Genomic DNA, 576716 nt, shown 5'->3' with positions numbered 1-576716 from the left:
GAAACCTCTACTATATGTTAATCACTATGTGAGGTACAAAGTCTCAGGTTATGACAGGAAAGGCAGTTACTGATCCATGTGAAGTCAAAATCCTATCACATGAGAAACAGTAAACACCCAACAGAAACATTTACTAAAAATAACCAGTAATAGCAAATACTAGTAATCATGCCACTTCACACTTTTTGTTTTTGTCATAACATCCATTTTTAATGTCTGACTTGATATACAACATAGTCTTGCTCATAGGGAACTTTCAAAGCACAGCAGTTTTCCTAATACCTGTGTTACTCTCTGGCAGACAATTATTTTTAAAATTATAATTGTTCACATTTTTATAGGAAAGATTTTAAGGAGCTGTGATGCATGAACACTATTTTATTTAAGTCACGTGGCAATACTTACCATATTAACAAGTAAACTGAGGATAGAGAAGATAAGTAACAGTTTGAAGATAAAAAGACAGTGCTTCCAACACAAACCAAGCTTTTCAGCTCCAACTTTACTGGACATTGAGCAGTTATTTGTTCATTTACTTATATTTGTGTGTGCATATACATATGTGGCATGTGCACAAGTGTGTACTTGCATGTGTATTGGTATGTGTGTGCATGTGTGTGTGTATGTGTGTGTTTGTGTGTGTGTGTGCGCGCACATATACCTGTTTGTGTATGCCTGTGGAGGCCTGAGGTTGATGTTGAGTGTCTTCCTCAGTTATTCACTATGGCATACGTTAAGATGTGCTCTCTCTCTGAAACAGCACTCATTCGTTTGGTTGGTTTGGCTAGTAAGATTTCTCTGGCAATTTCACATTTCCATTTTGCAAGCAATCAATACTAATAGAAAGCCACTCCTCCCACTCAGGATTTAAGAGGGTGCTGATTGTCTGATCTCCAGTTCTGATGCTCGCATTGCAAGTTTTTTCCTCACTGAGCCACTGCCTCTTTCCCTCTCCATGCATTTGTAACGCATGCACAGGAGTTCAACAGCCAATGATTTTAAAGCACTTCTGTGTTAAAAGAAACAACAAAGTCCCAGTTCGTCACCTAATTTGTATATGATTGTGGCAATCAAGATGCAACACTGTGAGATGAAACTTATTTATTTGAGCAGGGGGACCCTTGTAAGATTAATTATTGTGGGCTGGAAAGCTAGGTCAGTGGTTAAGAGCACTGTTTGCTCTTCCAGAGGACCCAGGTTCAATTCCCAGCACCCACATGGCAGCTCACAACTGTCTGTAACTCCAGTTCCAGGGCATCTGACACCTTCACACCAATGCACATAAAATAAAATTAAACAAATTATTAAGAAAGGTTAATTATTGTACTTAGAGGGAAGAAAGGAAGACTGGACTGGAGGGTTGCTTTGGAATACTTCAGGGAGACAGAGTCAATACTGACAAGCCACCCAAAGTCACAAAAAAGAAATAAGACTCTATTTTATGAATTACAACTGTCAATAGTTCAAGGTATAGTTGGGAACTTTCTGGACACAAATTAGGCTAGTAAATGCCAGCTACAATAAAGATAAATGCCTAAAATCGTGGTCATAGTTCTTCCTTCATTTAACTTCAATTACGTCCTTGAAAGTCCTATCTGAAAATGCAGTTAGTTGCATGGCTTCAGCAAATGAATTTGAAGGACACACTTTGTGGAGTAATTTTGGTGAGAATTATCCTGTGATAATTAATCTTCTGCCCATTTAGTTATCATTCTGTCAGTACTGAAACACATCTGTTCCAACTTGTAACAAAATGTTCAGGGCCTTCATTCTTCCCAAATTCTCAAACAGAATGACAATGATAGGTGGTTCTTGATGTTCTGGCCAGTAGCCCCCAAAGACTTTGGACTAGATGGGGCTGGTGCTACAGGGTAGGGAATGACATCCAACATCCCAGAAAGGTAAAGATATTTCCCCAGAGAAAATAGGATACCACAAGAGTAAAATCACATTGAGCTCCTATAGTATGCTTCATGTCTTTATGGCTTCACTGTGAAACACAAATTCACAGCAAAAATTATTCAGAATTTCAAGGTAGAAATTACAAGTTAATTAATCTTCAAAATGTAGGTTCATTTCTGAGCACTGTGCACTGCTCATTGTCCTGGTTTGCATCTTATTGCTGTGATACAAAATGACTAAAGCCAACTTAGACAGAAAGGGTTTATTTGAAGCACAAGGTAAAATCTATCATAGGGAAAGGCCATAATAGAAAACTGGGGGCAGGAAATGTAGCAGAGACAATGGAGGAATATTGCTTACTGGCTTGCTTCCTTCGACTTGCTGTGACTTGCTCAATTATCCTTCTTTTACAGCCCAGGCCTACTCACCAAAGATGGGACTACCCAGAGTGCCTTGGCTCTTTCCACATCAACCAGGAATCAAGAAAGTTCTGTTAGGAAACCAACATGCTGATCTGTTGGAAAGCATGTACTTAATTGAGATCCCTCTTCTCAGGTATGTCAAAGTCTGTATAATGTTAACAAAAACTAACCAGTATAGCCATAAATCTGTGCTTGATGTAGAACTGAGCTCTATACATTCTATATTTCCATTTATATTCTTTGGCCATATGTATGGGTGAGTTTGATGGCATTACCCACCAATTACATTAATGAAAATTCTCATATTCTAAATATATACATACTTAAAATTCAAACATGGTTTTCATACATTGCAAATATATTATTAAACATAAAAAAAAAACATTTCTTTCTCTGTACTTTCATACCAACCAGCCTGCTGTTAAAGCCAGGAAGCAATGGATTCCCTTTTGTATGTTACCCTCCATTTTCTTTCACGTTGACTCTGTCAAACATTATTTTTAATTCAACCCTCCAAAACCTGTCTTTAACCTGGCTAGTGTTCCCCATATGCTTTCATCTTATGTCATCCTGCTGCTGAGGCCACACTGCCTCTTTGCTTATGCAGCTTGAGAATCCCAATCCAAAAATTCAAAATCCAGAATGTTGAAACTCTATGAGAAAGGTAGGGATAATGTTAAATGTGCTAAATATTGCATAAAATTATCTTTAAGTTATATATATATATATATATATATATATATATATCCTTAAAATAACCATTTCTTTACAAATGAAGGTATTTGAAAATCTAAAATTTCAGCATTGCTGATTCTAAAGATTTATCTAGTTCATTTATTTTTTCCTGTTAATGACTCCTGAATGGTTTCATAAAACTAGTCCAACTTCTGCTCTGGACATAGCAGTTTGGAAGTCTTTACAATGTCAATTGACTAGACACCACATCAGGGACACAGAGGAAGTCATTTCATTCCTCTTTGACTAATAATCCTCAGGATATTTCCAAAAGGTCTTTTTTGCAGAAAAGACTCCTACAGCAGACTCAGTTAAATTAGAGAGGTTGGATGGAACTATTTTTGCTGAAGGCCAACTGCTATGTGACTAAGTGGTTGGGTGATGGAAGCATTAGTAATTCAGAGGAAAGATACTGTGGTTACAGAAATAATGTAAAAAAACTTAACTCCAAATTGTTTATGTTTGATTCAGAGGCAAGGACAAGGATGGAGAATTTGTTAGCATTGTGGTTACCTGTCCTGGAGATTGTGCTCAGATATATAGGGTCTAATATTGATTCTAGTAAGCCCATAGCCTCAGACAGGTCACCCAGACTCTGTCAAGGCTTTTCATCTTTAAATGGAGAATGTAATGACTCTTTATTCAGGATCAGGTAGTCCAGCATATTTAAAGGGCATGATGCAGTACTCTCTGGCACCCGTGCAAAGGATTCAATAATTATGGCTGGCATGCAGTTCAGTCCTAGGGTACTTGCCTAGCATTTATAAGGCCTGGGTTCTACCCTCAGATTCCCTCACCCCTAATAATGCCAAAAATTGGATTATTTTAGAATAAAACCATTTATTCTATTAATTAGACATCTACGTTATTTTTGTCACTAAGTATATGAGTGTTGAATGTTCATTATTATAATAACTGATCCCAGTGTATCATTTAAAACACAGTATTTCCCACACATTGAAATTAGAACAATATGGCAAAGTCTTAGCAAGTAATTTTACATGAACTGATTATTTTAAATTGTTTAAAGTAATGTTATATTGATATTGATCTATCGTATCTTTTAGGAACAACAATATCTCTAAAATATCTTAATAACTTCCTAGGGGTCCAGTAGATAAGTTAGAGAAGTCTATACAAATTTATGATTATGTGTGTCAAAGGACAATGACTTTCACAGTATAGTACATTGCGTTCAAATCCATTTGCTTCTCTCATTAGCATAGAAAACAAGCATATATGATAATAACACTCTTTATTTTCTTGTTGAAAAATGTGAATTCTAAAGGTCGTGAATTCTAAACAGCTTGTTTAGCAGTTTGATAAATGGCAGAAGTTGGACTGAGGCCAGCTGGTCTGGTAAAGGTTTGGTTCTTTTTCCTTCCAACCACAATGATGTGTAGCATATGCTCAGGGCAGTATAATCAAATATTCAGTCCAAAGAAGCAAAGAAAGGGAAACCGTAGACACAGGTGTATTATTATGGAAGATGAAACATGATAGTGTTCTATTAAATTGTAGGAAGTAGCAATAAACTACCTGCTCTTAAAAGCCTTCGACAGCAAAGATTTTATTATGGTATTTGAGTTTTTCCTGAAAAAAAGAAAGAGAGAGAGAGAAAGAAAGAAAGAAAGAAAGAAAGAAAGAAAGAAAGAAAGAAAGAAAGAAAGAAAGAAAAGAAAACACTAAAACATATGACATTCCACAAAATCTTTCATAAAGATAAAAAGAGAAGCAGCTATTGCACGGAGCTGTTGTCATGGTTACCTAAACCCATGACTTTCTGCTGAAATGTGACTTTGTTTTTCTTCCCCCTGTGGCTTCCATGTGATATGCTTTCCACCTGCTGAGTGGATTCCCTGGCTGTAGTTCACTCACATCTATCATCAGGAACTGTTTTCCTCTCCATTGCGATCCATTGAAACAGCTCTCTTTGACACACCTTTTCTTCTTAGGTTCGCTTCTCTTGTTTGCATAACATTATATCTAATGGTGTTGAGCACAGGAATTTTGTACGTAAATGTCATTGAGTACCTTCCTTTTTCTAAAACTTACTATTTTAATGGAGACAGATATGCTTCTATTTGAAGATGTTTTTTTGAAAATAATCATACAAATGAATGAATAACAAGCTAGGAAAAGACTGATTGCATATTAAACCTTATTTCTAAGAAAATTAACCTTAATTATTTGACTTTGTGTATTATCTCCTGTCAAAGAAAGCTTGTCAGGTAAGTTTTTTTCATCTCAAATAATGTTTAGATGTATTATGAGCTATACCATATATTTTTATGTACACGTTTACACACACACACACACACACACACACACACACACACACAGAGAGAGAGAGAGAGAGAGAGAGAGAGAGAGAGCAGAAAACACTGTACAAAATGCCTTATCTTAGATGTTAAGCAAGTGCTGCCTGTTGGCACTTTATGTCTTTCACACTGAGAATTCAGTACTGTAAAATATGAACTGAAATCTCAGAAATCCATCTAGAATAAGAATTAAATTTCTCTCTGATTTTAATTTTTTCTTTAATTCATCATGTATTTATGAAACAAATTCTGTCTGTATATCATGGTCCCTATATATGGTTAGAAATATATTTATAAATAGTTTCTACCTTGGAGAATCTGACAGTGGTAGACAGAGATAGGCTTAAAAAACATTCACATGTTCTGAAATATTAGAGAAGATGTAAGATAAATCTGCAGAAAGTGTGTAACAAAGGGAAGGAAATCAATTCTATCTGAAATAAATAGAAGTGTCTTTCTTTCTCAGGTTGGGTGCATGGGGATTTAATAGTTTTACTTTTTATGTGTATGGGTGTTTTTCCTAATGCATGTCCATGGACCATGTGTGTACCTGGTGTCCATAGAGGTCAGAAGAAGATGTCAGATCTCCTGGGGTTGGGAATGGAGTTACAGATAGTTGTGAGCCATCCTATGGGTGTTAGGATCAAACCTGGTCAACTGCAAGAGAACTTCAGGAAAAAAAAAAAAAAAAAAAAAAAAAAAACCACCTCTCAAATTATACATCCATAATTTAGTTTGTTATTAGATCTACTTTTAACATAAGTCAACATGGTTTACTTTAATAGAAATGGAAACATAGCCACTTGGGTTCTATCCTTGGATGTTTTTTCTTTTCTTTCCTTTTTTTTACACAAATTCTCCTACTGTTTCGAACCTATTATTTATAAAATGTGAGTACTCTGTGAGATACTACAAAAGATCTCTCAGGTTGGTAAAATACTATCAAATCTCTAACATCTCCTTTTGTAAAGTAAAAAGATATCTTAAGTCAAGCAAGGAGTAGAAGCCCATATGAAATGGGCTATCAGCCTAGCTAATTTGGAAGGTATTAATGAGCTCATTTTAACTTGGAAGCTATTTGATCTCATCTAACGCAAAACAGTCTAGTTTTTAATTTGAATGTTTAATTTAGACAAAAGCATTCAAATTAATGGTGTGTTCATTACAGAAACTGTGTTTTCATAAAGGAAAGTAAAGAGATAACTAAACAATCTCCATATTAATTAAATCTGTGAATCATAGTGCTGGCTGCAAATTAGAGCCACATAAAGAGGTTTAAAAGTACAAGCACCCTTGGGAGGCTGAGGCAGGAGCATTACTGTGCTTCAGAGGGCCGACTAGGCTGTAAAGTGAGTTCCAGGTTAGCCTAAGGATACAGTAGGATCTTGTCTCCAAATAAACAAAAAATGCACACTGGAGCTGTACAATAGACCAATTAATTCTGTGTTTCCAGCAAGTAGTTAGATCACTGATGTTCCAGCAACTACAGAGCAATGACAAAAACCATAGATGATTGTAAATCTGACAGTGATTGAATTAAAGCAAAGTAAATAAACATTTATTTATTTATTTATTTATTTATTTATTTAAAATTTTATGTCTGTGGGTGCCTTGTCTGCATGTATGTCTTGCATCATGTATGGACCAGGTACCTAGGGAAGCCAGAAAAGGATGTCAGAGCCCTGGGAACGGAGTTACAAATGGTTGGAACTTGCCATTCGGGTGCTGGGAATTGAGCCATCTTTCCAGACACAAACAAACCTAATTTGCTTTGATTTCCCTTCTAAATCATTATTCAGTTTTCTTTTGAAGTGATATTTCTTTTTCTTTGGTGCATATTCACCAAACAGGGGATTCATAAAAGACATTTTCATCGAAGCGTATGATAATGTGTTTTGACCATATCCCTCCTCCAAGCCTTCTATCCCTTCTTTCTCCTAATGGAAAGGGGCAATGAGAAAAAAACTCTCATTTTCAAAGTACATTAACAAGAGAGACTGTATAAATGAAGAAAACAGACAACATGAATTAATTTATCTGTCATGTCTGCAACTGTTTATCTCTGGACAGTGCACAGCTTAGGAAGACAGAGCAAATATTTATTTATGTATTAGACCTCATTTTTAAAATGCTGTTTGCTTGCAAAATTTTTATTGTTTTGTTTTGCTAATTCTTTTTATTTTTAATTTTGCTTGTTTTTCTTCAGTGATTTTATTCTTTGACTTTTCTAGTTCTATATAAAGAGCTCTTTTCTTCCGCAGAACTATAATTGCAGTACAAGTTTGTAGACAATATTGTAGCAGTTACAGTTCATGACTTACGAAGCCAGATCAATCTATGTGGTTTTACATTTTTATTTGTTTTGTTTTTAAGAAAGTTATACAATTGCCCATAATCATAAGATGAATTCAATACTCAAAACATGATTAGAAACATTAAATATAGGTATCATCTAGAAGTAGACTCTTCATGTAATTAAATATTAATTTATATCTCCTTACTGAACTCAGTGTGTATATTACAACTTTTGATAATTTAGATGATCCATCAACCTTTCTGCATCAAGTAAAGCTGTGTAGTAAATCAAAGTATTGTATATCTAAGACTCCCACATCCAAGACTGACATGACTTAAAGCAGTAGCCAGAGGAGTAGAAAGCTAGATGAGGGGTTTGAAGCTCATTGATTGTGGCAGAATAGTTGAAAATGTGCAGCAATCAAATTTTCCAGCTAAGTCCCTCCATATAAAGTACTCATTAGGTTTAGTAAACAGTTGGCATCATTGACACCAGGAATTAGCAGCTGTATTTTACAATGGCACTTTAAGGGGCTCCATTTTGGAAGTGTGTGAGCACCAGGGATAAAGTGAATTTGTATTTCAAAATTCTCAAGTGTGGGGCAGCCTGTGCAGTATTTTTTTTTTTATCATGTTTGAATTGGTAGTCAGAATAGGTGCATTAGGAAATTTTAGAAGAAAGGAAAATCTCTCACACTTACGTTTATTTAAAGAAAAAACACTTTAACATTTCTTTCTTACCTTTTGCCTCTAATGCCGAGTGAAGAAAAATAATAGGAGAAATGAGAATCTAATCTCAAACTAGCTATCTCTTAACTCTATTTCTAACATTTGTAAAGTAGGAAGAAGGCTAATTTCTTCTTTATCCTAATGAAAAAGTTTAGAAGAGCTAGATCCTTTCAAAAGGTCAGTCTTGTCCCTGAAAATGAAGGGGTTAGTCAGATAGCGATTGTACCCATGAACAAATACCATCTTTGCTATTTACAAACAGTTCTGTTATACAATTTTAACAAATTATGTATATCTTACAGCTTTAAAAGGAGGATAGGTTCATATTAAATCAGGTAATGTATATAAATACTTTCAATAGAAATTCACATATTCTAAATACTCAACAGCTTTTAGTTTCTTTTTAAATTAAAACAACTGAAGATTTTGTAACCAATCAGTGTTTGTCAAGCATTCTTGTAATAAAGGTCATCACTGATACTCAGTAAATTATGCCAGCACTCTCCCTTGAAGATTCTAGTTAATTGGTTCAGGTTAGGACCAGGAATTTTTATTTTTAAGTAGTATATCCTATTAGTTTTATTGTAATATTAAATTTTTTATTCAGAATCATGGACTAAGATAATTTGGTTATTCCATTCCTAAATAACTCTGACCTACTGTTTATGCCAGATACCCTCCTAGGTGCTAGCAATACAGTGGCGAACCAAGCATTCTTTGTTCAGAGCAGATTAGAAATCTAATTAAACTATTAGATATTGGATGAATAATCATTAATTGTGATTTTGAAGTGTTCTAAAAAAATAAAATGTCAAGAAGCATAAGAATCTTTTAGTTAGGCACATTTTCTACACTGAGACATCAACAGAGGTGTTCACAGAGACCTGCATGAAGATGTGGCTGCTGAGGTACCATTCCTCTCTGACTCTGCATGTGAAGTGCACCTTACCTGCCAGGAGGAGAAGAAGGATGCTGGGCTGAGTAGATTAGGGATTTCAGGGTGGCGACCTCCCAAGTACTCATCTGTACAAATGTCACAGTTTTCTGCATCCCGCCAATCCCAGTATGGAATGGTGAAGTTCTCATCCCCTGTTAGCTCCTGTATTTCTTGTTCCCACAGTAGCAAGAAAAGTCTGTGCCAAGGCAGAAAACCTGGTGCTTCATGGGCAAAATCAACGTCCCTCCAGATTTCAGAACCTCCAAGCAGAGTGTCTCTTGACACATAGTAATGCATCCATACAAAGAGGTCATAGATGTTGATATCATTAAACATGGGTGTTGATCCATTGTTCATTTGATCATACGTGGCTGTGGGGATGACATAGACTGGGCTGATAGTATGTTTTGCTAAAGTTAGGTAAGCAAAGAACTTATTCTTTTCTGCCACACTCAAATCATAGATATTTCTTCTAATTAAGAGTCGTTTCTCTGTGCAGTTGGGGCCCCCAAATCCAAACTTACAGTTGCCGCAGTTGAATCCCATGAAGTTGCCAGAGCACTGACAGGTTCTATTATAAAACACAGAGGGCCAGGATTCACGATCATCCACCCCTTTGAAGGGGAATTGAGGTCCAGACGGTGCATTGGACAGAAGAATGTCCTGGCAGGAACCTCTGCCTGAAAGCTGGCCGCAGGGACTCCCATCACCCATCCATGGAGGACAGCATTCTTTTGCTATCAAGTTCTTCGAGGAGGCACAGGCTCGAGGGAAGTGGCCAGAAGAGATCTGTAAACTCCACAGAAGGCAATACAAAATAGCCAGGAACATTTTCCCCTTTAGATGGTACACGATCTGCTTAAATGGGTTAACGAGAGTTACAGACTTCTTTTTTCAGCAACTCCTACAGTGACTATCACATGTCCTGACTAAGACCTATATGACCACTCCCCCTTCCTACATCAAATGCTCTCAGTCTTTACCCTAAGCTTTGATCTTCTGGAAAGCACATGACTAACTTTTCCTTGGAGTTTGCACAGAGCCTACAATGAGGTAGATTTAAGTCAAAGGAAGGTATTTTATTCTAATTGATACAAAATTAACAAGTGGAATTTGCAAATGGGAATTATATCAAGACTAACTTGTCTCCTGTGAATAAAAATCAAGAAACATCTGGATTGTGAAAACAAAGCTGTTGTTTTCAGGGACAGTAAGTAGATAACAACACTCAAAGAACTCACTTTGCAAAGAGATTTTCTTCAGAACTCAGATTAATGCTTATATCTGACTACTGCTGAGTTTATTATTTTTTTAAAAAATCAGACAAAATACTTGCCTCTGACTTTTCCTTAATTATCTTGACGCATTTTCTGACTATTACAAATGTAGCTTACTTTGTTACTTTCGTGAATTGCTTCAATATGGGAAGTTTTCTAGTTCAAACTCTCTCTCTCTCTCTCTCTCTCTCTCTCTCTCTCTCTCTCTCTCTCCATTCTATTTTTTCACCCATAAACTCTGGAAGTTAGCAATGGACTGACTGGATGTTTTGAACTAAATAGTGAGCACTATTACACGAGCTGAAGAAGAAAGAGAACAGTCGAGTGACACATGTTCCTGTGAGGATCCCTTCCCAGTGCTACCTCACACTAAAAGCTGGGCAGTCCTCTGAATTAAGGGAGCAAAGAGAAGGAAGTGAAGTTTTGAGGAAACCATTTTGTCTGAACCCTGGAGCTGAGGAGATCTAGAGAAAACCACCACTTTCCTGATGATGCTGGAATGTCAGTCTGCTCTGGTTCTTCGCTTCTCCCCAGGGTTTATCTCAGTACTTAAGAAGTGTTGACTCCTCCCTAGTATTCTCTTGAGATTCAGGACAGCCTTTGCAGGTAGAAGGAACAGTGTGTGGGTGCAGGGAAAGGGAAGTTTCCATGGAGACTGTCTCCTGCTGGGATCTGGAAGCTTTCACAGGATCTCATTCAGGAGGTTTAGTCCTTTTTTGCTTTTCTTGTGTTAGAGCCAGAAAGAGATTAACACAGAACTCCTTTACCCTGGGGAGTTTTTGTTGTGTGTTACTTGTAGCCACATGTGGCCTTTTCTAATTCTTTCCCATTTAGTTGCAGGTGGAATTCAGCTTCTTCTGTTTAATTAGCAACTCTTTTATTTCACTTGTTCCGCTATCAGGCATCTCAACAAAATTGCTTAGAAAGTCCCCACCATGTTTTCTAAGGACTTTACATTTGCTTTCCCAAGTCTATTTTGAAAATTTGTAGAGCTTGCTTAGAAGATTGACTAAAATGAAGTCTGCTGTCTCTATTTCCTTCAGAGGGTTTGAGTCCCTTAAATTAACCCTTTCTCTTTGTTCCTCTTCAATGTAGTCCACTGTCTCCTCTAGCTTACTTATATGGTACTCCTATTGCCAGTACTGGTTTCTGTATATCAAAATCCATTTGCACAAGTTTTTCTTTGTCTCTAAATGTACATTCTGTAGGTATCTTCAAGTTACAGAATTTGATAATGCCCTATCCATCCTGGTTGACTGTTGTATACCCTAAGACAGACTTAATGCAATATTACATTAGCTATAACTGGGAACTTATTAAATGCACAGCAAGTACTTATTGATTATTTTTAGGGCATTTGGTAAGGAGGAGATTGGAATATTATAACAAGTATAATAGGACAGTTTTCACAACAGTCAAGAATGTCTTTTTTTAAAATCTCAGTTTAATTTTGATATTTATAGCTATGTATATTTAAATATTTTTTAATTAAACAACTTTTTGAAGTTTCCATAAAATAATTTCCATAAGGAAAAATGTAGGTGGGTCTATTCATTTTTAGTAGAGTTGAGGGAAGTTTTCTGGGAGAAAACCTATGTCAGGAGACATCTGATAGAGTCCTAGAAGTAAGAGTAGAGTAACAGTAGACTAAACTTTTATAGAAGGAGTTCTTGAATCAAAGCTTTGAGTGGAAGTGGCTTAACACTCTCAAGACTTCTGATGACTGTTAAGGTGCCTGCAGCCACAAAGTAATAGAGATGAAATGTAAGGTATCCACATGGACATGCAAAAGGGTCGAAGCAGTTTGAATGTATTCCCATGGGAATGGAAGACATTTTCATATACAAGCCCCTGAGATGAGATAGGAGAGAAATAGAGTGTAAAGAGAAATAACTATCAGGTGAGTGATGAAGTAAATAAGGGCATATATGATATTAGTTGGACCAAAGTGATGATTTTGGGGATGAAAAATGCTCAGGCTTGTCTCGAACCAGCTATGTTGCCAACCTGGCTTTGAATTCCTGAACTTCTTGCCTCTACCTCCCTAGTACTAGGTTAGAGATGTGCCCCAGTCTCCCTGGCTCTTATTAAGAAAGTCTCCAGTCATTTTTCATTTGCTTTATGTGGTGGTTTTGTCAACTTGATGGAATTAAGAATTACTTAGAAGATAGCCCTCTGGGCAGGCTTGTGAACATTAGCTTGATTATGCTTATTGGTGTGGGGAGACTCATCTTAATTGTGGGCTGGACCATTCCCTGGACATGGAATTCTGAACTTTAGAATGAAAGACCCCCAGGGGAGATCTTCCTTCAGGAGAGACCCCAAACCCAAGGAACACACCGAAACCACAGATCAGATGCAAACAGCAAGAGGGTTTATTCAGATACACAGGTATCTGGGGCAAAGTCTCTCGGAGGACTTGCGCCCCTTCCTAGGGCAAGGGGGTCTTTTTATAGGATCCCAGGGACAGACACGCGGTTACAGAAGCGAAAAGCATAGTTACAGGGTTCCTATTGGTTGTTTCAAAGAAGGCCAGGGTAAACTTGGGGATGTATTTTTAATTCTCAGAAATTTGCTGACTTGGCCTTGACTAGGGTACAGTGGGTGTTTTTTCAGCCCAGCTGCTTATTCCTCAAGGCCAGGGGGCCAACCATAAATATCCTGATTTGACTCAACGGTTTTTCTCCCAAGGCCAGTGGCCGACCACAGTTATCTCTCTCTCAAGGCCGGATGGTCGGCCATAGTTATCTCTCTCAAGGCCGGATGGTCGGCCACAGTTATCTCTCTCAAGGCCGGATGGCCGGCCACAGCTGTGAACTCCTGTTTTTCTGGTTCTTTCAGAATGGCGTTTCTTAGGCTAAGTTATTGGGACTAGGGGGGCATTTCATTGGCCTAACGCCCCATGTCCTCATAATGGAGTGGGGGTCTTTTAAGAAACTAGAGAACGCAAGCTGAGGATGAGTATGGATGCATTCCTTCCTCTGTACTTTCTAATTGTAGATGTGGGATAGGTGCTTCAGTCTCCTACTGCTTTGACTTCCCCACCACGATGGACAGGCTGTGCTCTTGAACTATCAGCCAGGATAAACTTTTCTTCTCTAAGTTGCTTTTGTTATAGTATTTTTTTTTTTTTATCATAACAAGAAACCAAAGTAAGACAGCACTCATTCCAAAATACCTGAGTACTGTAGTTTCTGGTTTTTCTTTTCTTTGTTTTTAAAATAGATCATTGGCTTAAAGTGATGTCGGACTATTCTATCATATAATTTTCTAGCAAAATTGTATGTTTTGTTGTTTTCAAGAATTGTTTCTTATAGACATTATATTGCTAAAGATGACTTTTTTATATTTCAGAAATGACTGTCTTTCTCATTTTATCATTGTCTCACATTTACTAATGATTCCACATGATATTATTTTTTTACAGTGAAATGAATTTTTATTGGGTATGATATGTATTTTTTTTTTAAATTACAACTAGTTTGGGCCTGTGTGTGTGTGTATGTACATGAACCAATATGTGCCAGATACTCAGTGGTAATCAGAAGAAAACTTGTGAGAGTCATTTCTTGGCTCCTGGGGATTGAGCTCTTCAGGATTGATATCAAGTGCCTTTGTATCCTAAGCCATCTAGCAGTTCCTAATACATATGTTAATGATCATTATAGTTGTACATACTTGTATGCATAGATTCAGATAAAGGGAAAAGTTTACAGTGATTAATTCTCTGTAGTTAGGGGTTAGACACACTAATTCATTCCATAAATATAGAGCTCCTACAGTTCCTAAAATCTTACAGATTTCAGGTGGCAAAATGTTGAACAAATAGTTGACCCTGAATTTGATGTTCTGGTCAGACATTTTAAATTTTTAGTTAGGATTTTTTTAGTTACTAATTTTTTGGCTTAAAAAATGGGGAAGAGAGTAAGAATATAATTAGGATTTGTTTAAACAGTTCAGTTTATTACAACCTTAGTATACCCAATTCTGTCATGAGGTTCTTCATCACTTTAAATGACCTAATATATGCCAGACACTTGATATAAGTTCTGACATACATTTAATTATTTCATGCACGTTCAGTGTTTTTATTAATGACTGAAGCTGGGTGCTTGTGATGTTCATCATTACTGAATTCTCATTACTGGAAAGCCTTTTTCAGGGCACAATGCTAGATGATAAGTATTTTATGAGATACACTTAAATACTATAATTGGTCCCTTCTCTGCCCAGCAATCTCTCTTGGTCTGTCTCCAATTAAAATATTGCTCCCTAAGACAGGAGATTTTGTAATTGCACTGACATGTCATGCTTCCTCAGGACTCAAGGATTAGCTCATTCTCTTTCTCCTACTCAAAATGAATTCTTCCTTATTCACTTGCATGGTTTCTATCCACCCAACACTATTCAAAGGCATTGCTGCAGGAGAAGCTGTGCAGAGCTACAGGCTGTGGGATGTTTGTTAATGTTCTGTGGCAGGAACACCTTGGAGGATTGGAGCCGAGGAATGCCACAGAAATCACACCACACAATAGATTTCATGCAAAAGATTTATTGGAGGGGGAGCACTTAAGGACAGTCTTGGAGCAGGGACAAGAGAGAGAGACAGAGACAGACAGGTAGAGAACAGGAAACTGTCATAGATGTTCCTCCATAGAAGCCTACATAGGAGAGGAAATGGGCTAATATTTACCTGAATTTTAATCAACAACCATTTTCTACAATACTACAGAGAAGATTGATAACTTCTTTGGGCAAGGATGTACAAAATTTTAAAATTTCAATACTCAAAGTAACCCAGTATGGTACATACTATATCTCATTGTTTTCAAGACAATTGATGTTAATCAGTGTTTAAGATCAAATTAATAGTATGTTGTGGAAGTCATATCTAAATATTTTATTTTTATTATATTATCTTTCACAATGATAATAGTTTTATTTGTCAATTTTATTTTATTGTATTCATGCTTCTCTTTCATACTTGGCCTTGAACAAAATGTTTTTGTAACTGTTTTGAAGGCCATCTTTGAGTATTTTACTATGTTCTGAGTTAATATCTAGAAAAACATGAATATACATCACTTCTTGCTTCAGTTTGAAGGTAGTCTTTTATGAAATATCTCAGTTATGCTACACACTGAAGTTTCATTAAATTTTTACCTTCATGGGCTATTAGAGGATTAGGAAAAGTGTGGTCATCACAAAGCCAAATGAATTAGATCTTGTATGTCTTAGTATGTCTTAGTTGAGCTATCTATACATTAGCCAGGAAGCACAGATCATGAATTTTCTATGTATCAAATTCTTGATCACATGCTTGATGCTACCACATGTGCACAAATTCTCTGCCTGCTTAAGGCACACACTATAATTATGTGGGTGTTTCTTATATATTTCAATAGCAGTACCTGTAGTGGGTAGCTGTTTGAGCCATGCCCTGAAGCACTGCTCATAGTGAGGCCGCTGTAGATGTTACACCTGCCTATGACCTTGAGGCACCTGCCTCTGGAGTGTGGCCACCAGGTACCCTGAAGACCTGGGATGCACATATGCCCTCTCTCTTCTCTACCTTATAGATTTTGGATGCTGGAATAAATCAGGGCAGAGCTCACCAGAGAAGAAAGAACCTGACTCACTCTTCCAGGGTCCTGCTACAATCCCTTATTTCTGTCTTGTGTGTTAATCCCCAAATAAATTCCTTTGGTCATTGAGCTGATTCCATGGATTGGTAGCGATTTAATTGCAGTAAGTACCAAAAAGTAAAACTGTATTGCAAGAACAAAAGTTGCAACTTAAGACACATCATAGAGAAAATAACTAGGAGAAAGTAAAGAGATATAGAATTGTAGGATGGCTGCTCTAAGCCACCAAAACCTCTCAAGACTTTCGAGAACCCTAGATAATAAATAGACACTCAGACCTAAATGTAAAACATTTGGAGTGTAAAGAAACTTTAAAAATCTTTTATTAAATTTTTTCTTTGACAATTTAAGGGTTCTCTGATTGAGAATGAGAGTAGCATACATCTTGGGACACAAACCTAAGCATTTAGAAGACAGCTTTGTGTTATATGAATTTAACTGACCAAGAGTAGTAGATCGCCCTTAAGGCCCAAGTCCTCCTCTGTTATGGGATTTTAACTGGGTTCACAGTAAAAAGCATAAATTACCTCTTATGGACCAGTTCTCAAATCAAGTAGAAAGTGCTTGATTTCCCCTATATCAGTGTGCCACTGTTGTACCAGGGAGCATATTTTTGCCTGGCAGGTTGGTCCTGTAGTTCAAAGGGTTGTTGGCTGTGTAACCCCATTGATGCCTTTTCTCTCATTGCAGCCTATATTGAACTTTCCAGTCTATAAAAGCTGTCCAGCAGAAAGCAAGTTTCCCCTCAATACCAGTAAGCTGTGTAGATCCTAAGAGAGATGCTACATAAATTTCAGTGTTATTGCTGTTTAGCAATATAACAATGCTCTTATTTAAGCTCAAAACATGATGCCCCATACTACATTGCTCTGGTTTACACCTTCTCCTCCTCCTCCTCCTCCTCCTCCTCCTCCTCCTCCTCCTCCTCATTCCTCTTCTTCTCATTATTATTTTTATTATTATTATTTGAGTGAAAGATGTGTGGGAGGGCCTCTTTGACATTTTCCCTCTTCTACATTTTTTCTCTATTTAAAAAAGAGCCCTGGAAACCATTTTAATCTCCTTTTAATCTAAAACTTTAATTGGAATGTTCACCAAAATTTTACTGCTAATAAGGGTATAACAAAAATGTTAAAACTAATATACCTGAGTTTCGTTCCTTGTACTGGAAAAGCAATGGATGTCTTCCTAAAAGTAAGACAGGGTTGGATTTTTCTTCTGTTTTGAAGTCATTATATTATCCTAGAAAACCTTCCACAGGAGCCCAGTGGGCTCATGCAGTCAAAGTGCAAACCAATGTTCTCCTTGCCTACCTGACCAGGATCATTTCTAGAGTTGTTCTCTGCTTTACTTTTGTCGTTGGTAAATTCTAAGCAAAGAAAAGAAGGGAAAAGAAAAAAGAAAGAAAGGAAGGAAGGAAGGAAGGAAGAAATAAAGAAAGAAAAACAAAAGAAAGAAATGAAAGAAGGAAGGAAGAAATGAAGGAAGAAAGAGAGATAAGAAGGTTGACTTCAGAAAATGGACCCATGATAAAATGTGGCTATTTGGGTTTACTTTTTGTTTGTTTGTTTTTGAATTTTGGATTTTCCAGGCAGGGCTTCTCTGTGTAGCCCTGGCTGTCCTGAAACTCACTCTGTAGACAAGCTGGCCTGAAACTCACAGAGGTCTGCTTGACTCTGCCTCCTGAGTGCTGAAGGTGTGCCACAACAGCTTAGAATAGTTATTTATCTTGGTAGTTCTTAAGTTAGTTCAAATTGGTTTTGGTGCTGTTCTGTTGTGTGTGACTTTCAGCAATTAACCAGTACAATTGTAACTTTCCAAATCTGGAAAATGTAAGTGATTATACTTGTTTTGTCCACTTCTTCAGACTGTTAAAAAATGACATTATATTTTCATAGCTTAAGAAAATGAAATACCTTCATGAACTTCATTCTTGTCAGTGCCTGCACTTACTTACCTAGCAAAGTCCCCTGATATGACCTGGAGGAATGAAATCAGCCCAGGTTGGAGGGGTCACAGAACAGCTGAGGCTGTGACAATTTTATTGAGAACAATCAGTCTTTTTGTACCTTTATCAGAAACAGATTATAATGGTCATTGCCAGGATCAATACAGTCGTAGTTGCCAGGATTCAGTGCAGTTTGCAAGTCACACAGTGTACACAAGATTAATGTTTAAGACCAAGTCAACTGTTCTGTCAAGGCTTTATGCTTCCTTGACTATTAAGGGAACTGAACCTACAGAGAAACATAAAACAACCTGAGCTCTTCACAGTCTGAGGGAGTGCATCAGTCTCTCAGGAAACTGGAAGGCACATTGTGCCCTGGAGCCACGGAGTCTAACCCGAAAAACTTAAGGCAGCTAGGCCAAGTCAGCACCACGGGTAACTAAAAATTCTCTTCATCCTTGCTTTTGAAAAATTCTTATTATATTACATTTTTAATTTATTTTGTATTAATGTGTGTGTGTGTGTGTGTGTGTGTGTGTGTGTGTGTGAGCACATGTGTGTGTAGAAGCCATTGCATGTGTGTGGAGGTCAGAGGGCAACTTGCAGAAGTCTGTAGCATGAATCTTAAAGAATCTTATTAATAAAATCAAACCTGAGGCCAGTTATTGGGGTGAATGAATGCTGGTAGATCAGATGCTGAACAAATCACAGCTATCTCACCTTGCCAGTTCTTCAGCTGGTCTTGTTTCTTCAGACTGGATGCCTCTGAGTCCTCATCCAGAATGAATCTCAGCTGAACTGCTGTTCCACAGCCTGAAAGCGTAACCAGCAAAATGATTAACCAGCCAAATACTTCTAGTTTCTGGTCCTCACGCCTTATATATCTTTCTCTTTCTGCCATCATTGCCTGGGATTAAAGGCTCTCTTTTTGAGATTAAAGGCGTGAGTCACCATGCTTGGCTGTATCCTTGAACACATGGATTTCTGCCTAGCTCTGCCTCCCAAGTGCTGGGATTAAAAGCATGTGCTACCATTGCCTATCCTCTATGTTTAATATTGTGGCTGTTCTGTCTCTGACCCTAGATAAGTTTATTAGGGTGTACAATATTTTGGGGAACACAATACCACCACAGAAGTCAGGTTTTTTTTTTTTTTTTTTTTTTTTTTTTTTTTTTTTTTTTTTTACCACAAGGATCTCAGGGCCTGAACTTAAGGCATCAAGCTCGACAACAAGAACTTTTACCTGTGGAGGCACCTCACCAGTCTCACTATCCTTATCACTTTACAAATGCATACATTCATCATAACCTATGATTTTTTTAAATTAAGAAATGTTTTAATTCATTTTACTTTCCAATCATAGATCCCCTTCATCACCTCCCTGCAAGCTTCTTCCCCCCCTCGCCCACATCCACTCCATCTTCCCTCCTACAAGATGATAAACCCTCCCATGGGGAGTCAGCAGAGCCTCATACATTCAAAGGAGGCAAGTCCAAGCTCCTCCCCCTTCCCCAAGGCTGTACAACATGTCCCACCATAGGTAGTGGGCTCCAAAAAGCCAGCACATGTAGCAGGGATGGATCCTGATCCTACTGCCAGGGGGCCCCTTAAGCAGATCAAGCTACAAAATTGTCTTGCTTATGCAGAGGGCCTAGTCCATTCCCATGGAGGCTCCACAGGTGTTGGTCTCAATTTCATGAGTTCCCACTAGTTCAGCTTGAATGTCTCTGTAGGTTTCCCCATCATGATCTTGATGCCCTTTGCTCATAGATTCCCTCTTCTCTCTCTTCGACTGGAATCCTGGAGCTTACCTGGTGTTTGGCTGTGCATCTCTGCATTTGCTTCTATCAGTTAATGTTACAAATCCCAGTAATAAAAAAAGCTCTTATATGAATAAGGAAGATATGAATCTCAGTGATAATAACATAACCAATTCCCTCCTGTTATTCCAAAAATGTCCTATGACGATAAGATTTGGCATAAAATGTTTGCCTGAATAATCTATTCAATACTTTTTCCTTCTTTCTAAGTACTCACTGTATACAGATTGCCAAACAAAGCTAAGTTTATGAACACATTCCCCAAATAATAACTGTCTATGGGCCCTGAGAATCTCAGCTCATCATATCTATCCTAAGCTGATTTTTAGATGATAGTTACCTTGAGGACTTGCTCACAAGTTTAATTTTTCCTGAAACATTCTATTTAATCATCTTATTTTCTTCTGAACAAATTCACACCATTACTGCAAGTGCTCATTCATACTACCCTTCCTGAATTATTGTGCTCAAAGCTTAAGAAAAATTCGAAATACCATCTACTTTTTAAGGAGTCAGAATAGTATGAGTTCCTCTTTCATTCAACAGATTAAAGAAATGCGTGTTTTGTGCTTTATTTTTACTGAGCAGTGAGTATGACGGCAGAGGATGACAGGGTAAAACAAGCCACATCCTGGCTTTGTAGAAGTTCACAGTCTGTCTAGGGAGTAAAAAAGTGGGGGTGCAATATCAGGACAGTGTATTAGATACATATTGTTAATATTGTGGTATCAGTCAGGACCCTAGGAGGAAGCAGCTGACATACTCAAGCTGATTCTTTGAACAGAGTTTAAGAAAGAAGCTATTTACAATGTTGGGGGTGGGGTTTAAGGAAAAGGACAGAGGATAATGTGGTGCATGAAAAGAATGGCCAGAGAACAAGTGCTGAAACACAGACATCACTGTCTCCACAGAGTCAGCTGGCAGGAACCATGACCTTAGAGAAGGGTGCAAGCAACTTTCTGCCAATGTGGCAGAGAGGAATGGGGACCTTTGGCTTTGCTCTCCTTCTGCCCCTGGTCGTCTAGCTGTGAAGAAAGACAAACTCAAGTCAGAGGATGAAGGTTTCTATTAATGCAATATTGACAGTCAAGATCAAGAGACACAAAACAGTTCAGAGAAGGACAGAGTGGGTTTGGGGGCCTAAGAAATGATACTCAATACAAATGCTACTTGTTCTATACTGTCATTAATTTTTTTATATATTTTTTTCAATCTTGACTTTTAAAAAAAATAAATGAGGATTAGAAAGTGTGAAGTTGTATGGAATAGCAACTAAAGGGTCTAAATAAATATTCACTAGTACAACAAGACACCTCTGGCTTATCATCAGGTTTGTATGTTGGGATTTATACTCAGGGAAATATTGGTGCTTTGTAGAGACATAACTCATACCCTGTATAAATGGGCCTAAGAGACAAGATTGTGAAGAAAAACTGCCTGTAGAGACATTCTTAAACATGAGTAAGAGTAGTAAAGTAGATGAAGGTTAAAAAAAAAGTGAAAATGTTGCAAAGTATAGGGAATAGAAAAAAAGTAAGTGATTACAGCATTGTGACAGGATTTAAAGTAATTGGTTGAATTTGAAACAGAGGACAAGAGCAATGAGAAAAATAATAGTATGAGTAGTTACAGATGGGTTAAATATCATGTACTTTATAGTTCATGATGTTTAGGTTTTATGGTTCATAATAACAATTGAACATGATTGTTTTAGGTGAAAATCTGAGATTGAATATTAAGAGAGATCATTTCAGAGACACAGTGTGATTGCACATTATTAAATCCTAATTCTTGCTACTGAACATCGCTTCAGAGGTCTAAGCAAACATTGGTTGGCATTTTATTTTGTAGTAGATCACAGTCATGAAGAAATACCTTGCTGGTCAAAATGATGAGAATAACATAATGAGTGCTCAGCCCAAAATGTGACATCTGTAGATGAAATTCTAATTGGTCTTATTAAATAAAAAGCACAGAGCCAAATATAGGGGTCAAAGCCTTAAATCAGGGAAATAGAGAAAACCACCAGCCAACCTTACCTCATCAATTCTGCAACTTCCAAATGTGAGTTACTTACTGTCTATACCCATGCCTTTATTGCCTTGCTGTTCTGCCTTTTCATTGGCTCTAAGCCCAGCTGAATCACTTCCTCATCAATGCCTGTCTATACAGACCTCCAGATCTCTATGGTTGGCACTAAGATTAAAGGCATGTGTCACCATGCTTGGCTCTCTTCCCTAGTGTGGCCTTGACCACACAGAGATCTTGCCTGCTAAGGGATAGGATTAAAAGCATGTGATACTGCTGCCTGACTTCTTTGTTCACTTAAAATGGCTGGCCTTTCCCCCCTGATTTCCAGGCAAGCTTTATTTATTAAAGCACAAATAAAATAGCACCACATTTCAGCACAAATGAAATATCACCATAGACATCTATATGTTCCATGTCATATACACACCAAAGCCCAGGGAATTACATTTTGTGGTATTTTTAATCACAGGATGAGACAAGTAACTAATGTATAGAGGATGGGGAAGAATGCTATGAGATGTTATTTTCTGGATGTAACTTGGCTATGGTAATCATAAATTCACATTGGCTGTTATGTGCAAAAGACCTACACAAGAACAAGCCAGCCAAATTCTTGGCATAGATGATATAAAAGATCTCTAGGCTGTATTCCTCACTGAGACTCTAATGGTAGTGGACAATTTCTGGGGGTAGGGTCGGGGAGAATCATTATCTATTGAGGATATTGTCATTAAAAGATTTTCCATGCTTAAATGGATGACCCCATGTCCAGACACAATGGACAGCACTAACTGAACTTGGTAGGATATCTCTGCCCAAACGATATGGATTTCGGAGATTGATGTATTAGAGAGATATAAAGGGAGTTTAAGACAGCAAATGAGGGGTGGATATGATCATATTCCATGGTACACATGTACAAAATTCTCAAAAATAAATACAAATAAAAAACAAATCAAAAATCAAACAAACTTTATGTCCACTCTCTTAGCACTTTTTCCAAAAATATAATATACACAAAAGTAATCATAATGTTGTACAATAATATTTGAACTTATTTATCCAGTACAACTAAAGTATTTTATTCTTTGACTAAAATCTCAACACACCACCATCCAAACCCAGTGAACAACATTTTATTCTCTTCTTTTATAAGATCAAGAATATTTTAGATTCCAGTTAAGTAAGTCATGAAATATTTGTCTTTCTGTGCCTCATTTCTCTACAAAGCACAATTTCCTCTGAATTCATTCAAGTTGTTGCAATGACTTCTTTTCCTTATTTTGATGTTTAAATAGAATTTTCTTGTGTGTATATCAGTCAAACTTTCTTTTAATCACTTGTTTATGAATAATGGTTTCATTTACATCTTGGATATTGAGAATAATAACACAAATGTACAGATGTCTCATCAACTACTGAATAAATTTTATTTTGATATATATCAGCAGTAAGGTGATGACATGTCAAAATAACTTCTGTATAACCAAAGAAATAATGAAAAGAATAATGAGACTACCTACAAAAAGGGTGAAAATAGTTATAAACTATGTTTGAAAAGATAATAAAAACAAAATACTTGAATAATTCAAGTGAGTAGCAGTAAGCATATAGCAAAAAAAAAGAAATAAAATAAAATAAAATAACAAAGGATCAGGATATATATTTCTAAAAAGAAGGCATAAAATGTCCTTCATACATTTTACATACGTAAAAAAATACAAAATTTTCTACTTGAAGTTTTATAAAATAAAACAACAGCAGTAATTTTAGTAGAAGACTAAAATTAGGACCACATTATAAATGCAATATTAAAAATTATTTAGATTCTAAAACTGCAGTTTAAAATATTTAGTTGATTCATGCATGTCAAGGAAAGAAGGATAAAGAAGGAAGACACATTTTTCTGGATTCTAGAAATTAATAGAAAATTTACAGCCATTTCAGTAGTGTTTCAATCTGATCCACATTAATAACCACAGAGATAATAACTGAGTGCTTAACATTCATGTACAATGAGTATTTAGCCTTGATTTAGTAAAAAAAAAATGTGAGGCTAATGTGGAAAATCTAATTTGAATGTGAATGTGTCAAAGATGCCCTTCAGGGAAAGACTGGACAGAAGAAACACATGTAAAAGCACATAAAGTTAGGGAGTTGGTCCTGGCTAAAATAACTGAAAATTTTCAGAATTTGAAACATCCCATGTTCTCAATTTAAGAAACACAATGACCTCAAAACAGAATAAATAGAATGGAATTTTAAAAATATTATGATAAAGCAAGAAATTTAAAGGAAAATATTAACCTTAAAATAGAACTATATTGCCATGAGGTGGTGGCACAAGCCTTTAATCCCAGCACTCAGGAGGCAGAGGCAGGCAGATCTCTGAGTTTGAGGCCAACCTGGTCTACAGAATGAGTTCCAGGACAGCCAGGACTGCTTCACAGAGAAACCCTGTCTCAAAAAACCCGAAAAACCAATAAATAAATAAACGATAGAAACACATAGAAAAGAGAATGGTTCTCCTCACAAAACAATGTACCACAAAAGGATATGTCCAAATTGCAATCAGAGAATACAATATAGAATCTCATATTTTAAAAATAAGATTAAATAAAAACATTTTGTGAAGAAGGTGAGGATATTTACTATTCACACGTTTTCAATCAAAGGAAAGCTAAATTAGTTTATGGTAAAGGAATAAAAAGAAAACAAAAATGATGCAGTTTTCTGGGACTGTCTCTGTAACAAATGGAAAGATTTCTTCTTCTTTTTTTTTTTTTTTTTTGGTTTTTCGAGACAGGGTTTCTCTGTGTAGCTTTGCGCCTTTCCTGGAACTCACTTGGTAGCCCAGGCTGGCCTCCTACTCACAGAGATCCGCCTGGCTCTGCCTCCAGAGTGCTGGGATTAAAGGCGTGTGCCACCACCGCCCGGCAAGATTTCTTTTTTTTAAAGGTTTTATAATACTCCCTGCATATGTGTGTAATGTTGTATCTATTGACTCATCTGCCAAAGAATATTTGGCCTGTTACCAATCCTTGGTTATCACTGAAAACATGAAAGGATAGATTTTTCTTTAAAATAGCATTTTCAACATTATCTAGAAAAATAAATACTATGTCAGCTTTGGTCCAGCGGGGCCAAACGACAGCAGAACTTGGCAGCATCCTTGGTTTGGAATTGTTTTTTCATGAGTTAGTGATCCAAGATTGAAGTTGAGGCTGGCATCAAGTTTCTAGAGAGCTGAAGAAGCCAGGTAATGTGTAGCAATATCAGCATTTCTACAAAGAGGCCCTAAGAGGACGCTATATGAACGTGTGAAAGTGATTCTAAGTTGTAACAGAATCCCACGAGATGTTGGGAACTCTGGAACCACAGGAATTTCACCAGGGAAGCTGCATGCATATAGTTCAGCTAGACCATGAGAGACAATGCATGTGCTACAAGTGTCAGTGATGGAGTGGCAAGGGGACCCAAGCCCTTAGTATCCCAGATGTTGCAACATGTGTCCAATGTGCCAGATATGGAGCTGCAGGACTTCTATTTACTGGCTTTTACTCTTGTATTGGTTGCATCACTTTTTCCTTTGCCTCATTTCTCAATTTGGGGTGAGAGTATTTTTTTTGTCACCGTATATTGGGAGTATTGAGCATGTTTTGATTTTTACAAGGGCTTACAGTTATGAGTCTGCCTTAGGATGCTGAAGAGACTTGGGACTTTGGATTTGAACAGTGGTGACAGTGTTAAAAATATAGGACCTTTTAGAGGTAGACTGAGGGAATTTTTTATTATTAGAGAAAAATTAGATCTTAGGGACCAAAGGTGGAATATTACGATTTAAAGTAATGTGTTTGAATATTAAGGTCAAGGAGTAGAATTGTGATACTTAATCGTCTTTTCCAACTTAAAGGTCCTGAGAATCACCATGGAAACAGACATCTGGGGAGGTATCTGCCTGCACAAATTTAACTTGAAGAGGAAGCTGCATCCTGAAGACAGCTGGTATAATCCTACAGGCTGGGGTCCTGGACTGCAAACAAAAATAAAAGGGACATAGCCTTCATCTCTTTCTGCTTCCTGACTTCGAACAAGATAGCATTAGCTGTCTCAAGCTCCAGTCCCCATGGCTTTCTCACCACAATTGACTGTGTCCTCAAAGTGTAAGCAAAATTAAACCCTTCTCCCTTAAAAAGCATGGTTTCAATTTTCTTTGACTATCACCCAATAACAGGATTGCTGAACCATACATAAGTTCTCATTGCAATATTATATGTTGAGGAAATTGCTCTTTCCCATACTGAAATGGAAAAGGAAGGAGGGGGAGCAGGAAAGAAGGAGAAAATAGGAAGAGAGCAAGAGAAAGGTTAAGAGGGTAAAGAAAAGATGAGAGGAATGGAAAAAAATTGTCCACAAGTAGTACTGGGGAGATGATAGGTATCATATCAGGTGCTTACAATTTAATTTTTGCAATAGTGACAGGAGTAAATTACATAGTCAATGATGTGCTGTCTTTATGGTATACCAATGATAACACAGTCAAACTGTTAAAAAAAGACAGCTGCAGTTTCACACGAGTGAGCCCAGTGGGCTTTCTTGAATTCTAAGTCTTATCTGTTAAAAATCCCATGCAGAATCTTGGGGGAGAAAGACATCCACAGCTAGGCCCCGGTGGAGCGCCGGGAGACTAATTATCGAGAAAGAGGAGGGTTTATATGAATGAGAATTGTTGAAACCAAGGTTGGATAAAGCACAGGGACAAATAGCCAAACGAATGGAAACACATGAACTATGAACCAAAGGCTGAGGGGCCCCCAACTGGATCAGGCCCTCTGAATAGGTAAGACAGTTAGTTGATTATTGGCTTGATCTGTTTGGGAGGCATCTAGGCAGTGGTACCAGGTCCTGTGCTCATTGCATGAGTTAGCTGTTTGAAACCTGGGGCTTATTCAGGGACACTTGGCTCAATCTGGGAGGAGGGGACTGGACCTGCCTGGACTGAGTCTACCAGGTTGATCTCAGTCCTCGGGGGAGGCTTTGACCTGGAGGAAGTGAGAATGGGGGGTTTGCTGGGGGGAAGGGGAGGGGGGCAGAAAGGGGGAGAACAAGGGAATCTGTGGCTGTTATGTAGAACTGAATGGTATTGTAAAATAAAATAAAATAAAATAAAATAAAATAAAAATCCCATGCAGAACCAGAGTGGCGTGTTTCACATGTAGTTTTGTGTCTGGTCTGTTTTCACACTTCTTTATGGCCATGGAAATCTTATAGGAAACTACACAGTTATGGGTAATTTAATTGCATAGTTTTAAAATGTCAATAAAGGATACAGGAAACTATGCATTCATTGGCTGCTAGGCAATCATGATTGATACTACCTTTATTGTTTTAACAATAAAGTGAAACACAATAATACATACCACAAACATGACTTAAAGCTGAAAGTGTTAAGAATAAAAGCACCATCACCTATAGAGGTAAGAACGAATTAAATTACTAGAGAGCTAGTCATTTTATGAAAGTCTATGCATCTACTCATTGAGCCGAACTTGAGATCTAACATGGGAAAGGTTAAAGTCACAGGAACAGAGGCTGGAAAGATGACTAAGTAGTTAAGAGAATCTGCTCCTCTTGCAGGGGACCCAGATTCAGTTCCAAGTACTCATGTGATGGTTGACAACCATCTGTAACTCCAGTTTCAGGGGTTCTGATGCCCTTTTCTGGACTCTTTAGGCATGATGTGCATTCATACATGGAGGCAAAATACTCATACACATAAAATCAAAGAATATCAATTTTTTTTCCTTTTAAGTGGGTGAAACACAATCATAAAAACAAGGGTATTAAATGAAAGTGTAGAAAGAATTCTATCAAATATTACATTTAGAAATAAAATCTTATTTAAATATGCATATAAGGGAAATGTAATTTGTAAAAAATGGACTCACAAGAAGCAGACTCCATGATCACCTGAAAAACAACGAAATTGGGATATCTATATCTATCTATCTATATCTATCTATCTATCTATCTATCTATCTATCTATCTATCAAAATATCCAGGAGTACACACCTTATATTTTGATCTGTTACAAATAATAAAACTAGGAAACATCTACATGAGTAATTTTATGAGTTCAATTTACTTTCTTTCAGAATGAAACCAAACAAGTCCAATATAAAAAGCAACAGAAAATAATATTTGTGAATAGTGTTAAAAATATCAATGAATTTTAGCTGAAGGAATTAGAGAAGAAATTAAAAATATTAAATGAAAACAAGATTTACCATAGTAAGTAGAAAAATTATTATTGGAAAATCTGTTATTGGAATTTAGTTGAAGTAAATTTAACTTAATTTTCTACTAAAATTCAACACAATAATAAAAGGACTCCTTAAATCAATACATTCCCAAGAACATAACTAAAAAGACAGGTGACTCTATGGATCTGGCAGAGGGCACAGGAATGGCTAGTTCTAGCAACAGTGGAGACCATGCAGAATCTCAGGCTGGAAGACCTAATTAGAAACCACAGATGTTTTGAATAGCTTATGAATGAGGAAGAGAATTTAAAGGAAAGAGTTCTAAAAGTCAGTTTGGAAGAAAAACTAAAAACAATATATATCTGAACATCTCTTTTTTTATATATATTTTATTTTTTATTTTACAATACTATTCAGTTCTACATAATAGCCACAGATTCCCTTGTTCTCTCCCTTCCTGCCCCCCTCCCCTTCCCCCCAGCCCACCCTCCATTCCCACCTCCTCCAGATCAAGGTCTCCCCTGAGGACTGAGATCAACCTGATAGACTCAGTCCAGGCAGGTCCAGTCCCCTCGTCCCAGATTGAGCCAAGTGTCCCTGCATAAGTCCCAGGTTGCATGAGTTGGCTGTCTGAACATCTCTTAAAGATGGGATTTGATTTTAGAATCTGACTCCAGAAGCACAAGGACTTATTCTCTGAGTTCATGCATTGAGTGACACAAAGCAAAATTAAGGGTGTGGGTATTATAACCCATCAGAGAGGTTATAGAAAGTTCTTCAAATGAAAAGATGAGCCCAAGATCGCAGCCTTCAGCTCAAACTTAGTTTCTGGGTTTCTAGCAGACTTCCTTCCTTTGTTCATTCCTCCCTCCCTTCCACTGCCTTCCTCCTTCCCTCTCTCCCTCCCTTTTCCTCCCTCCCTCCCTCCCTCCCTCCCTCCCTCCCTCCCTCCCTCCCTCCCTTCTTCCCCCCTTCTTCCTTCTTTTCTTTCTTCCTCCTTCATCCCTCCCCACTTGCCTTCTTCCTTCCTTGCTTCTTTTCTTTTCCTTTTAGGAAGCAAAGAATCTTCTTCGAGAAATCTTAGTATCCCTAGTAAACATCTGTTTGAGGGGCCCCTGGCAGTAGGATTAGCTTCTATTCCCAGTGTAAGACCTGGCTTTTTGGAGCCCATTACCTATGGTGGGATGCCTTGCTGAGCCTTGATGCAGGGGTCAGGGCCTTGGTCCTGCCTACACTGAAAGTACCAGGCTTTCCTGACTCCCCATGGTAGGGCTTACCCTTTTGGAGGAGGGGATAGGGGATGGTTTGGAGAGAAGAGGGGGAGCAGGAGGAGGGATGAGAGGGAAATCTGGGGTTGGTATGTAAAATGAATAAAAAAATTCTTAAATAAAAAAAAAATAATGAAACAACACTTTCAGATCTCTCACGACTGAAGTTACAGCCTCCGAGTGATCCTTCCAGGTGTTTATGTTTCCCAGTAAGGGTTTCAGTTATTCAAGTTCAAGTATGACTAAAACCACTGAATGTTTGGAGCAGCTTGCAACAGGAAAAAGAAAAAGGCAAAGAAAGGATGAGTTGGAACCCTGGTTGATGGACCCCAAGTGGACCAGGTAGAAGTAGTTATGACTCATTCTTTCACCAAAGCCTGAAAGAATATGTCTGCTGCAATTAAGATTCGGTTTTCCAAATAAGAACAAAATTAGTGACATTTTGTCTCATTTTAAATTTCATTTATGAGTGAATTTACCTGTTTGTCTCTGTGTGCACCATATGTGTGCAATGATTAAAGAAGCAAGAAAAGGGCAAGCGATGCCCAGAACTGGAGTTGCAGACGGTTGTGAACTGCAGTGTGGTTGGTAGGAGTCCTAGCTGGATCCTCTTTAAGATTAACAAGTGCTCCCAACTGGTGAGCCATTTATTCAATCCATATTTTTAGGTTTTTTTCTTCTTGGAGCAACAGGAGAGGAGAGTAAATGAGAGGGGCAAGGAAAAGGGAAAGTTGTACAATTAAGTTTAATTTTCAAGAAAAGAAAAACAGTGAATGATAACATTATGAACACAATAAGATTATCTTGAAGCCTTCAATTAAATGTTCTCTTGGTTTTCTCTTCAATCTAAATTTAATAGGCAATATACTTTTTAAATTGATTTAAATTCTTAAGTTCTGATATGTTAGTGTATCTGAAGGATTGTCCAAACACTGACCCAGTTACACTTGGATGACACACATAAGTAAGTACAGACAAAACCTTTAAAATTTGCTTAGGATTGCAATACATTGTGTAGACGTTCATATTTGGGTTTAGTCATGGAAGGAAAAACTTTCATCTCTAACACAGCAACAAAAGAGAGTCCATTTTTCTGTTTTGAAAGAATGGCGTGCCTCCAAAGACAATCCCAGAGTAATGGAAGGAGAGAAGTCATCTCCACAACTACTTTAATATGCATAGAAATATTCATGTCAAAAAGTAACTCATGACTATAAATCTGTTCAGGTAGTTCTTTACACTCCTATTTATTTTACCCAGTTCTGTGACTCATATGGTATCTTTCTTTGGCCTTTTGAATGTTAGTGTCTACTTTAGAAGACAGTGCACAATTTGTTGTTATCCATGTCTTTACAAATATCTTTGTGATAAAATTAAGAGGCCATGTGTGTTTGGAAATGTTAGGCTGGTGCTATTTCAAATAAAAACAATCTTAAGTTGTCATTTCATAGGACTGATACTTTTAAATTAAATATTCTTCTATGTCTCCTTATTAAAATTATTTAACTATCTTAGTGCAATTTTTAAAAATATTAGTCTGTATGACATATTAATTTTTTCTACTATGTTCCAGACTCTGCTTGGCCCATGAAAATAATTATGAATACTATATTACTTTCCCTCCCAAAGGAATAGCAATGGAATGTGAAGACAGCCATGTAATCTATAATCTCAGTGCAAATAAAAGGAGCTGATAAAGTCCCAATCATGGAGCTGTAGAGAATTCAGGAAACTGTTGGAGCAAATAACAAGACTAAGCAAAGGACTATGACAAATGATCCCATGTGGTTTGATTATTTTATATATTTTAGACTGTACAAGAGATGATAATGTGTTTTCTCATTCCTTTTAATAGTTACATGGAGATTTGATTCTCACATGCAGATTTCTCATACAATCTCTACACAGTAGTTTTCATTGTGCATTGATTTTTTTCCACACAGAGATAATATTTCTACCACCTTCAGAAGCAGTAATATCTTTTCTCTGTTATCTTTCATAGTCACACTGTACTTTCCTCTTGGGCAGCCATACTTTGGCCTCTACACATTTTTATAGAATTTACCCTATATGACTATACTCATGAAGAATAGGATATACTCTGACAAATTTCACTGTAAAATATTTTCATTAAACTTATTTACCATATTATCAGGTATTTCACTTCTACATGTATATTCAACTGAAAGAAAAACATGTTCATGTGGAAGTATAATGGCTATACCATTATTCATGAAACTTAAGGGTGCAATCACCTGGATGCTCAATCAACAAGATTATGAATAGATAAAATATGCTTTATGCATACATCAGAATATTACTTAACCATTAAAATGAATATCTTACTAATACAGGTAGGTATTAGTAAGGTATACCTGAGATCCAGGGATGTGTATGAAGGAGTTAAAACAGGTTAAATTACAACTAATATTAACTTTTGTCAATTTGAACTTGTGACATTGACAGATATACTTTCTCTCATTCTCTTTACAATACCATCTTAGTATCTCAGATTACTGACTTCTCACATAGGACATTAGCAGATTGAAAAGAGGTACAACCAAATGACAATAATGCTCCAAATAATGTAACTCTAGAAGTCATCCTACCATTCAGTGGAAGAAAATATGTTTCTTTATTTAACTTTGCCAAACACTTATCATCATTTCCACTCTAAAAAAAGATGAAACATAAAAAATATACCTTAAAGGGGGGAAGGCAGTTGGAAAGGTATATCAGCAGGTAAGGGTGCCTTCTGTTCTTCCAGAAGACTCAAGTTTAGTTCCCAGGACCTACATTAGGTAACTGATAATCTACTGTGTGGTCCAGGGATCCACAGTGTCTTCTGGCTTCCATAGGTTGCTGTGGAGGTCCTAGCTATGCCACTTAGCAGTGTAAAGGCTCATGCAGTCAAACAAAGCCTAAAAGATATGCAGTAAAATAGGGGGGAATACCTCTAGGCAGGTTACAGTATGTTTAACAGTGTGTGTAGGGTTAAGAATAGAGGAAGGATATAGGCAGTCATAGAAAAAAGTAAGTAGTTTAAAAATAATAAAGTCTTTACAGAGAGAGAAGCAAAGTAATATATAAAAAAAGAATAAGTCAAGTGTACATGAGAAATTCACAAGGAGTCTAGATCCTGTATGTTGCTGTATTGACAATGATTTTTTTTATTGCTAATAAGCAAATGACAGTTGCTAAGAGACATGGTATTGTTGAAATAGGGACTGTTAAAATGAACTAGCCTATATGTTTTAAGAATGTCTTAACTTTAAAATATAACTTGAAAAATCCAATACGTTGGAGAAGAGTTTTTGCTTTTGTTTCCACAGGAAATGAGAGGCTGTGAATTCCTTCAGGATTAATATGTATCAGGTTTGATTGGGGAAGACCTCCTGAACCTTGATAGGTGAAATATATTAACAAAGGTAACAGTTGGTCTTGCCAAGACTTGTCCATTTTCTCAATTTTCTGAGGAATTCCTAAAGATGCCTTTGCTCACAGACATCAAGAAGCAGTCTATAGAAGATGATGCCCACATTCCAAGAGATAGGATGGGTGGTTGTTGGCTATTTGGTGGGATATGGGTGCTTGTTATTATTTGGGAGAACATAGGAATATAGAATAAAAAGAACAACTATTAATATATTATAGAAAAAACAACTATTAATCTCAGATATTTTGTTTTGGCATGAATTTTGGTATACTGAGACAAATTTAGAGTTATTTTTGTTATACTGTATATAAGTTTCACTCAGGTATTGTGCTTATGAAGCTCATTTAAAAATGTAATATATAATTAAGAAATGAGTTTTGTAGTTAATCTATTAGGTTAAATAGGTATATTTTTAGATAGATGATTTTTTTAAATAATTCAAAGACCTACAGAAGATGGTATTTAAGATGCTTAATAACCTAAGGTTTTTCATGACAATGAGACACATTTGCTCCTGTCAGCACCAATTTACTTCATAAAAGGATGATGGGTGCTGTGGAATAATCCTTCTGTACACTGTGAATATGTAATACTTTCATTGGTTAATAAAAAGCTGACAAGTAAGTTGCCAGGCAGGAAGTATAGGTGGGAGAACCAGACATAGAGAACTCTGGGAGGATGAAATGGGGAGTCAGAGGAGATGCCAACCAGCCACCAAGGAAACAAGAAGTGTAGAACATGAGGTAACAAGCCATTAGTCACATGGTGAAACATAGATAAGAAATTTAATTTAAGGGTTAATTTAAGTGTAAGCCTGAGCTATAAACCAAGCATTTATAATAAATATTAAAACTGCTTATCTTTCATTTGGGAGCAGGTGGTCAGGACAGGAAAACTCCACCTACATATGGTACCCACTGTCTGGTGTAGATCCATATAAGACCTAAGAAAGCTTTTAAGAGATTCTAACACACAAAAATGAAATCAGACACAACTTCCTAGTCTCACAGTTTCACACCAGACATAATGCAGTATAGCAGGGTCCTGTGCTGTTGTCCCTTTTTGGGGAGGAGGCCAAGTAGGCACAGAGTCAAACCACACAGACTCTGGGAGAATGTCGAAACAAGCTCTGTTTATTCACAAAGAGGCAAGCCTTATATACCCTCCACCCCACCTTGGGGGGTGGTCTGATGAATATGCATCTGCTGGAAAGACATAATTGTCCCTCATTGGTCCAGATCATGTGTTGTCTTTAAATTTTTGGCTGCTAAGAGACACTGAGTTATGAAAACTGCTAGATTCAAACAACATATGTATTTTTAAAAATCTTGACTTCAAAATTTAGGTCAAAATGTATGTTGCTTTGAGGAGAGGTTATGCTTTTGTTTCCATGGTAAATAAGAAGCTGTGGATTCATTCTGGCTTAAGGAAAATCAGGTATGATTGAGGAATACTGTCTGAAAATTCTGGCTACATATAAAGAAATAAACCTAAAATATAAAAGACGTGTGATGTATATTTTACCTGCTCAAACACATAACAAAAAATCATCTTTAACCAACTTGTATATAATGTACAACCTATACTTGTATTAATGCAGATATGTATGTTACTTTTAAAAGTTTATATATTTTCAGAAAAAGATAACCAGACACCAATAAAAACATATGGAACAGGTGGCCCAACATCCAAAACAGCTTCAAGGCTGACTGAGATGATCCAGCCTCACAGACTACTCCAGCCATTACCTAACAATTATCCTGATTTTCTCAAGGTTCCCTCAAAGATCACTAGGACCTCCAAACAACAGGAAGCTATCTAGAGAAAACAATATCCACATTTTCAAATATTGGTTATGGATGTTTGTTATTATTTAAGGGGGATTTGTTACAAGTTGCTATTCGTAATGGTCAGGAAAAAAGCTGAACAAAGAAGATTAGATTTAGGTATCTAATTCTAAAAAGAAAAGAAGGAATAAAGAAATGATAGGATAAAAGGGTAGATTATTGAAACTACTTTAATGTAAAAAATATTAATCTTAAGTATTTTACATTGGTATGGATTTTGATTTATTGATAGAAATATAAAGTTAATTTTCTTTTTTTTTTGAGACAGGGTTTCTCTGTGTAGCTTTGTGCCTTTCCTGAAACTCACTCTACAGCTCAGGCAGGCCTTGAACTCACAGAGATCTGCCTGCCTCTACCTCCCAAGTACTAGGATTAAAGGCATGTGTCACCACCACCCAGCAAAGTTAATTTTCTTATACTGTATTATATTTCTATTATTGTTTGGGGTATTGTGCTTATGCAGCTCATTTAAAAATGTAATGTATAATTAATAAATACAAATTAATAGTTATTTGTAATAGTCAAACTTATAGTCATGTTAGGTACGTTTTCAAGGTCATACACAGATATATTTAGATAGATAGATGGTATTCAAACACTTTAAAGATATACAGAACATGACATTTAATATGTTTAATAACCTAGGGTTTAGAGACAGTGAGACACGTCTGCTCCTGGCAGAACAGATCTACTTTAGAGAAGATGATGGGCATCAAAGAAACTCCATATGCAGTTTGCTTTCTTTATGACAAAAGCTAGACATGTGGGTAAAGAAACTGCCTTTGCTAAATTATTGACAATATACTATCCAAACTAGATCAGCAGGATGCAAGAAAGGCAAATGCCAAACTTTGCCAAGGCAAGGCAAGATTTTGGAATTCCCTGCTTCACTGGAAGTCTTTTAGATATACTAGTCCTGTTGGCTAGAGTTGGAAGCCCCAACATTACAGAAGAACACTGGGTGACTGTCCAGGCAGCTAGATGTCCCTTTTGTTAGATAACATTTTATCCTTTCTGTGGTCTTTGATGGAGTTTAAGACTGGATAGTTATAGTTTTCCTCAGTTATGATAAAAGGTAAATTAAATACAAAACGTTGAACTCAACAAAGATAGGATAGATGTTGGAGTATTTTCTCTAATTTTGTCAAATACAAATGGACTGGATATTGTAACTGCAGTTCTTACTTAATAACTGTTCTGTTATATATAGTTTTACTAAGTTAAAAAAAATCTTGTTTTTTAATTAGACAGGAAGGGGGAAATGCTGTGAAATAATACTTCAATACACTGTACATATATAATATTTCATTGGTTAATAAAAAGCTGACAGGCCATTAGCCAGGCAGGAAGTATAGGCAGGGCAGCCAGACAAAGAAGACTGGGAGAAAGAAGGACAGAGACAGAGGAGACACCAACTAGTCACTGAGGAAGCAGAACAGATAGAAAATAAGGTAACAAGCCATAAGCCACATGGTAAAACATAGATAAGAAGTATGGATTAATTTAAGTCTTAGAATTAGCTAGTAAAAAGCCTGAGCTATTGACCAAGCATTTATAATAAATATTAAGACTTTATGTCCGTTGTTTGGGAGCAGGTAGTCTGGACAGGAAAACTCCTCCTATAGATGGACATCAAAGAAACTCCATAGGGAGTTTACTTTCAATGTGGCAAGGTTAACCATTCTGACAAGAAACCGATCTTGCCTTGGTGTTTGGCAGTATGCTGTATAGACTGGACAAGCAAGACACAAGTAAAAGACTGCTGAACTTTGCCAAGACAAGGCATGAGAGTCCTATGAAATTCCTGCTTCATAGAAGAGTCTGCCAAATATTCTTCAAGACACAGAGGAAAGTGATTGGTGAACTTTGCAACAAGGCAGGACAGAACTTCAAATTTCCTGCTTCACTGAAAAGTCTGCCAGAATTTCTAGGCCTGTAGGCTGAAGATGGATGGACACACTATTGAAGAGGAACCTAGAGGTGACTGTTCAGGTAGCCAAATGTCTTTGTTGTTAGTTAATTTTACATCCTTCTGGGGTCTTTGATGAGTATAAAGACTAAATATAGCTATATTTTTCCTTAGTTAAGATGGAAAGTAAATTAGGCATGAAACATCAGAATCACTAGCATAGATAATAGAGTATTTTCTCTGAATTTGATAAATATAAATGGACTGAATATTGTAAATGTAATCCTTACTTCATAACTGTTTTTTCACTGCTCATTAATACATCATTTTTATTATTATGATTATTTAATTTTATAATTTAAATTAATTTTACATAGCAGCCACGGATTCCCCTGTCCTCCCTCTTTCTGCCCCCCCCCCCCGATCTCTGCACCCACTTCAGTCAGTCATTGAATGAGAATTCTAGCACGACAAGTTAGGGTGTTTGGCCATCCGATCACCAGAGTAGGTCAGTTCGGTCTTTCTCTTGACCATTGCCAGTAGTCTATTGATGAGGTATCTTTGTGGATTTCTGTGTACCTCTCTAGCACTTTGCTTCTTCCCATTCCTATGGGGTATTTAGTTATCATGGTCTCTCTTACCTTGCTCTCCCTCTCTTTTCTTGATCCAGTTGGGACCTCCCACTCCCCTAAGCTCTCTTGCCCCAACGCTTGACCGTCATTACCCCCACCCCTCATGTCCAGTTTGCTTATACAGATCGCATCCATTTCTCTGTTGTTGGGCAATCCCTATGTCTTTCTTAGGGTCTTCTTTACGAGGTAGCCTCCTTGGAGTTGTGAGTAGCAGTCTAGTTATCTTTTGTTTTACATCCATAACTGTTTTTATTATATATGGTTTTACCATGTTAAAGTTAAGACTTTTCATTTTTATTTAGACAAAAAGGGGGAAATGCCATGTAATATTATTTTAAGATATGTTACATTTGTTTATGCTGTGAAATATTTGCTTAATGATGCAAAGATGTGTTGCATTCCTTTATATTGCATTTGTTTAACTCTGTAAAGATGTACTACTTTGCCTCTCTAAAACAACTGATTGGTCTACTAAAGAGCTGAATGGTCAATAGCTAGGCAGAGGAAATGGATAGGTAGGACTGCTAGACAGAGAGAAAAAAAGGAGAAATCTAGAAAATAGGAGGAATGAGAAAAGGAGAAGGAGAGGAGGATGCCAGGGGCCATCCACCCATCCTTTCAACCAGCCATGGAGCAAGAAGGAAAGAAAGATATATAGAATAAACAAAGGTAAAAAGACCAGAGACATAACATAGAAGAAGAGAAAGGGGTTAATTTAAGTTATAAAAGCTGGCTAGAAACAAGCCAAGCTAAGGTCAGGCAATCATAAGTAAAAATAAGTCTTTATTTATTTGGGATCAGGGTGGCAGGCCCCTAAAAGTAAAAAAAAAAAAAAAAACAAAACAAAACAAACCTTTGTACAGTATTTTGCATTTTCAGTAGTGCCAATATTACAAGAAGCTGACATTTTTATCAATGTTTTTTAAAAAACTTATCTGCCAAATTTGATTTTTTATCATCTATCATTATCTTCTCTATCATTTCTATCATCTATCTATCTATCTATCTATCTATCTATCTATCTCTATGTATCATCTATCTACTATCTATTATCTATCTATCTATCTATCTATCTATCCATCTATCATCTATCTATGTATCATCTATATATCTCATCTATTTTTCATTATATATCTATCGCATACCCACCTATCTCAGTGCTGATAAATCTCTAAATCAATTTGAAGGAAAACTGCTTACGTAGTTAAAAGAATTTATTAAGGTTTTATTGCCCATTTCTAAGAACCTAGTGTCACATTCTTGTTTCTCTGGAATTCTAACTTAATGGCATTCCGTGTTAGCACTAAGACTTTAGATGTAGATTTTTCTCAACATGTGAAAGATTTTAAAGGCAATTTATTTCCCACCCTCAGGGGAATATGAGTAAAATGTAGTAAGATAATTAACATACAGTAAGATATGAGCACAGAAAGAGTCACAGCCTCTTTTCTTGACTTATTTAATTCACCTTTTAACATTTTTCTCATCAGTTGTGAGAGACTTTAAAGACTTCAGACTATAAGGGCTTTGGAAGTTGACAGTCTCTTTTAGTTATAGAAGGAAAGCAAATTATTTGCCTGTGTTTCTTAAACATGGTGAGGCACTGTGGGGACCACTCCATTTCTCCTCTATTTATTTGTTTTTCTTCTTCTTTTTATTTTTCTATTGGAGGAAATTTTTAAAATTGTATTCTTTTTTATTTAAAAATGAAAAATAGTCTTTTTCTCACATATATATACAGAAGCACCTATAGTATAAAAAGAGAGTAGGAAAAAAAAAACTACTGTGTGTGGTGCGTGCGTGTGTGCATGTGTGTATGGCACAAAATAAAAGATAATAAGAAAAATTTTAAAAATAGAAAAGCCCTGATAAGGCATTATAAAAAAACAAACATTCAAAGAGACCATTGTGGTCATCTTCTGTGGGCCATCTACCATCTACTGCTGGGCATGTAGCCCACCCTTAAGAATAGTTTAGTTCCCCAGTGAGAACCCCTTGAGGAAATCTAGATTTTCCTTTTGCAAATGATTATCAGCTGGAAAGCACTTCTGGTTTAAGGATGGAGGTGTGTGTCCACTTCTCCTTTCAGTTCTAGGACCACATCTGGGGCAAACCCTTTCAGGCCCTGTGCATACTGCCTCAGCCCCTCTGAGTTCATATGCGTGCCCATCTTGTTCATTTAGAGAACCTTATTTTCTTGGCGCCCTCCCCTCCCTCTTATTCCTACACTGTACAGTTATATAATAGGCGAATGCTCTCTCTACAGTGTTCTTAGGTTTTGTAAAAGTTTGCTCTGCTTTTTGCCAGACGTTGGCCTGACAACAGTTTAACATCACATGCAATAGCCATTTTATTGTCATCCTCAACATGTTTGTGAGACTCTAAGTTTTTTATTCAAATCATTTTAAAGTGATAAAAATGGAGGTTATCAATGAGCACCAGAGACCTCCCAATGATCTCCATGTGACCTCTTCCCTCTGACTCCCTGAGCCTTAGAAGGGATGATTATTAAAAGAGTCTGATCATGTCAATTTTTATTTGTTTGATAAAATATTGACTAAAATCCTAGAGCAATAATAAATATGTTTAAGAAATACTTGGTGGAAAGATGTGGGGAATAAAAGCTTCTTTCAAGCTAAAATCACACACACACACACACACACACACACACACACACACACATACACATACACACATAAACAAAATCACTACTTTAGGTCAGTGCTGCTCAATATGTACAACTAAACACAGAGATGGGTCCAGGAGAGTCATGGATAACCAAAATTAAATGCATGTTCCCTGGCTTCTTTTTCCTTATTTTCAAAGTTTACTCATTTAGTATTAAAGAGATTCAAGGTGAATTAAAAGAATTTAGTATTGAAAGTACCCTTAAGTTGAGCAAAAATGTGGATTTCAAATCTAGTTCCTGATCATAACATTGGAGTTCAATAATATGGGCAGCTGGTGATTTCAGGTAGCATTTCCAGGGAGGTACTCACTTATATAATTGTGTTATATTGTGCCAGTGTTAGAGGTTTTCAGTAACAAAGAATCTGTGATTGAGAGAATGGAAAATATGTTTAATAGAAAAGTTTTACTCCATCAATAAGACAACAGAACATTACTAGCATAGGGTAAGAGGATACTCTTGATGAAAGGTAAGTTTAAGTAACAATATAAAGACAAGAAAAGACAATGATTACACAATAATAAGATTTACCAGGCACTGAATTATACCAAAGCATCCATGTCATACACATAGAAAACTGAGAAAGTTAGTAGTATTGAGACGTGACCCAAAATTATCACAGTTCACATCTGGTTTGTGTAAAAAGTGCATATAAAGAGGTAGAAGTTGTGGATAAGGATGGGCCTGGCAACATTTATGGAAAGCATCATGATATGTTGAACTGTTTAATCAAGTTGATGAAATTTCTCATTCAACTCATTGCTGTGGCATAATGCTCTTGTACACTGTAAAGATTTGTCACTTGTATTGGTTGAATAAAGTGCTGATTGTCAAGTAGCCAGGAAGGAAGTATAGTCAGGACAACCACACTAGGAGAATTCTGGGAAGATAAAAGGCAAAGATGGGGTCACAAGCCAGATGCAGAGGAAGTAAGATGAGAATGTTGAACTGAAAAGAGGTACCAAGTCATGTGGGTAAACATAGAAAAGAATTATGGGTTAATTTAAGCATAAGAACTAGTTAGTTATAAGCCTGAGCAATAGGCCAAACACTTTATAATTAATATAATCCTCTGTGTATCTATTTTGGACTGAATGGCTGTGGGACTGGGTGGGACAGAAAATTCTGTCTACAACTCATGAGCATTTAGTTGAACCATGAGGGAAAATACACTGTGAATTAATTAATGTCTGGAGAGTGTTTTCCCAAATTAAGATGGATCAAATCTTTTTGCTCTGACCTAGAAAAGAATTGAATTGGTAATACACATGCATAACACACACACACACACACACACACACACACACACACACACACACACACACACACACACTCCTAAAAATAATACTGACAACTGGACAAAAAAATCCACTTACATATATTATACGGAGTCCTTTATGTAGCAGTTACAGAATTGATAACAGATCATATGATATGCCAAAAAGAACATACTCTTGTGTCTAGAATGGACTGATGGAGGGAGAGAACAGGATATGTGGATAAGGTAACTGCTTATTAGGGAATGAGTCTTATCCACTCTTTCACTGTTGTGAATTTTGCTGTTACGAAAAGGTTTCAATCACAGGCCATAGTTCTGCTGTGAGTTTGTATAAGAATGGGTTTTCTCTCTCTAACGTGTATATAACTTTGAAATCCCCTTCAACTTCCACAAGGAACACACCAGTACTCCTCTAGCTCTACAATTCAGCCCACACTTCCTCTGACTCCTGACCTCTGGGATTTCAAGTGTATTCTAACTTGTAAGGCTTTGAACTACTTGTCTCTAATGTATCAAATTGAACACTGTTTTGTGTATGTTAATAATTTTGGTATTTTCTCTTCAAAATAAATTAATTTGCCCAATTTTTCTGTTGGGTTTTCTGTTTTTTCCTATTTGATTTATGGGATCCATTGAACATTCTAAGTGTTCTATTTGACTGATATAAGGATGAAAACCATTATCATTTCACTGTTCTTTTTTACTCTTAAAATGAAATTATTTGTTGGATGGATATTTTAAAATTTAATGCAATACAATTTATATATCATGATCTTTATGATTTATATTTCTCACTCTTTAAAAATTATCTAAAACTCACAGCAATTATCTTTTGAATTATCTTGTAGATGTTTTGCCATTTAGTTTTCACCTTTAAAATTCATTTGAGATTGGTATAAAACAGGAATCAAAATTTCTCTTCTCACGTGTGGCTATACAATCACTCAATGGAAGCTTTGTTTTTTTTTTTTCCTTTGGAATAGATGGTGATTAACACAGACAGAGACTCAAAACTGGTAAAGATACAGCAAAGTGACAGTAGAGTGTTCAGCCCTAAATGGGCTAGCAATAGAATGCCTCCTGCTCCCAAGACTCATTGTAGAAGAGAGTCAGAAACTTTGTAAGATCTAAAGATTGTGGGTGACCACAAAACTACTACTGTTTCCTAGTGTTGTACATATGAATTCACTGCACCAGTAAGAACACAGAAAAGACTTGCACATGGTGAATCTAGACAAAATCTAAGAATGGTGGCAGTAGGTGGTTATGAAGCCCCACCTTTAGGGAAGTATTGATATCTGATAGTTCCTCGCAGAGGGAGATTCACTTTTTTTTTTTTTTTTTTTTTTTTTTTTTTTTTTTTTAAGGTGAGATCTAACATGCTAGGCCTGTGGTAAATCTAAATGTTCCAATTTTATGGAAAAATTCTCTTGTACACTGCAAATTGGTTTAGTAAAACGCTAATTGACTAGTAGTCAGGCAGGAAGTAGAGGTGGGGAGACCAAACTAGGAATGATGGGAAGTAGAAGGGTAGAGTCAGGAGTCACAGCCAGATGCAGAGGGAGCAGGTGATGAATGTGCCATATTAGTAAAGGTACCACCATGTAGCAGAGCATAAATAAGGACTGCAGGTTAACTTAAAATGTAAAAGCTAAGTAGTAAGCCTGAGTCAACTCTGGGAAATAGTTGCTAGGTATCAGAACAGGTGGGTGGGAGAGGTTGTTTACCCTCCAGTAGATGGCCACACACCTAAGAGTATACAGGCAGCACTAATGGAACTTGATGCACCCTTAAAAAATGAAACTACAAAGTTGGGTGGGTACAGAATGGGAAGTATCTGGGAGGAGACAGGTGAAGGGGGATAAAATGTAAAAAAACAACAACAAAAAAAAAACAATGTGTGAAACTTTCAAAGAATTAACAAAACATTTTGTCTTTAAAAAATATTCCTATTCTTTAATGCTCTCCAGAGTTCTAATGAAATACCAAGGGAGTCATTTTCCAAATTTTCCAGCAGGCACCACTAATGTGTCCATGCTTCTTGTGCCAGTGTCATGCTGTGTCAGTAGGAGCTCTGTAATAGTAAATTTTGACACACAGCTTCCCAATGTTGTTGTTCAAGCGTATGCTAGCTGCTCTTGTCATTTTATACTTCAACAAAGTTTAGAAACATTTTCTCATTTCCTCCAAAAAAGGTAAGGGATTTGTGGGGATTATTTCAAAGTTTTAGAATAATTGAAACCAAAACATTATAATTTCCAGTATTGCTTTACATAAACAAATGATACCTTAATGCACTTTTGATTTTCTTAAAATTCTCTCACTCGTGCTTTATAGTTGTGTATAGAAAGGATTTTGATTCATTCCTTAACAAGTTATTGCCTCCTTGTTACACCATACTTGGTTAATATCCCTGTGAGGCCTGGTCCTTTCTGAAGGGAAATGGAGGAAGAGTGGATGGGGGAGAGGCGAAGTCTGAGGTAAACTAGGAGAAGTAAAGAGAGGGGAAACTGTGGTAGAGATGTATTACAAGAGCAAAGTAAAAAGAATATTCTGTCCACCTCTGGGTAAATTCTCCAAGGGAGTAGAGTTTAAAGACTGATGTTAGTTTTCACTTATTTTCCTTAAAAATATATCAGACAGTATTAAGGAAACATATTACTGATTAATATTGATTATTTGCCCTCCCATAATTTCCCCAAGACTCTTCAAGGAGCTATAGAAGAGAATAACTATTAAATTTGAGTGATAGTTTCCTTGGGCATTCTTTAATTCTTTATTTTCCCTTGAATACCAGTACTGTATTTTTAACGTTTATTTTCCACAGAGAACAGCCCCTTTATCAAGCAACTGTTTGTTTAAAGTACAGGGCTCAACATGGGGGGAGGAATACATTTTAGAAAGTTGTAGGAGAACACTGGGAAAGTTAGGGCTTGAAATCTTTTCTTTTAATACTTTAATTTACATGGAGATGGGAAGAGGAAGTATTGCTTGAAATGTGCTATTTCTACATATACCATCAAAGGCCATTTCAGTGTGCACCTGCTGGGCATTGCACAAATGAAGTCTATCCTTCAGGTAGGACTGGCCTGGGGAAGATCATAAAGCAAAAATATTCCTAATACTGATCAGGTAAATGATAATGATATCCATGCTTTCTATATTATTTAGATTTCCAAATTTCTCCCCACAGAGCGTCACATCTACAATGAAGAGAAAGGAAAAAGTGGGTCATTTGAATATAACATAGTGACTCTTAGTAGAAAACTTAATGATGCTGACTTCTGAGGGCAGATAGGTTAATAGGTATTCATAGATATGACTCTAGGAAATGATGTTGAATGTTTTTGGCATAAAGAATTCTTAGATTCTACATTTAAATATTGCACAGTGTAAACATTGAAACATCACCTAGTGCTCCATTAACATGTAAAATTTCGGTTTTATATATCAGTCAAAATGAAAAGACAATCAAATTAAAAATAAAGTAATTCTTTATCTTTTAGTAAAACTTCATCAAAAAGAATTATATAAAGAATCATGAATTGGAATAGATTTTTTCATAGACTTTAAAATTAAGTTTTTGAGAATTTAGAGATTGAATCTGGATGTGTCCTGAATCTGTCACTGAGCTCTTTGAAATTACCTTGTGCTGTTGGTGAGTTCATTTATTAAAATTTCTCTTCTTGGAGCTTCTACTTAAATATACTGCAACTGCAAACCCTGGAAAAATGAGAAGAACAATTCCCATGCTTACAGTTAAACTTTTCGTCCCTCCCCTCCCCCCCGCCCCAACCTATCCACAACACTTCAGGAAGTCCAGTTACCTTTCTGGAGATCAAATTGATGCTGATGGAGGTATATTAGAGTTTGAACCTGAATCTGTTGTGTCAAGAAATAGATCACCTGAAATTTCTTTTCCTTTTTGTGCTTGAAGAGGTGTCAAAATTACTCTTGAAGTGAGTGACAGTGATTTTTTTCTTTCTGCCCTTAACAAGGTTTCACACTCATAGATATTTTAGGTTTGTTACTGTGCTAATGGTCCAATCCTAATCAAGTGTTAATTTTTTTTCTGTCATCATTCATGGAAAAGGAACAATATTAAAAGGACTGATTCATTTTTATATCTTTTAATACTTGAATAAAATTATTCTAAATAAATTCATATTGCTCTCTCCTCCCTTCCCTCTAGTCAACTCCATTTAAAAATTTACTCTTCCAGATTCCTAATGTGGGAATAAGAAAAAAAAGCATTGTTGACAAATTCAAGATAAATAAATTGAGCTTCAACCAGACATTTTAGGCTTTTACTCATCTTTCCCACAACAGATTATTTATATTCAAAATAATTTCTGTAACCTTCAAAAATTCTGGAGCATGATTATCTTTTATGTTCCCCTACTGTACAATAAAATGCTGAATCTATCTTTTTAATTTTAAAATTAATTACTTTTCTTTTTTATTTTATTTAAATAACATTTCTTTCATTTGTTTTACATACCAACCAGTTTCCCCTCCTTTCTCTCCTCCCATTCCCCCATTCCTATCTACCCCCTCCCTATCCACTAGATTCCTCCTCTATTTCCATTCATAAAAGGACAGACCTCCCATGGGCTTAAACAATGCATTGCATATCAGGTTAAGGCAGGTCTGAGCTCCTTTCTTGTGTCAAAACTGGCCAAGGTAATCAAACATGGATGGGGAACAGGGTCCCAAAATCCAGGTAAACATCAGGAATAGGTCCTGATCTCACTGTTAGGAGCCTTATTAAACAGACAAAGCTAAACAACTGTCATGCACATGCAGGGGCCTAGACTGGTACCATGCATGCTCCCTAACTGTTGGTCTAGAGTCCTTGAGTTCCCAGGAGCTCAGGTCAGTTGTCTCTATGGGTTCCTTGCTATGACGCCCCTGGCCCATGCAAGGCCTCCTCCCTGTCTTCAGCAAGACTCTAGGAGCTCAGTAAATGTACCACATTTTCTTTATTCATTCTTTGGTTGATGGGGCATCTAGGTGGTTTCCAGGTTCTGGATATTACAATTAATGCTGCTATGAAAATAGTTAAGCAAGTGTCTTTGCGGCGGTATGATTGAACATCCTTTGGGTGTATGCCCAAGATTGGTATAGCTGGGTCTTGAGGTAGATTGATTCCCAATTTTCTGAGAAACTGCCATATTGGTTTCCAAAGTGGCTGTAAAAGTCTGCACTCCCATCAACAGTGGAGGGGTGTTCACTTTACTGCACATCCTCTACAACATAAGCTGTCATTAGTGTTTTTGATCTTAACCATTCGTCAGGTCTATCTATCAGATGGTATCTCAGAGTCATTTTGACTTGCATTTCCCTTATGAATAAGGATGTTGGGCAATGCCTTAAGTGTCTTTCAGCCATTTGATATTCTTCTGTTGAGAATTCTCTGTTTAGATCTGTATCTCATTTTTAAATTGGGTTATTGGTATTTTGATGTCTGATTTCTTGAGTTCTTTATGTATTTTGGAGATAAGCCCTCTGTCAGAGGTGGGTAGATGAAGATCTTTTCCCATTCTATGAATTTATTTCTTATCTATCCATGCCTCTCCTTAGTCTTTGATAACCATTATTCTATTGTCAAATTCTATGACATTGCTAATTTGGAGAGTCACTGTCTTTAGGGAATATGACTACTAATAATTTTCCCGTGTTTCAAAAAATGGCCCCTCAACCACATGCATAAGGACAGTACTATATGTATTCAGGAGTTTATCAATTAAAAAGTGAATGCTTAAATATGAGCTGAACAAAAACAACAATAAACATGCTTATGTGGACAGAGGAAAGCCCATGAGGCCTTGACCCTACACAAAAAACCACAGACACGTAAGGAATGCTGAGAGTGCAATATTCTTCCCCAGGAAAAAAGTACACCAATTGGTCATCCAAGTACTAAATGGTAAACCCTGAAAATGTACATGCAAGTAACGTTACACACAGACTGAGAAGATTGTGTATATGTATTTAGGGATGTACACATGTATGTATTTATAAGGGGAAAAAGGTCATGGATTTGAAAGAGAGTAAGTAAATGTATTGGAATAGTTTAGGGGCATGAAAGGAATGTGTGAAATTATGTAATTTTATTAAAATTTAAAAAATGAATAATTTGAAACAATGAATGGAGGCTATGAAGATGTGAGGGAGATGGGTAAAAAGCACCAGGTGGAGTTATCAGGCAGTAACAATGAATGGGAATTCCCAAAATACAGTGCATAAATGCATTCAATTTTATATGAGTACATAAAAATATAAACATATTAGTCATAAGATTTATGTGGTGTCTATCGGGGTTTGTCTGTGTTTTCTTATCCTTTATGAAACACAATATTCCACTGTGTATATCTACCACACTTTGTTCTTTTATCTCAGCTATGGTGAGTAGCACTTCATTTTGCTCTTCCACATGCTAATTTTGTTTCCTTTAGATATATACCCACTAGCAGGACTACTGGATTATATGGTTGTTTAATTTCAGTGTTAGATGACTTTCCATACTATTCTAAATAATGGGTGTACTGATAAGTAACATTTTCACTGAGTGTGTAATGCTTTCCATTTCATCGCATCTTAGCAAGCATCTGTCATATATTCTTCATGACAGCAGTTCCAACATGAGTGAGATGTCACCTTGCTAGATCAGTAAGCCACATTACTAAGAAGATTGTTGATGTTGAACACTTTTAAATACCCATGTTATGCATTTGTATGCCTTCCTTTGAGACATATATGTTTAGATCTGTCACTGATTATAAAATTGGAATTTAGGGGAAATAAAATCATTGAAATTACTTATAAATTCTAGATATAAACATTCTGATAAATTTGTAATTTGTAAACTTTTCTCCTTCGGTATCATCTCTACTCTGTTGATAATTTCCTTTGCTCTTCAAAAGCATTTTTTATAGATGAAAGTCCACTCATGTTTTTGTTTTGTTTACTACTATTTTGAGGTTTTGCTCCAAATATTCTCATACCTATTCCAAAGGTCTAAGGAATTTTCTCTAGTAGCTTCAGATATTATAATTAGATATTAACTCATTATGATTTTTTGTAGTTAGTGTGAGATTAAGGTCTAGTTTCATCTTTTTCTATGTGTATATCCTATTTCCCAGCACTTCTTATTGAAAAGAATGAGCTGGCTCTGATTGTTCTTCTTGGTACCTTTGTCAAAGATAAATTATTTCTAGGTATGTGGGCTTATTTCTAGGCTGTTTTTTTCTTTCCAAATTGTCTATACTTGTTTTTTTTTTAGCCAATATCACACTGTTTTACACACTATAGCTTTTTAGTATATTTTGATTCAAATAGTACCAGTTTATTCTTTTTCTTCAGTATTGATTTGTTTTTTCAATCTCTACACTGTTTTGAGTGAAGATCTATTAACATTATTCTCACTGCTGTTCAGTTTACTATTATACCATTCTAACCATGAAAATTAGGGGAGAAAAACATAAAAAGCATACATTAAAAAATGAAGAAGTATGGGGGGCAGCAGTGGCACACACCTTTAATCTCAGCACTTGGGAGGCAGAGCCATGTGGATCTCTGAGTTTGAGGCCAGCCTGGGCTACAGAGAAAGATCCAGGACAGGCACCAAAACTACACAGAGAAACTCTATCTCAAAAAATGAAAAAAAAAAAATGACGAAGTAGAATTGTGTCTGTTTGCTGATGATGTGAGTTTATATAGAGAGAACTCTAAAGATGTTACCATAAAACATTTAGAACTAATTCAACAAAATTTCAGGTTATATATAAACATTGAGCTATCTGAAAAATAAAACAAAACAAAGTAAGAACATAAAAAGAAGACTGGGAATGCAGCTTGATAGTATAGTATTTGTTACTATTGTCAGTGTCTTGAGTTTCATGCTCCCACTGGAAAGAAAGAAAAATGAAGAGAAAAGAGAAGACGCATTCACATTTATAATAGCATAGAATAATAAAGGTGTATTGGTAATTAGCTAAGAAGGTAGAGATGTGTGCAGTGATAACTATAATACACTGATGAAGGAACTTGATCACAAACAAATGGCAAGATAATTCATTTAGGACCTAGATTTAATGATTTTTAAAATATTCATACCATACAAAGAAATGTATGGGTACACCGTATTAATGTTTCTTCATGTTGGTTACAAAATGTATGCTGGCTATGTAAGCTTGCCACAAACTGGAGTCATTTGCAAGGAAGGAACCTCAATTGAGAAAATGCCTCCATAAGATTAGGCTATTAGCCTATAGGACATTTTCTCAGTTAGTGATTGATGTGGGAGGGTTCAGCTCACTGTGGGTGGTGCCACCCCTGAGCTAGTGGTCCTGGGTTCTGTAAGAAAGCAGGTGAACAAGTCACAAGGAGCAAATGAGTAAGCAGTACTCCTTCATGGCCTTTCTGTCAATGTCTGCCTACAGGTTCCTGTCCTGCTGGAGTTCCTGCTCTAATTCCCTTTGATAATGAATGGTGATATGGAAGTGTATGCAAAACAAACACTTTGCTCTTCAACTTGCTTTTGATAATGGCATTTCATCACAGCAATAGTTACCCTCAGAAGACAAAGTGCATATGAGCATAAATTAGCAAAGGATGTGTTCCAAGATTTAAGGAAACCACATGGATTTTACTGTTTAAAAGAAAAAGTCCGTAACACTACACGGGAGATATGGATAGGTTTACATGGGTAAAACTCAAACTTAGGCATTATAAGAAAACAACCATTTCTTTCTTAAATATAATTCTAAGCTTATATGTTGCATCTACTTATTGAAACAGCTCAGAAGCCAAGGTTATTTCTATCTTTGTTCCAACCACTCTATGACGCTTGTTACCAGATGTCACACTACTAGTTTGATATTTCTCCCAAAGTAGAGGTGCCTTACCTTTAAAGGCAAGCCTGGAGCTAATACTAAGCTTTCAATGATTATCTCATTAATGCTAACTTAGAAAGAAATTCTCATTTGTGGCTATCATGTATGAGACATGCAAAAAGTATGGCTTCTATTACCTTAACAGGAACAGAAAGTAGACTTTCAACAGTCTCTGACACAGACAACTGTAAAGTTCTCAGACCTGTAGCTGGTCAAGCAATTCATGTACATGATGTGGTACTACTCATAAAGTAGTACCTCTTAAAGCAGTGGTCCTCAACCTTCCTTATGCTGTAACCCTTTAACATAAATTTACTTCCTTGTTACTTCAAAATTGGAATTTTGTTAATGTTATGAACCATAATGCAAATATCTTCTGATATGCAGGATATCTGATATGCAACCACCCTAGGGGTCATGACCCACAAGGTGATAACCACTTCTTCAGAGTTGTATGATATAGAAAAAGGCAGCCTAAGCTGTTTATACAGTTTATACAGTTATTGAAAAAGCAATTAACCTAGTGAGACACTTGTGCTTTAGACATTATTTGCTCTACATGAGTATTCACATTGTAGATTTAGAATGAAGTACAATAGTTTTGCATGTGCCACTCATACTGTTCTCTTTAATATAAGAATCAGGATTCTGACTCATTTAAAAAAATCTCAGGCAACAAAGCATATCTTTTTACATCCAAAGACACCAATCTGGAATACTATAATTCGGAGTTTCTAAAAGTTTCTATAAAACACAAATTAGAATATGTGCATTACTACTATTACTATTTTTGATATTTATTATTTCTTTCATGAGGAATTTAGTAGCCAGCTTCCAATTAAGAAGATGAGGAATGTTTAATGTTCATCTACATACATATTTATAATCTAGGTAAGGACCAGATCAATTACTCTATTGACACATCATACACCTGGAATGAAATTGCTTAAAATTTTCTAATTTTAGAATTATTATTAAATACCATTTGTTGATCTATTATGATGGGAAACCATGTGCTATAGTTAATGTAACTCATAAATATACTATTTTATCAGAGATGTTGTCAAGAGAAGCCAAGCATTAGGATAGTAAGTCTGATAGATGAGCTTGTTTTTTTAGCTTCAACAACTTGTTAATTTGATTTTTTAGGATTGACAAGGCTTGAATTCTAACATTTCCTTTTCTTTCTGTATAACCACAGGTGAGCCATCCATATTTCCAATTTAGTAAAGTCAGATATTTCAACATAAAAATATCTAGTATTATATTTTATACATTCACTTGAATCTATATATTCTATAGCTCATATAGATCTATATATTCATATATAGAGACTCTATACCTTCCCTTTAAATTATTGGGATTATTTATTTCAATAAAAGACTTTTAAAGAGTGTATTTGTTATGTTTATTTCAATGTGACTGTAAGTTGCAGAAACATAATTTCGAGTAAAATTATCAAGCCAAGTGTGATATATGCCTGCAGTCCTAGCTGCGTGGGTGGATGAGACAGAAGCCCACTTGAGCCTAGGAGTTTATGACCATCCTTTGAAGCATTTGAGACCATGTCTAAAATAAATTAAATCAAATTAATAAGAGGGAAGTTCTTGAAAGATGCTGGAGGCCTATTCTTTAAACCTATTTCATGCCCATGAATCATAGGTATTAGGTGCGTGGAATGATAGATGGGCCAGACTTTGGTATATGCTTATCCTGTTATTTGTAGCTAGGTATTGAAGAATTGGTTTCTACCCATAGAAACAGAGAGGATGACTACTGGACAGATGTTAACAGTAACATTAAAACACGCTTTAAGCCGGGCAGTGGTGGCACATGCCTTTAATTCCAGCACTCGGGAGGCAGAGGCAGGCGAATCTCTGTGAGTTCGACGCCAGCCTGGGCTACCAAGTGAGTTCCAGGAAAGGCGCAAAGCTACACAAGAGAAACCCTGTCTGGAGAAAAAAAAAAAACAAAAACAAAAACATGCTTTAAATGTCTTTGATTAATGATTGCAGTATGAATTCACATTTCCTCCCATTAAACTAGGAATTTAACTTAACATTTGTAAATACACTATTTATAATGTAATTTTATATGTTATTTAGACATTTTATTTGTATAATATTTATACATTTATATCTTCTTATATGTATAGATAACCAATACATTCAAGTCATAGTGTTATTTTTCTAAGAATCTCATAGTAAAGTACCAAATACCAGATATAGAAATTTTCCTCACATAGTACTAGATATGAAAAGTATGAAATCAAGATGCAGGTAGGGCTGATTCCATTTGAATCTTATAAAGAAGGATTTGTTTTAGGTTTGCAAACACTGTCTTTACATTCGCACACCATTTTCCCATATGTGTGCTTGTTAACAACATGTCTCCTTTCAACAAAAAAATCACACATATTTTCTATTAAAGTTCACTCACACGATCTTATTTTAGTTCATTTCCTGTGATGAGCTTATGCCCTGAAAAGTTCACATCCCGTGTTGCCAAGCCTGAGACCACCACCTTGTGAAGAATGAGAGATTTGGTTTGTTAATTTTGAATAGACACTATTACACCTAAAGCACCCAGAATAAATCCACACAGAACATTTCACTGTGGGTATCTTCTTGCTCTCCTCGCCCTTGCTAGGTTGAGAGAACATGAACCTACCCCTTTTACATAGCTTCTTCTCTTGAAGGGTACACTAAACCTTCTACAATTTACTCAGTCCAGAGGGTCAGTCTGCCTTCAAGTAAGAGACTTAGAAAATGTAACTGGTACATCTGTAGCCTTTCTTTCTCACTGAAAGAAATGATTTTGTTTTCTTGCCTGTTTTCCAACCAAGATAGAAGTTCATTTTGCAATAAACTTGATAAGTTTGCTGGCCCTTCTTTCTTATTATTTCTTACTTTCAGCTTTTCTAGTCAGAGAGGAACTTCTTGGGCTATAGGATTAAAAAAAATAAAACAAAAACCTAAATGGCTTAAGTTTGGTGGTCAGGAACATTTGGGCTAGCGATCTGCATTTTTTCTCATACATAATTAATTGGAATTTGTCCAGAAATCTCCATTTCTTTTGTTTCCAGGATAACTGTCTTCATTTGACCAAATGTGCTGAGTAACTGTTCCCAGAGCACTCCTCCAAGTTGCTTACCCTCCCAGGTAACCAAGGGAATAAAAGTGTTAGGTCTTTTCTACATATTTTTGTCAATATTCTTCTTCTTTAGAATTATTCAGCCCTGGAAGGGCTTGGTCACCTGCCCAGACCCTTCTAAGTCAGTATCCCTTGGATGACCTTGACCTCCTTCCTGCTTGCTGGCATCTCAGCCTGGCTGAATTCACACCTCAGGATCAGAAAGATTTTACTAAAATTCAGGATCAAGTGGAAAGAATTTGTTCTCTAGATCCTACATATTTCTTTATGAGTCTGCTTGGCATATGTCATATAAAAATACTGTTTAGCCCCCCAATGATATGCAGAAGACAAGCAGTATTAATTAACAACTAAAGTCATCAAAACTGGTGACTTTCATAGTTTTCTCTAGAATATCAGATTCAGCTTTCCTTATATGACCCCAAATGGAGAAGAACATTCAAGGGTTTCTTCATAGAACAACAATAATGCTATAAATGTGTACTTGGCTGAAATGCAATTTTATGAGACATTAAAAAATGGCTTTCACAGAGTTACATTTTAAACATATTTAAAAATATAACGATTTTAGGGAGTCAATATGATTGTAACCATTCAAACACCAATTGTATATGTTTATCTAGTTAATGAGAAGAAAAGTATATAATTATATTTTTAAGTTAAAAGCAAAATTGGCTAATGTCCTGGAATTATCTTTCTCTTGACCAATAGTCATTTTCCTTCTTCCCAAAGGCAAAATAATTTTAAATAATTTTTGATATTTTCATATATGAATACTTTCCCATTCAGATTCATTATCTCTTCTTTATCAGTTTTGCATAAATATACACATATATCTAATTATATGTCCTCTGGCACTTACAGTCTTCCTGATACCATTTCCTGTATTCTGTTCCAGTATTCAAGTGTAGTGATAGTAGATGTAATGAGTAGGTGGACAGACACCACAGGATCATTTATTTTCTGCATTTAGGCCAATTGTGGATCTCTGTACTAGCCTCCATTTACTATAAGCACACGCTTCTTTGAGGAGGGGTGAAATGTACACTTATCTGAAGGTATAATGATTAGAATTATATCAATTTAAGAGAACAGTAGTGGTAGTTTCTCCTTTAGAGTCCATGTCCTCTCCAACCATGGGAAGTTGGCTAGATTTATGTTGTCCAGCTTGTCAAACATGAATTCCCCAGCACTGAGCAGACCATAGATCCATTTACACAAGTGATAGTCACCTCCAAAGTATGTGATTCCATTTACACCATTAAGGATGTCTTGCAGAGCTCTATCCAAAGTATTTTAAGTTCAGTGAATTTTAACATGTAATACATGAATAATCTTTAGAAAGTGGAACTTCAGCGAATGTTAATACTAAAGTATGAAAGCCCAAATAGGGGAAATTAGAGTAGGATGAAGACAGGTACATTTTTGGGCACATGGGGAGAGGAAGAAGACCCATTCTCTCTGGCTATGGATAAGTCTCTTTTAAGCCAGGAACAAATTCTGTGTGTAGGAATTTTATCCCTTTTCAGAAAAAAATCTACAAATCATATATCATTAATCATGTTTACAGTAAATATATATCTTTCCTTCATAATGACTTAGAATTTCTTAGATTCTCTTTAACTTATTTTTAGAAACTTTATTAGCCTGAAAACCCATAAAATGACCTCAGAAACCATCTTATAATCTCATTTACTAAAGTTCTTTAGATGCAAATAGTAAGTATATCCTCAAATGTGTATTTATTTTTAAAATAAGTATGCCCCAAAATATTTATATACATACAAATATAATATAACAAATATAATAATTTAATAAAATATGCAACCTTACTTTATGTAGTTTATGAATAAAGATATAATCAGTAATCAAATACAGGTAAATTCATGTAGAAAATAAGGTAACCCTGAACTTTGGTTATCTAATTTGGCAAACTTATTTACCATACATTTCATTTTGACTATATGTGTCTTTATTTTTAAATACTATTTGAAATATTCGACCTGTGTATTAGTTTCTGAATTTGATACAGAAATAGCTTGTTTGTACTTTTTTCATATTTTGGGGATTTTTCCATTAATTGTTCTAATGGTATGTAATGAATATATTATAGCATTGGAGATAAACGTCTTTAAAGCAACAACTTTTCAAGAAAAATCAATCAAATTTTTAACATCTATGTTAATTATTATAAGCAACCAAGGTTTTAAACCTTATTATCCACTTAAATAACTACATCCTCTTTCTGTAGAGTAGTGTAGTTAAAGAAAAAAGAAACAAATATTTTTTTCTAAAATATTCAATGCACTTATTACAACATCTTATAATTAAGCATCATGGGAGAGTTTAATAAGCATAACACTTGGTACAGTTGATATTAATGCATCCTTAACCAATGTATTTTGACAGTTGAATCACTTGACCTATAAACCACTGACTGAAAAAAATGAGATTTGTTATGTTGGCCTCTGAGTCCATAATCTTTTCTCTATACTACTTCAGGAAGGCCTTCTCAACAATTTGTAGGGAAGCTTATTATAACTCTGAACTTTAATAAGGTCACCACTGGCAGCTTAATCTCAAAGTCTGATAGGATGGAGATAATTGCTTGAAAAGACTAAGTAAGCATAAAGGAATGCCAACTATCTTAATCTCCTGTTGCAGAAAACAATTTTGTCTTAAATGTGGAAAAAGAAGAGGAGATGTCCTTAAAGTCAAGGTTAGAGTCATTGTAATAAAAATAGGTTTTATTTGATGATCTGAAGGAAAAGCTGGGAAGAGAATGGTTCAGAATGAGTCTAGAATCCTACACTGTAATCATACTGCCCTCCACTTTGCATGGCCTGGGCAGGTTAATGTCTCTCTCTCTCTACTTCAGGTCCTTATTATGTTAAATCTAAAACAATGAACTAGGTAATCCCTAAGGCCATTTGAGCTTTATTATCTCTGCACTTATTATGGAGTCAGTGGTAGAGGACAAACAATATAAGCAGAGCAGCTACTGTCCTTATATTTTGACTCTAATTTGTCATTTTACAGTAACCTCTTTATTTTACAAAGAAATTATGTATGTAAGAGGGATTGACATGTAAAGTATCTTATTCTGTAAATAAACTAATATGTAAGAAATAGTGCACCTATTAAAGATGGAACTTAAAACACAGATGAGGAAGATCATAGTGTTGTATACTGAGAAAAGTAGAGATTAATGCTGTAGAGGCTGAGATGAAGCTGTTCCACTGTAACAATCTGAAATGGGAAAAGTACATGTTGACATGAGACAACATGGGCATGTTTGATAAAAGAAAGACTAGGACATTTCTATTTCACAAATACTTGTTGTTTATCAGAAAGGTAAATTTATGAAAACAAGAGGGCAAATGAAAACAGACAACAGAAAAAAGTTGGGAATAGTTGGTGTGGGGTGGAGGAAACAATTAAAGGGTATTCTTTAGTTTAATTGTCAGATGCAGCAGAGGGTGTTATAAAAGAAATTTTATTTCCTCTTACATGACTTTTGAAAATAAATTTAGTCAGCCCGGTGTAGTTATTAAAAAATATATATTTCAGAGCTAGAGAGAACTCTAAGTAGTTAAGAGCATTTGTTACTCTTCCAGAGGATGGGAGTTCAGTTCCCTCCCAACCATCCATAACTCCAGTTCTTGGGGATCTGATGCCCTTTTCTGAACTCTGTGAGAACCAGATAAACATGTGGTTTACATATATGCATATGGAGAAAACACATATACATATAAAATAAAAATAAATCTTTTTTAAAAAGTCTATTTGTGGCCGTTTTAAGTTAGAAAACTGAATAGCAGCATGGAATACTGTGGAGATGCACTTTGCTCAGTAATACTGAGTTGTTGTAATATTTGATTATCCATTTGATTGTTACAGAAAAATTCTTAACTATAATTGATGATTTTTGCCATAATAGTATGTTGTCTGTATTTCTACCTCTGGTAATGGGCTTTATGTGATAGATTTTAATATCCTTTGGCCTGAGTAAGTGCACAAGCCATTTTTAAAAAGAAACATGGTTTGCTTATAAAAAAAAAAAAAACTGACCAGTTTTGAGAGATCACTAATGCTATTAAGGGTTTTTGTGGGTGTGAAACAGATGGTGAGAATTTGAATTGGTTCCTCTTAATACAAGATTGAAATTAAGTCTACTTCATTTATCAAGTCATGTTCATGCCCTGATTTTATATACTTTGGTCTATCACTAAACATTGTGATACTTGAAAAAATTTCTATTTGTTTAGCTTTTGATTTTTGTGATTATAATATAACTACATTTCTCCCTTCACTTTTCTCTCTCCAAACTCTTCCATATACCTATCCTCACTGTACTTTAAATTTATGGCCTCCTCTTTTTTCACTAATTGTTTTATGAAGTCCAGGTCACCAATTGTTTATCTTATCTTCTGGGCAAATGGAGTCCTATTCAGAAGATCCTTTCCTCCACTGATATCTTGTAGGGTACTGCCTGTGTTTGCGGTGGTTTTAGTGTTTCAGGGTTAAAACTGAGGTCTTTAATCCACCTGGATCTAATTTTTGTGCATGGTTTGATTTAATTATTCTGCATGTGGAAATTTAGTTTTCCAAAACCATTTGTTTAAGATGCTGTTCTTTCTTCATTGTAAATTATTTTGTCCATTATCAAACAGCTGTTATGAGTACTCATGTTTGAGTCTTCTATTTTATTCCATTGGTCTACATATCTCGTCTGGTGCCATTGCCACATTATTTTTATTGCTATAGTTCAATCTTTTATCTTGGAAAGGAGATCCTCCCAGTATTCTTTTTGCTCTGAATTTCTTTGGCTATTTGGAGTCATGTCTGGTTCAACATGAATTTAAGGATTTTTCATATTCTAGTCTGTGAAGAATGTTAGATTATTTGCATTGGTATTGCATTGGATCTGTAAGTTGTATTTTGGCAGGGTAGTAATTTTCACTGTATTAATTCTACCGACCCATATACATTGATTGATGTCTTTCCATTTCCTAGTGTATTTGTCTATTTCTTTCTTCAAGGATTCAAAAGAAGTCTTTCACTTCCTTGATTCTGTTTATTCCAAAATATTTTATTGTCGTTGATGCTATTGGAAGTGAAAGGGTCCCCATGATCTCTTTCTCAACGTGTTCTTTGTTAGTATATAGAAAGGCTACTGCTTTTTCTCAGTTGGTTTTTACCCTGCCTTTTTTCTGAAACTGTTCATTGTTTCAAGACACTTTCTATTAGAATTTTTGTTTTCTCTTAAGAATAATATCATACCATGTGCAAAAAGATATAATTTGGCTTCATCTTTTTCTACTTGTATGACTTTATTTTCCTTCTCTTGTATTCTTGGTCCAGTTAGTGCTTCTAGAATAAAAACAAAAAGGAGTGGGGACACAGGGCAGCCTTATCACATCCTTGATTTTAATGGGATTGCTTTTTAATCTATTTAGGATAATGTTAGCTGTAGGTTTGTCCTATATAGCCTTTATAATGATGGGGTATGTTATCTCCAGTTATACTCTCTTTAGGACTTTTATCATGAAAGCATGTTGAATTCTGTCAAAGGCTTTTTATACAACTATTGTGATCATGTGATTTTTGTCTTTAAAATTACTTATATAATTAGTTGGATCTATCACTTACATATGTTGATGCTGGGAGCCATGCAGGCTAGTCTGGGATCAGCATATGACTACCTGTCCAATGGGTTTCCTCAGGGCAAGGCATCTGTGGAAATGAACTCTCACTTGGCAAATACCAGTAGTCCACAGGACAGCTTAGACATTTGCACAACTCATGCAGCTTGCAGGCTCTTTTCTCTCTTGTTTTATTGGTGATTCTTTGGGTGGTTTTTAGTTTTACTTTGTCTGTCACATATGCAGTAGCTGTAATTTTCCCTGAAAAATTCTACTTTTTCTCAAATATTTTACCCTAAGATTCAACAGAGGGTCTAATGCTTCTCAAGTCTCTTATCTGGAATTACTAACTGCAACTCCTATTCCTCAGAAATTTTCTGACTCAGTACAGATACTTAGGTACATATGAAAAAATGACACCTGAAACATTAACTGTGTCTCACAGTTCTGGGGAAGAGAGTAAAGGCATGTATACACAGAATAGGGAAAAGGTCTCAGGAATACACGGTGCCAACTGTTGAACATAAGTTCTCTGTACACCAGGCATAGAATCATTGATAGGATCTGGTATGATCCAAGAGAAAAAAATTACAGTGCAAAATGTGGAATGGATAGATGCATCTTTACCATACTTAGGAGCTTATATTGGTGGAAGAGGAATGGTATAGTGAGATAGGAAAAGCCTACTTTGTCAAAGTCTGCCTTTTACAGAGAGATTGAGACATGGGACCATATTGTAGAAAAAGGAAATGTATAAAAATATCTTACAGACACAAAAGAATTGTCTGTGTTTGAACATTGTCCTTAAAGCATTGTGCCCATGTCTATTACCTTTTACCTTTGTAATCACAAGTATCTGCCAGCGGACTTGTGAGAGCAGGTGAGAGTGCTGTGAGAGAAGGATGTGTCTGGCTCAATATTTAGTTAGGCCTGCAAAATGCTGAACTCTATCTCCAGAAAAAGGTTGTACAGGGGGTGAGAAGGTGTGTTTGGGGAAGCATAAAGAGAAACAATGGGGGTTTTCATAATGATCATGCTATGTTCCTAAAATTGTGATGTATTTCTTAAAGTCAAAAATAGAAACCAATAATAAAGCTGTTCATGTAACCCTGGTTTAAAATCCAAAACAAAACAAAACTCTGTTTAAGTATAAATAAAGACAGCCTGAGATATTCAGGGCTGTTTGAGTGCACTCCACTTGGTCGGAAGTTTTCCTTGTGCCGATGCCCCTTCCCTGCCTCAGAACCTGAACCTGAGCCAAGGCTCGACCCCAGCATATTGAACCAACTCTGTACTTCTGGGACAAAGTCAAGTTGATTGTGGTGGATAATCTTGATATATGATTGTATTTTGTTTGTTAGTATTTTATTGAGGATTTTTTTCACATATGTTTACTAGGAATATTGGTCTGTGTTTGTGCACATACATGCATACATGTGTGTGTTTATTGGTTTGCATGTTAGGGTAAAACTGGCTTCATAGAATTATTTTAGGAGTGATCATTCTGTTTCTATGTTTTTGAAGAGTTTAAGGATTGTTTGCAGTTCTTTGAACATATGGTAGAATTGTTTTGAATCTACCTGAGCCTAGATTTTTAACATTTGAATTTTTTTTTAATGTTTTTTTTTTTTGGTTTTTTTTTTTTTTTTTTTTTTTTGGTTTTTCGAGACAGGGTTTCTCTGTGTAGCTTTGCGCCTTTTCCTGGAACTCACTTGGTAGCCCAGGCTGGCCTCGAACTCACAGAGATCCGCCTGCCTCTGCCTCCCGAGTGCTGGCATTAAAGGCATGCGCCACCACCGCCCAGCTTTTTTTTTTAATGTTTTAATCTCTTTCTTTGTTGTGGGTCTGTTTAGCTTGTTAGTCTCTTCTCGGTTTAAGTTTGGTGGTTTAGCTGAATCAAGATATTTACCCATTTCTTTTAGATTATCCAGCTTAACACAGTACAGACTTTTAAATTTCCTTATTCTGTGTTTCTTTGTTGTCTGTTATAATGTTCCCCTATTAATTCCTGGTTCTGTTAACTTGGGTCATATCTTTCTTTGGCTTAGTTGGACCAATGATCTACTGATTTTTTTTATCATCTCAAAGAATCAGTTGGTAGATTCATTGATTCTGTGAATTGATTTCTTAGTTTCTATTTCACTAATTTATGCTTTGATTTTTACTACTCTTGTCATCTATTGGGTTCGTTTGGTTTGTTATGGTATTGTGCCCATTCTAATTTTTAAATGTCCTTTTTATTTGTTTTAAATGTGTCCCAGAGATTTTTGTTTTATTGTAATAGGTTTCTGGAACCTATTTACTTCTTCCTTGATTTCTCCTTTGACATATTCATCATTTAGTGATGAGTTGGTTAATATCCATAAAATTTTTCCAGATACTAATGTCTCTGCTATCAATTTTAAGTTTTATTGAATTTGAAGATAGGATACATGGGATCATTTCAAATTTTTTTTTATTTGCTAAGGTTTGTTTTGTATACCAGCATGTGATCTATTTTAGACATGCTTTTATTCACTTCTGAGTATAGTGTATGTAAAAAGCTACTATATATGTAAGGAAACAATCAGGTGAAGAAGGAACCTGCATGTTTGGAGAGACTGTTTACCAGCTATACATTTGACAGAGGACTAATACCTAAAATATACAAAGAACTCATAAAGCAAATATACAAGGAACCAATTAAATAAATGAGCTAAAAGTCTAAACATAGAGAAATAAAAATGATTAAGTAATATCTGAAAAGTGTTCATCATTCTTAACAATTAGGAAAATGAAAATTAAAACACCCTAGTCAGAATGACAAATCCCAACAAAATAACTAACAATAGTTATTGGAGAGGACATGGAGAAAGAGGAAGCCTCATTCACTGTTTATCAGAATGAAAACTAGAGTAGCTACTCTGGAAACAAGTATGGAGAATTCAATATTATTCACTTGTAAAGAAAATGAAATTATGGAGTTTGTAGGCAAATAGATGGAACTAGAAAAGATTATATATGAAGTGAGGAAATCCAGACACAGACAGATGCTTCATGTGTTTGCTCATCTGTAGCTTCTAGCTCCAAATTCTCAGATAGTACTATAAATCATGGAATAACTAAAGAAACCAGGAAAGTATAAAGGGCCGTAAGTGAAGGGCAGAGGAAGAGCTGGAATGGAAGGGAGATGTGGGAGTCAAGCTCCCACTTTTTGAAGGGTTCTAGGAGGAGAGAGGGATAAGAAGTATTACATAGAAAGAGAGGTCTAGCCGATGAGAAGAAAGAAACATAGTATAGCTTCTGGAGGGCCTGGATCAATACCCAATGGCCTTATGGGTTTATGCAGAAGACCTCCTCCTTGGATGATAAAAGCACACAGTACAGCCAAGTGTAGATCCTTCCTTCCAAACACATGATAAACTCGCCCATGGTCAAATCATCTCCTTATGCAGCCTTCTGGGTAAAGCAAGCTCAGATTTTCTGACCCTAAATAAATTCTCACTAGGAAACATCTGTGGGTCTCCCCAGGGAGACAAGAAACAAACAAAACAAAGGTTTTTAAATAAAGCCTTAAGGAATCGTGTGTGTGTGTGTGTGTGTGTGTGTGTGTGTGTGTGTGTGTGTTTATGGCTGACCACTTGATGTTTGATAGACAATTAGGGGGGTCATCAAACATTTTGACTAAAATTTTGACTGAAGTTCTGTTACAATGCACATTTCAAAACTCATCATTTCAATAATGCTCATGCCTATATATTAAGCCTCCCAGCCCTTTACACGTACAGCACACGTGGCTAAACCACTCCAAGTTCATATGAATTCCAATGCACAGCTTTCTTAAATTAAATATATTTTAATAGAAACAGAATAATATCACTTACAGCTTCCCTTTCCTTCTGTCAGCCCTTCCTACATACCTTCCTGCTGTGGGACGTTCTGTATGTTAAATGTGTTAAATCTGATTGGTTAATAAATAAAACACTGATTGGCCAGTAGCCAGGCAAGAAGTATAGGTGGGACAAGGAGAGAAGAGAATTCTGGGAAGTGGAAGGCTGAGGTGGAGAGCTGCCCAGCTGCCGCCATGGAAAGTGAGATGTTAGGTACCAGTAAGCCACAAGCCACGTGGCAACTTGTAGACTAATAGATATGGGTTAATTTAAGATGTAAGAAAGAGAGAACAAAAAGCCTGCTGCAGCCATACAGTTTGTAAGCAATATAAGTCTCTGTGTGCTTATTCTGTTGGGTCTGAGCAGCTGTGGGACTGCCAGTTGAGAAAGATTTGTCCTGACCGTAGGCCAGGAAGAACTGGAGAAAACTCCAGCTACACCTTCCCTACAATTTAGCAAAAATGGATTAGCAACAATTCATGAAACATAAATATTGCTTAAGAAAGAAAACGAAGTATCCATTAGAATTATAGTTTATGAAAATTGGTAACAAAATGGAGCATAATGGAATTTGAAGAATGGAAATAGATTGAAACAAGTAAACAGTATGACATTATTTCATGAAAAAAATGTTTATGAATGATTGTGCTTAGAAAATAAAATTAAACTGATTAAATGTAAAGTCTTAAAGTCTGTTGTCCTGGACAGATGAGAATGACTATAATGAAGTTAAGAAAGGGAGGAAGAGTTCTCCAAGTGGGACATAATGGGTATCTTTATATTTAAATTGTGAGAAGGTTTTTGACTATGCCATGAATCTATTTATCGAATATGATACGTTGATATTGATAATTCATTCAGTTAAAGGCTAAATATACTCATTTGGAAGGTAGAATGAAGAAAACATTAAATAGACAAGCTTTACCCAAAAGAAAATTAGAAAAATAAGTTTTGAAAATAAAGCAAAAATGTTGTGATTACCTTTTTTTGCTTTACTAATATAACATTTCTTACAGTGTCTTTTTTTCTTCTTTATTCTAAAGATTTGATCCATCAAGTAACATCTGAAAGGTTGGAAAAACGTGCACATTAGCACAAAACTTCACTTATGTGGCAAACACATGTCATTTTAAGACACTATTTACATGGAAAACCAAAAGTTATCAGATCAATAATTTCATTACACAAAGTTTTAAATCTTCCTGACTTTAGTGACACTTAATTATCCAGAAACATATCTAGATCTAAAATAGCATGTCTATATAATCAGTCATTTCACCTCAAGTGTGTTGCTTATCGTGATACTGCACCCAACAGTTTCACGATTGGTGCCATACCATGGTGGAAATGAAGACAAGAAGGTTCAAGTAGTAGTCATTTAAAGTTGTGTTATTATTTTAGTGACTTAGAAACTAGCAGAAAAAAAATATAGAGAGAGGGTTGTTAAAGGAATGTTGAACATTAGGTATGTTTGGCTTATTGTGTGATAATGAATTAGCTTTGTTTTAACTTCCATGGTCTCTTAGAAGATTTCTTCTCTGCAGCACTGCTACATGATGCCTTACAGGAATTGTGTCAGATAAATGTGCCATTCTCTATCCCACAAGTAATGCATGTTCTTTACTCAGTTGATTGTCATGTTTATCCCTCACTAGAGTATTTAGTATGGCTTAGAAGATTACCAATATACATGCAATATGACTTGGCATAGAAACAGCAGTGAGGCATCCCAATTTGTGTCTATATTATCATACTCTTTGGAAGTTGTGTTAACCATGTGACAAGACTGAACTTAAATTAATGAATAACTCAGAGTTAAGAAGAGGTTTTTTTGCTATAAATCCTATTTTTTTCAGATTATCTAATGCATGATTCAGAATGATTTAAATGTCACAAGCACTTGGATAACATACACTTTTCTATTTGATTCTATTTTCCAAGAATTATGAGAAAAAAAATACCCAATATATGCAAGCCTCATTGTTTATTTTCACATGTCAGTGATGGTTAAACTCACTTAATAGAATTGTCAGTGTGAGAAGCAGGGCCTAGAAAACACAGTAAAGAGCTGCATGTGACAAACGTTCAGTGATCATGGTCTAGCCGATGGGATTGGGAGTATAATCTAGATATGAGTTAACCTCTTCCTGCCCAGATTTCCAGAGTGCTCCAGCTTGACTATTCCTCATACATGCTTGTTGTTTTCTCCAATAAGGCTGACTTTGTGAGAAAAGTTGATCTCCTCATAGTGTGCACTTTAGGATCCTTGAGAAAACATGCAAACTTTTGTCCTTCTGAGTGTAGGTCACCTCTGTTAATCACATTTCCCCAGTCTATCCATTTACTGGAAATTTTATATTTTCATTTTTCACAGCTGGATAAATTCCATTGTGTATGTATACTGCATTTTCATTATCTATCTGTTGATGGACAGCTAGGTTTGCTTCATCTTCTTGTGATCATGAAAAGAGAAAACAGAGCAGCAGTATAATGGTTGTTCAAGTATCTCTATGGTAGGATATAGTCTTCGTGCACATGTTCTGGAGTAGTATAACATGGTAGATCTATTTTTAATTTTTTGAGAAACCTCCATACTGGTTTGTACTAGTTTGCATGCTTACCAGTAGTGAATGTGTCTTTTTTACACATCACCCCCCTCCGAATGAGAACACACACACACACACACACACACACACACACACACACACACACACACACACCAGATTCTGTTAACTTTGTGTTTCAAGTGCCAAGATTCACTTTTGTTTTCATTTTGGTGATATAAAAAAGCAAATGATTTAATTTTGTGCAAGTTTTTAATCACCTTATATATACATAAAATTCGAGTTGCTGTCAAGAACTGAAGTAAGACCAAAAGAATAGAGATACCTGGCAAAGTCCTGTTTTTTTGTTTTTCTTCATTTATAATTCACAGAAACTGAATAGTATAATAAAAGCAAGATGCTTATTCAATGAAAACTGGATTTATAGAAAAATTTATATGCTTCCATTCTGACCTCATCCAAGAGATAATTCTTACTTACCTGTACAATCCAAAAGTCCAAATTAATATGCAATATGAAGTATAAGCCAGGTCACGTGAGTTATACAGAAATAAATTGGGCAGTCAGGAGGAACATTCATAAAATCACAAGGACTCTAAAGTAGGAATAATAATAATAATATAACAAACTAATAATAATTAGTGCTTTTTCACATCTGTTATGAAGAATAGGAAAGCACAAATACTTAGAAAATATTTTTGTTTGATTTTAGAGTATTGTTGTGAGGGAAAAAAAACTCAGTGTTTTTTCTTTTTCCATTTTCATATACTTGGCTCTAAGACTCTGGATGATTGTCTGGCTTTTTGCCCAGAACTTCTGTTAGTTCTTGTCCATAGAAAGCTGCTGGCAAGTCTGCTGCAGTTGACAGGTGGCAGAATATTGGCCAAAGCGTGTGGGGACAGCTCTGACCTTTGGCTTGCTTTGGACTGAGGGTCACGGAGAGTGATGATTTAAAGATCGTGTTGGTTCCTTTACTGCATTTTCAAGTTCATCTGCTTAATATCACTGTCAGGAGACTGCCCAAAGGGTTCAGTAGGACGGCTTCCTGCTAGGTGCTGTGACAAAAGATGTGTTATGTCTGGGTTCTGTAGAGCATAAGGTGGAAATAAAATTTGTCCTACTGCTGCCTTTGTGAAATACAAACAACATAAAATTATGATTTAGTTGCATTATTTAACCGTTTGAGGAAATTGAAAAATAAAAATTATGGAGTGTCTACAGGTGTTGTGCTGTAGAAGGAATTGCAGTAATTAGCCACATGGGTGGTTTTGTCTTTACCTTCATGGTCTTCTCAAATAAAGGATTACCATGAGAATGGAGTTTTCATACTTCCTTAGGCACAAGCTTAAGCCAGTGGCTCATGGTGATTAAGTATGCATTATGTTCTAATGAAGGAAGCTTTGAATCTTCAGATCTCATGACATACTTAGGGATCATTGTATTACTCACTGGGTAGAATCTAGCAGGCACAGGGTGAATGAATGACAAAGAAAGTAGACATAGCCAAAGACATTGAAAGGAACAATAAGGGAAAAGCTAATCAGGTAGTAATATAATGTAGGGATTTAGTTCAGTTGACAGGAAAACAAAGTTTTTTTCTAACCTGCTTCTCAGGTTAGAGCTCTTGACCTGTCGACCATGGTATCAGCTCATTTCTTCCATAGAATATGCTATCCTAGACTGTCCTTGTTACTTTTAAGCTGTGTTCTTCTTTTACTGATGATTTACCCAGTGTACTTAATCTCTTGACTTTGACTATACTGGTACTTTGAATACAGCCTCTTTAGGGAAGACCTATGACAACATCGGCTCTTACTCAACAACCCTCTGCTACCCTCTTCTGGATGCAGTCTATCACTGCACTTAACCCTTCAAGTAACAGAATGCTCTATCATCTCTGGGTGTGAGGAAAAGTGACTTGAGGACAGGTAACACAGCAAGGTATGGCTGCTGGTTCAATGAAACCGTGTCCTGGTAGAGAATGTGACATTTAACGTTAAGGCAAAAGTTTGTGTATAGTAGCCCAGTCACACAGTCAAGACCCGGTTGGTGGTTCCTTGCATGATGGGCATGTTCTCAACCAGAAAACAAACATAGTGATAGTAATGAGAACATTTCCTTTTTCATCAAACTACATTAGAAGTCTCAAACAGCAATGGGAATGTAGGACGCTTTCAGGGGACAGTTCCAAATAACTTAAACTGGTCATCTTTACACTTACATTTCCTTTAGATTTTTTTAAAAATGGCTTTCATCATCCTTCATGCTACATGTGATTAATTTTTTAATTGTATACAGATGCTTTTAGTAGATATATGGTAGATACATATGTGTGCTTTTCCCATTGTTTTTATTATCAGTATTCAAGAATAAATTTTGGCATCTACTAGTTATTTAGTCATCTTGAGGATAAAAAAGTGTCAGTAAGAATCAGTCCCTATTTAGTTGTAATCCAGTTGAAGCTAAAACATGACTGTTGAAATATGAAATTTCTCATTCTTTCTGATGACTGAGTGAGAACCCAGCAGTGGAACAAAAATCATGAATTGATTTACCAAGACTCAGTTCTGATCTTGTCAGGCTTTGGGAAAATAAGATCAATGCATTTGCCAAGAATTTTCAAATCCTGCAATTTATCACAAGCATCCAGAAAACTTGTTAGGTGAATATTTCTTAAAATATAAAGAAACTCCCAAATCTACCTCCCTAAGATGGATTCAGACTATCCAATAGTGTATTCAATATATTATGAAGCAAACATATGCTGATGACAGATACCGTTAAACAAACAAACTAAAGAGGATTTTTCAGATTAAATTTGTTCTCAGGGAATGGTGAGGGTCCTGCAGGAGACTTTGTCTGTGTGGAAGATAGGCTGCAATGGATACAAACACACAGAGCTTGTAAGTGTCAGAGCACCACCACACACACAATTTCAGGGCTTGTCCAAATGTACTTTCCTTAATCTCATCTTCAAAGATCAAGTTATAGTGCATAGCAGGTGATTCCAATACCAGAAGACAAAAAGTTGTATTTTAGAAATACTGGTATAGATAAACTTGTTTTGGTAAACTTGCAATTAATAACTCTATAAAATGTGACATCTTGAAGTATTCTGAGTAATTTCTTCATTGCTTGGTATTTAAATGCTTTCTAAATCATCATATAAATGGTGATGTAATTTATATCTTGGCTCTAAAGATGTTGGATGTCAGAACTTATTTTACAATGTAAGAATTATGGTATATGTGTAAGGTAATGAATTTAGAAGTGACATTGTAAAATTAATAGTATGTTCTCTTTCTAATTTATATATTACAACCTAGGAATCTTTAATGGACAGCAATCTCATGGCTTATTGTTGTGGCAGATGTTAGTTGTTTCTATAAAGAGCCACTGCATATCCTGTTTGAAACACAATCTCTATTGGACCTGCTAACTCTGTGGTTATCATGGAGGCAACAAGGGGACATATGCAACCTTGTTATGCTACATAGCTGTGTTAAATTAAATGTTTGTAGACATTTCAAAATGTATTGGCTATACATTGCTGTAATAAATGGTGAGGATGAAGAATTTGGATTATTAATCAGTCCTCACCTTTCATCTTTTTGTAATTTAAAATTTCATTTATTTACTTATAGTGACAGCATAATTTTATAATGTAATTGACTGTATCATACAAATGAACTGAGTACAAAATTCTCACAATACTAAAAATGTATTCAAAAACGAATTACTGGCATTAAGAGAAGGGAGAGGGGATTTTAAAATAGTATTTGTTATGACTATGTACAAGATATTATTTCAAAAACCCTCCCCAGAGGTAAGTATTAATGCTGTTATTTAACAGCTAGGGAAAGTATAATTACTTACTCTTTCACTCTGAGGTTGCCCTGATAGAGAAAGCTGTATTTCAAACTGAAGGAGGAGTTCTAAACTCACTACTCATGGTCTTCCCATCCCCTTCGGTTTTTTAAATAATGATTAACCTGTAATTATCAAATATTATGGTTAATCTATAGTATAGTTGTGAAGGAGATATTTTCAATGTATAAATAAATGGGGGCTTAATGGAAAAGTGAATCATAAATACTTGAATGATATAACACAACTGCTAAACAGGTGGATATGTAAAAGCTGCTGTGACAGTATGGCATCATTTTGTGTTCATCAGATTCACTAATACAGTCTTCCATCACAAACAATTCATATTATGCTCTGGAAAATGCAAATTTTTCAGGAAATGTGAGCTGTGATAATGCTCAACATATATAGAAAAGTGTCTTCTAAACATAAATCAGGAAGAATATATATCACTGTAAAGAATTTTATCAACATTCCAATCATTCCTTAGTTATATTTTGTAAGTACACACTTTCATCTCTAGATATTATCTACCATGAAATCCGATTGTACTCTTAGAGTTTGAACTTATTTATATTGTATGCAAATGAAATGAAACTTGATGTACTTTCTGGGCTTTACATGACCTGTAATATTAGAGTAAATGTTGATATAAAACAGTGAGTACAATGAATCTTTGTCTTGTTATTTTAAGTGTTTCACTCTTATAGTTCTTCCATTTTCCAAAATATAATTTAAATTCAGTCTGTAAATTTTGATCAAGGAAAATATTTTCTGAGTGATTGATGTAGCTTAAGTGTAATCTTAAGATCAATTTGAGGATAATTTGTGTTTCCTAATTGATAAGTAAACTCTATGTATTAATCAATTTAAGCTGTCATTAATTTCTCATGGGATTCTTTTAGTAGTTTTACAGTATATAAATCTTCTTTGTATTTTGTCAATTTATATCCAAGGATTTTTAGCATTTTTATGAAATTATATATTTTAATTTAATTTTCAAAATGTTTATACTAACACTGACAGCTGCAAATGTGAATTTCATCTTAAATACTGAATTATTTGCCATTGAACTGCACAGTTAAATATGAACATAAACACTGAAACCTTCATAAACTCACTCATTTGTCTAGCAGGTCTTTGGGGTCATATTATATGGTTAGTGATAGTGATAATTGTTTTATACTTGAGAGTCATTTGTATAAGTTCTTTATATAAGTTTCATTGACGGTCTGTTTTCATTTTCTATCAAGTGTTGCTATTATTTTTCCTGATGCTAAGATGTAGAAACTTCCCATGTTGTGAATAGTAAATCACTGCTTTGCAAATATTTCCCCATACACCATGTGTTTTATGGTACCTTATTTTTTTTCTCTCTGTCAGAGTTCTAAACCTTTATGTAATCAATTCCTTCTATTTTTGCCTGTCTTAGTGTCCTATCAAGTCCTTCAAACTCAAATAATAAATCTTTTCCTCTGATTTTTCTGCTAAAAGTATTATGCTTTCAAGAATTATGTTTATGTCTCTAATATATTTTGAGTGAATTTTATAAAATGTGTGATAGAAGAGACTACCTTCAGTGTTTTTTTTTTTTAATCTTAGGAATTTATTTTATTTTTGTATTTATTTTACAATACTATTCAGTTCTACATAATAGCCACAGATTCCCTTGTTCTCTCCCTTCCTGCCCCCCTCCCCTTCCCCCCAGCACACACCTCCTCCAGATCAAGGTCTCCCCCAAGGACTGAGATCGACCTGGTAGACTCAGTCCAGGCAGGTCCAGCCCCCTCCTCCCAGACTGAGCCAAGCGTCCCTGCATAAGTCCCAGGTTTCAAACAGCTAACTCATGCAATGAGCCCAGGACCTGGTACCACTGCCTAGATGCCTCCCAAACAGATCAAGTCAATCAACTGTCTCACCTATTCAGAGGGCCTGATCCAGTTGGGGGCCCCTCAGCCTTTGGTTCATATTTCATGTGTTTCCATTCATTTGGTTATTTGTCCCCGTGCTTTATCCAACCTTAGTTTCAACAATTCTCGCTCATATAAACCCTCCTCTTTTTCACTAATTAGACTCCCAGCGTTTCACCAGGGGCCTAGCCGTGGATGTCTGCATCCAGATTCCTCAGTCCTTGGATGGGGTTTATGGAACAACTATTAGGGTGTTTGGCCATCCCACCACCAGAGTAGGTCAGTCCCCGCTGTCTCTCGACCATTGCCAGCAGTCTTTTGTGGGGGTATCTTTGTGGAATTCTGTGGGCCTCTTTAGCTCTTATTCACCCTCTTTCCCCAACTTCCTTCAGATTCCCACACACTTAAGTTCATGTTGCTTTCTTCTATCTTTGATTCAGTTGAGTGCTGATTCAGTTGGTGCTGATTCAGTTGGTGCTGTCCACATATCCTTGAATGGGTGGCCTTTGATTAGTTGAGTTACCAAAGAAACACTACTAAAAAAAGCTGACTTTCCTTCTTCAAGAAGCTATCAGCTCCCAACAGCTTCTCACCTAAAGGTGGAAATTCAAGCCATCTCGCCTCTACACGCTGGGATTTTTGTTTAACCTGAGCTTTCAAAGTTCTTAGGCATGCCATTTTAAATCCATTTATGCAACTTTCCTGTTGTTTCTGGAAAACAGCTTCATTGTACTTATCCACTGCCTATGGCACTTACCATCTTTCTGGTCCTTCTTCCATACTGATCCCTGAACCTTTGGAGAAAGGGGTATAGTATAGATGTTCTTTTTGTGGCTTAGCATTTTACTGTTGTTTGGTAATTTGTTTGTGTTCTGACAAATAAAGCTTGCCTGGAGATCAGAGGGCAGACCTAGCCACTAGTTAACCATAGAGGCCACATGGTAGTGGCTCATACCTTTGATCCCAGCACTTGGGATTTCATGTATTTGATCCCAGCACATGGGAGGCTCATGCATTTATTGCCAGCACTAGTGAGGTGGATACAGGATTATAAATTGAGTGGAGACAGGATCTTAGCCCCCATTCAGTCTGAGATTTCATACAGGTAAGAAGACTGTAGTGGCTGGCTGCTCTGCTTCTCTGATCTTTCAGCAAGCTTTGTCAGAACACAAAGTATCATGCAACATTTTACAATCTCTTATTCCTTATGCTTGCTCTATTATGGATGTTTGCATTAAATACCATCTACTACAAATAGATTCGTCTTTAATGAGAGGTAAGAGATGCACTGATGGAGATATCAATAGTTCAGTAAGAGCTTTTTCAGTACTATGTCTACTTAGCAAAATAATAGTAGTAAGTTCTTCTGTAGGGCCTATGGACTGTCTACCCAAAGGATTTTTACTCTGATAATGGTGCAAGGTTTTACCTTGTGGAATGGGCTTTGCATCCAATAAGGAAGTGTTTGGCTGCTTCCCTGGTATTCATGCCACTTTTGTCTCTTTGACTATGCCTTGCCAAGTCATTCCTTATTGTCCCTGTCAGAATCCACAGCTACCCAAAATTCACGATTACTTTTTTCCTCTGGTAGCATGATGTTCATATTTCTTGAAAAAATAAGTGCCATTGCTAACTTGGTAGGGATTGTTTTGAAACTGTGCACTACTTTGGGCATCATGCATATTTTTATAGTATTTGTATTTGTTTTCCAATCTATCAACAGGGTAGAATTTCTTTTCTTGTGTATTCTTAATTTCTTTGATCATTGTTTGGTAGTTTGCATCATGAACCCTTTGATTAAATTTATTTCTATTTTACTTTTAATGCTATTGAAATTGAGATTATTTTCCAAACTAACTGTCATCTGGAGTATTCATAGTGAATCTATAAACCAATATTTCAGTGCACACACACACACACACACACACACACACACACACACACACACATATATATATATATATATATGCATGTATGTGTGAACTGTGAAATTAAAAAAATCTACTTTTAATATTGTATCTTAAAAAGTAAAGATTTTACCTTTTATTTCCAAATATAGATGGTTTTAATTTTTTGTTATGCATGTTATTATTTGTTATTATAGAGTGTACTATAACCAGAGATAGATAGTCACAAACATGATTAATAGTACAAATACTAATTCCATTTCAATTGTAAGAAGAATAAGAAAATAAATTGATATAGTATATTTATTGCATTTTAATTAAAATCACTCACTTGATCTGAAGAGTTATAGTTTCCCTGGAAAAATTAGAGCTGAAGCTGAGACTTGAAGATTGAGTAGGGATAAATCAGTAAATGTGTTTTTTACTATGTGAGAATTTCATATATGCATATAATGTATTTTGGTAAAATCCACCCCCAAACCACTCCCAAATGTCCCTATATATCCATCATCACTTACTCTACTGACTTTATGTTCTCTATCTTTGTTTTAAATGTATTTAGTCCACTTACTGATGTCTGCATGTACATAGGTACAGGACCATCTACTAGAGCATAGGTAATCTTTCAGGGGCTACTCCTCAAAAGATAACATACTTTCCAGCTCCCTGAAGCCATCATTTGCCAGTAACTTCTCAGATGGAAATGAAACATTTTGAAGCCTCTCATCCATGCTGGGATTTTAACTGGCTTCACCTTGTGCAGCTCTGGTACATGCAGGCACAGTCACTGTGAGTTCTTCTGTGCAATGGCTCGGGGTAAATACTTCTACCTAATGACAGTCAGTGTGTTCAACAAACACTTAGAGCATTAGATGCCTTTTAAATTTATATAGCTATTCAGACATAGGAAACGGAAAGGAACACAATGCAGGAAATATAAGTCTTTCATAATCTACAAAGAACTTTTAACTGAAGCTATTTATAGTATACACTTGCTTTATTTTCTGGTAAATACATAGAAATTCTGAAAAAAGTGTCTCTATTCATATTAGGATTGATGAAGTTTGGGCAAAGTTAGTCCTTAGGCAGTTAGCTATATGAACTGATCATTTATTGACACCTTCCAAATATGAATGGATGTCTTGGAATAATGTACATAGAACATCTAGCAACATTGACTTATATTTTACATAGTGATCCTATAAGCTCTGTGGGGACATGCAAAGGCAGGCAGATCTTTGTGAGTTTGCGGTAAGCCTGGTCTGCAAAGTGAATTCCAGGACAGCGAGGACTATTACACAGAGAAACCCTGTCTTCAAAAGCCAAAAAAAAAAAAAAAAAAAAAAATTAATAAGAAAATTAATATAAAAAGACATTAAAATAATACATCACTTTTTAAATGACAATTATTTTTATTAGTGATACTTTTTTATCTATTTATTTAAATTAACAAATATATCCAAAAATTTTTCATTACAAGTTAACAATCAGGGTTAATAATAAGAAAAAAAGAAGCACTGAAGAGAAAGAAACCCCAAAGAAGACAATGAAATCAAATCAACTATGAATAACTCCAAAGATTCCACTCAATATATATGTAGGAAACTAAAAATAATTATGCAGCAGAAAGATTTGAATGTAATTAATATCATTGAACAGAACATTTAAAATGTCTAAAATGAGAAAGTATATGTATTACCTGTTTTATAAGTATATAAAAAGTTATTATATGATCTTTAATAATAGTTTAAAGTGCTTAATTAAATGTAATATATTGAAATTATGGAAACATTATAAGTAAAATATTAAACAAAATCAAGAAAATATTGAAAGTGTAAGAAGTCATCACAAAATGCAATTTTTAATAGTAATGAAAGAATGCTCTAAATCAGTAGTACATACAAAATATTAGCAAACATAGCAGATCAAAATAATCTCCAAAAATAGTACAAAATTAATAGAATTCAAGTTTTACATTTAAATAGCAACAGTTAGGGAGGTATTGTTTGTACTGTATTAAGCATTAAGACAAGAAAACTAAAAATTAAGACATAGCATTAAGACAAGAAGACTTTCATTTTTGCTATTTCATAGTAGTATTTAAAAATTATCAAACAATGTAATGTAAAATGGAATGGAATACAAAGTATAAAATTTTAGAGTTACAAATTGCCATTCTTTGCAATTCTACAAATTATATACGATAAAACACCAACCAATTTTTTTGCAAAAAGTATGAGATTTAAATCATTTACAAAGACGATTGACATTTATTAACCTGTAAATTAATTTAAAGAAATCAATTGATTTAAAACAATAAAAAAATTACAAGGGAATTGTCCTAGTTTGAGCTCCGTTGCTGTGATAAAACATTTCTACTGGTTAGCTTTCAAAGTGAAAGGACTCCTGTCTTACCTTGCTGTGAACTCTGAATGGTCTGCCAAGTTATACCCAGAGGTGCAACAGTGTCGTAAATATCATGGGGGTAACAAACCATAAGATGGAATCCATACCTGCCACCATTATTGAAGCCAAGAGCTGTGGAAAGACAGGCCATCACCTCTAAGGGATAGCCTAATGTTATTCTGTTAGATGGATGTCAGGGACAAGGACAGAACCTCTAGTTAGTGGAAAAATACAGGACGCCCCCCCCCCCATAAGACAGGGAACTAGATCATCTTACAGTCAGGTTGCCTAGCAACAGGACATTGAGTCAGAGCCCTTGACCCTTTCACCCTGTAAACATCCTATACAAACATCCCCACCTTATGCAGATGACAGCTTCTTGCTCCCCCCACCCTGCAGGAAATATATAAACTCTTCTGGAGAAAAATAAAGTTGCACCTTGATCAGAATCTAGACTTGGTGTATTTCCTTTGTATCTCCTGTCTCTATCATTCTGTCCTTAGGGTGGTCTAGAACCATGTTGAAGCCCTGCTGGCCAGGGCAGATGGATATAGTACTAAACCAACTTGAAATGAATTATTGTTGTATCCATAGATAAATGTATCTCTCAAACTTTATCAGAGAAGTTTGTTTTAGCAGTAGAAAGTAATTAAAACAAAGACCTACAACTTGTAAAAAGTGCAGAGCATAAAAGACTATGGAGTGCTCAGTCCCAAGTGGGAAATCTATATTACACCTCATTTTTCCTAAGGCTCAGGGATCAATGCGGACGAAGGGACAGAAATACTATAGAAGTCAGAGGTGAGAGATAGCTTCAAGGAAACAATATTTTATAGACACATAGGGAAGATGCATATATGAACTTACACTGGTTGTGAGTTCATGAACAAGGCATGCACTAGACAAAATTTCAGCATGGTGGTGGAGGGGAGGGAGATACAGGCATGAAGTCCTACCCCTACCCGAGGAGCTATTAGTAATTGGCGTGTGGAGAGAAGGAGAGTCAATTTTCTTTAAGTGTATAGCCCCCAGTGGGTGGACCATAATTCAGGGCAGGATATTACTCTGGTTCAACTCCAAGGGTTTTAGGCAGCATAAATTGGACTTAAAGCTTCAGGATAAAAATGAGAAGATAATGTGGGTGGATAAGGAAGGAGAATGCATCTAGCATGAGTTAAAGATGAGTGGCTATGATCAAAATATAACAGTAAAATTTTTATTATCAATAAATTAATAAAACATTAAAAGAAAACACTCTGACCTTAAGCAACTAGGGAAGAGATGGATTAATTGTATTAGAAACCTATAATAGATACTGTGAGTAGCTAACTGCATGAAGTTAACAGACTAACCCACATAGATATAAAATCTAGGATATCATTAAGTGTCTAAAACCTATACAACATAGCATTATAGTGGTCTTTGGAGAAATATTATATTATTATTTTCTTTGCGGGTTGATCACATTCTGGGATGTTTAACCACACCCTATCTTTCATTCAAAAGCATGTATAACTTTCCCAAGTTATGATAATAACAACATCTCCAGGCTCTAACAAATGTGTTCATGGGCAAAGGTTGCCCTTATTTAAGAACAATTCATACAGTATGTATTAAATTAAATATAATGAATTGATATACTTATATATAAAAGCCTTCAAATCTGTAAAGAAAGGACAAATGTTCAACTTTGGTTGGGCCCATAGAAGTCTCTAAAATGACTTGAAGTAGATTTATATCTCTTGCTTTTGAATAAAAGAAATTCTGATTATTCCAAAGCTAATGTTAAAAGACAATGCAATAGAAATCATCAAAGCACTAGAAGAAAAGAGTAAACATGTATTTTACATTATTTTTAAGGAAAAACCATCATGTGGGATGCCTTTCTGTATGCTCTGAATTTATGTTGCTCCCATTGGTTGATAAATAAACCTGCTTTAGTCTATGGTTGGGTAGGATGTAGCCAGGTGGGAGATCCAAACAGAGATACAGGGGGAAGAAGGGCAGAGTCAGGGCAGATGCCATCCAGTTGCCCAAGGAGCAAGATGCCAGCAGATCTGTAATGTCACAGCCACGTGGCAATACATAGGTTAATAAAAATGGGTTAATTTAAATTTAAGAGCTAGCTAATATTAAGCCTGAGCCATCAGCTAAACATTTATAATTAATATAGGCCTCTGAGTGGTTATTTACTAATGGCCGTGGGACAGGGAAGGACAGAAAAAATCCTCCATTTATAAAACCACTTGTTCAAGAGTTTTCTTACCTCATTACCCAGGAAGCTAGTGAAGTTACAATCAGGTTCCAAGAAAATCCCAAGAGTATATAGGGACTATTTATATAAATACATATAGACAAAACTAATTTAAGTTGTTTCTCCACTATCTAGAATTCTTCTGTCTATAAACAATTAAGAATTATTTAGCATTTTGCCCTTTATCAAAATATTAAAGGATTGTAGCATTATAAACACTCAATAGATGAATAAAAATAGAAATTAATTTTAACTCATATCACAAAAAGCTACTTTTCATGCTTTGGAAAATATTTTTACAAATCAATAAGGAAAACAGAATAAATTCAACAGGACCAAAGAATAGAAATGGCCAATAGATGCAGATACTGCTGACGAAAGCACGTGAAATGTTTTGACTTACTCATAATAAAATTAATACTAGTTAAAATTGTACAGTCAGGGGTGGAGAGATGGTACAGAAGTGAAGAACATGATGTGCTCCTGCAGAAGACCTAAATATGTTTCCCAGCACCCATAATGGGCAGTTTACAGTCATTAGTAATTTCTGCTTCTAGTGATTCTACAGCTTTTTCAGGCCTTCATGAGTCATATGTACATAAACCTCCATACAGATGCAAACATACAGATAATTTTTTCCTTTTATTTTATTTTACAATATCATTCAGTTCTACATATCAGCCATGGATTCCCTTGTTCTCCTCTGTCCTGCTCCCCTCCCTTCCCTCCCAGCCCCCCCTCATTCCCACCTCCTCCAGGGCAAAGCCCCCCGCAAGGACTGAGATCCACCTGGTAGACTCAGTCCAGGCAGGTCCAGTCCCCTCCTCCCAGACTGAGCCAAGCGTCCCTGCATAAGTCCCAGGTTTCAAACAGCTAACTCATGCAATGAGCACAGAACCTGGTACCACTGCCTAGATGCCTCCCAAATAGATCAAGCCAATCAACTGTCTCACCTATTCAGAGGGCCTGATCCAGTTGGGGGCCCCTTAGCCTTTGGTTCATAGTTCATTATGGTGGTGAATTTTTAATGTTTTAATTAATTTTTTAAATTAAAAAACATACAGATAATTTAAAAAATTAATTAAAACATTAAAAATTCACCACAATAATGTTATTCCCTTTCCTAGACTTGGAATAATCTATGGTGACATACTGTGCTAGTATTATGTATAGGGATGCAATCTTATCTTGAGAAACAAGCAGTATTCATTAGGAAAGGAAGAGAATGACAAATGACTATATGTAAAAATATATGTATTCCTGCAGAAGAATCAGAATATATGCATGCATGGAATAATGTTATCTTTCTAAACAGTAACTGAAAGTGCTCTGAGTGTATTCTAGATACGTATCCACATTGTTTGGCGTAATATGTTCAGTGAGGATGTTTGTTGTGGTATTAGTAGTAGTACCAAAATTCTAAATTCAATGTGTTTATTTGCAGGAACTAGTGAAAAATGCAGTACACCTGTAAAGAAATTCTATTCCACAATGAAAATGAAAGCACTATACTTGTACTCTTGAAGAATAACCAAGGCACGAAACACTATGATTAGTATTAAACCTGTAGTTTGTTTGAAAACAAAGAACACAAGCAATTATAACTGAAAGACTATCCCATAGTAGGAGGAATACTGTCTTTTATGCATCAACATTTTGTGCTTTTAAATTCTACCATGTGAATGGCAGTAAGATATTCAAACTTAATAAATGTAACATTAAATTTTAATAAAGGTACAGTGACTAGAAGCAGCCCAATTGAGCCCATAAAATATATACTGCCAAGCTAACCCATTTTTTAAAAAAATATGTATTTGCTGATTGATTGATTTAATATGTGAGTGTGTGTGTCTCAGTGTTTGTATGTGCACCACATGTATATATGTGTCCAAAGATGCTATAAGAGAGCACTATATTACATGAATTTGGAGTTACAAGAAGTTGTGAACTACTCAATATGGGGGCTGGGAAACTAACCTGGGTCCTTGCTTGGCAAGAGCAGTAAGTGCTTTTAACCACTGAGCCATCTCCCCAGCCCCATTTTTCTCATTTCCCTAAATGGTATTACCCATATTACATTTTCACCTCTATAATTTTCATGTTGTATTTTTCACCTGTGTTTATCATTAGGAAAAGAATTGACTGCAATTATTTTATGTATCTTAGAGCCAATCAGCATACTCAATTATAGGACATGGAAAACACAACTAAAAATAATTTATATCATATTTGCTGTAAAATAAATGTTGAAGAAGGCATCATGTAAATACAATAAAAATACCATTTAATTTTCCCCTTTTATAAATAGTTTTAATTTTTGTAAAAATGTCTCTTAATAATTTTTTACTGGGGTGTGGCACTTAGGATCTTAGTTCAACCTGGAATAGATCTTTCCTGGTGACCAGAGGATTTCAGGAACTGTATGAATCCATTCCCTACATTTTCATATCAAACTACTCATGTAGTATGTTCAATGCAAATTTTGTGCTAGGCTTGAATCTTATGAAGGCTAGAATACCTTTCTCATAATGAAGAATCCTTAACTGTGACCTAATTGTTTATACAAAGAAACAAATGGATATGCTATTTTTCCCATATCCAGTAAAACACACAGGACAGTAATCAGCTACTCAATGGCTTGCTGTGCATGTTCCTGCCCCAAGATGATGACTCCCTTTCAAATACATATATCTTTTTTTTTTTATCATTTTTCCTGCAGATAGAGATTCTAGTTGTATTTTTCCTTTCAGGAAAGCTTTGGAATTTGGTCATTTTCCATAGTCCCTATAAATTTGTCTCTTGGCTGAGAGAGACCCAGTTATCATTAGGAAGAAAGTAGGTCTCGAAATAAAGTTGAAATTAAAGGGGAGAGGATTAGTAGAATGAAGAGGTATTCATTTATTCTAAAAATATTTTTTCTCATGTTAAACCATTGCCAGGCACTGGGCTAAATGCTATAAATACTGAGATAAGTAAGGGTGAATTGCTGCTGCTATTATATTCTAATATTATTGCTTTACTCTAAATCATTTTCACATTTTCATAGAAACTGCCAGAGGCATCATCTACTGATGCATCCACGTGTTTTAAAATTTTGTCAATGACTATATCATATTAGTTTGAACATCTCTTTTTGATGATATCTCTTTGATATCTGCAAAGAGAAATTACTTCAGGCTTGAAGCTCTGATATCATGAACTGTAGCCCATGGGGGCTGCCTGAGAGGATAAAGTGATTTCTCAAAATACCTGGAAGGATTTTGTGATGGTCTTCTTTTGAGACCCCCACTCTTGTTTCCTAGTTATAAATTCTAATGTATAATTATGGTCTTTACCATAATTTCTATATTCATCTTAAAGTGTTAATTTGGTTTCAAAGATGTTGCCACTGTACTTACTCATAACCTGTCCTCATATAACAATGCCTGCTGGATTGTGGCTCACTCTTTGCATCAGCTGTTGCTGTTTTCTCCCCCATGTTCCCCAAAGACTTTAAGCATTCTAGAATATAGTGTCTGTTAGAAGACATCTTAATACTTTGGAAATTAGTATGGTGGTTTCTCAGAAAATTGGGAATCAATCTACCTCAAGACCCAACAATACTACTCTTGTGCATATACCCAAAGGATACTCAACCAGAACACAAGGGTACTTGCTCAACTATGTTCAAAGCAGCATTATTCATAATAGCCAGAATCTGGAAACAGCCTAGATGTTCCTCAACCAAAGATTGGATAAAGAAATGTGGTATATCTACACAATGGAGTTTTACTCAGTAGGGAAAACAAAATAATGACATCATGAAATTTGCAGGCAAATGGATGAAACTAGAAAAGCTCATCCAGAGTGAGGCAACTCAGACCCAGAAAGACAAACATGGTATGTACTCACTCATAAGTGGATATTAGATGTAAAGCAAAGTATAAACAGACTACAATCCTCAGCACCAGAGAACCTAGGTATCAAGGAGTACCCTAAGAGGGATGCATAGATCTCCCTGGGAAGAGGAAATAGATGAGATGTCCTAAGTAAACTGGGGGTAGGGTAGAGGGGAGGGGATGGGGGTATGGGAACATGAGGGCTCAGGATGGTCCGGTTGGGGGCAAGATGGAGGAGAGTAATAAAAGGTATCTTGATAGAGGTGGGCATTATAGGATTAAGGAGAAACCTGGTGCCAGTGAAACACCCAAGAAACCTCAAGGATGACCTGACCCCAGCTAAGACTCCTAGCAATAATGGAGAGGGTACCTGAATTGGCCTTCCCCTGAAATCAGATTGGTGACAACCCTAATTGTCATCATAGAGTCTTCACCAATACCTGATAGAAGTAGAAGCAGAGATCCACAACCAAGCACTGGGCAGAGCTCTGGGAATCCAGTCGAAGAGAGGGAGAAGGGATTATATGAGCAAGGGGGTGTCACGATCATGACAGGAAAACCCACAGAAACAGCTAATCTGAGCTTCTAGGAGCTCATGGACTCTGGACAGACAGCTGAGGGAGCCTGCATGGGACCAACCTAGGCCCCTTGCATCTGGGTGACAGTTGTGTAGCTTGGTCTTTTGTGAGGCCCTTAGAAGTGGGACCAGAACCTGTTTGTGTTGCATGAACTGGCTCTTTGAAACCTATTCCCTATGGTGGAATGCCTTGTTCAGGTTTGATGCATTGGGAAGGAGCTTGCCATGCTTTGTTGATTCCCAAGGGTGACCTTACCCCATTTGAATGGAGAGGGAGGAGAGGTGGTTGGGTGGGTAAGGACGATGGGGGAGGGAATGGGAGGAATGGAGGGAGGGGAAACTGTGGTTGGTATGTAAAGTAAAATACAGAAAAAGAAGATGGCTTAAATATAGGACAGCCATATTTAGTAAATAAAAACACACTATACCCAACTTAGATGTAAGTTTCAGAAAGACCACACTTAAACAAACAAACAAACAAGTATCAGTCTTTGGCAATACTAGCAATATTTTTTTTTCCTTTTTTTTTTTTTTTTTTTTTTTTTTTTTTACAATACCATTCAGTTCTACATATCAGCCACAGCCACGGATTCCCTTGTTCTCCCTCCTCCTGCCCCCCTCCCCTTCCCCCGCCCACCCCCATTCCCACCTCCTCCAGGGCAAAGCCTCCCCCAGGACTGAGATCCTTGGTAGACTCAGTCCAGGCAGGTCCAGTCCCCTCCTCCCAGATTGAGCCAAGCATCCCTGCATAAGTCCCAGGTTTCAAACAGCCAACTCATTGAAATTTAGCAAGGATTTTGTTTGGAAATCTTGCTGTAAGGATGTAGCATAGACAGACGACTCTATAATTCCATCAACAAATTGTTGTCGTATTGTGTCTGTGTGTGAGTGTGTTTATGTGTATACATGCATGCACAAATATCTCCCTAATCACTTTCTACATTTTCTTTTTGAAAAAGAGTCTTGCACTGAACATGGAACTCATTAATTCAGGTATCTTCAGCTATCTTGACTATCCAGCAAACTTCATTCAGGCTCATGTCTCTTCTTCCTCAGTTCTAAGATTACAAATGTGTGCTACAGGGCTTCATATTCTGTCATGTAGGTGCTTGGGATCCTTGTACTTGTACATCAAGAGCTTTACTCAATGAACCATTCCCTCAGCCATGCAATCATTTTAATGAGGAAACAATTTTATCACTAGCAATGACAAAAAAATAAACTCACTTTTATTATCAATCTATATATTTAGCAAGATTTTATATATTTATATCAATATCTATGTATACTTATATATAAGTGTGTATATTATATATACTTATATATTTGTGTGTATATTATATATACATGTATAAATACACACACACACACATATATATATATAAACATATAATCATGTATTTTAAAATGTATTTCTTGGTACATCTTAATTTTTTTCCCTCATGAATACATCAAAGGAAAGGAAAGGTAAAGACATCATGCTGCTATATGTGATGGAACTGCCCTAAGCAGTGATGGTAGTGTGAAATTGAATTAGAAAAACAGGCATTTGGACTGGCTCAGGCATCAAGGCTAGGCTCACAACCAAAAATATAAGAAAAACAGGTGTCATAGAAATTAAACTTGATAAAATACTGGCAAACCAAATCCAAGAACACATCAAAAAATTCATCCACCATGATCAAGTAGTCTTCATCCCAGAGATGTAGGGATGGCTCAACACGTGAAAATCTGTCAATATATTATAATATGTAATCCATGATAAAACAAACCTAAAGTAATAAAACTCACATGATCATCTCCTTAGATGCTTAAAAGCCTTTGGCAAAAACTGACACCCCTTCATGATAAAGGTCTTGGAGAGATCAGGAACAGAAGAAACATACCTAGTATAATAAAAGCAATTTACAGCCAGCCAACAGCCACCATCAAATTAAATGGAGAGAAACTCAAAGTTCCACTAAAATCAGGAACAAGACAAGGCTGTCCACTCTCCCCGTATTTATTCAATATAGCACTTGATGTTCTAGGTAGAGCAATAAAACAAAAGATCAAATTGGAAAGGAAGAAGTGAAACTTTTGCTATTTGAGGATGATATGATAGTATACATAAGTGACTCCAAAAAATTCTACCAGGGAACTCCTACAGCTGATAAACACCTTCAGAAATAATGTGGCAGGATACAAGATGAACTCAAAAAAATCAGTAGCCCTCTTATATGCAAATGATAAATGGACTGAGAAAGAAATTAGAGAAATACCATCCTTTAAAATAGTCACAAATAACATAAAATGCCTTGGGGTAACTCTAACCAAACAAGTAAAAAACTGTATGACAAGAACTTTAGGTCCTTGAAGAAAGAAATTGAAGAAGATATCATAAAATGGGAAGATCTCCCATGCTCATGGATAGGTAAAACCAACATAACAAAAATTACAGTCTTACCAAAAGTAATCTACAGAAATTAAACTTGCCACATTCTTATAGAAACAGTATCAAATCATCAAGCCAACAAATAACCATCTAGTATGAAAACCTGTGATGACAGAAACTTGCACAACTTGGAAGCAGATATGACCAAGATGTACTTAAGGGGGAGAATGGTTATCAATGTGCATGAGGCAGAGGCAACAATGTTATACAAGGAAGACTCTCACTGCCTCCTGCTATGCACATATTTAATGGCTTCCAACTGAAACAGGGTGTTTCTAAAATGTGAGGTACAATGCTCAAACAAAAGCAGGAGGTAAAGTTTGAATGAATGATGGTGGATCTCACAAAATTTCTATAAATTTGAAAACATAAATCTTGTAAAGTTTTCTAGAGAACAGTCATGATTGTATTTCTCCCATTATTCTATGGAGAGTCCTATTTAGAAGATTTTTTTTAATAAAAATTAGAATCTATTAAAGTTTATCATGTTAATTTTCATGTAGCACAGCTTCTGTTTGCAATACATTTCTGTTTCTTACTAGGTCTCCTTTGGTTTACAGATCTCAGAGTCAATGGAGGATAAAACATAGTGTTGCTCATTTCATCAGAGGAATCAAAGAAAGATATCATATTCTTATGTTTAATAATTTACCTATCTCCAGTTCTACCAAAATGTAAATATTTTATTCATGTACAAAATTCCTCATTTCTCTTTTTCTACTCATATGCTGAGAAATATGATTTTGTCATCTAACTTAAATGTATTTAGTTTGAAGACAATATTCCTTGGAATACTGAAGAAATTGAAATAAATTTCTAATTCCAGGATTTTGAAATAAATGATGAGAAAAAAGTCAGTTTTCATATTTTTTAATAGACTCATGAAAACAGTCACTATGGAAACCAGAGATGAGTCCATGAAACAAAAAGAGATCAGAACAGAGGTCTTGAACTGAGAATTTGAATCTTAAATTTAAATGTTGACATAGATTTTAGCCCTTGATTTTCTAAAACTAAATTACTAAATTTAGTATAGATTACACAGTCCAAAAGTGATAATTTTGACAAAATTCTATGCTGTAGTTTCCCTGTATTTCTCCTGTCTTTTTCTCATTCCCTTCATATCTGTTACTGAGTCTTTCATTTTCTCCCTTCTTTGCTTCTTGCCTCTCTCCCTCCTTCCCTGTTTTTCTCCTTCCTCTCAGGCCATTCTCTCACCGTCTCCTCCTTTAAAGAATTTTATTCTCCCTTTTTTTTTCTTGCTGCTGTTAATCAGTGTTTCCTTTGGGGAGAAATAAGAAATTATAATGGTACTTTTAGGGGAGTAAAAAGAAATAGAAGAAAACATCCTTAGCTTTTTAATTCTTAAAATGTTCCTTAACAATAAGAAAATATTACAACACTTTGAAATCTAAGATGAAAGTTATAACATTAAAATACTCTAACTAGTTAAGTGAGTATATGTATATAATTCTTATTTATTTTTGAAAAAGTATTTATATAATTGCAAATACAAAATCAAAGTTACATAGAAAATAAACACTAGTGTGTATATCTACAAATCCAAGAAGTTATTGTTACATTTGATTTTCAGATTCCTAAACAACTGAAGAAGAAAACCTCACTTCTAGTGTCTTAGGCATTCCAACGTCCAGACTCATTGTTCTTACAATTGTCATCACCAAATAACATGTACCTGCCACTTTGAGGAGCTGTACAACTTTTTTCTTATGTTACTGCTTGCATTAGCAGCATCTTCAATAGAGGGGTGATCTTAGAGAAACAAAACGAGAAATTTCTAGTAAATATAAAAACACAATTCAAAAGGAATTTGCTTTTGTTGTTTTATGATATTAATAATACAACACTATTATTGAAATTTGTGCCTACATAGTGTTGTGCTGGAACAATAGAGTCAAATTGTGAAGGAATATGAGAGAAAAACAATGATTTCTGAGAACTCAATACTTTTGTTTGCAAAGTTAGTTCATGCATAATCCTCAAATTAGATTTTTAGAATTTATCTTTTTTATTTTCCTGTTTATAGAGTAGGAGCTAGGATTTAAGTGTTAAGGAGTTTGTCCAGGTCTTATCATCAAGAAGTCAAGAATCAGTTTTCAAAAACTGGTCTACTGTATGATAAGAACATCAAGGCTTTCAAGAAAGAAACTGTAGGAGATATAAGAAGATGGAAAGATTGTTCATGGATCAGTAGGATTAGCATAGTAAATATGACAATCTTATCAAAAACAATCTACAGATTCAACACACTCTCCATCAAAATTTCAACACAATTCTTAATAGATCTTGAAAGAACAATTCTCTACTTCATATGGAAACTGAAAAAAATCCAGGATAGCTAAAAACAATTCTGTACAAGAAAAAAACAGCTGGAGGTATCATTATCCCTGATTTAAAGCTCTACTACAGAGTTATAGAGCTATAGTAAGAAAAAACAGCATGGTACTGGCTTAAAAACAGACAGCTGGATCAATGGAATTGAATGGAAGACCTAGACACAAATCCACACACCTATTGGACTCCTGATTTTTGACAAAGAAGCCAAAATTATACAATGGAAAAAAGAAAGTATCTTCAACAAATGGTGCTGGCATTACTGGATGTCAGCGTGTAGAAAAATGCAAATAGATCCACATTTATCATCCTGCACAACACTCAAATTCAAATGGATCAAAGCCCTCACCATAAATGAAGTTACACTGGACCTGATAGAAAAAGTGGGAAATAGCCTTGAATACTGTGATATAGGAGACAACTTCCTGAATAGAACACCAGTAACACAGACATGATGACTGACAATTAATAAATGAAACCTCATGAAACTAAGATGATTCTCTAAGTCAAAGAACACTGTCAATATGACAAAATGTCAGCCTACAGAATAGGAAAAAATCTTTACTAACCCCACATCTGACAGATGGCTGATCTCCAAAATATGCAAAGAACTCTAATATATATATAAAGAAACTAGACATAAAAAATCCAATTAAAAATGGAGTACAGACCTAAACAGAGAATTCACAACAAGAATCTCCAATGACAAAGAAACACCTAAAGAAATGTTCAACATCCTTAGTCATCAGGGAAATACAAATAAAAAAAAAAAAAACCTCTGAGATTCTATCTTAAAGGTTTAAGAATGACTATGATCAAAAACACAAATGGCAGCTTACATTGGAGAGGATGTGGGACAAGGGGAACACTACTTCATTGCTGATGGGAGTGCAATCTTGTACAGCCACTTTGGAAAACAATATGGTGATTTCTTAGAAAACTGAGAATCAATCCACCACAAGAGCCAGGTATATCAATCTTGGGCTTATACACAAAGGATGCTCAATCATATCAAAAGGACACTTGCTCATCTATGTTCATAGCAGTTTTATTCTTAATAGCCAGAACCTGGAAACAACCTAGAATGCCCCTCAATTAAAGAATGAATAAAGAAAATTTGGTACATTTACACAATGGAGTATTATTCAGCTGTTAAAAACACTGACATCAGGAAATTTGAAACCAAATGGATGGAACTAGAAAAACTCATCCTGAGTGAGGTAACCCAGACTCAGAAAGATGAACATGGTGTGTACTCACTCATAAGTGGATATTAGCTGCAAAGTAAAGGATAACATGCTACAATCCATAGATCTGGAGAGGCTAGATACAAGGAAGGCCCAAGAGTGGATGCATGGATCTCCCTAGGAAAGGGAAATAGAAGAGATGTCCTGAGTTTACTGGAGATGGGTAGGAATGGGAACTTGAGGGGTCAGGTTAGGGGAGGGTGGAGGGGGAGACTAATCAAAGAGAGGACTGAAAAGGGGGTGCATTTCAGGGTCAGGTATAAACCTTTTTGCAAGAGAAACTCCCATGAATCTATAAGGATGACACAGCTAAGATTGCTAACAATAGTGGATACATGTCTGACCTGGCCCTCTCCTGTGATCAGAGAGCCCTAATCCAGTAACAGATGGAAACAAATGCAGAGACCTACAGCCAAACATTAGCCTGAGTTTGGGGAATCCAGCTAAAGAGAGAGAGGAAGGAATTTAGGAGCCAGATGGGTCAAGGGTTTTACATGAAATCCCACAGAAATGACTAGTTCAGACATGGCTCATAGGAACTCACTGAGTCTGAACCAGCCACCAGGGAGCTTGCATGTGACCAACCTAAGCCCTCTACATATATGAGACAGTTGTTTAGCTTGGCCTACTCATGGAATTCCTAGCAGTGGGTGCAGGGTGCAGCTAATCCTTTGGCTGGCTCTTGAACCTTATATTGAATTGCCTTGCCCACCCTTAATTCAAAGGAAGGTGCCTAGTCTTACAGCAACTTGATATACCATGATTTGTTGATACCCAGAAGAGGCCTGCCCCTTTCTGAACAGAAACAGGGCAGGAGTGGATTGAGGCGTAGGCAGGCAGAGGGTGGGTGGGGGGAGGAAATGGGGAATGAGGAGGGCGGGGAAACTGAGGTTGGGATGTAAAATAAATAAAAAACAAGCTGGTCTACCAGTCTGATATCAGAGGGATGTCTTACCACACCCTTAGATAAGGGTCTCTGAGAATAATTTCCATGAGATATTCATCTGGGCATTCAGTCTCTTGGCATAAGAGAGCTAATAGTGACCAAGGATTATGCAATGAGAAGAAGCATTTCTAGATTTGTTATGTGTGTCAAGAGTGTTGTTAGGACAAGGCTTTATTCCAGAAAACACAGACCAAAGCAGCAGTGATTTCCATGTACTGAATGAAATACTAACACTGTTTTCTCACTGTTTGCTCTGTATTTGGGATAAAATTAAAAATTTAGAAGGCAATGCTCTGTTTTTCCTTTATGGAGAATAGCAGTAAGTGACCTTGACTTATTAATAACATTTTCTTTGAGTTCAAATCCCGTGTTATGCTTGTTTTGTTTTGGAATCTTATGGAAGATGACAATATGAAAATCCTTCTAGTTCTGCTATAAAATCTTCTATGAAGATACCAATTTATAAAATTAATGAAAGATATGTCAGATGATTTTTTGAAAAGTCACTTATTGATTATTCAATGGGTCAATAACAATAGACTTCCAAAATATTTATCATCTCACAGCTTCTTTTGCATCCGAGAAACACAATACCAGAGATGGTGTCTAAGCTGTGAAAGTGACGGTCATGCAATCATCCTCCAGACTTTCCACAAATATTTATGGGGTTTATTACCAGAACTGCCAATCTGGACAATAAAAGACATGTAGCAAGTATAATTCTTTTTAATATTCATGTAAATAATCGAAATAACAACTGACTGCCTTCTATTTGGTAGAACTTTGTTTGGAATGTGTTACTTAAACAAAAATTCCTTCCTTAAGAATATTACATTTCAGTACAGAGGAAAAATGCACAATAATCAATTATGATCACAGTTGATTGAATTAGATGATATTTTAGGCTGAGTTAACAACGAAAAAAGGAAAACAACTTTGAGTCAAGATCATCAGGGCAGTGATTTTCAGATACAATAAACAGAATTAAAACCAAGGAAGTAAGGTATTTTTTTTTTTTACAATGAATTGAAGGAAAGCAAAGGGTTAACCTAGTGATAACTTGTAAACAGCATTCATGAGACAAAGAGAGTGTGTAAAAGCTGAGACAAAGCTATAGTTTTAAATATCATTGAGCATTTTAAGATTATCTAATGGTGTTCTCCTTCTCCACTGAACGTAATTATATTGATCAGCACTGGAATTTCATCTGCACATTAACTTTTAGAGCATAGGAAGCCACATGTGATGTGCAGAGATGGCTTCATCTTTTCTGAGGCTTGGGGATGCCATTTCCTTCATTAGTTTTAGAAATAGCAGAGAATTAAATATGCGTAGGTATTTGAAAACCACCTGTATCTATTCATAATTTTAGGTATAGTACTTGTAACCCATAAAGTCTGTTTTAAGTTATCCTAAATACGGACAATATGGCCACAGTTATGATCTTTGTGGGACACTTTCTTTGAGGAACTAATGGTTTCTCTAAGTTCACCAGTCATCTTCACAGTGGGGCCTAAGACAAAGCACAGAAATCAATGGGCTCTGCCGGGTCTGGAGAGTTTCATGTTTTACCAAGTCATTTTAAATTAGGGCCTGAGAGAGGAGAACACATTCATATATTGTACTTAAAGTTCCTAAAATTGTCTTTAGATGCAGAAATGTGAAAATGAACACATTTTTACAAACCCTACCTTTTAACTTTTGAAAGCAACACACAAGTAGATATTACAATGCCATTTTCAAAGTGTCTTTTAGGAGATTCTCCTTCCCTTCATCTCCTCTCCTGACTTTCCACTCCCCTGATAACCCACCCCAGTTCTTTTTCCACTTTGATGGCACTTGAGTCCTTCTGTTCTCTCCTTCCCTTAGCACCTCTTTCCACCTTCTTTCCATTTTCTATGTAGCTTTTTAGGTTCTTGGGTTTTTTTGTTTTTTGTTTTTTAAAGCTTTACCTACATTTACAGCCATTTCTGCATGCACACGTTACAGAGTAGGATCTGCACATAAGAGAGAGCATGCTGATTTTGTATTCCTGGATTTAGACTCCCTCACTTAATGCTACACACTTGAGGCTCATCATTTCTTCCCTGTAAATTTCATAATTTCAGTTTTCTTTACAGCTGAATAAAAGTTAATTATGTACATATGCTACATTTTCATTGTCTGTTCATCTGCTGGTGGACATCTAGTCTGGTTCTAATTCTTTGTTCTGAATGGGTCCTTGTGCACACGTCTCTGTAGCAGAGAGAAAAAAATACCACTGTAATGCTTAACCCAGTGTGATAGATGAACACTACTTTTCTCCTTCTACTGTTGTATAACTGAAGTGATCAAAGAATCATCTGCCTGTTGTCAAGGGTCCACTGACAACTATTAGTAGTTACTAACAACTGCAGTCCTTGACTTCAGTGTCACTGTCTTTCAATCGTTAGTTTAGCTACAGAAAGTACCTGGCTCCCCGATTCACACAGGCAATAATAGTATCACTGCATTACTCTTTTGTCTAAGCCAAACAAGTAATTTATAGGTATCCCCTTTATTCTTTTTTGTTTTTAAATATAATTTAAAGATAACATCAGCATTTTTTTTTGATGGACCTAGGCTGTACTAGGGGTAGCAGAGGAGGGGAAGTCAAGCCATTTGAGGAAGAAGTAATACATTTAAGTAAGTGCCTCAGAGGAAGAGTTTTAATGGACGGAGAAAGAATCGTTTTTAAGAAGTGCCGACAAATGCAAAATGGCATTACTTATGAGCAAGACTATTAAACACACTGGTCTTTCTAACCACTCAGGTTTCTGAATCATCTTGGGGTTCCTTGACTTTGTCTCTGTCTCTCTGTCTCTGTCTCTCTCTGTCTCTCTGTCTCTGTCTCTGTCTCTCTCTCTCCCTCTCTCTCTTTGTGTGTCTCTTTGTCTCCCTGTCTGTCTCTGTCTCTGTCTCTCCCTCCCTTCTACCTTCCAGCATTGACACCCCTTTTCCCAGTCACGGTCAGGAGTTTCAGTACTATCTTCAGAGAGAGGCTGATTATCTACCTGCTCCCCCAGTTTCTCTCTGAGTGACATGCCGCCACCCACGCCTCTTGGTACAGCTCTGCTTCTTCTCCATCTCTGGGTGGGAATGAGCTACAGAGGAAGTCCAAGACTGCCCTGGCCTGAACCCTGAGACCACGAGGCGTTAGCAACAGTGTTCACTCACTGAGCCCAGGCGAGCCAGCGGCCCCGAGCCGCACTCTGCAGGAGTAGGAGCCAGCCCAGCGCTGCGCTTCCAGCTGCGTCTGCCTGGGCGCAGCACGTGCTCCAGGCGCTGGCGCGAGAGAGCGAGCGCCACCACCGAGGGCCCGCAGCCGTTCTGCTGGCTGCCACTACTGCTTCGATCGCAGCCACTAGCGATTTAGCAGCAGCCAAGGCCGCTACGAAAGCGCAGGGAGCTTGCAAGGAGCTGCTGGCCAGGGGAACAAGGCTCAGGGCGCGCACCTGGTAAGGACAGCGCTGTTTTTCTTTCTCTCAGCTGTAGAGTTACTAGGGATGTAGGATGCCGCCGGAGCCCCTCCCCCAGCGCAGGGATGAAGAGTGAGCGAGCAAGGGGCGGGAGCTTGGACTAAAGGGACCCAGGAGGGCAGGTGGTGGGCAGGTGGAGGACAGGTGGAGCCAGGGACGCTAGGAGGTCCTGTAAGTTTAGGAAAGTCACCCTGCAAGGACATGTGCCCTGTAAATCAGACATGAATTTAGAGTAAGGAGCCTGGGCTACAGTGGTATGGCTAAATGGGAGGTTTCTGAACATCTTTTTGTTTTCATTTGCGTAACTGAAGGATTTCAGTGGGCTTGTTTCCATAGAAAAATAACTAAAATAATCAGAGACAGAGGGGGGAAAAAAGCCAACCGAAGCCTCCCCCCTCCAATCCCGTCTCATGCTGGTACATGTGCAATGATAAAGCATGCATTTAGCAGGGCAAGGGGATTTTAGACCGCTAAGGATATTAGATGTTTGGGGGCTAATAAGAGCACTTTCTGATGCTGCACCCCAAATCGAGGCAGGAAAGGAGATTATGGATGATTTTCAATACCAGTATTGCAATTCTAAAATGACACTTACGTGACTACAATGATCAGGAAATGAGAGGTTTTCTAGAATCATGGACCCATTTAAGAGACATGTTAGCACATCTGGACCTTTAAAACCAAGTTTATTTATTTCCAGCAGTTCATGGATATTTTTTTTACCCTTGATTCTCTGATAGAACTTTCACAAAAGGTGATGACAGAGACCATGGAGACCAAGAGGAAAGAGAAGGGAGTTGAATAGACTGAATGAGCCATGTGGAATGGGATAGAAAGAATAGTTCTGACTGTCAGATTTAGTATCAACGTTCATTCAGTCACACCCCGAGAGGCCCTTAGGCCATTGTCTAGGAAAATATGTGACCTTGAATAAGTCTGTCAAGCACTGTATACTCATTCTCTCCATCAGGAGACTGTAGAGAGTATACTGCAGTTTGGGACAATGAAGTCTCATGAAATAGTGTGTTTGTACAGGACTGGAGAATTGCATAGGAAAAGGGGGAAGGGAGAATACTCAGGAAATATAGACAAACGAATTGTGAAGGTGTTCTCTCTCAAAGTATCATAAACAGTTATGTCTCTCACAATTATGCATGCTGAAAGGTCGGTGAGAAGGGGTGAGGCCAGGAAGCATTCAGTCACCATTTGAAGATTCTGGAGTTCTGAGAGCTGTTTGGAGAGGTTGAGATGCACAGAACTTAAAGTTACACATTTTTTGTTTGTTTATGTATTTTATTGTCTTGTTAAATAGCATTTGAAAATATGTTTTTTTGTGGCCAGCTATGAAGTTTTTATTTTTTTTTTAATTGAAGATTTGAGAAGTTATCTAGAACTGATTATGACAAGGAAATTGACACGCCAAGTTCAAGGTTGGTCATTTGGTGTGGCAAAAGACAGTTTGGGAATGAGATAGGAATGTTTTGTAATATAAGCAGAGGAGTTGGGGAGAGAAGAGAAAAGGGATCTTTCTCCTAGGAGATACATGTCTATACTCCCAGGGGCTAGCTGGCACCTTCCATATCTTGATGCCTCTTCCACTTGACTGAAGAAGAAATGTCTATCCCTTCTGCCTTAATAAATTCATTCTTTGGATTTGGAGATTTGCATTGCAGATCCTGAGATGGTGTGCATTCACAAAGTGATCTCCCCAGGGTGCCTCCTGCTCTCCCATCAGTGTCAGTGTCTGGACATGGAACTAGTCTACCCATCCTGATCTGCCCAGTAGTCCGTGTTCCTAAAGGAACTCACTGTGCCACTTGGTGGCACCAAAAAGTTGCGCAGAGAAGTCTTTTCTCTATAAATACTAACTACCACCCCTCCCTCCTCCGCTCTCTCCCCTGCTCCCCTTCCCCCCTTTCTTGGTAGAGGGGAAGATTGCTGCACACACCGCCCTCAGCTCGGCTGTTCTGAGCACTCGGAGCACAAGGGATGAGCTTGAGATCATCTTGGGATGGGGGAAAGCCTGGGAATGAAAAGCCTGGCTCAACCCCGATGATCCCTGCTGCCCAACTTTACTCCGGGGGGCTAGATAGACAGCATCTCACTGCCTGCTGAGGGCCGACAGGGGGTAAGCTTGCTATGTCTGTGTGCCCAGGTATCCTCAGTCCTGAGAAGGATTTAGGATGCTGAGCAGCTCACAATGTGATTTGGAGGAGGGGATGTAGGTGGAGGGAGGGTGACCGGAGCTGTGGAGGTTCACAACTGCTTCTTTTATGGAAGGCTATCGTTAATTAAACCTGTTGGTGGAAAAGGCGCGAGCGAGAGGGTAAAGCGGGGGAGAGATACAAGGGCTGAGGTAGAGATTATGCATGCCTTTGGATCCCTATGCCTGAGCTCTGGAACAACAGGAACATGATTTAGAATGCAGACTGACTTACCCAAACCATTGGAGGACTCAAAACTGAGAAAGCAAAGGCAGAGAGGGGAAGGAAAGAGAAATACTTGTGGATAGATTGGGTTCTCCTCCCGCAGCAGCGTGTCTTGATACAGGGAGAGGAGGAACAGCAGGGGGGATGCTGAAAGCAATCTTAGGCTTCAATGACTCTATCTGAATGTCACTCTAAGCCCCCATGCCCTTTCTTTTTCCTTGGATGGAGTGTCTCTTTCCTTCCAGACACAAAGCTACCCCAGGGTATCAGAGCAGTGTGCAGAGGAGGGATCCCAAGCTACAGAGACTTAATGACAAGGACAGTCCTACCAAGGCAAATGCTAGCCAGTGTTCTTAGCCTAACCCACACTTTGGACCTCTCAGTGGAAAGTGACTGTCAGCCTGGAGGGTTCTCCACCTAGTTCTGCAATTTGTGGTTGTTCACATTTCTTTCTAGAGTATATGAAGTTGGAAAAGAGACTTTAAGGAGGGTATCACAGATGCTTGTGTTTATTTAGTCAGAATCCTGGCATCGCTTCACCCAAATCAGCTCAAGTATCCAGGCAAGTAGGGAGTAATAGGCACCAATTTATATCTTTGTAAGAAATTGGTATAGGCCGGGGGATAAGTGAGTTCACCTTTCTCCTTTCCTCTCCATCTCCAACCTTGTATTTTACTGCTTGAATTGCTTAAGGAGTAGGCTAATGATTACCTGTTTTCCTAGGGTTGGCATCAGGTTGTCTGTCTAGAACAGTACAGAGAGCATGCCTAGTTCTAAGTGTATCCCCTTCCTCCATCAAGGATTTGCTCTGAGTTATTTGGCACTTTATTGTGAGTTTCAGAAGGCTTAGGTGTGTCATCTTTCTTGTTATGTATGCTTCGTGCTCTTCCCTTACAAAGTGCAGGGAATTTTCTCCTTTAATTTCTCTGTTACTTCTATGTAATTACATAGTTAATTGTCAGTTGTGGATATTTTTGTCATTTGTGGAGGCAGATTTCCATGTTGAAGGATCACTGGTTTAGAAATAGGATCATTGCTTCCCAGACTCACTAGGTTAATGACATGCATACCACCAAGTCTGCAGCTTTCTCCTAGAAACCCTTTCAGCACCCTGGACAGGGTCCTGATAAAACTCCATAATTTGCACTAGACACTTGCTGAGCCACCACTCCTTAGAAACAAGTTTTCCCTGGTTCTTTCCACTCCATGACTGAATGTGAAATTGATGTATTTTAACTGAATCCCCTAGAGTTTTGTGATTTTATATAGCAATGTTTATCCTGTGTGTTACATGCTCAAAAAGAGAGGAAAAACAAATATTTATTTTTTTAAAAGGAGAGAAAAAGAGCTTTCAGTGATTATTTATTATTGACCCTTCTGAAGTTATTTGGAGAAAGACGATATTTGAAGAGCTCATGTACTTGCTCAAATCTTCATTTGTCATCAAAAGTAGACATGGACCTCTACCATCACTTCTTAGTACACACTACGGATATGCATAAAGATATACAGGGTACCCTGAGAAATTCAGCCATAGATATATGCCCACACATAAGGACTATCTGTGATTTGGAATACTTTAGTAATGGCACACTGCTTTCCTTTGTTTCTGAGTTGTTATTTTGTCATATTTCCCACTAGATTAATTGACTTCCCTAAACACGTTTACATTTGTGAGTGAATGTCTTTCATGATTCTTATTTGATTCAGAATGCATTGAATATTGTTATGGGTATGTTACTGCACTTTCTTTTTGAAGAGTGGTGGGAAGATGTTCGAGGTTAGAAAAACTAAATGAAAGCTGTGAGTGGTGATGAAGAAGGATAGACCCAGCACTTGAGAGGTGGAAGTAGCCAAGTGTTCAAAGTTATTCTTAGCTATGTAGCTAGTTACATGAAGCCTTGTTTAAAAAAAAAAAGAGGAAAATCAAATGCTAATAAGTGGAAAAGATGAGATTAAATAAATTATAAAAATGTACTTAATTGTGCTATTTGAGTAAATTATGTGTGCATGTTTTATTCAAGGTTTGCTATATTCATGGAATAAAAAGATATTTCTTTATATATTTTTGCTATTGGATTAACACATATATGGACTTAGACATTTATTTTTACTTAGTTTCTGTTTATATTATTAAAATACATTCAGCTTAATATAATTTTGTGAAAATGAGGACTCTTTTGGTATATATATATATATATATATATATATATATATATATATATATATATATACATGTTAGTATATGTGGCTTGCTAATATGAAGGAGATTTGCTTGGAATTTTCAGATCCTGATAATGTATTATATAGAAGCAAAAGACTCCTTGATTTAGAATTATGTGTTTGAAATATTAATCCTAATCCTAGGGCAGCTGTGTCCTATCTGTCATTAATTGAATTTAGAAAACATGAGATAGACACATCCAAAGAAGTAGTTTTATTTCATACTCATATAACCCAAGAAATGAATATTTTAATTTTGAATTTTCAACTGTTTATAAATGAGATAGTACTTTCTTGACATTCCTTTGTCTCATTTGAATAAAAATATTTTAATAAAGTGACATCATAGACTTGTTTTCATTGCTTCTGAATTAATACAGAGATGAAATTAATATATATTTTAATGCTAACGATACTGTTTGAAATACACACACAGGCACACAGACACATACACATATATAAAAACATACATATGTTTGGCTATAGAACGTCAAATAAAAGTTTTGTTGTAGACTAATGCTTGCCATGTTAAATACTATTTATTGAGCACATTAGGCATCATATCAAGCATTCAGTGTGTTTTATTAGTTCATTATCAAATGAGTTACACAAAACACTGGTTTTATTTTATTTTAATTTTTGTTGTTTTGAAGACTGAAGTTTTTCTTTCATTGTCAGAACATAAAAAAGGGTACCAAGAAACCTACCCCAACAATACATATATACCTCCGTGTGTATGTGTGTGTGTGTGTGTGTGTGTGTGTGAATATTATGAAATGCACCCTTTTCCCATAGAATAAATCTACAGTGCAGCTATTTTTGATGGTTTCCAGTGTGTTGAGGTTTGCAGTGTATTTTGTTACTGAAGTTTCTGTACCAGTCTGCTTGGATGTGGATCTCATATTCTGTTGAAGGCTTATGTGAATTTTGAAACTGAATTAAATCATACATATGATTTATATAGGTTATATATATACATATATATATATATGAAAAATTTAGGTATTTGTTTATACACATATAAACAAATGTATGTGTATAAACATGTATAAATATATACATGCATAAACACATATACACATAAACGTATACAAATATATACATATATATGTATAAGCAAATACCCAAGTTTCCTTATTGGTGATGGAGGGGGAAAGTTCAAATGATATTCAAATGATATTAATACTACTAAGTGAGTATGAAAAGTTAGTTGCTAAAATCTGAGTAACTTGCCTGACCTGAGGTGCAGAGTGTATAAATGCAAATTATGACTCTCTGTTGTCATCAGGACTTTGGATATAAAATGCTGCCTGGGTTATCATATTACTAATTTTCTCAACAGCCATGTGGATTTCATTTTATTTTTCTTTGTGAACAACAACATATGATGAAGAGAGACTAGCTAAGTTCTTTGATGTTTCACTGCTAATATCATAACAAAGCAGGTGTGTAAACTCAGGGACATTTGACTCCAAAGTTCTAGTTTTTGACATAATGTTATAACTTAAATGTGTAGATTAAGGTTTTTTTTTATGTCTACTAATCTGAGTCAGCACCATGTTCTTCTTCCACAGGGAGTGTGCAAATATTTTTTTCTCAAACGTTCAAGAATATTTAAAATTAGACATGCAAATTTTGGGAGATAATCAGAAATCAAAATGGTACATAATTACAGTCTCAAATATCTTCCGTTTTTAGCCAAACTTTTCAAGAAAGTTAAAAGGAAGATGCATAAGCAAAAGAGTATATTTCAAGTAGACATGATTGTGCTGTCATTACAAAATGTCAGCTATAGAAGATTTCTGTAATGGTTACTTGTCACAGTAGTTTTGAGTGAAGGTCACAGAGTTAAACTCTTGAGGTTAAGTTGTTTTTTTTTTTTTAAGTGAAAAGCATAATTGCAGTGGTCTAGTGGGCAATATGACTATAAAATACCCATAATTTTATTTGAAAATGATGAAAATAGCTACAAATCCAATCTGTCTTAATGTAGCTTAATTCTTTAGGGGTAAGTAAATAATATGTTACTACTGATTTAAAATAAATCAGCTAAGTGAGATTTTCAAAATGGCCCATAAATACTATATAAAATAGCATTTGTTTTTCTACTCATTATAAGGGATTCTATAACTAGGATGCAGCAGCCTTTGATATTGTAAATAAATTCTAGGCTATTTTCACATTCTTTTATTGTAATTTGTGGATACTCAAAATCAAGTTCAGTGGCTGTAAAAAAATGTTACGATGTCTCAGTTTAGATTGTGATTTTCCAATGAAAATAACAGCCTTAGCAACAAAATCATAAAGAAATACACAACGATGTGAAGAAGGGACACTTTTGCTAACTTCCTTTGTATCATTGGTAGTTTCAGAGAAAAAATTGTGTATAAATGATGAATCCAATGGCTTTCCCTTAGCTGCACTTTTTGTTACTAGTGATGTGGACATTACTTTGAAGACTTTCATGTGAATCAGCGCTTTTCAACTGGAAGTAATTCCCACCTGCCAAGGGCATTCACTGATATCTAGGGGCATAACTGGTTTCATAAATAAAAAATTGTGTTACCAGTCCTTTGGTTCAATAGATAGAGAATAGAGACACCACTATATATCCTTCAAAGGATAAGACAATATCTTACTACAATAATATTCACAAATGAGAATAGTGCCATGGATAAGAAACAGTGATACAAATGATTTAGGTAGGAAAAATTAACTAATTTGACTTATTTAATGTAATATCTAATGGATGGACTTAAGGCAAACATTTAATGGACAGCGCAACCTCTAGAATGGTGTATGGTCAATATGTGAACTCTAAATAACCAAACCATGAAGTCCTTCACAGGACACTGCCCCTGGATTATAATAAGCATGGACATCAGAGATAGTTGGGTTTGTTTTCTAGCTGTTATTTTTTATAGGTATGAAAGCTGCACAACAATTTTACCTGTAAATTTCCATAGCAAGAGGTATTAATGTAGTTAGTAAGCAGACCTTCTAGGTATTATGCAAGGCTTCCATGAAATAGAATTTATGTTTTCATACAAAGAATAAATATCAGCAATTAGTAAATAAATATAGATCAAGTTATAAAAATGTCAAGTATACTTCCAAGCATCAGATGATTGGTTTTCTAACAGGAACAATAATTCTTTACACAGTCTTTAGAGGTATGCCACAAATATGTAGAAAGCATCTGGGGGCTATGAAATGGTTAAAGTTTAAAATCCCTGTTTGATAATTAAATTTAGACCAGTTAGCAGTGGTGGATAGTGTTATTATTATTTTTTTATTGCTTTGTTGCAAAAGGCTGTTTCGGGGCTTCATGGACTACTAAACCACTTGTTTAAATGATTTACAATGATTTAGTGAGTTCCCATCTACAGCTAGCACTTTTTAGCTAATGCATAAAATTGCAGATTTCATCTTTGTGTGGTGCCATTTATGGCTTTGGGAGGATTAAAATATGGCCCATTCTTTGTCTTCAGCTAAACAAAGAGGATGCTGTTCTCTCATGTTTACAAGGTCACAGATGTATGCTTCAGATACCGATGACAGCAGAGCTTTCCCACATTGCGTGGGTCTCAATAATATTATACTTCTGAATGCTTCTTATCTACACATGCAGTTGTTTCTTTAAAAAAAAGTATCAAAGGCAAACAGAGCACATGTAATATTGACACCCTGTTTGTGATGAGGCTATGGCTCGTGCAGAAGGAATCTTGTTAGCTTTGACGTCCTGAGCTATGTGATTTGCTTTTGTGAGGATTAAGTTATATAAGAGACATCTGTGCCAGAAAGATGGTTGGGCAGTGAGAAGATTGTTGAAAACAAAAGACAATGTGAGCTACGAGTCTGATTACATTGCCATTTGCCGTTTATAGCAAATTCTACCCAGTAATTTCTCCTTTTCTGTATTCATATAGGATATAAGACTGTATAGTTACTTAAGGCAAATTACAGGTTTCTACATTAAATATGTGTCTACTGCTTTCTATGATGGACAATGAACCCAGATATGTAAAGGGGATTAAATTACTCATTTGCTTCTGATATTAGCATGTTGAACTAACATATCATATAGATTAAAGTATCCATACCCATTTTGAGTGAGTTAAAGATCACCATACTATTAGAATTTAGGCCTACACTGCTTTAAAATTACTTTGATCATTATACAAGGTAATATCTCCTCATTACCCATAGCAAGGACCTATTTTTTTTTCTCATCAAGTTGCCACTCTTATAGCCCATGAGCTACAACACACACACACACACACTCACATGCACATGCACATGTACACGCACACACACACACACACACACACACACCAGCTTGTTTTGAGATTGTATGTTTTAGTTTATATGAAATGAGGATAATCAGTAACTTTTTATAATTTATTTGTTGATATTTTTATGATTTCAAACATACATAAAACAAATTATGTGCTGAGATTGGATCTCTAGAATCAATATCAAAAGCCTGGTATAGTGATTCCTACCTGTCAATCTGTCACTCCAGCACTGGTGCTCAGAGACAAGTAGATCCCAGGTACTCACAATCCAGTCAGTCTCTCAGAAATGGCGATTCATTCCTGAAATGGTGGTTCAATGACAGATCTCTTTTTCCTCCCCAAATAGTACATGAAGAAGAGATTGAGGAAGATATTCTGTTCCAGCCTCTTGGTTCCACATAGGACTTTATGTGGATACCTCTCCCATACATGTGTATACACACATACTATTCCCACCCCTACATACTCAAAGAAATAGATGTTCTAAAATGTAAATCATGGCTCTGCTACTAACTTGCTCTTGAAGTGTGGTCAAAGAACTATATATCTCTGAGCATCAGATCCACCATAACGAAAATGTGTACCGGTTATTTACAATACTGGTTATTTTGCAGTTGAATAATATTTAAAGTCAGAAAACTAAGCAATGTGTCTTTAACCTGGGAAGTTCTCTCTCTCTCTCTCTCTCTCTCTCTCTCTCTCTCTCTCTCTCTCTCTCTCTTTCTCTCTCTCACTCTCTCTCTTCAGTGGTTACCATTAGATATGAGTTTTCTGTGTCAGGCAAGTGCTATACCACTGAACAACATGTCCTTTCCCATCTGTATATTTATATTATTATAATCATTGTCCCCATCATCAAAAGACCTACTATAGAAAGGCATTTTAAATACATTGCATAGCATAGAGCAAAATACATCAGGAAAGGATTTAATACCAGTAGTATATTAACATATATAATTAATGTTGTTTAGTTAGAATATTATAAAGAACAAATTGTATAAAATGATCAAAGATGAATTTTGAGATTAATATTTATTACACTCTGATCACAGGCTGGTATACATCATTTAATTTCCATGGGTCTCAGTTATGTGGAGTCATAGGTAGCACACTCCCTAGTTCTATGATACTCTCTTACTTAATGTGTTGAAAATGTGAGGGAACTATTCAAGGTTCTTTGCTCATTTCTCAAGACTGATTCTCATCTTTGAGGCCCTGTGATGACCAAACCCACAGGGCAGAGGGGATGATTGTGATTTACTTCTTAGTTTTCTAGAGTGAGGAGGGAATGTTATCATAGACTCTTGGCCAGGTAGTCAAATATAAGATAATATAGAGGGAATTCACTTTATATTTTGCACATTTACGATTTATTCAAACATTAATTCTGTGCAAGAATTGTACCAAATTATGCTCATGATAGCACATATTTAACCCTTTATAGGTTTTAAATCTATTGTAACTAGAAAGCTGTGTAAATAGCTGCCATATTAGCTTAGAAATAAATATCATAAGAAAAGTATGAGAAGTGGCCAGGGAGAAAAAAAAATGAGTAAGAAGTTCCACACGTGCTCAGAGGCTGTAGGAAATACATCAAAGCAGATCTAAGATTTTGAAAAGGAAGTATTTTAAAATATTTCATTCACTCTTAGAACATTTGGATATGGGTAATTATCTTATGCCATTGTTAATAAGAGTGTAAGTTTCAGCAACACCAGCTGGACAAGGGTACACAGCCAAGACAAAATAGTTCCAAGGTTCATGCTTGCCTCTACTGAATTCTAAGCCTATACTGTCAATTCTGTGATAAATGTCATTCTAACAAATCAAATAAAAGGTCACAACCAGTATGAACAAAGCCATTGGAGCAAAGTAGACAAAGACAGATTTACTTGATTAGTAGACTCCCAAGGAGGAGCAGGTGGCTGAGATTGGGTGGGTGAGAGTTAAGGTCACCAAAGAAACTCCAGCAGCAATTTACAAGGAATTTTTAATTCTCAAGCTGGAAATATTCTAGCTGTAGCAATAAACTTAGAAATTTAAAAACAGTCTCTGTTCTCTCAGTTCATTCCCATTCATGACATTTAATGGAAACCTAATCATGCATGCCTTTTATTTCTTTCCAATACAATATGGCTGTACCGTGTTATATCACTCCCCACACCACTCACACAAACTACATTCAAGAAAGTTTCTGATTCAAATACTGTTCAGCCTCCTTTCTAGTTTGTCTTCATCTCTAGACATTTGGACCTTGGGATCCTGTGGAATGCAGCTTGTTTAACTACTTTTTTGTTTTTCTGCTTCCTAGGTGATTTCATCCAGATTCTTGGTTTACAAAAACAGACATCTGTATGCTGATGCCTCCCACATTTTTATCAACAATTCAGACCTCTTTAGAGAAACTCAGCCTTGTATATCCAGCTTTTTTGTCCACATATGTTCATGAATTTGAGTAAGTATAAAAAATGCAGCCTCTGGTGTATCCATTCAGATCTGTTGCTCTGTGCTCCTCTGACCCAGTGAGGACATCAGGCTTCAGGTGGCCAGGCTGAAATCTCCAGCTCCCTCATTCTCTCTGAAATCTCCTTACCTTCTCATCTCAAGTCATCTGACAGCAAACTCTTTCATTTCACATTCAAAACACAGAGGACCTTTTCTGTGACCTCATCCCTACAGATGCTGTATTTACCATCCAGCCACTACCACCTGATTGACTTCCATAGATTCTTCCTTGCTCCCCCAACATCTGCCTTTGTGATCTTTCTCTTGTTCAAATGTAAGGCAGAGTATAACCCTTTTTTGTTGAGAAGCCTTCCAGGAAAACATTCCCATACAATGTTAAAGCCATAGTCTTTTGAAGTCTAAACAGGCTTAACACCATCACAGGACCTCACAGACTGGCCTTTGCTTCTCTCTCAGTTCACAGCAGGTGCATTGGTTCCTTAGTATTCCCCAGAACACTAAATAAAATCCTGTCTCAGAAACTTGACATTTGCTTTAACCTTTACCTGAAATGAACTTTTCCCTGATGTTTTCCCAACTCGATCCTTTACTTATTTACATATTATTTGAATATTATGTTTTAAATTTGTATTATTGGCAACAAGATTTAATATGATCACATTTGTCACATTATATCTTGCTCTGTTGTCTTGTAGTTTGTTGCTTATTTTGGGTTCAATACTCTGTAGCATAAAGACTTTCACCTATTTATTTTGTTTATCATCTAACAACTCCTCCTTCTGTTAGATTGTTGTAGGCTCCATGAAAGCATGAACTTACTCTATCCAAAATGGAGCCCTCAGGATATAGCAGAATGTTTGGTCCAAAGTAAACTACTCAATAACTATTTATGGGCCAAAGGAGCGTTCTCTACTTGTCTATTTGCAATTTATCCATTATTAGTTTACAGTGTTTTAATAGCATAAAGGCTAATCTTTTTGTGAAGCCTTATAATAAGCTGAGTTGTAATATATTTTTTTCTAAATTTCTAAACTATAATGTCTTTATGTTGGTGTGTGTGTGGGGGGGGGGGTACTAATTGTATATGCAGGTATGTGTCCAGAAAGGAGACCAAAGAAGGCCATCAGAGGTATTAATCTATCACTCCTAACAACATTCCCTTAAGACAGGATCTCTCACTGAATCTAGAGTTCAGCTGGGTTCCAGAAATCTTCCTGTATCTGCCCTTCTGAGGTTTTAGGCATGTGAGAGGCCATGCCCAGATTTTTATGAGCACTGGGGATTGAATATAAGCCCTTATGCTTGTAATGAAAGGGTATTTTACCTATCAAGCCACTTTTCTAGCTTCAGTAACTTATTCTAAAGGTAGTTTCCAGGCATCTGGCATTATAATACGGATATTACTCTTCTCTTGAAACCATGACAAAAATCTAGTTGGAAGGAAAGTATCTGTTTGGCTCACACTTCCAGATCATAATCCATCACTGAAGGTAATCAACACCAGAACTCAGAAGTAACCTCAAGTGAACAGCCATGGAAGAATTCATCTTGCTGGGTTGCCCTATGACTCCTTTACTGGCTTATACTTAGCTAGGTTTCTCATACTGACCTGGACCTCCTGTCTAAGGGTAGTGTCATGCATAGTGATTAACCTGCTCACACCAATCTTTAAAAAAGCATGGCCACAGGGCACCCTGATCTAGGTAATCCCTCAGTTAAGACTACCTCAGATGACTCTACACTATATATGATTGTTAAATCTCATTCGGACAATACACACATACACATGTATGTATGTATTTCCTGGTAGTAGCCACACTAAAAGTTATACACATCTATTACTTCTCTTTACCAAATAATCATCTTTCTACCCCTTGGAGGGCTTTTTATTCTTTAAATTGCAAATCAACACTATGAGTTTCTGCAACACTAAAAAGTTCGAGATGTATCTTATGGTCCTTCTAACTTTCATGGACTTTGTCAGTATACCTCTTATAGGAATGGGTAATAAGGCAACAAAGGATGATGAAAAAGTGTATTTTAGGGTCATCAAAAATAAACAATTTTTCTTTACAATTTTAGAAATGATTGACTAGTTTTTAACTTATCAAACCCATATATGATAAATATTTGTCAAATAGAGGAAATAAAATAATGTCTACATCTTAGTTTTTAAAATATGGATTGTTGATATAATCAGCAATGTACACACATATATAAGACACAACTATTGCATCACATATAATCTAAGTATCCAGTGTACATAGTAAATATATATTCTTTTTTCCATAGTAATGTAATTTAATACTGTAAAATTGTTTCCTAACACAGACACAACGAATAATTTCCAAGAACTAGCCCTTGACAGCTACTTTAAATCAATATGACTGAGTCTACTATGATTCTCTAAACTGAAAAAAAACTATACATACTGAAATAGTCTTAAATTCAAATGTAAATCTATATATATATATATAGATATATATACTTTCCTTCTTCAAACCTGTGCAATTTCATTATTAAGACTAAAATATATAACAAACTAAATATATTTTCAATAAAACCAGATTATTTTTTCTATGCAACCTAGAAGCCTTGGATGTGTCTCTGAATATATAGTTCTGAGACCATCCTGTGGTCTTCATATCACTTGTTCTTGTTTGTCTCTTACTCTGTAGATTGTTTCCTTTTATTACTTTTTATAGGTTTATATTTGCTTTTCAGATGTTTTGATGCATTCTAGATTTTATGTACTGGTTGCTGTGCATTTCCATCTCAAACTAAAGCTCTCTTATAAGTCTCACACATCACTTTCCTGGTTGATATCTGTTCCTGAACATATTTAAAATATTCAGAAAAAAATAACTATTTTTCTTCTGTGACTCACTTTTTCATGTATCTGTCTATATTATCTCTATTAACTATATCAACACAAGCTAGTTTCTAAGACAGGATTTCAGGAGTAGATTCACCTTCTTCTAGCTCTACTCATATCTAATCCATCAGTACACCCAGAGGATTCTACTTGGAATTTATATCTCTGTCCACTTCTTTCTATTTTTACTGTTATCAGTCATTTCTGGGTCACTCTTATTCTACCTAGATTACTAGGACTCTTCTAATAAGATTTCTTGGATCTGTTATCCACAATATCCTGCTACCTGATTGCTCCTAAACTTGAATTTTGCCTAGCATTTGCTTGCAACTTCAGAATGGCATTTAGTAGCAACTCACATTAAATATTAGGAGATCCAAGCTAATGCCATGCTTCCATCTCTTACAGTCTTTAGGTTCTAGCCATCTTTCAACATGAACATCTTCTTTTTATTTTTCTTAACATTCTTTGTACTATTAAGTGTCCATAAATACCATTGCTTAGAGTATTGACTTGTAAAGTCTATGAGTATCAGGAGCATATATACCCTTTTTCACCTTAAGCATTCATTTGTGAAGAGAGGTATAATATAAAGACATACATTGAAGCAGTTGGATGCAATGAATACTTTAAGAAAGACAATGTTAACTATTAATGTACACCATTCATAACCTTTTCACACATCTCCCACCTACTAGTTAAATTTTGTCTGAGGCCAGGCAGTGGTGGTACATGCCTTTAATCCCAGCACTCGGGAAGCAGAGCCAGGCAGATTTCTTTGAGTTCGAGGCCAGTCTGGTTTAGAGATTGAGATCTAGGACAGGCACCAAAACTACACAGAGAAACCTTGTCTCAAAAAACCAAAAAAAAAAAAAATCATTTAAAAGAGTCAAATAATTAATTTCACAAATAAAGTGGAGACAGGAGTATGTAAATATTTATATATATTTCATCTATGGCTTTGCTAAGACAACTCTTTAACAGTGGATTGAAGGCTCAGCTTCATATTGTTGATAGGTCACGTCTAGCCTAATAGTCATTTTTTAACATAATTCTTTCTTGATTCTTTGGGAATTTCACATCATGCACCCCTATCCTGCTCTACTCCCAGTCCCTCCATATCTGTCTTTCACCCCTGGAGCATGCCCCCCCAAAATAATTTAAAACAAACAAATAAAAAATCCACCTCACTCCTCAGTCTTTCCAACACCTCTTCATTCATACTAGTGGCATTGGGAGCCATGGTATGTCATGCAGTATGCCATTTTTGTCTAATCAGCCCAACCCACAAATCTTTCATTGCAATGAGTCATTGGTCTGGTTTGCGGCCTTTGGCACACCATCATCAATGGACCTTTACAGAAACTCCTCTCTAATATTCAGCTGTTGACACACATCATGGAGATTCTATAGTTATCATTCCATAAGACCAGTCCCTTCACACACTCTGGCAGGTCATAGTTGGGGTAGCTGTCACAGTGGGCCAATCCAAGCATGAGCTGGTCAATCCAGACCACTGGAACTACCCTCTCTGGTGAGGGGCAGAGTCAGCTCTCGTAGGTCCATGTCATCAGGTCAGCTTTTCCACACTGTGGTAAGGGTTGGGGCCATCTCTCCTGAGTGCAGGGGCCAGCTCTCCTATGGGGGTGGGGCCAGCTCTACTCTTCCAGTGTCCATCCAGGGTCAAGGCCAGCTATCCCAGGGCCAGTGAGGAGTAGGGCAGCTCTGCATGGCCCTTGAAGTTCAACATGCCTGGTTTCTATTACACTCTGTGGTATCATGTGCCATGAATATTACCTCAGACTCTAGCTGAGGCAGGAACCTGGGCCCAGACATGATTTTAGCAGCAGCTGGGGACAGGATGTCACCATGGCCCTGGTGGCAGCCAGGCCCTTAGACACCAACATGGTCTCAGGTGGCTGTCCAGATTACAGGCATCCACTGAGCACCTTGTGGTTACAGGAGCCACAGACATTAACATAGACCCTGGCTCTGAGGACACCATGGCCCCATGTGGCAGCACAGGCCATACCCAGATCAGTTGCAGATGACCCTCAGACACCAACATAGCTACAGAATGTGGCCAGGACCCTGGACATCCATGTGGCTTTTGATGGTACTATGAGGCACAGACATCAACACAGAAACTGGCTGTTGTAGGACCAGGGACCCAGACATGTTCCCTGTTAGCAGCCTGGGCAGGCCACTCAGAATGGCATGGCTTCCATGGTAGCATGGTTCCCAGAACCAACATGGCCACAGCTGGTGGCCCAGACCCAGTGCATGGGCATTACCATCGATGATATCAGGAGCTACAGACATCAACACACACACACTGGCTTCAGTAGGGCCACCAACCCAGACATGGCCCTCTGCAGCAGCCCTAGTCCCAATAACACCTGACCCCAGGTACCAAAAAAGGCCACTAAGATCTGTGTGGCTTTGGTGGCAACATGACCCCCAGACAGGAACCTGGTCACAGATTATAGCCTAGACTCAGGATATCCTTGTGGCCTTTGGTGGCACCATAAGTTACAGCCATCAGCATAGACCCTGGCTGTTTCATAGACCATGAAGCCTCATATTTCATATTCTTGTATAAAAACAAGCAATGTTTCATCATTGGTTTTGCTTATTCATTCTCCATTTAATGACCATAAGAATCAATACAAATTGCATGTCTTTCAACATAGGAGATTGAACAGATATCTTGAGAATGAGAGAGTATTTGGACAATTTCACAATGAGGTGATTAACAAATATTTTTGTTCCCTTTACTTTTGCCTAAAATACTAAATTAGAAATATGATACACATTATGTACACACTCACATTTGTATATCTAAACACCTCATTATTCTGTAACATGTAGCTATTGGTGAAAATTTAATTTTAGTGTTTGATACTATTTAAAGGGTTCTTTTTCTGTTGCTATGGAAACAGTTGAAGGAAACAAAGTAATGAGGGTAGGCGTGGTTAGAAATGTAATTCAAGTTATATTCATTATGTGCTCAAACTAGAGTTTTTGAAAATCTGATAAAGTTTAAGATCATCATTATTCTAAAAGAGGCAAGATAATTGCATAACAACTAAAGGCATATCACCTCTGTTGAAAAGCAGTCCTTGTGTGTTAATAATTTTCAATCAATTTAAGATTCTGGTTGGCAGTGATGGAGCCATCCAAAGTAAATCGATTATATAATCCAATTAAATAAAAACAACCAATAATCTGTTAGTTTTTTTTCCCATTAATGCAGAATTTGCTGTTGGAAATTGAGGTGGATTAATCTTAATCCTAGGAGTTTAAACTGGAATAAATTACTATGGTGGTAGCTGTACCAGGTTTTTCTTCTTGGAAGGATAGTTGAGCCATATCATTGTGGAATTTATATTTCTAGACCAGGCATAGAGGGCTAATTACTATGAATTTTATTGTAAGACCCCAAAATAGCTTTGAAAAGTCTCTGGAGTACCATGCAGTATGCCAGAGAATTGTCTGTCTTCATCACCTAACCACAGAATTTCCTTTGAACTACAATACAGTAATGAAAGAGATTCAGTTAGTAATACATATAGACATATTCAATTTAAAACATTTGAAAATATGATATTTTATGTTGATGACTATAATGCCAACCTAGCACACATCATCAAAATTTATTAAATTGGAAAATTCTTAATCTGTGGTGGTTAGCACTTTACTAGAAATTCTTAACATCAGAACTTGTAATTTTTTCCACTGAACTTGTATGCCTATTACTCCTGCTTGCTTATAGCATTTTGGTTTGTAATGTTCAAACCTTCTCCTCATTCATCCTTGATATATATTATATATTAAATGTCCACAATGCTTATATACCCTAAGATCCTTTTTCAATATACTTTACATTGCATCTAGGCAGGAAGTGTACATGATTTTAATATTCTGTTTGGTTGGCTGTGGGAATGATGGGGATAGAATTCAAGGTCTTGTGTAGACTATTCAAGTACTCTACTACTAAGCTACATCCAAACCCTTTAAAGAAGACTGCTTTTATAGTTGAATAATTAGTAAATGTTCAGTGGTAAAATTTGGAAAGAAATTAAAGTCTGATTTAAGTGAAAATACAAATGAAAACTAGATAAAATCCCACCACCCAGCTATTACTCACCAATCTTCAAAAGTTTTAGGGATTGGTGTTTTAAGGATATTTAGTTTATAGAGTGGTTTGAGTACTAGGATGCTGTTTTTCACAGGTCTGTCTACTGTATATCCCATTTGGTTTTCTGTAATCCAGGTGAGCAAAAGAAAAGGATTAAAGTAAAGACATCAAGCAAGGCCAGGGAGCTGTTAGACCCGGTGACAAAATGAAACAAACACACAAAATCATCACAATTTTCAGTTCTTCTCTTTTAATCTATAATATCAAATCCCTCTGTTTTTCCATTAACATGGATGTTCAGAGTGTCCCTGAACTAGTATGTTTGCTATTAAAACTCATGCTTCTCATTATTTTTTTTTCAGGTAATGAAGATCATGATCATATGGATGCATTTAACTAGACACTATCTGGGGACCTTGTTATTTCTTAGAGTACATATCTAAATTGCTGACTAATTTCTCAATGTGTTGTTCAACACAAGAGAACATTTGATTGCACCTATTGGAAATCTGAGTTTCTTCCACCATGATGTCTTTATTAGCTTGAATTTCTTTCCTAAAATGGTCCTTCTGTTGATCCTGTCAGTCCTACTTTTGAAAGAAGATGTCCGAGGGAGTGCACAGTCCAGTGAGAGGAGGGTGGTGGCTCACATGCCAGGTGACATCATTATTGGAGCTCTCTTCTCTGTCCACCACCAACCAACTGTGGACAAAGTTCATGAGAGGAAATGTGGGGCAGTCCGTGAGCAGTATGGCATTCAGAGAGTGGAGGCCATGCTACATACCTTGGAAAGGATCAATTCAGATCCCAATCTCTTGCCCAACATCACACTTGGCTGTGAGATAAGAGATTCGTGCTGGCATTCAGCTGTGGCCCTAGAGCAAAGCATTGAATTTATAAGGGATTCACTCATCTCTTCAGAAGAGGAAGAGGGTTTGGTACGCTGTGTGGATGGCTCTTCTTCCTTCCGCTCCAAGAAACCCATAGTGGGAGTCATTGGTCCTGGCTCCAGCTCTGTGGCCATACAAGTCCAGAATTTGCTCCAACTTTTCAACATACCTCAGATTGCTTACTCTGCAACCAGCATGGATCTGAGTGACAAGACTCTATTCAAGTATTTCATGAGGGTTGTACCTTCAGATGCCCAGCAGGCACGAGCCATGGTGGACATAGTGAAGAGATATAACTGGACCTATGTCTCAGCTGTGCACACAGAAGGTATGTGATTTCCACTATATAAAAATATGTTGTGATACTTGACAACACCTCTCAGTTAAATTACCAGCTTTTGCATGCCTAAAATGTTCCTCACCAGTGTAGGTATTTTGAGAAGCCTCAACTTCACCAGTATGATAAAGGACCATATATTTACACTGACATATTCATTTATATGTCTGCCACTTGTTAAATAGCAAGATATGTTTTTCAATATGGATTGTACTATTTCGAATTATGCTATGATGATACTTATTTCTAAAGTTATTTTTTCAGTTTTTTCTGTTTCTTCAGTGAACATCTCTCATCTTTAACATTCTATCATTGCTCTATCTAATGTTTTTATAGTCAAGGGGCAGTAGACATAAAGATACTCAGTAAGGAATATAGCTTAGCATGTTTTTATAAAAATTGCCAAACTGTGTAGACTTATAATTATTTGTTATATACAATGCATAGTCAAATTCATAATAATAAGAAGAATGAATTAACTTTATACTTGTGTAGAATCTATTTGGGAAGAGTAATTTCAATAAAATATGTAATGTTTAGAAATTTATTGATTTGTTGTATTGAAAAATACAGTAAGAAAAGGGAAAGACTGAACTACACTTTATAAGTTAGCATAATTATTTTTTAATAGTGTACTTAAATGCTTTTGCATATGTAACTTTTCAATCCTTTGTTTGTGTTGACCTATAGGACATATGAGATCTAAATATTATTGTAATAGTTTTCCTAGGGCAACAAAGTGCACTTATTAAGCATAAAATAATACTGGAGAAGGCAGAAAATACTTCTTAAAAACCATAGAATCACTTAGAAAAGAGAAGACTTAAAAATCTTTGATAATATATCATTGGAACACAAACAATATTGCAATATGTGGTGATAATTTATTGGGAAATTAGTGAATTGACTTGGGAGAGTTTACATCAGAGTTTTTGACAGTTTAACTAATTCAGATATAACAGACTCCTTGTTATCAAGTAGCATAACAGCATGAATTTCATTGCATAAGCCTTTGTTCATATTTAGAGTAGTACAACTGTAAAATGGGCTTTCAGTTTAATTGACATTTCTCTAACTCTGGAAGACTTCATTTGTAAATTGACAGTTTATTTGGAAATGTATTGATGTGTGGGGATTCTGAATAGTACAATGTTTAGGCTAGGACTTCTTTGATTTTTCCTTTTCTAGAGAAATTCGTGGTCCTTTTACTTTGGAGCACATGATGAACATCAAACCCAGGGCCTTGCCCATTGCAAATGTTAGACAAATAATATTCTATCAAGACACACCACAGCCTTTCCTTTTTCCTCCCTCTAATGCTGAGATTTTTCATGTAAAAAATCCCAGTTTTATTTGATTCTCTCAACAATTCAGTGACACAGTCTGTCCATGTATTTTATTCCAATTTTCAGACTCAAACTCTTTAATGCATTTGAATAATTAATTTATGTATACCTAATAGTAATTTTAAAGTCAGGACTATAAATTAGTGTTCTATATACCATTATAATTTAAGAGGATCCAATGGTCTAATGCTTTGGGTATATATTCATAGAACATATATTTGTTAAAAGCAAATATATGTGAGTCTTTTTAATAGTTTTATATATCAAAATCTTCCATGGATTTTCAGTTCAGCAAAGAGGATGAAGCATGCACAGATACTCATGTAATCATAACTCAAAGTGACAGAAAATTACAAATAATGTCTCTAAAGTACATTGATAAATGATCACACTACCTTTTCTGTTATGTGGGAAGCCTGGTGGAGAATGTGATGTTCTAATTTTAACAGAGAGAATGCTAATACTTGCTTAAAAACAAAACACAAACCCAATAAGTGATATGTTTTAGTCAGGGATATGATAAAGTAGAAGATGGGGATTCATTTCAGATTTCAGAAATGAAAGGTTTCCATACCATGAAGGAGAGGCTAATTTAAGATATGCTCCATGAGAAACTAATCATTACATTTGTATTTTTACACACTTCAATTGTTTTAGTCTAAATTGGCACCGATACTCAGTAAGTAATTTAATAATGTACATAATGATATATTCACACAACACACTATTGTACACCTATTTAAATGAATGGCATGCTTTGTTGCTAATGAGTAATCAGCTCTAAGATTTTTGCTTAAGAGTAATCATCTCTAAGTTGATTTTATGTGAAAAAAACATGTATGTTTCTTCATATTTGGGATTCTATATGAACCATTTGTCTGTACTTTCATAGAACTGCTAACAATAAAGAACAAAATTGAAAAAAAAACCTTATTCTGAGAGGAAATTTAAGTCAATAGGGAATATGATTGGATGAAAAGATTTATTTTTCATAGATAAATTTTGCATATACTCATTCAATGTTCTATGATACACAGATTGCCTGTAGTAACATATTAACTAGAATAAAGTATTTTGATGAAAAAAACAATAGAAATTGTGTTGATAAATATATGCAAAATATTCTATAACACAAACAGGATATTGAAGATACAGGTTTGAATATTCACATATTAAGGAATTACTCTTTGTGTTGTAGATTTTTCTGATGATTTAAGAAATATCTTTGATTACGAACAAGAATCTGAATAGTAGACATATGAGTCATGATGCCTTATAGTTTGTCCATGTAATAGTGGCATAGATGTTTACAGAGTAAGCTAGACTCCGATCCAAAAATCCTTGAATCAAAGAAGATTCAAGTGTATTGGATTCTGTGGAAACTCTCCAATGTGATGTCTGTTGTTCTGTTACATGGCCCTTCAAAAAGCCTCTTTGAGATCTTATGTAAATGAAAATGCCAGTACATGCTCTCTTCTATCTATCTATCTACTTACCTATCTACCTATCTAACCATCTATCATCCATTTATCTATAACAGTGGTTCTCAACCTTCCTAGTGTTGTGACCCTTTAATACAATTCCTCATATTGTGGTGAACTTAAAACATAACATTATTTCCATTGCTACTCCATAACTGTCATTTTGCTACTGTTAGGAATCATAATGTAAATAACTGTGTTCTCCAATGGTCTTAGATAAGCCCCCAGACCCACAGGTTGAGAACTCATGATCGATAATCTTCTCTCTATGCACCTCTATCTCCATTTCTCACTAGGTTGGGATAATTCTGTGTGGTTCCTGATCAATCGGTCTCAAAATGTCTCCATTTATTCTGATGTTCTTATAGCTGTCCTCTTTTGCTTAGTTGACTGTTCCCTTTCTTCAAAAGTATAAAAATTTCTAGATGCTTTTATGTGATATAACAATTATGGAAAGATAAACTATTTTTCTAAAGCACTTTGTCTTCAAATTACCCAGTTACTTTTTGCTTAAACCTGACAGCACTATATCAACTAATCCTTGGGAAACTATCACAAGATGTTCCTTCTAGAAAATACATGTTATCTGTGCTTTCAGAGGAAGCACAGGAGACCTGGGATTCAGCTTTAATATTAAGTAATTGCACTTGTATTTCCTGTGATTTATTCTCTCTGTATACCACAGGAATTAGTATTAACAGTGATGTGTGATACATAAAAACTACACCTAGAATTTCTAGGCTTTGTGATTCATAATATAAAACAGGTGAACAGAACATAAAGGCTGTGTTCTTGAAGGGCAAGGCAAACTAGTCCACCAGCACTACAGAGGAAAAGAAGATGTGGTGAGTCAGAAGAGAAATGTCTTTCCTCTTAAATGAGTCAGTCCAGACAGTACCCTATTAGTTCTGAGAAAATTTAAGAGGTCTTTCACCTCAGTACTTTTCCAAAACTTGGGACATGTGTGCATATGACACAGGGTAGATGGTGTTCACCTTTTTAGGGCTCAGAAAGAGTGATTTCATTGGTAACCCCAACTAATGACTTCCCTGAATTCTCTTTTATTAAGAAATGTTTTTATTCATTTTACATACAAATCACAGATCCCCCTCTTTTCTCCTCCTGCCCCTGCAGCCCCCCTGCAAACCCACCCCCTATTTCCTTCTACAATAAGGTAAGGCCTCCCATGGGGAGTCAGCAGAACCTGGTACATTCAGTAGAGGCAGGCCCAAGCCCTGACCCTTGTCTCAAGGCTGCGCTGGGTATCCCACCATAGGTAATGGACTCCAAAAAGCCAGCTCATGCACCAGGGATGGATCCTGATTCTATTGCCTGGGGACCCATTAAGCAGATCAAGCTACACACTGTCTTGATTATGCAGAGGGCCTAGTCCAGTCCCATGGAGGCTCCACAGGTGTTGGTCTAAATTTCATGAGTGCCTACTAGTTTGATTTGGTTGTCTCTGTAGGTTTCCCCCATCATGATCTTGAAGCTCCATGAGTCCAGTGGAAGAGAAAGAAGAGGGATTCTATGAGTAAGGGGCATCCCCTGAATTCTTATAATTCATATTATAAGTAGGATTTGCTCTCATACAACAGTGGCCTCATAGCTTCTTTCTTTAAGAAAGCTTAAAGTGGGGACTACTCTCCTCAACTTCTTCCAAGTGTCTGGGATTCATGCTGGGCAAACACTCCATCACTGAGATGTATTGCAAGTCTCATTTACCTTTTATTTTAAAATAGGATCTCACTAAACTGCAAAGGCTGAGCTTAGACTTTGAATCCTCCTGCCTCAACCATCACAGTAGCTGATATCATATAGGATTAAACAACCCGGGAATGTACAGACTTCCTTCTTAGTTTTCTTTGAAATCACGACCACTGTATAAAGAATTTATGTTCTCAGGCTTTTCAAAGAAAGTCACCATAAATTTTTGACACCAGCCATTTGAGATCAGTTCAAGTGCCTCCTGACACACAGCTATTTGCCATCACATGAAAGAGTTCGATTGAAGTTCTCAACATTATCCCATAGACCACAAGCCAAGTTGTGAGTAATAACAAAAATTTTCAGGATGGAATTTAATAAAGCATATATATCTAATTAACTTTAGATTCATATCACTGGACACAATTAGATCACTGCAGACACATTCAAGCTTCAGTATCCAAAGAAAATAAAATTATCACTTGCTGAGCTATCTCACCATCACTCTAGAGAAAATACACATAATAAAATGAATTAATATAGTTGACATGAAAATATGGCAACATAGAATAAATGTTTCAGGTTACTTCACTTCTATTCTTGTGTGTTGGATAAATGTTAATTTCCCTGAAATGTAACCGTATTGCATGTAAAAATTCAGTATACTTGTAAATAGTCCATTATTGCATTCTTTATGATGATATAGCTAAATTTCAGTAAGGAAATTAATTTTGAGTTGAGGTTTCTGTATAAAAACACATATATCATACTCTACATGTTGTTTACAATGATTTTACACTTTAATGATTTTCCTGACATTAGCTAGGGTTCTAAATTGCCCCCCCCCAGTACCCATTAGAGTGCATAGTATAAAATAGGTACTCAGTGGTTTGCTGAATAGATGGATTTCCCTTATAGTAGTACCAACCTCCTTATATATGAATATATGGCATGTGGATAAATAGCTGGCACTTGTAATTTTCACAGTTTTGCTTTCTTATAAAAAAGCAAGGTGCCAAAGTACCTTCCTTGATTAATTGTGAAATGCTGTTTACACCTCATTCCTTTTTTGTTTTCATGGGTTCTTATTCCTATCTAATGATATAAAGATGCTAATTCATGCTAAAAAATGTCAGTGATGCTCTGGGGGGAAAAAAGTATCAATAAGTTTTCCTGGTAGCACAGAATCATTAAAATGTTGTCAAGTTAGTTGACACACTGTCATGCAGCACCTGTACTTATGATAGGGCTTTCTGATAATTATATAAACAAATAACAATAGTGGAGATTTGAGTTAAAGGTCTTCACTGTCTAATTCATAGTCACTATGTTTAGTTCAAAACTCAAAATGTTTAGTACAAGGTTAATTGTACATACATGTTAATGGATTTCAATGTGACATTCATATATTCATGAGGTATATACTGAGAAGTCCCAACCATTCCTTTTATTTTACCTCTGTATACCCTTCCAAACATCTAGTAACTCCTACTCATTTTCAGGTGAGTTGTTTATAACTTACGTGTATGTGTAGGAGGGAAAGAATGGTATTGTCTTTACTTGTCTATCTTGTTTCACTTGACATAATGACCTCTAGATTCCTAGATTCGTTCATTTTGCTACAATGATGAGAGTCTCTCCTTTATAGCTCAAAAGTACTCTTTAGTCATCAGTTCACTAATGGGCACCAAGGCAGATTCCATACCTTAGCTATAATGAATATCACCCTGTTATTAAAAAGTAGCACGGGAGTGGAGGTATAAGTGTGAATACACTTTTCCTGCCTAATTTTTCCACTGATTGTCACCACATCAGGACAACAATTTAGTCTGGAAAAATTAGAAATGTCATCATGCAGCCTGCTGAGTGCATTTTAAAGCATTTCCATTTTATTATCTAGGGATTAAAATGTGTTGAAAATTCAGACAAACTTAAAAATGATGATACTAATGGTTGAAAATTGCAAATTGACATTAGTTTAAAAGGCCGTTAGAATAGAAAAAAAGTGTTCCATGAACATTTATTTTATCATTTTTATTCGGCAGTAGATACTGATGGAATTACTATTGTTTATTTTGGGGTGGGGGCATAATAATAATAATTCATTCCTGTTGCCTAGGTAGTATCTTCTCTCTATATATATGTTCTTTCAGACTACTTAATTGTTGGCTTAAATTCTGACTTATCCAGAAAGGATTTCTACCAGGGATGACTTCCCAGCTTTTCCCCAGGCATCACTGCTAGGTACCACTGAACATTTCAGAGGGCCATCCCCCAGTTCTTCAGGCCCACATGACTAGGGCAAAAAGGATACCATTGCACTATTCTGCCAACACTCACAAATAACTTCTCAAGTTACATGCAAATGTGGACACTGCTACAGCATTAAACATTCACATACTTCTTGAATTTGATGATCACCTTCATGTTTATTGGGAAATTAGCATGAACAGAGTTGATGTTTGAGAATTGTATGTATGTATTTTCCCTAGACAAGTCTTATTTTAGATCTCATAGAAACAACATTATTTCAAATTTAAATATTCCAAAAGTTTAGTATTTATTATTACTAAAAGCAGTCTAGTGAGCCATATCCTCAGTCATAATACCTTAATAACTTCTATGTTATTAATATTTCACCATGAGTTACTTTAGAATAAGGAATCTAGAGATGAGGTGATCATGATATAAAGTGTTATGTTCTAGTTAATTACTGAAAGCACACAAAATATAATACAAAAATTAGTTCCTCACAGTGAATAATATGCCAAGTAAATAAAGAACAAACCTAAGAAAAACAAAAATTGAGATCCCTGGGATTAAAGGGATTAGTTGGTGGACCTTCATGCCTCCTACCTCTGTCTCTCTTGTACCCTCTTCTTCCTTTTCATCAAATTATTCCTTCTCTTCTTCCCCTTCTCAAACTTTTCCTCTACCCAACTTTTTTCCTTTCCTCCTTTTCTTCTCTCCTCTTCTCATTCCTTTTCTCACTTATTCTCCTTTTTTCTTAAATATTTTTTGTAATTGAACTATTTTTTAAAAAGTATTTAGGACAATCAGTACATTGGATTGGATCAGTGATAATACTTTCTCACTATCTCATAGGAAAGATGAAGAAAACTATTATTTTAGAGTTAAAAATACAAAGTAGAAAAATTCAGTCTGTGGTAAAAGAAAGTTAAACTGTATGACAACTGGAGCTCAGAAATTTATTTCAAATGCTGCTTTCACTAGTCATAAGAAAAGGACTGGGAAAGCTTTTCTTATGGGTACTTTCTGTTTTAAAAATTTTTTTACTAGTTAGTTGTAAAAATTTTTGTTAGTAAAAATTTTTTTCATTTGTTTTACACACCAATCAAAGATCCCCCTCTTCCCTCCTCCTGCCCCCAGCTTCTTCCTCCCAACCTACCCCCCCACTCCTACCCACAAGAATGCAAGGCCTCCCATGGGGGGGAACATTCAGTAGAGGCCATCCACTCAAGCCCTTCCCCCGGCCCCAAGGCTGCAGGAGGTGTCCCATCATAGTGGGCTCCACAAAGCTTGCTCATGCACCAGAGTTGGATTCTGATCCTACCATCAGGGGGCCTCCCAAGCAGATCAAGCTAGACATCTGCCTTGTCATACAGAGGGCCTAGTCCAGTCCCATGTAGGCTCCACAACAATTGATCCAACTTTTATGAGTTCCCTCTAACTTGGTTTGGTCATCCCTGCATGTTTCCCCATCATGATCCTGATGCACTTACTCATAGAATCCCTCTTCTCTCTCTTTGACTGGACTCCTGGAGCTCTGTCCAGTGATTGGTTGTGGATCTCTGCATCTGCTTCCATCAGTCATTAACTTCCTTATGGGTACTTTCTAAAACTTATTTTTGGTGACTTGTTCTGATCCAACACCTGTTGTCAGTAGATGAAGTGAATCAACTGTCGAGCATCACTTAAAAAAGTGACCTGTTTGAAGAAGTGATCAGAATGGTTACAAGGCTTGAAACTGTGTCTGCATTTTCAGAAAAGCAATTAAGTGGAGGGAAGAGAAAATCTACTAAGACTACCTTTAGGCATGTGGTATATTAAAGTATTTGGCACATTCTTGTACTTACCTGGTTCAGTACAAGGAGTAATGCATTAAAACAGTGGGTTCACAATTATAAACACATGTTTTCTCATCAACAAAACCATTCTATGGTGCTGAGCTGTTCACTTTTCTTAGGAATTATTCTCAGTCCTTTCTAGTTTCTTGCATGTAAGATACTGGACAGTACCTGGAAAGATGGAAAGAGAAAAAGAGCTTAATAGATCAGAATTACCCCAGCACCTCTAGTACTTAGAAACCTGATCCAGGCTTAAGACCAGCCTAGGCTATGGAGTGTGATGCTATTCCTAAAGAACAAATAAAAAGCATCAACTTTAAGCTGACCATGCTTGCATATACTTGCAATCCTTGTATTTGGGAGGCTGAGGCAGGGTTGCAAATTCAAGGCTTATGTGTACTACATACCAAGACCATGTCTTAAAAACTAAACAAACATCTGTTTCCATCAGTTACTAGATGAAGGCTCTGTGATGACAGTTAGGGCATTCATCAATCTGATCACTGGGGGAGGCCAGCTCAGGCACCCCCTGCACCAATGCTAGTAGCCTAAGCTGGGGTCATCCATATAGATTCCTGGGAACTTCCCTTGCACTAGGTTTCTCCCTATCCCCATGATCTCTCCCTCTATCAAAATATCTCCCTCATCGCTCTCCCACTCCACCCCTATTACAGCTGGACTATTCCATTCCCTCATGCTCCCATTCCCTGCCCTCTGTTGCCCCCCACCCCCAGTTTACTCAGGATATTTGGTCTATTTCCCCTTCTCAGGCAATCCATGTATCCCTCTTAGGGTCCTCCTTGTTACCTAGCTTCTCTAAAGTTATATGTTGTAGTCTAATTATCCTTCGGAAATCCAGTCAAAGAGAGGGAAAAGTGATTCTATGAGCAAGGGGCATCAAGACCATTATGGGGAAACTTACAGTTAAACTCCAAGCTACTGGGAACTCATGAACTTTGGACTGACAGCTGTGGAGCCTGCATGGGACTGGACTGGGCCCTCTGCATGGGTAAGACAATTGTGCAGCTTGGTCTGTTTGAAGGGCCCCTGAGAGTGAGAATAGAATCCACCCCTTGTGCATGAACTTGCTTTTTGGAACCCATTGCCTATGGTGGGACACCTTGCACAGCTGTGATGCATGGGGTGGGCTTAGACCTGCCTCAGCTGAATGTACTTGACTTTGCTGACTCCCCATGGGAGGCCATACATTTTTGGAGGAGGGGATGGGCGGGCAGGCTTGGGGTGAAGACTGGAGGGGGAGCGGAGGAGGAATGAGGTGGTCATCTCTGGTTGGTATGTGGGATTAATAAAAAATTTCTTAATGAAAACAATAAAAATAATTAAAAGTAATAACTTTTTGCTGAAAAACAAACAAACAATCTTTAGTTTGGGGAAAAATGGAATTGAACTGGTGGTTTGTTATATTAATTTCAATATTAGAAGTTAGATACCACTTCATTTACATTCTATTATGGACTAAAATATTGTTATGCAATATACATTTGAAAACTCTGTTAAACCATTTACCTGTCTTACAATTCAGCTGATATAAAGCAATATTGTACAGGTTAAGGAATAGATGTGAAAGAACAACTTCTCTGTAACTGACTAGTTAATGGTGAGACCCAGGGCCAACTGTTGACGCAAGTCTAAATATGTCTTTTTATTGGTGTAGGCATGGCAGCTTTGAGGAAGAATGGACTGAAGTCTTCCTATTATTTTTGCTTCCCTAGGAAACACAAAGCAGTATTGCTTTCCTTGATGAGGATGTTTCTGATTTTTGCAAGTATAAATGTTTCATGTGTCTGTTTATCCAATTTGGAAAACATTGTTTCCATGTTCCTAGGCAAAGAAAAATTAAGGGTGTGTGTAGTGAAAGTTTACCTAACAAGGGATCTTTATATTTGAATGATACTGTGGACAGACTGCTTAATTTTTCTTCTTGTCTTCACTGTAGACTCTTCATTCTGTCATTCAGATGCCAATTATAAAAGAAAACAATACAGCACATTTTTTTTTTTTTAAGAGCAGGAAGACCTCTGCTTCCATCAGTCACTGGATGAAGGTTCTATGATGACAGTTAGGGTAGTCACCAATCTGATTACAGGGGATGCCAGAAACCTACATCCAAGCACCAGGTCAAGCCTAGGTGAAGAGAAGGAAGAGGGATTATAGGAGCAAGGGAGGTCAAGATCCTGACAGGGAAACCAATGGAGACTGATGAACAGAACTTGTGGGAGCTCACAGACACTAGATCGAATAAGGACCACTGCATGTGGGTGACAGTTTTGTAGCCTGGTCTGTTTGTGGGATCCCTGGCAGTGGGACCAGGATCTATCCCTGGTGCATGAGCTGGCCTTTTTAAGTCCATTCCATATGATGGGATACTTTATTCAGCCTTGATGCAGGGGGGTGGGCTTGGTCTTGCCTCGACTGAACGTGCCAGGCCTTGTTGACTCCCCATGGCAGGCCTTACCCTTTCTGCGGAGTGAATGGGGTGAGTAGGGAGAGGAGCAGGGAGCAGGAATAGGAGAGGGAGGGGTAACCATGGTTGGTATGTAAAATGAATAAAAATAAATAAATTAAAACATAAACAAAACAAAGGAGCAGGAAGAAAAATTGTTACAGCTTTACGCATGAAAGGAAATTCTTTGGAATACATCATCAGTGATATGAGTAGTGAAATCTCATTTGGCACATTCAATTTGACCAGAATTGTTGAACTAAGGAAACTTTTTGCCTCAGAGGCTTTTTAATACATAGCCCAGGCCAAAGCTACCAGTACAAGTAAGATTGGGAAAGATATGAAACATCATTTTAAGAGGAAAAAGCAGTTTTACAGAGTGTATAAAGCACAATGGATTTGTGAGCTTAAGTTCATACAATATGTTGTGAGGACTTGTCTGCAAAACAAGTTTCTTTATCCCTTTGAGTTATTTTCCTTCAAGTGGAAGCAAAAGCATACAAAGTTTGAATGCAAATTCTGGTTATCATTCATGGTAATAGAGATGCTTTGATCAAATTACATACTTTGATTTCCTCACTATAAGTATACACGTCCTTTACAGTTCTTTTGAAACCTAAATGTAAATCACTTAATGTAGCTAGAGTTTTCCTGCCTTGCCCACAGTCAGGACAAATCTTTGTCACCCGCCAGTCCCACAGCCGCTCAGACCCAACCAAGTAAACACAGAGACTTATATTGCTTACAAACTGTATGGCCATGGCAGGCCTCTTGTTAACTGTTCTTATAGCTTAAATTAATCCATTTCCATAAATCTATACCTTGCTACGTGGCTCATGGTTGCCGGCATCTTCACATGCTGCTTGTCCTGGCAACAGCTGGCAGTGACACCTTCTGCCTTCCTATTCTTTCTTTTCTCCTCTCTGTTAGTCCTGCCTATATTTCCTGCCTAGCCACTGGCCAATCAGTGTTTTATTTATTGACCAATCAGAGCAACACATTTGCCATACAGAACATCCCACAGCAACTTAGCATGAAGCCCAGTGGTTAGTGAGTAGCCAATATGCTCCTTCTAAATTAGATTGCTGAGAAACTGACATGTCAAATCTTGCCCTTATATAGAAAAAAAAGCCAGACCAAAAACAGTGTGTCATATTGGTTTTGCCCACATTAAATTTACTACTGAATAGAATAGAGAATTCATTAGGGAAGTGACCATTACTTTTAATGAGTTTTAGAGTCTTACTAACTTACCATTTGCATTAAGGTATACAGTCATATAATAGCGTGTAGGGTGTTTGTGATTTGACACAGTTGTGAATATGCTGCATACTACCTCTATTAATTGCTGAGGTGTGTATATAAGCATGGAAGTGGTAAAATGAGCAACCAGGAAAAGTTGAGAGGTAGAGTGCTAACATGCTTATCTTTGCTTTCTGTCTGTTGGATTTGTATAGGAGTGGAGGTCATCCAAGGGAGAGTGTTAATGCAAATGTCAAGCTCTACTAGGGTGTCTTTTTTAGAGTTTCAACTAGAATGAGCATCTTTACGGTGAATAAAGGCAAGCAATAGATAGATACATAACTTCTTCATGAATTTCAAATCACAGAAACTCATGGACCTTAGCTAATTTGTAACCGGATTCTTTATTAGCAGAATCTAGCTGTGAGTACAAAACTCAAATGAAACAATATGGATCCTTACAAATTAGACAGATAAATCACACTAATAGATCTATCCTTGTTGTAACCCAAATGATAACAACGACAGTGATAGCTATCTAAAAGTGTTCACTATACTTTCAGAAATAATAAAAAAAACTATAATCTATGGCATGCTATTAGTGGTGTTTATAGATATTTGTTTTAAATGAAATCATTTTAATCTAATTAACTCACAAATAAAAACATTACATAGCTAGTTTAAGAAGTCACTCTAGGGTCTCAGAAGGGCCATGTTAACTGTTTAAAAATTCACTGAAATTTGTGGCTTTTGTAAAGGTTGATGTATCTCTGATTTCCTTCTCAGCTTCTTTGTCCATTGTATATAGGAGGGCTACTGATTTTTTTGAGTTGATCTTGTATCCTGCTATGTTGCTGAAGGTGTTTATAAGCTTTATCAGTTCCTTGGTGGAATCTTTGGGGTCACTCAAGTATACTATCATGTCATCTGCAAATAGGGAAAGCCTGGAAAGAGAGCCTGTGGGAGCGGGAGATCCCAGCTGGATCAAGAACAGAGAGGGAAAACAAGGAATAGGAGACCATGGTAAATGTAGACCACATGAGAAAAGGAAGAAACAAAGTGCTAGAGAGGCCCACAGAAATCCACAAAGATACCCCCACAATAGACTGCTGGCAATGGTTGAGAGACAGCCGGAACTGACCTACTCTGGTGATGGGATGGCCAAACACCCTAATAGTCGTGCCAGAAACCCCATCCAACGACTGAGGGATCTGGATGCAGAGATCCATGGCTAGGCCCCGGGTGGAGCTCCGGGAGTCTAATTAGTGGAAAGAGGAGGGTTTATATGAGCGAAAATTGTTGAAACCAAGGTTGGATAAAGCACAGGGACAAATAGCCAAACGAATGGAAACACATGAGCTATGAACCAAAGGCTGAGGGGCCTTCAACTGGATCAAGTCCTCTGAATAGGTGAGACAGTTGATTGGCTTGATCTGTTTGGGAGGCAACTAGGCAATGGTACCAGGTCTTGTGCTCATTGCATGAGTTGGCGGTTTGAAACCTGGGACTGGCTTATCCAGGGACACTTGGCTCAGTCTGGAAGGAGGGGACTGGACCTGCCTGGACTGAGTCTACCAGGCCAATCTCAGTCCTCGGGGCAGGCTTTGCTCTGGAGGAGGTGGAAATGGGGGGTAGGCTGGGGGGAAGGGGAGGAGGAAAGGAGGGGGGTAGAACAAGGGAATTCGTGGCTGATATGTAGAACTGAATGGTATTGTAAAATAAAATAAAAGGGAAAAATATTCACTGAAATGTAGAGTTTGGGGTTGGGCAAATGTCTGATTAGGATTTATATTTATAAATGCATATGAATGCACACATATGCACACAAATAGTGTGTGAGAGTGTAGTGTATATGTGTCTGTGTGCCTGGATGAAGATGCATTCTTTCTTGGTCTGCATATGGAGGTCAGAGGACAGTGTGGGGTGTCAGCATTTGTTTTCTATCTTGTTTGAAGCAATCAGTCTCTTGTACTAGATTATCTGGCCCATGAACTTTCAGGGATTCTCTGTCTTTGCCTTCCATTTTGCCAAAAAAGCATGGCCATTACAGGCATGTGCTTCAGTCCCTGCCATTATGTGTCTTCTGAGATGGGGACTCAGGTCATTGCCTTGTCAACTTGTCCACTGAGGTATCTCCCCAATTACAGTAGCTATCTATCCCCAATGTTTTCATTATTGAAAATTTCTACCATAGTAGAGTAAAAAGTAGAATTTTTTTTCATTAGTTCTCTCAATGGCTTAAAAAGAAATTAGATGCTTGGCAATTTTTTTAAAAAAATCTTCAGCCACAATTTGCTATATATCTGCCTTAAGTGTTGTATTTATACTATTTAGTGGCTTTGTGTTTGTAGCATAAACTTCTGGCCCAGATGATACTACAGAATGTCTTTTAGGAAATGGGTTCTCTAATATTAATACATTACAATATTTTATCCTTTAGAGAACCTAAAAATAAGAAATTAACATTAATCCAATTCAATGTTATGAATTTGAAAAATAATCTACATATTAATCGGTTAATATGTTTTTCTTGAATTTATTTGAGAGAAAAAAATGTCTATTAAGGCATTGCAAAATAAGAAATCTGGCTTCATTATTTGTATTCAAACCTAACTTGGTTGTTTTCTGTTATCAAATTACAACAGTCCCATCTCTTATATGAGTATCACTCACTCTAAATTTCACTCAGAAGAAATAAAACTCATGTGCAATGACCAATTTATATTATAATTTATGTTTTAACTCTAAGCTTTATTTTAAAAATATACTAAAACTCTATCAAGAAACATTACTCATATGGATTTGTATTTTTATAAACTTGAGAAGAATAACCATTATTATACTGAACAAAAGGCAAAACAAGAGACTATTTGGGAACCTAATGGTTCTTCTTACTAAGTTTTTAAAGTCATTAAAATAATTGAAAAATGGTAGCAATATTTTGGTAAGCTTTCGATAAATTTTTTCAAAATATTCATTTTTTAATGAAATACAATGTATCTCTTTTAGGGTATTTAGTATATTAAAGTATACCAAATAGCACTCAAGATTGATGTGATGCTAATTTATTCACTAATCTACTTTTTGGATATGTATTTTGTACTAAACTACCCTTATAGACATTGAAATAATGAGAGATTGAAACTTTGCTTTTTCAGAGGTGTGTCATGCTGTGGTTTCACATTAATATCAAATATATTCAGCTAAAAAGAATAGAGCCACATAGAAAAAGAAACTCAAAAAGAGATACTTGTTTGCCCAAAATGAATATATTAAATCAAGAGAAAAATTTTTATTATGTATAATTTGAGCAGTTATGGATAGCTTAAATGTGTGTTTGATTAAAGAAAACCAAAACATAAAAATTTCCAAGTACAAATTTTCACCAAATAATATAATTTAAATGGGTGACCCCATAAGTGGAGTGCAATACACTGTAGTTGAGCACTATAGGGATATTAGTTATTTTTCTAATTGATGTGATAAAATATTTGTCAAAAAGCAATTGAAGAAAGGGGGGTTTATTTGACTTACAATTTGAGGGGGTATGTTTATCATAGCAGAGAAGCATGGGTCCAGGAAAAGGAGATAGGGGGTTACATTTCATCAGCATTAAGAAGCAAAGAGCAAACAGATAATTGGACAGGATTATAAGAGATGGATATTTTTGTTTAAAATGCAAAATAGCTGTAACACCATTTTTAATTCAATGTATTTGCAAACTTCTGAGGCAGTGATAAATTTACAATATGCATATTATGCTTTTGAAAGTTTTGTGGAACACTCTAGATGACTTCGTGATTTTGTAAAATATGTATATATTAAGGTATGCCTCTGATTTTGAATGAAAATGGCAAATTTCACCAAATTAGGGATAAGATATATATGTTAGATGCCCTATTAGTGTTTTTTGTATAAATAATGATGTTTTAATTACCTTTATCAATAAGAATTATGTCTAACTTTGATAAATAAACTACAAGGTTGATAGGCACAAGCAAGTGACTCACCTGACTGTTTTCCAGATTAAGATAAAATTAAATTATCTATGAGTTACTAGGAAATTATAAGTTTCCAGAGAAACTTACAGATTTTTCATCTCTTTCAACAACAATGCATTTTTTTCTGGCACTAATTTAAAAATTTTTAGTGAAATTATTTATAATTTTAAACAGTTCTGTGTATCCAGAGTTTTTCTGCCTGGCCCACAGTCAGGACAAATCTCTGTCACCTGCCAGTCCCACAGTCACTCAGACCCAACCAAGTAAACACAGAGACTTATATTGCTTACAAACTGTATGACCGTGGCAGGCTTCTTGCTAACTGTTCTTATATCTTTTTTTTTGTTTTGTTTTGTTTTTCGAGACAGGGTTTCTCTGTGTAGCTTTGCGCCTTTCCTGGAACTCACTTGGTAGCCCAGGCTAGCCTCAAACTCACAGAGATCTGCCTGGCTCTGCCTCCCGAGTGCTGGGATTAAAGGCGTGCGCCACCACCGCCCTGCCCTCTTCTTATATCTTAAATTAATCCATTTCTATAAATCTATACCTTGCCACATGGCTTGTGGCTTACCAGTATCTTTATATCTTTACATGCTGCTTGTCATGGCAGTGGCTGGCTGTGTCTCCCTCCTCAGCCTTCCACTTCCCAGAATTCTCCTCTCCTCATCCCACTTATACTTCCTTCCTGGCCACTGGCCAATCAGTGTTTTATTTATACAGAAAAATATCCACAGCAGTTCTGCCTCTTCCTCTTTACTGAACTCATCACTCACCCCCATTATTTCTCCTAGTTAAACTTTCTTCTTTTTAAAATGTCATTTGAATAATCAGTAGAGTTGAAGTAAGATAATGCTGAATTAATTTTACTTATTTAGAATGTACCTTCTTTGGAAGAGGCTGCATAGTTTTTTTTTTTTTTCCACATTAGAGAACAGTAATTTGGGTTTGTTTAGCAGGGAATTTTTATTCTCAACTGCAAACTTGTCACATGCATTTGCTTTTACTTTCATACTTTTAGTTGATGGAAAGTTATTGTTCTCAGAATATTTGAGGTGACTGAAGATAGTATAATTCTTGTGATATATATATATATATATATATATATATATATATATATATATAGAGAGAGAGAGAGAGAGAGAGAGAGAGAGAGTTCCCAAACTTTTACATATGAAAGGTGAAAATTATGTAAGTAGAGTTTTTCAAGCTACACAAAATGTCTAACTTAGGCAAGTGAAATAAATTTTCAAGAAAGAGTAGAATCTCATGCTGAAGTGATTCAACTTGAAAATGGAGACATTATTTCTGGACCTTTTTAAAAAAATCAAGTACTTTTTCAGGTCAATAAATATGATATTAATCTTAGACTTCCTCTGGCAACCATATTTCATTTCTCACTGAGTAATCTTTCTGAATATCCTTCTTTGCAAGATGACGGGAGGCTGTATCTGTATGTTCTGTACTAACGTTGTGTTCTGATAGTCAATTGAATAACCAATTAGTGCACTTTGTGAATCTGAAGTTGTTTGATATTTAATTAAATATTAAATGAATACTCATTATGTGCCAAGATCAGATATTTGTTCTAAACTATAAAATGTTCTTGCAAAATATTGAGTACATTTCTGTGAAAATTAGGTACAAATCAAAGTCCCACTAATGATGTCTCTACAACTATAAAAGTAGCAAATTTTTGATTGGCAGATTTGGTCAGGGGAAAAGTTAAATTGCTATTTCACATCCTATTCATACTATATCAGACATTGTCAAATGTTGATAGTACTAGATTTGAAAATGTTCTTCCATTGTGATTCTAAATTTAATTATGTTGACAACAATTAACCTCCACATTGTTGTTGTTATTGTTTTTCTTACTAGCAAAAGGGCGCTGACTATATTCCAGACAGTGCAGTCCTATTATCTAGTTCTTACAACTATACTCAGTTAAATCAAATACTATTTACCATTTAACAGATGGTAAGTGGGCATACAAAGAAACAGTAAAAGAACATATTTGTCAAAATGTTCCCTGAAGATGTCAACCACATGTGTTTAGCTTTTTCTTCCTTTGCTTGAGATAATACTTCCCCAGGATGGATGTGTGCTGACATTTTGAAATTGCCACAAAGTTCCATAGCAGTCTGTGAAGACAAAATAGACAGAATAAGCTGTTCAAGAAAATAAATTACTTGGGCATTTTGAATTCCATTCTACAGACACATGCATTAAAATATTAGCAGTTTTTTTAAGGAGGAATAAAATCAAATATCCAAATTTTGTTATCCAAGAACTACATCATAGTCAGCTGACCAAGATCAGTGAGAAGCCCCTATACATGATTATAGTAGTTATATAATGTTTAAAAGGATTAATTTTGGTTGATTTGTTTAGTACTAAATAGTACATTTTCTGTGTGTGTGTGTGTGTGTGTGTGTGTGTGTGTGTGTGTGTGTGTAGGAGTGTATATATGGAGGTCAGGACATCTTTGTGAAATCAGTTTTCTTCTATTTTCATGAATTCAGGAATGTAAGTAAAGTTTCCACCCATGTGTGGCAAGAACCTTTACCCACAAATCCATCTCTCCAGTCACACAACAAGTGAAATTTTAATGAGAAAATATAAAACTATCTAATGGACCATTGAAACTTTTGCTTGAAAGATATACACGACCTGCTAATTGGTTACAACAGAATCTTAAGAACAAAGCTCTAGTTATTACAAAGGGATTATTTTTCACCCTAAATATTATGAGCAAATCACCCAACTTATTTATATGTAACTAATTTTAGTTGGATTTTTAGTCAATTCAAATAATTTTCAAAATATTATATTTGAAAGTGTCTTTTAATAATCCTCCCACCCAAATAATTCATAGCTTTTCTTCTTTCATTGGTTTCCTGGTCGTTTGTCTTTTGCTAAAGTCTGTTTCAGTCAGTCAGTCCCTCATTTAACACCTTATAGTTACACTATGTGTGTGACACTACCAAACAGTTTGGTCATGTGATATATAAAACTATGGCAACTGCATTTTAGAAGAGGAACTGTTGAAAATAAATGGAAAGCTATAATTAATGACAAGAGGAGGGCTTCTCAATGAAAATGGTTTTATTTTATTCGTTTGTTTTGTAGCCTTTGCTGTAGTTGAGAGTATCTGGAGGTCAAACAAATGCTTTCTGAATTAAATGTGCTTAAAATTGAAATTAGTTTTGGTCATATATTCTTATTGGGCACAAATATATGCATTGTTATTTCACCAGCATAAACCAGAGAGACTTCTAGACTGCGGCCTGTACTGCTCCTCACTCTGGGTTTACATTTTCTTACTTGGTATGGAACTGGGAAAATCTAAGCACTTTTTCATTAACTAATTGAGTATGGCCAGTCCAATTATTCTTGGTCTTTATTGTTTCAGCCTGGTTAGGTCTGTCAAACATAGCTATACTTGCATCAAGTGATTGTGTGAGCAGCAGGTGTGCCATGAAAGAATGAGGAATTTCTGGCCATGAGTAACGAACAAGCACTGAGCGGGAAAGAGAAGTCAAGAGAGAAGGAGTAGAAGGGACATAGCCCTGCCTCTTGAAGAGAGGGGACAGTCTTCCCTTTTGCCTTTTGCATCATCATTTCTTCATTCTTTCCTACAAGATCTCCTCGGTGCCACCTATTTCTTGCCATTGTTCATTGAAATATAATGCATTGTGAAAAATTAAAGTCATCCAGTTAATTGCCCTGGATGAACTTCCAGAAACATTTCAGATCTCCCTTTTTCTTTATTTTATTCAACTGTTATGCAAAGGACGATTGGTCTCCCATTGCCTTTTTCCTTCTTCTTGTCAGGATCTCAGCATATGCGATATTACATAACTCCTATTGAAAGACTCACAAAGGTTTAAATTTTCACTGGCGGGATCTTATTTTATTTTCACATTGAATTGCAGTACAATTTTGTTCATTTATAAGAAATAAGAAAATAGATACAATAGTAATTTTATAAGGTCACAGTATGGTGAAGACGATTTTTTTTTAGATATTATCTGACTTCAAAGTCTTTCCAACATGCCATGTCATATCAAAGTTTCAAAAGCAAATGCTATAAAGTATAAATTGCCTGAAGGCAAAGTTGGCCCTCAGATTCCACTCCTGGAGGTTACTACTGTCATGGTCCATATGTGATATTCTATCTTTCTTCTAGAGTCTTTCAAAATTGATTTATTCACTATTCACTATTTTTTTCAGGGAAACAAAAATATATGAAATTCCATATTATTTCATGAATTTGCTCTTCATGCTTTTTAAAAAATTTATTCTTCTCTAACATATTACATCCTGACCGCAGTTTTCCCTCTCTCCACTCCTCCTAGTCTCCTTCCAACACACATCTCACCTCTCTCCCAGATCCCCTACCCCACCTCCCCTTTCTCACAGTTCACTTCTCCCTCATTTCCTAAGCATATCAACTGGGCATGGCATATCAAGTTAAAGCTGGACAAGGCAAATGTTGGTACCCTTGTACTTGGGACATAGATGCTAAGTTGGTGGATTTTTCTTTTGATGGGTGTGAAGTGTCCTTCCCTTTCTCTTTTGACTAAGTTTGGTTTGATGTCTGCTTTGTTAGATATTAGTATGACTAGATCAGCTTGCTTCTGAGGTCCATTTGCCTGGAAAATCTTTTTCCAACCTTCTACACTGAGGTAACAACTTTCACTCTTCACTATTTTGTTAAGGAATAGTTTTTTATTTATTTATTTATTTTTATTTATTTTTTATTTTTTTGGTTTTTCGAGACAGGGTTTCTCTGTGTAGCTTTGCGCCTTTCCTGGAACTCACTTGGTAGCCCAGGCTGGCCTCAAACTCACAGAGATCCGCCTGGCTCTGCCTCCCAAGTGCTGGGATTAAAGGCATGCGCCACCACCGCCTGGCAAGGAACAGTTTTTTTTTCTTAATTCAATCCTGTGTATTTTCTGTTTCACTTGAGTTTTAAAAGAAATAACATAGGATAACCATCCTTTCACATCCAGATGATTCTGTTTTACGTATAGATCACTTCCAAGTCAGCCAGTCTTCTGTTCTATTATTCCATTTCTCCTTCATGATTTTATGTTACACATCTTTACGTCTTAATCAGCCCTTTCACAGTTTCATTCCAAATAATGTTCCTGCATTTGATGCATTTTTTTCCCCTTTCACATTGTCTCTTCCTGGTCTCCAGAGCAATATCCAATTATTTCTGTGTTTGTTTAGGCTACTGAGCTCCAAACTCTGTTTCAGCTACAGGGACAAGTACAGCCAAACATTGTCACTCTTATAGAACTCAAAATTCTAACTAGAATTTGTAGACACAGTAGACTATTTCTCTTCATAACAGAAACATATATTTGTCCTTTTGCCTACATACCATTAATCCATGATCATTACACCACAGTGTGCAGAAGTACAAGGCCTGGGTAACTCAAAAGAGACATTCTAGATTTTATTTTCTTTGCTTTGGGTTTTCAGTTGCTCCTAACAGTACCTTCTGGATTTCTGGCTCAAGAGAGTCATCAGGAAAGGGAAAATTGATCTCCCTTACCAGAAAACTTGCCTATTAGTTGTGTAGAACTCACTTGATCACCTGCCACCTGATACATTTATTCATCTGTAGATAATTCAGCTGTTGTGATTTAGTGAGTCTTCCAAATTACAAGGCTAGGCCAAGGTGCAGAGCATAATTTACAAGTCTGGTGTTAGAGACCAATAATAGTACAAGGTTTCATCAATAAATTTGAAGATTATTGACCTAGAAATTACAACTGCTCATTCCAATTATATAAATATAGATTAAAAATATTTCATCTAATAGTTGAACAGAGTAGAACATACTATTTTTCCAATATCATTGGCCAGAATACATAGGGATTGAATGACTTTTTCTGTTATTATGATCTTGAGGTCGTCCTTCTAAAAGATGACTTAAACAAACACAATTGCTCATATTTTGTGTTTTATTAGGTTCAATAAAAATAGAATTTGCTTTTTAGAATGATTTATTTTAAACAAGCAAATGTTTGAATTGGATTCTTCTCTAAGTAGTATATTATGATAATTATTTGTGATACAAGATTCTCACCTAAGACTCTAAAGTCATTGACACACTACAGCTGTGTTAGCACAATTTTGGTGCTGTGGAGGGCCCATGTCTCACAACCTAGTGTGTGTGTGTGTGTGTGTGTGTGTGTGTGTGTGTGTGTACACGTATGTAAGGGGAATCTGTCATATTCTTTTTTGCATAGCATGTCAGTCAGTGTGTTTAAGAAAAAGAAGACACATTGTACCTGAAGAGCAATTTTAACTATCATTTTAAAGAGAGATATATTAGGAGCCTATCTTAGGTAACACATCATTAAGCCACTGATGGTGCTTTATGGCTGGAGAAGGAAAGGCCTTGACCTGTGTAGGACTTGAAATACAAAGTACTCTGTTTCACTTGGAGCTCATTCATTCCAAGGTCCAGCCCATGGAGTGATGCTGCACACATTTGAAGTGGATCTTTCCACATCAATTATCTCAATTAGAAAATCCCTCATAGGCATGTCCACAGACCAAACAAATAGAAACAATTTCTCACTGATACTCTCCTCCCAGATGATTCTATATTGTGTCAAGTAGATAAGCAAACTTAATCATTCATCTATACCAAATGGGAGTATGCAGTTTTAATTAAGTGCTTTTGAATGGGTGAATCACAGCATTGTAAGAAGACATTTTAATCTCCATCACAGGTAAATAAACCAATATTCAAATGTGTAGGTACTATGTTCAGGAAATGTCAGTCCTTGAATTCAGGCTCAAGTCCATCTCTAAAGCTTGTGTTTCTTAGCTTCACTGGTCATTTCTGCATGATTTTTCCATTTAGCATTCTCCATCCATTTTCACAAATTGTAAAGAGTTTAAACTTGATCAGTTAATACCGATCGTCAGCATTTGATTATTAATGTTCAAAATAATGGAGAGCTTGGCAGGTAATCATTGTTGCCTCTAATTAAAAGACTTACTATACCATAAACTTACTCTGCAACAGCTTTTCCTGGGAGCTTTGCTATCTAGAAATTCAGCTAGTGGAAACTTCTGTGAGACTCAAGGAAGCAGAAAAAGAGGATTAAAGAAGCAGTTAGCCAATGTATTGTCAGTCCTGTGAACTGATAGCAGGAACCTTGTCCATGGGCTGCTGTTAATCAGGACTGTGCAATTTATGGAATGACTTTCTTCTTGGTGAGATTTTATTTTTTTTTTTCCTTCCTTCACATTTTGTTTCTGTTCATGATTTTGAAGTTAACAGATCAGTAGCCTATCATGACTCAATAGTTTTGGGAAGAGCTGGAACTGATGTTGTTACGGTTCTGTGCCCAGGTCATGTAAATTAAATTATGTTCATGTCTGCTAGAAGGCAACATAATTGAATGATGATTACCACCATATTTTATCGTGGTTTTTATTTCTCTATCCAATAGTATGCTAGTTGGAATGTTCTGACTACCAACCTTCACATTATTCCCTAATTATCACTCCATCACTACATTTTATACCACAATGTTTTCTCATTGTGGATCTGTATTGTTTCTATAATCATAAAAAAAAATGTTAGATTAATGCAGTTCTCCATGAATGAGCATGCTCTGCAATTTCTGTAGAGGACATAGAAGGAAAGTGGTATGTATATTATTAATCTTGCTTAAAGTATCTTTTGATGCTGTAAGTCTGTGATTAGAATTCTAAAATCCTGGGCTAAAATTCATTGCTGAAGCTTACCACATGGCAATAACTGATGTTTTCGCTGGTCCTCTGTAAAACAGTCAGAACTGTCTACCTCACATTGTTACTGGGTGAATGAAATTAAAAGTGGTGGTTTACAATCATTAATGCTTTTGGTTGACTTCTCTTCTATAAATGACAGACAGCTGCACATACCCTCTTCCTTGCTGAGATTTTGTACTGCCAAGGTTATAGAACACATACCAAGGCTGCTGCAGCTGCATCACATAAAACAGACCTCAAAGGATGCCTGTAGAGCCATTTCACTTCTTCCAGGCAGAACATCTTAGTTCATTGAATAATATGTTCTATAGTAGAGAAATTTTCTGATGGTTCCAGATTGAAAATATAATCCTTTTTTCTGCTCTTTGAGAGAATGTGGGATGAAATGGAATATTTTTGAGGTTGCATTTTTATATACAACAAACTTAAATACTGGAGAATAATAAAAAAATATTTTAATAAAAGTGTGACCTAAAAAAGTTACCTACCACAAAATAATAAAAGTGAACATAAATGCAGACCATTTTTAAATTAATTTTATATTGTTTATTTATTTATTTGAGAATTTCACACAAGTGTACAATATGTTTTGATCATATCTACCCCTCTGCTCTTCACCATTTTCTCAATTTAATGGTTGCTTCTTCTTTAAAGCTGCTTGTAAGCATGATGGGTGTAACTCCATCTGGTGAAGCATGAGCAACCCACCAGAGGCCACACAGCTCCACAGAAAACTGACTCATTCTTTCCTCAACAGACATTAGCTTCCAGTAACTCTCAGCTAGAATTGAAATCTCATGAGCTCTTCACTAATTTGTGTTGAAAATTTGACTGGTTTGATCTCGTGTGGACAGTCACAGTGGCTGTGAGTTCACGAATGCTGCATCTTTCTTATATCCAGGGGAAATTATTTTCAGCAGTTGTCATGGACCACTTTCGTCTGGTTTGGAGTGAAAGCTGCTTTAATCTATCAGTATTAGGATACAAATTTAGAAAGAAGTTGAATGCTATATCCATTTAGCAAAATAACAGTAGTACATTCTCCCATAGGCTGTATGACTTTCACAGATCTGTGCCAAGTTGAAGTGAATTCTCATGTGGAATAAGCCTAAAAACAAATTAGAAAGCCATTGGTTATTCCTGTAACATTCATGGCATTATTACACAAAATTACAAAAAAAGGACATATCTTTTCAGGCTTGTCATTATTGTAGCTATGTCATAGGACTCACAAATGGGCTAGACAACTGATGATTTTTCTCTCCCATCAGCTTATAAAGCAACTTCCAGAACTATAAAAACTAGGCAGCAATGAAAAAGAACAGTACCATATTTATTCTCCAAGTTTGGTGACGTAAGAGTAAGGTATTCAAAAACTGGATCTTGTCATCATGTTGTAGTGGGAGACAAGGAACAATGAGTTGGGGTCTCTGGAACCCCTGACCAACAACTTCAAGGGAATATCTCACACTTGGTACTTGGCTTTTTCCACTTGACAATCTATGGTTTCTGGAAGGGGCACTGTCGTTTGTGCAAGGTTATGCCAATTAAACTGTTTTTGAAATGTATCTCTTTAAAAGAAGCTTACACAGCATTAGATTTCCATGTGTTTTTCACCTATCCAATTTCTTTTGTGTTAGTTATCCTTCTTACTACCACATCCTCTCTACTATCTTCCTATCCTTACCCACTTAAACCTTTCTGCCATATGACACTATGGGTCTTTAATACAACACAATGAGAATTTGGGTTTTTCCTGTGGTCTTTCTCATGAAATTGCATAATGCCCAGTGCAATAATGTAGAAAGTATGAAATAGAAGTAGTCCCCTATGGTGGTATTTTATTTGTACTGAAATGTGATTTTATTTGTATGTTAATAAATAAAGTTGCTTGGGGGACAGAGCTAATAGCAAGCCATAGTAGAGCTGGGCGTTCATGGCGCACGCCTTTAATCCCAGCACTTGGTAGAAGAGCTAGGTAGATCTCTGTGTGGTCAAGGATACAGCCAGCATTGGAGACACACACCTTTAATCTCAATACCATAGAAGACCTGGAAGTCTCTACAGACAGGCAGTGATGAAGCAGTCATGTGTTTAGGTTTACAACCAATGAGAAGGCAGAACAGAAAGACTATATAAAGACAACCACACAGGAAGTAGGTCCCTTTTTCGGAGAGGTCTCTTGGCTAGCTGCAGCAGGTGGGTAAGGCTCTTAGCTCTGATCTCTTCGCTTTCTTCTTTGCATTGGTTCTGTGTTTCTTATTTAATAAGACAGTTGGTTACATCTATAGTCCCCAGCAGAAGGACTCAACCAAATATCACAGTACTCCTCAAAACTCCACATGCTCCATGTATTCAAAAATGAAGAAAAGGAAAAAAAAGGAAGGAAGGAAGAAGGGAGGGAGGAAGGGAAAGGGAAAGAAAGGAAAGAGAAAGAGAAAGAAAAATATGCAAATCAGTTAGTCTTGAGGAACCTAAGGTCCAAATGTGTGGTGGCCTCCTGGGAGTGATCTTAGAAAACAAATGTAAAGAGTGAAAACTAAGCAAATCTAAATAATGTGAGCTTCAGTTCATAATAATATATCAATATTAGCTCATGATTTCTGAAAACGAGATGCTAGATGCTGAAGGTAGGAAGGGATGAGTAAGTAAACACAAACTTTACTGTCTTCACAGTAAGGATGAGAACAAATGCTTGTTTTAAAGTCACCATTATTCCTATTTATTCCTGCAAATTCAAGCTATTCCTATAAGAAGCCTAACCTTGTACACAGTTGATAATCCTTGTACATCAACTCTGTCCCACCAACAGTTTGGATTGTCTTCTTCTTTTAGTCTATATCAAATTACATAATGCTTCAATGGGTGAAATGTTCCTCAAGATACAGGATATGGTCTTTTATTATCATATCCTAGTGCTTCCCACAGGACTAGAGAATGAATGATAGATAGTTTAACACTCAATGGGTAGAGTAAGTGAAAATAATTAAAAATTGATGCTAGAATAAATGATTTTTTAATAATTCTCACATGAACTAGGAGGCCAAAGAGATAGCATCAGCTTTGATTATAGAAATAATATTAGGAAATAATGATGATGAAGGGCAACATAGTTCATTTATGTATTGTGTCATTGATAAAACAGTTACTTACAAATTGTTTGATTGAGGAATAATATTCATATTTGGGGATTGAGATCAACACACATTTTTTTTCTTTCAAATACAACCCATTTTTCTCATTTTTATTAGTTCTTTAAGAATATTATAAAATCGGCCGGGCGGTGGTGGCGCACGCCTTTAATCCCAGCACTCGGGAGGCAGAGCCAGGCGGATCTCTGTGAGTTCGAGGCCAGCCTGGGCTACCAAGTGAGCTCCAGGAAAGGCGCAAAGCTACACAGAGAAACCCTGTCTCGAAAAACCAAAAATAAAAAAAAAAAAGAATATTATAAAATCTATTTTGATTATATTCACCCCTCCCCATTACCTCAGATCTACCCCCTTTCCTTACACATCAAACTTTGTTTCCTCTTTTAAAAGCTATGTAGCAAAGTTTGTGCTGACCAATACTCCCAGATGTGTGGCTTTCCCCTGGAGGACATTCAACCTATAAGAACCACACCTTTAAGAAAATTTTTGTGATTGGCAAACAAAACCCTTGTTTCCATAGATATTGAATGCACTCTGCATATGAACCTCATTTATTATTTATTGAATGAATGTGTAAGATAATTAATACAACAATCATAACTAGCATTTAGTGGAGCTACGTACCCTATATTGTGATAGTTGCTAGCTAGCATATTAAAATAGTCAGTGTACACATAAAATATCCTTGGTTGAAGATTGCTATTTATATTATAAATAAAAAAGTTGAGTCTGTGAGATTAAGTAATTTATTTTAATATGTATGAAGAGTCTACCATCTGCCAATCATTGGATATTCAACTGAAAGTCGAAATGAGGAGTGAGTGAAGGATAGATGTGGTGGTAAAACAAAAACAAAAACAAAAACAAAACAAAACAAATAATGCTGCTGTTAAACCTACTAATCTGAACTTTGATAAGGAAAGTTGGATTATTTTTGCCTTTTTCATTGTAGGAATTACGAAACAAAATGTTTTTTTAGACTTTCAGCTTAATCTTCTTTCTTTTGTAAAAGCAAGTGTAGTTGAGAACTCAAAAAATATCCAGTGACAGCTGTATGTCCTACATAGAGTTTCTGACAGAAAGCATCATTTCATTAATCAGCTTAGATTTGACTTAATATAGAGCTAGACTGGGATACTGTGTCTGTGGTTGGTATTTTTGTTACCTTAACCATTCATCATCATGCTGCCTCTTGTAAATGGGAAATTTCAACCTTCTTTTAAAAGATTATATAAAGGACTATATACATCTCAGTGTAGTAAACACTGAGAACACAATAAGCATTTGGTAAATTGTAATAGCCTTTTTATTGTGCACATGGAGATATAGAAAGAAACAGTAGAAATTGAGGAGAAAAAATATATTCAAGGATACCTTTTAATATCTGCATATTTTCCTGGGTTTTATTTGAAATTTTATTTTATTCTGTAACCCTGGCCTATTAAACACATTCTCAGTAGGGTTTGCATTGTAGGAAGCCAATATAATTAACAGATGGTTCCACTTATCTTTTATTCATTGAACACTGTTTATACACTGTACTAATAGTTAAATTCAGAATCCCAGCAGTTCAGCGTTAATGGTTTGAGGACCAATCCAGAACAAAGATATGCTAATACATTCTTCATTTTCAACAGAGTTAAAACACATGCAGCCCTGTATGGTGGCAAACACCTAGCATTTGGGAGGTAGAAGTAGGAGATCCAAAGTTTAAGGTCATCCGTGTTGACCTACTGAGTCTGAGGACAGCCAGGGCTACTTGAAATCCTATTTCAAAACCAAAACCCAAACTAGCCAACCAAACAAAACACCATGCTTCCTCCCCACACACTCATTCTATACTGGAATAAATCATATAAAATATATTTCCCTAAAGCAAATCAGTTTTTCACATATTTAATATGTGCATATGACACATATACTCACAGTTTTATAACATATTGTATATTATTTATAAATAAATACAAAATCATATATAGTGTTGTTTTTAAGTAATTGTTTTATATACACATATTAATGCTTAGATAACTGATGTTCTTTTTAATCCCAACTCGCAGGGAGCTCAGTGATACAAAGGTTTTTAAACACAGCAAAAATTTCCCCTAAATGTTTGTTATATTTGGAGTTTTTTTTCTTTCATCTGGATATTGTATTGGCACTAAGGGTCAAAATCAAGGCTTTGTGTATGTCATGCAAGCACTCTACTATTGTGCTGTGCTATAGCTACAGCCCCTATCCCCCACAACTAGATTTGACTATTTCAATTTCACAAATCTACATTATTATAAGTGACACATTGTCATCAATAAGAGACACTACCTTAGGGGAAGAGGATGGAAGAGTTATTCCAATCAGCAAGCCAGTATGGCTATTTTAATATCTGAAAAAACACACTTCAAACCAAAATTAGTTGAAGAGATGACCTTTCATACACTTTAATGGAAAAATTAACCATCAAAATATTCCAATTTTAAGCATATATGTACTAAACACAGAGGCACCCAATTTCATAGAAGGCTCACTATCAGAAACAGTATGGATGCAAATTACCATGTCATCTGTTTCAAAAGACAAAGGCCATGAGGTTAAAGGTTATGCCATTTAAGTTACACTGTTAACTAACAAGGCAGCTAAGGGAGGGAGTAAGTAGGGCTTGCCTAGTGTCCATTGCAAGATGTGGTCTGTGATGCTGTGGGATGTTCTGTATGGCAAATGTGTTGCTCTGATTGGTTAGTAAATAAAACACTGATTGGCCAGTGGCTAGGCAGGAAGTATATGCAGGACTAACAGAGAGAAGAAAAGAAAGAAAAGGAAGGCTGAGTCAGAGTCACTGCCAGCTGCTGCCAGGACAAGCAGCATGTGAAGATGCCAGTAAGCCACGAGCCACGTGGCAAGGTATAGGTTTATGGAAATGGATTAATTTAAGCTATAAGAACAGTTAGCAAGAAGCCTGCCACAGCCATACAGTTTGTAAGCAATGTAAGTCTCTGTGTTTACTTGGTTGGGTTTGAGCTGCTGTGGGACTGGTGGGTGACAAAGATTTGTCCTGACTGTGGGCCAGGCAGGAAAACTCCAGCTACACTGTGCAGCTATTTTCAGTTAAGTAACTTTTATTCATTGAAGATGCATTTCTAATGAAAATTTCAATAAACAACATTCAAAGCGCTTGACACAAAAACACTATAAATGTTATTTAGTATTGTAGGCTCTTAAACACATGGCCTTGTGTAACCTCTGGAAAAATAATGGACTAGCAGTTGCCTAACAAAGAATGAGGCCCTGTGATATCCCTAAACTGACATAGTCATGTCCAGAATAATTTCTGTTCTCCATGAGTAACTAACTCAATTAACTAAGAAATATGCTTTTCAAAATCCTGTCAACAGATTTCCCTTGATTTCTCCTTAGTCATGAACTCTGAGTGGCAGAGAAAAGCATAATTAAATATGCAGCTTACATATTTTCTGGGAGCTAGTAACAAAATAGTATCAAGAGCTAGCTCAGAGTAGAAGGACACAAGCCATATTGCTTATAAGTTTTAAGTTAGACAATTATTCTTACTATATTTAACATAATAATGCATAGTTTAAATGTCTAATATAATAATGCTGAGAAATGAGCTTATGGATAATAAAAATAAAAACATACACATCTCCATAATAAAGAATTTGACGTCATCTAATTAACCAGTTCATATCAATAGTAAGTCAGGAATGTTCCCTAAACTCAGGCGCTTGACAACTATGGGTTTCAGTTTTATCACATTATATTGTGTTTCATGTGATTGGTTATCTTCTTGTAATAACATTGATAGAGAGGAGCAACAAAATTTGATCATTAGAGTTCTGACTACCCTGTGATCTAGTCTTAGTAAAAGAAAAATCAGTACATGTTTCTTGAGCGGCTATAATGGGAACTCTGGTCACACAAACCAGGCAGGAGAATGTAAACATGTATAATGGGGGTATATAACTAGTAGACACCTAAGACCAATTAAGGAAAACACAGAAGGAAATGTATCCTAATCTACAAGAATAAAGAATATAGGTAGTACCCTGTTAGCCAAATCCAACTCAACTCAGAAAAGGCTTTCTGTGACTTTATGGTATGCTGACACCAATCACCAGTAATAAATTCTTTGCAATATTTTTTCCTTGAGAAACATATTTTTTCCACTAAGAATAGAGATTGAACAACACCTATAAAAAGATACAGAGGTTCTGTGTGCTTATGCACATTCATGATCACATGTATTCTGCATACATGTAGTAATGCTTTCATAATATTAGTCAAAGTCTTTCATGAAATAGGAAGAAAATACATGTAACCTGACAGTTTCATTTCTGTCAAAGTTTTCACGCATAATGCATTTTATATGTAGGTCACATAAATAAATATTGGCTAATTTCTAATTGCAAGGAATTTGCCATATACTCATTAAGCAAAAGTGCCCATGTGATTAGCTCTTATAACCACCTGTCAGGCTGTGATAGGTGCTATCCTACTGTGAAAAATGGCTTAGCATTTATAGAAGGAGGAGCATTATATTATGGGTGGGGTGTAACCACCATTCCTTAGTGTAAATGACATCTGAGGAGCTTCTCCTGAAAAGGATGCTGATGACACAGGACAAAAAGCAGCTTTTAGAGTTCCCAGCAGTTAGAGCAAAGGATCCTTCTCTGAAAGTGTTTAGGGCAAGTTTGCTTTCATGGACCAGACTTTCCACAGTTTTTCAGAACACCTTGAGTTGAAATGGCTTACATTGGAGGCTAGTATCTGGATTTACATTGTATGCCCTTTTATTCAACAAGATCCCACACAAAATATTATATCCATAAAGTCCATGCCTAGACGCACAGTTTGGATTTTTACATAATTAATTTATTTATTTAGTGGATTATGTATGTGGTGTATGTATCTATGTGGGCACAAGTATGCAAAGGGCAGAAAAGAGTGTTGTGTATCTTATGCTATCATACTCCATCTTATTCCTTTGAGTTGGGATTTTTTTTCTTGAATCTGGAACTAGGCTAGTCCCAGTGATTTGCCTGTTTTCCCACTACAGTGCAGGGATTACAGATACACCCTTATACTTTTACACGTGGTTGGACAGATACACACTTATACTTTTACACGTGGGGTTGGGAATCTGATCACAGACACTTATGCTTGTATACTAAGTGTTTTTATACATTGTACCATAACTGCAGCTCCCTGCAATTTTCTGTAACCATCACATGAATAATGGCACAGTACTTTACCTCTTCCCGAGTTTCTATGAATAAAGGTAAATAAAATACAATACTTTTCCTTTTAATATCGAAGAACACAGGGTGAGTGAATGGCAGCTGGTATCTGTAGACCAAGACAGGGATATGCATGAGGAACATCAAAATGCTTCTTTCCACAACAGCTGAAGAAAAAGCCAGGAAAATAATAACAAGTCATCTCTGCTACCGACAATTGTTGTTAATCTCACCCAGTTCATGAAAGTTTTACATGAAATCATTGGACATGCCATCCTAGAGTATCAGCTAACCTGAAGAGAGAGGAAACACAACTATATATTGATTTTGTTCACCAAAACTCAGATTCAGTGAAATATGGAGAAGAGATGACACTACCTTTTTAGCGACACATTTAGTGCATAATGAATGTTCTCCTGTTATATTTGGGAAATCATTTGCAAACATATACCTTCCTCAGGACCTTACAAGATGTTGATTATATGCAAACTAAAAAGTCTATGCCTTTTTAGGTAAAGAGAAGCAAGTTCTCTAGGCTGTGGCTAATAATAGATACAGTATCAAGGAAAATGATGGAATTATTCACACAGCACCTAATAGCCTAATTATTTCTTAATGTTGTTCTTGAGCCTTGCTTTATTGTCTTTGGCTATTTGAGCTGGCTGATTTGATGTCATCCTGAAGCTTCTAATATTAGTGTGTGATCCATATGGAATCTTTAAATTCAGTGACATTTTGGATAAACTCTGAGTCAATGCCTCAGATACATGTATATCTATTTATATATATATATTATATATGTATGTATGTATGTATGTATGTATATTTCTTTATCATATAGTGTGGCTGTCAAAATCTGTGCAGCAATTAGATTCTGATAGTAAACTTGGGTCCTGAAACAGAATAGTGTTTAGATTTAAAGTGGAATTACAGGCTAGTCATAGTCTTTGCTAAATACAGCTTGAACAAAAACAGCCCAGAGTTGAAGTAGGCACCATAACCAAACACTTAAGTTAAATGGTATACACTGTGGTTGTGGTTAGCTTGCTGCCAGAGACTCACTGAATTATATGAGAATGCTATGACCTAAAGAATGAAATGCAGCTCCCTCCTACTGGACACCCACTTACTGCCGTGTTAAGCACTCGCTGTTCTCACAGATTTTACTTTGCCCTTATGCATTTATTTTGCAGGTGCATTCTGCCCACACCACCATACTGTCCATTCTGCCTTTGATCTTCAAGTTTATCATTTCTAGTCATGGAGTTTCTATTTTACCTTTTTGTTATTCATGATGCTGTGAATTAATTCTTTTCCTCCTTCCCTTTTGCCCCTCACTCTCTTCCCTTTTCCCTCTTCATTTCTCTGTATCTCTCCTTTTATTTCTATTCCATATATCTTTCTTTTTGTTTTTTGAATCAATATGGGAATTATATTCATTGAACCAGCTTCTGTCAGAATAGGCACAAAACAACCCAATTCTAGGAATCAATAGAAAAAAAACTGGGAATCAAATAATTATGATACAGAATCAAATTCACACCTCTCCTTTTATTAGTTATGGAATTATGGTCAATTTATTTAACACCTCTAAATACAAATATTTTCATGTATTAGAGGTATAATAAGGGTAATATAGCTGATACATACTTGTTGACAGCATTAACAGGTAGCAGATTGCATGTTGGTGGTGCTGTAGAGGCAGAGACGGACTTTACACTGCATCAGTCCCTTCATGCTCAGTTCCCCTTAAAGCACACCACAGACTTAAGACCTTTGTGACTGGATGCCTGTGACTGAAAGGATGACTTTGAGGAAATCTTCGTCTTTTAGTAGTAACCAGTTAGGTCTAATTCTTACATATGAATTAGATACTGGAAAGCTCTTCAGAATCTCCTGTCACTTTTTGTGCAATAAAGAAATATTTTTTTTTACCAGACACCACTGAACAAGTAGGAAAGATATTATCCCCCTCCCATAAGCTGATGTCACAATATCCACACCTCTGTTAGACTGAGTACCTTGATGAATTGATCCATTTGTTTGGGTATTGCATCTCTTTACTCTCAAAGAACAACGTTCAAATCAGCTTTGCACTGCAGTTTTAAAAGAAGAAACATGACCATGAATTTGTTTAACTAACACTAATAATGATTATAACAGTTAAAAAGAGAAGCAAAGAAGAGGCTAATGTATTAAGAAAATTAAACAGATGCACTGTAGGCATTAATTATACCTCACTGGGGTTTTGTTCACTGTGGAGAGCAGGTTCCAGGTCACCGTGTTTTCTTAGAAAATGACCTTAGTTAGCTTACACCATTATTAACACAGCAGCAAATAATGTTTCTACAATTTAACCACTTAAACTTACACCCAGATTTTCTTACTAGTTTCTTGCAAAGTCAAGATTTTTCCCAAGATAACAAATACATTTATTACTTAACATCTCCTCACAATTGGGAGCCATACTTTGCTGATACCACCTTTGTATCTGCTCATGGTGTAGAGGTCAACTTGACAGGAGCTTCAATTTCTGAAGAGAAACCTCTGCACTTGTCTATGAAGAACTGTCTAGATCAGGCAAACCAATATTGGAAGACCAACACTAATGGAGAGCACCATTCCTTGGGCTGGGACTCCAGATTTTATATATGGAGAAATCTACATGACTATCAACATTTCTCACATTCATTACTCTCTTTTTCCAAACGTGGTTGAAACGTGACCAGAAGCTTCTTGTTCAGGTTGCCATGACTTACTGTCATAATAGACTATATCCCTTGGAAATTTAAGCCCAAGTAAACACTCTTTAAGTTGCTCTTTGACAGCTGTCTAAACAACTAGGAAGGTAGCTAACATTCTTGCTCTTTCACCTTCATTATATAGTATCCTTTTTTTGAGTTCACATATTATAATTACATCATTTGGTGAAGAGTAGTATGTGGAGATTTTTGTCTCATATATTTATTTTAGAGCTCCACATCTTTTAATTTACCCATAAATTTTCCAAATTATGTGTAGCAAGAATCTTAAAGGTACTTATTAATAAAATCAAACTGAGGCCAGTTATTGGGGTGAATGCTGGTAGATCAGATGCAGAATAAGCCACAGCTACCTCACCTTGCCAATTCCTCAGCTGGTCCTGTTTCCTCAGACTGGAAGCCTCTGAGTCCTCATCCAGAATGAATCTCAGCTGAACTGTGCTGCTCCAAAGCCTGAAAGCTTAACCAGCCAAATGCTTCTGGTTTCTGGTCTTCATGCCTTATATCTTTCTGTTTTTGCCAACACTCCCTGGGATTAAAGACTCACTTCTTGGGATTAAAGGCGTGTGTCACCATGCCTGACTGTTTCCAATGTGGCCTTGAACTCACAGAGATCCACAGGGATTTCTACCTCTGGAATGCTAGGATAAAAGGTGTGAGTGCCACCATTTTCTAGCCTCTGTATCTAATGGCTGTTCTATCTCTGACCCCAGATAAGTTTATTAGGGTGCACAATATTTTGGGGAACACAATACCACCACAATTATGCATAACACAGATTTCCCTCTTTTACTCATCTTTTAATATATGTGTCATTGCTACAGAAATGCTGTGCATTTCTGCTTACATGTTACATCATGCTCTAGTTAATAGAGAATGACAAGAGAATTGGAGTAGGAAGGAAAAACTATGTTCAAGTGCCTATTCCTTCCTAGCCAACCTTATTATTATTATTATTATTATTATTATTATTATTATTGCTTTGGAATTTAACTGACAAATACCTATTAATAAAACAATCAAAGGCAGGAAGAGTTTATTTTGGCTCATCATTTTTTTGAGATATTCAGTCCACTATTGGCTCTTCTCCATTGTTTTGGAGCCTATGTGAAGGCTGAAGAATCTGATGGCAGATGGACTTCATGGAAGACAGCTGCTTATTTTGTGTCAATCAAGAAGCAAAAGACAAGAGACAAGAAGGAGTCAGAGACTAGCTAGCCTGCAAAAGCACTGTCTGAAAGACCTACTTCCTCTGTGGAGGCCCCACCTCACAGACCTTGCACAACCTCTCAGCAGATTTGCCATTACCAGGAGACCAAATCTTGAACGGAGCAGCTTGTGTGAAATTTTTATTCAAACCATGACATCTACCTGGAGTTGTCTCCCATGGTCACTAGAAGTCTCTCTACTTCTGTTTAATTATGTATAAAAGAGTTATTTTATATCATTAGTTCTTAAAATTAAAAAAAAAAGTGATGCCTAGTTAGGTCACTCTGTAGAACATGAGACTCTTCATTTTTAAAAGCCTCAACTCTTGCAAATGCTATAATATTATGGATTTAATTAATGGACATATATACTTTTCATAAAATACATCTATATGAAGTTTCAATGATTCTCTGTCACCCTAAGAACTTTATTTCATAGATCTTAGACTGAGAACGCCTTTTTAACATTTTATTTTATTTAAATTTTTTCATTTTACATACCAACCACATTTCCCCCTCCCTCACCTTTTCCTGCTCTTTCCCCATGTCTACCCCATCACACCCTCATCCTCTCCTCATAGGGGGTAAGGCCTCCCTTGGGTAGTGAACACAGGCTGGCATACCAAGTTGGGGTAGGACCAAGCTCCTCCCAACTGGGTCCTGGTTGAGCAAAGCATTCTACCACAAGGAATGGGCTTTAAAAAGCCAGTTCATGTACCTGGGATGAGTCCTGGTCCCTCTGCCAGGGGCCCCACAAACAGATCAAGCCACACAACTGTCACCCACATTCAGAGTGCCTAGTTCAGTTCCATGAAGGCTCCCCTGCTTAGACTGAGCACTTTTATTCTATATTATATTTTTCAGCCTACTTTCATATTTCTCTGATCTTTGGATATTTGCATATTTTCCTCAAATAGCTCATACTATTTGCAGAAAAATATATGTAAAATGTTTCTAGGCCAGATTTCTGAGTCAGGGATTATATCCATTTTTTACTGTCTACAGCTCTGGATTTGTTGGGAGATTTGAATAATTTACATAATTTATGTGGGTCATATTTATATCATATTATAATGAGAAAAGATTGCATTTTGGAACTACAGACATCATTATAGATCCTCGTTATTTTTTTTTTCTGATTATATGTCTAGTTTGGTTTTTTTGTTTGTTGGTTTTTTTTGTTTTGGTTCTTAAAACAGACTGGATTCATACTTTCTGTAGAGCCAAAAGTGATATACAGAGAAAGAAATATAGAACAAAGGAAGGAAAATAATAACTATGTCTAAAAAAATCCATGAGGAATCATACTATTAACAATCTACTTAAAAAAGCAACCTATACTATAACATAAGTTTGTGTATAGGTATACATATAAATTTGAAATGAAATTATCTCTTTTGGGCTGAGAGTGCTCACTCCAAAAGCCACAGATCATCTAACAACAATCCCAATACCAGCCATAAGAATCCCAATTTTTGCATTTGGTCAGGTTTATACAACAGATTCCCCAAACATTACAGATTATTGCTGAGGCCTGTGGTAATCCTCCTATGGTGGAAGGCAAATTCAAGTCATTGGAGAAACCCTGTACTTCTGACACAGTGCTCAGAGACCACTGAGCTGGGATTGACCTTAATGCTTCTTTCTTGAGAAATAGTTTTCATGGTCCCAGAAGGCACCTTGTAAATTCCAGAGGAGGAAAGCAAGCAACAGTCCTACCCAACTATGATGCCTATGAACTACAATAGTGACTGGCAATAGCCCAATAACCCTAATGTCACAGTAGTGGCAACATACCTTGGTAGTTACTTGGCATACCACTACCACTTCACTAAACCAAAATAATTCCTAACACTACTCTAAATATTTGTACTTATATTGACAAATAGTTGTAGTCTTTGCTCCTCATCCAGGAAACTTTTCTTTGCAGTAGACAAGACCATTATAGAAAGCCACAGCTAATTAAATGTAGAGTTGTGGATCTCAGTTCCAATAAATACAGCTACAAAATACTTCTTTACCTAAGGGTCAAGGAATATTGCAGAAGAGGAGGCGGAAGATTTTTTTTTAAGAGCCAGAGAACCAAGGAGTTTGCTGTGAGACCATGTATCCTAGTAATGTCAGAGCTATATCTTTAAGTCTTACCAACATGACTTTCTGAACAAGAGCTGACAACAACAAAAGTCATTCCAAAGCACATGGAATAAAGATCACAGAAGACATCAATCCTACATTAAGAACTATAGGCAAATTAATAATACCAAATTAGGATTTTGTGATGCTCTATCTATCTAAGCCCACCTGTCAACTGACCCTTTGATAAAACTTTGTTCATTTTATACTCCTAATATTAATTAATAAACTCTATGATTATCTCCTAAATCCAAGTTTATTGAGGTGAGAGGCTAAGAAAAAGGAGATACATAATGGGCATTCAGCAGTGATATGTTTTTATATACCATCTACAATAAAAGGACTATCATTGTTTAAGATTTCAATGAGTCTTAGGCACAGAGGTATTCCATGTCATTTAACACTTAAAAATTATGGCAAAATTCCCATAAGAAACAAAATGTAGTGAAATAGCAAAAGCAAAGGAAATATGGGTGTGGTGATATTTTATTTGTGCTGAAATGTGATATTTTATTTGTATGTTAATAAAGTTTGCCTGAAGGTCAGAGGTCATAGCTATAAACAGAAGTCAGGTGATGGTAGCACATGCCCTTAATCTGATCACATTGCAGGCAGAGTCTCCTGTGTATTTAAGGACACAGCCAAGAGTGGTGACACATGCCTTTAATCCCAGTACCAACCACAGAGACCTGGAGGTCTGTATAGACGGGCAATGACGAGGAAGTGATGCGGCTGGGCTTAGAGCCAATGAGAAGGCAGAACAGGAAGGCAATAAAGGCACAGGTTAGACAGGAAGAGGCTCTCTTGGGAAGCTATGGCGAGGTGGTGAGCTGAGGTTAGCTGGCAGCTATTGCTCTGATCTCTATGGCTTGCACCTCTCTATTTGGCTCTGTGTTTCTTTTTTTTTTTTTTTTTTGGTTTTTCGAGACAGGGTTTCTCTGTGTAGCTTTGCGCCTTTTCCTGGAACTCACTTGGTAGCCCAGGCTGGCCTCGAACTCACAGAGATCCACCTGGCTCTGCCTCCCAAGTGCTGGGATTAAAGGTGTGCTCCACCACCGCCTGGCTATGTGTTTCTTATTTAATAAGACTGTTTAGAAATTTGTCTACATATGGGAAGTCATTGGAAACCTGTTTGTGTATACTGTGATGTCTGTCCTCTATTAACACTTTCTTCACATTGGTTTATTGTAAACTGCCATTTGCACATAGACAACTTGTAATCATACTTGTGTAATGTGAATAAGCAATATTCTGTCATTAAATTAGACTTAAACTTGCAAAGTGTCATATTTAAATTCGACCAAAGAAATTCAAGAGTGAACCCAACCATTTTTCATATATGTATGAAAGTGTATATCTTCTGCATATATGTGTGAATATACATACATAAACTAAGAAATGGGGTGAAAACACAATATGAGGCTTCTTGGAACATGGAACACTGGAATGCTGTCTAAATGACAACGAGGGCTCAAAGAATAACATTTGAAACTATATTTTTCTTTTTGTCTTTTGGATTAAAGGCATGTGTCCCCACCACCCACAGAAACTACATTTTGTTACTAAGTTCAGTTTAGATGACTATTTCATATGTGCTTTTCTCTCTGAAATAAAAAAATACTCTGTTTTATTCTCAACCATTGTGATTCTTTTTTCACTGAGAAAATTATAAAATTATGACAGATTCTATTTATTAATATATCCACCAAGTGTCACTGATTTCAACACCAATTTATTACTGTTTATTTGAGTATATTGGGTGAACAAGTACAACATGTTAGGGATTGGGGTCCTATGGATGTTTCTTGTCTTCATTGAATAGGCAAAGTAATGGGACTGAGACATAAAACAAATCAGTGAGCATGAGTTGGGTAGAAAAGATAAAAAGATGTCTTAGGTCTATAATTCCCTGGATACTTAGTTTTTAAGAATGGTTAATGTTAAATCTTAAGCAGCATCTGCTAAATCTTCATGAGATTATGGCACCATAAAGTGGATGGACTAAAAGTTAGGTCATGATACCTACAATACAGTTGCAAGAATTTAAGGAACTAACACACATGAATATACTTTGTTGTCTATAAAATATCTAAACATGAGTGGCAATATCATCTTGTTAGAGAGAGAAAGATACATTATTAGCTACACAGGTTATAAAATGTAATAATCTGGAGCTTGTGGAGGCATTGCCAATATGCTTTTGTAGATATATCACTTCAAATTGTGCCAAATGGCTGATTTGACTGATGCTCTTAAACAATAAGTTTTTTAAATGTTCAAAGTGAACATCTTAGCTATCTCCAACTAAAGTTTATTCTACACTTATCACTTCCAAAGTGTTGTTAAAAACTTGGCACTTATTCTGTAATGCCCTGGTCAAAAGTTATCCTCGAGCCCTTGTTGACATCTGGACAGTAGGTTCTGTGTTTTTAAGAATCTCCACATTATATATTCATCTCATTGCATAGTGCATCTCATGGTATTTAAATTTTTAACTTTCACTCTCTACTTTAGTTCCATTTCTTTATTAGATGGTTTATTTCTAAGGGTAAAAATTTTGAAATGTTTAACATGACTGTGCTGGTGCTACTACTTTCATGACCCAGAGTTTTTAAGAAACCTAACCCTATGATTCATATTGTATTGTAGCACTATAGTGATCTGACTGACCTGAATACCATTCTCTCAAACCAGAGTGAGCCTCAAGAGGGACAGAGTTATGTCTGACATGTGGTTGGTTCTGCCACTAGAATGATACTGGGAACATATTAAATAATACGCACATGTTTGTGGACAGCAATATGCCATAGTTTGGATAAGCCTAATTACCAAGGACACATGGTCTAACCTCCAATGTACTGCAATTGAAAGGTGTTGGGACCAAGCAGCAGTGAGGTATGGAGGTGAATTTGTGAAGTCTCCACCTTCAGAAGCAATGCAATGACATTTTTTTTATGACTAGTCTCCACACATTTTTGCTTCACCCTCATATGTGCCCCACCAGATTATTCCATCCAAATGAGGTGCTTGACAGATGTGGCCATGCAAACTTGGACTTTCTAGGTTTAAAAACCGTAAGTCCAAATGAACCTCATTTTCTTATAATGTCCCCTGTCTCCAGGACATTTTTTTGAAGCAACACAAAACATGGCAAGACAAGACAACCATAAATCTCCTGTTGGTTTAACATCATCTTTTAAAAAATGTTTAATATATTTTAATTAAAATATAATCCCATCATCTTTCTCCTTCCTTTTCTTCCCTCCAGCATCTTTCACAACATCACTCTCAGATTTCTCATATATGTGTGTGTGTGTGTGTGTGTGTGTGTATGTATGCATCTGTAAACACAAATATATAAATACAACCCACTCAATCTTTTGTTATCTGTGGGTCTACAGTTTGGGGTGACTGTTTTGTATCGGATAACCGATAATGGGGCTTATTTCTAGGCGAGGCAAAATTTCCCTCTTCCACTAGTCATTACTTGACCAAAGTTCTTTATCTAGGAATGGAACCCTGTGAAATTTACCACCTTCTACATTAGCATCACTTTTGATACTGTCATTGTTCAGGTCTTGTTTATGCAGCCATCTCCAGGAGAGACTATTTCATATCTGACTTCCTGGTATTTGGGCTCTTACAATCTTTCCAACCTTTCTTCCATAATGTTTCCTGAGTCATAGACACAGGAACAGTTAGGTAGATGTATTTGTTGGGGCTAGGCTTCTAATAATCTCTTGATCACTGCATTATGTCTAGTGGTGGTTGCTTGTGATGATTTCCATTTTCTATAAAAAAAATCCTCTTTGATGAGAGGTGGTGTTTATACTTATTTGTATGTACGAAGGTTAGACAATGCACTAAGGCATTATGCTGGTCTAACAAAGTAGCAATAGTAATAGATAAGTAGACTCTTATCTAAGGTCCATGATCTCACTATCCCTGAGAAGTTTGCTAGGTTTCTAATACTAGGCATGATTTTCCTCCCGTCATGCGCACCTTAAGTCCAATTAGACAGTTTTTGGGTACCACCAACATGTGAGTGCCACTTATTGTACCTGTATGAATAGCTTATTATGCTACTCATTGTGGTTTATAGCTGCTACAAATGGGTATCATCATTAATTGCTTCCCTTCCTAGGAAGCATGGTATTTTCTTATGTGATGGAAGCTGACCAATGGAAAGAGAATTTCAGGTTAGTTCCAGCTCAAATAATCAAGTCCTGCATCCTAAGTGCATGTCTACAGAAATAGGCACTCAATTTCAGCTTCTGAGAGGGAACAAATAACAGCATCAATAGCCTATATGGTTTTGGAACTTATCTGCACTACTCTGGCCATCTACTTAAAAGGAGGTTTTTCATGCCTGATGATGGAGTTTTTGTTATTCTTTTTAAAAATTTTTTAAAATTCATTTGACATACCAACTACAGATTCCCTGCTCATCCCTCCTCCTACTCTCCCCCTCCTTCTTCCCTCCACCCTTCCTCCAAAAGGGTAAGTTCTCCCATGGGGGAGACAGCTAAGCTTGGTACATTCAGTTGAGGCAGGACCAAGCCCCTCCATGTTCAACCATAGATACTGGGACCCAGAAATCCAGCTCATGCACCAGGGGTAGATCCTGATCCCACTGCCAGGGTCCTTCAGACAGAACCAGCTACACAACTGTCTCCCATATGCAGAGGGTCTAGTCCGGTCCCATGCAGGTTCCACAGCTGTCGGTCTAGGGTTCATGAGGTACTTTGAGCTTGGTTCAGTTGTCTCTGTAGATTTCCCCACCATGATCTTGACTCCCCCTTCCTCCTTGCTTATGTAATCCCTCTTCCCTCTCTTCAACTGCACTCTCAGAGCTCAACCTGGTGCATGGTTGTGGGTCTCTTCATCTGCTTCCATCAGTTACTGGATGAAGGCTCTATAACAGCTGGGGATTCACCAATCTGATTACCAGGGTAGGCCAATTCAAGCACTATAGTTGTTGTAGGGGGATACTGTCAGCCTAAGTGGTGTGTGTGTGTGTGTGTGTGTGTGTGTGTTTGTGTGTGTGTGTGTGTGTATTAGATTTGGGGCCTAGTCTTTGGATAAATGTCAAGGATGGAACAGTAAAAAAAAAAATCTGAAAAAAAATCCTTTTTATTTTCTTCATCTTATATTCTACTGAAAAAATTGAAAACTTAAGTAAACAAACCATAAAATATGCTAGTATGCAATGTATTAGATCAAATACTACATATCAGCCCCAGGGCAAGGCTCATTTAGAATGACATTCAGTGAGCTGACAAGACTTAGCCATGAGAGGTGTCTGTGCTGGGAAAAGGCACATGCTGTGTGGAGGACCAGCATGGAGTCCTTTTTATTCACAGGAATTATTTGTGTTGTTCAGGAAAGAGTAGTGAGATTACCTTATTTCTCTTCTAAAGATAAAGAAGTCCTTGAAAACTCAGGAGAGCATGCTGATCCTAAAATGTGAAACGCATAAGTGTAATCATTCTGTTGTTGTACTGCATTTTACTGATGTGAAATGCATACAAATTAAGGTTGCCATTCATATTTGTGTGAATCAATCAGCCAATACACTTCAGTGGATGTCTGATCAAGGGAATGAGTGACCCACCAAGATCCATTACAAAATAGGTCTGCCACTCAATGGGAATCAGCAGCAACAATTACAGTTACTGATGTCTGCACACTCTCATCCCTGAATATTTTTTTTAGGAAGCAGGGACTCAAAACAGGACTTCTCTGTGTACTTTACCTAATGTTCTTGAATAGAGAGCTCACTGAACATCCGGTTTGCTAAATATAACCACCTGCTCTTTCTCTGATGCAAATGGCCTACTCACTTTGATATAATCTTTCATTTTGGTGTCATGACTTTGTTTAAAATATATTGGCTTGGAATTCTTAACTACATTTTTTTCTTAACCTGAATACAGTTAGGGAAGCTGTAAGCCTAAGATGCTTGGATTTGAAATATAAATTCATTTAAACCAAGATGTTTGGAAGACTCGGTAAGCACAAAGTACTGACTTTGTGCCCACATGTTATTACTCTATTTTAAGAACTCTCCAGAAGGAAAAGAAAAGTCACAGTGCCAAGGAGTATAGATGCTTTTGTTTCCATATGAGTAAAAATCATCATGAGGTATGAATACTAAGAACAAAAAGGATTCAGAATTTTTATTATGACTGTTGGTTAAAATCTTTGTTTTTTATTAATTTTATTGTTAATAATGTGGTGTTAGTCTTTGAATGATGTAAAATAGATATAGATATCCATGGTAGACAGTTTTTGCCAGTAAAATTTATATTGAGATAATTGCACACTGAGGGACCCCATGTAGCATTACCAGTATCCCAGTTATATTTAACAATTTGTGTAAACAGGAACTAGACCCTTCACAGAAACCCAGTTGAAAAACACACCAGCTCAACTATGAGGCAGGTTCATAGCCTTACTTTTAATAGCAACATCCATGTCCCTCCCTTCCTCTACATATGCAGCATTTTCTCCATTTCTGTAATTTTGTCATATTAAAAATAATAGGTAAAGAGAAACATACAGGATGTGGTTTAGAGGTGTTTGCCCTTTCACATAGCAAAGCTCTTTGCAGATTTGTACATGTGTGTTGGCTGTGACAAGCTACCCATTCCTTTTTATTAGTGGGCATGGGTTTACCTTCCACTAAACTCTGACCCTTGGGGGACAGCTGACCTGATTTTAGTTTCTGACTGTGACAAGTAAAGCTGATATAAACATTCAAGAACAGGTTTGTCTGTGAGCCCTAGTTCTCAGGTCTTCAAGATTGATGTGTGAAGTACAACTTTTGGGTTGTATGATAGGAGAAAAATTATTTTGGTATTTGTTTTTTTTTAAAAAAAAAAAAAAAAAAAAAAAAAAACCTTGTCAAATTACTTTCCAGATTGGCTGTGCTGTTTTACCTCCTACCAGCAATGTCTGACTGTATGAATGCTTAGAAGTGTCATGGTTTTATCTCAGTCATTTCTAAGTGGAATGACATCTCATTGTGGTTTTAATTTGCATGCCACTGGTGACCAGTATTACTGAACTTTTCTGTTTATTTGGTATCAGTGTATTATCATTGCTTAGATTTCTCACCAGAACTACTTTGTCCATATTAAAACCGGTGTGTGTGTGTGTGTGTGTGTGTGTGTGTGTGTGTGTGTGTGTGTATAAGGGGGGGGGTATTGCTTTTTTCTGTCAACTTGTCACAGTCATTTTTGAAGAAGGAACCTTAACTGAGGAATGACCATCACCAGATGGCCTAGGCAATGTCTGTGAGGGTGTTTTCTTCATTATGAATTGATGTGTGTGAAAGGGTGTCCATCCCATCCTGGGCAGGGCCACTCCTGGGCAGGTGTCCTTGAGTTGTATATGGCAGCAAGTAGAGCAAGCCATGGAGAGCAAGTTCATAAGCAGTACTTCTCCACACTCTCTGCTTCAGTTCCTGCCTTCAGGTTCCTGCTCTGGTGAGGACTGTGCAGATTCTTCTAGTGACAGACTGTGGTCAGGACATGAAAGCCAAATAAATCTTCTCCCTCCCAGGTTCCTTTCAGCCATGTTGTTTATGACAGCAATAAAAAGCAAATTTGGACAATGGAAATTTATCAACTATTTACTTTTAAGAAATTTTATATATTCTAGGGAGTAATAGTTTGTTGAATACACAGGTGAAAATATGTCCTAGTATGTAGCTTGATTTTTATGTGTTTGTTATAAACCTATCAATAAGGTCTTAATCAGGGCAGATTTTAATTTTAACAAAGCTACACCCATCAATTTTCTCTGCTATGAATTTAATATCGATACCAAATTTACTCTTTGCCTGGCACTACAGGACAAGACACTTTCCTACTTGTCTTCCAATACTATATATTGCATTTTATAAAGTGAAATGTCATCAATCTCACATGGTCTGTGTAAAAGCCAGTGATTTTTTGGGTTATTGGTTTGGTTGGCTTGTTCCTCCTCGCCTTGACACTGACTTTCTCTGGAATTATTTGTTGAAGTGAATGTTACTTCCACTAAATTGCTTCAGCATATTTTCCAAAAAAAAAAAATCAAGGGAATGTGGAGAATTAGCTCTGATTCTTGGCTCTGGTCCATTGTTGTACATGTCTGAACATCTGCAAACATCATATACTGTAGTGACAACAATGAACACATCTGAAACCAGAAAACCTGATCTCAGGCTGCTTTTCAAAATTATTTTGTGTTATAGTTATTTTACCTTTCATTTATATTTTAGAATAATATTGTCTCTATCTATGAAAATTTATATGCTGTCAGATTTATATTCAAATACTTCAGTTTCTGAGTAAATTTAATCATTACTGGTTCTTTTTTGGTTTGGTGTTCACAATTCTTCACTGCTAACCGATTTCTGCTACATATTTGTTTCTCAAGTCTCCTACTCTGTGCATGTTCTCGTTGAGTTTTCAGAAAGATTTTTCATAAATTCAGGAGATTTTTCTTTTGAGACCATTGTCATTTCCAAAAATAGCAGCTTGATTTCTTCACCTGTTATCAGTGTTCCTTTTATTTAGTGTTGCTTCCTGTTGCACTGGCCACATTATCTAGTCCTTCAATGAAAACTAATGGGAAGACTGCACAGAGTCAGCTTGTTTAGAATTTAGTAGGGCAGCATTCAACTTCTCAGTCCCAACTGCTACATTAGCCATTGCATTGTCTTTGCAGATGCTATTATCAAACTGAGGAAATCTCCTTTGAGTTGTAATTATGTCAGATGATAGTCCTGCACCTAATGACGTGGTCACACAATAAGATGTATTACATTGGCCGATGTTCAAACAATAGTCAACCCTCAATCTTCAAAAGAAAAAAAAAACACTTTTACGGTGATTAATTATTTTCATGTTACTGAAGTCAATGTAATAATAAATAGTTTATATTTTATGTTTAAAATTGTTAGGAACATTATTATATAGTTTCTTTTTACATTTTCTAATATAAATCATCAGAAGAATATGGATGTAGAAGATATATTTTCAGATTTATATTTTTAAGATTAAAATTATGAACTTATTAACCTTAAGAGAAATAGATTATTGGAATATCTATTTGTATTTTGGTAACTATATTTGGTATTTTTTAAAACTTTCTCCAGTGCACTAAGTATCTATGAAGCATTCTGCAGTATTTTCCCATTTCTTTATTGATACTGGATGAGTAGTCATAAATATTTCACATTTCATTTATGATATTATAAATTTTTATTATCCCTTATTTTGTCAGTCTTCTTAGGGATTTGACAATTTCATTAATTTTTTTCCAAAAGTCTTTGTTGAATTATTTTATTATCCATTTTATTGATGTTTATTTTTTATTATTTTCTTTCTTCTGCTTGTATTCATTGTTTTATTTGCCTTCTCAAGACAGGAGTTTAAATTATCAAATTGAGACAGTTACTAAACCCAAATAATTATTTAATTTTATATATTTCTCAACACTGCTGGCTGTGTTTTACAAATTTTGATATTTTATGCTGTAAATTAAATTCAACTCAAGGACTCTTTAACCTATAAATTATTAACAGTGTATTTCCTATTGTCTGTTGGGAGACTTTCCTGTGATCACTGTATGACACCACAGAGGTCAGATCACAAATGCTGCATGGTTTTAGGTCCTTGGCTGGCTAGAAACTTGGTTTCTACCTAGCCACTTGGAAAGGAAAAGTTTCATCCTCTGTTGCTAATTAAGGTGCTCTATCAGTTGGGACAAGCTATGCTCTCTCTCTCTCTGTAGATTCTTCTACGTTTTTAATAATTTTCTTTTTTATGTTCTATCAGCTGTTGAAAGTTAATAACTCTGATAACTTCCAGTGAAGTTGTACCTATGTCAATTTCTTTCTTTTCTTTTTTTTTTTTAACCAACTGGGGAATCAAGACTACACTTCTTGTGCCATGCCCAGGAGACAGCATTTCATATGCCTTTCCCCTGTTTCCCAGCTCTTACATTCTTTATCCACTCTCTCCAGTGTTTCATGAATCTTAGAGTGGGTGGCCTAAAGGTTCTATTTAGGGCTGAGCACTCCACCGTCACTTATTCTCTGCACCTTGAGCAGCTGAGCGTCTCTGTGTTCACTGTCACTCATTGCAAAGAGAAACTTTTCTGACTACCGCTGTGAGTAGCATCTGTGTATGTTATAAACAACATATAGTTGAAAGACTTATTTTTAAGAATTCATTCTGTTAATCTATAGTCACTGTGGTAGTTGCAAGTTTATGTTATTATCAATTACTTATGAATAAATTATAGTTAGATTTTCTGTTTTTAAATGATCTTCTAATTTTTTTTTCTATTTCTCTTCCTCTCTTTATGTGCGGAACTTGATTACTTTTAGAAATTCAATTTTGATTTGCCAAGAAGGTTTGATTTGGAGATAATATTCTCAACTTCAGCTTTACCCTTTTTTTCCTGGAATGCAATGAGTGTGATGAATTTTGTTCTCACAGATCCCTGTCACTCTGATCTCTCCAAGTTTCCATTTTATTTTTTTCCCTCATAACATTTTTATTGTTTATTTGGTAATTTGACATCTGCACCTCAATAACATTTACTTCCCAGTCCTCTGAAGTCCACCCCCACCCTTGTGACCTACCTCCCTCAAAAGAAGAAGAAGAAGGAGAAGAAGGAGAAGGAGAAGGAGGAGAAGGAGAAGGAGAAGGAGAAGGAGAAGGAGAAGGAGAAGGAGAAGGAGAAGGAGAAGGAGAAGAAGAAGAAGAAGAAGAAGAAGAAGAAGAAGAAGAAGAAGAAGAAGAAGAAAAGAAGAAGAAGAAGAAGAAGAAGAAGAAAAGAAGAAGAAGAAGAAAAGAAGAAGAAGAAGAAGAAGAAGAAGAAGAAGAAGAAGAAGAAGAAGAAGAAGAAGAAGAAGAAGAAGAAGAAGAAGAAGAAGAAGAAGAAGAAGAAGAAGAAGAAGAAACAACCCTACAGGTCCAATTTGTGTTGCCTATAGACTCACTTGAGCGTGGTCAAACTCCCAGTGACCAGCCTCTTAATGGAAACAGTCTTTCATTACCTGCCCTCTCCCACCTCTGCAAGAAGCCATCAATTGTGGAGCGCTACATTTCAGCATCCTGATCCAAGGCTTTTTTTTTTTTTTTCTTTATTAAGAAATTTTCGCTGGGCGGGGGGGGGGTGGTGGGGGTGGGTGGGGGGTGGCGCACGCCTTTAATCCCAGCACTCAGGAGGCAGAGCTAGGCGGATCTCTGTGAGTTCGAGGCCAGCCTGCTCTACAAAGTGAGTTCCAGGAAAGGTGCAAAACTACACAGAGAAACCCTGTCTCGAAAAACCAAAAAAGAAAAAAGAAAAGAAAAATTTTCTACTCACTCCACATGCTATCCACAGACCCCCTCCCTCTTTCCCACAGGCTTCCGTTTTATAATTCACAAATTCTTTCATAGATTAAAAATTTTTCTTAAGTTTTGGCTATGTATTTTAATTCTAAAATTTCTATAAAGTTATTGCTTTCATCTTTTGATTTGTTGATGAAGATTTTAAATAATTAATTTTATTGAGAAACATTTATATTTCTAACATAATTGCCCCGGCCAGCGGGGTGTCAACAGGGGTGACCCACTTGTGGGAGAGAAAGAAAGGGACAGGGAGACACGAAGGAAGACAGCAAGACAGGGTTCTGATCAAGCTGCAAATTTTATTCTCCTTAGCAAGGCTTATATATGGAGGGGGAGGGGGCAGGAAGGAGGGAAGGGGTGTAGGACATGCCGGATGTGCAGGTGAAGGGAGACATGCAAGTCGTGAGGCTGCTAGGTGATAAGGTCTCTGCTCAGGGCCCATTGTTCTGTTGCTATGCTACCTGACCTATGGGACCTGTTCTTTATCTTTGGGGCATCTGGTTTAGGGCCTGTGGCTTTTTCTCTGGCCTAGCTAGTACTTTTCCATGGTTCATGTTTTGTCCCTGACACATAATAAGAAATCACAGTTGAAAAATATAAAAACTCATTTAAAAACATTTAAAGTGTATATTGACAATTTTATTTCATCAATTATATTTGTATCATATTGGTGAAATTATTTTGGCCACTCCATGTAGTTAAAAGGATATTTATTTAATAGCATAACTCACAAATTAAGTAATAGGTAGATCGCAGGGTCTGGGGAAGGTGTATCGCAGTCCAGCGGTGTTCTCTGGAGCTCTGCTCAGTCCATCTCCACCGTTCAGTGTCCCGGCACAGAGAGCACACAGAGAGAGCGCTGGCCCATCCAGCTCTCGGGTCTCTAGGCACCTCCCCTGCCCCCCCCCCCTTGTAGGCGTGACAGTTGCCAGAGTCTCAATGGGGGTTGGAACTTCCAGATCCAAGCTGGAATGGCTACCCACTACAATTTAGAAAGTGTGTGAAGGCTTGTCATATTAAAATGTTTTGTTTTGTGATTATCAAGAGCATTTTGTTATAGTCTTCATTTCTTTTCATGCTTCATTATTTTTCATTCTAGTATTAGTGAAGACTCTCATAAATAGGCAATAGGGTAGTTATCTAACATAACTTTTTATTTATCTAAAATAGCAAGTCAGATTTATGATCCCTACATTTCCAGTATTTTTTAAGAATAAATGCTCATCTTTGGATTTTTGTTAAGATTTATTTTATTTTATGTGTACGAGTTTTGCTTACATGTATGTATGTGCAGCCTGTACGTGCCTGGCCCCTGAGGCCAGATTATGATAGATCCCTTAGAACTGGTCATAAGGAATATTTGGAGCAGCCATGTGGTTGTTGGTGACATACATGAATAGCAAGTGTTCTTAACTGCTGAACCATCTATCCAACCCCTTTCTTGGGATGTTTATGAACACATTTCCTCCCAGAGGGTTGTGAATCTGTACTGAAACCTCTCAGCCATTCATCACTCATTATAGCTTTTCTGTGATTTTGAGGCAGTGACTTGTGAAACATGGCCATTGCATTTCTGCGTTACACTGCAGACTGAACATCTAAGGGATAACCAATCATCTCTTTATTGAAACCAACACTTTCTTTTCTTTTCCTAATTACAATTTTTATATAAAAGGCTGTACTCTTTCACCAGTCCAGACTGACACATCAGTCATACTCCCTTTTCTTCATCTCACCCTTCACAGCTTCTTTCTAAACACATTTTTCACATTTTTCAACATGCATCTCTTTTTTGTGTGTTTTGCTTTACCATTCTACATCTGTCAGTTACTGAAGCCTAGTTGTCTGTTCTTTATTCCTATAATATTGCAGTTGTCTAAATGTCATTTGATATTCCTCCCCCCATCTTTCTGTCTTTCTCTCTTATTCTCTGTCTGTCCCTTTCTTTTTTCTCTCTCCTGATTTTTGTTAACACAAACCTACCACAGACAATGTGCAAATACATCCTTCATGTGATTTCCTTGATTAAATTGTTTAAAGGTTATTGCTGCCAATTTTCACAAAATTAAGTCCAAAATACTTAAACATGTAGTTCTAAGACACTGCTTTTATTTATGTTTCTTTGGTTCTCTGTGATATATCCAAGATAATCAGGCATATATATCTGCAATTTACAGCGGCTTGGAAAACTGTGATTTTGTGTCAAATACACCATCACCATTTTGGAGATGTTAGACATGTGGCTCCATTTAGTGGCGGCTCTTTGTTAAGTATAATCAAATTAACAGACTATCAATAACTTCAAAGTCTCTAATAATAATTTTAAATATATAGTTTTCTATGAGTCTTATGAAAAAAGAAAATGATATACCAGTGTCCATGAGACACATCCTAAGTGTCAATTAAGGTATGAGTACATACAGAAGTCATAGCTCACTATGTAATAAAACATTATTCACACAGAGGAATGAAGGATGTTTTGCAATATGCAACAATGTGGAAGAACTTAAAGGAGATTCTGTAAGTGAATAAGCCAACAGCAGGAAGAAAATATTTGTGTGGTCTCACCATATGAATAACATTTAAAAGCCAGAAGCAGGGCCTGAAAAGATGACTCGGTAGTAAGAATTCTGACTTCTCTTCCAGAGGACCTGGGTTTAATTCTCAACACCAGCATAGCAGCTCCAAACTTTTGGGAACTCTAGTTCCAAGGGATCTGACACCCTCCTCTGGCTTCTGATGGCAAAGTGTGCACAAGTTGCACAGACATACATGCAAGCAAAACACCTATACTCATTTCAAAACACCAATAGTGCCTAGAGGCTGGGAGGGCGGGAGAAGAAGGCGAGTGCCAGTCAAAGGATATTGGTGTTCTGGCATAGAATGAGTCAGTTACTGACATTCTAATATCCCACATGTTTGGTGAAAGCTGTTGAATTGTGTTGAGCTGTTGATTGTGATGCTCATTGCGCAATGCAACATGAAACCATATTTTATAAATTGAATGTATTAAATTTTCCAGCAGCCTAAATATTTTGATAAGAAATAACTTTAACCTATTAATTCCACAGAAATTCCGAGAAGAATTTTAAGAGTTGAGTGCCATGCCTCAGGTTACATTTCAAAAACTACAGAGAAATAGAAATGCAGATATATTCTAGGTGAAGTTATCTGGTCTACTCCTTGCACACTTCTTCCTCACATTTTATGGGGAAGGAAACCATGCTGATGCTCATGAGGATCTGCTCACAGCTGAGCAAAATGCTAAATATAAGTTACAGTGATGGAAACAGAAGTGTTACCAATACTGCTGAGACAGTCAATGGAAGGCTCACGACAAAGTCCTGCTCCAAAATGAGTGCTTAAACCTAACAGGTTTGTCACATAAGAGGAACAGATGTTAGCTCACACCACAGTGGCAAGCCTTGTAAAAGAACACAGGTTTTGTCCCTGGTTGACACATCTGAAAAATTGTAAGGTTTCCTATATTAACACTTGTATAAAGTCAGTGAGGCAACAGAAGGGAGCTTGGAAAGGAAGCAGGAACTGGAGCAGCATTTTAAATGCCTAGATAGAACACATAGTAGTTGAGTGGAGAAAGACTAGGGTGAGAATTTAACAGTGAATAATTTAGAAATAATTTTGTTTTTACAGAGAAGTCTCAGAACTGTAAGAGCATCCAAATATTCGTCACTCAGACTTCCCTGCTGATAGCATTTTATATAATTGTGCCACATCTGTCAAGAATGAGACATTAATGCTAAGTGTTATTGTTGATGCAGTTAATTTACTGTCTTTGATTTCACCAATTTTCTACTAATGCACCTCTTTTTCTACTCCAGAATCCCATTTGGCTCTCATATAGCATTTAGTAGCAATGTGTCCTTGGCACTTTCTGACCTTTAACAGATTCTTGGTGTTTTCTTTGTTATGATGTTGTCATTTTAAAAATAGTTTATTAAAAGCACTAAGACTGTCAGTACAAGTCATAGGAATGTCTATTTGTTCACTTAATAGTTCTGTCTTAATAGGAAAAGATAACCTCCTCCATATATCTCACTATTGTGCCTGTGGATCTGTGTGAAGACAGGTGTTTACTCTGTGTCTACAAAGCAACAATCAAAGCTTAGCTTTTCCATTCTTATATAAATTTGAACACGTTTATTCTTTCTCAATTTTACCCTCTTGAAGACTAAATTGCCCAGTCCTCTGCTGCTTTCCTGGCTAAATTACTTTCCACTCTCATCCCAAATTTCTTTCTTTTAGTTAATTTGTATGACTGGTTAGTTCACTAAATTATCCTATATTTTATAAATTTTCAGGTAAAATGGCATATTTATCATGTAGAGATGATGATTTGATGGTAATCTACAACAGAGAGGACTAAATTCAGTTAATCGGCTTCTGCTGAGGACCACTGCAATGATTTGACACTTGACAAGGACACAGCCATACTTTGAGACAGCCCTCTTTGCTCATTGTTTAATTCATTCAGTTTACGACAAATGTAGTTTTACAAGAAACTGTGAGAAATAATACAGACAAAATTCTTGCACCCATTTCCCAATTTGTATCAATGGCAACATTCTATAGCAATAACACCATGAAGCCATTTAAGTGAAGTGCTGAGAACAGAAAGAGTTCTACTACCACCACTAAGAACCCCCAGTTTCCCCTTGAGTAGCCACACCCACTATTTTCTGACTTCTGTCAACCACCCAATCAGTTCTTTATTTCTATAGTTTTTAAGTTCAAAAATGTTATAGAAATAGAATTACATAATATTTAACTATTAGGTATCAACTTTTTCACTTAGCTTAGTTGTCTGGACATTTGCACAGACTGTTTTATATATCACTGATTTCTCTTTTTAACTACTGAGTAATATTTCAGGAGTTAGATGTACTACAGTTCATTTAAATGTTCCCCAGATATATGATGTCTGTTTCAGGTTATGGCGAATTAATCTGCTATAAATGTTTCTGTTGTATAATAATTCTATTGTATAACTAAGCTTCCATTTTTTGGAATAAAGAAGTACTGATGCACTTCATAGTTTATAAAGTACTAAAATGTCTAGTAGTAATATATACACATATTTATATATGTATGTCTATACATATAAATACATTAAAGTACCTTTTAATACCTATTCAGGGGTGAATGAGCCCTTACATACTACTTCCAGAATTGTATGGACTGTTGATGTTATTTTTCATCTTAGACATTCTGATAGTTGTGTTATGATAACTCATGGTTTAATTTGCATTTCTGTTAGAAAAATGATACTCAATGTCTTTTTAATTCCTGTACATTTTGATCAATGTAAACAATGTGCTCATTTGTAAGTACATATTCACGTCAGTAAAGGTTTCACAATGTCATTTTTAATCCTGTTGTTTTAGTGTTGAATTTCTTTGTTATAGTTACTAATTCTTCATGAGAATGCAGTGTTTACAAATATAAAACCTCATCTATAGTTTGTCTATTCACATTTTTCATAATGAGTTTCAATGAGAAATATTTTAAAGGATGGCATAAGTTTCAGGTCATAAGTTTCCTTTTGGTTCAGGTGTGCTGCATGGTTCAGACACTTTTGCTTTCCCTCTATATTGATTACTTTGGTTTTGTCCCTGTAAACATTTTATAGTTTTACATTTTACATTTAAGCTTCGAATGAGTGCATGTATAGGCTAGGTTTCACCTGAGGTCTCATTTTCAATATGTATGATAATTTTTATTTATTCTAGGAGAATTACATACAGGATTATAATGTATTCAGCCTATATCCACCCAACTACATGCCTTCAACTTCTCCTGGAAAATACCTCCTTCCCCTTCCCAATCTTATTATCTCCTCTTCCTACATCTTACTCTTCCTTCTCTTATTCCTTCTCTTCCTCCTTCTCCCTTCTCCCTGAATCCAATTAGTGTTTCTGGTATTAGTGTATGGCCATTCAATGAAGCACAGTAAAACTACTAGCAGACATGCATTTAAAGAAAGTGTAATTTTCCTTCCCAGCATCTGTCAATTGTCAGTAAATCCTCAGCTGAGGTGGGGCCTCCTGAGACCTCTGCCATCCATGGGGGAATGTTGCATGGTTTGACCTTTGTAGGTCATGAGTAAGTAACCACAACTGCTGTCCATTTATTTATTGGAACAATGTCCTGCCCAGGTCCAGTGTTATCACACACCTTTAATCCTAGCATTCCAGAGGCAGAGATCCATGCAGATCTCTGTGAGTTCAAGGCCACACTGGAAACAGCCAGGCTTGGTGACACATACCTTTAACTCCAGCACTTGAGATCTCATGTCTTTGCTTGAGAAAGATACATGCCTTTAATCCCAGGAAGTGATGGCAAAAAGTAGAAAGGTATATAAGGCATGGGGACCGGGAACTAGAGGCTTTTAAGCTTTTAGGTTTTTAGCAGCAGCTCAGTTGAGATCCATTTGGATGAGGACTCAGAGGCTTCCAGTCTGAGGAAACAGGGTTGGCTGAGAAGCTGGCAAGGTGAGGATAGCTGTAGCTTGTTCTGCTTCTCTGATCTTCCAGTGTTCACACCAATACCTGGCTCCAGGTTTGTTTTCATTAATAACACCTTTTTTAAGAATTGTGTTACAGAAGATAGGGAATGAGAGATGAGAACACAAGGGAACAGGGTGGTCAAGCTGGAACAGGGATGGAGTGGGCGAACAATGAAAAACACGCCATGATAGAGGGAGATGTCATAGAGATATGGAGAAACTGGATGCTAGGGAAGTTCCCAGGAATCCACAAGGATGACTTCAGCTGAGACTACTAGCAATAGTGGAGAGGGTGCCTGAACTGGATGACCACAGTAAACAGATTGGTGAATACCCATCATAGAGCCTTTCTCCAGTAACTGATAGAAGCAGATGGAGAGATCCACAGCGAAATACCATTCTGAGCTGCAGGAGTCCAGCTGAAGAGAGAGCAGAGGGATTCTATGAGCAAGGGACATAAAGATCATGATGGGAAAACCTACAGAGACAAAGAAACCAAACTAATGGGAACTCATGAAATTGAGACCATCATCTGTGAAGCCTCCACGGGACTGGACTAGACCCTCTGCATAAGGAGACTGTTGCGTAGCTTGATCTGCTTAAGGGGCCCCCTAGCAGTAGGATCAGGATCCATCCCTGGTGCATGAGCAGGCTTTTTGGAGGCCACTACCTATGTTGGGACACTTGGCACAGCCTTAAGGCAGGGGGAGGGGCTTAGACCTCTATCTATTGAATGTGCCAAGCTCTGTTGACACTCCATGGGAAGCCTTACCTTCTTGTAGGAGAGAATGAGGAGTGGATTGGGGGAGGGGAGGCTGAAGGGGCAGGAGGAGGGAAGGGGGACATCTGTGATTGGTATGTAAAATGAATAAAAAAATTTTCTTTAAAAAAAAAGTAGAACTCTCAGCTCCTTGTCCAGCACTATATCTGCATGCATGCCACCATGTTTCCTGCCATGATGATAACAGACTAAATGTCTAAAAGTATAAGCCAGCCCCAATTAAATGTTTTCCTTTATAAGAGTTGCCATGGTCATGATGTCTCCTCACAGCAATAGAAACCATAACTCAGACATCCATTTTCATGCTTATGCATGCCCACCTAGATTGATATCAATATAGAAAAATCTGTATTTCCTATTTTGAATTGGCTGTATATTGTTGTCAACAGTGTTAGATACGTCCGTGGAGCCCTGTGTTACTTGTGAATTCTCTCTCCTTCTGCTCCTTTCTTCTAGTTGTTCATCCCAATACCAGCATACTCTCTTGAACCTCCAAATTTATTACATAGAGTCACATATTTATAAAGGAATGAAGCAAAAACTTTATATGTTTTTTTCTTGCATAGATCTGTCTTAAAGGGAAATTATTTTGACCAACTCTATATATCTGGCAATATAAGAATGTAGCAACATAGAAAGTCTTCAGTAAATATCTGTTGTTTTTTCTAGCTGTGTGAATTTTCATAATTTTGCCGTAACTCTGTGGATCTTTGCTTCTAAATATATAAAATACACATCTTATGGTTCCTTTGAAAATGAAACTAAGATTAATTAAAGTCACTGTCAACATTTTCATCTCCACAGTCTTGACAATCTGGTAAGAAACAGACAGGATTTTAAAAAGCTTTACTTGTAGTAGGTATTATTTATTGATATTCACCATATTAAATATCAGCATTGAGAATTACTTAAATGTAATTATCACTTTAATTTAAAACCATGACATAATAGTTACATGTTAAATCAATAATGCTTGTTTAGAAAATGTCATTTTCTTAGGCAAAAACAGTTTTTGTTTAAAAAAATGTTATTATTCTAGCTCTTTCCAAAATTTTGGAGTGCCTGTATTAATAAAAATTGTATTGTTAGTACATAACCACAGTCCAAACATTCAAGTGCTTTTCATTCTTCTGATGGAAGAGGATCGTGAGTTCCAGGCCAGACTGGGTTACATAGTGAAATGCTGCCTCAAAAATAAAAATTACATTCAGTTTGTCTATCTTAATTTTCATTTTTCGTTTTTATTTTGGGGAAGAGAGAGAGTGAGAAAGAAACAGAGAGGGAAAGAGAGGGAGAGAATGAAAATTAAGTTGGGTGGATGGGAGGTGTGGTAAGATCTGAGAAGAGAGATATGAGTTAGGTGAAAGAAAAATATCTAAACATTTCATCTAAAAAATTTTAAGTTAAAGTTAATTTTTAAAAGAGTTTCACACAAAAAAGAAAAGAAGTATTATCATAGTTTCATATTGGCTTTGATTTTTAACCTTTCTAATATGTTGGGTTTTTCCAGTGTATATAAAGCAAACTGATATCATGTAGTCACATAACAGAGAAGAAAGGATAATCCCTTTAGGTATGTAGGATACCACAGACTAATTGTATAGGGTACTGGAAAAGTGTCCTAAAATTTATTTCTCATAATATTGTCAGGCAGAATTGTTTGGGAAACAAAAAAATTAAACAAGATAAATTTTTAAAATGGTAATCCTGAAATTCAACAGTTTCTTTAGGTTTACATTTCTCCACAAGCACTAACATTCAAATCCATGCCTTCCTGGATGAGCAATTTAGGTGCTCATTGAATGAAGTAGTAAGGTTACCAAGTTTGTGAGAGGATTTTCTTTGTGTATAAAAGAGTATAAAAGCAAGGATACTACTATGAGGAAGAAAAGTTTGTGATTAGTCATTTCACAGCTTGTCTGCTAGTACTGAAGCATAGAGCTACAATAAAAATTTGAATGTTATATAAAAGAAAAGCCTAAGAGGAAAGCTATGTCATAACTACAAAGATTAGTTATTTTAAAAATGACTTCTTTTTAGGAAGGAAATCACTAAAGAAAGACATACAATTATTTTCTTTGGCTCAAGCCAAAACAACATAGATGAACATTCTCCGTTACAAACCATCAATGATACTAATATTTATTGAGAAACTACCATTTCCAGGCACTTTTTTCAAAAGATAGGATGACAAACACATTGAATCTACTCTTCACATTAGCGACTCATCAATCTTTATTCTTCCAGATTGCCCCAGAATTTGAATACTGAAACCCCGCCTACTACGTTTAACCTTATCTCATTTGTTTTCACACTCTTGCTCACATACCCACTGAAAATATTCTGAAATTGTGTATGCACATATGTAAACATGTGTATAGGGCACACATATCCATCAAATATTATTTATTATTTATTATTTATTTGTTTTTATTCAGGAGATGGGAGATATGCTTCATTGTTCAGGCTGATCTCAAATTTATGGCATCAGTTAATCATGTGGTAACTGGGATTAAAGATATGTGCTACTCTCAGTAGCTGACATCACACTATATAAAAAGATTTCACTCTACGTTTCAGTATATAAAGAAAACAGTTGCCATATTAAACACACACACACACACACACACACACACACACACACACACCCCAAATATACATAGTCTATATTCAGAACAAACTACAACACCTTGCAATAAATGCCGTCAATAAAATCCAAATACTATAGAGCTTTGACTATAAACATTCAGGGAAAAAGAACTTTTAAAAGTGAGAAAATTGACAATGTTCTCATTCCCTTTACAACTTGTATGACCATCCTATTTCCTTTACCAAAGTTAACAGTAATGTGATATTTAATCTACTGCACTTGTCTGAAAACAATGCAGAAATATGGTGTGTGTGTGTGTGTGTGTGTGTGCATGCATGTGTTTGTGTATCTCAGTGATAGAGTAGTTCTCAAGTACTAAAAATAGTTCTACATCTGCATTCTATCCAAGCACCACATATCACACACACATACAAAAAAAGAAAGAAAAGTTGCTGAATCAAGCTTTTCTTATAAAATATTTTGTGTGAAATTGAGCAAGATTTTAATTATATCTTACAATGTGTAAAATATTATTATACACTAAAATATTATTTTAGAGGTGATAGTTTATTCCTAATATCGGTAAGATTTATTTTTAAATTATTCATTAATCCATGTTTAAATGTTACTTTCTTCAAAGACAGACATCTCTGAGGAAATTTGCATATTGCATTTTACTTTTCATTGTTATTAATATTAAGGGCAATTAAATACTCTTCATATGAATAAAAGATGGACTGGAAGAAGCTCTTTGCAATAATACTCAATTAATTGAACTGTCTGAATTATTTCCCATTAAAAATGGAGAATGAACAAAATGTAACTATATATGTGAAGCAGATTTTTTAATCTTGGTAATATTTTAAGTTTATGATCAGTTAGAAATATATTACACAGGATTCCTGTATGTATTACTTAATTCAGCCTCAAAGTCTCATTTTAGATTGTGATATTGCACTGGATGAAACAAAGAAAGAGCATTAATTCAGTACTACTAACTAAACCACCACTGTAAAGATTATATTTTGATGGAACCCTGCTGGGGCTGTTAGAATCCCTTTACTCTATTGGAAGTAAGATTTGGAAATCATATGTCTGGATTACTATTATCAGATAGTCACTTACTTTAGAGGTTTTCCTCCCTGCTCAATGCTTAGAAAAGAAACTCAGCAAGATTCCTGAGGATCACATTAAAAATTGTCTAAACATATTCTGCTCATTATTAATAATGTATTCAAATGAACTTGAGTCATTGTTTTAACCACTTGAATTAAGAAAGAGTGGCTGACTTTGATTTCAGCAGAATCCAAAATGCTAGATATTCTTACTTCCCCACTTATTTCCTAATCATCATGGCTCCAGAATCTCCCCAATTCCCTTACATCTACATTAGAATTTAATAGCTTTTTATCAGTGAAATGGAAAATGCAGTTGCATGGTTTTGGTGTCCTACTTTACCATGATGAGGATAGCATGGACTCCACAAGACTTCTCTAGTAGGAAATTCCCATCTCAACAGCAGCAGCTGCAGAAAATTGTTCACGCCTGTGTTTATCCCCAATGTCACTGCTCAGTAGTTCATTGATCTCCATCTGAACCCAATTATTAAATAGGTTCTTATAAAAGGAAGCCTGAAATGCTCCTGTCAGTAGCTTTGAGACCATTTGGAAGGACAACCCAAGCATCAGACCTGAGCATGAGAAAAGGGACAAGTAGATACAAAATGGGTGGGTAGGAAGGCGAAATGGAGCAGAGCCAAAGGCTTCTGTGTAAATAACTGGAAGGCCTTGAATCTATAAACTGAACTGAGCATTTAAAGATGAGCTGCGTTAATCACACTTCTCTCAAGAGGAGTCTATTATACAAACTAGGTTAATAACTTTTAAAAATATCTGTATAGAAATGCCTTGGAAGGTAATGGCCAAATCACAGAAATTGAATTACTTTATATATATATATATATATATATATATATATATATATATATATATATATATACACTTTATATATATATATATACACTTTATATATATACTTTATATATATATGTATATGTGTGTGTGTTTGTACACATGTGTTTAAATTATAGAAAATATGTGTAACATTTTTTCTTGCAAGTAGTTGGTGCAGGGTCTCAAAAACAAAACTAAACAGTAGAAAAGCAAAAAATCATTTGTTTGCTTTCTGGAATGAAAAGTTTAATGAACCCTGTAGATGCCATGGAATCCTGACAGTGAGAATGGATCCTGCAAGGCACAGCAAGGCATGTTCTTTAACAGACAAAGCTGCTCCATGGGAGGTGAAATAGTCATCACAGCCTTCTAGGGCCCATGTTCTTTCCTCTGCCTGTGCCTTTTAGCCCCATTGAAAATCATGCATTAGCCTGAATAAGCTGAAAAAGAATGAAGCATGTTTGTGGGGTGTGATTTTATGAATGTTAGGTTGCTTTAAAAACAATGAGAGATTAAGAAAGCATGTCAAAGCATCTTGTGGTGGCCATGTCTTCTTTCATCCGGGAAATCGTTTTGTAGACTTGAGGAAATGTAAACTAAAGTTATGAATCCTGATTTCAGTCTCATCTTTTCCACTTAATGACTGTGTGATTTAATAGACTTCCCACCACTTCTGAGACTGGTTTGTCATCATACCCATCCCTCTCATAGAGAAAGGAATCATTGACATGCCAAGTAGAGTCCTTTACATAATAATTGGCTCCTATAATATATTCAAAGTGTTAGCAGCTTTTTTTTCCTTTAAAATGCCAACATTTTATTCTATTTTGAACATTTTTTTAACTTAATGCTTAACATATTAGATGAGTTACTTTTCTTGTGTGTTTATTGAATGTTTCCATGAAACCTGACAAACACAATGTAAAAAGAAAGGGCTTATTTTGCCCCACAGGTTGAATATGCAGCTTTTTGTGATGCAGAAGGCATGGCATGGCAGGACCATAAGACAGCTGGTTACCTTGAATATGCATTAACCACTCAGTCACCTCATCTTTCCTTTATTTCTGTATCCAGGAAGCAGAGATGATAAATGCTAGGGGGCTCAACCTGCTTTCTCCTTTTTAGGCAGTTTGGAACTCTAGCTCATGGGATGGTACCAGCCACATTTAGAGTAGGCCTTTCCACCTTAACTGACCCCAGTCTAGGAGATCTCTGACACACATGTCCAGAGACTTGTTTACTAGGTGATTCTTAGATTCGGTCAGGTTAACGATCTATATTTGGGTTTTTTCCTCAGGATCCTCGGCTCCCCAATAATGACATGGAGTCTTATTAGTTATGAAAGCCCAGTCGATAGCTTAGGCTTATTTCTAACTAGCTCTTATAATTTAAATTAACCCATTTCTATTTATCTACATGTTGCCACATGACTTGTGACTTTTACCTCTCCTCCTGCATGTCCGTTCCCTCTGCATCCACTTTTCATCACTCCATATTTCTTTCTCCTAGAGCTCTCTCTGTCCAGAAGTCCCACCTATATCTCCTGCCTGGCTCTTTAGCTTTTTATTAACTCAGTCACAGGGACACATCTTCACATAGTGTAAAGGAATATTTCACAAAATAATCAATATTAAACATCACACATATCAAAACCTACACCTAACTGTAGAGCTCTGTGAGCTTGGACATTGATAAGCTTGCACTCTTGCAACGATCACAACAAACTGTGCCATAACATATCCCTCACATCCAAAACTTGTATCCTTCTTTCTTATTTGTTATCATTAGGCTGAGATAGGGACACTGGGCATGATATCTGCCCTCCTAGCAAATTATTAGTCACATAGTACATTACTGTTAACTGTAGGCCATTTGATACATAGTAGGTGTCCAGGACTTACTCATCTTCTATTTCAGGCCAGGCAAATTCTGAGGAAAACTAATCATTGTAAGTACAATGAAAACTGATCTACTACAAGTAAAGATGTTCAGAATTTCTTAAGTGGTTTCCAGTATATAAGATATTTACCTAATAACTAATAAAAAGAAACTCTATTTAGAATGAGGTCTCTAAGGTTGCATGTATGCCAGAGTTACAGATGGAGTTTGATGTGCAAGAAGAATTTGATTTTCCCTCTGCCTTTTTACTAGGACATTTTCAAGTTGCAAACACTCTTTCAATTGACACTTACAGCCTTACTATTCTGAGGAAATATTGGATATGTGCATCTGGCTTCCTATGGAAGATTTCATTCCACAGAAAGTGGCTTTTACTTGAACAATGAGACAAACAAATGTGTTAGCCTCAGTCTTAGTTAAAATGACTATACAGCTGCAGTGCATGCATACACCTACCAGGTCACAATAGGTCATTATAGAACAGACCTCCATCTCTTACATGCTGCGTTAGATACTTAGGACTTCCCCAGCTGAGAACAAGAACATGATGTCATTGAAATTCGAATCTGTACATACTAAATGTAGCTTGAAAAAATAATTGATACCTTTTTATTTTTTATTAAGAAATTTTTTATTCATTCCACATACCAACCACAGTCCCCCCTCATCCCTCCTCCTACTCCCCCTCCAGCTTTCCCCCACCAGAAAACAACCCCAACCCCTCCTCTGAAATGGTAAGGCCCCCCCATGGGGAATCAGCAAATTCTGGCACTTTCAGATGAGGCAGGTCCAAGCCCCTCCTCCTGCATCAAGGCTGTGCAAGGTGTCCCACCATAGGTAATAGGCTCAGAAAAGCCAGTTCATGTACCAGGGATGGATCCTATTCCCACTGTGAGGGGCCCCTCAAACAGACCAATCTATACAACTGTCTCACCTATGCAGAGGGTCCAGTCCAGTTCCATGCAGGCTCCACAGCTGTTGGTCCAAAGTTCATGAGTTCCCACTAGCTTGGTTCAGTTGTATCTGTAAGTTTCACCATCATGGCCTTTATGTCCCTTGCACATAGATTTCCTCTTCCCTCTCTTTGACTGGACTTCCAGAGCTTGGCCTGGTGCTTGGCTCTGGCTCTCTACATCTGTTTCCATCAATTACAGGATAAAGGATCTATGGTGACAGGGCATTCACTAATCTGATCACTGGGGTAGGCCAGCTCAGGCACCCCTTCCACCACTGCTAGTAGTTTAAGCTGGGGCCATCCCTGTGGGTTCCTAGGAACTTCCTTTGCACCAGATTTCTCCCTATCCCCATGATGTCTCCCTCTATTACCATATCTCCCTCATTGCTCTCCCACTCTGACCCTGTTCCAGCTCAACCATCCCATTCCTGTATGCTCCCATCCCTCATCCCCTACCCTCCATTGCCTCCCTTCACCCCCAGTTTACTCAGGAGATCTCATCTATTTCCCCTTCCCAGGGCCTTCCATGCATCCCTATTGTACATCCTCCGGGAGACCACATCTTAAATATAGCCCCATTAGCACAGACACTGAGAAAAACAATCAATAAATGGGATCTCCTGAAACTGAGATTCTTTTGTAAGGCAAAGGACAAGGTAAATAAGACAAAAAGACAGTCTAAAGAATGGAAAAAGATCTTCACCAACCCTACATCTGACAGAGGGTTGATCTCCAAAATATATAAAGAATTCAAGAAACTAGACATCAAAATATCAAACAATTAAAAAACAGGCCTCAGAGCTAAACAGAGAATTCTCAGTGGAAAAATTTCAAGTGGCTGAAAGACATTTAAGGAATTGCTCAATATCCTTAGACATCAGGGAAATGCAAATCAATAGACTCTGAGATACCATCTTCGACCTGTCAAAGATCAAAAACACCGAGGATAGTTTATGATCGAGAGGATGTGCAGCAAGAGAAACACTCCTCCACTGTTGATAGGAATGCAAACTTGCACAGCCACTTTGGAAATCAGTATGGTGGTTTCTCGGAAATTAGCAACCAGTCCACCTCAAGACCCAATGATACCACTCGAGCATATATTCAAGGAATTGAAACCTTTTTAGATACAAAGTTTAGCTATTCAGAATTCTCTGATATTTAAATACCTTTATATGCTGAAAACATCTGAGGTGAAATTCATAAATCTATTTAAAAATGTTCTTCTATGTGGACAAAGGTTCTCTTAATCTTTCCAAATGAATTTATTATTTGAAATTTATTTTTAGAAAGTAATTCTGCTTATGCTGGAAGTAGTACTCATTCACTCTATTAGAAAATTAAAATCAATTGAGATGATTTGCTTCAATATTGGTTAGTTTGCTCCAGATAAGTTTGTTTATTTATTTTTGTGCTAACTAAGGTAATTAATTTATTGGGACTAGGCTAAGCATAGAGGAAAACGAATTATTTTATTATTAATTATTTTTATTATTCTTCTAGAACACATTTGGTGGAAGTAGTTTTCAGTTGTGAATTTAAAGGGCTTCTATTTTTATCTCTGAAAGACATGCTTTAAACCTAAGATTCAGAGATGATTGTAATTCATGCAATGAAGAAGTCCCTTTGGATGCCCCAGCCAGCAAATATTTATTGAGCATTGTCTATGTATATGTCAGAATACTACTAATTATGAGGAATGCAGTGCTACAAACCGATAGATTCATTTACTGTGGTTAACATCCACATAAGATCTGTTAGTGATTTGGTTTTGTGTCAGTTCTTGTGTTCAGTACTTGAGTTTTAAAATGTTTTGGATACTAGTGCAACAACTAGAGTTTAGAACAAATGAAGCTATTGCAGAGGACTGGAGTTTAGTTTTCATGATTGATGTCTGGGAGCTAGAAGGAGTCTATATTTCTATCTCTTGGGCATAAGACTCTTTGGCCTCTACTGGCATCAGTACCAATGTGTATATACTTACAAACAGATACAGCAAAAATCCCAGCATGGATGAAGGAGGGCTAATGAAGTCTTACCTCTAGATGAGGAGCAATTACTGAGTTGCGGCTGAAGGAGGGAGTGTTGCTAGAGTTTTCTCTCTGGGTTCGCCAAGCCCTGGCAGTCTGACAGCCCACTTATAAAATAAACACACAGACACTTTTATTACTTACAAACTATATGGCTGGGGCATGCTTCTTGCTAACTGTTCTTATAGCTTAAATTAATTTATTTCCATAAATCTATACCTTGCCATGTGGCTCTTGACTTACCAGCATCCTTACATGCTGCTTTTCATGGTGGCAGCTGGCAGTGACTCCCTCTGCCTTCCTGTTCTCTCAATTCTCCTCTCTGTTAGTCCCGCCTATACTTCCTGCCTGGTCACTGGCCAATCAGTGTTTTATTTATTGACCAATCAGAGCAATTTGACATACAGACCATCCCACAGCAAGGAAGTGAGTCAGATTCTACAGGGATATCGTCGTTGAAAGGCTAGACTCACCCAATAGATGGTCATGCACCTATGCACATGCAGGCACCACTAATTATAGTCTGGGTTTAAATAAAAAACAGCACACGATATTATGAGGAAATAGTACAATCATTTCTAAGACTCTGCATTGGACAATCAATAAGGGGCTCATTCCTAGGAAAAGCTAATTCTCCTTGTCCTAGCAGTCAATAGTTGACTGTATTTATTTGTCTAAGGATAAGACCCCATGAGAATTTACCCCTTCTGCATAACAAATATAATAAAAGAAAAAGAGGCTATCAATTTGAGGGGTGGGGGTGTTTATGGAGGACTTCAGAAAAGGTAGTTGGGAGGGACTAGAGGAAGAAAAGGAATGGGAGGTTTGTGTAATTCTGTTTCAATTAAAAACAATAAATTTCATCCCAGCACTCGGGAGGCAGAGCCAGACAGATCCTTGTGAGTTCGAGGCCAGCCTGGGCTACAGAGTGAGATCCAGGAAAGGCACAAAGCTACACAAAGTAACTCTGTCTTGAAAAACCAAAAACAAACCAACAAACAAAAACATAAAAAACAATAAATAAAAGAAACCATATATTCACAGTTTGTAAGTATAAAATACATTTCAACAAGAATGTAGGATACTTTTTTAAAAATTAGAGCTATGAGCCCACTACCTATGGTGGGACACCTCACTCAGCCTTGAGGTTGCTTGGACCTACCTCTTCTGAATGTACCAGGCCTGCTGACTCTCCATCACAGGCCTTACCTTCTTGTAGGAAGGAATGGAGGCTGGGTTGGGGGGGATGTGGGAGGGGTGAGAGGAGGGAAGAGGAGGATCTGTGATTGTTATGTAAAATGAATTAAAAATTCTTAATAAAAAAGAAAGAAAAATTAGAACTATGAAAAAGAAACAGCAATAAAAATTAAGCCAAACCCCTGTCTTTTTATAACTTAGATGCTTAGAAATGATAAGTTCTAAAAATCCTCAGGCCTAAATTTTCTGGATTTTAGCAATGCTTTTAACAAATTCCCACACTGTGCTTCAATTTAAGATGCCAGAATATGGAAAGGAAAACTCAGATAGATTCAAAACACATTTACCCATGGTAAGATACATGTAGATAGGGAGACACATAACACATTGTAAATCTACATTGTGATTACATAGTTGTTAAGAGTTCAGGTTCCAGTTTAGAGTGACTGGCCCCATCACTAAGCCTTAGTACTCTGTAACATGTGGCCAGGGATAACTATGACTGTGACCCCAAACAACATCGTAAACTTATTTAAAACATTATGAGATTTTTGCTGCCTTTTTGTGTGAAACTTGCTGTCATAGCTCTCAGAGTGAACTTGTAGATGACAATGTTGTGTCACAGCGTCAAGAATTTAGACAGACCGAGTAGCGATCTAGGACAAGCTGTATGTTGTCATCAGTGAGCCCTGATGTTTGCTGTATCCTGCTGGACACTTGAAATACTGATTTGGATATTGCACAGGTAGATTATTTTTTGAATTCAAAGAAATCCACATCTTTGAGGTTTTTACCAACTGAAAATATTAGAAAAAGTAATAATGAAAGTATACAAAGTCATCTAGTCAGCTCCCATCATGTCAGATAACTTTCACTTACTGTTTTCTTAAACTTTTAATTTAAATTTTTATTTCATTACTTTGACTTCATTTGTGCTTTCAGCAGCAGGTTTTTATGCAGTCCAGGGTGTTCCCTGATCTCCGAAGATGGTCTCTCGAACTCTTGTACTTCTTGCCCCCTCCTTCCATGTTTTGGGAATTACAGTATGTCGTGACTGCCTTCCTTTAGACTCTATAATTGTCCTAATAACCCAGAAGCAAGTTTCTCTGTCTCCCTTTACATATGAAATATGGTTTACAGAAATGTCAAGAAATTGCCCTCCAGGAACCATCACACAGACAGCTTACTGTAATTTTGGTGATCAGTGCCAGGTCTATTTCTCAACAGGGCTTGAAATTGCTCTGGTACCTTCTGCCTCTCTTATAAGAGATGAATTTCACAGACTTAATTTAATTTTTAACTTAGTTTAAAGTATATTATACTTGAACATAATTACCACCAAGTAGATGTAGCTTTCTAAATTTCAAACCTTAAAAAATCCCAGTGTTTGACCACACACCCATCTACATACTATTAGCACTGAGTAAACTCAGTGAGTTAAAATGCAGAATGTATGGAAATGGTAAGGAAAAGGTAGGGGAGGTATAGCAGGAGCTAGAGGGGAGGGAGTGGAGATAGACCCGACCAAAACATATACACAAGTATGAGATTCTCAAACAACCAAAAACCTGTGAAGACATTGACTTGCTCTAGTTAAGGCTGAATCATGCATGGCATTTTAAAGTTCCTGTTGTAGATGCTGGAATTGCTTATAGAGACATTTCATCATGAATCTGTGAACTGTTTTTCTGGGTGCCTTGAAGGCACCTTTTAATGCTGGAGCTTACTGTGTTTCTTCCTGCTGCTCTTTTTATTGAGCAGTCCATCTTGTGGCATTATAGATTCACAGCTGTCCTTTTAAAACAACCCAAACAACCTGCTTACTGTCTCAGTGGAGAATGTTGAGCATGTTTCAAAATAACAGTCTATAGGATAAATTTGTGGAAAGTAGAAAAGACTGCTTAATAGAAAACTGATTAATTAACATTATGATGGTGTCTATGATTCTGTTTGACAGACTGATCTCCAAACCTCTATAAGACATCTCAGCTTAGCCGGGCGGTGGTGGCGCACGCCTTTAATCCCAGCACTCGGGAGGCAGAGGCAGGCGGATCTCTGTGAGTTCGAGGCCAGCCTGGGCTACCAAGTGAGCTCCAGGAAAGGTGCAAAGCTACACAGAAAAACCCTGTCTCGAAAAAAAAAAAAACAACAAAAAAAACAAACAAACAAAAAAAAAAAAAAAGACATCTCAGCTTAAGAGAAGGAAGAAAATGTAGGAAATTAGATGATGGACATTTCCTCAGAGGAAAGAGTCAAACAGTATATGGCACTAAAAGATAATGGAAGATAATGGGAAAGTGTAAGTCATATGTTTGAGGAGAAGGTCATACATCCAGATGCTTGTCTGTTTGCAAAGTTATGTGTATTTATGTGCAACATTTATATTTATATGTGCATATGTAAATATATGCATATACATATCACAGACATATTGTTTAAACATGCATGCAGAAACTCACATATGAACACACACACACATGTATCAGTGCATGTTTAAGGTCAGTGGGAAGAAGGCAATTCCTAACCAAAATCTACGTTTTTGTATAGCATTATCCTCTCTTCAAAATTAAAAATGTGCTCATTAAATTGCCACCCAAATCTACTATTGTAAAAACCTTATTTGTTCTATGGTAGTTTAATATTGTAAAGTTCATTAAGAATAATTTTAAAACACGAATGCATTTATAATTGGAACAAGAAGGGCTAACACATGATGCATATGATAACTAGCTTTGTTGCTTGTAAAGCAGAAGTTACAGCTTTAAATCTGTACTTCATTCAGTGAGTGCAATTTCTTTGGGTCCAGTGTCTCTGATTCTGTAGGTGGTCATAAGGCTCCTGTATTCTGCTTTTGCTTTGAGTGGCAGCAGGCTTCACTCATTGGTAAAGTCCTGGAGGAGTCTCTTAAAAATGTCTATACCCATTGATCCTTCCACTGATTTAAAATTCTTATGGGACAAGGTAAGTGAAGATAAGTGGTTAGATCCTGGCTACATTTGCCCTTGTATAATATATTGGGAGGTTTATTTAGTTATATACTATCCAGACCTCTGCGGATGTAAGAATGACTAATGGTGGACTGAAATGATTTTAGTATGACCAGCACTCAAATTATCAAGCTACATCTAAGAATAAGTAAAGTAGTAAATTAGACGGCCTAAAACCCTTCTGAATTTTAACAGAATAAAGTAGCCTGAAATCTACAAAAGAGCATCTTCCTTCCCCCGTAACTCATTCATCCGTGAGAACCCCAGAAGTGACGTGAATCAGGAGTGGGAACTTGCATCCATATTCGAGTATTCTGTGGAGTTTATCCTGACAATGTCTTCAGTGTCACAAATGTAGGTTGGTAGCTTTCACTGTTTTTGTTTTTTTTCACAACAAATGTCGGTACCTTGAAGATGGTATACTGGATGAAGTGCTTCCTCCTTTATTTTGATAATTCCTCCTTTATTTTGATAACCCCTTGAGAAGAGCTATCCATGGCTAAGTTTGAAATGGTCTTTGCAGTGTTTCAACTTTGTGTATATTGAAGTATATGGTCCATTTACAAGACAGAAATATCATGGTATAATTGTGTGAATGCAGTTCATCAGAGCCCAGCATCTTTTATTTAGGGTTTTGAAACTGAATTCCACAGAAGATCAGTCACACTTCATAGGTATGTCATAAAGCAAACCTATTAGTTTAGTGCGGAGTTTCAAACTCCACTCTTCTAGAATTAAATGAAGTTGGATCGCTTTTTCCAATAGAGCCATTTAGACTGAGGAAATCTAATATTTTAAATTCAGAAGAAATTCTATTGTCCACGAAAGAACAAATGTCCTAAGTGGACTTCGTATGATCTGTGCTATTAACTAAATGGTGATCTTATCATTTGATCTGTCTAGTATTTGTTATGTGTTAAGTATTATTATTACTTCCAGTCATTAAGTCACTAAAACCTTGTTTGGATTCTTTCACAAGACAATAGATATGAAAACTGAAGAACAAGAGCAGGAGAAGGAAGTTCCCTATGTTGCTCTTTTATGAAACATTAAAACATAGGATTAGATGAGTTAGCCACACAGGGCAGCACCTGCTTGGCCCAAAGAATGCACTGCTTGCACTCTTCCACTGAAGTATTCCTGTATCCTGATCACTTCGTGGGAAATCAATAACCAAAAGAATCATGATTGGACTGTAGTTTTTTTTTCCTAGTAGTCTAGGACAAATTACCCCAAATATTAACAACTTAAAAATGTTTACTGGGCTATACTGTCTATTACCTGAAGAATTTGAACACAAAATTGTTCTCATGAAGTCACTGTGTGAGCTTAGACTGCAGTTTCAGAGGAAAGCTTGGCCAGTGGAGCATTTCTCCAAAGTGTTCTGATGTGTTTATCCGCAGAACTCAGTTCTCTCTTGGTTGCTGGTGGGGATTTTCAATGCCCTACCACAAGGGCATCTCCAAAGGTATGCCAAGAACTTCAAACATGTTAGCTGGCTTCTGAAACAAATATATGCTCAAGGTGGAAGTCCCAGCTCTTATCTGTCAATCTTAGAAGTGATATAATATCTGTCTGTTGTATTCTGCTCCTTCAAAAAGAATCATTAAATTCAGCCCACATTAAAACAGTGTTTTACATTTCATCCATGGGAGGAAAGAGTATCTAGGAATTTGTGTACCTGTCTTTCTTCTTAAAATATAACCAGAAATTTGCCGAGAAGTAATTGAGGCTTAAATCTCTCATATCACTCATTTTATATAGTGTTTACAGCATTCTTTGATAAAACTACTATTGTTAAATCTACTTACGTAGGGATAGGAATCTGTTGGCAAATTATATTATATAGTTATAATAAAATAAATACTGTTATATATTAAAAATTTAACATACTACATATAATAAAAATCATTATAATAAATTATAATTTGTAATAATTATGTTTAAGGTGATTTTGATATATAAAATTATATATTCAACTTCTTCATGTAACAAAGTCCATAAATTGAAAAATTGTGGTTATAATTCTGGTCCAATTCCTAGTAATATAGTCTCAAGTGTGTAACAATATATCTTGAAAGAAAAACAAAACCCTTTGATGAAAACATGTCAATAGCTCATAGGTGGAAAAATAATTTTATTGTAGACATATGATTATAAGGGAAACAGGCATACTAGAAGAGAGAGAATTATGGATGTCATGGGATTACAATTTTGAACTTCAAGGACAATCAAATCTGTTGTAATTTCCTCCTCAAAGTTGCATCCACTCTCGGGGCATGTAACACTCATGTGGCCATTTTCCTTCAGTACTGAGAAGAAACCATGTGACAAGCAAACCCATTTACTCCTTGGTCAGTCATCTCTCACTTTTGCTTTAATTACTTTCACAGTGATAATCTGCCTCCCTCCAACCTGGGTCTAATTTTATATCATGTTTAATTAGTCATTATCCTTAATCAGTCCACATTTGCATCCACTCAATATATATATTTTAAGTTGTAATTACCTCAGAATCAATTTTGTTTCCTTGTTCTTGAGGTTCAAATCAATAATCATTAGCTAGAATAATTTCACTTAAAGCATCATTAAATTACTAAATTAACTACTCAAATAGGTGGAACCAACACAAATAAGCAATTTCACAAACAGCTCTGTGCTAGCTACAACCTGAATATTATGCAAAATGATAAGTCTGATATAGATAAATATAATTTTCAACAAAGGAAAATGAAGCATGCTCTGCTTATTACATGATTTCATTCTTACCATAACCAGGGAGGTTGTCACAATGACAACCACAAGTCACACATGTGGAAACTAAGGCCTGCAAGCCTGTAGAATGCCATAGATTATGCCAGGCTCTCTTAAGAGCATTCTTTGAGATGACACTGGAAGTTTACTAGTACTGTTATTAATTTTAACATTTATCATTTGATGGATAACAAGTCAGATTTCCCCATAGGAATGTAATAAGTATGTTATTATTAGCTAATAAATAATATGTATCTAATGAGAAGTTACTCTGAGAAGATGTTAATACTGAGTTTCTCATCAATCTTCCTTATGTCAACTGAACTTTTGCCTGAATCAGCCATCATCATAATGATTTTCAAATGGGATCTCCTAATTTCATCATTTGCTTCAGATTTATTAGCTTGCATAGAAGCAGTCACTTTCCCCAAGACTGTATCTATTTATATACTTTTATATTATTGCTGTTTCAGAAATTCTTATTTTACTTAGAAGAAAAATCATTAGTATTTATTTAAAATGTCCTAGACTTTGTCAGTAAGATCTCCTTCAAGATGGGCTCTAATTTCCCTTCATATGGTTCTTGAGGGCTTCTATCAAGCAGAGTATCTTGTGTTTCTTTCTGTCTCAGGACTGACTCAGTCATTTCTCTCCTTGGAGACCTAGCTCTTGATATTGAAAATCAATCTTTTGAGCATTCTATATCCTCTTCATGACTAGGGTATCTTTGTGTGTATGCCTTTTTAATAGTATGAGATGAGAAATATGTGTGCATATACTATGCATGTATTCACTTGTTTATTTCTATATTTTAACCATGTCTGTATCATCCTGGATTATTGTTCATCACGACATTTTCAATTACGTTCAGAGAAGTCTTTCCATCTTTATAAGCTTCATTTATTAGAAATGTGTTCTGAGTTCCTCAGTGGAATTCCTCGTTGGTCCATTGCCTCTTGTATGCCATCAAACTCTAAAGCATAGTGGCATAAATTTGAGACCAACACTTTCTTCTACACTGAAAATGCAAATAAAGTAGAGTAAGAATATAGAGAGAAAAAGAATGAATGCAGGAAGAAAGATGAAGGAAAAAAATCCATTTTGAAAGTTTAGCACAAGAATTTATCTGTCAGTACTTGTCTGTTAATTGTGACTAGGCTTCTAATGGTATTGTCATGGGCTGTGTGTACTGTGAGCACCAGCTGCAAGCTGTGCATTTAGTGACATGAAAAAGGGAGAATAATGGACCCATTAGAAATGCTGATTCCAAACAAGCAATGTTCACCTGGCAACTCATAAATTGCTCATATGTTGCTTACTGTCCTCAGAAATGTTGATTCCAAACATGCAGTGTTTACCTGGTAACTCGTAATTAGCTCATGTGTTGCCTACTGTCCTCAACAGATAACAGTCTAAATCTTGGTGACTCAGCTAGTCTAATTAGTTTTAGCTTACTGTTCTTATAAGCTGATTAGTCAAAAATCACCATGTTTTCTTCATAGGTACACAGCAAGATTCCTATGCTAGTACAAAAAAATCAAGCCAAAATGATAAGCATCATTTCAAAACCAATGTTTTTTTTTCCATTTAGTTTTTAATCACATTTATTTATTTAGTGTCTCTGTGTGGGCAATCTTGTGTCAGGATGTGTATGTGGAGATCAGAGAACAATTTGCAGCAGTTGATTCTTTCTACCATGTGGACCATGCAGGTTATAAAGCTTGACTACAAGTCTTTACCTGCTGATCTTTCTTGCTATACCCCAGATTTCAAAGAAAAATGCATGCCTTATCTCTTCTGCCTCTTGGCTGAAGGATTAGCAGAACCTAAGACAAAAAAAATGAAAGCAAGTATTTCTAAGGGAACCAAAGGGACTCACTTTGAAATATTAGCCAAAAAAGAACTGTTTGACCTATTGTACAGTTGGTGTTTCATACCGATGAGCTCTTCCTCCTCAGACTCCCACCAACCACAAGTCAAAATATTAGATGGAAATTATCTGTACTCAGAGTAGACTATTTTATTTATACTAAAAATACAATACCATATTATAATCTACTTATTATTTACCTTGTATTCAACACTATCCATAACCTACACATGATACATACTGTATATGAGTTAGTACTTATGGTATACAAGCACTATACAATTTTATATAAGGAACTTAAGCATCTAAGGATGTTGGTATCCATAGGGGATTGCTTCCAAGATGTTTTTACCTCCATGGATCCTAAGAGATCCATGATTGAGTAATGTTGTGATCTATTTGTTATAATTCAATTATAACAATTCAAGTAATCTACACTAATATGACTGTTTAAGTTAATATTTATCTGACAATGCATACCAACTGAATGCTTATATATAGGATATTACATACAGACTGAAGATCATAAATTAACTCATACTAATCATAAAAGAAAGTCAGGGAAAGTTACGAAGAGCATAACACTATTGGAGGTACAGAATTGTTACATAGAAAATGCAGGGGGATGGAAAATGGCCCTGCCTTCACTTGATATGCCATGCTTTGTTGACTCCCATGGGAGGCCTTGACCTTTCTGAGTAGAGACAGAGGATGAATGGATGGGTGGGGGGAGGGAACAGGTAGAGGGGTGGGAGGGGAAACTTTGGTTGGTATGAAAAATAAGTTTAAAAATTTAGTAAAAAAGAAAATTAGTAAATAAGTGTGTGCTGCCATCGAAGATAACAGCATGCATGATAACAAGGAATAACAACATTATTTCATGCACAGTGGAGTGTCCTGATATGACTATAACTCAGACTCTATGGACACAGTGAATGGATGGATAGACACAGTTTTATCTACCATACTGTATTTCCTTCTTAGGATTCAAATCAGCTAGTATGAAGCATATTCATGTCATTCCTTTTTAGTGAATATGCTGTTATGTGTAAACAAATTAATTATCATGTAGATTAAGTAATTCATGAACATCTAAGTTTGGGTTGAGGTATTGTTATCAATTCTGTATGTTGTCCTTTTGCAAAATAGGACTTAAAAGTTATCTTACCCGTTGGCTGTAATCTATTTCATTAATATTCAGGAACTTTCTAATTAACGGGAACTTGGGAATGGTTGCATGGTTTCCGTAAAGAGACTGCTGATGGAGAGATATTCACTTGATTTTGGAATTAAGATTGGTTGAACGTGGACCTTAATTTAGGGGATGGAAAAGCTCCTGAGGCCTTATGAGCTCTGTATAATGAAATGTTTATTTAGTGCTTAAGGATATCTGCAGAGGGTTCAGTTTGGACTGTGAAAGATGGTTTTTGTAAGCATTGACAGTGTTTCAGATGCTGGGTGACTAAAGAGCAACATTTTTTTCAGCCACTAAATTGTACAGTTGAGGCAGAAAATAATGAAATATTTCTTAAGTATAAGTGTTTTAGATTATCTCCCAGGATCTGAATGGGCAGGAACAAGAGTTAAATGGCTGATAAACCTTGTCTCACCCATTTTTCTTTCATCCTGCTTTGTGGCCTGCATCCAGTTTAGTTCTTCAGTATCCTATTAAGACACTGAAGCTCCCATACCTTCAGGGTTGCCCCCTCCTCCCTATAGCATGAATTCCACAGTGATGCTGGAATTTCATTTAAACAATCTAATCCTACTGTTTCATAATATCCACAATGTTTTCAGTCATTACCAGCAACCTCAGAACATTTCCACGACTTCAAAAGAAACCTTTAGCCCATTAGCATGCACTCACCATGGTCCCTGGAAACCACTAATTTACTTATCCTTTCTGTGGGATGGCCTGTTCTGGACATTTCAACTAAATGGGATAATATAAAATGCCCCTACTGGTTTCTTAAATCATTTCTATTTCATAAGTGTCTCTCAACCTCTTCAGTCAGCTGTGCAAGTCGAGAGCACACTCTTTTTTATGTATTTTTATTTATTTTTTTCTCAGACAATGTATTTTGATCATATTCTTTCCCTTCCTCCAGCTTCTTCCAGATCCTCCCAACCTCCCTACTCACCCAAGGATTATGCTTCTCTCTCTCTCCCTTTAATCCTTCCCCCTCTCTCTTTACTACCAAGGGACAGCTTCTTATTCAAATTCAAATTTCAAACACAGAGTTGAACTGCCACTGTTCTTATGTATATTTGCTGGTCTTTAGTTTTCTTGTTTGGTTTTTGCCTTGAGGACTCCTCTTCTCCCCACTCACCCACTCCAGCACCGCCCCCCCCCCCCACACACACACTCCAGGCTTCTGCTATGTGGCTTCTGCTATGTGGTTGACTTCTCAAGCAGGGTAACCCATTCTTGGCTCCCTCTGGTGGCATCTTCCAAAGCATTTGCACTTTCTCTTCCTCTGGCCTCAGACAGGTGGCCCACACTCTCATCATTCAGGTCTTATAATGAGGACACTGACAGTCTTTTATGTTTTTTGACTAATGTTATATTTTTTCCTCTATAGGTTAGATAGGTATTTTGGGGTTGCTGATCTTTAATAAACTCAGGAATATTCACTTTACATACTTTTTATTTAATGAGTTTTGATAAGTTGTGACTGCCAAGCAACAGAATGTCTGAGGTTTTCTGTTACTGTGTAACAAATTTATTTACTAGAAAGCCTTCTAACAGCTGAAATATACGTTACAAACTATATAACATTGCATTCTCCATATAAGAATTGGTAACTGCCTTGCCACACTTAGCTTTAAAAGACCATGGGAAATACAGTTTTTACTGTAGGTAGTCATGAACATAGATAAAAAAAATATGAGGATATGCCTGATTTTCATTTTTATTGTGGAGAGGACACTCAATATTAAAAGAAGGAATTATCTGCCATAGGGTGCCCCTTGGTCACCAAGACATCTTGTGTAAACTGCTTCCTCCACGCTGGGTTATTCACCCTGACCCCCCAAAATGGGACCTTGAAATCTAAGTAGTTACTACAAGAGCCTGAATCCTGTGAACCTTAGACTATGAATTCTCACTTCAATCAAGTCAGTTGTAGCTTTCATGATCCAGTGGTCCAAAGTAAATCCCACATGAGACACTGGAGAAAAAGTGAATTGCTATGAAGAAATTTTCTTATAATTTACCCAAAGCAGGCTAGATAACTCTTCTTAGCTTTCCATTATCATGTTAATGTTCATGAAGATACAGAAAGGTCTATTTTATTTTTTGATTGCCAATATGATGAGAATTTTATCAGTTGTTTTTCAAAATAATCAGCTTTTTCCTGTTGCTTTTCTGTTTTTAATTTTAAGTGTTTTATGTGATTTAAGCTTACAACTTTCTCTCTTTCACTTGCTTTGTATTTGTTCATTCTGTCATTTAATTTTCAGCTAGAGTTTGAGACAGTGTTGTAAGGTATACATTCCTCCCTCCTAAGACTTAATGCTTTAGCTTTATATTTAAGCACTTATTTAGTTATATCCCAGTAACCCAGTAACTCAGAAAATTTGTTATGTCTGTGTTTCCATGCACTTCAGTTTCACCCATTGAGATTCCCTTTTTTTATTTCATGATATTTATAATTATGTTGTTTAATTTTTAAGTGTTTCAGATTTTCTCAGATATTTCTGTTTTTCATTTCTAGGTCAATCATATTATGATCCAATGATCTATTTAGTGTGACTCTTACTTTTGTATGTTGATGTATTGTTGAATTACTCAGTATATGGTCCATTGTGGTGCACTTGAGAACATTGTGTTTTTGTTATTTTGGATAATGTTTTTCATAAGGTGAAATTAGGTCAGGATAATAGCAAGTGTTCAAGAGGTTTTCCCTTCAATCATTGACATTTGGGTCATTTGTTCTGGTTGTCAGTTATTAAGAAAATTTCTGTATGATCTGGAAGGCTTGTATGTTTCCACCTTAGGATTAATAGATTTTTGACTTATGTATTTTGAGAAAATGATCTTAATTGCATATAAAATCTGGTTTCCATAGAGTATCATCCAGAAATGGCCATAATACATAACATTTTATTCTGAATGTTATTTCTTGATCTGAATTCTACTTTGATATTATTATTGTTATTCTAGCTTCCCCATTGTATAATGATGATGCTATCTTTTTATAGTCTTTTACTTTTATCATATACAAGTGACTATATTTAAACTAGTACAACGTATAGAAATCTCCATATCAATGCAGCAAATCCATAGTCTCAATGTGATGATTTATAGGGTGGCATTTTGAGAGGGACTTGGGTCATGATGGTGGAGTATTCATAAATAGTTCTCATAAAGTAACATCTATATATAGTTGACCCTCTTTTGGGAATATGAGGAAATGTCAGAAGAGGGAAATCACAGAATATTCCCATGCTGACACCTGATCTCAGGCCTCCAAAATCCAGACCTGAAAAACATCATTTCTTTAGTTTGCAAACCACTTAGATTATGGAATGTTTTCACAACCTTTTGAACTACATTAGTGCATTCCTTATACATTTCATAACATTATTTGCCTCAGTTTTTATCTAATGTGACAGTTTTTGTGGTGGTGGTAGGGCTTTTGAGATAGAGTGTCATGTAGCCCAAGCAGGCCTTGAATTCACAATGTAGCCAAAGATGATTCTCTTTCATCTACCTCCCAATGATATGATTACAGACTGTTATCATTACTAGTTTTCAAAGAGTCAATTTTGGTATATTTTGAACATTGCCATTGCATTTTGCTGATCTATTTGGACTAAATTTTATTAGATAACTTTCAACCTGTTCAACATAGATGTATGGATGAGCAATTAGTTTCACTTTTCTTACTTTTATGATTACTTTGGTTAACTTATCATTTTAAAATGAAGCTTTAGAATGTTTATTTTTTCCTCCAGCATTTTAAGGATCTCACTCTTCTGGCTTGCTGGATTTCTGAATAGAAGTCTTTTGTAATTTCTATTCTTATCCTACTTATTTAATTTGACATTACTCTTTTGTTACCTTGAAAACCTTGTCTCCATCTCTTGTTAGCAGAGATTCTTTTTAGAATAAGATATTATTAGATGATATTTTTATATTTATTGTGCTCTCTCTAATCCTTCTGAATTTATAATTCAATATCTATTGATAATGTCACTTAATTTTCATTTATCTTATTTTGAGAATACTTTTTATTGTACCAATTTTATCCCATTTGTTGTTTTGTTTTACATTATTTTTCTTATGTATATATGCACAAATATCTATTCATCATAGAGAACAATAGACTAAAGAAATCACTTGACTCTAGTCCAACCTGGTAAACCAATGAGTTTATTGGAGTTGTACTGACAGATAACACAGCTCTCTCATCTTGAGCCACATATAACCGAATGTTGTCTTTTACTAGGAACATAGAATCAGGTTTTCCCAAATAACACATTCCAATATAGAAAAGTTTCATAAAGTTCATATATGCCTTTTTTTTAATATATCTGTGGAAACAACAACAGGCATGCCAGAGAAAAGCAATTAAACCTTTGCCCTAGGACTAAATGCTATCTAATGACATTCTTACTTTGGGAGGTGGTGGAAGACAGTGATCTCTTAAGTTAACACTCATCAGAGGTTGCAACTGTTAGTCACAAAGGTGTCAGGTCAAGCACAGAGGTGAGAAATAATTAGATATTGAGGAAGATAAAGAGAGCCCAAGGTATTTCGATGCTTTATCTGTAATAGTCCAGTCTCCACACTGAAGTTCTAATCAGTCAACCAGCCTTGTAGAAAAGATGTGTCCTTTTCTGTAAACATCAACTCACAGTTGCTTAAAAAGAATGTGCGAGATATTACTTACAGGAACATGGGTTGTTCAAATGCAGTTTCATTTCCTGAAAGTTCTCCCCCAGAATAGGTTGTGACTTCACAGAAATAGCAAAAACAGAGTCTCATTCTCAGTCAACCTTAGACTTCCTATAGTCTCTAGTCCTTGCACAGACTACTTGTGATTGAGAGGCAAGGGTAATAGCCTTTAGGAATTCAAGTGAGGACTTCATGATTTGATGCCCTCCTCTACCAGGGAATATTGATATCTATCACTATCCTGTCCTGTTTATTTAATGGCCTTGAATATAGAGCCAAACTTCAATAGGTCACCATAGCAACCTCTACCCCACATCGGCTAAGAGTTCAATTTATTCCAGGGAGAAACAATCATGCTACTACACTCTGTGACCATAGGTCTCCTAGACTGAAAAATACCTTAGATGTTGTTGGCTTGAGTTCTTATTAGACTGAGAGCAGTACATTTATAATTTCTCCAACCCCAGAAACAGAATATAGAATTAAAAATGATTGTCTGCACAATTCATTATTTACTAACGTCTCTATAAACCCTATGCATCTTTGAGTTTTTATCTCTCTCAGAAGAAATTTTACTATCTTTCAATTAATTATAGAAACAGGTTTGGGTGAGTAGGTAGCACCCTTGATTTGACTTTTGCCATTATGATGGCGCCAATGTCTGACTAATGATTTTTAACTAAATGGTTGAGCTCTGTATTCTTTTGTCTAGTGGAAGTGCCTTTTATAAGCTTTCCAGCTTTATTTCTAAATCTAAGAAATAAAATTAGCCCACCTTTTCAATATATTGCATCATAAATTTCTAGATTCTCTGTCAGATAGAATGCAACCTGCACTCAGGGACACATTTGTTCACAGATCTATTGTTTCTAAATGGCATTAACTGTTTTATGTATCTCAGTATTAACCTGTCTTTCATGGGCAATTACTAAAAGATGAAATAAGAACCAAAAACACACTAAAACCAAAAATTCTAGTGACTTCTTCTGGTGTATAGATTTTCAAAAATTGATTTGCTTTGCAAACAAATTGACAGTTATTTCCAAATATTTGCCACAATATTTGGAGTTATATTTGAGTTATATGCTTTAATGATACGTTATATCTGCATAGCCTCCCTTGGTACCTCAACACAATGCCATGTACTTTGTCTACTGTTTAATGAGCCATTCCATCTTAAGATACTGTAGTCTAAATGATAATACAATCAATAAATTAGATGTGATTATATATGGTATAATGTCAGACCTCAACCTAGAAGGGCTTCATCAGCAAAAAATCATCAGGATCTATATACTTATTTCCAATACTTTGTCATTTCTAGAAGATTGTATTTACCTATGTTCGCTAAGGCAATTAAATCACATAACACTGTTCCAGCCAGAAGAGATACAGGAAAGAGGAGATTATGACTTCTCTCTTTAAAATACAGTAGGAATAGTCCTTGCATCATGCATTTATATTCAATTATAAAGCATCTATAAAAGGTAACACATAACCAGTTAGTGAAGGGAGCTGCAAAATATGACCTTGATGTTTCATTAACTATATAACTAGATATAATTCAGTAATTTTATCATCGTGAGAGCATGGAATAAGAGATATTCAGTAATACCAAGCCCTTTCACATCTGTTACATAATTAACATAAATGTACATGCCCTTTCTATATTCTCTTTGTTGGAAATACTTCCTTCCTCTCCAGCTTGTCAACTCATATGTTTCTTTTGAACTTGGATTTGTCTAAAATTTGTTTTAAGAAATGCTTATTGAATTGTGTATTTCTCCCTAGAAATTATTTGTAATTTTGCTATACAGTAGTCTTTCTGAGAGACTTTAAATAGGCATGTAAGATACTCTAGGGCAACAAGCATACTTTACTTACCTTGATATATAATGTGTCTGACAAAAGTCTACTATAATGAACCAATGTGAAATGCTGAGGAATGAATATATTGATAAGAAGAGAAAAATAAGTGGGAGAATGAATGAATAGATGTATTAGAAATTATTGAACTAATAAATAAAGAGACAGTTGATTAAACAAATAAATGGAGAGATTGATAAGACTTGCAGTAGAGAAGGAAATGCATGAATGAATTGGATGGATGGTCAGACTGTTAATAGATTGTTTAGTGTACAAATGCAAAGTTAGCTAAATAGTTGGATAAGTAAGTAACGTGATGGATGTCAGAGTTTTGAGTAGAAAGGGAGGATAAATAAATGTATCCATGAATGGACAGCAGGTAGCGTGTTGTATTGTTGGAGGGAAACTACAATGATGGATGAGTCATTCAAATGATGGGTACCCATATACGTAAGACTATAAGAAAAAGCAACGTGAATTGAACTATATATGCAGGTCCCTGAATTGACACTTCTGTTATATTGTATCAATTTGAGACTTTATTCACTTATTTTGTAGAATAAAGAGTTTATTTTGGTCCATGGCACAAAGAGGTAGTTGAAAATTGCAAGGAGAGCATAGCAGAAGTCAGCTGGAGCAGGAGGATCATTGACCAAATTTCATCCCACAGAAATAGTGGAAACAAAGTAGAAAGGGAGTGAAATTATAAATTGTCAAGGCCAACCCACAAGCAAGATACTTCCTACAGCAAGGCTGTGTGTGTGCATCCTACACAAACAGCACCACCAACAGAATCAAATGTTCACATATACAAGTCTGTGTGGACATTTTTCATGCAAACTCCCATAGTGAGTTACAGTACAAAACCAAGCAAATGAAAATGCAAGAGAAATAATAAGAATAATAGCAAATAATGACAACAACAAAATGCCATGTTTATCATCCTTTATTAGGTATATTCCAGACTCTAGAGACTAGATGAAAAGAAGCTTTTGTGGCTGGTGTACTAGTGTTAATGGCATGTTAGGTAAATGCTCTACCAGTGAGGTATATCTCTACTTATACTTATTGATTTGCACTAGTAATTTTGCTAAAAAATTCTAAACTCCCATGAGAGCACTAAAACAACATAAAAAGATTTCAGCCACCAAGTTGTACTACTTCTCTCAGTGACAATAGTTTGCAAAATTATAATTTATAAGTAGAATCCTGTTTTTTTTATATATAATACATAAGTCAATATACTCTCTGTGGTTTTACTTGTATGAATGTATTAAATTCTCACATTTTTCCTCTGCATAGGTTCAGTTCAGGGCAAAAACAAAAATTTCAAATTTTTAAAAATTCTTCATGGAATGTTTATCTTAGAAAAGTTTTAAAAGTCTTTAATATTAAAAAAAGATTTCTTTATCTTTTGTATTTCAATGCTTTGAGTGCATGCATGTATATATACCACATGTACTGCCTTTGTTTATTGAGCACCCGTCCTCCCTCCCAAAACAGCATCAGGTACTCTGGAACAGGAATTATAAGTCACAAGGTAAATACTCCAAACCAATCATGAGTCCTCTGCAAAAGCAACAATTGTTCTTTTCTTTCTCTCATTTATTGAAAATAATTTTTTTCACACATCATATATTCTGGATATTGTTTCCCCTCCCTCTACTTTACTCCAGTTACTCCCTATCTTTCCGTCTATCTGGATCCACATCATTTCTTTGAAAAAAAAAAAAACAGTCTTCTTAGGGATAATAATAAAATACACTTAAAAAAGATAAAGCAAAAAGTAAAATATGAATAGGACAAAACAAACATAAGAAAAAGAACCTAAGAGAAGGCACATGAAACAGGTCCATACAGTCAGGAATCTCATAAAAACATTAAAATAGAAACCATTTTGTGTGTGTATGCACACATGCACACACACACACACATATACATATATATATATATATATATATATATATATATATATATATATATATATATATATAACCTATGGGGTAAAAGTAAAATAAAATATAAATATAAATAAAATGCAGTAAGATAAAATTAAAAAACAAAAGAAAAAAAAAGAAAAGGAAAAGCCTTTACATGATGTTATGAGACAAGAAACTTCCAAAGATGCCACTGAATTTTTTTTTGTTGGCCATCTATGGCTAGGCATCCAGCCTACCATTAAGCACAGTTTGTTTCCCCAAGGGGACACCCTTGGAGGAAACTAAAATTTCATTTACATGTGGTTATCAATTGGAGATTTTGGCTTAGAGATAGGGGCATGTGTCCACTTCTTTCAGCACTCATGCTGACCCTATGTATACTGCCTCAGTTTCTATGCATCATATGTGTGTTGATCATGTTGATGTAGAGGTGTTCTCTCTCTCTCTCTCTCTCTCTCTCTCTCTCTCTCTCTCTCTCTCTCTGTGTGTGTGTGTGTGTGTGTGTGTTTGTGTGTGTGTGTGTGTGTGTGTGTGTGTGTGTGTGTGTGTGTGTTTTCTCAATCTTCTCTGGCTCTTTAAATATTTTACCATATTCTGGAGGGTTCCCAGAGTTGTGAAGGCATGGATTTGATGGAGACATAACATTTACACTGTTTTAAGAGTTTATGATGATCCATGAGTATTCCAAGTCTCTTACTCTCTGAGTAATGTCTGACTTTTGATCTCTATACTTGTTCTCATTTGATACAGGAGGAAGCTTTTCTGATTATGGCTGAGCAAGGCACTGATTTATGAGTATAGCAGAATGTCATTACAAGTCATAGTATTGCTACTTTTATTTATTTATTTGCTTGTTTGTTTATTTGTTTTAGGACAATAGTATCTGGTTTTACTCTAGGTCCCTTGGTCTCTCTAAGTTTGAGAGATTTAAAACCTAAATTATTGTAAAAAAAATTACCAAAGACTTATGATTTTCTGTGTTACTAAACCCCTTCCATATCAAATTCCATATTTCTCAATTTATATTATAATAAAGGTTGGAAAAATTTCCACGGAGTGAAATAAGGTGTTATATAACATGGATGGCACTGAGATAGTATGCTATCTGCAGTAGCTGCAAGTGATCATCATTATCTTCATTAAATACTCAGCCAACATTTTATTCCCACTCAGCATTTTGTTGATCCCTGGATGTCCATAGAAATACGTATGTGATCCCATCTCAGTATTCTAAGATTATTGGTTAGTCTAAGTAGACAGGACATATGAATGAGAGGATTATCACCATAAACTGAAGGAGACACAACACCAGACGACAAATTTCTAAAGAACTGGGAAAAAGTGGAAGATCATGAATAGTCAAGTAATCTTTAAGATGTTAAATCTCATTGGGGGAAATAAAGGAAAGATAATAAATTAGCAGAGAGGTGTTGACAGAACCTTGCCCTACTTCCTACTATATCACAATTTATCTCAAAGGAGAAATGGATACATGGTAAGGGTTGCATTTTGCATTTGTCGGTGAGAAAAGTGAGATCTCAAAATAGTTGAATGAATGGCCGAAGGACGGACAGTGACTTTCATCTGGCACAGGCGCAAATGGCAGCCTTGGTTCTTGGCTGCTGAGTCTCTGGTTTTGCCAGTGTTTTAAAACATGCCAAAAAAAATCTTGGATTTCTCTGAGGACAACTTGAGCAACTTGACTGAGAATTTTTTTTTTTGAATAAACTAATTGAGCAAACATTTGATGTCCCCATACATTTGTTTACTCACTGTCTAGATGCTGAAATGAGCACTCAGAAGCTGTTTGGGGAAAAAGCATTGACTCCTCAATTAGTCTCACAAGATAACTAGAACCACAAGTAAATCCTGGCATCCCTGCATCCTTTTTTGTCTGTCTCCTCCGTTCTGGCCAATAGTACAGAGATCATTCATTTCCCTAAGTCTACAGGCACCTTGAATCCAGGGAAGAACTAGACTTCCCAGAACTGATCCCCAACCTTATCTCCAGATGAGGACAGCCCTCCATGATGGTGAGGCTGCACCTTGCAGCAAGAGAGCTCATCTTCTGACAAGACCTGATCTCCAGTTAGACTATGCTGAGTGCCTCCTCAGTGCACCACAGAACCAGCATTAAGACAATGACCCATGAGGCCCCAGGAAGACTGTGATGAGTGCCTCCTCAGTGTGGCACAGAACCAGCAATTAGACAATGACTCCTTTGCTCCAGGAAGACTGTGATGAGGGCTTCCTCAAAGGCTACCTACAGAACCTAGAGGTGGACAATGATCCATGAGATTTTTCCCTACTGCATTTTCCATAAGACAAGTTCATGTTAGAATCTAAAAGGTAGCTTTTGGCCCCTAGATCCATTTGTCTGTCCTTCTGAATGTAGGTGCATTAACAAACTCCCTTCTCAGCCTTTTTTCATTACTCATTTCTTTATAAGCCCATAGAATTTGTGATCAAGTCTAGCTTGTTGGGCTTCCAGATGTCAGGCTTTTATCCTAACATCTCTGCTTACAATGCTACAGATAGCATTCTAGCATTTACTTCTCTTTTTATGCATGGCCTGTGTTAACCTGTTTTATCTGATTCATTTGTTTGGACTGCTCTGAATTTCTCAAATGGATACTCAAAGGCTTTCTAGCATCTGTACATGAATAAATAAATAAATAAATAAATAAATAAATAAATAAATAAATAAGCTTGTGATTTAGCTTAGTTACTACTTTAGTGTTCAAAGTCTGACACAATCAAGTTTAATTACTAGCTATAAATACTTGTGATGTATTATTTAGCTCTTGTGTTTTTCTCTGCCCCTCATGGAAAGCCACTATCTGGGGTACTTTTTCCCAGGGTAATGTAGTCAGGAGTCAACTTTACCTGCATCCATTGGTGGATAACTATTTGAAATCATTGCAATCCCAGAAGGTCATTGGACATGTTGGTGTTTGCTGCTATTCTCTGTACTCATTTCTGCCTCTGCCAGCATCTATGAAAGGAAGCCTTTCAGGTCACCCACAGAGATATGCCGTCAACCAAATATGTCCATGCATCTCTGAATGAATCATTCAAGGTCAATGGCTCAACAGTCTCTCATATAAGAGGTGGAACTGACTGTGTCCATGTGAGCAAACATAGACTGTATACCCTCTTGATTTGGAACACTATCAGAACATGTTGTTGCTTCCACACTTGTACTGTTTCATGACAAAGGTAAATGTGAGAATTATGTCTGACACATGCAGCACTGGCCACCAGTTTATCTTGATGACCAGTGAGGTTCCTTTCTGGAAAATATTTGTCTTTGTGTGAAAGTGGTTTGGAGAGTTAATCTTAGTACTGGCTTAAAGACTTTAATAACCAGTAATTTTCTTAATGTGTCCGTAATTTATGATTTTATGATCATTGGGTATGTTATATAAAATATTTGGGGCAGGGACTGGCACACTATAATTGTAATAGGTTTCACTTATTGCACACTCTCTCTGCTTTACTTGCAGCCTATCATTCTTTCTTAAATATGTTCATTTCAAGTATGATTGATCTACATAGACTGAACCCTCCTATCCCTTGCCAAAAGCCTTCTGCTCTTCCTCTATTTTACTATGGGACAATGGTCTCCTTGCTCACCTGACACTCCATGCACAAGCCTTCCTGAGATCCTTCACAAGCCCAGTTTCCTCTGTAAAGAGCAGGCTTAACACAGAGTCTCTGGCTTATTACTTCCTCTTATCCAAAAGCCCACTCAAATGTCATCTTGTAACTGAAGTCTTTGCTAAATGCCGTATTTTAATTTGAGTTGAAAATATTATGGCAAACAAGAAAAAGAGCCTTTCCAAATTCTAGCTGTGTAACAACTTTTTTTCCTGTCAGGAAGACTTGGTTTGCTTGCTAATTTATTCCATCTGATCTCAATTAAATGTAGCAGCCAGTAGAGTGATTAACAGAAGGCAATGACCTCTTGTCACTCTTCCCTCTTCTTGGCTGGGTGGTAGTTCTACACAGAACATGTGTTTTTGGCTGAATCATCCAAGGTCAATGGCCGAACAGTCTCTCAAATAAGAGGTAGAACTAACTGAGTAAACATATGTGGGGATATATGAAATGTACAATGCTCCAACTTGTTTTCAAATTAAGGTCTTTCAAATTGCTTTAAAAAAATTATAGCTGTTAAATAGTATATGCTTATCAGTTTATAGTTCTAGAAATGTTCTTATTTTGTGAATTTATACTATATTTAATAGTCCACAAACTATTTTTAAATACAACATGCACAACTATTCATTACATATTTATCTTTTTTGGTTTTTTTTGTTGTTGTTGTTGTTTTTTTTTGTATTTTTTTTGTTTTTTCGAGACAGGGTTTCTCTTGTGTAGCTTTGCGCCTCTCTTGGGACTCACTTGGTAGCCCAGGCTGGCCTCGAACTCACAGAGATCCGCCTGGCTCTGCCTCCCGAGTGCTGGGATTAAAGGCGTGCGCCACCACCGCCTGGCCATATTTATCTTTTTTTGTTGAATATATGAACATTGAAAATTTCATCATGTGAACAATTAGTGTTAATGAAATTTACCACATTTGATTATTTCCCAGACATCTGTCTAGGGGAGTCCCTGGGGGTTTTCTGAATTCATTTACTTCAATAGTTATCACCACTTTCAGCTGATGTGGTCTTCTTTAAATTTATATCTTTCATTGCTGGAATTCAATTTAAAAAACTTTTAGCTCTTCCTTGAAGAGCAAAAATTTTCAAAATTTAATGTGGAGACCCTGGGTAGGGAGCTCAAAACTGTTCTATAGTGTGCATGAGCTCAGTATCGCCTACTGCATGTCACTGGCATTTCCCTATCCCCACCCCCACTCCCTCTGGTGAGTGAATGGTGACTTTTCCAACAACCCTGACATGGGGAACCACACAAGAATGCAACCATCTACTATTAAGTCTGATTCTCCTCAGATACATTTTTCTCTTATTAATTTCACAATTCCTTACTGCTGAATTAACTAGCAAGAGGCACAGCATGTGTTCCAATCAGTAAATCCATATGCTTAGCATCAGTACAGAACCTTTTTTTTTTTTTTTTTGGTCACATCCAAAAGAGCACACTGGCTCTAGAAAGTCAGGGGCTAAGACGATGCCTGACATTTGATTTTCTTAAATTATATTTATTCATTCATTCACTTATTTACTCGGTGTTCATAACGATGGGGGCTGCACACATGTCACTGACCATATCTGAAGGGCAAAAGGCAACTTGCTGGAGTGTCCTTCCACCATTCCTGTTTGTGGTGTAGCACTCAGGTCTTTCGGCTAGGCTGCAGACACCTTTCTACATGGAGCCATCTTGCTGACTTGTTTCCTGATATTCCCACTACTTTCTTAAGAGGCCTGTTCAGTGATTTCATTATGACTATGTCCTTTTGAAATAAACAAATCCTGCATTCAAGACTGTCCGGCCACCGGCCACTTGCTCTGACAGGATAAAGATGAAAAATGAAGGCAGCCACCATTTGGACATCAGGGAAACAGCAAAGCTGCTTGCATGCACTGTCAAATGCCTTCTCTTAAGAAGGAGCAGAAGGTTAGCAGAGACTTCAATGTTTTGTTAGCCTTTTGTGTTGAAACGCACTCTGGGTTTAACAATTCACTCTTGTTCTAGGACCCGAACTGTTTCTCTTCTCACTCATAAGAAGCAGGTAAAAGGGCAAACAGCGAGGTGTTAGTTAAGAATCTTAAACTCTAAAGTAGGCTTCTTCCTTGAACAGGGACCACTCTCCTCAGCCCAGAATCCCAAATGACAGAAATAGCCTGTTGCCCTTAGGTGTTCTTCAGTTTTTCTCCTCATCCATTGATTCCCTAGTAGGACACCTTCACTGTCTCTGGAATTCAACCACAGAAATCAGATCGCTCTTATTGCTGAAGAAAAGTACTTTTTTTATTTAGGATAATATGCAAACATTACCTGGCCCCTTCAAGCCTTGGCAGAATTCTGAGAATGCAGCTTTTCTCCTGTGTATCTTAAAGAGCTCTTCTAATTCTCCCTTCCATGCCTAAGTCAGGCCTTGGCATCTTTCCATTGCACTTGATTTAACACATATCCAACCACCCCACCACCTTTGAGTGATCACTGACTAATGTCTCCATTGCTAACCACCATTTCTGCCTTAGCCCAGTACCCAAATGCTGCATTTCATCTGAGATCTCCTTAGAGTTAGAGGACGCATATGTCCTTGCTGATGTGCTATTTTCATTTGATTAACAACCTCGGCAAGAACACCAAATTTATAGCCTGAGCATATTGACTGAGCTTTCCAGTTAAATGTCCCATTGCTCTGATGGGAATTTTACTTGATGAGCCCCCATGCTCCCCCTCTGCCTTCTGGAGACTCCTTTGTTGATGGTGGTTCAGAAGAGACTGAATGTTTTCTGCTACAGGAGGAAAAAGAACTACCGTTTTGGACAGCCCCCACCCTCTCCACAGGCTTGGATCAATAATGTTTTTTCAGTTAAGAAAGTGCAGAGGTGCATGAAAACCGGGCTGCAGTATTCTGCTTTGGAAAATGTGCTTAGAGTTTTCAGAAAACAATGGAATCCTTCGAATGCTGAAGTGTTGAGTGTAGAGGATGGCTGTACTGACTCTCTTCAGAGCAGGGAACACTGTCACTCCCTCAGCATCAGGCTCAGGATCTACAGCCCTAGGCTAATAGTTAGCTGTAACCTCTATGCAAAAACATTCAAATATGTAAAGATGTAGCCTTCTCACAAAATCCTGTTAATAGTTAAAATATTTGAGTTTTCATTTATTAAGTTATTATTTAAAATATGTAAGTTTAAACCATTGTCTACCTTTTAATTTTAGTATAGTAATATCAAATTATGTTACCCACCTACATGAAACTAAATTTCTCTGAAGAATTCTTTAATTCTAGAGTATGAAAGTCTTTTGTGATGAGAATATCTGTAGACTGAAAGTTGTCTTCTGACAATGCTTTCATTGCAAATATAGACAAACCTTTTTATCACCAGAAAAAGATGTTACTTAATGGTGGGAGACGTCACTGGGATTTTATTTTGAATGCTTAAACCCACATGTCTTTCTTCATTATCTTTAGGATACATTCTTTGAAAATCATTTTACAAGGCAAAATCATCTGAATAGTTGTTTGTTTCAATCTTTTAATGTTTTAAGAGTTGTTCAGGGTAAGGTTCTCTATATATCCTTAATTTCCTTCCTTCATACTATAAAATACAGGTTGCCAAAATTAAAAGCAACCAGTTTTTTTAAAATATATATCTTCATAATCTCTGATAAGTAAAACACCTTTATATACTTTAAATGCTGAGCAGAGCTTGAGCTCACTTTGTATCTATCCTTTTCATTTTGTGAGATAAATTTCAAGACTATTTTTGTGAGCTTTTGTTATTTATGGTGCCATTAAAAAAATTAAAGATAAGTTTTCTCCCTTTTTATTTTTGAGCTTAATTTTTTCATTCAGTGTGTTTTGATCATATTATTTCCCATTCCCCAACTCAAATTATTGAATAATTTTATCTTAAATTCTGTACAATGACTGTGAAATATGCAAACAGAATTTTAGAGTCTTTTTACCCCATAAATTCATTGTGAAGGAAGGAAACTTAGATTTTGTAAAAGTAATTGACAAAAAGAGAAATTGGGGGGTGCTAGTTAAAATGAGGATTACTACCTGCCTCTGTAAAATCCAGCAAAAGAAATGAGTAGAGATAGAAAGGAATAAATTCTACTTCTAGAAGAGAAAGAGATGAAGTACATTAGAAACACAGGAAGGTCAGCAAAACTTCTCAGAAAATAAAGACAGATGTTACACTAAAAAAATAATGTGAGCTCAAGAAATGGCTCCACAGAGAAGAAGGAGGGATGAAAACTGGTACACTGCCACACTGCACTGCTTATGCCTGGATGGGGTTAGTATGGCTGTGGGGGATATGCACTCCCTTCCCAGAAAAGACATTTTAAGGAAAGAGAGGCAGACCAGGATGCGAATGCATGACCCAAGCTGAATATACTATGTTGCATGGATCCTAAATGGTCTTGTAATAAAAAACCCAGAACCAGATATTGGGGTAAATGCTGAAAGATCAGAGACAAAGGGACAAGCCACTAGAGAAACTTCTCACTATTACCAAATCTTCAGGTCAAATGGAAGGTGAGATCCTATCTCCACAAATCCTCTGACTGAAAGCCTCTGAGTCCTCAGTCGAAAGCCCTCTAGTTCCTGTCTCCTCATGCCTTATATGTCTTTCTCTGCCCAGCCATTTCACTTCCCTCCTAGTGCTGGGATTAAAGTCATATGTGCCTCCCAAGCACTGGGATTAAAGGTGTGTGCCACCACTACCTGGTTTCTATGTTTAATCTAGTGGCTAGCTCTGTCCTCTGATTCTCAGGAAAGCTTTGTTTGATACAGAATATATCACCACAATATTATGAGTGGAGAGGCAGAAGCAGCTTGTGAGCTCTGGAGACTGTATGGGAATGTAGCCTGGGAGACTGAAACAGAGAATCTGCAAGGAGAGTCCTTAGTAGTTGGCCTGAGAAGGCTCTGCAACAACCATTGCCTTGTGTTCCAATCCCATGTGACAGCAAAACAGACAAACAAAAATTAAAATCTGGTACTCAGATAAGGAGAGAAGCACCCTGGCAGGGGTAGAGGAAAGCACTGGAGAGCCTACCACACCTTCTCCGAGCCTCAGTCACAGAGAGTCCTGCAGGGTAAATTGGATCACCAGCTTTCAAAAAGTAAAATTGTAGCTGGCAGGCAAGAGGTTGGAGTTGAGAGTAGGAGATCTTAGAATGGGATATTTACTTGAAGTTGAGTTTCACGTAGAAGCTACCCTCAGCAGAAATTACTCTCAGGCAAGGATTACTGACTTAATTTGGAACCTAGCAGTCTCACCCCACTATTTATTTATTTATTTATTTATTTATTTATTTATTTATTTATTTATTTATTTAATTTTTTAGGATCTAGATTTCTTTTTTCTTTTATAATTTAATTTTATGTATTAGCCATGGATTCCCTTGTCCTCCCTCCTCCCGCCCTCCACCTCCCACCCTCCCTCCAGCCCACCTCCCATTTCCATCTCCTCCAGGGCAAGGACAGTCCTGAGGATTCAGCTCAGCCTGGTAGATTTCGTTGAGGCAGGTCCAGTCCCCTGCTGCCTTCACCCAGGCTGAGCAAAGTGTCCCCGCATAGGCCTCAGGCTCCAAACAGCCAGTTCATACACTAAGGACAAGTCCCAGTCCCACTGCCTGGGGGCCTCCCAAACAGTTCAGGCTAATCAACTGTCTCACTTATCCAGAAGGCCTGATCCAGTTGGTCACCCCACTATTTAAAGAGCAGTGGCTCTCTCCAAAATACCTTAATCTTGGTATAGTTATACTTTTTTGCACTTCTTACATATTTTCTCTCTTATTTCTCATGCCCATAACATATAATCTAAATCATTTACACTTTCACCTCACTTTTCTACTTATCCTCTCCTTTACTTCTTAGTTATTGATACCTTCAGCTCTAAAATATCACTGCCTACTTTTGTACCGTTCATGTTCTTCATGTTTCCATGTTGGAATGTTATCAAAGACACAAATGGCTTTCATGAGTTGATGATAGGTCTGTGAGATCACTTTTTCTGTTCCTGCAGTTAGCTTTCCCAATGGGTATTGATAAGGATCATAAACCCATATGAAGATGACTAATGAGTAACACTTACAAAAAAAGCACACAAAAAAGAGAAAAATAAAAACTTAAACATATATCATCCCAACAGAAGTACAAATAATAACAAACACAAAGTATGAGAAAATGAGGCATGATAACACCTCCTCAGTATTGTGACATACTGACAACTCATTGGGAATGGAGACTAAGAAATGCCAGAAAAAAAAAAAAAAACTGAGTTTCCCTTTGAATAAAGGATCAGTGACCACATGTATGACTCTTTATGAATAAAGAATTAAAATCAACATAGGAACTAGTTAAGAAAGTTATCATAATGCATGAGATGGTAACTTATAAGACAAAGAGAAATATATGCAAGAAAACATAGCAAGAACATTAAGATCAAACAGAAATGCTGCAAATCAGTCAATCTCTCAAATGAAAAATTGTAATGGAAGGTGTTATGAAACAACATGGTCAAACAAAGAAAGAATATTGTGGATGTTGGACACAGCTGACGGGACAATAAACCATCGAGATATGAGAGAGGGAAGGAAAGAGCATAACCAGAAATTTTAGAACTCTAGGACATCGTGGGAGACTAAACACAAGAATCCACCCTATTTATTAAGGAGTAAAGATACATTCTAAAGTCATAGACAATATAGTCAATGAAAATATATTAGAAAACTTCTCAAACTAGAACAAAATTGACATATAAATACAAGCTGCATCATATAGACATGCCCAGAAGAGAACTCTCTAAGATAGGTTGTAGTCAAGATATCAAAAATAGAAAAGCAATAATCAATATAAAAAGCTGTAAGGGAAAAAGGCCAACTCACTTACAAAGCAAACATAAGAATTCTATTGCATTCCACAAGCAATCATAAAAGCCAAGAAACCATGGAATGATTTATTCCAATCTCTGAAGGCAAATAACCACAAAACAAGATTGTTATATACATCAAAGCTATTACTTAAAATTGATGGAGAAAGAAGAGCATTCCAGGAATGACAGGCAACCAAACCAGCATTGCAGAAAATACTTAAGGGAATATTCCAAAGACAGTAAAAGGAAGGAAAGAGAATCTCATTCATAAGAGTACTGGAAACAATAAAGTTCATGAGAGGAAGAGATGAACAAAAGACAGTGACAACGTGTTCCATCATCCCTAACACAGTTAACTGACAACCATTCTATGCTAACTGGGTGGAGGAAGAATCTAATCAGTCAAAGATCAATAACAAATCCAACAAAATCAACAATAAAACCATAAGAATTTGTAAAACCCTCACAATAACAAACTTAAACTCAAATGGCCTCAACTCAAAATTTACTAGACAAAGGTTTCATGGACTGTATTTTAATATAAGCTAGAATTGTCTGTAAACCACACATTTGATACACATTTAGTTGTTAATGACATCAGAAAACTGAGAGTCATAGGACAGAAGTCAGCTACATGGATGGTGCCAAAAATATGCTGACTGAATTATTCTGATATGTGATAGTGCAAAATCCAAATGAAAACTAACTAAAAGAAAAATACTAATAAGGAGAAAAAAATTCCTCAAGAATATATAACATATACAAATATTTAAGCAACAATTGTTTTGACTCCCAATGTCATAAAACAAGCCTTAAAAGGCGTTAGAGGTCAGAAAGGTCATGATACAGTAATAGTGGGAGACTTCAATAACTCACTCTCATCTTTAGGTAGGTTTTCCAAACTAAAACCACCAAAAAAGTTTTTCTGTATACTATAAAGCAGATATCAACAGAACATAAAAAGGAATGTACCTTAGTGTAGCTTTCCTTAAGAACATAGATGCAAACAATTTCTAATTTTTTTTGTAAAGTTAATAGAAGAAATTATTAAGATCACATCCCAGACCAAGTTGACAAATAAGTTAGTAAATGTAATATAGCACATACAGGGACTTATAATTATCTGAATAGAAAGGCTTTGATAAAATTCAGCAACCTTTATGATTAAGGGCCTTGAAGAAACTAGGAATGGAAAGAGAATGCTTTGATGTAACAAACACTGTTTGTAATAACTCTTTTAGCAAATTTTATACTAATTTGGAAAAATAGAAGCATTTCTTCTAAAATTCAGAATGAGGCAAGGATATTGTACTCATTCAGTATAGTGTTTTATGCTTGGATAAGCATGGCAAAGGCAACACAAAAAAAATGGAAATGAAGTCAAATTATCCTTATTTGTTCATGGCATGATCCTATACTTCAGAGAAACCTAAAGATGTCAATGGCTCTTAGTTCTGTGATAAACACTTCCAGCAGCACAGCAGCATGCAAACATCATCTTATAAAAATCAGTAGTTTTTCTATACCTTAAAAAGACTTTCTAAGAAAGGAATTAGGAAAATCTAACAATAAATTCACAAAATAACTAAAGTAGGTAAAAGTGGATTCGTTGAATGTATTATCATACCTGATCTCAAATTATACCAGAGCCATATTAACCACAGAACTTGATATTGGCTCAAAAAAAAAATAAACAGGTAGACCAGTAGAATAGAAGACCCAGAAACACACACACACACACACACACACACACACACACACACACGCATCCACAAACGCACATACAGCTAAATTTGGACAGAGTTCTGAAAAACCACAAATTAGAAAATACAGGCTCTTTAGCACATGGTGCTGGTTAAACTAGATTTCTATGTATAGAAGAATAAAACTAGATCTACATTTCTTATCATACACAAAAATTAATTCAAAATAATTAAAAACAGTAATGTAAGTCCTGGACCTTTGAAACTGCTTGAGGGAAAAACATAAAGGAAAAAAAAAACTCTTTATAGCAAAACAAATCACAAGTAAAAGGGCAGCCTACAGAATGAAAGAGTTTTTCTACATAAGAATAGTGTTGATATCTAGAAAAAACTTAGAGTTAAAAAATACTCAACACCAAAAAAAGTATATTATTTAATAAATGAGCAATAAATGGGTTAAGACACTAAATAGACAATACTCCTGAAGAATCACAAGTAGCCAATAAAAATTTTTGAAAAGTAGTCAACATTCTTATCCTCTTGGGAAATACAACTTAAGAGTGCTTTAATATTCCATTTCACACAAGTAAGAATGGGTCTATCAGGAAAACCAATGATCATGCATAATGTCAAGGAGATGAAAAATGCAAACAGTTGTAGTGGCCACAAAATTCAAAGAATATCCTCAGAAAGCTAAAGGTGTAACTAACATATGACCCAGCCATACCATTCCTGACTATAACTTAAAGACTCCTAACCATACCACTGAGATGTTTGCACATTCTTGTTTATTTATACCCTTTTAACAATAACTATAAAATGGAAACACTCTAGATATGATAAACAAATAAATAGTAATAGTACATATATACAATAGAATTTTATTCATCTGTAAATAAAAATGAAATCATGACATTTATAGGTGTGGTGGTTTGAATAAGAGTAGCCATTAACCACACAGGCTTATATATTTGAACGCTTAATCACCAAGAAGTGGCACCATTTGAAAAAGTTAGAAGGATTAGGAGGTATGGGCTTGTTGGAGTAAGTGTGGCCTTGTCATAGGAAATGTGTCACTGGGGGTGGGGTTCAATAATACCATGTTAAGGCAGAGTTTTGGGTTTTTGTTGTTGTTTGTTTGTTTTTGTTTTTCTGCCTCTGGATCAGGATGTAGTTCTCAGCTATTGCTCCAGCACTGGCCTGCATGCAGCCATGCTTCCTTCCACAATCAAATTGGACTAAACCTCTGAAACTGTGACCAAGCTCCTAATCAAATGCTTTCTATGATGGTCATAGCATCTCTTCACAGCAATAGAACCCTGACTAAGACAACAAGAAAATGGCTGGAACCATATATCATTATGTTATGTGGAATAAACCTGACTCAGAAATACAAACACTATATGTTTTACCTCATTCTGTACAATCTAGATTGAAATGTGTGTGTGTGTGTGTGTGTGTGTGTGTGTGTGTGTGTGTGTAAGAAAGACCAAGAGAAGGAAAAAGGAGCCCTTAATTGGAAGGAGGTGAGGGTGAAAACCATACATCTTTAAAATGAAGGGAAGTTTTATGGGGGACAAAAAAACTGGACTTGCTCTCTCTTCTGCTATGATATTATGCTCACAGCTCAAGATCCATGACAGACTATCACATCATTTCATCCATCCTATTCCATCAGCTCATCCCCTGTAGTCCTTAACTAATATTTTAGCTTTCTAAAGTATGTTTCATAAGCCATAGCCCACTGATCTCTGTACAGTAGAAACCTGCTCTGCTCCTTTGACTGCTTCATGCATTCCTTTTCCAGGCCCAACCATCTATCCTACTTACACTGTCTGCTCTAGACACCATGTGATATTTATTTTAAATACATTTTTGAGAATGTTGCCATAATAAAGAAAATGTCTTTGCAATGTCACTTGGAAAATTCCTACATTGCTTCCAAACTTACTTCTGAAAATCCTTCCTCTGAACAGCCTTCTCCAGTTCCCTGTGACAGAATCAGGTCCCTCATTTCACATTTGCATAATGTTTTCTGTATTTTTTGATTAAACAGAATCTCACCTGTTACCAACAGTATGTGATATACATTAGCTTATTTGACACCCACAGTAACCAAGTGAGGTGTTTATCTGTAGTGTCCTAATTCAGTAGATGAATAGGTTCAAGAAATGAGACAGGACTTACTCAGTTCAAATGACTGAATTAATCCACCTAGGTAAAATGGAAATCTATTCACTCATGGCTTCTGCTTTTGACTTGTGGTGCGCTTCTGCCTTTTCTACTATGAGTTCTTGAGAGAGTAGATAATGATATTTATCTCCATTTCTGGCCTAAGAGAATGCCTACCACAGGATGAGTTCTCAACAAAAAATACTTGATGGGGTGAAGAGATGGCTCAGCAGTTGAGAACACTCGTTTGTTGTGGAGTATTAGGGGGAGAGATGGCTTAGCAGTTGAGAACACTTGTTTGTTGTGGAATATTAGTTGAAGATACATTACATTTGTTTATGCTATGGAATATTTGTTTAATGATACAAATATGTGTTGCATTCTTTTATGTTGCATGTGTTTAAATCTGTGAAGCTGTGTTACTTTCCCTGTCTAAAACACCTGATTAATCTAATAAAGACCTCAGCATCCAATAGCTAGGCAGGAGAAGGGATAGGTGGGGCTGGCAAGCAGAGAGACTAAATGGAAGGAAAAATCCAGGATCTAGGAGTGAAAAAAAGGAGGGAGGATGTCAGGGGCCAGCTACCCAGCCAAAAACCAGACATGGAATAAGAAGAAAAGAAAAGATATACACAAATAAAAAATGGTAAAAGCCCAGAAGCATAGGATAGATGGGATAATTTAAGTTAAGAAAAGCTGGTTAGAAACAAGCCAAGCTGAGGCCGGGCATTCATAAGAAAGAATAATCCTCCCTGTGATTATTTGGGAGCTGAGTGGTGCTTCCCTCCAAAGAGTAAAGAGTAAAAACAAAGAAACCAACAAAAACCCCAAAATCAACATGGGTTTTTGCAGAGGACTCAGGTTTAATTTCTGCACCGACATAGTGGCTCACAACCATACGTAACTCCTGCTCCAGGATATCTGATGCCTTCTTCTGTCCTCCACAGGCACTCCGCACACATGGTACACATACATGCAGTTTGCTAAGAGAGGTGGCAACCATCATTAATATTTTAATTTTATTTTCTGTTTTTCCTTGAGAATTTTATGAAGAGATTTGCATTCTGAACAAGTTAGTTTTTAAATCGTAAAGTTTGTAAAGGCAAAAAATTTAAATAATTATTTATTGTGACAAATTTACCCAGCTGAAAGGCTACTTGGTCAGCCTGCTACTCTAAACTTTACACATTCATACTTTTACTTCTGGGTAGTATCAAGAACACTTGAAAAGAACTTTTGAGTTTCTGGGGTTTTTTGTTGTTGTTGTTGTTGTTGCTTTTAAACTGATGATCAAAAGTTTGCAAGACAGAGACTGGGGAAATGGCTCAGCCACCAAAGTGCTATATAGGCACAAGAATGTGCATTCAAATTCCCAGCACCCATGTAAAATGCTACGTGAGGTGACATGTGCCTATAACTATAGTGCTGGAAAGGTAGAAGCAGTAAGATTCCTTTTGTTACCTGGCCAGGTAGATGAGCCCACTTCCTGAGTTCTAGGTTCAGTGAAATATTCTGTATCAAAAAATAACATGGACTGGTGACCGCTCCAGTTGGCATGTCAATATGGATAATTTCACAATCTCCCATCCCTTGATTAACTATAGTGTTTGCTGGAGGTGGTGGTGGTGAGTTTTCTATGGGAATGAGACCCCTGCTAGGTTATCCAATCTCAAATGGTCAACCTTAATCACATGTACATAAGAATAACACTAAAGTCTCTCTCTCTCTCTCTCTCTCTCTCTCTCTCTCTCTCTCTCTCTCTCTCTCCTGTGTGTGTGTGTGTGTGTGTGTGTGTGTGTTGTGTGATGCACAGTGAGAGGGTGAGAGTAATTAAAGAAGAGGTTGTGAATTTGAAAAAGAGTGGAGGGTATTTCTAGGTATGGGAATAGAATGATGTAAATTCTGTGTACTCATGTATGAAGTTCTTAAAACATACTTTGACAAGGAGGAGCTGACATTGAGAGCCAATACAGTGGGTAGAAAACATTCAATTGCATAATTTCTTGCCAGCCATAGATTTATATTTTATTTGTTTATTCTTGACCCCATAAATTAGGTGATTCAGTGGCATAAACATTGAGATCAGATTTCTTAGTCAGGTGGTGTTATTACTGTGGAGGTATGACTTTGATAGAAGTTTGCTAACTGGGAGTCCATTAAGGACCAGACTATTCCCAGGTCACTTTCAACAGCATTTTGACCAGCACCAGGAAAAGAAATAAGGACTCAGACTCATAAGATTTTTTGGGAAGAGACCAGGATGTGTAATTTAAAGGGACCATCACCATGTCAGTACATGTAAGACAACTTCTGCTTATCAAACCTCCTTATGCTTTTTTAAAGATACTACTGCAATAAAGGAAGTATGATAAAGAAGCTTTAGTGAGATTTAAAGGAGCATATGTGTTACTTGTTTTAAGATCTCACCTAGCTAACCTATTATCTGCTCAGTTCTATGCACCAAACATCGGACATATTAGTAGAAATGCCTTCACATATATGTGTGGGTATGCATGTGGGTGTTCAGCATGGTGAATATAGTAGCTTAAAGACAAGAATGCTGATGTTTGCGTCATGATTGTTCCTTCTTTCTTATAGCCTTCAAAAAAAAAACTTGGCAGTCTTCCAAACAATAAAACATTATAATGTGTAAAAATGTACATTATTAATAACAACCAGAAATTCTGCTTAGTTACATCAGTAGCAGGACAACTTAATGCTATTCAAATAGCTGATTCTTTTCTTATTTCTCTACTCATTTATCTGTTACTGAAAAGTTGAATTAATTTTCCCCAAAGTTTGTAGAACTCAAGGATAGTTCATCCATTGTATTCATACAGAAATACAGTGATATTTTTGCATTTTTATTTTATTTATGCTGATGCTAGAAGATATTTGGAAATGATAACTATAGAGATTAAAGATGGAAATAGGTATTTGTTGCTTCTTTTCCCCATCTTATAAGAAATAAAAATGATTGCCCAAGGGCATATAGAAGGGAAGGAGGAGACTGCCTGCAGCTGCTGCCAGGACAAGGAAGATGTAAGGTACCAGTAAGCCATGAACCATGTGGCAAAGTATAGATTAATAAAGATGGGCTAAATATAAGAGTGAGAGCTAGACAATGATAGGCCTGAGCTAATGGTCAAGCAGTTTAAATAATGTAAGTGTCTGTATGTTTATTTTATAAATGGGCTAAGGGACTGCTGGAGCTTGGCGGGACCCAGAGAGAAAACTCCAACTAAAATTTGTAATTCCCCAAGGAGAGAATGGAGGCAAAGCAGGAATGGAGAAGCTACAGCATTCTCTATTAACAAGACAGAACTCATTCTACCAAAAATACAGACTTCATGCCTTCTTCAGTTAACCACTGCTCGGGAGCTCTAACATGAATGACTATTGATACTTGAAAGATTGGAGAAGCATCTGCAATGTGAGTCAGCTTTTCCCTTACAACCTGAAAAATAGGGAGAAGTATCAACAAACTAAAGGGCAGAGATAGGCTTGCTAGTGCATTCATTTCTAGGAAGGCCTGGTGTTCCTCAGAAAGAAGAAATCTTTCCCTCTTCACATATTATACCTCACAAAAAGCTCAATTTTCAACATCCCCAGGAACTTAAATTTAATTTAAAAACTATATTGTAGATCTTGCCTCATTGTTCATCAATAAAATCTTATTAAAGTTGAAATTTCTTTGAAATGAATCTATTACTGAATGTTCCCAGCATGCTCTTTCTTGTTTTGAAACTCAACACACCTTTTCCTATAGAAAGAAATAAAATAGATAGGACTGTTACTCACTTATTCTAAAATATAAACACATCTGAGAAGATATGGCAGAGAGGGGAGATTGATGGCCACAAGTTATTAATCACTTGAAGTACACCAACAGCTACATGGGTTTGAGAAAATTATTCTCAAGGTAGCATATGGAAGTTATAACAATTGCAGGGGCACACAAGTAAAGATGGAATGTTGTATGCTGAAAAAGTTAGTTAAAGTCACCAAAGTTGATTCCTTTTTTTCTATATAGAATAGTGTGCAATAACAGCAAAATATCCATGTAAGACATAGAATAAAATTTTAACCGAAGTAAAATGTGAGGGTTCACCAGTAATATGGTCAATTGAGTTCAGTTGGTCAAAGATATAGGCAAGAGTTGAGTTGATTTTTATTGAGGCCAAAACCTATGAGTATTAAATCTCCTACTTTGCCTGTGGTAGAATTATTCAGCTGTTAGGAAAGATGCAATTTGCTGCTAGGTTTGTGGAGTTAGAAACCATCATCCTTAATGAGATAACTGAGGCCCCCAAAGACAAATATTGAATTTTTTTACTTATATGTAGATGTTAGCATTTAAGCTTTAGATATGTGTGTTTTAATTAGAATAACCATAGAGGTTAGAAAGATAATAAGAGACCAAGGAAGGAGAAATACAATGTAATATTATAAAGAGATGAAGGGGAAACTACAACAGGAGGATTAAGTGTGTGTGTTGGGGGTAAATGTTCAGGGTAGGGGAGAGACAACTAAATACCCTTTAAAAAACCACAAGAAAGCACACTATTACAGAAACTTCCTAAAACACACCACACACACACACACACACACACACACACACACACACACACACACGAAAGGAATGTAAATTGAGTCACCGTATGATGGGGGAGACAATATCCAAATTAGATATCCTATGCCACTAAATAAAACTGAGGAATGAGTTACACCTTGTCGAGTCATTGACCAAAGGTGATCCTATAACCCTTACCAAGCACCACAAGCTTTTGCCATGGTTATTAATTGCTGTCCATAACCTGACAGTAAGGCTATATTTCTTAAGACACTACTTACTACGCTATCAAAAGGGGAGAACTAGAACTGATGCTCAACCAGAAGTTTAAACCCTTCATGGTGTTGGAAGGTACTCTGCATGTTACCAAAGAATAAAGTATGTATCAATATCACCCAACCACAAAACTTATGACCTAAAACAGAGACCTGCCATGAAGACATAAGTTTATAATATTGACACAAATGTTAAGGAAATAAACAACCAGTTTCTGATTGGATTTGAGGCTCATTCTATGAGATGGAACCCACACCTGACATGTCTAAAGTAGCAAGTAACATGAGAATAGACAGGCCATGGGCTCTAGGGGAAAAAACCTAATACTATATTCTACTAAAGGAACATAACAATGAAATTATTGTTAATGCTATATTGCTGTATATATAGATCAGTGCATCCGTCAGCCCTCATCAGAGAAGTGTCCTGTAGTAGATGGTAATTATCACAGAGACCCACAAATTACCAAGGTACAGAGTTAGAGACTTTGGAGTTCTCCACCCTAAAGAGAGTTTCTTTATCAAACACCTCCTCTCAAGGTTCAGGGATTTTTGTGAATGAAAAGAAAGTTTGCAAGAACCATTCCAGCCACCACAGTGCTGATACACATATGAATACTCAGAGAAAATGACAGCATGCACAAGACCTTCACAAGTTCAAATCAGATAAGTGTGGAGGGTCTGGAGGAGCTGGGGGAGGGGATAATAGGATCAAAATATATTGTATAAAAATGAAAAAAATACACATTTCAAACAGAGCAAAGCAAAGATAGATTTGTGATAGATAAGATAGAAAGATAATGTTGAAAAATATTTCCTGAGGTTATAAAAGCAAATGCATTTTATTTTATCACTTAAATCAACATTGTTATTATTTTACTAAGTTATTTCTGTGGTAAAGAGGAGAAGGGAAGGAGAAAATTAATTGTGGAGACAGGAGGAATAGTCTGGAAGCCTGAGAGCATATATTACTCTTAAGGAAATAAAAAGAATGGAAAACAAATCTTACAGGAAGCAAATAAAATTTGCATTCTGAGTGCAATCTAAGATTAATCACGATGTTCTAGGATAGATATACACAGTCAAAACCCTCCTACATGCAATCAGACCTTAGATTTCAAATTTCAGATTTAGTAGAGTTCATGTCATGGAAGAAATCTAGGAGATAAATGAGAGATTGTTTGGTGGTTGCTAAGTAGAAACATAGTGACTAAGAGAAGAAATTCAGATGAATTTTATGTTAATTTCTTGCATATACAAATACAGAGAGCATACAATTTTCATAAGTGAAAGTTTAGTCGGATCAAAGGAGTCGTATACATTTAAAAGCTCCATAAACATCAAAAGTATTACCTGGCACATGAAACCAGACAGGAGATTGCTTTTAGCATTTAGGAGTTTGTTTTTTTTTTTTTTTTTTTTTTTTTGTTTGTTTGTTTGTTTTAACTATGACACTTATGAGGAAGCCTGCTGCATGGAGTGCCTGAGTAAATCTCTCAAAACTTAGAGTAGTAATAACTATTAATTGCAACAGCAGGGATGTGCTCACACCAGTCCATTCTCCCATGGTTGTGAAGGCAGATCTAATTAATTAAGAAAAGGTGCCCTGCAAAAGAGAAACTGGAGTTGCTTGTTTTGTGGTGCGTTCCTTTAAAATTTTGACTTGTCCTTCTGTTTTGTATCCCTTATCTTGAGGAACTATAATGCCAAATAAAATATTATATTACATTAGATTACTAGAACCAATTAAACTCAAAACTTTAAAATGTTTTCAAAGATCAATAGTATCAAACTGTTACATAACTCAGGATTGTCATGGAGAATGAAAATTCAGCTCATTGAATCATCATGTGGACTTTTTTTTTAATGTTTCACAAAGTTTGAAAGGACTGTAGAGCTCTGGAGGAGTTCTTTAGTGGCATGCTCATAATTACCTTGTTAACATATAACTCTGGATGAAACTCTAATGATTATAAACCTAGTTACTGGTTATAGCAGAGAACAAAAAGCCACTCTAAGAAATTCACATTCTTATCAGGAGGAAATAGGTACTGGATATGTTTATCTAAGGTTTAGCAAACACTAAAACTGTCCATTGTGAGGTGGCTTTTGCTGTTTATTTCTCTTTTATGTATGTATACAGATGTCACACATAGTGTGTATGTGTATGTGTGTCTGCACATAGGGAGGTGCTTGTACTTTTCCTCAGGGCCTGTATTTATTTGAGCTAAGGTCTCTCAATAGGACCTGAAGCTTGCTGGTTAGGCCAGATTGACTGTCCAGGGAGTCCCTAGGAATCCACCCATCATTGTTTTCTTGGTCTTGGGATTATTAGTGCATACTACACCTGCTTTTTATTTATGGAGGCTTTGAGGATTGAACTAAAGTCCTCTTGCTTAGTTACCAAGCACTTTATAGACTGAGCCGTGTCTCCTGTCCTTTAAAAAACTCACATTAGAAAATACTTAAGTGATATAGCATAAATGAAAGCATTCTTTACAAACTCCATCAATGACTAACATCTTTCCTCATATTTCTCATTTTCCAAATCTTTGGAATGTAGATTATGGCTATCATGATATCCCACCTACAAATGCCTCAGAACAATTATTTCACAAGTCAGACTCATCCCTGGTAAAACCTAAGGAAATAGATATTAACTTGATAACAACCAGGTAAAGCATATGTCAATGTCCCCCACTTTCCAATGATCTTAGGAACATCCTTAGACTCCTTTTTATTTGTTCTTTAATGTTTTGTGTTTGATTTTAAATTTAAGACACAATCAAGATTTACGTATTATTATTCTTTCTCTTTAGTCTCTATTGCACTCCCTGTTTTTTTTTCCCCTTCAATTGAATCGTTTTCAAAATCTAGAGCCATGTCTAATTAGATATCTCATAGCTTGGGAGTGACTGTCTCCATCAATAAATTAATGCCAAACTTGTCATGGGCATGAATCCCATGGTTATATTATGTATTTCTCATGACATTATGTCAGCAGACACCATTATTTGGATATGATTATTATCCTTAGCTATTTGCCTTACAAAAGTAAATTTACATCATATAAAGTTGAAATCAATGCTACTGTGTGTAGCAGAAATCTTAAAAGTTCTTATTAATAAAATCAAACCCAAGGCGAGTTATTGGGGTCCATGCTGGTAGATCAGAGAGACAGAACAAACCACAGCTATCTTACCTTGCCAATTCCTCAGCTGGTCCTGTTTCCTCAGACTGGAAGCTTCTGTGTCCTCATCCCAATGAATCTCAGCTGAACTGAGTTGCTCCAAAGCCTGAAAGCTTAACCAGCCGAATGCTTAACCAGCCAAATGCTTAACCAGCCAAATGCCTCTAGTTTCTGGTCCTTATATATCTTTCTGCTTTCTACCACCACTTCCTGGGATTAAAGGCTGGCTTTCTGGGATTAAAGGCGTGTGTCACCACGCTTGGCTATTTCCAATGTGGCCTTGAACTCACAGAGATCCAGAGGGATTTCTATCTCTGGAATGCTAGGATTAAAGGTGTGAGTGCCACCATTTTCTATCCTTTGTAGCTAGTGGCTGTCTGTTCTCTGACCCCAGATAAATTTATTAGAGTACACAATATTTTGGGGAACACAATACCACCACATTTCCTCTCTTTTTGTCTAAAATTAAAAAAGCTTATAACTAATACAAGAAAAACTATCTTCAATAAGTATATGCAATATACAGTCAAGATTACATTAACAATGTCTAGTCCATTAACATTTGACAGATCCAGACAAAAAACTCCATTATATATATTAACAATGTCCAGTCCAGTAACATCTGATATATCTTATCATATCCATATTTTCTCTTTTTTCTTTTCATAATAAACTCATTAGTCTACCTTTTGTCATTTTTATATCTTCCCCTTTTTCTTCAGTGTAGATTCAGTGATCTACCTATTATTTATCCTATTATTTCTTTATCTTTTTTCTCAAAGTAGATTCGATGATCTATCTCATATCTATATTCTCTTTTTCTTTTTGCTTTCTAGGGGTGAAGATATCTTTAGGGAATCTTGAAAAGAAAATTTTGGAGTTAATCATGAAGTCCTGTATTGTTTGTCCAGTCTCTGCATAATAGGAAAGTTCAGGGGTTGTTTCAAGTCCTTGTTTGAGTAGTCTGTCAGGCTGGATCATCTCAACTAGTCCTCTCGAAATTTTTCTGTCCAAAGTCAATTTTTCCATGGTGTTAATCGGCTTAATGGCTTTATCATAGTCCATGTGGAATCATCGTTGTAGGATCCTGTCATTTTTTTGGCGATTTCAAAGTCACTGTTAGGCATGGTCATGGTTTCCTGCAGATTTTTTTTTTTGTTGTTGCCTCCTCTGTGGTTTGGAGCAATCATAGTATGATAAATGTCTGTCTCTCGGAACCATGAACATTCTTCCCTAGAACAGAAAATCTTCACAACAATTTCTCCCCACCAAAATTTGTCTTGCCAAAATTTTCCAAACTGACCTTTGCCGATGCTTTCTTGTAACACGATGGTCCTGGCAATTCTTCTCTGAACCAGCAGCAGTAAACTTCGTCCCAGGTAGCAGCATCACCGCAGTCACCAACACGATGAGAAGGAGCTGGCAACGTGGAGCAGTAGCCACTGCTTCCATGGTCCCACCACTGTTTGTGGTTCATTCCGGGCCAAAGCTTCTCCCAAGCCTCCTAGGCCGGCTCAAACTCGGGATCCTACTGCCTCTGTCTCCTTCAGCAAATCCTACCGGCGTGCGCCACCACAACCAGCTGAGTGTAGCTTGGGCCTGAGCTGGGGCTCACAAGGCCACAGGCAAACAGCTTTTTCATGAATTTGTAACACGAACGTTGGGCGCCAGATGTAGCAGGAGGCGAGTTATTGGGGTCCATGCTGGTAGATCAGAGAGACAGAACAAACCACAGCTATCTCACCTTGCCAATTCTTCAGCTGGTCCTGTTTCCTCAGACGGGAAGCTTCTGTGTCCTCAACCCAATGAATCTCAGCTGAACTGTGTTGCTCCAAAGCTTGAAAGCTTAACCAGCCTAATGCTTAACCAGCCAAATGCCTCTAGTTTCTGGTCCTTATATATCTTTCTGCTTTCTACCACCACTTCCTGGGATTAAAGGCTGGCTTTCTGGGATTAAAGGCGTGTGTCACCACGCTTGGCTATTTCCAATGTGGCCTTGAACTCACAGAGATCCAGAGGGATTTCTATCTCTGGAATGCTAGGATTAAAGGTGTGAGTGCCACCATTTTCTATCCTTTGTAGCTAGTGGCTGTCTGTTCTCTGACCCCAGATAAATTTATTAGAGTACACAATATTTTGGGGAGCACAATACCACCACAACTGTGTTCACAGCATCATTTAAGCCATTGGTTGAGTGATCTCATACAAATCAATTGTTAATATAAGAGTCTATATTTATAGTTGTGTTTCTATCAAAGGCATTTATTTTACCACCTTCTTCTTCTTGCTCTTCTTTCTTCTTGCTCCTTCTCTCTCCTCCTATTATTGTACCTTCATTCTCTCTCTCCCTCCCTCTCTTCTCTGGCTGTCCTTTACTCTTCTTCATCTACTTCATCTCCAACACCCATATCTCCCTTTATTTTCCTCCCCCTCACTATTTCTCTCCCATCTCTTTCAATCCCTTTATCTCCCCATCTCTGTTCCTTGTCTATCTTCCCTCTCCCTTTCTTGCTCCCTTATCATCCACCCTTCTCCTTCTTACTTTCCGCTACCATTATTGTGTATACGTAGTTTCTATTTTATATTCTGTGATCCTGATTTTCCTTCTCAATGTTTAGAATTTTCTAGCTTTCTAAGTGATGACTTTTTAAATGATTTTATTTTTGGTATCCTTTTCTGGTTTTCCACTGAATTTTGAACATATCTTCCTTTTTTGTAACAAAAAGTTGATCCAGACCTACCATATATTTTTCTGCACCAGACAGAAATTAGCCATTTCTTCAATAAGATTTGGTTTCTGTTAGTAGAAAAGTAGACTCAAAAGTCTAAGTGTTGAGATTATTGCTTCATGAAACTTGCTGTTTACTGACCTACTCAGGAAACAGAGCTAAGGAAAAGTGTGTGTGTGTGTGTGTGTGTGTGTGTGTGTGTGTGTGTGTGTGTGTGTTCATGCTCACTCACTCACACAAGGATGCAAATACATGCCCATATGAGAATATTTATGCTGATAACTTCAAACTGATATTCGACACTGAAGGGCTATTTTTAATTGTCTATTTTATTTGAATTTCTCCTTTAGTGAATATGTATTCTTATCCTCCTAACCATCCATGGTTTACTCATTTGTGAACCCAATCACACACCTGCAAACTGGTATCAGAATTCCTTTGTGAAGTTCATTTAAAAAAATTAAGTAACAAAAGTTAAAGATATTTTCTGCATAAAGAAACACACCTCAGCTTCAAAGACAGGCACTACCTCAGAATAAAAGGCTGGGAAAACACTTTCCAATCAAATAGACTTAAGAAGCAAGCTGGTGTAGTTATCCTAATATCTAACAAAATAGACTTCAAACTAAAATCAATAAAAGAGAACAGAAGGGACATTACGTATTCATCATAGGAAAAATCCACCAAGAGGAAATCTCAATTCTGAACATTTATGCCCCAAATATTAGGGAACCTACATGTGTAAAAGAAACATTACTAAAGCTTAAATCACTTATAAAACCCCACACTTTAATACCGGAAGACTTCAACACCCTACTCTCACCAACGAGCAGATCTACCAGACAGAAACTTAACAGATAAATAAGGGACCTAACAGATGTTTTGACTCAGATGGACTTTACATATACAGAACATTCCACCTTAACAAAAAAGAATATACCTTCTTCTCAGCACCCCATGGAACCTTCTCTAAAATCAACCATATACTCGGTCACAAAGCAAATCTCAACAGACTGAAAAAAATTGGAAAAACTTCCTGTATTTTTTCGGACCACCATGGCTTAAAGTTAGATTTCAACAACAACAAAAATTACAGAAAGCCTAGAAACTCATGGAAACTGAATAATGTTCAGCTGAATCACCAATGGGTCAAGGAAGAAATACAGAAATTAAAGACTTTCAATTCTTTTTATCACTATATTTCTTATACTTTTTAGATCCATGTCCCATGGGCTTTAAAGTAAAAGTGATTGTTTGTATATATTCTTTGAATTTATTCTTTTTATGTGTGTATTTAATTAACTTTACTTCAATTAGTGATTAGCTGTTTTATATCGACTCACTTTTAGATTTCCTTTTCATTCAATTTTATTTTATATAGATTTGAATAATTAAATTATTTTCATTGTTGAATGATAAAATTATATAAAAGGATAACCAAGGAAGGAGAAAAAAATCAGTGGCTAAGAGCACTTGCTCCTCTGAAATAAGGACTGGTGCTTGCCTCCTAGTACATTATTGTGCACTTCACAACGTTTTGTAACTCCAGTTCCAAGAAATCCAGCATTCCCTTCTGTTCTCTGAGGGCATCCACATCCATGTGTGTCTGTGTGCACATGGGCACCATTTATGCCACCTTTATTCCCATCAAAAGGAGCAAGTGAGGTCAAGATCATGATGAGGAAAACCACAGAAACAGCTGACCCACGCTGGTGGAAGCTCATGGACCTGTCAGCTGGTGAACATGCATGGGACTAAACTAGGCCCTCTGAATGTGAGTGACAGTTATGTAGCAAGATCTATTTGCGGAGTCCCTGACAGTTGGACCAGGACTTATTCAGGGTGCATGAAATGGCTTTTTGGAACACATTCCCTAGGGTGAGTGGGATACTTTGCTCAGCCTTGACACAGCGGGGAGGGGCTTGGTCCAGCCTCAACTTAGTATGCCAGACTTTGTTGACTCCCCATGGGAGGTTTTACCCTCTCTGAGGAGTGGATGGGGGGTGAGATGAGGGAGTGGATGGGTGGGAGAAGGGGCTGGATGAAGAACTGGGATTGGTATGTAAAAATGAAAAAAACTTTTTTTAAATAAAAAAATTAAAAACAAAAAAGTTCCTTTTCTACAATTTTTTAGGTAAAAAATTCTTACCTGTTTATATAAACTGAAATGGTGTTTAAAATTGTTTTTTGTTTGTTTGTTTTTGTTTTTTAAAATTCAATGAACTTAGGATGAGATCACACAGTGCAGGGTGACTCCAGGTTAGGAACAGATAGCCACAAATTATGGATTTTTTGAGAGCTTCAAAGTCTCTCTTTGATGAGGACTGGACTACTAATAACTGATTGAGTGCGTTCAGGCAGACTGACTTGAATTTGTGTATAGAAACTCCACAATGGAACTGAAGAGATGTCCTGGTTTTTAAGAGCAGTGACTGCCCTTCCAGAGGACATAGGCCCAATTCCTAGGACACACATGGTCACTCACAATCACCTGTAAGAGCAGTCTCTGAGCATCCCATGTCCTCTTCAGGCTTCCACTGACACTAGGAACCCATGGATACACAGACTACGTACAGCCAAAACACTCATGTACATACAGTAAGTAAATATTAACGATGATAAAATGAACCTCACAGTAAAAGTGACTAAGACTTCTGAAGTGGTCTTGACCAAGGATACACACATAAGGCACTCTGCCCTGTGGCCCTTGTGTTACTGCATCCCTCATTCCATGTGTCCTTGTCTAATGTTTTCCTTAGAGTCACCTAACATAAGAACAGCTCTTTGCAGGCACTCTGTCACATCCTGTTTCTATATTCTACTCCTTGTTAGAAATGTGCCCTGGTATGTCTTTCTCAACCAGATTATGACTACTTTTTAATGCAGCTACTTGTTCAGATATTTGATATACTTCTTTCCTATCTTTCTTTCTTGTCATTTGTCTGCTTATTGTTCAATAAATGTGAAACGTTCTAACATCATTTCAATGTAAACACACACACAATTATTCTAACATAGCTTTATGATTCTATTGAACTGTGAGCAATGTAAGAGTAAGCACAAAGATTCAGCATAACTTGTAATATATGGTATGTCCAATAAGAATCTGCTAAATAACTGTCAGAACTATACAAAGGACCATTCTTTCCCCTTTCCTTGCCTTCACAGAGACAAAATACATTTAAAATGTTACAGCTCTCAAAAGTGTGTACCTTCAATTGTTCTTTTACCATTTGCTCTGCTTTCCTGTCGAGCTATGCCTTTGAATCATAAAAGGATTATATTGATATTTCTATTTTTTCCATTGACTTATCTAGTGTAGATAACCTTGACTATTTTATTTAAAGTTTTAAAAGTATTGAAATACTACTTTCAGGTAAGTATAGCTGGCATCATAATTCTTTTGGGGAAAAATAAAAGAAAAATGAGTAAAATATTTCAGGCTTTCAGCAGTGACATTTGGGGATTGAAATTTGAATAGCGACTGTGGTGATCTCAAGAGAAGAGAAATTATTTCAGATTTGCCGGAACAGAGTGGAATTTTTGAGTCATCCAGAGATGAATTAGTCATAAACCAAAAATATAGAATTATGAAAAGAAAGAAGGAAATCACTGCAGAAGATGATGAATGGAAATTATTGTAGCAGATGAAAAATGGAGCAATTGTGAATTTAAACATACAGCAATCAAAGACTTTTAAAGTCAAATATCAGCAAGTTAGCAAATATAGTATAAATTCACTTTTTGAAAGATGAAAGAATTGTGGACTTGAATCCATCCTGGACATATTAATGGAAGTGGTTGGCTTTCAGGATATTAATCTAATACAATATAAGAAATAAAATACAAATTTAGATTGTCTTATTGATATCAACATTTTAATGTATAACTGAAATTTAATTTTGATTCACAAAGTGGATTAAAATGATTGCCTGACTTCACTGAACATTGTTTTGTTTTGCTTTGTTTTTCATTTGTTTGTTTGTTTGTTTTCAGAAGACAGAGTTTCTCTGTGTAATAGCTCTGGCGGTCCTAGAACTCTCTCTGTAGACCAGGCTAACCTTAAACTCATAGAGATCTGCCTGCCTCTGCCTCCCAAGTGCTTGGATCGAAGGCATGCCAACCATCACCTGACTTCACTGATTAATTTTATTGATATTGCTGGAATAAGAAAAAAGAAACAAAATTTACAGAGTGTTTAGCACATGAACCTAGGGAATAAGAACTCTGAACATTATTGTACTCCTTTCTGAAACTTTAGACAAATAACTTAACTTCTGGGGCATAGTTTTTCTTTAAAAATAATAAAATCCTAATTACTTTATAAGACAGCCATATTGTAGTTGAAAGTTTTCCTGCACCCTGCAGCTGTTCAGACCCAAATAAACACACAGAGGCTTATATTATTTATAACTGCTTGGACATTAGCTCAGGTTTATTACTGACTTTCTCTTACACATAAATTAACCCATAATTCTTATTTATATTTAGCCACATGAGCTGGCACCTTTTTCCTCAGTTCTGACTTGCTTTCTCTGTGTCTGGCCAGTGACTCCCTCCTTTGCCCTTCCTCTTCCAAGCATTCTCCTCTTCTGCTTACCCTGCCTAGCTACTGGCCAATCAGCATTTTATTAAACCAGCATACAAAAGCATTATCCCACAGCAGTTGTATGTACTAAGTTTAAAAAGTTATGAGAGGTTGAGGAAATGCTTCAGTTGGTAAAGTATTTGCCTTACAATCTCAAGGTTCTGAGTTCAAATCCTAGAACTCATTTAGAATTACAGGCTTGATAAATAGCATTTAGAATCCTAGTACTGAGGAGGCAGAGATGGGTGAAACCCTGAGCCTTCCCAGCCAGCCTAAACTATTTAGCAAAGTCCAAGCCAAGAAGAAGCCAATCTAAAAAACAAAGTAGATTTTTTTAAGTTTATACATGCAAAGTTGACCTCTGACCTTAACACACAAGCATATACACATATACATGTGCAAATAAACACCTATATACATGACCATGCACACAAATGTGTGTGGAAAAGTATCTTAATATGTTTGAATTATAGTTTCCCAATAATTTTCCTTTATTCAAATTTTGTTTATGATGTTTTGTTTTCCTGATAAAAGTTTTAAATAATAAATGTTCAGCTGCTTAATAAAAACCTTATAAATTATTTCATCATTTAAAATAATGATTAATTACAAAACATACTGTTCAATGAAAGCCTCTAGCTTAATATGTAAACTGCAGAGTAATCAAGGAAGATATCCAGTATCAATCTCTGATCTTCATGTGAGTATATGTGCATACAGGTATTCCTGCTCACAAATGTGTCCACACAAAGGCAAACACAAGTGTACTTGTATACTCTACACACAGATGTACCCGGAGAGTTTTCCCTCTGGGTCCTGCCAATCTCTGGCAATCTGACAGCTTACTTATAAAATAAACACACAGATGCTTATATTATTTAAACTGTTTGGCCTTATGGCTCAGGCTTCTTGTTAACTGTTCTATATCTTAAATTAGCCCATGTATATAAATCTTTACCTTGCCATGTGGCTTGTGGCTTACCAGTATCTTCACATGCTGCTTGTCATGGCGGAGGCGGGCAGTGTCTCTCTCCTCAGCCTTCTACTTCCCAGAATTCTCTTCTCTGCTTGTCCTGCCTATACTTCCTGCCTGGTCACTGGCCAATCAGCATTTTATTTATACAGAGTGATATCCACAGCACTTTTTATTAGGTAATATTATTTTTTTATTAGGTAATATTATTTCCTGGGTCTCTGAGGGAGTTGAAGATTAGTTAGTTATAGTTGAAGATTAGTTATAGTTGAAGATTAGTTAGGATAAAAACTGAATTAGGTACATTTTGGACATACCAAAATAGGATAGATAATGGAATTATTTTTTCTGAATTTGTCAAATACAAATGGACAAGACATTGTTTAGGTATTTATTACTTGTATATATGGTATATAGTTACTGTACTTTTATATATAGTTTTTCTTATGTTAGTTATCATCTTTTCCCTTTTTTCTTTTTATTAAAATAGAAAAGGGGAAATATGGTGGTATTTTAATTGTACTGAAATGTGATTTTATTTGTATGTTAATAAATAAAGTTGCCTGTGGGTCAGAGCTAATAGTAAAAACTGGGTGGTGGTGGTGCACGCCTTTAATCCCAGCTCTTGGGAGGCAGAGCTAGGTGGATCTCTGTGTGTTCAAGGATACAGCCAGCATGGAGACACATGCCTTTAATCACCATACCTACCATAGAAGACCTGGAGGTCTGTACAGACAGGCAGTGACAAGGAGGTCATGTGGTTGTGTTTACAACCAATGAGAAGGCAGAACAGAAAGTCTATAAAAAAAAGACAAACAGACAGGAAGTAGGTCTCTTGCTGAGGAAGATAGCAGCGGCAGTGAAAGGTAAGATTTTTAGCTCTTAGCTTTCGCTCTGACTTCTTGGGCTTTCATCTTTGCATTGGCTCTGTATTTCTTATTTAATAAGACGGTTACATCTACACACAGAACCATGAGAAAATGTACAATGACTAACAGCTTATCAGAACCTTCTTACTGCAAATATGTGCAGACTCTGGTTTATTAAGAAAAGTTTTGTATGTTGACAGTGTACAACTTGGTGTATAATATATGTATAATGTGTACACACACACTAAATTAGATAGCATATGTATCACATCACTTTGTTTCAAGATTATATGAGATTTTCAATATACTTATTTTTATATTACTACTCAATAACATTATAAATATCCATAATTATTTTGTTATAATGTCCATGCTCTTTTTTCTTTATTAAGAATTTTTTAGTTCATTTTATATACCAACCACAAATCCCCCTCTCATCTTTCCTCCTGCTCCATCTCTCAACATCCATGCTCTTGAAAGACATTGAATATAGCTGGGCAGTGACGGCACACACCCTCAATCCCAACATTCAGGTGGCAGAGACAGGCAGTTCTCTGTGTTTGAGGCCAGTCTGGTATACAGAGCAAGTTACAGGACAGGCTCCAAAGCTACACAGAGAAACCCTGTTAGGAACCGCAAAACAAACAAACAAACAAACAAACAAAAGATATTGGATATATAAATGTGTTTGCCAATTTAGTAAATCACACTGAATACATGATGTGCAATTGCATTTGCTACTTCCCTTTTTGACTGTATGCTATTCCCTGTCTTTGCTCACAGATATCACTGAGAAATCTTACATTTTCTCTTATTTCATGCTTTTTTTCTGCAGTAGGCTTGGAAATAATATGCCAAAACATGCCACAAACTCTGTCTATAAAATAAAAGCCAAATGCTGGTTAAATGGTTCGGTGGTTCTTTGAGAGAAGTGTGAGTTATCATCAGATTTTGTGACAAAAATTTCATTCAGAAATATATTTTTTCTTTCTAGTTACTGAGATTATATTTCATACAAATACCCAGATATTCAAAGATAGACAATGGAAACATTCATGTAACTGCTCTCTTTTTATGCATTAGTCCTTCTACTACTGATAAATCATTAGATATGAATTCTGACTAGATAAAAATGGTATATTGCTATTATTTTCAAAATAATAAATCTATAAGGCTTCAGAGTCTAAAAAGATTAGAGGAGAGATTATTAAGGAAAGCAAAAGGCTGGCAAGATGGTTTCATGAGTAAAGGTTCTTGCTGCTCAGGACCGACAAGCTGAGTCTGATCCCTGAACTCATGTAAAACTGGACAGAGAGAACTGAGTCCAAAAAGCTGTTCTCTGACCTCCACAAGCATATCATGGCTCGTGTACTCACACACATATAATAAACATGAATATGCAAGCATCATAAACACACACAATAATAATAAATAATTTAAAAGGCAAAAGCAAAATTGAATACTATCTGCATAACTCTGCACATTGCTTTCCTGTTTCCAGTGCTCCAGCCACTAATTGTGCCATTAACTGTTTATTTTTAAGGACTGTGGATGTGAGCATGTATGCTAGATCTTTAATAAAGGAAACCTTGGAACTATGCCCCCACTCTAAAGAAAACAGAAGGTGTTATGACCATGCTCAACCTAAGCTCTTTCTTAGAGATTCCAAATCCATAGGCACTTCTGATATTATTTCTGCCTCTATTTGATTGTTTTTCACCATCATGCTTACCCATGCTATTTATTTATTTTCCTTTAGAGTAAATTATAGATTACCTCATAGTCAACTTTATTAATTGTCTTACTTCTAGTCTTATCATCTTCCACTCTCTATCCCTCAAAACCTAGAACAGCTCTGCTTACCTGTTGAACAAAGAATGATTGATGATTGACAAGTAATGGATGATCCACTGTGCAGCTCACACATTGTTGCAGTTTGTAGTCTATTTGGTTAAAACAGTAGTAATTGATAGAATAAAGTGTGGTTGCCTTATATCTTGGTAATTGGTTCTGAATGAAAATTTTGATAATATATCTAAAACAGTCATAATGATGTTTTAAAGTTAGTAAATTAGAAATAATACAAGCTGGAATATTTAGATGTACCTTTTATACCTCAAATAATGAAAATCAGCATTTAAAACATTTGTTTTTAAAACATATTCCTCAACCAGTGTGGTGTTTCAGAGGGTGAAGGTACACTCTTACAGGAAAATCTGATAGAGTAATTCTTCAGTTGAGGTAGATTCCCTCTTCTCAGATGTGACTATGTTTATGTCAAACCCACATAATCTAACTATGACAGTACATAAATGCTCTGTACTCTGTAAATTTTTATTCTTACCCTCACACCTAAGGCTCACACAACATTATGGAAGAAAGTTGGAGAAGATTGAAAGAGCCAGAGATCAGGACGATTGGTGTGAGACTTTCATCTAGTAAAGTCTCACCAACATGACTGCCTAAACATGAGATGAGCAAGTACAACAATAAGCATGCTAAAGTGGATGGGGGAAGTCATGTGTCCTCAATGCTACAGAAAGAACTGTAGACAATCCAAAAATGTTGAGAGAGAGAAATAGTCTTCTCCAGGGAAACACTCACCAATTGTTTATCCAATACCAAATACCCAGCCCTGAAAATATACATAGAAGTTGCATATAAAGACAGAGCAGGTTGTATTTAAGAGTGTGTGTGTGTGTGTGTGTGTGTGTGTGTGTGTGTGTGTGTATAAATGAAAAGACAGCATGAGTTTGAAAAAGAGTAAGGAAAGGTATATAGGAGGGTTTGGAGAAAAAAATGGAAAGAAAAATAATGTAATTATATTATTATATAATTATATTATATATAATTATATAATGATATTATATTATTATATCAAGAAAAAAGAAATTATTTTAAAATTTGAATTCTTAGTATCTTTGGTAAGAACACTTCCCTTTCCATGGTCCCAAGAAAGAAGTGAGGCTGGAACAAGTGTTTTTCTGGTACCAGGCTGCCCTCTGCTCTCAGTGAGAACCCTTCCTCAACCTAGAGGGAAAACTTATATGTGTCTTACATTGCTTTAACATATATATACCAACAATGTGACACTTAAAATAGTTACTTTGAATTAGGATGTGAGGTTGTCAGAAGTTAAAAACAAATCCAGAGCTGGGAACCCAGCCTCTGTTTTCTGTGATGCTTCTACGAAGTCATCCAACTAAAAATGGGTTGATTAATAGTTACTTCTGCATTACTGTTGAAGTGTGAATTAAATAATATTTCTAAGCATAGCAGTAGGAGCATACTACTGTACTAATGCATGTATTAGATTTAAGACAAAAGCCTTAATTAATGTGATCCTCTCATTCACTTACCAGAGTTTTGAGTCATGGAATTTGGTGAACTGCCTATTAGTGGCTTTTTATATTGTCTTCTCTTTTTTTCATGTTTAGTTGACACTTAATATCAATTTTTCTTTTTTATTTTTTAGTTGAAAATGGAGTCTTCTCTTATATAATACATTGCAGCCAAAATTGCCCCTCCGTTCCTCCACTCCTCATAACTCTCCCGAAATGTTCCTCTCCCCCAGATCCACACTCTGTAGCACAAATCTTAAAAGGTCTTATTAATAATCAAACCTGGTAGCCAGGTATTTGGGTGAATACTGGAAGATCAGAGAAGCAGAACTTGCCACAGCCACCTCACCTTGCCAATTCCTCAGCTGATCCTGTTTCCTTAGGCTAGAAACCTCTGAGTCCTCATCCAAAAGGAATCTCAGCTGAACTGCTGCTCAAAAGCCTAAAAACTTAACTAACTCTAGTTCCTGGTTTTCACACCTTATATACTTTTCTGCTTTCTGCCATCACTTCCTGGGATTAAAGGCATGAGTCACCATGCCTGGCTGTTTCCAGTGTGGCTTTGAACTCACAGAGATCCAGATGGATCTCTGCCTCCCAAGTGATGGGACACAAGGTGTGTGTGCCACCATTGTCTGGCCTCTATGTCTGTCTAGTGGCTGTTCTGTCCTCTGACCCCAGATAAGTTTATTAGGATGCACCATATATTGGGGGACACAATGTACCATGACAACACTCTCTTCACTTCTTCAGAAAAAGCATATCTCTAGAAACAACAGCCAGACAGGACAAAGCAAGATACATTAAGGCAAGGTGAAAGCCATATTATCAAGGCTAGGCAAAGCAACCCAATAATAGGAAAAGAGTCTCAAGAGCAGGCAAAGGAGTCAGAGATACACCTGCTCCCACTGTTAGGAGTCCCACAATAACACCAGCTACACAACTGTAACATATATGCAGAGGACCTCGCTCAGAACAATACATGCCCCCTGATAGTTGCTTCAGTCTGTGAGCCCATAGGAGCCCTGCTTAGGTGATTCTATGGGCTGTATTCTTGTGGTGTCCTCAATCCCTCTATCTCCTAGAATCCTTCCTCTCCCTCTTCCATGGGGTTCTCAAGCTCTGCCTAATGTTTGGCTGTGGGTCTTTGCATCTGATTCCATCAGTTGTTGGATGAAGCCTCTCTGATGATAACAGTTGGGCTAGGGGCCATCTATGATTATAGCATAATATTATTATGAAACATCCCATTGACAAAGATTAGGTTGAAGGTTTTGTGCACTAGTCCCACCACTGAAAGACTTGCCTGGCTACAGAAGACATCTGGTTCAGGCTTCAGCTTCCCCATTACTGGGAGTCTTCACTAGGTTCACCCACGTAGATTCCAGGGAGTTTCCAAACATATGGAATGCTTCACAAACATGTGTCACAATACTGTGTGCTAAAGTATCAGAACTAATTTTTCTTGTCTAATTGTGATGTCGCATCCATTGACTAATTTGTCCTCTTATTTTCTACCAACCTCACTCTCTAAAATCCACTGTTATTTCTATTATTCCTAATAAAAAAATCTTTAGATTTTACATGTGCAAATGCAAAATCATCATTGTCATTTGTGAGCAGCCTCATGTAATTGAATTTGGGGTCTCTAGGTTTATTGTGCTGTCAAAAATGAAACAGTTTCACACCTGTTACATGCAGATGCTATTCCAGGGTGTATATTCTCTTCATATGCTCATCTGTTGGTGTGTGCTTAGGCTGAATAAACTTTATGACTTCGGTGAATAGGTTTTCAGTGGACATAAGCTGTTCTTTTTTCTTTTATCTTGATGTCATTTCTTTATAAATGAGTAACATCTGGTTGTTGTTGTATTTGAGGAATTTCTGTAAATATTTTTTCACAGTAGTTGTACTAACTTATGTCCCCATCAAAACCTTTTGAGTATCCTTTTTTATTCCATCCTCATCATTCCTATTTATTTTTAGACTTTTGGGTAGTATTGACTCTTACCACAAAGTGGTAATATTTTATCTCATTGTGATTCTTGCTTTCATTTCCCTAGTGATTGGTAATATTGAGCATCTTTCAGATATTGTTGCCTTTTTAGAAAAAGTCTACCAAACTATTTTCCTAGGCTACTAGCTGCCAAACCTAATGACCTGAATTGAATTCTTAGAACCCACATGATGGAAGGAGAGAATTGATTCTCCTTGTTCTCTGACCGCCACATAAGTACTATGGCAAACACACACACACACACACACACACACACACACACACACACACACACACACACACGGGAGGTTCTCTTTACTTGTTTTGGTTATTAGTTTTGCTATGTGTTTTAATTTGAGACAATCTAATTTACAGATTTTTTTATTGCTCATGTGCTGTGGATATCGCTCTATATAAATAAAACACTGATGGCCAGTGACCAGACAGGAAGTATAGGTGGGACAAGGAGAGAGGAGAATTCGGGAAACAGGAAGAAGGAGTGAGGGACATGGCAGCCACCGCCAGGAGAAGCAGCATGTAAAGACGCTGGTAAGCCACCAGCCATGTGGCAAGGTATAGATTTATAGAAATTGGTTAATTTAAGATATAAGAACAGTTAGCAAGAAGCCTGCCACGGCCATACAGTTTATAAGTAATATAAGCTTCTAAGTGATTATTTTATACGTGGATTGTGGGACTGCAGGGCTTGGTGGAACCTAGACAGAAGCTCTCCAGCAACACTCACGCTTTTGGGTTCATATCCAAAATTACTTATTCCAAAGTTCTAAATAATTTTAGTAGGTTAATAAATTCAAACTTCATGTTTATATTTGTAAACCATGCTGACTTGATTTTTGTGGCTGAAAAGAGGTGGGGTGTCTCATTTTTTGGAATGCTGCCATCCAGTTCTCCATCATTGTTTATCAAACATTGTCGTTTTCCTACTGAATGTATGTTTTCTATCTTTGTAAAGATCAGTTGGCTATATCTCTGTAGATGTATTTCTGAATCTATTCTTTCATTGGCCCATATATTTATTTTTAAACCAGAGATATGCTATTTTGGATTTTATAGCTTTGTATGACATTTCAAAGTCAAGGTGTGTGAAAACCTCGCTTTGGTAATTTTGCTCTTGAATCACTTCAACTATTTGGTGACTTGTGCTGTTCTGTAGTTAGTTTTAATAACCTTTTCTGTGATGAATACTGTATTGTTCTAAATCTGTAAAATGTTTTGGATAGTGTTACTATTTTAATAATATTAATCTTATAATTCATTAAAATTGGATATTGTAGCACAATGCTTTTCAGGCTTAATTTCAACTTTTTAAAGGGAAAAGACTTACCTGCATTCTTACTGCAGACATATTTTTAAAACATAAGAACTTTCATGATGACTTATGCATGATTGTTATAATGCTTAGTTAATTAAAAGATTAAATCTTAAGTTCCAATTTAAGCTTAAACCCCAATAAACTGAAGATAGTTATTAATTTAATATAATTGATGATGTTTATTTGTGATACTTTACTCATTATCTTTACAAAATATTATACATGAAACATAAGGAAGTAAGGGTTTATTGTCTTATAGTTTGAGGTCACATTTCACCACAGTGGAGAAGACATTTGGCAAAAAAAAGGCTGCTTCTGTGGCAGCTGGAGTCCCACTGTGTTCCAAGACTGGAAGATGAAGGACAATACTGATACTTGCTTTTTTCCTTTGTCCCTTTTGATTTATTCAAGGACTCCAGACAAGGGACACGGTCACCAACATTCAGGGTGGCTCTTTCTTCCTCACTTAAAATGTTCTGAAATTACTCTCACACACAATCCAGATATGTGTATCCCAGGTGATTGTAAATAGAGACAATCTAACCATGAAGATCAGTTGTTATAACACTGTAAATAACTATATAGATGAAATTGTCATGGGTGACATGAATGTCACCATGTATCTACTTTCTCACTCATCCAGCTTCATCTTATGTTGATTGAACGCTGTGTATCCGTTCACTGAATGTATTAATATTAATTATTACCTTACATATCTTCTGCCTTAATTACTCAAATTCACTATTTGTACATGGTATCCAGTATAACTTAGCCTTCATTTTATGCAACACATCATCTACAGAGTATTTGTGTTACTTTTCTTTCCTCGAAAAACATGTGACAGAATGGAGCAGATGTGGCTTTGTTCACTGAAATATCTGCAGTACCTGGTTCTTAGATTTATATACAGAAGCTATGATTTGTAGATTAATTTTGTAGTTATCTTAAAACTGATTGACATTTTGATAAATCATTAAAGTGTATTGTTTTGGTAGAGAATGGGGATAACAGTATGATTATTATTCTTCATTTGACAGCCAGTCCAAGAATCGATAGAAAACCTCTCACAATTGTTTTCATGATTGGACCAATCTTCATACAAAAATTAGAAAAACAATAAATGACAGCTCATAGTGAAATAAACTTTTTGGGTTCTTAGGATTGTTTGAGTGTGTGTGTGTGTATGTGTGTGTGTGATATTAAGGTATGCACAACCTGCACAATGCTAAGTCCTTGTGGACTTATACCTTGTAAATCCTACTAGCCTGTGCCACCAGAACCGGCCAAGTGTAGCTCAGGCCTGAGCTGGGCCCACAAGGCCCATAGGCAAGTAGCTTTTATGAGAATTCGTACCACGAATGTTGGGGGCCACATAGAACATGAATTTGTGGTATTGTATTCCCCCAAATATTGTGCATGCTAATAAACTTATCTGAGGTCAGAGACAGAACAACCACAATATTAAACATAAAGGATAGGCAGTGGTAGCACACGCCTTTAATCCTTGCATTCCAGAGGCAGAAATCTAGGTGTTCAAGGATACAGATAGGCATGGTGACTCATCACACCTTTAATTCCAGGAAGTGATAGTAGAAAGCAAAAAGGTATATAAGGCATGAGGACCGGAAACTAGAAGCATTTGGCTGGTTAAGCTTTTAGGTTTTGAGCAGCACAATTCAGCTGAGAGCCACCGGGATGAGGATACAGAAGTATCCAGTCTGAGGAAACAAGACCAGCTGAGAAGTTGGCCAGGTGAGGTTTAGCTGTGGCTTGTTCTGGTTCTCTGATCTTCCAGCATTTACCCCAATACCTGGCTCAGGTTTGATTTTATTAATAAGAACTTTTAAGATTCCTGCTACAATACTCTCAAGCTAAATATATCGAACAGGTGAAACATAAAATGAGGAATAAGGATATTACTGAAGAATTGGATATTTCGAAAAATGAAGAAAACAGTCCCAAGAGTAGTTTGCTTATGGATTTTGAGAAATGCATGAGAAAGTATGGACATTTGAATAGGCTATTAACTTAAAGTTTGACCCAATTTGCTGATTTGAATTTTAGTAATGTTCAAGACAGGAGCAGCATGCCTAAATACAAGACATTTCAAAAGAATGTCAGCCAATGTGCTTCCATTTAGACATCTACAACTGTTATTTTTATCACAGAGTTCTGAATTTAGAAGATCCTGGACAAAGGAAAGGTGACACTTTCTGTTTGCACTAGCAAATCAAACATTCACTGAACAAGAGAGCTGCACACTACAGTTGAATTCAGAGCTCATGTAGTTTCTAAAATCCTTCCAATTTTTTTTTGGGGGTGGTGGATATTAAAAGGTAAGAAAGTAAAGTTTAAATGTTAATTGCTTGTAAGTGACCTTTCTAAATTGCTTGTTTAGAAGCCTTGTCTCTGAGCTGTTTGAAAAAGATCTCAGATAGTGTATTTTTCGAAATAAAATTGATTTGTTAAAAGGTCATATACATGATTTAGAGACATGTGGGTGAGGGCAAGCAGATAAGTATTTGCAAATCAAATGGCTTGAATTTAGATGGTCTTTAAGAAATGGCTATTAGGCATATATCAGAACTTCCATATGCTTTATCTGGTAAATCAAATCACTGAACCTTCCATAAACCCTAATCTGTCTATAATAGATTTCTACTTGAAGTGAGCCAATGCTTTTCAAAACATTGGTAACTTTAAAACTTATCTAGAGAAATCATTTATAAAACAAAGCATACTTAAAATACTATAATAGCTTGTTTTAAATATGACAAGTCTTAATCTGTCATCAAATGTTTATCTATCTATAATCATTCTATACATATATAAAGTTTTTTCATTATCTTAACTCCAATATAGATTTTATTAATAGCAGCTGATGAAAATAATAAGAGCTAAGCTGATTAAGTGTTCTCTAAGTGGAAGGACTATCATAACCACTACCTACAGTATATATGTTTCCATGTCACTAAATAAATAACTGTAAATATATTCTGGACTTTAATGTCTGAATAGATTTTTTAATTTAAATTATAGCATAACTTCCTTAGACAACCTCTTACTGTTAGACATATTATTTCCAAATGTTCCATATTATATATGTGTATATAAGGTGAGCCATGGTTTCATGTAGCAAAGGCTGACCTGGAATTAACTACTTAGTTGAGGCCTGCCTTAAACTCATGATACACTTCCTCTACCTCAGAAGTGTTGGAATTATAGGCATGCATCAACAAACCTGGTTTGAAAAATGATTTTTTAAAAGTCAACTCTCTTGCCGGGCGTTGGTGGCGCACGCCTTTAATCCCAGCACTTGGGAGGCAGAGCCAGGCGGATCTCTGTGAGTTCGAGGCCAGCCTGGGCTACCAAGTGAGCTCCAGGAAAGGCGCAAAGCTACACAGAGAAACCCTGTCTCGAAAAACAAAAAAAAAAAAAAAAAAAAAAGTCAACTCTCTTACACACACTAAATCATTTTCTGTCGCATTCAAAATGTATAAAGACATGGAGATACTTGAAGCAACCAGGAGGCTAAGCAGGTAGATGAATTGTCTTGTCTAAATTTCAAAAGGTAGCAAGAGAACAAAACTACAGGAAGCTGTCTTCTGACCAGTACACATGTGCCCTGGTGCATGTGTGCCAGTCCTCACATACACACACACATTTATGCACCAAAAGTAAAATAAAATAAATGTGGATCAATTAGATAAGATTGATGAATCATTACTCAGTCTCTTTATGTCAGTTTATACATCCTTCATTTCTACAAAAAACTTCTTTCACAGCATTGCTGGCATTGGAATTGTATATTGCACTCTTTAAGAAAGCTATTGGACTTTGAGTCAAGTAGATTTACTACCTATTGAGACATTGAATTACTATTCCTTTTCCTAAGAGATTGGTTTAAATGTTAGGATATCTGAGTAAGAAACCATATAATGTGCTTTGCTGGAATGGGTAATTTATTAAATATTTGTACATAGATATCTGTTAGTACAAACATGAACCACAAAAATCTATAATACAAATATTTTATTCTGCTTTCCATATATGTTCAGGTGTGCACTTATACATAATATTTAAAATACAAAAGAATATAAATTAATATCAAGAGCATTTAATCTCAACATGGCATAAGAGATTATTAGAATAAAATTATCAGGTTAATAGAGTCAACATGGGGAAACAATAGATTCTGTCTTTTATTCCTAAAAATTTCCATGTATCTGACATACTGTTCCTTCAGTATTGGTATATATCTGGGATATAAAGATGGTTCAGAGGGTAAATCACTTTGTAGACAAACCTGGGAACAGGAAAACACCTATCACACACACACACACACACACACACACACACACACACACACACACACACACAAATTCCTTATACACACATAAAACATACACATATATGTACACAAAGTAATATTAAACAAAAAGAAAATCCTATCATTTCTCTAATTTTTCTTCATCTATAATGAAAATGATTATTTTTTTTCTGCTTTTAGTGAGTCAGTAATATCAGTGAAGTGTAGCATGATTTTTGTAAGTCCTTATTAATAAAACCAAACATGGAGCCAGGTATTGGGGTGGACATTGAAAGATCAGAGAAACAGAATAAGCCACAGCCTCACCTTGCCAGTTCCTCAGCTGCTCTTATTTCCTCAGACTGAAAGCCTCTGAGTCCTCACCCAAATGGATATCAGCAGAACTGCTGATAAAGGCCTAAAACTTAACCAGACTCTAGTTCCTGGTTCTCACAACTTATATACCTTTCTGCTTCCTGCCATCACTTCCTGGGATTAAAGGCATGTGTCATCATGCCTGGTTGTTTCCAGTGTGGCTTTGAACTCACAGAGTTCCAGCTGGGTCCGTGCCTCTGGAATACTAGGATTAAAAGTGTGTGTGCCACCATTTTCTGGCCTCTATGTCTATTTGTGGCTGTTCTGTTCTCTGACCCCAGATAAGTTCATTAAGGTGCACAATATATTGGGGAACACAATATCACCACAGTGAAGCCACATTTAAGAATCATGAAAGAAGTGTTTTCCCTTTTTTCATTTGAAAAATGTGCCATTATCATTTGAGCTATCATTTATCTTTGCCTGAAATAAAGAGATGAATTTCCTCGGCTATGCCTTATTTTATTTGGACCCAAGATACATAGACATCAAAAATGTTTGGAGAAATGGTAATTTCTTTTTGTGACTGATAGCTTCAGCCATCTCTGTATATTTTGTCTCATTTCTTTGAAATACCAGTTTGTCTCAATAACATTAATTAAAAAAATGAAAAGTCCAATAGATTGTTGCATTTAAAGACAACACTGTAAATGAGCATAAAGTGAGCACACCATTTACATGTATAGTGATTAAGTTCAGATAAACTAGGAAACTCTCATTTTTTATTTTTGGCCAAATCATATTTAGTAGAAGAACTTTATAGAATTTAGCCAGCAAACATGCTGTATAAGCTTTAATGTGTAATCTATTATCAAAATAAACAACTTTGGCAGTTTCAAAAATAATAATGAAAACCAACATCTCATCAAATACCTGTCTGTTGTGGAATATTATATTAAGGTTTGTTGCATTTGTTTATGCTGTGAAACATTTGTTTTAATGATGCAAACATGCATTGCATTCTTTTATGTGTGAAGCTGTCTGTCTTCACTATGTATTTTGACTGTCTAAAACATCTGATTGTTCTAATAAAGAGCTGAATGGCCAATTGCATGGCCGGAGAAAGGATAGGCAGAGCTGGCAGGCAGAGAGAATAAGTAGGAGGAGAAATCTGGGGGAAAGGGATATCTAGGAGCAAGAGAGAGAGAAGGACTCCAGGAGCCAGCCACCCAGCCACACAGCCAGACACGGAATAAGAAGGAAAAAAAGATATACAGAAAAAAGAAAGATAAAAGCCCAGAGGCAAGGGATAGACAGGATAATTTAAGTTAAGAAAAGCTGGCTAGAAACAAGCCAGGCTAAGGCTGGGCATTTATAAGTAACAAGCCTCCACATGTGATTTATTTGGGAGCTGGGTGGTGGGCCCTCAAAAGAGCAGAGAGTAAAGAGCCAAAGAGTTTTAAACATCAACAACTGCACCTGTCCATAAGAATGCCAGAGTTTAATACAGTGAAAATTTGAAATTAAACATAAAATTATATTCATACATCTGAATCATTTAAATAAAAAGCCATTCAGATTTGTTGTTCCATTTCAGCAGAATTCACACTTGTCAATTATTTTCAAGACTGATTCAGAAAAAAAGCATAAAATTCAAATTCTTTTAATATAATTTTGTTAAAAATGCATTTATATTCTTTAGGAATTATCAGCACGTGTGTGGTTTTTGTGTGTGCGTGTGTGTATGGTGTGTGCATGTGTGTGTGTGTGTGTGTGTGAGAGAGAGAGAGAGAGAGAGAGAGAGATCAGGAGGGAGGGAGGGAAAGAGAGAGAGGGAGGGAGGGAGAGAGGGGGGGAGAGGGGGGGGAAATGTTGTCAAATTGAAGATGCAAAACCTGGCAGTTTATTTCTGGAGCTGCAGTTGATTGCAGCCCTCACGTGCGGGCGGGATCAGTAGTTCAAGAAGTTGTCACTCTCATTTCATGGATGACAGATGCATGCTGAATGGGGAACTGATTCACCTCTAACTACACCATTTCTGAGTACCCAACTAAGAGAAAAACCTATATTTTCTAAAAATTCCTCAATTTTGGAATTGTGCATGTTTCCTTCCACCATTTCTCATCTTTATTCATCTCTCAGTTGAGAACCTGATGGAATGTGATCCCAGAACACTTCTCTTGTGCACAGGCATAGGACATGCTCCCGATTCTGGATGGGTTCATGTTGAGTCTCAGGCAATAGTACTTGCTTGATCTGCCACCTTCTTTCCTCTGTTAAAAACAAAACAAAACAAAACAAAACTTCTCTGAGACTTAAGGTCACCGAACAGAGGGATTTCAGAACCTGATTCCAAAATCCAGTGATTGATAGGTCCTTCTGCATCGTATTTTCAATTGTCATTTCCTCCTCTATTTAATAGGAGGCATTTGATTGACAGGGTGTGCATTTATTAAAGACTTCATTTGCAATGTCTCTGCTTTTGACAAGTTTAAAGAAGTGTAGGAAGATTTTTCCCTATGTCAATGAATCTCTCTGTCTCTCTGTCTCTCTGTCTCTGTCTCTGTCTCTGTCTCTCTCTCTCTCTCTCTCTCTCTCACACACACACACACACACACACACAGAGCGGGGGAGGGGATGGGGGTGGGGACAAAAGCTACAAGTGGATCTCCTTCCCACTCTCATTCGTAAATCAAACCTGTGGTATTTTCAATAGGATAGCCAGCCTTTGGATGGAAAGAAGACAGGAGTTAATAATAAAGCTCATAAATATTGAAAAGCACATTCTTCCTCTAGAGAGAGTGGAGCCGATTCCTGTGATTCCGGTTGCCAAGAGACAAAGTTGAGCCCATTTAAATTAAGTTCATTGATCTGACAAGTGTCAATGTTACTGCAGAAAAAGTCCTCCCCCAACTCCGTTGTAGTAGGGAATGGTCCATTTAAAACATTTAGGAGTTTTAAATGTAGTCTTCTTTGTAAACTGTGAAAAATATTTGCAGTTTTGAAATCAAGACTCTTTTCTACCACCTCACAAACTCTCCTTCACATTGTGGTTCCAAATTATGATGCTTTCTTCCTGACAGGACAATCCAAGAAGGCTTTACTTCAAGAAAATGTCCTTTCCTCCTAATGTGCCAAAGGCTTTCATCTTCATCCTGGGGTATTTGGCCATGTAAAAATAAGAGGAGAGAACTGGGAACATGTCCAGAGAGGGAGGGAGCTTCCTGAAGAACTCTATTGCTTTCTTTTCTTAGAGTATACCTTCCTTCCCAGCACAGTCAGCTAAGGTCATCCAGGCCACATCTGGACAAAGAGGACTTCATTCTGGATGTTGTGAGGCTAGCAGTAAGTATTGTGTGCAGCAAAGTTTTAGTCTTCTGAAAAGAAAGTCTGTGCAAAGAGAGACCACAAGGATTTGTAAAGTCATCCCAGTTTTCTGTGAACAGCATATGTAAATAGTCTAAAATTGTATCTTAATTAAATTAAGTACATTTGTTATATGCTTTGCAAGTAACTGCAAACTAAAAGAGACAGAGGCTGGGATCTTGACTCAGTGAACAAATATTTCCTGAATACCCACCATATGTCAACAGCCACTCCAAGCATGGGATCACCATGAGCACTGTGTGGGTAGCTCTGAGACTGAGGTCTTTCAGCACACAGAAGAGGCAATGGCAGGAAAAGGGGAGGGCAAGGTTGCTTCAAGACAATATCAAATAAATTTTAAAATCTCTTTTATACATCAAAAACTAGAGGAAATTTATAGAGAAACAATTGAAATTTTCTACCCCCTGCCAATTAAAAAATTGAGTCATAAAACGGACAGAATTTTAAAAATGTTTTCATTATATATATTCATTTTATATGTTCTTGTGTTACATATAGAGATCTTTATACCAGTATATAATGTACATTGAGTCTATTTAGCTGCATGTACCTAGACCCTCCTACACACTACTAGTTAGTCCCATTTGTTTTCTTAGACAGTTTGGCTTTAGTGTCATATATACATATGTAGTAAAAGTTTTCTCTGGTCCTGCCCAGCCCTATGGACCCTGCAGCCACTTAGAAAATAATCACTCAGAAGCTTATATTAATTAAAACTGCTTGGCCATTACCTCAGGCCAACTACTGACTAGCTCTTACATTTAAACTCAGCCCATTTCTGTTAATCTATATGTTGCCACATGTTCTGTGGCTTTACCTGTGTGCCATTACATGCTGCTTCCTGGATGATGGGTTGGCCTCTCCTGACTCAGCCTTTCTCTTTCCAGAATTCTCCTTGTTTTCTTATCCTGCCTATACTTCCTGCCTCACTACTAGCCAATCAGCATTTTATTAATCCAGCATACAAAAGCATTATCCCACAGCATACATAAACACATGATTTTATATATCTATAGAAAGACTTAAGTACCATATAAGAGAGAAAATGTGATACTTGTCATTTTGAAACTGACTTAATTGCTTTGATATTATTATCTCCACTTAATGACATTTTCTTTTCATTGTATGCATAGCTGTATATACATACATATAGACATGGCATATATATATGACAGAATTAAAAATGGCAATAAGTAAGGAGGGCAAGACTGATTCAAGGCAACATGAAATAAATGAAAAAAAGCTATTTTACAAGATGAAATCAATATGAGGTGAGGTTTTTATAGATACACTTGAAAAATTCTACATCCCATCAACATAAAACTCGAGTTGTTAAAATGACATGTATTTGTATGTATGTACTTTATCTTTCCTCATTCTTTTGTGGTTGGACACCTAAATTGGCTCAGCAACAGCTGTTTCAAATAATGCAGCAATAAACGTTGATGAACCAGTATTTCTGTAATCTGTTGATGAGAGGCACTTTGGGTATAATCCCAGGAGCAATGTATCTGAGATCTACAGCACATCTACTTTTAGTTTTTTTTTTTTTTTTTTTTTTTTATGGAACCTCCATACTAAATTCCACAGTGTTTTCATCAGTCTACACTTCAGTCAACAATGAATAATGATTTCTCTTTCCGCAGGTTTTCACCAGGATACTTTGTACTTGTTTTTCTTGATGTTAGCCATGGTGACAGTGCAGTGCTAAAATGAAAGTACAATGCAGTTTTAGTTTATATTTCTCTGATGCACAGTGAGATTAAACATTTTAATATGTTTAATCAAGTTTGATTTTCTCCTTTTGAGAAGTGTCCAGTTCATTAACTCATTTATTGATTAGGTTGTTTGATTTCTTGTTCAGCATTGGTCCCCAGTTCCTTGTATGCTCTATGTATTAATTCTTTGTCAGAGGTACAGCTTACAAAGATTTTTTCTTCCTCCTTATAGGTTATTTCTTCTCTAGGTTAACTACTTCTGTTATCTATGGAATCTTTTTTAAAAACTTGGGACCAGTTGTTGACTTTTTCCCCCTGAAATGCAGTCCTATTAAAAACTGCTGGCCTTTGACCCTATCATGAAGGATTTTCTAATGATAACAATTTCAGTATTTCAGGCCTTACATCAAGGCGTTTAATTCATGTGGAGTGCATTGTTATTCACATTGGAGACAGATTTTGTAAGTGACAGTGATTTTTTTTTTTTTTAGTGAATACAAAGGTATGGGCTAAGTGATAAAGACAGAAAGTTGAAGACTCTAGTTCTGTGATGTTAGCTTTATCAGTAAATAAGAACATCATACCTGAATGATACCAGTGACTATCACATTAAAACAGTAATGAGCACTTACTTTTTCCATCAAATGTAACATTTTATGTTTAAGTGTTATACATGGAGGATTGTGCTACTTTTCATAGATTGTATTTGAAGAAAGATTACAATGACATTGAAATTTGATGCTAAAATAACATCCCTGGAAACCAGCCTGGATTTTGACATTAGAGGGATTTGGTTTTAAATATTTGCTCTAACGATTAAGCTTCACATGAACTTATCTGTAAGAGTAAATTCCAATGAGAATACATATGCTAATAGTTTAGGAGAGCTAAATGGGAAAAAGCCAAATTATCTAACATATTTATGTGTATATATGGCATTTGATCATTTCTATTAATCAGACCAGAGTTGAGAGTTCATATTCTTTGGTAGTCTTGGGCCCCTTACCTGGGCTGTACCGAATTAACTATGGATAGAGTTGTGTTAGGAAGCAAAGAGGAAGTGATCAGGGAAAGCAGAACCCACCATATCTTAAAATACTCGTCAGGTGTTTTCTATTTTTTAGGTGAATGTTCAAATAAGGGTAATGCATGACAATTGACTGTCAACTATTTTCTGTGTCTTAAAATTCAAGTTAGGATTCCATGAAGAGGCATAGTATTGTCTTGTAGGGGTGTTATGTCTAAATTTGCAAGGGAGAATTACAAAATAAGTATCAGAAATTATGTTGCTAATGGTGAAAAGAAGAATAAATTAAAAATGAATGTGGAGGATAATGAAAAGCTTTATTGATATAAAAACTGTGTACAAGACTACGTGTCACATTTATGTTCAGCTGTCAATTTTACAAAAATAGAGAGTCAGCAGGAAGATGGTAAGATTGGCTTGTGGCCATGTCTATGGGGCATTTTCTAAATTGACCATTGAGACAGGAATGCCCAGACCACTGCTAACGGTGCCATCCCTGGTCAAGTGGTCATGAGCTGTCTAAGAAAGGTAACTGAGAAATCTAGAGTAAAGAAGTCACTGGGTAGCATTTCTCCACATTGTCGTCTTCAGTTCTTCCTTCCAGGCTCCCACCTTGTGCTACTTCTAGAGCTCTCTCTGATAATGACTACAACCTGTAAGGTGAAGTAAACCTGCTCCTTCCCAAGTTGCTTTTGGTCATAATGTTCATCACAGTAACAGAGAGCAAATGATGACACCAAGTAAAGAAAAAGAGGGCATAGAAAGAGCCTCAGTATCTCTTCCTGTGTTCCCTCAGTTCTAAAATGACAATGGCTTCAGCTTCTGAGAAATCAGGGCATTAAATTCACTTTGGAATATCAGAACCATTCAATAGGAGCAGTAATTTTATCAGTGTCATTTTTATTTAAAGTATCATATGTTGAATCAATTAACTCCTCCTCAAATACCTTCAGGGGGACTGAAGGAGTGTTTGCATTTTCTTCAAACAATATGTACAGTTACACTAAAGTAAATTTAAGTGTATGATTCTTGTATCTATTCAAATTTTTCACTAGCTAGAGTGAAACCACTCTGGATTACATTGACTTTAAAAAATGATAGTTAACAAGAAAATATGACCAGGTCATTATTTAGATAACATCCCAGTTCATCTCATTAAATAGAAATTCATCATAATGGTGGAATTTCAGGGTTATTTTACTATCTTGCAGAATTTTCTTTGTTTATTTAAGAAAATATATTATTTCATTTCAAATGTTATTTGTTCTTTAATTTATAATTATAGACAAACCTAAATACTGTAAACCATTGCTAAAGGATAAAGAATTTGTATGTCAAGATTTAACGATCTCCATCCAACCCTAACTCTAAGCCTCTTACCCCTTACTGGCTATCCTAACTGAAGATGAGTAGTAATGACCTGAAGGTTCTCAAAGACCTGCTTATGGTTTCATACATTGTCTGAACATTCCTCTAATGCTAGTAAATGGGTTGCAAAATAATGTTCCAAGATGTAGGACCAAGAAGTTGAAACATAAATGTTCAATAAATGAAATTTAGAATTAACTGATGTATTAAAAACTAGCAATATGTCATTGATTAGATAATAGGGAATCTAGACCTTTACGGCCTATTAGAATTTAGCTAGGGATCTCTTCAATAGAAAGAACTACTCCCTATAAGTGAATGAAGAGCTGGTTCTCCCACCTGTCCTTTCAATTAATTACATTACAACTTGGCAGTAATTATTCTAATGTGACCCAGAAACTCTCCTCACCCCAAAAGCACTGTTGTATGAATCAAATTCATACTAAACCCTAAAAATATGTCTTAAATCTCAACCACAGAGGTTGCTTGAATTTTGTTGTAAATCCACCATGTTATTTTAGAAAAACTTAGGAGTAGATCTACCTATACATGCTTTCATTTCTCTTCTTCCTGCTCCTCTAAACTTTTCCATTTAGTTAGATGTATCAATATCTTTTGATCTAACATAATTATATTAAAATTTTAGTAAAATTAGATAGTGGTAATTATACCCGATGCTCTAAGTATTATAACCATCAATTATTCTATCTTTGGGAAAATGTGAGAATTCCCTTATTTTGTAAAAGTTAATGACAAAAACATTATGCATCTTATTAAAGAAGCGTTAATTATCTTACACACACCTGAATAGTGAGACTCACTTGGGTAATAATCACTTTGGTATTTCATTTACAACAATTTTATTTTTGAGCAATTCAATAAAGCATTTTTCAATTGTCTTTTGTTTTTAATTATATAATGTCCCCTAGGCATTTCTTTTTGTTGTTCATTATGCCTGAGTAAAGAACAAAAACAAGAATACTGCTAAGAACAAGGAAAATTGTTGCTCTTTGATTTTATGTGGATTATAGTGACCTCTAATTGGTTATACAGTTGTTCATGGCTTGTAGTAGAAAGCTGCTCAAGTGCGGATGGAATATTGTGCTTTCTTGGAAGTCAGTGGAGGGGGAGAATTCTACTGATAGATTATATGCTGGGGATATGGTCTACTTCCTTTGCCTATGTATAAGATGATGTAATTTCTTTAATATTTTTTATTTTTAAAACTTTTATTTATTTTTGAGAGAGTCCCAAGTAGCTCAGGCTGCCCTCTAACTGGCTATGTAGACAAAGACAATGACTTTGAATTATTAATTTTCTTTTGCCCTTGTGTATGTTAAGATTAGAGGTGTGCACCACTATGCCTAGTTTATGCATTACTGGGGATTGAACTCATAGCTAAATGCTTGCTAGGCAGCCACTCTACCGACTGAGCTGCTCTCTCAGTCCCTGTGTCAATATAAATTTTCTCTGAACAGTTTTTGCTGTTTTTCTGGCTTTTGTTCTTGGCCCCTATGGGTCTGTTTTCACTAAAGAGACCATCTCAAGTTATGTTTGTAAGTTAATTCACCCAGACTACTAGGCTTTCAGTATCTTCTAGCTGCACTATGATTATTCCCAAACAGCTTGGTAGGCTAGGTGATTTTGTCTGATTACTCACTCGAGGTATATTGTTAGCACTGAGAAGAATGCTTTGCAGGTGTCAACCACTTGTTCTTAATATTTTTACCAAGTGAGATTCTGGAAGAAGTTATCACATATGTAGAGGTTTTTTTTTTTTTATATTAGCAATGTATAGCTGATGTTGATAAACACAGGACACAGAACAGCTACTGAGTGAATCAAAGGAAAGTCCACTTCAGCCTGTAGAAACTTCTAAAAGCATTAATATACATAGGATATCCACATGCTAGTATCCTTTATAATCCCATATCCATGGCTGGATATAATGTCCTATGGAAGTATGAACAGGATGAAAGGGCAGAAACACCAGGAAGACATGACCACACTTTAACACCTTAGAAATAAGGAAAGGAATCAGCAACATAATCCTAGTAAAATGTATATATTACACACACACACACACACACACACACACACACACACACACACACACACAAACACACACACACACCACAGAGCAAGGAAGAGAGAGAGAGACAGACAGTCATGGAGAAATACCCAGAGTAGCTTCTTGAGGAACAAAACATGAACTACACAGTGTAAACTTCTCAGTGTTCTGGGTTTTGTTCTGGTAGTTCTGATGCACTGTGGAGACACCTATTCCTCTTATCTTCATTAACACTTACAGTATTGTGCAATACTTAAAGCTATCAGTAACCCAATTGCCTACTTGTCTGTCATTTTTCAGTCTCGTATCTAGGAAATAAGTGAAATTCATATTGGGATGACAGAGATTTGTGATCAGTAGTCCATGCTTGAGGTACCTTTCCAGAACCTCTGCTATGGGACATTTTCTTTCTCTCCCAAATAAAATTATTCACGTTCCTAAAAGTTAAGCTACATAGAAAGAAAAGAGCTGTGTAGGAAGTAAAGGCAGCAAATCCTGAGCTCTAGAAATGTACTCACTCCTTACCTCCACCTCAGCTTCTGAGAGAACATAATGTGTAAACAGAAATTCAGCTCAACTTCCTTTTTACAAAGAAATAGCCTAGAGACCTTTCATGGCTTACTGAGAATGAAGCCAAAAATTATATGAGTATGGCCAGGATAAAAACAAGCTCTATGCGAACCCAAGTGCCCTTTGAAAACCCAGTGTCCTACTTAGACTAAAACTCCACTGGTACGAGAATAAAAAGCTCACACCACCCTTTGCCTGGTCTTAACAAGAGTGTTCCAACAGTTGAGAGAAGGCTTCCCTCTAAGTATCAGACTCTGCCTGTCATCCAATTTATTAAGTTTTATCCTTCTTTTTGTTTTGCAGTAGGAAAAAAGGAGAATACATGAGATAGAAGAAAAGATGCATGAATATGAAGACAGATACTATGTACTATAGGAAAATATAATTCTATTTTAGTGAAAGTCCTCTACTTACTCACAGTTCTTCATGGACAGCCTGTTACTCTTGAACCCGCAATGGAGTGGGCACCAGTAATCTTTTATTGTTTCAGAATATTTAAGGTGATTTTTAATCATTCAACTGTCTTTAGGATCAGGCACGTCACTTGAAAAATCAAGAATCATTTGGGAAAGATTCTCAATTATCATATAAAGCCACACTTTTTTTTCAAACCTGATAAGCCATGGGTCTTGTTAAAGCACCCATTTAAGTTGAAGATTTAATCTCTAAGGGCTAGGGGGACTTTACATTTTTATTTCTTTCCCTGCTCCATAGCTATCAGACAGAGAGGAATCTAGACTTCTAAATTGTTTCTTAGATTTCCTGTTGTATGAGTTTTAAGAACTCACTTGAGACCAAAATATGTTCTGTTTTATTTATATGGGTTGGTCCTACCGAAGTACCAAAATACTGATGTAAAAATGAGTGAATCTTTCTTGAACTATCTCATAAGAACTTTGGATGTTTTCTCATGTTTTTGCTTATAACCACACCAATTAAAATGGAGCAGGTGGTGATATTTCTCCTCACCTAACCATTTGATGATACTGTTAGATGTGTCTATGAAGAGTAATTTTTTCCTCACAATAGAAGGAATCGCAATTGAAACTGTACCCACCATTACGAACAATTATATAGATTCTATGTTAGACAGTTGGACATTTCTACAAAGAAACTAAACAGTTGCTATATGACACAAAATGAACATTACACTAAATGAAGTAAGCTTGGGAAAAAAGAATAATATATCATTTTAGTTATGTAAAATATAGAGAATGGGTTTATTGAGAGAGGCAGAAAGTAAAATAGAGGTGACGAAGGATTAGCGCGGGGGGGGGGGTGATTGAAGTTTAGTGCTTACTGGGTACATAGTTTCTGTTTGAGATAAATACAAATTTGTAAATAAATACATAGTCGTAACAGTTACACAGCACTGTGAATGTGCTCAATACCACTGGACTTTCATCTGAAAATGATTAAAATAAAACCAAAATTGATACATATACTTATCACAATTTAAAATATAAATGAATCCTGAAGTAGTAAGCATGAGAGAGCTGTAGCCACTTCTCATCTGTCTTGTGGAAGCATAGACAAAGGAAAGATGCCCTCCCTGCCCACCCATCAACACCTGGGCCAGGTGGGAAAGCTAGCCCTGTGGTCAAAAGTGTGAAAGAGCTGTCCCTGACTCCCCCAGCTGCAACACTCAGGAAGGCAAGCCCTGCACCTCCACAGGGCAGTACAATAGAGTCAACTCTGTTAGTGTAGGTGTGTATGAGCCAGCTCTGAAGTTGTGAGCATTTGAGAACTATCCCCATTACCCAACTATCTTATGGAGGCATGGGTAGGGGAGAGTTGCCCTACTTCCCTTACCCTGTCCATCAATGCCTGGGGCAGGTGGGAGAGTTGACCCTGTGGTCATAAGAGCAGGAGAGCCAACCCTATTGGCACAGGTGTTGGTGAGCCAGAAATGAATTTGTAAACATGGAAGAGCTATCCCCTTTTCTCATCTGGCAGACCAACCCTACAGCTGCCCAGGCCTAGAAACAGAGCTATGCCTTTGCCCAAACCAACATCCAACCCATCTATGACCTGCTGGAGCACATTGTGAAGTAACATGACTAACAAACTCAAAGTAGCAGGATCTCCGCAATAAAGGACAACAACAGGATACCCAGGAAGAGTCCTAGTGAGGACCTAGCATTGATAGTGTAGTAGAAACCAGAGACCTCAAAACAGACCAAAACCTCTTTACAACTAATACTTGTAAGTAAAGATTATGGACAAAGGGGTCTACGTCATGACTTACTGAGTCACACTGCAGCTTCCATGATGAGATTTTTAAATTTTTCCCATTTTTTTCTTTTTTCTCTTACATTTCATTTCATTTGGAGTGGTTTCAGGGATCCAAGACTGATGCCTAGGGATGGGGAAATCAATGGAATCAAGACATATGATGTAAAAGACACATAGAATAAAGAAAAAAGATAAATGAAATAAACTCATTCCCTTTAGAGGAAAAGCAAAGATAAGCATCAGGGAAGAAAAAGCTTAACGATCCTCTAAATGACTATGACTGAAATAACTGGGCCACTCACTCCAGAGCACTGAGTACTAATATTCAACAAGAATGCATTTAAAACAGTTATGCTGTCCATTTTTATTAAGCATAACTGAGAAACAACAAGCTAGCTTTTCAAGGGAGTAACTTGAGTGTTCTGGCATGTGTCAGACACAAAAAAAGATACTGAAGGACATGGAGGGTGGGAAGGAGACAGAGGGAGATAAAGAATACACTGTGAGTAGGGATAAAAACTTTGAGGAGGTTCTTATTTATATAAAAAGAATCATGTGATTTAAAATAAGTGGAAAAGATAACTAGACACAACATTGAAAGCAATAAGAATGTATGCCATGCTCATTGAGCCATTAAGCCACATGGTAGTCTAAAACAAAACAAAACAAATTGTGTGAATACACCACAAAACCGATCTCAGTTCCCAAGCCATCTTCACTGTAAGAAGAAAGAGAAACAGGAACTGATGCCAGTTGTGTTAAAATGTTCAGAGTATGATAGATTTTAGATTGCTATTGCATATTAGGTGGCCAAAGAAATCCAATATTAGTGCAACTTTGCCTTGCATAATAGTCACTTTTCTCATGAGGCTTCTAAGGCATTTCTATACTCAGTCAATGTGGTAAATGAAGAATCAATGCTCCACTGTTTAGTATTGGCTTTTCTACAATCTATAACTGGCAATTGTGCTTCTGAGTAAGCAAGCTGAACAGTAGTATGTGTAATAGATTCAACATCTCCATTCCAGGCAATTCTTACTACTTCCTGCTGCCAAGTTTGAAGTGAATGGAGACCATAAGGAATAGGCATCTAAAGATGGAGGGCTAGAAGGCTTCCATATGAAGTGAATGGAAAAAAACCATATGCAGATGGCTCATTTTACTTTGGTGAAATGATACTTGCAAGATACTTACAACTCTTATCAATCAGCTTAATATTTAATCTTTGATGAAAATTTAGGTCAAACGGAAATATGTAATAATGTTCACAAAAACAATTGTGACTAATAATGAATAGTCATAAGCTAAAAAGTAATAAAAGGCTTGAAGACTATATTACAATATGCTTAGACAAAAATAAGAAAAAAAGTTATATTAGGATAAAAAGCCCCAATGGAATTTAAGCCCACTTTTCTTTTGAAAGGCTCAAAAAATATAGCAGATGGGTAGATCTGGAAGAAATTTGAGAGGAGAATGAATCAAGTATATACAACAGAAAAAATGTTCTTTCAAGTATACCATGCCTGTGCACCACTGTTGCCAAATTTTCTTTTACCAGATTCTCTAATCATGTATATTTTCATATACAATTTTATTTAAATTCTTAATTGCCAATCTTCAGTTAATACATTGAATTGCAGAGGTGTGAAATGACTGCCACTGGCTGACCTCACTATTAAGTGAAATCCTAGGATTTAAATCACATAAGTATAGTTTAAAAAATTCTGGGTCTTTGTAAGTAATCATTTATCTTCTGCTGTATAATTTGTGAAATATGTTGATATCTAATTTCAAATATATAAAGGAAGAAATATATCTTCAAAGTAATGACATTTTTAAGTGATGCAAATATTTAGTTAACATGTCTATCACCTGCCTGTTATCTACCTAGCATCTACGGCAGAGCAAAGGAAGATTTTTTTTTAAGTCTACATAACATCTTTTTTTTTTCTTTTTCACTTTCCTAGTCCCTTGCTTTCACTTTCCATGGCCATGCACATTCCTTGTGGTGCATCAAGACAAAGTGTAAACATGGTTGTTAAGAGAGTATGCAGTGGTGGTATGCATGGAGTGAGCAGTTATGGCCTACATGCTGCTCGCTCAGGTTTTGGTCTAACACACAAATAACTGCTACTAACTACATTGCTAAAGACCTTATCCTCAGGCAAGCTTGAAGGAACTCACATGTAGTAACTCAGACTCATAATCAACTCAATCTGATAACCGTATTCTTGCATAAATGAGCATGTGACACAGGCAAACCAAGGAATGTATCCAAAGTCTCATGTCTGGAAAATAAGATGGCTAAAAGATAAACTCTCATATGAGTTTCCAGGCTACTAGTCCTTGCTTGTTCACTGAACTCATCTTCTTACATTATGAAAGTGAAAGTAGCTAACAATACACTTGAAACTAGCAGCTCTATTAAATAATATTTTTCCTTATTAATACTTATAGTTGATAACATACAATGTTAAATTGACCAGGTGTATAATCTCTACAATTTTAAAAGATGTTCTGATGCTTTGGCCCATCAATCTGTCCCATGGAGCATCTATTCTTCATCTAATTTTTTATAGAAACAAATGATATTTAAGTTGGAATTGTCTTGCAAAAGATCATGTAACTAATATATGCAAAAAGGACAAAACTTCTGTATTTTCAACTGGAAATGTTACATTCTTATACCCAAACTGAGTTTATTTCTAAGTATCTCCAATATTTTGGCATTTATTTGGTTTTAAAGAAATTTCCAACACGTATTTCTCATCCTGCCTACAAATATATAACAGGAATTAAAACAAACTAAAACAATTAAATCTTTTAAGAACATTATTTTCTCCAAAATGGAAAGGAACAATTGTATAATGTCACTTTCACACGACCAAGTGATCTAGTGAAGTAATTTCTTAACAATAACTCTTGGATTTTTCTATGTGTCCTAAAAAGTTTGGGGAACTTAGTAAAAACAACGTATGTCTCCTTTTTAGTAAATTCACTCAAGAGTTTCTCTTGTTTTAGCTAGCCAGTGTTGTAGTTTTGCTGCTGTGGTTTTGTTTTGGTTGTTTTTTTATTTTAAATTCAAATGGACCATTATGAACATTGGAAACTATGTGGTGATAGAGACAAGAGTTTTTCAAATTAATATGCCAGTATATATATTATATTGTTTCAAGTTTTTGTGTTTACCTCACCTTCAGAGACTATAAGAAAAACTGAGAAGTTTCTTAGTTACTGTTCTATTGCTGTGATAAGATAGTATTACCAATCCAATTTATTGAAGAAAGTGTATTTGTGCCTTACAGTTTCACAGGGTTAGAATTATGAACATCATGACATGGAGCATGGCAGCAGGCAGGCAAGCATGGTGTTAAGACAGTAGCTGTGAGATTACATCTTGATCCAGAAGCACAAATCAGAGAAAGCTAATTAGGAATGGCATGGGTTTTTAAAACCTCAATGCCTGCCCCCACAAGCACACCTCTTGCAAAAGGACCACACCTCCTAATTCTTCCCAAACAGTTGAACTCACTTCAGACTAAGTATTTAAGTAAATGAGCCTATGGAGTTCATGCTCATTCTCTACGGTATAAAAGTCTAAAATCTCTTCTGAAGTCCAAAGAAATCTCTTGATTATAAACCCCTGAAAAATGAAAGAGCCAATTATATAATTCCAACATAAATTATCACAGAATATGCATAACTATTCTAAAAGGGAGGAAATGGCTCATAGTGAAGGAATAATATATCAAAGCGAAACCAAAGCCTTGAAGGACAAACTTCAAATCCTATAATTCTATTTCTGATGTCAAAGGACTTATGGCATCACCATTCTGACTTTGCTGACAGCAACACTCTTTTGGGCTGATTCCATTTACTTCCTGTCTATAGTTCTCCTGGGCAGATATCCAAAGGTTTTGGCATCTCCAACCTCTCTGGATCTCCAAAACAATACAGACTCACATTCACAGCTTCACATAGTGACCTCTCAGGGCTCCAGGCAAGGATTCCCCTGCCTCACTCCTAGCCTCAGCAACTCTCCTTAACTAAAGGGAAGACTCCACAGCCCCTTTAATCTCAATATTCTTCATAACTCTAAAGCCAGGTTGAGGCTGCCATGTTCAGCTACCTGCTTGGGATAAATTCTGGTCCCATTTCTTGAATTACATTTGCAAAAGCCTTGATAAGATACTGCTTTTTAGGAGCAGAAAATAACTCAGGCTTTTCCTCTCAAATTTCAGGGTAATCTGGGTAGAGTCTTGCCCTAAGAGCACCACTTCCTTCACCACAAGTCTTGGCTTCAACATTAAATTGCCTGGTGCTCTTTTACCCCTCAAACTGTAAATTGTGTACTACTTTTTGTCCTGCTTTCTAGTTTTGAGATTTGCATAAGAATTATTACTAAAAACAACATACCACAGTTAATACTAGGCTGTCTTGAAATCTCATCTGCCAATGAAATTAGTCCAAAACTGTTAAGTTCAACCTTCAGCAGATTTTTAGGACAAGGCCAAAAGGCAGTCACAGTCGTTTCTAACATATCACAAGAAGGCTCTAACCCAGTTGCAAATAGTTTCCCCCTCTGGAACTACTTGAACTGGGTATCAGTAGTTCACATTGCTCTCTGCACTTTCTCACATGATCCTAACTCGGATGGCCTATAAGACCCTACTTATAGCATTTAACATGTCCTAATCCAATGTCTCAATATATTCTGGAGTCTTCCAAAACACAGCATGCTCAGGCTTGTCATAACAATAGCCCTTGGTGCCAACTTCTGTCTTAATGATTTTTCTATTTCTTTGATAAGATACCATGTCCAAGACAACTTAAAAAAGAAAGGCATTATTGGAGGCTTACAGTTTCTGAAGTTTAGAATCCACGACCATCGTGGTGGGGAGCATGACAACAGTCATACAGGCAGGCACGACATTGAGGTGGTGGCTGAGGGCTTAAAGTATTAGTCCACAAGCATGAGGCAGAAAGATCAACTAGTAGTGTCATGAACTTTTGAAACCTCAAACCTGGCCTTAGTGACACATCTCCTCCAACAAAAAAACACCTCCTAATTCTTCCCAACTACTTCTACTATTAGGGACCAAGAATTTAAAAATATGAGCCCACTACCGGGAGTAATTTAAATGTGTTCAGTGCTGTATTCCAAAGCCTAGGTATGTACATAGCATACAATATACATCAACAAATACCTTGTAAATGAATGTTTTCATTTATCATTAACTAATATTGGTTTAATCACCAGTAAATGCAAAACTTGGGCAAACACTATATACACAGACTACATTTTACTTTATACAAAAAAATATTTTGGTGAGGGTGTTTACATATTTGTGAGTCTGAAAGCTTTTTTTGTTTATTCTTTTGTTTCTTGTTTTGTTTTTATTTTTGTTGTTTTTTAAAACAAATTCTCAGTGAGTAACCTTGGCTGACTTGGAACGATCTATGTAAACTAGACTGTCCTTAAACTACATGAAGTTTTTATGATATCTGTATAATGTCTATGGTGATGTGAGGAAGTGGCTGAGTAAGATTTGACTCTAGTTATTCTGTGAGCCACAGTTTCTTCCACGCTAACATATATCTTTATCATATCAGGTGTGGGAGAGAAACTGGATCATACAAACATTTCTGTCTTTGTCACTCTATAATTTATAAGAAAGAGGGAAATAGTCCTAATACAGTAAGAGAAGATGGGGAAGAAGACAATTGCGGACTCTTTTAAAGGTTTATCTCAGTCGTAAATGACATAGAGAATTTACTCTTTAATTAAAGAATTATGGAAAGTGATTTGGTACTGAGCAATAGTCTCAGAAATGTGGATTACATATGCATAATTCTAGGGTTGTAGCAGAATAAAGCATGTTACATTATCAAATTCCTTTTTGCTTGTTTGCATAGGAGGCAGGGGAACAGAATTGAATCATTTGGCTTTTTAGCCCTAAGTTTGAGAAGCATTCAAAAGAGGCGGCTGCAAAAATGTTAAGTAATTAAAAATAAACAACCCAGAAGAGATGAAAAGAAAATATCAGAGGCGATGGGAAAATTTCCATTGAGAGCAATCAAGTAAATGATCAGTTTTCAAAGGCCAGGGAGAAGATGGGCCTTCCTCCTAATTAGTAAACAGGGGGATTTGCTGAAAAGTTAATGTGAAGACTTAGTGGCAAATTTCCCTGGCATTTCTAGGACTTGTCTACAAGGGTGCATATTCATAGAGGGGAATAGCCTGGATCGCCAGTTTGCCCCAGCTACATAGTGTAGCCATCAATGCACGGACTCCAACTTGTCTCTGAGATCACAGATTACGAAACTGGGTAACCTTGAGAGGTGCCTAAGTTATTGGAATAAAAAAAAGGAAAACAAGGTTTCAGGTCTTCATCTATGCTTTCCTCAGCACCTTATGGTTTTATGGAGCTTATGATTTTTAGAGTGTTCAGATGTAAACAGAGAAAGAATCCACTCAAAAGCTTTTTATGAAAATGAAATGAACTGTGCTTCGGTAGGACCTGATGGCAAAGAAGTCGCACACTTAACATCAGTTATTATTTTGATATTATTTTCTAATATATGTCATTTATTTCATCTATAAGGCATTAAAACTTCTGGGACTAGGGAACTAGTTTAAGTTCACACATGGGGCTCATAAATTACTCTACCAGCCTACCTGTAGGACCATCTGTGACCAATGTCATGAAATTGCTGTAATTGTTGGACTCATGTTATTCAAGGGCCTATCTTTTGATCTCATAGGTCTGCCAGATCTTCAATAAAATATGGGGCTCAGATTGTAGTCATTCTAGTAATGATTCAAGGTAACACCTCCTATTTAGTAAAGTGGTACTAGCAGCATTGTTATGCCAGAAAACCACCCTAAATCAATCAGGGTCAAATGTTCCCTGGACTGCTGGACAGATGCTGAAGCCAATTTAATTATTTTTGGATTTATACTCTATCTTTTAAGTTGTCCTCTTCAGAATTTAAAATGGGAAGCTTTGTTTTAATCATTTCTGCATCCCTTTTTCATAATAGAAAAAAATGATTTCTATAAATGATGAACCAGAAAACTTAATCCATTATGCACTTCCCTACTGTTATGAAATGCATAGCAGAGGATTCTGTTACTGTATTTCAATAACATAAATATGACTAGAATGGCTGCAGATTTAAATTTTCAGAACGGAAATTTGACCAACATACTTTGGGGTAATATTATTGTTTACATTAGGTAAATTCCACATAGGTGATTTTGTGTTATACGTGGTAAAATAACCATTCACTCTATGCATTGGGTCTAAGTGGTTTTGTGTTGTATTTTGTCATACTGATTTGTGAGATATTGTTTATCTTCCCCAACTCCTTGTTCAGTGACCTCACGTTGGAAACTTGAAATCGAAAACAGTGTGTTTATACTGCTGAAATCAAGAAATGATGCAAATCAGGTTTTTTAATGAATTAATTTTTTTTACATACCAATCCCAGTCCCCCAAATATCCCCTTCTCCTCCCTCCCCCATCTCCTCCATCCACTCCTCAGAGAGCTAGGGAAATCCCAAGGAATTCAAAAAATTTTCTTTAATAGAATGCCACATAACCTGTAAAATTTCCTTAGGTTTTATTAAACAGAAATTGTGAAAGTCAGCCTTGTGAGTGGATCTAATTCAAAGTTCAGTAAATGGTGAAAAAATAAATCTTGACACATTAGGAAAAAAACGTTGTCAGTAAAAATGCTGGTAAAGTTAACTGGAAAAACTTTTGCTTTGCTTTATTTTTAACTTTAGTTTTCCAGGTAAAAAATGTGGAATTCAATCATTCAGATTTATCTAAAAAATGCAAAGTTGGAATTATTTTAAATATATGGTAAAGGAAGTGAGCATACTTCTTTTTTACTTTGATTTATATTCAGAATTATAAAAGATTATTTTGGGCTATTCCAGTATTATTAATAATTAGTTCAGGATCCTAAATAGAGCATGGGTTTAGAACTGCAAGTCATTATTATAAAGTAATCTTAGGCTAAAAGTCAGTCCATTTCCTCTGTAATCGCTTGAGAGTGGAGGTATTCAAGGATATGAATATGTTTTAAAATTCTATTAGAACACTGTTCTCAGCTCTTTTTCTTATAAATAGTGAATGCATGAGATTTTTTTCCTCCAAATGATAGAAAAATGAGCAAAAATAATTTTAATTGCAAAATACAAATCTATCATATCTCTCCATCATCTCAGAGGGAATGAGAAAAAGAACAATGATTGATGAATGTCTAAATTCCAGCGTTTTTGCTTATGGTATTTATCTCATACCGTGGCAGAAATTTTGAGTCCTAAGAAGAAAGATAAGCTGAGAGGACAGAGAATTACTTGCAAAGATATTTTAAAGGCAAATCCCTAGAAAACTGTAGTACATGACATTAGGGTTTTTAAAAATCCAATTTACAGAGCTGTGGAAATATTCTAAATATAAGAAGAAGGTAACTAGATACATGTTAACAAGAATAATGTCAATGTAGGGTCTGGCTAGATGGCTCAGTGGGTAAAGCATTGCCTTATATAAGTGTGAGGACTGGACTTTAGATTCTCAACACTCAGATAAGTAAATGTAGAGTGAGGGCAAAAGCCCACCTCTCTTCCAAGTACTCTGCAGGTAGAGGCAGGTTATCACTGGAGCAATGTGGGGAGCTAGACTAGCTGATTCAGTGAACTTTGGATTTTAATGAAAGACCTTATCTCAATATATAAGTGAGGGCTATTGATGAAGATATTCAACATAAACCTCTGGTATTCACATACACACATACTCTAGTGCACGTGCACACACAGACACAGATGCAAACATACATATAGACCCACCACCACACACCCACACAAAATGATGAAAATAAACACAAATGAAAGAATACATGCATATATTGCAATTTACTTTAGATACTGCCTAAACCTACTCACTGAAATAAATTAGCATTCATCCATTCCTTTATCTATTAATCATTTTATTTAATGAAAACTTTATAATGAGCAAACTAGATTAGGTTTTGGTCATCTAAAATTACTGCAATAGTCTCTGATTCAAAAATTTAAAAAATTAAGATAAACGAATGGTTATGCAGTTCACAAGTAATCCAGCTAATGGAGTGAAAATGCTCTCTTTTTACATGAATATTAAGGACATAGAAATACTTGAGGAATATAAATAGGAGGAATTATATATGTGTATATAAATATATATTAGAACATCTGTAATATACCAGCTGCTACTCAAATTAGTTTGCTATAGATGGGTGCATTTTGCCTTCTCAATTAAGCATCAGAAGGTTTTATTTCTGCTTCACAGATGAAGAAATAGAAGCTTAGGAAGATTAAGTCAGTTAGGTTTTGTTTGTAATTTCCTCCTATGTTTTGAGGCCCTGGCACACAGTTCAAGAGAATCCAGGGTTGTTTGGAAATAAAATCTTTAAAGATTTATCAAGTTGAAATTGGGTTACTAATATAGGTCCTAATTCAATGACTGATGTCATAAAGGGTAGAAATTTGGATCATGCCAGGAACATTTGAAAAGCCATTTCACAAATACAGTAACATTTTAAAGATAAACTATTTGCAGAGCATAGGGTTAATTTATTTATGACAACTAATAACATAATGTGAACATTTTGAAATGTGGAAATATAATCAAGTAAGGACCAATATAGAGCTAGAAAATTCTTAACAGAAATACATAAGACAATATTGGTGATATTGAAGGTTTAGTTCCAAACCACTGCAGGAAACAATATGTCACAATGAAGCTAGTCATATAATTTTCCTTTTGTCTCCATGTGCTCATAAAATTGATGGTTACTCTAGGATGTCATATAACAAGTGTATGATAATCATATCTTTGAAAGTAAACTAAACTAGAAAGTATTTTGTTGCTAAACAATGCTAATCATCATACTAGACTTCAGTGAGTCATGATCCTTTAGCACGTAGTGTTATGTGATGCTAAGTGCTATTGACTCATCAGGGTGATGGTTGCTGAAGACTGAGGAGACTACAGGAATGTCATAAAACAAAACAATGCAGTTTGCTATGCTGATTGACTGCTTTTTTATAAAAGACTTCTGTCTAGCATGCAGCACTGTTTGATGTTGATTTACCTTAAATATTTTCTTACAAATTGGTGTCAAGCTTCTCAAATCTATTGCTTTGTAAGTTAATTTCATGCAATTTTCCAAATTATTTGTTGTCATTTTAGCTGAGACCCTATCATCTTCACTTGGAGTAGGTTCCATCTTAAGCAATCCCTTCATTTTTCAGGAAACATATGATTCCTTATATTTTGAAGTTCTACTATGAGGTTTCAACAATTCAAGCACATCTTTAGTCTACACCTCTAGGTTTCTTATATTTCCTCATTTCCCTCACTGGTGTGTTGCACCCCTAAAAGTCATCAATGTTAAAATCAACTACTTCCAAACACCTGTTAATATAGATACTTTGATCATTATTTGTGTATTAGAGATGTTCCTAATAAAATTACAATAATTAATCCTTTCCCAAAGAGTTCTTCATTTATTTTATCTGGATTCATCACCAGGACTATATTTTTAAATAATTTCTTAAATAATAAGACTTGAAGTCAAATTATCCATAATCACAGGCCTGCAGGATAGGCAGTGGATTAGCATAAGAACACTAACTATTTGAATCTCATCAGAACTTTGAAGAGCCAGCAGCATTGTCACTGAGCCATCCTACGTTGAAAATAATCTTATCTTTTTGAGCAGTTGGTCTCAACAGTGATTTAAAATATTTATGGAACCATGTCTTTGCTTTGTCCTTCCAGTGGCAGATACCAAAAGAGCAGGCTTAGTTTAATTTCTAAGGGTTCCTAAACTTTTTTATATGCATGACTTTTTATTAAAAAAAAGGTTTTCTTTCCTTTTACATACCAACCCATTCCCCTCCCTCTTCTTCTCCCACTCCCCCCACTTACCCCCACCCCAAAGGGGGAAAGTGAGCATTGGTTTCAATTCAACATCTCCAACTGCATTAGGTCCAGCATCTGAGAAACAGCCGGAGTTTGCTTTGCAGATGTGAAGTCAGACAATGGTTTTTCCTCTCTTCTAGATAGTCAGTCCTCACAGAATCTTGGAATATAAAGCTGTTAATAAAGTTTAAAAACCAATCATGCAGTATATCTACTTTCATTAATCATGCTCAACCTTAGCTAGACCTTCCAGATAGACTGTTCCAGCTTCTGCGTCAGTACTCACTTCTTCAACTTCTGCTTCTGTTTTATGGAAATGAATTCTTCTTCAAGAATTAGCCTTAAGCCATGTGAATCAAATCTAAGCCAGGCTTAAACTTTTGTTCTGTAGCTCCTAACCCTCTTTAAAGCTTTCATAGAATTGAGGACTAAGGGGCTCAGTGTGAATTAAGTATAGGTTTAAAGGAATGGCTGTGCTAGTTTGATCTTCAATCTAGACCACTGGAACTCCTCTATGTCAGCAATAAGGCTCTTTTGTTTTCTTAACACTGCTAATGTAACATCAGTGGAGTGGCAACATTAATTTCATTAAGAGATTTTTTTTTCCTTTGTATTCACAATTTGTTCAACTGTTTCAAGTGCTCTAAGCTTTCTCCCTGTCTAAATTTCAACTTGCCTTCGTCAACATGGCAATCATTTCCATTTTTTTCTCATTTAAAATGAGAGACATTTATCTCTCAGACTTGACCACTTAGAGGCTATGTAGGGTTATTAACTGAACTAATTTCACTGCTGATTTATCTCGGAGAAGAAGGAACATGCAAAGAAAGAAAGATGAGGAAATCGCTGATCAACGGACAATTAGAATACAAATATTTAGTAACCAGGGTGTGAACTTATGTAGACTTGGTACATAAATTTCCTAAACTATATTAGTCTCAGGAAAGACCAATGATCATTTTCAAATCATTTCATAATTTCAGAAGAATTATGAAGAAAATGTTTGAAAACGTAAAAATAAAAAATGTAATAAAGACATGAAATGAAGACCGGCTGTTCGAAAAATTATACTCAAAGTCTCAGAGGTTTTCAGTTTGTCATGAACCTTTAATTTGTAAACAATACAATATATATAAAGCCCAAAAAAATGAAATATGACAAAATGAAATATCCCTTCAATAAGCATCACAGCAGCTGGTTGATAGGAATTGAATGACAGCTGCAGTTTGTTTAAATCCTTAGAAATTCATAAATCCTTATATTTACTAGTAGAATGAGTAGAATCTTCCCATGATTGTGTAAAAAAGGAGACTATATAAAAGACATAGTTCTTTCTATTAATACTCTCTCTCTGTCTCTGTCTGTCTGTCTGTCTGTCTGTCTGTCTCTCTCTCTCTCTCTCTCTCTGTGTGTGTGTGTGTGTGTGTGTGTGTGAGTGTGTGTGTGTGTGACCAATTTCCAAGAACTCCAAATAGCCTTAAGCAAGGTTTCTTATTAATGTCTTTATGATATTTGGTTCACCTCTGAGTGGCATCTGATTTGTATTTAAAACATTATTGAAATAATTTCCTTGTAGCTTTCACGGTACAATAAGAATTGCTTTCTTTTCTTTATCACTCATCCTGAAAGGGCTTAGTGGCTCAGGTTTATAAGAACAAAACAAATTTCAAGTGTTTATACAAGAATTAGAACCCAGCTTCCAATTTTGATGCTCTAGTCTATTTCTAGGTGGTTAAAGAACTAGATTTTCATGTCTTGAGAGTTATGGCTTTATTATAGCACAGAGAATATTTTACATTTGCATGCATGTTATTAATTATGTCCACAGGCATAAACATCTTTTGTTTGTAAATATCCAGGAATTTTGGTAGATTGTTAAATACATCATAGTAGAAGATATTTTTCTTCTGCCTTCTACCATCTAACATCTGCAGATAATGTGTCCCTCGAGTCCCTTTCTTGTTGTTTTTCATTCTTTAAAGAAACTGTCAAATTGTAACTTTTTTAAAAATCTAGAACAGAAGAACTTAATAATATATTTAATAGCTATCAATGTTGAACATCAATTTACATTCTCATTTAACTTTCGTGCCAGCCTGAACTTTAAGTGTGTCCAAATATCTGAGACAAACATTTTGAAGTGACTTAAAATAAGTTACCAAAACCTTTTTTTCAGTCTATGATTATCATTAAAATTCAAGAGTATAGTCTGAGAACACAGTTGTTTAATTTGTATAACGTTTGATCTACAAATTTTAATTTCATGAACTATGTCTTGGTTTTACACCTGAGAAGTGTATTTTTTCTCTCTGAAGTCACAAATATAATATTTATTTGTTAATATTTATAGTTTTTCCCCTACTCTCAAATTGAAAACCTCTTTTTTATTATATGTATATATATATATATATGTGTGTGTGTGTGTGTGTGTGTGTGTGTGTGTGTTTGTGTATGTGTGTGTAAAGCCATACATGTACAAATATACAAATATAACTTGTTGAGTACATTTTTGTTGTTTGTGTGTGGTTTCAGAGCTGATTTTTTTTGTATGTAGATGCTTAATTGGTACAAAATCACTTATAAAATCAAACCCTCACTTAATTTACATAGAAGTGATATGAAAACCAATTAAGCAATTTGTGTCATTTCTTTTTTTAAAATAAATATACTTTTTCCTTTTATTTTATTTTATAATAACATTCAGTTCTACATATCAGCCATGGATTCCCTTGTTCTCCCCCCTCCTACCCCCTCCCTTTCCCCCCAGCCCACCCTCCATTCCCACCTCCTACAGGGCAAAGCCTCCCGCAAGGACTGAGATCAACCTGGTAGACTCAGTCCAGGCACGTCGAGTCCTCTCCTCCCAGACTGAGCCAAGCAACCCTGCATAAGCTCCAGGTTTCAAACAGCCAACTCATGCAATGAGCACAGGACCCGGTACCATTGCCTAGATGCCTCCCAAAGAGATCAAGCCAATCAACTGTCTCACCTATTCAGAGGGTCTGATCTAGTTGGGGGCCCCTCAGCCTTTGGTTCATAGTTCATGTGTTTCCATTTGTTTGGCTATTTGTCCCTGTGCTTTATCCAACCTTGGTTTCAACAATTCTCTCTCATATAAACCCTCCTCTTTCTCGCTAATTAGACTCCCGGAGCTCCACCCAGGGCCTAGCCGTGGATCTCTGCATCCAGATCCCTCAGTCATTGGATGGGGTTTCTAGCACGACTATTAGTGTGTTTGGCCATCCCATCACCAGAGTAGGTCAATTCCGGCTGTCTCTCGACCATTACCAGCAGTCTATAGTGGGGGTATCTTTGTGGATTTCTGTGGACCTCTCTAGCACCTTGTTTCTTCCTTTTCTCACGTGGTCTTCATTTACCATGGTCTCCTATTCCTTGTTCTCCCTCTCTGTTCTTGATCCAGCTGGGATCTCCTGCTCCCACAGGCTCTCTTTCTCTCGACCCTCGCCCTTCATTACTCCCACTCATGTCCAGGTTGTTCATGTAGATCCCAGCCATTTCTCCATCATTGGGCGATCCCTGTGTCTTTCTTGGGGTTCTGTTTTCCAGGTAGCCTCCCTGGTGATGTGAGTAATACCAATACTCTGTAAATTGTTCCACACAATAGAAACAGAAGGAACATTACCAAACTCCTTCTATGAGGCTACAATTACCCTGATTACTAACCCAAACAAGAATACAACAAAGAAAGAGAACTACAGACAGATCTCCCTCATGAACATTGATGCAAAAATACTCAATAAAATACTGGCAAACAGACTCCAAGAACACATCAAAACAATTATCCACCATGATCAAGTAGGCTTCATCCCAGGGATGCAAGGGTGGTTCAACATATGAAAGTCCGTCAATGTAATATACCATATAAACAAACTCAAAGAAAAAAAACCATATGATCATCTCACTAGATGCAGAAAAGGCATTTGACAAAATCCAATACCCCTTCATGATAAAGGTCTTGGAGTGATCAAGAATACAGGGAACATACCTAAACATAATAAAGGCAATTTATAGCAAGCCAACAGCCAACATCAATTTAAATGGAGAGAAACTCAAAGCAATTCCACTAAAATCAGGAACATGGCAAGGCTGTCTGCTCTCCCCATACTTATTCAATATAGTACTTGAAGTTCTAGCCAGAGCAATAAGACAACATAAGGAGATTAAGGGGATACAATTTGGAAGGGAAGAAGTCAAGCTTTCCCTATTTGCAGATGACATGATAGTATACTTGAGTGACCCCAAAGATTCCACCCAGGAATTGATAAAGCTTATAAACACCTTCAGCAACATAGCAGGATACAAGATCAACTAAAAAAAAAAAATCAGTAGCCCTCCTATATACAATGGACAAAGAAGCTGAGAAGGAAATCAGAGATGCATTCCCCTTTACAATAGCCACAAATGACATAAAATACCTTGGGGCAACAGTAACCAACAAGTGAAGGATTTATACGACAAGAACTTTAAGTCCCTGAAAAAAGAAATTGAAGAAGATGTCGGAAAATGGAAAGATTTCCCATGCTCATGGATAGGCAGGACCAACATAGTAAAATTGGCAATTTTACCTTTTTTTTTTTTTTAAAAAAAAAAAAAGATTTATTTATTTATTATTTATACAGCATGTATGACTGCAGGCCAGAAGAGGGCACCAGAACTCATTACAGGTGATTGTGAGCCACCATGTGGTTGCTGGGAATTGAACTCAGGACCTCTGGAAGAACAGTCAGTGCTCTTAACGTCTGAGCCATCTCTCCAGCCCATTAATTTAATTTTATGTATCAGCCACGATTCCCTTGTCCTCCCTCCTCCCAAACCCCTAGCCTTGTCCCCAATCCACCCCCCATTCTTATCTCTTCCAAGGCAAGGGCTCCCCTGTGGAGTCAGCCAAGCCTGGTAGATTCAGTTGAGGAAGGTCTAGTCCCCTCCTTCCTGCACCAAGACTGAGCAAAGTGTCTCAGCATAGGCCCTAGGTTCCAAAAAGCCAGCTCATGCACCAAGAACAGGTCCCGGTCCCACTGCCTGGGGGCCTCCTAAAAGGTTCAAGCTTACCAACTGTCTCACTTATCCAGAGGGCCTGGTCCAGTTCCATGGGGGCTCCTCAGCTATTGGTTCACAGTTCATGTGTTTCCACTAGTTTGGTTATTTGTCCCTGTGCTTTTTCCAATCATGGTCTCGATATCCTTGCTCATATAATCCCTCTTCTCTCTTGTTGATTGGATTCCTGGAGCTCCATCTGGGGTTTGGCCGTGGATCTCTGCATCTGCTTCCACCAGTCACTGGATGAGAGTTCTATCATGACAGTTAGGCTGTGTCAATTCTTAACTAACATATCCATGGATATTTGGTTCTGTACTTTCATAAATACTGTCTGGATGAGTGCAACTTTATAACAAGAATTGGCTTCACACATTGTGAATCCTTTGTATTCTTTCTCTTTCTCAGAGAGACTAGTTGAATCCATAAGCCCAAAGTTCAGTGTATGACCCTGTCTCAAAAGATAACTCAGACAGTAGTAGAGAAAGACAACCAACATCAGCCTCAGGCCTTCATATGTGCATGTACAGATGAGTGCATGTGCACACATGTATTCGAATACACACAAAAACCAAAAATAATTAAAAGAATTTATAGCATAAAAAAAGAAAGAAAACAGGAATTTATGTGAATTTGGCAAGTGTTGAAGTTGAGAAACTAAGACATTGATGTAAAGGGATCATGACATGGAGTTTTGAAAGTGTCAAGACATTTTTAACTGATGTATATGCTGCAGCTTTGCTTGTAGAGGAATAATCCTGTCCATTAAGAGAAGCTCATCAAGAAATACTGCTGAAAGTATTTCTGTTTTAGCACAAGAATGATACTGGGGGAGGGGAGCAATAAGCACTGCTTAGCATCCCTAGAAGTCTTTGTGAGAAAAGGAAAATTTGTGAAAAAAAAAAGAGAGACTAACCAAAGTGACATCTCAGCATTCTTTTCCCCAATTGTCATCTGCCATTTCTTTTGTCAAGATCCATGCAAAGGAGAAGAGAGGTTTTTTGTTTGTTGATTTGTTTGTTTAATGTATTCACCCATAACCACTTAAGAAGTTCTTTGAGGCACATGGCTCTCAAGGCTCTATGTATAGAATTAATGAAAGCCATGAATTTCATTTTTTGCAAATATAGTAGAAGGCTACCATCATTTTTACAGAACCTCTGGTTTTGTCGCTAGGTAAAATCATATATTAATTACATCTGCTACTGAAATCTATCTTAGAATATTGCTCATGTTTAACATTATCTATATTTTTGTCTGCTCTATTTATTACTATCTTTACATATACAAGAACCTAATTAAAACATGTATCAATATATATCAAATTTGTTTGAAAAACTATTTTGCTAAATATATCTCAATATATTCTTAGTTCTATATATTTGAATTTATTCCATTAGAGCAAATTATTCCAAAAGATTTCTTAGTTCAATTATTTTTTAAGTTAATGAGAAAAATAAATGAAGAATTCCTATAAATCCTAGAATGTGTTCCTTTATTCTCTTTTCCTATTTTAACATTCAAGAAAAATATTTCTGTCCTTCATTAGGCTTTTACATATTTGAGTAAGAAATCATCTTTAATGGAAGAATTAAAGCACTGTAATAGCATGCTTCTCCCATCAAGATAGACCTGATTTGCTTAAAATATTTTACATTATCTATTTTACTTTCATTAATATTAATAATATAATTAAAATGTGAAATTATTTTAATCTATGCTAAAAGAATCTTTGATTTAAATTATAGAAGTCTTGAAAGAGGAATAAAATTTCATATCACCTTATGCTATTGTGAAAGTTATCCATTTGAAGTTCCAATTCAATTTAATAACAATTTTAAGTCCTTGAATTGTGTCATATCTGAGCATTAGAATTCTTAAATGACTGAGTTTATCTCATTACAATGTACACATTGTGTTAGAACACTTTTCTTCTGTCAAAATTTTTCCTTTCTTAACTATTAATTTTATTTCTGATTACTTTTGGCACAACATGTTTATGTGCAATCTTCTGGAACACAGCTTTTCCTTTTCTCACAAAGACTTCCAGGGATGCTAAGCAGTGCTTATTGCTCCCCTCCCCCAGTCTCATTTTTGTGCTAAATGAAGATGCAGTCTTTCTTAATGGCACATTGAGAATTGGATTTATAAGTCTCTGAGTGAGATAATGGAAAGAATGCTTAAAGTGTTCAGTAATGTAGCTTTTGATTTTAACATTTATAGATTTCTGACCTTGATTTAATTACTGATATCATTTGAACTTTATCTGATTTACCTGATGAAGCCCTGCTGCTGCTTCCTTCCAATTTTGTGTTCTAGAACTTGCTGTAATATTCTATTAACCTCCTAATTTTTGTCCTACCTGTGTGCTCTGAGGTCTGATCTATGCTGAGTTTATTAAGATGTCTCTGCTAAGGACCCTCATCATCATGCTAGGTGGCCTTCCTTCAGCCCCTCTCATCTTTCTTTTCATGTAGGCAATACTGTATAGGGCACCTGTCCATCTGGACTGTTTTACCTCTCCTAGGTTCATGTCAAAGACTATTTCTGAAACTCTCACTTACTGTAAACTTCTTCTCCCATTTAGTAGGTAGCACAGGCTACTATTTTTCCAATCTGACATAGTAGAACTGAGTAAGTTATATAAGCTCCTTGCTTCAGTTTGCTCAATGGGAAAACACTTAATGTTACTATAGTTGAGTTGGTTTTAGTATTTATTGAGACTGCATCTAATAACTAACGAAGCATGGAGACTTTCTTTTGGGTAAGAATATTAGCCACACAAACCTGATGATCAGAGTTGAATCCTTGGAATCCACGTAAAAAGCCAGATGGTGTGCATGCAACTATAATCCCAGAACTCCTACAAGCAAGATGGGAAACAGAGACTGGACTGAGTCTATCGGGTCGATCTCAGTCCTCAGGGGTGGCCTTGATCTGGAGGTGGTGGGAATGGGAGGTGGGCTGGGGGGAAGGGAAGGGGGGCAAGAAGTGGGAGAACAAGGGAATCTGTGGCTGTTATGTAGAACTGAATAGTATTGTAAATAAATAAATAAATAAAGGACTTCTATTGGAGTATGTAGCATAGTGGCAGAAACAAGAAAGACCCTGGCTCATGAAGGAGGAATCGAGAACCAACTCCTGAAAGTTGCCCTCTAACATTCGTATGTGTGCCAAAGCACATGTGCATAGATTTGCACACAGATGCACATAAACAAATATTTTAGAAAAAATATGACTTCCAATAATTTCATATAATATCAATATTCCTATTAAATTATTACTACTTATACTAGTTATTATTATCAAACCCTCTGAGGTTTAATCATTTATTTTGCTAAGTGATACTTCGGCCTAGTTTCCTAGTCTTGTTTCTACTCAGTTTCATGGGTTTATTTTTTTATTTCTCTGACAACCGTACTACCTCTGCTGCTCAGACTATTTAGCGTTCTGGTATTTGATTGACATTTGAATCTAAAACATCTTCATGCAGATTCCTAGTGTTAAGCCATGTGTCCATGGTGAAACACACATCTTTCTTGCCAAACACCAGCTCCACTGCCCAACCATACCATCTGTTAGTTGGTCTGTCAAACTGGAAACTATGGAGACAGCTTTAACTTGTTATCTCGTCTCTATTTATGTGATCTGTGTTCTATTTAAAGATCTTTTTCACTGAAAATGCACATCAGAAGAAGAATTTTGTATAACAATTCTAATACCACAAGGTGGGGGGAGTGGGAGGGGAAGGAAGAGAGGAAGAGATGTGAGAGGGAGAGAGAATGAATTTTGCTAACTCAGAATCAAATTTTTTGAGTAGTTTCTTCCATGATCTCTCTCACTGAATTCTTGTCTATTGTCACTTTAATACCATTGCCCCAATTTCCTGCAGTATGAATTGAACAGAAGCGCATACTGTCAGTAGCAAACACTGGACCACTGAATCACATCCCAGGCCCACTAAAATTCTTTATTGTTTAGTGAATTTATTTGTTTTGATGCAAGGCCTCACTAGACAGCCCTGGATGGCTGGCTTGGAACTCTCTATATAGTCGAAGCTGGCCTTTTGCTCACAGAGATCTATCTGCTTTTGCTTCCTGAGTGCTGGTAATAAATGTGTGAAGCTTCATGCCCAGCCAAAAATATTTTTAAACAACGTAATATTTCCCTTTTGTGACATTCTGCTTTAAAAATAAAATGATTTCATTATCTTATCTGCTGTTTAGAGTAGTTTCCAACTCTGCCTTGTCTCTTCAAACTTCTATGTGATTTAGTTATTTGTCACTGTTGACTCACATGACCCTATGATTCTAAAATCAATGCAGCCACAACTCAAGTCCACACCCATTATATATTCCTTCTGTCCAATATCAGGTTCTTGAGTTCCAGCTCATTTACTGAAAAAAAAAAAAAAATCCTTTTTTTTTTCTTTTGTGGCCTAATTGAAGTTCCAATGTTTCTATGGAATTGTCTTTTCTTCTATCTTGTCTCTCCCATGAAGTAAAAAAAAATATTATCAATAGAGTATGGAAAGAAAAACTGAAGAAAGTAGGGAGAATTTTTATATAATCATGAGAATCTGAGATGTAGTCATACAAGTGGCAATATAATCAGTGGCCAGATGCTGTCAGAGCCTTCACTTTTATCTCTCAGTTCCTTCTGTTATTATTCTTCTTTTCAATATGATACAGGAGCAACAGATGATAATCACTTTGGCTCAAAATTTTGCTGAGAATGAGTAAATTTATAGAGACAAAAGACAATCTGTATTTATTTGAGTGTAAATGGACTGTTGGGTACTCTAAGTAAATAATCACCAAGGTCAGGGGTAGGAGAAGTCCAAGTGTAAAGGAAACGTATATAGTACCCAGTACAAATTGTTATATATATTATACTTTTAGAATACTAATACCTGGGCTGGAGAGAGGACTCAGAGACTAAGAGAACTGGCTGCCCTTCCAGAGGTCCTAAGTTCAATTCACAGCTACCACATGGTGGCTCACAACCATCTGTGATGATATCTGGTGCCCTCTTCTGTCATACAGGCATACATGCAAGCATACATACACACACTGTATAAAATAAATGAATAAATAAATAAATAAATAATAAAAGATCTATTTAAAAATATTAATACCTTACAAAGTATTCATCAAATGAACACAGAGATAGGGCCATACAGACAGGAGAAGCAACTATGCAGAGAAGCACAACTAACTAAAGGACTTCTAGAAACTGGGCAATCACCATGCTTACACCAACAAGAATGAACTACTCAACCTGGGGCAACTGTGGCTATTTCCTTATTTCTTTGGCTTTAACAACCCAACACAGTCCCAAGTCCTTTGGATCTTTCTGAAACTTTCATGTTCTATGCAGTTTGAAGTGAGGACTAGCTACCAATTCCATTTGAAGGATTCCTCTCATTGAGAAGTGCCCCCAGGAGGCTTGGGGAGACTTAATGACATTTGAGTTAAAGAGAGAAAATAAGCCACCGTGACAGCCTCAACATGCTTCAGAGACTCACTTGCTATTCCTTGTTGTTAGGTAATCTCAAGGGCTTTAATACATCCTAGTATCCCAGAGGTGTGATTAAAGGAACGGAGTGTGGGAAACAGCAGACATTAGTTCAACAGTGTGATAAAACCAACATTATGGTGCTATCCAGGGATTTCAGCAGCAGCAAAATGAGGACAGGGGAATTGGGTCATGAGTGATTTTATTAAAACACTGGGTGAATCCAATCAAAGTGTTTTAACTATTATGTTCCCTGATAACAGAGGTTATCCTTGTCCTAATTTGCTTTGTGGAGTGCCAACAGGGCAATAGCAATAACAGTTGTGTTCTTACAACTTACAAAAATGTTGTTACTTTGTAGCAACATGAGGGAATACTCAGAAAACACACCATCACTACCGAGCAGTTTTAGTTTTAAATTTCTGAGAAAAATGGCAATAGCTGAATTAGCATTTGCCAGGTATTCATTGAGGCCTTGAGGATATGGGAAACAACACAGACAAGAGTTTCTACTAGGAGTGGGTCACACCTATCCATAACCACCAGTGTCTAATTAGATTATAATAGAATATATGTGTATATTTCACTATACATATTTTTTCACTGAAACAAAAACTAATTTTATGTCTTTAAAAAAATCTGTCAGATCCTATTCTAAGCATTCTCCAAGCAAAATTTCATTTAATCCTCATGACTAATGCAGTAACATTTTATGATAAGGAAGAAAATGCTTAAGGGATTAGATAACTTTCCTAAACACCCAAATTAGCTGGTAGCAGATCCACACTTTGAATACAGATTTGATTAATTCAAATGATAGTAAAACCTATTCTAATTTGGGAGCCAATCTTCAAAATCTTGCTTTACAACAATGAATTGTAAAGAAAAATGAGGAAAGAACAAATACAGAAGCTAACTTTTGTTGAGTAGTCATTATAGGCCAGACATTAGGCAAGGGTTATCCTTCTGTATCTTACTCAATTTAATAAACTGAAACTCAGAAACCACGTAAATGCTTTTTAAGGGCTAAGCATCTAGAGAATTGCAAATGCAAGAATCAAATTTAATCTATGTAACATAAAAGTCTTTTCTTCCCTACATATGATGATCCTCATGACACTATAAGTTTATTAATTTCATCTTGCATGAGGATTTGTATGATTGAAACATTGGTTTAGGGACAGGAGGTTATGCTAGTGATCTTGCACTACCATGAAAAAAAAAAAAAAGTCTGAATGGCTTAAACAATGAAAATATGTTTCTTTGCAGCTTCTAGAATTCCACGATCAGAGATTAGTATTGTATATTCTTTCTGATCCCATGGAATTCTTTATCTTTACTTTTTCCACATATTATGATCAATTTTACTAAACAATTATGCACTGACTGTATTAGAGCCAATTTGTCTTTAAAGCATTGGAACTAGTAGGGCTTATGGAATTATCCAAGTTAGGGAAGCAGTTGGGTGAATCAGCTTTCTTCTACCCACTTTCTCCCATTTTCATACTTGGTTAAAGTTTTAGTGACATTCAGGACTAACAAAAACAGGAGTCAAGGCATTAATGCTTGAAAGAGGAGTGCTAAAATCACAATTGTTCTGGCCTTAGCCAGAGGCTCTTCCCCTTGTCTTATGATGCATGCCTTGCTGAGGATGGAGCTCCTTGGTAGAATATTTGCCTAGCACATAGAAGACCCTCAGCTTGATTACAGCATTAAATACAAAACAGAGCAAGAGTAGATTATTCTGGGTAATTCATTTAATAAAGAAAAAAATGCTAGTACATCCGATTTTCAAGTTCTGATCAAGCCTGGGTTTAATACATTTGGGGAAAATAAATGTTTTTTTTATGTGGTGAACAGTAATTGTAGCTTTGAAATATTTTTATGAATTGATGTAGGTACATTGAAAAAAATGTGAATCAATAGTTTTTATAAAGGGCAAAATATGGTGGGAGAACAATTAATACTTGCTATAAAGTCCAAGAAAACAATAACGAATGGAATAGACAGATGAAGAGTGGTTACATAAATTTCATAGATTCAGTGAAGAATGTCTTTTCCTATTTTATGTCACTGATATTTTTAAGTAAAATCAGTAGAGAATATATTTTGCAAAAGGGCATTGACAAATGAACTTAATTTAGGAATTATTTGCAAGGTTCTGTGTATATTCTCAGAATTAGAAACAGGAAGTTGGAGATAGACTGCAAAACAAAAGGAAAAGAGCAGGACTAATGTACTTTGTATTTATTACAACAAAAGGCTACAGAAGGAAAATCTAAAATCTCACTCTGTCGATTTTTAAGTACGTGTCATACACACACACACACACACACACACACACACACACACACACACACACACACACACGGTTTTCCAAAGACTGCTAGTAAACAAAAGATTGTAAGTTAATAAAATTCCTATAATTCCTTACTCTATCCAAGGTACTTATAATTAAGCTGTGTTGTCCATATGTTTTAGATAGATGCCATCATTTTGAATCATGGTTACTACTAAACAGCAATTGACTAAGGAAAATTTGATGTTTATTTTCTAAAATCAATTTACTTGAATGAATATTCACTTATCAAATCTCTGTTGATAAAAGTGTAACTAAAATAGACCCCTCATTACAAATAGCATACACTCCTTTAGACAGTCAAAGAAATAGAGTACGACCTGAAAACAATCTTACATACTTGGAGTGAGTGTAGGGAAGCAGACTGGTTTAGAAATACAGAATGAGAGAATTGTATCCATATCAGCTGTGTCTTGAGGAGTATAGAAGGAATAAGTATATAGAAGAATATCTCAGAGAAATAAAATCATGTACAAATCTGGGATATCTGAAAACATGCTACATATAGTTAATTGTCTTATAAACACATCAATGCCATGCCTTGCTTTCCTGTAAATAAAAAGATTCCCAATGGAATGGTATGTCATTCAGGGAAAACTAGAGAAGTATGTGTCTCTGGGCCATGGTCATTCATATTTTAGTCAGAATAATAAATTCTTAATTTTAAAGGAAGAATGTGCATTTATTGACCTACTTACTGTTATCATTATGGTTTAAATGTGCTACTTGTAAGTCACTGGTAGGCTAATGAAGACTACACACCTGATCCTAAGAAAGCTCAGACATGATCAAATGTTCTAAGGAGTTTACATTGTGACCTGAAAAATTAGAATGTTAATTTATGTATATAAAGCTTAATCCTATGATAGAAGTATATTGCTAGCCACATAAAGAACTTAAGACAATAAGAATAAATCTATAGAATTAGTTTTAGGAGTATATCTTATTTAAGCATTGTTATAATTTTTATATCATATTGACATGTCATCAACATTATAAAATATTGATGTGCTACCTGATGTTTTTCCTTTATGTTGTCTTTGAAATCTATTGTTTTAAAATGATAGAACTATGTGTTTTGGATTAGACATATGTCAAATGCTCAGTGGTCATGTGTACTCAGAGGCTACCATAGTAGTAGTACATAGGAGACTGGCCAGGTTTGAACTATAGATGAGAAGCCTAAAGCCATGGCTCTAACATAAGATGGCTACTCATTATTAAAGAAAACTTAGTCTGATGCAAAAGTACACAACTATGGTACCTAATTCAATTTATTTTGCTCATTCCCAAACCCATAGTGAGTCCTTGTTTTCCATATTGTGGGGGAAAGTTGAGTCCTGAGGAAATCTAGAAATCACAAACCTACACAGACCAAGTCTAAACCTGAGGAGGTGTCAGGCCAGGGAGTTGCTGTCAAAGAAGAGATGTCTTTTCAGCAAAGGTTGTCAAGCTTGAAAAGCTTTAGCTAGGCTGAGAAGGATCTTCCACCTTCAGTTAATATAGAACTATTTCCACACTGTCATTAGATCCAGTTAGAATCAAGGACAGAGGTGACTAATGAGCTAAAAAAGAGGCAAAATACCTCCCAGATCCACTCGACCCATTGACACACAGTCCCACATGGAGATTTTCCCTTCTATTCAGATAGAATCACTCTTAATGAGATGACAGGCACTGCAGGCTTCAGCTGCAAACCTGGCAGCCTACAAAGAAAGCCGATGGAAGTTAAACTCTATAGGGCTAGAAGGAGAATCTGGGTCACAGTGTCTGCCTCAACACTTCATTTTCCCTCAGGAAGAGCATCCAGAGAAAGGAATGGGAAAAGTCTCCAAAATATTTTTAAGAAAAAGGATCATATTTTTCTTACACTGCAGATCTAAACTTAAACTACATTAACAAGGCAATTAAAATGAAAACACTCTGGAAGTCCTAGTGTCAAAATCCACATTACCCTTCATGCCTATCAATAATGCTATTAAGAAGGCAACTTTAGATGATGAAGCAGCTCTCTTTACAAAAGCCTCCTTTTATACAGATCATTGTCTATATAAAGCTATAATGCAGCACTGAATATTTTGTAGGAATGTGTTTAGAATTAAATGTTGATTATTAAGAGTGATATGGACTGAATCATTAAGAGCCAAATTATACAGGATTCTACTTTATCTGGAAACTCGGCACAACAATTATTTAATAAGTAATATGTTTGTTGAGAAATAAGTTTCAAATGAAATATTTAATGGTGAGTAGAAGTGTGTTTGGAAGAACTATGCAGCTGGTCATCCTAGTGCCTGGCTTAAGAATAACAATATCAGATGAAAGGATATAGGTTTTGACATTTGAAAGACAGAGGCTGAAGTTCCATCTCTTCTATTAACTAGAAATCAATTATTTGGAAAACTTTCTCATCACCAACACCTCATTTGTAAATCTGTGAAATAATGCCCTGTATCATGCTAACATCTTCATGTTAATTAGTTTTCATATTAATGCATTTGGATTAGCAAGTACACTACTTGATATTTACATAATTACATAAGCTCTAGGTAAATGCCACCTTTCTTCATGGTAATGATGGTAATGATGATTACAGGAGGTATAAAATCATCTATTGAGTTTGTGTTCTGGACCAGTCCCCTGTGTTAAGCATTTTGTGAAGAAGTTCCCTTCTGAAACTCAATAAACAAAATCTCTCTCTAGATTTCCATACCTAAATCTTATTGCCAATGTGTTTTCTTCTTCCTCTTCACCTGCAAGTGCCTCAGAGAAGTTACATAAATATATGGTCTGCACTTTTAAAACTCCATCCACATATGCCTACCCCTATCAAGTTCTGTATTACCTGAATCATTGAATATATTTATTGCATGTTTATTTCAGAAATAAATGTCAGCCTTTTTTTTCAAGTAATACATAGATGCTTGACTCTTTAATAGTACTATGCAGGATTGTCTTTTTTATCACATCTTATGCTTTCACATGCCACTGTTGCTATCCACAATCCACTGTTGCTATCTATTGAAAAGAATGACAAGCACTCCAACTCATATTTCTCTTTTCCAAATCAGAATGCCCTTTTGGGGTTCCTAACAGACACTCTTACTTGGATATTTCAGAAAAAATTAAAAGTGATCCTTGTCTTAGTCAGTGCTATATTATTGTGAAGAGATACCATGGCCATAGTAATTCTTATAAAAGAAAATATTTAATTGGGGTTTATTTGCAGTTTCAGAAAATTAGTTCATTATCATCATGGTGGGATGTATGTCAGCTTGCAGGCAGGTGCTGGAGAAGTAGCTGAGAGTTATACATCCAGATCAGCAGGTAGCAGGGAGAACAAGAAACTGGGCCTGGTTTGGGCCCTTGAAACCCCAAAGCCCATGCCCAGTGACATACTTATTTCAACAAGGCCACACCTCCTAATCCTCCTAAAGTGATAGTATGATAACTAAGCATTCATATCTATGACACATTCTTAGTAAAACCACTACATTCCTTTTCTGTAATCCATTTAAAAAACAAAGGAAATTTTTAAAAATTTAATCTGTATCCAAATTTCATTCTTCTCCACTGTGTCTATGCCAGCTAACCTGTCCCAAGTATATGACTATAGTTTCTTGGATTGGGAGAAGATATCCTTCACAACTACAAGTATTGGAACTAAAGGTAAAAAAGAAAAAGTCATTCAGACTCATTGACTTGGGCATGCATCACAGGTTCAAGAGTCATGTAATCTTTCCTTTGCTTGATTCCTTCCTCTTTGGCATGTCAGTATATATGGCCATACATTATTACATCAAAACAAAAATCCTTTTCACAATTCCTCTGCCAGCTGGAAAATAATTTTCTATAGATTTATTCTTACTGAAATGTAGCCACATTTTATAGTCCTATTTCACATGATAGCTTTTGTTTATAATGATAGGATTCCATATTGGAAAGACAAATATTTCCTAAGCATTTCCTTCCATATATATGTTTCTTAAAGTCTATTTCTCTCCTTAAGAAATTTGCAGACATTTTCCTAATGTTTCCATTGTTTCTAAATGTGTACAGAATACAGAGTTTATATCAACTCTTGGGAGCAGCTACACTTTAAACTTTCCCATTTATTCAAATACATATGTTCATGTTTAGTTTTTATATTTTTCATTTATTTGCTTATTTATGTGTATATGAGAGAGACAGTGTGAACACCTGTGCATACACATGATACAGTGTGCATGTGTATTGTCTGAGGACAGCTTGCAGGAGACTGTTTTCTCTTTCTGTAATGCAAGCTCTACAGATTAAGCACAGGTCTTCAGTCTTAACCAGCAAGCACCTTTACCCACTACCTATAAAGCCAGTTCCATGTATTCTTTTTATTTTTTTTAATTTATTTATTTTGTTTGTTTGTTTTGTTTTTTGAGGCAGGGTTTCTCTGTGTAGATTTGTGCCTTTTCTCGAACTCACAAAGATCCCCCTGGCTCTGCCTCCCAAGCACTGGGATTAAAGGCATGCACCACCAACCACCACCACCACCACCACAACCACCACCACCACCACCACCCAGCGTCTTCTTTTTAAATGACTAGATTACACTGGATTTTTTACAATAAATCCAAGTTGTGATTTCATAAACATTTTATGTCAAATATGTATTGAAACTTTTTAGAATGGATGTAAGTTTGATACATAACAGAATAGAGGATACAAAGATTTTCTCTATGTCATCTGTCTCTTTCATATAGGACAGTTTAGGTATGCCTCTGCAAGATCACATTTTCTTCTTCTGCTTTAAGCTTAATATTTTGTCTAAAGTTCATGAATAATGCTATTAGCTTTAATAGGTTGTCAGGATATTCTGCTGGAGAGCAGTGAAAGATTCTAGAATTCTCTTCACTACTCCAATAGGTGAACTGAGTCCAAGCTAATTACCAGATATTCTAAATGTGTGAAATATATATATATATAAAACTGTAAATATTTAAATGTGTGATTTTTGTTTCAGGTGATAAAACTGAGAATATAGTTTCTAAATTGAAGTTAAAATTAAGTTTCTTCAATACAAATATCTTTCCTCTATTCCAGCTTGCTTTATGTAACATGTTGCATAATAAGTAAAGACAGTGTTAATGCAAAATTGTTAGTAGCAGTTTAAAGATCATGAAGTTTTCAGATACATTTTCTTGTTTAATTATGAATTTATTGGATTTTGTTAGTTATATCATGATCATTATACCTAATTTCAAGCATTTTATGTGACTGACTCCACGTTAAATCAAAGCATTGCTAGCAAAATAGCTGAGAAACAGATTTGTCTAAAAATAAAAAGAATAGTAAATTACTCAGATTACCGTAAAACAAATAATTTAGGCCTCTTGGCACATTTACAAGCAAGCACCATTTAAACTTTGTTAATTGCAAAATAACTAGATAATCCACCTGCCACTATCACAGAAGTTTCTTGTTGCTTCTAATTCTAGAGAGAAACAGAAATCCTTGCAGCTTGCTCATTGCTGTTTGGGCTGGGAGTCAAGCTAGCATGGTCTGCTCTATGCTGTGTATGGATAGAACTACACAGAACTTCATCCTGAAAATCTAAGGAGCTCATCTGAACAAGGTACCTGTGTGATGGTAGAACACACAGGTAGCAAAAATCAGATCTGTGCTCCAGGCAAGATTTATCCATTGGCCTGTTTGCTTATGTTATTTCTGTATAGCCCAGGGCTCTATATCTGGATGTCTCAAAGGTCTCATTTACTTGATATTTGCTGTTCTTGATAAGATACTATTTCCTATGTGTACCTGATTTTAAGCTAGTTACACTTTTATATTCTACAACTCGGCTGTCTTACAATAATACTCCCGAGTTCTTCATATCAATCCATCTGGCCATATAATTGGACTTTTGAGGTTTTCGTGGTTAATCATGGAAGACCAAAGTGAGGTGAATCTCTACTTTTGGACCTGAATAGAACTCAGTCTTTACACACTACTCATATTTATAATTCTGAACCTTAAGAGAATTGACTGTGCTGTCTATGGAATGCCAGTAATAACACTCACCTCAAAAATATTATTATGAGAGTTCATTGGAATAACATATAATAGCCCTGGTATGATTCCTCTCACAGATGACTATCAATCTTAGTCTTCATTTTTCATTGACTTTATACTGCTCTGATTCTTCCTCAAGATCATTGACTGCATTGGTCCATGAGAGTGGAGGGAGCAGAAGTGTAGGTACAAAAGAGACAGCCCTCTGGAAGACAGACTTCAGTGAATCAGCCCAGCTTTATTCCAGAGTATATCAAATATATAGGATTTGGGAAGCCTGGGGACAAACCCTAATTTGCATTAAATGACAGGCTCCTATCATATAGCTGGATTACTAGAAGCATGGACCTATCAAAATGGCTATAGCACTTGCCTAATTACCATGTGGGTCATCAAGGGAAGAATATTTGTGGGGAAATGTGTCAAGAGTCATTCTTGAGATAAGTCAGGAATCCTGGGCCTAGAGACACCCTCCACATAAGGATAGGTAGAGAGCAGGAAGCTTTTTCTGAGTGGAGGGAGACCTCCATGATGCCGAGCTTAGAGAAAGCTGCCAGACTATGGTACACTGTAATCTCTGATCAGCAGGGCCTTCCAACAACTTTAAAATATGCCAAATGTCATGAGGAAAAGCCCACAAAGCCTTAACTGTATGCAAATAACTAAAGGACACTGAGCAAATCTGGGAGCAGAAGATATGGCTCTTCACAGGGAAGAGCATACCAGTTGTTTGACCAGTGTTAAACAGTCAGTCCTGAAAACATACATACAAGTAACATTATATGAACCCAGCAGGTTACATTTGGGAATATATAGATATAAACATACATATACACATGCAATAAAAATTGATAGAAAAAGAGGTCATAAATTTGGAGAAGGGGGTGTTTTAAAATGATTTAGAGGGAAAAATGAAAGGGGGAAAGTTATAAATAAAATACAGTCTCAAAAATAAGCAAAAAAAGCAGGAAGAAGAAAAAGATGATCTCACTCCCCATCCCCTTCCTTTTATTGCCCCTCTTCATCCCCAGTTTACTCATGGAGATCTCTTATGTTTCCCCTTCTCACAGTGATCCATGTATCCCTCTTAGGGTCCTCCTTGTTTCCTTGCTTCTCTGGAGCTGTGGGTTGGTCCTGCCTTAACTGAATGTATCAGGGAGAGAACTTACCCTTTTGAAAGAGGAGATGGAAGATAGGTTGTAAGGGGAAGACAGAGGGAGCAGGAGGAAGGATGAGAGGGGGATCTGTGGTTGGTATGTAAAATGAATAAATTTTTTTAAATAAAAAAGATGATCATATTCTCATGTCCAAAAATTGTAGTGGATTTCAGAATTATCCATATCATCAACTGTTCTTTGATTATATAGAATGAAAATTAAATTTTTTCATAAGCTTACACATCTCCTCATGACAAGAAATCTCAGTTGAGACTATGATGGGTGTTTTGCATTTTAGAATACCAAGTAATAATTTCATGACTGTTAATTTATGATATAAACTATATATCTTATTGAGGGACTACCTGCAGGTATCATACAGCAAAGCAAACCACACAGAGAAATAAGAATGAACAGCTGGTGCAGATTGACTTTGTCAATTTGGATCAGACTTCAGAGAGTCTAATGCCAGGCTGTTCATTGTCAGCATATTTAAAACACAGTACTGTTTGGGGAAAGGTTTCCAGGAAACAATCAATCCAATCACTCCAATTCCAGATGTACAATAAAGCATAAGCTGCAACTATATAGTGACTCTTTACGAAGTACATGTGACCATGAATGTGAGTTCTATAGCTAAAAGGACTAATATCTAGTGTGGTCTCTGACTAATAGCATAGATGCCAACAGGCCATAAAGTATTTGTGACATCTAAAGAAGGGAAATGGTCTAGAGAGGGAAGAGTCTGGGATAATTATTCTGGGAATTAGGGTGAAGTCTATCCCTTCAGACAGCAAAAGGGTCACCAGTTTGTTAATAACCTCTTCTTGTAGCTGGAGAGTTTTCTCTCCAGGTCCTGCCAAGCCCCGGCAGTCCGACAGCCCACTTATAAAATAAACACACAGACGCTTATATTATTTAAACTGTTTGGCCTAATGGCTCAGTCTTCTAGCTATCTAGTGCTTACATCTTAAATTAATCAATTTCTATAAATCGATACCTTGCCACGTGTCTCGTGGCTTACCGGCATCTTCACATGCTGCTTGTCATGGAGGCTGGCAGTGTCATCTTCTGCCTTCCTGTTCTTTGAGTTCTCCTCTCTCTTAGTCCTGCCTATACTTCCTGCCTGGCTACTGGCCAGTGTTTTATTTATTCACCAATCAGAGCAACACATTTGATACACAGACCATCCCACAGCATCTTCTCACTGATTTCTGGATGGAGTGTAGGTATTTGATTTTATCTCCTCCATTGAGGAAACACCCCTGTATGATTAACATTCCTGGTCCTTTTTTTTTTTTTTTTTTTTTTTTTTTGGTTTTTCGAGACAGGGTTTCTCTGTGTAGCTTTGCGCCTCTCCTGGAACTCACTTGGTAGCCCAGGCTGGCCTAGAACTCACAGAGATCCGCCTGGCTCTGCCTCCTGAGTGCTGGGATTAAAGGCGTGCGCCACCACTGCCCAGCTTCTGGTCCTCTTAAGGCGTCTCTGTGACTACAAGGACATTTTATATAATAGGATACTCTATATTTCTAAGTCACCTATACACACACACACACACACACACATACCACACACAAACACACACACACACACACATATATATATATATATAAAGTATGTTTGTATGCATACAATGTGTAGTATATATAAATATATATGCATATGCATACTGTGAATAAACCACATGTATATGCTTTGGCTGAAAAGGCAAATTGTCTTATATATATTGTGTTGCCACAGCAGAATAATTACTACTAGATAATACATGCAAAAAAGGGTTATTTGGATCAATACTTTGGGTAGGTTGGAAGTTCAAATAACACAGTGACAATGTTTGACTTTATTATTAAATTGTGGGGAAAAAGAAAGGAAATCAGTTTCATACAGAAAAGGAATATGTACACACAAAGAAAAAAGATGCTGTGTAAGAACTAAACTTTCCCTTTTCATAAGCAGTGGAAACTAATCTACCCTGGCAGACCTTACCCACCTATGAGAAGAAGTCATCTGAGAATGAATCCTGATGGTCTGATCACCTTCTCTTAGGCCCACTTAAAATACCACCACATGGATGTGAGCACACTGTAGACCAAACTCCCAAAACAGAATCCTTGGAGGATAAACCATATCAAAACCACAGCAGTGGGATGAAATTATCATACAATGAGGCTGGAAGGGGGAAAGAGATAGCACAGAATAAAAACAGCAGATAAATGCTTTCTACCATTTTATATTAAAATATGAGTATATATTAAACAGAAGACAAGTTGGAATGCTGAAGAGAAAATTGCACATTTGTGATCACCAAGGCTGTATATTATGCTGTCAATAAATGGAAACACCTTAAAACTGTTCTTTGATTGATGAATACTTGGTTCCTACACAATCAAATACTATAAGAAAGCTATAAGAAAGAATGAAATCCTGCTATTGTGACAACATGGATGGAGATGGGGAACATTATATTATGTGAATAAGTTAAGCACTGAAATGTAAATGCTACATGACCTCACTGATAAGAGACATCTAAAAACGTTATTTTTACAGAAATTGAGAATAAAAGGGTAAAAGTTGGCAACCAGAGGGGGAGTAAGGAAAGGAAGAGGAGGAGCAAGGTTGGTTAACTGACATTATCATTGTTAGTTTGGAGAGAGATTTTCTGGTTAGATGATAACATGAACTGTTCATTTTGAAAAGTTAGAAGAAATGATTTTTGAAAAGGAAACTTAAGAAAACAGAAAAATTGAACATTTTGAACCTTGTACAATATATGAATATACTGAGACATTAGTTTGTTCTACATTTCAGTTAAGAGAAAAGATTCTTATTGTACCTAATAAATGTATTTCTCTCGTTTCAATATCTCTTTTTGTACGTTCATTTACATACAGGCAACTATGGAGAAAGTGGGATGGAGGCTTTCAAAGATATGTCAGCCAAGGAAGGGATTTGCATCGCCCACTCTTACAAAATCTACAGCAATGCTGGGGAGCAGAGCTTTGACAAGTTGTTGAAAAAGCTCAGAAGTCACTTGCCCAAGGCCCGGGTAGTAGCCTGCTTCTGTGAAGGCATGACAGTGAGAGGTCTGTTGATGGCCATGAGACGCTTGGGTCTAGCAGGAGAGTTTCTGCTTCTGGGCAGGTAAGTGGCAATGAACAAAGTGATACCCAAACTTTGCCTTTATTCTTTTGCTGCATAAGGACTGCTGTGTTATAATTTTAATCTTGTACCAGAAGAGCATAACTAATATAAAACATCATAAAGACCAGAGAGAATGATAGAATGTGAATAGCTTATATGCTGATTTGTGATGAATATGAAGATGCAGAGTCTTTACAACCTCAAAAATCATGATAAGCAATAAGGTGCTTTCTTTAAAGACGGTCTCAAAAAACATATATAAATAAAATTTGTTGGTAGTAATTTTAAAAGGTTTTTGAGAATGCATATATAAGCTTGCTTTATAATATAGAATTGTAGAGTTTGGGGTTTAAAATAAGGTATTATTTTTCAATATATCTGATATCCCATTGTCTGATCCGCTACACTGATGCTAGATAAAATTAAAGAATGATAGCTTCTACAAAGATTGATTTGTAATAATCCAGATATTTCACTTGATTGTACAACTTACTGATTCCATGTGGCTATAGCTAAATTTATATTAGTATTTTCAAAGAAATAATAAAAACTCAATACAATGTGACTATGTATAATATAAAAATGCATGTAATGTACATGTGTTTAGATATACGTTTGAGATAAATGTATTGTGAAGCTTCCTATGAGTAATTAATTCATTTGATAAAGGAGGGTGTGGACTAACAGAACCTATCCTTGGAAAAACGAAAAACAAAGAGAACCCATGTGTGTTCCAGTCCTAGCACAAACCCAAGATGCAGGAAAGATGACTCTGTTAACTTCTCTCGAGGTCAGGATCCTGTGCACTAAGAAACACCAGTACATGATCTATATCTAAAAGATGGGCAAGACCAATGTCATGTGTCATGTACTTATGCGTAGGTCCCTCCGCTTGTCCAGTCTCCTTTTATTCAGTCCCCAACTGGGTAGGTGACGTCCTCTCAGACTCTGTGTAAGAGTAGGAAGAAGGGCCGGTGCTTTACTTATTCTACTCATTTCAAATGATATTATCCCTAAAAACAGCATCGCAAAAGTACCCTTACCATCTGGTTAAATGTTTGAGTACCACATATCAAGCAAGTAAATGTATAAAGTATACCATCATAATCACTAAGAGGATGCTATAGTTTTTAATGGAATGCACGCTGGAGTGAGAAAATGTGATTTGTTTGGTCATAGGGGACTTTTTCAACTCTGCCCTTAATGATGTCATATATCATACACCCTTTTTGAAAAACTGGACAATTTGTCATGTATCTTTACCCAATCTGAATTGGGTATCATATACCCAATCTGAAAAATTGAAAAGGATGAGCCTAAAAAGTACTGCTTTCTCAGTAACTCTGTCTGCAACAGGAAGGCATCTCAGTTGTTATCTCTTGATAGCTTTTAAATTTAACTACATTTCATTTGTTTTCAAAATGCTTAATGAAACTTCTAATTCATATTTAGCCCTGGCCTAGCTATATTCTCTGGTTGTCACTTTATTTATCTAATTCTCTTGTTTGAAATGAGAGCAGTAAATTGATGTAATCATTTTGGTATGAGGCCACATTTCATTCATAATAATTATATTAGACAAAATTTCTTTTAAATTAATGTTATACATTTTGTCTAAAGTATCTTTAATAATTCAAGTCCTGACCTCAGTAGTAGTTATGTACTGTATAGTTTTGTAGATCTCCAGAATGTGTACATTGATACTCTTTATATTCCAAAAGGTGATGTTAATACTTGAGAAGAAATAGAAAAAAAAAAAAAAAAACCCAGAGCATTAAACAGTCTGATGTTTTTCCAACAGGAGATAAGATTTTTCAGATCCTATTTGAATCTTTTCCATCATTAGATGTCAGAATGTAAGCATTATTGACTAAACACAATTTAATATTTATGATGACTACAATATTCAAAATATGACTGTATCGTTTGCTATACCACAAAATCAAAATTCAAACTTTGATAATTTAATGTAATTCTGGATATACTAAACACAGAAAGTTCTTTCCAAGTTACTTAAACTAGAGAAAACAGATTTGTAATCTTTAGTCAGAGAGTCTTTAATGCCTTTATTGTTCAGTTACTTTATGATTCATATTTACTTGAGCTTTGATTTACTTTATCTATGAGTAAATGTGTTTAAAATTTTTCTTTATTCTGAATTAGAAAAATATTCCCTGGAAAAGCCACATCTTTAAACATTATTTTCTCTGAAAGAACACATCATAATCTTTCAATGATTTGGGGCAATAATATGATCCAGAGTTCCAATTCTCTGTGAAACACTATTTCTTCAATCACTTTTAATAGGAATTCACTTGGTGTGTTAATAAAACCATTTGCAGAAGAATTTATCAAATAAACAGATGTTTTATACCAAATGAAATTCTTTCCCTGCATTATCTCATGCAATTTTCATTTGACAAACATTTAGTACCTATTTCATTAAAGTGCTTGAGCTATGTTTTAGATGAAACAGAAAATAGTTTTTACTATGATGTATTTCCCAGACAGTAATATAGTCTAAAAAAATCCATGAGAACAATTGACGTGTTGAAAACTGTCATCATGTCTTTTGTGCAGAAAAATAATCTAAGACTTTAAAATGTTTAATAATACCATTATATGAAAGAAAAATAATTTTTAAGAGTTATAAGAAAAACACCTACCTCTTTCCTTTTTTTTTAAGTAAAGAAACTGGTAACCACATGGATCAGATAACAGAATCAAAGTCACACATAAATCCAGTAGTAACAACTGGCAATCCAGCCCTGTTTTTTTTTTTTTTCCGACAAATTTATCTCCTATAGAATAGCAGAGGGACATGCTAAACCAATAACAAACCCAAGGCTCCAATAGCTATTCCCTAGAAAATTCTATTTGTTTACCAATATGTACTGTACACTGAAGTTTCTTGGTAATTTATTAATTACATCTGTATGTGTGTTTGAAATGAAACTCCATATAAAGGTAAATGCAGTTAAATTTCAAAACTACTTGCAAATTATAAGCAGAATTTCTTAGTATGAAGTAACTCAACCGGCATTAGTTTCAAAAGGGAAAGAATAAGCATATTCTAACAAATCCATTTGCAGATAAACTAGTAAACAGCTATTCTAGTAAAACCATAATAATAATTAACCCTGAGTGACAGATATTCCTCTCTATCCTTACACACCATCAGTTTCAATTAAAAACTAATGTCATTTGCAAACATGTATGCTTAACTTCTAGACTCTTTGATACAACTAAATTTCAGGGTAAGACCACAGGATTTTTAATGGAGTTTCAGGAAGAATGAAGGGCAAGGATGGAAACACAGACAGAAGAGAGAGTACTTCTTTTCTATTTTAAACAGTATTACACCAGTCAGGACTTACATGCTTATGATTTTAATAATATCACTCTTGTACAGAATAGGAAATAAAAGCTTTCAGTAGGTTTAATGGGCAGATAGAATAACTTACCTAGCTTACATAATTATAAATAATGCAAAGACATAAGAATCCTCACAAATAGATGTTTCAACACTTGGAAATTCTCACTTTAATTTTGTCTTACATTTAGTTTTGTTGTGTGAGTTTATCTTTTGAACATTTAAAAAACTTGATAAAAATCCATGAATAATATAGACATGTGTGTCATACATCTGTAAACTAAATAAATCTAGAAAAAATAGTGTCCCATCTTTGCTATATTTTGTTGTGTTCATATGCATTGATTTGGCAAGTCCAGAATAATCACAAGAAGTACTGTCTATAAGCAGCCAGCTGTTTAGTTGTATGTACATCAAACTCTCTACACCATATGGGTCAAGCACAGACAGTAGAGAAAATACATGTAAAAGCAGTCTGTAACAGAGTATGATAGATGTCATTTTTGTGCCTCTTGTACAGAAAATGAAAAAAAAAAAGTTAAGGACATTTTATAGCAGTGTTTTTGTTTGTCAATATGTAATTTATAAATAACAGTTTTAAAGGGGAAACATACATGCAAAGAAATAGAGAGCTGACAGATTTCTATTTCTTATCCAACACAAGGAGTTATTAAAGTATTTGCTACTTGCTAAACTTTTAGCTTCAAATGTCATCGTAATGATTTATGCTGTGACTTTAAGGTGAGAGTCACGGTGTACATCTTTGCCTATAACTATAATGGACATAACAGCTCAGTTTTCTGTAGCCAACCTCTTATATAGTCATGCTCCTAGTTCATTTTATTTCTCTTTATATTTCTTGATTGATTTTAATAGCTCATTTTAAAATAAGGAAAATAAATTATTAACCAATGTTGAAAATATTTTTAAGCCAGTTATTTGATTTTAACCTTCTTGTGGCATTTTAGACAATGTAAGAATATAATTTTTCATTATCATCATTAAGACCCATAAGATTTGAATATTTCATTCAAAGGCCAGTCAACAAGGTATGTTTAGGTAGTCATTTAATTTTGGATTCGGGAGATCAAAGCTTAAACATATGAGAACAGGTATCATTTAAAGTACTCTAGCGATAGAGCAATAACCCAAGCAGGTTGACTCCTCAATTGGAGCAGAAGTAACAATCATTAGTAGGGGTAAGTTTAAAGGTTTGAACACATAAAATAACATTTATTCACATTGTAATTGTCAATGACAAGTAAAGAGGGCGCGTGCGCGCGCGTGCGTGCATGTGTGCGTGCGTGCGTGCGTGCGTGCGTGTGTGTGTGTGTGTGTGTGTGTGTGTGTGTGTATACTGTGCACATGTATGTGTAGGTGGTGGTGTTGGGTTAACAACATGTCACTAAAGTGTAGAAAACCAAAGGAAAGACATGATTAATAAGTAGTTTCCCACATTATCTTTAAAATATTACTTTATCTGTTACAATAAGAAAAGATTCTGCTACACTATAATCAAAATGGCACAATGAGGAGAGGACAGTTTAGCAATACTGTAATAAAAACAGTTCTCAAAATAACACCAAACTTAATATTTGCCCTTGTGCTGTCACAGAAAGTATTGTGAGATTTAACTCTGTGAATGTTTTAAAGATAGATTAAACAATAGCCCAGTTTTCACTTGAAATCAACAGGAGTGAGTCATAGAAACTAATGTATGCTAAATAATTAAAGATGACATTTTTGATCTATTACTACATGGATATTCTAACACTGCTTCTACCCTCCAAAGTCACAGGGAAATTGTTGCATCATAGGGATGTCATTCTATATTTTTTTAAAAAGACCAAGTGATGCATGCATGCATGATTCTTCCAAACTTGTCAGATAGGTGAGTCTATCCCCAGGTAAGAAATGGAGAAGAAAAGAATTAAAACTTTTGTATCTTCACCCCTTTACCACCAAGCAGTGGAAAATTCTCCCAATGCTTGAAATTGGAAAACTAAGATATTCTCTAAAGTCCCTTCTTATGTTGATCTTCTTAACTTAGCTTTGAAAATTGAAAATCTGAAACCCACAGGTATAACTTGTCTATAGCCATCAAGATCAATAGATGTTTAACTTAAATTTGGGTGTTACTGGTGACCTTGAAAGGTGTTCTGGGTCTGAAAACCAGAAAGATCTAAAAAGGAGACAAGAGGACCAACAATGGAGAAGAATTTTGAGTAGAGTGAAAACAACCCAGAACTTCTAAGTCTTCTATTGGACTAGAGCATTTAAATCCCAGAGTTCTGCTAGTTTGAGAAATGACAGTACTTATAAAATACATTTAGAATATTTTGATAGCTGGATATTAATAATACATATTAATAGAGTGCTGTGTTTAGCAAATACTTTTATATTTTATTGATTTTGTGTGTTAATTTATTGACTCTCTTTAGCAAATCTATTTGGAAGCTATCATTTACCTAATTTTATAACTGAGGAAAGAGAAAGAAAACCTACTTGTTAAAGATCATACAGGCAGTGCCCAAGAGGACATTGAGAGGAAGCCTGTGTCCTTAACCATAATGGTGAGCCATCTGGAGGCCTTTGATGATCCTTATATTCAGAAATAAATCTAGTCTTACTGGTATGAAATATCAATGACTTTTTTGTCTTTGGCCAATAGAGAGAAACTGTGACAAAGAAACACAGGATAATTAAATTCTTCAAAACAGAGTTTTCTTAAAGTAAAAATAAATCCAGTGTACCTTTCTTTAAACAAAGCAAAACAAACTATACAAGCCAACAATCAAAAAACAGTGACGACATGGAGTGCTGGAGCCAACCAATTTTCACAGGAAATCACTATGGAAAAAAAAGTGCAGGTTTCAGTAAGTGAGAAAAGACTTAATTCACTTTATAAGTTGGGCAAACATCTGTAGATAATCAAAGACAAACACAGAATACTATGATTTAATAAAAGCAGATCAGAGCCATGTGCTTTTCCTTGGTTTTCTAGAAAACTGATATGTTTAATGGAATTCACACAAGATGAGTTAAAGCTTTACTGACACATAGTCACGTTCATTTGCCTAATGTCTTTGGATGAATGATGTATTGAATAGTTGTTAAAGAAACCATGCATCCTATGAAAGCTAACATATTATCTGTCTGTCTGACTACTTAAAGATTTGGAGATTCTGATCCAGTGTTCACAAAAGTAAAGCTGTCACTAATTACTTATACAACAATATTAAGACTTATGCTTTCAGCATTCAATCATAAACTCTTCTGCTTTGCATGTTAATTCTGTTTTTAGATTTCTCTTCTCTTAGAAGTTTAGGGACTCGGTGATACCAGTAGGACCAGCCATAGGAGCTTTGGTAGATAAATGGGGACAGGTTGTAATGTTTAGCACTGTGTTTCTCACTACTCAGAAGGACAAGAACAATGGAGTTTTTAAATTTTTTCTTCAACTTCCTGGAACATATTGTTCAAAGTAACAAGAATAAGTAATACACCTAAAAGACCCTCTATTCAGCTCTGAATGATTCAGTTTTATCTAAAAATTTTAATATGGCTAAGTACAATAGGGGAATGTACATTTTGGTTACACATATTTGTCCTTCTAATGAAGGTATTTTTATTACATTCACTTGCCAGATTGAGTTAATGACATAAAGAAACTGCTTCCTTTCTTTACTTTTCATGCATCTTTTTGAGAGTCAATCTATATAAAAATAACTTGTGACAAACTTATGCAAAATAATCTTAAGGTATTCCCTTTGATTCTCTTAGAACCCTGTAATCTGGCACACATTGACTTTTAACATTTTGCTTGAATCTGCCTGTCAGTTTTCTTACTATAATCAAAAGTGAGACCACAAATTATAATTAACTAGGATCAGCCTGAAAATATGGTTTAGCACTTAAGAGCACTTGTTTTTGCAGAGGAGCAGAGTTTGATTCACAGCATGCCCACAGTGAGTCACAACCATCTACAATTCCAGTTCCTAGGAGCCCAATGCTCTCTTGTTATCTCTACAAGCATCAGGGATGCATATGGTATGCAAACATATATGTAGTCAAAGCACTTGTGCACATAAAATAAATATTTAAAAATTGATAATTAGGAAATCATGGGCCCAGTTTGAACAGATACATATCAAAATCTACAGAGAACCCAGTACAAATACCTATGAGTTGAGTATGGAAACTCACTCTTTCTGCACAGTGCCAGTTTTAAGACATCTTCACCTTCTCGGAATCAAAACTTGTATGCTGTCTCAAATACCTGCCTTACAATATCATCTTCAGGGCTTCCTCCCTAAAATCACATGCACATTTTGAACAGCACAGTTGGGATTATCATGTAAGATGTTTTCCCTACTGTTGTTGGGGTTTTGAACTCCAGTACAGCCTCTTAGTAGCCTAATGACTATTCATTTCTTCTCCTGTCTTTTCCTCTTTCTCATTATCTCAAGAGCTTTTTGAAATGTGAGCAGTGGGTTGTTAATTTTCATGCCTTTTATACCTAACACATTATATTGAAAACGCTTAAAACTTCAGATAAAATAACAGGCTTGGCAGTTACATATACCTAGAGTCATTTCTCTGATAATTATTATTAGACTAAACAGGCAAGATTCTAGGTCTTTTGAAGACATAAAGCAAACTAAAGGCATGTTGCTGGGCAAGAAAGCCAGCTAAAACCCTCCTGGTAGAGGACAGAGATCATTCCTCAAGATGCCCTCCCTGTAATTTTACTAAAGAGCTCTATTTCATAGCTTTTAGTACTTATGGGGATAACTGTCTTGGGCCAAGCATCAATGAAAATGTCTTCTCTATGTTACATAACCATGCACTCAACTAATCAACCTTTTCCAGGGAAAGTCAGTTTATTAAAATACGTTGAAACAAAGAAGCCTGTAGAGAAACAGCCTCTCTCTCTCTCTCTCTCTCTCTCTCTCTCTCTCTCTCTCTCTCTCTCTCTCTCTCTCTGTGTGTGTGTGTGTGTGTGTGAGAGAGAGAGAGAGGGGGGGGAGGGAGGAAGGGAGGGAGGGAGGGAGGGAGGGAGGGAGGGAGGGAGGGAGGGAGGGAGGGAGAGAGAGAGAGAGAGAGAGAGAGAGAGAGAGAGAGAGAGAGAGAGAGAGAATGTAGAATGTGTGTGTGCACATCTGTACAGATGTGTGTTGAAGCCAGAGGACAGTCACAGTTTTCATTCCAGAAGGTGCTGGCAACATTGTTTTGTTTTGTTTTGTTTTTTTCTTCAGACAACTGTATTCACTGGTCTGAAACTCACAACGTAGGCTTGAGAACTTGCTAGTGACTGTCAAGTATTTACCTGAATCTATTTCCCCAGTGCTCAGATTATAAGCACATGACATCATGTCGGGGACTTCTTTCTTTTTAAAATGTAGATTCTAGGGCTCAAACTCAGCAAATTGTGCCTGCAAGGCAAACACTTTAATCTCCCCTGCACCTTATTTTATGGACACAAACACACATCTGATTTTTAAATTACTGTCATTACCCCCCTTCTTCTTTTTCTTTCTCCTCCACTTTCATTTAGTACATAAATACATGTGTTTCTTTCCTAAACAGTCTTGTTCCTACAGCCCCCTGATACCCACAGCTGCATTTTCTCCCCTTGCATGTTTGACTGTGGAAACTGTTCCCATCTTTCATATACACTATCAAATGCAGTTACTTTATTTTGTGGCTCCTGCATTTCATTCCTTGATCCAGGCTTCTCTGAAAATAACATTATTTGTGCTTATTATTTTTTTGACTTTTACTCAATTAATTCAACCATATTAAAAAAAACAATGCTAGGAAGTTTAGGATTATTTTCTTTAAGGCAGATAATGCCACATAATATTTCCCCACTTAAATAGCAATAATGCTTCCTTCATTAAAATTCATGTTTAATAGGACAGGATGTGTATTGGTGTAACAGTACTATATATCTTTTTGTATATTCATAGGCGATTCCATATTTGGTCTTTGATACTAGTTATATGGTGATGTAGTGTCTGTTTTAATAATGTTTTACAGTATGGACAAGATCTATAAGGTACCTAATCTCAGTTTCATAATCTTGTCATTTGTAAAAATTGTTGTTCAACACTAATTTTAGAAGTTTGTAAATTATAAAAATAGGGTGTTGGGTACTAAATATCAAAGCCTTAAAGTTGCAGTGATACTAAATGTTTTAAAAAAGAAAGGATGGTTTTCACACATATTTTTATCATTCCATAATGCTATTCTGCCTTATGAAAAGTGTATTATCCTCAATTATTACAGTGTTTCCAGATTTTTGTTAGTAAGTTTTACATTTCTAATTATTGAATGGTAAAAATCCACTGGGTGTTTTTATGATTCTTATGCTTTATTTAATATTCATAATTTTCTACAGAAACTTTATGTTTTCTGCTGGAATTATAACTATATAATTATAGGATAACTGAGTCATTCCCACACCCATTACCTTCTCCATTTATTCTCCTTTCTCAGCTGTCTACATTCACTAAAATCTATAACTTACCTTGCACAATAATAATGACAATAGGTATCCATTTCTGTACTTGAATTGATAAAATTTGAGTTATAGTTTTGTTTTTTTTCCATAATATCTTTATGGTTTATGTTTATCAAATTTACTTCCCCCCTTCTTACACTGAACTAATGGCCATCCCAAATGTTTGTGTTTTTATATCAAAATACACAAATTAGTTTCTGTCTCTCTTCATACACACCCATGTACACACACACACACACACACACACACACACACATACACACATAGTTTTCCACAAATAAGAATAAGAGTGAAAAAATAAAATTATGAACCTAAATGATTGATATACAATTTATTCCATCTCAATTAATAATTTAAGTGTTTATATTTGCATTCCAGTACAAGATAGTACAAAACACATGTTTATCCTTACTCTTTAAACATCCAAACATCCATGAATTTTTGTTTCATTTACAATAAATCTAGTTTTAACATTATAAACTCCTTTCCTGTGTTTTCCCACATTTTGCACTGTCCCCTCATCCACTGTAGTCTAACCACAACAGTCTTGACCTGTTCCCACCTAAGGGCCTTTGCAACAATCGTGTGTCTAAATCAGTCTTACCTCAGATATCCTTATTATTAGAGTTCACATCTGAAACGTTCATTCATACATCACCTTCTCAATATGTTTCCCTAATTTCCCTATATAAGTATTTCTACCCAGAACCCTCACCCTTACTATTTTAATTTACCTTTCCCTGGATGTCTTCATTGAATTTCTCATCTGAAATCTTCATTTATAAACTTCCTCAACTTCCTCATTTGTGTATAAAGCATATGCCCCTTCACACAAATCTATCTACTATCAACGTTATTTTTGTTAACAGTGCTTGTTGCTTCTTAATGCAACAATTATAATTTCTTATTAATTTTGCTGATTGCCATTCTCATCTATGATATAAATAACCACCATAATGGCAATTTTCTCCCTATTCTATTTACTATTATGGTATATGGAAAAATACCCTGAACAAAATAACTAACTAATGGTCATCTCTCCAATAGCAGCAAGTTAATATAAAGATATTACTAATTATACAAATCATTTATGTGCCCTGAGAAAAGTATTTCCTTTTTATGATAGAAGCAACCTGCTATAATAGAACTCTTAATACCCACTGTGGCAAATAGTTACTTAGAGTTTCATGGTTAGAAGGCTAGCATAATTTGTGATGAGAGACAGCAGGTCTTGGGGAAGAAGCACACTTCTCCCTTAGAATTCAAGGAAGAAGATGCAGGGTTTCAGGCCACCAGGACAGTCCTCTCACTGCTCTTCTCAACTTAATTTGGACAGTTAAGTCTTCACTTGGAAAATTCACATAGCATATTTGAAGAAAATTGAAAACTGAAAATTCTAGACCTCTTCATGAATGTGAACACATCCATTAAGATGAGCCATTTGAGTCCATGCTTGATCCTGGGGTATGACCGATTGCCATGTCCAAGTTGGAGCATGACAAATCTGTCCAGGAGGTGGCCACAATAACAGTGACAGAAGTAAAGTAGAGGTAGATGGCATTCCCAGCAATTACATGGTTAAGCTATTATCATTTCCATCAATGTTGAATTTGAATTTACATAGAGGTTTCTGTGTACATTTTCATTTCTCAAAAAAAAAAGAATTGTTTGTATCAGTCATTTAGCCTCAGAGAAAGGTACATCTTTTTTAAAAATCCATTATAAGTAACCTTTTTGCTTCCTGCAATCAGCTCTAATGATAGGTCAAAAGTATTAAGATCTATCCACCTTTAATACAGAATTTTCAAGAAAATTAAAAAAAAATAAAAGTCAATGTTTAGCGCTTATGTGGGAAATTGTATTTCTAAGTTTATATAATTTTATGATTTTCAAATAAAAAAAGTTTTGTGTTTTTATTTTCAGTTTGACATAATTTAGAATTTATTTCTGTGAATTCTGAGGCATGCCATGACCATAACAATACTAATAATTTATACTGAATTGTAATGCTAAAAATGACAAAATGCTTTTGTGGGCATTATGCCATGTAATCCTGTTTAGCCAGTGACTGCATGCATGTCAGTTCAGTGGCAATATGGCCAGATGGCTGAAAACAGACACTGGGCGTTGAAACACGCTAAACACAGTAACTACTGTCTAGTCTTGCAGGTCCACAGGCTCTTAGAAAGCATGCATGAGGTCTTCAAGGTCTACTTTAAAATGAAAGCAGAAAAAATAAGAAATCCAATTGGCTATGTACGTAATTAGTCTGACCTGTGAGTTTACATGTTTCTGCCTGGCTTTTTCTTTCTTTTTTTTTAGATGTATTTGTATTGACTTATATCTGCAATACGTTTCAATTTGTTTCTATATCATCGCCACTTTGTATCAAATATAACATAGTTAAAAAAAAAAAAAAAAAGACCATGCAACCTACATGCAGATCATGTAGTTCCAATGGTCTGGTTATAGTTGGAGTATGTAGTATCTCTTACTTCATATAAATTATCAGTTATATTTTTTATTAGAGGCTAGATATTTTTACTAGGCCAGTTTTTACATCCCTTTTCCTTTCCAATTAATTTTATAAATTTATAAATGAGTTTTATCTAATCATAAAGGTAAGTCCTTTTTATTGCAGGAGTAAATGTCCTTTCTGATATGAAATGACAATACTTTATGGTAATCACTTAGAATCTAGGAAAGTAAAAAAAAATGAGTTACTGGTGCTCTAATGGGCCTAGATTATTATATAATTGTTAATAAACTCAATGAGCTACTATGTGAGCATTTCTCTTCTCACATGTACACCTTTAAGGAAATCATTCAGACTGAGACATGAAGACTTTGAAAGCCAAGTGGATATGGACAATGAAAAATGCTTTTCTTTTCAGGTGTGGGAGAGGAAATGAGAGAATCTGAATATGATGAGACAGGATTACAATGAATCAAACACAAGACACTTCCAAACTGAAAAACAAAACTAAATGGTCTTTCCTGTGTAATAAACTAAATATTCCCTGATATTATATACTTGGTCTTTAATTTGGAATGTAGACCATGCCACATTTTTTGTTTGTTTGTTTGTTTTTGTTTTTTCGAGACAAGGTTTCTCTGTGTAGTTTTGGTGCCTGTCCTGAATCTTGCTCTGTAGACCAGGCTGGCCTCAGACTCACAGACATCTGCCTGGCTTTGCCTCCTGAGTTCTGGGATTAAAGGTGTGTGCCACCACCACCCGGCTAACCATGCCACATTTAAGACAAGATATAAAGGTGTCTGAAGATACCCAAGGCAGTATTAACTCTTACATTATATCCCAAACTATCTTAATTTATTTTAATGTTTCTTCTAAATACAATGATAAGTTCTTAATTCCAGACAGTATAAACATCTGATTCTAGCTTGTTTCTTCACTTTGACAAATTACATGAAATATTAATTTTTAAAGCATAAGGCAGATTTTAAAATAGTCAGTGTTCATAGTACACAACTTGTGACTTACTGTCTGATTTATGCTCATCAGAAGTATTCTGAGATGCCTAGAGCTGTAAGTTGAGTGATATCGATTCTCTCATCTTGACAAGTGTCACAGAAAACACTGATTTGTTTGTTTAAGACACAACTCATGTCTCAATTTATATAATTAATACAGCAGAGTAAAATATTAATAAAAAACATTGTCAGCTGTTTTGTATGGTATCTGCTTCATTATCAGCCAACATGTGTGATATAAATCACAGAATGGGAAACTCAGCAACTTCCACACAAGACATTAGAGCCAAAGTTGCTTCCTTGACAACTGATGAATAAGTATCATGATGAGGAAAAACTAAGAGAGGAAAATTGTAAAAATAGTAGAAGAAAGCTAAGCTGAACACAGTTCTAGCTGTGGCTCTCTGGTGGAGAAAGGGAAAGCAGTAGTCTCATCTAAAGAGTGTCTTAGGCTCTCGCTGCTGCTATGAAATACCATAACCAAAAGCAACTTGAGGAGGAAATGATTTATTTGGCTTACACTTCCACGTTTTAGTGAATCATTAAAGGAAGTCAGTACAGAAACTCAAACAAGGCCAGAACCTGGAGGCAGGAGCTGATGCAGAAGGCATGGAGTGTTGCTGCTTACTGGCTTGCTCTTTGTGTCTTGGTCATTCTGCCCTTTTTTATATATATACATAGAACCTAGGACTACTAGCCCAGGAGTTTCCCTACCCACAATGAAGTGGATCCTCCCACATCAATCACTAATTAAGAAAATGCCATACAGACTTGTCTACAGGCCAATTTTATGAAGGCATTTTCTCAACTTAGGCTTCCTTCTCTCTTATGACTTTAACTTGTGTCAAGTTGACATATAACTAGCCAGCAAAAAGGGTAAATCAAGTTTCACTGATGATAAGAATCTAGCAATTCTGCCCATTGTACAAGAACACAGCTTTCAGAAGCTTTACAGTCAGCTGTAGGTCTTCCTAAGACAGGGACATCCAGTGAGCTGGTTACACTTTGCAGATGGTCCAAGTGACTCAGAAAGTTACATCTGGGTCATCATTTTGAGAGAGAACCTAATGCTTAAAATTGAGCTACACTTGGGAGCTAATAACAAAATAATCACAAGTTTTGGAGATTAAATATAATCTGCTCAAGCTCAAGAGTGAGAGGAAACCCTGGGAGGCAGCTGTGGAAAGTCAGGGAGCTGGACACTGACAAACACAGACAGAAATTTGGCAAGAGGTTCAGACATTCAGTTGGCAAGAGGTACAGCCAAGGCGGTGAAGTATACAGGGAAAGAGAGCCCCTGCAGTCAGTGCTGGGGAGTAGACCTCATCAGTTCAGGATAATTCTGGACTTTGAAAACAGTCAACATAGGGTCAGATAATATCTCCAGGACCTCCTTTCTTTGTAATGTTCATTCCTGTGGACTCCAAAACATCTGAAGCCCCTGTGGACTCCTTTCCATCCACAATTGCATCCCTCCAACCTGCTGGAGGATTAATGCTTAGTGGTATTGAAACCACAAGGACAAGTCATTCTGTAGAGATATCCCTCCTGTAGTTAATTCTCATATTCCAATCACATCTGAGAGACTTCCAGATAGACCTCTAGCCACTCCAGTGAGTACAATTTGGGGGTCTTAAGGTGTTTTGGGAGAGCCTACCGAGTCCTCAGAAGTTACCCTTTCATTTCAGAAAGTTCTTCCCCTTTCCCCTTTCTTCATTTTCCATTCCTTTATGTAATGTTGACTTTCTCTATCTCCTTTCATTGCCCCTTTTCTTGAACTCTTTTATTTAATTGATCCTCATGTTTATCCTAAATAATTTTAAATATCATGAACAATCCATATTAAATTTGTGTATTTCTGTTTTGTGATTATTAGTGAAGTGTTCGTGGAAATTAATGGATTTTCAATGTATTTATCTATCTTGTAGGTCTGTTGATGTTTCAGCCATCTATTTACTATCAGTGGGATTCACTATCACCTGGGATTGAATCCTTAAAAGTAGGCTAATTATTAGAAAAATCCTTGAGTAAAGCAAGAAAAGATATCCAAAACATCAGATCCTTAAAATCACAACACAAATATAAAATACAGGAAAAATCAAGTATATGACAACTATAAAAGGTCACACCAAGCACTAATAAACTTCGAGATACTGAGATAGGTTTATGTCCAGGTGAAGAACTGAAAATATTTTTAATCAAATTGATAAATGACTGAAAAGATACAGACCAGCACATAAAGTAAGGAAATCAATCAAGAACATGGAGAGAAAAATCAACCATATCAGAGGAGAAGGTCAGCACAATAGGAGAGAAAGTTGAGCAATAAATGAACAAGTCAAAAAAGAAACTGACATTTTGAAAAAAAATTGGAATGAAAAACTCTCTAAATTAAAATCATAGGGAAAAAACCAACAAACAATGGAAACTATGAGGAAGGGACTCAGAATAAAGGGATGGAGTACAAAATCAAGGAAATGTTACATTTAAACATCCAGAAAGAGGCCGGGCGGTGGTGGCACACGCCTTTAATCCCTGCACTCGGGAGGCAGAGCCAGGCGGATTTCTGTGAGTTCGAGGGTAGCCTGGGCTACCAAGTGAGTTCCAGGAAAGGCACAAAGCTACACAGAGAAACCCTGTCTCAAAAAAAACCAAAAAAAAAAAAAAATCCAGAAAGAAAATGAATAGATGAGGCTGACCAAAATATCCATGATCTATAGGGTATTATCAAAGCAAAAAAATCAATGAGGTAGAAGTGAGATGAAAAATAAAAGCATGAAGAATAAATTCTTTGAGAATATAGCAGGAAATTTCCCAAGTGCAAAGGAAATAATAAGTGGACATTTAGAACCCTCAATCCTATATTAACAGAGAAGTCCAAAAAGTATTATAATCATCATCTCAAAATACAAAACAAAGAAACAATATTAGAAACTGTAATGATAAAATCCTTACATGTTTAGAATAAAAGTACATCAAAATAATGTTATATGTCAGACACAAAGGCATAAAATGACACACAATTAGCATTAAAAGTAAGTTGTTACCCACCAAGATAGTTATATCTATCAAAGTTTTCTTTAAAATATGACAGAGTGGTGTAGAGAAGTGGCTCATTGGTTTGAATACTAATTGCTCTACCAGAGGACCAGGGATTGATTCCAAGCCCTCACAATCATCTGAGATTTGAGTCCCAGAAGTCCCACTTCCATCTTCTGCCTCTCTAAGCACTATATGCACATAGCACACACACATATACATATAAAGTAAATAAAATTTCAAAGTAAATTAAAAATTGATGGGAAAAATGTATATTTCAAGAAAAGAACACAGTATGTTCGTGACCACTGAGCCAGCACCAAAGAATTTATTTATAGGAGCAGTACACACAGAGGAGATAAGTAAGTCTGTCTCAGTCACAAGAACACAAAGATTAGTAAGTTTCATAAAATAGCTAAATAAAGAAAAGAAAACTAGGAAGGAATCATTCATGTTCATAACAGAAAACAAGTATATTTCAAATACTAGCAAAGGAGGAAAGAAAGGGATAAACAAAAATTTGCCAACCAAGTAAAGAGCAAATATAGAGAAATAAGTAATCCTATTATAATTATCAATCTAAATGGATCCAAAACACACACACACACACACACACACACACACACACACACACACATATATATATATATATATATATATATATATATATATATGACACAAGTGGGATTATAAGACATTATGTGGCTATATGTTGTTTCACCAAAACAAACAAACAAACAAACAGACAGACAAAAAAACCACAGCCAATGACAACCAGTTATGAAGAAACAAAAGATGGAAGTCAATGTATTGAGCAAGCATAGAGTAAAAATAAGGATATACAGCTATTTTTATATCTGATGAACCAGATTCACATCTAAGTTAATCAAAGAGATAAAGCCTCTATATATTAAAAGAGAATAAGTCATCAAGAGATAGAATTACTGTAAATATATATGTATTCAATGTTAGGTTTTATGACATTTGTGGTATGTTTAAATACATCATATAATATAATTTAATAAAATAAACACAAATAATCATAAAAGAAGTTGTGATAAAATAATAGTGGAATGACTGTAGTATTCCACTTGCTCCATTCTTCTATTTAGATAGATCATCTGAACTGAAATTTAACAAGGAAACTTCATAGTTAAAGTACACCATAGATGAAATAGACTTAATAAATATTGATACAGCTTCTCATCTAACACATACAAAGGCATTTTTCTGCTGTGACATTCCCGAAAACTTTTCTAAAATGCATAACATAATAGGCCACCAAGAAAGTCTTCACAGATGTAAAAGAGCAGAAATAAATTCATATATATTAGATCTTAGTAAATTAAAATAGAAATAATTATGAAAACAAACTAAGTAAGTAAATGGAGAGAGAACAATAAATATACTAACAAGTGAACTGTGAGTTATAGGAGAGATTGGATAGGAATAAAAAATAAATCCTAGAATAAAATTAAAATGTAAGCATAACCTACCAGAACCTTTGGAAAACAAAATGGCAGTTCTAAGGGGAAAATTGACAGCTCTGAAGGTTTTAACTAAAATAATCAGAGAAATATAAAATAAATAAGCTAATGACCTAATAACCAACTTAAAGGAAAAATAATACAGAAAAACAAAATAATAAAGCTACAAACACAAAGTAATGAAATAAAAACTATAAGAACAATATAGTAGAATCAATCAAAATTGGTTAATTAAAAAAAATAGTAATAGGACAAACCTCTGTACAAACTAACAGAAATGAGGAGAAAAATACAACATCAAGAAAATAAGATATAAAAATGGATAGACTACAAAGGATTGTAATAAAACCCAGGGGATCATTAGGAAATGGTTCTTTCTGATATTCTTAAAAACTCAAAAATTTTAAGAGAAACTAATGAATTCTTGGATATATAGTACCTAGCAAAGTATCAATAAGATGTGAATAATTTAAACAGATTTATAAGATGATACTAAACTTAAACAATAACTTAGTCCCTTTCCAACATAAAAGTCTAGTACAGGAAGATTCATTGCTGAATTCTAACAAATCTTTAAGACAGAGCTAAAACTCAACTGTTTGTTATGATAGGAATACATGGCACACTATCAAATTCAATTAATAAAGTCAGTAAAAGCCTGATACCAAAACTGGATTAAGACACAATAAAGAAGGAATTGTAGGAAAATGTTTATGTTGTGAACAGTTGCATACATTCTCAATGAGATTCCTGCAAACCTAACTGAAGAACTCATTAAATATAGTATATAACATGACTGAGTTGTTTTCTTTTTAGGGATTAAAGAATGGGACAACATATAGAAGTTAAAAGTATAAAATAGTCTCTGATCTATAAGTCTAAATAGTCTATAAAGAAATCACAGGAAGGTCTCAATAGATGCATCAAAGTCCTCTGCTCAACATCCCTTGATCACCAAATTGCTGATGAAAGTGGGAACAGAAGTAACATTTCTCAACATTGTGAAAAGCTCATAACAAATATACTTAACATTTTGCTAAATGGGAAAAATAACATTTCTTCTAAGATTTGGAAAGGGAGAGTGGACACTTCCTCCACTCTTTTTGGTAGAGTGCTCAAGTCTTGACTAGAGGTATAACAGAAGGAAATAAAATGAATACTAATAGGAGGGCAATAAATCACATTATATGTAGATGACATCATGTATGTGAAAGACACCAAATACACCACCAGAAAACTCAGAAGTGACAAACACTTCAAGTATTAGCAAGAGGAAAAGTCACATAAAAGTCTGTTGATTTTTTATTACCAGTAATAAACTTGTCTAAAAATCTGAAAGACCATTTCCTCATTAAATATCTGAGGAGTCCTCAGCCATCAAAGACAGAACAAAAAGCCCATGGGCACCAAAGGCTATTGAGGACAAAGAGACTCTTCAGGTAGATGAAAACATCAAAACTTCAATAAAGTACGGATGGCAATTTCTTCAAAAATAAAAAAAAAGATGATACATCATTTAAAACAAAAGATAATATAAAGTAATATAATAAAACATGTGGAAATTATGTTTTCTTTGACAAAGACAACATCCTCAGAACCATTTTTTGAAACTCATTTATTCATATTTCTTTGGATGCACATTTTATCAAATTAAACAATAAACTGAATAAAGTTACATCAAGTCATAAAATGAATGGAGAGATTATAGAAGAAAGATAGGTGAGGAAAAGGAAAGTAAAAGAGAGATGAGAAACAAGATCACCGAAAATTTTAATGATCAATTCTGTGCACCATATTCAGGAGCAGATAGAATTTTTATGATGAAATTCTATCCCTTATCTATAGCCACATATCTTCTTGAAGGCCTTCTGATTGTTATTTATATTTGTGTTTAGTTCTTAAAATATGTGTTAGCATTCACTGCCTCTGTGTTTGTACATAATGGTCTTTCAATGTGAATGACTTCTTACAGGTTCTGGCTCAGCTAACCCCTGCTCATTCATGGAAAACAACACAGATGTCATATCTCTGTGAAGTGTTCCTGATTCACCCAAATCATTCCAGCACTGTTTTGTTCTCCAATATTTTAATCATTTTATTTACATAGTTTGGATTTAATATTAGAAGGCAATTTCATCTACATAAGACCTTAAACTCAACTGTACACGACCACATCTACAAAACAATCAGCAATCTATAAAAGTAACATATTCTTTATAAAATAATGTCTAACATAAATTTTCTGGAAGCATAGATTGTGCCTAGATTTTCATTCTTTGATTCTCAATATCCAGCACTTTGTAGTTGTCCACAAAGTATATTCTATGAGGTTACTTACCAGGACTGAGAGATGGAGCAATTTTTCCTCACTTCAATAACATGAAATAATGATATTTATTCAAAGTGTCATCCCAAAGGCAAACAAATTTATGTGGGGAAACCCTCACAAATTGTTTTATAACAAGATGTCTGGAGCAGTTAGGAAATCAGTTTATTCATTAACCAATTTCTCACCAAATCTTTGTCTCCAAGTGTGAGAAATAAATTCATACTGCAGAAAAATCAGAGGTAGGGTACTTAAACAGATACTGTAGTGACCTCATGCAGATTATACCTGTCTCCTGCTGCCCCTGTGTCTTATTTGAACTGTTCTGTCCTTAAAATTCCCCATTGGCCATTTTAATAAATATACTCCCTCCAGTCATTGAAAATCCCCCAAAGGACAGAGTCTTTCGTGCTTAGCCTACTATGGCTCTTAAAATGTGTGAATCAGTGTTCTTTCAGTTGTTTCCATTGGAAACACTAACTTCTTCAGGACCATATATGGTATGCATGGTTGGATTCTCTGGTTTTGAGAAGACTCTGCATACATGAATTCAAAAACTGAAGCCATTACTTTTTCAAGTTAAATTTTAGCCTGAAGGAACAGGATCACAGAGACACCAAGCAGAAGACCAGTAGCAAAACTAGTACAGAGCTATTCACTCTAGAAAGTGGATCTTGAGGGGATCACTTGGACTGCCATTGCAGTAATTCAGGTAAGACTAGCCAAAATTCTGGGTACTACTAGGGGAGGAACAGAGTAACTCAGGATGAAGTTTCTACACCATAGACGACAGTGGGCTGAAAGCTCAGTATTCCTTGCTTGAGCTGGTTCCAGGACACAGCCATGCAGGAAGTAAAGAGTTAACGACTAAGTCATTCTTTTCTGCAATCCTCTTTCCTTTTGTCTCCTCAGGAGATTTCAAAAGATACTAAATGCTCAAAATTATGCATATGCTTTTTACTTTTTATTATTAATTTTGTATACCAACCACAGATCCCCCTCCTCCCTCCTTCCTCCTCCCAACCCCTGCAGCCTTCCCCGGCAACCCATCCACCAATGCCACATCCTCCAAGGCAAGGCCTCACATGGGGAGTCAGCAGAGCCTGGTACCTTCAGCTGAGGCCAGTCCAAGCTCATCCCCCTGCACCAAGGCTGTGTATGGCGTCCCACCATAGGTACGGGGCTCCAATAAACGGGCATATGCACCAGGAACAGATCCTGATCCCACTGCCAGAGGACCCCTTACGCATGTCAAGCTGCACAACTGTCTCACCTATAGAGAGAGAACCTAGTCAAGTCCCATGGAAGCTCCATAGCTATTGGTCCGCAGTTCATGATTTCTCAATAGTTTGATTTGGTTGTCTCTGTATGTTTCCCCATCATGAACTTAATGCCCCTTGGTCATAGAATTCCTGTTCTCTCTCTTCGACTGGACTCTTGGAGGGTAGGGGATGGGGGATGAGAACCTAAGGGAACGGGGTGGTCGACCTGGAACAGGGACGGAGTAGGAGAGCAAGGAAAGAGATACCACGATAGAGGGAGACATCATGGGGATAGGGAGAAACTGGGTGCTAGGGAAATTCCCAGGAATCCACAAGGATGACCCCACCTTAGACTACTAGCAATAGTGAAGAGGGTGCCTGAAATGGCCTACTCAGGTAATCAGATTGATGAATACCCTAACATATTCTTTTTATATAGAGAACAGGTCAGTAAACAAAGAAGCCCAAATCCACACATTATGATCTCTCTCTCTCTCTCTTTCTCTCTCTCTCTCTCTCTCTCTCTCTCTCTCTCTCTCTCTCTCTCTCTCTCTCTCTCTCTCTCTCTCTCCCCCCCACTCAGCCCGGTGTGTGTGTGTGTGTGTGTGTGTGTGTGTGTTGAGTTGCTTTCAGAAACTTAGGACCTCTTTCCCAGTGGGCTCTTAAGATAGTTGCTTAATTGTCTTGGTATTTATGGCCATTTTAACACTGACATGATAGACCTTTTGGGAACATAGCTGAGGTCATCTGATCATTACCTCTGCTGAGAAACTCTGCACACATTAACTCTCTGTATCTGCAAGAAGTCTTAAGTCTTTATGTTTATTCCTAAAGTGATTCCTGTGTATCTGAATGAAGAGAATTCTGCCTCCTTTGTAAGAAGCTGTATTATTCAGTATGAAAAGGAAAATACTGCCTCGGAACAACAACCCTGTTTCTCAGTGTTCATTCCTTTCCAGTTGAGAATATATTTAGAGGTTCATGACCAGGAAAGATATAACCAGAAATACTTCATATTTCTTGAGAGAGGAAAAGAAATGGTAAAAACACAGAATATACTGGGAATAACACTAGGTGTGTAACAGACTGTAACTAAATATGATGTATGTTTCCTTTCATTTTCTTAACAAATCAGCAAATCACAATGTATTTTCTGCAAACAAGTCAATGCTCTTTAAGACCAGGCTACTTTTCCTAGATCCTATGGTTAGGAACACTTAGAAGCAAGAATAAATCAGTTTTTCGTGCTCTAATTTTTTCTCTAGCATTTAAAGAAATAAATTGGCCAGTCAAAGCTTTCTTTATAAAATACACAGGGTTGGAGAGGTAAGTATACAAATAACAGGGAAATAAATCTTGATGATTGTTCACACATAGATTTCAAACTGATTTGGGGAATGTTTACTATAAATGAATTACATTTTTCCATCAGAATCCATGCATATTTAGATAGAATGACTTAAGCAAACAATCTTTCCATTGCTTTTATTTTCAATAAATTTTATTGATGTTGACATCATTTTAATTAGTATGTGTGTGAGCTTGTGAATCATAACATCTGTGTGGAGGTCAGATGACAATGTATGGAGCTGATTCCCTTCTTCCACTATGTTGGTTCTGGGAAATTAAATTCAAGACAGGAGGCTAGGGGGCAAGCACTGTCACCTCCTGGGCCATCTTGCCATCCCTAATCTTCCCACTTTTCATGGAAATGAATTGCAAATCATGAAATGTCATAACAAAGTGAATCATTTCATTCATAAAATGACTAATAAGATAATCTTAGCATGTATCCTGAAAGACATAATGCAATTCTCACTTAGGGTGGTAAAAATTATTTTTAAAAAATTCATAGCAAAATTAGTATTTTTTTACTAAATAATGCTTATTACATAAATGTAAATTTAAAATACATATCCAGTGACATTTACTACTATAGCTTAAACACATTTATAAATTTATACATTTTTTGTAGTTGGAAAATTATTTTCATATTTTGGTGTATTAGCTCTACTCCATTCAAGAAAACTAGGACTCACAGTGCTATGATATTTATCCAAGGTCACAGGCTCAGAAATGATGGCACAAAGCATCAAAGCTAGTTATTTTGATTCCAAGATATCTATGCTTCCCACCCCACTAGGAGTACCTCTCTGACCTTAGGAACATTTATACCAGTGTTGAATACATACTCCTGAAAGTATTACTTATTATATTTCTCCTTCACACAGAAATGGAAGTTTCAGCTGATATGACTACTAATAGAATACAAACATTAAAAACAAATGACTATTTTTTCTGAGTGAAAAGTTAAACATAAACTGGAAAACTAAAATTTTGTACAGGTAAGTATAAACTCTGCTAACAGGCTCAAGTAGAAGGTTCAATGACTTGAAGTTCTTGTCAAACCAGACTCTTTCTAAACCTATAACCAATGAATGCTGTAATGCTTCTTTAGTTTGCTTTCTTCCTTTACCTTTAAATAAAATGGATATCTGTACATGATATTGATATATTGTACAGGTTTATGTAGGAATTGTTGACTGAGTGATATGTTATTATTATTTCTCATCTTTGTTCTTCAAGTGAACTGGTTTATTAAAACTATTTAGAGCAAAATAATTTGAGAAGTTTATGCACAATTAGAGTTTTCCATGACTTGCCTATGTTTTTCTTCTGCTAGCCAGAGGTCATGTATAGCAAGCTTGTGATCTACTGCTGAAGGATTATGAGACAGTTGACCTTTAAATGGCAGGTCCTGGTAGGAGATGTTTATGCCATTAAATGCCCTTGGAAGTAATTAATGTATATATTCATGGATCTTGCACTAATTAAGCAGAGAGATAGTAGTTGATACTCCATTCCCTCCTTCTGGATCCTTCTCTCTCCATGCAGTTATTCATTCAAGTATTTCCAACAAGTATATCAAAAGGCCTTCTCTAGAATGTGACTGAAGTTTGTAGCATGCCCATGAACCACCTAAATTGTGAAGTAAATGCCCCTGTCAGCAATGTATAGTTACCTATCCTCATATAATCTATTTAACATCAACAAGAATACTAGAAGCTTGGATGACTCTTCTGTATCCACATGGAATGAATATATTGTTTTTATCTCACAAAACAATTATTCTTACATAATAACTATTCTAAAACAATGACGAAGTTAGATAAATATCAAAACCCTTACATTTTATGTTAACTTTTACTGCCAGAAAGGGCATGTTTCTTGTCATATGAGAACATACTTATCATTCTTGTCCTCTAAGTGCTCTGAAGCACCTGCTGAATCTCATAGGTTGATTTTCTGTGCTGTGATGAAACCTGTGGCTGAAGAACGTGAATGATTCTGTTGGTGCTGGAAACCAAACACGAATTGTTCCAAAAACAAAATGGAGAACCCCTGAAACAGGCTGCCACAGATCCTTAGCCAGGAGCTCATGTTCCATTTTTCTTCACTTTTTTTCCTTTTTGTCTTTTATTCATTGAAAATAGATTTTTAATAATACAATATATATTGACGATGGTTTCCCCTCCCTCTACTGCCTACCAGTTCCTCCTCAACACCCTCCTCTCTGGATCCCTCCCCTTTCTGTCCTGTAACAATAATTGCACCAGAATCTTGGCATCTGAATTGGCCTCTTCAGGAGGTAAATGTTCAGCATTTAGGGATTGGAATTTTAACGCAGGTAAGACAAAGCAGAAGATTGGTCGATTGTATAGGGCCAGAAGGACAGAGAGGAAAATTAAACCATATGTTGCTAACATTGCAACAATGGAATACCCAGATTAACATCCCTCCAATCTCAGAAACAAACCATAAACTAACATATGTTTCTGAGAAAAGCATTAAAAGTTATTATAGAGAACAGTCACCAACCATTCAGGTTGTGCATAAACAGGGCACAACAGCTGCTGATCTTTCAAAGGTATCAACAGCCCTACCTTTAAAATAGTTAACTGACAAATCTGTCTGGGTGAGACAGTGGCCTTTAACATCAGAACAATTGCAGGCATTAGAACAGCTGGTGCAGGAGCAGCTAATTGCTCAATGTATTGAAGAATCGACCAGCCCTTGAAATCCTCCTATATTTATTATTAAAAAGAAATCTGTAAAATAGAAAGCGTTAACGAATTTGAGAGCCAAAAATAATTCAGCCAATGTGCTCTTTATTTCTCATTTCATTAGAAAACAAACAGGTATCTTAAGAATAGTAACTACATAAAATAAATCTATAAGAGGTTAAAATGATGACTTTTTAAATAATAGAGGCAGGTCATTTTTGCTCAATAATCAGTATGCACTCTATTTTAGAATATCAAGTGTTCAAAACTGGAAGAGTCTTTTTGGCTTTGTTTTGTTTTGTTTTTAAAATTTATTTGTCTTTCAGAATACATCTTAAGCATAGTTTTCCTCCTTCCACTCCCAGATTTCCTCTCAACTCTCCTATCCCCCAGATCCTCTCCTCCTCCATTTCCAAACACAGTTTCAGATCAGGGATTCAAGATTGCCAAGCAAAGTAATCTAGCATTAAAAAATGTATTAAATTGTGTTAAATCAAGGATAATGTATACATTTTTACAACTTAACAGAAGAAATAAACAAAAGTACCAAAAAAGATTTAAAGATTTATATAAAATCCCCATATATGTTCTACTTCAAGAATTTCATTCCAATGTGAAGAAAACATTGGAAAAGAAACTTAAGAGCCATAACTTTAATTCTATCAAAGCCAAATGGTCGTGTGAGTGTGTGTGTGTGTGTGTGTGTGTGTGCTTGCATGAATATGCTCAGTTTCCTGATAATTGTGTTAACAGCTCTTTTTAGTACAGTTGACAACTCACAGTTAAATTTGTAAGTGACAATACCTTTCCTGTTAAGAATATTTCTCTTCTTCTTGGTCTAAGTGGGATTAACAATTGCTCTTTTTTCACTTGTTTCATTCTAGGTTTATCTCTCAAGTAGCTACCATGTAAGGTTAGCATTCCTTCTAGTAACACTTTTCTGAGAGTTTTAATTAAGAATGGGTATTATTTTACAAATGCTTTTACCATGCATATCTAAATAGAAATATTACCTTATTTTACATTAATTTAGGTATTTATCTGTTCTTATGTGTTACACCAATAACAAGTTATTGAAACAAATAAATATACCATTGACTATTCCATTTATTTATTTATTTATTTATTTATTTATTTATTTATTTATTTATTTTTGTTTTTTCGAGACAGGGTTTCTCTGCAGTTTTGGTGCCTGTCCTGGATCTCACTCTGTAGATCAGGCTGGCCTTGAACTCACAGAGATCCTCGTGGCTCTGCCTTCCCAGTGCTGGGATTAAGAATGCACCCCCACCACCCCTATTCCATTTATTAATATGTTTGATAGAAAGGTATGTGGTGATAAATTTACTTTTTAAAGGGATTTGAATATTACATTTCTTCATGAGTGAGTTGTGGAGAGTTTTTTCTCACTTTTTTATGTTGTCAAAATTGAGCATATACTTGGTTATAATATCTTTTTTGATCTGTTCTGAAATCTACATAAATTGCACTGGTGTCATTGTTCTCATGCTGGTTTTGGTCATTTGTGTCTCTTCTCTTTTTTTCTGAACATCACGCATAGAGATTTATCACTTTTACTGAGCTCCTTAAGCATATTTTACTTTGTTATTTCTATGTGGTTTCCATCTTTTCTGTCAGTGATTTTTACTACTATCCTTATTTTCTTTTATATTTTTCTTCCTAATTCTTTTTTGTATTTAATTTTCTAATGTAGGATCTTAGGTCTTGTATTTGTGACCTTTCTTATTTTCTAATTCAGGCATACAATGCACTGTCTCCTTAATTAGTATTCTGTGATTATTTCACAGATATGTCATATTTTCTCTTAATTTACTTTGAGACAACTTCCAAGAATAATTTGTATTTCCTCTTTAACATATGAGTCATTAAAATGTTTTATGTTGGTAAATATTGGGAAATGTTCAGGATGACTTTAGGGCACTCATTCACAACACAATACTGATATCAAAAGTATACCTCCTATGGAATGAAATGTTTTAAATGTGTTGGGATTTTGTTATATTTATGTTACACTATACATTATAGCATGGTCCATCCTGGGAAATTCTCAATATATACTTGAAATTAATGTGTGTGCTGCTATGGATGTAATGTTGTACAAATTCACATATCTAGTGTTGCTTTACCTTGGCTCACACCTTCTATAACCATTGTCATTTTCGAAAGGTTTGCTGTATTTTGAGAAAGGCAGACCTAAATTTTGTCTGTTTCTAAATTATCTATCATTTTGAAGCTCAAGTTATTTTGAATTTAAAGCCAGCATTAGACGTGTTTATATTTAAGATTATTATAGCCACTTGGTAAATTGATATTTAATTCATTATCATATGTTTCTAAATTTTGGCTTGGCTCAACTGCTTAATTTTCTTTACATGCTTGATTTTCCTACAGTTTTTTATGTACTACAGTTTTAAAATGATGTTTATGTGTATGCATGCACATATGTGCATCTTGTGTGTTCCTGGCACCTATAATCAGAAGAGAGGGCATTGGATACTCTGGAACTGGGATGAAAAGCAGTTTGTGAGCTGCCATGTGTATGTTAGGAATCAAATCTGATGCTCTGCAAGAACAAATATCCTAAATAGATGAGGCATCTCTGTAGCCCAACAACTACTTCTTTGGAACATAAGTATTAAGGGTTTTGTTAATGTATAATTTTTATTCATAGAAATATCTTCAACTTTGTTCTGGGTATAATTCACTTGGCTTTAGGTTGCTTGAACTTTCTGGTCTTATTTCCTAATTTATGTATAATATACAGCTTTCTTTAGTCTAGATCTAAATGTTCTCCAATACAGAAGCAATACCCTTCCTAGTACATCACCCAGTGTCTATAAATTAATGAGATTTTCCACTCAATGTCTGTGTGGGAACAGGCATTGATTCATGTCTTCCATACACAGTGGGTGCTATGAAACTCATTGTTTAAAGATGGAGTAATCTACAGCTTCTCTATATTTACTCTCATGTAAATACTGATCGACTCCTTGATAAGCACTCAAGACAACTACAGATGTGCAGAATCTTCATTGCCAGTCCTGTGTTTTATAAACCCTAGTGGTGTTTTCCTTCTGCCTTCTCATGACTTGGAAGTTCCCTCAAAGCTTCATCGCCCTTCTCCCATAAAAAGTTTTTATACAGGATATTTGTTTTAAAAATCATAAGATATTTTGATTTAAAAATTATAAGATATATAGTTCTGACCAAACCTGACAATATCTGCACAATCTCCTATAATATTAAACCCTTATGTCTCACACACACAAATATGTTGCACAAGTTTGTATATCAACTTAGATCAATTTCTAAAACTGCCTTGGAAAAAAGTTTAAAAGGTTCATCATCTACTTCAGTTTATCTTGGCAAGAACTGTTATATAAAGCCAAGAATTTAAAGATACAATTAGAAAAGTTACACAGAGAGGGGATTAACTAATTAGTAGACATTCTGTCAATGAGACTCTCAAATGTTGAAAGCATATGGCAGGTTTTCATTGGCATTCTGGCTTTTAATGAGCAGAAAATTAAAGTAAAGCACATGTCAGTTGCTAAGTTAAACTTGAGCCTTATAACTAAGTCATAAAACTGGTGCTAACCTTTAATGAAAGAAACTCTGCAAAACTGGACATGGAAGTCAAAAATGCCTAGCTTGGGGTATTGTCCTTGCTGACGTCATTAATCATTCATGCACTTAGCAAGCCATATTTAGTACCCCCTACCTGAAACTCACTAGGATAGAAATATGAATAAAATGTCAGAAGTGTGGTGAAAGATTCAGTGACAGTATGTCACACATACACTTTGCAATGCAAATCTAAAAAAAGTCATTATTTCCTGGGCAAAAGTTTCGGGAACTTGAAATACACTGAAGTGTTAAAACAGTGTATCGAAGCAGGAAAACAGGGCAATATGGAGATGAGAAAGATGCAGATTTGTGTACTAGAATCAAGACCGAGTTTTTTAAAAATCCTCAATAAAAGTACATGGACTATGTATTGAAGTTAGGATTTAAAATAGGAAAGGCAGGATGTACCCACCTTATGGTAAGAAAGGATGGAAAGGGGGAAAAGAAAAAGCATCATCAGAGTTCAGAGATCTCAGAGATTTCTAGTTCTGAAAAAGTTGCATGGAAACTTTGTCACATCAGGGTTTCAGTTTCCCTATACTTAAAGCTAAGTTTTAGCTGCCCTGTTACAGACCACAAGTATCATAATCCTCATAGTTCTTTTTATTTGCCTTTAAACCCCAAGAGTAGAAATAATACTGTAATTTTATTCCCTTACTGGAAGTTTTCATAGGCCCTTTGCATTTCTTTATAAAGACCTTTGAAGCAGAGACCCAGGGTGAGCCTTATTTGCAACAATAAAAGTTTTCTGATAGAACGAAAGTCCTGTTACAAAATTGTTGCCTCAATTTATAGGGTAGCAGAAAGCAGACAATGTGGCATCTTCAGGTCTCAGTTGCCTTATCTTATGATGGCTGCAGATTATGAAAGAGCTTCTCCAGCTGAAACATTCTGCAAGCATCTTACTCATACATAATAGAGCAGCTCTCATGAATGTAGTTTTGGGGGTTGATGTATCACATGTAATTATCTCAAGTTTGTGGGGCCTCTTCAGAGCCTCATCACTGATGGTTTTTCCTGCTGAGCTAACTGCTGTACATATGGATATTAGAATGATTTCTTTTGGATATTTATGGAATTACTATTGAAGTACAGCATTACTTTTGGCAGAAAATGGCTAAAATTATATGGAGGCTATGATTATATTATACCCTTTAGACTTCTAAAACATAGAACCAGAAGCAAGGGAAATTAACTTCACCTTTCTCTTGTTACCACTTGAAGCCAATAACATTACCAGTATCAGCAGAGTGGCCCATAGTGTACTTGGTTAATGTGTGTCTTATATAACTGACCTATTTCTTTTCTTTTTTTGCCTCTACACTCTAAAGACAAGATTTTATTCAGGGAAAATATCATACCATTCCTAGGCATTAATCTGAATATGAGATATAAATTTGTTCTGCTAGGCTCTGCATGCTTTTACATATTAGACTCTGTAAGGAAGCAGAAACTGGACCTTATATGATAAATATGACATGTGAAGGAAGAAACCACCACTGACCTTATATATACCTGTGACAAGCATTATATGCAGTAACACATTTGATGCACATGGCAAACTACCCATTTTGTTTCTTTATGCTATCTTATCAGACATGTAGTTTATCCTACAGGTATTAATTTGGAAGACATGTCTCTATAAATCTCAAAATTCTTTCTGCTTTTATGTGTTAAAACAGATGAGGCCCATGAAATGTGGGGGAAAGGCACTAAGGTTGCCTTTAGGAAGAATTTTATTTACTACTGAGGCAGCTTCCTGGAATCCTTTTCTTTATATGTCTGGGGGAGAACAGAATATCTTGCATGTACAAAATACTAGGAAGTACTATAAATTCTACCAAGGCTCTCTACAAAGTACTCATACTGAATTTATCAATCAGTGTTAATTTTTTCATAATACCCGTTCCTTTGTATTTTTAATGTATTTTAATTAAAATATAATTACATTATTTTTTCCTTTATTTTTTCCTTTAAATCCCCACACACAAATTTACATTTTCAAATTGAAGGTCTCTTTTGCTATTGTTGTTGGTTATATATGAAAAATATATAAATACAACCTGCTGAGTCCATTTTTGCTGTTTCTGTGTGTATGATTTCAGGGCTGACCACTTGTGTTGAAAAACCAACTAGAATACTCAGTTCATGGTAGATTGTTTTGTGACAGTCATTTTCTTTCTCCATTTTGTTACTGGGCAGTATAATATTGTAAGAATATTGGCCACAAAAGATTTTCTTTTTTCTGTCCCTGTTGTGATTATCACCTGATTCAGGGGCCTGCTAGAGACATCGTGTGCATAATTTAAGTGTTTTCTTATAATCATTCTATGTCCAGACTCTGATAGTGCCTCTGTACCTTGAGAGTGGAAAGAATATGCAGTTCCCAAATTAATGGCTCTACCAAAACAAAGAGCCTAGAATATTAGAAATGAGATCATTTGTGCCCAAACATCAGATTTAATCTTTATGATTTCCCACATTCAGTTAACCTGATTAAGATTGACATCCCTAGATTAACATTTATATTTATATTTAACAATGATTTTAATTGCAAGTATTTAATACAGTGGATGCATTGTAGGACACTGTTCTGGGCATGACATGACATTGCTGTCTTGACTCCCAGCTGCTGTGAGTACCCTCAGATAATCCATTAAAGTTCAATAATAGAGGAGGGTCACCTGGCACCAATTCTCTCTGAGGCTGTATAAGCAGTTAAAATCTACTGAGAGTGAGATTTTTCTTTATTTTCAGTGCTGTAGGAGTTCATAACGTGCCCACTTAAATCAATCAGTTTATGAAACTACACTTGATGAAGCCACATTTCCCCCTCACTTTTGCAAAGATTAAATGAGATGAACCATAGACAGCAAGAAATGTGGAAGACACAAAATAACTGATTAGAGGTACTAATATAACATTTACACTGCTCACCACCACACTGATTGTCAGCTTGAGATATGCTGATGTCAGGGGTTTAACTTTTAATCTGCTAGTTACAGTTAAAGGCATTTAGAAGTATGCCTTCAGAAAGAAAGTCTGAAATAAAATTGTTAAAATGCACTTATTTCAACTCTCCGTCGTAAGTCGGATAGTCTATGCGTACAATGAGAATATTTTCCAATTGGTTCTTCAGTTAAAAGAAATACGTGGTGCCAGATGTACTAGTACACACATTTAATCCCAGCACTTGGAAGACAGAAGCAGATGTATTTCTTTGAATTTGAGTCCAGTCTTGTTTACATAGAAAGTTCCAGGCCACCCAGGATTATATTGGGAGATTTTGTTTTAGAGGGTGTTGGGAGATGAACACCTGAAGTTATGATTTTTCTTAATTGGATTCAGTTTATTTTTACCCCAGTGATAAAATCTAAATACAAAAATATGTTTTTCAGACACTCTAATAAACTAATCATCGGTTTCCACACAGAAGTAAAATGCTCTATTCAAAGATTAAGGAAGTGGATTCTAAGATTATGTTTATGCTCTCTTATGTATATGTGAGAGATTAATAAGTGAAACAAAGATGTTGTGCATGTCAGAGGACTCTTTCTTTAAAAAAATCTTTGAAATGTGATAAATCAAAATAAGTCTGCTGAGCATATTGAATTTATATTCAGAGATCATATTTCAAGGTGCATGATTAATATTCATGAAAATAGAATCAGATTTCTACCAAGCCAGTAGTCCATTTGAGAAGACTGGGAAACTGAAAATGAGGAGCTCTTAAAGTCACTGATTAGGTGTTGGATTTACTATCTTTCTTTTTTATTTAAGAGCAAGAAAGTAAGGATTTATTGAGACATAGAAGAGCAGCTCCTGGCAGCAGGGAGTGGTGTCTCCAAAATGCACTGTCCTTCTCATTGCTATTTTGCCTTTCTTGGAGTGATATTTTATATTCCAATACTCCATGCCAATACTTACAAGTGTTATTTGCCATGATTACCATGTAAGAGTGTATACGTGTGTGTGTGTGTGTGTGTGTGTGTGTGTGAGAGAGAGAGAGAGAGAGAGAGAGAGAGAGAGGAAGGTGGGGGAAATCTGTGTGCAGAACACTTGCCTAAGAATCTAGTCATCTCTCAAAATCTCTGTGGAAACCCACTGTTTCAGCTCACTAAAGCTATTTTCACACAAACACAACCTTTTTAACTATAAAATCCAACAGAATTCACAGTTTTATTCCATTTTATAGGAGAGAAATCAAATCATACACACAGCTTTTGCATTTATGCTTATTTCTCTGGCTGCCCACAATTAATATTTCAGATGTGCAGTTGCATCCTGTATATGACATCTAAAGTTTCATAAACACAAAGGACATATCTACAGTTTTCAAGGACACACTTTCTTATATTGTTTATGGGTTTTTTTTTTTGTTTTGTTTTGTTTTTTTGGTTTTTCGAGACAGGGTTTCTCTGTGTAGCTTTGCGCCTTTCCTGGAACTCACTTGGTAGCCCAGGCTGGCCTCGAACTCACAAAGATCCGCCTGCCTCTGCCTCCCGAGTGCTGGGATTAAAGGCGTGCGCCACAACCGCCTGGCCTTGTTTATGTTTTATATTACCATAATTAATTAGAAATTAGGAAATATGTATTTAAATTTTACATATAGTAAAAAGCACATATATCAAATAGCAAGGATTCAGCACTCATATCTGTGAATTCCATTTATACACTGTGAAAAACAGGTCTGTGTTACAGATTGCTGGTACATAGTATACACCATCATCTCTACTATATTTACGTTTATTAATTGTAGTAAGGATATCATGCAGCGTTATTTGTCCATATTGCATAATTGGCTAGTCAAAATCTAGAAGTTTATGATTGAATAATTCACCAATGACACATTGGCTCTTAGTTAAAGAGAGAGAAGTTTCACATAAACAAAGTAGCACAGGAGAATTTAAATTACTTTGCTATGCAGCAGGAAGCTGTAGGAAATGTACGAAGAGTATGTTCTTAGAGTTAGAACTACTTCACATAGCAAGGACCTGTGGACTGCAAGACTTCTTGTCCCCTTGTTGAACTAGTGTCTACTCAAATGTCTTCCATTTAAATAAAGCTGGTTTTTCCTTCACTTGTCTTTTCAATTTTTCAAATAGTGTCCTGACATTAGACAAAATAATCTTTCTAAAATAAAATATACTATTCAAAGCTGCATGTGCTGCCTGCATAGTGTGTAACCTTTTCAACTTTTCTCTTATTGAAATGAATGCCAATGTACCCTGTATATGAATTCCTCAACTCTTGACTTTGTATGTATTTGTCATGTTTGAAACTACCCTTCCAGTTCTTTCTATATTCAGACACTGTTTGTTTTCAAAATCCAAATTAAAATCTTCCTATAACTTTCCTTGTTACTTTCTTCTAATTCTTGTACAGGTTTTTTTATTAAGAAATTTTTTATTCATTTTACATACCAATCACAGATCCCCGTCTTCTCTCCTCCCACTTCCCCCAGCCTTCTCCACCTTACCCCACTCCCATTCCTTTTTGGAGGACAGATTTCTTTATATCTGAATTTTAGTGCCATATTGACAGTATTACAGCATTTATCTATGAGATATACAATCCATGTTACAATGTCTATTTGCTGAAGGCAGATGAATTTCAGAGTCATTTCTCAGTCTAAATTTGTCTGTTTTTCACCACAATGATTGGCGTTGCAGACATAGCTTGCCTGAAAGTCTAGTGTTCCTAGGTAATACAAGCTAGGCTGGATAAATGCTACATTTTTAATAAAAAGATAATTATCTGATAACATAAATTTGGAGTGTGTGTGTTCTTGTATTTTTGTACATTTTGGTAGGAAGTCATACCTGTGCCATGATGTACATGTGAAATCCCATCTTTGGATGTTAGCCTTTATCCTCTACATTGTTTCATCTAGGATTTTTTGTCATCCTCCACTCCATTTGCCAACATGGCCATCTTACCAGTCCCAATGACATATTTCTAGAAGAAAAACTAAAAATATAAATTCACTGATGTTCTTAGTTGTCAAGAGATCTTCAAAAGGTATCCCTGAAAACAGGGAGTGACTATGGAAGAGATAATTACATTTCCATCTTCATTAAAGCTACATTCATATAAACCAAGATAGGGAATTAGTGAAGGTGACAACTTATGACACATAGATGGATTAAAATACAGTAAGAGAAAATTGAGCATTAAAAAATGAAATTCTGCCGGGCGATGGTGGCACACGCCTTTAATCCCAGCACTCGGGAGGCAGAGCCAGGCGGATCTCTGTGAGTTCGAGGCCAGCCTGGGCTACCAAGTGAGCTCCAGGAAAGGCACAAAGCTACACAGAGAAACCCTGTCTCGAAAAACCAAAAAAAAAAAAAAATGAAATTCTATCTTATTGGGCAACATGAATGAGCCTAGAAACTATTATTGAAAATGGAAATAAGAAGTACTTAATTCTCGCTCATATAAACCCTCTTCTTTCTCACTAATTAGACTCCCAGTGCTCCACCAGGGGCCCAGCCGTGGATGTCTGCATCCAGATTCCTCAGTCCTTGGATGGGGTTTATGGCACAACTATCATGGTGTCCCATCACCAGAGTAGGTCAGTTCCTGCCATCTCTCGACCATTGCCAGCAGTCTTTTGCGGGGGTATCTTTGTGGATCTCCGTGGGCCTCCCTAGCTCTCTGCTTCCTCCCCTTCTCATGTGGTCTTCATTTACCATGGTTTTCTATTCCTTGTTCTCCCTCTCTTTTCTTGATTCAGCTAGGATCTCCCACTCTCTTTCCCTCGACCATTGCTCTTCATTGTTCCCACTCATGACCAGGCTGTTCATGTAGATCTCATCCATTTCTCCGTGTCTTTTTTGGGGTCCCGTTTTTCAGGTAGCCTCACTGGTGATGTGAGTAGCAGTCCAGTCATCCTTGTTTCACATCTAGCATCTTCCTATGAGTGAGTACATACCATATTTGTCTTTCTGAGTCTGGATTACCTCACTCAGGATGATTTTTTCTAGATCCATCCATTTGCCTGCAAACCGTATGATGTCATTGTTTTTCTCTGCTGAGTAGTATTCCATTGTGTATATGTGCCACAATTTATTTATCCATTCTTCAGTTGAAGGGCATCTAGGTTGTTTCCAGGTTTTGGCTATTACAAACAATGCTGATATGAACATAGCTGAGCAAGTGCTCTTGTGGTATGATTGAGCATTTCTTGGGTATATGCCCAGGAGTGGTATAGCTGGATCTTGGGGGAGATTGATTCCCAATTTTCTAAGAAAGCGCCATATTGATTTCCAAAGTGGTTGTACAAGACTGCATTCCCACCAGCAGTGGAGGAGAGTTCCCCTAGTTCCACATCCTCTCCAGCATAAAGTGTCTTCAGTGTTTTTGATCTTAGCCACTCTGACAGGCGTAAGGTGGTATCTCAGAGTTGTTTTGATTTGCATTTCCCTGATGATTAGGGATGTTGAGCAATTCCTTAAATGTCTTTCAGCCATTTGGGTTTCCTCTGCTGAGAATTCTCTGTTTAGTTCTAAAGCCCATTTCTCAATTGGACTGTTGGTCATTTTGATGTCTAATTTCTTGAGTTCCTTATATATTCTGGATATCAGTCCTCTGTCACATGTGGGGTTGGTGAAGATCTTTTCCCATTCTGTAGGGTGTCGCTTTTGATGAAGCCAAGGTTGGATAAAGCACAGGGACAAATAACCAAATGAATGGAAGCACAGGATCTATGAACCAAAGGCTGAGGGGCCCCCAACTGGATCAGGCCCCCTGAATGGGTGAGACAGTCTTTTGGCTTGATCTGTTTGGGAGGCAGCTGTGCGTTGGTGCCGGGTCCTGAGCTCGTTGCATGAGTTGGCTGTTTGAATCCTGGGACTTATGCAGGGATGTTTGGCTCGGTCTGAGAGGGGGGGACTGGACCTGCCTGGACTGAGTTCACCAGGTAGACCCCGGTCCTCGGAGGAGACCTTGATCTGGAGGAGGTGCGAATGGGGGGTGGGCTGGGGGGAGGGGGAGGGGGGCGAGAGGGGGAGAACAGGGGAATCTGTGGCCATTATGTTGAACTGAATGGTGTTGTAAAATAAATTTAAAAAAAAAAAAAAGAAGTACTTAATTGAATAATTGAGTCACAAGAAACAAAAGTACATGGCCCTATGAATATAGGATAGAAATACTGATCCCACAAAAAAAAAAAAAAAAAGAGTAGATAAATGGTTTCCAGAAACTTCGGAGGATGAAGGGAGGTGGGGATGGAAAGAGTGTGGTCAAAAGTCACAGAGATGCAGTCAAATGGAAGAAATAACCTCTAATGTTCTTATAACACAGTAGGAGAGAAAGTACAGCAATTTAACATTTTTCAGAAGGCCATGCATGAGTCTTGAGCCTTGAGTTTTGTGTACATATGTAAGTATGTATATATGTATGCATGCGTGTATGTATGTATGTATGTATGTATGTATGCTTTCAAGGGTGAAAATTATTGATATATTGTGTGGCAATTCATTTTGGATTTCATACGCCAGTAAAAATAGTTCTACATATTTAAGTGCAGTGGACATTCTATTTAAATGGAACGCCCTGAGAAAAGACAGACTATAGTTAAAAGCCATGGAGAAATTTTTCTCTCTTTGCGTAACAATATGCTTGTTTTCACTTTCACATATATTGCACTTGGCCCTCATGGGGATACTTGAAAATATACCAGCAAATGTGTTTTCTGACCGAATATGGATCTTGTCCATGGAGTGAGGAACTTAAGGAGGTGAACTGAAGTTCAGCATTCCTTAAGGTTTTTTTTTTTTTTTAATTTATTTTAGTTTTGATGGTAGGCTGGGGTCAGTGGGTGGGTATGTATGGCCTGTGAAAGCCAGAAGTGTTAGATTGCCTGGAATTGGAGTTACAAGAGATTGGAAACCACCCAATATGGATGTTAGGAACCAAACTCAGGTCTTCTGCAAGAGCTCTTGGCTTCTGAGCCATCTTGCCAAGCCCAAAATCCAGCTCTTTTATCTGTCATTTCTAGATCTTTTCACTGTGTGAGATTACTCCTATGTCCAATTGTCTTATCATTACTTACACCATGTAAAGAGGCTTCTTTAATTCATGTATTAGATATTTTCTTAGTTCCTTCTATCCTCTGGGTAGTGTAACTGATACTTAGCATTAAAGATGAGCAAAATACTATTTTTTCTTTCAGCAACAGAATTAACCACAGGAGACAAATAAGCAAAAGTTTTATATTGTTTGGCAAGTAATCAATCAACATTAAAAATGAATACCATTGAATCATAAAAACATTATAAAACTTGAGTTTTAATGGTCAAGAAAGAGTTTATATAACAATATATTTCCACCAAGAAAATTATACAGTTAAAAAAAGACATTAGTGTTTGGTCTTATGCATACTAGACAGAATGGTGATAGGATGGGAATCTAGACATTTATTTTCATTTAAAATTATAAGTGCATGTGTATGTCAGGGTGTTGGCATGTGCACATGTATGCAGTCCCTGTACAAACCAGAAGAGGGCATCAGATTCCCTAGAGCTGGAGTCATAGGAGGTTGTGAAAAGACAGATGTGGGTACTGGAAACAGAACTTAGTTCACCTGAAAAAAAACAAAACAAACAAAACAAAAAACAAAAAAAACAAAAAAACAAACAAACAAAAAAAGCAGTAAAAGAGCCTTTAACCAATGTGCAGTCTCTTTAGCCCAGGCTATTTTATCTCAAAAACTTATTTTCAACTTTATACCTCTCCCTCTTTTGCACCTCAATTTCATCAATTTTAAAACAAAAGGTAATTTTAAAATATATTTCTTTAAATTTTGCTTTTTTACTGATGTTCATGAGATTAAAATAATGCTGTTTCAGATATTGTTTCATAGACTTTTCTCTTATGCTAAGAGCTCATTTGTGATGACAATTTCTCTTTTCATTGAAGGGTTAGTTCTAGATGCTGTTGTCCAACAGCCTATTCAAGTTGATTGTTCTCAACAAATCTGGACAAAAGCCCAGACTGTTTCAACTGAGAATATAGATATGTGCTTCCCTGATCTATCCATTATTTATTTTGAGCTAAGTACTTTTTAAATCATTCCTTCCTCTCTCGTTTCTGTGATGAGAAAGAAGGTGGAAGTAATTTTGACAAAAAAGTATCTTATAATTGTGATCATCAATACACAAAAATCTAACATTACTTCAAGACACCCAAGATAGGAAATTATGAAAATCTACGCAAACAAAGGCCAGAAATGTATAGACTTTGCACTATAGATATCACATGTGATATTTTGTTTTAAATGACTTTAGTATATGCAGTTGTATTTTTTGTTATCTTTATTTATAATTTTCCCATAACTTCCTTGTTCTCACTATAAGCAAGATTAATAATTTAGTACATATTTTCAACAGTTTTCTTACATATATATATATATATATATACATATATCATAGTGTTTAAAATGTGTATTGACATTCCTAACTCTTGTTCCTACAGACCTTTTAAAAAGAGAAATAATACTATATATAATACTTTATAGTCCCTAAGCTAATTATTGCTGGTTAATTTCCATGTTAAAAAGCTATACCTTTAATTTTAAAGAATTTAACACTCACCTTATGGATAAACCATAAATTATTTATAAAATCAATCATGAAAGTTTAAACTGGATCAAATTTTACAGTGATAAACAGTAGTGCATTCAAAACACTTATATGAAAATTTAGAGATGCTTTCCTTCTTAACTTTAAACAGCAGCTTAAAAAAGCAAATTTCCTGACTTGAAGACCATATACTTTCTAAATATCTTCATGCCTACTGTGATTCTGCACACATGCACACACATGAACACACACACACACACACACACACACACACACACACAGTAGAAGGTGGTGTGTTTTTTACATCTTTGCCAAACAAACAAGAAATTAAATATGCAAAACCAATGTCTTTCTATATCCTTGTACTCTCTCACTAAATGTACATGCAAAGCTCTTGAACAGATGCTTCGCTATTCAGTTTACCTTTTCTGATAATCTTATTTGCCCTTTGTATGATTTTATAAGATTATTAAAAAAACACAGAAGCATGGAGTGTGTTCTAGTATTATACATATTTGCAAATAATATTTTGTGTCAAAGAAGAAATAGGTGAACCACCTAACTTCAGTTTCAAGAACTTTATCATTTAGTTGCCAATTTCTGGTTGTTTTCTTTTGTTTAGGCTATGACTAAGGCCTAAGTAATACATGAACCATTGGTACATATGAGCAGTCCCGTTTTTGTTATTTCTCATGAGTAATAAAACTTAGTCATGTAAATAGCTTGGCAATTAATAATAATTAAAGCTCTTGCTATTTGTTTGTTCTTTCTCATTTTCATAAATTTCTATAGACAAAACAATACTGAATTAAAGAAATGGGTGTCATTCATTTTGTGATAATAATCCTGGATTAACATAAAATTATTTGAATTCACTAAGAATGTGTCTTCTGTGTGATTTAAAGGGTTTCATAGTAAAGTTTGGAGGAAAATGTTATGTTTTTAAACCAATCTTATATTGATTTATTCTACTATAATAATTAACTCTGTTAATGACCTTATTACCAACTCAGCACCTTTGTTTAAAATAATTTACGAGAATCCAGAAATATGAACTTATAAAAGATGACAATTCTCCTATAAACAAGATTAGTTACTTTTTAAATTGATGAGTCTGAAAATTTAAAAGTTAAACAAATGCTGCAGACTTTCTATATGAAATTGAGATTGTTCAGGATGAAGTGGGAGAGGGTGATAAGAGACTTCTCAATCACGGCTTTTCACTGCCTCATTATCTAACCACAAGACTGATTTCTTCAAGCCACACTGTGTTCAAGGCTCTTGTCTTTACCACTACTTATTTTAATTATGCTGGAAAGCAGTGCTGAAGAACCGTGATAGTGTTTATGCTTGCAATAATAGTACACTGGACGATTTAATTACATCCTTGAGATGATTTTCTGGACCAATTAGTTGAATCCATTTTCTCTGAGTAATTCATTGTAGTCAATTTCAAATTACTAATACATTTCATTAAATAAGTAACAATCCAGAAGATTAGCTAATTGTTTTTTGGCTGTTTTTGTTGTGGTGGTGATTTTTTGTTGTTTGTTTTTGTTTTTTGTAGTTTAGTTACCAAGTCCAAGCTCTACTCAGGCTAAGGGCCCTGCTATAACAGCCACCTGTGCAATATAGCAACATAGTAGAGATCATAGTCAAGTTCTAAGTTCTAGTTCATATATTTACTAGAAAAATGACTGTGACCAAATTCTATATCCCTGTCAGACTTTACTCACTTATGAAATGGGGAGAAATCAACTTATAAAATTAATAGACTGGTTATAGAAATAGTAGCATCCAGGCTTAGCACCTATTAGAGACCCTTGCACAAATTAACTGTTTAATACTATAGTTATTATTTTGATTAGCAGTAATTAGCAACACCTAATGGCTTCCTGGTTGCTTTCAAATGAGAAACAATTCTTTAATTGCCTTTATTGCTTAGTCCATTCTTAGACTGTTCAAGGTCAACTTTGATTTCTTTCTGTATATTTTAGTACAGACCTTCTCCTTGTGGCATCACTGAGGTGACCACAGCACTGATGCTTGGACTTGGAAAGCCACTGTTATGACGTATGTAAGAGAAAGATTGCTATTATTATGTTAAATGGACATGGTAACTGCCTCCTGAATAGTTATCTTTATATCCATAGACTGGTCATCTTCAACCACTAGTAGAGAACCTTCTTTTTGAAGTAGATACAGATTATTACAGAGACCCACAGCCAGTCAGTGTACAGACAATACAAAATTGTACAGGGCTTAGCTCTAAATGGGATATCTCTAGCACACCTTCTTTCTCCATGGTTCTGCAATCATCATGGAAGAGGATATAGAAAGATTATAATAGCTAGAGGAAATAGACATCTCCAGGGAAACAGCATTTGCCAGACATAACAGTGTCGTTACATGTATGGACTCATAGCAGCATATGTAGGGATAAGAAGACTTAGAAAATATCAAGGCAGCCAAAGTCCCAGACTGGATGGAGGAGGCTTTCCTGAAGTCTCACCCCTTATGTGAGGAGGTATTGGCAATTGGTGGCAGCTGGGGGTCAGAAAGTCAATCCTCTTTAAGGATATGAGCCCTGAGAAATTACCCACATTCCAGTAGAGTGCCACATAACCCTGAACATGCCGACAGCATTAAGGAGATTCATCGAGTAATGGCAGGTATGTGTGTCACATAAAATTCAGCAGCGAAAAGAAGCAACTTAAACATTGAAAGTCTTAAGAGTGGAATTCTCCATCCAGTGTGATGTGCTTCTTCAATACGCTTGACTCTGAACATATACTAATAGTTTTCACATTGGCGTGCCAGTGCACTGATCAACACCGTAAAATGCACTTTACTGTCTTTTTAGCTTAACGATAACATTTTTATAAATGAGTAGAAATAAATGACAAAACCTCGCAAGAAACAGATGAGAGGACAGGGCACAAAGTAAACATGGACTAAGCAAAGGAATTCAAATTCAGGCAGAGGTTAAACATGAATTAGCATAGTTGCTATTTTCATTCTGATTATGCTAAAATATGTTAAGCTTTAAACACATTAAAATGATTTCTGAAAAAAAAAAGTTTAAATCTATTTCATTTGTTCTGGGACCCATGTAGATCCACAGAGGTTGTAATAGTGGATGTTTAATATGTGTAAATATATTATAATTCTGTTACATATACTTTTAAAAACTATCAACACATGTATCTAGGAAATGCCATTTCCAATTGTTGCATGCCTACTCTGTGCCAGGAGGTTATCACCTACTCATTTTCTAATCAAGCATCCTAGAATGTTGGAGGTGACAGCTGGTTAGTATTTATTGAAGAGTCTAAGTTTAGCATAAAGAAATGAAAATACTGAATAAATTATTTTTCCCCTCAAGCATCTTGAATAACCCGATTCTGTTTTCCATCCTAAGATATTCACCCAATTGTTCAGACACTTAAATGAACTTTTCATTAATCCTTCAAAATGAGACACCTGGATCATGATCATATCTTCTAAAGCTCTTCCTGGTCCCCCATTGGTTTTAGTCTTGAAAAGGAAAAACCATTACCAAAACTTCTTTAAACCTTGATAATTAAGTCTTCTTGGTGACTAAATCCTGTGCTTTCTGGTAGATTTCTTTCTTTCATGCATGTCCATGTTTTTAGCCTAAGCATGGTGATCCTTCCAGGACTTGGTTAGTTCATTTTCTTCCCTCCTTCCTACTTCTACTCTTATAATGCATCACACTGCTACCATGGGGGATCTTTTCAACATTTATTCTCAGCTGTATTTTCTTCCTTTTCTTTTATTTTTTCTTTTATTGATAATAGTTTTTTTTATATACAAACTATTCTGATTACAGATTCCCCTTCCCCTACTCCTTCTGATTCTTCCACTTATCTCCTCCCATCTGAATGTACATGCTTTGTCTCTCTTTGGAAACCAAACATACATCTAAGGAATGATTTAAAAAAATAAGATAAATAAAAAACAAACAAATCAAAATATGACAAAATAACCAAACAAGAAAAACCCTAAGGAAAAGCACAAGAAATTATATATATGCAGAGACACATGCATTTTTACACTCAGGAATCCCATAAAAAAAAAAAAAACTTAAACCAGAAGTCATATTTATGCAAAGGACTTGTAAGGTAGTAAAAAATCAAAACAACAACAGCAATAACAACAAAAAAATACAAAAATACCCTACTTAACATTATGAAGCAAAAATACCTCCAAGGATGTCTTTGAATTTATTTCCTGATGGCAATCTACAGCTGGGCATGCAATCTACCTTTAAGTAGTTTGTTTCCTCAGTAAGACTCCTTCAGAGAAAACTAAATTTTTATTTGCAAATGGTTGTCAATTGGTGATAGCTTCTGAGTTAGGGATGAGTGTGTGCCCACTTCCCCTTTAAGCTCAAGAACCTATCTGTTGCATACCCAAGCAGCCCTGTGTATGCTGCCACAATCTCTATGAGATTATATGTGAACCAACCTTTTTTATGTCTAGAAGGCCTTGGTGGCTTGGTTTCTTCCATTGCCTCTGTCTCTTATACTCTTTCCAACTCCTTTTTTGCACAGTTCCATGAACCCTGGGGGGATTTGATGGAGACAGGAGACATACCATTTAGGGTTGAATATTCCATGTGACTGTGGTAATCTGAATGAAAATGGCCCCCATAGGCTCATAGGGAGTGACACCATTAGGGTGTGTGGAGTAGATGTGGTTTTGTTGAAGGAAGTGTGTCACTATGGGTAGGCATTGAGGTTTCAGATGCTCAAGCCAAGCCTAGTGTCTTTCTCTCTTTCTGTTGCCTGCCAATTAAGCTATAGAAGTCTCTGCTCATTTTTCAGTACTACATCTATTTCTATGCTGCCATGATTCCTGCTATGAAGCCAATAGACTAATTTTCTGAACTGTAAGCCAGTCCCAATTAAATGGTTTCCTTTTTAAGACCTGCCATGGCCATGGTGTCTCTTTGCAGCAACAGCAACCTTAACTAAGACTGAAGTTGGTACAAGGGACTAGGGTATTGCTGTGATAGATTGGCCATGTTTTGTTTGGAGAAATATGGAATACTTTGGGACTTTGAACTAGAAAAGCAATTGAACATTTTAAGTGGAGCTTAATGGGCCATTCTAGTAAGAGCATGGAAGACAGTGGTGCTGAGGGTGATTTAAACTGTTGGGGTCTGGCTCAAAAGTTTTCAGGGGAGAAGAATTCTAGTATTTGACCTAGAGACTGTTCTTGTGATATTTTGGCAAAGAATGTGGCTGCTTTATGAACTTGTCCAAAAAAATCTGCCTGAGGCTAAATTGAAGGATTATGGATTAACGGCTTTAGCAGAGGTTCTTTCAAAACAACCTAGCATTGACTATGTTGCATGGTTATTGGTGGCCTGTCTTATGCAGATCTATAATGAAAAAGAGCAAGCTGAGCAAAGAAAAATACAAAATGTACAGTTGGAGAAGAAAAGGAGCACCAGAAGTTATTAAAAAAATTAAAGAAAATTCAGATGTTAACTCAAATAAAGAGAGTGACGACTTAAAAGCAAGGCCTCACCCAGCTAAGCTTCCAACTTGTGAAAAGGAATTAAGGCAAAGGTTAGGGCCAACTAACCTTTACACAACTTTAATCCACAAATAGCCAAAACCCCTTCATGATAAAAGTTCTAGAGAGATCAGATATATAAGCAATATATCTCAACAGACTAAAGGTAATTTATAACAAGCCTATAATTAAAATCAACTTAAATGGAAAGTAACTCAAAGCATATCCCCTAAAATCAGGAACAGGACAATGTTGTTCATTCTCTCCATGCCTATTCAATACAATACTCGAAGGCTTAGCTAGAGCAATAAGACAACTGAATATTTTTTTTAACATACATTTAATAGAACATTTAACAATTCCCTTGCTTGATTAGAGTTACTATAAGATACATTATATATTTCAGGTTATTGTGAAAGGTGCTATTACCCTAATTTCTGTCTTAGTCCATTTGTCATTTGTATGTAGGAAGGCTGCTGATTTCTGTGTGCTAATTTTGTATCTAGCTCCTTAGCAGAAAGTGTTTATCAGCTATAAGAGTTTGCTATTGGAATTTTAAAGTTTTCTTATGCATACCACCATATCATCTACAAATAAGATACTTTGACTTCTTCCATTCCTACTTGTATTCCCCCTGGACCTCCTTCAGCAGGAGGATCATGAATTCAAAACCAGCCATAGGGGACCTTGATAAAATTTAATTCTAGCTACTCACTTTTAAAGAGTTCAAATTCTTTATCATTGTGTTTAAAGCTCTCCACATGCAAGTCCTTGCCCTTTCTTAAAAGAGCTTTTATTATGCTCGTTCTTGCTTCTAAATGTTCCTAGGTTTAGATTTTTGAAGTTCTGTTATCTCCCAACTTAAAAGATTATTACACTGTTTTTGTCTTCATACCTTGATTGACTCCACGACCCTCCACGTTTCTATTCTGGGTATCTCTGTCCCTAATCCACAATTCCAAAAGGTAGCTTACATTCCACATCCATGCAGCCGCCTGTCTTTGTGGCTCTCTCTGTATGTACAAATATAATGATTTATTTCCACTCTTAGTGAGATTTTATGTTTTAAAAAGGAATTTTGTGCTTCATGTTGTCTCTTACTGAAGGATCAAATATTTCTGGAAAAATGGATTTTATTAGGTAAAAAATCTATAAAGTGATATAGAGTTTTAAAAATACAACTGATTTGCTTATTCTATATAAAAAATGAATCTATGAACTCAAGGAATTCAGAGTTTGACAGGAAAAATAGTAACAAAGGACATATAGGCAGAGAGCTATTCAATATTACGTATATGTAAATAATAGGAATCATGTACTATAAATTAATTAGTATTGTAATTAATTAAATAGATGGAAATATAGTAAATATGAGCAGTCTGAAGAATATTTACTAAGCTGGCACAGTAATTAATGAATATTTGTTGAATAAATCAATTTCCCACATAGTTATTAGTTTTTATACACTCAAAGAAGACTTCATTTAGTATATAGCACCAGAAAAATCTTGAGTTATGTGTAAAGTCTAAATTTAAATACAAAAAGAAAATAAGTTTCAGGCAAATATAGTGATATATGTAAATATGGGAAGGGAGAACAAGATGATTTTTGGGGGGAAGCAGGAAATACAGTGATATTGTTACTGCATATTATTGCTTTATGAATACATTCACTTTATTCTTTTTTTAAATACATTATATAATTTAATTTAATTTTACATATCAGCCATGGATTCCCCTGTCCTCCCTCCTCTAGCCCCTCCCCTCCCTCACCCTCCCCCCAGTCCACTACCCATTCCCATCTCCTCCAGGGTAAGGACTCCCCTGGGGATTCAGCCTGGTAGAGTCAATCAATTCAATCAGGGCAAGTCCAGTCCCCTCCTCCCTTCACCCAGGCTGAGCAAAGTGTCCCTGCATAGGCCCCAGGTTCCAAACAGCCAGCTCATGCACTAAGGACAGGTCCAGGTCCCACTGCCTGAGGGCCTCCCAAACAGTTCAAGTCAATCAACTGTCTCACTTATCCAGAGGGCCTGATTCAGTCGGGGCCTCTTTAGCTATTGGTTCATAGTTCATGTGTTTCCACTAGTTTGGCTATTTGTCCCTGTGCTTTTTGCAATCTTGGTCTCAACAATTCTTGCTCATACAATCCCTCCTCTTTCTCACAGATTGGACTCCCAGAGCTCCACCTGGGGCATGGCCATAGATCTGCTTCCATCAGTCATTGGATGAGATTCTAGCATGACAGTTAGGGTGTTTGGCCATCCGATCATCAGAGCAGATGAGTTCAGGCTTTCTCTGGACCATTGCCAATAGTCTATTGTGGGGATATCTTTGTGGATTTCTGTGGGCCTCTCTAGCACTTTGCTTCTTCCTATTCCCATGGGGTCTTCATTTATCATGGTCTCTTTTCCATTGTTTTCCCTCTCTGTTCTTGATCCAGCTGGGATCTCCCGCTCCCCTAAGGTCTCTTTCCCCTGACTCTTGCCCTTCATTACCCCCACCCCTTACATCTAGTTTGCTCATGTAGATCTCATCCATTTCTCTGTAATTGGGTGATCCCTGTGTCTTTCTTGGGGTCCTGTTTTCTAGGTAGCCTCCCTGGAGTTGTGAGTAGCAGTCTAGTCATCCTTTGTTTTATATCTAGTATCCTCCTATGAGTGAGTACATACCATGTTTGTCTTTCTGAGTCTGGGTTACCTCACTCAGGATGATTTTTTCTAGATCCATCCATTTACCTGAAAACCTCATGATGTCATTGTTTTTCTCTGCTGAGTAGTACTCCATTGTGTATATATACCATATTTTATTTATCCATTCTTCAGTTGAAGGGCATCTAGGTTGTTTTGAGGTTCTGGCTATTACAAATAATGCTGCTATGAACATAGCTGAGCATGTGCCCTTGTGGTATGATTGAGAATTCCTTGGGAATATGCCTAATAGCTGGGTCTTGGGGGAGATTGATTCCCAATTTTCTAAGAAAGCACCATATTGATTTCCAAAGTGGCTGTACAAGCTTGCATTCCCACCAACAGTGGAGGAGAGTTCCCCTAGCTCCACATCCTCTCCAGCATAAGCTGTCTTCAGTACTTTTGATCTTAGTCATTCTGCCAGGTGTAAGGTGATATCTCAGAGTCGTTTTGATTTGCAGTTCCCTGATGATAAGGGATGTTGAGCAATTCCTTAATATTAAACTCAGTATTCTCCTTAAAAAAAGTGTCTCAAAAAATGAAGAAATGGAATGGATAGGTATAAGATATTATGGTAGATTATTGTATATACTAGTAAACAAATTTAGTAAAATAGTAGCCTTAGATAATTTGCACTGTTATAGATTCTTATATGTTGATACAAATGTAAACTATTTTTATATTCCTGATTAAGATAATTTGTATATTGATACAAATACAAAACTATATTTTTATAATGTACATATATTTCTACTCTTATTTCAAATATTTGTAAATTGATACAAATGTAAATTTATATCTGTCATACTTAATGTATGTTCTACTTCTGTTTAGGCTATTCTGTATATTGATATATATTTAAAATTATTGTCATATTGTGTATTGCACTATACATTCCTACCTCTATTATAAATATCTTGTGTATTGTCACAATTTTGAAGTCATTGTCCTTTACTTATAGATTTGCTTATAGATTGTTTACCTTATTTACATGATGCTTTAGCCCTTAGGTTGTTTCGGTAGATAAGACTTATAGATTTGTAGTCACCTATGCTTGTCATCTCTATAGTTACATTAGTTAGGTTATCCAGATTTATAGATACATAGGTTGGAGGGACAGGTAATCTTCAAACACTTCATAGACCTAGAGAATATGGCATTTAAATAACTTAGAATTCTGTTGACGTGAGAAACAATTGCTCCTGGCAGAACCAATTTGATCCTGAGAGAATGTTGGGCTTCTAAGACATTTACATTTGGAAGTTTGTCTTTTTGGCACAAAATGGCCTATTGGGCAAAGAACTGCCCTTGCCTCAACTGCTGACAATACGAGTGTTGTCCTTCTGGACAAGCGGGACACAAGGAAAAGTGACTTCTGAACTCTGCCAAGACAGGGTAAGATGGTCTTTCAGAATTCCTGCTTCTGAAAATGATCTGTCAGATACTCTAGGCCTGTAGCCAATTTGAATGCACCAACAATGGTGAGAAATATTAGGTGACTGTCCAGGCTGCCAGCTGTCCCTGTATACTTTTGCAAGATTCCCGAAAGTTGCTTGCATCCATCTTCCATTTCTCAGGTACCATTATGTTCCTTCTCAGGTGTTTGATGGGACTGAAGACTAGCAGTTATAGTTACAACTTTATATATATATGTAATCTTAGATAGGTTCTTTAGGATAGCACACCTTTTGGAATGATCTTTTTTTTTTTTTTTTTTTTTTTTTTTTTTTTTTTTTTTTTTTTTTTGGTTTTTTGAGACAGGGTTTCTCTGTGTAGCTTTGCGCCTCTCCTGGAACTCACTTGGTAGCCCAGGCTGGCCTCGAACTCACAGAGATCCGCCTGGCTCTGCCTCCCGAGTGCTGGGATTAAAGGCGTGCACCACCACCGCCCGGCTGGAATGATCTTTGTAATATGCCATTTACCTACGCTCTAGACTTCTCTGGATTTTAGTATGTGTTTCTTGCTGAATATTGTTCACCTTGGTTGTAATTCCATGTTATCTTGGTCATTAACCCTCTTTACCCCTGGACAATATGTGATAACCTTTCCTTGTATATAGTCTTGTATTAGGTTAGAACCTTCTTATTTAGACAAAAGGGGGAGATGTAGTGGGTAGCCATTCCAACTTTGATCTGGAAGTTCCAACCCCCATTGAGGCTTTGGTAACAGTCACGCCTACAAGGCGGGTCCAAGAGAGGACCCTGAAGACCCAAGATCCGGATGCGCAGTCTCTCTTAGTTCCTGGACCCTGGACGCTGGAGGTAGACCTAGCAGAGTTCTCCAGAGAACACCACCGGACTGTGCTGCGTCTTTCTCAGACCCTGCAACCTACCTGTTTGTAAGTTACTCCACTAAATAAGCCTCCCTTTTAACTACATGGAGTGGACTTAATAATTTCACCAATACCATTTGTTGAAAATGCTTTCTTTTTTCCATTGTACAGTTTTGGCTTCTTTGTCAAAAATTATATGTTCATAAGTGTGCAGATTAATATCAGGGTCTTCAATTTGATTCCAGTGGTCCACATGTCAGTTTTTATGCTAGTATCAGGCTGTTCTTATTACTGTAGCTCTATAGTAGAGCTTGAGGTCAGGGATGGTGATGTCTCCAGAGGTTGTTTTATTGTACAGATTCTTTTGGCTATCCTGGGTTTTTTGTTTTTCCATATGAAGTTGAGTTTTGTTCTTTCTAGGTCTGTGAAGAATTGTGTTGGTATTTTGATGGGGATTGCATTGAATCTGTAGATGGCTTTTGGTAAGATTGCCATTTTTACTATATTAATCTTGCCTATTCATGAGCACGGGAGATCTTTCCATTTTCTGACATCTTCTTCAATTTCTTTTTGCAGGGACTTAAAGTTCTTGTCATATAGAATAGTTAATACCAATATTCTTTAAATTGTTCCATACAATAGAAACAGAAGAAACATTACCATGCTTCTTCTATGAGGCTACAATTACCCTGATTACTAACCCAAACAAAGATGCAACAAAGAAAAAGAACTACAGATCGATCTCCCTCATGAACATTGATGCAAAAATACTCAATAAAATACTGGCAAACAGACTCCAAGAACACATCAAAGCAATTATCCACCATGATCAAGTAAGCTTCATCCCAGAGATGCAAGGGTGGTTCAACATACAGAAGTCTGTCAATGTAATACACCATATAAACAAACTGAAAGAAAAAAAAAAAAAAACCACATGATCATCTCACTAGATGCTGAAAAGGCATTTGACAAAATCCAACACCCCTTCATGATAAAGGTCCTGGAGAGATCAGGAATACAGGGAACATACCTAAACATAATAAAGGCAACTTATAGCAAGCAAACAGCCAAAACCAAATTAAATGGAGAGACACTCAAAGCGATTCCACTAAAATCAGGAACAAGGCAAGGCTGTATGCTCTCCCCATACTTATTTAATATTGTACTTGAAGTTCTAGCCAGAGCAATAAGACAACATAAGGAGATTAAGGGGATACAAATTGGAAAGGAGGAAGTCAGGCTTTTGCTATTTGCAGATGACGTGATAATATACATAAGTGACCCCAAAAATTCTACCAAGGAACTCATACAGCTTATAAACACCTTCAGCAACATAACAGAATACAAGATCAACTCACAAATAAATCAGTATCCCTCCTATATACAATTGACAAACAGGCTGAGAAGTAATCAGAGATACATCACCCTTTAAAATAGCCACAAATGATATAAAATACCTTGGGAAACTTTACTTTATTCTTTAACAGCTATTCTGTAGACTCTGGAATGACACTATAGTGTATGTAGGAAATGAGGAAATTTCTGTTGAATTTTTCATTGAGCAGCACATAGTTCATTTTATATATATATATATATATATATATATATATATAAAATGAACTTAAAATCCTTTAATTTATGATGAAAAGTAAGCATTTGTTGCCACATATAACTTAAATAATAGAATTCAACTGAATAATTCATTCATATATTTTCTTGTAAAGACCACTCAAAATATGTACATATTTAAATATATGTGCATATATAAATATATTTAAATATATGTGTGTATATACACATATATTCATATTTCAAGCTTGACAGTTTATCTTGTTTATTCACAATTTTCTTCTTGTAAATTACAACCTGCCTCCACTTCTAGAGCTGTCATTCATTGATCATTCACATCATTATAGCTACAAGGAACTCTAGCAATTAGTGGCCCCATAGTCTGTACTATCCAGATGTTAGACCCAGAAACCACTTTTCTAAGGTCACATCTGGGCCTGTTCTGTAGCTTGGCTCTAATTTATTGCTTAGCTTTGTGATTTTCAATTATATGACTGATCCAAGCAGATCTTTGTTTTTCTCAAAATTTGCTCACTGTCCATAATGCATTCCCTAAGAAATCCATAAGAACATGGAAAATGAGTGCCCAGAAAACATTTCATGGAAAAATCATTTACAGAATCTGCATCAAAATGCCACTTAAAGCTTTCATACTCTACTAAGGCTTTCACACATTTTCTTTCATATATGAACTAACTGCTATAATCTTCCATTTGGTGTATTTTGCAATATAGCTTTCCTTATATAGCTTTTCCCCCTTTCCAATTTCCTTAGCAACTGACAAAATTTTGAAAACAGCATAGTTGCTTTAAACATAACTGGAACTTTATGAAATTTTCTTTTTCAAAAAATAATCTATTTCTGTACAACACATTGGAGCATAGTCACATTTCTGGAGCTCTCAACTAACTCTAATATATTTTTAGTAATTTGCTACAGCTGCTTTTGAATTCATATCTGACCAGGAGGCTTCTTGATGTTCACTTAGAAATGCTACCATGTAAAATACAGGTACTGTAAGCTATCATATAACACAATGATTTCAATATTTTGATACATAAGTTATTGGATGACAATAACTTGTACATAAAACAAACCCCTTCCACTTTACTAGTGCATTCCTCATGCTCTATTTAGAGACTCACATGGCCCTTGCTTTTCCTAACTCTCTGACTCTAACTTTTTCTGACTCTCTTCCAGTTCGTTATGGGATTGTCCCTCTTTTTTTTTTTTTGTTTTTTTTTTTTGTTTTGTTTTTGTTTTGTTTTGTTTTCGAGACAGGGTTTCTCTGTGTAGCTTTGCGCCTTTCCTGGAGCTCACTTGGTAGTCCAGGCTGGCCTCGAACTCACAGAGATCCGCCTGCCTCTGCCTCCCAAGTGCTGGGATTAAAGACATGCGCCACCACGCCCGGCTCAAGGGATTGTCCCTCTTAAATGTCTTATTTCTTCCTAAAAAGTTACTGTTATATTTTACATATTTTGTTTATGCTAAACACGTGTTATCAGGTTATTATTTTGTAACCAATGTGCCTACTAAACTTACTTTTTAATAAACATATTATTTCGAATATCAATCACTTATAGGTAGTGTCCTATCTCATGTAAGGACTGTAAACAGCAAGATATTGTCCCTTTACATCCTATAGTGCTAAGAACATTGATCTGATAAGCTATTAGGATAGAGAGATTAGTCAACACTTAAAAAAAAACCTATTTTGGTGACTTCTGGAATAAGATGAATAAAATATCTTTCCTTATAAATTTTAATGTAATGGTTAAGAAAGACATGAGTCCAACTGACAAATATAATTGCCTATTAGAACCTCCACTTAGAAATCACAGGCCTCTGAACTTTAAATTATCAAGAAAGAAACTTGATTTCTACTCTGTCTCTCTAATGAGGTAATGTCTTAGGATTCCTCTTCTTAGTAAATCATATTATTTGAAGTACCAAAGCTAATAAATGGCAATTCGTCTTTGTTCTCTTTCTTTTCTTCACATCCCAAATTCAATCCATCTGGAGCACCTGATGGCACAAAGATAAGTCTATCATAACTGCTTTTCTCTGTCCTCTCTCTTAACTTTCTAATCCCATATCCAATATCTCAGACCACTATAGGAGCTTTCTATCCATTATCTTACTGTATCTTTTTACAGTCCATCCACTCAAAATCAAGAGTCAGTATACACTTCAAGTTCAATAAGAGATATATCATTTCTCTATTTGAAAGCATTTCATACCGTCTAACTTTTCTTCAACTAAATCAAAATGTCTTATAATTTTTTAAGCTCAATATGATGCAGATTCTAAGAGATTTGGCTAACAAAATTCTACTCCATTGTTTTCTACAAACTCACCTTCCTAGTTGTACTAGCACGCACGCACACACACACACACACACACACACACACACAAATGAACATGCAAAGAAAACCCATAAATAACAAAACTAGTTCCTGAATATATTTCAGTATTTGCTTCATCCCCCACTACTTACCTTCCTGCTCCTTGGTTGTGAGCTCTAAAAATGTGCTCTTAGACATCAGGTTCCCACTAGAATAACATCCATACTACCCTAGTTAAATCCTATACAGGTAAACATGCAATATTTTTTTAAATAGAATCTGTTTATTTCCTTCATCAAACTAATTATGATCTGTACTTAGTATTTTAATTTATTCATAGGTCTGTATATTTCAGGTCCTTTTTAATGAAAGATATTTCCAAAGGGTATCTGAAACACTGTAGGAACTTAATATGTATTTGAATGAATAACTATATTATTTCAAGTTGAATTTACACCACAGATATTTCTAGAGTGTTTTCTATGTGACAGGAGTTGATTTTGGTTCTATGAATACAGATAAATTGAAGTCCATGTCTTCACAGACCTTATACTCTTATGGGTAGAGGGAAAGAAACAGCGATGATCACGTCAAGGAATGCATGAAGTGTAAGAAAAAATGAAGCAGGAAAGGACTGTGAGAGTGTGAGGTGGCATTTTTAATAAGATCACCAGGGGAGACTTTACTGAGAAGATGATATTTGGGAATAGTCAGAAAATGAGAGGGAGAGAATCCTACTGATGTCTTTGCATACTGAAAGCACACAAGAACAAAGACTTAGAAATAGAAGACATTTTATGAGAGGCAAAATCTAAACCACTTATCACAGCACACAAAAGTAGGAAAGTTGACAATGAAACTAAATAGTCAGAGCACATGGAGCGAGGTAAATAGGATACGTGAGTGTTTTAGATTTTACTTATGGTAAGACTGAAAGCCATTAGGGATGTGTGTGTGTGTGTGTGTGTGTGTGTGTGTGTGTGTGTGTGTGTGTGTGTGTGTGATTTGCTTGTAATTCATAGCAGAGCCCTGCATTAAGTCTTGTGAGCCATCACAGGTATCCCTTCAAACTCACACCATTTGTGATGGAAGGCAAGGCAGCAAAGGTTTCCTTGACGGAACCTGGAGATTTCATGTATGTGTGTGTCTGGGGACAGGGGGTGGGGAGCCTTGTTTCCCTCTCATAAATATCAATATGAGGGCAAAAGCTGAGCATGCCACTAACACAAGCATAACTTTATTTCTGACATGATAGTTACTATTGATTTCTGTCTGTAGCTCGATAATTTTTGATTACCATCACAATCAAGTCATGTCAGAAATACCAAAACAGGAGGAATAGGATTTTTTTGTTAATTTTTAAAATTCTAGAATTTGCAATAAAAACTTGAGTTGTTACTTCAACACATATATCAAGCTTTTACTGAAAATATGTTTGCAAACAGCTATAGAAAATGTGACTTTGTTGAATATATTTACTTCACAATTTCTGTGTGTCCAAGAGTAACCTATCATCCACCACAATGTTTGAACACCATAACTACACAAACATCCTCAGATAAGATTTTTCAGTTGCCTCATTTTCTTACTTTAAATATAAATATTTTACAATTGCAAAGAACATAACTAAATTATTTTCATTCCATCTTTTTGAATTTGTTATTCAATACCTTGAGTCTCTTTTCTTTCTCACTATTATTTAGGAATTGTTCTTTAGAATAACGTAACTTTATTCTTTAGAGGCTAGAAAAGCATTTGAAGAGGAAGCTCACACTCCCGCATTTAGAAATTGAGTGAAATAATTACCAAGATAAAAAGGAATAAAATTCTGGTGAAGTATGTAATTTGTTCACAAAACTATTTATTTGAAGATCTTTAATTATAAGGGGACTTAATTGCAATTTTAATGTTACTAAGTAACCGAATGCTTTCCATGGCATCATTTCAGTTGAGATAGAAAGATAATCCTGTACCCTCCACCTCCACTGACAATCCTCTGATGAATACAGTTGGAAGCTTTTAAAAGCTTGGTTTAATTCTAGTAATCTAAATGTCTTGCTTTTTTTAGTGTGTTTAGTTATCAACACTTGCTAAGCTGAACATAAAATTTTATATCTCAATATCTTGAGGATGATTATAAAATGTTGAATTAAGCCAGGTCCCCTATGACTATATGTCATAAAGACTATGGTAAATACATCTCAAGATCATTTTACAAGCAAAGACTATGCCATAAAGATAATGGTTAAACATCTGCAAGGTGTGACCAGGGCTTAATATTTCTCCAAATGGATAGCCCTTTATCTGCTAATTGAGTTTACTGGTTTGCTTTATATTTGAGTGTTTGATCATTCTGTAAAGAGAAATGAAATTATGTACTTACAGAATAATAAATAAAAATAAGTCTTTAATTTTCTTATGCTGCAGTTATTTTCACCCATGAGAACACTCTCTTTTCAACAGAAGCAGAGTGTGATATAACAGACTGTCCCAGTGCACACTCTTTGGGGTCTGTTGCAAATCCTCAAGCCCTAACACTTTAGCTGTCACACTAGGTTATGAACTTATTCTCACCTATTCTTCTGTATTGCTAAACATATGATGCCTACCACAGAAAACCACCCCAAGTCGAATGTAATAGAGTTCCTAACACCTAAGTGGGTTCAGTGAGCAAGTGACAGGATAAATTAATTAATTAGTCCTATCCTGAATATGAAAGAGACAAATAGAAAAAGTATACGTTGAATTGCTAGCTCTGATATGACAAATATTTACAATAAGAAAATATGTTGTCTGTGTCATATGTCAGCAGATTAGGTGGTATAGCATATTACTGACACATGGCAGAGCAGGAGTGTACAGCTGAGGCAAACAGAATACATACTTGTTTCCAGTGGTTTCTTTCCACCCTGCCATGTACTACTATAAGATTTCCTGGAAAGAATAATACAAAAAGTAAATTACAGCCTCAGCGCTGTCCAGGTAAATTATAGCAATCATTTTTCTGTGAGGAAATAAGGGCATGGATGGTCTTGATATGCACCATTATGAGAAGTTGGAAAGAAATTTGCATAATTGACTCCTTTAAGCTAGCCTCAAGCTGCCATTAATACTTCACTGATAATAGGAATATATATACATATATATTCCCACTATATATGTATATATTCCCACTATTATATTCATATATATATATATATATGTAATATATATATTTATATATAATTTGTGAATAGGATGGTTTACTTCTGGAAATTTTACTGAATCAACAGATGGACCGTAAAAACAATCAGTTGTATTTCCTATGAGTCAATGTGTAAGTTGTTTTGTAAACACTGACAAATATCAAGCTCTAAGAACCCTGAGAGTTGAATAATTTCATTCATTTTGGACAGGAAAGAAGTAATGCTAAGATGTTTTGTAAGTGGGGAAAAAGACTAGAAATATCTATTTAATTAGCCTATATCATCTGATGCCAATCACATGGACATTGTAATTATCTGAGTAGAGTATGGACATCAAGAGAATAAAAACAGTAGAAGATAAAATTTTAAAAATCAGATATTTTAAAAGCTGTGGTTATGGTTTAGTAGACGTTACTGTGAGACATACCTGCTGCTCACACTTACCCTTGTTTTGATCCCATTCAATGTTTAATATACCAACTTACCTACATGTCCTGTTTTCTCCTTGTGTAATTTAAGTAGCTGACTTCAATGTGAAAATTAGACAAACCTAAGCTATTCAAATATTATGTAATTGCAAGTCAGTTAAAATACACATGAAGAATGAATAAGACATTTAATGCTGAACTATTTATAGGATTCTAAAAGTTCAAAGTCTTTTCAATGAAGAAATCTGTTGAGCCTAAGTCCATCTAGGTGAGTTTAATTTTCAGAAAGCTTCAAACTAATTTCAGAAGGCATAGTTCAACCTTACAAGAATTAGACAGATGTTATCCATAATTCTAACTGTGTATAGGGATATTATCACTCCGTTTCAAAACTGGAAACAAAAGCAATAACTAAATCGATTCATGTATCAGTGGTTAGAGTTGTGAGTAAGAGTTTAGTCTTTGGAGACAGGCTGACTTTTGTTTCTGTTCTAACATTTCACTCTAACATGGTGATTCTAAGAAAGGCTTAATCTCCAGATTTCAATTGTTACCTATCAGAAAGAAACTATTATCATTGAGTGATAAATCTATTGTGAAACTAAAAACTAATAGAGTCTACAAGTTGCTTGATACAGTGAATGTTCTAAGAATGGGCACAGTCATTAGCACAGTTGAAGTTTTTCCTATGAAATGTGTTCAAACTGTAGCTGGTCATTCTTGTAGTATGTGAATTGATGTTTTAACTATTTGAGCATTGTGTGAATGAAGACCATTTCTTTCTCTCTAAAGCTGAAACCTAAAGCGCTGTACTATTTAGAGCATAATGAGGTACACAACTTCATTGAGAACTGATATTGATAATCCATCGTGTATAAAGCTGCCTGGAGTTATCTATAAAATTGTGCAATTAATAAAAAATTAGCTATGACTAGTGGTATTATTATTACTATCACTAGAAGACTTTTCTCCTTGTTTAGAAATTCAATATTTTTAAAGTGAAATCCAATTGCAATAAATGTCATTTTGTGCAAGCTGCCACTAATACACCACTAATAACAAGAATACATATATGTATAATTTTTGAATAAGATGGTTTACTTCTGGAAATTTTATTGGGCCAAAAGATGGATTGTAAAAACAACCAGTTGTATTTCCTATGTGAATGTGTAAGCTGTTTTGTAAGTACTGACAAACATCAAGCTCCAAAACCTCTTAAAAGTCTATAAATTCCTTAAATGATAATTATTGTACTTTTGAGAATCATTCAATTTTTGAATGCATAAAAGAAAAATATTTGTCTAAAAAAGGTTAGTATGTGAGGAGCATTTGGAGATCACGTTTTTAAAGACAATAGCATGCTAATGTGATTCTGTCTCCTGTTACAGCAATACTCTCACCATGTGTGCTTATCCCTTCTGGTTCTGTTTAGCATGATAGCTCACCTCGGTTGATTTGTCAATTCCAACAAGAGATAGTGATATGCAAGATCCACTACAGGTTCCTCTGTAGTAGCAAAAATCATGTCTGAAAAGTGGTGTCCATAGTCCTAAAGTTCTTCTTTTGAATCATGTTTAACAGGAACATAGGAGCCCTTCTGAGAGTTGTCTAATATCAGGACATGCTCATTACTTGACTGAAAAATAGACCAAATTAGAAATAGTAAGGGGACCAGCTGTGAAGATCAAATGTAGATATGATATCTGAAATCACAGCCAATAAGTTCTAGTCTGCTTGAAAATTCTGAGCCAAGTGCTACACCAACCCTATGTATCACTTAGCAATGCATCCAATGATAACATGGGCACAGGAATCTAAAAAGAATGAATGACATCTAGCATATATCCATGAGAAAATCATTGTTAAGTGTCCATACTGAGGATTCTTGCATACACCTTGTGAGACCCATTATTTCTTATGACCTGGTTCCACTCTGTGATACTGATGTTCAGATACTGGTAGTCTGTTTAGAGTAAAACATGATATTTCCTAGTAAGAAAGGAGCTGTATTATAAAGACGCTCAATTTCTTATCTCCATCTATTTGTTTTATCTCCCCATACTATTTAAAATACACCTCTGCCCAAAAAGTAAATATATAACCATAGCTTGATGGCTTTTTATATCCCATTAATATTTTCCCCAGCACAGAATGTTTAAAGACAGCTATTCAGATATACAGGGATAAACTTAAAGGTTTTTTTAATAAATTGGTTATAGAGGTCACTACCTACACCAGATGCTTTCAGATTTATAGTTTTTTATTCAAAGAAGTGAAAAAAAAAGCTCTCAAACCTCAAAACAAACTTATTCAAACATACAGTGACAGCACAAACTAGGTACATTGCAAGAGGAACAGCAGACCACCTGAGAAAAAGAATATTCAAGGGCTCTAGATTATTGTCTGGGGCATCTTTTCCTAGGTATTACAGGAAGGTGGGATTAGTTTTGGGGGAGGGGCAATGGAGTCATTTGTTATTTTGATTGACAGGCTTGGACTATGTAAGCCTTATCTCATTTTGTCTGTATTCCCATGATGTATCTGATTTTAATCATGTATATTCCTAATTATGAATGGACATAAAATGATAAATAGGGGGTTCTTCCTAAAAGTTTACTCTGAGGACATAGCCTGCTTTATTATGCAGGTATGCAAAATTAGTTTAGGCTTCTCTGGTCCTTTTACATGCATGACATATATCCAGAAATATTTGAATAGAAACTATCTTAAACAGTGAGTTTTTCATTGTTGTTAAAAAGAAGAGAGATTCATTCCATTGTTTGAAATGGAGTGTTCTTGCAGCTCAATGCCGACATGGTTCTAGGTAGTTAAGTACATTGTTAGAAGAGGATTGTGTGTGCATAATGCCTTCAGATGAGGCCCTAGGTTAACAAGCTTCAAAGAGGAGTGTGTATGAATCAAAGGAAGTAGAGTTCCACATAGCCAAGCTAGTTCTTATTCTTGCCCATCTCAAGCTGTAAGATTTTCTAATGGAAAATATCACCATGTCTTGATGACTTTGGAATTGATGTATGTAAACCTATCAACAGAGAACACATTTTTCTTTCACTCATCACAACTCTGCCATTGATAATGAGATTATTTTCTGAATGATTTAATTAATAATTTATCTGATCATGAAATATGTAGACATTTCTATTTAAACTGTTCACCAACACCAATAGCATAATGTTTAGACTTTTATACCTGAACTGTACATTTCTCATCTAAATTAACTCTCACTTCTTAGTTTCAGATAAATAAAACAACTCACTAGAAACCCACAAAGCTTTGTAACATAACATGATAAAGCAGCTTGTTTCAACTCTGTATAGGAAAGCTAAGAAAATATTTTAAAACCAATACTATAGAATCCATGTTCTTGACTATCAAAAATAAAAAATAAAAACTTAATGCTTTGGCTAGTTTTTTTTTTTTATTCAGGTATGGTACATTGAGAAAAAGGCATAATAGCATAATATCTAAGAAGACCACAGCATTAAAAAATGCGTATTACAAATATATTTGCACAAGCTATTTTTGCCACTGTAGTGCCACAAGAAAAAGAGGATGCTGGGAAGCCTATATAAGTGCCCTCTCTGCTGAGGAAGTTGAGAACGTGTTCTTACAGGAAATAATATCTATTGGATGTGTGAGGATTAGGTAGGGAAATGAGGGACAGGAAGAACATTCCAGGTACAAACACATCTGGTTTCCAAGGAAATGAAAGAAATCTATCAGTCTCTGCAATGTGCAGTGCAACAGAGATGTTGCTTGAAAATGGGATAGGGTGGCGAATGAGTGGTTGCCATGATGGAGCATCAAAAGCATCCAGGAGACTTTCATGGAGTCTCATATCAATTCTAATGGATCTTTGGGACACTGTTGTGCAAATTTCTAAGTTTTGTTTGAATCATGTAATATCTGTTGTTTGCTGTTTGGTGACTAAGAATGTAGAAAACAAAATTAGCTGGAATATAAAATTTAGGAAGCAATTTCAATGGTGATGCATCTTCTGGAGCTCTGTGAGTGGGAGAGTATGAGGGTGTGTGTGCAAGGAGATTCATTTCTCTAACCCTGAAATTAGAAAACTTTGATGTCATTTCCTTTCCCTCCTGAAAGAACACAAAACAAAACCTTGTTATGAAATCTTTGTGTAACAGGGAGTTGCTAAATAACTGGAAAACGGAATAATTCTCCAGATTCAAATGCTAATCTTTCTCCTTAGCCTGGTAGCAATTCATTTCTTTATGCAGAGTGGAACCTTATGCATTTCAAACATCACAGAGCAAAATGAAGTAGATGTTTTTTTCTTGTGAATATGTATGTCCATGGTAGGGTTCATGAAGAACTATAGAGGCTTCTGTGGCCAGCTTAACCCAATAAATATGAGATGCTAAATGTCAGTCTTTACTTTATAGTTCCTTGGCTTACATAAATTCTCTTCTTTTATTCAGGAGGCAGTGGAGAGCAGGGGCTTTAAACCAGCACTCCACGGGAATCCCACTCTACTACATTCAGACTTGGGCAGTTATTTAACAAATTACTCTCCAGATATTTTATTCTTAATCTATAAAATACCTATGTAGAAATTAAATAATGAATTTTGTGTACTGTTTATTGACATATATTGTAACCATCATCTAGATAATGAGAGCACTGGATAAATGGAGGCTCCTGTGATTGATCCATGGACACATATGCCAATACACTACAGGAAACTACTGTGTAAAACATATCTGAACGTCATGGAATCATGTCGAAAGCACTTTTAGTAATACATAGCTTGAAGTAACTCTTCTCCTAAATGTAAAAGAAAATAATTTGTTTTAAAATATCATTATCACTTAAAAATAAGATCTTGCTTGCACATATAATTTTTCTAGATTACAGCTTCTTCCTCTACACAGAAAACTGGAAATGGCCAATATTGTCTAACTGGAACATAAAAGGAGCAATAAAGAATACAATCACACATTTCACTTTAGCTTTGCTAATAACATTACAAAATTGAAACAAACAATGGAGACATATTTATCGTGTGTGTGTGTGTGTGTGTGTATCTAGGTATGAAATATAAGCTGTTCAATATGTGACAACTGGAAATTTACTGAGTTATTTTGTTTTCTCTTTTTTTAGAACTAAATTTAAAAATCATGAGTGTATTTTATACTTACAGCTTATTGTGATTCACATTGGCCTTATGTCAAATGACCAGGGACTACCATATTGAATAACCTAAAGTCACACAAACTTGAAAAAAAATGTTCATGTCTAATTTTCAAAGTATTAAATTTTAATTAATTTATTTTTATAATTTGTTGAATTTTTTCATAAAAACTTAGGTTTATCATGTATTAAGGAATGGATTTATGACTTAACTGCATGAAGAATGATAAAAAACTGATTAAGTGGTTTGGCTACTACTGACTGACAATATGTTTATATTATTCTGGGATTTGGTTTTTTTTTTGTTTTGATTTTTATTTTTTTATTCTGGGATTTGAAGAGTCCATTCTGAGACAAGTAACACATATCACTCTTATTCTCATAGAACTAAATGCACCAGAGCGTGATTGTGTTTAAATAAACATAGTGACAAATTCTAAGCTATGTGTCATGAAAGATTTCAATCATTGAATGTCCCAATTATAATGCATACTAAATTCTAAAACAGCACATATTTTGTAAGAAGCATTTTTCTTCCTTTTCTTTTTTTGTTTCTTTTCTATTTTAAAGAAATACTCATCCACAAATTTTGTTTGGTTTCTGAAAACATCTGATCTTGCCATGTGATTAATTAGCCAGTAATTTCCAGTGTGAAAAGTGAATCTCTGTAAATTTGTTGAGATTTAATGCTCCTCTGCATTCAAGCTTCTTTGTCAATACTCATTTGTACTTTGTTTCTAGTAATATTTTTATTTATATTTTGAGAAATTGCTGAAATATATTTTTATTGACATAAAGTGAACCCACAGTCTCCTCTCCCCTAATTCCTCTCAGATATTTCCATATTTCCCTACTTTCTCATCTTCTTCATGTTATTTTTCTCTCTTAACAACAACAACAACAACAAACCCAAAAGGGAGTGCAGTTTGTATTGGTCAGGGACTCCTTGGCATGGAGCCTACCCGGGATTGTGATTGATACATCCACTGTCATTTTGTTAAGCAAAACTGATTTGTCTATTCCTAAAAGCTATCAGTTGTGAATAGCTTCTTGTCTAGGGGTGGTACTTCTCCCTCACTTACTCTTCCATGCTCCTTTTCCTTTGAAAAATTCTCTTGAGTATTGGTAACATATACCATCAATAAAAAAGTGATAAAAAATATAGAACCCAGTCAGTACAATATCTGCTATAGACAAAGAAAACAGAAGTTATCAGCTATACCAAGTATTTTTTTTAAATTATACATTTTTTCAATTGATCATATAAATACAATTCAAGTTTTTGAAAAATGTTATATTTGATAAAAGATTTGGTAGATAGTTCAGAGTTATGATATTGTTGTACTCATTCTGTATATAGTTTACCCTGTTTTAACATATGATATTAGGCTAGTATGTTTGTTAAATTGATCAAACAATATTGATTTATTTATTAAGAGAATTCATAGCTCATCGATCTCTACTTGGTTTTTATGTAATGTTCTTTTTACTTTCTAGGATCCACCATGTTACCATGTTACATTGAGTGATCACATTTCTTCAGTCTTGCCTATGATAATTTCTATACTTTATTTATATTTTATTACCTTGTCCTTTTTAAAAGTATAGATCTGACATTTTATAGATTGCCTTGAAACTGAGATTGTCTTCATGTGTTCCTTGTGTTTAATCATCATTGTAGGCTCAAATATGGTTTTCTTAAATTGTCAAAGGAAACAGCATGTAATCAGTAACTAAAGTTATGGTATTACCAGCTTTGACACTTATAAATGGTTTTTAGCAATGATCAATGTAATTAAGTCAAATAGAAACAAAAGGTAGAACTTAAAGTTCCTGTTTCTGTGTCATTAGCTTATATAAACACTCACTCATTAACCTTTACTGTAACATTCATTTCTTATCATTTGAGGATATTAACTGGCATCATTTCTTAATCTAATAGGACTTTCTTAAGCATTTTTGTAGGAGAGGTCTATCTGTGATGAATCCTGTTAGTTTTTAATCTATCTGAAAGTTCTTTACCTCTTTTTTTTTTTTAAAGAACATTTCATTGACTACAGTATTCTCATTTAGGTTTATTTTGCTATTAACACTTTCAATATATTGGTTCACTGTCATTTTTTGGCAAAAAAAAATTCTATGAAAAATGATGACATCCTAAGCTTCTCATGCCCCAGTAGACAGCTTTACATTTTGTGTGTATGAACAGGACTAAGCAGATTATATAGAAGAAGACAGTGGAAGAGGAAGAGGATATGGTGTGGAGAGCATTCTGAGAAGACCTGGAAACAGGAAATGGAGTACACGTGGTGTACATTGAGACATGCGTGAAAAATACTAACACATGAAATAAAATAAATAAATCTTTAAAAAATACCTGTTAGTCTATGATAAACTAGATGAAAATATGCAATTGAAAATCACTAACTCACAATTTCATAAAAGATATAGAATTATTTTATTGTAAAATGTTTGTCCTAATGTGGTGGCTCTAAATTCAACCTGTTTCAAAGAGATAAATTTTCTCTTCTAGTTCCCACCAGCCTTAAGCACTGGCATTTGTGGAGTGCTTGCTCTTACCTTTTATATAATTTAACCATCTTAATACTCAACTAAGATAGCTGTTAATGTTCTTGCGATTTCACAGATAAGAAGTTGAAGCTTAAGGAAGTTGAATAATTTATTTGATTCCACTGGTAACAAGTGAGGAATATAGTGTTTGACTATAACTCATAGACTACCTGATTGTCACATATTAGAACAGTGGGTTAAGAAAGCTGATCAAGGAGGCCAGAAAGAGAAGACCCTGAAGGAGGCAGTGGCAGAGGGAACTGTCTGTTGAGTCATTCTAAAGAGAATTTCTAGGAGTTGCTTCCTGAATCTCAAAAAACAAAAAAAAAACAAAAAAAAACAAAAAAAAAATGAATTCCAGCCAAGCAGTGGTGGCGTATGCTTTTAATCTCAGCACTTGGCAGCACTTGGGAGGCAGAGACAGGTGAGTTCGAGGCCTGCCTGGTCTGAAGAGAGAGTTCCAGAATAGCCAGGGATACATAGAAAACCCTGTCTCAGAAAAAAATAAAGTAAAACAAAGAAAAAATAAAAGAATAAGCTCCGAGGTAGGAGTCTAATGTATTCACCAAATCAGCTGGTCATGTTTCCTTACCAGGAAGACAGCATGGCACACTAGAACAGGTGCTTCCGTTTCGTTTCTAAAGTCTTCCTTTCTTTGAGCATGTTCTGGAACCAGGAATATATTAGCTCCAAAATTCAGGAAACGGTTGGATGAGTGAAGGGTGTGAATGGCACAGAAATGAACTTTTTATCATAGGTGCTTATTTGTTACTAATTCATTTCAATATTTTATTTTTCTGTTTCAAGTTCCTAGGCATCAGTTTCAAAGTTGTAAAATGAAGGAGATGGTATGTAAAATGAATCAAAAATTTCTTAATAATAAAAATAAAAAATAATAAAAAGAAAAGAAACAAAAAAAAAGATGGTTTTGTGATTTCTCAGATCCTTACCAGCCTGAGAATCTCCTTATAACAAAGGTGGTCATGTCAGACATAGTGGTTTTGCAGACTGTCTAATTGGAATTTAATGTCTCACTGTCTGTTTACAATGCATTGCTGTGAGGCTCATCATCAGGTTTTTAAAGTTGAATTTTCTTCTCTGGCTTTTCATTAACATTATGAATATGATTATATAAATGTTAACATTAATATTAATATTATTCACTTGAAAATATTTAATACAGACCAAATTGCTCTCATTTGGCTTTATGCCAGGATAAGGTACAATTTATTAATCTATCCATGGCCTTCAATTTATAAATCCAGACCTCAGGAAATGGATGGTGCATGCTTAATCTGTTTGTAAAGTTACAATATAGAAAATAATTAAACCAGCATGAATATTCATTTGACAAACCTATTAACAGCTATCTTGTTTGCCAGCCTTCAGTAACATTTAAGCATTTTCTTGAAACAGCTTTGATTTTTACTTTTGATGTTTGCCTAACTAGTCAATATAAGCTTCATTACCATTGGCAATTAAGTGCAATTCATTCTAGCATGTATAGCCAAATCTGGTATGTATGGTCAATCATCCAGAACTAATTAGGAGTATCTGCTGCTCCCAGGGCTGCAATCTGTCATTTTTGGTTAGTGATTAATTGTGAAAAAAAATTGTTACATTTATGATATGATCCAATGTGATTTTATTTGCCTCAAATCTCATCTAGGCAGACTGTTAGTTCACTGGTGATTTGATCTGGGTAACATGGCCTGAGGCTGATCCTCGAGCTTTTTAATCATATCTGTTTCACTAGCACTGAATCCTGAAAACCCACTTGACCTGTGGGAGGCCACAAAATAAAATAAATGATGCCCTCCAAGAGGAGGTTGCCACTGAAATTCATGTGAGAAAAAGGCTGAGGCTCTTGTGTTTGTTTTGTTTTGTTTTTCAATTTTACTGGACATGGCTTGGCAAGGAAAGGCAAGCTATTTGGCACAGAAGATAATGTCTGTATATTTCAGATGTACAAAAGAAATTGAGATAGGGATAAAGTTCAAATTCACTGTGGTTATCTAATTATTGTATGTTCACCACTCCCCTTCCCTTGCCAAACTTCTTGTTCCAGTGAATGTAAGGGAAGAATGGGGACTATTTTTTATCCAGTCTCGTGCAAGTTGTGGTGGCCTAAGTGGATATTTCCTGTTACAATTTTCTCAGAGCTTAACACATCTACTTGACTGTCAGATGTGTGTGTGTGTGTGTCAGGGTGGGGGGTGTTGTTAGACGGTTTCTTAGCCTTTTTGCTTAAATCATCTGTCATGCCTTTATGGTAACATTCTATGCTGAATCAGAAATGAATGTTTTAGAAAGTGAGGCTAGAGGAGTAATGATTTCATCAGAAAGAGTACCTGGAACTTTTCTTCAAGCTCTTTGACTATGTGTCCTTTCAAGAATTTGCAGGGATCCCAAGGCCTCTGTAGTACCAGTCCTTGCTCTTCCTCTCGTTTGAAGGAAGTTCAACGGAACATCCTCCTCACTCTGTATTCAATCATTGATTCAGAATGAGGATTTGATAACAGCAAACAAGAAAACAATAGTTCTAAAATTTCAGCATTTCTCAAAACTCTAGAAAGGACTTTTTTAAAAGTGCCACATTTGTTAGATAGTGGCGAGGACATGAGTAAGTCCTTTCTGCAGTTTCTCAAGCATAGAATAAGGTAGATGTTATGGACACACAATATGTTAATTGGTCTTCCCTACATGGCTTTACTCCTCCTTGTTGATTTAGAAAACAATGCAGGAGTACAAAAGTCAGAAAGGGGACATCAGGCTCTCTGCATCAGAAGATGAAAGTGAATACAACATGTTTGCCTCTGTGGGCAATGTGCAGCTAACTGTGATAGAGAAAAGATTTTAGTGAGATAGTCAATAATAAACTTGGAGAAGTTTGAATTTAGCTACATATTGAATTTATCTAGAATTGAAGCATAGAAAATAAGGAAGAGCAGATAATTCTAGGTTTAACAAAGTCATTAAAAAGAAGTAAGAGCTATCAATTTTGGCTGCAAGATTAAATCTGAAAGGTGAGAAGTTTATATAAGGTCCCTTGGGTATGATAATGAGGACAGTCTTGAAAGCAGTGGCCAAATATTCATGGAAGATGATATGAAAGATTGTTAGACAAGATGTACTGTTGTGGTTGTGTCACAAGATGCCCAAGCAAGACCACCACAGAACCGATATCCGATGCAAAACACACAGGGGTTTATTGATAACAAGCAATCCCAGGCTTGATTTGTGTCCAACACACTGGCTAGCCAGGTGAAGGAGGATGGCCCTGAGCTCTCAGGGTGAGGGATTTTTAAAGGGAAAAATTGTAAACAGGGTGGTACAAGCCTTTGCATCATATGAGTGGATGAGGATATGTAACCTTTGAATTTACTGGTTGGGAGTTACAGTTATCATTTTAGGGTAGGCCTGGATAAGTCCCAGGCTTTGTCCTCAAGCTGCCATGGAGGCTGGCTGGCCTAGCACATACTGACTGTAGGGGCTGACTCAGTGGCCCAGGCTCTATCCTTGAGCTGCATGTTCATATTGGCCCATGCATGTCGCTCTAAGTTGGTGAGGAGTCCCAGACAGTAACCTGTCTGACTGAACCTTGGGCAGTCAGAGTATGTGCAGAAAGGGAGCTACTGCAAGGACTGTGTCTTGATTCTCCCAGAAACTACTTGCTCAAGTCTCAGGAAACTGAAATTGAGGCCTGATCCCTGAGAAAAGACTGAGCAGCCTGTTATGGCATCTGCTTGGTCCTTTCAGTACAAAGCATAAAGTTATAGAAATGGCTTTTTTGGATTAGGTAAATATAATAAAGCAATAATCAAAGATTAAACTGGTGACTATTTTGTCAGTTAAACACTTTACTTGAAAAGAAAGAAAAATGGTCTGAAGATATATGCATTGTGTCCTTAATTGTTCATATTTAAATAGACCAAAGAGGAAATATGGAGCCATAGATCTTCACATTAGCAGAGACAGATGGCAAAATTGAAAAATAACTTCTTTGTCCATTTGCTACCAGCTGTTCTAAACAATAGATAGTACAGTTTTAAATAAGGAGTTATATAGATGGATATATTATTATAATGAAATACAGAGAATATAGCAGGTCATGTGAAATTCATGGTCTACAGGATTGTGATTATGGCCATTTATTTCTCAATAATATTTTATAAATATCCCTTTATTATTCCAATATAGATTACCCACCTATGTACTATGAAATATTTCCTTGAACACCCTATCCAGCTATGCTTTACATCAAGAAAAAATTTACGATTATACTGAAATAAAAATAGTGATACAATAATAAACATAGAAATGTGAACTTACATATTTCAAAAGTTTTGTATTTCGAGTGGATTGCTGTGACTTAAAATGTGTTGCTTTGAACATGTTCCTCAAATAGCTCAACTTTTAAAATCTATTTTTATTAGGTGAAGCATCACAACTTTCTTCATTCTTAATTATATTTGATAGGCATTATTCAAATATTTTAATCATAAATTTTATTTTTGTTTTCTACATGTAACTTTATTTTATGTATGCTTTTGATTTAAAACATTACATTTATTGTTATTTGTCAATTGACATTAAATTCTTCATCAGCAATGCCTGTGATCATGCAAGCAGAAGCTTCTGGAACACCCATAGCTTCTCCCTAGTGATCCTTATATCCATTCTGCACATGGGGAGAACTTGATGGTACCTTAGCACTCTACATGAAGAGGGTGTCAGACAATGAAGTTACCATCAAAATACGCACAATTACAGAAAATAGCACACCAAATATCTGCTGTTCAGAATTTGAGAATTGAAATAGGAAAGTGGAGCTTAGTCTAGTTTAATTCAGACTTCCTTTTGTGACACAAGCTCTCTCACTTTGTATGCACAACTATTCTCATGTGACCTCGAAAATATTCTGATTATTAATTGCGTCTTAAGGTGAAATGCGAAGATCAGAAAAATACTGTATCTGTGAGTTGTAACATTCCACTATATTCCATTTGATTAGTATATCATGAAATTTGAACTAAATAGCAAAAAAAAATGTCTGCCAAGTTAATTCAACTAACTGTTTAGCACTTTTCTTTTTTATTCTATTATTGAAAATACATTTTTTTTTTCAGCTGGGCAGTGGTGGCACAATCCTTTAATCTCAGTACTTGAGAGGCAGAGGCAGGTGGATCTCTGTGATGCCAGAGATCAAGGCCAGTCTGGTCTACAAAGCAAGTTCCAAGACAGGCTCTAAAGCTACACAGAGAACCCCTGTCTCAGAATACAAAACAAAAAAATTTATACACTATACTCTTCCCTGACTCCTCCCAGTTTCTCCCTATCTCTCCTTCTCACTCAGACCTAAAGCCTTTTTATCTCTCATCAGAAAACCAAACAGGCATCTAAAGAATAATAATAAAATATGATAGATAAATCAAAAACAAATAAATCAGAATATAACAAAGCAACCAAACAAGAAAAAGAGCCAAAAATGCACAAGAAATGCCTATAAATGCAGAAATACACACTTTTGCAAACTCAGGAAAGCAATAAATAGCCAAAGCCAGAAGCCATACTATGTATGTATGTAAGGCAGACAACAAAAACAGACAAGGAACCAAACAAAGAAGCCCTGACTTAACTATTAGACAAAGAACCTCAGAAGATGCCATTGAGTTTGTTTTCTGTTGGCCATCCACAGTTGGGCATGCATCTACCTACCCTTAAGAGTGGTTTCTTTCACTTCTGAGACTCCCCTGGAGAATTTTTCCTCTGCAAGTTGTTATCAATTGGGGATAGCTTTGGAGTTAGAGATGGGAGCCTATATCCACTTCTGCTTTCAACCCTAGGACCCCATCTTCTGTATAACCATGCACTGGTATCAATTACCATTTTTTTTTTTGGTGTATGCAATTTTCATGTTTATTGTATTTGTTGCTTTCAAAAAAGCTTTTATAAAATGTATATAAAAGTCAAGAACTATAACCTCACATTCTATGTGTTCTTCTCCCCGACAAACATTTGATGAGTGCCTGCCATGAAGCAAACACACCACAATGGTACTTTTATGTACTAACATGACTTTAGTCTCTGTCCTTGCCTTCTAGAAGGTTGTAATTTAAAGGGGGAAATGTATAATAAAATTTGTTTATCATGAACTCTATACAGAGAAAATACCAAATAACATGTCATAATAATTCCTTATTTTCTAAACTTATTTACCAATACCTAAGAATATAAAATTATACATACTAGTGGGGTACCATGTAGTATTTCTACTCATGAAATGTTTAACTACATTATGCAAAGTTTATATCAGATTAAGCTTACTTAACTATTTTGAAACAATTATCATTTTTCATGACAAATCTATAAAATAATTCCACCTACTGCTTTGAAGTTCTTCATACCTTCTTATTATTGACAGACATCCCATTCTACGGGAACACATTGTGGTCTTATCTAACTGTGGCTTCCTGTTCATTTAAGCCATTCACCTCACCCTATCTGTTTTCTCCCCACCCTCCCCACCCTTTAATAACCATTCCACTCAAAAGTTCTATGACATGCCGGGCGGTAGTGACACACGCCTTTAATCCCAGCACTCAGGAGGCAGAGGCAGGCGGATCTTTGTGAGTTCAAGGCCAGCCTGGTCTAGAGAGGGAGATCCAGAAAAGGTGCAAAGCTACACAGAGAAACCCTGTCTCGAAAAACCAAAAAAAAAAAAAGTTCTATGACATCAATAATTTTACAATCTACTTACAAGTAAGACCACAGGAGATTGGAGAGATGGCTTGCTGGACAAATGTCATGATTTTATTTTTATGGTTGAATAGTATTCCATTTGAACAATGAACATAACAATGCATATGTCTCAGATGTTTGTATTTCATTTTTTTTTCCATTTGGATATATATACACTAATGGTATTGTTGAATCATTTAACCAGTCTACTTTTAATTATTTAAGAAATATTCATTCTGAGTTCTTTTTAATATAATAGCTGTATTCACCAGAAGTGTCAGGGTTTTTTTTTTCTCCAAATCTTAGCCAGTGTTTCTTTCCCTAGTGTTGTGGAAAATAGCAATCAATACCTGAGTGAAGTAGGATACACTGTGGCTTTGTTTTGCATTTGTTTTGTATCATTTTCTGTGTTCTTCATGGTTATCTTTCCCTTTTTGAGGATTATGTTCTACTTTTCCAGAATATTTAAGAAAGAGAATTAAGGAACCACATATTCACTTTTGTCTCATGATCAGTTAGCTTCTTTCATTTGGGCTTGAGGCAAGCTGTCTGTTTGTCAGATGTCTATATCTACATCAGTGAGGTTTGTTTACTGCACAATGGAAGCCTGGAAGTCTGATGGAATTTTACTCTTTGTTCAAAATTTCTTTGGCTAAAGAGGGATTTCTGTGGTTCCATATAAGTTTTAGAATTTTTTTCTACCTCAGTGAAGAATGTTTTTGGCATTTTAATAAGATTATAGTGAATGTGTAGATTGTTCAGGTGCTATGGGTACTTTCTGAATATTTAATTAACTGAAGACCAAAGAATATGGAATATATTTGTACATTTTTTAGTCCTGTTCAATTCCTCCTTACTCTTTTATAATTTTCATTGCAGACATCTTTTGCCTATGGTTAAATTTATTACCTTGTATAATTTTTGTTGATTTATTGTAAATGTGATTATGTCATTGATGTGTGTGTGTATGTGTGTGTGTGTGTGTGTGTGTGTGTGTGTGTGTGTGTGTGTATCTGAGAGAGAGGGGGGATGGGGAGAGGGAGAAAGAAGGTGTGGTGAAATCAAACTAGGCAAGCTCCCTATCCCTGGGTTTGCTTTGCTGGTTTATTTTTTAGTAATTCACTATTGGCATGTGGCAACACTGCTGAGTTTTGTATATCAATCATGCAGCTTGCAGCTTTGTTGAACTGACTCACTTGTTCTAATAAGTTGTTGGTAGTTTAAAGGCTTTACACATAGAAGATCATGCCATTTTCAGTCAATGAGCATCTGAAGCTTTTCCCATTTTTGCTTCACTTTATTCCTCTCTTATTCTTGATGGCTCCGTGATGTTGCTCAGTTGTGAAAGTAATTGCTTAGCACAAACAATGCTCTAAGTTCAGTCTTCAGCACTTCATGAACAAGGAGTGGTGGCTCATAATTTTTACATATAAATATTGAAACAGACATCTGTTTCTTGTTCCTCATCTTAGGGAGAAAGATTTCAGTTTTTTCTGTATTTAATATATTAACTATTGGCTAATTGTAAGTAGTTTTCACAATTAAAATATTTCTTATACATTTTGTGTAGTCATTATTATTTTGAAGAATGTTGAGTTTTATCTAATTTCTTTATTTTGCCTATGTTGAGCTTTCCTTGCATTAGTAGAACGAATACCATTAAGGCATGGTGAATAATCCTTTCAGTATAGTGTTGGGTTTGGTTTCTTAGTATTTTCTTTGCTTTCCTTCTTTCCTTCTTTCCTTCTTTCCTTCTTTCCTTCTTCCTTCCTTCCTTCCTTCCTTCCTCCCTCCCTCCCTCCCTCCCTCCCTCCCTCTCTCTCTCTCTCTCTCTCTTTCTTTCTTTCTTTCTTTCTTCTTTTGGTTTTTTGGTTGTTGTTGTTTTGATTTTTTGAGACAGAATTTCTCTGTGTAGCTTTGGAGCCTGTGCTGGAACTCTCTGTAGCCCAGGCTGACCTTGAACTCACAGAGATCTGCCTGCCTCTATCTCCTAAGTGCTGGGATTAAAGGCATGCACCACCACCGCCAGGGTAGTATTTTCATTAAGAACTTTATGTGTACTAATCAAGGACGTTGCCCTTTGGTTTGATATCTTATTTCTTATTTCATTTCAACATTAGGATATTTTGACATTATAAAATGTATATTGAAACATTCTGTGATTGGTATTTTGTCAACCTGATACAAAACAGAATCATCTTACAGAGCTGTCAATTGAGAAACTACCTACCTCAACAGTATTGGCCTTGTAGGCAAGTCTATGGGGCATTTTCTTGATTAATGACTGATGTGAGGAGGCCCAGGAAACTGTGGTTGTCTGTCCTGAGAAATGCCCCTGTGTCCTATATGAAAACAAGGCAAGCAAACCAGGAGGAACAAGCTGGTAAGCATAACTCAGCCATGGCCTCTCCTTGAATTACTGCCTCTAGGTTCCTGCCTCAAGTTCCTGATTTGGCTTCTTTCACCAGAATGAGAACCAATTTATTTGACAAAGCCAAATAAACATATTCCTCCCCATGATATCTTTGGTCATGGTCTTTATCACAACAATAGAAAGCAAACAAAGACTAATTTCTTCTTCTATTTTTGATGATTTTAAAAAGAACTGTTAGTTCTTTAAATGTTTATCTTTGTTTGTTTTTTGAAATGGGTGCTCCTGTATTAGTAAGTTGGTCTTGAGCTTCCTATGCAGCACAAATTTTGCACCCTTCTGCTTCTGTCGCTCATGTGCTTGAATTTCAGCTGTATACTACAAATCCATGTTTGAAGTGCTAGGATTGAACCCAGGCCCTCATACATGTTAGACAAGCACTCTACTAACTGAGCTATACCCTTAACACTTCTTTAAAAGTTTCATATGACTAGTGTTTATTGATACCAATTTGAAGATTCAATGTTATTTTGATGTTTTTGAAATGCTAATAACAATCTTTTTTTAAAAAAGACGAACATCGTTTTTTTGTTTTTTTTTTTTTTTTTGAAAGATTCATTTATTTATTTTGTATGCAGCATGTATGACTACAGGTCAGAAGAGGGCGCCAGATCTCATTATGGATGGTTGTGAGCCACCATGTGGTTGCTGGGATTTGAACTCAGGACCTCTGGAAGAGCAGTCAGTGTTCTTAACCTCTGAGCCATCTCTCCAGCCCGCTAATAACAATCTTAATCTACATTTAACAAAGAAGGAAGCCTGGAATTAGTAAGGAGAAATATATTTTCAAAAAGAATATTCATTACAAAGAATCAATTCTGGTCTGGAACTCCAAATTTTCTTTTATCATTGAAAAAATATCATTATTGATTATTGTACATAAATCCCCTTGAATAAGTCTTGTTATTTTTTCTTTTAAAATCTGTATTAATATACATCAATTTCATGTGATAATCATGTTAAGAGTGACATCTCCATACATGTAAATAGTATGTCTTTGTCAAGATTCTTACTTCCCTGAAGTCTCTTTGGGCAGTTAATAATCACAGTAGTCTTCCTCAGTACATTTCAATTATAAAATCTTTTGCATTGTCTATCTTGGTATTTTTCCAAGCAGTACCTCAATCATATACTTATCATGGCACATATAGAAAAGTATTTTCATAAGATAATGTTTAAGTAAATATCCAGAAGTCTCTAGCCCATTCTCTGCCAAAAGATAAGGAGATCAGCCTGACATAGCTCAGCCAGAGTGACCATTTTCATCCCTAAAAGTACTGTTAATAATCATGATAGCTCAACAAGCTAAAAATAGCAAGACTATGGAGAGCCTAATATTTCAACATCAGTTAAAAAGTTCTGGGCTATATTGTCATTGTTATGCACAAAACACAAAAGATGGCAATAAAATACTTCTTGATAAGAAGCAAGCCCTAGATATTATCTGTGAATCAAACTTTAGGGAAGGTTGGGAGTAGTTCCTTGATAAATATAGTTACATTAACTGGAAAGGTTCAAGAACGTGATAATTAACCATGGGGTTATATAACTGTTGCTCCCATTTATAAAGTCCCCAAATATAACTGGATGACATTTTAAAAGTTATTTTTGAGCTGAATTTCATTATTCTCTTACAATCTGTTTTTAAAAGATCATATATCTTGTAATGTAGCTAAGTGAGAAAGAAGATTAGATACAAGATACATACTTAAACCAGGATGAGCCTAACTAAAATCACAATAAGAGTCTGCCTCCTTATTTTATTTCCCCAAAATTTGCGGCATATTATAGCAAAATAACCGTGTTCTTATCCCACCACTACCTGAACTGGAAAGTCAGTATGTGAGTGGGAGCAGTAGTTCTTTTTATGCTATATGTTTGCTCATTTATGAAGCAAGAAATGATATGGTAAGTCTTAGTATGTAAAATTGATAAAATGTGCTTGTTTTTAGTTAGTTAGTTAGTTAGTTAGGTGTTGGGGGGCCAGAGTATCATTCGACAACCCAAGCTGGTTTGGAAATTACTATATAACACACACTGTCCTCAAAATGATGTCAGATCACCTGCATCATCCTTCTGAGTGCTGAGTGCAAAGGTCAACTAAAAAGCTAAAAGCTAAAAGCACTATGTCTTACTAAAATAAGTTTAGAATGTATGAGTCTTCACTTTTATCAACATTTAACATCAGTTGTTGGATTCATACTTGATAGAAGGTGCTGCGAATCCCAGCAAAAGATACTATTCAAGACTTAACTGTCTTTTAGAGGGTAAGCATGAAGGACTTATTCTATTCTTCAGGATGATTTTGAAGAGGTAAACACCCAAATATGTGCTCTGACGACATTGGACTATTTGAAAGGATCATCAGTAACGAGATCTGTGTGTGACAGGAGAAGTTGCACTGCATAAGAAGCAGAATCTTTATGGAATCATTTCGTATCATGAAGGTGAATTTCATCTTACAGCGCTGTATCTATGAATATGTATCAGATTTCACTTCTTTCACTGCTGGCCTTTTAAAAATGCCAGCTTCTATATCCATTTATGTCAATACTTGTATCACTGCTCTGTCCAAGGCGTTTCCTTCATAGATGAGTGATATGTAGTATAGGTACATAACAAAGATACGCGGAGATAGCATAGGTACATCAGGACCGGTTTAGATACTGCCCAATTTTCTGTGTGAACTCAGCAGCCTTCTTTGATGATTTTTTTTTTTGTCTCTGGTGAAATGGCTATTTTTTCCATGGAGAAGACAGCTTAATTCTTTCAAGGTATATTATACTTTTGATATATGAGGGGAAGTAATGGAAGATAATCAGCGAGTTTCACTGTCTTTTCACCTTGCTGAGAAATATGCCTGAGTGTGCCAGCTTGAGGCACTGTAGAAAATGCTGGAACCTATACACTTTATACTCACACATTTGTAACAAAGTGGGAAAGAAAGGCATGGGTCAATTCCATTATGTCATAACTGAAATTTATAGGTTGAAAACAAGACAAAAAAAAAAAAAAGAGCTTTTTAAAAAGATGTGCCAGAATTGAGCTGTTGGCTTTTAAGCTGACTTGGACCAGCACTTTTACCCTTAAGCAAAGTGACCCCCAAATTAGCAAGAATATAAAGCTTGGGTGCAATTTTAACATATGTTCCTTTACCTGTGCAAAGTTTGAACATGGATAATTAATTAGTACACCAAAATCCAAATAGAAAGTCAATCTGTGAACTCAAATGCAATGTTTTAATCAAACACAGTGAAGAAACTTTTTTTTTACCTGTTGTCATTTAATACTGTTGTTCTTATTTTTCTGAATATTTGAGATAAGGCATGTCTTTCATAGAGTTAGTGGGACATTTAGAAATCACAGCATTCAGCCCCTTCGACTAAAGATAAAATAAGTGAAAAGATCTAAGGTCATAAGTAGGAGGAACATAATCACTTGTCTATGTCAGTATGATCTAAAAGGGCTCACAATCATTATGACTCAGGAACAGACCATAAAGGAAAAGAACACCAGGAAACTGGCCCAGGTTATAATACTACACAAAATAATTCATAAATGTAAATTTGGTTCTCAAACTATTTCTTGAGTAAAGTCCTATAGACACAGAAAACCAACCAACAACCAAATAAAACAAAAACAGTTTGGAGGTGCATGCTCCAAAGCATTAGTGTGGAGAACAGAATTATTCTGGTGAATTCCTGAGCCATCAGACATTAGGACATGATGGCTTTCAGATTGGGGAATATGACAAAAGAGTGATTAATCATTTTACAGCTCATGTAAGTAAAAAGACAGACCTCAAAACTTCTGCATATGCAACAATACAGATGCCATTCAAAGTTCTCAGGGACACGGAGTGGCTGCCTCTATGCCAAGGTGGTTGAGCATGGAGGCACCCGATTCATCTCTAACTGTTTCTACCAGTCAGAGGGAAAGAAGGCACCTACTGTTCCAGGTTCCCTGTAACCTGGAACCTATGGACAAGAGATGATCCTGCACAGGTTAGTATTGTAGACTGCTGTGTACATGAAGCAGACAGAGATGACAGCAACTGGAGCGAACTGAAGAGTTTACCCTTGTAAAACCAAACAACTAAGTAATGGACAGAGAAATGTGATTCCTGCGAACAGACTTTCGTTCATTTTACAGCAAAATGGATGCTGGTGAGGCTGCATCTTTCAATTATTTACTGGCTACAAAGTGCCCAAGAAGCAGAGATTTCATTTCATTGTTAAGGAACAGTTATCTTCAGGAAAATGAAGGGAAACCCCATGGGAAAAGAGTGTCAATGTGGTGAATGTCAAAATTAAAAACAATGAATAAACGTCTTGTATCTCTTAGGGTTATATAACAAAATGACTTTTTTTTGAGAATGAAAGGTGCTGGGCATACTGGTATTCACCTATAATCCCAGGACCTGGGAGGCTGAAGGAGAAGAATTTCAATAAGGTCAGCCTAGATATACAGGGAGTTCCATGACAGTCTTAGGTTCTGGGACACTGTCTCAAAGAAGGAAGAGGAGGAGAAATGACTAAGTAATACCAAGACAGCAGTGGTCACATCAAATATGGAATTTAAATAAGATGTGATGAGCTCATGAGTCTATTATGAAAATCATTGATGTTACTGTTTAATTAGTTATCAACTTAGCAAACTGAGGCTCCTTCTATATTCTTTCCCTGGTCATTTAAACCACTATAGTGTGGATTCGGTCATTAGAACCCATTTTCCATATCCATTGTCACTGACAGGTTCTTAATATCTGTAGTATTTGTTGCCTTTACTTTGTGCTTTCCACAGCATGTTCTATAGAAAAACAAGGACTGTCAGCATGAACAGCATCTGTGACAAAAAAGGGATAGAAAGTTCTGTTATCTTTGAAGGTTCAAACTGTTTTGGAAGTATAACCGAGGGGAATCCTTTCACCCGAATAAAAGTACTTCTATGTTGATGTTTTACTTTTCTGTTATTTGAGAATTTCATATTGACCCCTATTTCCTCTCCTCTAATTTCTCCTTTGTTTCCTGACTGCTTCTGAACTTCATTTGCTCCTTTTTTCCTTTTTCTTTCTTTTTTTTTTTGTTTTTTGTTTGTTTGTTCATTACAACCAACTGAGAACTGATACTATGTGGAAGAGTATAGAACAGTGGCTCTCAAACTTCCTAATGCTTTAACCCTCTAGTACAGTTCCTCATGTTGTGGTGGCCCCCAACAATAAAATTATTTAATTGCTACTTCATAACTGTAATTTTGCTAGTTATGAATTGTAATGCAAATATCTGATATGCTGCCCCTGTTGTAGGGGTTGTAACCCACAATTTGAAAACTGTGGGTTTAGGTCATTGACCAGAGAATGGGGCAAATCTAGGAAAAAAAATGAGCTCTCTCTACCCCAGCAGACATCAATTGCCAATAATCTTTAAGCCAGGGGTGGTATATCATGAGCTTCTTTCCACTTGTGAAGGGATTTGAACTTACCTTATCTTGTGGAGGCAGGAACAACCAGTGAATCTATTTCTAGTACTGTCATGTCAGGAAGACTGTTTCACTGTAGTTATCCTCTACCTTGGGTTCTTACCATCTTTCTATCTCCTCTTCCCTGATGATACACAAACCTCGAAAGGAAGAGGTGCTGTTTATATCTGAGCATTCCTTGTCTCTTATTTTCTGCACATTGACTAGTTATGGGTTTCTGTGTTGGTCAGTATCACCTGCAAAATGAAGTGCTCTGATGAGAGTTGAGAGCTTCACTAATCAATGTATATAAACATAAAACCTTGGCCGGTAGTGGTGGTGCACTCCTTTAATCCCCGCACTAGCACTCAGGAGGCAGAACCAGGTAGATCTCTGTGAGTTTGAGGCCAGCCTGCTCTACAGAGCAAGATCCAGGACAGGCACCAAAATTACACAGAGAAACCCACTCTCAAATAACCAAACAAACAAACTAACAAAACCCCATAAAACCGCCGACTGGTGGTGGCGCATGCCTTTAATCCCAGCACTCGGGAGGCAGAGCCAAGCAGATCTCTGTGAGTTTGAGGCCAGCATGGGCTACCAAGTGAGTTCCAGGAAAGACACAAAGCTACACAGAGAAACCCTGTCTCAATAAACCAAAAAAAAAAAAAATAAAAATAAAAATAAAACCTTAAGAGGCAGTCCAATACTATGTACTTTTAGCAAAATAGTAGTAGTAGATTCTCTCCTAAGACCGATGACATATACAGCCACAGATTTTTTGACTCAGTTAATAGTTGCAAGCATAAGTTACAAATGACCTACAACATATACACATACAGACATTTATATACACTGGCACACACATACATAAATACATATACGTGTATATATATATATTTAACAAAAAAACATATACACATACACAAACAATGCTCATACACACATTCATACACATATGCATGCCTATATTCACAAACAAATATGCACCTATTTACATAAAACATATACATACATGCAGACAGACAAACACATAAGCCAATGTTTCTTTGATCACAACCATCAGATAAGTATCTTGTAGTTTTAACTAACAGTACTCTGATAGTTTGTGATATTAAACATCTTTTCATTGTCCTGTCAGTCATTTGTATGATTTCTTCAGGGAAATAAGTATTCCCCCATTTTTAGTTAGGTTACTTTATTATTTGCTACATTTCAAGAAGTCTCTTGTAAGAGGAAAAAAAACAGAGCAATGATGTTTGTGTTATATGTGGTGTGTATCTGTGTGTGTGTGTGTGTGTGTGTGTGTGTGTGTGTAATGTATGTATGTGTTAGAAAGCACCCATTACTACTGATATAGAAAGCACTTGAAATCACCTTGTATATTGCTGGATCCTTACACTGCACTTGATAGTTATTGATAATAGCTTTAGAAATGCAGACCAAGCTGCCAATGAGAATGTACTAAAAGCCTTTAAAACAAGAATATATTAGTCAGAGGTGTTCTTTTTTATCTGCACTTTTCTTTGCTTTTACATTTTGTTGTTATGGAAAATTGTTTTCTTATTAATTTATTTGAGCCACCCCAGGACCAAAAACATTAGCAAGAATAAAATCTATGCCAGTTCATGAGGATATTCTCTGCTATTATATAACACGAACATGCAGAACAAACATCTGTGGTCCTTTGGGTCAATTTGAAGAAATTTTTAACACATAACCACAAAATTTTTGCTATTTCTATCTCCCAGTTTTCACTTGTTAATGTGTTTAAAGCTATTATAGAATAAATAATAGCTTTTTATTTCCTAAAACAGCAGTTAAAGAAATCTCTTGATCTTCAAGGTTTGCTATGTCAAGATATTGATAGCTTTTAGCTTTGAAGACATTTAACCTATGAAAAGAATATTAAGAGTCATAGGCTCTGGGCCCCACCTTCATTAGCATGGTCAGAGAAGAATCTACAGTTTCTCTTAATTTCATGTCTTATATATATGCAGATGAAAAGCCTTGTATCTGTTTTTAGAATGTTTAGTTCTGTCAAGATTTCTAGAACTTTTACAAGCAGATAGATAAGATATGTGGTTGTATATTAATAACTATTTCTTTGACAGCTCTGTGTTCAAGTTAGTATCCATCATACCCTACATGTTGGAGATAAACAGTTGAACTAAATGCAGTTTTTACCTCCCCAGAGTTTATATTCTATTGAAGAAAATTATGTGAAAACACTCAGAAACCACCCATGATAGTACAAGAAGTGACCATTCCCCGAGGAAATCTGAGGGCTTTTTCTTCCATTATATTCTAAGACTGGCAAATAGATTCCTTTGGCCATTTCTATGTAGTCAACTTGTCACCCTGTACAAATTATGCTACTATAAAAGTACGAAGGAAACTCAAGAAGAATTAAAATATCTCACAGCAATTATAGTTTTGAAAGAATCCTTTGGCAAGGAACTCAGATAAGGCATCTGCAGATGTCACCCAGGCTGGGAAAACTGTATATACATTTCTCTGAATTCATGTTTCTTCATCTGAAAAATGTGGCAATTATATACATTTGACAAGTTCTTCTAAAGATGAAACAAAATAACACTGTCATTACTCCAACCCACCCCACTGTGACAAACACTGCAGTTGCTTTGTGAGTGATGTTCTTTCCCTACAACCAATATTGAAGAGAGCATTTTGTTTTCATATGTTTAGACCTCTCATGCTTTGCATAATTAGGTCATCTATGGATAATACTACTTTTTTATTCCTATTGTATATATCTTGGCAAATTTACTCATAAAAGTTATTCATTGATGCATTTATGGACTAGCCTCCAGATTATGCCTTTGGATGGCATGGATTAATAAAACAACATTCCATCTTTTGGAAAGCTGCAAACAGAGGAGACATAGATTTCAATAACAAGTTTAATAGAGGGTAATCGTTGTTATAATAGAGAAATGAGCGGGATGTTGAAGGGCTTGTTGGAGGAAGTAATCAAATTTGGCAGAATGCATGCATCAAAAAGGAATGCAGAGTGGCTAGCGAGATGGCATAGTAAGTAAAGGCACTTGTCAAACTCAACAACCTGAGTTCACCTCCTGGTGAACATGACAGAAGGAGAGAACCACCTCCTGAAAGCTATCCTCTGATCCTCACATCCATACACCCAGAAACATATACGTAGATACCATGGGGTAAATATATTCATATTCAAGTACATACATACATACACATGCACACACAGACACAGACACACACCCACATTCATGCACATACATACATGTGATGCTGTGGTGTTTTGTAACATATAGAAATGTTTAACGCACATTTAATGAATGAACTGGATATCATCTAACAACTTAAACCGATATTTCTAGAAAACTTCCACTTTTGCTCATCTCTCCTTCTGGAGGCTGGGAAAGGCGTCAATGATGGGGCCTTGTCATGTTGACAGCAATAGTCCCAGTGAATAACAATGTGGCTATGAAGCACAGTGAAAACAATGAAACTCAATATCGTTTAACAAATTAAACCAATATTACCAGAAAATTTCCACTTTCCAATTTTGTTAATTATTGTATTTATTTCATGTGTGGATATGTGGCTTGTCATGTGAGCAAGTTGTCAGAGGACAACTTGGGGAGATTCTGTTCTCTTCTATAATTGAACCTCAGATATTATACTCAGATTTCCAAGTCTGACAGTAGGCGCCTTTATCTAATGAGCCATCTTACCGATTCCTATTTCTTTATTTACTAATTACTAATTCTTTATTTAGTAAAATCAAGAATATTTCAAGTACTGCAGTCTTTTTTTTTTAAATGAGTTAAGTTTTCTCTGTGTAACCTTGGCTGTCCTAGAGCTTCCTCTGTATACCATACTGGCCTTGAACTCACAGAGATCTGCCTCCCTAGTGCTGGTATTAAAGGTGTGCATCACTGAAAATGCCAAGCCTCTTGAAGGCACTGCTTGACAAAGCTCACAGTGCTTAGACGACCTGGACTGACCTTTCACTGCCCTTAGTGGAATTTGCTACCCAACTCTTGTCTGTGTCTTGTTGTGTTTAATGTTTGAATCCCTTGCTCTTTAGGTTCCCTCACCAAAGGCTAGAACTGGGGTAATGTAACAATTCTTCTAGAAGCTGGTAAGAGTAAAACATGGTGGTTCTCTAGGAGAATCAGCTTTGCAAGAAATTGAGTCTTCCATAGAACCTATTACCTAAGTGGTATTAGACTCAGGATCTGGAAAATATCAATAAAGAAGAAAAACTTAGGGAAATTTTTGAAGCTGACAAACTATAACCAAACGATTAGGTTTTCATGTTCTGCCCTAGAAACACAGAACTATCATAGACAGGAAAAGATTTTGATTATAAAATTAATGACCCTCCTAAAGGCAAAGTAAGCAATTTTAGGAATATTGATGTTCTTTTATTTTATGCACCGTTACAATAAACATAGGAACCACATTGAAACAAGAGTTTATAACAGAGATACAAAGAGAAACATCTTGGCTCAACACACCACCTGGCTTTCTGAGCAGACTTGTCAGACCAGGACTTCTCTGACAGAAATAATAGCAAGAAAAGCATGGTATTTAAGTAGTCAAAGGAAAGGATGGTGGTCTTGTGTCAGATATAAAATCAAAAATTTAAACAAAGGACCGAGGAATTAGATTTCCGTAGAAGGATCAGATATTCATTATAGTAGATTAATAAAATAATACAGGAGAATTTGATATAATAGGTAGTAGGAAATAACTTCTGGTTTATTAAACTTAGTCAAACTTAAATAGAGACATCCTGTCTAGTACTTCTGTAACCGCAAGGCTTTATGACACCAATTTTAAGGAAAAAGATATTGAATTAAAAGAATGCATTTTATCAGAATGTTAGATTTAAATTGTCATGAAAGTTACTGTTTTCTCATTAAGTTTCTTTTACTTTACATGATTATGTAATTAAGGAAGACTTTAGAAAAGTATGTATCATGAAAAGACTTTATAATCAATGATTAAAATCTATAAGGAAATGCTTTTGTGTATAAACAAAGCCTGTGAGAGATGCAGGTTGTCAGAGTAGGTCAAGCCATACTGAGATGTGTTTCCTCTCTGTCCATCTCCCATAAAACGAAACTAAGAAGTGTCCCTTGTCTGATTTCTCCATCACCACTGTTACATCCACCCACCCACTTTAACCCTGCTCTTACCCAGAGCTGGACGCTAGCACGCCGCCATGACTATCTCAAGTAGTGCATTCTTAATGTTGAAGTTTACCACAGTTGTGAGCGGGTAACAATGACAAGACACTACCTGCTCCTTTCACCTTTCTCAGCTCTGTACTCCAATTAAAACAGACCAAGTTCCTAGAAAAGGGAAAATGTTATTTTACTCTCTGTGTGTTGAATATATTTCATTATAGTTTGACTGTATATGTTTATGGTGCTATAGTATGGTGATAGATATTTTGTAGTTGTTGTTATAATCTTCCTTTAATCTCCATGAAAGACTCATATTAGGGTTCTGTTATTTCCAAACTTATAGTTGAAGATAATAAGCTTAAAAATAATTTGCACAAGACCTGCACAAGATCATGCCAACATCACAGCATAGACCCACCCCTTACTTAGGATCTGTTGGCAATGGATATTTGTTGAGGGGAGAAAATCCTTCTTCTGTTAAGGATGTGGCTACTGGTATGTTTCCTATGCTCCAGTGGATTATCTCAACTGGTGTACATATGAGCACTAACTGGACTTAATGGGTTGTCAAAAAAGACATAAAGTTTGGAAGTGGTCATGTTGGAGCAAAGAGAAGAGAATTGGAAGGAGGGATGAAGGCAAATATGATAATGTTTTATGTATGTATACATGTGTGAAATTCTCAAAAATAGGGAGAAAATTAAATGTCCTTCCAATAAATAACATTAGGTTAAATGATGGGAGATCTAAGATTTAAACCCACACTTCAAACTGCTTTACTATTTTTGTTCCATATTAAACATTATGTGTTTGTTTTTACTTTATGGGAGAACATATCTAAGGTCATGTGACTATTACTGGACATTAATTGCTTTCTGTAGGAAATGGTTTTATACCACACTCAACAGAGATCTACATGCAAACACATTTGATAATAATTCTTCTACAGAGCTTGTGGAACTCTAAATTCACAAATGTGAACATTATATAGGGAAATTATTGATTTTCTTAGACTTTGTACAGGAAGGCACTCAGCACCAGTTCTTTTTGTACTTTCTAAAATGTGCTGACTTCAGCATGAATAAGATAATTCTGTTATGGGCATTAAAAATAAAGAATCAATGGTCTTCTATAGCAGGCCATGTGCTCCTATACAAGACTAACAAGCTAAAAGTGGAGGTCTCAAAAAGAGTAGGTCATGTTAGTTTTAAAAAATCAGAAAGATAAGATGGAAGATATAAATGTTTCAAATCACATTACACCATATCTTAACATCTGTTTTCTAAATTGTCACTATGTTTTAAAGTGACTGAGCAACGTTCTGAATACATCCAACTGTTAATACCATTTCTCCACAACTGTGTAGAAAGTCTAGAGAATGTGGCATTATTTGTCTCACTGGAAACTTCCTCTTGATATCCTTTTCAGAGCCAATTCATAACTACTGGTAAAGTGTGATACACTCTGTTTCAGTCCTGAGCCTGGTTGCCCACTTCCACTAACAACTACTCTTACAATAGTTAAGTTTCATGCTAACAACAACAGTTCACTGGATACAAGGCACCAAGTGGAGTGCCTGTTTAAAGCAGTCAGGCACACTCTTTACAATCTTCACCTGCCATCTTGCTACCTCCCATCAAACAGTCTAGGGTATCTGCTTCACTCAAAGGCAATCATAATTTGAGCTATTGTTAAACTAGATTGTCAGTGACTTTCCAACCAGACTGTTTAACATGTCATCCTTTCTTTCCAATGCTTTCTCTTAAAGAATTGTTCTGTTGCCAGAAATACACAGTTCTTTATTCTTCACTGTACTTGTAAGAGAGTTTTATTGGTAGATGCAATAATGGGAAAAAAGGCCAGCAAGTAACTAACCCAGTAATTGCCTAGTATGGCTTTTTATCAGAATGATGTGAGATTCTTGATAAAAGTAGAACTTTGCAGAACAAAAGCTGGTCTTGCTCCATATTTTTGGAAAACAAGATAGGTTATTCTTATAGGCAATCAGATTTAGAATTCATGGATTTGATGGCTTTCCACCTAAAATAAAATTGTGAGCTAATTTGAGCAGAAATTGCTTTCCTGTAATATCCTCAACCCCTGATATTTCATATTCAAAGCATAAAAGCAGAGTTGGCACTCAGCAATTGTCTGTTGAAATTAAAATGAAATCAAAGTGTATTCTCAGTGTTGCTTAGCTTTGCTTTTAAGTTTTACTTATCCCTGTTCCCAAAACATGATTTATAGCAACTTATAAGGTACAAACAAAATTTCTCTCCATTTTACTGTTTAAGAGATTATTTGACTGTAGAATAATTGAAGGGAAATCAACACCTCTGTCTGGTTCCTAGCTTAATTCTAATCATACATCAGCAATAACCACCTTACTGAGGATTCTTGAGCTTTTAAAAATTCTTTCATGAAAATTTCCACCCCGGTAAGATATGACACACTTAAAAAATCATGCTTGCAGCCCACATACAATTAAATCTGGGTTCTTATACATTCACTATGCCTTGCTCAAAGTAGCTTGGCAGTCCATGGAAAATATGTTTATTTATTCTTCAATGTGATCGTTTCATCTAAAGACTTTTCAGTTAAGTTGTATTCCATAAATAAATATGTGACAAGTACTGTTTTAAGCACTAAGGAGTCAAAACATGTAACAACCATTCCTCCCACTATATTTTCAGTCTCCAATACATGACTATACCTATTTCAGAGGGTGTTATGAAGCTGAAGTAAACATACTTGTTTTGTGCATTTGCAAGCATCCAATAGATGCTAGTCCCTATCTTCATGTGTGTTTATGTCTGTGTTGTATATTCTTCTACAAAAAGAGTCCCTTCAATTATTCTGTTTGTAAAAACTCACAAATCTGATGAAAAACCAAGCAAATGCTGAAGAGTAGACTAGTTTGTTGAATGTTTCTTCTAGCCAGACACTGGTGGAAGGTATGTAAAATCTCACTTGGAAGTTTTACCATTTACTGGTGCTTAAGAAAAAACAAATTTTGTCATTGCAGGGAAGTGGGTGAAACTGGATGGTAAATAATCTTACTATACATCAGAGAATATATGAGTCCAGATTTGTTCCAATGACCAAGATGCTCTGTCTCACAAGTTTATCTAGGGGCTATAATAACTAACCGGAAGCTGTAATGAGCAACAGAGACAAGTTTATTACTATCTAGGTAATGATCTAACTACAACTACATTTCAAAGAAGGGAGCAGAGTAATTTGTATAGAAAACAATCCATATCATTAATGCTATAAGATCACAACTATAAACTAAGATAGTTTCTAAGATATTTTCTAGAATGATTTAATGACTGTAATTTTTCCTTCAGTTATACCCTGAGTGAACACAGCAATTCAGACAACAATTTATGAAAGAAAGGGTCATGAATCTGAAGGAGTGAAGGAGAGAGGGGAAGATTATATGGAAAGATTGAAAGACAAATGTTGTAGGGAGAAATATAAGTACATTAATCTAAAAAAAGGCAGAAATGTTGATACTTTCTTTTGGTATTGATCTGCTTGCTAGTCATTCCATCTCAATCCTATCCCAATTTTGTGTATTGCTCTACCTTCTGGAACCCTTTTACTCTGAGATGCTTTTAAATCCCTCCCTTATTATACCCCAGTGCTTTCTTGAATCCTTAATATGCTTTAGAAACACTTTAATTATTATTATTATTTATGCATGCACATACATATATATGTATATACTTATATATACCTATATAAAAACCTACTGAGTCCACGTATGTAAGGATCAGCACTTGGGATTAGATAACCTATCAAGGACTTGTCCCTGGAGAAAATTCATTCTTCCTCTCTTCTTTACTGGCAATTATATTGAGAATAGAGGAATTAAAATATTATGAAATACTAATATCATTATAGGAGACTGGTAATTCTGGTCACTGCAGTAATGAACTTTAGGGAAATTCATTTTCTATATATATTTTGATGCTTTAAGCTTCTGTGAGGTTCAATGACCTTGAAAGCCAGAGTAAAATATATTTGACAAGAAATGGGGGAATACAGGAAGAGCTAGAGGAAGGAGAGGGTGGGATGGAAATGATGTATTGTACTCATGTATAAAATCCTCAAAGAAAAATAAGTTATGAAAAAGAAAAAAATAAATAAAATTTTAAAAAACGAAACATTTTAATAGCTTCGGGTGGTCCATCGCAGCTTTTCTACAATCTAAATCTTTCCAGTATGCATTCTCTTATGCACCTTTGCCACTGGTTAACTACTTGAAAATAAAATTATTAAGTGCATGTCAAATTATGAAGCATGATTGAAAGATGTGAAAACCCAGGTCCATGTTCTGTGCACAGGAAATAAATGTATTTGAAACCTTCTTTAAAAGTCTTTGATAGGTTAATTATAGCTCACCCAATTCTTAAGTCTTAAAAAGTCACAGTGCCAATCTTGTTCCAGCATTTCATTTTTAAAATACTTTTGCCTTCAATAGATTAAAAAAAAAAGTACTATTTTCTTAAGTTTCAAAGAAACCTGTCAAAAATTTTGAGGAGTTTTTGAGATAATTGGAAGTTTATTTTTTTCTAGGAACTTTTAATCACTGAAATTCCAAAGTGAATCTAATGTTCCCAAAATATCCCTTCTTTGGAGATTATGTGAGCCAAGTGGTTCATGACTATGAAGCCAATGGAAACACAAGTTCTCTTCACTGAAAGAAAGGAATATTTCTTATTCTCTTATAAAATGACTGTTACATTCATGTCTACCACACATATCTATGTGTATATAGTGAGGATTTGTAACACAAGAGAGTAAAAAAAGATAGTAAATATCTTCCAAATATTCACACTATCTCTGCCTGTTACTTTATAGGATGTAGCACAGCAAGATCTCTCACAGGGTGCACCTTTCTAAGTAATAATAAAATAACCTTTCTTAGCTGAACATTTACTTGAGAGACATTGTGCTAAAAGCTTTGTAACTATCAACCTGTTTCATTTTCATGGCAACTTCGGTAACAGATAAAGTTATTACTCCTGTTTTATTTATTTTTAATAACTTAAAGATGTTTTTCTCAATTATAAAATTGACCACACCAAATTAATAAATGGTTCAATGGAAAGGAGGGTTGCCTTTTAAGCATGAAGATTTGTGTTTGAATCCCAATCACCCATGTAAAAAGTCAGGAATATCTGTGTACCTAATAGCACAAGGAAACAGAAATGGATGGATTCTGAGACCTCCTGTCCATCCATTTGAGTTATAACAGCAATATTCAATTGATTGAGAAACTAGTTCAAGTTCATAAGCTGAAAAATAACACAGGAAGATGTCCACACCCTCCTCTGGCCTGCGAAAGTGAGAAAACTTGTATATTCACATGCATGCACCACATATGCATACACCACACACATGAAAAAGCACACATACAATGCAGATGTATATACATAAACACATACTCCACCACCCTATGGTTAGATAAGATTTAGAGTGTTATTTCAATTTTCTTGTTTCAGTTGAGACTTGCTTTGTGTCTGAGTGTGTGGTCAATTTTGCAGAAAGTTCCATAGGTGCTGAGAAAAAAGGGCATTCTTTTATGTTAGGGTGAAGTGTTTTGTAAGTACATGTTAGGTACATTTGGTTAATAATATCAATTAGCTTCAGCATTTCTCTATTTAGTTTTTTGGATAGTTTTATTTTGGTTTGTTAGTTTTGTTGTTGCTGTTGTTTGTTTTGGGGTGGATAACACATCTATTGTCAAGAGTGAGATATTGAAGTCTCCTTCTATCAAAGTGAGGTGCAATACGTGATTTCAGCTGTAGTATTTTTTTTTTTTTTTTTGGTTTTTCAAGACAGGGTTTCTTTGTTTAACTTTGTGCCTTTCCTGGAACTCCCTTTATAGACCAGGCTGGTAAATGTGTAGCCCAGGCTGGCCTCGAACTTGTGATCCTCCTGCCTCTGCCTCCTTCAGCAAATCCTACCAGCATGTGCCACCACAACCAGCAAGTACTGTTTATTTTACAAACTGTGTGCCCTTTTGTTTGGTGCATAGATGTTATGAATTGCAATGTTCTCTTGGTGGAGTTTTTCCTTTGATGAATGTGCAATGTTTTTCCCTAACTCTTCTGATTTTTGTTTTGTTTGACATCCATATTATCAGATATAAAAAACGGATACACCAGCTTGCTAAAAAGATCCACTTGTTTGAAATGTCTTTTTCCATCTTTTTACACTGAAGTTATTGATGTCTACCCTTGCTGTTGAGGTGTGTTTCTTGGATACAGCAGAAGGATGATGGATCCTGATTTCACATCCGTTCTGCTAGTCTGCTTCCTTTTATTGGGGAACTGAGATGATTGATGTTGGGAGATATGAATAAGCATTGCTTGTTGATTCCTAAAATTTTGTTGTTGTTCATATGTGTGTTTCTCTCTTTTGTTTGTCTGGAGTTCTTTACTCTCTGTGTTTTGTTTTTTTGTTTTTTGTTTTGTTTTGTTTTGTTTTGTTTTTTTGTGGTGGTGGGGTGTTTAACTCCTTTATTTTGGAGTTTTCCTTCTAGCACTTCCTATAGGGCTGATTTTTGATAAATATTACTTAAAATTGTTTTTTTCATAGAATGTCTTATTTTCTTCATGTACTATAATTAAAGGTTTCACTGGCTATAGTAGTCTGGGCTGGCATCTGGGTCTCTTAGAGTCTGTAGAACATCTGCCCAGGTCTTTCTGGCTTTTAGAGACTCCATTAAGCATTCCAGTGTTATTCTAACAGGTCTGTCTTTTTATGTTACTCAGTCTTTTTCCCTTGAAGTGTTTAATATTCTTTCTCTATTCTGTACATTTAATGTTTTGATTATTATGTTCCATGGTGACTTTCTTTCTGCCTCAGTCTATTTGGTGATCTGTATTCTTCTGGTACTTTGATAGGCATCTCCTTTAGATTAGAGAAATTTTATGTGCCTTTGACCTGAGTTTCTTCTCCTTCGTTTGTTCTTTTATTCTTAGACTTAGTATTTTCATTTATGTGTTTTCATAAATATCTTCCTCTTTAAAGACTTCTATCATATTCATAAAGACTATTTGAAGGTCTTTCTTTAGTCCTTCAGGTATGAAGCAATGCTAAGGGCCTCCTATGGTAGGGTTGCTGGCCTCTAGCAGACACACATTGTTCTGGCTGTTATCAATTGTGGTTTTACTCCAGTGTCTAGGCATCTGGGTTTGGAAAAATTATATTTTTTCTTGCTGATAGCTACTCTTGTCTTTGTTGAGTGGATGTTTTGTTCCTGGTGTCTGTTTCCCTTCTGTTTGTTTGGGTTTTTTAAAGAAATTTTTTATTCATTCTGCATACCAACCACAGATTTCCTCCTCATCCCTTCTTCCTCCCATCCACCCCACAGCCTTTCCCTCCATCCACTCCCCATCCCATCCTCCAGACAAAAAGAAAGTATGGCCTCCCATGGGAAGTCAGCAAAACCTTGCACATTCAGCTGAGGTAGGTCCAAGCCCCTCCCCTTGCATCAAGGCTATGCAAGGTGTCCCACCATAGGCAATGGGCTCCAAAAAGCCAGTTCATGCACCAGGAATAAATCCCATCCCACTGTCAGGGACCCCTCAAACATACCAATCTACAAACTGTCTCACCCATGCAGAGGGCCCAGTCCACAATCCCATGCAGGCTCCACAGCTGTCGATCTAAAGTTCGTGAGTTCCCACTAGCTTGGTTTGGTTGTATCTGTAAGTTTCCCCATCATGGTCTTGATGCTCCTTGCTTGCAGAATCCCTCTTCCCTCTCGTCACCTGGACATCCCTTCTGTTTCTTAGGAGAATGTGGTGACTGTGTTGCTTGGTAGGAAATTGTTGCTTGTTGCTGGAGGGCTTCTCTCCAGGTTCCACCAAACTCCGCAGTCCCACAATCCACGTATAAAATAATCACTCAGACGCTTATAATACTTATAAACTGTATGGCCATGGCAGGCTTCTTGCTAACTGTTCTTATATCTTAAATTAACCCATTTTTATAAGTCTATACCTTGCCATGTGGCTGGTGGCTTACCGGCGTCTTTACATGTTGCTTGTCCTTGCGGTGGCTGCAGTGTCTCTCCCTCCTTCTTCCTGTTTCCCCAATTCTCCTCTCTCCTTGTCCCACCTATACTTCCTGTCTGGTCACTGGCCATCAGTGTTTTATTTACATAGAGTGATATCCACAGCAGGAAATTCTTCCGGACTCCTGATAGGTGTATAAATAGGGGTCCCAGGTAAAATGTATTTCTAGGTTTTGGGAGCTGACAATGGTAATTGGTTGGGGAAAAGCTGAAGGGGTACAAGAAGGAAGAAAGCAGGGTACTCCACCAGGATCTGCTTAGTCCCCTGGACTACCGGGGCGAAGAGTGAATAGAGGCCGTAGAAGAAAGTCTGCTACAGAGCTCAGGATGAGAATGGGGGATTTGTAGGATTGAAGGGAGATGTGAAGATCTGCAATTAGTTTACCTCTTCCCTGATCAGAGTGGCCAGGGAGTGCCTGCTGGAGTGGGATGCAGGGATAAATCAGTGTGTCAGGGAGTAAAAATTAGTAGGTGAAGATCTGGGGGCAGGGAGTGGAGGGGGGATAGTAGCAGCAGATGATCTGCTGCAGGGCTGAGGATAAGACTGGGGATTGAATTCAGAGGAGCTGAGGGAGAGGTGAAGATCTACCATTAGCCTACCTGTCTCCCTGGCTGGAGTGGCCTGATGATTCCCAGGGATTCTATTACTGCTATTTTGAACGTGACACAAACAGAGGGCTGGAGAGAGGTGACTCTGTTGTTTCTGATGGCATTATTTACTAAGAGCTCTCTTCAGTGTATTTACCCACAAACTCCAATGGGACAGAGGAGGTTTGCATTAATGCTTATTTAGAGATCTCTTTGAGAATACAGTGCTCTTTTTTTCCTCTATGCTTTACAAAATCTATTTTTCTTCTTTTTTAATTATTAAGAAATTTTCTATTCATTTTACATACCAACCACAGATCCCCCTCTCCTCCTTCCTCCCACTCCCCAGACTTCTCCCCTTCCTCCCACTCCCCAGACTTCTCCCCTAAACCACCTCCATTCCCACCTCCTCTAAGGCAAGGCCTCCCATGGGAGTCAGCAGAGCCTGGTACATACAGTTGAGGCAGGTCCAAGGCCCTCCCCCTACCCCAAAGCTGTGTAAGGTTTCCCACCATAGGTAATGGGCTCCAAAAAGCCTGCTCATGCACCAGAACAGATCCTGATCCCTCTGCCAGGGGGCCCATTAAGTAGGTCAAGCTATGCTTAAGCCATATTTGGTAAATGTCTGTTAATATTGAGTAACTTCTCAAAGCACACAAAAAAGTACACTATTGCACCATACTTTCTAGAATATAAATGCATATTGTAAATGTTCCCAAATATTGCTATGCCCATATCTTGAAACTATTAGAAGGAAGATTTGTTGTTGTTGTTTTTATACTGAGATATTTGTATGTTTAAACATAACCAGGAAATTTGGTTAAATAAAAGAAACAAATCTCAGTGAATATCAAAGTTACTGAATAGGAAAAACAACATTTAGCATCAAATTTATGTAACTAGTAATATAATAACTTTATGTTTTCATTACTTTTTGTGTCATTTGCAATATAAAATTGCATCTGATTTTAATGATGTCAGTGAAAAGGCACCGGTAACAAAATCGCCTTAAACAATCATTGATAATATGACCAAGGTCTTATGACTCCTAGTCTACTTTTCTTATGGATTTATTGGCATTGATCTACTAATAGTATTGAATCTAGGACTATTCTAGTCCTAAAATAGTTAATTTACCTCTGTCTTCATTTAAGGAGTTTAGGAGCTTCCATGAAAGTAAGACTGTAATAGTCCAATTGTGAGTGGGAACCTACACAGTTTCATCAGACAAGCCTCAGAGTCTCCTCACACATTTGATATTAGATGATAGATCTCTAACTCCAAGGAGACAATTAAAGAGATATCAGGCTGGGCATGATGGCGTATGGCTGTAATCTCCATGAATAAGAAGCTAAGATAGGCAAAGCATGAGTTCAAGACCTGCCAGAACCATGTAGTGAGTTCAAGGCATCCAAACTTAGCAGTGAGACTGTTTAAATTATTTTTTAAATAAAATATATCAAATAGCACACCATCTTTCTATCAAACAATAACATTTTATACTCCAATGATTTTAGCTATAATGAATAGCTTGAAGTTAAGAAAATCTCTGCTAATACTTGAGATTAGGAGCAGGGTCTTTGAAGAGTAAATCAAATATTCAAACAAAAGTAATGGACGTTGGAGCAATCACATAATATGTCAACTGTTTGCAATTTATTATTAAATTTTAGGAAAAAGCCAAATTCACCTTTCTTATTTATAGAATTCTGTGTGCTGGACTGGAGAGAGATTTCAGTCTATAAAGAAAACTATTCTCCATCTTGTAATAATTACATTGTACTGCCTGCCAGCGTGCTTTATATACTCATTCATCAAACTTTTACTGGACAAAATTTATATGCCATCATAGGCTTTTGAGATGTATAATAACAAGTTCTAATCTTTGTCTTAAAGGAATTTATAATTCAGGAGGGCAATTAGGGTAATACAGTTTTCCAGTACTGTAGTCATTATGGTATAAAGGATTTTCTCCACTTCTCACTTCTAACAATCAAGGTAATTGTATGATTTGTAAAACAGTATCAAATCCTTGAGTTTCAATCTTTGAAAGTATAAATAGTGTGAACCTAAAGCAAGCATTTTCTTAGTTTTTACTCTTTTTCTGGAAGTCGTTCTAAATGCCGTCTTCTGAGTATTGCTTTATTTATTGGAAATTTAATAAAAAATGTTGTTTTCATTCACATATATAGATGAGGAAACTGAGAAACACAAAGATAAAATTATTTTCTTGAGGTCATTCAGCGAACAAATGGTGTATTCAGATTTTGAGCCCAAACTGTCAGGCTCCTGTGATTCATGTGCCTCTAACCTGGAGCAATGCCTATCAGCATGAGCAACATTCTGCTGGAAGTCTAGACTGGAAGCTTACTGTGTCATTAAGATAAAAGTACCTCTCTTTACAACAGTGATTCTTAACCTTCCCACAGCTGTGATCCTTTAATACAGTTCCTCATGGTGTGGTGACCCCCAACCATAAAATTATTTTGTTGATACATCATAACTGTAATTTGGGTAGTTGTGGATCCTAATATAAATATTTGATATTGAGGACATTGAATATGTGACCCCAAGAGAGGTTGTAACCCACAAGTTGAGAACCACTGCTTTATAGTATGCCTTTGTGTTAGACATTCCAAATCCTTTTTGCTCTTCTCTGTCTTGGAACTCACCACCTAGACCACACTGCACCATATAGCTGTTTTCACTTTGATTCTGCCAAGATTCAGATGAGCAGGGAAACACCATCAAAGGATGAAGGAGCAAAGAGAGTGAAATTAGATTGTTCATGTCTTTGCTGAACTATATTCCATGTGGTTATTTTGAATTACCACTTCCATTCTCAAAATCTGCTTTCCTGAGCCCCCTCCATCAACAATCTCCACCAAATAGCTGTAGCTGGATGTCTATAAAGCCACTGTTCTGTGCATTTATTTCTTTGCTTTATGGATGGTAATTACAATTTAAATATTTCACATTCTTAATAATTTCATGATGCTTTGCCCTCATCTTTTCAAATAATCCCTTTATTCATTTCCTTATTATTCAATTTTTCCTTATTATCCTAATCTCCGTGTCCTATCTTCAAACTCCAAAATTGGAGCAAATATATTGAGTTTATAAGTCACTAAGTGGTATTCATGTCTGATTTCAGTTCATCTTAAATAGTTTCATTTTTCTATTATTTTTCAGTGGTCCTAACATATGACCCTTTTCAACTTTCCTGTTTCCTAAAGTACTTTTTCCTGTTTGCTTTCAATATTATTAAAGTCCATGCAAAGTAATGAGATTTGTTTTATTAAAAAATTATTTTCACAAAATACATTTTTTTTCTTCTTTAGAGACAGAGTTTCTCTGTGTAGCTCTGCACCTTTCCTGGAACTCACTCTGTAGCCCAGGCTGGCCTTGAACTCACAGAGATCCACCTGCCTCTGCCTCCCAGGTGCTGGGATTAAAGGTGTGGGCCACTACAGCCCGGCACAAAATACATTTTGATCAATTCCCCTCCCTCAGTTCTTCAAGATCCTCCTACCTCCATATCCATATAAATTTATGCCCCCATCTCTCTTCTAAAGTGTGATTGGTATACCCAGTAAGATGCCATTGGAAAAAAAATGATTTTACCTTTGCAGATAGCTTCTTGGTTAGGGGTGAGATCATGTGTGCACTGCCCCTTCTCAATGCTGGGACCCAGTCTTGTTTGAGCTTGTGGTTTCTGTATGTTGCCAGTATCTGTAAGTTATAGGTCCTGTCATGTCTGGAAGACACTATTCTTTGGAGTCATCCATTAGTCTGGCTCTTACAATCTTCCCTCTTCTTGTACTACATAGCTCCCTGAGCCTGGAGGGGAGGGTTTTGATGAAAACAACCCGCTTATGACAGAATGTTCCAAGTCTTTCACTCACTTCATGTCATCTAGTTGTAGGTCTCTGTTTTAGTTCCCATCTACTGCAAGAGACTTCATTTACGTGGGTTAAGCAAGGTGATCTATAGGTTTAGCAGGATGTCAATAGGAATCATTAGCAGAATTAGAGTAGTAGATTTTTTCCTAATACCCATTACCTACCTAGTCTGGAGATCCTGGACACTTTAGCAGCATCAGGTATGGACTCCATCTCATGGATAAGCTCTAAGTCCAATCAAAAAGTGGGTGGTTATTCCTGTAACTTTTGTGCTACTATTGTGCCAGAATCTCTTACAGATTGATCGTTGTTATAGGTCCTAGGGTTTATAGCTAAGTGATATTGATGATTATCTTTCTCCTTCAGTAGAATACAAAGTACCTTCTAGTACATGAACACACTAAAAGATAAAAATCACACGATCATTTCATTATGCAGAAAAGGCCTTTGACAAAATCAAACATCCCTTCATAAAAAAAGTCCTGGACAGTCTAGGGATATAAGGGACATACACCAACTTAATAAAGGTAGTTCAAAACAAGCTCACAGCCAGTATCAACTTAAACATAAACTCAAAGCAATTCCACTAAAATCAGAAACAAAGCAAGGATAGCTACTTTCTCCATACTTTACTCATTATAGTACTTGATGCCTTAGCTAGTGCAATCAGACAACTGAAAGAAATTAAGAAGATACAAATAGAAAATGAAGAAAAGGCCCTAAAGACTCTACCAGAAAAATTCTACATCTAATAACCGCTTTCAGCAAAATAGAAAGACACAAAATTATTTCATGTGTTTTGGGGTTTTATTTGTAAATATTTAACTTAGATTTGTGCATCTATATGCATAAGGGATATTGATCAACTATTTTTTCTCTTGGGTCTTTGTGTGGTTTTTGGTATCATGATAATACTGAAAATGATAAGAAAAATTCTTTCAGTTTCTGTTTTGCATAATAATTTGGGGAATATTGGCATTGATCCCTCTTGGAAAGTCTGTTAAAATTCTGTGCTAATTCTATCCGTCCCTGAGATTTCTGGGGATGGGAAACTTTTAAGGAATGCTTCAACTTCACTAGGGTTTATGGGTTTGCATAAGTTGTTTATTTGATCTTGACTTAACTTTGGGAGGTTGTCTGTATTAAGAAATCCATCTATTTCTTTTAAGTTTTTCAGTTTGGTGGAGTAATGTTCTCTAAAGTATATTCTTATGATTCTCTGAATTTCCTCAGTGTCTGATGTAATGTCCCCCATCTCATCTCTACTTTTATTAATTTGGATCTCCATTCCATCTTTTAGTTAATTTGGCTAAGGGCTTATCAATCTTGTTGATTTTCTAAAAGAATCAACTCATCTCATTCTTGGTTTTGGATTTTTTGTTTGTCTGTTTTTGTAGTTGTTGTTGTTTCTATTACATTAATTTCAGCCCTGTGTCTGACCATTTCTTATCATCTATTCTTTTTGAGTATTGTTTCTTCCTTGTGTTCTAGAACTTTGGGGTTTGTCAATAAGTTACTAATATGAGATCTTTCCAACTTTTTATTTAGGCACTTAGTGCTATGAACTTGCCTCTTAGAACTGCCTTCATTGTATCCTATAATTTTTGGTATGCTGTGAAATGTCGTCCTGTACACTGTGAATGTGTGTTGCTCTGATTGGTTGACAAATAAAGCTGTTTGGCCAATGGTGGGCAGAATAAGGTTAGATGGGACATTCCAACTAGAGAGAGAAGAAGGAGAAAGGCAGAGCCCCGAGAGATACTGCTAGCCCCCAATAGAAGAAGCAAGATGTAAAGTACCAGTAAGCCACAAGACACGTGACAAAGTATAGATTTATAGAAATGAGTTAATTTACAATGTAAGAGATAGCTAGCAAGAAGCCTGAGCTATTAGGCCATATAGTTTGAAAATAATATAAGCTGTTGTGTGTTTATTTGGGTCTGAGAGGCTGCAGGACTGGGCAGGATACAGGAAAACGTTCAGCTACATGGGTATGTTGTTTTTCATTTTCATTCAGTTTTTAAAAGTTTTTCATTTCATTCTTTACTGTGCTTTTTCTTCTTAATTTCTGTCTTCATTCACTTTTTTAAAAATTCAGTAGTGAGTTGTTAAAGTTTCTGTGAGTTTATAAGCTTTCTTTTATTCCTGTTGTTATTGATATTGACCTTTAATTCATGGTGGTCAGATAAAATGTAGGGTATTATTTCAATTTTCTTATAACTGTTGAGTCTTGTTTTATGTCCTAATATGTGGTCAGCTTTATACGAATTTCCATGAGCTGCTGAGAAGAAAGTGTATTCTTTAGTATTTAGATGAGCTATTCTGTAAGTTTGCTAGGTCTATTTGATTTGTACTGTTATTTAGCTCCAGCATATCTGTTTCATTTTTGTCTGGATGACCTGTCCATTGGTGAGAATAGAGTATTGAAGTCACCCAGTATTTGAAAGTCACTGTGCCATTTCAGTTATAGTAATTGTTTTTTATTTGTTTGTTTTTCTTTTCAAATAAAATTGGATGCCCTTGTGTTTGGTGTATAACTGTTTAGGATTTTAATATTGTATTATTGCTTGGATAAGTATGTCGTATTCTTCCATATCTCTTCTGATTTATTTAGGTTTAAAATCTATTTTGTAAGATATTAAAATAGTTACACCTGCTTGCTTCTTGGATCCATTTGCCTAGAATACATTTTTCCCATCCTTTTACCCTGAAGTGATGCCTATCTTTGATGGTGAGATGTGTTTATTGGATGCAACAGAAAGATTAATCCTGTTTCCTAGTCCATTCTGTTAGTCTGTATCTTTTAACAGAGAATTTAGACTATTAATATAGAGTTATCAATGAAAAGTGTTTATTGATTACTGTTATTTTATTCCTATGTTGTCCCATGTCCCAATTTTATTCCTTTTATTTTATTTTACAATACCATTCAGTTCTACATAATAGCCACAGATTCCCTAATTCTCCCCCTTCCTACTCCCCTCCCCTTCCCCCCAGGCCACCCACCATTCCCACCTCCTCCAGGGCAAAGCCTCCCCCGAGGACTGAGGTTGACCTGGTAGACTCAGTCCAGGCAGGTCCAGTCCCCTCCTCCCAGACTGAGCCAAGCGTCCCTGCATAAGTCCAGGTTTCAAACAGCTAACTCATGCAATGAGCACAGGACCCAGTACCACTGCCTAGATGCCTCCCAAACAGATCAAGCCAATCAACTGTATCACCTATTCAGAGGGTCTGATCCAGTTGGGAGCCCCTCAACCTTTGATTCATAGTTCATGTGTTTCCATTCGTTTGGTATTTGTCCCTGTGCTTTATCCAACCTTGGTTTCAACAATTCTTGATCATATAAACCTTCCTCTTACTCGCTAATTAGACTCCTGGTGCTCCACCCGGGGCCTAGCCATGGAGGTCTGCATGCAGATTCCTCAGTCCTTGGATGGGGTTTCTGGCACAACTATTAGGGTACTTGGCCATCCCATCACCAGAGAAGGTCAGTCCCGGGTGTCTCTCGACCATTGCCAGCATTCTTTTGTGGTAGTATCTTTGTGGATTTCTGTGGGCCTCTTTAGCACTTTGTTTCTTCCTTTTCTCATGTGGTCCTCATTTACCATGGTCTCCTATTCCTTGTTCTCCCTCTCTTTTCTTGATCAAGGTGGGATCTCCCGCTCTCTTTCCCTCAACCCTCGCCCTTCATTGCTCCCACTCATGTCCAGGTTGTTCATGTATATCTCAGCCATTTCTCCATCATTGGGCGATCCTCCTGTCTTTCTTGGGGTCCTGTTTTCCAGGTAGCCTCACTGGTGATGTGAGTAGCAGTCCAGTCATCCTTGTTCCACATCTAGTATCCTCCTATGAGTGAGTACATACCATATTTGTCTTTCTGAATCTGGGTTACCTCACTCAGGATGATTTTTTCTAGGTCCATCCATTTGCCTGCAAACCTCATGATGTCATTGTTTTTCTCTGCTGAGTAGTATTCAATTGTGTATACGTGCCACAATATATTTATCCATTCTTTAGTTGAAGGGCATCTAGGTTGTTTCCAGGTTTTGGCTATTACAAACAATGCTGATATGAACAAGATTCCCAATTTTCTAAGAAAGCGCCATATTGATTTCCAAAGTGGATGTACAAGTTTGCATTCTCAACAGCAGTGGAGGAGAGTTCCCCTAATTCCACATCCTCTCCTGCATAAAGTGTCTTCAGTGTTTTTGATCTTAGCCATTCTGACAAGCATAAAGTGGTATCTCAGAGTTGTTTTGATTTGCATTTCCCTGATGATTAGGGATGTTGAGCAATTCCTTAAATGTCTTTCGGCCATTTGAATTTCCTCTGTTGAGAATTCTCTGTTTAGTTCTATAGCCCATTTCTTAATTGGACTGTTGGGCATTTTGATGTCTAATTTCTTGAGTTCCTTATGTATTCTGGATATCAGTCCTCTGTCAGATGGGTTGGTGAAGATCTTTTCCCATTCTGTAGGCTGTCGCTTTGCCTTGTTGACTGTATCCTTTGCTCTACAAAAGCTTCTCAGTTTCAAGGGGTCCCATTGATTGATTGTTTGTCTCAGTGTCTGTGCTACTGGTGTTATATTTAGGAAGTGATCTCCTATGCCAATGTGTTCAAGACTACTTCCTACTTTCTCTTCTAGCAGGTTCAGAGTAGCTGGATTTATGTTGAGGTCCTTGATCCAATTGGACTTAACATTTTGTGCACTGTGACAGATATGGATCTATTTGCAGCCTTCTACACGTTGATATCCAGTTATGCCAGCACCATTTGTTGAAGATGCTTTCTTTTTTCCATTGTACACTTTTAGCTTCTTTGTCAAAAGTTATATGTTCATAGGTGTGTGGATTAATGTCAGGGTCTTCAATTTGATTCCATTGGTCCACATGTCAGTTTTTATGCCAATACCAAGCTGTTTTTATTACTGTAGCTCTATAGTAGAGCTTGAAGTCAGGGATTGTGATGCCTCCAGAGGTTGTTTTATTGTACAGAATTCTTTTGGCTATCCTGGGTTTTTTGTTTTTCCATATGAAGTTGAGTATTATTCTTTCCAGGTCTGTGAAGAATTGTGTTGGTATTTTGATAGGGATTGCATTGAATCTGTAGATTGCTTTTGGTAAAATTGCCATTTTTACTATGTTGGACCTGCCTATCCATGAGCATGGGAGATCTTTCCATTTTCTGACATCTTCTTCAATTTCTTTTTTCAGGGACTTAAAGTTCTTGCCATATAGGTCCTTCACTTGCTTGGTTAGTGTTACCCCAAGGTATTTTATGTCATTTTTGGCTATTGTAAAGGGTGATGTATCTCTAATTGCCTTCTCAGCTTCTTTGTCCATTGTATATAGGAGGGCTACTGATTTTTTTGAGTTGATCTTGTATCCTGCTATGTTGCTGAAGGTGTTTATAAGCTTTATCAGTTCCTGGGTGGAATCTTTGGGGTCACTCAAGTATACTATCATGTCATCTACAAATAAGGAAAGCTTGACTTCTTCCTTTCCAATTTGTATCCACTTAATCTCCCTATTTTGTCTTATTGCTCTGGCTAGAACTTCAAGTACTATATTGAATAAGTATGGGGAGAGCAGACAGCCTTGCCTCGTTCCTGATTTTAGTGGAATTGCTTTGAGTTTCTCTCCATTTAATTTGATGTTGGCTGTTGGCTTGCTATAAATTGCCTTTATTATGTTTAGGTATGTTCCCTGTATTCCTGATCACTCCAAGACCTTTATCATGAAGGGGTGTTGGATTTTGTCAAATGCCTTTTCTGCATCTAGTGAGATGATCATGTGGTTTTTTTCTTTGAGTTTGTTTATATGGTGTATTACATTGACGGACTTTCATATGTTGAACCACCCTTGCATCCCTGGGATGAAGCTTACTTGATCATGGTGGATAATTGTTTTGATGTGTTTTTGGAGTCTGTTTGCCAGTATTTTATTGAGTATTTTTGCATCAATGTTCATGAGGGAGATCAGTCTGGAGTTCTCTTTCTTTGTTGTATCCTTGTTTGGTTTAGGAATCAGGGTAATTGTAGCCTCATAGAAGGAGTTTGGTAATTTTCCTTCTGTTTCTACTATGTGGAAAAATTTAGAGAGTATTGGTATTAACTCTTCCTTGAAGATCTGGTAGAATTCTGGGCTGAAACCATCTGGTCCTGGGCTTTTTTTGGTTGGGAGACTTTTAATGACTGTTTCTATTTCCTTAGGGGTTACTGGACTATTTAAATAGTTTATCTGGTCTTGATTTAACTTAGGTATGTGGTGCCTATCCAGAAAATTGTCCATTTCTTTTAGGTTTTCCAGTTTTGTCGAGTAGAGGTTTTTGAAATATGACCTGATAATTCTCTGGATTTCCTCAATGTCTGTTGTTATGTCCCCCTTTCCATTTCTGATTTTGTTGATTTGGATTCTCTCTCTCTCTCTCTCTCTCCCTGTCTATTGTTTAGTTTGGATAAGGGCTTGTATATCTTGTTGATTTTCTCAAAGAACCAACTCTTTGCTTCATTAATTTTTTGTATTGTTCTCTTAGTTTCTATTTTATTAATTTAACTTCTCACTTTGATAATTTCCTGGCGTCTATTCTTCCTGGGAGACTTTGCTTCTTCTTGTTCTAGAGCTTTCAGGTGTGCTGTTAAGTCACTAGTGTGAGATTTCTCCAACTTCTTTATGTGGACATTTAGTGCTATGAATTTCCCTCTTAGCACTGCTTTCATAGTGTCCCATAAGTTTGGGTATGTGGTGTCTTCATTTTCGTTGATCTCTAGGAAGTCTTTAATTTCTTTCTTTATTTCTTCCTTAACCCATTGGTGATTCAGTTGAGCATTATTCAGTTTCCTTGAGATTGTAGGTTTTCTGTAGTTTTTGTTGTTGTTGAAATCTAACTTTAAACCATGGTGGTCTGATAGAACACAGGAGGTTATTCCAATTGTTTTGTATCTGTTGAGATTTGCTTTGTGGCCAAGTATGTGGTCAATTTTAGAGAAAGTTCCAAGGGGTGTTGAGAAGAAGGGATATTCTTTTTTGTTAGGATGGAATGTTCTGTAGATATCTATTAGGTCCATTTGGGTGATGACATCAGTTAAGTCCTTTATTTCTCTGTTAAGTTTAGATTTTGGAGATCTGTCCAGTGGTGAAAGTGGGGTGTTGAGATATCCCACTATTAATGTGTTGGGTTTTATATGTGGTTTAAGCTTTAGTAATATTTCTTTTACATATGTGGGTGCCCTTGTGTTTGGGGCATAAATGTTCAGAATTGAAACTTCATCTTGGTGGATCTTTCCTGTAATGAGTATGTAATGCCCTTCTTGATCTCTTTTGATTGATTTTAGTTTGAAGTCTATTTTGTTGGATATCAGGATGTCTACACCCACTTGTTTCTTAAGACCATTTGATTGGAAAGTCTTTTCCCAGCCTTTTATTCTTAGGTAGTGTCTGTCTTTGAATTTGAGATGTGTTTCTTGTATGCAGCAGAAAGATGGGTCCTGCTTTCGTATCCATTCTGTAAGCCTATGTCTTTTTATAGGTGAATTAAGTCCATTGATATTTAGGGATATTAATGACCAGTGATTGTTCATCCCTGTTATTTTTTGGTGGTAGTGTGTGTGTACTTCTCTTCTTTGGGGTTTACTGCTGTGGCTTTATCTATTGCCTGAGTTTTCGAGGGTGTATCTGACTTCCTTCGGTTGGAATTTTCCTTCTAGTGCTTTCTGTAGGGCTGGGTTTGTGGATAAGTATTGTTTATATCTGGCTTTGTCTTGTAATGTCTTGTTCATTCCATCTATGATGATTGAAAGTGTTGCTGGGTATATTAGTCTGGGCTGACATCCATGGTCTCTTAGTGTCTGCATTACATCTGTCCAGGTCCTTCTGGCTTTCAAAGTCTCCATTGAGAAATCAGGTGTTATTCTGATGGATTTGCCTTTATAGGTCACTTGGCCTTTTTCCTTTGCTGCTCTTAATATTCTTTCTTTATTCTGTATGTTTAGTTGTTTAATTATTATGTGTTGAGGGGACTTTTTGGGGGATCTAGTCTGTTTGGTGTTCTATAGGCTTCTTGTATCTTCATAGGCATTTCCTTCTTTAAGTTGGGAAAGTTTTCTTCTATGATTTTGTTGAATATATTTTCTGTGCCTTTGAGTTGGTATTCTTCACCTTCTTCTATCCCTATTATTTGTAGGTTTGGTCTTTTCATGTTGTCCCAAATTTCTTGGACATCTTGGTTCATGACTTTGTTGGCTTTAGTGTTTTCTTTGATTGATGAATCTATTTCTTCTACAGTATCTTTAATGCCAGAGATCCTCTCTTCCATCTCTTGCATTCTGTTGGTTATACTTGCATCTGAAGTTCCTGATCTTTTACTCAGGTTTTCTATTTCCAGCATTCCCTCTGTGTCTTCTTCATTTTTTCTATTTCCCTTTTCAGTTCTTGGACTGTTTCCTTTATTTGTTTCATTGCTTTTTCATGATTTTCTTTCAGTACTTTATTGTTTTCTTCCAGGACTTTATTGTTTTCTTCTAATTTGTTTGCCCTTTCTTCTAGTTGTTTATAGTGTTCTTCCCATTTGTTTGTCTTTTCCTCTACACAAGCCTCTACCTTTTTCATGATGTTATTCATTAGGCTGTTTTCTCCTGCTTCTTCCAATTTTTGATGTTCAGGTCTAGATGTTGGAGGTGGGCTAGGTTCTGGTGATGCTGTATTGCTCTTCATTTTGTTGTATGTACTTCTGCCTTGATGTCTGCCCATCTCCTTGTGGTTCATTCTTGGTCTTATCAGCGCACTTGGTTCAGACAGAGCTGACAGATTCAGGAAGTCTCTCTCTCTTGTCCAGATTGGAGCTCTCTTGTCCAAATGGGAACTCCTGGGCAAGATGGAAGCTGTTATATAGACAGGAAGTCCAGGGCAGGATGGGAGCTTTTGTCCAGACAGGAATTTCGGGGCAGGATTGGCGCTCTTGTCCAGAAGGGAAGTCCAGGGCAGGATAGGCGCCCTCTCTGGTCCAGAAGGGAAGTCCGGGGCAGGATGGGAACTCTCTCTGGTCCAGACTGGAAGTCTGGGCCTGGATAGGAGCTGGGGGCCGGTCTCTAAGTCTCAGGAAGTGGCTGGGGTCTCAGGCGGATGGGCGTGGGGGCAGGGTGTGGGGATTGCAGGGGCTGCCAGGGGTCTTTGAGAAGGGGATCCTTCCCGGTGGGGCTAGAAGGGGACCTGCCAGGTGGCCAGAACCTGGGGCCAAGTTGGGCAGGTCTTCCCCAGAGTGGCTGGTGCCCAGGGATAGGGTCCGGGCTGGGCATGGATACTCACCTCTGGTCCAGAAGGGAAGTTGGGGCCATGCCCCAATTTTGATTTACATTTCTGAGATTATTTATTCCTTGTTTTATCTCTGGTGCAATTAATGCCACAGGTTGAGGTTTTCTTTCTAATGCCTTTTGTAGAGCTGGATTGGTAGATAAAAATTGCTTAAATTTGGTCCTATTGTAGAATGCTTTTCTTTCTCTGCTAATTGTTATTTTTAGCTGGTTTTTTTTTTTTCTCCAGGTCCTGCCAAGCCCCGGCAGTCTAACAGCCCACTTATAAAATAAACACGCAGATGCTTATATTGCTTATAAACTATATGGCCATAGCAGGCTTTCTTGTTATCTCTTCTTATATCTTAAATTAACCCATTTTTATTAATCTGTAAGTTACCATGAGGCTCGTGGCTTACCGGTATCTTAACAGGTTGCTACTCTTCACAGCAGCTGGCAATGTCTCTCTCCTCAGCCTTCCACTTCCCAGAATTCTTCTCTTTCCTTATCCTGCCTATACTTCCTGCCTGGCTACTGGCCAATCAGTGTTTTATTTATTAACCAATCAGAGCAACACATTTAACATACAGAACACCCCACAGCACTTATATGTGACTTGATCTTTTTCTCTTACAGCTTTTAATATTCTTTCTTTTATCTGTACATATAATGTTTCTGTATGCTTATTGTACCTTAAGAGGCACCTTTTTCTTTAGATTGGTGGATTCTTCTATTATTTTATTTAAATATTTTCTATGCCTTAGGCCCAGGTTTCTTCTCCTTCATCTATCCCTATTACTTACAGATTTTTTTCATAGTGTCCCAGATTTCCTAATTATTTTTAGATTTAACAGAATCTTTGACTGAGATATTATTTCCTCTATTTTGTTTTAAAAACCTGAAATTTTCTCTTCCATGTCTTATAATTTATTGATGAGGCTTACCTCTACAGTTTATTTTGACATTGTAAAATTTTCATTTCTAGTTTGGGTTTTCTTTGGTGATTCTTTTTCTACTTTCATGTCTTAGATAGTTTATATTATTTCATTCAACTTTTTGTGTTTATATAGTATTCTTTCACATTTATTCATATCATCATTAATATCTGTGAACATATTCATATTTGCTACCTTGAAGGCTTTGTCTTGTTTCTCAGCTAAATTTCAATTTGTGGGGCCTATTTGCAAAGGGTTACTGGACTCTGGTAAAGGTTGTCTTGGCTGTTCACATTTGTATTTTTGAGCAATGATCTAGGCACATGGAGTTATATTTGATATTTGTGGTGTTCCTTGCTGTAGTTAGCTGGTCTTATTGGATAGGTGTTCCATTCTTTGGCTGCCGTTGTTCACTCTGGATCATTGACAAGTGTGGTATCTGTGGGATCCCTGGCAGAGAATACATTTGTGTGTCAATCAAAAGAATGCATATGGTCTAAGAGGAATGGCTGAGAAGCCTTGGGAAAGAGCTAGGAATTGGTGTCCACACAAGAAGAGAAATCCACAGGGAGAGGAGGTAGCATGGGAAGAATGCTACAGGACTAAGAGTAAGTCTGTAGACACCTAAATGGAAGACAGAAAGGACACTGAAAATCATCTACCTGTGTCCCAGGCCAGGGTGGCTACTTGGGGGTCCCTGGTAGGAAGTGTTTCTGTGCATTTGTGACTGACTCAAAGGAATAAGCATGAGCTCAACAGTAAGGCTAAGAAGGCTACTAGAAAGTACTAAGCTGTAGCAATAGATTTCATTGTATCATTGTCACACATTTAAATAGTTATAGTTTGTGATAATTCAGCCCCCTTTCTGCTACAGACTAACCTACATTTTTTGAGGGAAAGTCTATCAAAAGGTAAACCACATAGGAAAGGACTGAAAGATGATACAGGGAGACAGGAGAGAGAGAGATATAAAGCATAGCCATCATACTAATATTTTGTGTTAAATAGAAGAGGATACATGTGACAGAGTAAGGGGCCCCAGGGCAGTAGGATCAGAACCCATCCCTGGTGCATGAGCAGGCCTTTTGGAGCCCACTTCTATGATGGGACACATGGAACAGCCTTGAGGCAGGGGGAGGGGCTTAGACATGCCTCTATTAAATGTACCTCCCCATGGGAGGCCTTACCTTCTTGTAGGAGGGAATGGGAGATGGGTTGGGAGGGGGAGGCTGGAGGGGCAGGAGGAGGGAAGAGGGGGAGCTTTGGTATATAAAATGAATAAAAAATATTTTTTAATAAATAAAAAGATATAGAGTGTGAATGAAATCTCACTAGATTGCTGGCATCAGCCTCGAGTCAGTGCTTTCAAATACCAAGACACCTGTTACATACTTGGGTTGTTTTCTGCAAGGTTAGATAAAGATACTAGTCCACTGAAAAATTCATTTATGTTGATGATACTTCTGGCTGCTACTTTCATTGTCAAGTTGAAGGTGCTATAATTGCCTGAGCAGTCCTTTGCAAGGTCTAGGGCCTAGTCACAGACAGTAATAAAATCAATGCTTTATTTAACAGTAATAAAATCATTAATTGATTGACAGGTGCTGGTCACACCTCTGCACATTCCTTCAGGCCTTGAATTGTAAATACTGTTCTTCTTCTCCTCTGTGTAGTCCTTTTGCAGACAGGTCACAGTTTGTGGTCATGTCAAGAGGAATTCCTTCATGGCTTGTGTCACAGATGATGCTTACACCTTAGAAAGTCTTTTATGAATCTTATTGAAAGAAGGTCTCACCACTGAGCATTCCTTCCTGGAGTTGTGAATGCTATGTTTGCTGCACCCTGGACACACTGGCTTTCAGATTTCTATCCTCCTAAATACTTTACATGGTTCTGATGTCAAATTTATTCCCCACAGTCTAGAAGTGTTCTGCTGGCCAGGTTTCAGTTTATTGTCCTAGAACACTTGCTCTGAATTTCTCAATACTGAAGTTTACTGAAGATCTGGAGCTGCCCAGCTTTGCCTCAGCAGGAGTCTTTTGAAAATTGTGTCTTTCCTCAGCAGGAGTCCTTGTAACATGAAGTCTCCCTGCTGCTCTGGTCAAGTACCTAGAACAGAGCATTTTCCTGGCACATCTCCTTTCTCTGCTGATATTGTGCAACTTTGGTCCCCCTTCCTCATTTTTTTAAATCTTACTTGCTCTCTTTAAAATGTCTATTGATAAGAGTACAGTGCTGATTTTCTGTAGCTCTCTGTTGTGACAATGGTTCAGATGACACTCTCTCACTGGGTTGATTTCTAGTTATTTTTTCTTTATGGCTGAATACAATTCTATTTTGTAAATGAACCACACTTTATATGTTCATCCACTGGCAGACATCTAGGCTGGTTCTGCTTCTCAGCTATTGTGCATGGCTACAGCAATAAAAGTAGACATGAGGCCGGGGAGATGCATTTGCCATGCCAGTCTGACAACCTGAGTACGGATCCCCAGAACCAGTGTAAAAATTCAGATGTAGTAATGAGAACATCCATAATCCCATAGTGCTTCTACTGAGAGATAGGAAGCAAAGAAAAGGTCATTGTTTAAAGTGTGTTAGCAAGCTAGCTTGGCGTATGCAGCAGAAAAAGAAATATGGAGATCCTGTCTCAGAACAGGGTGGAAACTCAGGCTTGACACTTGAGTTTGTCTTCTGATTCTCCAGTAGAACATGACACACAAGCATCTCCAACATAGGAAGGAACACAGACATAAACACACACACACACACACACACACACACACACACACACACACACGAGTTGTGCAACTATCTGTAGTATGTTGGCTTAGAGTCCTTTTGTAAATATCAAAGAATGCTTTAGCTGGACCATATGGTAGATCTATTTTTAGCTCCTCAGAATCCTCTAAAATAATTTACATAGTCAGTGCACAAACTTACATTCCCCAAAGCAGTGGATAAGGGCTCTTCTTTCCCTGTGTCTTCACCTGTGTTTGTTGTTTTCTTGATGATAGCCATTTGAACTAGAGTAGTAAATGACATTCTTCACAGAGATAGGGAAAGCAACCCTTAAATTTGTATGGAAGCGTGAAAACCTTCAAATAACCATGTTAATCCACAGCAGAAAGAGCAATGATGGAGGCATGACAGCACCTAATACCAAATTCTATTACAGAGCCATAGTCACACAAACATCATTGTCCTGGCCCAGAAACAGACATGTAAACCAATGTTCCAGAATAAAGGACCCAGAAATAAGCCAATCCAGCTAGAGCCACACAGTTTTTGACACAGTGTCAAAAGCATGTATTGGGGGAAAGATAGTTTCTTTAACAAATATCATGGAGGAAAGAAATGGTCTTCCATATATAGAAGAATGAAACTAGAGCTACATATCATACCCTAACCAAAAATAAATTCAAATGTATGTTTTTACATCACTGAATTTGTAGGAAACTTGTTCGTATTTTCCCATATATGCTTCCACGTAGGACATCACCAGGTATAATTATTTCCCCTTCTCTTGATGCCAAAAAACAGACTACACACACACACACACACACACATACACACACACACCCCTCTAATCTGTCACAATATTTGTAAGTTTCCATTATATTTTTTAAATAATTAATGGAAATAGGATCCAAAAATTTCTTATTTCTTCACAATTTGTCCATCACTTTGATCTTTGAGCATGTTATTTTTCATGAAGCAATAATACACACCAGTGTATCATATTTTCATCCACAGTTATCCTGTGAAAGTAGAAAAACTGAGCTTGAAGAATTTCAGTGGAGAATTAAGGATGTTACAATTAGTGAATAACAGGAAAATTAATTCAATCCTATTGTAGGAATTTATTTCCTCTCAGTAACATAGTCAGCAGTCTTATATTTTACTTAGCAAACACCTCCTGTCATGCCTATCAGATTCAAGGGGCTTCGGCAAAATATTCCCAGGGAACTGCCAGAAAAAGGATTTTGTGTTGTTCCAAACTTTTTCTTTCTATTTTGTTCCCAGTGTGCCACTCCCACTCATGACTTTCATGAAACTAAACAAAACAATACTCTCTGGTGAAGAAGATTGCAACTCACAAACATTTTTTGTTGTTGTTGTAGTTGTTGAACAGATAAAGAACAATGCCTATCTTTAGGGACTTTTACTTGAAAACTCTTAGAATTCAAAGGAGTTCAGTACTGAGAAGCATTCACTAAGGTAATTCAACTCCTGGGGAAGCTTAATTTGAAACAATTAGAATGGTGAATGTGAGTACCCAGCGTTTTTCTCTGAGGAGGAGAGGGAACCGAAGGGGCATTTAGAAGAAGCTGGGGGAAGCTGCTCGGTGGGCAGCAGAGCAGAGCTTGCTTGCTTTCCAACTCTGTCTGCCAACTTCAGCAGCACAGTTGTTTCCTGCTGAGAACAGATTCTGCTTGTTCAGTGCATGCTTGTGAAGAAAGACATTTTCAGACACTCAGATATAATGGGGCATTCACACATTTGAAACCCAGCTAAATTTGCCCCTGGGGCACATAGAGAAGATGCCAGCAGGACAGACTTGCCCGGAAATGGGAATGGAAGTAGACTCTGTTGACTTAAGTTGAATTCAGGCAAATAGCCCAGCCACCCAGGAGACAGCTTCAAGCCAAGAGCGTGCAGATTATTCTTCTCACCATTCAGGGTGATACCAAGTGTTCTCCTCTCGGGGACATCACCTTGGTTACTTCATTCCTGGCAAGAGGGTTCTGATTGAACTTCCCAGAAATCCCTTCCTCATTATGCTTCTCAACTTTATTCTTTTTTGTCCCCTGTGACAGTGACCTAGAGAAATCTATCAATGTTACAAATTCAGTTGTTCAAATCCTGTTTTAAAGGATTTCTTGATGCTTATGAATAATTCTAGGCTGTTTTCCTGGAGATATATGACCAGAATTTTAACCTTTTACTCCCCAAAGCCATCCTTTTCTTATTTTTCCCTTTATGCTGCTATTCAAAATTATGAGTGCACCCTGAACTTGTTGCCCTTATTAACATCTTCTCTGCAGGTAACTTATATCCTTGTCACTTCCTTCCTTCCTTGGCCCACCCACTGGATGCTCTAGGTCTCTAAATGCATTTTCTTTTGCAAAGTTTGTTTGATGTCTTTTCTCTTCCACTGTCCTAGTAAATGGCACATGCCAATTTCCTAAGGTGTCATATGACATCCAATGTAAGACACAATTTGCAGAATTGTGAAAATTAAAAAAAAAAAAAAGGCTGTGCATGGTGGAAGTGAATCAATGTGACATCATAGCCTTGTGTTTACTTTCTCTCAGTAGACCTCATGAAAAAGTTATTCTGTCATGCCTTTCTGTAACTCAGTTATCACATCTACCTAGCTCATACTGGGATCTTCACAAATTTTGTTCATTTTGTTTTATGAACTAAATGATACCATTAGTTTCTAGTGTTATCCTTAGTAAGTCCAAGACAGTCAATCATTCCTGCTTTAGAACCTTTGTTTTATTTTTTTTTCTTTGCTTCCTCTTTCCTCATTTCCCCTGTAAAATGAGACTTCTATAAGAAATTGGCACTGCCAGGCAGTGGTGGCATACGCCTTTAATCCCAGCACCCGGGAGGCAGAGGCAGGCAGATCTTTGTGAGTTCGAGGCCAGTCTGGTCTACAGAGTGAGATCCAGGAAAGGATCAAAGCTACACAGAGAAACCCTGTCTCAAAAAAAAAATAAATAAATAAAAGAAAGAAAGAAAGAAAGAAAAAAGAAAAGAAATTGGCAATAATTTTTTAAAAAATTAAATACTACTGAATTACATGCTGGCAAATACTTTTTTATTTATACATTAATTTATCTATGTATATATTTATTTAGTTAGTTGTTTATTTATTTATTTGTTTTAGCCCAGTAGGTTCAGTTAGTTCTACCCCCGTGTGCATTGGTACAGGATCATCCGCCAGGTTATAGGGAACTTAATACTGGACACATCCACAAAGAGAAATGAAGCCGGGCGGTGGTGGCGCACTCCTTTAATCCCAGCACTCGGGAGGCAGAGCCAGGCAGATCTCTGTGAGTTCGAGGCCAGCCTGGACTACCAAGTGAGTTCCAGGAAAGGTGCAAAGCTACACAGAGAAACCCTGTCTCAAAAAACAAAAAAACAAAAAAAAAAAAAAAAAAAAAAAAAAAAAACCAAACAAACAAACAAAATACCAAGTGTGAATTCTCTCATGTGAATCATGCCTCATTTATAACCCATGAGGCAGTTGATTATTCTCTGTAAGAAATTGTTTCATTATTGCCCCAGTGAACATATCTTTCCTTGTAGGTTAGTATTATATAGTATAATATCCAGTACTACATATGACCATGTCTATTCTTCTGCACCAGCCTGAATAGCATCTTCCAACATTATGAGCTCTATAGCCAGCAGGGGTTTCCAGTTAAGTTCAAGGCCAAGTTTTCTATGTTCTACAGCCAAACACTGTGCTATTTGTAGATATTAATCCACACAAGGGCATTAATTTTAATGGTTCACAGATGGGGAATTATATCTAAAGGAAGGGAACTGTGGTGATATTGTGTTCCCTGATTAAGATTCATGCTACAGGGAACCAAAATAAATAAATAAATAAATAAATAAATAAATAAATAAATAAATAAATAAAGTACTGAAGACCAAACCAGGATTCATCTCATTACCTACTGGCATTCATCAGCAAGGAATCCAAAAACCCCAAAATATAAAATCCATTCATTGAACCATATACAGAAAGACTAACAGAATGTAGACAATATCAGTTAGCAATTAACCTTGCTAAAAGTTGACCAGTTTCACAAACTGTCTATAAATGGCACCAATGATTTGTCATAATTATCTAAACACCATTTTCTTTAATGAGACTCCAAGTCTATACACTCTTACTAATCCTCAATTTAAACTGACCTACAGGAGAAAGATTGATGTCTTCGAATTACAAGCAACTATCTCTTGCAGCATTTATACAACCTGACTCAGAAAACAAAGGGATTTACTTAAAGATGTATCAAATTCCACTCTTTTCACGGAAAGTTTGATTATCATGACATAGAACAATCACCTTCATGATTCAGGTTGTTTAAAAATAACATGACTATGTATCCACACTTATAACTATTTCCCCAATGTAACATTTAAAAACATCTTTTTTCACTCATGAAAATTCCTTGCATTGGGTAGTAAATTCTATAGCAATGCTACAAAAATAGTGGGATGCTATGGCAGAGACTTCACCCACTCACGTGGTGGAATGTGGTAATATTGAGGTAAAAAATATATTCTTTACTGTCAGAGATTTCGAAGATTGGAGTTCACTCCATTTGGAGGGAAATAAAGGGAAAGAAAATGACATTATAGGCAATAACTGTCAGAACAGAGATGGTGAATCATAGAAACTATGCTGTAACAGAGCACTGACTCTAAAGTGAGGGAGGACCATAGCTTATTAGATATGTGGGTAGCAGCACTTCAACTCATCATAGTAAAACCCTCATCACCCTTATCACAAAATGCAATCACCAAAATAGGCAAGAAAGTGAAATATCAGCCTTTGAAGCAGTGGTATCTTTAACATCTATGCTGGAAAATTCCATGAACGAATGTTAAAGCCCAAAGGAAGACAAAGAAATGATCCACCCTAGTGGTCCGCTTCACTGGCTGCTATTAGCCCCCACCACTCTACCTTGGAAAGATTTTGAAAATTACAGAATCTTGGGGCTTATCCCTTTTCTTTTTGCTTAATAAGCTATTGCTATGGTTTCTGATAGTCTTCAAAGGCTTCTTGGTGAATCTTCATTGCAGCAAGCCTGGAATTTCCTTCTGATTTCAGTACCACACTAGACACAAATGGAAAGGGAACTGCTGCTTTGGGGACAGGGTGTCACTGTGCTGCTTGTCTATCTAGAATTTATCAGCATTCATGTACTTATAACAAAATTAGAATCACTGTATCACTTGATTTAAGATTGTATGCAATCAGTTTATGCTAGTAGAACTGGAAAACAAACCAGCTAAACAAACAAAAAAAGACTGATGGCACGAAATAAAAACAGACAAACTTAGGAATACTTCCTGCTTTTGGGGAAGATTCCATGTTAAGTCCTCAGTACTCAAGTCTTGCAACTCATAACCACCTATAATTCTAGCACCGTCTTCTAACCTCTGAGTGCACTTACACACACACACACACACACACACACACACACACACAAATGAAAATTTAAAACAAATAAGAAAAAAATAGAGAAACTGAGTTTCATACAAAACGTATAAAGTGAGAATTCACATTTTGGACCAGAATATTTGCATTAGTTTTGTTGAAGACTAAGTGAAAGAAGATACAGATCACATCATCTTATTTAAAATGCTAGAAATTGTCATGTAGTAGCACAATGTGTTTTCACATTTCTGAAGGCTGGAAATCCAGGATGACAGTGCCAGGAGGGCTGCTTTCCTCAGAGTCTTCACTTTTTTGCCTTGTAAATGGCTGCCACTTCCTGATTCTTTAAGTAGATAAACTTCTACGTAAGCTGCCATGTACATTCCTATAAGAACATCGGTAATATGGGACTAATGTTCATACATAAATGGCCTCATTTTAGTCATCAGTTTAAACATTTTATCTTTGATATGATCATATTTTTAGTTGCAAAGGTTTTGGAAGAGAAAACAGTATAGCCTTTCATAAAATTTCATTGGTAGATCTTAATTTAATGGATTATATTTATAGCCCTATTAAATGGCCTTAAAACATATTTGTCAGTTATCCTTAATTACCCTCAAGTACTTAGTACCTACTCATAAAACCAATAGATACTTAGGCCTAGCTTAAGCACAAGGATGTTTGATGATGGGGAATGCTTAACATCAACTTAGAAGCCTCCTGTGTGTTAGATTCCTTCCTATGAACTTTAGTGAACAATCCAATTTGCTTTGACACTGTGGCTGGCCATTCCCAAGGACCAGAAATAATTCTTTCTTATTGACATAAATTTTTCCTTGCAGGACCTCTCATGATCAAAGATGCTATTCCACACTACCCAACAGTCTGTGGATAGATGGATGTGTGTGTGTGTGTGTGTGTGTGTGTGTGTGTGTGTGTGTGTGCCATTTTTTCATGTAATTAACCAAATTTCTGACTTTTAGAAGTATGTTTTCTATCTGATGTCTTAACAGAGCCACTCTGAGAAGGTTTGAGCATAATATTTCATTTTTGGTGCATATCATTCATTGGGCTGACTCATCTAAGAACTATACTTAACTTTTTCGTTCTCTGTAGTCAAGTGACAAAAGACTGCTTGTGCAGGTATAGAAATTGCTTTTGGAATAATTACTGATTTAACAATGATGGGTGCTGTGGAATCAGGGCTTAGGCACAGTGGTGATTGTTGGTTCTGATCATGCTCCATCTAAAATGTACTATTTTATCTGATAGTAGAATTCTGTTATATCTCCAAAGTTGTCTTCATCTAAACTAAAATGTTTAGCCTTTGTATGTCTTCTTGCCATAGTCTTTAAGCAGGTATCTATGGGTGAACAGTCACTGATCTGGGGAAAATCCCTCGTTCCTTTTAGATGAGGGAGATCACTGGATAGAGGCTCAGGTATGCTTGTCAGTAGCCTAATGTACTTTCCAGCTGACATGATGGATGGAGATAGAGAAATCTCAAAGTGAACCAGCATCCTAAAATATTTTAGATGTAACAAACAAAGGAGATAATTAGAAAATAATTAACCCAACTCTTTACATTGCCATAGTAAGTAATCCATAAAGAATGATTTATTTATTATTCCTACATTTTCTTTTTATTTTATTTATTGATAGACTTAAATAAGCAATCATTTCTACTCACAGGTTTCAAGCCTATGACCACATATTTAAACATGAAAGTGAGTGCCAAGGACTTGAGCCTAAACAAAATGCTTTTTTAATCATTAAGTTTGATCAATCCATTATGCATCCACAATTCAACTTCTAAAAGTCTATACTTCACATACAAAAAAGATCAATTATTAAATCAATCAAAAGATGCATATGGCTCCTCCTTCTGTACTAAGAACTATGTCAGGCTGGGAGTTCAAAAATTAAAACAATCAGGGAATGTGTATTAGTGTGAAACTGGCCATAGAGGTCTAGAAAGATCTTGCTACTATGTTCAACATGGACTTATAAAGTATTAATAATGTTAACTCAGCAAAGAAAAGAAGAGAAAGCACAGAGGTCAGTGTACACAAAGACCATTTGACAGAGGATATAGGGTTTTCTGACTAGAGTGACTAGAGTGAAGACAATAAAAAAGAGGACGGTGCATAGAGGAACAGCAGGGTTCTGCAAAAGACAAATCATGGAGAATCATATTTGGATGGGAAATTGCTGAATTGTTTTATTCAGGGAAGGTTATAATCAGATTTGCATTTTTAAAAGGTCCCAGCTTGTCCTTTGGGGAAATGAATTAATGGAGGACAAGCCTGAATGACAGAACAGAATTGTGAATTTGTTGCAGTTGTCCTGATGAAAAGCAGTAACAGCATAAATTAAGATAGCTTAGCTGGGAACATGGCTGGATTTGAACAGTATTTAGTAAGGAAACTGATATGACCAGGATGCAGGATGACCTACGGAGAGCTGTCTAATATGACTTTGTAGGGTAGTTTAGCCCACCTGAATGGATATTGCACCAAGATATGTACTTGTAAGTATTGTAAGGCAAACTGTAATTAAATCAATGGATTTAGAACTTTGGTCATCTATCTGGTCCTGGATTTTTGAGTTGTGGGTCCTTTTAATAGTGACAGTTGTTATAAACCTTCTGTCCTGACCCTAACACTTTTCACCATTTATAATTTTGCATGTATTTTGTGGGTCAGTGTCTTCAGGTATGTTTTATATTGCACAGGATTTATGTAGCCTATGAAACTGAATTTTAAAAATTTAAACAAAGTTACAGTGTATATCTTGTATCTCACTTGCATACTGCTCTGCTTAACATTAAAAAAGGAAGATGATTTCCTATAGCTGCCTTGGGTATATTTGTGTGACCTGTTGCTATTATTTAGAATGAGTGTTCAGTGGTCATTTGCAAAAAACTTTGCTGATCCTCACAGGCAATTTCAAACTGTAGATGCTCCTCTGGGGAAACCCTATACACTGAATCAATATTAATGACAGAAATGAGCACCAAGGCCACTATTGTCAGGAAATGCTGCTCTCCCTCAGAGCAGAACTGCCTCTGTCAGCTGCTCATCACACTTATCTCTTCATGTGGCCTTCGGGGAAAATAACATATTTCCTTCCCCAGGGAAAGAGCCATTTGGGTGCAGCTGCATTTGAAAAGGAATTGCTGACTTAGGATCTGATTCCACCATGAGCATTTTATAAAAATGTTATTTATAGCACTTAACATTCATTGCATACTGTAAACACATAAGACATAAATTATATGCCAAATCAGCTTCTCTGACAATCCAGAAATAATAAAAGAAATAATTTTTAAAAAATTACTTAAATTGCAGCTGGAAGGCTGAGAAAGAAAAGTATTTTTTAAAAAATTGTATAAGGAAGAGGAAAATATGTTTTCAGTATGCATCTAGATTCACACTATTTTCTCATGCCATTTAAATACAATCTTCAGAAAAATTTACTGTACAATTAATTTTGAGGATTTCAGATTCTCATTTAAGAAGTCATAAGGATACCCAATACATCTTATGGGCTCAAATTGCATGACAAAGACAGTGATATGTCATCCGACTTTGTTTTAGGAGATGGAGACCATTACAAAAACCATTCTCATAAAATAAGCTATGTATTGTTTCCACATGGCTGTCTTTTCCTACTTTAGATGATATGACCAAATCCAATTATATTTGGCTCGACAAACCTGAGTTCACCTAAACTATACATACCTTCAAAGTGACAATAACACTGTACATAGGATATTCAAAGTAGTTGGCCATTTTTACACATTATAGTAATACAACAAGCAAAGATATATATTATTTTATTGCTCAACTGAAACTATGAGTCTAGTACCACTGTATTTGAGGTTAGAGAAATCAGGGAATAATCAACTATGAAAGCAAACAGCATAAGTCTTCAACACAGAATCACAGGATTATTTCTTTGGTGAAGGAGGAAATAATTATTTGGAATTCATAGAAATACCTCCAGAAAGTGTGATAATTATTCCTTAAGAAGATTGAACTGATGTCCTTCAAAAAATGAGGGAAAATGAAAATCAGAACATATTGTATGGAAAAAAATCTATTTTCAACAACAACAATAGGAGAACAACAACGAAAATAACAGCAGTATTATACTGAATAAAAAATATCATTGTATAAAAAATGACCTCTTCATGGTGGTTCCCAGTAAACTTTCTTAGCAAATAGCATAGCTATAGTACAGAAATAATGAAAATGTATCAATAGAACCTGACTCAGGCAGCATAGTATCAACATGTCCCACACAGATGGCTTCAAATAACCCCTTCCAATGATTCCATAGCCTCTCACACAGACACCTAAGTGACCTTTTTCAATGCTACCATTACATTGACACAAGGCCAAGTTTTATGTGTCTATATTTAGAATTCAGGTAAAACAAAACAAGACACTTCCTTCAGAAGACCCAGTTTGCTATGCAGTCAACTGCTTATCCAAAAATTATCTGTGTAACAGCTGCTTGTTAATATTGTAAAATATGCACATATAGGATTCTAGATCTGTGAGGCAAGGCGACTCAGCTTGTAAAGTCACTCACCATGCAAACCTGGTGACATGGGTTCAGTCCCAGAATCCATGTAAATGAGGAAGGCAGGCAAGAACCCACTCACAAGGTTGTCCATGAACTCCCTGCTCACTCTCTGGTGTATGTATACAACACACCACCACCAATAATAATAATAATAATAATAATAATAATAATAATATATATATAATATAATATATATAATAATATTTATTATTATTATTATTATTATTATTATTATTATTTTAAAGAAAAACAATTCATTTCCTGTCACATGTGATTTGTACCCTAAGACTGCAAAGCAGTTATAAGTACTCTCATTTTTATAATCAAAATTTTAAATATTTATGACACTGCTTTCTACATGACCAATAAAGGACATCCTGAATAAGCTTTAGTTATGTGATAATGGCAATCTTCTGATTATTCATTCATGCATTTAAAAGTATCAAGCCTGCAGCATTGCACAAGACATTTGCTGCATCAGACTAAAGCTTGTTTAGGATTTTCAGCTTTGTTTAATCAAAGAAGTCTAATGTTCTACGAAGGGCAGAACTAGAATCAACACTGTGCCCACTGTTCTTTCCACCTCTGTCTTCTTCGGCAGTCTTCACTGGAATTCATACCACATCACTTAACAATTTGTTGCATCCTTGTACTCAGCTTTACTTTTTTGTTTTGTTTTGTTTTGTTTTATTTCTCGAGACAGGGTTTCTCTCTGTCTGAGTCCTGGCTCTCCTGGAACTTTGTAGACCTGTAGACCAGGCTAGCCTTGAACTCACAGAGATCCACCTGCCTCTGCCTCTCAAGTGCTGGGATGAAAGATGTGCACCACCACTGTCCAGCTTGATCTTTACTTTTTTGTTTGTTTATTTAAGATAGGGTCTTACTCTTAGTCCAGGCTGGCCTGAAATCCACTCTGAAACCCTGCCAGCCTTGAAACTGTGGTGATCCCCTTAACTTCCTTTGTCTCAACCTCCTGAGTTCTAGTATTACAGACATAAGACACCATGCCTGGAGACATCACAGATTTATTATTCACTGGACCTCCTTATGCTGTTTCTCATGTTCTGTCAGCCCACACTTGGGCCAGTGAGATGTCCCAGCAAATAAAATCACCTGCCACCAAGCCTGAAGACCTAAGTTCTAGCCCCAACCCTTGTGGTGAAAAGAGAGTACTAACTGCCACAAGTGGTTTTATGGCTTCCACACCGTGCCATGGCATGTGCACCCACACACCTGCATACTTAACAATGGATGGATGGGTGGATAGATGGATGCAATATCAGTTCATCCTTGTTTTTTCCTATATTGATAGACTATGGAAATATGATGGACTTCATTGTGTGTGATAGACATTCTTCCTTTAAGAATATTTGCCATTCACATCTATAATCCTAGGTTTTAGGAAATGTAGGCTCAAGGATATAAAGTTCAGTATAATTTTTCAATACATTGAACTCCAAGCCTGCCTTAACTACATGTACATCTAACTCTCTAAACAAAAACCAAAAGTTTAAAAAATGCAATACTGAGGAATCAATTTTCAGCAGATTGATATATTAAGAATCAAACATTTATTAGAATTCGTAAACAGGCCAGGTGGTGGTGGCACAAGCCTTTAATTCCAGCACTCAGGAGGCAGAGGCAGGTGAATCTCTGTGAGTTTGAGGCTAGCCTGATCTACAAGGCGAGTTCCAGGAAAGGCACAAAGCTACACAGAGAAACTCTGTCTTCAAAAAACTTAAAAAAAAATTCATAACCAAAAATCACTCTGGTAGTGGCTGCTAATTAGACATATGTTATATTATCTAGCCATTATTAAAAGAGATACTCATAATTTTTTGTTTTGAAATGGGTATTATTATTCTCAACTTGGGGATGAGGAAATTGATGTGACAGACATTATTGTTTAGTTCAGATCATGGAGTTAAACATGCGGTGTTTTACTTACTCCAGAAAGAGCTCTTGCTCTTCACTGTGTTCTGAACCTTAGAGTTATATTTGCCACTCTAGGGCTACCTTGAATGTGTCTCTCTTCCATTTCCCACTCCTTATGCAATGCTCAACTAGAAAGCTCTGTATTTTGTCTAAGAAAGTGGAGCGACATCTCCAATTGGTAGCTTTGAGAAGAGTAACTATGTTCAGCCCATGCTTAGCCTTCGTCTTTGGGAAATGGTGTTTTCCTTTAAATAAGAGTTGTTCTTGGCCGGGCGGTGGTGGCACACGCCTTTAATCCCAGCACTCGGGAGGCAGAGCCAGGCGGATCTCTGTGAGTTCGAGGCCAGCCTGGGCCACCAAGTGAGTTCCAGGAAAGGCGCAAAGCTACACAAGAGAAACCCTGTCTCAGAAAAAAAAAAAAAAAAAAAAAGAGTTGTTCTTACCTGAGCAATTCATCCAGGCAAGCCAGAACAGGAGTTTGGTCAGACTGGTCTACCTAGTTCTTAGACTTAAAATTGGTTTCATAAAGCCCCCTGATATTTTTGTGACATTTTAGCTCCTCCCCCACCTTCACTTTTAATTATCAAAACTTCTAATGTCCAGGTATGAAAGTAGCAACTTGGGAGCATATACATAACCCAAATTCCACATCTTTTGAAAAATTTTCCAAACCTCAAGTCAGAAATCACTTTCCCTTTCAGATCCTTAAAAAAAAATTGTATCTGTAGACTAACCTGTGTTCATTTATCCTAGTGGCAAAGCATGTTGCTATCTATATGAATGTATAGAATCCCAAGCCCAGTCTCAGCCACTTATCAATGCACTTCATACCCAGCCCAATATAGTGTTTTTCTGCCAGAAAGACAACAAAACATGCTTGTTGGGCTGAGCTATAATTTCTATTATATTTAGTGTTTCAGTATAACTTTGAACCACCTTCCCCTTCATTTGCATTTTTCTTAACTCTCTGTGGGTTTAAAAGGATAGAAAGTCAAAAGTCCATTTTTTTCTTCTCTGCAGCAGACACGCCAGTGAAGTGGCTAGGTCCCGGTGGAGAAGCTAGCCTTATGACAGGGAGCCAGTTAACCGTCCCAATGAGAGAATTGCTTGTTCCATTTATCCAGCCATTCACTCTGATAAAACTTCCTTGGCTGTGAGCTGTAAGCATCCTTGAGGGTTGCCTTCAAATCAGGAGAAGGCACTTTGAGTCTTACAGTGGTTACACACATGTGTGAAGATGAGGTGTCTTCTGAAGCAATGGGGAGATAACTGCCACTAAGTTCATTTTAGGCAAGTGGAAACTCAGAATTTTCTGTTAAAAATAGAATATTGTTTCACATTTTATAATTTCATTCCAAATGATTATGGGTATGACAATGTCTCTAAAGCAATTAATTGAGCACTATATATATATATATATATATATATAATTTTTTTTTTTTTGATTTTTAGAGACAGGGTTTCTCTGTGTAGCTTTGTGCCTTTCCTGGAGCTCACTTGGTAGCCCAGGCTGGCCTCGAACTCACAGAGATCCGCCTGGCTCTGCCTCCCGAGTGCTGGGATTAAAGGCATGCGCCTCCACCGCCTGGCTGAGCACAATATTTTTAAAGCTTAATTTTATTGATGAAGCCAAGTTACAGATGAAAGATGAAGTGACTCCTTGGAGATGACAGAGAATAAGAGACAGAGCTTCTGGGTGTCATGCAGACCGGCTTGAAGATAAGTTTCCATTCACTAATAAGAGCTTCTATTTGAAGCACATTCTATAGCTAATAATAAAGATCAATTTGTTCATGTACTCATTGATCATGGTGCATCAGTGACTTCTTATATTTAAAAAGCTTTAATTGAGCATGCATTCAATGCATACCCAACAAAAAGTACTAGAAACAGAAATCAACAAATCAGTGGCCCTGCCTTAAGGAGCCTGCAGGAAATGTAAGTCAGAAAGCAAGTTATCAGAATAGTTGGTAATCATGGATGTAAGGTCAGGACACCACAAGACATCAGCATCAGTTACTCAAGACAAAAGAAACACTGACTTCCTTTGTATCTGCAGCAGAGTGCTTCTTTGGAAGAATACCAGTAGATATGAAGCAATATATAGGTGTTAGGGCCAGAATGTGAAGAGCATTGTATTCTTGCATTTAACACTAGCTAAACATTTTACATCTTATTCTTCTGTTCCTAGGTAGATTTTTGCCTGAACAAATTCACATAATAAAAAATTCATTGTAGAAATAAGGTAATATATTGTAGGTTGTTGCACTATTGCTGGTAGAAAATCAATGGGGGAGAAAAGGCTTAAGTAGATGATAATTATGATTGAATCACAAGATACAATTTTGATTAAATGTCTATGTTTGGATTGGATATGAAGTCCTAGAAAAGAAACATAAAATAAATACACTGAAACTCAGGATTTATCTGGAAGGATTGGAGTATCTATTGCAAGTGTTAAGAAACTGAAGACAGCTAGTAAGTTTGAGGAGATAAATGATAAAGTCAAGTGACAATTTAAATGTTTGATGATAAGCACATTGCTGCAGGGAAACGGCAAAAAGAAGGTAAGGATCCTAGTCACAAAATATCCAATATTTATTATTATCATTAGATACATTTATTGGCTGAAACTATAGAGATAGTATCTGGTAACATTTTCACATTTTTTTAATGATTTAAGACACAGTCTCACAATATGTAATATAGAAAAGCTTCAAATTAACAATCTTGCCTTAGCTGCAAGAATGCTAGGATTGCAGATGTACACCATCAACAACAGTTAAGGTTTTTATTTATCAAATAAAGTGACTCTCGGGGTGGTGGTGGCACAGGGGTGGTGGTGGCGCATACCTTTAATCCCAGCACTCGGGAGGCAGAGCCAGGCAGATCTCTGTGAGTTTGAGGCCAGCCTGGGCTACCAAGTGAGCTCCAGGAAAGGCACAAAGCTACACAGAGAAATCCTGTCTCGAAAAAACAAAATAAATACATACATACATACATACATACATACATACATACATACATACATACATACATAAAGTGACTCTCAGGTCTTTGCATATGACTAAGTAAAGTAACCATTATAATTCAATATACCAAATACCAAAATTATGGCATAGCTAGCTACACATTGCTCTCCAGAATATAGAAATAAACTGGGTATGGTAGTATACACTTTTAATCCCAATACTCTCTCTGGAGGCAGGGACAGGAGTATCTCTGTGAATTCAGGTCAGGACTACATGGGGAGTTCCAGGATAGGGAGGACTACATAGTGAGGTCTTATTTCAAATAAAGGAAGTAAGAAAAGACTATGGAAATAGGATCACATGTATAAGCACAATAATAAAACATGCTAAAATGTAAAATGACTTACATTATATTTAAAGAAGTTTGGCCCAAGCCATTACTTCCCCATTTAGAAGCAAGTCAGCTTCTGCTCTAACAAGTTCTATGCTCTTCTGCTTGTCTTATTCCCTCTGAAAATGATGTACTATGAAGTCCTTCTCATCCTCTCTTCACATATCAGTGATAATTATATGACAAGAACCTGCAAAAGGTTCTTGTGTGCTCTCAAGCCTTACTTATGAGGCTAAGGAAACTGGCCCAGAGGTTAGTTTTAGGTTGATTCTGTTTCAAAATCTACATATTTAAGTTCCTTCTGTAAAGCCAGCCCTATTGAGAATACAGTGTGTATGAAATCAAACAAAGTGTGAAATTATTTGTAGAAAACTTGGTTTCAAAACTCAGCTCAGATTATGCCTCTGGACAGGAGCTTTCTGAGGTCTGCTCTTACCTCCAAAGTTTTCTGAATTAGTTATTTTTCCCATTAATACCAAACTGTGACAATTATTATGAGTTCAGAACTACTCTTAACATATGCAATTTATCTTTTCCAAAAGATAAGTATAATAAATAAAAATCCTAATGAATATTTTCACTTATCCTATTTTAATGAATGAATCTATTTAATCATATCACTTCCTTTATGATATCTATCATGCTTTCCCATAATGGTGAAATTTCTCTTCTTCTCAAAAACAGGTTGTATTCTGTTTTGGGTTTTTTTGTTTGTTTGTTTGTTTTGAGTTTTGTTTCTTTGTTTCTTTGTTTAAATGGTTGGTTTAGTTAGAATCCAATAATATGAGTCATGTATCTGAAATTCTGATTAAAGAGATTTATCACACTGTAACATTGTTTCCATACTGTAAAATGGTTGATTTAATTACAAAGATTCATTTATTTTTAGTTTATGTGTAAGAGTGCTTTGCCTGCATGTATGTCTGCACACTACATGCAATACATGTTATGTCCACAAAGACCAGAAGATGCTGTCTAAGCTTTTGGAATGTAAGTGGGTCACTATGTGGTACTGGAAACCAAAGTTGGATCCTCCACAAAAGCAACCAAGTCTCAACCACTGAACCATCTCTCCTGCCAGTATTGACTTAATCATAAATGCAGAAGAAAATGACAACTGTGTCTACACTGTGCACACACAGTGGCATTAATAAATTGAAAACCAGATAATAATCATCTCTATGGTATGACTTTTGCACAGATTTTCATCAGCACCACTCTTGGTGTGCTGTATATTTGTTTTCATGTTATTTACTCAATTGGATAGCAAGTTCCTGATTGAGAATTTATGTTGATTCCCCAGCATGCATTATGTTTCCTGTCATAAAGAATATGACACTTAAATAAACAAAACTATATTTCTTTAGAACAACAATATCATTAGTTTATCTCTTTCTGACTTATTCATAGATGCTATCTATTAGTTTTTCACTCATTGTGATATTGGTCCAGGTTTTGGCTCCAACCCAAAAACAGTGTCAAGAGAGAGATAGATGCCAGGGATGGGAATGAACTGAAGCCAGACATCAGGAGGCAGAGGCAAGACCTCAGAGCTGAACAGGGAGAGGGAAAACAATGCTGGAGATCAGAAAGCAAACTGTTAATGTGGAATACTGGTGAAAGTGCAAAGGATAATGTCCAGGGGGCTTTCTGGGATCAGCATCAAGAGAAGCAAGAGAGTGACAAACTGAAGAACGCGTGTAAGCATACTGGACCCTTAGCCTACAGCCAAGTAAGGCAATAACAGGTATGCCTTTAAAGACCTGTATTCACACTGGTCCCTCCACTTACAACAGGCTTGAACCACTTCAGTTCTTTGGCCAATTTTGAACAGCTCATACGCTGAGTAATTCCCTGAGAACTCAAATTTCTCCAAAGTAGAAAAGAGCCATTCCCTAAGAAAGCTGTTCATGTTCTTTGTGCAATCAGGCTCATGACAATATATGGTTTACTAACTTCCTAAAGCGTAACATTTAATACCAGTCTTCAGTGCCTAATACAGGGCCTAGTGAAAAGTACATTTGTTGAATAAAACTAAGAGGGATGTTTACACTTTATATATGAGGAAATTATTCAAATGCTAAATATTTTTCTATTATCATCATTAGCAGTTTCTACTAATCATTCAATCTAAAAAGATGTATCAAGTGCCTATAAAGTGCCAGACACTCCTAGATAGTGTGATGATCACTGTGTTATTTGCTTTCTTTATAATGACCTTGTTATTTGATGTCAGTTTTGAATCAGAGACATATTTTAACAATAACTTCAAATAGCTTCTGCTTTTCTCTAACATTTATCAGATAATGTGTCATGGATTTGAATTACCTGCTTAAGGTCTGATCTTCTAAAAAGCTAGAATCAAGCACAGACCTGCCAGACTCAAAAACAATTCTTTTTTCTGATATGAGTATTAATCTATGAATATTAAGATTGATATTTTTCTCACTTGGCAAGCAAATGAGCTATATATTGGGTTCATATTTGGATACCTTTCACATTTGTACATAATATATGTGGGTATTATTTTTGTAACTAAAATTTTCTCAGGATAAATGAATTTTTCTAGCTATATTTCTGTGTATTAATAATTGATTTTTACTGGGCTATATTTATGAGCTCAAATAGAGTTGACTAAACTCTAAGTTTAAACTTTGATCAATATTTTATGAATGTTATTGAGTTTCAGTTTTCCACTAAAATCAGCAAAGTATTTTTCTGAGTTCTTCAGATCTCCTGGGGTTAAAGAAAAAAGCATCAGAAAATAAGCTGACCATTGTCCAGATGTGCCTTAGTAACAGATGTTTATATATTCATATACTTCAGTGCTAAGAAGAAACTTATTTAAAATTAAATCAAATACTGCAAGAATAATGGCAAATCAATGCTGAAGTGAGAGTTTTCTTTTGTATTACTATTTAGAATCGTAGGAACAATCCAAGAATTGAGTTCTTGATTACTTAAACTCAATATTACCTAAAAAAACCTTACAGTTTCTTTTTGTAGGTTGTTATCATACCTGTCACACTGTTATTCTGGTATAATACAAGATTTTTAAAAATTATCCATGCTAAGGGCTGGCAAGATGGCTCAGCTTTTTAAGGCACCTGTGACCAAGCCTGAAGATCTGGGTTCAGACCCTGAGATCCATGTGGTGGAAGGAGGGAACCAACTCCCTCAATCTGTTCTCTGAGCTTAACACATGTGTCTGTGATACATTATACATATACATTAAGTAAATACATGTAATTTTAGAAAGCTTATAAAATCAAAAGAAAATTATCTATGATTTTTGAGTGCTTACTATGAATGATCTATCCAGAAGAGGAGATCAGAATGATTGTAAGAGCCAGAGGAGACTCCAAGGAAACAGCATCATGCAGACACAATAGGATTGACAGACACATGAACTCACAGAGACTGTCACATCATGCACAAGACCTGTACAGACTTACTTATGTATGAGTGCTTTATGGGTGTGTATGTGTACACACTACCTCTGTGAAGTGTGCTCAAAGGCCAGAAAAGTGTGTCAGATCTTGGCTTTCTAGCTGCAGTTACATGGTACCATAAACAATTATTGTCTGATGCTATGCAGTTTTTTTTCTTTCTCTTCAGCACACATTGCTATCTAAATTTACTGGATCTGTCTGTCTATTTGTTTTTCTAGCCAGCTCTTCTGAATAAAACATGAAGGTCAACACTCTTTTTATTTCCACCATATTTCCTGTCTCCACCATATTTCCAATACCTAGATTGTATGTATGGTGCATTGCAGTATTTATTAAATGGCTCAAACTGTGGAATGATTTTGTCTTAATCAGTTTTCATTTACCCAAAGTAGATGTTGAATCTTACATGGAAGAAAGAGTTACCTTTGAATTGTTAACTACCAATTGATTAAGAAAATAACTTCCCAATTCTAGGTATGGTGGTTTGAATGGAATAGCACTTATAAACTCATATGTTTGAATACTTGGTCCCCAGTTGGTGGGATTGTTTAGGAAAGACTAAGAGATAAGGCCTTGTTGGAGGAAGTGTGATACTGGGAGTGGACTTTGAGAACATCATCCCCAGAGTATTTCTGTCTCATGCTTGCAGATATGATGTGAGCTCTCAGCTGTTTCTCTTGCCATGCATTTGATCTTCTATCATGGACTCTAAACCTCTATTACATCAACGCTCAATTAAATGTATTTTTATAAGTTTCCTTGGTCATGGTGTTTTGTAATGGTAATAGAAAGGTAATAGGACAATAGATTTTTCATAAAGGTCTCAGTATTAGAGAGTTTGAGGGCAGTGCTATCAGACCAACTCTTGATAATTGCATGCACTTATAGGGAATCATTAATATACATATAGCTAGTGAAAGAAAATTTAAACAAACAAAAAATTAATATGTTCAAAATAAAAAGCAAAAGTTACAGCTGGTAGCTAGCTGAATGCAGTTTCATGACATGCCATCAGGCACCATTTTCCCAAGTGGGGATAACTTTTTGTTGAAAGAACAGAATACAAGCCAAATGATCCAAAAAATTAAGAATTCCCAAACATTCATACCTCGCCCTGAGAGAATGACAATACCATTAATGAACCACAGTGTGAAATTAATGTACTGCCTTGTGGAGACAATAATCCCCTGAGAGTCACCATGGTATAAGTACTTGTCAGCAATTGTCACAAAGAAAAGTTCTTTGAAGTCAAGATGGAAACTACTAGTAACATAAATTCTGATATGTGCTTGCAAGCAAATCCTTTTTTTTTTAATTTGGGTTTTTTTTTTGAGTTATAGAATTTAACCATTTAAGGTAAACATTCACTATAAAACAATTTCCAAGACTGTCTGCATGTTTACAATTTGATTTCGACAATAGTAGGCTGCTGACTAGCTAGAGTGAGCCAACAATGTGACAGGGAGAAAGAAGAAAACATCACTGAAGAAAGGAGAAAGAAGAGAGACAAGGGGAAAAGAAAGAGACAAATGGAGAAAGAAGGAAGAAAGAAGCAACCAAGAATGACAGGAGCCAGGGACAAAGGGAGAGAGAAAAAGAGGAAAGAGAAAATGTGGGAGTAAGGCAGAGAGGCCAGGACACAGTTACCTTTCTAGTCACTACAAAAAATAAGGAACTAGGGGAGAATTTATTCTGACTCAGGGCTACTGATCCCAAAGGTAGAAAAGCATGTGTGGCAGACTGCACAGTGGCAGAAGTGTGAGACAGATAGAGTAGGCAGCCGGGGGGGGGGGGGAGTTGGGACAGGAAGACAGGCCAGGCCATACAACCTCAAAGCCCAACTCCCAGTAGATGTAATAAAATGTTGAGATACATGATTTTAGTTTGATATTAATATCAGTAGGTTACTACTAATTGACAGCTAGCACAACATCCAGAGAAGATTCTAGACTGAGTTCAGTGTAAGAAAATTGGTGATTTACTAAATGGCATTGTAACAGGTTAATTCAGAAGCTCTTTATTCTTTTAAACATGTGCCTAATAACTACATTTCTAACTGTTGTGATAAAACGTGGGCCAGAAAAAAGTAATGAAAAAAAGTTCATTTTGGCTTGTGACTTCAGAGTAAGAGTCCATATGTCTATCAGGAGTGGCACGGCAGCAGGAAACCTGAACATGAAGCTGAGAGATCACATCTTCAACCACAAACGTGAAGCAGAAAGAGAACATTTCAAGTGGGGTAAAGCTGTGCTCTGAAAGCCTTCTCCTAGTAATATACCTCCTCCAGGAAGTTTCCACCTTCTAAAAGTTCCATAATCTCCTTTAACAACAGCACAAGCAGGGAAACAAGCATTCAAATATGAGAGTCTATGAGGAACATTTCTCATTCAAACCACCACATATTCAACAAATATGAAAAGAAAAAGTGGGAAGACAGTGTCACAGACTCAGGTTTGCAGCGAGTCTCAAGTTCAATGCAGCATAAACAAAACGGTGTCTCATTTACTATGGATATATCCAACATTTGATCAAATTAGCTTCATACTAAATTTGTCAACAGCTGATGTTAAATGCTTTCAACAGAGATCTGCCAGAGAAGGATGGCACATGGTGTTGATTTTACTCATCTCAGTTTTTACATATTTCAGTCTCTCAATTTTGAAAATGCAGGAGATAATAACGAATAATTTTATATTGTGATATGTAAATCCTACTCTGTGAAAGATTTCTAAGTAAAATATGTGACAAAGTTCAGATTGAATAAATGTATTCCTAGATGAAGAAACAGACATGGGTGTATACAGGCATGAACATATTCATAAAATAGATTGTATTTCATTTCTATTCTAACTTGTTTTCTTTTTCCCTTATTGGGATTTGTTTAACAAGCTTGGTATCAATGATTATATTAATTCTTACGACATCAACTATAGCTGTTTCCATTGTTGTTCCCTTGGGGTTTTATACCAGAGATCAATATCTGGTATTAAGGAAATGTTAATAAATGTCTGCCAATAAATGAACAACAATAGATGAGAATATTATAGAGAAGAAAAAAGTAGCCAACCGCTGAACTGTGTGAAAACCTTGAAGCAGCCATGGTGGTGTGGTCCACCACTCAGGAAGCTATGACAGTAGGATCCTAAGTTCAGATCCAGTTGGTGTTGCACAGACATGGACCCTGATAATTGACAGAATAAAAAAGTTGTTATTTAGATATCATAGCTCAGAAATGGATAAATAATAGAGGTTCAGGGTGGACAACAAATTTAACATGTTTGCAAACCTAAATACACATTCTTTAGTATATTATAACTGTAAATTTATTAAGGATCCCAAGTTCATTTTCAATAATATATAGCTATCAATTCCAGTATTTTGAACTATCCACAGCTAAAATTTTAGTGACAAATCATCTCGAAATAAAAGAAGTAGTACAGGCATTTTGTAATTACATTAGAGCTGTAACTTTCCAATTTCTAAGGTTCGGTAAATCTCCTTTGTAGCTGGAAGTTTTCCTGCATCCCAGCCAGCCTTCAACTACATCAAAGACCCCAGAAGGGTATAATATTATCTAAGTAAACAGGAAATGCATTGTAAGAAACTTCCAAAATTCTGAAAATGACAGAGACAGCTGCCTTCCTGGACAGTCATCCAAAGTTCCTCTACAATGTTGGGGCATCCATCTTCAGTCTATAGGTCTAGAGCCTTTTAGTCTCTTCTCCCCATGTCCTGTAGAATATTTGGTAGCCTCCTCTGTGAATCAGGAACCTGAAGAACCATTCTGCCTTGCAAAGTTCAGTGGTCACCTTCCTATGGGTCCTGCATGTCCAGTTTATACAACATTTTGCCAAGCAGTCCAGGCAAGAAGAGTTTCTTGCCCAAATGACTATTTTTACCAAGAAGAAGATAAACTCCATATGGAGTGTCTTCAGTACCCATCATCTTCCTTAAAGTAACTGGTGCTGACAGGAGCAGATGTGTCTCATTGTCTAGGAAAGTTTAAGTTTTTAAAACATTTTAAATGCCATATTCTGTAGGTCTTTGAAGTGTTTGAAGATTATCTACCTAAGTAGTTTGCATGCCATGGTGTCTCTGTACCTTGGTGTCTCTATATCTCGACCTGCATGAGACATGAAGTAGAAAGCTGTTTTTAGCTCTGTTATTGTGAGTTTAGAAGCCCTTTTAAAACTCTTTTAGGCCTTATGGAAATTCAAGAACCCCACATTGGTACACCAAAAGTAGCTGGAAATTTTCCTGTGTCCCAGCCAGCAGGTGGTTGGGACAAATCTTTACCACTTGCATCCCCCAAGTAAGCATATAGAGGCTTATACTAATTATAACAGCTTGGCCATTTGCTCAGGCTTATTACCAACTAGGTCACACTTAAACTCAGCTAATTTCTGTTAATCTATATGTTGCCACGTGTTCCATGGCTTTACCTGTGTGCCATTACATGCTGTTCCCTGGACAGTGGGCTGGTTTCTCGTGACTCAGCCCTTCCTTCCTCTTCCCAGAATTCTACTCATTTGCTCACCCTACCTATACTTCTTGCCTGGCTACTGGTCAATCAGCATTTTATTTATCAATCAATTAGAGCAACACACATTCACAGTATACAAAACAATATCCCACAGCACTCCTTACTTTACCATGTTCGATGTAACAAACTCAGATACAAGATACAACCTTAGAATCAGTGATGCATTTATAGCTAAGTCTCAAATGGTCATATCCATATAATTTTCAGTATGTTTCCATGGATACAAATAATAGATAATTGGACATAGAAAGCAGCATTGAAAAGGGTTCATTAATTCATTATGACAGTTATTTGTAATTGTCAACTTGATTGGCTCTGGAATCAAGCAGAAAACACACATTTGGGCAGGTTTGTAAGGGGGTTTTCAGGAATAAAATCCTGAGGAAATCCTCTCCCTGGGAGTATGTAGAACCTTCTAGAGGCAGCCAGATATAATGTGATTTGAAGGTAGAAAGTGCTCCTTACTTGCTTGCCTTTGTTTCTTGCTGGTGAATGCATATGTCATATGTGGCTACCTTTATTGCTGCCATCAGGACCATCTTCCTACCCTTCCAACATGGATGGAAGGCCATTGGCTCTCTATGTAAACCCCAAGCTTCCAGTGACTGTATGGGACTTCTGAGGCATCCAACCAAGTGGAGTGAATAATTACTGGCATGCAGGAAGCCACTAGACAACTCAGGCCTTACAGTGTAAGGCATTCTGACAAACCCACTGTGTAAGATACATTCACTCTATTGCTTTTGTTTCTCTAGAGCATATTGATTATAATCTTATAATTAAAAGCCTAGTGTACTTTCATTGCAAACACGATGAGACAATGTTTTGGATTTCAGTGTGTGTGTGTGTGTGTGTGTGTAAAATTCTTCACATTTCAGCCCAACCTTCAGACAGATCTCCCATTTTTAAAGAATTAGTGGAATGAACAGGGGGTGGAAACCACTACCCACTGCCACTGTATTTCTGTTCAGGATTTCTAGATAAAGCTGTAAATCTCTCTCTGTTTCTGTCTCTGTCTCTGTCTCTGTCTCTCTCTCTCTCTTTCTCTCTCTCTCTCTCACACACACAGAGCATTACTATACAACTGCATATAATAAATCAACATCAGTTACTATTAACAAAAATTAAAATGTGGGATTAAAGATGACCCAACAGGAAGGAATTTAAAGTATCTTTAGTTAATTTATAGAACAAATTATCATTTAATTATACTTTTGCAGTTTTTTTTTACTGGTTTTCAAATTGTTAGTTAGCAGTGGTTATTTTCATTTCCCAAATGTAAACAAATAGCTTTTATACAATTTCAGATAAAAAGTTATTGATTTTTTTAAAGAAAACACCTGTCAAATATAAGAATTGAGGATTGTGTCTGGTGCATAGAAGATGCTAAAAAAGTAGCTGATTAAATGGGCTAACTTCGAATTTTGAGGCAATGTCAATTTGTTAAAACTATAATTTCCTTTTATAAATAAGCATTTTTGTGAATGAAAAAGATTCAGATTACTGTAGTACTTGAAGTGTTTCATTAAGCCTCAATCACTTCCTCATTCCAAAGTGACCAGCACAACTGAAAACTAGTCTTTGAAAGACAATGGTCCTGGTGACATGAAATTTTCCTTTCTCTTCCATGCTTCCTTATATATAGGAAAATGTACATATCTGGAGCATAACAGTTGTAATTTTTAATTTCTTATTCATTAGTTGAATTTATTAAGTGATTATCATTTTATAAGCACTGAGGTATAAACATAAAAAAGATAAAAATCCCCCCAACTGTGTGTGAGGTAAGAGAGGATATAGAAAAAAGATTCCATTTTATATGAGATGATGTCATAAGCTTATAGTATGCATCTAATAAATATTTAAGTTAATAAACAATGCATTATAGACTAAATGCATAATGCCCATTAGAAATTTGTACAGCCTGTTCAATTTTCTGAAAGGGCTGGAAATAGAACTCTAGCCAATCATGCTTATAAAGCCAATCAATTAGAAGAGTGAAACATTGAATTAGACAGATTGGATTTTATTAGAGTAATATAATAATATTCAAGACATTAAATTACATGTTATACATCGCTGAGAACTTTGTAAATGATTAAACAGTTTGGCTTTCTAAATGGTGCCTGTTGCTGACTTCCCTGATAAAATTAATTCCAGTATTTCTATAAACAAGATCGTGGGACTGGAGGTGCTATTCTGAGTCTACAGATTTGATATCTGATTCCCTTCAATATGAGGACGTTTGTAACTTCAAACAGAGAAACATATTTCATTTTTCATTTCTGCTTTGTTTAAACTTGCCTGTGATTACACTGAACTCCTAATTCTTCCTTTTTGTTAACTCAACAAATATTTATAGAATGCCAACTGTGTGGCAGGATCTTTACTTGATTCTGTGTGAGAGATGAGGCAGAATGCATTCAAACTTTCAAGTCTGGATGGCATAACAGAAGACATGATAACCCAGGTGACTAGGAAGGAAACAAAGTGGGTTTTATTTTAAACACAGAATCAGTTAATTAAGCAGTAAATTAATTCAGATTAAAATTGCCCAGATAGAACTATTAGACAAATAGTTGTAATTATCAGATGTTTAGATCTCTTGGGGGAGTTTGGATCTTACATGGAGGAAGTATTTAAGATGGAATTTTTAATCGCACTTTCATACACCATACCAATCTAAACTTGTGTCTGATGTCTCTCTAGCTGGAAAATGGAGCTTTGTGAATCAGTACTAAGCATATCTTTAAAGTCTGCTCTGGTCATCTTCATTCCTACAAATCACCCTATTTCCATTCCTAGCTATTTGTTTCTACATAGCTTCAGGGCATTCAAATTAGCTCATGGATAAGAGCTTGACAATCTTAAAGACTTTAATCTTTCTCAAGACAGAAAATATCTTTGCTCTCAAATACTCCACAAGTCCAAAGCTTCAGCCATGATCCAAATATCTTTTCCCATTCAAATTGTCAGCATCTCTTTCTCATAACAAAATCCTTTCTCTTTTGTGATTATCTTATTCCTTTCCTCCATTTAATGTTAAGGAACACTTGTTTTACAGACAGAGAGTTAAATGCCGAACCATAGAACTAAAGCAGTTTCATGAAAAAGGGAAGTATACAAGCAACCATAACAATTTGGTATGTGATAAGGAAGAATTAAGCAGGTGGTGTCCATGATACATAAATGTTTTTCCCTTTCTGACTGATGGAATGACACCCAAACCTTGAATAGAATACATCTGCAATTAGATTTGAAGAGCAGAAAGAAGGAAGACAGTAGTAAAATGCCAAGCAAGAGTGCATTCCCAAACAAGTATAGAGAAATAATAAAAATATATATCTTCTAGGCATAGAAAGTGCTCAGACATATAGGAAGAATAGGGACATGGTAAGGAAATGACCTTATGTAACTTCTTAGGAAGTCTAGGGATGAGGAATAAAATGCTTACTTTAGCTTGGATCCTCATCACCAACATAAAAAGCCATGTGAGTCAGAGACTCTGTACCAGAAATTAGGTGGAATATTTATATTCATAGACAAACACAACTCTAACCCTATATATACAGTGAATGGCAGTGATTACAGAAACATGTGGCTACTAAAGGTGTAGAGAATTAGGAGTGATTGAGTGCTTAGCCCTACACAGTGCATTTTTGCTCCACCTTCACCTTAAGGGTAAGGGAACATTATGGAAGAAGAGGCGTGAAGAACATAAATATCAGAAGAGGGAGGGAAAGCTGCAAAATGCTATGTTCTGGTCATGGTGCAGCCGCTGTCAATACCTGCAATGAGTCTATTAACTGTCAGGAAGATTCATCGGGCTCTAGTCATCCTTGATGAACTACTATGTGCTACAGGGAGGAAGAAGCATTGCCATCAGTCGTGTGCTCGTAGTTACAGGGGCAGCTTTAACTAAACTCTGTGGGTTATAAACCAACACAAAATGACGTGAATCTAGGAAAGGGACTAGTAAGGAGGAGGAGACTTGACTAGATGAGAAGAGTACTAAGATGGGGATTAAGAGCCATCAGAATGTATAATATGTGTGGATAAAATTGACAAAAAAATGAACTTAATTAATCAAAATAAAAGATGAAAAGCAATTAAGAAAGGCAGCCAATGTCAACCTTTGACCTCTATGTATATTCACACACCCTACACACACACACACACACACACACACACACACACACACACACGGTAAATACTTTTACTTAGAGGATAACAAAGCCAATTTTTTTCTTTCAGCAGAAATGTAAAATTGGTAGATTGGGTTGAACAGCTCTCACTGGCAATGAAAAGGGAGACTAGAAGCACTTGGTCAAAGTGAGCAGTGATGAATGCAGCCATTGTTGAGGCGACATGCTCATAAGAGAAGAAATATGCCCCCTGGATAGTAAATCAATGGAAGCACTATGACCTAACTCTGAGAAAGAAGAATGACATTACCCTACCTCCTTTACTTTCCCCTCTCCATACCCCAATTCTACTTGATTGCTGAGGGGGAATAAAGGTCCATCCATCTGAAGATGTACATCCAGCAGATGGGGCAGTGATTTCTAAAAGTGCTAAGTATTGTTATTTTGGAGATGCCCCTGGCAAAAGCTGACTTCTAGCTATTGAAATTCTGGAAGAGTAATGAGGCTAAAGAGGAAGAGAGATTTATCAGAAATTAGAAGAAAACAGTAATTAGAATCATGGGATGAAATCCAAATGAGAGGTTATTTAGAGAACAGGTGAAAAAATATCAAAGGCAAAACTCATAGAAACACTCATTCCTGAGTTCCTTTTATAGGACAAAACACACAAAGATGAGAGGGGTAGGATTTTGAAAGTCTGACACTACAAAGGTCACTGGGTGAGAAGTTTTCAAGGAGGAAGTGCCCAGCCATCTACAGTAAAGTAGAAGCCAGGGGCTCTCCACACTGCTTCCGGTATCCAAATGTACATGAGTGAATCCCTGTGCTTTGCAGACATTCCTTGGAGGCAGCCCATGAGTATGATGTGCTGGGCTTCCTTCCTCTTGTGCTGCTTGGAATGTTGGTAATGCTTCTTTCTGTCAATCTGTCAACCATGCCCTTAAAGTTACATCTGCTTGTTCTAAACATCCCCACAGTCTACAAAATAAAAGTGTTTGATAATTCCACTCTATTTGTTTTTCAAAACTCCATGGCATCCTCTGGTCTGAAAACAGATTGATGATAAACTATAAACAATTTGGCAGTACCCTTTTTCTCTATTGTCTCATAGTCTCGTTTTATGTTTGCTATGAAAAGTAAAATACATCTCCCAAATCACCTTTGATTCCCTTTCTGCCTCTGAAACATGACTTTTGCTTTAAGTGGGCACCTGGGCATGAACAGCCAGTACATTGAACCAGTTAGAGAGAATGAAAGAAACACAAATGGGATTTTTCAGAATAAAAAATATCTATAATGAAATGAATCTGATGAAATGAGGGAAAATAAGAGTCAACTTCTTAGAAATAAATTATCCTTAACTCTCCAGGTGCTTCTGGGCTGAATTTAATAACTAGTTCAAGGCAGAATTGCTGAAATTCTCAGTCTACATTCAGAGTGTTGATTATTTTGTTTGGATTTCTCTGCACTGAATTGTGACTGAAACCTGCTTGCCTCATAGACATAATATTAAAATCATAGATCTTCATATGGCCTCAACTCATTATACCAGACAAAACAATCATACTCTACACCATGAATAAAAACATTATTCATTGATTAGATACTTTAAAATTTCACATAGAAGAAAATAAACTAGGACTAGGATGATATAATATAAATAATTATGAAGAACACCCTGTCATTCATAATTTCTTTTTCAATTTTCTGAAAGGATACCATCTGTTCTGCCTATACCTCACATATTGTTATGATCTGAACTGCACCCCACTTCAACATTACCTGTACTATGTAAAATATTTTTTTATTGGATTTTTACAGTCTAGCAATGACACTTACTAATGATTTATCAATAACTTCTAAATTGAATGTCTGGTTAGACTCTACCTACATTCTGACTATATGCATCCCTTCATGTCTCACAAGCACTTGAAAGTCAATTTAAACTAAAATTTCCCTCCTTGATAAACAGTATAGACCAAAGAGATAAGAAAAGTTGAAGGTTTGTGTCCTTGTCCCCCTTCATTGTACATTATGGAATGCAACCAAAGGCTGTGTCTTTGACCTCATCAGTGCAGGCTTCTGGCTTCTGGATCTGGCCTCACTCTCTGCCATCACTTCCCTGGTTTTCCCCAGACTTGTTAGAGGAGCAACCTGGAAACTGGAAAATAGGCAACACTTTGCACAGGGTTTTTAGAAGTTTAAGAAACAAACAAAACAAACAAACAAAACTAGAACTGTGCCACCTTTATGTTTTAATTTTAGTGGAAATTAAACTTCTGAGTTTAAGTTTTTGGATTCATATTTTTTAAAATGTGAATTCTCATTGTTTTGCATTTCTCTGTGGCATTTTCAGTGTTCCCTATGGCATCTCAAATTTGTCCACTGCCTATTTCTCCAAAAGTCAAAGGTCAAATACAAATGCTTCTCTACCTTCTTTACTATTGTATCTCAGATCCCTAGTCATTGCCTGTATGGATGAAATAATTAATATGTTTGTTTATTTATCCTCACGGATAATAAAATAAATAAAATAAAAAAGCATATTTTAGTAACCTTTCTATTTACAAGTTATGAACAATTTATTTTTATGATATTAACTCTGTAATGCTTTGATGAATTTCATTTGTATTTGCATTTTTTACTTCATTTTTCATATTTTCCAGAATCATAATGTTTGCTTCTAATGGGCTGGAGGTGTAAAATTAAGACAAAATCTTACACTATAGCCCAAGCTAGTGTAGAACTTACTATAAAACGCAGGCTAGCCTTGAAATCATGGCAGCCCCTCCACCTTAGTTTCCCCACTGCTGGGGATACAGGCATCTGTCAACAAGCCCAACTTTCTATTGGATTTAACAAGAGATTTTCTGTGGTGTTCAACAGAGTTTTCTCATGTTTTTCTGCTTTTTTATGCATTTTGCTAATTGTCATCTCATTGTCACTTTAGGTTTCAGACCATATGTCACCTTAGAAAATAGCTTTTTCTCAAGGAACAAGTTTTTTGTTTTGTTTGCCTCATCCTGGACATAACACTCTGGCTGATTTTTCTTAGAGAGTAGGAAAGTACAGATGATGTCCATTAGATGCATCTAGAATTTATATGAAAGTGTTAAGGGCTAAGAGTAATAGGACAAACTTGAATAAAGTGGGAAGTACACTAATAGATATTAAAACTCATAGTACAATTTCAATTAATTTCTCATTTGTAGAGATAACCAAATTGAGCATTAGGACAGTCTTATATTTGTATTGGAACTGGGATTTAGATAAAAAGCAGGAAAACAGAATTCTATTAATAAGTGGCTCTAGGTAAGTTGCATATCAGTAGGAGAAAATTCTGATTCACTAAAATAAAATTTTAGTGGAATATAAATTTTTAAACAATGATGGCAAGAAAAAGAAATACGTTCTCATAGTATAAAGTATATTGTTTTCATTCATAGTGTAGAAAAAAGTAACCATAGAAGTCAAGTTTTAAAATTTGTATGTAAAAATTAAAAATTCATTTTCATAAATATCAAAATTAATTGAATGGAAGAGCAGAACACAGAAGAAATGTATATTTGTTTTGTATAGAAGAATGTATATATAGATGATAGCTACAATGGTAGCAGATAGATAATATTCAAAAGACACACTTAAAATACATAATGAGTTCTTACAGATTAATATGCAAAAAGAGAATTCACAAAACATCATAAAGATTGAATGCTTTCATTTCCTAAAAAATGATTTCAAGTGACAAATAAATCTTACTAACTATTCAACTTTAATCACCAGATGGGTGTAAGCTATAACCACTGTAAACAGCACTACACACCAACCAGAATGTTTTAGTAAACAGAAAATGAGTGGAGATTTGAAGGATAAAATGTGGAAAACTGAAATTCTCTCAGTCGTTGATGTCAAGATCATAGTTTGCTAGAGACACTTTGGAAAGCTCTTTGATGTTATCACTATGACTGAGTGTAAGCAAATATTACGGACCAGCCATAATTTCTTGGTATGTTCTGAACAGACATCACATCAGACACACATTGAATTAATTATATGAAGAATGTTCACACTGAACCATTTCCATTAAACCACAAGAAACAACAAAAATCTTCACCACCAGTAGGAAGAATTGTGGTTTATTTATGTCCTACGGGGCTGGAAAGCAATCAAAGTGGCCAGATTATTGCCAATAAAAACCAAATTAATATCATAATATGCTATGTAAGATATAAAAATGATAAATTATCTCATTTACATTAATATTTAAAACTATGTACAGCATTAGAAATAAGCATAGTTCTCAGTGTGAAGATCATAACATATTCCTGGGAGTTTTCTTTTTTATCAAAGTACTAAGGATTATATTTAACAGAACATTGTTGAATTTTGTCACATCTTCTCTAGTTTATCAATTATCTATTGTCTTAATGAGCTAATTATACAAGTCAATTTTATATTATTAAGTCATATTTCAATGTAGAAATCACATTTTTTATATTAGCTCATCCACTTGTTAATGAGCATTTCATGTAATTCTACATATTGTCAATTGTAAACATGGGGATGAATATATCTTTTCAGGATTTTGATTTTAGCTATTTTGAATAAATTGGTCTTTTTGGATCACATGGTAATAAGAACTTTAAGATTTCAAGAAAATTATGTACTGTTTTCTATAGTGCTTACACCATTTTTCCACATGGATAATCCTTGTAAATGTTATACTAAGGGAAGTAAACTAATCTGAGGAATTCAAAAGCTGTAAAATTATAATTAGATGGTATGTCTAAAATAGTCAAACTCAGAAAGTAGAGTGATGGATATTAGAAGCCTGGAGACTGAGGAAAATAAATGTAATTTATTATTACACAATAAATAAAATGTTTCAGTCTGTGATGGTTATTTGGATTATCAACTTGATGATGTTTAGAATCATCATGAACCGGGCGGTGATGGCGCACGCCTTTAATCCCAGCACTCGGGAGGCAGAGCCAGGCGGATCTCTGTGAGTTTGAGGCCAGTCTGGGCTACCAAGTGAGCTCCAGGAAAGGCACAAAGCTACGCAGAGAAACCCTGTCTCGAAAAACCAAAAAAAAAAAAAAAAAAAAAAAAAAGAATCATCATGAAAACAAAATCTGTTTGCATGTCTGTTAGTGATTGTGCTACTTGATCTAAAAAGGCCCCTCTAAATGTGGGTGGTTTCATTCTGTGGACTTGCTTCCCATGCTCACTTAAAAGGAAAAAGTGAGTTTAGCACAAGAATGATCTCTGCTTCCCAGTTGTGGCTGCAATGTGACAGACATGTTTCCTGGGCTTTCCTGCCTGGTAGGATATACTCCATGAACCGTAAGACTGGCAGTGCTTCTTTTCTTCAGTTCTTTTACTCAGGATTTTGTCATAGCAGTGAGGCAAATCACCAACAATCAAAAACTAAATGATTTCAGCTGTAAACTGTTGCATTTTTGTAAAAAAAAAAAAAAATCTTGTAACAAATATCGAAAACTGGTAAGAACACAGTCCCATGGTTCTGTCCCCATGATGGAGTCATAACAGCTAACTTCTTTTCTAATTTTACTTTTGTTAAAATCTTCTCATATTTTAGTCACAGTTTTGAATTTCTTTAAATAGGACTAGAGATCATTTAAGAAGAAAGGGAAGACACTCCAAAAACAGGAGTGGGCTACTGAGTGATGGACAATCCCCAAAAGCCATGTTATAGCATTTTATGAATCATAAAGTGTCACTCCTTTTCATTTATCTGAAAAAACTGTGAAATATTTGTATTATTTCTCTTTAAATGTGAGAAGTACATTGCCAGTGCAGTTAATTTATTAGACTTATTGTGTGTGTGTGTACATGTGTATGTGCATGTGTACCTGTATGAGTATGTGTGCATGTGTGTGTACATGTATATGTGAGCATGTGTAACTGCGTGTGTGTGTGTGTGTGTGTGTGTGTGTGTGTGTGTGTGTGTGTGTGTGTGTGTGTGTGTGTAGAGAACTCTAATGAGTCAATCCTCTTCTTTCATCTTATTAAGGACGGGTCTTTTGTTCCTGCTGCACTATACACTCCAGAAAAACTGGTACATGAACTTCCAAAAAATTCTTCTATCACCACCTTCCATCTTCTTTAGAACTGCTAAGATGATAAATGCGTACCACCACATCTGGTTTTTTAACATAAGTTTCTGCCATCAAAGAATTAGTTTGGAGTCAACTTTATTTTCTACTGTAATTTCTCTCCATACAGCTTATTTTCTTTTAGCTTCTGCCTTCCGTGGGTTTAGTGTGATTCTTTTTCTATCCTCCCATAAATTCTTTCTTGCATTTTGCTGGTTTTGGAAATTTCTCTATCAACATCTTTCCAAATATTGTATTTATTCCATTTCCTGTGTCCTTTCCCTCTCAGATCCAATTGTATCTGTTATATATTTTCAACATGGTTCCTGCTTCTGTTTTCTATCTTCAAAATCTCATTTACCCTTGATTCATTCTGGTTATCCTCTACTATTCTATCTTCAAAATGTCAAAACTTCATTTTAATTATACTTATTCTATTAAAAATAACACACCTACTGAGCTTGTAATTTTATTGGTGTGTGTGTGTGTGTGTGTGTGTGTGTGTGTGCAGTTGTGAGTGTGCTTGCCTGTGCATGCATACATGGATATAAAGGGTCAATGTCTTCCTTTCTCTCTTTCTACCTTAGTACTTGAGAAGAAGTCTCTCATTGAATGTTGGACTTAACTATTTTAGCTGGCCACCCACCCCACCCCCAGGATTCTTTTGTCTGTCTGTCCTCCCTGTGAAAGGGATAAAGATGCTCCCACACTTTCATGTGGAGGCTTGGGGTCCAAACTCATGTCTTCATTTTGTGCTGTAAGCACTTTCACCCACAAAGCTGTCTCCCCAGCTCTCAAGTTCTTAATGCTAATTCTCAGGTATTTCGTTTCTTAAAATTCTCTTTTCTTTTGCATACATTATTGCTACAAGTTAATTTTTTAGACTTGTAATTCAGTCTAAATGCATTGACCATGGTTATTTTTAAATTGAATTTCCAACAATTCAAATACTTAGAGTGATAGATTCCATTGTTTATCTCACTAGTTTTCAGTTGTCTAGTTCTGTTGGTTGGTTTTAACCTGGTCCATTTGTTGCTGAACGGTGGATGGTGTATATGAAAGTTCTGGTAATCTGGTGTGATGCCTCACATGTACTTCTCTAGAGAGGTCATTCATGGCTTCTTTACAGCAGTTAAATCAGATTGAGATCATTTAATCTAAGTGCATAATGAGAGCATTTTATTTCATGCCCAATTTTGTTATTATGAAGTTATATATTTTAATAACACAAAACCCCCCATAAATTAAAACCTAGAATGTTTTCTATACCTTTCCTCAAAAGAGGTCCATAATTCTATTTTTCTTCAATTTCAAAACAATATAACTATCTCAACCTTTGCTCATCTTTTAAAATTCTTACCCACTATTTTCAGCTCTGCTTTTGAAATCTTTAGCAACTATCTACAAATTAACACTGATTCAAAGAATAAGACAGACAGTGTTAATTATTTGCTTCAAATCTCCAGACTCCCTTTCGGGTATTTGCTGGTCATATTTTAGATGTATTGTTGGCACAGAACTTTAAGACAATATGGAAAAAAAAAAAGGTTTTCAAGCTTCATTCAGTTGTTTTGTACCAACTTCTTAGCCACCCAATGAAATCAGTGTACTGAACATATCTCAAAAGAAATACTCTTACTTTGATATAGATTCATTCTCTCCACCTATAGTTCTAGATAACTAGATAGAGTCTGAAAATTTAAAATTTTAAAAAAATTCACCCAAACAGCCTAGATGTCTTCTGAAAAGAATTTATCAAATTTATTGGTATTATAAATGGAAGCAGCTGTCCAGTTTCTATTATGAGACTTACATTTTCAGTCTGCTTGCATTAATTATTGGATATTTGACATCTCAATTTTATTGGCATAGATCTTAACTTTTTCTGGCTATTTGGATAAGGACTGTTTCTGAAAGCTATTCTCAAATCTAGTATATATTTGGGAATATCACATTGACATGTGGCAGTAGTAACTTGGCTTTAATATATGTTATGAGTAAATTTGTCAATGTAAATTGTCTCAGTGCCTATTATAAATCAAAGAAAGTATATCCTGCATTTGAAACTGAAATTAAAATGTCTTGATCATTTTTAATGTCTCTTTTTTATAATTGGAGATATTTATGATAACTTTGCCAGTGTATTCAAATAACACAGATATGGTGTTCTGTAAGAAGAGAAAAGAAATGGTTTATGACAATTGTCATTTCCACTGAAGAAAATGGTGTGTGTGTGTGTGTGTGTGTGTGTGTGTGTGTGTGTGTGTGTGCAGATACAGGTGCTTTTCTTTCAAAGCATTTCTCTATTTCATGGAATTAATCTAGTTGCTAAATTGATACACATTTTGCACAATAGTCTCAATTTTTGTATTTCTCTAGAGTGTTATAATCTGACAGGAGTAATACACAAAGATTATATAATATACAAAGTAATCTTTTTAAAGCATGTTCCTCAGCTTCTTCTCAGTAAGAAAGTGCATAGTGAGAGAACATTTCTGGCGAAATAAGATAACAAGTCAAATGGGAGAATTTTTGCCAAACTGGAATAAAAAAAAATCAAAGCAGGATGGTGTTCCAGTCATTTAAATAGGTTCATTTTTTTGTTATTATCTATGTTCTCATGTGTTTAAAGACAGTCCACACTAAACAATCAGAATTATTCAGATCTCCAAAGATTGAATCTCTTCCAATATCTACAGGATCGGTCTTCCAAGAAAGTGAAGTAGAATAGAGGTAAGAGATGAAAAATAACTTTCTGCTACTGTGTAAAGACTGACATTTTTTTCAGTACAAAGGATATTCTTCTATGACATTGTACCATCCAAAGATAAGTATTCCAGGCATGGAACATTACATCCTTTGTTTAGGATAATTTAAAAAAATCTGAAATCAAATGATAGACAAGTTGTATTCCTACCTGGAAGCTTTGGTGAGAAAGAGAGCTACATGCAAAGAAGTGCCAATAGCTTCCAAGACTTGAGAGCCATCTTTGGCTAATAACCAGAAAGGAAGTAGAGACTCAAGCTCTCCTCCAAAAGGAAGTTAGTTCAGGCCAAACTGGAAAGTCCTCAAAAGCAGATTCTTCATAAAACTTCCAGGCTGGGTTGAACTTGGCGGTGGAGGGGAGGCACTATGTGTATAGTACCATTCCCTGAGCAAGAATCTCAGACTGAACAAAAAAGAGAAACTGAGCTGAGCATCAGGATTCATGTCTTGCTCCTTCCTTATTATAGATTCAATGTGACCAGACAGCTTCATGTCCTGCCTTGACATCTTCAAGCTATGAACCAAAGTCAATTTTCCTTCTTTGAGCTGCTAATTTCTAGGGATTTGCTCACAACTGTTAGAAAAATAGCTAAACTTAAGGGTTTGTATCTGATAACTCAGCGCTTCTGAACCTCAGTTTCTTCAGCTATTACATAAAGTTGATACATGTTGTCTGTAGACATTCAGATCTCCAAAGATTGAGAAATGGGCAATGTTACCATAGAAGTCATCTAACATGAGACACTTGGCAAATTTTACGTCACCACTTTACTACTTCTTTTTTTATGTTTGAAATAGCTTTTATTTTTGAATAGTCTTGTTTTGGGGAAAACAAAAAACAAAAACCAAAACCAAAACCAACAATCAAAATGTGAGACCAAAATGAGCCATCTTAGAAATAAGACCAAAATGCTTTCACCCTAAAATTAAGGCCTAAGATTTCTCCTTTTGAGAACAGGCCAGAAGTTACTGAGACCAGTCAGTTCAGATTCCAGAAACCAGGAAGTGTAAAAGTACAGAGCCACAAGATAGTCACGAGGTAATGCCTGCCAGACTATGGAATGTCCTCTCCCTGGTTTCCAGGGTAACTGATCACAGAAATGCCTCCACCTGAGGGCAGCCAATGAGAAATGGTGGCGGTCAACCACTCCCTTATAAGTAGTTTCTAGAAGTCCCTAGAAGCGAGCCAATCAGAATTGTACCTGTACTGGCACCCCTAAATGATGTAACCTTGTGACTTGTCCCTTTGAAAACTGAGCTTGAAGACAGGTGGGTGCTTCCTCCAGCCTCCACTGCGTTGGATGTATTAAACGAAGTCCCTGCCTAGGCTTGTATTGCTTTTGGATATCCAGAATTAAACCTTGCTTTTGCATTCCAGCATGCTCGTCTTTGGTGGTCTCTCTGGGGGTCACGATCTGGGCACAACAAAGTCTCTTAATTACACCTGAAAGCGGTCAGGGAGTGAGTGGCATTTTTTGTTAGTGGGGACACTCACTTTATTTTTTTGCATGCCTAATGCTGTTTATTGAAGGAGGGAGGAGGTCTTAAATACAGGCTTACAGCACAATGGGAGAACCCTGGAGGGCAGAAGTTCTCTACAATGTTTTACAGTCTTGCATCTAAGCTGTTAACTCCCAATATGCAGGATACACAGACAAGGAACTTCCCTTAAGCATTCAGGAGGGTGGAACCTGGGTGGGAATTAGCATAGGGAGGATATCAAGGTCAAGGTCAGAAAGCAAGTCAACAGTTACACAAAATGGGGGCCAGGTACCTACAGGTCCCCCCTTTTACTAAAAAATGAGCTTCTGACTTAGGCTGTGTGGGACATCAGCAGGTCACCTTACCCGTAAAGGAGACACCTGCCCAGGCCACACAGGCGCTCTGTCTTAGGCATTACCCATCTCTGAATACTCATTATCATACAGGCTCAATTGTGTGTGAGCTGCAGAGTTAACTGCTGCCAAAGATCTCAAAGTGGCGTTGGGCTTGCAATAAGTGTGTTTGACACAGAAAAGACCAACAGAAGTCCTAACCCACCCATAGCCAGTAGGCTAAAGGCAACTGAGCCATTTCCTTCCTTAACGAGCCTTACTGCAAATTGGAGTCCTTGTAAGATGGTATCCCAAAAGCAATGGAACTTTATTTCTTTGTCATAGTTGCTGTACTATTGATCCTACAATCCACTTCTCTTATCCATTATAAGTCCTATGAAACAGGAGTAGTTGAGACTTCCAAAACTCAGAAATGACTTGGTTTTTAGTCAATAACCTCATCTTTTTAATTAGCAATTCTATAGTTAGTTTCTTCTTACAAATAAATAATTCGTTACTGTTTAGTGTGTATTTCTAAGAATTTTATTTAAATATTTATTAAATTTTATTTCATTCCTTAATTTTCCCTTTTGTTTAGAGGCTTTAAATTTTCATAATGTTGCAAGGTGGGGAAAACAGGAATATAGTGAAAAGAATATCCAACCACCAGTAGACTCCCACTATTAGAATAAAATATCCAAAATAATTTAAAAAGGCTATTTGTAAAAGATTTGGCAGGATGGTTATTACATGTGGGTAGCATATCAGCTTTTATAACAATTATGTGGGTTGTGAAAGATTCTGAAAACTAAAATGGAGCTGCAGCCTAATGAATGTACTCATTAACCTTGATAGCATCAGGTAAACAAAGGAGTGGATCATGTGGATGGATATCACTCCCTCTTTCAGTCATTCCATAGACAAACATGGTGTTATTGTTTTATCATCTGAAAAGTAAGTGCATGTGACACTAAAAAGATTTCTACATGCTAGACATTTATCATCTAGAGTCTTGTTTTCTATTGAGTTATATTAATCTTACAGGGGGTGCTAACATTTGAATCCAGAGCATAGCAACTGCTAGGTATGTGCTTTAAAACCTATCTCCCCAACCCAGTGATAAGTTACAAAGAAATATTTATTGAATATTTAATATACATTAGCCATTAGAATTGATACAAAAATATCCCAAAATTATGTAGGTGATTTGAAAAATTATAAATAAATATAGGCATGATTAATGTGATAATTTCAACACTAATACAACTATAATATCACCAGTGTGAAAGAGAAGTCTGCCTTCCTCACTCTTCATTTCAGCTCCACATTTCATATATTACTTGCATAATATTTGTTTGGGAAATAAATGAATGAATGCTGTAGTAGTTTAGAAATGGGAAGTGGGTAACTGTTAACTCCAGGATAATTCAAGAAAAGTTTTATTAAATTTCATTCAAGCTAAGTCTGCCTCTTTGACTGATAAATTGGATTTATTAAATCAAGAAATATCTGAGGAATTGAGTGACTAGTACTTGATGCAGTGGGAATAGCACACTTGAGGTGTTAGAATTGCGATAGTGCAATGTATATGAGTAACTAGAACTAATGTGCTTTGTATCCAGTAGGCAGGATGTGTGTGGTCAATCTCATTAGAACTAGTATCATCCCCACAAGCAGAACACTGATTCCAGTGAGCAAGAATAACCTTGTGTCTAGAACTCTACCTTGCCCTTTCCCAAATTCCCAAATTTGGAAATTGTAGTCAGATTTTAACCACTGTTTCTTCTGGAAATAGACTCTCATGTGTCTACATTTTTATTCTGGCATTGTATCTTTTAGAACAGTATTTGAGATGATTTGTTTATGTTGTTCACTGCTATGGCATAGTGAGATGCCTCCCAAGAACTCTATTGAGTTATAGGAAAGAAGTAAGTTGTAGTTTGAGAGTTCAACTACTGAGCCATTATGTGTGATTAGCCTTCGACATAAATACATCAAGAGACTGCAAATGTAAGGTCTAGGAGTTTGGAAACATTTAGAATACTAATTGATCAAGGAATAATGTTGGGAAGGCAGAACAGGAATGTAATTTTCATTAAATGATGATTCAGAGACTTGAAACCTAGTGAGCTGCCTGTTTATGAGTCAATTAGATAAAAAGCAAAGAGGATGCTGAATCTGAAGGAAAAATGAATAAATTTCAGTGGATCAATGGTGGTGATGCCCATTCGGGCAGGTCACACATAATAAGCTCATGATTTCCTACTGGGTATAGTCTGGGTTTTAATGACTGGCAAAAAAGACACTCAAAATCCATACTGAATCAATGCTTTGTAGGGAGTACAGCATTGATTCTATCACTAAAGACTCACCAATCCATTTGTTCAGTGCTGTGTGTGTTTATTTTTGAGGGAAATAATAGCAATAACTTAAAATAAATATTGATTCTAAAATGAGAAAAGGAAGGAATTTTATTTTAAGCAAAAAAATTAAAATTATTTAGCTCTTCTACTCAACATTAGATGATTTGTATTTTTCCTCGTTACTTTCACTTATTCCAGTGAGTATGTATCCATTAAAGATTTTCCATGCTTTTGCAAAATAAATTTTGATGGTAAATCTAGTTATTATAAGGCCTGCAGTGATTTTATAAATATTTTTCTGAGGCTATGTGTGTATACATATATAATATATGATGAATATATTATATATCTAAATTAAATTGCACATATAATTATATGACAGATAATAAATCATAGATAATTTAATATAAATAATTTAATTTAATGTTAAAATAATTCTAATGTTGAGGTACTTATAAGCTTAACTTATACAATGGCATTTCTGAAAACAAGAACCTTTCCTGTGGTTATTAAAACTACCAAATCTGTAAATCTGAATTATAAAAATTTTAAAATATTCTTTAAAGAGGAATAAACTTTCATGAATTATCAATTATAAGGAAATAATGGAAATAGATTAGAGAAGAAAAAAGAAAGAAGATTGTTGAGTAGAACTGTATATTTTTCACAATACGATCTTGAGAAAAGAATGAAAGTGAAATTTTGTAAAATGAGTATGTTTTTAAGATGTTTTCAGGAAAGAAATAAAGTAATATAAGGAGCTGGTAAGAGAGTTCAACAGTTAAGATCACGTGCTGCTTTCAAAGGACCTGAATTTGGTTCTCAGTTCCCACATCACACAGCTCACAAACTACCTATTATAACTCCAGACTCAGATTATCCTGTGCCCTCTCCTGGATTCCATAGGCACCTCCACTAACATGTGTGCATACACACACACACACACACACACACACACACACATGCACACAACTAAAAATTGAATATATCTTAGAACAATGGAGTGTTTTAAATGTCTACTGGGGAGGTTCTTTGAGAACAGGTGTGTATTCATGGATATTTTCCCTTTAGTTAAACCTTGCTGTGTGAGTTCAGAAAGCTTTTCTTCCTTCTAATAACCAAATTACTCTGGTACTGTAGTCAAAGCAAGGCCAGAAGTAGCACTAGAACAAAAAATCAAATTAAAAGTGGCAGTAAAGTCTCATTTTTTACTTCAATGTTCTACAAACATGCTGCAAATTCTTATTTAGCAAATACTAACTTTTTTCCTAGAGCAAATATATTTAAGTTGCTCTAAGCTTCTGGTCACAATATTTTCATCAACTAATCAACATTCAGCCTTCTTTTATGTGTGCTCCTGTTTAAGCATATTCTTTCTTAATATGAAGTTGATTCACTATTATAAGATTTCCAGAGTAGAGCATTTTATCCACTCCAGAATGCAAGGCATGTGATGTATGTGTATCCTATATAAATCACAGTTTCCCTGTGTTTAGGAACACTACATCATATACAAGTTCTATCTTTGAGGCCACATGAGAAAGCAAACGCACCAACAAAACCTATATAAATGTGCAAATTCTGAGAGTAAATACAGTATGAGAAGGAGACTTTCCTTTGTGTGAACTGACAGCTCATTCAACCTCAAATGGGAATAATATGTCAGGACACTCTGATTTTCCTTCTCTGCGTATTTGTGAATGACTCAAAATTAAACCAACATTCATATTATAATAGCTGGGTGGTGGTGGTGCAAGCCTTTAATCCCAGCACTCCAGAGGCAGAGCCAGGCAGGTCTTTGTGAGTTTGAGGCCAGCATTGTCTACAGAGCAAGATCCAGGAAAGACACAAAGCTACACAGAGAAACCCTGTCTCGAAAAACCAAAAAAAAAAAGTGTAGAAAGTAGTTGAATTTACAGATATATTGTGGAGAGGGCTAAGACTTAAACCCAGAGCTTTGTACACACTAGACAAGTTCTCTGCTGCTGATATACCTCAGGCCAGAGTTTGTAAATACAGATCATAAAAATCAACAATCCCCTGTACCTTTTAAAAATTGGGGAAGAAAAAATGGAATATATTGTAAATGATGGGCAAAAATGCCCACTAGTGAGGAGAAAAAGAAATTGGTTGTACAGATGGATGGACAGACATGCCATAAGTTTGGAAGTGTGCCTTACCTGTGGTATTTCCTTCCCTTTCTCTCCTTTTCATCTTGCTATGGTAAAATATGTATCGCTAGAAGGATTAATGTGGCACCAGAGTGTTGAACACATCCTATCAGAGCAATAGAAAACACTGGGTGGAGGGAGAGTGAGTTTTAGTTTTCCTTAATATGTATCTTATTTTTAGACTCTTTTAATCGCTTGTTTAAAATGCTCTGCCATTTTAGACAAATCTAGGCCGGGCAGTGGTGGCACATGCCTTTAATCCCAGCACTCGGGAGGCAGAAGCAGGCGGATCTCTGAGTTCGAGGCCAGCCTAGTCTACAGAGTGAGATTCAGGAAAGGCATGAAGCTACACAGAGAAATCCTTTCTTGAAAAAACAAGATAATAATAATAATAATAATAATAATAATAATAATAAAATGCTCTGCCATTTTAGACAAATCTGAAAGCTCATTTGTAACAATCACAATAACATCACTAGTGCATAAAGCACCTCTTTAGTGTAAAATATTCTTAAAACTTACCTGACAGGTATTCTTAATAAGTCCAAAAAGAATGAACCTGTTTGAGCTCATGGTTATTGATAATTTTCTGTGTCTACAATAACTCCACGTTGTTTTGTATTTTTCTAAAAAAATGGGAGTATCTGGATCATAATGATTTTAAATTTACAACATGAGCTAACAAAGCCAATGACAAAACATCTTCTTCTAAATTGTTAAAATGAGATTTATACCCGAAAAAAAAAACAAAGAATGAAAGAACAAAGTCAAAGATGAGCAAATTAACATTCTTGGTTCCAGATACTTTTCATCTACGGAAACACTACCCACAAGAGAGTTTATCAAGACCAGCTTTTTGCAAACTCCATTAAATTCAATGAATGGATTGTGAAGCGTAAATTGAGCCCATTATCATCTCACATTTTTATATAACATTCATAATCACCGTGTTACATAAGAATGAGCTAACATTAACCAAAGGAACAATTTGAATTCACATATGCATGGAGAAGGGGACTCTGCTTGACAGGCAAAGCTTCCTGTCCTTTTTGCAGCTCGCCCATGCAGCTTCTGGGTGCCAGTGAGCCCCACATTCTATCAGCAACAACAGAGGGAGAGATTGAGGTAAACAAGCCCACTTCACTTCAACTTGTCATCTCTAAATAAAATCTTCTGGAGCTGAAAATGAGAAACTTGAAAGAAGATAATTGTGCAATGTCTCCAGATTCAACACTGGGGCACATTCACTGCTTTCCTTCTTGTTCCCTAATCTGCTGCAAAATATTCTTAAAATTACTCCATATATAACTTTTAATAAGATATCTTGCCTAAAGAGCCTTAGGACAAGAATTGGCTCATTTTGTTAGATATTTCTTTTTCTCCCTTTCCACCCTTTTGCCTCGGGAAATAACTCAGGTCATTTTGGGTAACCTCTGTAATCCACTAATGATAATCTATGACCTCTGCAGCAACTCCTAATTATCAGTGTTTAAATCAGAATTGATATGGCATATCATATTTTAAAATATTCAATCTTTTGTTATGTTATTTATTATATTAGTTGTTTTCTCAGTACTGGTTTCATAGCCATATTATTATATTAGACACAAACATTTAGTGAGTGGAAAGTAATATAGATAATGTAAACAATGGATTATAATGTAAGTCTTTGTCCTCCACCAGCTTCTCAAATTCAACAACCTCCTTCTGTGCATTCAGGAGGCACCACTCCATGCTAACTCTCAACTCCCTCCACATTACTTCTTTGCTTCTTTGGTGTTAGTTTTTTGAATTGTCAAAATTGCACTGGAGATATATTTCCTTAAAGAGAACTTCCATGTCTTCAAGAAGAGTATTCTTCTCTTGGTGCAGAAGACAACCAGTATCAACTGTGTGCTCCAGTGGACAAGAAGATAGACAAATCAACAAAGTCTCCTAGCTGCTACAGGACACACTATTTAATTTTAATGTCTTTTCTTGTGTTTGATTTCCAATAATGTGTTTCCTTTACTTTCTACACAAACTTAGAATACGTTTCCTCATTCCATTCTGATCTCTTAAGGTGAGAGTCCTGGTGTGATTGTGAGTTAAGAGATGTGTTCCCTCTCATTGTCATGGATATCCTTTCTTGAAGTCATACAAATATATAATTTCTAACATATGTTTAAATGCATTTAAGAAGTTCCATAGGCTGGCAAGGAGTATATGTACTATAGTTTATAAATATTTCAGCATCAGACTATTAAAACTCAACATTTAATAAGATGACTATCTGCAAGATATTATAACTTTTCTTATGTAAATAACAATAATATCATGCCATAGTGTATTTTAATGAATATTGCATATGTTGTGGAACTATGTCCTAATCTTATTTTATTATTCTTCAATGATTGCTGTAATGCAAATTAAAGAATATATTTAAAGTTGAACTGATTTAGTTATTAAATATACAGGAAAAATTATGCAAGGTGAAATTGTGAAACCTGTAGTGCATTTTACAATCTGTAAAATTCCATTAAAATTCCAGCTTTTCCTCTATAATACAAGGTAAAATTATAGCCTTATGGTATCTGATATCCAAATTTTCCATCATGTTATTGCCTTGCCTTTTACCTCTAATAGGCTGGTAGGTAACAGTCACCTCTGGCATAGAATGCAGGATCTCTGTGAGTCCGGAAGCAGCCATTTCACCCTGGGTATCTCAAAAGAGAAAGATTCATTTCCCTGGAATATTTTTGCTCTAAACTGAAGGGATTGTTTTTGTTTGTTTGTTTCCCCAGTGACGGCTGGGCTGACAGGTATGACGTGACAGATGGGTATCAGCGAGAAGCTGTCGGTGGAATTACCATCAAGCTCCAGTCTCCCGATGTCAAGTGGTTTGATGATTATTATCTGAAACTCCGGCCAGAAACAAACCTCAGAAACCCTTGGTTTCAAGAATTTTGGCAGCATCGCTTTCAGTGCCGGCTGGAAGGGTTTGCGCAGGAGAACAGCAAGTACAACAAGACTTGCAACAGTAAGCCGATGTATGGTTTCATTTAAAGTGGATAAGGCTAAGGCTCCAATTTGTGTGAACTGTGTCGTGGGGATACTGACCATCATTTGTCAGTGAGGAGAACTCTTCCATAAATAGAGTGGGTATTGCCACTTAACAGCGGTAAACAGGTTTTATTCTCACTAACAAAAACATAGCTGAGCAAGTGTTTACTCTATTGAGATTTAAAATAATTAAATTACCACTATTTATAGCACTCAAAAAATTGAATGTGTTTCTGTAAGGCAGTGTGCTAGAAACATCACATAAATTAGCTCCAGAGTAAAACTACTCTTGACATCTCTGAAAGCAGGGAAGCTATACAATGTATTTCTATCACCTTGAACAGTTAGCAAGGTTATGGCACACATATCTAAAGAATTAGTGAATAAAGGTCAAAGGGAAAGATTGTTTCCTACTCCTACAAATAGACCAGAAATAGTAACAGGAAGTTTGAAGTGTGTAATTATAATGTTTTAGGAAACATAACCCCACCAAAGCCATTATTCAGTCGTTAAGCAAGTACTTACAAGAGCTCAACAATATGACAAATCATTGCCTTAGTTAAAAGGGTACTAAGATATGGAAGGCTCATTCCTGTTTTCAAAATTTTAGCATCTTATAAGTGAGGTAATACTCCTGAGAAAAACTGCAATTCCATGTCGCCAATGTTGTGAGTGATGTAAGGTTTAGGAAAAAGATTTGTTTATATGTAATGCATCCTAAGATCCTTGATTTTAATAGCCAAGCAGAGCTAAAATGAATATGTTGGTCAATTTCACCAAAGTTTGTTAAAACTGATAATGAATTTGTGGAGAATGACTTATCCCAGACTGTACAATAAGAACCGGGCATAAATTTGCAAAGAAACTGAATGTCAGTTACTGAACTACTTTCATTTATCTTGTGAGAACACTAGTTTGTGTCAGCCTTTATCATTATAACTCAAGACGATTCCAGCCCGCAGACAGGTTGCCACATCCCAGCATCAAAATAAGGAAAACAGTGAGTTAATCAACCAGTCTCCTTTAGGTAATGATCATTCTGAGTTTTGTTATCAATTTATTCATTTCATGAAATGATGAAGACAGTAGAGATGGTTTGTGCTTGCTTACTCTATCATTATTTGACAAAACAAGAACATAGTCACTTTATTGATTCTTATTCAGATAGTGGGGAAGGGAAGGTACATTACCTAAGGTTTCTACTGCTGTGGTAAAACACAGGAACCATAGAAACTTGGGGAGGAAAGAGTTTATTTAGCATATACTTTGATATCAAAGTCCTTCATCAAAGGTTATCAGGGCAGGAACTCCAGTCAGGAACCCAGAAGGAGCAACTGATGCAAAGACCATGGAGGAATGTTGCTTACTGGCTTCCTCAGCCTGACAGCTTACATACCCCAGGAACACCTGCCTAAAGAAGGTATTATCCACAATGAGCAGGGACTTCCCACATCAATCATCAATTAAGAAAATGCGCGATAGGCTTACCCACAGGCTAATCTGATATGGAGGTGCAGTTTCTCAAGTGAGGTTCTCTCTTCCAAAATGACTGGATTGTGTCAAGCAGACATAAAGCTAGCCAGCACAGAAGGAAAGCTGCAGAGTAGTACATTGCTTTGGTCAATGAAACCCCAAAATCACAGAAGCATGGGCTAACAGTATGTTGCTTCTCTGCTATTTAATTTCCTTTTGCTTCTTGCCTAAATCTGCAAAGGCTTATGTATTTCCTTTTTTTATAAGTTTACATTTGAGCATAGGCAACATTTCCACTGATCCTTCACAATTTTAATTTTTATTGTTAATTTTATGTTTTTGACACTTCTATACTCTTTTAGAATAACCCACTCCTTTCCTCACTGGGGATTTGGGGTAGATAGATCTCTCTTCTCTTTCTGTTCTGTGCTTGTGGACAAGTGGCTTTGCAGCTACTTTGGCAGAGGGGCAGAGAGGAGCATGGTTGTACTCTCAGCTCCTGAGGCCATTTCCTGTGCTTTCTATAACTCTAGTATCCTTTTCTTGTAGCTAAAAGTTTTCCTGTGTCCCACCCAGTCTGCAGCTGCTCAGACCCAAGTAAACACACAGAGGGCTTATATTAATTAAAACTGTTCAACCATTAGCTCAGGCTTACTACTGACTAGCTCTCACACTTAAACTCAGCCCATTTCTGTTATCTATATGTCGCCATGTGTTCCATGGCTTTACCTGTGTGCCATTACATGCTGCTCCCTGGAAGGCAGGCTGGAGTCTCCTGACTCAGTCTTTCTCTTTCCAGAATTCTCTTTGTCTGCTTATTCCACCTATACTTCCTGCCTGGCTGCTGGCCAATCAGCGTTTCATTAAACCACTGTACAAAAGCATTATTCCATAGCATTTTCTCCCTAAAAATATTTCTTTTTCAATTTACTTCCTTTATCTGTTGCTGTATCTATCATACAACAACTTAAATATCAGCATGGATCATCCCTAGCTCCATCATATCTCAGTAATTTCTAGGCCAGTGTTCAAAATTCTCACCTTATACACACCAATTTTTGAAACTGTACGATAGGACATCTCTCCTTCTTTGTAACCTTTGCTTCTTTTCTCAGCATTTGCTCATGCCAAAATAAACATATATCCATTTCATAGGTAAGCTGTTTCATCACTTTGTGCTTATGCTACCTTTGGGTAGAGGGGGCTCACCTTTTGAACTGGGAGTTGCTGATATAGTTACTTCTTCACACAGAGTCATTCACAACATCATCATCATCCATATGGGAGCAGCTGCAGTCTCAAGAATTCTTTCCTGTTGTATTATATCAACACATACAAAGAATTTCCACCTTATCATCATCATCTAAACATTTTGTAGTCGTCATTCTACAGACTCCTATATTTTTCAAAAGGGCTTCCTTGTTTATTTTTACTTTTCCAAATTCCTAGAAACTTTGTATCTATAGCAAATATTTAATAAACATGATGAAACAAATATCATTTTATTTTTCTTAGATCCCAGTAGTATCACAACAATAACCCCACAATCTGAAAATTAAAACCGAGTCACTGAAGGGGAACTGGTTAAATTTCTTTTATTAATTTTTTTAAAATTTATTTTATATACCAACCACAGTTTCCCCTCTCTCTTCTCCTCCCATTACCTCCCCCACCTCCTTTCTACCTACCCCATTCACTCCTCAGAAAAAGGTAAAGCCTCCCATGGGAGTCAACAAAGCGTTTCATATCAGGTTGAAGCAGGACCAAGCTCCTCACCCCCTGCATCAAGGCTGAGCTAGGCATCCCACCATAAGGAATAGGTTCCAAAAATCCAGCATTTGCTCATGCCAAAATAAATGTGCTAGGGACAGATCCTGGTCCCATTGCTAGGGGCCTCACAAACAGACCAAGCTACACAACTGTCACTCACATGAAGAGGGCCTAGGCTGGTCCCATGCAGGCTTCCTAGCTGTCAGTCTAGAGTCCCTCAACTCCCACAAGCTCTAGCCAGCTGTCTCTGTGGGTTCTGCTATCATGATCTTGACCCCCCCCCCTTGCTCATATAATCCCTCCTTCCTCTCTTCCACTAGATTCCTGGATCTTGGTCCAGTGCTTGGCTGTGGATCTCTGCATCTGCTTCTATCAGTTACTGGATAAAGGTTCTATGGTGACAATTAGGGTAGTCACCAATTGCAGGAGAAGGCCAGTTAAGGTACTTTCTCCACCATTGCTAGGAGTCTTAGCTGGACTCATCCTTGTGGATTCCTGGGAGCTTCTCTGGCACCAAGGAACTAGACATCAAAATACCAAATAACCTAATTTAAAAATAGGGTACAGATCTAAACAGAGAATTCTCAACAGATCTAAACAGAGAATTCTCAATAGAAGAATCTCAAATGGCCGAAAGACATGTAAGGAATTAACCAAAAACCTTAGTCATCAGGGAAATGCAAATCAAAATGACTCTGAGATACCATCTTACACCTGTCAGAATGGCTAAGAACAAAAACACTGATGATAGCTTGTGTTGGAGAGGATGTGGAATAAGGAGAACACTCCTCCACTGCTGGGAATGCAAACTTGGACAGCCACTTTGGAAATCAATATGTTGGTTTCTCAGAAAATTGGGGATCAATCTACCTCAAAATCCAGCAATACCACTCTTGGACACATACCCAAAGGATGATTGTAGTGGGTAGCTGTTCTACCTTTGACCTGGAAGTACTACCCATACTGAGGCTTCTGATGACTGTCATGTCTACCTATGACCTGCCTCTGGGGCAGGGCCGAGATGGGAGCCCTTAAGAGCTGAGATCCAGACATGCCAGGCCTCTTGGTTCCTCATGATCCTGGATGATGGATGGCAGACTGACTCAGAGTTCTCCAGAGAAATCCACTGGACTGCACCTCACCTCTCCTGGATGCTGTAACCAATCCCTTTGCTGGCTGTAAGCTACCCCAAAATAAACCTCCTTTTTAATTATGTGGAGTTGCCTTGTTAAATCCCCACATTAGATGTTCAATCGTTCCACAAGGACCCTTGCTCACTCATGTTCATAGTAGCATTATTCATGATAGCCAGAATCTGGAAACAACCTAGATGCCCTTCAACTGAAGAACAAATAAAGAGAATGTGGTACATTTACACAATTTAGTATTACTCAGTGGTTTAAAAAAATACATCATGAAATTTGCAGGCAAATAGATGTAAATTAAAAACAAACAAACAAACAAAAAACATCCTGAGTAAAGTAACCCAGACCCAGAAAGATAGACATGGTATATACTCACTCTTAAGCTAATAAGCTGTAAAGCAATTTAATTTCTTTACAGGTTTTCTGTGTCCAATTCCAAAGCTTTCTAGGAATTGCTTGCATCCAGAACCCGATTTAATAACACCTCAGGTGTCACTGGCTTACTTTAAGTATCAGTGTGATAGAGCATCATTCATGAATTTGCATATTCTAGTGTGTATTCATTCACAAGTCATGTTGTTAGTAAATTTAAAGTTCATTTTCAGAATTACTAAAATTATAGGGTTTGGTGATGTTATATGAATCAATGATACTAAAGTTACAAACAATATTATTAGTTATTTTACATTTAAAGACCCAAAAGTTATTGATATGGTTACTTTACAGCACAAAGTCATTTACTATGCAGAAAACAGCAGCACCAGCACCAGCAGCATCTACCCATAGCATTTACTGTATCTACTACATCATTGATTATATATTCAAAAGTATGTCTAGGAGCTGGAAATGTTTGCATTTATGTTATAGTGAGTTTCCAGCTAGAGTCTACAGTCTTTCAAATGAATATGTCTCATAAGGGTTTCAAGTGAGTGACTGAGAGTATGCCAATTATTATTCATTTATCACAATTACATGCCATTCTGTTGAGAGCTGAGCTGATCCAAGGCATTCCCTGAGATCTTGGTGTATCAGGAAGGAATGCAGTGAGTTGTCTAAAACCAGGAATATGATTGTCACAACTAGTAATGCCCTGGGGCCAGAGCCCTGGGGGAGCTGTGACTTCAGATCATGAGAACCCAACTTGTCTCACTCTACAGGACTATGGTTATAAGTCTCAAGGTCACTGTATGCCTGATCTTTTAATGTTCTTGAGAAACCCTATGCTCTCCTTGTACAATTTGTTGATTTAGCTTCCCTCTGACTTGGTCCCAATTGAATGATTTTGTCTCATTTCTCTCCTGAAAATAGTATATAAAGGACTATACTTCTTAATAAGCTTGCTTGGCATAAGAGACAGCTTTTATGTAAGACCACTCGACCCCACCTGTTTTGTCTTTATCTTCTTATCTCCTGGCTACCTCCCACTTAGGTACTGGCCCATGAAGAATGACCTAGGTTTAGGTCACCATTTCATATTTTATTTACTTTTTCAAAGTATTCATATTGTAGTTATTGTTCAGAATATTTGGGTATCTCACAAGCTGAAAACATAACAGAAAAGGTAAATTAGATTTTTTAGAGTAGGTGATTACCTGAAAGAAAGAGCTGCTAGAATTTAAGAACAGAAATATAAGAGCCAAATAAAATGAAAAAATGCCACACTTAATACCAGATAATAGATTTCTCATTAAGGCTACAGATAAAAACATTTAAAGAAAAATAACCTGGTTGAATTCTTATTTTGAAACAAGAGTTTAAGAAACAGGAGTAATTATATATCCAATCATCTATTCTGGTGTTTAGTACATGTGGTTTTCTTGATAAATACCCATCATCAAAAATTATTCAAAGAAATTCCAAATGAAAGCCACATATGTGGATATATAAGCTATCCCCCAAGTAAAGAAGAATCTAAGGACTGAAACATGAATCCAATGTGCATTTTGAAAAGAGGGTTCTGAGACTGAATCAGTAGCTGGATGCAGAAAGAGTATTGTATAAAACAGATTTAGACTCAGGAAGTCTACCAAGAAATTCAACCTAAAACCACTGATAGACTATAACACACACACACACACACACACACACACACACACACACACACACACACACACAAATAACTGCCTTTCTAAGGACTTGTTCTTTACAGTAATATAGTCTATACAATAAAGGACACCACTTGTAACCAGTGCCATTGCATGAGTACATAGATGAAAGCCAAATCAATTTTAATATATTTTTTGCTTGTACTAGTTGCTATAAATGTGTTCATCTACAAACTGTGGCAACTGTGTGGGATGTCCTTTCCACAGCCTCCATGATTGGCCTACTGTTTTAACATCTTAGTAATTGCCAGTGCCACAACCTTTAAAAATTGTAGAGAATGGCTCCCAGTCCAGATGGTTACTAAATAAAGGAACTGTTGTACACTACAGCTGTGACATGACACTAAAATAACAGGACAACTGTCTATCAAAGCCAGGGTCACTGAGAAGATCATAGTAAAAAGCTTGACTTTTTAAAAGATAATTTGCATTAATAAAATATAATTAAGTATTTACAACATTAGGCAAATCAGAGGTGGAATCCAAAGGGTATGGATGATCTGGTATTTGACATCAAAGCATCTAAGTTCTACTCAAGAACTAAAGATACAGTATTAAACAAGAAGAGTCATATATGGCCTCAGAAAATGCATATAGAGTGACTGTCATTTGCCACTCAATCTTTCTAGATGCCAGAGCTACATAGCATCAAACAAAATAGATAAATATAGTTACAATCATAGAGAATTTTTTTGTAAATGGACAGGAGAGAAAGACAAAAATGATGTGAAAATTATATATTATATATAGATTATCATAGGAGAAAGAAGAAACCCAGAAATAGGATTTACACTGTTGAGAGGATGCCGTTTTAATGGAGTGGTCAGCTGTGACTTTACTGAGAGAATGATTTGCATGAAGTACAGAAGATGAGTGAATGATGCTGGCATCCACAAGAAAAAAGATCCAGAAGTAAGAAATCACAGAAATACAGTCTAAAGAGGTGTGCAGTCACCATACTGTAGGCAACAGTTGGAGGCCAGTGTAAGAAATAGAGTTGGATGTGTGAAAACAGTAGAAAGCAGCAAATGAAGTAACAGAAGTTGAGTTCTCATAGAGTCCTGTGGGTGTTATGTATTGAATCTGCATTTTACTCCAGAGAACTAAGAAGCCAAGGATTTGAGCAAAAGAAGAACTTAAGAAGAAGTCTCTTGTCATTTTGTTTCAGGGTTGTTGTTGTTGTTATTTGTGTTCTATTTTGAGGTCCCTTTGATTACGGTTCACTTTTTCACAGACTGTCAGGTAACATAGCATTTACTTACTGTGTAGCATATATGTCAAGAGTCATGGACAAATCTGCTTAGGAGGAATCATGGCCCTTCAGAGTATCTGAGAACAATGGAAAGGATTGTGGGTGTGAAAGAGTCAGGGAAGAGCAGAGAATATGAGATAGCAGTGTGAGATAAAGGAAAATACAGTTAGAAATGAAGAGTCCATTATGAAAAGGAATTGTGTTTGATCATGGCTGGTAATAATGTAATTCTAGTCCACAAGCTACCTCACATTTCATTGGGTTAGGAAGCTTACCTGTCATGTTCAGAGACAGGAAGGGATTAGATTTATTGACATAAGGATAAAAGACAACAAAAGAGAGACAAACTGGAAACCTTATGGATGTTTGATGCATAGTGAAATGTCTGAATTTGAGAATGAATAGCAATGCAAAACTGTTGTATATCTTCAAGCATGTATCCCTTTGGAAATTGTGTTAAAGATAATCTGGTCACTATTTCAAGGAACTTTATCTTTCGAGAATTTTTGCTATTACCATTCAAAGTAATGGAAATGTCTCTTTGGTGATATTCCATTCTGAAGAAAAGCTCTCAGAATCAGATATCATATGTATTATCATGTATTAGAGTGGTGGCGAGGCCAAGATAGAATGCTACATAAATTCATTCCTTTTTTTCTGATTTCATAGGAAAGCACCATTTTCAAGCCTACCTTGCAGTAACTAACTAGTATTGGCCAACAGAATATGTTGTGAAGTGGTCTGTGTCATTTATAGATATGATACCTAAAAACTCACTAGAGATTCTAGACTCACACTCTCACCCACGTCCATATGACTAAAAATAAGCATTCAGGAGAGCCAAAATCATGTGATAGATGTGTGGTTCTTTAGTCACTTGGAAGACTCAAGAGCCTCACAGTTGGCCTCAGACTGTTATGTGAGCAAAAGATACACTTGTATTGTGTTAAGATACTAGATGTTTGATGGTTGTCATAGCAGTTATTAATGAGCAGGACATGCTACCTTCCTGCTTTTCCCAGTGGATAACAATTACCAGGCTTTTGTCAAAATGTGTAAATGCCAGTCAAGGAGCAAAGTGACTACGAGAATTATAGGATCCATCTGTTGCTATAGCAACTCCCCAGTGACTCACAATTTATTTCCTTTTGGAATATATCCATGATATTTAAGCTGTTTCTTCCAAAATATTGTATAGATTAGTTAGAGGCTTCAGGATTATCAGGACAGATACTAAACAGGCCCTGAATGGCACATGATTTATTTTCATTTAATGAATTATTGAAATGAATCTAGGGTGTTTATTAAATTTAAATTTGATAAAGAAAAAATTAACTGTTTTTCTTTATCAAATTATCCTTTTTTCAAAAATCCATTAAGCAAGATCATGAGCTAATTTTAAGAATAATGGGACAAAATCCATAGACTTGTTAGTCTCTTCCTTCTGATGTTTTTAATTCTTCTGCAGATATTTTAAATACAAAATTCATAGGATAGAGAGAGTGGTTGAAATATTGAGGCTGGTGATGTGGCTCAATCAGTAACTGATCACCACGTAAGCATGAAGACATGAATTTGGTCTCTAGTACCCAAGTTTACAGCAGGGTTGAATGAATGAGAGTGAGCAGAGGTCACTTTGTGGTTTCAAAATTGGATGACTGATGAAATTTTAATAGAAAATGGGGAACATAGGGAAATGAATTAATTGGAACAATTCTTTAGAAGGAAGATAAGGTCTGATAAAATATTTCAAGTTTGAAGTTATAAAGGTGCATGTTTACAGATAATTATGAGAAATCTGAGAAAGATAACAGTGTGGTATAGTGGTAATAAAAAACATACCTACACAAAATTACTGACTGTAAGTACAAGGCTAGAAGCCTGTATGGAAGCAATGAGAAGGCAAAGTGTTAATGAAGTCTCCCTAATGTGCATCTTCAGATATAACAACAGAGTCCTTTGGACCCAGAAGTTATACCAATATAAGGTAAATTTACATATTAATAAATGTGATTAATATTATTAAATTGACTGTAGCATGATAGCAAAGTGGTTTCTGACAAGCTTTGGTGTTTGAAAAGGTAGATTCATTATATAGGTCTTCAGATTAATACCTCTATGATATGAGACAAGTTACGTGAAGTCTCATCCCTTGGATTCTTCAGCTGCAAATTTGAGATAATACTAAATGTCCACCTAATAAAAAGCCCCTGAGAATGTGCCATGAGCACTTAACATAGGGTCTTAGCAGATGGCTTAGGAGGGAAATGTCTGGCCACAGTACTGAATAGAGCAGGTCCATGATAAGTGTGGTTGGTTTTTGATGAGAATTCAGTTATATTTCCTGGTATGCAGATGGTTTTTTTCACTGATTTCTCACTTGTCAGAAGACAGAAGACAGAGAGAAAAGGACCACATGTCACTTCTAAAACAACTAACCTTCTTGTGAAGGCCCTATCCTCATAACTTAATTCAAACCCAACTACCTTCTAGAATTTGTGAGAGGACACCATACCATGCAATCTTAAATACTTAATACAAATTCAATAAATTGTGTCACCATTAGGAATATTTCTTTAGCATCATTTTTTTCCTCAAGAAATGTACTAAGCATTCTAAAACTCAGAACAAATTCAAAAACAACAATTCTGAAAATGAAAATCAGTTAAGAATTGCATTGTATGAAGAGAAATAAATGGAAATCATAAAATCTCCATCACAGAAGAAAAAATTCTAAAAATGTTTGTGCACTTACAGAGTAACTGCAGACTTGCTGCAATAAATGTTTCAGGTTAGGAGATCATACGTATTTTACTTTAATTGGTGTGCTTGCTAAGTTTGTGTCAACTTGACACAGACTATAGTATTCTGAGGGGATGAACCTTCAATTGAGAAAATGCCTCCAGAAGATCAGGCTGTGGGCCAGCCTATAGAGAATTTCTTAATTAATGATTGACAAAGGAGGGCTCAGCCCATTGAGGGTGGTGCCATTCCTGGGCTGGTGGTCTTGGATTCAATAAGAAGGTAAGCTGAGCAAGCCAGGTAGAACAAGTCAGTAAGCAGCACTCCTCCATGGCCTCTGCATTAGCTCCTGCCTCCAGGTTCCTGCCCTGTATGAGTTCCTATCCTGGCTTCCTTCACTGATGGGATACAATGTGGAAATGCAAGCCCAATACTCCCTTTCCTCCCCAACTTGCTTTTGGTCATGGTGTTTCATTGCATCAGTAGAAACCCTAATTAAGACAATTGATAAATGTTGTTCCCAAGGAATACAAGTGAAATAAGAAAGCAACAGTCAGACATGTTTAATTGCCTAGTACAAGATCCATGGTATGTCTAAGTAACTCATAGCATATTCAAAGCTGACTAGCAGTGCTGCTTCTCTACCCTTTTATAGCACTGTAGTTATGGGCATCATTAACTATTTCCACTTCTGTTCTAACCTGCAAAAATTGCTTTCAATTTCTAGAGTTCTTGGCAGTACTAGCTAAGGAATGTGTGCCTGTAGGTTTCATGTGAAGACACCTGGTTAGAAAGGAGCCATCTGCTTCACACCTGCTCTATTTTTGTGACATCTCTTGATGCTCTCTACTGCAGACTCTGAATTCCACTTGGCTTTTCTCTATTTGTTTGGGCTGTGCCATTGCAGAGTTATTATAGCTCTCTTTACCCTAAACTAAAAGTCATCTCTTCTTTTCCAGGAAGGTATTTTGTTTTGTAATTATTGTTCTTAATAAAACCACTGAATCATTCCTTGTAGATTATAGCACCAAGGCATAAGGAGCTTGGCATACTGAATGCAATGTAAGTTACAGCAGACACATGCTAGTACTTAATAATTTCGGTAGTAATCTAAAACAGTGATCTTAGTGGAAAGGACCCACTGGATACTCTTTTGTAAGGACAGTTGGACTAGATTCAAAGAGGGTATTTGGTACACCTTTGATAGAATGCAGAGTTACTGAAGATTCAAACAGTGGAATATGAGGAAGGGCATTTCTTTTATTCTCCTGCATTTCTCTGTATAAAAGAGTGAAAGTAGGGCATATTATCATCTGATACCAAGTTTTGACTGTTTTGTTACATCTTTCTCAGCAAAATCAAGATAATAAACTTACTTGCCTGGACATTAGAACATGTGGATCTCTGGATCTTGGTCATTTGAGCTATTTAATCTGTTGCTGGGGGAGACCTGCCAGGTATTACAAGCACAATCTTTTAATCTGGGGAGAGAGGAATGAGTCTCTTTGATTTTGAATTTGTTTATTTGATTCCATTGATGATACTTTGAATACCAAAATCATTTCTTATTTGCAATACAGGCAGTGTCTGAAAAAATTGTGCCTTATTACCTAACATTGAAAAACAACAATTTAGATTTTGATTCCCTAGCAGAAATATCTTCTTTGTGCTACTATAGTAGGTGGAGAGGGGCATGACTAAATCCAGGAGTCACACAGAATAGATATGCCTGACCTCTTTATTAGATATATATTGCTGTAATAAACACCATGACCAGAAGCAACATATAGAAGGAAGAATTTATTTGATCTATGGTTCCAGAGGGATAAGAGTCTTTCTTTATAGGGAATTGTGGAAGCAGGTGGAAGTCATGAGGGCAAGAGCAGCCAAGAACTCATATATCGAAACACCAGCAGGAAGCAGAGAGAACGAACTTGGAATGGCACAAATCTTTAAGCTCTCAAATCCTGCCTCCAGTGACACACTTCCTCCAGCAATGTCTCCTCCTAAGCTTCCCCAATCAGTGATACTGCCTGCCAAGACCTTGGGAAACATTTTATTCAAACCACCACACCAACCAATCCCTGAAAGCAGATAAAGGAACAGTGATCAAGGAAGGAAATGGCATGTGTTCTCAGGAGAACTACATTTCAAAGATTTAAGGTCTAATGACCTAAGATCTCAGTGTTATGTAGTAAAAAGAAAGAAAGGCAAGAATGAACTCATTCCAAGTCATCTTGTTCTGACCATGATATTATTATTGTCTTAGGCAATTGTTTCAAAGTAGGCCATTTAGGGCTTTGCTGATAACAAATGTCTCTCTTGCTTACTGTTTGTGTCTGTTCTTCATTTAAAATATTCATCCGTTGGACCTGTTCTTGGTATCCAAGGAAACTGTAGAGGAGAAAGATTCAGACAATGCAAAAGTAATGTGAAGAAACAAGATGAAGTCAGAACAACAAAAAAAAAAAACTAGAGTCAGCTAGGTCAAGGACTGGCCACTTCTTAATTAGTGCCATCAGAACCCAATTCTGTTTCCAGAACACAGGAGAAAGCATAGGCATGACAAGGAGTGTGTTATTTCAAATGTGGCATGGTTTAAAATCACAAAACACTAACTGTGGTTAGGATTGTGTTCTTACACATCTTGCTCTAACTAACCCTCTCAGCAGCATATGGTAAGCTTACTAGTCAGACGTTCTCCAATGCTGACATTGTCAGTCCCTTATCCAAGTTACTCTGTTACCATCTTTCCTTCCCCTGACTTTCTCAGTGTCATTGGAGAATGCACAAAAGCAGACACGGACAAGGGCTGGCTTTTGTACTCTCGGTAAAGACTTAAGTTAATTCAACAGACCAGAAAGAAAGAAAGATTTATCAATAGATTCTTTCTTTAAACTGAATAGCAGACTCAGCTACAGGCAATTGAAAGGTGCTATTCCCTGGGGGAAAAACAAAAGCCTACAGGGTGCAAGGCATCTGCCTCCAAGAAGGGGGGAAGCTAAGCAAGTGAATTGAATTTGACATCTGTATATTCCTTCTCAAACAGTGTGTATCAGGAAATCTTTATTTTTTTAAGATTTATTTATTTATTTGTTTGTTTGTTTAGTTAGTTAGTCAGTCAGTCAATCAGTTAGTTAGTTAGTTAGTTAGTTAGTATATATGGTGCTCTATCTGCATGTATAACTTTATGCCAGAAGAGGGCATGAGATCCTACTAGAGATGGTTGTGAGCCACCATGTGGTTGCTGGGAATTGAACTCAGGACCTCTGCAAGAACATCCAGTGCTCTTAATTGCTGAGCCGTCTCTCCAGCCCATTAGGAAATCTTTTCCTTCAAGATTTCAGCTTTTTTTAAAAACTTGTGGCTACTGTTTATTAAAAGAAAAATTCGTATTAAACCCACCCAAATACTTTAAACAATGGCTGTGCAGTTCTAAATGTGGAGTTTATCTTCTTAGTAGAATGCATTACTCTTATCATCAGTGTGTGATAGTGCACTTGGAATACTCCCAACCAGACAATTTCTCCATGTGTCAAAGTTTATATAAGGACTACATTATGTAGATATGGTTGGTTGATGCTCTCATGGCAAAATAATTCCCTACCTAAAGAATATAGCTGCTAACAATGTTTTTCTTTCCGGCATGGCCAGTCCTCACCCTAAGACTGGCTTATATCTAACCCTAATTAAATACACTTCTATCAGTTATGATATCAATGATCTCCCAGAAGCTGAAGACCAAGAATAGACCTCTTGTCTAAGGCCAAACTATTTACCACACAGACTTCACTTAATAGGCCATATTGAGATTGTTTCCTATATGCCAATTCCAGGATTTTACTTTCATAAATCTTAAATATTATTATGCTATTGGACTATTACCATGCACTTAAACCTAATACCAAATAGATCCAAGGTACTAAGTATTGGAAAGAAATAGTAATCACTGAATTAAAACTTATATAATCAGTAGTTTATCTCTGTGATTGCAGGTTGCTTTCTAAATAACAATTTAACTCATATCGTGATTATTTTTTGCAATCATAATAAACTAATGATAACTGTATTATATTAATAAATTAAATTAAATAGAACTTTTTAATTACTACTTGGAAAAACAGTGGCTCTACCAAGAGTGTCCTAGCTTGTAGAGGACCAAAGACAGAAGCCTATACTGGTTCTCCATGCTTTCACAGAAACAGAGGACTCCACTCTTAAAAATCTGGGTACAGCCTTTCTCAATCTTCATTACAATAGATACTGTCCCTGCTTTTGCGTTATTTAACTTTTTCTAGGTTTCTTAAAAGGTTCTCCACTATAGGGAACACTTGTTAAATTCTCATTGCCTGGGAGTCAGGGAATGCATAACATGGCAGACTGCTTCAACTTCCTGAACGATAGGATTGGACAGCCTTATATAATCTAAAGTGAAGAATTCATCAAAACTAGCAATGGTATTGGTATTCTATGAAGCATATTTATACACATTACACTGTCTTAATTTAATAATTTACAAAACTTAAGTGGTCTCATTACCACCTTCATTATCATAATTAACATTTTTAAGCAATTGCTTGCTAGGTTCTAAACAATCATATTTTGTATTCCAGTCAATTTTTATGAGATAGTTACCTTGCATGTGCCTTTACTAGTAGAAAAATAAAAGCTTAGAGAGTGTCAATGGCTTCTTCAATATTACATAACTAATAAATGGCCTAAAAAACTTGAGTGTCAGGCTATGCAATTCCAAATAAATTAAACCTTGTGCATCTACAGAAGATTGGTATCTCCATCAGTATTAGATATTTTGTTGATTTTATAATATATAATATGTATAACAAGTATCTGCGATCTCTATTGATTAAAACTACTTTTATATGTAAGTGGTACTCAGTACATACTTGTAAAATGAGCAAATCAGTGCATACCACAGTCTGGCTAAAAGGCAAGATGTCAGCAGCTAGAATCTTCTTCTCTGTTTTAGCTGGTGGGTTGTAAATCAAGGGGCAGTGACAACCAACTTATAAGGAAACAATACATATTCATAATGGCAAGGTGAATAATAAATTTAATTGCTTCTCTTCCTAACATCTTCCAAAAATATATTTTAAAATCTGATCTTTTGGGATGTGATGTGTTGTTAAAATTTCTATGAACCACTATGTTCTTCAAGTCGTTACTTTTCACCTATGATTTTTGAAAATAGATTGATAGCAGATACTAATAAGAGAAAAGAAGTTGTGTGACTTCCTGGCAAGACATGAAGTAACATCTGTGTATAAGGCACCAATAACAGACCAAGGAAAATAGCCTAACCATGTCTACCTTGGTGAAACGATGGGTACCCAGGAGTATGGGTGACTCAAAGGCAACCACATCATTAAAAACTCCATTCCAGCATGGGGATAGATACATAAAACCTCATTGCAACTCGCAGATAGCTCCACCAGAATCTCCTCTTCCCAAGAAATTGTTTCCTGGTTAGATAACCTCAGGCAGGGGCCCCATGACTCTTGTATATGGATGAACTGCCTTGGACTTATAAGTTACATTAGCATATTCAGCCTTAGGATTCCCTCTTCACCTTCCAAAAGGGAATGACTACAAAACAATGCAATTCCTTTAGATCCTATATGCTTTCTGCCCAATTGTCCAAGATATTCCCTAATCCTTGGAGATACAGAACTATTTTCTTTTATTTATGGCTGAGCATTTGGCCACTATGCCATAGTAACAGTTACTTTTTCTCAGTAGTTTATGAAACACCATGGTAACTACTGCCTACTGCAAAATACATTTTCCTCTACAACTAAAGGTGAAAGAAGCAATAATAGGCATAAATATAGATATTTATAAGGTAATTTGATGGGTACATTATATCCATTTAATAAAAAATAGCTGAAGTTTCTCCTCTAGGACCTATGATCTACTCAGCCACGGGCTTTTTATCCTGACATATAGTATCAAACATGGATTCCCTCTTGTAGAACAGAATTTGAAATGAAAGTGAAAATTGTTTGACTACACCCATAACCACTGTCTCCCTATTATACCAGTTGACACATCTGGTCTTGTATGTTGACTCAAAGACAATTGCAAGTTTCAGAATGGAACTGGACAGCAGTGAAGTTTGGTTACAGCCTGTTTCACAATGTCATACAGCCAAACTGTGCAATGTATCTAGAAACAAGGACTTGGCATCTAGTACTGTCATGAAACCAATATAGGAGGTAGATTTATAATATTTTTGAGATTATTATATAATGATTATATCACTCATTGTGCCCAAACTCTTCCATGGGCCCCTGCCTTTTTCTGTTTCAAATTTACATATTCCATTCTCCAATTGTTGCTATATGTACATGTACAAATGCCAGAGGAAACAAAAGTTTACCTAAATGTGAACTGAGCACAAAGAAACAGCTTTTGTGGTTTGGGGGAGTTTGGGAGTCTCTCTAGTCAACAATTCATTCAGAAATAACCCATTCCTAGTTCTGGGATCTATAATCACCTTATAGCTTCTCAAAGAGCCCATTTCCTACACATATATTACCTCTAATTCATTTCTTTCTTGTACATATTTTTTGAAATTCAAATACAATTATATTAATTTCCCCTTCCAGTTTCATTTCCTCACTCTAACCCCTTCCATGTCCCTCTTACCACCTCTCTCTCTGTCTCTCTCTCTCTGTCTCTGTCTCTCTCTCTCTCTCTCTCTCTCTCTCTCTCTCTCTCTCTCTCTCTCCCCCCCCGTGTGTATGTGTATTTCTGTGTTTATATTCTAGAGTGTCCCATATTTGTATAACAGTTTTCTAAAGCAAATACTCAGAGGCTAGAATTATATTATTCTATTCATGAATAATAAAATAATAAACTCTATATAGAGTGTGGGCAGGATCTTTCAAAGTCCACTGCCATCAATTAATTTCACAATTCAGCAGCTAAGGGTATACTAAAAACACAACATTATAAAAACACAACACAATGATCTTCATTTCTTTTAATTGTGTCATCAAAGTACAGCAGCCTGGACAGGGGATACTGCCTTTTGAGCTCTATAATCCATTGTCATTCTCTGTCATCCAACCTGCTTCCTATTCCTGGGGTACTACAGTGATATATTTATAATCGAAGAAATAAAGCATGCCTAAAGATCGGAGGACAGAGACAGCCACAGAGTTAAATTAGGCAGTGGTGGCACACACCTTTAATCCTAGCACTCGGGAGGCAGAGATCCATATGGATCTCTGTGAGTTCCACACTGGACTATAGGAGATTGATCCAGTCTAGGAGAGAAACAGAATGAGACAGTGGTGGCACACAGCTTTAATCCATTAATCCCAGCACTAGGAAGGTTGAGATAGGAAGTGAAAGGGCTGGGCCAAAAAAAAAAAAAAAAAAAAAAGGCATATAAGGCATGAAGAGACAGGAACCAGGGGCCTTTTGGCTGAGGACTCAGGGATATTCAATCATAGGATTAGTGAAGTTGGTGAGGTGAGAAATGGCTGTGGCTCAGCCTGGTGTTTGGCTGTGGATCTCTGCATCTGCTTCCATCACTTACTGGATGAAGGCTCTATCTATCATGACAGTTAGGGTATTCACCAATCTGATGATTCACCAGTTCAGGTACCTTCTCCACTATTGCTAGCAGTTGTAGCTGGAGGGCTTCTCTCCAGGTTCCCCAAGCCCCGCAGTCCCACAATCCACTTATAAAATAATCACTCAGACGCTTATATCACTTATAAACTGTATGGCCGTGGCAGGCTTCTTGCTAACTGTTCTTTTATCTTAAATTAACCCATTTCTATAAATCTATACCTTGCCACGTGGCTGGTGGCTTACCGGCGTCTCTACATGCTCTTCTCCTGGCGGTCGCTGCAGTCTCTCTCCTCCTTCTTCCTGTTTCCCCAATTCTCTTCTCTCTTTGTCCCGCCTATACTTCCTGCCTGGTCACTTGCCATCAGTGTTTTATTTATATAGAGTGATATCCACAGCACTTCCCCTTTCTTCTTTTTTTAAAAAGGAAGGTTTTAACTTTAACATGGTAAAATTACATATAACAAAACAATTACCGAGCAAGAATTATAGTTACAATATTAAAGAAGATGTCCTATCTATCTTATATTTGTGAGCTTAAGGTTTTATAGCTAACTTATCTTTTATCATAACTGAGGAAATTACGACTATCTAGCCTTCAACCATATCAAAGACCTGAGAAGGAACATAATGGTACCTGAGAAATGGTAGACGGATGCAAGCAACTTCGGGAATCTTGCAAGAGTAGACCAAGACAGCTGGCAGCCTGGACAGTCACCTAATGTTTCTCAGCATTGTTGGTGCATTCAAATTGGCTACAGGCCTAGAGTATCTGACAGACCATTTTCAGAAGCAGGAATTCTGAGAGACCATCTTACCCTGTCTTGGCAGAGTACAGTGGTCGCTTTCCTTGTGTCCCGCTTGTCCAGAAAGGACAGCATTGCATTTGTACTGTCAGCCGTCAAGGCAAGGGCAGTTCTTTGCCCAGTAGGCCATTTTGTGCCAAAAAGACAAACTTCCAAATGGAAATGTCTTAGAAGCCCAACATTCTCTCGGGATCAATTGGTGCAGCCAGGAGCAATTGTGTCTCACATCAACAGAATTCTAAGTTATTTAAATGCCATATTCTCCAGGTCTATGAAGTGTTTGAAGATTACCTATCTATCTGAAATATATCTATGTATACCTAGAAGACTTAACTAACATGGCTACAGATATGATTATCATAGATGACTAATTATTAATCTATTTTTTAATTATCCATTACAATTTTAAATGAGTTATATAAACACAACACCTCAAACAAGAATAGAAATATATACATATATAGAGAGAGTATAACAAAATTAACTTCAAGTTTGTATCAATGAACCAAAAATTATACCAATGTAAAACATTTTAAACATAAACTAAAATCTATACCAATGTAAAACATTTTAAACAAGTTATTCTTTAAAAGTAGGTTCATTAATCTACCCTTTTATCTTATCATCTCCATATCCTCCTATATATCATATCCCCTTTTCTTTTTTAGAAAGAGATCACATTTATAATCAACCTGTTTTAAATAAAAATATTGGTTTTTCTCTGTCCCACACCAGAGGGCTCTTCTGATTTGGGACACAAGAATCCCTTAACCATTTTTTTTTTAAAGCAATATGTCTGGGTTTAGAGGGGGAGTGAGCCAATTCCACCTCTAAAGCCAGCTTGGTATATTTGGGAATTTGGGCGTAGCATCTCTTACTACTTCCTGCTGGAGGGGGGCGCTGTATCTTATGGGGACCCAAAGAAAATTTTAGACCTATGGGGTAGTCCTTGAGGCTGTATTGTGGGAGCCAGTTGCCTTGAAACCGATCTGGATGTTGGATCATCTGGGCGATGGTGTCATCGGAGTCCTTTCAGGGGGTCTTGGCTGGTGAAACCTGATGTATCTTAATCTGGAACAAGTCCACAGCCTCTGGCTTTCTGTGGAAACAAAAGCAGAACCTTTTTTCCAAAGTAACATATCCTTATATCCAAATTTTGAAGTCAAGGTACCTTTAAAATATACATTTTGGCATAACTCAACAGGTTTTGTAATCAAATGTTTTTCTTTAGTTATGAATATCAAAGAGAACATAATCCAGATTCTCTGTGTGGTAGCCATCTTTATGTGGCTTATGTTTTATATTACCTTGAGCCTTGAGCCTATTGCTTTAAACTGTACCATTGTAAGCCTGAAACAGCGCTGTGGCTGCTGGCTCCGCCCACTTCAGCTTCCCAACATGGCAGTGGTACGTTTTCTGCCAGCTCTGGGAGTCATCAAGTCTCAGAAATAGTGGGTCTAAGCTTTTATCAAAGCAGCGTGTAGCCCAGAAACCTCTTTTTTTTTTTTTTTTTTTAAATACTAGTAAAAACTAAATCTACCACACAGCTTAATTTGCCGCTGGCAGATGTCTCATTTCCGCCATACTGTCGGTCAAACGCACCCGCCAGGAACCCGCCAGTGTCCAAACTTGCGTTTTGCCACATCTAGCTGCCCGTATGAGACAAGAAGCAGGAACCTGGTTTTGGCTCTGTTTAGAATTGGTTATTAAATATTCTCAGGTTTAGGTGGAAACTCGAGCCGTTGGGCGCCATTTGTAGCTGGAGGGCTTCTCTCCAGGTTCCCCAAGCCCCGCAGTCCCACAATCCACTTATAAAATAATCACTCAGACGCTTATATCACTTATAAACTGTATGGCCGTGGCAGGCTTCTTGCTAACTGTTCTTTTATCTTAAATTAACCCATTTCTATAAATCTATACCTTGCCACGTGGCTGGTGGCTTACCGGCGTCTCTACATGCTCTTCTCCTGGCGGTCGCTGCAGTCTCTCTCCTCCTTCTTCCTGTTTCCCCAATTCTCTTCTCTCTTTGTCCCGCCTATACTTCCTGCCTGGTCACTTGCCATCAGTGTTTTATTTATATAGAGTGATATCCACAGCAAGCAGTCTAAGCTGGGGTCATTGAAAGATAAACTGCGCTGGTGGTGGTGCTGGTTACCACGTGGAAAGGTCACAGTCATGACAGAACCCAGTGTTAGTTTTTAGAGCTTTATTGGAAAGAAGGAGGGGATAGGAGAGAGGAAAGCCAGGCCTGGAGAGAGAGAAAAATGGCAGGAGCAGAGCAGAGCAGGGAACAGAGAGAGAGCAGAGAACAAAGAGAGAGGGTAGGGGTCCGCAACCGGCTTTTTAAGGCACAGATTGTGTAGTCGCCAGTGCCTGCTGGTGACATAAGATGCCAGACCCCAAGCTGCATTTATGCAGGAGTGAGGACAGGATCCTAACTGTCATCCTTGTGGATTCCTGGTAATTTCCCTAGCACCCAGTTTTTCCCTATCCCCATGATGTCTCCCTCTGTCATAGTATCTCTTTCATTGCTCTCCCACTCCATCCCTGTTCCAGCTTGACCATCCAATTCCCTTATGTTCTTATCCCCCACCCCTTACCCTCCATTGCCCACCCTCATCCCCAGTTTACTCATGGGGATTCTATCTATTTCTCCTTCCTGGAGTGATCCACACATCCCTCTTTGGGTTCTCCTTGTTAGCTAGCTTCTCTGGAGCTGTGGGTTGCAGTTTGGTTATCCTTTGTTTTACATCTAGTATCCACTTATGAGTGAGTACGTACCTTCTGAGTCTGGGTTAACTCACTCAGGATCTGCTTAAGGGGCCCCCTAGCAATAGGATCAGGATACATTCCTGGTACATGATCTGGCTTTTTGGAGCCCATTACCTGTGGTGGGACACCTTGCACAACCATGAGGCAGGGGGAGGGGCTTGGATCAATCTCTACTGAATGTACCAGGCTCTGCTGACACCCAATGGGAGGTCTTACCTTCTTGTTTGAGGGAATGGTTGGTGCGTTGGTGGTTGGAATGCTGGAGGGGCAGGAAGAGGGAAGAGGGGGATCTGTGATTAGTATGTAAAATAGAAAATTAAGAATAAGTTTAAAAAAAAAAAGAAGTGGCTGTGGCTTGTTCCTTTGTCTCTCTGATCTTTCAGCATTTACACCAATATCTGCCTCTAGGTTTTTATTATAAGACCAAGTAGGATTTGTGCAGCAGGTACTACCTCAGTGCCATTGTGTATCTTCCTGCCTCCTGGAATGTTGCACTATTTGGCCCTGCTTGTGTTGCAAAGAGAAAGAAGGAATGTTCTTCTCCATCTCACTGTCCATTGCAGTCTACTTCCAAGTTCTTTCATTGCCAGTTGGGCACAGTGGCCATTACCAGCCCATCCAGAAAACATGGCTCTTGAAATGTTTGCTGTGGCATAACAATATCAACCCCAGATACTTACTTACACAAGAAAAAATTGGATTGTTTACTTTGGATAGTTGACCACCCCTAGAATAAACTTAATTTTTTTCACCTGTGCTATTCCTTTCCCCTTTTTAGTTAACTTTCTCAGAATTAACACCTTCCAAAGCCTTTCTAAGTATTCCAGAGGCTCATTAGAACAACATTTGGCTTTCTGTCAAAATATTTCCCCTAGGAATTCCAGATAGGCTCAAGTCTTGATATGTACAACTTCAAGTGAACTGTACATACCTCATTGGCTGTTTTCCCTCTTTTTCATCCCCTCCTGAGTATTTTACACCTTATACTCCTTATTTATTTGCTAGTCTAAATAATCAATAAGTGTCATAATCTTTCCTATACCTTACAAATCACCTCCCACCTCAACAAAGTCCCAAAAGCCCCATGTCAACCTAATATCCTTCTTAATTTGGCTTCTTTTTTTTAACTCTCCTAAGAAACATAGTCCCATCTTCAATGCTTAAGCTGGCATTTTAAAACATGTTTTTTCTAATTCAGATAGTTCAGATAAAAAATATTCTCTATTACAATTTACTTTGTTGAATGGATATTAAGGCCAGAAACTTCACGTGATTTTCCCTCTTTTGTATTGATTATAAGACCTGAGAAGTAGCTTCTTCTCTTTAACTTGGTTCTCTCCTGCCTCAGAGCATGATTCAGTCCATGGATCCAAACCTTTGAATGCCAGGAAGGGCTTTTTAGCACAGATCTAATTTGTTCTCTTTTTCCTCTATTTTCGGCCAGATGTAAGAAATGGCAAGCCCACAACTCCACCTCATCCTCCTCATCAATTTTCCTGCCAAATCAGAGATTAGTACAGAGGCAAGAATCAGCATGTCACTCTCCATTGTAGACTGTTACATAAACAAGCTCTTCCAGGGCAGACAGTGGAACCTCAGCTGTATGTTTTATTAACCACAGGAAACTCCACACAACCCTTAACATAATGTTCTCATGATCCCATCCCATATGTGCTGCTTTTAAGGACTGAAATACATTATGTAGCTTCTCAGCTCCTTGCGGGACAGCCTGACACTAACATATCTTAATCATTAAGAATGTGTGTTACCCCATACCACATAGAACATGACCAACCTGAGATTCCCTGTTCCCCAACAAGTATTCTCTGCTCTCAGATGGCTTGTTCTTGATTCTTTATGTTCTCTTCCCAAATTCAAAGTAGTTTTATCACAGTTACCCACCAAAGAATAGCATCTTCCCTAGACACCTACTACTTATATTAAGAATCGCCGACTGTGTATATTAAGCCAAGGAGGGATGGTGTGTATTTCATAACTTTCATAAACTTCTTGTGCCTTGTAAGATCTGTTAGCTTCCTGAGTCTTAAGAGCCTCCTTACTCTGTCCACAGAGAAATGTTTCAACTTTGGAGTAAGTAGCTACACAACAGTAATGTTACAGACAGAGGTGAAAAACATTTAAAGAGACTAGTCAGACTACCACATAAGGATACATTCCCACCCTGATCTCCAAAAATAATTAGGTCCCCAAGACAGAAATTATTCTCTTAGGCAGTCACGAATATATTTTTAACTGCTTCACAAAGATAGCTTGCAGCTCACTGTAAAAAAAAAAGTATGCATGTTCTTCAAATCAATATATTGTAAACTACTAATGTCAAAATTATAAAATAGTTTATAGATTCATTTTATTCTTTTAGTCACCTGATTTCTCTTCATCCTCAAGTATTACTATTGTCACATTGTATTTGTGTAAGCTAAAGCACAAAGAAGTTAACTGGTTGGTCAAGCAAAGACAACTGACCAATGAAGTATCATAATTTGAATCCGAGCTTCAAAAATAATGTGTTTTTTTTTCCTTTTTTTTGTTTTTTTTTTTTTTTTTTTTTTTTTTTTTTTTTTTTTTTTTTTTTTGAGACAGGGTTTCTCTGTGTAGCTTTGCGCCTTTCCTGGAACTCACTTGGTAGCCCAGGTTGGCCTCGAACTCACTGAGATCCACCTGGCTCTGCCTCCCCGAGTGCTGGGATTAAAGGCGTGCGCCACCACTGCCCGGCCCAAAAATAATGTTTTAAGGATATGCTGCCTGCTATAAATATAAAACATGTGTTTGAAAGAATGCCCATCACTAAAACCAATTTTGAGCTTTGAAGAATTATGGGAAACAGAAAAAAATAAGTCTGTCGACTTATTTCCACATCACGGAGGAGACTTGAGGAAATTTAGTTTAGTGGTTTTCATGCTACTGGATCTGCCTTCCTTGTAAGATGTCAAATGAAGTCAGTTGGACAGGTGACAGGGAATGTCACTTTGTTTGGAGCACTAATGGCATGCATGTGGCAGTTAAGCTAAGACAGTTTCAAAGACAGTATTTCAGAAAATGTTTCTCATACCATTCCATGTTCCTTTAACACAGTCCTAGCCCATATGGAGTGCTTTAACTCTATATGGTGGCAATGCTTTACGAATTAAAAAGTTTTCTGTCATTTAGAAAAGTTGCTCATCATACATGAGTATCAGTTTTCTTATATACAAAAAGCTTTGTAACTGATAATAGCTAAGCTACAACTATAGTATTGGTTTCCTAGTATATTTTACCCTTTCTTATTTGTCAAATATGTGATATATGTCCTCTCATTTGCTCTTCAGGTGCTCTCAGATGTTAATCAGGATTATCATTTCCATTCTCATGTATAGGAAATGGCTTTTAGAAGTGTAACTATTGGATGTTTAATGATAATTCAGAGAGAATAGAAGTGAATTTCAGAAAGAGCAGTCTGCAGGATCACCTTGAACTAGATTTTGAAATTCTAACTCACTGTGTATTAGTTTTGTGTCATTAGTCATTGCTTTCTTGTCTGTGAGCCTAACATTTCTCATACAAACTAGGGAAAATATAATGCTCAGTTTGCACATTTGCTATGAGATTTGAGGTGATGGATGCAGTACACCTGACAACAGGTATTGTGGGAGATTCCTTCCTCATTCTCTTTTGCTGTAATATCTGCCATTGAAACATTTCATGATAAAATGGTTGCTATTATCATCATGGCTAAAAGTGGCAATGTCATGATTTAAAGTAATTCATACAATAATAATAATCCACACCATTGGTACAATGACTACCACACTTAGAAGAGAGAACTTCACATACACATACTTTAAAGATGTTCAGATGTCTCTAATCTTCCATGACTATATTTCTACTCTAGTCAAGCCTTTAGTATTAGTGGTGACAATAAGTCTTCCCTGTGTACAATTTGTGAACTCTGTAATTGCAGTTTAGTTCTTTACAGAAGGTTTGGATATGACAAAGTAATTCATTCTTTTGGAATTTTCTACTTCATTTCAATTACAGAGTTCATTATAGGAACTGAGTTTCTAATTTATCATGCTTATTCTTTTTAATTAGAAGCAAAACCTTAGTGGAAATGTTTTTTTTTTCTTTTTTCATCTTGATCATCAGAAACCTGGATTATAAGTATAGCAATTCTTAAATTCCCAAATGTGGGCAGTGCTGACTTTGCAATTAGCTCTGTCTAATATGTAAATTATACTGTTTATACAGCAGTAGTGAGTTTTCAGGTATCTGGTGTTTCTCACTCGGTGTGACTTCCAATCTGATAATTAGTTTTCTATCGTACATTTTTCACTGTAGTCCAAGGAGCACATTATTCTCAAGTCTTTGTTGGGTCTCCCAGGTAGAACTGAATGGTTATGTTTTCAAGATCACCTCATGTTGAAAACAAGGAAAATTATACTTTCCAGTAGAATTGTGAGAACATGAGAAAACAGACATGGAAATCACACCTTAGTGAGATGTACCTGATACCTGAAAACCTACTACTGCTGTACACACAGTACAATTTACATATAAGATATATTGTAAGGATACCATGCAGTGTCATGATATTTTTCCCAGACTCTTAAATATTGTTATTATCAAACTTCATATTCTTATAGAATTAATTTACACTCTATATGGAAGTTCTTCAAAAATGTCATGATGTGAATAAAAAAAAACTATGGCTGTCTGAAATCACATATTCATTCAGAGTTATCAACTAGCCACTGGTGGTTCTCATTTATTAAACTTAAAAGTTAGCACTCTGAATGGAAAAGTCTGAAGTCCCTCCTGGACTTCTGAGGCTTCTGAATGGAGTTGCTACTTCTAAGGCTGCTGGGTTCATTGCTTTGCACAGTAAGGATTCAGAGGTTACCTTCCTATATTTCAGGTAAAATTACATATCAGAGGCATTGTGAACTTTGGGAGTTATATCAGTATATGTGGTTACAAATTTAGATTCTTAGAGCTGTTGTGCTGCTTCACATAACATGGATACATTCGATGTTATAAAGGAGGATAAATTATTTGTGTGATGTCATCCATTATAGCAGCATTTCCATAGACGATTCTTTACTACTTTGTATCCCTAGTCCTGGCCCAAGCCTTAGGTCTCACAACCACTTCTTCATGTCACAAATCTTAATACTCCAAAAAAGTGTTGGTATCTTCATTATAACATCATTTCTCTGCTGTGGGATGTTCTGTATGTCTTGTGGGAGCCCGTTCTCGGATCCTTGTGGCTTTACCCAGCAGGTCCGCATAGAGGATGATTAGGACCACGGGCCTGAGTGCAGGTGTCTAAGATGGTCTGTGCTGTGGGATGATTTGTATGTCCTGTGGGAGCCCTTCTTGGGTTCCTTGTGGCGTTACCCAGCAGGTCCGTATAGAGGATGATTAGGACCATGGGCCTGAGTGCAGGTGTTTGAGATGGTCTGCACTTGGCTGTGCTGGGGGATGGTCTGTATGTCAAGTTGTTCTGATTGGTTAATAAATAAAACCTGATCGGCCGTGGCTAGGCAGGAAAGATAGGCGGGACTAGCAGAGAGGAGAAATAAAAGAAGGCTGAGGCAGAGAGATGCTGCAGCCGCCGCAATGACCAGAGATGCTGCAGCCGCCGCCATGACCAGCAGCCTGTGAAGACGCCAGCAAGCCACCAGCCACGTGGCAAGGTATAGACTTATGGAAATGAATTAATTTAAGTTATAAGAAGAGTTAGCAAGAAGCCTGCCACGGCCATACAGTTTGAAAGCAATATCAGTCTCTGTGTTTACTTGGTTGGGTCTGAGCGGCTGTGGGACTGGCGGGTGGCAGGGATTTGTCCTGACTGTGGGCAAGGCAGGAAAACTTTAAAGCTACAGGTCTGCACTTGGCTGTGCTGGGGAATAGTCTGTATGTCAAGTTGCTGATTGGTCAATAAGTAAAACCTGATTGGCCATGGCTAGGCAGGAGGTAATGGGCAGGACTAACAGAAAGGATAAATAAGAGAACAGGAAGGCAGAAGGAATCACTGCCTGGAGCCGCCACAATGACAAGGAAGATGTAAAGTACCTGTAAGACACGAGCCGCGTGGCAGGGTATAGATTTGTGGAAATGGACTAATTTAAGTTATAAGAACAATTAGCAAGAAGCCTGCCATGGCCATACAGTTTGTAAACAAAATAAATCTCTGTGTTTACTTGGTTGGGTCTGAGCGGCTGTGGGACTGGCGGGTGACAAAATTTGTCCTGACTGTGGGCCAGGCAGGAAAACTCTAGCTACATTTCTCTAATTGGTTCACTGTATCTTAAGTTTCATACAGTAAGTCTATTTGACATTTCTATATTCATTCACCTTCCATGATCCATCAATAAGATACTGGCAATGCTAAGCACTGTACTATATGCAAGAAATATAATGGTAAATAAAGTCAAAATGCACTGGGGTCACAGAGAGCTGATTGTCCATTCTAAACTAATCTCAAATCTCATGGTAGGACTAGAGCTTTGCAAAAAACAACAAAAAAAATGAAATGGTCAACAAATATTAAAGGATTAAATGAAATGTTTGCCTTAATCCACAGTGTTAGAGCTTGTGAAAAAGACAAGGAAAACAAGATTGTTTTATGCTTCACAAAATTCATATTCTATGAGGGGCCAGTAAAGTTTATGGATAATTCTAATATGTGCCATAAAGTATCACATGTTGTGGGTAGGAAGATGAATCAGTTGCTAAGGTGTTTTCCTTGCAAGCATGAGCATCTGAATCCAATCTCCTGAACTCACATAAAAAGAAAACAAAAAAGCAATTGTGGTGGTTTAGACTTGTAATGTCAGTGCTGGGGTGGCAGAAACAGGAAGATCCCTGTGTCTTATTGATTAAACAGCCATCTGACTTGAGGGCCATGAAAGACTCTGCCTCAAAAGACTAAGATGTTGTTCTCTACTGGACTCCATCTGTTCTAAAAGGAAGTTTCTTTGGTGAGGAGAAAGACTACACTAATCTGTTGGTAAAAGGCATATGATTACAGAATGTGGTTAGTGACTGTGCTGATTTAGCAAATTGATGGTTGTAGATTCTCCTACAATCACCATGAATTCACCAGTACTGAGTAATTAGCTAGGTTTCCAGTTCCCACCATGGTTCCTTTTTTATTGAGTTGGTCTTAAATCCAAATAGAGAGCTACTGGTTACCATCAAGGCATATGTGCCAATACTGCACACTTAGGAGAGTCATGCCAGTTGGTTATCGATATGGTTCATAATCATCATAGCTGGGTAGGACTGTTTGTTTTCCCTTTCTCCTTTGGAAGCTTGCATGGTGACTTCTGGTAGCATGAAAGCTTATCAGAAGCCACACCAATAAAGTCTCACAAATATGATTGTCAAAATGTGAGCTGAACAAGGACAACAGCAACGAATATGCCAAAATGAATAAGGAAAAGTCCATAAAGGTTCAAACCTACACAAAGAACTATAGGCAACTGAGGAAAGTTGAGAGAGGTAAAGGTGTTCTTCCCTAGGGAAAAACACAATTGGTTGTCCAATGCCAAAGAGTCATCCCGGAAAATGTATGTACAAATAACATTAAATGGACTGTACTGGTTATATTTAAGAATATGCATGTACATGTGTGCATGTAATAACAATTAGTGCAAAAAGAAGCCATAAATCGAAGGAGAGCAGGGAGAGATACATGGGATAGTTTGAAGGAAGAAAGAGGAAGAGAGAAATGTTGCAATTGTATTATAATCTCAGAAATAAAATTTTTAAAAATGAGAATAACTCTTGAGGAAAGATACTGCTAATTGTTTATATATGTATATATATATATATATATACAAATACACATACACACTGAGAGAGGTGGGGGAGGAGAGGGGAATGTTATATGTTGTAATGGTACATAGGTACATTTCCATGGAAACACAGTGGTAAAAGGTTAACTTGCTTTGAGATATGCTTTGCCTTTCAGTCACACAGGAAATAAATGGCTGTTCCACCCGCTGTGTTTAACAGAAATTCACTGGTGTATGTGTAAGTAATAACTAGATATATTTTAAAAATAAATGAGTGGGGTGAGCTTGCTTCTATGTAACATTTTCATTAAAAGGTTATATTGTATTATACAACAGCACCCTCAAAACTTCCAATTAACTACTTTACCATGCTTTACTGTCTTCCCTTACATTATCCTTTTTTATTTCTCCTTACTGGTGGGTAGACAGAAAGTCATAGGAATAATATGAAAGTGCTTTATCATTTAGAATAATAGCAGACATAAATAATTAACATTCTATCTTTTAAATATACTTTTGCTCATTTCTTCACCCCAGAGTTATGAGCTATTTAACTAAAAATATTATAAAATTATAATTAATTTACCTCTCATAAAAGGAGATATCACTATTTAAAGAATTAAGAGGCAAAGAGTCTTTGGGGAGTTCTCCCTTGAACTTTGGCCTTATTTTTCTCATTTGTAAACTGAGTTTATTGAATCAAACTAAGAAGTAGCTATTTTGAATGAGTTGCTGGGCTAAGGAGTTGTCAAGAAAGTGGAAAGAGTCGGTGTTTACTAGTTGAGAATGAGGAAAGTTATGGTTATATCTTTATTTTTAGATGTGTACAAAGCTAGTTATATGAGATTTTATAAACTAGCATGTAGGCTACTCAATCTATATCCAAATGCAAGTTAAGCCTGAGGGCTTCTTTCTGCAGCCTTTGGACTAGATAGGTACTTTCTCAAGTCCCTGATATCGAGGACATTCTCAGACTCTATCTTCCTGACATAGTCTTATATTTCTTTGCTTAACACAGACTAAGCTTCAAAGTTAAACTGCCCAGATGAATTAAAGACCACATTCGGTGGACTGTAAAATTAAATTTGTAACCACAAATTGGAGATTCTGTGTATTTGATAATCCTTCTGGAGTTTTCTGACTTGATTATATACTGATAAAATTGGCCCTAAATACTAAAGCTTGTATATCAAGATCCAGGGTAGAATAGAAAGGAATTTTAGGCCTGATTTGCTTTTATTTCTCCTTCAAAGATGTCTGAGAATAGCTGACAAGTTTGGGTTAGTGCAGAACTTCATGCCAAACTGGGTCTAGCCGTGAGATAAGTCAACATTGCTAAAGGAGTCCAGTTCTTTGGAGTACCAAGATACAAGCTAATTCATATGCCTTTTCCCCCTATAGATTACTGAATGAGAAAAGAAGTTTAAATAAAATGTACCATTTTGTTATGTATATCTCAGGCCACTTAAATTAGCTTAATAAAATTAAATCTCTTGGCTCCTAACAAGCTTCAATCGCTGTGTCTATAGCTCAGATATTGAGTTGCTTTTTGTTTTTGAGGACAAAAATTTTATCTTTTTCATCTTTGTATCACCACCATGCAACACTCTGACATGCAATAAGGACTTCAATACATTAGTTTATAATAACTAATTTAATCATCTTTGAATGAATCAATGAATTAAAGAACTAATAAGAAGTAGCACAGACACTGAGAGAAACAATAAATGGGACCTCTTGAAACTGAAAAGCTTTTGTAGGACAAAGGACATGGTCAATGAGACAAAACAACAGCCTACAGAATGGGAGGAGATCTTCAACAACCCCACATCTGACAGAGGGCTGATATCCAGAATATATAAAGAACTCAAGAAATTAGACATCAAAATACCCAACAGTCCAATTAAAAATGGGCTATAGAGCTAAACAGAGAATTCTCATCAGAAGAAGCTCAAATGGCTGAAAGACATTTAAGGAATTGCTCAACATCCTTAATTATCAGAGAAATACAAATCAAAATGACTCTGAGATACCATCTTACACCTGTCAGAATGGCTAAGATCAAAAGCACTGAAGACAGCTTATGTTGGAGAGGATGTGGAGCAAGGGAAACACTCCTCCACTGTTGGTGGGAATGCAAACTTGTACAGCCACTTTGGAAATCAGTATGGCGCTTTCTTAGAAAATTGGGAATCAATCTCCTGCCAGACCCAGCTATACCACTCTTGGGCTGTTCACCAAAATGCTCACCAAGGAATGCTCAATTGTACCACAAGGACACATACTCAACTATTTTCATAACAGAATTATTTGTAATAGCCAGACTTGGAAACGACCTAGATGCCCTTCAACTGAAGAATGGATAAATAAAATGTGGTATATATACACAACGGAGTACTACTCAGCAGAGAAAAACAATGACATCGTGAGGTTTGCAGGCAAATGGGTGGAACTAGAAAAAAAAAATCATCCTGAGTGAGGTAACCCAGACTCAGAAAGACAAACATGGTATGTGATTACTCATAAGTGGATACTAGATGTAAAGCAAAGGATAACCAGACTGCAACTCACAACTCCAGGGAGGCTACCTAGTAAAGAGGACCCTAGGAAAGACACAGGGATCGCCCATCCACAGAGAAATGGATGAGATCTACATGAGCAAACCGGGGATGGGGCGGGGTGTAATGGAGGGCAAGGGTCAGGGGAAAGCAAGCCTAGGGGAGCGGGAGGTCCCAGTTGGATCAGGACCAGAATGGGAGAACAAGGAAAGAGACACCATGATAAATGAAGACCCCATGGTAATAGGAAGAAGCAGAGTGCTAGAGAGGTCCCCAGAAATCCACAAAGATACCTCCACTATAGACTACTGGCAGTGGTCGAGAGAGTGCCTGAACTGACCTACTCTGGTGATCTGATGGCTGAACACCCGAACTGGCATGATAGAACTCTCATCCAGTGACTGGTAGAAGCAGATGCAGAGATCCATGGCCAAACCTCAGGTGGAGCTCCAGGAGTCCAATTGGCATGAGATAGGAGGGATTATATGAGCAAGAGATATCAAGACCATCATTAGAAAAAGCACAGGGACAAATAACCAAACTAGTGGAAGCACATGAACTGTGAACCAATAGCTGAAGAGCCCCCATGGAAATGGACCAGGCCCTCTGGATAAGTGAGACAGTTGATGACCTTGAACTGTTTAGGAGGCCCCCAGGCAGTGGGACCGGCACCTGTCCTTGGTGCATGAGCTGGCTTTTGGGAACCTAGGGCCTATGCTGTGACACTTTGCTCACTCAGCTTTGGTGTAGGGAGGAGGGACTGGACCTGCCTCAACTGAATCTACCAGGCTGGGCTGAATCCCCAGGGGAGAACTTGCCTTGGAGGAGGTGGGAATGGGGGGTGGATTTGGGAGGAAGGCAGGGGGTTTGGGAGGAGGGAGGACAGGGGAATCCGTGGCTGATATGTAAAATTAAATTAATTATGAAATACAAATATTTGTTAAAAAAAAGAATAAGAAATTCCCTCTTTATCCGAAGCAGCAACAGCAAAAGAATTAACTGTAACTCTGTTTGTTAGTTCTGCTAAGACATCTGAAGAATGATTATTAAACCAAACAAAAACAAGTCATTTAGAAATATAAATGAAAGGTCAAGAAATATTGGTAAGACTTTCATATCACACCTATATGATTAGATGGTTTAGTTTTCTCCCACAATATCAGCCCATGTTCTAGAAATTTCAAATTTGATATTATATAGGTTGATACTATTTAAATTGCATGAACAATACTTACTTAGAAAAAAATGTGCAAGTGTAGTGATACCTGTAATCCCAGACTAAAGAAGTTGAAGCACAAGGACCTTGATTTGAATCCACCTGGGCTAATAACTTGCAGAGGGAAAAAAAAAACAGAAAAGAAGGAAGAGAAAACAGAGAAAGCAGATAAGAAGGAGAGAAAGGATAAGGAGAGAAGGGTGGGGGAGGAAGAAGAAGAAAGCAGCTAACCTTCTTATCTCCAAATCTGTAAGCTTGCATCTGATTCCTCTGGTTTGTGGTTCTATTATCAATTCCATTTTTAAAGCTTCCACAGTCTTGTGCATTCATCAGACATGGTCCTCATCAAATAGTTAGTCTTGATGTTAAGTAATGGTTTTCACTGTGTTCCATGGGGGAAATGAGGAAAAGGTTAGTCTATATTAGTCTAACAATTTTTCCCACATAGTTTTTTTTGTTAGCGAAAACACATTGACTAATAGATGAACTAGTTGTCAGGTGGTGGTGGTGCATGCCTTTAATCGCAGCACTCAGGAGGCAGAGACAGGTGGATCTCTGTGATTTTGAGGCCAACCTGGTCTACAAAGCAAGTTTCTGGACAGACAGGGCTACACAGAGAAACCCTGCCTTGGAAAACAAAACAAAAACAAAAATAGATTAACTAGTCTCCATGAAAAGATTCTGTTATAAATTTCTGTTGTTCAGTTTTTTATTTATTTATTTATTTATTTTTTAATTTTACAATACTATTCAGTTCTACATAACAGCCACAGATTCCCTTGTTCTCCCCCTTCCTGCCCCCCTTCCTCTTCCCCCCAGCCCACCCCCCCATTCCCACCACCTCCAGGTCAAGGCCACCCCTGAGATCGACCTGATAGACTCAGTCCAGGCAGGTCCAGTCCCCTCCTCTCAGACTGAGCCAAGCGTCCCTGTATAAGTCCCAGGTTTCAAACAGCTATCTCATGCAGCCAGCCCAGGACCTGGTACCACTGCCTAGATGCCTCCCAATCAAGCTAATCAACTGTCTCACCTATTCAGAGGGCCTGATCCAGTTGGGGGCCCCTCAGCATTTGGTTCATAGTTCATGTGTTTCCATTCGTTTGGCTATTTGTCCCTGTGCTTTATCCAACCTTGGTTTCAACAATTCTCTCTATTATAAACCCTCCTCTTTCTCACTAATTAGACTCCTAGTGCTCCACCCGGGGCCTAGCCATGGATGTCTGCATCCAGATTCCTCAGTCCTTGGATGGGGTTTCTGGCACAACTATTAGGGTGTTTGGCCATCCATAACCAGAGTAGGTCAGTCCCGGCTGTCTCTCCACCATTGCCAGCATTCTTTTGTGGGGGTATCTTTGTGGATTTCTGTGGGCCTCTTCAGCACTTTGTTTCTTCCTTTTCTCATGTGGTCTTCATTTACCATGGTCTCCTATTCCTTGTTCTCCCTCTTTGTTCTTGATCCAGGTGGGATCTCCCGATCTCTTTCCCTCAACCCTCGCCGTTCATTGCTCCCACTCATGTCCAGGCTGTTCATGTAGATCTCATCTATTTCTCCGTCATTGGGTGATCCCCGTGTCTTTCTTGGGGTCCTGTTTTACAAGTAGCCTCACTGGTTTAAAAAAAAAAAGGGTTAGGGATTTAGCTCAGTGGTAGAGCACTTGCCTAGCAAGCGCAAGGCCCTGGGTTCGATCCTCAGCTCAAAAAAAAAAAAAAAAAAAAAAAAAAAAAAAAAAAAAAAGAAAAGAAAAAAAGAAAGAAATTCTTGTCACAAGAGAAAACAAATAGTTTTTCTTAAATGAGCACTATCCCACAAAGGAATGATTTCCAGAGTAATTTGATTAGACAAACTTAAAACTGGACCTGTCATATAGTGACACTTGTGAAGGTGTCCTGTGATTCATCTGGCCTAATTCACATAAGCATCTTTTGTTAGTAGTGCCAATCATGTGTCAGGTTCTATGATAAGCTACAAAGACAGCATCTGTGACCAGTGTAGAAGCTTGGGAAATCCAATGTGTAGGGAAAGCCAATGAAAGACTACCAGCAGAACTATAATGAAAACAAATCTAAGCTACAGTTAAACTGCAAACAGGCAAATTATGTTTAAGATGTTTAGTGTAATGGTAGAAATCATATATGTGGAAAAGGGAGCTGTAGTTATGAGGGAGGGTGATGTGGGGGTAAAAGAAGGTATACAGTAACAGCAAACACAATACACTATATACATATATGGCATTTTCAAAGAACAAACTTAATCTACTTTAAAAAATGAATGTGTTAAACATTTTTTTAGTGGAGAAAGGTCAGGTTTGACAGGTATGGGAGGGTGATAAGAGAGGGTGAATGACAGTAATAAGAATGAATTATTTATGTATATGAAATTGTCAAAAGAAAAATTTAATCAATAAAAAATTAATTTTAGTAACACCAGCAGAAAAGTATAAAGTACTCCACTCAGCATTATTATGAGATTTTTATAACCATAGCAGAATATCTTCAGCCAGTTAAATAATGTAATAATTCATATACATACCCACAGGGGAAAGGATATCAACCTCCACAGTACAGTATAAAAGCAGAATATAGAAAAGTATGTGTGCACACTAACTACCATTTATGGAATGGTATCTATATGCTAACTTATGAATGAAACTAATAAAGTCTTGGAGAAACAATAAACAAGAATATTGTTTATCCCTTTTAATTACAGTGAATTCTGCCTGAAAACAATACTGAATATCTAGGGACAAAGAGAGTTGTTTTCATTTTATTGTCTTTTAAGTTTCTCACTGTGATTTTGAATCCAGAAATATAAATATAAAAATACTCAAATAATTGAGACATTTTAAAACTAAAAATCCTGTAATAGGAGTTGGAATAGAAGGAAATAAATGCATTAAAGAAATGTAGAAGGATATGATAAGTTGAATAAAATACAGAATTGTATCAATTTTTATCTTTAAAACTGACATGCTTCAGGAAGTCTCCGAGGGTTCCATTGGATTTAGATTTTAAAAGCCATAGAACATCTATCTCACTGGGATGAAACCCAGATAGATGGCCTAGTTTTAAACTCTTCTGCTGCTGCCTAGTTGCTGTGAAAGAGTGGAGAAACTAATTTATTTTTCTGTCGTAAAAAATAGTATATATCTCATTGGGCAATGATTAGGATGAATTGAGTCAATATTTGCATAATATTGAATAAGAAGCCATACTGGCTTTAGAGAGTCCTCACTTATATGGCACTTGACCCATGGGAAATGAATCTTAACAAGATGTCTGATACCTGATGAAGACATAGCCAATCAACTAGTTATGGTTTTTCTAATTTCAAAATGTGTCCGAATCTGAACATGCCTCCCCTTTGCTACTGCTATCATCCCAAGCAAAGCAACATCTCCCTGCTTAGTAACTCAAGCATGATTTTTTTCATCTCCGCAAAAACCAACTCATTTCTCACTTGTCAGTTAATGATTTTCTAATTTATCCATGTTCAACATAAGACTCATCCTTTGTTCCTCCTCTTCTTCTAAAATACTTGGGAGCATATGAAGTATCCAATCTGTTAGTCGTCCTCACTTTCCTACTTCTGATTCATTCAGATCCTGACTTGAATACACCACTCGGTATCCTATAACAGAATTTTTTACAATGCACCACTTATTCCACTTTCATTCTGTTTTCCATGTAAAAGTGTAAATTTCTTAATGAAAGTCAGGAAATCCTCCAAACCTATATATTATACAACCATTGTTTGTTTCTCATGACTAACATCTTATTCTTCTTTCCCTTCTTTATAATCTTTAAAGAATACTCTAGACATAGCCATGCTGGTGCAATATATAGTTTTTATCAAGAACAGACTTCTCCTAGTCTTTATATTTTGCATATGAAAACATAAATCAGGCCATTAGCAATAGGACTGTTATTAGACAAGTTTCATTGGCTCCAAATGCATACTTAATTCTCCTCTGTTTCCCCACTGCTCACCAATAACACAACTTCCTGTATAGTTTGACATCATAAACTTTTATTGAATTAGTGAATTCATAGTTTTGAGACTGCATTGAGACTGGAGGAGGTGAATAATACATTATCACGTAAGTATAGTGGAGACCAAATATGACAGAATTTAATTCTCTCAGTGGGAAGACATACTAGCTGAGGAAATGAAGATTGGTTAAGGATTTTTGAGACAAGAAGTTACAGTGTCATGGATGTCTAGGGAAATTAATTTGACATTTAACTAAATGGGTAACATGGAAAGACAGTGTTATTCTGAGCTAAGTCACTTGAGAAGGCAAGTCTTGATCTAGTTAGGGAATCACATCTTTCTTCATGATTTTGAAACAAAAACCACGAAGGGTTGAAAACACTTCAGAACAACTTGTTCGAACCTCTTTCCTAGTGCAGTTCCCAGCTGTGAAGGTGATGAAGTCTTTCTAAATGTTTAGGATCTATGAGTGTGGCTATGGAAGAGAGCTGGGTAATATTTCAAAGTTAATCCTTAATTTATCTCTCAACAGGTTCTCTGACTCTAAGAACACATCATGTTCAAGATTCCAAAATGGGATTTGTGATCAATGCAATCTACTCTATGGCTTATGGGCTCCACAACATGCAGATGTCCCTGTGCCCAGGCTATGCGGGGCTCTGTGATGCAATGAAGCCAATTGATGGGCGGAAACTATTGGACTCCCTGATGAAAACCAATTTTACTGGAGTTTCTGGAGATATGATCCTATTTGATGAAAATGGAGACTCTCCAGGAAGGTACTATCACATTTCTCATTATTGACAACATCTAAATAATCGTCACTTTCTGTTTTGGGGTCTTTCCTTTATGGTTGCTCAGGCTTCTGAGACAGGTTTGGCTAAGGTTCATATTTCAAAATACGCCAAGCTAGACAGGGACAGCCTCATTTCCCTGTAGTAGGAAGTGTACTGACGTTAATACTCACTGACCCTCAACTTATTATAGACAAAGAAAGTCCAACCCGTGGGTCTCTCAGTGATTTTTAGTCAGGTTATTGTCAATCTTTGGTTACTTCTCACCACAACACTGTTCTCAGACAGGAACAATTCCATTTCTGGTAGCCCAGAACTAGGGTGGAGCTCCTGCTCTTCTGTTCACTCTATCCACTGGTGAGTCACATCACACTTTATTTTGTTACCTTGTAACAGAAGTCCTTTCTCCCTATTGAGTTAACAAACTGAACTTTCACTCTGAATTTTTTTATTATTTATGTGGAGGTGACTTAAATTTATGGAACTTGTTCATAATTATAAGCTAGCCTTTAGAGAAAACACTAGGTATTAAAAACTTACCAGAATTCAACTCTATCTCCTACTTTAAAAATTTGTTTTGCTGCCAAGCAGTGGTGGTGCGCACCTTTAATCCCAGGGCTTGGGAGGCAGAGGCAAGTGGATCTCTGTGAGTTCCAGGACAGGCTCCAAAGCTACATGGCAACACCCTGTCTGGAAAAACAAAACAAACAAACAAAAAAGAAAAGAAAAGAACAATTTCTTTTGACAAATATTATATTTTGAGTACACAAGGGATAATGAGTTGAATTTATAATGAGTTACGGCAAAGCTAGGTCACTAGTCTGCTTTACAGAAAAAACAACCAACCAAATAAAATTTAAAATATGAAAATCCAACGGATCCTTTGGTTCCATGTTCTTTTCCCAGCAGCAGTTTATGCCTAACAGCTGTGTTCAGAGAACTGTCTGCACACTGTTTGCAGCTAGCCCTGCCAAGAGAACGACGCGTGAGTACCCCCACAACGTGAAACCCATGTGGCCACACCTCCTGCCAGCAGCCTAGGTTTAGCTCATTTCCACATCCTGAAGTAAGCTGGAGCTGGCCCTGGACACAGCTGTCAGCATTGCACAAGCCTCACTGCCAAGAGGCAGGCAGCTAGCTCCAGGTCTCATGGCCAAGTGAAAAACTGGGTATTTCCTATATTCTAGAGACTTAAAGGGTTTCAGACTAGCCCAGATATTTGCAAAAGTAACTGGCTTTTTGCTATTTTCTACTTTGGGACTCTTCTATATGTCCATTGTGGGGAAATAGAAGCATTTTCTTATTACCAAGGAAATTTCACATGTACTGTACATCTCGATACTAAGCTTACACTCTGATTCCTGAGCATAGATTTATTATTCTTGTGTAAACTGCAGCACTGATGTTACCCTGGGCTTTGTTAGTAGATTGATGATGGCAGCATCACTGTCTCAAGAGCTTTCTTGTCATGTGTCCAAGCCAAACCCACAAACCAGATGAGAAGGAAATGTCTCTGATGGCTCAGCTCCAACACAGCGGGAAACCGTAGTGAATTAGGCAAAACATCACTGCCTCATTCACAGCTCTTCTAAAAGTTTGTGATAGAGATACTTTGAGAACACTACATCTCCTCCCCTTTTCAAATCTCTTCAAGACTGATAAAATTCTAGATATTCTAGATATCTTCAATAATAACATGCATACTATTTTGCAAACAAATTCTACGAATTCACTTGGAGACTAGCCATGCACTGCTAAATTTAGTTATTAAATTAAAACATTAATAATTAACAGAATTACTTTGCAACTTTTTGTTTTCTCAGTGCATCTAGTTCATGTATACAGTGTTTATGCTGAACTCACTGACTAATAATAATAATAACAATATATAAATATGTACATAAAATATGCATGCAACAAAATGGAGCAACACAATGAGACCCAGTCTTCAAAAATAAAAATATAACTAACATTTACCAAGTGTGTGTGGTTCAGAACACACACTAAGCTAAATACCAATTCTTTTAAACATATAAAATAAGCAATATTTTTATTCTCCTTTTTTGCTATAGGAAATTAAGTTTATAAAGGGTAAATGGGGATTAGGGAGATGACACAGTGGTACAGAAATTAAGCTAGTGTGAAGACCGAGGTCAAACTTCCAAAACCCACATAAAGCTTAGCACAGTAAGATGTGTCAATAACTGCTATGATTCTGCTGTGGGAAGCAGAGTAAAAAGAATCCCTGAGAAGCCTATGGGCCAGCCAAACTGCAATACACACATACAAACATACACACACACACACACACACACACACACACACACACACACACAAAGAAAACAAAAAAAAAAAAGGGAATGACTATGACTCTCGAAGACATAGTCTAGAAAAGGAGTATTAAAAGTTCTAAGTTCCCCAGGCTTCAATATCTCACCTTACACATCAGCCTTACAATCCACCAGATCAAAGAAAAAGAAACACATTTCCTGAGGAATGTATTTGCAGGAATTTTATTAGGTTGTGTGAGGTAAAAGGTTTCTTCTACACAGGATTAAAGGGATTCCCAGACGAGGGAGGATCCAGATGAGCCTGAGGTAGTGAGGGATACTGCTAAATCAACAGGGTTATGAGAGGATCCTAGACAGGAAAAGAAGACATTGATGTGTTAATAACTGTTCTCAGTGCTGTGATTATATACCTGACAGGAAGCAATGTACAGGAGGAATGATTTATTCCAACTCTTGATTGGAGGGTTCAGTCCTCAATGGTAGAGAATGCACAGTGCAGGAACCAACTTGTAGCTGTGGCAGAAGGAATGTTAAGCCCCACCTGGACCACAGCTGCAATGGCCTCTGCTTAGCCACTTGGCTGAACCTGAGGAACCACTTCCCAGGAGAACCAATACCCAAGAGCATCTCTTTGTTCAGGCACTCTCATATTAAATATAAGTTTTTAAAACAAATTTCTATTGCTGTATCTTGATGCTATTGCTGTTATATTCTGGTGCTATCAATGGGTGGGGCCCTACCTCTAGGCCACCTTTTCTATTGCAAAGGTTTTGGTTTATCTTTGGTGGACCTGATAACTTTAGAGCTATAGTCACTGGTCAGAATCCACTTTGTACACACTGCCTGCAGCTTTAGCACAAATGAAACCTTTTCCTCACCAAACTACAAAGTTTTCACAACTTTCTGCTCCCTCTTAATGTACATATGATTAGGAAGAGAGACTATTCAACCCATAGCCTTGATGTTATGGTGTGCAGGATCTTCTCATAACTCTGGCAATTTAGTGGAATCCCTCATCACCCCCAGGTTCTTCCTTTCTTTCTCCAAACAACTCAGTCCATTATTTTGGAATTCACCCTAATTCAATTATTCAAAACACAGACAGATTGTTTGCCAGCATTTTACCCAAATGGCTAGTAAACCAATTCTGGACAACCATGTTCTCCTTTTAAAACTTCATTATCAGTTTGTATTATTCACATTTTTGTTAGTATGGTAATCTTTCAAATTCCCTCTAGAATTTCTTGTTTTTCTCTGCTTTTAGGACTCTAGGTCTCTTCTCCACAAAACCCAACTCTTTCATATTCCTCTCAGAAACCATCTCCAAATGCTTAAGAACCATGTCAGGTGGTCATAGTAATGACCCCACTTCTCAGTATCAATTTTCTCTGTTAGTAAATTTTCTGAAAACTATGACAAAACACTTGATAAACTTAGAAGAAAAAAAATATTTATTTTGGGTTGCACTTTGAGGGTGCAATCCCTCATCGTTGGCAGAGCAGGGTAGTAATAGTCTCTTACAGTTGTAAGAAGAGGAACAGAAGACTTAAGACAAGAAGCAGGACAAGTATGTGAACCTCAAACCTGCTTCCTAGTAACTCTTGTGCTCCAGCTAGTTCCCATCTCCTAGAGGTTCCCCAACATCCCAAAAAATCTCCATCACCCAGGACCAAGTGATCAAACTCATTAGCCTATTGTGGACATGTTATATCTCAGCCATAAGGTATAGAAATCAATTCTGATGCATCCTTTAAGATTATTTAAGACCACTCTTTGTTGTTGTTTTTTTTTTTAGCCAAAAAAAATTTGATCAGCTGTGCCACAGAATCTAGAATGTTTGAATTTAAAAAAGTTTACATTAATATTATGTCCCAATGTTCTGTGCACCAGCAGTCTTAATAACATTAGTATTTCTATACCAGAACATTATGAACATTGACACTTTGCTCTATTAATGGACTATAAATAACTTAGTACCTGTCAGGTTTTATTCTGAGACAATTATAGATAGGTTTATGTTTTGCTACCTATTGAGCTATAAAAAAAATCTGGTTTTCAGAATTCTGAGAATTTCAAAATTTCACATAAGAAATGTGAGCTTTTGGCCGGGCGTTGGTGGCGCACGCCTTTAATCCCAGCACTTGGGAGGCAGAGCCAGGCGGATCTCTGTGAGTTCGAGGCCAGCCTGGGCTACCAAGTGAGCTCCAGGAAAGGCGCAAAGCTACACAGAGAAACCCTGTCTCGAAAAAAACAAAAAAAAAAAAAAAGAAATGTGAGCTTTTACTATCAGTAATCTAGGTCAGAGGTTGGAAAAATGGGGTGGGAAAGCCAAGCAGAGTCCTCAGTCATAAAGTTTTGGAGTACATAGTAACATTTATCTAATGAGATACTATGTCTGTGTACATACTGTATTAACAGTACTGAGTGTTTAGATACCATTTCAAAGCCTAAAATATTTGCTATCTACTCTCAACCACAAAAGTTGGGCTGGAAACCGTATCAGGAAACTGATCTTAAGAGGTCTGACTGCTGCCTGTGTTGACCATAACTTCACAGACAAGATGGAGAATGAACATGTGTAAAACTGAATACAACTCATTATTTGAAGCAAAATTAGACAGTATGCTGTGGGCTAGATGAGTATGTGAATGTAAAATATTGGGAAATAATCATATAAAGTAAAGTGATATAGAATTATAATCTGACAACAATCTTATATTTTACATTAAGTGACTAAATATATTGACTTTAAGTAAAGTAAGAAGGCATTCTATAGTCCCTTAAGCAACCACTGGGAATTTTAAAATGAAGAGGAAGAGATATGAAGCTAATAAAGATACTTAGAAAAAAATCACCTGAAATGTGACAGAAGACTAGAAATGGAAGTATAAGAACACATGGGGCAAGAAAAGAAAAAGAGAAATTGCAGAAAATGCTGTGCACTAAATAATTCTTAATACATAACTACTATATATTAAGGTGCTATAAAAAAAGAGAAGTTCTACATAAATATTTATTTTCCTGGATAGAAATCTGAGTCTTAACAAAGCAAAGAGATAATCCTGTGGTCACATAGTCAATCATCTATTTTTTTAATATTACAATAAAATACTTTAATGTGCATAGTATAAGTTCCACTATTGGTAATATCATATTAAATTTTGGTCAAACTAACTATCTGATCTCCATTTAAATTGTGATTTACACTACCTAAAAGGCACAGATCATTGAATTTTTATGTTTTTGGGACAAGAAAGATGTCTGAGCAAGGACTGCTCTTCCACAAGAACAGGGTTTGATTCTCAGCACGCACATGATGACTCACAACCATCTGTAACTATAGCCCCAAGGAAGCCAACACACTCTTCTGAACTCTGAGGCCATAGGCAGACATGTAGCTCACAGACAGACAAGCAGGACCAAACATCCATAAATTGTATATATAAATATACAACTGTATCTTGTGGATCAGAGCTTAAAACAAAGTACCTAGTGGGCCAGCCCACTATGAAATTGACATACATTCAATAATCGCATATTTTTAAAAAAGAATTTCATATTAGAATTATGTGTAGCACGAATCTTAAGTGGTCTTATTAATAAAATTAGACCTGAGGCCAGTTATTGGAATGAATGCTGGAAGATCAGAGAGACAGAACAAGCCACAGCTTCCTCACCTTGCCAATTTTTCAGCTGATCCTATTTCCTCAGATTGGATGCCTCTGAGTCCTCATCCAGAGTGAATTTCAGCTGAACTGCTGCTGGAAAGTCTGAAAGCTTAACCAGCTAAATGCTTCTAGTTTCTGGTCCCCACACCTTATAAACCTTTCTGCTTTCTACCATCACTCCCTGGGATTAAAGACTCGCTTTCTGGGATTAAAGGTGTGAGTCACCAAGCTTGGCTGTATCCTTGAACACATGGATTTCTGCCTCTGGAATGCTATGATTAAAGGTGTGTGCTACCACTGCCTATTCTAAATATCTAGTGGCTTTTCTGTTCTCTGACCCCAGGTAAGCTTATTAGGGTACACAATATTTTGGGGAACACAATACCACCACATTTGTGGCCTAAAAACACATTAAGAAACTTCCCTCTCCACAGTTTTGATCTCCAGTGATTGGTCAGTTTCCAGCAACATTTTAAAATTCCCTTCCAAGGATGCTTGCTGTAACTTGCAGAACTCTGGCCACTAGGAAATATCCTATTTCTACAACAGACCTACTCTAGTTTCTATTTAGGGCTTAAGTGGAATTTGTTGGAATACTTTTTTAGCTTTTACTTTTTTTGCTTTTGTTTGTGAACATTATATAATATTGTTTTAAGGTTTTTCCTAAGAGTAGTTCCTGTAGACAGTTGGAAAGAGATGGCTGTAGAGGCACCAAGAAAAGGAGAAAAAGCCGGGCAGTGGTGGCACACGCCTTTAATCCCAGCACTCAGGAGGCAGAGGCAGGCAGATCTCTGTGAGTTCGAGGCCAGCCTAGACTACAGAGTGAGTTCCAGGAAAGGCTCAAAGCTACACAGAGAAACCCTGTCTCAAAAAACCAAAAAATAAAAAATTTAAAAAATAAAATATAAATAAATGAGTAAGTAACTAAATAAAAAGGGCAGTGAAAAGACAGATCATTCACAGTAGCACACTATGATAAGGAAGAAGTTTTGCACAGAATGAGAAAGAATTCAAGAGACTAGAATAAGAGAAAGGTGGGATAGAGGAGGGAGTGGGGAAAGAGGAGGAAAAAGAGAGACCAGGCTGGCAGTAATAAATTCGCTCTAGTAAGGTCCTGTAATTAGTATAACACTCTAATATTTGTTTCTAATATTGTTTTTATAACTGAGATCGTCATCAAATCTATCAATTAAAGACATTCTGAATTACTTACTGCTTGCTTCTTTGGAAAATGAAATAAAATCTCCCTGATTACATAATGGGTAAACACTATAGGAAGCCACTAAATTTTTAATTCTCACCTAAAAGTTCAATAAGAATACTTTAGAGACCCTCATTCTGTTTTTCACTTTTGAGGAAGAATGAAACCTACATCTCCCTTGTGAGTGTTGTTTAAGAGTCTATTTCTATTTGGAAAAAGAAAAGTGGAGAATCTTTGCATGGAAAATTATTCCTATCTGCCTCCACTTTTGTTCAGTGCACAGCTACTGAAAGTTGCTAAGGTGATAGCACATGTTCTCAGATAAGCAATTACTGACACGATCTTTGTTGTTGCTGTTGTTATTTTGTATATAGAAACAAACAAACAAAAAGGCTCATTCTATAGGGAAGACTCATAGTCTCTGGGTTAATTCTAATAGTTGGATGAATTAAACCAAAATTAAGAACTAACATTTCTTAAAGTCACTTCCTGTCAGTGTAGCATGTGCCATTCTATAGAGTTTTTCAATTTTTCAAACCCTGCATCCCCTTACAATTTGAGCTCTCTTTTACAGAAAACTAAGGTCATTGGACATAGATCATGACTAATCTAATGAGAAGAGGAACAGTAGGTGTAAAGAATAAAAGCTTGCTTAGGGTCCTGGCTCTGACATCTGAGTTCTATGCAAACTGGTCATAACAATTAATCTCAGTAAGCTTCAGTTCCATTATCTATAAAATTAATAGCTTAGTCTAGACAGTTCTAGGATTGAGAATTTGAAGAAATGGTGTTGTGGCTCATTTTTGTGAGCAATTGAGTCCTTATATCTTTTCAAGTGATCAGTAGACAAAAAAGAAGTCTCCAAATACTGACATTTCTTTCAGACAAGACAGTTCAAAGGTTATTTGATGAAAAAAAAAAAGGTCATGTTTTAAGACTGAGAATCCTGTGTGTTTAAAGTGGCCAGTGACATAATAAATGGATTCTTTTTACTTCACTGTCACCTGTTCTAATTCTGGAGTCATTGCATATTTAGTAAACACAGGCCAACTCTGATAGCATGAAAGGAGAATCCCTAGAATCTTTATTTAGAAAGTTACTCAACATAAATGGATAGTAAATAAAAAGCAATGCAAGATAATCCCAAAATTACTGACCAAACAACAATGTATGAGAATAGATTAACTCTTAAAATGAAAATATAACCATAAATTTTAATAAGCAGCAAACAAAGACTGGAATCATTTATAGCACTATTTTAGTAGGTTGATGTCAAGTTCATTCTTTGTATTTCTACATAGGACATCAAATTGACTATGTCAATTTGGTAGGCATAACTAATTCTAAAATTTGTTTCATCTGTATCCATTTTCAAATAGCTAAACATGCTGAGCATGAGAAGTTAGAAGGAACATTCACAAACCAACTTGCCAGTACTGAATGTTCTGGAAAGCAGGAAGTATAGTGTATGATGTGATGGCATCCCGTACCAAGGACCACCTGTAGAAATATACAAGACTGTTGAGTGGTTTATTGAAAATCTCTGTTTGGAAAACTGTTTCATAAATACTCCCCTGGAAACATGAGAAAAGGCTTGACAATTGCTCTACTCATCTTATATTTTTGTCCCTAGACTCAGAATAAGAACATTGGCTAAGAAAAACTGAGAACTCGTGGCACCCATCTACTTTGCAGTAGTTTTAGACTATGGTGCTTTCCAAACTATTTTCAGTATTTTTTTAATACCCTCTAAATTATTCTTACATGATGAACATCGATGTATGGTAAAATAAAGACAAAATCAGACCTGTATCTTTTTTAATAAATTTAGTCTGTTTAATCAACAAGCTTCCCACAGCTTTAGTTAACATTAAAATATAAAGGAAAAGTAGTGGAACAAAGACACCTTTCAAAGTCCAAGCTCTTCCAGCCTTCCAAAACAAGAGCTCTTTAGTTCTATACACCAACTGGAAGAATAAGAAAAAATATGAATGAGAACCATGATGTTTCATTAAAAAACAAAACAAAACTTTTATGTGACTGAAGGAACCTCCCTAAATTACTCTTGTATTTCCTAACACCCAAAAATGAGTTCAAAGAATAAGTGTACTTCACAGTGAGTAAGGAAACTCTTTATCATGCCACTTAAACATAGTTAAAACCCTCCCTGTTTTATTTTCCCCTGAATACCAGCAGAAGTCCATGTTTAAAATTTCTGAAGTTCTTTCAAAACTGTCTTTAATCCTTCCTGAGATCCAGTCTGTACCACATATTGTTAAACGGTCTTATTAATAATAAAGAAAAAACCTGGTGCCAGATATTGGGGTGAAAGCTGAAAGATCAGAGGAACAGAACAAGCCACAGCCAACCTCACCTCACCAACTACTCAGCTGATCCTGTTTCCACGAATCCTCAGATGGAAAGCCTCTCTGAGCCTTCACCCTTGAGGGTCTCAGTTGAACTGCTGCTTAGTTGCTGTCTCCTCCTGCCTTATATACCATTCTCCACCCAACCATGTCACTTCCTGGGCTTAAAGGTGCATGTACTTTCCAAGCAAAGGCACGAGATCTCAAGTGCTGGGATTAAAGGTCTGTGCCACCACTGCCTGACTCTGTTCCAGTGTGGCCTTGAACTTACAAAGATCCAGATGGATCTGTGCCTCCCATGTGATAGGATTAAGGGTGTGTGCCACCATTGTCTGGTCTCTATATCTAATCTGGTGGCTGACTCTGTCCTCTCATTCCCAGATAAGTTTATTAGGGTACACAATATATCACCACATCAGTCACTTTCTCACACAGGACTGTTTTCTATTTCAGATGTAAGCATGACTCTAAAAATAGGTCTTCAAAGTGAAAATGAAATAAGTAGAATTTTGTCATTTTAAATATACCATTACAGAAAATTCCAGTGTGATTTACGCAACAGTAAATGTATTTATTGGAGGAATGAAATTATTGCCTTTGCATATATGAGTATTTATGATCTTAGCTGAATAATAATTATATTCTTGTTTCTAAGGTATGAAATAATGAATTTCAAGGAAATGGGAAAAGATTATTTTGACTACATCAATGTTGGAAGTTGGGACAATGGGGAATTAAAAATGGATGATGATGAAGTATGGTCCAAGAAAAATCATATCATCAGATCTGTGTGCAGTGAACCCTGTGAGAAAGGCCAGATAAAGGTAATATAGAACCCACATTTCTTTGTTTCAGATTGAACAGTATGAACTCTCATTGGATATTTCTTTTTTTTTTTTTTAATTTGGCACTTGTTTTATATTTTACATTGTAAGCTTCTAATGGCAGAAAATTAGTTTATTTTTTACTTTATTCTGATCAATTCTTTAGGAAGTCTAACATTCAACCCTCAATAGTCTGGGTAGCTAATCTGAGCTCATTGATTAAACTGAGGAGTCATAGTTGTCCTTGCTTACTCTTTCTGCATATGACTGTTTCTAAAGATAAAGAAAATTCCTCAGAATGAGGAGTTTAGATCAGGAGAACACATTTAACAAATAGCTATCAAAAATCTGTACGTAATAGTTCATTAATGTCAGTGGGAGAAAATAAATGTGATATCCTCATCAGAGGATTTAATATGAATGAGGAAAAATATATGAAAAGTAAGCAATGTTATGATAATGTGATGGCTTCATTAAAAGAAAAAATCAGAGAAGAGAGGGGCTCTTCTGAGTGAAATTTCAAACATCAGATCATGAAAATGGGTATGATTTCACGGAAAGATCATAGATGTATGGGAACCAGCAATAGATAAGATACAGAAGTAACAGATTGGACACTAGAGTGTCATTGAGTAACTGGGTGGTACATACATGGTTGCTATGAGTAGTTGGTATGAAAGAAAATACCAAAATAACAAATAAAGGCCAATTTTTTATGGACACTTTTCAATATTATACTAAATAACCAACCCATGTTTTATGACAAAGAAACAATAGTATAGTATTAACTAAAATGTTGACACATGTTGGCCCACAGTAGATGACATTAGTAAGTAGCATTATGGATGATGAAACAAGAAGGAAGAGTTAAAATACAGGATGCTGACTGTGGTGACAGGGAAAGAACATTAAGAGTCAGGACAGAAGTAGAAGTGACATTGAAGAACAACTTTGCAGAGGTCCAATCACTCAGTACCGGCTGCTGATTAAATATTGGGTCGGGGAAGAAAAACAAAATATGAGAAAATCAACTGCAATTCCAACTCCTAATAAAGAGTATCATTGTCACAAATGAAAGAAAAATGAATACCTGAGAAATGGCTCATCAAATAAGGCTACTTAGCAGAACTTCTGACTAATTTCTGGGACACACACTATGGAAGTAAAAACTGACTCATAGAATTATAGAATTTCTGGTGTGTTTCATGAACATACAAATACACACACACACACACACACACACACACACACACACACACACACACACATCCCTAACAGAAAAGCGGTTTGAGAAGAAAGTACATGGGTTAGTTTCAAGATTTGTTGATTTTTGATGTGACAATCAAAAGATTGTCTAGAAAAGAAAAAAGACAAAAGATGCACACACATAAGGTGAAAGATCCAGATTTAAGAATAAACTAATTAGAGCTTAAATTGGTACTCTGAGTATATCCAAAATGGCCAGCCTGAAAGTTCAAAATAAAAATAATAATAATGGACACCAAAAATTAAGTCTTCAAAAATATCTGCTTTGAAAGTACAAAGGAAGAAGAGGTTGGGGAGAGTTAATTCTGAGAGGGAGGGAGACAGCAGAGACATGCTGTCAGCTAACATGGTGGTCTGCAGAAGACAAGCCAGGGAAGAGGACGAAAGAGGAACAGACATGAAGACTGAGAATCTACCTTTCCTCTGGATCTCTGGGACAGAAGGCAGGCAAATGGACAAAACACAGTGAAACAGAGTGTGAGGGGGAAGCAGATAAGAAACAATTTGCTACTCTGAGGATTCTAGTTTAAAATCCAGGAATTAAAAAGTTAACGAAGATGAAATAAAAATGTAATTAAGAAAATAGGGGGAGTTAGTTATTGAAGCATAAAATCCTGGGAGAAGAAAAATCATATTGGAAGAATTCAGTTGCTTATCAAATAAGCATGCCATCTCAGGCATACAGAATATTTAAGTTTCCTTGAATTTTTTCAATCAATCCTACATTTATTCAAACTTTCAGTGCTTTTGAGATGTTAGATATAAACAGAAATATTTTAATATTGATAAAAGGTTTTCAGTGGGGGGAAGTAAGAGGATTTCAGAAGCTAACGCTAGACAAAAAAAATATTAGACCAATAAAATAAGAATAATTATAACACCTGGAAAACAGTTTAAGAGCTTGTGGAATTTCTAAAAATATTTGTATCTTTGTTATGACATATGATAAAAGTTGAAACTAAAATGATGAAAAAGCTAAATCTGTCCTACTGCCTGTATTTATAAATAAAGTTTTATTGAAATACAACCACACTCACATTTTTGTCTTTGACATATTGTCTATGGATACTCTTATGCTTTACCTGCACAGTTAGGTAGATTAGATATGACAACTATATGCTCCAAACTTTAGATGTATACTATTTGACAGAAAATTTCCCTAACTCTTGGTATATGGTAACAGAAACATTCTTCATCTTGGCAAGTGACCCTGTATCTAAAATTTTCATGTAAATGCCTTTGTGGATTCATCTAGACTATCAACTATACCTAACTTTTAGTGTTACCTATAGAAACAAATACAATTTAATAATTGTGGCATGCACCTTGCTTTTTGACAATTCATGACATTACAGTTTGAACACATACCTTCAAAATCCTTGAAATTATGAGTAGAGAGATAACTTGTCATGCTTCATCATGTTGTATAGGATATAACTTTTATAATAGTAAAGCTTGATTCCCTGTTACCATAGTCTTAACATTGGTTATATATCTATATTTGCTTAGTTACTCATTTTTAAATTGTTTTCTATGTAGATCTCATTTCCACTCTATGCAGTACACATTCAGCATCATTTTATAAATATGTTTTAAAGTCATAATTAAGTATCTTCATCCATATAACCTTTCCTGGCATTGTCCAGAGATTTATGAACTTGATTTTCCATAGAAACTTGGCATCTTTTTCAGTGACAGTGAAAACACCTTGACTTCCAGTATGTTTATAGTTGGAACTGCTAGGAAGAAGCATCGCCACTATGTCTTGTAATAAGTAATGATGTAAACCAAAACAGAACATGCAAAAAGTTAAACCAAATTGGTTTTGTATGATCAAATCGTAGTGATTCAAGAAGACTGTTATAATTGGAAAAGTGAATACATTTAAATTGGCAAGATATTGACATTCATAACAAATGGAAAATGAGCCACAGGCTGTCATCAGCATATTTCAAGGGTGAAAAACTCAGTATCTTAAATTTGCAAACCCTTGTAAAGGTCTAAAAAGAGTATTTCAGTATTTTACATATGTATATTTATATTACATAATCTAACAATTGTCTAAGAGTAGTTCAGATTACCATGAAAATGAAATTCTACTAATCAAAATAGGTCAGATTTTAGAGCCTTACATTTTATCAGTCACTGATCATTTATCAAAAAAAAAACCTCTATAAAATGAAATATGTTTGAACAGAGGTATCTGGTTGAGATTCTGTGCAACAACATTAATCAGAATTTTAAATACTCCCCTTAGGTGATCCGGAAGGGAGAAGTCAGCTGTTGTTGGACCTGCACACCTTGTAAAGAGAATGAGTACGTGTTTGACGAGTACACCTGCAAGGCGTGCCAGCTGGGGTCCTGGCCCACTGATGACCTGACAGGTACTCTGAAACCAACTGAAAAATGATGCAGCCATGAAGATGAAAGGGTCATACTTCCACCTGTCTTTCACTGAGCATAGTCTAGGGTTCAAAGAATTCCCTTGGAGACAGAAGCCTTCCTAGAGTCTGACTTAACCATGGAAAGCTTTAGATTTCAGAGGAACTTCTGCCTGATTTCTATCCTCACTCCCAAACAGAGCTCTTGGCTGTCTATTGGGCATACTCAACCCATCCTCAGAATATCTTACATATTCCTAAGTAGACCATGAGCTTCCTGTTAAGAGACTGAAATACATCACAAGTCCAAGAACAAAAAGAAAATGTTTTAGCAAAAATTGTATCTTTTTCTTTGTGATTTTTTTCTTCTTGAAATCTGAAGCTTCCCAGTAATCGATGTAGTTTTTAAGCAGTGTTGGCAAAGGGCAAGACAAGCCTGCCCTTGTTAACGTGTTTGAATTTCATTTAATTTAGGGTCTTTATTTCAAAAGCTACTCCTATATGTCATAGTGTCCATTCCACACTCTACATTCATTTCCAATATTTCCAATGAAAACCGAAGCCCAGATTCCCACAACCCTCCTTGCAACCCATCATCAATTTGCTCAATGCACATAATTGATTAAAAATTAAATAAAGACACAGAAATTAATATTATCCTTCTGTTATAAAGAAGTTTACAGTTTAATGCTAAAGGTAAAATATAGAAGCACGATTAATAGAGTGAATGCAAATGAAAATAACCATATCAAGCAAATTGAATCAAATACAAAGACAAATGTTACATGTTCATTTTCATTTGTGGTTCCTAGTCTTTACAGAAACATAAAATTATATATATGACATGAAAGTAGAAGCAATACTGTGTAGGGGAACACACAGGACCAATGAGAAGGGGGAGAAGGCAGAAATAGGATAATAAGGATAGAGATGGAATATGTTCAAAGTACATTATATACTTGCTTGAAAATAGTCTTTCATATCTTAGTATAAAAAAAATGAGGCCTAAAAGGGCACTCCTGGAAGAACACCCACTTGGGATATGTCTAGTGGCTCCAGTATTAAGATGGATTTTAGCACAGAATTCCTAGAAGATAGATATAAGATCATCAGTGGTAAGTCCCTCCCTCAAGAAAAAATTGATTACCCATGGCCATTGTACCAGCTTACATCAAAGCTCTGATTATAAGAATCCTGTGATCTGGAGCCCTTTGAGGCTTGCTCACATTAAGACTCTTTATTAGTGAGTGATATTTATACAGAGGATTTCTCTTTCTTAAAAAGATTTAATAAAACATTCAAGTGCCTAGTAGTAGCATTGAGTCCTGTTTTTACCATTAGACAAGCTTTCTGATGTTCTTAGACATTCCAGAGCTGACTCAGTGCTGAGCACTAAGTCAAAATGAATTTTTTGAGTAGATGAATTATAATATGTGTGTACATGCACACAAAATTTAAATGCCTACAAGAAAAAGTTATTGTAAGTAGATTTCTATGAGTTTGATGTGGCACAGTATTTGGTATGCTCTCTTTATATTGATTCATTATTTTTCTAATTTCAATTTTTAAAACTTGTATGCTCAGAATGTTGCATAATTAAGTACCCTGTCAATGAATACAGTGGTCCATTGGTATCTGTGTGGATTGGTTTCAGGTCCCCAGATGAATGCCAGAATCCTCTAAGTAAATCTACTTAAATACTTCATATAAAATAAAATGGAACAATATCTACCATATCACTTTCTCATAGACCCCTACAAGTATTACATCATCTGTGTTTGGTTTATAAGACTAAAGGCAGTGTAAGCAGTTATATAAAAATTTGTCATAACATATTGTTTATGGAGTAATGACAAGAATGTGAAGACCATACTTGTTTAATACAGATTTTTTTTTATTTTTCCCATTTGCCTGCAGTTGTTTGAACCCATGAGTGCAATATCCATGAATACATCCAGAATAATGCTTCTAAATGTAACTTTTTTGTTTTTTAATCTTTTAAGATGATGCTATTGTACTTAAAGTGAATATGGCCTACTCATTTTCCCAATAGATACATATTATATTATTGCCATTTTCATTATAATAATGGGTGATATAGAAAATGAATGGAAAACATAGTTCTCACATGTGGTCTCAATAGTATAGTCTTTTATGTACCTTGTCGTGTTGTGGGGAGAGAAACTTTAAACACACACACACACACAAATTGTGCAAAATGAGCAAAAGAATAGCAGATAAAATGAAAATTTTGGAGAAATAATAGAGAACATGTAACTTAAAGTTGTGGTCATAAAATATTTTTCTAGAAAAATGACATGTGGTAAAAAAAATTGCTAGCAAATGACAAGAAAAATGGCATTCCTGACCAAGAAGATAACACATATGGAAAGGCAAAAGATGTGAGAATATTGTCAGACTTCAGAAAGGTATCGGGGCAAGAACTGATGCCCCTAAAAGAATGTGCTCATGAGTTGAGTGTTAAATTGTCATTGAAGTGAGAAACCATTGCAAGAATTCCAGTGGGTACAAGCGTAGGATAAATGACATGCTCTTATATAGCACTCTCATTGCTGTGAGCTTGAATGATTTGGGGTAGAGGAAAGGTAGAAATCAAGTAAACAGATTGGGAAGAGATGGAAGGTAAAAGTCAAACAGACAGATTGGATGGTGATTGCTACAGCTGACAAGATATCTTGCTGTCTTTAACCAAACAATGCATTGGAATATCTGAGATATTATTTCGCATAAAATCAACAATACACACAGATAAAATGATACAGAGGGTGTTAAAGAAGACTGTCAAATTTCCTACCTTAAACACTAAAGGAATGAATGCATTCGTTCATAAATATCTAGACTTAAGTGTTAAATTAGAGCAATTTGAAATGCCTTTTCAAATTGTTAAATAGGAAGTAATTAATTTAAATGTTGTGGCTTTAATGTGTGCCATAAAATGTGCCATGGGTTGGCAATAGAAGATAAAATTAAGTTTCCAGGAAACCTAAAATTTGGCTAAAGAAAAGTTTGTTTAAAAAAAGGGTAAAAACACTTCAGTGCAATTAGTATTAAAGGTGAAGAATAAACAGTATTATGAATAACTGGAGAATTGGAGAAAGTTTAACCTTGAAATATAAGTCAACATTCACAAGAACAGTGACAAGGATGATTCTAGAAGTAAAAGGTTCTTCCAGTATCATTATGATCACAACCTAGAAATGATGCAGGAAGGGCTAATGCACTGCTTCCTTGTTTAACGTAATAGGCACATACAGTTTTTACACTCTTTTGTCTCAAAAATGTCCCTGTGTAAAGACAAGTTCTCCAGTGTTAATTCTTCTTTCTTCTTGCTCAGGTAACTTCTTGTATAAGTAATACACACTCACATTTTCAGACTTTCTTGTACTTGATTCAGTAAAGCAACTCTTATCCCACTCTTACCCTGCTATTAGGATGATCCTGACAAAAGACCCCAGATCTACCATAATGTGGAACCTCATAGTTATTTATCATTCCTTATTTTGCAAATGTTTCTGTTCAATGAAATGGGCTTGATGCCAAACACTTTGGAAGATGTTACCACTCAGGTTTCTCTGCCCTACAAAAATGTCATTTCTGATTTTGCTTTATTTTCTTTTGTCTGTTTGGGGGCAGGAGATGAGGCCTGTCGTTGCCTGTTCTGTATAATCTAGGCATTCAAAATGATGTTTCCCCACTTTAGTTGTTAGCTCACTGTGTTTTTCCTGTTTCAAAGTCTCCCCAAATGATGTGATCTACTTTGACCTTTTAAATGGCTGCCAACACCATTGGACAGCAATTGCTGTCCTGCTCTGCCTCATTCTCGTTCTGACATTCAGTTGTGGGAATATGAATTCCAAATGTACTTTCTTCTTCAGTCTGCAGACAGGAAAACCAGGCATTGGCCAATTCAAATCTACACATGGTCTTATAAGCCATGAGGTGGTGTGTGTGTGTGTGTGTGTGTGTGTGTGTGTGTTAATAAAGTGGGCACTCAGTACATGCTTGTCTACTTGCTGTAAAATGATGGAGCATGTTATAAATCAAGAATGTTATACATTTAGGAACAGCCCAGGAACAGGCTCTTTGACTAAGAGTTTACATTTTATCCTGTACACAGTATGGGATTCTCAGAGGTTTTCACAAAGAAAAATTAAACTATTTGTTCCTGGATACCAGCATAGATGTGAGTGTGTGTATGTGTGCCCTTATGAAAGACAGAAAATAGTTATACTTTAACTCACAGTCATCAGGTACCAATACCAGCAGTGAGAAGCATGAGAAAGACCCCTGGTCTACAAATACTGGCATTCTAAATGTTGACAGCTATAACAAATGGTTAGATTAATATCAAAGATGACCAGAAGAACATGAAAATCCAGACCAATAGAAGCTAACAGTTGTGTCTAAAATCACTCTTCAATAAAGTCCATGTATGTAGGAATTAAAGTAAGAACAGTAGCTTCTTATGTGAAAATTAAAGAGAAGAGTATTTACGATGCTGCAGTGCAGGGACCAAGAAGAAACAGTATGGAGAAGAGAGCCAGCACAGCTAAGCAAATACCAAGGCTTTTAGTGTTCTATAAATCATGATAAGTAAGATTAGAGCCATTTGTTTATTCAGTCATCTAGTAATCCACTCATTAAAAGCATATCTAGTGCCATCTCTGACCTAGATAAAGTAAAGGAAAATATCTTTCCCTTCTATCACCCATGTATTTTGGGTGAAACCTCTGTGGCAAAAGATAGAATAGCAAGAGAAAAACATTATAATTATTCAACATAACCTTTAGTTTTTGAGCCTTAAATTTACTTGTTTCGTAACAGAGCTCTCTATGCTACCCAGATTCATCTCCAAGTCCTATCTCACCTAATCCCCTTACTTAGGTTTCATGAAGAGCTCAATGTCAGTACAGATCAGGCCTATGCTACCATCACCATGTAATATTTATTAACTTTGGAGTGACATAAAAACTTCCACAAAGCAATTTAGACCTGAGCGAGTAGTTAAAGCTGAGTAGTTACATGCCTGGGTTTGATAAAAAGAAAAGAAGTGACTTGTGGTAAACTGTAGTAGGGAAGTCATGGGCTAAGCTTAGCAAGGCTTGCTTGCTCCGTTTCCTCTCTGTATCCTTTCTCTTGGCAGAAGAGGATGATCTTGTCCTGCAGGTATGACAATGGGAGAGGTCCTTCCACTGAAATCTCTTACATCACCTGCTTCCGCAGAGATGATGAGGAAAGTACAAGAAGTCCTTTACAAGCTATTTCTCAAATTCAGTATGCCAAGGGGCCATATTGGGAGATGGTATATCATGAACTCTGTCACGGACAATATTCTAAGTGCTAAAACATTTCTGTAAACTAACCAGACAAAACACTCTGCCCTTCTATCATAGAAAATAGTTTTCACCAAGGCCATTATCTCTCAGAATATCCAAAAATCAAATAAAAGGAAATGCAATCCTGGAGGACCACGATATAAAAATTATTTACACAATGATAATGGAGAATGGATATTAATTTTAAGCATGAAATGGAAGGACGATATGGTGATAGCATCTAGAAAGAGTCTCATAGGAATTACAGAAGAGGTTCAATTATGTTTGTAAAGTGCCTCCATGGGACTGAGTATCATTTGATGTTAACATGACAAGACATTATTATTTTTTTTAAATCTGAGTTCTTTTTATTCATACTCTACACATTTCATTTTTAATTTAAAAACATTTCTTAACATTTTCTTATATAATATTAAAAATAAATTTAAAAATAAATGATTGAACTATAAATGCTAAGAAAATTACAGTAACAAATTTTAGTGCAATCAATGTGAATCTATTGGTGTATGGGCTAAAATAGCATAGTAGGTATAAAAATCAATGAAGGAATTTGATTGAGAATTAACATTGTTAAAATTGGGTAATTTGTTCTCTAATTACAAAAAACGTCAGTGCAATAATGGTCTACTTTGAGATGGGAAGAAAAAATGGAAAAAAAATGACAATTTGTGTGCAGCAGTCAGAAGTTTCTAAATGCCTCTACTGGCCAGAAACTTTGTCATGTTTCACCATTTCTTGCCACTGTAAAACTTTTCTATTTGTGTTTGAGTGTGTGTGTGTGTGTGTGTGTGTGTGTGTGTGTGTGTGTGTGTGTATTCTGCTAAGGAATTTATGGCAAGGTGCAAGTAGCAAAATTCTCAGATCTTTAATTTCCCTTCCAAAGCTGCAAAATTATTCCCTGTTGAACCTGTCAGGGACTGGCACCCTCCAATAAACCCATTGAACATCAAAAGTAAAATCGACTTGGCTTTCAAGCTGGAAGCAGTGGGAAGCCTGTGACAGGAAGTTAGAATGGTCTCCTGCTTCTCACTCACAAAAGAAACAGAACTTCAAGTGCAGAGCTGTGAAAATGCAAGGAGACATATTAACAAGGACATTCTCTAACAAATCATGAGTGACTTAATTGCTTTAGAGTTTGGAAACTGAATTTTCACCTAAGGAGGGAGAGTTTGCAGTTAAACAATAAAGAGTTCAGAAGGGAAGTGGAGGAAGTGCTCCTGGAGGGGCTGTGACCAGTGATGGGTCTCTGAGCCTCAAAGCCTGTGCTATCCTTTGCAAGCATTTATTTAATATGTTTCTTATTTTGTCCTACTTTACCGGACTTTTCAAGCCTTTTAGTATGTATACTCACTTAATAAAAGCATGTGAGATTGTCTGGCATTGCTAACAACTAAAATCATTAAGTGTTTTCTGTTTTAATCCTACAACATAGATTTATATTTTAAAAACTGAGATCACTAAGATTCAGGAAAACTGTATACATTATTTAGGACACAACCCTCAAGAAAAATCAAGCCCAGGGGGCTATGCAACCTCTCTTCTGTGGCAGAATCATTTTTCAGTCCATATTTCCAGGAAATTGTAGAGAAAAGAATTCAGATGAAAATCTGTCAGAGTATTAATTATCTCCAGGATGTTTGGGTATTTTTTACTCTAAGTGTGATTAAAGCAGGCTATTTGGTTTTTGCAATTAAATTTAGACACAGAAATGGGGAAATCTTGCCATTTGTAAGTATTATGTGTTTCTGATGCCTTTTTGTGTGAATTTAGATGGGAAATGTTTATTTTTATCTTTCTAGCTATAATAGCATTTGCATTAATAATTGAACAGATTTTTAGAACAGTGCTGTCTAGCTGTTGACTTCTAGTTTCTGTAACAATCTAACAAGGACCACATGCTACACAGCTGGTTGCTCTGTCATTCATTCATTTTACAAACAATTTAATGTTTTTTCACACAGTGCTAAGTTCTGTTAACTTAAATGAGAGGTGACTAACCTTCCAAGTTTGAAGATTCACAAGTCCATAGTTGAAGCCTGACTTAAATAATCACATTGAGATTATAGATGTGATGTATACAGTAATTGGACCACATAGCCAGTGCAACACTGGTACAAAAGATGAAATTACCCATATATTGAATTTGCCAAACTCAGCACTTGACACACAATGGTGATGGATACAAAATCCCCACTCGTGAATATTTCAGAATCTGGCTGGATATACATTCAAAGAGTCTGGCTAGACATCCATGCAAATAAGGAGGCAATTCAATATATTAGGTTTTCCTACTCTAATATAGAAGTTGATTTAACTATAGTCAAATAAAAGAATAGAGAGGAGAAAATAAAGTTGAAAAAAGAGCTGCAGCAGAAGAGGGTAGGACTGGAGGAACCATTGATCACAAAGGACTATCAATAAGAGATACTTGATCAGGTCTTGAAAGTTTGAAGGATCTTCTGAGAGGATAGGGAATGAGTTCTTGACAGAATGAGAAGTTAAACTGGGAAAATAGGAGAGTCCCTTCTCTGTAAAAAGGATTCACAGAGAGATCCTTTAGTAAGCAGGGAAGGAAAGGTAAAGTGACTGCTTTCTGACTCAGGAAGAAAACAGCAGCAAATAACCTGCAGGTGTAATTTTCAAGATGAGGAAAAGGAGAGGTCTGTGTTAGAATGGGCTAGGATGTGGTGGTAAAGGAGTTAGGGGACCAGGGAGAAGGGATGGGGAAGAGGGAAAGGAGACAGGGGTATTTATCCCAGAGGGACAAAAGACTGCCTCTGGATAGAGAGGGGGGCAGACACAGGCAAATGGTGATTTATAAAGGTAAGGGGGGAAACTCTGTGTTATGATGAGGTATTTAATTTTAATTGGGCATGTTAATTAAGTGATCCAAAGGGGGTTTTTGATGGCTGGACTTTGGTAGTCAGCCTCAGGAGGAGGAAATGGCCAAATAAGAGAATAGCCCTTGGGGGCTAGCTTTAGGAATGTAATCTAACTGATTTTAGCAAGTCAGAAGAAATAGGAGAGAAGGGCAAGGTCTGCCAGAGCCACATGCTCCAGTGGGCTAGTGTCCCTTCAAAAACAATTTCAGGCACAGAGACTATAAAGAATATTTATGTCACATTAAAATACTGTGTATACTCCTGAACATATATCTTAAACAAAACATAGTCTTTTAGAATCAAGTGTATCACACATTTGTAGTCACATTTCTATAAAGGCCTTCAAGATGGAAGCCATCTTTCCTAAACAAAACAAGCATCATAATGATGAATATCTGCAAAAGGAAGTGCCAATTTCCACAATAGAATTCCCTAGGTCCCCGAGCATTACATAGGACTCCCTTTAAAAGTTTGACGCATACACATCCACCAAAACAATCTAAGGAAGTTAAGTTTATGTAGAATAAAGAATAAAAAAATTCATCTGCAGGTGGTTTCAACTATGTTCAAGATATGCCTCCAATAATTCATTTTCATTAAGTTCCAAGAGCCCAGAGTTTTTAAATCAAAAGGCTTTTGGAGTCAGTGACAGTCATGTTCAAATCCACTCCACAAATGACTCAGCATGTGACATCAAGCAAATTAATGTCCCTCATCTTTAAATATCAGTTTGCTTTTCCTCTAAATGAAAGTAATAATAACTAGATTAGAAGAGGTATAAAATATACTACAAATATTTTAAAACATGTTTTAATATTAACATTTCATATTAACTGCCATTATTATTCTACTAAAGTTTTGAAAACAATAACTGAAGACATGCCCTGGTTCTTTTCCAACAATTAGCTTGATGAAACTGTTCCCCTTAATGTTGATATGAACAATGTTTTTGTTTTTGTTTTTAATGAGATAACACAACACTCTTGTGGAAAAGTTGTCAAATGCCTTCTGACTCTTCCAATGTCTCAACTTTTATCAATTTATAAACAGTTTCCAAACAGAAAATAATAACTAATAAACTAAGATATATGTATACCTGTAAACATCACTTACTCCAGGAGTGGGGAAAGTGGTGGATGCACCATTCTTAGTGGGCCTTTCTGGAACTGACCCCAAAGGAAAACATAAATAAATTTGCATCTTGTCAGAAACACAGCAATAAGAAATGAGCTAAAGAGGCCCACAGAAATCCACAAAGATACCTGTTAGTTATTTAGCTGCGTTGTGTTCTTACCCTGCAAGGAAACGTCACGAAACACAACAGAATCCGCTTATAAGAGTTTATTAGAAATACAGGGATAGAGAGTGTGCAGGCCTGTGGGAGAGACACGTGCGTGGAGAAGAGGGACTGGGAAACATGGCGCTCCACTTTTAAAACTGGCTGGGGGCGTGGCCAGGTCACGTCACTACTCCACGCGTGTGCGTAGATCACATGGTCATGTTGCGCACTTACGTGACCATGTAACGTCATGGACCCTGATCACGCGAGACCCCTTGGCCCGGAACTTGCTAGGCGGAGATGTCCGGGTCCGCCGGGTATCCTAGCTACGAGACGCCTTGATCCGGAAATGGCTAGGCGGAAGTGTCCGCCTGGTAAATGCGACCGTGTTGTAAACCCTTCATTCCCGACTCTTATTTTTTAAAAAAAGAAAAAATTGTGGTTGACTGGGTACGGGGGCAACGTTTCTCTCAAAGACTGCTTCCAGCTGAATAGTGGGCGTTGGTTAACTCTTGGGGGGGGGGGGTGAGGGGTATCTTGTGAAGTCCGGGAATGATGGTGGAGGTCCTGGAATGACGTTCTGCCGTCTCCTGGTTCTGCGGCTGTCCATCCATACTGTAGCTGAAGGCCTCCCGTTTAACAAGATACTGTTGACATAGAGAGAGCTTAGAGAGAAAGAATCATTATTTTATTTTGGAGTTGGCATTTGTCTGAGGTAGATTTGGCCTGCTCAGATAGAGGCATGTGACATTTACCTGAGGTAGATCTGGTCTTAGTACTCTGCTTAATTTCTATCTGAGACAAGCCTCATTAGAGGTAGTTCATTTAAGGCACCTGTTTTCCTTAGGCAAGCCTTGCTGGAGGTAGTTTATTTAAGGCACCTGTTTCCCTTACTAGGTTAGCACTTGGGAAACACAGGTGATCAGTTGCTGAGTATTGAACAATGATAAATTATTGTATTACATTATTCCTTACCGCCTGGATATTTTTGATGGTCCTTTTGCCTCCGGCTCTGTGTGGCCCTGGTTGGAAAAGGAAGGGGTGGTACCTTATTCCTCTGGAATTGGCGACAAAGCAGGGGATCCTGATGTCCTCTGGAGCTTGAGAGTGAGAGGCCCTGTTTGTTTCACTGTATATGAAGAGAGATTTTTCTGGGATGGAGGTGAGATAAAAGGTTTTAGGTGAGACAGGTGGACCCAGTGAGGAAAGCCCTCGAGTTTAGCAGCTGTAGGGGTTACAAGAATTACTTTGAAGGGTCCCTGCCACTTAGGGGAAAGAGGTGAAAGACGCTGACCTGGAGGAGAGAGAAGAACCTGATCTCCAGTGTGTATTGGAGATGGGCAAGGATTGTCACACGGCTGAGGCAGTGAACAGTCCGCATAGCTCCACAGAATAGACCTTAGATGACATAAAAGAGGGGTTAACAGGCTATCTGGAACAGCTGGAGGCTTGGAAAAAAGACCTGGTGTTAGAACTGGCCTTCCATACATTAGTTCAAATGGAGAGATTGAAAGAGACTTTTTAGGAAGAGCCCTGAGCCTGAGGAGAGCTAGAGGCAATAATCTTACCCAGTCAAGATGAAGTTCCTGTGACATCTTGGTAAGAATAGTTTTTAAAGACCGGTTGGTACGCTCCACCTTTCCTGAGGACTGGGGGCGGTATGGAATATGGAAATTCCATGAGATATTAAGGGCCTTAGCTAGTGTCTGAGAAATCTGGGAAGTGAACTCTGGACCATTATCAGACTGGAGAGAAGCAGGGAAATGCGACCGTGTTGTAAACCCTTCAATACCCCCACAAAAGACAGCTGGCAATGGTTGAGAGACAGCTGGGACTGACCTACTCTGGTGATGGGATGGCCACACCCTACTAGTTGTGCCAGAAACCCCATCCAAGGACTGAGGAATCTGGATGCAGATATCCACGGCTAGGCCCCGGGTGGAGCACTGGGAGTCTAATTAGTGAGAAAGAGGAGGGTTTATATGAGCGAGAATTGTTGAAACCAAGGTTGGATAAAGCACAGGGACAAATAGCCAAACGAATGGAAACACATGAACTATGAACCAAAGGCTGAGGGGCCCCCAACTGGATCAGGCCCTCTGAATAGGTGAGACAGTTGATTAGCTTGATCTGTTTGGGAGGCATCTAGGCAGTGGTACCAGGTCCTGGGCTCGTTGCATGAGTTAGCCGTTTGAAACCTGGGACTTATGCAGGGACGCTTGGCTCAATCTGGGAGGAGGGGACTGGACCTGCCTGGACTGAGTTTATCAGGTCGATCCCAGTCCTCGGGGGAGACCTTGATCTGGAGGAGGTGGGAATGGGGGTGGGCTGGGGGGAAGGGGAGGGGGGCAGGAAGGTAGACAACAAGGGAATCTGTGGCTGTTATGTAGAACTGAATAGTATTGTAAAATAAAATAAAAAACATAAAGAAAAAAAAAAAAGAAATGAGCACAGTGTTGTTCACGGCGATCAATCTGTGGTCTTTAACCAAACAATGACACTGTGGTCAAACCACTTTGGTGTGGTCAAACTAGAGAAAACAATGTGGTTTCATTGATCTTAATTTCATAGCTTACACAAAGTAAATTATCACAATTCCTCCAAAGATCATAAAACATTGTGAGTGCTTAAACCTACATTAGTCAACCCACTTGGGGAAGGCTTTATCAATTATCAGCATATTATGAGAGTGAGGTGGAAGATGTAAATGATTTCTATCTTCACACCTCTTAAGGACTGCAGTAGACGGAGTGAAAAATGCATGGAATATTATGCTTCCTTGTGCTTAAAACTGAAGATAATATACCATTTTCTTGAAGCTACTTATATGTAAAGAGGCCAGGAAGATATAACATCCTGTCTTTCCCCTGGAAGAGCATAGGACAGTATAATAAAACACAGGCAATTTAGCAGCCATTGAGTCATTTTCGTTTTACATGCGTACCTCTCCTTTCTCCCTTTTCCTCATTACATAATTATTCTGCAATTGTTGAAGTCACATATTGTGTTGTTTTGCTCAGTTCTCACAGCAGTCCTTGAACTATCAATGTAGGCAGGTATTATCATCTTCCCTCAGAAAGCCCTCAGTGGTTTCACATCTAAGTTCTTAGTAGTGATTCCCTGAAACAATCTAATTCTCTGGTGGCTGTGTCTGCACTGTAAAGTTAACCCTTTGCCTGTCTTCACATTCTAGCTGTTTGGTTGACATCTCTACTACTCTTTCCCCAGAATTCCTTTCAAACACTCTGCATTTCTTATCCTATCTGTCTCTTTATCTGAAAATAGATTAAAAAACAAAGCCTCATAACACTGTTGTATCAAACAGCCTGACACCCCTAAAGCACTGAGCACAGTGCCGAGCACTGTGATCACAAAGCTGGGTATTTGGAGAGTCCTCTAAAAAAACAAATGACTTCCTTCCTAACTCCGTAGTCCAGACCCACTATCTTAAATGGGAGTTCATGCTCAATAATGCATATTGAATTCAGAACCAAGTGGAAGGCTCTAGTTGCATTGTGTGAATAATTTTCTGTCATTTGGTGGTTAGTAGAAACCATTAATCTTTTCCCATGTGCATCTTTCTTATGTGTGTGTCTGGGAGTTGATCCTGTATTTTCTTTCTGTAATAAAAACCAAACATTTTAATTAGTTAAATAATATAGTAGCTCACTTGGGAAGTGCTTATAAGTCTGTATTACTTAAAAATTAGGAAGCGGTAGTCTTGGGAAGAAAAGCAGGAGGAAACATTTGGGTAAGAACTTGCATATGATTTTGCAAACAGCCTTAAGAAAAGTAATAGCAGCCGAGGCTCAAGAAAATCCCAGCATGTCTCAAACAGGAAGAAAATCTAGGGTATGTGGGTAGAGAAGGAAGACAGCGTGGCTTAGAAAGAGTCTGCTCAAGGTCTGCAGCACAAAGTCAGAAAGCCTTTGAACACTAGGAAGGAAAACCAACTACTGGAAGAAATTGCTTCTCACAAATCTGACTAAAAATACTGGGAAAGAATTTTGATCACCATCCTTCCTGTTAGGAAAGGCAAATAAAAATTAATAGCAAAGCCCTTCTTACAGCTAATATGATATGTGTAAAATTCAGGGACTGGTTTAAAGTAAAGACTTTGATGTTTGGTCTTAGTGAAATACTAAAGTAGCTCTAAGCATTGTATGGATTCAGTCCTGTGAAGTTGCTTCACTTGTCTTTTCTGGGTCATTGTATTTATCCATGAATATTTCTATAATGGTTTCCTCGGATCAAATGTTCATTATAGCTAAGGGAATGCTTTATTGTATCCATTTTATGTGTAGAGTTGTAAACAAGTAGAGTATAATGCCCCTACAACCTGGAAGTACTTGCTTTGAAGCTGAAAATGAAATACGTATCTTCTTATTCCTCACTTGATCCCTTCTCTGGTGGTATAGTAAATCATTCGTCTATCCTATCTAACTGTCAGTTTCATGCAAGGCACTGTCCTTGGCAATACCCATAATGCAATCACGAAGAAATAGTTTCTGTCCTTATATTGCTCAGCCTACCCTATGACACAGTCCGGCAAACATTGGCACAGACCAGAGAGACCTATGATCTCATGGGAGGAACTTGTCACTCAGGCTTAGGGAATCAGAAAAGTCATTCTGTGAGAGGATCTACAAAATAGAAGAATAATGAGGAGCTAGCTGTGATGAGAATTAAGGGGAAAATAGACAGGGAGAGGAGTGTTTCAGCTGTACTTATTATTTCGGTACATGTGCTGTGTTTTTCCACTCTTATTCTTCTACAGCACTGTGACTAGAAGTCATATTTTTCAAAGCTGCTCCCTGCAAATGTGATCTGTGATAAGCCTTCCCATCTGTATTCTGCAGTGCCATCACATTCTTACTTATGTTTTAATTATGATATAAATCTTACTGCAACATTTTACATCTCCCTATAAAAATGTAACCAATAAAAATCAACAACAAAAAAAATCGTTGAATTTTCAACTCTTCGAGGGAGTATTATTAAAGGAATCTAAAACAAAAGGTGTGTAATGAACTGTGATGGGTGTCAAAGTCCTCAGTGATGAAGGGGTAGCTATGAATAATGAACATCAAATTCCTCAATGACGAGTGGGTGGCTATGAAGCCCCTTTGTAGTAACATGGGGAATGTGTCACATTTAGTCTTTGTTCTCTTGTGTTGTGGGTGTTATATGCTAGAAAATTTTAGGAGCACAAGAATAACAATTTACTACCTCACATCTCTGACCTGATACCCTCAGAATACACATACCATAGTGAAACCCTGCTGAAGAACTTGAAACAAACAGACCCCTTAGAAGGGGCATGAGTTTATGCCAGAGTAACAACCATCAAGCAAGTATGGCACCACCAGCCCTGTTCTTCCTAGTGTGGACATTCCCAATTGATTATGATCTTTTTTTATTGAGTAGCCTCAGGACCTCCTTCTAAGGGTTGGATGAAAAAGTTACCTTCCGCCAATGGATTTAAAACAAGTAAATAAGTAAAGAAAATTAATTATTAGCATCAAGGTTTTTATCTCAGTTACAGCAGTGTATCTTATTCAGCTTCATATGACCTCCCTGTGAAGAAGAGGTACTGATACTTACTTGTCTTATTTATTATGAAAATCAAATACAACTTCTGGACTAGGACCTGATATGACCTGTCGCTCAAATACACTGTCAGGTCCCTCCTCCTTTCAGTCTGACATAATGAGAATAAACCTACTTCTGATTGGAGTAGTTACTAATAAAATCATCCCTGATGTTTCAGGTAGAGATTAAAATTGTATTTTGGGCATACTTTTTTAAGTTATATTCATGTATGCATGCATTATTATTTGTGGCAGGCACATATGCCATATCCCTCACATGGAGGTTAGAGGACAACTTGTGGAATTGACTCTCCTATAGTGTGAGGCCTGAAGATTGATCTCAGTTACTCAGACTTTGTCCTAAGCTCTCCTAGCCTCTAAGTCTTCTTGCCAGTCTCATGGCATATTGTTTCCTACAAAAATAATGATTAAATCAGTGAGCTAGTGTGCCATTCCTGAAGAGAACTTGGGGTCTTGGAGTTTGTTTAATATTTGAAGTGTTGCAGTTAACAGACTTCATGGGGAGAATGGATCCAGATTATATAAGTAGATGGTATTTGTTATTGATTAACTTTTGGACTAAGGATGTGGCTCAGTGGATAGGAACCCTTGCCGTGTAAGCATGAGAACCTGAGTTCAAATATCCAGCACTTATGTAAGAAACCAGGAGTGACTTCACATGCATGTAACCCCAGCATTGAAGGTGTAGATGGAGACAAATGGATTTGGGAGCTGACAGACCAGTCAGCCTAACAAAAAGGGCATGATTCTAGCTCAGTGATAATCGACCCTGTCTCATGAGAATAGGGCAGAGAGGAGTGGAGGAAGACACTCTAAGTGTTCTTCTGGGCTTCCCATACATACACATAAGTGTGGGTACTCCTGCATTTACAAATGCGTACACTACAAACATATAAATCATAATACACACACACACACACACACACACACACACACACACACACACACACGACAGAGAGGGGAAGAAGAATAGTCCAGTTTGCTGCATCTCTATTTATTAACACAGGAAATGAATTGTCCAGATCCATTGAATTTTTCCAAGTGATATTAATCAATGATCAAACATCAATAAATGCATAGGTAAAAACAGGACTATTTATAATATTAAACATATCTTACAAATCTTGTGGTCTGCTTACCTAGTTTTTTCCATTTCTGTGTATCATCTTGCACCTAAAATCCAACCACAGTAAACAGAACTCAGACCTCCATCTATATACTCCAAAATAGTGATGTAACTTAGACTTTCTAGATGCATGGAAAAATGACTTGCTCCACTCATCTGGATGATAATTCTATAATTTTAAAATAAATATTAATTTCTGAGTTGCTATGCCAACCATAGGAGTGATTCTCATTACAAGAGACAAGCCTTATAATTAACATCGGGTGCTGGCAAACGGGTAAATAAAACAAATTTAACACATTCCTGCATATATAAAAATAGACTGATATTATAGTATGTATTATAGACAAAATGAAGTACTTAAATTTTATTAAACTATTTATTGTAAATAGTTTACAATAGTAAATTATTTCCAACTCACCTGAACTATGAAAAAGTTAACATTTTTATATAAAGCTAACTGAATAAAAAATAGGAAGATAGGGGATGTCTTGACTTTAGAAACAATTCCACGCATCCCTGAGATCTCAGGCCAACGCCCTAGATATCACATCTTGGGAGGTTAAACAGATGGATGAATAGATAACAAATGGCGTACTGGTAGAAGAGAGTGAAAGCAAATTTGACATTTCAGTCATCAGTCAACATTCCTTGCTCAGAACATGTATGTGGCCTGTGTGTCAAAAGATGGGTCCAGTGTCCCCTTCTTGTTTTCTCATTGCTAACATGGCCTGGCCATCAGCTAAGGGCACATATATCTTGTCCTCAGACATCTTCAGTATCAAATTGCTTCCCTCAGAAATGTACAAGAGTTGTAGAGATCATTAAGGTGCCCCTGTTCCAGCTGACTTAGGTAAGAACACTGGCATCTGTCTCTCATTCCCCCAGCCTGAGTCGGCAGTTGGAAGAGAGCTTAAAGATGCTTCTGTCAAGGAACTGTTAGCCACAGGAACATTGTTTGTGTAAGTGTGCTTTCTAAATATGAAGCAAGAACATCAGGTATGAGTGAGCAATCACATCCTTGTTAGGGGCTCCAGAGGTTGTCCAGTAGTCATCGATCCCATCATGACATCTTTTTTTTTTTTAAATTTTATTTTACAATACTATTCAGTTCTACATAACAGCCACAGATTCCCTTGTTCTCCCCCTTCCTGCCCCCTCCCCTTCCCCCCAGCCCATCCCCTATTTCCCACCACCTCCAGATCAAGGCCACCCCCGAGGACTGAGATCGACCTGATAGACTCAGTCCAGGCAGGTGGGATCACACAATCAATGTGGATGATACTATTCTGGCAGCTTCTTTCCTTGAACAAAATGTTGTATTTTCAATTTAAGGTGTGTTATTCTAATGAAGAGAAAAACTGTAAGCCAGATATGAAACAGGAGAAAGTCAATGGGAACCTAAATAAGTGATGTCAGGCCCTGGCCATTGTTTTCTAATCTAGGGCCCCACTTCTTTTCTAGAAAAGAATAAAACACAGGTAACTCCATGGCTATGATGAAGATTAGTACTAAAATATGACAAGTTACACTAAACTAATAAACTCACATGAAAAGTGCAAACAAACTATAAAATATATGCACTCCAGATTCTTAATGTCTGCACCTACTTCCTTACACTGAGAATGAAATAAGCATAAAAAGCAAGTTACTAGTTTAAAATACCCATGAATTAAAAGAAAAAATAAGATTAGCATTTCGCATGTTTGTAGACAATATATGTAGTAGAGACCATCATCATTGTGAAAAAATTCACAACAGAGTGAAGTTTGTATTATTTTATGATTCTCTGAAATTTGATGGAATATGTTCCATATTAAACAGGACACTCTCACTTAAAAAATTAATAATTGACTCATAGTATAATAGGGCAAAATTATGATGACTTACTACTAGCAGATATACCTCTGAACCTGAGACTTGAAACTTCCAGTAAGCTTGTTTTGGTGAGAACTGAAAAGGGAACTGAAGTGATGTTCTATAGGAAGCTAGCGTGGGCTACACAATAAACCATTTTCCTTTGACATCAGAAACACTTTCTTCCTGGCCAGTGAATCCTAGGCCACCCCTCACATACCCTACTTCACCTACCATTCCTTAATGCAAGACTCTGTCCTCATCTGGCTCTATGGATTTTAGTTATTGATTTATTCACATGATATTCTTTTGAACTAGAAACAATTCATTTTAAATTAGCTATGGCTTGGAGTTTCTGGTTCCATATGCTCACTTGGCCACATGTAAAACACAACACATCCAAGTTGGAAATACACATCATCACCGTAAGGTGTGACACTTTCATTTTAACCATTCTTTCTTATTTAATAGTATTGCTATCAATTCATTAGAACCAACTCACTTAATCTCTTGTCTGACTACTTCAAAATTTCTCCCAATACTAGTTCTGAAATGTCCTCAGTTTATTATATTAAAATAGTGACTGTAATTTTGTCCTTATCATCTCTAAATGTCCTCTTTTAGTAGGCCTAATACTATTTTCTTCATGTCCTACCCCTCATTTCTAACAACCATCGAACTTCCTCACTATCCAACTTTAAGATACTTCATCTAATGAAAGCCATAAGCAAGGATAGGATGACCACAACTTGGATTTAGCATATGAGACATTCATTCATAAAATGAATAAAAAGTCAACTTGAGAACCCTACCACAGAATTTTTGACCAAGAACAAAGCAGCAATTGTATAGAGCCCTGTAAGTTGCATATTCAAAATAATATTTGTATACCACTCCTGGGCATATTCCCAAATGACTCCTTATCCTCCCATGTAGGTACTTGCTCATTCTTGTTTATTGCTATTCTATTCACAATTGCAAGAAAATGAAACCAGACTAGATGTCCATCAACAGATGAATGAATAATGAAAATGTGGCACATATACAAAATGGAATTCTACTCAACTCTTTACAAAAATTAAGATTTCAGAATAATTGATAAAACAAAAAAATTAATATGAGCAAAGTAACCAAGTCTCTGAAAGATAAAATTGTATTCTCTCTCACATGCAGACCTTACGTGTTTTTATGTATATACAAAAACTTTCAGGGTTTATATGTATTTAATTAAGGGTAACAATAGATATGCTAAAGTGGGCAGGTGAAAACCTACCCTGTTTCAACCCTACACAAAGAAATGCAGACAAGTAAGGAATGCTGAGAGCAAGAGAAATAGTCTTCCATAGGAAAGACCATACTAATTGATTATCTAATAACAAAGGTCAGTCCTGGAAACCTTCACACAAGTAGCATTATACAAACTGAGCAGATTGTATTTGTGTACTTATGATTCTCTCTCTCTCTCTCTCTCTCTCTCTCTCTCTCTCTGAGACAATAAAACATATAGCATGGATTTGAAAGAGAGAAAGGATAGACTTATAAAAGGGTTTGAAGGGAGGAAAAGGAAAGGGGAAATCGTGGGATTATATAATGATCTCAAAAACTAAGAGAAATAATAAAGGGGGGCTATGAGAGGTATAGACTGTGAGACTAGATAGGAGACCATGAGAAGGAAACAAGGGTTGCTAAGAAAGTGTAAGTCCGAAAGGATAAAGGTGAAAAGAAGGTATCGGGGTAAAGACACAAGAGAAGGGTAGATAGGAAAGAGTAGGGTGAGAGAAACAATAAAAAAAATTTTATTTGAAAAATACCATAATGAAACCTAATATTTTTAAAACAAAATATTTGCTTCCCTGCCCAGTAATGACTCAAAGATCTCCTAATTTTCAACCTTGAATTGTATTTTTGTTATATTCCTTAAATGATTATGGTGCAATGTCTGCTGCTGGGAGCTCAAGATGTCATTTGTTGATAGTAACACTATAATGAGTCTAATATATTGGGGAAGAACAGTTACAAAAATGTTTCATGCAATGGTGTTGTCATTGAGCTACACATAAAGCTTACTGAATGATTCACATTAAATGAAAATATATTCCAGTGAATGTATAAATTCAAGTAAATTCCAAATAATGACATCACATGAGACCCACACCTTATGTATAGTTTCTCAACACATAAAACTAATGAATTGCCATTAGTTTCACACATGAGGCTAATGGATTGAACGTGGACAGTTCAAGAATCTATCTGACATAGAAATGATGATTAATGTTATCTTATGCAAAGCACTGAGAAATTTGGATACTAATTTCATTTAGATAAAAGACAATTAAGAACAGAATAGCAGAAAGTTGTATATTTTTAAAAAGCCCTTAAGTTAAAACATTCAAAAATTTCAGTTGCTTCTTTATGTGGTTAAAGAATATCTGGTTTATATATTACGTGGAATATTTCCTATGTTAGTAATAATATGTGGACACTAGAAACGCATGACCTAACAGTGGAAAGAATCTCTACATAATTGTTATCGACACTGAAGTTCTTTGTCAAATCACAGTCACAAATGCATCGTTCCATATGATAAAGATAATAGTGATTAATTCTTTCTTTTGAACGTATTTTCTATAAGAGAAATCATATAGATATAAACTGAAGGTCTATGACATACTAAAGTACAAAGGTAGAATGTTCTTAAACTCTTATTAATTAATGAATTAAATATTTTTGTTTGAGACAGGATTTTATGTCTCCCAGGGCCTGCCCTCCAGGTGGTTATGTAGTTAAGGATGAAATTGAACTTCCTCACTCATGGAATTACAAGCATGTCCCACTATCCTCAGTTCATGTAGTACTAAGAAATCAAACTTAGGACTTTGTGTATTCTAAGAAAGCACTCTACCAACTGATCTGTAGCCTCAGCCCAGTTTTATTTTAATATATAAATATTGTATGTGAATATAGGTGACTGAAAACATGGATACAGATCTCTGCATTAGTAGTAAGATATATAGAGTAAGATAAATATTTGTTTATGATTAAATATGTATATAATAACCTATTAACTTTGGACTACTCATAAATTTTTAGGTTAAAAGATCTTTTATTTTCTGTTACACTGATTTGCCTGAAAATGTCATGATGCCATTTTTTAATAGCTGAAAAATATTCCATTGTATAAATGTACAACATTTTCTTTATCTATTCTTTGGTTTAGTGACATCTAGGTTATTCCAGTGTCTGGCTATTATGAATAGAGAGACAATGATCATGGTTGAGCAAGGTTCCTGTGGTAAGATGATACATCCTTGGGGTATATTCCCAAGAGTGGTATAACTGGACATTGAGGTAGATCAATCCCCATCTTTCTGAGGAACTGCCACACTGATTTCCATAGTGGCTGTACAAGTTTGCACTCCCACCAGCAATGGAAGAGTATTTCCCCTGCTCCTCATACTGACCATAATGAGCTGTCACTTGTGTTATTGATCTTAACCATTCTGGAGGTGAAAGATGAAATCTCAAAGTAGTTTTGATTTACATCTTCTGATGGCTAAGCATATTGAACATTTCTTTAAGTGTTTTTTGGCCATTTGAAATTCCTCTATTGAAAATTATCTGTTTAGATCTGTATCCCATTTTTCAATTGGGTTATTTGAATTTTTGATGTCTAGTTTCTTGAGTTCTTTCTATATTTTAAATATTAGCCCTCTATCAGATGTGGAGTTGGTAAAAAAAATCTTTTCTCATTAGGTAGGCTGTTGCTTTGTCCAATTGAAGGTGTTCTTTGCCTTCCCAAAACTTTTCAGTTTCACAAGGTCCCATGTATTATTAATTGTTAATAATTAATAACTAATTAATCTTAGTGCCTGTGTTAACAGTGTTCTATTCAGATCTATGCATTAGTAGTGAGGTATGTATTTATTTATAGCTAAAGATGTATATAATAACTCATATTCACTTTGGAATAGTCACAAAATCTATAAGTTAAAAGATCTTTTAACGATTCTTGAGAATACAAATACATTTTCTAGAAGAAGCACTGTTGAAAAGTGTGCAGATAACCTCAGGCATACAACTCTGTTGAGCCTATAGTACTAACAGCTAACTGTTTGAAAACTGAAATACTGATACATAAGGCAAGAAGAGGAAATGTATGGGGGAAAAGGATCATTCCTTTCTATTTTCCAATTGTCTTTTGTGTTTGATTTTTTTGTTTGTTTGTTTGTTTAAAAAAATCCAAAATCTTCCTTTGTTTTTACTAGCATCCTCCCTTCTGTGACATCTAAAACAAAGATATTTCTGAAAAATCTTAGCTCATCCTTACCAGTACTGGTCACCTTTCACAGATTTACTTTTAATGTACTTTGACATGCATTAAAATACCATAGAGACTCTGAAATAGTTTGCATCTTTGTCTACAGCCTGGATTTCATACATCAATAAAAGCATGTTTGAAATGCGGCCACACAAATCTTTCCATGCCATTCTTCTACACAGTTCACAATAGGACTTACAGTCAACTTGAGATTCTCTGACATGCAAGCTGCCCTACCTGCCTGCTCTGCAACCACATCCAAGGCTGTGTATCACATGATTGCACTGTAGTGTCCTTTCTTTTCTCCTTTTCTCACACGTAACCTATATTCCCCAAATATACTCAGTTTCATGTTCTGTCATATAGCATTTGCTAGTTCCTATTATAGGGATCCTTGGTTGCTCCTGACTAAGAATAAAGCCATGGCATTTCTCCATAGGCTTACCCCAGATGTAAGTAATTGTTTAAAAGATGACAATTGTTTAAAAGATAATTAATTTTTATGATGACAGGAAAAATGATTATCATCACTTAGTTTCAGAATGTAGGACAGTTCATATCAAACAGCATACACTTAACAATATTAATTTTTCTGAATGAATCTTTGAAGGAATAAATTGTATGAGAGATTGAAATTATAAGGGTAAATGAGAGACAGACTGAAACAGTCAAAAGCAGCTGCTTGTAAATTGGGTGCTTGTACACAAATAATTTATCTCCTTCTTTTTCAATACGTGTCTATGTCTCTGCAGGTTGTGATTTGATCCCAGTACAGTATCTTCGCTGGGGTGACCCTGAGCCCATTGCAGCTGTGGTCTTCGCCTGTCTCGGTCTGCTGGCCACCCTGTTTGTTACTGTGATCTTCATCATTTATCGGGATACTCCAGTGGTCAAGTCCTCCAGCAGAGAGCTCTGCTACATTATTCTTGCCGGCATCTGCCTGGGCTACTTATGCACTTTCTGCCTCATTGCAAAGCCCAAGCAGATTTACTGCTATCTCCAGAGAATCGGCATCGGTCTCTCTCCAGCCATGAGCTATTCAGCCCTTGTAACCAAGACCAACCGTATTGCGAGGATCCTAGCTGGCAGCAAGAAGAAGATCTGTACCAAAAAGCCCAGATTCATGAGTGCCTGTGCTCAGTTAGTGATTGCCTTTATTCTCATCTGTATCCAGCTGGGCATTATTGTGGCCCTGTTTATCATGGAGCCTCCGGATATAATGCATGACTACCCAAGCATTCGAGAAGTCTACTTGATTTGTAACACCACCAATCTAGGGGTTGTCACTCCTCTTGGATACAATGGATTGTTGATTTTGAGCTGCACGTTCTACGCTTTCAAGACCAGAAATGTTCCCGCTAACTTTAATGAGGCCAAGTATATCGCCTTCACCATGTACACAACCTGCATCATATGGCTGGCCTTCGTGCCTATCTACTTTGGCAGCAACTACAAAATCATCACCATGTGTTTCTCAGTCAGCCTCAGTGCTACGGTGGCCCTGGGCTGCATGTTTGTGCCGAAGGTGTACATCATCCTAGCCAAACCGGAGCGAAATGTGCGCAGCGCCTTTACAACATCTACAGTGGTGCGCATGCATGTAGGGGATGGCAAGTCATCCTCTGCTGCCAGCAGATCCAGCAGCCTAGTCAATCTGTGGAAGAGGAGGGGCTCCTCTGGGGAAACGCTAAGGTAACAGTTGTGAGGGCGTAGCAGGGCATGGCTGCTGGGGAAACCGCTCTGTTTGCTTTGGTCTTTCAATAAGGATGTCTGCATGATTCAGACTACAGGACTCAGGGTGCTTTAGAGTTTGAGACTTCCCCTAGTGTTTATTGTAGGATTGACTGAGTATTGTCCAGTTAAATAAGCTAGGGCTAAAAGCATAGAAGTCAAGATGACTAATAAAACAGTCACATCCTAAGGCAAGTTAGTTCAGATGGGTAGGGAGAACAGAGCTAGGTTATATTTTAGTTAAAGTAGGCAAGTTAAACTCTTTAAAGAGATATTTTAATAGCCTAAAAGGACAAAACAACACAATGCCTTTGCATGAAATTCTACTGAATTCATTAGTTTCCCTGTTCTTTATTACCTAGAGTTTCATCCCACCCCATGTTCAATATCATAAACAGCAGCTAATAAGTAACTGTAGTCTGCAAATGATCTGGAGCCAGAGGCCAATGTATGAGTGAATTTGAGTGTTTTATCCCCATAGATTCAAAATAGAAACCATGAATCTTAAGAACAAATTCTAAGACATTAAAGTGTTACACGGATTGGCAATAGTTTGAAATAAGGAGGTACCATTCCATGAATTCTTATGGATTATAAGTAAAGATTTCCTCTATTTAGGAAGTGCCTATCAAAAAGCTGATCAGGACATCTCTCCTGGAATTTCATAATCTTTCTAAAAACTGTATAAGGAAATGTAAGCTAAATAACTTTCAATTGAAAAGTATTTTTCAAAATTAAGACAAATATCTAAATAATATTTCCTCTGGGTGACTTTTCTGTCATCCCTGCTTATTCAAAGCATAAATGATAGTGATGATGAATATGGAGTGTCTGCTGAGGTTTGAAATGGACTTGGAGCTGTTTAGCCATAAAGCCTAATCTGTTAGAGTTATTAACCTATACCTTTACCTCATTAAATTCTTTTCTAATTACTTTACATTTCTCATCTCTTCCCATGTAGGTTGTGGTAGACACTTGACAAACTAAGTTGTATCATTTCCTTCTTTGACAAATGCCAGAGAGTCTTGGTTTATACACAGAAGGCCTTCCATATATCTAACCTGCTCATATATTTCCTCCATGCCTTTCTGACACCTCTATTAAACACTCCTAAAACTTCTGCAAAATCAGCTTTTCAAATTGGCTAAGACATGTATTTTTCAGACTTTCTTTCACCAGCCACTTTTTCAAATAAAAAATTTCTAGGGAAAAAATGATTTATAAGACAGACAAGCTGGCATGGAAAGGCAATTGTTTGCCTAGGTCTGAGTACTAAGAACTCAACAAGGAAAGGCTCCTTAGAAAGAAAGCATCTAGTGATGGCAAAGAATGCTGCATAACCAGCTTTTCCTCTGTTTGAATGCTGACATTGTCATTTTGTCTTTGTACTGTATTGACTTCAGATAACTAATTAGGATCACTTCATTTATATCATGGACTGTAAGGAATGAATACACCAGTAGGCACTTTAGTCAAAGTAACATATTGTTATGCTAGACAGCCCTGGAACTAAATACTAGCAGCAGAAATTACTTAGCTGTATATCCTTTGCCAGGTTTTCTTAGCCTCTCTGAGACTCAGTTCCTCCTCTGATGAATGGAGATTGTGAAGTACAACTGTTACTCAGTTTAAGGACTACATAACATATGCACTTAGCATATATCACATAATAAACACTTCTTAAGCAGTATTATTTTAATGAACTAAGTTATCAATTGCAAGTATTCTTCAATACCTGAAAGTCAGTTATATACACAAATAGGATGATATCAACAATTAAAAAGGCATCCAAAGTACAGTGCAAGTTTGTGAAGACTCTGCTCTTTCCAGGCTTCACCAACTTGACATCATGCCAGATCGTTTAACATGTCTTGTTTCATACTTTGGTTAGAGCAATCTCCCTGGGAGTGGAAGCCTCACACCTTTCTGTAGATCCCTCTGTTCTTGGTGCCTAGCTGGACTCACAGTGGTACATCACACATAGAAGCAGATGATTAGTGGTGTGTTGGTGTATTTGAAAAATTAATGAGTTTAGAAAGGTAGTGTACTGGGGTTTAGTTTTTGTTTGTCTTACAATTTGCATAGCACTTTGCAGTGATCATACCAATTTTCATAAGATTAAGCCTGCAGTATTCTGTGTTACAAATATCCCTCACAGTCCTATCACCACCAGTCTCAAATCAATAAATGGATGAATTGTTAATCACATGTCTTAATACAGTGATACTGTTTCTATATGATATTTTGCTATTTTTAACTATCTCATTTCCACTTTTTTATTTAACTTTTTTCATTTTATATACAATTCTCTGTTCCCCATATCTCCCCTTCACTACCCCTATCCCATTCCCATTTCCTCCTCATACCAGGTAAGGCTTCCCTTGAGTAGTCAGCAAAGGCTGGCATACCAAGTTGGAGCAGTATCCCTCCCCCCTGCATGAAGGCTGAATAAGGCATCCTACCATAGGGTATGAGCTCTAAAAAGCCAGTTCCTGTACCCAGGATAAGTCCTGGCCCCATTGCCAGGGGCCCACAAACATATCAAGCCATGCAACTTTCACCCACATTCAGAGAGCCTGGTGCCATCCCATGCAGGCTCCCCAGCTGTCAGTCCAGAGTCCATGAGCTCCCACTAGCTTGGGTCAGCTATCATGGTGGTTTTTCCCTTCATGATCCTGACCCCTCTTGCTTCTATAATACTTCCTCCCTTCCTTCCACAGAACTCCAGGAGCTTGACCAACTGCTTGGCTGTGGGTCTCTGCATCTGCTTGCATCAGTCACTGGATGTAGGTTCTATGATGACAATAAGGGTAGAGACCAATCTGAGTACATGAGAAGGCTAGCAAAGATAACCAGGCTACAATTCATAACCCCAGAGAAGCTAGATAAAGAGGAGGACCCTGAGAGGAACATGCATGGATCACCCCAGAAGGGGAAAAGGTTACGATCTCCTGGGTAAACTGGGAAGAAGTAAAGGGGAGGGGATGTGGCTGAAAACAGAAGGGTTTGAGATGGCCTAGTTGGGGGAGGGATGGAGAGGAGAACAATGAAAGAGGTACACTTGACAGAGTGAACCATTAAGGAGTTAGGGAGAAAACTGGAGCTAGGGAAATCCCCAGGAACTCACAAGGATGTCCCCAGCTAAGACTCATAGCCATGGTGGAGAGGGCGCTTGACCTATTTATTTTAATTGATCAGAGATAGGATTTTGTGGCAATAAGTGAGTTTGATTTCCTTTCCAGAGCCATATTGTTCAGGGTATTGAATCTGGAAGTCAGTACAATTAGGTGTTACAATCTCAAAATAAAATAAATAAAAATAGAGAAGTACTTTGAAGCAATTGTTGTTGTTTTATGCAACCTTAAAGAAAGCCTGGTCTGTCCATGTGATTATAACTGAGATAGGCTACAATCTGATTATAGAGAGATTTTCTTTCTGCCACCGAATAGGATATGTGGGCTGGCATATGCTGTTGATGTGGAGAAAAAAAATCAGAGAAAGCTGTCATCCTCTTGCACTACATCCCATCCCTGCTGCTCTTTTCAAACTGTAATCCTCAGTGAGGGCTGTGACCTCAAAGTCCTTTCCTCTTTTGTTCCTACCTGATCCTAAACTAAAATATTGCTCCTCTTTGATGCAGAGTCAAAATGCTCAAAGCACTATGGTACTATTTTTCACATTTTAAGACACAGCTCTATTAATTTACCCTTCTTCAAACCCCAATTTTGTAAAGGTTGGTATGTTTCACATTGTCACACCAGAGTTTAGATAACGGGAGCAAGTGAAAAAGGTGCCTCTGATAATTTTGTGTTTTCTTCTAAATGACTTCTATTATTTGTACTTTTCAGTGACTGAATTCTATCTTGTGCTATTGAGCTCAATTGTTGGGGTTTAGGAAGGTCTTCAGTAGGAAACTAAAATCAAAAACACCAGGTCTTTAGGGATGAGCAGCTCCTATCCTGGCCCCACTTTGCTCTGCACCATTCCATCTGGTTATGGAGACACCAAGCGCTATTAACCCAGGACTAGGTCTGAGTCATGTTTCTCTATGTGATCTCTTTAGGTATATCTTCATCAACAATCCTCCAATGAGAACAACAATGGATGCCTCTCCATTTTAAAGAGAATGATAATTATATACCATAGAACAAGGGATGTTGTAACAATTCAAAGTTTTTTATGATTGTTTCCAATTGTTAATATACCCTCTTGGAGAAGGAACAGAGAGGGACCGTACATGTTGAGCAGTATTCCACAAGGTTCTATGCCTGGGTTTCAATATAGCATTATTAACTTGAATGAAGTATTTTAGTCTGTTTAATAAACTATGAAATAGTACATAATAATCCTAATTTTAAAGAATAAGATTCTATATTAATGTTTAGTAATGACGTAGAAATCAGTCAATAAATATAAAACATTTTAGAGTTGAGTTTAATTGCAAGAACCAATTTTAGATCCTCATAAACTGGTTCTACTTGTTAGAAAACATATTTGCCATAATCCTGTAGAAATGGTCTTTATGTCTTACTAAACAAAACTTACTCAAATATCTACCATAATGTGAAAAGTAGCTTTTCATTGTCTGTAAAGGAAACTGGATGGGAAAAGTGTGTGGCAATTTTCACTGCATAAGCTGATGAAATTTGTCTACAACAGAAAGTGGTAATACAAAGCAGTAATAATGGTTGGAGTAATTTAAAAGAATAAGGAGACTGGCAAAGAAGGAAATAGTGGGAAAGAAATACAGTGATAATTTAAAGAGTATAAATACAAGAAGTCTTCAGCTATTATCCATTTGCTATGTTCTGCCCATTTTACAGAATTTTTCATATATATTATTTACCTAACATTGATCTCATGAAATATGACAAGTATCAGCACTCACCTTTTCCAATTTTCAAATTAAGGAACTTGAGGCTAAGCATCACTTAAATACTTCTCCATCACCTCATAACTTGGATGTGGTGGAGCAGTTTTTAATTGGGGTCTTAGCTTGTCCTCACAAGAGTTGAGCATTTCTCAGTGAACCCTTTAAAACATGTCATGAAATTTTCTTTGGAAAACAAATTATTAGTCTTCCAAGCAATGCTTGAAAAAAATTCTGTTCTTTAATTAGAGATAAATGCTGTCAAATCTTGTAAGATAAAAGCCAATTGTTCATTAATTAACTCTTCCCAATCATTTTCTACCTGAAGTATAAAGGACTTTTTATGGAAACAACCCTTATACACTTTTGATTTGATTTGATCTACAAATCTCTCCAGTTTTTTTTTTATTTGAAGAAAGTAAATGTGACAATTGCCACAGAGTATCTGTAATTTATATATCAAAGCATGAAATGATAAGCAAGACACTGGTAGATGAAGCTGATCGTGTAAGTGACACCTCCACAGCATCTGTGGCATCTGAGACAGATATAACAAATGCCTAAACTTTTGGTAAAAGGGTAAGTTTCTGGCCACAGTTTTATATCAAGAAAAGATCTGCTTTCTTAGAAAAAACAAGTGTGCAAATTTAACTTTGAAAGAAATTGGGAGGAGAAGGGAAAATATAGCTTTACTCTGAGGTAACCCTATTTCTAAAGGCATATGGATATAAGGCAGAATCAGTCTGATCCTTCATTGTGTTCTAAGATGGAACAGCTGTCTGCAAACTACTGACAGATGCTGAAGAAGCAGGCAAAGTCATCTAAGATGATGCTTTCTCCCTACAGTGGGATTTCTTGCTTTAAAGGCATGCATTATGGCCAGCTCTTGAATCTTGATGGGTAGACTTGGAATTAACTGGCATACATCAGGGAAAATGCAAAAAAGAAGGGGTTTAGAGCCTCTTCAGACAACAACATGTGTCAAGAACAGATTTTATGAGAGAAATATATATATTATATATATATATATATAAAATAGCACAGAGAAAACTTTTGTAGTAATTTATTCTACATAAAATCTTGTTAGACTCTTCTAAGCAGATTCAAAAGAAAACTGACTTGTAAAAGATAATTTGATAATTTCAAAAGGACAAATATCACATTTTCATTCATATGCAGAGTCCATAGTACTCACACATATGTATGCACACACACACACACACACACACACACACTCACATATATCTGAATAGGGTTAGAGAGTATCTGTAATTTATGTTATTACATTGACTATTAACCAAAACATCAGTATCAATAGAGAGAGAGAGAGAGAGAGAGAGAGAGAGAGAGAGAGCAATTAAATTAGGAAGGTGACCATTAGGAGGAAGGCAGGAAAGGGTAATAAATGGGGTGAATGTGAGTAAAGTATATGGTATTCACACATGAAGATGTCATAATAATACTAACTTTTCAAAGAGGGATGTTTTCACAAACTCAGAAAGACAGTACTGTGTTTTTGCTCAGATGTATGCTCATGCTCAGAATTTAAAACACTTCCATAGAGGCGTAATGTGAAACATGGAAGAAGATAGTCTATCAGGGTACATTTCATCAAGGAAACCAATGAAAACAGAAGAAGGATCAGAGAGGGAAATGAAAGACTGGATGTGAGCAAAGTACACCGCATTCACATGTGAATTCATAGTGTGTTTATTCATAATGAAACTTCTTGTTTTTAAAGGGATAATTTGACAAAACCTAGACAGCACATCTAAACAAACTTTTAAGTATACATGATTTTGTACAAGCAAAGGACAGCAATTGAACCCAACCTGACCAGTTTCCAAATTTCTTCTCTGCTTGGGAAACTTCTTAAAAATAAGATAAATTTTTAAATCCTTAAACATCCTTTAATGTTAGAAAGAAATGGTATGCCAAAGGATTTGCTGTGGAAAACATCATGGCAGCCTACACAGAATACATGCATAAGGTTGTCTAAAGAATGGTTTATGGTCAGTGAGAAGGAGCAAGGGGAGTCAGCTTGTACCTTTGGTGGTGGAGTGAGAATTGCTTGGAGCTCTGAGTACCTAAGGAAAAAGCACAGCTCATTCTGACTGATCCAGCAATTTTCTGGGAAGTGAAGCTGGTTTCCCTAGAGCACACACACACAAAAAAGGCCCAGAGTCAGTCATTCAACTCACCAAAATAGCAAAGGGAGAGTCTTATTTAAATAGGGATGAGTCACTATAGTTTTTTGTTATTTTTTTAATAGAAACATGCTATTTATGCCATCAATGTATAGAAGTCCCTGTGATTAACATTTTGGTTCTAGACACTAATTTCACACGTGACATGGTGCAGCATCAAATCATTGTCAAGGGGATAATGCCAGGCTTCCATTTAAGTCCTTCACGTCAGCTGCAAATTGACAAATGAATGTAAAACCAGTCCTGATCTAAATAAATCATTAAAGCTGTTAAATCTGAAGTTCTAGGTCTGTAAGACTGTGAATTTCCAGGCACATGGAATTGAGGTCCTAAGATTCAGTGATTCTTCCATGGCTAAATTAGTAGACAAGAAAAACCCTCCCTAGGAATTATGGTCAAGTTGCAGTATCATTAGTATTGTTGCTGCTAACTTAATTTTAGAAACTATCACTTTGCACTTTTGTTTTAATTAACTAATTAACTTTGCTTTGATTAACATTGTTATGAGAGCTTACTTAGGCTATCTACTAAACCAACTATTATCTCATGCACATCCATTGACCAAATTAAACGTGTCTGGAATTCCAATACACTCCAAACATTATCAGAGCTTGAATGGCCCCAATTGCTTAGAGTACATTAAGGGGTTATTAGTCTGTGTGAAATGATGTGTGTGCTATTTCTCTCTCTTTAGAGTCTTTGACTCTTCTGTCTCTCTGGATCCTTTTATTTTCCTAGGCAAAGACTCCTTTAAAAAACCCAATCAGGCCGGGCAGTGGTGGCGCACGCCTTTAATCCCAGCACTCGGGAGGCAGAGCCAGGTGGATCTCTGTGAGTTCGAGGCCAGCCTGGGCTACCAAGTGAGCTCCAGGAAAGGCGCAAAGCTACACAGAGAAACCCTGTCTCGAAAAACCAAAAAAAAAAAAAAAAAAAAAAAAAAAAAAAAAACCCAATCAGATTAAATCAAGTCACATAGGTTCCCTCATCTGGATTCTTAGAACATTTGTGCCTTTCACACACATTCTTAACACTAGTTCACCTTACTTATTCATGTGTCTTTACTGAGACTGATCATTGTCAGGATCTGTGCGAGGTTCTACGGCACACATGCAATGTTTAGTACATCACACAATCGTTTTACATCTATTAAATGTGGTCTTGAATATATTTATATTTTCCTCAGTGCCTGACCCATGTAAATGCTCCATAGAGCATGCGTACAGGATGGGTTGATCATGAGTCTGTTAGGCAGCAGATCTCAAGGCTCAAACAGCACACAGCATTCACATGTGAGGATTCATAATGAAACCTGTTGTTTAAAACGAAACAAAACAAAAGGGTGATTTGATAAAACCTAGACAACACATCTTGTAAGTCCATATACACATGAAGTTATTTAGTACATGCAAAGGACAGCAGCTGAACCAAATGTGCCAGTTTCCAAACGTCTCAGCTTATGAAATTTCTTAAAAGTAAAACTTTATTTCCAGCACAGTAGAGAAAATCTGTTCACTCTGTTGGCCTCATTGCCCAGATTTTATCTAACACTTGGTCCTTAAAATGTAAGAAGCATCTCAAAAAATCACACTTCTCTTGAGTACCTACTCTGCAGTCATAATCCTTTCACATCCTGAGGATTCAGAGATCAAAGCAAACTAAACAAAACAAACAGAAACAAAAAAATGCATTCTTGGGCTTATCTTAATCTCTTGAAGGACACAGACTGGAAACAAATGAATTCAGTGACATGATGGAGTGCTGTGATAGGAGTCTATGTTAAACAAGGGTGAGCAAAGGTAAGCTTTGTGAGAAACTGGGTCTCTAAATGAGGAGTTCAAGCTGTAAGTTTAATTCAGGGAGGTTCTGCACATTAGAACCCAGACTCTTCCCCCTGGGTACTGTAAGACAGTCCCTAAGTATATTCAGCTGTCAGGATATCCTCCAAGAGCTGCTCCTTCCCTCCTCAGATGGCTTTGCTTGTAGCCACTCTCTGCCTGACCTCTTCCTAATCCCCTTGTTTTCAGACTTCTAACTGAGATGGGCAGGGAAAGGAAGCAGTTCTTCTGTTTTCTCAAGAGCCAAGCCTCAGAGAGTCATCAGTCTTCAAACTTCCCCAGTCTCCTGTCCTTAGCTTCATCCATCAAATACTCAATAACTTTACTTGTCAAACAAATCTCTCGTGACCACTTTCCCATCTCCATTCCCAATCAATACATAGGTGTCCTCCACCTCTTCTTTCTCCTGGAAAACAGTAAAATTCTTGTGTGCTAACAGTGAATTGCTTCACCTTTCATACACTAGCAAACACTGATCAATTATTTTATGACAATTACTATGCTAAATTATTTAATATATATCTCATTTAAATTTTATTAACATTCAGGATTTAAATTTTTATTAACATTCAGAAAATTTGCATAATATTTAGTGGTAGAAATTATTATTCTCGGTTCATAGATAAGAGAATAATCATAAGTAGGTGAATAGAAGCAAAGTAAAGCCTTTAGTTGGTGAATTAATAGGTAGTTGAACAAAAATTTTGATTCCAACCCAGGGACACAAGTGTTCAAAGCCCTTTTCTATTCAAATGTAGCCTCTCTGATAGTCATTTTCTCAACCACATATCACATTTTTTCTGTAATTATTATTCAATAAGATCATGGAGAATGTAGTTCTGCCTTATGTGATACTTATTTATAGTCTCTGAGATGAATAAAGGTCACAAGTGTATGGACAGTCAAGCTGACATCGTGGAACAACTCATCCTGTTCATGTCTCTAATACTAGCTCTAATCCTTAAAATATGGAGCCATAGAGCAAACATTTAAACTCTTTGAGACTCTACAACACAAGAACAGAAATATTTACCTCACAGCATGTCTATGTGGTACTGATGATGTCCCCAATTCCAAATTCATCCAATGTCAGCTTCCTCCTCATAATTATGGAGTTATCCTAGCTCAGGTCTACCCACTACACAGCTCAAGTAACTTAATGGAAAAGAAGGTTCCACAGCTTCATTCTTTAAGAAGTCAGTTCCACAAGAACATTTAAGTTCAGAAGGGGCTAGATTTACCCTTGAATCATTGCTCAATTCTAGGGATTCATGATCCTCCAAATCCCCATTGCATTCTTTGGTGGTAGTTTTAAGAAGTGTTATCAGGGTGTTTATTTTTGTTTGTTTCTCTGTTTTTGGTTTGCTTGGTTGTTTTCTGTTTCTTCTCCTTCTCCTTCTCCTTCTCCTTCTCCTTCTCCTTCTCCTTCTCCTTCTCCTCCTTCTCCTCCTCCTCCTCTTCCTCTTCGTCCTCCTCCGGTTTGGGGGTTTTAGCCAATTTTCAATTTTGTGTTGTAGTTCTGTTGGTGTATTTATAGTCCTTCATAATAAGTATGATTTTAGCTTGTGGAATTATTGTGAGTTAAGTATGTAGGGATTAAATAATGACTTGATGGAGGAACCCCTATGCTTCCATAACATGAAGCTCCCTGGCGAGGCAAGTATATGCCTACATTGTTCACTTTGGCTTAATAAAAACAAATGAATAAGAAATTGAGAAACATAGTCATAATTTCTCTCCTGTTCACAGGTTTCCTTGATGCCTCTTCTACTGTCTTCTGTCACAATGGCCACTTCAGATTCTGAATGTTGCCAGAAAATGTGACTCCCAGTTGTTGAGTTAAAGTGGCACAGAGAAAAATGCAAACTAATGATGCCATTTTCTTTTATTTATCCATGTGTGTTTCTTAGTACAAGCTTTAAAAAGAGAAAGGCCATGGCTGCAAACAAACATTGAATCCATCCCTGACCTTGTTCCTCCAAAATAAACAAGAACTCAAAACCAAAGCACAATGAATATAATGAAGTTCCCAATTTAAAAAACTTAATTAGAAGCAGCATTTATTAAGCAGGTCAGATATCATTATTTCATGGAATCAAGTCCATAAGCCAAGAGTTTCTGATTTAATATGTCTGAGGTGATGGGAAGTGTTGCTGTTTGTTTTGTTTGTTGGTTTACTTTTGTTTCTTGTAAACTTAATACAAGTTGATGTTATTTGATAAGAGGGAACCTCAAATGACAAAATGCCTGCAACCCATTGGCCTGTGGGAAAGTCTGTGGAGCATTTTCTTCATTATTGATTGACGTAAAAGGACCAAGTCCACCATGGACAGGGCTATTCTGAGCAGGTAGTACTGAGCTACATAAAGGTGCCATGCTATAGGAAGCAAACCAGTAAGCAGTGTTCTTCCACAGTGTCTACTTCAGTTCCTGTCTATTGGTTCCTGCCTTTCCTTCTCTAGTTTATCACAGCAACAGAAATCTGACTAGGATGAGTTGGGACCAGAAAGTCTATATATCTAATGAACTCCCAAGTGATGCTGAGGGTTCTGGCTTAACAATAATTTTATAGCCAGGCATGGTGGCCCATGCCTTTAAACCCAGCACTAAGGAGGCAGATTTCTGTGAGTTTGAGGCTAGCCTGGTCTGCCTGCAAAGTGAGTTGCAGGACAGCCAGAGCTACATACAAAGACCCTGTCTCAAACAAAACAAAACCAAGCACAAAAGAAACAAAAAGAATCATTTCATAGCTATCCTTCCAAAGCTATGAACAAAATTACTTGTTGTTTTTATTTATTATCTGCCTTAAAAGAGAGGTTGTGTGGTCTGTTCAACATTACACAGCTGGCCAGGAGCACAAATGAGACTCACACTCAAGGACAGCTGAATCTAAATGCTATAGTCCTTCTACAGTAGCATGATTGACAAGCTGTCAAGATATATCAAGTGGGTAATTTTTCCCACCATTTGTTCTCTTTTAAGAATTTTGCTTCAGTTCAAGGTCATTACCTGCTCACCTGAGGATAACATAATAACTCTTATTTTTGAAAGGCTTGATGTTGGTTGAATTAAGTGCATTTTCCACTCTGCCCTTCAGAAAAGTTTCAGTTTATCTCCACTTTCTGAATGAGGAGCATACCCTTTTGCTTCACTAGAGTTAATGTCCAATTTAAGAGAGAAGTTGGCATTCTGTGTTCAGGTTCAAGTAAATCACTATATCAACACTAAATGGAAGTGTATGGTTAACTAGCAGGGAGTGTGAAAAAGCATGAGGAAATGATTTGGTTAGAACCTCTGTATGGTCAAAATATATTTCCATAAAAAATAAACCTGAAGCAAGATGTATTTTTCTTGATTTGACAAAATATCTGACAAGAAGCAGCATCATGAAGGAAAGGTCTATTTTGGTTTACAGATCAAGGGATACAATCCACCATTGTCTAGAAGACATATCAGCAGGCAAGGTAGCAGGAGGATGGCTGTTCACACTGTGTCATAGTTAGGGTTATTATTGCTGTGATGAAACACCATGACCAAAGACAATTTAGGGAGGAAAGGTTTATTTCACTCACAGTTCCATATAACAAACAGTTCACCATCAAAAGCAGTGAGTGTAGGAACTCAAGCAGGGCAGGGACCTGAAGGCAGGTCATGGAGGGGTGATACTTACTGGCTTGCTTCCTATGGCTTGTTCAGCCTGCTTTCTTATACAACCCAGGATGAAGTGCCCAGAGGTTGTACCATCCTCAATTGGCTGGGTCTTCTCACATCTATTATTAATCAAGAAGATGCCCCACAGACTTGTGACCCTGGACCAAACTGATACAAACAATTCCACACTTGCCATCTTAACTTTCCTCTTTGCTGTATCCTAACATTTTTACTCTGTAGCCCTGCAGGGTCTTAGAAAGAAAGTGTAAAGGGCAAGGCCAACTTACTCTATTGATGAGAGTTAATAATACCAGTCAGTGCATTCTACTAGAGAAAAATCAATCATAACATTGGTTGATTTGGGCACCTCTGCCAGGGGTCCTCTATCCACTGGGTACAAGATCATGAGTGGGAATGGACCAGGTCAAAATTAAACTTTACCGCTCAATGGACAGAGATCACATTTTTCCAGGACAGTAAAGGAGTCAATTGTTCTAACCCAAAAGACAAGAAAACAGTTGTTTTCTTTTCATTGAATTATGAAATGGAAAGGGAAAAGATGACTCAACATTCTTGTACAAGAGAAATCTAACTTTAATATTTGCTTTAATCTAAAGTATGTGAACTATCTGATGGCACTTGAGGAAAACTGAGCAAACCGACTTCAGTGAAGAACTTTAAAAGGTACATTTGCAGAATGCTAATATAAACCAGAGCAAAGCAGACTCGGGCTTCTGATATCTTTCCTGGTCTTTTTTCACCTTCAAACTCCAAATCCCTGCATCAAAGCACATGTTATCTAATTTCCCCTTGGACATTTCCAGAAGCTTTCATTTAATTGTATTCACTGTGTAGACACTGCTTTGCAACGGCATCTCCAGGGAGAATAGTGCCAGACATAAAGGGAGTTGCGAGCTGAAAGGAGCAGACAGCCTTTAAACTCCAGGGCATTTCTGACGATCCTTAGTGATTCTAGTGAAGCAGCAGACCTTATGTGTCAACTGTTTATAGACTCTCTTCCCCTCCTTCTCTCCTCCTTCCCACATACAACCTGCCTTACAACTCAACTTCCCAGCCCTTAATCCATCCGCTCTTTTCCTGGCCATTAGATGGCAAACTGAAGATTCTCTGGGCAGCTTCCATGAGAGAGTATATGTGCTCAAACTATGCAGAGCTGTTGTAGCCCTGGTGGAGGACTGCCAATGTGGGCTTTTTCCGAGTTTTATATTAACTGAGGCAATTTTTCTCACAAGCAATGATAATAGTGGACATGTTAGTTCCCAGATATGCACCAATTGAAGAAGGTTCCTAATGTACACAGCAAAATTTTACTAATTGGTTTTGCCATCATAATAGGCATGATATTTCCACACCTGTGGAAACATCAGGGCATATTACAGCTGGAAAAAGTCAGTATCATTCCCATGAAGACTGATACTTTATTTAAAAATATTAATTTTTTTCCTTTCATTTTATTTTACAATACCATTCCATTGTACATATCAGTCACGGATTCCCTTGTTCTCCCCCCTCCTGCCCCCTTCCCCTTCCCCGCAGCCCACTCCCCATTCCCACCTCCTCCAGGGCAAAGCCTCCCCCTAGGACTGAGATCAACCTGGTAGACTCAGTCCAGGCAGGTCCAGTGCCCTCCTCCCAGACTGAGCCAAGCATCCCTGCATAAGCCCCAGGTTTCAAACAGCCAACTCATGCAATGAGCACAGGACCTGGTCTCATTGCCTAGATGTCTCCCAAACAGATCAAGCCAATCAACTGTCTCACCTATTCAGAGGGCCTGAACCAGTTGGGGGCCCCTCAGCCTTTGGTTCATAGTTCATGTGTTTTCATTCATTTGGCTATTTGTCCCTGTGCTTTATTCAACCTTGGTTTTAACAATTTTGCTCATATAAACCCTCCTCTACCCGGTGGAGCTCCAGGAGTTTAAAAATATTAATCTTAATCTTAAACATCAGCAGAGAGTCTGGCCTAAATAGCCTCCAAATTCTCATTTTTTTAATGATAGAAATTTCTTTCAAATTCCACAAGTCATACTTCAAGTGTTTGTTCCCAGAATCAAACTGTTATTTAATATCTTTTAATTACTGGTAACAGTGCATACTCTCTCTTCAATATAACAACCTAAGACGAACACACTTCAGTGAATTATGCTGATGACTGCTTTACAGAGATGAGAAACTTGATCAAAGTGGCAAATGGCTAAACTGGAGTTTAAATTCTGCTGACAAAGTTGAAAGTTTTAGCTTTAAAACTTCAGTAAAAGTCAAGGCTCTCTCTGAGGCTAGCATTGTGGGATAAGAAGTAAATCTGTTGAGCCACTTTTCCCATCAACTCACTTCCCAAGGGGAACAAAGTTCGGTGAAAAAAGAAGACAGCCTTTACTAGTCATAGAAAGAGATATGAGACATTGTATACTTGAATGCTCAATATAAGTAAGAAGTAACTAGAATCAGTTAGTGGTTGCTAAATGAAAAAAGAGATAAATAGTGTTTGATAGTTCCTATAACTATTGCTCTATTTAAAATCAATCTCTAAGATACTCAGCCAAAAATTTAAATATGTCCAACCTATAGGAGGGGAGGTGGAGTGTCATGGGCAGGGCAAAGATGATGGATGAGTGGCATAAGGCTGATGGTAGTTCCTAGCACAATGAATATGTTTAGTGCTTCATAAACATTCACCAAATCATTAAAATAAGCTGTACAATGGTCAGCACTAGCAATCCCATATACAAATTAGGAAATGGAAAGATGATGAATTTAGGTAAACTGCCCAAGACCATATCTCTCAAAGTGTTGGACCTCAAGTTCACAGTCAAGCAATTTGACTCTGAGGTCTTAGCCATGGCTACCAGAGATTAAAACACTAATGTTTTGTTAATAAAGATAGTGAAGTCTTTGCAGGAATAAATAGAAGGCTGATATCAAGAATGGTATCTGGGAAGCTATCATTGCAGCTATCAGTTATATTTCAGCTGAATATCCCCTTCGACCATCTCAGCCAACTGTCTTCTCTGATTTACTGTCTTCTCTACTTCTGCTAACCACTATTCCGTCCCCTTCTCCTTCTGCTCTTTATTACCATCCAGCTCATGTCCAAAAGTGACCGGAGTTGTTCATGAAGGCAAACACACAGCAGGAGGACATGTTAAATTCATTGCAGACAACACCAACTGGAAAAGAACTAGTAGAAATGGCAGACCATTTTCTTGAGGACAAACCGATTAAGTATGGGCTTTCACTCCCATCTGTTATAATTTACCTGTATTTACTTTTTATCAATAGAGACTATTTTTATTATTATTCCTTAAAATGAGTAAAACTCCAGGAGCTAGAGATATGGCTCAGTGGTTGAGATTACACGCTCATCTCTCCCAAGAAAACTGAGTTCGGTTCCCAGTACCCACATAAGGCAGCTCACTACTTCCTATAACTTCAGCTCCAGGAATTCAGAAGCCTCTGGCCTCTGAAGGCACCTGCACTTACATGCACATATCCATTCAGAGACATGCACATACCCATACACAGACACACACATACATAATACACACATATAAAATAAAACAATATTTTAAAATGTTTTTAAATTTTTCATTCACAATTAATGTATCATTTCTATCCCCCCTCACCTCTCCAACTCCCTCCATGTCCCCCTGATTCCCTCTCAAGTTAATTACCTCTGCTTTAATTATGAAATTAATGGGTACTGACAGGAGAATCAGTCTTCTTTAGGGACTAGCTCCCTGACAGGTTATCCAATACCAAGTGATCAGCCCCTAAACACATACATATACAGGCAACAATAAATTGACTCAATGGGCTGTATTTATCAATCTTTTTAAAATAAATAAATGCAAATTTTAAAGTGTAAGACTCTAGAGGGTGTATTTTCAAAGTGATCAATTAGAGTTATAAATCAACAATTTCCTAAACACCCATTTCGTGCAAATATTTAAGTAAAATTTCAGAATGACTTGACAGGGTGAATCATTTTAATGTATAAAGCATGTCAACAGAAGAAACTATTTTGATCAAGGAGTAAAAAAAAAACTTCTTTTCTAGACCTCATAGCTGAATTTTTTTTTATGTATACCTTTTCTGGATAAAAGCTGCAACTGGAACCCAATTTCTCAAACGTGTATCATCGTTGACATTTCAATTCTGCTGACCCTTCAACTCCAGCCAGTCATTTCTCACACCTGTTTTATCTTCTTTAGTGTATTCTCATTGATATTACCAGGGACTGTGTCCTCAAAACATTCTGTTATCATGACTGACATGATATGCATTGTCTTCCCAACCCTCAATGTCCCAACACTAGCTTTCCTCTAGGAAACCCCAGACACATAGAACCTGACAGTGCCAAATTGCACTAGTTGCAGAGACACACCAACCACAGCCATCTCTTGCTTGCTGTGCTTGTGCCTGTAATAGATTATCCCCTCTGCTTTTACCAATGCTTGATTTTCATCTCTTCAGTTTTCAGTCTAGAACACACACCCTCACCCTCCAATTCCTAGCCCAAATGTTAAAATTATTTTATAAATTATCTGTACAGAAGGCTTTCTAAATCCCTTCAGGTAGAACTCATCAGATTTTATTGTATTGTTAATTTAATTTTTTTTTTTAGCTGTTGGGCACAGTTCAACCATACCTAGTGTCATCTATACAGATGAGTAAAGCAAGAGGATTTCTTGAGTCCAAAACTTCAAGACATGATTATACAGTGTAGTAAGACCCTATATTTAAAGAATGCACATAATTTTTGCTTGTTCTCTGAGTAGATTATGATAATACAATACATATAAAATGGCAAGATTCGGGTGCCATGCACTGGATTATGTGTTTCCCTTCCATATTAAATTGTGAGCTCTTTATAGGCATTGTCTTCCTGTTCTCCATCACCAGCAATGACAAAGTGTCTACTTTTAGAAATTTCTCTCATAAATATGTGTTCAGTGACCAGCAGTGATTCACTTCTCTAGTATCTTGGTAAATAACCCCTGGTGGTGAATCTGTACTCAATTGTAGCTCATTTTTTCAAAAGAATAAGTCATTCTTTATTTTGAATTAATTAGCTGATAGTTATTCTTTCACTATTTCATAAATATATAAAATATATTTTTACTACATTCTTCTGTATCATTCTCTATTATGTATCCTCACTGCCCTAATTCTTGCTTACCACTTCCTCCAAGTACACCATTTAAACATATTTCCGTCTGCCTCTGGACCTGTAAAAGGAAATGCAAAGATTTAGATCTCGTAGTGATAGTCTTATAGATAATATACTTAAGGTATTTTATTTTGGAAGGAAAAAGGCTTTAAAATGATTAATTGAAAGGTTTGGCTTGGTGATAATTGAACTATCTTTGTGGAGATATAATGTCTGGCTGATCTTGATGGATTGCATATAAAACACTCTCTTTATAAAATGAATCAGTGTTCCTGAATACTGTGATTACAGTGAATTTTAATTTGTATGTGATATTATTGGTCACATTCATTACTATCTAAATTTGATTAAAACATTTTTCATTAATTGATGGAAGTTGAATTAATGGTAAGGTAAACTGGGAGTAGTTTTTTTCTTTCTTTTGAAACACTCAATATCTTTAGAAATATTTGTTTTGAGGCTTGGCATCATGGCTTATGCCTTTAATCCCAGCACTCTGGAGGCAAAAGTAGGCAGATCTCTGAGTTCAAGGCCAGCCTGGTCTATAAAACAAGTTCCAGGATAACCAAGGCTACATAGAGAAACCCAATGTCAGAAAGAGAGAGAGAAAGAGAGAAAGAGAGAAAGAGAGAAAGAGAGAAAGAGAGAAAGAAAGAAAGAAAGAAAGAAAGAAAGAAAGAAAGAAAGAAAGAAAGAGAGAAAGAGAGAGAAAGAGAGAAAGAGAGAAAGAAAGAAAAAGAAAGAGAGAGGGAGAGAGAGAGAGAGAGGAAGGAAGGAAAGAAGGAAGGAAGGAAAAGGAAAAAAGAAAAAATGTAATTAGCACATAGAAAATGGCTTAGGTGTAACATGTCTGGAGCATGCAGTCATGTCTCTTTCAAAACATAAAACTTCAAGTGAGAGAAAAGTAAGTATCAGGCATAATTATTCAAGTTAGCAATTCTGTCTTTCCCGTGAGTTCCACTTCTTCAATGCAGATAGAAAAGATAAACTAGGGGAAATAGGCAATCTCTTTCTCTAGCTTTCTGCATAAATTATCTTTCTTTCTTTAGTCATCCAGCCATCCTTTTCCTGTTTCATTTTCTATATCACGTTTCCCAGGCCTCCCCACTCACAGTCAAAACATTCCATAGTTCTTTTATTTTGTTAGGTGGTAAGAATTGTGCTGTACTTGGTGACTAGCACAAAAACAAAGGAAAAGGGGGTAAGGAGATGATTCCATTAGTAAAGTGATTGCCACAGAAGCAAGAGGGCCTGAATTCAGACCCCATCACCCATGTGAAAATCTGGCCATGGCAGTGTGCACCTGTGATACCATGATAGGGAGGCAGAGACAGAAGCATCCAAGTGACACACCTCTTCTTCCAACAATGCCATCCTTCCTATCTTCCTAGCTTTTTTAAGATTCATCTTGCGCAGCTCCTAAGTATCAAATGTCTTCATACAACAGACTGTTGATAGGAACCTCAAACAGTCCTCATACTTGGCTATTTCTACAAAGCATCTATTGATCATGGAAATCATCCTCATCCATGTCAACCCTACCATCTTATGTCTTGTACAATGTCATTCTTCACTGTGAAGTACACAGGCTGCCCATATTAATGACTACCACTCATTTAGATGGTTCTATGCATATGTATTCATGCATGTATACATATTATGAGAGAGACTGGTGTCTTTAATTTATTATGCATATTATGTCATATTTTAATTACATTTTAAATTTTATGTTCAATTTTTAAGCTCTATACAATATGTAGTAATCTTCTTTCTCACTTTTATTGCTCTTTGCTTTTGTTTTTGTTTTTTGAGACAGAATTTCTCTAGTTCTAACTGTCCTGGAACTCACTCTGTAGACCAGACTGGTCTCAAACCCAGAGATCTGCCTGCCTCTACCTCCTGAGTGCAGAGATTAAAGGTGTGCGCCACCACCAATCTTTCACACTTTTGAATGCTGTAAGCCTTTATAGGATTATTTTCTTAAAAGTAATAAGTATCCTTTTATCTAAACTCCAGTCAAATTACAACAAAATGTATTAACACATCAAAGTTCTTTTTTTGAAGATAAAACGAAAATCAGTGTAACCTAACATAGGATAATTTTGGTGAACTTGGACTAAACTTTAATACTCTGACTTTTAATGTTTATTCACTAGTACATCTGAAAATAATTCACTGAGAATGTATAATACACCAGGAAATGCTCTAAGCATAAAAGGTAAAGTCACAAATCAAATAAAATCACAGCTCTCACCTCATTATCAGCAATAATGACAATAAAACATATAAAATACAGAACATTAATCACTAAAAAAATGAACTGGTGTGATATGTAGAATGAGGTAGATTGGGAATGACTTCATACATTTTTAGAGAAGGTATCATGGATTCCTCAGTGAGTGAGCTGAAAGGGCATAGGTATAAACTCAGAAATATAACATGAAGAGTTCTCAGAGACAGAAAGTAAGTGTTCTGAGAACAAGGAAGAGCAACTGGAAATGATCTTGAAGCAGGAACAAGATTGAAATTTTAAGACACGAGCCAACTGTCCATTGTAGTTGAAGTAAAACAGGAAAAGGAAATGGCGGTAACAGAGTCTGGTATTGGTATGGCTAACTGGGTGAGGTGCAAATTTTATATTTTCTCTTATCTGTAACAGGGAGCTTCAGAGAGTTTTCGCGGTTACATGAAAAGATGACTATATTAGAGAGTGTCCTGGTGTTTGTAGATAGAATAGAAATAAAACAGAAATGAAAGAAGTGGATCTTGGGTGTACATTATTATAATAGGTAAAATAGTATGATGCTTTTTACTAGCTAGTGCAGTTAAAGAACTTGATGACTGACTGAATGTGTGTTTCCCTGTAAACAAGAGGATTGTGAATGATGAAGAGTGAAAAAAAAAAAAAAACCAGTGACATTAGCCATGAGCTTTTAGTGACGATGGAAGCCAATGAAGGAAGATGGGCTGTGAGTAGAAAGGCAAACAGGTAAACATGTTTGGAAAAAAGATGGAATTGGCTTGGAAATTTCAATTTTCTGGAAAAATGGGGTAAAGACTAGGGAGTTTGGGTGTGGAATATAGTTTGGTAGAATAAAGAATAGAGACCATAGATATTGAAATATTGTAGGGGTGTTAGTATCACTTGAGCCTCCAGAGACTCGATTGGTAAGTTATATCATTAAAGGAAAGGGATGGGGGGTTCAGATATGATATCTTGGCTAGCAACTCTAGTTACAGAGAAGTCAAGATAAATGGCAGGGAGTTTTCATTTAATATGCAATCAAATTAGTAAAGAGAATAAGGAAACACAATGTTACACCAAGTTTTGTTAAGGAAGCTCTTTCTCTCTTTCAAAACCCAGGCAGAAGTGCAAATGACATTCATTCACCATAAACTTTAATAGAATTTTAAAATTAAAATGCGGATGAGATAGCTAAAAGTCCCACTGGTATCACTGTGAGCATCTAAGTCTCCTCCAAAGTTTATTTGTGATGGGTATCATAAGCACGCTGACTTGCTTGTCTCATATTCCTACCCAAACTACACTAGACAGTCCCTGCAGATTTCTAAACTGGTGAGTGCAGAAATAGGCAAGATCTTAGAGCTTGGCAGCCTCCCTATGGACATGAGACTCCAACACCAGGACATAGGCTGGTGCTGACAAGGATGTGATGAACAGGCCCCCTAGAGGGCAGCAGAGCCCTAGTAAATTAGAGACTTCCGAAGCAGGTGGGAGAGGGTTTTATGGGGCCCTTCCCTGTTGGAGACATATGAGAATGCACACATTTATGGAGAAGGAACCAAGGAAAGCCCAGTGAATTTAAGGAGTTCAGCAATATGGGGTGTGGGAGGAGGGGTGTTATAAGTTGGTGACCAGGCATCAAAAATAAATAGGCTTACAGAGAGAATGGGCAGGTAAGTGCTGTTGAAAGAAACCCAGGTCCTCTGCTTGGTGAATGCTGTTACCCAGGCAATAATAATAAACAGATATCATTGCCAAAGAACTTTACTCACCACATTGTCTGCCAACGTTAGACGATATTTTTGAAACTTCAACATTGGGCATGCAGCTGAGTGTAGAAAGCATCCTTATAACAAACAAAGTCCTGGATGCAGAAAATACTGTCCTTCCCCCGGGCCATGCCTCTCCATATAGTAGACCCAAAGATGTAAGCAGCAACCTCAGTAAAGAGTTGTGGGAACCATAAGCCTTTGTGGGAGTCACAGAAAGTGTACCAAAGGGGGAAATAAAAGGAATCGTACAAGAAGGGACAAAATGATGTCAGTGAACACTAAGCAGATGTGCCCACACTGGATGAGGCATTTGTTTTCTCTTTGTTCTGCCCCCTCTAACTCTGCTAACCCTTTCCTGAAATTCTCTACCATCTTTTTGTTTTTCATCCACTTATTTTTTTGTGCAGGACATTTATTTGTTTGCTTGTTTGTTTGTTTGTAAACCAAGCAGAATTTTTACTGTTGTAGAAACTAGGATACAATGATGTTTCTGACTTCATGGAATTCACAAAACTGTATTTTATTTGTGGAGAACAAGACAGTTATGTGCAGGAAAGCAAGCTCAACCAGCGTGTATGCCACTATCTCCTCTGTGTACCTTGTCTTACTTCTAGACATGAAAGAGAAAAACTAGGCCTTTGAGTCTACTCTGCATCCACATGAGGAATAAAGGTATCAGAAAAAAGAACGTTCTTTCACAGAATGTAGTTCCTCAAACCACTTACACTCATTTAATATAATTGTTAGTAGTAATTATGCACAGCATGCTTCTCAGGCCAAAATAAGATCTCCTTCCATTGTAGCTCTTTCCATTTTAATTCTAGGAATGTGGCCTTTCCAACACCAAATAAGCAGCTGTTGCTACCTTTGCAAAGTTGGTGTTGTCTAATTGTTTGTCTATGTTGGGCTTGTTTGTCATCTCAATTAGATTCTAACTTCCTCGGATACAGAGACTATAAAGTGCATTTTCTTCATGCAATTACAAAACTGGTATCTACTATAAAAAATACAGAACATCTGTGTGTATAGTGTATGGTCAACAGCACCTAGTTTGAACCCCAATATCAACACTTATTAGTTCTTTGAGCTGTAATTCCCATGTAAATGAAGTTATGGGTAATGTAGTATCACAAGGCTGTTTGAGACAATGTACAGGAAGTCCCTAACATGCTGCCTGGCTTCATTTTCGTACTCCTTTGTTTTTGAATCCATAGGCTTCCCCTTAGATTTTTTTAATTGGTTTTTCTTTTTCTATTAGTTATCTCTTTAGTAATTACAGTTCTTTTCTTTAATCTGATGTTCTAGAGCACAAGCCTGAGAGTCCACCAGTCCAAATGTGGGCCCTGGCTCTGTCCTCTCCAGTTGTCCAACACTGAGCCAGTTATTATACTACTCTGTCTTGTATTTATAGAATCACAGTCATATAGAACTCAGCCCACAGGGTGTTTGCAAGATTAAATGCTCAAATCTCTATAAAATGCCAATCTTATGAGAGAAGTAGCTTTGTTCCCATTCTTCAAAGAAGAAATAAAATTACATATGCTGTTCAAATGGATATTCTAGTTTGATTTCCATTTCTGTGCTAAAACATCTCAATCTAAAAGCAACATGGTAATGGAAGGATTGTTTCATCTGACACATTACAGTATGTCATTGAGAGACGTCAAGGCAAGAATTATGGCAGAATAGGAAATTCAGCAGAGCGGGGACTTGTAATAGAGATCATGGAGTAATGCTACTCATTAGCTTAATCTGAGGCTCATCTTCAGCTACTTTTCTTACAGGGCTCAGTCCCACAAATCCAGGGATAACACTGCTCACAGTGGGCTGGCCACTCCTAAATTAATTAGAAATCAATAAAATGACCAACAGCCATGTCCATAAGCCAATCTGAAGGAAGCATGTGCATAGGTTTCGGTTGGTTGGTTGGTTGGGTTTGGGGTTTTTTATTTCTTTGTTTTTATGAATACCACATTATTCATAAAGAATATGAGCATCTGCAAATTTTTATTATCTACAAAAAGTCTTAGAAAGAATTCCCCATAGGTACCAAAGGTATGTGAATACCTCTCGATGTTAGTCACTCACATTCATCTACTCCTGTATTTCTAAATGCCCATCCAACTGGTTCCTAGTTTAGTGCCTGTCTTAGTTAGAATTTTTAATGCTGTGAAGAGACATCATGACCAATGCACCTCTTATAAAGGAAGACATTTAATTAGGGTGGCTCACTTAAACTTCAGAGATTCAGCCCATTAGCATCATGATGGAACATGGTGGTGTGCAGGCAGACATTGTACTAGAGAAGTAGCTGAGAGTTCTACATTTTGCAGGCAACAGGAAGTGGACTGTGACACTGAGCAAAGCTGAAGCAAAAGAGACCACAAAGCCTGCCCCTATAGTGACACACTTCCTTCAGCAAGGCCACACCTACTTCAACAAGGCCACACCTCCCAGTAGTACCACTCCCTATGAGCTTAAGAGGGCCAATTACATTTAAATTACCACAGTACCAGACACATAACTGTAAGGAATCAAGAAACATAGTGAATGTTTTCTTAAGTGACTCCCATTATGAAACTAAAATTGTCTCCGTTCTACCTAATGTGATAAATGTTTCAGTTATAGAAATAGGTTTTCACTTAAAGGGAGCAAATTGAAAAAAATCCATCTGTTACAATTGTGTGTCATCACCATAAACCATAAAATATCATCCTAAAGCTGTGAAGATATAATTCCCTTAATTAAAATTACTTTCTTAAAATGATGAAAAAGAGAATAGAAAGAGGTACAGCATAAATGCCTAGTTACAGACCTATGACTTTGGTCCTTCCTCTGGGTACCATGTCATCCAGCCAATTCTTCTGCACATTGTTTAGCAGCTCACAGACCAACCTGTGGGCCAGGCACTCTTCCTTTCCATGGCTTCCTTTCCAGACTTGAACACCTGTAATAACAGTAAGCATGGTTCCCCTTCCCATGCTCTTCACACTTCAGACACATAAATGGACCCAAAATACTCACATCTCCCTTTTCTACCCCTACTACACCATGCTTTAATCAGAATAAAGTACTTTTTAAACCCCTAGAGGAAAGAAAATATCGAGGATGGAGCAAAGGTACAAACACAAATCAAGAAGATCTAAAAAAAATAATGAAAGGATTTTTGAAAAGTAACACAGTTGCCTGTTTCCCTTAGAGTAATTAAAGACAAAATGATAGTACACCAATATTTGTAGGCAGCATGTCAGTAGGAAGCAATATATATCATGTTTATCAGAGCTAGTGACTTTGAACAAATTATTCAATTTCCCAATGTCCTATGACTTTCCTATTTATAAAGTAGGAACAAGAATAATAACTAGTCAATAGTGTTTAACAATGATTGAATCAAAAGATGTGGATATGTCCTTAAAACAGAGTGTGTTCTATTCTAGGTGCTTAATAAACAATAGCTCACCTTGTCATTATAACCCCAAGTTCTTTTCACTCCTAACCTTTCCTGTTTATTTATATACAAAATATCAGGATAAATTATACACGAAACAACTCATTTCCTTTAGAATAATAAACTTTCCTGAAAAGCCCTTAAACCTGGGATAAATAAAAAAATGCCCTTAACATTTAATATTTTTGAAAATTTTTCCTTGAGGCTAGTTCCATTTTGTGGAGTATTTACCTCCAAATTAACATAGTTTCCTACATGAATATGTATACTTACAAAGCATCTTGGGACTAGCTTCTAAATCCATGACTTCTCTTGACTGTGAGATAAATGGCAATGTTGAAGGAAAATGCACCATGAAAAGGCATTGACTCGAGATATTTTGTATCTGAAAACTGTTCTCATCATAAGTGGGATTAAACATCGACCTTTGGGAACTTTCTGGAAGCTAAATGGAAGACTTATCCAATATAAAATTTAACACATTTCCATGATACTTTGTGTTGTAATTTTTTTAAACTGTTCTCCAGTGGTTTGTTTGTCCTTGTTTACTGGCTTTTTTTAAGTCATTTTTTATAACATTGAAAGAGGAAATATCACACTGCTTCCACACCTTTCAATTTCTGCCTTTGTTTGTTTGTTTGTTTGTTTTTTACAGAACATAGAATAATGTATTCCTTGACAGTTTCTTGAATATTTTTGAAGTTTATGTTTATCTCTGATATTCTTTTATGAGACTATTAATTTTTTTTGTTTTTAAGACTAATCATTTTTTTTTTGTTTTTAAGCTTAGATCTTTGAATGAATGAAGTCAGCATTTTACATCTGGGAAAAAGTTTTTTGTTTGTTTTTGTTTTCTTTTCTATGTCCCTGAGTTTATCTATAATTTTCTTTTTTCATTTTATCTTTATCTTGAAAAATTCTTTTTTTGTCTAGATTCTGTTTATTTTTTTTAATTTTTATTCATTTTACATACCAACCACAGATCCCCTCTCATCCCTCCTCCTGCTCCCCCACCCCTGCTTAAGCCCTCCTACCCACACCTCATCCCTGTGGTGGTATTGTGTTCCCCAAAATATTGTGTACTCTAATAAATTTATCTGGGGTCAGAGAACAGACAGCCACTAAATACAAAGGCTAGAAAATGGTGGCACTCACACCTTTAATCCTAGCATTCCAGAGATAGAAATCCCTCTGGATCTCTGTGAGTTCAAGGCCACATTGGAAATAGCCAAGCATGGTAACACACACCTTTAATCCAGAAAGCCAGCCTTTAATCCCAGGGAGTGGTGGTAGAAAGCAAAAAGATATAAGGCATGAGGACCAGAAACTAGAAAATTTGGCTGGTTAAGCATGTGGCTGGTTAAGCCTTCAGGCTTTGTAGCAACATAGTTCAGCTGAGACCCATTCCAGATGAGGACTCAGAAGCCTCCAGTCTGAGGAGACAAGACCAGCTGAGGATCTGGTGAGGTGAGATAGCTGTGGCTTGTTCTGTCTCTCTGATCTACCAGCATGGACCCCAATAACTTGCCTCGGGTTTGATTTTATTAATAAGAACTTTGAAGATTCATGCTACACATCCCCTCCTCTAAAAGTTCCCCTATGAGTGGACAGCAAAGCCTGGTACATTCATTTGAGGCAGGATCCAGTCCCTCCCCCTGCCTCAAGGGTGATCAAGGTGCCCAACCATAGGTAATGGGATCCAGAAAGACAGAATTTCATGCATTTATACAATGAAACATGGTCATCCCTTCCCTTCATTTCCCCCTCCTACTTTCTCCATATTCCCCTCTATATGAGTGGGTATGAAATCTACACAATTTATGGAATATTTGGTAAGCCATTCTAAAGTATTTTCTCAGGTATGAATATACACAATTTTAAAGACCAGAGAGTTACTCTGCAATGTCACACTTGTGATAGCTTTTTAAATTGGGCCTTACTCCTTCTAAACTGAAGATCACTAATACGTTTCCATCTGTCTTCATCTAGAATTTTTTTCTCATCAATTTTACGTGGAAGTTTGGCTTAGACTTTCCTTTGACACTCCTGAAAATACTTTGGAGCCTTGGAGTCTTGCATCCCTCATCTCTGTCTGTCTTCTGATGCTATGCTGGGTCACACACTGAGTTAGCAGTTCTCAGTAATGCCTCTTTTGAAGAGTTCAAATATCTTTACTTTTCTGTATAGGTGAACTCTAGGGGATGGACTGGCATTTTGTTTGTATGTTAAGAGGAATCCTGGAGAGTGGCTTTTTTTCTACTTGGCTATTATGTAGTCAAATTTGACCTTTAGAAAAAATTCAGTTTATATTGTGCTCAAAGCCTATTTCTATTAAGCCCACACTGCTGCCTTCACAAATGACCTTTCTGGTATCTCAAATGCATTATCAAACTACTTAAACAAGTTTTTCTCAGCATAAAATGAGAGAAGAGTAAGATGTTAGTGAAGACCTTGTGATTTGGATGTAAAAGCACTGTTTCTAGTCCCACTTCTAAGACTCACCAGCAGTGAGGCCCTGGCTAGAAAGCTGGAATAGAAGCTTTTTTAGCCACAAATTCTTAATTTGAAAGGTGGGAAGAGGCTTTTTGAAGGAATCTTGTGGTACAGGAAAAATTTCATATAAGCTGTGTATTACTCAAATGCACAGGACATCACAGTTTATCTCATCTTGTGATTGCCTATATCCAAAGTTAGGGTGGCTCTAAAGGAAAGAATCATTTTCTCTATGCACATCTTTACTTTGTACTTTCACTATGTTTTCATCATTTTTTTCCAGTTTCCCTACTTACTCCATTAACTATTTGCTGGTCTTAGTTTATACAGACTATTATCACAAGAATGTCAACAACTGATTAGCTTATGAACAAAACTTATTTTTCACAGTTCTAGAGACTGACTTAAAAGATCAAGACAATTTTGCATCCAGTGTTTGGTGGAGGTCAATTATGTTTCTTAATATAGTCTTTGAAATTTTCATACATATGTGTAGCTAGAGTTTTCCTGCCTTGCTCAGAGTCAGGACAAATCTTTGTCACCCACCAGACCCAACCAAGTAAACACAGAGACTTATATTGCTTACAAACTGTATGGCCATGGCAGGCTTCTTGCTAACTGTTCTTATAGCTTAAATTAATCCATTTCCATAAATCTATACCTTGCCATGTGGCTCATGGCTTACTGGCATCTTCACATGCTGCTTGTCATGGCAGCGACTGGCAGTGACTCCTTCCGCCTTCCTGTTCTTTCTTTTCTCCTCTCTGTTAGTCCCGCCTATACTTCCTGCCTAGCTACTGGCCAATTAGTGTTTTATTTATTGACCAATCAGAGCAATTGGACATACAGACCATCCCACAGCAGATACGTACAATATATTTTAATCACATCCATCCCACACTGCCCCTTTCCAACTCTTCCAAGATGCCCTCACAATGTCTCCTACCCAAATTCATGCTCTCCTTCTTAAAAAATTTAGTTCAATAAAAGTAATATATTTTAGGATTTTAACATCCAGTTTTTGGTTTTTTTAAATCAAACTTTTCAGTGTTTTCAAGTTCCTAGCACATTATTCTTTGGAGATTCAGGGCTGTAGTTTTTTGAAAGGACTATTAAATTTGATAAATTTTATTCTATGAACAAAATTTTATCTATCCAAATGATAGATTGTGAAGATTTTAAAATAATCATAACTTTGAATTTTTTGAATTTCTTTTGTGTGTCCCTACCCAGTGGAAGTGGGGGTGATTTTCTGCAGTCTTTACTTGAAGGGAATGAATCCCATTCATAAGAGATCCAGCATGGCACTGTCACCCTATAGATTAGGATGCCATGTACTTTTTAGGGGTTATATCCATATGGACAATAGCACTGTGCAAATCAGTTATTTGATTCATTCACTCTTACTTTCACACAATTCCAAGTTCATACATTCTACTCTCTTTGATAATTACTCTAACTTCTGTGATAAGTCCAAGAGCATTTAATATGAATGTGATGACTCCCTTTTTTTGCTTTTCTTCTTGCTAAATATGTTTCCATAACTTGGTTTTCCTGTTAGTCATGCATTTATCTAGGCCTTCAGTTCGCAGATATTATCACCTGTAAAAAATGAGTTCACCAATGTCATAAGCCCAGGGAAGGTAGCAGTAGCTAAAACTACTCAAAACCCATAAAGTTTACCTTTTATTAGAGATTTCACTGAGAAAAAATATACAGTAAATTAAAGAACTAAATAAAACATTATTTGTATTATATAAATACTTCTGATAAAAACAGAAACAGTAACAAAGAATATGTAGTGAGGCTTGCTCTTTTGAATGAGGTGGATGTAGCAGAATGTACTGACATTTGAGCAAAGATTTTTAAAGGGTAAGGTAATTATCAAGTAAGAAAGCATGTTATAGCCTTCTTTTTTCTACAGTTATATTACCTCAAAACGCTACACAATTTAGTCAATTCCTTAAACATCTTCATCTTTTACTCATCCTTTGTCTCTTGACCCACATCTGTAAAATGGTTTCAGTTGGGCTGGAATACAGCTCAATAGTAGGATGCTGTCCCAACATGGGTAAGTCTTGAGTGCCAATGTTCAGCACCACAAAATAAAACAAAAAAGACAAATAATAATAACAAAGTCCTGATGGACATTTGATAACTCCTAAAGTTAACTTTTCATTTTCTTTCATTCATTCAAAGAATGTTTCTTCAGTGCCTATGTGTTACAAACAGTATATTTTTGCTTTATACATGCTGATCAATTCTCTGGGCACCTATGTTTATTCCTAAATAATCTTAAAAGCTTCACTAACTTAGTGAGATGAAAATTCTTTGTGGGATTGTGTGTGTGTGTGTGTGTGTGTGTGTGTGTGTGTGTGTGTGTACCTGTGTGTGTATGTGTGTGGGATTGTGTGTGGGATTGTTTGTGTCTGTGTGTGCCTGTGTGCTGGGGGCCTGAAGTCAACCTAGGGTTTCATTCCTCAGGAGCTGTCCACCATATTTTTTGAGACAGGGTTTCTCAAAGACCTAGGACTCACAGACTGGGCTAGTCTAGATAGCAAATGAGATTAAGACCTCATTCTCTTTCTGCCTTCCCAGTATTGGAAGTACAGTATGTGCCACCACACTCTGCCTCCTCAGCATTGAAATTATAGTCAAAAGGCACTACATTTGGCTTTTCACATGGGTGTTGGGATCTAACTAAAGTCTTCATGCTTGCATTGGAAGCATTTTAACAATGACCAAATCCACAGCCTCTTTATAATTTTTATGAGGCATTGAGTGACTTCTTCTATAAGTGCATCAATTGTCCCTCACTCAATAACTTGATACTTTTGTAATTTGTTGACCAAGAAAGATTCTTGCCTTCCATATTATCTTTCCTAGTTCTGCCATACTTATTTTCTGGAAAAAAAAAAGTAATTACAGAAGGTAATTGAAGAAAACATAAATTTGCTTTACAATTAGGATAGCTTTATAATGATAAATGATGTTTTCTGGAAGAGTATATTTCTATCTATTCATCTTTAAACTTATTCTCCCTCTCCATCAGTGTCCTTTCCATAGTAAAGTTTTTTTTTTATTTTTTCACATAAAATCATTTCAATATGAATAAGGATATATATCAATAGCAAAACATGATTAACATGTATAAGGCTTTAGGTTCGAATCAGAATGTATGCATGCATGAGTGTGTGTGCACATACACGTGGGCACACACACATGTACACACTCACAGTGTAAAAGAACAGTGTAAAGTCAGAGAGCTAGAGAGAGAGAGAGAGAGAGAGAGAGAGAGAGAGAGAGAGAGAGAGAGAGAGAGGAGGTATTTTGAGCAATGTAAGTGTAGCTATTTAAAAACATTTATGAAAAATTTAAATGAATGGTCATTAACCTAAAAGCAGATTTTGAAAAATATGTTAAGCTTCCTTTGTAAGAATGGTAAGACTATAGTGAATTTAGTACTCCAGTCATGACATTTTAGTTGGGACTGCACAATGTTATTTTGGTCATACCATCCAATTCCAAAATAAATACCAAGTATTTTGTTATGATATATGAAGTGCTGTCCAATGACAGGTAATTAACCACAGCTTCCCTTGTAACTTATTTTTTTCATAAAACAAAGACCCCTCTATCTGTGTTTTTCCCAGTCTCTACATCCTAAACAAGTTCTTTTTCTCTTCTCTACAGTTACTTGTGTCCTTATTCTTCTCTTCCTTCTCCCATCACTATGTGAACCTGCTAAGGCAAGATCTGGGGATTATCTTTGCAGATGGCATATAAACCCACAGCTTGTGGATTATATATGTTAAGCTAACATACAGTTCATAAGTTAATCTTTTCCCTCCATTGAGTTTGATGTAAGGATCCATTTTAATTCAAATACAAAACAGTGTTAACACTTTGGAAGAGGAAAAATCCTAAGACTTCTACCTCAGAGCCAATAATTATCTTGATTTTATTACATTTTGTTTCATTTCCTTTTACCTGTGAGACAGCAGAAAAGCATACCAAAGAGAATGTGACTAAACTAGGCTAAACAAGTCTCCTCATAGCAACTCCCTTTCTCTCTGCCTGATGAATGCCAGGCAGCACACCAAGCCACATGGACCAAAGCACATACTCTGAAGCCTTGTACCTTGAAAGCTATTCTGAAGGTTGTTTTCTATTGGTTTGGCTTGGGACTTTAGCAAAGTCAGTTAAGTCAGCCTTGCTGTCCTTATTTGGAATCAGAACTGACCTTTTCTCCTCTTACCCCACAGATTTAGAACAATGAGTAAGAAACTGTTTCTACACAAGCACTCTGTCTCAAAAGAGCCCTCAGAAGGGCTCATCTTCTACCCCTTGTATATTCATGTTAAAGGGATTGCAGTACTCATTTTAGATAAAATAGCTAGTAGCTCCCTGGGGAGGTGAGCTATCAGTTCTGCTACAAAATGTATTTGAGGCATGGTCTAAATTGTGGGCCACCCAAAGCTGACTTTGAAACTTTATATATATATATATATATATAAGGCCTTTTTTTTCTTTTAATATTGCCAGCATGTAAAATATATTCAGACATGGTATCCCTCAGTAAGGTGAAACAATGACATAGTTTAGTTGTAAAACCTTGAAGATAGAAGGCTAAAGTTGGGTTCCAAACTTTGACTTTGCGTTCAAAGCCCAGATTAACCACTTACTGATTGTCTTTTGTCAATTTACTTAATCTTTGCAATTTTACCTTTCTTCTTCAGTAACATGGAAATAATCATAGCAGCGCCTCTGTCACAGGACTGCTGACAGGAAAAAAAATTAGGTAAAGCTCTAGTACAAAGTCTGATACATGGTAAGCTCTAAACAAACCCTATTGTTTATCATCTCTTCTAGATGCTAGGGATTGTATTCTTTTCACCAATTGACTAAAAGACATGATGAATTTACAGATCAATCTGTTATGTAAAGAGTATGTTGTGTGTGATTTAATCCCAAAGTAATAAAATCATTTCCAATTTTTTTCCATATACCATTGGCATCTTCAAGTAAATATCAGAGGTCAGCCTCCATTTCAGTGAGAAGCAGAAATCCTTGTTTTGGTACGGGGTGACCATGTTTGCAGCCATGGCTCTTCCTCAGCCTGGCGGTTAAGCACACAATCACATCTTTCTGTTTGCTCCTGTCCTTGTTCATGCTCACCAGGTACAAAGACAGGAGACTGGCCCAGCACAAGTCGGAAATAGAGTGTTTCACCCCCAAAGGGAGTATGGGGAATGGTGGGAGAGCAACAATGAGCAGGTAAGCAAACTGTGAGTGGCCTGAGGTGGTGTGAAATAAATGTATGCAAGCTAGAGGAAGAGGCGGCTCCCTGGTCTGGGTCCTTGCTCAATTATGCATTCCGTCCAGTAAGTCCAACACGGGCCACCACTGGTTTGTTGTGTGTGTTTGATCTGTAAAACCTATGCCATCCTCATGTCAACTAATGGGAGCCTCCTGTCCCAGACGCTGCTGTTTCTTAGGGTTGTGCGCTTTGCATGTCTGAAGCCTTAGCTAACGGTCAGTTCTTCACTGGATTTTAATTTATTGGCTAAACAGTTCTGGAGTTTGCAAAGTAGAAGATATTGGAGGAAATCCACATTTTAGGAATATCCAATTGTTTAATGAAACAAATGCAAAAGACAAGGACTGGATTTGAGAGAAGGATTGCAATCGAGGGAACACTGGGCCAGGAAATCAATCTGAGTTACATTGAATGTGATATATAATAGCCAAGAACAAAGACAATGCGAAATGAGTGGATGATAATGCAAGAGACATTTCTTTAACTGAAATCAGGAAAGCTAATCCTCCTCTGGCTACTATAGCTTTGCAGCTCCTTGACTTTATTGTGTTGGTGGTGAATACTTCCTATCGCTGTGCTGTGCATGTTTCTTTGTACTAGAAACTTCCAACTGAGTTGTACCCTGTGTGATGGGTTACTTGGATCTATAAGCCACAACTGAGCTGTGTTGCATGAAACGAACGTGCTTTTTTTGCATGCAACTGCGTTTTAAGAAAAGGGCTGTGGAGAAGTAGATAGTCAGGATTGTATTAAACAATTCTAGAATGTGGGAAAAACCGTGTGCTGAGAAATCACTCACTGTAGCTAACTCTCCTGTTAAATATTTCTTGGGTCATTTCTCAATTCAACTATGGTAGAGAGCTGTTCAGAGAAAGTGTTGCAGATTATCCTATACGTGAGAAAAGAGGAAGTCAGAAAATAGTACGTCCATTTGTGTTTGCATGTGCTGAGAGCTTGAAGCCCAGCTGTGTAAATCAGAAAGTAAGACTGTTGACTCCTTTTGAAATTCTACCTCCCAAACATTCTGTTTGCTTCCTCAGTGGTGGGATCTTTCCCATTTTCAGAATAATGGCTCACTTCTTTCCAGGACCACTGCACTGCATCACTGCTGGGGTCTGTTCATGGCAGTCAGTGAAAATGCTTCCAAGAACTGTGTGGTTGATGTCACAGAAGCCATAGCCAAGAGCTTAACAAACTAGGCTCATGGCTCTCAGAGACAATGCAATGAGTGTGTACATATGTAGGCACTTTTATGTCCACACACACTCTTTTGCCCATAATCCCTTCTTGGATCTCAACAGAGTTTTATGGAAGTGACACAACAGACAACCTTTATGGCTCCTGATCTCCCTTTCACTTAGTACAAAATGCTGTAACTTCTGTCCTTGGAAAACAATCCAACAACAGCTCTGGAGTAGAGTAGACAAGGTAACAGTGATTACATCAAATGAAAGCTGGAAGGCTCTGTCCAGAGTGACTTCTGATATGAAGCCTAGAACTGGAGTTCCAAAATCCAGCACATGATCCACTGCCTATCACACTGGAGAAAATTATGGATGCACAACATCAGACTTCGTTGTGTAACAGGATTCCCAGGGTATTTCAATATAGCCCTGGGATATATATATATATATATATATATATATATATATATATATATATATATATATATAATCTTCAGTTCACAAACTGGCATTTTGTAACAAGCTGTTCATCTGGGAGAGTCTGTGGTGCTAGTTAAGATAAGCATTAGTTCCCAGTTACTCCATTAGGTGGTCTTGGGCATTTTTAATCAACTTTTAGAACTCTCAGATCTCATCAGTCCAGAGATTGGATTTTATAAATGTTGTCTGACTAATGAAATTAGGAGGACAGAAAGAGTAGGGTATAAAGTGTGGAGCTAGGACCCACCAAATCCAATAGACCAACTATCTCTGAGTCAGATTCAGATGTACAGAGGTGACCATTTCAATATGTACTTCAAGAAGAGCCCACATTTTTCTGCAACAGCAAAGTACCATTCAAGTTTTGTGTGTTCACTTGTTTGAATATGGTCAAGTTAATAACAAGGCTTATTTCACAGATCTGTCAGAAGGGGGACTAGTGCAAGCATAAGTAATGGCATTTTACTGAAGCAACGTCCTAAGCCCCACAGATAAGCAGAGTTAATTGGGCAAAACTGGTCTTTTCTTTATAACTTTTCTTCTCCTGTCCTTGGCATCAAATAGAAATTAAGAGAAAGAAAAAAGTGGTGACAGGAAGGCAGAAAGAGTAAGGACAAGATGTGTTTTGATTGTCTGAGAATGTTTCAGGAGAGGAAAAGACCAGACAATACACACACAAAAATAATAAAGCCAAAATTCACAAGGTGAGGATATCTTTTCCCCCCATTTTATACTTGATCTCATAAATAAACAGATAAATTATGGTAATAAGTCTTAAATAAAAATTAAAAGAAAAATGGGTCAAGATGGAAATAAATTTTATGAAAATAATTTCTAAGTGAAGGGCTAGAATAGTTAGTTCTAATTTGCTTACGTGGAACTAAAGATTTAACAAGAAGATTAATAGATGCATATGAGACACCTGCAGATACTGCCCTCATCTGCTGCCATGGCTTCCTTCCTTTTGTGTGTGTGTGTGTTCTTCCTAAAGTCTTCCCTGAGTCACAACTCAAACTAGTGACACATAGTCACACACCATCCTTCCTCTGCAAAGACTTGAACCTAATCTGTGCTGTTTATTGAACACACACTCCCAGGAAAGAACTAAAAGAAACTCAATTGATCATTGAAAAGCCATTGGTTTCTTTAGGGAAATTGCAGAATAGATAGGAAAATTCTTATCTAGACTTATTCCTCCAGAGCTTTGGTGGCTGTTGAAGAGAATTCAACAATACTGTAACCACAGAAGAGCTAACCCTGTCACATCATCTTACATTGCTATATTGTCAGGGTCATAGACAGAAGTTCTCTGTATTAGTTAGTTAGTTTTCTCATTGCAAGGTGACAAAATGGCTGACCTAATGAAACTTAAATAAGGTGATGCTTATTTGAGTCGTATGTTGAGGGTGTAGTCCATCATTATGAGGAAGTCAGAGTGGCAGGGATTAAGGCAACTGGTCACATCACATATGCAGTCAGGTAGTAGGGGGTGATGCGTGCTGGTGCTCAGCTTGCTTTCTCCTTTTTTATCTGGAGACTAATATTTATTTATTTACTCTCCTGAGCTTATGGAATAATATTTGCCACAATTAGCATGTGCCTTCTCACCTAGGGTAACCTTGTCTTGATAATTCCTCACAGACAGGACCAGAGATTGTTTCCATGATGATTTTAAATCCTGTCAAGTTAGCAATAGAAATTAATTCTTATGTTCTTCACTTCTGTCCTACCTTCACCCAAACACTGGTAAAGGAATTAGACTGTCACATGCACCCACTACCACACTAGCTTAATGAAGTGCTGAATTTCTATTTTCTGTTTACATTCACAGTTTATTATGTGTGTGCATGTCTCTAAATAGAGTGTAATTTTTCATCTTTTCACTGTGTATGGTCTTAGTGTGTGTCAGAATCTTTCTAACTACAGAAGTAAAAGAAACCCCTCCAGGGAAGTGCTATAGACATGGGTACTCTCTCAACCCTGTTGTTGCCATGTAGGTTCACACACAGATGGTCCACACTCAGGAATGACTAAAGCTCAACAATGGATATTATTAACTCCAGTCTCCACAGGGACACAGGGAATAATTGCTAGAGTCTGTGTTCTGATGTGTTCAAGCTTGCCCATGAAAAGAATCATAGTTACCCTGTCTCTAAAAAGGGATTTTTTCGTCCAGAGAAGTAGATAGATGTGTAGTCTGCAGCAGTACTAGAAGGAACAAGGGTAGTGTGAGGTTACTTTTTGAAAAGGTGAGACATTAATTTTATGAAGTATTAACATCCAGTCACTTGAATAACTAATTTCACCTAGTATATATAGCATCTCATTTTAGCAGTTACAGTTGTTTAATAATGCCTTAGAGAATCTGTTAGTAACCTAATAGTCATTGATAAATTAGTAGAAAGGCTAAGGCACCCCATTCTGTGAAATTCAAAGTCCACAGAAGAAAACGAATGTGCCCTTACAGTGCAACAGAGGTCAGCTCGGGCTTAATGACAGATCAGGACCTCTAGGAGTTTTTGATGTCATCCTCCCCAAAGCCAATTTCATATTAATTTATTCAGTTAGAGAGATATAAAATATACAAATATGCTATCATTCCTGTAACTACTGTGCATCACGTAGTACATTAGTCTCTTTTCATATGTTATAACCTAAGTTCTCCAAAGAACACATAAAGCATTTTCTTTTCTATAGGTGAGAGAAATGAGTCTAATGTTAATGTTAAATGGCTAACACGTTAAAAAAAAATAATGAAAATCCTGAAGTTGAAGTGCCATTATAATCTGGCTCATATTCTCAGCAATGTGTGACCATAAGGTGTCATTTTAACTCTTTAATCACCATTTACAAAGAATGAACATAATACAGCACTTTCCTACCTCTAATGCTAAAATAAATTAAATGAGATTGTGTGAGTACAGTATTCTATCTAACACAAAATGGTCATTCAACAAATTATACATTGAAAAAAAACAAACTATTCCTTGAGGCCTCTAACCTAGAAAGTTCTTCTGTGCCTTGTTCTTTCCTACCCTACCACCACTATTGTCTTCTCAAAACTCAATTTTGAATGAGGGAGTAAAACCAAAGATAATAACAACAAAAAACATTCAGTCGTGTAATCCCCCTGCTTGAAATGTGTAGTATCCCATAGTTAGTTTCAAAACCAGCCTCCCAACATATAGCAGCAGGTGCTCAGACACACCACACACTGTTTGGAGTGCTCTGTTCATACCACCTTTCATTTCTTCTTTAAGAAAGGTAAATGGTAGAACTCAAATTGGAGCACAGCTCAATCCAAGTCAAACTAATAATTACAATATTGTCATCTAGATAAAATCCAACATCAGGCACTCAGAAGGCAAGACAATTCATTCTTCAAAGCTGACCCAAACTCACTATTTGACGTTTATTCTTTCTCCTTCAGCATATAAGCTCTGTGTTCCAGATAGCCCAAATACCTTACCTTTCACTAAACACACATGCCTGATGTCAAGTCTTAAGATACTCTTCATGAATTAGTTTTATTTTAACTTATTTGATCCTAGGATGTTATCTTGTAAGAGGAATTATGGAAAATAGCAACAGGAACTCCACGACACTCATGTTTTATGTTTAATCAGTGGTCTTGTCCAGCACCCTCTTGTTTGAGAAAGGAAAGAGCTGATAGAAGAATTTTGTTAGGCTGCTGTCTTTGACTCAATATATTCCTTGCAAATGCTCTTACTGTCTTTCTTGGTCTTCCTCTGTCTCTCTCTGACTTGTTTTCTCTCTTATCTCTGTCTCTCTATGTCTCTATCTTTGTCTCTCTCTCTCTCTGTCCCTTCTTCCCTACCCAATTATACATATATTACATAGTTGTTTATAAATCATTCTAGTTACATATATATGCATGTATTTTGAGATAATGCCTTCTGTAGTTCATGAGTTCCTATAACATGTGAGAAAGAAATTGAAATACTTTCTTACGAAATAAACCAAGCAGAAAAAGAAGACACTTGCTTTACAGTCAGGAAGTTAAAATTATAATGATGTTAAGTGTGTGCTGGATTTTGTAGAGCACCTTCTGCTTTTAGTCTCCCTTCATAACATGGATAAAATCTTGCAACTGCATACACTGCACTTTGTTCCTATTAGGTAGGAAGTGTTGAAAAATGAGCAGAAACTAGACAGCAAAGCTTAGTACTCTGAAATTTGAATTAATCGTTTCATCTAATTCCATGTCTCATAAACCAGTTAAAACTGATTCTTCAACATAGTTTTGTTTTAAGATGTTAGCTCATTATTTATGCACAAACAGGATGCTTTATGCATACAGTAAATTCTAAAATATATGAAATGAACTTTCCACACCTAACAGCTTTTCACTATGATACTTCACATTCCTTGGAGATTTGACATGCTGTTCTATCAGTCACTTTGACTTGGGCAATTTCGTTAAGATGTATCCACCTGAGTTTGCATATCTACAGTAATAATAGCTATGTAATGCTGAACACTCAGGATTGTATAATTTGCCTCATTTCACTAATTCTCCCAGCCTGCAATTTGACACCTGGTACCATTCTGAGCACTGAAGATACACACAGCTCCTGCCTTGGGGGTGCTCTAGATTTTGTATGGGAGTTGACTTGCAAATAGTAGGCCCATTTAGAAAAGTGTTATGACACACAGCTGTTGGGAAGGTCAAATATGACAAAACAAGTAAAAAATAACTCATGAGCAGTGAAGTTCTATTGAAATGGAGCATTACTCTCTCAGGACTCTATTACCATCCTCAATCCTGTGTTTTATGCAAGGTTTATAATAAAGCTGAATTCCCTGATCAGCCCACAGATACAAACAACTGAATCTTGTTTGGTTGTTTTCTTTACTAACTTGCAATGTGACTTTTATAGTGATTGCTGAAAAAGAAATCATCTCCTACTTTGGAAAAGCATACACAAAACTAAACCCCCTTCTATTCTTAGTTGGAACACTTGACACAAAGCTTGAAAGATATATTTCATGATGATCTATAGTTTAGGTTTTAGATTTCAATGCATGTAAGTGAATCCTGGATCAAAAGAAAGCACTTTTTAAGAAAGAAAACTATAATGACTCAATTAGATGCCAAAATTTTGCACATACTCAAAGGCACTTTTTACTTTGTGAAGTACTGTCTCTTAATGGGAACTTGGGTGCAGCAATGGTGGTACTGGTAGCATTGGGTACTTTTAACAACTTTTGAATAGGCCTCCTGTTGTTGTTAAACCACAGAAGATAGGACAAAATGGTTCTTCTATGAGAATTTTGTTAGAGATTAAAGGCTTGGGAAGAAATAATCTTTGGAGCAATTATCACGAAATATATAGCCACTGACAGGAAGAAAAGAAGAAAAATCCACATCATAGAAACTGACAGAAAGGTTTTGGGACATTAGACATGGTGGGATACAATTTCCCTGTCAAATTTGCAATATGCACATTAATGGATTTTTTTTATCTATGTTGCTTAAAGTCCCTGGTCTTTAGATTGCATTAAGCTGTGCTTTACTTGCAAATCAGTCCTTCAAACATTTTTTTTCAGTAGCAGCTTTTTTTTTTTCTAAAGTCTTCTTATGTTAAGAAAAACCCAATGGGCACAAGCAAATGTGTTTTCTCCCCATAGTTTTCTCACCAGTACATTCCATTCCATTTTCACTCTGTCACACTCATTTATACCTTAGCATCATGGCACAGCCTTCCTATACTATCAAAACCACCTCTTAAATAACCCTGTTTTGCTTAAGTCACTTCTCTGTTCTTCAATCTCTAAGGGACAAATTAACTTTAAAAAAATATCAGGTTTTAACATCATCCTCTATGGAAGTGATGCTAAATTTGAAATGCCACCAATGGGTGAAGCAGTGAAGGAGTCCAAGAAGATAATAGATAATGATGCCTCAAGTCAAACAATCTAGAAAAAGATCCAATACATAGTATTAACTAATTTATACTTTTGTAGCAGAAGAATAGAACAGAAATGGACCATGAGTGTTTCTTTCTCTGCTCATTTATTAGTCAAGCATGTAGACTATAATTGGTCTGTGTTAGACCATGTATCTATTTCAGATAATGAAAAGCCCAAAGCAATTTAATAGTACGTTATTCAAATAGTAGAAGAAAAGAGGGGGAAAATACAAAGTCTTAAGTTGGAGGTGCCCACACAGAATTCATAATGCTGATAAATGGTGCAAACTCTACCTTTTGAAGCCTTGACTGCTGCACCATCCCCACATAGTCAAATAAACTTTGACTATCTCTTGAACATTCTTTGTGGGTTTGTGAAATTTGGATTCTACTGCCTTGATGAAGAGCAATGCCTTTCACTCTTGTAGTATTTCATTAAGTTCCATCAACCACTGAAGCCTGGAGCATTTCATCCACTGTGGGAAGGTGGCTTTCTCTGTCCACTGCTGCTGGCAATGTTTTTATTCCTTCCTGTGAAGTTTTTAATTCTTTGTCATCTGTCCTACACCAAAGCTATGGAAATTGAATGCTTGTTCTTGTTCTCCACGATTTCTCACTGACCTTGCCCTTTGCAACCTCCCACCTCTTATCTTCTTCCTCATTTCAAAGTTCTAAGAACAAACAACTCATCTCTGTCAAATTATTATGACTGAATACTGGTAGCCATCTTTTGTATATATATATATATATTTTTCTCTTAATTTCTTTCTTTCTGTCACTTTTGAAATATGTCTTAACTGTTAATGTTTCTCATCTACAAAATCAAAAGTGTTGACAATTGAAAACTACTTGTAAAGATACCATCTATCATTTGTTGCCTATTGTCTTGGGGTTTATATTGACATGATAAAATACCACAGCCAAAGCAACTTAGAAAAGAAAGCATTTAGCTTTGGACTCATGGTTCCAGAGACCTGAAGTTCCTGACCATCAGGGTAGGAAGCACAGCAGCAGGCAAGCAGGCAGACACTGAAGTAGTAGTTGAGAGCTTACATCTGACCCACAAGCATGAGGCAGAGAAAGCTAACTGTAAATGATGTAGATTTTTGAAAGCTAAGCCCATTCCTCTCACATACTTCCTCCAATAATGCCACATCTTCTAATTCTTCCCCCAAAGTTTCATTAACTGAGGGCCAATTACCTAAATATATGAGTCTCTGGAGGACCACTCCCATTTTTACTTATTTTATTCTTTGGCGTTTTCATTGAAAAAAAAAATTTAAGACAATATATGGTGGTCATGGTTCCCCTCCCCCATCTCCTCCCAGAATATCTCTACCAACTAAACTCTATCCACTTTCTTTCTCTTTGTCTCCAAAAACAAACAAAAATAAAGCAAGAAAGCAGACACATACACAAATGCACATAAAACCCCCACAAAAACACAAAATTGAAAAACTAAAATATACAGACAAAAGACCAAAACTCTTTTAAATTCTCAAATAAAGCAACATGAGATGAAAAAGTCTACAAAAATACCATTGAGTTCATTTGTATTGGCCATATACTCCTGGGCATGAGGCCTGACCTGAAGTGGGGTTCATATACCCAGTAAGACTCCATGGGAGAAAACTATTTTTTTTTCTTTGCAAGATGTATAAATTGCAGATAGCTTCTTGGTTAGGGGTGGTAGCCCATGTGCACTTTCCTCTGTCAGCACTGACACCCCGTCTGATTTGAAACTATACTGGCCTTGTGAGTGCTGCCTGCATTTTTGAGAGTAATATGTGAATCTCTTCTAATCTCTTCTGTTGTGTCTGGAGAACATTGTTTCCTTAGAGTCATCTATCCCCTCAGACTCTTACAATCTTTCTACCTCCTCTTCTATATATACCCCCTGAGTTCTGATTGTAGACGTTTGATGAAGAAATTCCATTTAGAAATGAGTGCTCCAAAATCTCTCACTCTCTATACATCGTCCAGTTGTCTGTCTCTGTGTTAGTTCTCATCTACTAAAAAAAAAAAAAAAGCTTCTCTGGTGATGGATGAGCAAAGCACTGATCTACGGGTATAGCATTTTATTGCTGTATTCCTTTAATAGAACAATAGCACACAGCTTTCTATGGAGGCCATTCTCTTTAAAACCACCACATCAATATTTGTTCAAGCACCAAAAACTTTAAGATAGCATGCCTATAGATTACTCATACAGTTAAAACATGCACCATTTATTGAAATTCCAAGAATAAGTCAGAGAAAACTAGAACTACCCAGAAAAAAAATGGTTTTATTATTTCAAAGCATGAATAAAGATTGAAAACTGTCACATAATATTAACATATATTGGGTGTTAGCTTTGAATGCCTTCATCAAGACATCTAGTCATTTTCTCTGGCAAAAGTTGTTGCCTGATCAACTGACATTATTAAAATCAATGACCAGCAAGGTGTACAGGGAGTTTTCTTGCTTTTCTGAGTAACTATATGACTAACAAGTATTGAGGCATGGGGTAAAACAATATAAATCAAGTGACTAATCTTATCTACTTAAAGCACAAACTATTTCCAAACACTACCTAAAGTTTTTTTCCATAAAATAAGGAAAGGCAATGTGTCTGTCTGTCTGTCTGTCTGTCTGTGTCTGTGTCTGTGTTTGTATCTGTGTCTATGTGTCTGTGTGTGTTTGTGCGTTTGTGTGAGTATTTAGTGTAAGGTCATGGGCATTGAAATCAAAACTGTAAGTCATGATGAGGTATTTGTTTCATATGGCCACCTATTAACTCCAACTGTGTAGGGTAAGCAACCTAATCTCACTGAGCTTATTATCTTTTAAAAGGTTGTATCATCTTTTAAAAGGCCTATAATGGCATTGGTCCCACACAGCCTTGACAGTCAGATCTTTCCTAGAAGTCCTTTACATAGCACTATGCACATAAAAGATGGTGTCCTTTTTGTTTTGCATTTGTGTTTGATAGTTTAGTCCTTGGCTTCATTTCTTTATAGTTAAGTGTTTTCTCTATATGTCTCCAATGCATATGTCACCAGAGATGTTAAATAGTTTCTATCAGCAAGATAGTTTTTATATACGTTTATGCTGTAGTTGAGGAAACTTATATAGATCATGCCTCCATTTTCATAGATACTATGGTATATTTCTTAATGTAATTTAAAAAAATCAAGATGTCAACTTTTAAGCAAAGCTCTATTCTTTCACCTACTTTGGAAAAGTCTGAATATAAAAATATTAACTTCCTTTCTTTTATAAAAATCGAACACTTTGTAGTTCACAGAAAGTAGAAAGTAAAGTATATTGACAAAAGTTTTCTCAAACAATATAACTACAATCACAAATTTTCTGCTTGTAATAGATTTTATTTATTAGTTCTTTCATTAGCCTACTATTTTCTGATAAATTCTACAGGCATCATTAGTTAAGGATGTTTCAAGTTTCTTACTGTTTTTAAAAATATTTTTGTCTTAAGCAGCACATACTTACAGTACAACTCCCTTCTGGCTAACCTCAAAACCAAAATACACAAACAAGAGAGCTTCATTAATGAAGGCCATTTTTAAAAATGTCTTTTGGGGTATATATTTGATTACTTTCATGACCTGAAAATTTGTAAGTCAGGAGGGTGCTAATAACCATTCAACAACAACAACAACAAAAAACGAAGTTAGGATTTTCTTTTGTTTTTTTTTTTAATTCAACAAAATGAAAATGTTAATGTTTATATGCTTCCTTTTATCACACCAAAACCCTAAATTAGCTTTGAGAAGGGACAGAACTACACAGATTGTTCAGCTGCATTAATATTAACAGAAACATTATATAGTCTACAAAGTTTTGTGACGGTCAAACTCTGATGTGTGCTGTCTAATAATGACATGCTGGGACAAGATGTTCCAGTTTCCTCAGATTTGGGCAAATGAATAGGGAGATGGGAGAGGCCACCAACCTGATATTCAGAGCCTGTTGCAATGAATAAATTATTTAAGTGTCTTACACCGAAGGGACGAAGAACAACTGCTGAGAATCCAGGTAAAATGTACATTTTTGGCAGCCCAGAAATGTAAACAAAAGAGAAATCTCTTTCAAATTACATTACATTTTTTTCTTTCCATGACAAAGAGATAATTGCCATAAAAGGGAGACTACACACACACACACACACACACACACACACACACACACACACATAGGCTTTTCGAGACAGGATTTCTCTGTGTAGCTTTGCACCTCTCCTGGAACTCACCTTGTAGCCCAGGCTGGCCTCGAACTCAAAGAGATCCACCTGTCTCTGCCTCTGGAGTGCTGGGATTAAAGGCTTGTGCCACTGCCACCTGGCTTATTTTCTTTTCGGGGGACGGGGTAGATGTTAGATTTTACAGTATTATACTTTGAAGAGAATTAATGCTCCTTGGATGAACAAAAAGTGGTATTTTGCCCCTCTCCGCAGTGGAGGGACTGTCTTATCCCTTCCTTTTTCACTTCTCTTTTGAGAATACATGTACTGCGGAGCAGTTGAAATCTATAGAGAAGTAAAGGAAAATCCCCTTGCTTTTTCTTGCCTCTGTCCACTAGAACAATCTTAAAATCCTGCAGCTGAAACAATACTTCCCAGTTGAAGTAATCAATATATCTTACTTCATATAAATGAAAGATGTAATGATGATGAATAATACTCTATATTTGCAGAGATGCAGCACTTGGTTGAATACCAGGTAACCATCTGGGTTCTTTCTAGATGTAATGTGAGTGGATGTTTCTTTTCCTACTCTTTGCTGATAAGGAAAGATCTTAAGTAGTCAGTCTGTCAACATCAGTCAGGGGCAGTTCTCAAAACCACAACCCGGATCCTATCCCTTCTCCATTACCCAAACTCTCTCAGTAAACTTTTGCCACTGAGACAACTCACTAAAATCAGTGTGTGTGTGTGTGTGTGTGTGTGTGTGTGTGTGTGTGTGTGTTTATATATGAGTTTCAAAAACAATTGATTTGTGATTTTCATTATAGACATCAAGATATGCTTTTATATTTAGTTAATAAAATGTCTTTGTGCATACTACATAACAAATAGATCTAGAAAAAAATTTAATTTTGCTCATACTAGATGTTGATCAAGTTAATTATTACATACAAAAATAATTTAGGCAATATTATACTCTGTACAATTCACTAGGTTTTGTGGGTATGACAAGGAACAAATTGCCTGTCTGTGCATTTATAGCATCCCACCCAGAAGATGAGGCAGATATAAGGCAGGGTCCTTACATACCTAAATGCTGTGGTTGTGAGAATCCAACTGAATAGGGTTTGGGTGGGAAGATGTTTTTTACAAGACAGTTAAGCTGAAATAAATGGAAGGAAGAAAGGATGGAAGGCAGGATAGAGGGAGGGATGGAGGGAGGGACAGAGGGAGGAAGGGAAGGAAGAAATAAGTTAATTAATTAAGGTGGGTGCCAAGCAGGGGAAGGAAGACAAGACATGCTTAAGCAAAAGAGGAAGTATTAATAAGACCTCTAGGATGCCCCATGTTGGGTGCCAGGTGTTGTTTGAATCTTAGAAGTCTTATTAATAGAAAACCATGAACCAGATATTGGAGTGAAAGCTGAAAGATCAGAGAAGCAGAATAGCCAGCCACTAGTTCTTACCTCTACAAAATCCTCAGCCTAAAGAGAGTGAGTTCTTGTTTCTTCATGCCTTATATCCTTTCTCTTCCCTGCCATATTATTTCCTGGGATTAAAGGCATGTGTGCTTCCCAAGCAAAGGTATGAAATCCCAAATGCTGGGATTAAAGGTGTGTGCCACCACTGTCTGATCTAGTGGCTGGCTCTGTCCTCCAATACTCAGGCAAGTTTATTAAGGTACACAATGTATCACCACAGGAAAGAACAAGGCAGCAGTAGTGAGGACAATGAGAACTTTCAGGAAGAAAGTGGAATGAGTGTGATCACCCAAGAAAACAGTGTAGGATGATAGAACTTAGGGTGGGTTTGGCCACAGGACAGTGGAGCTCCAGTCAGACAAAGGAGAAACAACTAGGAAGACTTTGTGGAGTTACAAACTGTTTTACTTTCCATGGAATTACCTTCTTCTGAAACCCAGAAACAAAATAACACTAAATACAGAGGTTTCTTTGCTGACATGTTGTGTTCACATGGAACAAGAAACATCCAGTCCTTACCACATCTTTTAACCTGCATTGTCTCATTTAATACTCAAGATAACTTTGCCAAATGAGAAAACCATTCTTTTTTTTTTTTTGTTTTTTCGAGACAGGGTTTCTCTGTGTAGCTTTGCGCCTTTCCTGGGACTCACTTGGTAGTCCAGGCTGGCCTCGAACTCACAGAGATCCGCCTGGCTCTGCCTCCCGAGTGCTGGGATTAAAGGCGTGCACCACCACCGCCCGGCTGAGAAAACCATTTCTTGATGAGGCATAGGAAATTTTTTTTTATATTCCAAACATCTTGGATAGTAGATCTAGAATTAAAACCCAGGTTTTAAGATCTCTTCTCCATTGCACTTACATGACTGCAAACACTGGACCTGTTAGCTGAAGAGTCTTCTTCAGTCTTCATTGCTCATTTAGATTCTTCTGTTATAAAACAGAGTAGTTAAGGTTGCTGTCTTCATCGCAACTACATTCAACAAAGAAACAGACTGATGCAAGTAGCTTTTCTTTCTCAACAAATTCCCCTTACTAGGGAACAAAATGCCATTCATTTTTCAGAGGGGAAAGAAGGGCTCACAATAATTGGACTCCATTGCTTGGGTATCTTCTATACCTAGTCATATTGCCTTGTTAATTTCTCTCTCTCTCTCTCTCTCTCTCTCTCTCTCTCTCTCTCTCTCTCTCTCTCTCTCTCTCTCTCCTTAGAATGATTTCTTACACATTTACTCAAAGGTTTTCTAATACACTATCTCACTGCATGACTATGTATGAAAGAAAAGACTATCAATGTTAACATAGAAGTTATATTTTATCACTATAAATTGAGGGGGAAGAGAGAAGGGGAGGGAGGAAGGAAGTGAAAGGGAACATGTGCACATGTGTGTGGGGGGTGGGAGAGAGAGAGAGAGAGAGAGAGAGAGAGAGAGAGAGAGAGAGACTTTTAAAAGCAGATGTTTTCAAAACCTTCCTACTAGAAAACAAAGCATCCCTAGGGTAACACTTGGAAGAACTGTTCCAGTTACTCTTCTGGTTTCTAGCCCATGTTTTGTATTAAAAGGCGTGCAGTGACCTGAAAGTGTAATTACCCCTCTCCAAATGTCTGTTTCTTAGGCTGCTGGTAACAGAAAGTGGGACTAGTTGGCAGCCATCCTCTGAGTCAAATCCCATAAATAACCTGGGCAATTATTCTGTGCTATGCTGCAGAAGCTAGTGGACACTTGGGAAGAAAAGTATAATGCACTTTGAACTCCATGTCAGGTTAATGCAAAGTGGAAATATAAATACCTAAACTATTAGAAAGAAAGTCGAGCATCTGTCAGCACTCCTTCTGCTACTACAAATGCATTGCTATCTGCAAACTCGGGAATGACTCATCCCTTCTTACCAGAAGAGTGGTGGATGGGGGACACTTCACTTTCTGAGTTTTGGAGACTACTAGATGGCAATATATTGAGATGATTAAAGAGATTGTGAGTTCACATGAAGGAGTAGGGAAAGGAAAACTGCAAAGTGCCAGGGGGTGACAAAGCAATATTAAGCAGAATAAGAAAGAGCCAAGAACACTGCTGAGGAAGCTGTGGAAAGGATGGTCTGTCATCTGAGAAGTGTCTTAGCTCAGCTCCTGTGGTGGGTGTAAACAGGAAATCTTAAAGGAGGTGGAGTCAGGACTCTGCCTGACAAAATCAACCAAGCCCTCTAGCAAGGAGGCCTAGGGAGCAAGTAGAACCCAGAAAACAAGGAGTGCTTTCCATCAGGGTTTCTCAGTTTATGAAACACATGCTACAGAGTCACTTCAGTGGGGAAGGCCTTGAACAAAATTCTTAAATTATGAATTCATGCTTAGGCCCAATCCAGAATATCAAAATTTCCTGAGGGCACACTTTGTTATTCAGAAGAAATTCCATTGATGAGTCTATAAACAATTAAGTTTAGTTACTCAAACTAAGTTTAGTTGCAACCTCTGCTTGAGAGGGAAATTTTCATTCTTTAACACTTTATTTATACTGGGTAGAAAAACACTAGCTGGAAAAAACGTGACAGACACCTTGCCTTCCTCAAAAGGATCCTTCCATTAGCTATTCCTGCAAGGCATGCAATATCCTCTGATCACCATAATGTTTCTCATGGACCATCTACAGTCTGGTAGCTACCAGCCATTTTGGCAGAAAGAAGGATGCAGATTCTGAAGTGGAAGCATCATTGCCGTCTTCATCAGGGTAGCTTTCAGAGCACAGGGGCAGCCTGGGAGAGAAAAGAGTGAAGAAGGCCTTCCGAACCTCCTGTCAGCCAGCCAGGCGACACTCTTCAAGACCCTAATTTTAGATCACAGTGCTAGGTGCTCAAGGCAATACACCACGCTTTCTCTGATGAAATTATTATTCAACTTGCAGGCCGAAAACAAATTATAAGAAGGACTCTTGTGGTGTAGAAAATTTTAATTAATTAGAAATTTGTATGTGTGTTCATTAAACTTGCATTTTCCAGCCGATAAGCCAGATTAAATAAATATATTCAAAATCAAGAGTTCACACAGCGGTTCCTAGGTATACATATCCACCCGCAGAATAAGTGCTGAGCTGGAGTCACTGTCTCCTTCTTGGTAACCCTGACTCACCTTTCCCTCACTCTTCTAACTGCTAGTGAGTTGAGGTCTTGGTGTAATTACTATTTCCATCTGTAGGCTGCTAACCCTAAGGAGCCTGTGGCTCCATGCCAGGCTTTTCTACACACAACACAATGGATTTGCAGCATAAAGCATTGCTGATCTCATGGTGAGGTACGAATGCCTGCAGAATACTGATAAATGGTCCTTTATCCTAATACTTAATCCCTTTGTTGTAATAGTACAATGAAGGGCAGCTAACACATCCTTTAACTCAAACACACTCTCTTCCCACACTGTCCTGGTGGGTCGTATCTTCAAGGATGATAGAATATCCTTCTTACTCAGGTCCCCATCACCTCCCACCATTGGGGAAGCCACATGGAAGCCTGCTAGGGCGCATGCTGAGTCACCTCTCTGCTCTCTTCTCTCCACAGCTCCAATGGAAAATCCGTGACGTGGGCCCAGAACGAAAAGAGCAGCCGAGGGCAGCACCTGTGGCAGCGGCTGTCCGTTCACATCAACAAGAAGGAGAATCCCAATCAGACAGCGGTCATCAAACCCTTCCCCAAGAGCACAGAGAGCCGTGGGCCGGGTGCAGGGGCAGGTAGCTCGGGCCCCGGGGCGGCGGGCACTGGTGGCTCGGGATGCGCAGTGACAAGTGGCCCGGAGCCTCCTGATGCAGGCACCAAGGCGTTGTACGACGTGGTGGAGGCAGAGGAGCGTTTCCCAGCAGCTGCCAGGCCGCGCTCTCCTTCGCCCATCAGCACGCTGAGCCACCTCGCCGGCTCGGCGGGCCGCACAGACGACGACGCACCGTCCCTGCACTCGGAGACAGCTGCACGCAGCAGCTCGTCGCAGGGCTCGCTCATGGAGCAGATCAGCAGCGTGGTGACGCGTTTCACCGCCAACATCACGGAGCTCAACTCCATGATGCTGTCCACCGCGGCGGCGCCCGGGCCACCCGGTGCCCCTATCTGCTCGTCCTACCTGATCCCCAAAGAGATCCAGCTGCCCACTACCATGACGACTTTCGCGGATATCCAGCCACTGCCGGCCATCGAGGTGACCGGAGGAGCTCAGCAGATGGCAGGGGCGTCACCTGCCCAGGAGACTCCTGCAGGAGCCGAGGCTGCACCAGGCAAACCCGACCTGGAAGAGCTGGTAGCCCTCACTCCGCCATCTCCCTTCAGGGACTCGGTGGACTCTGGGAGCACCACCCCAAACTCGCCAGTTTCCGAGTCAGCCCTCTGCATCCCATCATCTCCCAAATATGACACTCTCATCATCAGAGATTACACGCAGAGTTCCTCGTCATTGTGAGCCACTGGAAACTTCTCTGGAATCGGCATGAGCAGCAGGAGACCTCGGTGTTCACACATGGGCGCAGCGACACCCATAGTCACCCCAACAGAGAACCTGAGGTGAATGATGCCAAGGGCACACATAGTGGAGATACGAGATCAATAGTGCTATTTCACAAACAGCCGATGACGACACCAACTACACATCTTCTGGCAGATTATCTTCTAGTGGCCTTAGAAAACATGGGCTTTTAAGAAACACTGCTTCTCTTTTTGAGTGCTGACCAGGAATGGGTGAAGCAGTTACAATACCAAGTGCTTTGCTCTGAGGCAGCAACAGTGTGAAACAGTACCCTGGACCGTGAAAAGTGGAGTTAATAAGCAACTGTAAACAGTTTTGTTTGTTTGCTTCATTTTCCCAGAAGAGTCTTTGATTCACCAAACACTGAATGTACATTTTCTAACTCAAAAATCTGGGACCAAAAAAGTTAACCTTTCTGTTTTTTCCTTCCTTCCTGATCCTGCCATGTAGACCTTGGAAAGATAGTTGTAACTCGGGCCCAGTATTTACTGAGGCTTGTGGGTCTCCTGAATAACACAAATGCATAGTGAGTGTTGTGTTAATGTACAGAGAGTTTCTAGCAGAGACTTGCTAATCAGGCTGTGAGATGCTCTTCCAAAAGCCGGCATCCTGGATTCCACCTGGTTATTTCAGATTCACCTCCATTAACCAAGAAAACCAGTGCAAGATTTCTGGACTATTTCACCATGTTGCCAATCAATACTGGAGTAGCAAAAAAAAAAAAAAAAAAAAAAAAAAAATATTTTCTGGAACATTGTTTTGTAATTCCCTCACTGGGGTGCATTGTGTAGCTGGAAATTCTCTTTGTAATAATTCGTGAGCTGTGGCCTGGCTCTCTTTCATGATCTACAGGCACTCCTCCTTATGAATGCCCTTCCATTACTGTTGCCAGCTGAAATAGTAAGATCCACAATGAGCTTACTCATTCTTTTCTTTTAAGAACCTGATATATACAAAGAGATCCTCTATTGTTGGTGGTTGTTTTGAACCCCATTCCCACATCTGAAAGAGTGATCCATAGATACTATAAAGATATCACAACTGGAGGAACTGTTATTGAGAAAAATAATAATAGCAGAATCTCAATACAGGAAAGTCAGCATAGCAAACGTCTGGCTATGCCCATGGGCAGTGATTTTATCTTTTCTTGGCTGCTTATATGGGGCAGCTATGAACTAAGACAAATGTAGATTTTTTTTCAAAGCAATACAGAACACTAAAACAGAGGAACCTTAATATCAACCACAGTCTTTCTCAGCCATTCCAAAAAAGGCAAAGCAATTATGAATCCTTTACTTTTTAAGATAGTTATTGACATGGTTTTGTGCATTTCATACTGTCACTTTATAAATACTGCAGGAAAGAGTTTTAGAGTTACAATAAAAAATATACATGCTTTGGTGGACTCATATAGGTAGAAACTGTAGATCAAGACCTGAATCTACTGTCATCTTTTTATTGGTCCCATTGCAGCTATCCTCAGGTACCAAATGTTCTTGATTTTTAAATAAAGATAGTAATAAAAGGAGGAGGTATTCTATAAATTTAAAGTTCAGTTGACCCAGCCTTATACTAAAGATAGCCTTATGAGAAAGATTTGCCAAGAGACAGAAGTATATTTTTGGCAGAGAGAAATTTAAATAGAAGTTTAAAATTCCTATTTCAATATCCTTGATATCCTGGTCTTTTTTTTTATTTTAGTTGTTTTTGTTTTGTTTTTTGTTGTTATTATTGTTGTTGGATTTTGTTTTTGCTTGTTTGTTTACCATCTGATTTAAAAAGAAATTGAAACTGGAAGTCTATCCATTGCCATAATCTGTCATTCTCCAGTTTTAAGAGTTGTAATAACTACTGACATTGCTGTTCTTATTTGAAATTTTAAATCTAATCTTCCACATTATAAGCTAACAATAATTCACAATGACTTAAGCTTCCTAAGTCAGATTTGAAAATAGCATCATCGGAGCAATGTGATCCCAAATAGTAATGATATTCATGAAGCAGAAAAGAAAGTCTAGCTAACTTGCATAGCTTCATCGAAAGTGAATGCCTGCCTCTACCTGAAAACCCAGTGTAAATACTTTGAAATGCCAGTGCCCCTTGGTATCTATCAAAAAACAAAAAAACGTGGCATTCACCTGGTTTTAGTGTCTGTTTTCTTAGGGGTTATTATCTTTCTGGATATGCTCTGCTTTCTGAGTTGTAAATTTTGTTTCACTGATTCTTTACCTTGGTTTCTGTTTTATTTTCATGTGCAATGAGTTTTACTCCTTCGATTTTTTTCATGAACAAATACTTTTTCTATGATTTCTGTGGCATTTTTTCCTTTAAAAGTTTACCACTTTATCAGAAAGTTGCACCAGAAATTTAAGTTTAATGCAATTTCCATCTATAATTTTTTGTGATGTCATAGCTATAAATAAAATAATTTATTCAATTAGAAGGAGATAAAATTATTTTCCTTATATGTTACAATAACATTTGCCATCTCATTGAATACATTGTATATTGCACATACCAATAATACATCTTTGAAATCTTTTATTTTGGAATGATGCTAACTCTCTCTTTGCCAATTTTAATACCAGGTTCCAAGTAATAACTATAATATAAAGAGAATTGAATATTTATTCTAGGGCTAGGATATGAACTTCCCAATTCATTTGGGTACCTATTCTTACTGAGTTTCCTTGATAACAATCTGTTCCTGGTACCCAGTAGTAAATCAGTTGGGACCTGTCTGACTAAAAGGAAGGATGAGAATGCTAAAGACCAGTAAAGTGGCCTAAAAGACGATTTTGGTCCTGGGAACTAAGAGGAGACCTAGTTTGACTAAGTTTATTGGCTAAAAGGTGCACTCACCTTACTGTTGAGAGAAGTAGAGTGATCCTGAGAAGATTGTTTTTGAATAGGGCTAGACATAGGGAGCAGACCAGGAATATGGAGAGGAAACTCATAAGAAAACTGACAGATGCAAAGGAGAAAAATAAAACAAATCTCCAAACGTGCTAATCTTTGGACATGATAGTCTTTTTCAAATGACTGACATACCAGCAAGTGATCAGAAAGACTCGGAGCTATTTATGACTGTAAATGCATTGAATAATGGCTCTGCTGCAGGCTGACTTCCAAACCAGGAATTCAACACTCTTTTTAAGAAAAAAAAAGAAAAAAGAAAAAAAATTTACTGTGCTAGTCTCCCAGCAAAATGTACATGGTCTGGAGACTTCAAAGTTATTATATGAGTTCACATTTAGCAACAGCTTATTAATAACCCTCAAGCTGTCAGAATCTCTATAGTTACCATTTACAATTTTATACTGTGAAAAAAATACAGATCAGTGAAAGCATAAAGATAATTCAGAATTTGCTTTGAAGATGGTTTGAGGCCTGGGAGAATCTCTAATGTCTATTGAAGAATGGGGCATGTATAAAACAGTTGGCTGGATTTCACTGATCTTCCCAATGTGAACAAATATACTATGTATATTGTGTGTCTTTCTAGAATTCAATGGCAGCTGCTGGTGATGTTGTAATTAGAAATCTATATAGAATATAGATGTTTAGAAAGATGGTGCCAATACTAAAATATTTGTGTGGGCTACAAGTGCTTGTACTTAATTTTTTTCTGCACTCAGAACTGATTTGGTTTTAAAACTGTGCACAATCTGTTCTTTTTCTGTTGTTGCAGCTTGTACTATTAAAATAATAGAGAATGTTAAATTATTTTGATGTGAATTGCAAATGATTTTTTCATAAATTTTAACATTTTTATCAGCATTGTTTCGCTTTGTACTTGTATAAATGTGTTTTATTTTATCATTTTAAAATATACTTGCCTGCTTCTCAGTTGTCTAAATCACGTTATAGTTGGTGTTTGTGAAGCCAGTTACTTTTTGAAAAATATTAAAAAAAGAAACTATGATATGACTTCAAAATTATTCCCCTCAAATGCTTAGAATGTTGTCCTAATGGTATATCCTGAGAATGAAAAGAGCTATTTTATAATTTAATCTTAAGTTCTGAATCATACATACACCCGAATTATGATCATTGGATAATAAATTAAAGCAAATCAACCACAATTCAAACAAACAGAGATACTGTCCCCTGTCCACAAAGACCTCTACATATACCTTTTTAAATTTTTTTAAATTAACAAATATTTTATTCATTTTACATACCAACCACAGATCCCCTTCTCATCCCACCTCCCGCTCTTTCCCCCAACCTTCCCCCTCAACTCAATCCCCCATCACCACCTCTGAAAAGATAAGGCCTCCCATGGGAAGTCAACAAACCCCCATGCATCAAACAAAAAGGTTTTTCTTTATTTTACATACCAATCCCAGTTCCCCCTACCTCCCCTTCTCTCCCCTCCTACCTCCCCCAACCCCAACCCCCATCTACTCCTCAGAGAGGGTAAGGCCACAGAGATGGCTGACCCAAGCTGGTGAGGGCTCATGGACACTGGCCTGTCAGCTGGGGAACATACATGGGACTGAACTAGATCCTCTGGATGTGGATGACAGTTATGTGGCTAGATCTTTTTGGGGAACTGCTGGCAGTGGGACCAGGACTTATCCTGGGTGTATGAAATGGCTTTTTGCAACATGTCCCTTTTAAGATAAAAAATTACTACATTAGAAAAATAATATGGGGACCACAGTTTTACTTTTTTAAATTTATTATAGGGGTATTTTTAAACTGACTTGTCTGGGTGCTGTCAATGTTACAAATATAAAACTGACAAGGTAGCTGCATGTATGTGTGTGTAAAGAAATTTGTACATACATTTACATATTTACTTGTGGGCCAGTCTATACAAGCCTTTGTAAGCAATTCTGGTGTACACACACACACACACACTCACTCACACTCACACATATAAAACATCCCAAGAAACAAACATTGTCAAATCACCTTTCAATTTTGACTCATAAATCATTAATTTTTTGAACACCTGTTAGTGGAAACATAAAAGCAGAATGTATACTTGACTTGACTGACAGAAAACAATGTACATTTTAACGAACTATAAAAATGATCCCTGAAAGTATAGTCTTGACAATGTACATTTTAAAATACATCCTCTCGGTGTCACAATACCAAGCCTTGTGGTATTTGTGATCATGCATAATCTATACATAAGATATGAATGCATGAAATTATATTACTATACAAATTAAATTTAATCTCAAACAAGATAGTCATTTTTCTACAATGTCACACCCAACCCTTCATTATGTTCTATATTTGAGCAAGCCATTCACATAAAATTCACCTAAAAGTGAGACACTTGAAAAAATAGTAGAGAAAAATTTGTCTTCTGAAATTTAAGATAGACTTGTTTCAGGAGAATAGTGGAAAGCCACTCAAATCCAGACAAAAAAAAGAAAGAAGAACAGTAAACACAAAGTCAGATTTTGTAGCAGGAATCTTAAAAGTTCTTATTAATAAAATCAAACCCGAGGCCAGTTATCGGGGTCAATGCTGGTAGATCAGAGAGACTGAACAAGCCACAGCTATCTCACCTTGCCAATTCCTCAGCTGGTCTTGTTTCCTCAGACTGGAAGCTTCTGTGTCCTCATCCCAATGGCTCTCAGCTGAATTGTGCTGCTCGAAAGCCTGAAGCTTAACCAGCCACATGCTTAACCAGCCAAATGCTTCTAGTTTCTGGTCCTCACGCTTTATATATCTTTCTGCTTTCTACCACCACTCTCTGGGATTAAAGGCTGGCTTTCTGGGATTAAAGGCGTGTGTCACCATGCTTGGTTTTTTCCAATGTGGCCTTGAACTC

At 36.5% G+C, this 576716-nt stretch overlaps 2 protein-coding genes across 7 annotated transcripts in view; one reads left to right on the top strand and one right to left on the bottom strand.

The window, feature by feature from the left end:
• Positions 1 to 10290, bottom strand: part of Tyr (tyrosinase) — a 70003-nt gene extending 59713 nt beyond the window's left edge. The window contains exon 1 of the mRNA XM_028856723.2: positions 9354 to 10290. Coding sequence (XP_028712556.1) covers positions 9354 to 10172 — 819 coding nt within the window. The 5' untranslated portion in view covers positions 10173 to 10290. The remainder of the gene's footprint in view (positions 1 to 9353) is intronic.
• Positions 10291 to 92376: 82086 nt separating this feature from the next.
• Positions 92377 to 574642, top strand: Grm5 (glutamate metabotropic receptor 5). Of its 6 annotated transcripts, none has more exons than XM_028856715.2 (11): positions 92377 to 92771; positions 104054 to 104197; positions 111587 to 112442; positions 286989 to 287238; positions 443685 to 443920; positions 481704 to 481950; positions 492147 to 492315; positions 495839 to 495965; positions 519146 to 520085; positions 553017 to 553112; positions 569968 to 574642. In XM_028856715.2, the coding sequence occupies exons 3-11, from the start codon at positions 111785 to 111787 to the stop codon at positions 570851 to 570853; spliced, it is 3609 nt and encodes a 1202-aa protein (XP_028712548.1). In that variant the 5' UTR covers positions 92377 to 92771; positions 104054 to 104197; positions 111587 to 111784; the 3' UTR covers positions 570854 to 574642. The 6 variants fall into 6 exon arrangements, with proteins under 6 accessions (XP_028712548.1, XP_028712551.1, XP_028712552.1 ...); XM_028856716.2 differs by lacking the exon at positions 92377 to 92771 and adding an exon at positions 94693 to 94920; XM_028856718.2 differs by lacking the exon at positions 104054 to 104197.
• Positions 574643 to 576716: the final 2074 nt, after the last annotated feature.

This window comes from Peromyscus leucopus, chromosome 1 (assembly GCF_004664715.2).
Source record: "Peromyscus leucopus breed LL Stock chromosome 1, UCI_PerLeu_2.1, whole genome shotgun sequence".
Lineage (NCBI taxonomy): Eukaryota > Metazoa > Chordata > Mammalia > Rodentia > Cricetidae > Peromyscus > Peromyscus leucopus.
This window is presented reverse-complemented; position numbering and strand designations above follow the sequence as displayed.

Bases quoted from the DNA above. Each gene is read 5' to 3' on its own strand.
- Grm5 (XM_028856718.2), top strand. From the start codon at position 111,785: ATGGTCCTTCTGTTGATCCTGTCAGTCCTACTTTTGAAAGAAGATGTC. The intron at 443,921-481,703 runs GTAAGCCGATGT...ATCTCTCAACAG, and splicing joins GTACAACAAGACTTGCAACA to GTTCTCTGACTCTAAGAACA. The intron at 520,086-553,016 runs GTAACAGTTGTG...CATGCTCACCAG, and splicing joins TCCTCTGGGGAAACGCTAAG to GTACAAAGACAGGAGACTGG.